At 39.3% G+C, this 576,716-nt stretch overlaps 2 protein-coding genes, 1 non-coding gene and 1 pseudogene across 4 annotated transcripts; 2 read left to right on the top strand and 2 right to left on the bottom strand.

Annotated features, from left to right (window-relative positions):
• Window positions 1–116,719: 116,719 nt before the first annotated feature.
• PDGFD (platelet derived growth factor D) lies at window positions 116,720–397,169 on the top strand. Of its 2 annotated transcripts, none has more exons than XM_069554791.1 (7): window positions 116,720–117,413; window positions 293,671–293,875; window positions 298,252–298,432; window positions 360,043–360,105; window positions 366,958–367,156; window positions 382,598–382,812; window positions 394,250–397,169. In XM_069554791.1, the coding sequence occupies exons 1-7, from the start codon at window positions 117,290–117,292 to the stop codon at window positions 394,373–394,375; spliced, it is 1,113 nt and encodes a 370-aa protein (XP_069410892.1). In that variant the 5' UTR covers window positions 116,720–117,289; the 3' UTR covers window positions 394,376–397,169. The 2 variants fall into 2 exon arrangements, with proteins under 2 accessions (XP_069410892.1, XP_069410893.1); XM_069554792.1 differs by having other exon boundaries at window positions 116,780–117,413; window positions 293,689–293,875.
• On the top strand, window positions 235,042–235,113 carry TRNAC-GCA (transfer RNA cysteine (anticodon GCA)). Its single transcript has one exon. It is a non-coding gene; the product is annotated as a tRNA-Cys (tRNA).
• On the bottom strand, window positions 246,407–247,880 carry DDI1 (DNA damage inducible 1 homolog 1). Its single transcript, XM_069554790.1, has one exon. The coding sequence runs from the start codon at window positions 247,697–247,699 to the stop codon at window positions 246,509–246,511; it is 1,191 nt and encodes a 396-aa protein (XP_069410891.1). The 5' UTR covers window positions 247,700–247,880; the 3' UTR covers window positions 246,407–246,508.
• A 125,418-nt stretch (window positions 397,170–522,587) lies between the features above and the next one.
• Window positions 522,588–523,448, bottom strand: LOC138421053 (RNA-binding protein EWS pseudogene; annotated as a pseudogene).
• Window positions 523,449–576,716: the final 53,268 nt, after the last annotated feature.

The raw sequence follows: 576,716 nt of genomic DNA on the forward strand, positions 1-576,716 counted from the left end.
TATGCGTTAGTGTACTGTATTGGTGTTTTCCTTTCTGGCTTACTTCATTCTGTATAATAAACTCCAGTTTTATCCACCTCATTAGAACTACAAGACAGCAAAAGAGACACAGATGTATAGAAACAGTCTTTTGAACTCTGTGGGAGAGGGAGAAGGTGGGATGATTTGGGAGAATGGCACTGAAACTTGTATAATATCATATATGAAACTAATCTCCAGTCCAGCTTCGATGCATGATACTGGATGTTTGTGGCTGGTACACTGAGACGACCCAGATGGATGGTACGGGGGGGGGGGGGGGGGGGGAGAGGGGGGTTCAGGATGGGGAGCACGTGTATACCTGTGGAGGATTCATGTTGATGTGTGGCAGAACCAATCCAATATAGTAAAGTAATTAAGCTCTAATTAAAATAAATAAATTTATATTTTTAAAAAAAGAACACTCAAAGTACCACACAACTGCACTCATCTCACACTCTAGTAAAGTAATGCTCAAAGTTCTCAAAGCCAGGTTTCAGCAATACGTGAACCGTGAACTTCCAGATGTTCCAGCTGGTTTTAGAAAAGGCCGAGGAACCAGAGATCAAATTGCCAACATCTGCTGGATCATGGAAAAAGCAAGAGAGTTCCAGAAAAACATCTATTTCTGCTTTATTGACTATGCCAAAGCCTTTGACTATGTGGATCACAATAAACTGTGGAAAATTCTGAAATAGATTGGAAATACCAGACCACCTGACCTGCCTCTTGAGAAACCTATATGCAGGTCAGAGAGCAACAGTTAGAACTGGACATGGAACAACAGACTGATTCCAAATAGGAAAATGAGTATGTCAAGGCTGTATATCATGTCCCTGCTTATTAAAATTATATGCAGAGTACATCATGAGAAACGCTGGACTGGAAGAAGCACAAGCTGGAATCAGGATTGCTGGGAGAAATATCAATAACCTCAGATATGCAGATGACACCAACCTTATGGCAGAAAGTGAAGAGGAACGACAAAGCCTCTTGATGAAAGTGAAAGAGGAGAGTGAAAAAGTTGGCTTAAAGCTCAACATTCAGAAAATGAAGATCATGGCATCTGGCCCTATCACTTCATGGGAAATAGATGGGGAAACAGTGGAAAGTGTCAGACTTTATTTTGGGGGGCTCCAAAATCACTGCAGGTGGTGACTGCAGCCATGAAATTAAAAGATGCTTACTCCTTGGAAGAAAAGTTATGAACAACCTAGATAGCATATTCAAAAACAGAGACATTACTTTGCTAACAAAGGTCCATCTAGTCAAGGCTATGGTTTTTCCAGTAGTCATGTATGGATGTGAGATTTGGACTGTGAAGAAGGCTAAAGCCGAAGAATTGATGCTTTTGAACTATGGTGTTGGAGAAGACTCTTGAGAGTCCCTTGGACTGCAGGGAGATCCAACCAGTCCATTCTGAAGGAGATCAGCCCTGGGATTTCTTTGGAGGAAATGATTCTAAAGCTGAAACTCCAGTACTTTGGCCACCTCATGCAAAGAGTTGACTCACTGGAAAACACTCTGATGCTGGGAGGGATTGGGGGCAGGAGGAGAAGGGGATGACAGAGGATGAGATGGCTGGATGGCATCACTGACTCGATGGACGTGAGTCTGCATGAATTCCTGGAGTTGGTTATGGACAGGGAGGCCTGGCGTGCTGTGATTCATGGGGTCGCAAAGAGTTGGACACAATGAGAGACTGTACTGAACTGAACTGAACTGAAACTAAGGTGGAGGTAATGAAGATAACGGCGAATTCCTTCAGAAGACCTTGTGCATGTGCTGTTTCACACACTGTCCCCATCCCTGCGTCAGGCCACCGCCTACCCACGCCTCCACTGGAAACTCCTTGACACTCCAGGGCAAGTGTGGGTCAGTCTCTTATGGGGTCACTGCTCCTTTCTCCTGGGTTCTGGTGCACACAAGGTTCTGTTTGTGCCCTCTAAGTGTCTATTTCCCAGTTCTGTGTAAGTTATGGCAGTTCTATGGTGGGGTTAATGGCAACCTCACCCAAGAGGGCTCAGGCCATACGCAAGTCTGCTGCACCTAGAGCACCTGTCCTTGTCGCAGGCTATTGCTGACCTGTACCTCCACAGGAGATGCTCAAACACAGTTCTGTGTGGTCCCTGGGTCCTGGTGGGTGCAAGGTTTGCTTGTGCCCTCTGAGCATCTTTGGCAGGAATAAGCTTTGATTCTAAACGTGAATTCGCCCCCTCCTACCATCTTGCTGGGACTTCTCCTTTGCCACTCCAGTGCCTACCATCTTGCTGGGGTTTCTCTGACCTTGGACATGGAGTATCTGTTCACGGCCACTGCAGCAAAGTGCAGCCGCCATTTCTGACCTTGGACATGGGGTATATACTAACAGGTGTTAGCTCTTCTCTAAATTTTTGGTAGTATTTACCTGTGAAGAAATATGTTCCTGGGCTCTTGTTTGTTGGAAGATTTTTGCTTAGAGCTTCGATTTCTGTGCTTGTAATGGGTCTATTAAGATTTTCAGTTTATTCCTGGTTCAGTTTTGGAAAGTTATACTTTTCTAAGAATTTGTCCATTTCTTCCAAGTTTTCCATTTTATTAGCATATAATTGTCCATAGTAGTCTCTTATGATCTTTTGTATTTTTATGTTGTCTCTTGTGATTTTTTCATTTCTAGTTTTATTGATTTGATTCTTCTCCCTTTTTTCCTTGATGAGTTTGGTTGTTTGTCTATTTTATTTATTTTCTCAAAGAGCCAGCTTTTAATTTTGTTGGTTTTTTCCATAGAATCTCCTTCATTTTTTAAATTTACAGTTAGTCCTTTAAAAATATCATGCAATTATTCCTTGCTAAGTATGCCAAAGAACAAAGAATGAGAGAGCAAAATGTTTTTTCTAATCATATTCCTTCTTGCTACCAATGATTACAGTGATTAGAGTCTTTGGAGATAAGGCACCTATATAATTTGTCTACTACTGTCCTGGTGTAAGTTTATTATCCTATAATAATTATCAAGGTTTCCTCTTTAACTCTTAAGACTATCCTGTTTTGGATGGTAAAGATAGATAATCTTCCCTGGCTTTTCTGCCTTTAATATGTTTCATGATAATGATACCAAATAGCCCCTTGGAAAAATGTACTGAGTACCATCTAAAGATCTGAACACAGATTTTTGGAAGTAAGTATTCCTAACTTTCGAAATAAGAACGGATCATGTCAAGGGCATCTTAAATATGATTTTAAGGGTTTTCTTAAAGGGACTGTGTTGGAATATTCTGCCACACTTTTCAGAGATAGGCCTATCTTTGTGTCATTTCAAAGTCAGCTCAGCTGAGTTTGTATTTAAAAGAATAAGAGAAGATATGAAAAGACTGTTCACAATAGATTAGACAATGACCCAGAAAAGATTCATCCTAAAACACAGTTACCACAAATGTTACTTGTGCAGCAAAGGGGACTTTGATGATGTGATTAAGTTAAGGATCATAAGATGAGAATATTATCAAGTCCTACTTGTGTTGATCTTAAATATAATTGCAATTACTCTTGTAAGAGAAAAGTGGAAGGAGATTTGACTATAGAACAGAAAGTAAAAGATGCGAAAATGGTAGCAAAATGTTGGATTGGTACAAAGAAGGAGTAACAAGTCAAGGAATGCAGGTGACCCCCATAAACTAAAAAGGACAAGGAAATATACTGAACTCTGGAGCCTCCAGAAGGAACCAACCCTGCTGATGATCTGCACAGTGAAACTGATTTTTGACTTCTGCCCTCCAGAAGAGAGTTAATTTGTGTTTTTTTAGGCCTTTGCATCTGAGGTAATTGTTACAGTTTCCACAGGCAACTAACACACTGATGTAGCATTGTCTTATTTATAGTGAATATTTTAAACATATTGGATCAAACAATCTTGCAGAAGCTCTATGAAGTAAATGGGATTATCTTTCATAAAGGAATAGTCAGAAGTTCAAAATTAAAACTATTTTAATAACCCTCAGTTCCTTTTTGGGATGCTGCTGCTGCTGCTAAGTTGCTTTAGTCATGTCTGACTCTGTGTGACCCCATAGACGGCAGCCCACCAGCCTCCCCCATCCCTGGGAGTCTCCAGGCAAGAACACTGGAGTGGGTTGCCATTTCCTTCTCCAATGCATGAAAGTGAAAAGTGAAAGTGAAGTCACTCAGTCGTGTCCAACTCTTAGTGACCCCATGGACTGCAGCCTACCAGGCTCCTCCATCCATGGTATTTTCCAGGCAAGAGTACTGGAGTGGGGTGCCATTTCCTTCTCCACTTTTTTGGCATACAATAGCCAAAAAAAAAAAAAAATCAAAGGAGGTGAAAAAAAAAAAAAACCCTAAAACCAAAAGGACTAGAAATAACTAAATAATCAAAATAAAGTTGGCATGCTACAGGATATTTGACCTTAAATAATCAAAATAAAGTTGGCATGCTACAGGATATTTGACCTAAAATGAGATATGATTCTAGAGCTAAAGGCTTAGAAAAAAAAAAGCTGAGTGAAAACCTGAAAACTAGTAAGGACTAGTATGCTTCTGAAAGAACACTGATAGAAGTGCATTATTTAACAATTAATAAAGATGCTTTGATGAGGATATATAATCAAAGCATATGAGCCACAAAATTTGATCAGGAAAGGTAATTCCTTTGGTCATGTTGCTGTTTAGTCGCTAAATCATGTCTAACTCTTCATGACCCCATGGACTGCAGCCAAGCTTCTCTATCCTACCCTATTTCCTGGAGTTTGCTCAAACTCATGCCCATTGCATTAGTGATGGCATTGAATTATCTCATTTTCTATCTCCCTCTTCTCCTTTTGCCTTCAATCTTTCCAGCATCAGGGTCTTTTCTAATGAGTGGGCTCTTTCCATCAAGTGGCCAAAGTTTCAGCTTCAGCATCAGCCTTTCTGATGGATATTCAGGGTTGATTACCTTTAGGATTGACAGGCTTGATCTCCTTCCAGTCTAACGGACTCTCAAGAGTCTTCTCCAGCACCACAGTTCATAAGCATCAGTTTTTCAACACCCAGAATTCTTTATGTTCCAACTCTCACACTGAACATGACCACTGAAAAAATCAAAGCTTTGACTACCTGGATGTTTTTCAACTAAGTGAGGACTCTGCTTTTTAATCACTGTCTAGGTTTGTCATAGATTTTTTCCAAGGATCAAGTGTCTTTAATTCCATGTCTATAATCACCATTCACAGTGATTTTGGAACCCAAGAAAATAAAATCTGTCACTATTTCCACTTTTCCCCCTCTATTTGCCATGAGGTGATGGGACTGAATGCCATGGTCTTAGTTTTTTAACTATTGAGTTTTAAGCCAGAATTTTCACTCACCTCTTTCACCCTTATCAAGAGGTTCTTTAGTTCCTCTTTTTCCTCTGTCACTAGAGTGGTATCATCTGCTTATCTGAGGTTATTGATACTTCTCCCAGAAATCTTGATTCCAGCTTGTGCTTCATCCAGACTGGCATTTCACATTATGTACACTGCATATAAGTTAAATAAACAGGTGACAATATACAGGCTTGAGGTACTCCTTTCCCAATTTGGAGCCAGTCATTTTTCCATATTAGGTTCTAACTGTTGCTTTTTAACCTGCATACAGATTTCTCAGGAGGCAGGCAAGGTGGTCTGGTATTCCCATCTCTTTAAGAATTTTCCTGTTTGTTGTGTTCCACACAGTCAAAACTTTAACTTAGCTAATGAAGCAGAAGTGGATTTTCTTTTTCTGGATTTTCCTTGTTTTCTCTATGATCTAATGAATGTTGGCATTTTGATCTCTGGTTCCTTTGCCTTTTCTAAGTCCTGCTTGTACATCTGGAATTTCTTGGTTTATGTACTGCTGAAGCCCAGCTTAAAGGATTTTGAGCATTACCTGGCTAGCATGTGAAAAGTGCTCAACTGTATGATAGTTTGTTCATTCTTTGGTATTTCTTTGGTATTGTAAAGAAAACTGACCTTTTCTAGTTCTATGGCCACTGCTGAGTTTTCTAAATGCGCCACAATATTGAGTGCAGTACTTTAACAACATCGTCTTTTAGGATTTCAATCAGGTCAGCTGGAATTACCTCCTTGTTCATTGTAATGCTTTCTAATGCCCACTTGACTTCACACTCCAGGATATATGGCTCTAGGTGAGTGACCACACAATCATGGTTATCCAAGTCATTAAAACCTTTTCATATACTTATGTGTATTCTTGTCACTTATTCTTCTTTTAGGTCATTCATTTTTGTTTGTTCATATACTTTTCCCAAAACAATACAGTAATGCCTAGGTTCATAAGAGGATAATTGAATTTCAGAGGTGAGTCTTTTCCTTTCTATGTGAAACCTATATTGAAAAGTAAATCATAATCATTTTCTAAACAACAGCAATAATATATATTCTGTGTGGAATATAAAAGGAACACATTTCCTTTAAAAATATTCTTAAAAATATTTGATACTCTAGGTCATACTTGAAAGTGTGTACAAGTTGACAGTTTGAAGAAATCTACACCATAATTTGAAAGTCAGCTCGATTATTTATAGTCATATCCTGTGCATGTCACCAAATAACTGCGTTTCCTCATGTCAGACACTTTGGGGGTGGAAATTATTTATTATTTATAAGAAAAATTGGGAAGTCTGATGTGGGTCCTAGAACCTTTGCAGAGAACTTCTTTAGTATAATTGTTTTCCAGTTTGTGAGTCACCCACCCAGCAGCTCTATGTTAAGGTTACAGGTTTCATGGTGGAGCTAGTGGCAACCTTCTCCAAAAGGACTTATGTCAACATGCCATGCCTTCCAGAACTGCTACTGCCAGTGTCCCTGTCCCTGCAGTAGGCCATTGCTGGCCCACGCCTCCACAGGAGACTCTCAAAAACACAAAGGCAGATCTGACTCAGTATCATGAAGAGGTCATTTTTCCTTTCTTTTTCCCTGGGTTTGGGTGTGCATGAAGAAGGTCCCATCACTTCATGGCATATGAATGAGGGAAAAATGGAAGGAATGGGAGATTTCATTTTCTTGGGTTCCAAAATCACTGCAGACAATGACTGCAGCTGTGAAATTAAAAGATCCTTGCTCCTTGGAAGAAAAGCTCTGACAAACCTAGATAGCATATTAAAAAGTAGAGACATCACTTTGATGACAAAGGTCTGTATAGTCAAAGCTATGTTTTTCCAGTAGTCATGTACAGATGTGAGAGTTGGACCATGAAGAAGGCTGAGCACTAAAGACTTAATGCTTTCATTAATTCTGGAGAAAATTCTTAAGAGTCCCATGGACTGCAAGGATATCAAGTCAATTCTAAAGGGAATCAGTCTTGAATATTCATTGAAAGGACTGATGCTGAAGCTGAACCTTCAATACTCTGGGTGCCAGATGTGAAGAGCTGACTCACTGAAAGCACCCTGATGTTAGAAAAGTTTGAGGTAAGGAGGAGAAAGGGACAACAGAAGATAAGATGGTTGGATGGCATCCCTGACTCAATGGACATGAGTTTGAGCAAACCATGGGATCTAGGAAAGGACAGGGGAGCCTGGCATGCTGCAGTCTATAGGGTCGCAAAGAGTAGGACACAACTTAGTGACTGAACAACAACAAGAAAACTTTTGAGATATCAAATAAATTTTGAAGGCTTGTCCCATAATGTTTTTAAAAGTAATATGCTATAAGCAGGAATTTCATTGATTTTCAACTATTGACAAATCATTCATAATAGGCAGCCTAATGTACATGTTAAAAGCATGTAATTTGAATTTTGTGTCCAGTGTTTCCATATTGCTATTGGCCCCTACTTCTGTCTGGTGCAGTCTATGCCACCCTATATTGTAGCCCTTTGCCTGGTTCCTCTTAAGCAAAGTATGAAAACTCTCTGTGTCATAGATTCCTCCATAAACTGGGGATAAAGATAGCACCTCCATCATAGGGATGCAATACAAAAAATAAATTATTTATCTATTTAAGCACTTAAAACAGTATCTGGAACACAGTAAGCATTCAGTTCAGTTCAGTCACTCAGTTGTGTCTGACTCTTTGCGACCCCATGAACCGCAACACACCAGGCCTCCCTGTCCATCACCAATTCCCAGAGTCCACCCAAACCCATGTCCATGTGTCACTGATGCCATCCAACCATCTCATCCTCTGTCGTCCCCTTCTCCTCCGGCCCTCAATCTTTCCCAGCATCAGCGTCTTTTCAAATGAGTCAGCTCTTCACAAAAGGTGACCAAAGTATTGCAGTTTCAGCTTCGACCTCAGTTCTTCCAATAAACACCCAGGGCTGATCTCCTTCAGAATGGACTGGTTGGATTTCCTTGCAGTCCAAGGGACTCTCAAGAGTCTTCTCCAACACCACAGTTCAAAAGCACCAATTCTTCTGTGTTCAGCTTTCTTTATAGTCCAACTCTCACATCCATACATAACTACTGGAAAAACCATAGCCTTGACTAGACGGACCTTTGTTGGCAAAGTAAGCATTAGGTATGTGTTTTCTATTATTAGGGGCTTCACTGATAGCTCAGTTGGTAAAGAATCCTCCTGCAATGTGTGAGTCCTGGGTTCTATCCCTGGATTAGAAAGATCCCCTGGAGAAGGAAAAGGGTACCCACTCCAGTATTCTGGCCTAGAGAATTCTTTGGACTGTATAGTCCACAGGGTCGCAAAGAGTCAGACATGAAGGAGCAACTTTCACTTCACTTCACTTTCTGTTATTTGGTTGAATGAAATAATATCAAACAACATATTTAATATTCTATTAATTGCAGCTTCCAACTTTCCTAAATTCTGAAATGTTAATATTAAATCCTTTACAACTTCAACTTAAATGGTATTTAACTCTTAAAAATAATCTTATAGGCTTTCATTGCCTTTTTAAAATAATGTGTTTCTTTCATACTCAATATATTAATATATCTTAAGTATTTGATGTTTTATTAACACTATTTCATTATAAAACTCATTTCATATTAAACTACTTATAACTAGGGCTAAATAGCTGTAATTTCTTGAACTAGGACACCATATGTATATATATGTGGTGAGGGTGAGAGTGATTTATTTTCTTTATTTCAAAGTGTTAAATGGGAAAAAAAAGATTTTATTCTTCTTTTGGGGATTATTCTCCTCTTAAAAATAGCAAATATCTATTTTAGATTGATAGTATCAGATCAATTGAATTTTTAGAATAAAATGAGTTTGATTCTTTTCACACCTACATATTTCATGTTAATCAAAACTACACAGGATGATTGGTCTGGGAGTAAAATATAATATTTGAAGAATTCAAATAAGTATTCTTAGAAATTTTTAGGAATGTTCATATACTGAAAGTCATTTTTTAAATAGAGACCTAACAAAAACAAAAGAGAAAAACCTTAGGAATTAAATTGTAACATTAATAAAATTGAACTGTTTGCTCCTGCTATTGAACTCAGTCAAGCATTTCTGGTTCAGATCACTTGTCAGTAGGCCAATTTTCTCATGGAACCTACTCCTTAAGTCCAAAATTATTTCCTGAGGGGAACAGTTAAAGTTAGCTTTTACTATAAATGTATCACATATGCAAGTGCCTTACGAAAGAAAATAAAAGGTGAAACAGAAGAATACACACAAAAATGAAAAGTTAAAACCTATTGTTGACTCCCATTTCCTACTAACCTAACTCTTCTGACCCATAAAGATTAACATAGGAGAAAAACAAGAATATCCACTTGACATTTTACCTCCTGACTGTTACATGTGTTATGCTAATTATTCTAATCCTTGCTATTCTTCACTGCTCTAACAATATATTGGCTCATAAGAATAGAAAACGTATTACTTGAATACTGTAACTTTGTCTAGAGAACTATAAAGTGTATTCTGGGAATATTAAGAAAATTTCAATATGCATTATTGCTTAAATTTTGGGCAAAGAACAACACATCAAAAAGAAAAAAAGATTGCATTTCAGTAAAATGTTTACGTATACTCTAGGCAAAAATGCAATTTTCTCTATAACTCCTTAATATGCAAAATAGTGTGTTCATATCTATACTTTCTAAAAACAACTCAAGGAAGTAGTTCTTTTTTTATTTTTAAATAAATAAGAAGGCTCATGATTTTGAGTTTTATTTATTTATCAGTAGGAAACAATAGCTTTAAGTACCCTTCCAATAAATGCAATTACAATACCAAATGTTTTCCGATTTGTTCTATTTCTGGAAAAAACTACAATATAAACTTAGTCACAAACACACACACACACACATATGGCCTTTTAATAAAAGGGCAAGTGATGGAGTCCTCCACCTGACCTAAAATCAAAATATCAACTATGTAAGCTATCAGTTATTTACTTCTATATGAAAATGAAGGAAAAGATTCAGTAAATTAAGCCCCTCTAGGTCAAAAATAGATATGACTGAAATGACTTTGCACACACACTCAAATTTCTAGAAATGTCAGTCTTCATAATATTCACATATGTATGTCTTTCCAGAACACAAACAATGTAAAGATGTGATGTCAAAAGAATTTTAATTGTTTTCTTCTTCATCATATTAAATACTATCAAAGAAGAAAATATATGATTAAATCAAGGCACATTTTGGGTATAAGCACAAAAGAGTGTAGTAAAGCTTATATAAATGAAATAATTTTCCTTTTAATAATTTTATCTTAGAAAAACACTTTAGCAACAAAAATTGATAAAAAATAAATTAAAATATATAAAAATTAATGATATAGTTTAAAGTAAAGTTGGACTATATAAAAGTTTTTTAAATTTGTCATTACAGAACACTATTAACAGAATGAGAAGACAACCATTCAAATCAGAAATAAGATAATATTTACAAAACATATATCTGAGAAGGGATTAATAATCTAAAATATATAAACATTGCCTACGAGTCAATAATATAAACACCAATAACTCAATTTATAAATGGCAAAGAACTTTAACAGAAATTTCTCAAAAAAAGTTTACAAATGACTAAATAATCACATTAAAAGATGATCAACCTTATTGATCAGTAGGGAAATACAAATCAAAACAACAATCAGAAACCACTTTTACTCATTTAGATAGCTATTATAAAAAATATTAAGTGTTTTTGAGGATGGGAAGAGATTGATATCCTTGTCAGTTGGTAGTGGGAATGTAAGATAGTGCAGCTACTATGGGGAACAGTGTGGAGTTTCCTTAACAGAATTACAAATAGAATTATCATGTGATCTAGCAATTCTACTTACCAAAGGGTTGAGAGCAGAGACTGGAATAGCTATTTGTAAACCTATTTTCACAACAGCCGTATTCACAATAATCAAAAGGTAAAGGCAGCTCAATTCAAGCAACAGTAATTTATCTGTCATCGGATGAAAGGATAAACAAAACGTGGGAGATATATATATATATATATAATATTCATTATGTATATATGTATATATAATTATATTATATATAAATAAAAATATAACATTTTTGTATAAATAAAATATATACATTATATTATATATATATTATATACATATATAATACATAATGGAATATTATTCAGCCTTTAAAAAGAACACATTTTTTACACATGCTTCAACATAGATCACCCTTGAAGACATTTTGATAGGTGAAACAAGTATCTCAAAAGGACAAATATTATGGGTATTCATTTATATAATTTACATATGTTTATATTATTTATATGATTCCACTTATATGAGATACTTAGGGTGCTCAAATTCAGAAATGAGAATGGCCTAGCAAAAGAGGAGTTACTGTTTAATGTGTTCATAGATTCAGTTTTGCAAGATGAAAAATACTCTGAAAATGGAAGGTGATGATAGGTGAACAGTAATGTCAATATAACCAAGGCACTTACCTGTACACTTAAAATGGCTAAAATGTTAAACTGTATACCATTTATATTTTGCCACAAATTTTAAAACTATCTAGAGTGATAAAATCACTATTTTTTTTTTTCTTTTGAGTAATATGACAAATTCGGCTGTTTGGACCAGATCTGCTTTTGAATCAACAGCAAGTGTTAAATTAAAAAAAAAAAAACAATAATAGTTCTAGAAAAGTGTCGCAAAGTGATAGTGTTAACATTAACCAATTCTCCATGTGAGGTTACACTAAGCCTTGCTATCTTAATGATAGGCAAATCCATTTGACTTGATTTGGCCAATGAAAGATGATCAGAAGTGGACAAATTTGAATAGTTCTTCTATCTCTTCTATAGCTCTTTTACTAGAATTCCAATTTCTATATAAGAGCCCCACCTTAATTATCTGCTTCAGAATGCAGAATACATTTGAAACAGCAGTGTAGTTTATCTGCAGCTGATCTGTAATATAAATGAAAACTAAAACAGTTATCAATGTAAGATAAGAACATGTGGGTTCGTTTGCTACTTTAGGATAAATTAATAAAAGTTGACTTGCTGAGTAACTCACTACACACTATAAAGAAAATCCAAAATTCAGAGGAATTTCCAGTATGGGAGTTCTAACAAGATAACCTCTTCCCTTACATCTCAGACTATAAAGAGATACAAATTAAGATAAATCAAAATCAAACTACCCAATCATCATCTCCATTCACTACAAGAAGAGTTGCCTTAAAACTGAGAAAAGCAAGACCTCAGGGACCCACTCGTGGGGCCTCAGGGAGGTCCAGTCTCCACGCGAGTTGCAAGGGGCCCCTCAGGATTCCTCTGCAGTTGCTGCTGGGGCCGAGGTCCTCATCTGGAGTTGAGGCTGGAACCTCAGGGTTCCTATCCAGGGCTGACATGGATCTCGGGGTTCCTCTGGGGCATCCACAGGGGAGTCAGGCCTCGTCTCATTTGGAGCCATGCAAGTCCGCTCTCCTCTCAAGCTGAAAAAGCAGTGTCAGGTTTCCTGTCGGCTTGACCATAGGGATCGGTGGCTTTCTCTCGAGGGGCCACAGGGCTGTCGCACCTGCCATCGTGTTTTGAGTCAGTCCTCGGGGTGACCATCAAGTCAGTGCAGGGGAGTCAAGTGTGTCTGGAGTGCACTGGGACATTGGGGGTCTTTTGAAATGGCGGCATGACAATTGAAACTGTAATTTTTTTAAAAAAATCTTCCAACAAACAGAAGCCCTGGCTTCACAGGCGATTTCTACCTAAAGTTGTGGTTGTTGTTCAGTTGCCAAGTCTTGTCCAATTCTCAATGAATCCATGGACTACAGCACTCCAGGCTTCCCTGTCCTTTATTATCTCCCACAGATTGCTCAAACTCATGTCCATTGAGTCAGTGATGCTATCCAACCAGTGATCTCACCCAAAGTTTAGAGAAGAGCTAACATCTATCCTTCTTAAAATCTTCCAGAAAACTGCAGAGAAAGAAAAACTCCAAAACTCGTTCTAGAAGGCCACCACCACCTTGATACCAAAACCAGTCGAAGATACCACAAAAAAAGAAAATGACAGTCCAGTATCACTGACAGAAATATATGAAAAATATCCTCAATGAGATTCTAGCAAACAAAATCCAACAAAACATTGAAAAGATCATATATATTTATCAAGTGGTCTTTATCCCAGGGATGTAAGGATTATTCAATGTATGCAATTCAATCAATGTGATACACTGTATTAACAAACTGAAAGATAAAAACAATATGATCATCTCAATAGATGTAGAGAAAGCTTTTAACAAAATTCAATACCCATTTATGATAAAAACTTTCCAGAAAATAAGCATAGAAGGAAATGACTTCAAGGTATTAAAGGCCATATACAACAAACCCACAGTGGACATTTTTGTCAATGGTGTTAACTGAAATCATTTCCTCTAAGTTCAGGAACAAGTCAAGCATGCACATTATCACAAATAATATTCAACATAGTTTTGGAAGACTAAGCCACAGCAATCAGAGAGGTGAGAGAAATAAAAGAATCCAGATTGGAGAAGAAGTAAAACTCTCACTGTTTGCAGATGATACAACTCTCTACATAGAAAATCATAACAATGCCACCAGAAAATTACTAGAGATAATCAATGAATATAGTAAAAATCCAAGATATCAAATTAATACATAGGAATCCTTTTCATTCCTATACATTAGCAATGAAAAATCAGAAAGGGAAATTAAGGAAATAATCCCATTCACCATTGCAACAAAAAGAACAAAATGCCTGGGAATAAGTCAACTTAAAGAGACAAAAGACCTGTATGCAGAAAACTATAAGACACCAATGAAAGAAATAAAGGGTCAAAAAAAAAAAAAAAAGAAGGGATACACCATGTTCTTGGATTGGGAGAATCAATACTGGGAAAATGACTACTGTACCCAAAGCAAACCGTAGACTCAGTGCAATCCTTACCAAACTACCAATGGTATTCTTCACACAACTGCTGCTGCTGCTAAGTCACTTCAGTCATGTCCGACTTTATATAACCCCATAGATGGCAGCCCACCAGGCTCCCCTGTCTCTGGAATTCTCTAGGCAAGAACACTGGAGTGGGTTGCCATTTCCTTCTCCAATGCATGAAAGTGAAACATGAAAGTGAAGTCACTCAGCTGTGTCCAACTCTTCACGACCCCATGGACCACAGCCTACCAGGCTCCTCCATCCATGGGATTTTCCAGGCAAGAGTACTGGAGTGAGTTGCCATTGCCTTCCCTTTCTTCACAGAACTAGAACAAAACAATTCACAGTTTTTATGGAAACATAAAAGATAAAACATAAAAACCAAACAAAACATAATAGCCAAATCAATCTTGAGAAAGAAGAGCAGAACTGGAAGAATCAACGTGCCTGACTTCAGACTATACTACAAAGCTACAGCCATCAAGACAATATGGCACTGGCACAAAAGCAGAAATATAGACCAATGGAACAAGGTAGAAATCCTCAAGATAAACCCATGCAACTATGGGCACTTTATGTTTAATAAAGGAGACAAGCATATACAATGGATAAAAGACAATCTCTTCAATAAGTGGGCAGTGAAAACTGATAGATACATGTAAAAAATGAAACTGGGATACTTCCTAATACCATATACAAAAATAAAATCAAAATGGATTAAAGGCAAATATAAGGCCAGAAACTACAAAACTATTAGAGGAAAACACAGGCAGAACACTCTTTGACATAAATGAGAGAAGATCATCTTTGACCCACCTCCTAGAGAAGTAGAAATAAAACCAAAAATAAACAAATGGACCGAATTAAAATTAAGAGTTTTTGCACAACAAAGTAAACAAAAATAGGTGAAATTGAGCAGTCGTGTCTGACTCTTCGAAACCTCAAGGATTATAGTACACCAGGCTCCTCCAGTCATGGGATTTTCCAGGCAAGAATGCTGGAGTGTGTTACCATTTCCTTCTCCAGGGAATCTTTCTGAGCCAGGGACCAAACCCTGGTCTCCCACATTGCAGGCAGACTCTTTGCCATCTGAGCCACCAGAGAATCCCAAAGTAAACAACAAACAAGATTAAAAGACAACCTTCATAATGGGGAAAAAAAAAAAAAACACAAATGAAATAACAGACAAAGAATTAATCCCCAAAGTATATAAGCATCTCATACAGCTCAATATAGAAAAACAAACAGCCCAATCAAAAAATGGGCTGAAGACCTAAACAGATACTTCTCCAAAGAAGACATGCAGATGGTCAATAAACACATGAAAAGATACTCAACATTGCTATTTCTTATAGAAATGCCAGTCAAAACTACAATGAGGTATCACCTCACACAATCACAATGGCCATCATGAAAAAAGTCTACAAACAATAAATGCTGAAGAAGATGTAAAGAAAAGGGAACCCTCTTGCAATGTTGGTAAGAAATGTAAATTAATTCAACCACTATACAGAACAGTATGGAAATTTCTTAACAAGCTAGGAATAAAATTATATGACTCAGCAATACCACTACTACCCTGAGAAAACCATAATTGAAAAAGACATACATACCCCCAAGTTCATAGCAGCATTGTTTATAATAGGGACATGAAAGCAACCTAGATGCCCATGTACAGATGAATGGATAAAGAAGATGTGATACATATATATAATGGAATATTAGCCATAAAAGGACAAATTTGAGTCAGTTCTAATGAGGTGGATGAACCTCTTATAGAGAGGAGCCTGTTATAGAGAGTGAAGTAAGTCAGAAAAAGAGAAGCAAATTTTATATATTAATGCATCACAGCAACCCACTCCAGTATTCTTGCCTGGAGAATCCTATGGTCAGAGGAGCCTGGTGGGCTAGAGCTGACAGGGTGGCAAAGAGCTGGAAATATCTGAAGCTACTGAAGTGAAATGATAGAATCTAGAAAAATGATATTAATAAACCTTATTTGCTGCAAAGGAATGGAGACGCTGATAGAGAAAGATGGACTTTTGGACAGCAGGGGTAGGAAAGAGGGAGACGAAGGGAGAACGTAGCATCACACTACGTAGTATACGTAGTATACGTAGCATCACACTACGTAGTATACGTAGTGTAGGTAGTATATACACTCTGCGTGTGTGTATGTGCTCAGTTGTGTCTGCCTCTCTGAGCCCATGGACTGCAGTCTGCCAGGATTCTCTGTCCATGGGATGTTCTAGATAAGATTATTGGAATGGGTTGCCACTTCCTCGTCAAGGGGATAGTCCCAACCCAGGGACAGAACACTAGTCTCTTAAGCCTGCTGCATTGCAGGCAGATTCTTTACCACTGCACAACCTGGGAACCATATATGTGTGTGTGTGTGTGTGTGTGTGTGTATGTGTGTGTATGTATACACTACCCTAGTGTACATATATACATAGAACTGTACAAAAAAGATCTTCAAGACCAAGATAATCATGATGGTGTGATCACTTACCTAGAGCCAGACATCCTGGAATGTGAAGTCAAGTGAGCCTTAGAAAGCATCACTATGAACAAAGCTAGTGGAGGTGACGGAATTCCAGTTGAGCTCTTTCAAATCCTGAAAGATGATGCTGTGAAAGTGCCGTATTCAATATGCCAGCAAATTTGGAAAACTCAGCAGTGGCCACAGGACTGGAAAAGGTCAGTTTTCATTCCAATCCCAAACAAAGGCAAAGCCAAAGAATGTTCAAACTACCGCACAATTGCACTCATCTCACATGTTACTATAGTAATGCTCAAAATGCTCCAAGCCAGGCTTCAGCAATACGTGAATTTCCAGATGTTCAAGCTTGTTTTAGAAAAGGCAGAGGAACCAGAGATCAAATTGCCAATATCCACTGGACCATCAAAAAAGCAAGAAAGTTCCAGAAAAACATCTATTTCTGCTTTATTGACTATGCCAAAGCATTTGACTATATGGATCACAATAAACTGTGGAAAATTCTGAAAGAGATGGGAATACCAGACCACCTGACCTGCCTCTTGAGAAACCTATATGCAGGTCAGAGAGCAACAGTTAGAACTGGACATGGAACTACAGACTGGTTCCAAACAGGAAATGGAGTACATCAAGGCTGTATATTGTCACCCAGCTTATTTAACTTATATGCAGACTACATCATGAGAAACACTGGACTGAAAGAAACACAAGCTGGAATCAAGATTGCTGGGAGAAATATCAATAACCTTAGATATGCAGATGACACCACCCTTATGGCAGAAAGTGAAGAGGAGCTAAAAAGCCTCTTGATGCAAGTGAAAGAGGAGAGTGAAAAAGTTGGCTTAAAGCTCAACATTCAGAAAACGAAGATCATGGCATCTGGTCCCATCACTTCATGGGAAATAGATGGGAAAACAGTGGAAACAGTGTCAGACTTTATTTTGGGGGGCTCCAAAATCACTGCAGATGGTGACTGCAGCCATGAAATTAAAAGATGCTTACTCCTTGGAAGAAAAGTTATGACCAACCTAGATAGCATATTCAGAAGCAGAGACATTACTTTGCCAATAAAGGTCTCTCTAGTCAAGGCTATGGTTTTTCCGGTGATCATGTATAGATATGAGAGTCAAACTGTGAAGAAAGCTGAGCGCTGAAGAATTGATGTTTTTGAACTGTGGTGTTGGAGAAGACTCTTGTAAGTCCCTTGGACTGCAAGGAGATCCAACCAATCCATTCTGAAGGAGATCAGCCCTGGGATTTCTTTGGAGGGAATGATGCTGAAGCTGAAACTCCAGTACTTTGGCCACCTCATGCAAAGAGTTGACTCATTGGAAAAGACTCTGATGCTGGGAGGGATTGGGGGCAGAAGGAGAAGGGGATGACAGAGGATGAGATGGCTGGATGGCATCACTGACTCGATGGACGTGAGTCTGCATGAATTCCTGGAGTTGGTGATGGACAGGGAGGCCTGGCGTGCTGCGTTTCATGGGGTTGCAAAGAGCCAGACACGACTGAGCAACTGAACTGAACTGTGATATATATACACACTACTATGTGTAAAATAGAGCTGGTGAGACGTTGCTGTGTAACACAGGGTTCCCAGCCTGGGACTTTGTGATGACCTAGAGGGGTGGGATGATGGGAAGGGAATGAAGCTGATAAACCTGTGTTGTTTAGTTGCTGAATCTGATTCTTTGGCAGTCCCATGAACTATAGCCTGCCAAACAGAATCATCCAAGCAGGAATACTGGTATGGATTATTACCTCCTTCTCCAGGGGATCTTTCTGCTCCAGGGGTCAAACCTGTGTCTTCTCCTTGACAGGAGGATTATTTATCAGTGAGCCATCTGGAAAGCCCTTCATAAATGTTTGGACAACTTAAAATATATAAATATATTTCTAATTGGAATCCCTTAAGGTTTGACCTTGTAGGATAGGGAAAAATATTTGAATAAATAATACACAAAGATATTCTAAATTTGATAAAACTATAAACATACAGATCCAAGAAACTCAACAAGCCCTAGGATCAGAAACATAAAGAAAGCAACACTAAGATTCATAATGAAAAGGCTTAAAACCAGGGTAAGAAACTATAAAACTCCTAAAGGGAAACATAGGCTGCACACTCCTTGACTTAAATCACAAGACTCTCGATAACCTATCTCCTAAAATAAAGAAAATAAAAACAATAACATGTGGGAACTAATTAAACTTAAAAACTTTTGCACAACAAAGGAAACTACAAACAAGGTGAAAAGATAACCCTCAGAATGGGAGAAAAATAATAGCAAATGAAGCAACTGGCAAAGGATTAATCTTCAAAATATACAAGCAACACTTGCAGCTCAATATCAGAGAAATAACCCAATGAAAAAGCAGGCAGAAGACCTGAACAGACTTTTTTTTTCCAAAGAAGACACACAGATGGGCAATAAATACATGAAAAGATGCTCAACATAGCTCATTATTAGAGAAATGCAAATCAAACTACAATGAGGTATCACCTCACACCAGTCAGGATGGCCATCATAAAACAGTCTACCAATACTAGAAACAAGAGTGAAGTAAGTCAGAGAAATGCAGTATTTGTATATTAATGCATGTACCAATAAACTGATTTGCAGGGCAACAACCGAGATGCAGACATAGAGAACAGACTGTGGACATGGTGAGAGAAGGAGATGGAGGGATGATTTAATAGAGTCTCATTGAAACATATATACTACCATATGTGAAATAAATAGCCAGTGGGAATTTGCTGTAAGATGCAGGAAGTTCAAACCCAGTGCTCTGTGACAACCTAGAGAGATAGGATGGGATGAGAGGTGGGAGGAAGGTCAACAGGAAGGGGGCAAATGTATACCTATGGCTGATTCATGTTGATGTATGGCAGAAACAAGTACAATATTGTAAAACAATTATTCTACAATGAAAAATAAAATTTCAAATGTCAACTGACCCTTTGTGATATTATACTGTCGTTTTGAAAATGTTACTCTTGAAGGAAACTGGATAGAGAGTACAAAGGATGATTAGTATTACTTAAAAATTCATTAATTTACAATTATCCCAGTAAGAAATTTCACTTAAAGGGGAAAAAAAAAATACAGACAAGAGAAAATCTGAAAAGCAACCATGGAAAGAAGATACATTACATAAAGAGTAGCAAAGATAATACCTCAACCAAGATGACGGAATAGAAGGATATGTGCTCATCTTCTCTTGCAATAACTCCAAAATTACAACTAACTTCTAAACAACCATCCATGGGCGAAGGTTGCATCCCATCAAAAAAACATACCCCATGTCCAAAGACAAAGGAAAGCCACAGCAAGTTGGTAGGAGGAGTGAAATCGTGTTTAGAATCAAACCTCATATCTACTGGAGACACTCACAGAAATCAAACAAAACCTTGTGTGCACTAGGAGCCAGGAGAAAGGAGGAGTGACCCCACAAGACACTGACCACGCTTGCCTGTGAGTGTGTTCAGGAGTCTCCGGTGGAGACATGGGTTGGTGGTGACCTGCTGCAGGGTTGGGGGCACTGAGAGTTGCCATGTGTGCACAGGACCTTTTGAAAGAGGTTGCCATTATTTACATTATCTCCACCATAGTTTTGTCTCAGGTCAAACAACAGGGAGGGAACACAGCACTGCCCACCAAGAGAAAAACAGATTAAAGATTTACTGAGCATTGTCTTGCACATTAGAACAAGATCCAATTTCCCCCACAGACATTCTCTCCCATCAAGAAGATTTCATAAGCCACTTATTCTTATCCATCAGAGGGCAGATAGAATGAAAACCACAATCACAGAAAACAAATCAAATGTGGTACTTGGACCACAGCCTTGTATAACTCAATGAAACTATGAGCCACGCAGTGTAGGGCCACCCAAGAAGGACAGGTCATGGTGGAGAGTTCTGACAAAACATGGCCCACTGGAGAAGGGAATGGCAAACCACTTACGTATTCTTGCCTTGAGAACCCCATAAACAGTATGAAAAGGCAAAAAACATGACATTGAAAGATGAACTTCCCAGGTTGGTAGGTGCCCAATATGAATAGAGAAATAACCCCAGAAAGAATGAAGAGACAGAGTCAAAGCAAAAACAACACTCAGTTGTGGATATGACTGGTGATGGAAGTAAAGTCTAATGCTGTAAGTAACAATATTGCACAGGAACCTGAAAAGTTAGGTCCATGAATCAAGGTAAATTGGAAGTGGTCAAACAGGAGAGGCAAGAGTGAACATCAACATTTTAGGAATCAGTGAACTAAAATGGACTGGGATGGGTGAATTTAATTCAGATGACTGTTATATCTACTACTGTGGGCAAGAATCCCATTGAAGAAATGGAGTGGCCATCATAGTCAACAAAAGTCTCTGAAATCCAGTTCTTGGGGGCAATCTCAAAAATGACAGAATGATCTCTATCTGTTTCCAAGGCAAACCATTCAAAAGCAAAGTAATCCAAGTCTATACCCCAATTAGTAATGCTGAAGAAGCTGAAGTTGAACAGTTCTATGAAGACCTGAAAGACCTTCTAGAACTAACACACAGAAAAGATGTCCTTTTCATCATAGGGGACTCGAATGTGAAAATAGAAAGTCAAGAGATACCAGGAGTAACAGGCAAATTTGGTCTTGGAGTAAAAAAATGAAGCAGGACAAAGGGTGACAGAGTTTTGCCAAGCAAACGCACTAGTCATAGCAAGCACTCTCTCCCAACAACACAAGAGAAGATGCTACACATAGACATCGCCAGCTGGTCAATACCAAAATCAGACTGATTATATTATTTGCAGCCAAAGATGGAGAAGCTCTATACAGTCAGCAAAAACAAGACAGGAAGCTGACTGTAGCACAGATCATGAACTCCTTATTGCCAAATTCAGATTTAAATTGAAGAAAGTGGGAAAAATCACTAGACCATTCAGGTATAACCTAAATCAAATCCCTTACCACTGAGCAGTGGAAGTGACAAATAGATTCAAAGGATTGGATCTGATAGACAGAGTGCCTGAAGAACCATGGAGAGAGGTTCATGATATTGTACACAGGCAATAATCAAGACCATCCCCAAGAAAAAGAAATGCAAAAAAGGCAAAATGGTTGTCTGAGGAGGCCTTAAAAATAGCTGAGAAAAGAAGAGAAACTAAGGGCAAAGGAGAAAAGGAAATATATATCTATCTGAATGCAGTTTCAAAGACTAGCAAGGAGAGACAAGAAAGCATTCCTCAGTGTTTAGTGCAAAGAAATAGAGGAAATCAGTAGAATGGGAAAGACTAGAGATCTTATCAAGAAAATTACAGATACCAAGAGAACATTTCATGCAAAGATGGGCACATTAAAGGATATAAATGGTATGAACCTAACAGAAGCAGAAGATACTAAGAAGAGGTGGCAAGAATATACAGAAAAACTATATCAAAAAATCAAGACCCAGAAAGCACGATGTTATGCTCACCTAGAGTCAAACATCCTGGAATGCAAAGTCAGTCGGCCCTTAGGAAGCATCACTATGAGCAAAGCTAATGGAGGTGATGGATTTCCAGTTCAGCTGTTCAAATCCTAAAAGGTGTTGTTGTTAAAGTGCTGCACTCAATATGCCAGCAAATTGAGAAAACTCAGCTGTGGCCACAGAACTGAAAAAGATCAGTTTTCATTCTAATCCCAAAGAAAGACAATGCCAAAAATATGTTCAAACTACTGAACATTTGCACTCATCTCTCACGCTTACTCCTTGGAAGGAAAGTTATGATCAACCTAGATAGCATATTCAAAAGCAGAGACATTACTTTGCCAACAAAGGTCCGTCTAGTCAAGGCTATGGTTTCTCCAGTAGTCATGTATGGATGTGAGAGTTGGACTGTGAAGAAATCTGAGCGCCGAAGAATTGATGCTTTTGAACTGTGGTGTTGGAGAAGACTCTTGAGAGTCCTTTGGACTGCAAGGAGATCCTACCTGTCCATCCTAAAGGAGATCAGCCCTGGGTGTTCATTGGAAGGACTGATGCTAAAGCTGAAACTCCAATATTTTGTCCACCTCATGTGAAGAGTTGACTCATTGGAAAAGACCCTGATGCTGGGAGGGATTGGGGGCAGGAGGAGAAGGGGATGAGAGAGGATGAGATGGCTGGATGGCATCACTGGCTCGATGGACCTGAGTTTGAGTGAACTCGGGGAGTTGGTGATGGACAGGGAGGCCTGGCCTGCCATGACTCATGGGGTCACAGAGTCAGACACGACTGAGTGACTGAACTGACTGACTGACTCATGCTAGCAAAGTAATGCTCAAAATTCTCCAAATCAGGCTTCAACAGTACATGAACCATGAAATTCCAAATGTTCAGGCTGGATTTAGAAAAGGCAGTGGAATAAGAGATCAAATTGTCAACATACATTGAATCACTGAAAAAGCAAGGGAGTTCCAGAAAAACATCTACTTTTGCTTCATTGACAAAGCCTGATTCTTTTACTGTGGTCACAACCAACTGGAAAATTCTTAAAGAGATGGGAGTACCAGACCACCTTACTAGCCTCCTGAGAAATCTCTATGTAAGTCAAGGAACAACAGTTAGAACCAGACATGGAACTATGGATTGGTTCGAAATTGGGAAAGGAGTACATCAAGACTGTATATTCACCTTGCTTATTTAATTTATATGCAAAGTATATCATACAAAATACCAGGCTGGATGAAGCACAAGCTGGAATCAAGATTGCCAGGAGAAATATCAATAGCCTCAGATATACAGATGACACTACCCTTATGGCAGAAAGTGAAGAAGAACTGAAGCGCTCTTGATGAAAATAAAAGAGGAAAGTGAAAAGGTTGACTTAAAAATCAACATTCAGAAAACTAAGATCATGGCATTTGGTCCCACCATTTCATCGCAAATAAATGGGAAAACAATGGAAACAGTGAGAGACTATTTTTTTTTTTTGGCTCCAAAATCACTGCAGATGTTGACTGCAGCCATGAAATTAAAAGATGCTTGCTCCTTGGAAGAAAAGCTATAACCAACCTAGACAGCACATTAAAAAGCAGAGACATTACTTTGCCAACAAAGTTCTGTATAGTCAAAGCTATGGTTTTTCCAGTAGTCATGCATGGATGTGAGACTTGGAACATTGAGAAAGCTGAGCTTGGAAGAATTGATGCTTTTGACCTGTGTTGTTGGAGAAGGCTCTTGAGAGTCCCTGCACTGCAAGGAGAGCAAGCCAGTCAATCCCAAAACAAATCAGTCCTAAATATTTATTGGAAGGACTTTTGGTGAAGCTGAAACTTTAATGCTTTAGGCACCTAATGTGAAGAACTCACTCATTGGGAAAGACCTTGATTCTGGGAACGATTGAAGGCAGGAGGAGAAGGGGATGATAGAAGATGAGATGGTTGGATGGTATCATTGACTCAATGGACAAGACTTTGAGTAAACCTTGGGAGTAGGTGATGGACAGGGAAGCCTGGTGTACTGCAGTCTGTGGGGACACAAAACGTCAGACACAACTTAGCGACTGTACTGAACTGAACTGAATGATAAGCAGTTTTTAACACCTTTTTGTGTACCTCTTGGTCATCTGTATGTCTTCTTTGGAGAAATGTCTATTTAAATTTTCTACCTATTTGTCGATTAGTTTGTTTATTTTGATGCTGTTAAGCGTCACGAGCTGTTTGTAAATTTTAGAGATTATTCCTTTGTGGGTCACATCATTTGCAAATATTTTCTCCCAATCTGTGAGTTGCTTTTAGTTTTGTTTATTGTTTCCTTTGCTGTGAGAAAAACTTTTCAGTTTAAGTGAGTCCCATTTGTGCATTTTTGTTTTTATTTCTATTATTCTAGGAGAGAGATCAAAAAAGATTGCTGTGGTTTATGCCAAAGAATGTTCTGTCTATGTTTTCTTCTAGGAGTTTTATAGTGCCCAGTCACACATGCAGGTCTTTAATCCATTTTCACCTATTTTACATGTGTGTGCTCAGTCACTCAGTTGTGTCTGATCCTTTGCAGCTATATGGACTGTAGCCCACTAGGCTCCTATGTTCATAGGATTTTTTTAAGCAAGAATACTGGAGTGGGTTACCATTTCCTCTTCCAAGGAATCTTCCTGACCCAGGGATAGTATCCACATCTCTTGCGCCTCCTGCATTGCAGGCAGATTATTTTTATCACTGCCCACACAGCTGGGACATCTATCCAATTTTCCCAGCACGATTTGTTGACTGTTTCTCCAATATTTGGTAGTCTTGCCTCCTTTGTCATAGAATAATTAACCATAGGGCTTCCCTGGTGGTTCAGATGGTAAAGAATTCGTTCACAATGCAGAAGACCTGGGTTCAATCCAGGGATAACATCCCCCGAAGAAGAGAGCGTTTTATTTCCCTTCCCTTCACCTGGGGAACAGAGAGGTGCATGGGTTTATTTCTGGGTTTTCTGTCTTGTTCCATGGACCTATATTTCTGTTTTTGTGACAATATCATACTGTTTGATGACTCTAACTTTGTGGTATAGTTTGAACCTGATTCTTCCAGCTCTGTTTTTTTCTTTCTCAAGATTGCTTTGAATATCCAGAGTCTTTTGTGTCTCCATACAAATTTGAGAGTATTTTGTTCTAGTTCTATTAAAAATGCCATTGGTGATAGGGTTTGTGTCGCATCTGTAGATTGCCTTAGGCTGTTATTGTCGTTCAGTCACTCAGTCGTGTCCAATGGCTGACTCTTTGTGACCTCATGGACTGCTGCATGCAAGGCTTCCCTGTCCTACACCATATCCCAGAGCTTGCTCAAAGTCTTATAGTCATTTTGACATGCTGGTTTTCTATAGTAATTAATGAATATAAGATTCTCTATTATTTCAAGGATATTGTATCTGTTTACTATAGCCTGCTTTCAGTTTTTATGCAGATGGGATGGAATCGGAAAAGGAAATTGTAATCCTCTCCAATACTGTTGCCTGGAGAATCCCATGGACAGATGAGCCTCATGGGCTACAGTCCATAGGGTCACAAAGAGTCAGACACGACTGAAGTGACTGAGCAATCATGCCCTGCAACTAGCTTATCTTCCCTAAGGATTTCTCATTCTTCCTTCAGTGCCAAGAATTATGCCACTGTTTCTGTATGAATGTAAATGAAGCTCACCATTTGACTCAAGCATGGAAGGTGACATTGGTGATTCAGAAAAAGAGATAAAAAGGCCCAGTGGTACCATCAACTCTGAATTGAATTCTTCAATAAGTCATCATATAGATTGTTGCTGGACCTTCTTCTTTCCTTTTTTTTTTTTTTTTTTTTTGCCTTTGAACAGAATCTCCCTGCCTTTTTCAACAATTAACTAGAGTAGTTATCATTCCGTAAATTTCAAGCTATCCGCCTAGAGTCTTTCAACAATTTCTCAAATAGTATTGATGCCTCTGTTTTCTTATTTTTCCACATTAATATAGATCCATTCTGTTTTAAAATGCCTCTTTGTTATTTCTAAGAAGGAAAGGTAAGAGAGGCAAATGTGTTCAATTCACATAAAGGAAATATAGAGTAACACTAGCCAATGAAATATTCTGATTTTTGAGAGATTCCTGGCATAGATCCAGACATTTTGGCATCATCAAAATATAAATGGAAACTAATTAATGAGAACTCATTAAATAAATTATATAGAGGAAGAAGAATATGAGACACTGAAACTGAATATTAATGTTTCATGTGTGGATAGAGAGAGAAAGGACTGAAGACTTAAAAGGACACCATCTAAGAGATGAGTAGTCCTTGGGAAGAGTGGGTCTACACAAGCTAAATTTTAAAATTTTATTATCCTTTTTGCCTTCCAGTACCACTTCAATTTGTACCTATTAAAATAAATTATCTCCAAAGTTTACATTTTAATTATCTTTCTGTAAACTAATATTGGATTTTCAGATAATAGGTCTATTAGCATAACAAAGAACAACAACATATTGCTTCAATTATTAGATGCTAATTAATTATGATAATGATAATGATGATCATGGTCATAATACTGGACAATTATTAACATATATTTTGACCAATATTGCTAATATGTTGCTCTCTGAAACTATCTTACAGCCAACTGACCTCTGTATTTTTGAGAGTGAGTAGATAACCAGACGTACATTTTATGTTTCACATCAAAAGTATTTAAAACTTTAGCTCAGATTGATAAAAGCTGGTTTTCACAAATGACCTAGCACAGATTATTGCAGAACTAAACAAAGCTTATCCCGCTCATTTTACCAGTATAGTTGCATTTTGAGGTGTTCATTACTGAATACTACCTGAAATTTATCCATGGTATGCATAGCACATCATATGCATGAACATTTAAAAATGTTTTGTTTTGTTTTGTTTTGGAAAATGAGGACAGTGAGGAATAACAAATATTTGCATTGATTTGTCTGTATTTAAGGCTGTCTTGAGAGTTCGATGTGCCTAATTGCTTCATTTCTTTGTTGTTGCTCAGCTAACTGAAAAATCAATAGCTTCTTTTGTACTTCGTATTAGATTTCCTGTGGCTCTATAGTGTTGCAACTTTTTTTTTTTTGTATTTTTAGTTTTTTATTTTTTAAATTTTAAAATCTTTAATTCTTACATGCATTCCCAAACATGAACCCCCCTCCCACCTCCCTCCCCATAACATCTTTCTGGGTCATCCCCATGCACCAGCCCCAAGCATGCTGCATCCTGCGTCAGACATAGACTGGCGATTCAATTCACATGATAGTATACATGTTAGAATGGCATTCTCCCAAATCATCCCACCCTCTCCCTCTCCCTCTGAGTCCAAAAGTCCGTTATACACATCTGTGTCTCTTTCCCTGTCTTGCATACAGGGTCGTCATTGCCATCTTCCTAAATTCCATATATATGTGTTAGTATACTGTATTGGTGTTTTTCTTTCTGGCTTACTTCACTCTGTATAATCGGCTCCAGTTTCATCCATCTCATCAGAACTGATTCAAATGAATTCTTTTTAACGGCTGAGTAATACTCCATTGTGTATATGTACCACAGCTTTCTTATCCATTCATCTGCTGATGGACATCTAGGTTGTTTCCATGTCCTGGCTATCATAAACAGTGCTGCGATGAACATTGGGGTACATGTGTCTCTTTCAATTCTGGTTTCCTCGGTGTGTATGCCCAGAAGTGGGATTGCTGGGTCATAAGGTAGTTCTATTTGCAATTTTTTAAGGAATCTCCACACTGTTCTCCATAGTGGCTGTACTAGTTTGCATTCCCACCAACAGTGTAGGAGGGTTCCCTTTTCTCCACACCCTCTCCAGCATTTATTGCTTGCAGATTTTTGGATCGCAGCCATTCTGACTGGTGTGAAGTGGTACCTCATTGTGGTTTTGATTTGCATTTCTCTAATAATGAGTGATGTTGAGCATCTTTTCATGTGTTTGTTAGCCATCCGTATGTCTTCTTTGGAGAAATGTCTATTTAGTTCTTTGGCCCATTTTTTGATTGGGTCGTTTATTTTTCTGGAGTTGAGCTGCAGAAGTTGCTTGTATATTTTTGAGATTAGTTGTTTGTCAGTTGCTTCATTTGCTATTATTTTCTCCCATTCTGAAGGCTGTCTTTTCACCTTGCTTATATTTTCCTTTGTTGTGCAGAAGCTTTTAATTTTAATTAGATCCCATTTGTTTATTTTTGCTTTTATTTCCAGCATTCTGGGAGGTGGATCATAGAGGATCCTGCTGTGATTTATGTCTGAGAGTGTTTTGCCTATGTTCTCCTCTAGGAGTTTTATAGTTTCTGATCTTACATTTAGATCTTTAATCCATTTTGAGTTTATTTTTGTGTGCGGTGTTAGAAAGTGATCTAGTTTCATTCTTTTACAAGTGGTTGACCAGTTTTCCCAGCACCACTTGTTAAAGAGATTGTCTTTACTCCATTGTATATTCTTGCCTCCTTTGTCAAAGATAAGGTGTCCATATGTGTGTGGATTTATCTCTGGGCTTTCTATTTTGTTCCATTGATCTATATGTCTGTCTTTGTGCCAGTACCATACTGTCTTGATGACTGTGGCTTTGTAGTAGAGCCTGAAGTCAGGCAAGTTGATTCCTCCAGTTCCATTCTTCTTTCTCAAGATTGCTTTGGCTATTCGAGGTTTTTTGTATTTCCATACAAATCTTGAAATTATTTGTTCTAGTTCTGTGAAAAATGTGGCTGGTAGCTTGATAGGGATTGCATTGAATTTGTAAATTGCTTTGGGTAGTATACTCATTTTCACTATATTGATTCTTCCAATCCATGAACATGGTATATTTCTCCATCTATTAGTGTCCTCTTTGATTTCTTTCATCAGTGTTTTATAGTTTTCTATATATAGGTCTTTAGTTTCTTTAGGTAGATATATTCCTAAGTATTTTATTCTTTTCGTTGCAATGGTGAATGGAATTGTTTCCTTAATTTCTTTTTCTACTTTCTCATTATTCGTGTATAGGAATGCAAGGGATTTCTGTATGTTGATTTTATATCCTGCGACTTTACTATATTCATTGATGAGCTCTAGTAATTTTCTGGTGGAGTCTTTAGGGTTTTCCATGTAGAGGATCATGTCATCTGCAAACAGTGAGAGTTTTACTTCTTCTTCTCCAATTTGGATTCCTTTTATTTCTTTTTCTGCTCTGATTGCTGTGGCCAAAACTTCCAGAACTATGTTGAATAGTAGCGGTGAAAGTGGACACCCTTGTCTTGTTCCTGACTTTAGGGGAAATGCTTTCAATTTTTCACCATTGAGGATAATGTTTGCTGTGGGTTTGTCATAGATAGCTTTTATGATGTTGAGGTATGTTCCTTCTATTCCTGCTTTCTGGAGAGTTTTTATCATAAATGGATGTTGAATTTTGTCAAAGGCCTTCTCTGCATCTATTGAGATAATCATATGGTTTTTATTTTTCAATTTGTTAATGTGGTGAATTACATTGATTGATTTGCGGATATTGAAGAATCCTTGCATCCCTGGGATAAAGCCCACTTGGTCATGGTGTATGATCTTTTTAATGTGTTTTTGGATTCTGATTGCTAGAATTTTGTTGAGGATTTTTGCATCTATGTTCATCAGATATATTGGCCTGTAGTTTTCTTTTTTTGTGACATCTTTGTCAGGTTTTGGTATTAGGGTGATGGTGGCCTCATAGAATGAGTTTGGAAGTTTACCTTCCTCTGCAATTTTCTGGAAGAGTTTGAGTAGGATAGGTGTTAGCTCTTCTCGAAATTTTTGGTAGAATTCAGCTGTGAAGCCATCTGGACCTGGGCTTTTGTTTGCTGGAAGATTTCTGATTACAGTATCAATTTCTGTGCTTGTGATGGGTCTGTTAAGATTTTCGATTTCTTCCTGGTTCAGTTTTGGAAAATTGTACTTTTCTAAGAATTTGTCCATTTCTTCCACGTTGTCCATTTTATTGGCATACAACTGCTCATAGTAGTCTCTTATGATCCTTTGTATTTCTGTGTTGTCTGTTGTGATCTCTCCATTTTCATTTCTAATTTTATTGATTTGATTTTTCTCTCTTTGCTTCTTGATGAGTCTGGCTAATGGTTTGTCAATTTTATTTATCCTTTCAAAGAACCAGCTTTTGGCTTTGTTGATTTTTGCTATGGTCTCTTTTGTTTCTTTTGCATTTATTTCTGCCCTAATTTTTAAGATTTCTTTCCTTCTACTCACTCTGGGGTTCTCCAACTCTTCCTTTTCTAGTTGCTTTAGTTGTAGAGTTAGGTTATTTATTTGACTTTTTTCTTGTTTCTTGAGGTATGCCTGTATTGCTATGAACTTTCCTCTTAGCACTGCTTTTATAGTGTCCCACAGGTTTTGGGTTGTTGTGTTTTCATTTTCATTAGTTTCTATGCATATTTTGATTTCTTTTTTGATTTCTTCTGTGATTTGTTGGTTATTCAGAAGTGTGTTGTTCAACCTCCATATGTTGGAATTTTTAATAGTTTTTCTCCTGTAATTGAGATCTAATCTTAATGCATTATGGTCAGAAAAGATGCTGGAATGATTTCGATTTTTTTTAATTTATCAAGTTTAGATTTATGGCCCAGGATGTGATCTATCCTGGAGAAGGTTCCATGAGCACTTGAAAAAAAGGTGAAATTCGTTGTTTTGGGGTGAAATGTCCTATAGATATCAATTAGGTCTAACTGATCTAATGTATCATTTAAAGTTTGCGTTTCTTTGTTAATTTTCTGTTTAGTTGATCTGTCCATAGGTGTGAGTGGGGTATTAAAGTCTCCCACTATTATTGTGTTATTGTTGATTTCCCCTTTCATACTTGTTAGCATTTGTCTTACATATTGCGATGCTCCTATATTGGGTGCATATATATTTATAATTGTTATATCTTCTTCTTGGATTGTTCCTTTGATCATTATGTAGTGGCCTTCTTTGTCTCTTTTCACAGCCTTTGTTTTAAAGTCTATTTTATCGGATATGAGTATTGCCACTCCTGCTTTCTTTTGGTCTCTATTCGCGTGGTATATCTTTTTCCAGCCCTTCACTTTCAGTCTGTATGTGTCCCTTGTTTTGAGGTGGGTCTCTTGTAAGCAGCATATAGAGGGGTCTTGTTTTTGTATCCATTCGGCCAGCCTTTGTCTTTTGGTTGGGGCGTTCAACCTATTTACGTTTAAGGTAATTATTGATAAGTATGATCCCGTTGCCATTTACTTTATTGTTTTGGGTTCGGGTTTATACACCCTTTTCGTGTTTCCTGTCTAGAGGATATCCTTTAGAATTTGTTGGAGAGCTGGTTTGGTGGTGCTGAATTCTCTCAGCTTTTGCTTGTCTGTAAAGCTTTTGATTTCTCCTTCGTATTTGAATGAGATCCTTGCTGGGTACAGTAATCTGGGCTGTAGGTTATTGTCTTTCATCACTTTAAGTATGTCTTGCCATTCCCTCCTGGCCTGAAGAGTTTCTATTGACAGATCAGCTGTTATCCTTATGGGAATCCCCTTGTGTGTTATTTGTTGTTTTTCCCTTGCTGCTTTTAATATTTGTTCTTTGTGTTTGATCTTTGTTAATTTGATTAATATGTGTCTTGGGGTGTTTCGCCTTGGGTTTATCCTATTTGGGACTCTCTGTGTTTCTTGGACTTGGGTGATTATTTCCTTCCCCATTTTAGGGAAGTTTTCAACTATTATCTCCTCAAGGATTTTCTCATGATCTTTCTTTCTGTCTTCTTCTTCTGGGACTCCTATAATTCGAATGTTGGAGCGTTTCATATTGTCCTGGAGGTCTCTGAGATTGTCCTCGTTTCTTTTAATTCGTTTTTCTTGTTTCCTCTCTGATTCATTTATTTCTACCATTCTATCTTCTATTTCACTAATCCTATCTTCTGCCTCCGTTATTCTACTATTTGTTGCCTCCAGAGTGTTTCTGATCTCATTTATTGTGTTATTCATTATATATTGACTCTTTTTTATTTCTTCTAGGTCCTTGTTAAACCTTTCTTGCATCTTCTCAATCCTTGTCTCTAGGCTATTTATCTGTGTTTCCATTTTGATTTCAAGATTTTGGATCATTTTCACTATCAATATTCGGAATTCCTTCTCCGGTAGATTCCCTACTTCTTCCTCTTTTGTTTGATTTGGTGGGCAACTCTCCTGTTCCTTTACCTGCTGAGTATTCCTCTGTCTCTTCATCTTGGTTATATTGCTGCGTTTGGGGTGGCCTTTTTATATTCTGATAATTTGAGGAGTTCTCTTTATTATGGAGCTTCCTCACTTTGGGTGGGGTTCTATCAGTGGCTTGTCAAGGTTTCCTGGTTAGGGAGGCTTGTGTTGGAGTTTTGGTGGGTGGAGCTGGGTTTCTTCTCTCTGGAGTGCAGTGGAGTGACCTGTAATGGGTTATGAGACATCAAAGGTTTTGGGATAATTTTGAGCTGCCTGTATATTGAGGCTCAGGGGAGTGTTCCTGTGTTGCTGGAGAATTTGCGTGGTATGTCTTGTTTTGGAACTTGTTGGCCCTTGGGTGGAGCTTGGTTTCAGTGTAGGTATGAAGGCTTTTGATGAGCTCCTATTGCTTAATGTTCCCTGAATTCAAGAGTTCTCTAATGTTTTCAGGCTTTGGGTTTAAGCTTCCTGCTTCTGGTTTTCAGTTTTATTTTCACAGTAGCCTCTAGACTTCTCCATCTATACAGCACCGATGATAAAACATCTAGGTTAAAGATGAAAAGTTTCTCCACCTTGAGGGACACTCAGAGAGGTTCACTGAGTTACAAGGAGAAGAGAAGATGGAGGGGGTAGTTAGAGGTAACTGGAATGAGATGTGGTGAGATCAAGAGAGGAGAGAGCAAGCTAGCCAGTAGTCACTTCCTTATGTGTGCTCTATAGTCTGGACTGCTCAGAGGTATTTACAGAGTTATACGGGGAAGAGGAGAGGGAGGAAGTAGACAGAGGTGACCAGGAGGATAAGAGAGAGGAATGAGTAGGAGAGAGACAAATCCTGCCAGTAACCAGTTCCTTAGGTGTTCTCTACCGTCTGGAACACACAGAGATTCACAGAGTTGGATAGAGAAGAGATGGGGGAGAAAAGAGACAGAGGCCACCTGGTGGAGAAAAAGGAGAGGCCAGAGGAGGAGAGAGTGGACAAGCCAGTAATCTCGCTCTCAGGTAAACTTGGGTAGTGAAGTTTGGGTTTTTAAATGTACAAAATTGACAACAAAGATTAAAAATCTGGAGTAGAGGTTGGATTTTCAAAGATACAATATTAAAGAAAAGCAGAAGGAAAAAGGAAGAAAGAAAAAAAAAGAATTATTGAAAAACAAACAAACAAAAAAAAAACAAAACAAAACACCAACAACCATCCAAAGAGTATATTTGGTGTTTGCCTTAAAAAAAAAAAAAAAGTCTTTTTTTTTTAAAAATAGTAATACTAGGTTATAGAAATAAAAATTAGAGGAGAAATAGAAGATTTAACAATTAAAAAAAAGCTTGGAAAAAAAAGAAAAAAAAGCAAAAGGCAAAAAAAAAAAGAATGATTTTAAAAATATTAAAAATTAAAAATATATCTGGCTCTTCTCTGATGTTATGGGCCGTGTGGGCTCACTTCCAAGGTGGTTCCCTCTGTTTAACTTCTTCTGTTTGCTGGTTTTTAGGCTCACTAGTTCAGTCGCGCTGTGGGGAGGGGGGATGCTGCAAACAAATAGCACTGTCGTGTGTACACAGTATCTCTGCCCCGCTTGACCTGTCCTTCCTCGCGGCGCACAAACCGCTCCGGCTCTACGATGCTCAGCCGGGAACCGTCTGGGGCCGGCCCTAGGCTGCGTGCACTTCCCCGGTCCAAGCCGCTCAGGTTCGGCCCTCAGGCAGCCCTCAGAGGCACAAATGCGGCTGGGACTGCGCTTTGTGCCCTTCCCAGGTCCGAGTAGCTCAGGAGTTTGGCGAGCGCAATCGCCGCGGCTTGTCACCTTTTCCGCCGCTGCCGCTCAGCTCTCTGGGTGGACCGCTGGCGCACCCCGTGAGGCAGACTGTGACTGTCCAGCACCCCCAGAAGTCTTAGCAAAGGAGCCTGCTTGCAGTTAGGTAAGTAAAGTCTCTCCGGGTCTGCAATTGCCCCTTTCCAGTCCTTACGGCTCTGGCTGCCTGTCCCCGGCGGGGAATGGTCTGTAGCCGGCTTTTTCCGTTCCGTCCTTTGTTCTGTGCTGGGTCCTGGCGGTGTCTTATGTTCGAGCTTTTCGCGTGGTAGCTATCCCACAGTCTGGTTTGCTAGCCCAAGTTAGATCGTTCTGGTTGCGCGTGGGGCGTTCCTGCCCGATTCTTACAAAGCTCTGCAGCCCGCGCCTCCCGCGCGTCCCTGCCCTGCCCCCACTTCCCAATGGCGGATGCAGGCGTCTGTGCTGCTTTTCCGCTGGGGGAGTTACTGGTGGGCTTGTAAACTCTTGGTTTTAATTATTTATCTATTTTTCCTTCCTGTTATGTTGCCCTCTGTGTTTCCAAGGCTCGCCACAGACTCGGCAGGGAGAGTGTTTCCTGGTGTTTGGAAACCTCTCTTCTTAAAATTCCCTTCCCGGGATGGGCTTCCCTTCCCGGGACGGAGCTCCCTCCCCACCTCCTTTGTCTCCTTTTTCGTCTTTTATATTTTTTCCTACCTGTTTTTGAAGACAATGGTCTGCTTTTCTGGTTGCCTGATGTCCTCTGCCAGCCTACAGAAGTTGTTTTGTGGAGTTTGCTCGGCGTTGAAATGTTCTTTTGAGGAATTTGTGAGGGAGAACGTGATCTTCCCGTCCTATTCCTCCGCCATCTTTCCCTCCCTCTCTCTATAGTGTTGCAACTTTAAACTTGTTCTGCCTTTCATGAAAGATGCTTATTAATTTCCTATTGTATACTCAGTGCTATCCTTACGATACTGAAGTCAAATCTTTGTACTAGCAGACTTTGAATTCTCTTTCTTCTATCTTCTCTGTTTCAATTGCAAGAGACTAATTTGAATATTAATCCACATGAAAACTTTTAAATTTAACCAGACTAAAAAGTATTTCCATGTCAACTTCCTTATCGGGACCTGTGCATGAACTACTTCAGACAATTTTATCTGTATAAACATGACTCCTAAATATGGGAAATTCTCATTATACAGACGGGTTGTTTTCTCAAGTTTATTTGCATAAATGCTATTTAGAACTTGGAAGCCTTTCCCCCACAAAAACAATGGTATGTATAATAATAATCCCTTAAGTTTGTCCAACATGTCAGTTTTCAGAGTATCTTTGCAACTATTTTCCCACCCATCTTGGAAGAACTTCTTTAGGAATTTATGTGGGTGTTGTGCTTCCCTTTATATAAATGATCAAAACCAGGCTCAAAGATTAAAAAGAAATGTCTGTTTTCCTCTACCCACAGAGCACTTCTGACACCAAAAGTGGGAATTTTCCCATTCTGACTAGTTCTGCAACCTTACCAACAACAACTGGATGGCTTATAATTACATTTTGACATTATGTGAAATTAGCACACACTCCACAGATTAAGGGCATAATCCAATAATACTACCCTTCCCTCCTGGCACCCTCTTTATTTCAGACACCACCAGCAAGTCCCAGGTATCAGCTGTACATCTCACCAACTGGCTACAAATCTGAAGTTCCCATAATTCATCCTCAGATTTAAGTCTTTGCTATAATAGCTCACAGAATTTAGAGAAAAAAGTTTATTATGAAGAATATAGATGAACAGCCAGATGAAGACTGACATATTTGAGGTCCAAAAGGGTCTTGAAGGCAAGAATTTCTGGCAAGAGCACATGGTTATGTTTGCCAACCCAGAAGATCTCCAAACCTCATAGTTTAGGGGTTTTCTTATGAATGCTTCTTCACAGACAAGATAGATTTCAAACTCAATCTCATGTTCCTCTGCTCTCCCCAGGGGATGTATGATGGGGCTGAAAGTTTCAAACTCTAATCTTGGCTTTGTCTTTCTGCTGACCAGCCACCATCTGAAGTTCTCTAAAGCCATCAGACACCACTGATCTCATTAGCATGTGAAAATACACTCATCACTCTGGAAACTCCAAAGTTCTTAAAAGCTCCTACAGCAGAAATCAGCTTCAGAGAATGCATATTAGAAAAAAAGATGTTTTTAGCACCCTATCACTCAGGAAACTACAAGCATTTTAGGAAGTCTATGTCAGGAAACAGGGGCAACCACTCTATCTAATACGTAATATTGTGTATATCATATTTTTGTTATATATATAATTATAGTGTTGTTGTTTAGTCACTAAGTCATGTCCAACTCTCACAACCCCATTGACCCACCAGAATCCTCTGTCCATGGGATTTCCCAAGCAGGATGCGGGAGTGAGTATCTATTTCCTTCCACAGGGGATCTTCCCAACCCAGAGATCAAACCTGTGTCTCCTGCATTGCAGGCAGGTTCTTTTAACACTGAACCACCAGGGAAGTCCATATATAATAATAATACACATTATGCTTAACACCACAAAACTTCATGTCTTGCTCAAGGTAACATGACCAGTGAGTGAATCAGCAATAAGAAGCATTGGAGTAGAACTCTAGATTTTGGCTGATAGTGTAGTACTTATTCCACCACAATATATCTCATCTGTGTTTATTAAGTTACTCAGGAAATCCAAAGCTCTTTTCAAAAGAGCTTTAAAAAAAAAACAAAGCTTTTTAAAAGAGCTCTCAAGGAAAATATCACACATTTTCCTTGAAAGATTTGATGAAATATTGAAATAGCAGCAACTAAGCAGAACAAATAAAACATAAATGAAATGTTGATATCTATTTCTTTTCTAAAATTGATTTATTTTTTAATGAAAGGATAATTACTTTACAGAATTTTGTTGTTTTCTGTCAAACTTCAGCAGGAATCAGCCATAGGTATACATATGTCCCTTCCCTCTTGAACCTCCCTCTCATCTCCCTCCCCATCCCACCCCTCTAAGTTGATACAGAGCCCCTGATTGAGTTTCCTGAGTCATACAGCAAATTCCTGTTGGCTATCTATTTTACATATGGCAATGTAAATTTCCAAGTTACTCTTTCCATACATCTCACCCGTTCCTCCCTTCTCCCATGATATTCTTGTCTCTCCATGATATTCATAAGTCTGTTCTCTGTGTCCGCTTCTCCATTGCTACACTGCAAATAAACTCATTGGCACCACCTTTCTAGATTCCATATATATGTATTAGTATATGATATTTATCTTTCTCTTTATGACTTAGTTTGCTATGTCATAGTAGGCTCTAGGTTCATCCACCTCATTCAAACTGACTCAAATGAGTTCCTTTCTATGGTTGAGTAATATTCCATTGCATATATGTACCATAGCTTCTTTATTCATCATCTGTTGAAGGACATCTAGGTTGCTTCCATGTTCTAACAATTGTAAATAATGCTGCAAAGAAAATTGGGATACATGGATATTTTTCAATTTTGGTTTCCTCAGGTTAATGTCTAGGAGTAGGATTGCAGGATCATATGGTGGGTTTATTCCTAGTTTTTTAAGGAATCTCCATATTGTCTTTCACAGTGGCTGTATCAATTTATATTCCCATCATCAGTGCAAGAGGGTTCCCTTTTCTCCACATCCTTTCCAGCATTTATTGTTTGTAGACATTTTGATGATAGCCATTCTGGCCACCCTTATGACAGAAAGTGAAGAAGAACTAAAAGCCTATTGTGGAAAGTGAAAGAGGAGAGTGAGAAAGTTGTCTTAAAACTAAACATTCAGAAAACAGATCATGACATCTGGTCCTATCACTTCATGGCAAATAGGTAAACAATGGAAACAGTGACAGATTTTATTTTGGGGGCTCCAAAATCACTCCAGATGGTGACTGCAGCCATGAAATTAAGATGCTTGCTCCTTGGAAGAAAAGTTATGACCAATCTAGACAGCATATTAAGAAGCAGAGACATTACTTTGCCAACAAAGTTCTGTCTAGTCAAAGCTATGGTTTTCCAGTAGTCATGTATGGATATGAGAGTTGGACTAAAGAAAGCTGAGTGCCAAAGAATTGATGCTTTTGAACTGTGGTGTTGGAGAAGACTCTTGAGAGTCCCTTGGATTGCAAGGAGATCCAACCAGCCAATCCTAAAGGAAATCAGTCCTGAATGTTCATTGGAAGGACTGATGCTGAAGCTGAAACTCCAATAGTTTGGTCATTTGATATGAAGAACTGACTCATTGGAAAAGACCCTGATGTTGGCAAGATTGAAGGCAGGAGGTGGAGGGGAAAACAGAGGATGAGGTGGTTGGATGGCATCACCAATTTGATGGACATGAATTTGAGCAGGCTCTGGGAGTTGGTGATGGACAAGGAAGCCTGGCATGCTGTAGTCCTTGGGGGTGCGAAGAGTCAGATACAACTGAGCAATTGAACTGAACTGATTTTGAGTAGTGTGAGGTGATATCTCATTGCAGTTTCCATCTTTCCCACTTGATTGAGTTGTTTGTTTTTCTGGTATGGGGTGCTTGTATGTTTTGGAAACTAATATATTGGTAAGTTGTTTCCTTTGTTATTATTTTCACCCATTTTGAAGTTTGTGTTTTTACCTTGTTTATGGTTTCCTTTGCTGTACAAAAAAACCTTTTAAGCTTAACTAGGTCCCATTTTGTTGTTTTTGTTTTTATTTCTATTATTCTGGAAGAGGGTTATAGAGGATCTTTCTGTGATTTATGTCATCGAGTGTTCTGCCTATGCTTTCCTCCTAAGAGTTTTATTGTTTCTGGTCTTAGATTTAGGTCTTTAATCCATTTTAAGTTTATATTTTGGTATGGTGTTAAGAAGTATTCTAACTTCATTCTTTTACATGTAGCTGTCCAGTTTTCCTAGCACCACTTTTTGAAGACACTGTCTTTGGCCCATTGTATATTATTTCCTCCTTTCATAAAAATAAGTTACCCAAAGGTGCATGGGTATATTTCTGGGCACTTTATCTTGTTCCATTTGTTTATATTTCTATTTTTGTGCCAGTACCATGGAAAAGAAATGCAAAAAAGCAAAATGGCTGTCCAGAAAGGCCTTACAAATAGCTGTGAAAAGAAGAGAGGTGAAAAATAAAGGAGAAAAGGAAAAATATAAGCATCTATAAGTTTCAAAGAATGGCAAGAAGAGATAGGAAAGCCTTCTTCAGTGATCAATGCAAAGAAATAGAGGAAAAGAACAGAATGGGAAAGACTAGAGATCACTTCAAGAAAATTAGAGATCCCAAGGGAATATTTCATGCAAAGATGGGCTCGATAAAGGACAGAAATGGTATGGACCTAACAGAAGCAGAACATATTAAGAACAGGTGGCAAGAATACACAGAGGAACTGTACAAAAAAGATTTTCATGACCCAGATAATCATGATGGTGTGATCACTCATCTAAAGTCAGACATCCTGGAATGTGAAGTCAAGTGGGCCTTAGAAAGCATCATTACGAACAAAGCTAGTGGAGGTGATGGAATTCCAGCTGAGCTATTTCAAATACTGAAAGATGATGCTGTGAAAGTGCTGCACTCAATATGCCAGCAAATTTGGAAAACTCAGCAGTGGCCACAGGACTGGAAAAGGTCAGTTTTCATTCCAATCCCAAAGAAGTTCGGTTCAGTTCAGTCGCTCAGTCGTGTCCGACTCTTCGCGACCCCATGAATCGCAACACGCCAGGCCTCCCTGTCCATCACCAACTCCCAGAGTTCACTCAGACTCACGTCCATCGAGTCAGTGATGCCATCCAGCCATCTCATCCTCTGTCGAACCCTTCTCCTCCTGCCCCCAATCCCTCCCAGCAACAGAGTCTTTTCCAATGAGTCAACTCTTCACATGAGGTGGCCAAAGTACTGGAGTTTCAGCTTTAGCATCATTCCTCCCAAAGAAAGGCAATGCCAAAGAATGCTCAAACTACCGCACAACTGCACTCATCTCATATGCTAGTAAAATAATGCTCAAATTTCTCCAAGCCAGGCTTAAGCAATACCTTAACCATGAACTTCCTGATCTTCAAGATGGTTTTAGAGAAGGCAAAGGAACCAGAGATCAAATTGCCAGCATCCGCTGGATCATGGAAAAAGCAAGAGAGTTCCAGAAAAACATCTATTTCTGCTTTATTGACTATGCCAAAGCTTTTGACTGTGTGGATCACAATAAACTGTGGAAAATTCTAAAATAGATGGGAATACCAGATCACCTGACCTGCCTCTTGAGAAACCTATATGCAGGTCAGAAAGCAACAGTTAGAACTGGACATGGAGTTACAGACTGGTTTCAAATAGGAAAAGGAGTACATCAAGGCTGTATATTGTCACCCTGCCTATTTAACTTCAATGCATAGTACATCATGGGAAAAGCTGGAATGGAAGAAACACAAGCTGGAATCAAGATTGCTGGGAGAAATATCAATAACCTCAGATATGCAGATGACACCACCCTTACGGCAGAAAGTGAAGAGGAGCTAAAAAGCCTCTTGATGAAAGTGAAAGAGGAGAGTGAAAAAGTTGGCTTAAAGTTCAACATTCAGAAAATGAAGATCATGGCATCTGGTCCCATCACTTCATGGGAAATAGATGGGGAAACAGTGGAAACAGTGCCAGACTTTATTTTGGGGGGTTCCAAAATCACTGCAGATGGTGATTGCAGCCATGAAATTAAAAGACACTTACTGCTTGGAGGGAAAGTTATGACCAACCTAGATAGCATATTCAAAAGCAGAGACATTACTTTGCTGACTAAGGTCTGTCTAGTCAAGGCTATGGATTTTCCAGTAGTCATGTATGGATGTGATAGTTGCACTGTGAAGAAGGCTGAGCACCGAAGAATTGATGCTTTTGAAGTGTGGTGTTGGAGAAGACTCTTGAGAGTCCCTTGGACTGCAAGGAGATCCAACAAATCCATTCTGAAGGAGATTATCCCTGGGATTTCTTTGGAAGGAATGATGCTAAAGCTGACACTCCAGTATTTTGGCCACCTCATGCAAAGACTTGACTCATTGGAAAAGACTCTGATGCTGGGAGGGATTGGGGGCAGAACAGAAGGGGACACCAGAGGGTGAGATTGTTGGATGGCATCACCGACTTAATGGACACGATTTTGGGTAAACTCTAAGAGTTGATGATGGACAGGTAGGCCTGGCGTGCTGTGGTTCATGGGGTCGAAAAGAGTCGGACAGGACTGAGTGACTGAACTGAACTGAATTGGGAAAAGTGCCATTGGTAATTTGATAGGAATTGTATTGAATCTGTTGATTACCTTTAGTAGTACAGTCATTTTCACAATGTTGAATCTTCCAACCCAGGAACATGGAATATCTTTCCATCTGTTCAGTTCATTTTGATTTCTTTCATCAATGTCTTAAAATTTTCTGTATACAGTTCTTTTGTCTCCTTGGGTAGGTTTATTCCTAGATATTTTATCTTTATGTTGCAATGGTGAATGGGATTGTTTCCTTAATTTTTCTTTCTGATTTTTCATTGTTAGTATATAGGAATACAAGTGATTTCTGTGTATGGATTTTGTATCTGCGACTTTGCTATATTCACTGATTAGCTCTAGTAATTTTCTGATAGTATCTTTATGGCTTTCTATGTACAGTATCATGTAATCTGCAAACAGTGAAAGCTTTATTTTTTCTTTTCCAATCTGGATTCCTTTATTTTTTTCTTCTTCTTCTTTGATTGCCATATCTAGGACTTCCAAAACTATGTTGAATAATAGTAGTGAGAATAGAAATCATTGTCTTGTTCCTGATCTTTGATGGAATGGTTTCAGCTTTTCATCATTGAGAATAATGTTTTCTCTGGGCTTATCATATTTGGATTTTATATGTTGAGATAGGTTCCTTCTATGGCCATTTTTGATGGTTTTAATCATAAATGTGTGCTGAAATTTGTCAAAGGCTTTTTCTGCATCTATTGAGATTATCATATTGATTTTATCTTTTAGTTTGCTACTGTGGTGTACCACATTGGTTGATTTGCCTATACTGAAGAATCCTTGCATCCCTGAAGTAAACCCAAGTTAATCACGGTGTATGAATTTTTAATAGGTTGTTGAATTCTCTTTGCTAGAATTTTTTTTTTTGAAGATTTTTGCATCTATGTTCATCAGTGATATTGGCCTGTGTTTTCTTTTTGTGCGTTGTGTTTGTCTGGTTTTGGTGTCAGGGTGATGGTGACCTCATGGAGTGAGTTTGAAGTGTTCCTTCCTCTGCAATTTTTGAAAGAGCCTTGGAAGGATAGGTATTAGCTCCTCTCCGAATGTTTGAAAGATTTCACCTGTGAAGCCATTTGGTACTGGGTTTTTGTTTTGGGGGAGATACTTTTTTACCATAGTTTCAATTTCAGTGCCTGTAAATTGTCTTGTTCATAATTTCTATTTCTCCCTGCTTCAGTCTTTGGAGATTGAACTTTACTATAAATCTGTCCATTTCTTCCAAGTTATGCTTTTTATTTATTTATTTATTTTGTCAAATAGTTGCTCATAATGATCCCTTATAATCTTTTGTATTTCTGCATTGTCTGATGTCATCTCTGTTTTTTCATTTTTAATTCTGCTGATTTAATTCTTCTCTATTTTTTCTTTTTTTTTTTTTTTAGTTTTTTATTTTTTAAATTTTAAAATCTTTAATTATTACATGCATTCCCAAACATGAACTCCCCTCCCACCTCCCTCCCCATAACATCTTTCTGGGTCATCCCCATGCACCAGCCCCAAGCATGCTGCATCCTGCGTCAGACATAGACTGGCGATTCAATCCACATGATAGTACACATGTTAGAATGTCATTCTCCCAAATCATCCCACCCCCTCCCTCTCCCTCTGAGTCCAAAAGTCCGTTATACACATCTGTGTCTCCTTCCCTGTCTTGCATACAGGGTCGTCATTGCCATCTTCCTAAATTCCATATATATGTGTTAGTATACTGTATTGGTGTTTTTCTTTCTGGCTTACTTCACTCTGTATAATCGGCTCCAGTTTCATCCATCTCATCAGAACTGATTCAAATGAATTCTTTTTAACAGCTGAGTAATACTCCATTGTGTATATGTACCACAGCTTTCTTATCCATTCATCTGCTGATGGACATCTAGGTTGTTTCCATGTCCTGGCTATTATAAACAGTGCTGCGATGAACATTGGGGTACATGTGTCTCTTTCAATTCTGGTTTCCTCGGTGTGTATGCCCAGAAGTGGGATTGCTGGGTCATAAGGTAGTTCTATTTGCAATTTTTTAAGGAATCTCCACACTGTTCTCCATAGTGGCTGTACTAGTTTGCATTCCCACCAACAGTGTAGAAGGGTTCCCTTTTCTCCACACCCTCTCCAGCATTTATTGCTTGCAGATTTTTGGATCGCAGCCATTCTGACTGGTGTGAAGTGGTACCTCATTGTGGTTTTGATTTGCATTTCTCTAATAATGAGTGATGTTGAGCATCTTTTCATGTGTTTGTTAGCCATCCGTATGTCTTCTTTGGAGAAATGTCTATTTAGTTCTTTGGCCCATTTTTTGATAGGGTCGTTTATTTTTCTGGAGTTGAGCTGCAGAAGTTGCTTGTATATTTTTGAGATTAGTTGTTTGTCAGTTGCTTCATTTTCTATTATTTTCTCCCATTCAGAAGGCTGTCTTTTCACCTTGCTTATATTGTCCTTTGTTGTGCAGAAGCTTTTAATTTTAATTAGATCCCATTTGTTTATTTTTGCTTTTATTTCCAGCATTCTGGGAGGTGGATCATAGAGGATCCTGCTGTGATTTATGTCTGAGAGTGTTTTGCCTATGTTCTCCTCTAGGAGTTTTATAGTTTCTGATCTTACATTTAGATCTTTAATCCATTTTGAGTTTATTTTTGTGTGCGGTGTTAGAAAGTGATCTAGTTTCATTCTTTTACAAGTGGTTGACCAGTTTTCCCAGCACCACTTGTTAAAGAGATTGTCTTTACTCCAGCAAACAAAAGCCCAGGTCCAGATGGCTTCACAGCTGAATTCTACCAAAAATTTCGAGAAGAGCTAACACCTATCCTACTCAAACTCTTCCAGAAAATTGCAGAGGAAGGTAAACTTCCAAACTCATTCTATGAGGCCACCATCACCCTAATACCAAAACCTGACAAAGATGTCACAAAAAAAAGAAAACTACAGGCCAATATATCTGATGAACATAGATGCAAAAATCCTCAACAAAATTCTAGCAATCAGAATCCAACAACACATTAAAAAGATCATACACCATGACCAAGTGGGCTTTATCCCAGGGATGCAAGGATTCTTCAATATCCGCAAATCAATCAATGTAATTCACCACATTAACAAATTGAAAAATAAAAACCATATGATTATCTCAATAGATGCAGAGAAGGCCTTTGACAAAATTCAACATCCATTTATGATAAAAACTCTCCAGAAAGCAGGAATAGAAGGAACATACCTCAACATCATAAAAGCTATCTATGACAAACCCACAGCAAACATTATCCTCAATGGTGAAAAATTGAAAGCATTTCCCCTAAAGTCAGGAACAAGACAAGGGTGTCCACTTTCACCGCTACTATTCAACATAGTTCTGGAAGTTTTGGCCACAGCAATCAGAGCAGAAAAAGAAATAAAAGGAATCCAAATTGGAAAAGAAGTAGTAAAACTCTCACTGTTTGCAGATGACATGATCCTCTACATGGAAAACCCTAAAGACTCCACCAGAAAATTACTAGAGCTCATCAATGAATATAGTAAAGTCGCAGGATATAAAATCAACACACAGAAATCCCTTGCATTCCTATACACGAATAATGAGAAAGTAGAAAAAGAAATTAAGGAAACAATTCCATTCACCATTGCAACAAAAAGAATAAAATACTTAGGAATATATCTACCTAAAGAAACTAAAGACCTATATATAGAAAACTATAAAACACTGATGAAAGAAATCAAAGAGGACACTAATAGATGGAGAAATATACCATGTTCATGGATTGGAAGAATCAATATAGTGAAAATGAGTATACTACCCAAAGCAATGTACAAATTCAATGCAATCCCTATCAAGCTACCAGCCACATTTTTCACAGAACTAGAACAAATAATTTCAAGATTTGTATGGAAATACAAAAAACCTCGAATAGCCAAAGCAATCTTGAGAAAGAAGAATGGAACTGGAGGAATCAACTTGCCTGACTTCAGGCTCTACTACAAAGCCACAGTCATCAAGACAGTATGGTACTGGCACAAAGACAGACATATAGATCAATGGAACAAAATAGAAAGCCCAGAGATAAATCCACACACATATGGACACCTTATCTTTGACAAAGGAGGCAAGAATATACAATCGAGTAAAGACAATCTCTATTTTTTCTTGATGAGTCTGGCTAAAAGTTTGTCATTTTTGCTTGTCTCCTCAAAGAAACAGCTTTTAGTTTTGTTAACCTTTACTAATATTTCTTTCCTTTCTTTTCCATTTATTTCTGCTCTGATTTTTATGATTTATTTCCTTCTGCTAACTTTCATAATTTTTGTTCTTCTTTTCCAGTTCTTTTAGGTGTAAAACTATATGGTCTATTCGATGGTTTTATTATTTCTTGATGTAGGATTGTATTGCTATAAAGTTCCCTCTTAGAACTGTTTTTGTTGCATCCCATAGGTTTGAGTTGTCAAGTTTTCATTGTCATTTGTTTCTAGAAAAAATTTTTTTTATTTCCCTTTTGATTTCTTCAGTAAACCTGTTCATTATTTAGAAATGCAGTATTTAATTTCCGTGTGTTTTTGGTTTTTCAGCTTAGTTCAGTTCAGTTCAGTCACTCAGTTGTGTCTGGCTCTTTGTGACCCCATGAACCACAGCACACCTGGCCTCCCTGTCCATTGCCAACTCCTGGAGTTCACCCAGACTCACGTCCATCAAGTTGGTGATACCATCCAGCCATCTCATCCTCTGTTGTCCGCTTCTCCTCCTGCCCCCAATCCCTCCCAGCATCAGAGTCTTTTCCAATGAGTCAACTCTCTGCATGAGGTGGCCAAAGTACTGGAGTTTCAGCTTCAACATCATCACTTCCAATGAACACCCAGGACTGGTCTCCTTTAGAATGGACTGGTTGGATCTCCTTGCAGTCCAAGTGACCCTCAAGAGTCTTCTCCAACACCACGGTTCAAAAACATCAATTTTTCGGTGCTCAGCTTTCTTCACAGTCCAACTCTCACATCCATACCTGAACACTGGAAAAACCATAGCCTTGACTAGATGGATCTTTGTTGGCAATATGCTACCCAGGTTGGTCATAACTTTCCTTCCAAGGAATAAGAGTCTTTTAATTTCATGGCTGCAATCACCATCTGCAGTGATTTTGGAGCCCCCAAAAAAGTCTGACACTGTTTCCACTGTTTCCCCATCTATTTCCCATGAAGTGATGGGACCAGATGCCATGATCTTCGTTTTCTGCATGTTGAGCTTTAAGCCAACTTTTTCACTCTCCACTTTCACTTTCATCAAGAGGCTTTTTAGTTCCTCTTCACTTTCTGCCATAAGGGTGATTTCATCTGCATATTTGAGGTTATTGATATTTCTCCCAGCAATCTTGATTCCAACTTGTGCTTCTTCCAGCCCAGCGTTTCTCATGATGTACTCTGCATAGAAGTTAAATAAGCAGGGTGACAATATACAGCCTTGACAAACTCCTTTTCCTATTTGGAACCAGTCTGTTGTTCCATGTCCAGTTTTAACTGTTGCTTCCTGACCTGCATACAGTTTTCTCAAGAGGCAGGTCAGGTGGTCTGGTATTCCCACCTCTTTCATAATTTTCCACAGTGATCCACACAGTCCTTTTATTGTGATCCACACAGTCAAAGGCTTTGGCATAGTCAATAAAACAGAAATAGATGTTTTTCTGGAACTCTCTTGCTTTTTTGATGATCCAGCAGATGTTGGCAATTTGATCTCTGGTTCCTCTGCCTTTTCCAAAACCAGCTTGAACATCTGGAAGTTCACCAGGTTTGGTTTTGTTTTGTTTTTTCTTGCAATTGATATCTAAGACTCATGGCTTTGTCATCAGAGAAGATGCTTGATACAATTTCAATTTTATTAAATTTATTGAGGTTTGATTTGTGACCCAAGATGTGGTCTATCCTGGAGAATGTTCCATGTACACTTGAAATGAAGATGTATTCTTCTGAATTTGAATAGAATATCCTGAGGATATCAGTGAGATCCATCTGATCTAATGCATCATTTAAGACTTGTGCTTCCTTATTAACTCTCTGTTTAGATGATCTCTCCAGTGGTGTGGTGGGGTGTTAAGTCTCCTACTATTATTGTGTTACTGTAAATTTCTCCTTTTATGCCCGTTAGTGTTTGTCTTATGTGTTTAGGGGCTCCTGTGTTGGGTGCACAGATATTTACAATTGTTACGTCTTCCTCTTGGACTGACACCTTGCTCATTATGTAATGTCCTTCCTTTATCCTGTAATATTCTTTATTTTATGGTCTATTTTGTCTGATATAAGGATTGCCATTCCAGCCTTCTTTTGATTTCCCACTTGATGGAATATATTTTTCAACCTCTCACTTTCAGTCTTTATGTGTCTTTAGGTCTGAAGCAGGTGTCTTGTAGACAGCATACATATGGGTTTTGTTTTTGTATCCATTCAGCCAGTCTGTATCTTTTGGTTGTAGCATTTAATCCATTTGGATTTAAAGTAATTATTAATATATATATATATTCCTATTGCCATTTTATTAATTGTTTGGGGTCTGCTTTTGTAGATCTTTTTCTTCTCTTGTATTTCCTGGCTATATAAGTCCCATGAACGTTTGTGATAAAGCTGGTTTGATGGTATTCTATTCTCTTTTGCTTCTCTGTAAAGCTTTCAATTTTTCCATCAATTCTGAATGATATTCTTGCTGGGTAGAGTAATCTTGGTTGTAGAATTTTCCCTTTAAGTACTTTAAATATATCCTGTCATTCCCGTCTGGCCTGCAGAGTTTCTGCTGAAAGATCAGCGGTTAAACATATGGCATTTCCCTTTACTTGCTTTTCTTTGCTGCTTTTAAATCTTTGTTAGTTTGATTAGTATGTGCTTTGGTCTGTTTCTCCTTGGGTTTGTCTTGTATGGGACTCTGTACTTCTTGGATGTGATTGACTATTTCCTTTCCCATATTAGGGAAATTTTCAACTATAATCTCTTCAAAAAATTGCAAATATATTTTCTTTTTCTCTTCTTCATCTAGGACCCCTGGAATTTGAATATTGATGCATTTAATATTGTCCCAGAGGGCTCTGGGACTGTCTTCAGTTATTTTCATTCTTTTTACTTTATTCTGCTCTTCAGCAATTATTTCTACCATTTTATCTTCCAGCTCACTGATCTATTCTGCTTCAGATATTCTTGTATTGATTTCTTCTAGAGTATTTTTTATTTCAGTAATTGTGTTGATTGTCTCTGTATGTTTATTCTTTAATACTTCTAGGTCTTTTTAAATTGATCTTGCTTTTTCTCCATTCTGTTTTCAAGCTATTAGATAATCTTTACTGTCATTATTCTGAATTCCTTTTCCAGATAGTTTGCCTATATCCTTTTCATGTATTTGGACTTGTGTGTTTCTAAATTTTTCCTTCATTTTTGCAGTATGTCTCTCCCCTTTCGTTATTTACTTTTTTAACTTGTGTTTGAGATCTTCTTTTCCTGGGCTTCAGGGTTGAACTCTTTCTTCATTTAGGTTTGTGCCCTCATAAGGTTTGTCCATTGGTTTGTGTAAGCTTCATGTACAGTGTGACTTGTGCTTGTGTTCTGGTGGAAGAAGGTGAAGTTTGCTTGTTTGTTTTCTTCTGATTGGCTTGGCTGAGTGAGGTGGCAATCCTGTATGCTGAATATTGGGTTTGCATTTTTACCTTCTTTGCTGTTTGTATGAGGCATCTTGTACAGGGTGCTTCTGGCAGTTAGGTGATGCCCGATCTTGTATATAAGTGGTTGCCTTTGTGGGGGTTCTCACCCTTTGATACTCCATAGGGTTAGGAGTTCTCTGGTAGTTTAGGGTCTTGGAGTCAGCATTCCCACTCCAAATTCTCAGGACTTTATTTTGGGCCAGAAACAGAGATTACACAGATGGTTTGTTGGGCATTAAATAGGATTAAAGCAAATACCCAAAAACAAGAAGCAAAAGACACACTCCCAGACAAATGGCAATTACAAAATCAGGCAATAACCAAAATAATGAAATATACATGCATACATATACATCCATAAGTAAAACTCAAAACAGTTGAAAAATGAACAAATAAATAAAGAATAATAGATTAGATTGACCTGGTGAACAAAGGAAACCAAAAATGACATCCAGCAGTTAAGAACAAAACTAACTAAATCAGAGACTGGAAAATAAAACTAAAACAAGGTGACAACTTGTTTTCGTTTAGAAAAAAGCAAAGAAAACATGACAAACTAACAAATTCAGTGAGAAAAAGAAAGAAAAGAAAGAATAGAAGTGCAGAGTTAAATAGACATAGATAAAGAAGATTTCTATATATTAAAGATTTACTGAAAGAGGAAAAGGACAGAAGGAAAAGCACAGAAAATAATTAATGTAGAAAAATTCTTAATGACTTTAAAAATTTTAAATTTAAAAAAAAGAGAGAAAAAAGGAAAATAAATATGAAAGAAATCACCAGAAGTATAAAAAGGTCAAAATAGAGGCCGTAGTTTATAAAAAAAAAATAAAAACTGTAATTGAAAAGAATTTTCTCCAAAGCTTAAATAGATTTCCATCCCCTCCACTAGCTTTGTTTGTGCTAATGCTTCCTAAGGCCCACTTGACTTTGTATTCCAAGATGTCTGGCTCTAGGTGAGCGATCATAACATCGTGGTTATCTGGGTTATGATGATCATTTTTGTAGTTATTCTGTGTATTCTTACCACCTCTTTTTAATGCCTTCTGCATCTATTAGGTCTATATAGTTTCTGCCCTTTATTGTGCCCATTTTGCATAAAATGTTCCCTTGGTATCTCTAACTTTTTGAAGAGATCTCTAATCTTTCTATTCTATTGTTTTCCTCTTTTTTTTTTTTTTTTCACTGATCACTGAGGAAGGCTTTCTTACCTCTCTATGCTATTCTTTGGAACTCTGAATTCAGATAGGTATATCTTTCCTTTTCTCCTTTACCTTTGGCTTCTCTTCTTTTCTCAGCTGTTTGTAAGGACTCCTAAGGAAGGAAGAGGATCATCTGTTGGACCATCAAAAAAGCAAGAGAATTCCAGAAAAAACTTCTACTTTTGCTTTGTTGAGTACACCAAAGCCTTTGACTTTATAGATCACAGTAAACTGTGGAAATTTCTTAAATAGATGGAAATACCAGATCACCTTACCTACCTCCTGAGAAATTTCTATTCAGGTCAAGAAGCAATGGTTAGAACTGGACATGGATCAACAGACTGGCTGTAAATATGGAAAGGAGTATGTCAAGTTTGTATATTGTCACCTTACTAATTTAAATTGTCTGCAGAATATATCATGTGAAATGCCAGGCTGGATGAAGCACAAGCTGGAATCAAGATTTCTGGGAGAAGTATCAGTAACCTCAAATATGCATATGACACTGCCCTTATGGCAGAAAGCAAAGAGGAACTAAAGAGCCTCTTGTTGAAAGTGAAAGAGGAGAGTGAAAAAGTTGGCTTAAAACTTTAACATTCAGAAAACAAAGATCATGGCATGTGGTCCCATCACTTCATGGCAAATAGATGGGGAAACAATGAAAACAGTGAGAGACTTTAATTTGGGGGGCTCCAAAATCACTGAAGATGGTCACTGCAGCCATGAAATAAAGTAAAAGATGCTTGCTCCTTGGAAGAAAAGCTATGATCAAACTGGACAGCATATTAAAAAGCAAAGGCATTATTTTTCCAACAAAGATCCATCTAGTCAAACCTATGGTTTCTCCAGTGGTCATGTACGGATGTGAGAGTTGGACTAAAAAAAAAGAAAGAAATCTGAATGCCAAAGCATTGATCCTTTTGAATCGTGGTGTTGGAGAAGACTCTTGAGAATCCCTTGGACTGCAAGGAGATCCAGCCCTAAAGGAAATCAGTCCTGAATATTCATTGGAAGGATGGATGTTGAAGCTGAAACTCCAATACTTTGGCCACCCAATGTGAAGAACTAACTCATTTTAAAAGACCCTGATGCTGGGAAAGATTGAAAGCAGGAGGAGAAGGGGTGACAGAGGATAAAATGGTTGGATGGCATCACTGTCTCGATGGACGTGAGACTGAGTAAACTCTAGGAGTTGGTGATGGACAGGGAGGCCTGGTGTGCTGCAGTCCACGAGGTTGCAAAGACTCAGACACTACTGAGTGACTGAACTGAACTGAACTGAAAATGCCTGAATGTGTGACTTCAAAAGCAGATTGCTGCAGTCTCATTGCCTTCTCAAATACTATGAGTAATATTTTCACTGGTGGTGTAATTTTCTGAAATAAGGTAAAACACAAACTTTATTTTTTAATATAAATTTATTTATTTTAATTGGAGGTTAATTACTTTACAATATTGTACTTTCTTTAAAATCCAGGAATTTATGTGTATATCATTATATTGTTTTGAAAATGTTGCTTGTAGATAGGTTATTATTTATTAATTACATTTCACAATTTTAAAGCAGAAATAAAAAGTAATTATTATTAAAAGAGAACATTAAGTTTAATAGTAATGAGTGCTAGTGTAGAGAATTTTTATTAAAAAAGAGAACATTAAGTCCAATTGGACTGATCAGTGGTCTAGAAATAAAAACAAATTTAGTGAGAATGTTGAATCAACTTGGTAGCAAATGAAAAATTGTCTTGGTAATTCACTGTTAAAAGTGGTAAATTTTTTGTCTGTAACTCAAAGGATTTCTGGACAACAATTTTTGGCTCCTCCTAGTATATTCATCATAAACATGTACCTTTTAAGATATTGATTCACTGTACTCTTTGCCATTATAACCTCTACTATTGTTCTTTACTGTCTTTCTCTACTACTTCTTTTATTAGTCTAGCTCTACTTCATTTTACAATAAATTTTCTTCTTACATTCTTTCTTTTCATGTCAACCAGATAATTTGATAATCCGTATCCAAAAAAAAAAAAAAAACCCAGCAAACTGCATGACATTATCCTTAAGAAATTCTGGATTATTTCTAAAGTGTGCCAAACACAGAAACAGCATTAAATTTAGACTGTCCTTTGATGAAAACATAGCAATGTTCACAATCACAATAAGATTGGCTTGATACTGTCATGTATACTTCTGTACTTTAATATATGCCTTGCTTTTCCTTCAATTTTTATTTTATGATTTTTTATGGTTTATGAATATTGCTGTCTGGAGATAGTATTTAATATCCAGAAGTGAAGCCATGTGAGTATTTTGTGATAGTAAAATAATCCTGTAAGCATTACCAAATTGAGAAATTATAACCTCCACAATAGTGACCACAGCATAACAAAAATGTATAAAGAATCTTATATTAGCAGCAGCAAAAAGACAGTTAGGAAGGATAAATGAAAGAAACTGGCAAAAGAAGAAGATGTGGTATTTAATGCAAAGGAAATTGCTCTTATACTGTGATGACTCCAGTGGTTTTTACCTAGTCAATAGTGCTGAGTATTGGAAACTCTGGGGCATCTGTAAAAAAAAAAATCCTAGTTTTCAGAACCACATAATGTTGATATAAAACTTCACAATTCAAATCTATAAAACCTACACTCTATATTCAAAAGCAGAAAAGTCAAAGCCATCCCCTCTTACACACCATTGACTCTCCAAAGTGATAAAACATTATATTATTTTTGCTTCTAAGTTACTTTCCCTTTGCCTGCAGCTCTTTAGAACGATAAAAATATTTCCTTGCCTAACCACCCCATGCTTCTGCACATACTAACAAGTCATCAGGTTTTGTTTTCTTTCAATTATCTTTGTAGTCCATGTGGTATTCAGGAAACTTTGTGTGAGTTCTTCATATCTACCCTTAGTTGTGAAGCTGGGCCCAAAATAAGTCTCAGTGGTTAATTCTATCATAATTTACTGAGACCCTATTTCAGCCTCCAGAGCAATTATTATAAAGTCTCCTCAGATTCTGATTCTATCCCTTCATTTTACAGTTTCAGCAAATGAGCTAACTTCTTTTGTAAATAAATAAATACACACAAAACAACAAAATGCAGCAAAATTTCTCATATCCTTAAGCGTAATTTTACTGTCTTTACCATCTTCATCTCCAACTCAGTAAAGGAATTCCCTTACCTTGTTCCAAAGTGAAACATTCTATCTGTTCAATCCTAAATGTTAAATCTGCAATCTTATATTTATTCATTGCTATCTCCTATAAAAGTGTCCTCTGAGTCATTCTCATCTTATTTATTCAGTTTCTGTCATCTACACTTCTCTTATTTCTCAGTCTTTTTCCTCTTACAAACACACTCAAAATCCTTATGCCTCTCCATTCTTTCCCTTTAGTCTGTTCAATCTGCTGTCCTGACACTATAATTTCCATCATTACTGATTTTTAAAGAAAACATCATGTCATTGTCTCCGTTTAGTCTCTTTAGTCTTCTAAAATTTTGTTTTTGTTCTTAACAATTGAAATAAAGTTACTCCAATAAAGTCTCCCCTTGCTTAACAGTTTTATTCACTAATTCATTCTTAATGTCTTATACTTATCGGATGCTCAATAAAACGCTCCTGTATGATCAAGAATAAAATTACTTTTAGAATTCTTATCTAACAACTCAAAGGCCTCAAAAATAAATCTCAAACATGTTTTTAATTTCATCTCTTGTTATTTCAAATCATCTCATTCATATCCATCAAATTGCACATACTCTGTGATTTGTGTATGTGTCTTCATTGATCCGTTCTGTTCCTGGAGGAAATTGCTCTTCCCTTCTGCCTATTAAATAATACACAGAGACATTCGAAAATAGTGGTTAAGAGCTTGGCATAGGATGTCAGGTCATCTGAATTCAAATATCACTGCATTACATACCATCTACATTAACTATTGCTCTTACCTACTTAATTTTCAAAGACCATTTAAAATATCTTCCTTCATAATTACCACTGAAGGAGAAAGGAATACTTTCCTCTTTACCCCATCAAATATTTCAGAATATTTTGTCCTCTTAGGTTTTCATTAAATTGAAAGATCCTTGGTGTTGGGACTGTGACACATAGATCTTTATCTTTCCCCCTCTCCTTTGTCAAGGACAAAGCTTTCTATTTTAAAAGTATTTGCTTATTTATTCATGTATTTGTGTTTGTTCTGGCTCTTCCTTGCTATGTGTGGGCTTTCTCTGTGGCAAGGAGGACTACGCTTTGTTGCAGTGTATGCTTTCTCATTGCAGTGGCTTCTCTCATTGTGGTGCGCAGGATCTAGATGCCTAAGTTTCAGCAGCTGCAGCATGCAGGATCAGTAGTTATGACATGACGCTCTAGGGTGAGTTGGCTTCTGTAGTTAAGGGACAGTGTGCTCAGGAGCTTTGGCACGTGGGCTTTAGTTGCTCTATGACATGTGGGAGCCCTCCCTGACCAAGGATCATCCCCTATATTGGCAGGCAGATTCTTTTTCCACTGTACTACCAGGAAATTCCACAACATTTCCCATTGACAGTCACCAAAGTCTTCCCTAAAGCACATTAGCTTAGTCTCAGCTGGATACTAGCCCAGCAGATGGAGGAAAGATCAGAGGCTAGAGGTTGATATCAAACTAGTGAAAGCGGTAGTCACTCAGTTGTGTCAGACTCTGCAACCCCATGGACTCTAGCCTGCCATGTTCCTCTGTTCATGAAATGCACAGATAAGAATACTCAAGTGAGTAGCTCTTCCCTTCTCCAGGAGATCTTCCTGACCCAGGGATCCAACCCAAGTCTCTTGAATTACAGGTAGTCTCCTGCATTACAGGTGGATTCTTTACCATCTAAGTCACCAAGGAAGCTGGTAGAGGTTGATATGGTTCCTTTCAATTCTAGAGAAGAATAGAGAAAAACTATAAGCAATGATCTGGATCAAATATAATACTTTGGGAAGTATCATTTGCTCTTCAAATGCATACCGTGATTGATTGATTAGATGAAACAAAGTATGTATCTGCCTCAAGTAGGGGGAGAAGGGGTTAGAGAAACTCTTACTAAATGATACCATCAGCGTGTGAGGAAATTTTAAAAGTCCAAGTCATCTGATCTAAGAGGTTAATTGGATATCAGAATACAGCAGAAGGAGAGTAGGGAACCTAACATCTAGTTGCCAAATTCATGGCTTATATCGAGTAATAAGAGTCAAGGAACTAAGGCAAAAACGAATGAAGAGCTAGAGAGGTTACTGAGTGAGGGGTGTTGATAAAAGCAAAAACCAGATTTGTGGACTGAATAACTAGACCAGTTCATGATGCACAGTCGTATATAATAATAGCAACAACAGTGATAGTTATTATCCTGGAAGTCTGGATTGCAATAGTGGATAAAATTTGGGAGGCTGATAGGGGAGCAGCAGTTTACTTGAGATATGCACAAAAAATGCAAGCATTCAGTCCAAACAAGAAGTTAATATGAAAGCCTTTGGGGCTTAAAATAAAAGGACCAAGAGGGGCAACCAGATGAAAACAAAGACCAAACTTTCTAAGTTAAGCCTTAGAGAAACACCCTAAGGCAAAGAAAACATAGCTGTCTTAATTTTGTATGTGATTCTTATGACTATTGCTTGGGGTGTGTCCAGAAATTGACTGTGTTCTGTTCAGTTCAGTCACTCAATTGTGTCTGACTCTGCGACTCCATGAATTGCAACACACCAGGCCTCCCCATCCATCACCAACTCCCGGAGTTCACACAAACTCACATTCATTGAGTCGGTGATGCCATCCAGCAATCTCATCCTTTGTCGTCCCCTTCTCCTCCTGCCCCCAATCCTTCCCAGCATCAGAGTCTTTTCCAATGAGTAAACTCTTCTCATGAGGTGGCCAAAGTACTGGAGTTTCAGCTTCAACATCATCCCTTCCAAATAACATCCAGGACTGATCTCCTTTATATGTACTGGATGGATCTCCTTGCAGTCCAAGGGACTCCCAAGAGTCTTCTCCAACACCACACTTCAAAAGCATTAATTCTTCAGCACTCAGCTTTCTTCACAGTCCAACTCTCGCATCCATACATGACCACTGGAAAAACCATAGCCTTGACTAGACGGACCTTTGTTGGCAAAGTAATGTCTCTGCTTTTGAATATGCTACCTAGGTTGCTCATAACTTTTCTTCCAAGGAGTAAGCGTCTTTTAATTTCATGGCTGCAATCACCATCTGTAGTGATTTTGGAGCCCCCCAAAATAAAGTCTGATGCTGTTTCCACTGTTTCCCCGTCTATTTCCCATGAAGTGATGGGACCAGATGCCATGATCTTCGTTTCCTGAATGTTGAGCTTTAAGCCAAATTTTTCACTCTCTTCTTTCACTTTAATCAAAAGGCTTATTAGTTCCTCTTCACTTTCTGCCATAAGGATGGTGTCATCTGCATATTTGAGGTTATTGATATTTCTCCTGGCAGTCTTGATTCTAGCTTGTGCTTCTTCCAGTCATCAGTTTCTCATGATGTACTCTGCATATAAGTTAAACAAGCAGGGTGACAATATACAGCCTTGATGTACTCCTTTTCCTATTTGGAACCAGTCTGTTGTTCCATGTCCAGTTCTAACTGTTGCTTCCTGACCTGCATATAGGTTTCTCTAAGATTAAAGATTCCAGATTTTGTAAGAATTTCTACCTTAAATAGAAACGGATTCTAGTGTCTAAGGACTTCTCTGATAGCTCAGTCTTAGAAAAATTCTCCTGCAATACAGGAGACCTGGTTTTGATCCCTGGGTAGGGAAGATCCCCTGGAGGAGAAAACGGAACCCACTCCAGAATTCTTGCCTGGAGAATACCATGGACAGAGAAGAATTGCAGATTATAAGCCATGGGATTGCAAGAGCTGGGCACAACTTAGCAATTAAACTACCACCTTATCCTAGGATTCACTTTGGCTTCTGGAGAGTTCTGGAGTCCTGGGTCATGTTCTTTTTGAATCTAATATTTAATCTTGGGAAGCATCATCATCATAATAAGGAAATGTAGAATCAATGTATGCAACAAATAGCTTAGAGAAAGGGGGATGTATGTAAAGACTGAAAATCAGTATAGAAGAGAATTGTTACTCTAATTTGAATAGTGTCAAGAGAACACAGAAACAGTAAGGACCCAGCAGAAGCTGAATAGATAAGAAGAGGTGGCAAGAATGCAAAAAACTGTACAAAAACTGTCTTAAAGTTACAGATAACCATGAAGGTGTGATCACTCACCTAGAGCCAGACATTTTAGAGTGTGAAGTCAAGTGGGCCTTAGGAAGCATTACTATGAACAACTGGTAGAGGTGATGGAATTCTAGCCGAGCTATTTCAAATCCTAAAGTGTGATGCTGTTAAAGTGCTGCACTCAAATGCCAGCAAATTTGGAAAACTCAACAGTAGCCACAGGATTGGAAAAGGTCAGTTTTCATTCCAATTCCAAAGAAAGACAATGCTAAAGAACATTCAACCACCACACAATTGTGCTCATTTCGCATACTAGCAACATAATGCTCAAAATCCTTCAAGCAAGGCTTCAACAATATGTGAACCAAGAAGTAGAAGCTGGATTTAGAAAAGGCCGAGGAACCAGTGACCAAATTGCCAAAATCAGTGGGATCATAGGAAAAGCAAAAGAACTCCAGAAAAAACATCTACTTCTGCTTCACTGATTACCCTAAAGCTTTTGGCTATGTGGTCACAACAAACTGGGAAATTCTTAAAACAGATGGGACTACCAGACCACCTTACCTGCCTCTTGAGAAACCTATATGCAGGTCAAGAAGCAACAGTTAGAACCAGACATGGAACTATGGCCTAGTTCAAAATTGGGAAAGGAGTATGTCAAGGCTGTATATCACCATGCTGTTTATTTAACTTATACGGGGAGTACATCATGTGAAATGCCAGACTGGAATCATGAGCTGGAATCAAGATTGGCAGCAGAAATATCAACAACCTCAGATATGTGGTGATACCACCGTAATGGGAAAAAGTGAAGAGGAACTAAAAAGCCATTGTTGAAGGTCAAGTAGAGTGAAAAGGCTAGCTTAAAGCTCAGTATTCAAAAAAGTAAGATTATGACATCCAGTTCCATCATTTCATGGCAATTAGATGGGGAAAACATGGAAATAATGACAAACTATATTTTCTTGGACTCCAAAATCACTGCGGATGGTGACAGCAGCCATGAAACTAAAAGACACTTGCTCCTTACTTAGCGAGTAAATTACCAACACCACCTTGGAAGGAAAAGTATAACAAACCTAGACAGCATATTAAAAAGCAGACATCACTTTGCTGACAAAGGTCCATCTAGCTAAAGCTATGGTTTTTCCAGTAGTCATGTACGGATGTGAAAATTGGACCATAAAGAAGACTGAGGGCTGAAAAAAAAAATATGCTTTCAAGCTGTGGTGCTGGAGAACACTATTGGCAGTCACTTCCTTGGACAGTAAGAGAACAAACCAGTCCATCCCAAAGGAAATCAACCTTGAATATTCATTGGAAGTACTGATACTGAAGCACCAATATTTTGGCCACTTGATGCAAAGAGCCAATTCATTGGAAAAGACCCTGATTCTGGGAAAGATTGAGGCCCTTAGGAGTAGAGGACAGCAGAGGATGAAATGGTTGGATGGCATGGTTTTGAGAAAATGGGCATTGGTTTGAGCAAACTCTGGGAAATAACCAAGGATGGGGAAGCCTTGCATGCTGCAGTTCATGTGGTGGCAAAGAATAAACACAACTGAGTGGCTGAACAACAACAAAAGCAAAGAGAAGATATTGCTGGAAAGAATAGGAGCACAGCAAAAGAAGTGGCTTGATTTGAGAGTAGGAGTCTAGCATGGCTAACAGAAACTGGGTCTTAGAGGGAATAAACAGAGTCTCTGAGGTGAGTCTTTACATTATGTTGCTGGAGGTAAGTCCTGCATCATTACAACTGTCAAGCAGGTGGTGTTGAGAGACGAGAGTTCTGATTCTATGAGTCATACTGGACTTTGAATCCTGGCTCTGCCACATTTGATTGTTATATAAAAGGAGTTAGGAAGTGTGATTTTGGAGAAATGAGTGGGAGTGGCAGTAATGGATGGTATATATAGACCCATGATGTTGGACCTCTATTAACCATGCCAACTCGAGAGAAGAAGAGTTCTTTACATTCTCAAGGTGACTGTCATTTTCTGAGCACTTAGGAATATTATCAGATTTACAGAGTATCTGATAGATACTCAGAGTATCTGAGGTCAGAGGTAGCTGTGCAAGCACTCTGATTACTCATGCCACAGAGCTCATTTTCTCCACAGCCTCCATGTTGATACATGCCATACAATCGTCTTACTCAAGTTTTTAAGTTAATACAGAAGCTCTCGTCAGGTGTCATCGAGCAAGTGGTCATACACATTAGAAAAATGCACATACCTTATAGTTATATCTGATTTTGAATCCTTATTTTCAAGGTTCAAGGCTCAGTGACCTCAGGCAAACCAATGGCTGTCTAAATTCCAACTTCTTTATCTGCATAATATTTATTGTTGCTGTTCAGTCAGTAAATCGTGTCCAACTCTTTGTGACCCATGGACTGCAGCATGCCAGGCACTTTTGCCTTTCACTATCTTCTGGAGTTGGCTCAAATTCATATCTATTGAGTCTGTGATGACATCTAGCCATCTTATCCTCTGCCAGCCCTTTTTTCTTTTGATTTCAATCTTTCCCAGCACTTGGGCCTTTTCCAATGAGTCAGCTCTTTGTATCAGTTGGCCAAATTATCAGGGCTTCAGCTTCAGCATCAGTCCTTCCAATGAACTTTTGGGCTTGATTTCCTTGTAGATTAACTGGATTGATCTCCTTACTGTCCAAGAGACTCTCAAGAGTCTTCTCCAGCACCTCAATTTGAAAGCATCAATTCTTTGTCCCTCAGCCTTTGTTATGGTCCAATTTTCATATCCGTACATACTAATACCTGTCTCATAGGGTGATTGTGAGGGCTAAGAGATATACAATTCCCATCCAGAGGAAAGTATTTAAAATGTCCCTCTTCCCTATCCCTTCAGACAGAGTCATCAATCACCATAAAGGACTTCTTGACAAAAATATTCCCTTCTACTGACCTGAAATTCTAAAGACAGAAAAGTCTGGAGGGAAGACAATACATTAAATCATACCATTTGTTACACCTTAGTCGGAATGAATTTGTCCAAACATTTTTGCTATGACAAATAACCTGAAAGTACCTCCCTATAAAATAAAACATATATGTGTTTTGATAGAAGGAACAGTAGACATTTGTGTTGGCCTCTGGGCTTCCCTGGTGGCTCAGACGGTAAAGCGTCTGTCTGCAGTGCTGGAGACAGGGGTTAGATCCCTGGGTGAGGAAGATCCCCTCGAGAAGGAAATGGCAACCTACTCCAGTACTCTTGCCTGGAAAATCCCATGGACAGAGGAGCATGGTGGGTTACAGTCCATGGGGTTGCAAAGAGTTGGACACAACTGAGTGACTTTACTTTTAGAATAACAGAGAGAATCTAGCAAAAGGACAAATAAAGGGACAATCAACTTAGGAGAGGAGAAATATGAGAGTCAGGGATCATTTCCTTGCTAAGTGAGGGCACAAGGGAGGATCTTAAGAATAACAGCAGATTAAACAGAAAAACATCCATTTCTATTTATTGACTATGCCAAAGCCTTTGACTGTGTGGATCACAGTAACCTGGAAAATTCTGAAAGAGATGGGAATACCAGACCACCTGACCTGCCTCTTGAGAAACCTGTATGCAGGTCAGGAAGCAACAGTTAGAACTGGACATGGAACAACAGACTGATTCTAAATAGGAAAAGGAGTACGTCAAGGCTGTATATTGTCACCCTGCTTATTTAACTTATATGCAGACTACATCATGAGAAACGCTGGGCTGGGAAAAGCACAAGCTGGAATCAAGATGCTGGGAGAAATATCAATAACCTCAGATATGCAGATGACACCACCCTTATGGCAGAAAGTGAAGAGGAACTAAAAAGCTTCTTGATGAAAGTGAAAGTGGAGAGTGAAAAAGTTGGCTTAACGCTCACCATTCAGAGAACGAAGATCATGGCATCTGGTCCCATCACTTCATGGGCTAAATGGGGAAACAGTGGAAACAGTTTCAGACTTTATCTTTTTGGGCTCCAAAATCACTACAGATGGTGATTGCAGCCATGAAATTAAAAGATGCTTACTCCTTGGAAGAAAAGTTATGACCAACCTAGATAGCATATTCAAAAGCAGAGACATTACTTTGCCAACAAAGGTCTGTTTAGTCAAGGCTATGGTTTTTCCATTGGTCATGTATGGATGTGAGAGTTGGACTGTGAAGAAGGCTGAGCACCGAAGAATTGATGCTTTTGAACTGTGGTATTGGAGCAGACTCTTGAGAGTCCCTTGGACTGCAAGGAGATTCAACCAGTCCTTTCTGAAGGAGATCAGCCCAGGGTGTTCTTTGGAAGGAATGATGCTAAAGCTGCAACTCCAGTACTTTGGCCACCTCATGCGAAGAGTTAACTCATTGGAAAAGACTCTGATGCTGGGAGGGATTGGGGGCAGGAGGAAAAGGGGATGACAGAGGATGAGATGGCTGGATGGCATCATGAACTCGATGAATGTGAGTTTGAGTGAACTCCAAGAGTTGGTGATGGACAGGGAGGCCTGGGGTGCTGCGATTCATGGGGTTGCAAAGAGTCGGATACGACTGAGCGACTAAACTGAACTGAAAACACTTCTGTGTGTTTATTCGTTAGGTCTCTCCTGATAGAACATAGCTATAGGAGCTGTTACATTTGCTTTATTCATCTCTATGTCTCTCATCTACCGCAGGTTGGCACATAGTACATACTTAATAAACATTTACTGAATGAATAAATAAACAACAAATTTCTAGTCATTAGGCACTAATAAGTGCCTAACTCTATGTGAACTTTTATATCTTTAGTCCCATTTAATCTTTATGCTTAGTCGCTTCAGTCATGTGTGACTGTCTGCGACCCTATTGACCACGGCTCTTTTGGGATACTCCAGGCAAGAATACTGGAGTAGGTTGCCTTTTCCTTCTCCATCAATGCTTATATCTGCTCTTTAATATAGATGTTGTCTATGTTTACAAATAGATGCACTGAGTCCACAAAATTTTAAGAATTTTCACCGAGGTCACATAGCTGATTACCAAATAAATAAAGATTTAAACCCAGGTCTATCCAGCTCTAATCCATCCTTTTCCTGTTATACTTTACCAGACAAAAATATTTCAGCTCTGTGCATTCATAGTAACTACTGTGATATCACTGCTCAAATCCCTCAGAAATCACCTCAAAATGAAGATGTTTTCTTGCTGCAGTTACTAAAGTCCTATTTTTATTTGTTGGCCAAGGGAGTTGGCTTCATCTACATGCAGAGTAGGCCAGAAGGGCCAGAAAATTAATTAAGTCCTAGCAAGCAGCCATCAAATCAATGACAAATGGGAAGTTGGAAAAACTTTTTCACCCCTTTCACCCTTTAGTTGGATGATTCTGATGCATATTCTGTAATGCTGCCTATGAATCCCCAGTGGGATTGAACCTAGGTGCTCACAGGAGCACGTACAAAAGAACAGATGCTTTTCTGATTTTGTCCCCTTATCTGATGCTCTAGCCCGCTCTCCTTCTTGTACTTACTAGAATCACCTCTCAAACTTCTTGTTTTCAAACTCTTTTTTCAGGGAAACCTCAGGAAAGCTATTCTTCCAAACAGTTCCCTCACCTAACTCAGGGGTTCCAAGGACTTCTCCTGGTCTTAATTCTGTAACAGGCTCTTGGGGGATAGCTGAGCTTAGGCCATTCACAGTCCAAAATATGAAATAAGGTTAACAGGCTTATACCACTCTACATGTCCCATCTGGATACACCCATCTCTTCATTGTCTCAGTCTGAATATCCCATTTATATGTGGAGAGCTCTTTGATGCTTTGGGTATTTTTTAGGACCTATCTATTCTTAGGATGCAACAATGGTATTCAGTTAAAGGCAAAAGTATGCTTGTGCTTGATGATTGTGTGTATATATTCTGTTTGGTAACAGTAAATAGGCTGGCAGAATATTTCTAAGTGAACTGATGTTGAATGCTATCTGACAACACCTGGAATTTATAATGATAACTCAAAGATGCAATCTATCAGTTCCTCTCACTGATATGTTTCACGACAAAATATGTTGCTTTTATTCACATATACAACATTACTGAGGTTTCCAGAATGAGGTTTCAGCTTCATTAATGTCCCTCTTTTTTGAACTTTGTTACTGATCCATAAGTAAGTTATTCTGCCTTTGAGCAGAGCTTATATATTAGCCTGAGAAATAAACTGAGGAATACAATTTAGGGGATATTCAGTTTAATTTTCCTTTGATGTTTGGAAAATGCAACCATACCTATGAGTTTTGTTTTATGAGTAGTCTGTGTGTTTTCCTAAAGAAAAAATGTTAAGCAAATTTGTTGACTGACAAGCAACAGTAAAATAGATTATATAAAGTTCAGATTTACTTGGAGAGAACTTTAACTTGATGGAGAGAAAATAGATGTACATTATGGTCCTGGGAGTAACACAAGATAAGAATGCTTAATCAAGATTCATTAGCTGACTTGAGTTCCAGGAGAATGGCCTTGCCCACACCCAATTTCAAGGACCCTTCAACTCCTGTCTCAGAGAAGGCACTAAAGTATTTGTTAAACTAACTAATGGAGAATGAGAAAACATACATTTTTAATTTAAAACCGTTGGCCCATTCTCAAGGTGTTCAAGGTTCAAAGGAAATTCACTGTTAATGTCAGACTACCTAAATTTCATTTCTGAAAAGGTTTCAGGAAGAAACACGTTACCACCAATTTCAGCACAAGATATTCATAGGGAAAAGTAGCAATACAGGGTCCAATTGTCTTTAAATGAGGCCTGGACTTCTGAAACACTAAAAGGAAGATCTACTATAAGATTAAATTCATTAAATTCAGGTTCCAGGGTAATTAACTTGAACCACCTTTTTTGCCCTATTTTTGTGTTTTGTTTCCCATTCATTTCTATCAGGCTTTTAACCTTCTTGACTTGTCCACTAGTCATTGCAATGGAGTCATCCGGATTTTCAATACCTACTAATGCAACAAAGTGCATCCTAAACCACAAACATAATGCTCCAGCAAAGAGATTGTATTAACTAATGAGAGAAAGAAAGTGGTTTATACCAGGGCATTATGTTTCAATGACAGACTCAATATCCTTTAAGATTTTGTGTTTCTTTGATGCATAAATATTCAGGTGAGTTTACCAAGTCTACAGTAATTAGTTTCATAAGAATAAAATACTACATCACTAACAAGTTCCAATTTATATCATTCTTATTGTCATCATCATTTCTATTATATTTTTTCTGTTATTTGGTATAGTTGTTCACAATTATTTTGAGTTTCTCCATTACTTTAAACAGTAAATTCAGCCTCTCCACATCTCTTCTGCTTTTGTAAGGCTGTGGAGAAGTTTAAAACCAAACCATCTAAGTAAAGGACAGAGAAAAATACTGACATGAGCTCAGTGCTGAGCACATAACACATAATTAACATATCATTTAAATTCAGTTGGATTAATGTATTTAAAGTTCTGTCCTCTGGATTTGCATTTTTTGAAACTTCTTTGACTTGAAAGATAATAACTCTTAACAACTGCAGCTAAATCATTTATATATTCTTATTTCTGGAAAAAATTGTTTTGACACTCTTATACTTTAGATGGGTCTGCTTTGCATACATGACTTTTGGTCATTTTTTAAAGAAATATCATTTAGAAATAAATTTTCTCTTGTTTAATTATAAGACCAAGATTATTAGAGCTTATGATTCATGTATAAACGCTGGTATAATCATTTGAATATTTTGTACCATTTGCCCATTATTAATGAGTTATGCATCATTACAAATAATTAGGGTACAAAAGCAAAATAGCTTTGCATGCATTACTGGTATCTGATATTTCTTATTACTATAAACAACTTGACTGGAACAAATAATAATGTTGCTTTCATGATATTTATTTTTATTCTTGCATTTTCTGTTTCATATTGTCTCTTTTCAAGACCAAGAACTAATTTTTAAGCAGAGTAGTATGTGTTTCTCTGACATATGGATTGATTACTATATGTGATAGCAATCAAATGTGATATGTAATTCTCATCTGCTACAACTTCAAATTCATAAATACTGTTCTGTGGACAATGTATACAGACAAAATATAGACCAATTTAGTGTAAGCAGTGGTTCACCAATGTTTGTGTTATAATTCCTGCGTGTTTTCATGTTCTTGTCATGCTCCATATTGTTACTACAAAAATTCAAACTAAATCACAACTCAGGTGAAGAATACAGAAGGAAGAGGAAAAGTGAGAAGCAGCAGGTAAGGATCTTTCCAGCTCACCTGTAGCTCACCGCTGTCCACAGCTCCTCGCGGCAGAACTTAAAGATCTTCTAAGGATGTGCAAAGGCAGTAGGTTGCCTTCTGCTTCAAACTGGTGACATGCTGGTCAGAAAAATAAGGCTATTATTAACTCATGAATACACAGATTTCTCTATTTCCATACAAAGGTATCAAAAATGATAGCTTATTTTTCTACCCAAAGCATCCAATTCTTATCACATTGATCCTAAAATATCCTTGTCACCCATGTCCATTCCATCTGCTCGGAGTTAGATGCCTTACTTGTGCTGGATGTCCAACTTATATGTTGACTTTTCTGTTTCTTTATCCATATTTCTTGGTATGCAGTAAACCCTGAGACCAAAACCTGTGTCTTTCTCACAATTATATTTACTAAAACTTTAAAATCATGGAAGTTCTAAGTTTCTATACTTCTAGAAAGAAGCAAATGTATTTTAAAAATACCATGTGTGTTCCTACATAAGTACCTACTAACCTCTGAGGCTGTATAAGGTTATTAAGATGTTATCAAGGAATAATTATTTTCTATTAAGCAAATATTGCAATAGTTGCCATACTAGAAAAATACCAGAATGCTTTAAGGGAAATACGACTAACAAGTTTATCCACTTAAGTAACAACGTTTTGTGGTAGTGCATTTATATTTGCAAACATGTAAAAACACTTCTTTATAAATATTGTAGTATTGTGCAAACACATAAAAAACTTTATTTAATTATTGCATATGAGAAAGTTATATTGTATGTTAGTATAGTACTGCATATTCAGTAATATTTTATTTAAAACTGTTTCAAGGTATGGAATATTATTTTCCAGGGCATTTCTACCAGGTCTGTGTTTTTCTTCAGCTTCAGATCTCATATGAAATTAAAGTTGAACTCATTGTTCTCTTAAACAGTTATTAGCTCAGCTAAATAATATTGCAGTACACAAATGGGCTAGTATTTCCCTCATTTACTTTGAAATCTGCTGTGATGTAGAATTTTTGATGTTCTGATTATTGTTCTGCTGCCAGACTGACTTCAGACTCTAAAATATTTTCCTAATGACAAATTTCCCTTAAAAAAAGTTCTTTTCTGAATCATGTTGTCCTTAAAGCCTTTACACTCTTTCAAATTGGTCAGAAATGGTGGAGTCCTGAGTGCACTGTTTTATTTTTTTAATATAAATTTATTTATTTTAATTGGAGGTTAATTACTTTAAAATATTGTATTCGTTTGCCATACATCAACATGAATCCGCCACAGGTATACATGTGTTCCCCATCCTGAACCCCCCTCCCTCCTCCCTCCCCGTAACATCCCTCTGAGTGCACTGTTTTAAATTGCTTTGCTATATAGAACCATCATACTACATGATGTCCAGGCAAATGGAACTTAGGAAATAGCACAAGAGAAGTGTTCACCGAATGAGCTTCCTTTGCACACACAACCAGGTTGCCATGATTCAGCAAGCCTGGGAGTCCAGGTTGTCCATCTCCTAGCTCAGGCTCTTGAGTCTATCCTGCTAGACTCTGCTCTATCCCAAGCCACAGCTGTCCTTTTAGTATGACCGAGGTGACTCAGTGTGCTATCTTCCAATGTGTCGTTATTAGTATCCTCTTACTAATTAAGCAGTTCTACAATTTGGAAAGCTGTTGCTTCAGACCCACAGAAACAGAGAGCAGAATTTTAAAACCCCATCTTGCTAGGCTCTACCGGCTTCTGACGACTGCTGTTTTCCCAGCATTCCGTTGCTATCACGTCTCCATGTTCACTGTGCCCCTCCTCTCAGACCTCACATTTCACCTTGCTGACATCACTCTGTTTCAGAGTGTCATACAATTGCTGTTGTGGAATTCCACTAGAATACTGTACTTTGCTCCCATCCAGGCCATCAGTTTATTTGATTTACTGTGGCTTCTTTTATTTGATGAGTTCTAAATTCTCAAAGCTTCATGGCCGTAAAGACAGCCAGCCTATTTAGGTCCCCCTCTCAAGAGATACTGAATCTAGATTGAATGACTGTAGAAGTTAATAAGTCTTATGCCTATAAGGGGAGCCTGAAGAGGGACTTAAATAAGTGAGTGGAACTTTGAACAGCATCTTAACTCATGAAAGCAGGATATTGTCAGTATCAGCATTTGCTTTCATTACCTGGGGTTGAGCACCAGTGTAACTCTATCTTAGTTATATGACCCTGGTAAACACATTTGAACTACCTGGGCCTCAATACCCTCTGTAAAATGAGAGCGATCACAGTATTTATCTCACCTGCCTGAGGTCAGAAGTGAATATGTTTGTGGGTGTCAAACTCTCTGGAGAGTGCTGGTACATAGAAACACTACCAAAAGGTGCCAGTTATGATTACCTGAAGATGCTCTGTGCTCCAATCATCAGCTCTGCACTGAGCACCGTTGAGTTAACCCCTGCATAGTTCTCCAGGCCACTGATACTGACTTTATAGAACAGAAACAAATAGAAGACTACCTTATCTAAAGAAATAAATGCAACATTGATAGGGACTTAAAACAAAAAGAAGGACAAGTATACAAAAATGGAAAAACCCCTCACATCATGGAAATTATGAGATTATGGTGAACAACTAACTTTGTTTGTTAGTAAATCCTGATATGTCAGTGACAATTTAGGGGCAAAGGAGCTGGATTTTCTTTCTTTCTTTCTTTCTTTCTTTCTTTATTTTAATTTTTTTAAAATTTTAAAATCTTTCATTCTTACATGTGTTCCCAGACATGACCCCCCCTCCCACCTCGCTCCCCACAACATCTCTCTGGGTCATCCCCATGCACCAGCCCCAAGCATGCTGCACCCTACGTCAGACATGGACTGGCGATTCAATTCTTACATGATAGTATACATGTTAGAATTCCCATTCTCCCAAATCATCCCACCCTCTCCCTCTCCCTCTGAGTCCAAAAGTCCGTTATACACATCTGTGTCTTTTTTCCTGTCTTGCATACGGGGTCGTCCTTGCCATCTTCCTAAATTCCATATATATGTGTTAGTATACTGTATTGGTGTTTTTCTTTCTGGCTTACTTCACTCTGTATAATTGGCTCCAGTTTCATCCATCTCATCAGAACTGATTCAAATGAATTCTTTTTAACGGCTGAGTAATACTCCATTGTGTATATGTACCACAGCTTTCTTATCCATTCATCTGCTGATGGACATCTAGGTTGTTTCCATGTCCTGGCTATTATAAACAGTGCTGCGATGAACACTGGGGTACACGTATCTCTTTCAGTTCTGGTTTCCTCGGTGTGTATGCCCAGAAGTGGGATTGCTGGGTCATAAGGTAGTTCTATTTGCAATTTTTTAAGGAATCGCCACACTGTTCTCCATAGTGGCTGTACTAGTTTGCATTCCCACCAACAGTGTAGAAGGGTTCCCTTTTCTCCACACCCTCTCCAGCATTTATTGCTTGCAGATTTTTGGATCGCAGCCATTCTGACTGGTGTGAAGTGATACCTCATTGTGGTTTTGATTTGCATTTCTCTGGAACATGTGCTGTCTTGAGGGATGACTTTTTTGATATTAGCATCCCTTAAAGTGCCAGACCATCAGAGAATACCGTCACTTATCCTATACTTATTTGTCAAGTATGGACACTGAGCTTTTGAGGATTTTGTGCATTTTGAGTCAAACATTTTTTATTAGAATTATATCCAGTTCCATTTTAATTATCTCCCTGCATTTGTCCACATAAGTGCGTTAGAAAGAAGCTACTCCAGTTATTTCTGGAAGCACAGTCCATCTCATCCTTCAGGATCCACATCCAATGCCTTCAACTTCATGAATTCCTCCTTGATTTCCCCAAAGTCTCCAGTTGATATAACCATTTCCTCAGTTATAATTCCATAGCACTTGCCATATTCATACCTCTGGATAAATAATAATTTTAACTTTATAAACCACTGATTCATATACTTGCTATAATTGCCTGTCATATGTTATCTGAAGACTGTTATGTATATGTGCTAGATTCAATTTTAGATTTTCAAGCATTTAGAAACATATCTAGAAGCTCATCAAATATTTGTTGAAAACATAAATTTACCACTATATATCCTTTACATTCTGTACTCCATTTGGGAAAGATCATGCTAATTTTGTCAATGATAGGGTCTTGTGCAAGATAGCACTCAAAGTAGGTACTCAATAGATATTTGCTTGGTGAATAAATGGGTAGGACATCCACTGACCCTTGGAGATGCTTAAATTAGACAAAGTCTCATTTAGATTTAGAGAGAAGGACAAGAAGCAGCTCTGTGATGCATCATAACAGGATTTTAAATATCAGGAGAACCAGCTGCAAGCATCCATGTGCTGAAGTCTCATAACAACACTGAAACATAAAGAAATGTGTAATAAAAATGTTTCTTTCTTAATTCAACAACTTTGATTTTTCCTCTCTGCTCATTAGGCATTTCCCATCTTAATGAACTATAATTTGTGTGTATATACTACTGAAGTTTTAGATAAAAGTGATTATTCAAAATCATTTCAAATTTTACATGCCTTAAAATGCACCATAAATGTTTATAAGACAGTGCATCTAATTTATAAGGAAGTGGATATTTCAGAGAACACATGTGAGATGTTCACAAGTCTGACCTAATTATGTGAAGGTGTTTATGGTTAGTGTGCCTGAGGGCCTTCAATAATCAAAAAGGAATATACGGTATGATAAATGTGATGTATATGCACAATAAAACTGCAATTACTCCAATGCTTAGAAAATGTGTTATTCTCATTAGCTGAATTAATGGGAAACTAAGAATTAAGCATTTTCCCCTCTAGAATCATTGAGTGTTGCATTAGAACTTACTATATCAGTAGCCTCCTAACTGGACCACTAATCTTTCACTCTTGCCCCTCTACCATCTACATACCTCACAACAACAACCTATCGTTTTAAGACATGAAAATCATGTTGATTCCCATTTCATTAGAGTTAAAATTCACACTTTTTACCCTGAAAAATAACTAGGGGTGAAAACCTTAACTATAGTTCATGTTCTGTGATTCTCAACCTGGGCTATATATTGGAATCACCTAAGGAGAGTCAAACTATTCTGATGCTTCTCTTCTCCTCCCAGAGATCTTGATTTAATTGGTCCAGATTGGAACCCAAGCATGGGCATCTTGTAATGGCTCCCTAATTTATACCAATGTGCAGCCTTTTGAGAATCTCTATTGAGAACCTTGGTGCTAAAAGGTCTGATTCTCATTTGATGAGAGAATGAAAAACCATTGATGGAATCTAAGCAATGAATGAAGCAACAGAATTTGAATTGGATTAGAAAATTATTTTTTGTTGTTCAGTCACTCAGTCGTGTCCAACTCTTTGCAAATGCACGGACTGCAGCACGCCAGGCTTCCCTGTCCTTCAACATCCCCAGGAGCTTGCTCAAACTCATGTCCATTAAGTCTGTGATGCCATCCAACCATCTCATCCTCTGTTATCTCCTTCTCCTCTTGCCTTCAATTTTTCCCAGCATCAGGGTCTTTTCTAACGAGTTGGCTTTTCACATCAGGTGGTCAAAGTATTGGAGCTTAAGCTTCAGCATCAGTCCTTCCAATGACTATTTCAGGAGTGATTTCCTTTAGGAGTGACTGGTTTGTTCTCCTTGCAGTCCAAGGGACTCTTAAGAGTCTTCAACACCACAATTCAAAAGCATCAGTTCTTCAGAACTTAGCCTTTTTAATGGTTCAACTTTCACATCAGTACATGACTACTGGAAAAACAATAGCTTTGACTATAACAACTTTTGTCAGCAAAGTAATGTCTCTTCTTTTAATTATGCTGTCTAGGTTTGTCATAGCTTTTCTTCCAAGAAGCAAACGTCTGTTAATTCCATGGCTACAGTCACCATCTGCAATGATTATGTTCAAAATTTATCCTTTTTGTGTAACTTTTCTTTGCAAACAGAAAGAGAGTAGTGTTCACCTATTAATTTTTGAGTCACTTTAACTCCTTTTAGTAGAAAATAACAACGCATCTAGAATTCATAAGATCGATGAAGTTGTTTAACAAGTGTTTATCAATTACCTCTGCATCTATGTCACTAAGACATCACAGTCTATTGCTAAGTATGATCATTTATTTTTCCATAGCATATGCTGTGTTTTCACTATATGCCAGGTATTGTCCTAGATGTAAGGGACATGAAAATGAACAATCACAGCTCTACTTGTCAAGATGTCACTCTTCATCAGAAGGACAGAAAAATGTAGAGCTAATTCACTGATAGGGTAAGAATCCATAGGAGTAAAGAAAAGGAAAACATAATCTGTTGAAGGTAGAAGGAGGATCAATCACAGAAGTTTCAAAGAGGAGGTATCATTTCCCCCAGACCTTAAATGATGAATAGGGATTGATCAAGGAGAGAAGAGAGAAAGAATATCCTAATTGGGAGCCATGATGGTAGCAGTGGCCAGGAGGAAGTGTGAGACATTAGTCTGCTGAAGACATATTGGGCAATCGAGCACACTATGTGAGCTGAGAAGGACAGTGCCCATAAAAAGAGAAAGTAATTCACATTATCTCAGTCTCTTAGCAGGCTTAATTTCTTACAGTAATTTATTGATATTTACAGGTTTTACTTGGTAATGTTTCAAATATAGAAATTAAGTTTAAAATTTGAGAGTCAAACTCTTCTGTACAAAGTAGAATGGCTCAGGGCAACAGCTTTGATGCCAGCCTGCAGCTCCTATTTCCCTATGAGTTAGCAGTAAATCCATATGGTGGTACATGTAGATAAAAGTCATTCTCATTGTACACAAGAAGTGCTCAAAATAGCCTGCTCTAATTCATCCTGCATTGGCCTACAATTTCTATCTAATCTTTGGATTATAAACCATATTTCCTGTGAGTCAACTTTGGTCCAGTGCCTGCTGTTGAAAATAAAGTTTTACTGGAATACAGCCATTCTCATTCATTTACATGTTGTCTATGGATGTTTTCACACTATAATGATAGAGTTGGGTATCTGTGACAGAGACCATATGGGCTGCAAATCTAAAATATTTACTATCCAGACCTTTATAGAAAAAAATTGCCAACCACTGATCTAAACTTTGAGTGAGAATTTTCTTCTAACAAAGCCTAAATAAAATGAAAATCAGTTAGCTGACAGGGGTGAGGCATTCAGTCATTGTCACTACCTAACAAGCTAACATACAGTTTTGTGAGGCAAGTAAGAGCGCAAGATCTGGAGCCATCCATGCACTTTCAAATCTCACTTCTGCCACTTACCAGCTGTGTAAATAACTTGGGAAGGTTCGTAAACTTCCCTAAGTCCTAGACAGGGCCACAGGGCTCATCTGTGATGACAATTCATTACATAACTCCAGAGGCGACATTCATTCCACAGTCTGTAGAATAGATAACCATGAAATTACACTGTATGCAAATTGAGTGCCCCTATATGTTTACTCATCCTTTAGATATGATCAAAATCACATCTTTCTCATAGAAGAGTTGGGAGGAATAAATGAGTAATATAATAAAACAATTAATACAGGGCGTAGTGTAGAGAATGCACTCAAAAAATAAAGTTATTGTGCAGATGACTAGTTGTCTTGCCAAATCCCACTTCAAGTTCTTTCTTTCTTTCTATTACAGTTTAAGTCAGACACAAAGCCATATGACAGGGGTCCATATTTCCTAGTTTCTTTGCAGATAGATGTGGCTATACGATTAAATTTGGGGAAAGAAGTATGTGTACAAGGGTTAAGTGCAAATTCCATATAATCTCTCATTTAAGATTACTCACTTTCTCTGGAGTGTAGTCTTTTATTCTTCTCATGATGTACATCAGAAGATATAGCAGAAAACCAACACTGACCATACAGATGAAGACAACACCCTAAGGAGATGAAGAAACAGGAAGATGAAATGAATCTGGGGCTTCGATGATCTGAGAAGTAGAATTCCCCTGATAGTCTATACAGAGCAAACATATGTGAGAGGGAAATAAATATGTATTTATGCTACAAGCTTTAACAGTTTTATTGACATAAAATTGACATACAAAAATGTATACATAAACTATACAGTTTGGTATGTTTCGATCTAGGTATATGCCTGTGAAACTGTCACTGCAGCCACAATAATGAATAAACTCATAATCCTAGAGTTTCCTTGTGCCCCTGGGAATCTTTCCCTGCTGTCCCTCCCCTAAGCCTCCCACTCATAACTAAGCAGCCACTATAGTTTATAGCATTTTTGTCGGATTACCTTAGCCTTTATCTAAACAAATGCACATGTTATTACCATGTGCTCTAATCAGTCCCCATGGAAAGTTTTGGCAAATGTTTCAGGTGATGGATATATATGTGTGTGTAAAGCATAAAGCTGGCGCAGAATAAAGAAGCATTTTAGGGTGAGTGATGTAAGTGGTCAAGCACAATTTTGTTTGATCATAAACTCATTGCTGGTAGGGTTTATGTCTCATTCATCTCTGAATTCTTAGCACCTACAACAGTGTTTTACCTTCAAGAGTCAATGCAAGTTAGAGTGAATGAGCGTATGGTAGCACAAAAAAAGAGCGGGGAACTTCAACATTTTAAGTAATTTCATGATTACTCACTGAGCTTGGCATGGTTGTCAATGCATTAGGAGACCAAGAACAGCAGCATATTTTTAGACAATTTTGCTTCAAAGCAAAGAAAGTAATAATAATAATAATAAAAAGTTAGACACAGCAGTTTGGGGAGAAATATCTTTGATCTTCTAAAATATTTGGCAAAGGAGAACAATAAAATATGAAAATAAAATATTCGGTGTTATGAAAACTCTCAAGAGAGAAATATTTTAATTTGACATTTAAGAGCTATTTCTGACTATCTCTTTCAACTTCTGGCCTCCAGCTTAAGAGAAAACAACAAAAAATGGAATGATGCAGAATGAATAGGATGAGTCATGTGTCAGAGTAGAGGTGAAGGGCAAGAAACTGGATAGGCAGAAACAGAAAATTTCATCAGCCTGATTCACAGTATGCTTGGGCCCTGTACTTCCTTTTCCTTTGATTGTGTTTACAGACTCAATCTTCATTTAAGTGTGCACTCAACTGACCAGGGACTAGATGCCAGGTTCTACACTAGGAATTGGGGGAAAAATATAAATATGGAGCTGTCAATGAGGGTCTTGGTAGGAGAAGACCACACATGCCAATTTTCTCAGCACAGTCTCAATTTAACCTGGAATAATGTAACTTTTGCAAGTATTCTTTTACTTTCCAAAGTGTCCCAGGTTGGATGATAAATTCAGTGCTATGATAAAATTGTTAATAGCTTCTCAAAGGAGAGAACAATTAAGTCTACTTTAGGAGGTCAGAAAATATGTCATAAATAGGAAACATTTAAAGTGAACATGAAATGAAAGTGGCTAAGAGTCGGAGAAGGAAGAACAGGGCTGCATATCTTAGGCAGAGGGAGCATTAGTCTGAGTTTCAGGGTTATAAGCAAGCATAGCACTTTTAGTAAACAAGAAGATAGCAGAGAGGAGTTGTCTTTAAGAGGCTAGAAATGCTTTGAATTAAAAATTACTGGAGCCGAGTAGGTTAAGGATGCAAATTTTTTTTTCTGATAATACATCTTCATTGGTGAGCATGGTTTATTAGTGAGTTCTATTCTCCCAACTGGCAATTTCTCAAACAAAATCCATGAGATCAGGTGACTGAGCAAGGCAAGGCTGCTGATATTGGTATAACACTTATTGTAGGATGAAACAGAAGGACAAAGGACAAAATGTTGAATGCATGTAGTGGCAAGAGAGCTTTTAATACAAAAAAAAAATCTCTTTAAAGCTGGGTAAAGTGGGAAGTAGAGTCAGGCTGAATGGGATTGGGAAAGGTAGGGAAAAATAAAATAAGAGACTAGAGACTCAAATTATAGGATCTCAAATTATAGTGTAAGAACCATGTAACGTGTTTACTGAAATTACATTCTCGGGTGCTTCAGTTCTAACGTTCTGATATAGAAAATCTGGCATGAGTCTCAAGAATCATCTGCAAGGATGAGTATGGACAAAGTGAAGTGAAGACAGGGAGTTTAGACAGTTATTGAACTCCATGCAGATAGATGCTCTGCCTTTCTTTGAAAATTCACTTTCATCAACTGCTGTCCTTAAAGTAAGTTCTTTATTTAGTCGGTTTCTTCCTTGCTATCATTTCTCATTCATTTTTTTCTCATTCTAAACCATATATTCTATTTAACCAAGGAGGTGAAAGATCTGTACACTGAAAACTATGACAATGTTTTAAAAAACTAAAGACACAAATAAATGGAAAAATAGCAGATGCGTTTTAACTGGAAGAACTAATATTGTTTAAATGCTCATATTGACCAAAGTAATCTACAGATTGATGCAATCCCTATTAAAAGTTCCATGGCATTTTTTATAGAAACAGAAAAAGAATCCTAATAATTGTACAGAAAACAAATACTTTTAGAGAAATCTTAAGAAGAAAAGGGCTTGAATCAAGGCAAATTGGAAGTGGTCAAACAAGAGATGGCAAGAGTGAACATTGACATTTTAGGAATCAGTGAACTAAAATGAACTGGAATGGCTAAATTTAACTCAGATGACCATTATATCCACTACTGTGGGCAACAATCCCTTAGAAGAAATGGAGTAGCCATCATAGTCAACAAAAGAATTTGAAATGCAGTATGTGGATACAATCTCAAAAAAGACAGAATGAGCTCTGTTCATTTCCAGGGCAAATCATTCAACATCATGGTAATCCACGGCTATGCCCCGACCAGTAATGCTGAAGAAGTTGAAGTGAACGGTTCTATGAAGAACTATAAGACCTTCTAGAACTAACACCCCCAAAACGATGTCCTTTTCATTAGAGAAGATTAGAATGCAAAAGTAGGAAGTCAAGAAACACCTGGAGTAATAGGCAAATTGAGTCTTGCAGTACAGAATGAAGCAGGGCAAAGGCTAATTGAGTTTTCCCGAGAGAACACACTGGTCAGAGAAAACACTCTCTTCCAACAACACAAAAGAAGACTCTACACATGGACCTCACCAGATGCTCAATACCAAAATCAGATTGATTGTATTGTTTGCAGCCAAAGATGGAGAAGCTCTAACAGTCAGCAAAAACAAGACCAGGAGCAGACAAACAAGACCAGGAGCTGACTAGGACTCAATTCAGATTTAAATTGAAGAAAGTAGGGAAAACCACTAGGTCATTCAGGTATGACCTAAATCAAATCCCTTATGATTATACAGTGGAAGAGAGAAATAGATTGAAGGGATTAGATCTGATAGACAGAGTGCTTGATGAACTATGGATAGATATTTGGAGACAGGAATCAAGCCCATCCCCAAGAAAAAGAAATGCAAAAAAGCAAAATGGCTGTCTGAAGAGGCCTTACAAATAGCTGTGGAAAGAAGAGAAGTGAAAAGCAAAGGACAAAAGGAAAGATATATCCATTTGAATGCAGAGCTTCAAAGGATAGCAAGGAGAGATAAGGAAAATCTGAAAAAAAAAAAAAAAGAAAAAGAAAAAGGAAACCTTCCTTAGTGATAAGTGCAAAGAAATAGAGAAAAACAATAGAATGGGAAAGACTAGGGATCTCTTCAAGAAAATTAGAGATACAATGGGAACATTTTATGCAATGATGTGCTGAATAAAGGACAGAAATGGTATGGAATTAACAGAAGCAGATGATATTAAGAAGAGGTGGCAAAATACACAGAAGAACTATACATAAAGATCTTCATGACCTGGATAATCACGATGGTGTGATCACTCACCTAGAGCCAGACATCCTGGAATGAGAAGTCAACTGGGCCTTAGAAAGCATCACTAAGAACAAAGCTAGAGGAGGTAATGGAATTCCAGTTGAGTTATTTCATATCTTGAAAGATGATGCTGTGAAAGTGCTGCACTCAACATGCCAGCAAATTTGGAAAACTCAGCAGTGGCCACAGGACTGGAAAAGGTCAGTTTTCACTCCAATCCCAAAGAAAGGCAATGCCAAAGAATACTCAAACTACCACACAATTTCACTCATCTCACACACTAGTAAAGTAATGTTCAAAGATGTTTGTATTTTTGCAATTTAATTTATAAATATACCATGTGAACTTATAATTTAATGTCAATTTTAATGCTATAATAAAAACTAAAAACAATTAGTATGGAAGAATATTAGGATAATTATTATTATTATTATCCCCAACTTACAGATGAAGAAACTGAGGCCAGAAGAATTTTAAAAACTTTCCTGAGATCACATGTCTGGTACATGATAAAACTAGGATTTGAATCTAACCAGCACTATTAACTACTACACTGTACAACCTCTCAGAGGGAAAAAACATGCAACAAAGTAGGAAAACAAATAGTGAATGTGAATAGTGACAGTGCTCTCATATGCAGAGGACACCACCCTTATGGCAGAAAGTGAAGAGGAACTAAAAAGCCTTTTTATGAAAGTGAAAGTGGAGAGTGAAAAAGTTAGCTTACAGCTCAACATTCAGAACATGAAGATCATGGCATCCAGTCCCATCACTTCATGGGAAATAGATGGGGAAACAGTGGAAACAGTGTCAGACTTCATTTTGGGGGGCTCCAAAATCACTGCAGATGGTGACTGCAGCCATGAAATTAAAAGACGCTTACTCCTTGGAAGGAAAGTTATGAGCAACCTAGATAGCATATTCAAAAGCAGAGACATTACTTTGCCAACTAAGGTCCGTCTAGTCAAGGCTATGGTTTTTCCTGTGGTCATGTATGGATGTGAGAGTTGGACTGTGAAGAAAGCTGAGTGCCGAAGAATTGATGCTTTTGAACTGTGGTGTTGGAGAAGACTCTTGAGGGTCCCTTGGACTGCAAGGAGATTCATCCAGTCCATTCTGAAGGAGATCAACCCTGGGATTTCTTTGGAAGGAATGCTGCTAAAGCTGAAACTCCAGTACTTTGGCCACCTCATGCAAAGAGTTGACTTATTGGAAAAGACTCTGATGCTGGGAGGGATTGGGGGCAGGAGGAGAAGGGGATGACCGAGGATGAGATGGCTGGATGGCATCACTGACTTGATGGACATGAGTCTGAGTGAACTCCAGGAGATGGTGATGGACAGAGAGGCCTGGCGTGCTGCAAATCATGGGGTCGCAAAGAGTCGGACACGACTGAGAGACTGAACTGACCTGAAGAGAAAAGGAAAGAGTTGGAATCTTTTCAGATTCTGGTCAGGGAACTTTCTCATATTACAGTAAGGCTAAGATGAAAAAGATTAGAAGCCAGATAAACAAAGAGCAGGGAAATAATGGTCCACACAAAACAAACAGCATGTGAGAAGCCCTAGGTGTATAAGAGACTGGCATGCTTGTGCAAAGAAAAGGCGGCCAGTGCAACTGAAGTGCTGAGAGCATGAAAGAGAAGAGATGTCACTGGAGAGAAAGGTTGGGTCCGGATGGTGCAGGGCCTTGGGCCACATTAAGAAATTTTGATTTGAAGTGCAAAGGGAAGTCACTGAAGCATTTTAAACTGAGAGTGGTTTAAGGGGTTTCTGTTCTTTTTATATCTTCTCTTCAGCCTTTTTCAAAAGCTATTGCACTATACACATTGGATTGTGAATAAAGGTTAGAGTCTTACATTACCAATAGAAAAGGCAGGGTTTCTTTTTTTTTTCCCCACTTCTTTATTGTTACAGAGGGGACCCAGGCTACATAGAAATAATAAGCAGCAACATAGAGTTAAACATATCTCAGAAGTTTGTCAGTTTTCAAGCCAATAAAAATATTACCCTATCGCCCACATAATCCACATATTTGAATAAATAAGTAACAAAGACACTATTCAAAAGGAAAAGGTCAGCCACGGGTCCATATTTTTAGAAATTCTCAGCTTAAATGAAGTAAAGTATCCCGATAATTTCTTTCTCAGCCCATAGTTTCCTTGATCATGCTTTACAAAACTGAATTATGTCTGCCTTTAAGAAAAATATGTTCTTTAAAAAAATACATACTTTGTTCATGACCCATTTGAACCAGAAAATGTATATCATAATAAAAACAAAAAATATAAATTTGCCTGGGACATGTAGAATAGCTGAGAGCAGGAGAGGGATGGGAATCGGGGAAAATATTTCCAGGAATTCTTCCTCTGCCTCCTTTATAGGAATACACTCGAAATATTTAAAAACTGTAGTAGACTAAATCAGAATGTGAGTTCAGGACCAAAAAAGAGTAAAAATCACAACATGAGCTCAGTTCAGTTTACTCCCAATGAGGCTATTAACTTACAGAAAGGAAAGTAATGATACCCTAACAAGGGTGGGAGAATGTGGTCTCTGTTGCCTTGTATCTTTCAGACCAGCACCCCAAGCTCAGGGTCTATGGCAGCTCTCACAGAGAAGATGCCCACCATCACAAAGACCGACAGGAGACTGAGCTTTCTATCGGACACATCCGCAAGTAGCATTAGTACCAGAGACTGTCTCTTGAAATGAATGAGACCTTATATTTACAACTCAAAAAGCCATTTCCCTATTGGCTAAATGTTTGAATCATAGGTCTTACATTTTTTTAAATTTAAAAACCACTTCATAGCAATCAGAATGGCTGCGATCCAAAAGTCTGCAAGCAAAAAATGCTGGAGAGGGTGTGGAGAAAAAGGAACCCTCTTGCACTGTTGGTGGGAATGCAAACTAGTACAGCCACTATGGAGAACAGTGTGGAGATTCCTTAAAAAACTGCAAATAGAACTGCCTTATGACCCAGCAATCCCACTGCTGGGCATACACACCGAGGAAACCAGAATTGAAAGAGACACATGTACCCCAATGCTCATCACAGCACTGTTTATAATAGCCAGGACATGGAAACAACCTAGATGTCCATCAGCAGATGAATGGATAAGAAAGCTGTGGTACATATACACAATGGAGTATTACTCAGCCATTAAAAAGAATACATTTGAATCAGTTCTAATGAGATGGATGAACCTGGAGCCGATTATACAGAGTGAAGTAAGCCAGAAAGAAAAACACCAATACAGTATACTAACACATATATATGGAATTTAGAAAGATGGTAATGATGACTCTGTATGCGAGACAGCAAAAAGACACAGATGTGTAGAGTGGACTTTTGGCTCTGAGGAAGAGGGTGAGATGATTTGGGAGAATGGCATTGAAACATGTATACTATCATGTAAGAAACGAATCACCAGTCTATGTTTGATGCAGGATACAGGATGCTTGGGGCTGGTGCACAGGGATGATCCTGAGAGATGATATGGGGTGGCAGGTGGGAGGGGGGTTCATGTTTGGGAACTCGTGTACACCTGTGGTAGATTCATGTCAATGTATGGCAAAACCAATACAGTATTGAAAAGTAAAATAAAGTAAAAATAAAAATTAAAAAAATAAATAAATAAATTTATTATTTTAATTGGAGGCTTTTTAATTGACTTTATTTTATTATTTACTATTTTAATTTACTTTACAATATTGTATTGGTTTTGCCATACATCAACATGAATCTACCACGGGTGTACACGTGTTCCTCATCCTGAAACCCCCTCCCACCTCCCTCCCCGTACCATCCCTCTGGGTCATCCCAGTACACCAGCCCCAAGCATCCTGTATCCTGCATCGAACTTGTTGGAGGATAATTGCTTTACTGTGTTATGTTGGTTTCTGTCATACAACATGAATCAGCCATAATTACACATAGGCTCCTCTTTCTGGGAACTCTCTCCCACCTCCCACCAAATCCCACTCTTCTAGGTTGTTCCAGAGTACCGAGTAGAGCTTCCTATGTTATACTGCAGCTTCCCACTATATATCTGTTTTGCATATGGTAATGTATGTTTCAACACTACTCTTTCAGTTCGTCCCACCCTCTCCTTCCGTCACTGTGTCTACAAGTCTGTTCTCTGGGTCTGCATTTCTATTCCTGCCCTGCAAATAGGCTCAGCAGTACCATTCTTCTAGATGCCATATATATGAATTAATAAATGATTTTTGTCTTTCTCTTTCTAACTTACTTCACTCTGTATAACAGGCTCTAGGTTCATCCACCTCACTAGAATGGACTCAAACTCACTCTTTCTTATGGTTGACTAATACCCCATTGTATGCATATGCAACTTCTTTAGCCATTCACCTGTCAATAGACATCTTGGTTGCTTCTATGTCCTGGATATTGTAAAGAGTGCTGCAAAGAACATTGGGGTATAATTTAGAATTATGGTTTTCTTAGGGTATATAACCTGTAGTGGGATTGCTGAGTCATATGGTAGTTTGATTCCTAGTTTTTTAAGGAAACTCAATGCTGTTCTCCATAGTGGCTGTATCAATTTACATCCCCACCAATAGTACAAGAGAGTTCTCTTTTCTCCATAACCCCTCCAGTATTCACTCTTTGTAGGTTTTTTTGATGATGTCCATTCTGACCAGTGTGAGGTGATACCTCATTGTAGTTTTGATTTGCATGAGTGATGTTGAGCATCTTTTCCTGTGTTTATAGGCCATCTGTATGTCTTCCTTGGAAAAATGTCTGTTTAGGTGTTCTGCCATTTTGTGACAAGGTCTTAACATTTTTACCCTCCTCTGAACGAGGCAATCTCTCTATCTAAGCTTTCACTGCAAAATCTAAGAATTCCACTATGTTTGTTTAGAGAGTTACCATGGCCAACTAGGCATAGCCCACCACAGTAGCTCATACTAAGTTAAAACAGTGATTAATTCCTCACACCTGGCACCCTATGTTTTATTGTTCACAGAAGTGACATTTTAAACAAATCATGAAGAATGAACTAGCACTTGTATAGTCTTATGTCATGAATTACATCCTTAAAAATAACAAATGATGGTTATCTCAACTAGTAAAACAAAGGGAAAGTAATAGTGTTAAGACAGGAATATTATACTCTCTAGTATTAGTTAAAATAGAATTCTAGAATTCTGAAAAGTGTTCTCATAATCATTTTATAAATGATGGTTTTCATGTATATATGTGAAATTTATGAATAAAGCCATGTATTTGAACAATTTCAGTTTCTGTAGAAACAAGATTAAATCTGGGCTAACCAAGCAAAGCTCTGTGTGTCTAACAGTTACCTGATCCCCCTAATCTAGCAAGGAACACTGCTGCCTTTTAGAGCATGAGGTGCTAGACGTTTTTTTTTTCTCCCTGTTAGATGCTCTTTTTTCTCAAAAAACTTTGTGGGAACAATTGCATCAACTTTGGAAAATTACCTCAAGATACCTTAAATCCCTCTGCTGAGCAAAACAAGATTAAATAAGTGCTACAATAACTGAGTTCACAACAACTCACAGGTATAATTATGGCATTTGACCTCTAACAACTTTACGCCATTAAGCTATCCATTTGCAGATGATGTCTATACAAGAACATTGAAACTGACCTAGACAGAAAGAGGCTCTTTTGCCACTATCCCTCCATATACAACCTGGAAAGGAGTAAAAGTATTTCATATTTAAGTAGTGCTTTATAGTTTATACACCAATTCATTTAACAAATTATTTGAAACATTTTGTAAATATAGAAGCTTATGTCCAGAATACTTAATTGATTGTCCAACATCATACTGCTAGTAAGTTAAAAATCAAAACTCAACCTTGAATTTTTTTACAATTCCAAGTATAAGCCATTATTTGCATACCTAAGATATATAGGAGTCAATTGCATTCTGTAGGCTGGTGCAGCATGCTAGTACTTGAATTAGTACAGACCTTGACATTGTTTTTTTCAAAGCAATGTTGGTACATGTTATCAAATAAATATTTAATTTCATCCTGCCTTGACTGCCTTCTTATGCTCTATCATCAAGATATATAAAATATATATTTTTCAAGATTAGCAAGCATAGGAATAGATTTTATCTTATTATTTTTTCAGACAGATACCAGTTGATCTATGTATTATATTTTTGTAAATATTGGCAAATGCTCTGACATCATGTGCCCAGATCAACATTATTCTTGATGAAAACTAGGGAAAATTGTAGTTTTCCATTACCACTTCCCAAAAATATATTCATGGATATGGATTAGGCTTACCCCATGAATGAGGACATCAAATAAGAGATGAATTTAAATTTATATTATGAAATATAAAAAACGTCAAAATTGTCATAAGATGCATTTTTGAGTGCATAAGATTAAAAACTTAAATTTAGTTATAAATGCCACCTATTACTTGTTCTGACCTCATCTTTCTGAAATAATTCCAGACCACTGTCCCAGGGGAGCAAACAAGAGGCCAAATATCCACATCACTCCTCAACCCCACACTCACCGTACTCCCCACCAGCACCCCCCAGTACCTCTTCTGCAGCTGACTAGACCAATACTGGGGCTTTAACAATAGGTCTCATCTAAATAGGCCCCACCTGTAACCTGTAAGATATTCAGTTCCAAAAGGTAAAGTGCACCAATCAGACTGTCACTGAGCAAACTTTGATGAGAAGGGAAAATCTAGTCAGTGATGAATATTTGCTCTGAAAAGTTTATAGAACTGAGTCTAGGGGGACAATGAAAAGACTGCAATCCTTAGAAAGCTATATAAGAGGAGTATCTCAGAGGGAGATGATTGGGACGTGAGGGCAGGAACCTGACACCCAGGCAGATGCAGGCTGGTGGCCTCAGGCCCCAGGTCAAGCAGCCTCAGGCCTCACTCCCGAGGTCCAGCCTCTGTCTAGGGAGGCCCTACCACAATTCACTTTCAACTTTATATAGGCGTGGGACTCTCTAGATGCTTTCTAAAAAATCTCCTTTTCCATGAGCAAGCCTGAATGAGTCTCTAGAACTTGAAACTGAAAATAATACCTTAACTAGGACATGACAGTTACCTAAGAGTTGAGATCTGTATATGTGGATAGGAGCGGGTATTTTCTCTGGTTATCTTTTACTTCCATTAAAAAAAAAAAAAAAAAGGCAAATGGTTTTAATTTTGTAAATAGCAGTTCATCACAATTTCTAAAGATGAGAGGGCAATATTAGGAAATAAGAGAAGTGTGAGACGTTATTTACTGTCTGTTAAGATGTCAGCAATTTATTTTAACCAAAATATCATGACCATGAAGTCTGTATACTCAATCAGGAGAAATATGTGCCCTAAAATGTGAACAAGGATAATGTAGTCTAACCCCATGTGCACATTCAGTTCATGGGGGGACTGAGAAGTCAGGACATGGCATGCTGTTTCCTCTGGTAGATGTTGTCCACTGTTAATACTCCTGCTGAGCTTGAGAAAAAGTAGAAAGACACACCAAATCCAAAACAGCATATTATTGATGACAGGAGAAAAATACCAAGAGGAGCAGGAAAACTGGGACTGGCAGTTTTGTATTTCAATCAGAAAACTGCAGTTTTTCTTATCAAGCCATCTGTGGGAGGATGTCCACAGAAATTTCCCTGAAGCAGGCATTTATATTTACACCAGGAATGACTGCATAAATTGCAGGCCTCTTCCTACATTAGGCAGGTCTAGAATTGCCAGTTCTACTCTCAACTTTAGAACTGTCATGATAAATTACTTTGCCCAGCGCTGATGTTTTCTTAGTCACATCAGCCTAGAATGAGATGAGGACATTTCTGAGAATGCTTTCACTTGTTAAGAAATTGATTCTGTTAAATATACTAATCATCAACTGTAGTTTATTTTTCTAATTTTAAAATATCTTTATTTATTTATTTTTATGTTTTTAATTTTTATTTTATTATTATGATTTTTTTTTTTACTTTATAATATTGTATTGGTTTTCCCATACATCAACATGAATCCGCCATGGGTGTAAACGTGTTCCCAATCCTGAATCCCCCTCCTCTCTCCTTCCCCGTACCATCCCTCTGGGTCATCCCAGTGCACCAGCCCCAAGCATCCTGTATCCTGCATTGAACCTAGACTAGCAATTGTAATTTTGATTGTTGTCTTCTGGGACCCTATTGGAAAAGGCAATGGCACCCCACTCCAGTACTCTTGCCTGGAAAATCCCATGGACGGAGGAGCCTGGTGGGCTGCAGTCCATGGGATCGCGAAGAGTCAGACACGACTGAACGACTTCACTTTCACATTTCACTTTCATGCATTGGAGAAGGAAATGGCAACCCATTCCAGTGTTCTTGCCTGGAGAATCCAGGGGATGGGGGAGCCTGTTGGGCTGCCGTCTGTGGGGTCACACAGAGTTGGACATGACTAAAGCGACATAGCAGCAGCAGGGACCCTACTAGCAAGAAGTATTTCACACACACATCCCAGGGATTCCTAGGACTTCACAAGTGGTACAGTGATAAAGAATCTGCCTACTATTGCAGGAAACACAAGAGATGTGGGTTCAGTCTCTGAGTCCAGAAGATCCCCTGGAGAAGGAAATGGCAACCCACTCCAATATTTGCCTGGAAAATTTCATTGACAGAGGGGCTCATGGGCTACAGGCCATGAGACCACAGAGAATCTGACACAACTGAGCGAGTGAGCACACAGGGACTCTTAGGTGCTTTTATGGGACATTGTTGATTCTGCAACCCTGGATCTGTTCACCCCCAAATCTTCCTAATTTGAAAAGAAATTTAAGCAAAAGAATAAAATCACAGGAAAGCATTTGCTATTATACTTAGATAATATCCTTTGTGATAATCCATGTAGATATTTTATGAACTTTAGTTAGTTAATTCAGTTGCTCAGTCATATCCAACTCTTTGTGATCCCGTGAATTGCAGCACGCCAGGCCTCCCTGTCCATCACCAACGCCCAGAGTTCACTCAGACTCACATCCATCGAGTCAGTGATGCCATCCAGCAATCTCATCCTCTGTCGTCCCCTTTTCCTCCTGCCCCCAATCCCTCCCAGCCTCAGAGTCTTTACCAATGAGTCAACTCTTTGCATGAGGTGGCCAAAGTACTGGAGTTGCAGCTTTAGCATCATTCCTTCCAAAGAAATCCCAGGGCTGATCTCTTTCAGAATGGACTGGTTGGATCTCCTTGTAGTCCAAGGGACTCTCAAGAGTCTTCTCCAACACCACAGTTCAAAAGCATCAATCCCTTGGTGCTCAGCTTTCTTCACAGTCCAACTCTCATATCCATACATGGTCACTGGAAAAACCATAGCCTTGACTAGATGGACCTTTGTTGGCAAAGTAATGTCTCTGCTTTTGAATATGCTATCTAGGTTGGTCATAACTTTTCTTCCAAGGAGTAAGCGTCTTTTAATTTCATGGCTGCAGTGATTTTGGAGCCCCTCAAAATAAAGTCTGACACTGTTTCCACTGTTTCCCCATCTATTCCCCATGAAGTGATGGGACCAGATGCCATGATCTTCATTTTCTGAACTTTAATGGTTTATATTTATGATAGATTCTAAACTTACTAAAAGTAAGATAGTTACTTAATAGTATCATTACTCCCAAGAGAAGCACTTGAGTTTACAATTTGATATAGAATAAACTTCTCTGAAATAAATAGCAATTGCCAAGCTTCATGGCTAGAAACCTAATAGTAAATCTGGAAAACCAAAGAGTTACCCGAGGGTAAAAACTTTCACTGCTTATAGAAAACGAAGACATGGAAGTCTATTCAAACACATTAACAGCTGCATAGCTTTGAAGCCAACGCATTTTTTTTTTTCCCCACTAAGAAACTACAGTTTTAAAGATGAAGCCTGTAGTGGGAAGACTGTAACTGAGTTAGGCATAAATAATTTATTTTCATCTAAATTGAATGCTTGATTCTCTGGCATGTTAAGTGCTACAATTATCTGGACCAGATAAATGCTTTGTTTTCATTTTCTGAGGTGATTTTTTTTTTATGGTTGAATATATCTGGCTATTTTTGCATAGTCACTTACAATGGGCTTTCTCATTTCCCATTTAAAATTGCTAAAATAAGTTAGTTTGATGTTTTGCTATGTTTAAATTTATATTAATCCTGAAGGGTCAAATTGAATAATGTTAGTGTGCTTAAGATTGTTTTTCCATAGTAGGGAGGAGAATTCAGGTCACAGGGAAATTCTATTCCATATAAGTAAGTACATTTTGTTCCCTTTTGCCCACTCATACTCAATTATCATTGTATTTATTTGAGCACTGAAACATTTCTTTTAAGTGGGGGAAATCTTAGCATATGAATTTGTTTTGAGGAAAACAGCATGCCCACAAATATGCAGCAAAAGGCAAGGATTCTACTTTTCAAGTTTTGTGGGACTTGAATGTTCTTCATTTAAAGCCGCTTTTCTTCTTTTGACAAATGTGGAATCATATGGAAAACTGGTAGAATGCGAAAATCATGAACACTTGCAATTATTTTTCCCTGTATATTTCTTCATCATATATTCAGAGGAGTTCTTTTTCTCCTTCAATAGTGTAATATCAAAAAGATGGTGGGGAAAGAATTTTGCTAGAATAGCATAATCTTTTAGGTTTTGACACAGACTTAGAGTTAGAAGCATAATTTTTAAGTCAGAGCAAATCTGAGAACTACTTCATTTTTACCTTCTGTATTTTTAACTTCAGGTGAAGAGGGTTGATGAATTCACACTCCACTGTACCTGGCACTGACATTATTATCTTTAGAAGGGCCCATCCTTTTTTTTCTTAAATCCCTTTTATATCCTTTATATTTATTGCCCAGTGTCCTCATTCTTCACAGGAAATAGAAGGGGAAGAAAAATCAAACATTTGACCCCAGAAGCTTCTAAGGATGCTTAATAGGTAAGGGGAAATAAAAGGGAAGAGCGGAAGGGGAATTACTCAGAAAAGAAAAACAACCATCAGATTAATCAGGTCTTCATTTATGAGAAAACAGTTTTAATATATGATTTTGATGTAACTACCTCTTAAAATGTACTATCTACTATAATTTCACATTGATCAAGTAAAAAGGCTAGTAGACATCCTTGACTTATCTCTTTCTTTCAGCTCTCACATGTAATAGCCCCCAAACATGTTCCTATAACAACATCTCCTCTTGCCTGGACTGGAAGAGCCGTCTCTTTTCTCATCTCTCTGCTTCCACGCTGGTAAATATGTTTCTACCACATCAGCATTTTCCTTCCAACCTCAACATCACAGTAACTCTTTTTTCTGCCTGGAGAACCCTTCCTCTGAATTTCACTTACTTTAATCCTTTACATCATTCAGCTTTCAGATCAAATGTCTCTTCCTTAAAGGTGATTTCTATCACTTTCCTATGGAAAGTAGCTCTAGTCTACCCCAAGGCATTCTTCCTTTTATTGCTTGGTTTATTTTCTTTTCATTACTAACTGCTAATGTGTCTTATAAAAAGTGTATTATTTATTTGTTTGTATATTTGCTTATTTTTCTATATTCCAGCTTCTCTCAATTACGAATAGGAGGTAAACGCCATGAAAGACAAGGACATTATGCTTCAGTATTTTCACCCAAATACCCAGAACAGTAGTCACATCACAGACAATTGATGATTATTTATTAAATGGGTGAAAGCACCGGGATCATTATTAGGTGACATACCTCCATCCTAAGAATAGGTATAACATAAGTCACTACAGACAGTGACTGCAGCCTTGAAATTAAAAGATGCTTGCTCCTTGGAAGAAAAGCTATGGCAAACCTAGGCAGCACATTAAAAAACAGAGATATCACTTCGCCGAAAAAAGTCCATATAGTCAAAGCTATGGTTTGTAGTACAGTACAGTACATGTACAGATGTGAAAGTTGGACCATAAACAAAGTTAAAATGCTGAAGAGTTGATATTTTTCAACTGCGGCGCTGGAGAAGACTCTTGAGAGTCCCTTAGACTGCAAGGAGATCAAACCATTCAATCCTAAAGGAAATCAATCCTGAATATTCATTGGAAGAACTGATGCTGAAGCTGAAGCTCTAAGACTTTGGCCACGTGATGCAAAGAGCCAAACCACTGGAAAAGACCGTGATGCTGGGAAAATTTGAGGGCAGGAGGAGAAGGGATGACAGAAAATGGGATGTTTGGATGGCATCAGTGACTCAAGAGACCTGAGTATGAACAAATTCCAGGAGACAGTGAAGAAGCCTATGGGATCACTAAGAGTCAGACACAACTGATCGACTGAACAACAGCAAAGAATAGGTATACCATATTGTTGTTATTTCTGTTTTGTAATCATGAAACTGAAATTCTATTAGAAAGATTAGACAATTCTTCCAAGACTGTATGCAATATAAATGGTACATCCAGCATGAAGACCTTCATTTATTCTAATTCCAAAATTCTTGGTCTTTTTATTGAGTTTAAAATTAATAAAAGTGACTTCCTTTAATTTATACGACAGTCCTATGAGGTAAGTATTATTATCTCCATTTGTATAGATGATGAAGTTTAGGCTCAAGATAATCACTTTGCCCAAATCACACAGGTGAAATATGGTGGAGTCAGAACTTGAGTGCTATTTTCTATGACCTAACCTCATGTTCTTTCTATCATGTCACATTGTTTCCCAAATCATAGTATTAAGGTGAAGGTCCATCTAGTCAAAGCTATGGTTCTTCCAGTAGTCATGTATGGATGTGAGAGCTGAAAGAAAGCTGAGAACTGAAGAATTGATGCTTTTGAACTGTGGTATTTGAGAAGACTCTTGAGAGTCCCTTGGACTGCAAGGAGATCCAACCAGTCCATCCTAAAGGAGAGCAGTCTTGACTATTCCTCTAAAATTCTAGTAGCCACTAACATGTCTACTGTTGCTACAGTTTTTCCCTTTCAGGATGTCATATGGCTGGAAACACATCTTTTTGAAAGTACTAGAATTTTTCTTGATCTTTTAGTGTTCTGGTTTAGAAAGCTTCATGGGTTTGAAAGGTCTTCCCCAACTCTATTGTTTGAGAAGTTCTGTTACTCTTGGAGTTCAATTTTGTAGAAAGAGTGATATATATATTTAAATGGATACACTGAGTTTTCATAGAGACAACTTTAGTTTGAGCCACTATAAATTTGGAGGTCTCAATGTTGCAAGAATTAGCCTACTCTGGTTTATATAGATATTTAACTAAAAATCACTTTTATAGGGCATTTTGAAAAAGTACTATTAGAAGAAGTGCAGCATAGTGGCTGAGTGAACTTGAGAAAGTCTCTAAATGTTAATCACCTTATCTGTCAAATAGATGTAGTAGGTTTCTGTGAGTACCGATCAAAACAATTTGAGTAATACATTTAGTTCAGTACTGACTCACAGTAGGAATTCACACATATCAGTCACAATTTGTACCATTGGCTTTGATGTCAGATATATCACAATTCTGCCATATACTATCTGTATAGCCTTAACAATACTAGTTAAACTTGTAAAGCATCAATTTCTTTATTTGTAAAATGAAATTAATAACTTATCTTATTGTTCCTGGGAAAGTGTTTGAATATTATTCTGTCTGATTATATGTAATCCAATATGTGTTATTAGTTTTGCATATATTAGCTTACCTAGAAAAAATGATATTCAAACACTTTCACAGGAATAGCAGACACATTAAAAACAAAATAGGCTTTGGCTTGTCTTAGAGATTTAAATTGGAGAAGGCAATGGCAACCCACTCCAATACTCTTGCCTGGAAAATCCCATGGGCAGAAGAGCCTGGTAGGCTACAGTCCATGGGGTCGCTAAGAGTCAGACACGATTGAGTGACTTCACTTTCACTTTTCACTTTCATGCATTGGAGAAGGAAATGGCATCCCACTCCAGTGTTTTTGCCTGGAGAATCCCAGGGACTAGGGAGCCTGGTGGGCGGCCATCTATGGGGTCGCACAGAGTCGGACATGACTGAAGTGACTTAGCAGCAGCAGCAGCAGCAGAGATTTAAATTATGTCTTATAGGTAAATCTATGCTTGCATATATATCAGCGTGGTTCCAGAGGTTACCAATGAGAAGGGGATATGTCTGTAATCAATAGCAGATATGCTAAGGTTAAGAAAAATAACATTCCCAACTGCAGTGCTTCCCTCTAATTTTTGCAGCAATATATTCACAGTGAGAAACTCTAGATTGGTAAATGGTTTATTAAAATATTTTTTCTTAATTTCACTGTATTCAATATAATGTTAGTGTCAGATGTATAGCAAAATGATCCATAGATAGATAGATAGATGATAGATTATTCTCCATTATAATTTCCCCACAAATGTTTAATTCATCCACTCATCACCCTCCACCAAAGATGAATAACTAGAAAATTATGACTATCAGAGGTATTAGACAAAGGAGTGACAAGCCTGGTGGTCTTACTCTAATGCCATCATTCTCTAAGGAAAAGAGAAACATCCAAAGAGGAAAAATAGTGTAAAAATGATTTGTTTTTGTGCCCCTGAAAATTCATATGTTGAGATCCTAAGACCCAATGTGATGGTATTAAGAGGTGAAGCCTTTAGGAGGTGACTAAGGAGCACTCAAGGATGGGATTAGTGTCTTTATAAAAGAGACCCCAGAGTGCTCACTCACCTCCTGGCATGTGCAAATGCAATGAGGGCAAGATGACTGTATGAGAACCATAAAAGTACTCTGAATAGACACTGAATCTGCCTGAGATTTGATCTTGGAATTCCCAATCTCTGGAGCTGTAAGAAGTAGGTCTCTGTTGTTTGTAAGCCACCCAGTCTATGGCATTTCCATTATAGCAACCCTAACAGACTAAGACAGATGGGTAAGTGTAAAATTCAGGTAACTCATTGCCTAAGTATTCATTAACTAATATATACTAGATAAGGCTCTGAGTCATAGGAATTAATAATGAATGAATGATAGCCACACTCTCACCCCTCAGAAAGCTTTTATCTAATGAGAAGATGAGCACTAAAAACGTAAACAGGAGGCAATTCCATAAACAAACAACATAAGGGCTTCCCTGGTGGCTCAGTGGTAAAGAACCCACCTGCCAAAGCAGAAGACATGGTTTCAATACCTGAGTCAGGAAGATTCTGTATAGAAGGAAATGGCAACCCAATCCAGTAGTCTTCCCTTGAACAGAGGAACAGAGGAACCTGGTGACCTACAGTCCAGGAAGTCACAAAGAGTCAGACATGACTTGGCAACTGAGCATGCATGCATGCAAAAAAAAAAAAAAAAAATTACATGAATCTAAGGGAAGTAGCCATAAAATAATGTGAGGAGAGGCTATTTTGGATGTTGGCACATAACAGCCTTCTCTGAGGAGGTGGCCTTTGAACAGAACAGAATGGATGGAGACAGGTGAGACTTGGAAGGATTTAGATACAAGGATGCATTGCAGGTAGAGAAAATCAAGTCCAAGTTCAAGGTTCCAAGATGGAAACAAACATGGCATAGTCTAAGAATGGCAAGATCAGTGTAGCTAGACAGAGTAATACAGGGAAATGTGGTTGGAAGAAATAAGACCATGTGTGATCTCAAGGCAATTGAAGCAACAAATATATTTTCAATATAAACTCATGAATAATAATGTATGTAAGTTAAAATATAGTAAAAACAAGTTTACTATCAAATAAGTGGTTATTTAATGATGATGCACATTGCTGGAGAGAAAAATGGAGAACTGAAGGATAGGAGTCTCTATTCTCCTAGCAAGAATGAAAATGCCTATCATCTTTCTGGAGAGCAATTTGATAACTGTATCTAGATACTTAATACATACTTATAATTTTGATCAGATAATTAATTCTAGGAATTTAAGTTGGTGAACATACATACATACACAGTTATTCTTACATTATTATTCAAGATAATGCAATATTGAAAATACACTGGTGTATAAGATATAATAATAATAAGGAATGTTATGCAGAAATAAAAAATTTCCAAAGACTATTTAGTGAAACATGACTCAGGATGATATGTTGATAGGGGAAAAGTAGTGCACTGAAATACAAGACTCCAATTTTAGTGAAAAAAAAAAAACAGAGAATAGAATCAAGCAAGCAAGAACATTGAAATATAAGCAGTGATAATTATTGTGTTGAAGAACTGTGTGATTTTGATCTTCCTTTTTATATACTCTCTTTTCCAATTTTTGTTCAATGGTAATATACAAATTTTATAATTAGAAAAACAGACAGATGTTATTAAGAAAGTTTCCCTCCAACATGCCTTGCATTTTATAAAATATCCTAAGATGGGTTATCCTCATAGTGAAGTGTTTGGCGATACATAGAAGAAAACCAAAGAAAATGCATGGTTTTTTGAAAAGAATGATCATAATTTGATGAGGTATTATATTTAAAAAGAACCATGAAGATAACTTAGTTAAAATACATTGCATCACTGATAAGCAAATTCAGGAAAGATATGCTATCTGCTAAGGACTCAGAACTGAGTTAATGGTGGGAATTAGACTAAAATCTTTTTTCATGTTTAAAAATTGATTTTCATGCATGGAAGAATGGAGGGGTTTGTTTTTCATATATTTTAAACTAATAGCTCTTATATATGTTTATTACAGTGTATATGTATAAAATATATGTAATTTATTAATCTTTAAAATACAGGTGGGAGGGAGGTTCCAGAGGGAGGTGATATACATGTAATTATGACTGATTCACATTGATGTATGTGGAGACCACCACGACTGTGTAAAGGAATTATCCTCCAATTAAAAAAAATAAAATTCACAGACTATTCTAGCAATTTTTCATGATACAAACTATGTAGCATATTATATATTAATATTTCACTACAATGTAAAGCATTGATGAGCACTTTGTTATAAATAATTGATTTTTCTTCCCCTCAGGTACTCTTTTTTTTTTTTTTACTCCCTTTGGCTTATATATATATATATATATATATATATATATATATATAACACAAAACCAAGGAAAATGCATAGCTGAATAATCACAGTGTGATAAGATATTCTATCTAAAAAGAACCATGAAGATAACTTAGTTAAAATACAGTGTTTCACTGATAAGGATAAGGATAAGGATAGTGAAAGTCAGGAAAGATATGTTTTCTGCCAAGGACTTAGGAAATATATATATATATTTTGCTTCTCAGTCCATTTTCCTGTACCCCGGAACACCTCTTCAAACCTAACAGCAGCATTACCCATGTTCCCAGTAAAGAAGGTATATCAGAAAAATAGGGAACCTATGGCTGAGGAAACCTCTAATGTGTAGGCAAAAAGCTACCTATAGTGAGTGAGCAATGAGGAGGAAAAAATGACCCCTTTTAACAACTCAACCTTTTGTAGATAGAATTAAGAGCAGAGAAGAAAGAAAATAGTCACTGGGAGTGGAGAGACAGTGACCAGTGAGCAGACTAATAATCTGTCAGAGTATCTATTTTTATGCCAACAATTCAGCCAGGTTTGTCACCTGGAGCAACTTACTAGGGATTATCTACTCTTCAGAAAAGCAAGACTGTACAACCTAGAACCTGGAGGCAATGTGCCTAGAGGTGGTGAGCTGAAGAAAGTCTATCCATAAGGACACTGCCCTTCATTTCCTTGTGGTTTTATAAACTGAAATTCCTTACACGGGTAAGTTATTCTTATACCTTAAGGCTCTATAGATTGGTAGCTCACCATAGTTACTTACTTACTCTGTGATATACCTCATAGATATTTCCTCCATGCTTGGGATCTAAACAGTGCGCTAATTGTCATGCATAATCCAGTAGTGATATTGAATTCCAAAAGATGGCACGCGGAAATACCAGAGATACCATCTGACAGACCCACGTACAATTCTAATTTTTTCACTTATTAACTTGAGGTAAGTAAGCTTCAGTTTCTTAATCTATTTTACCAAATAGAACTGAAAGGATAAAATGAGACATTGAATGTAAAACACAGGGAGACTATTTGGACAGTAAAAGGCACAAGGTAAATATTAGAGGCTCTTCCACAGTTTTTGCTTCTGTCTGTGTACCCTCCTCCCCTTCACCCCTTCCATTCTCTCCAAGCATAAGAGTTCACTGAGCTGTAAGCCCAGTTTATGTTTTTAATGATGTTTCTGCAAATCTGTTCCTCTCATGGACATTTAGTACTTGCTGGCCAAGTCTATAATAGTTTGAGATCTTCCATGACCCTAAAGGGACTTCCCAAGTGGCTCAGTGGTAAAAAAAAAAATCCACGTTCCAAAGCAGGAGATGCAAGAGACTTGGGTTCGATTCCTGGGTCAGGGAGATTCCCCTGGAGAAGAAAATGGCAACCCACTTCAGTATTCTGGCCTAGGAAATCCCATGGACAGAGGAGCTTGGTGAACTATACAGTCCATGTAGTCACAAAGAGTCAGACATGACTGAGCAACTGAGCATGCACATTTGCATAATCCTAAAAATGAGGGCAAAAGCTTGATCTGACATTGGGAGAAACTGAAATTGCCCAGGAAGCTCTGAAATGAATTTTCACAAACTCAACATAAAATTCTCTCACAGGATTTTGCAGCATATCTGCTTGTATATCAGATGTGTGTGTGTGTGTGTGTGTGTGTGTGTGTGAGTGAGTGATGTGCTTATGTATGAAAAGCAGAATCCTTTTGGACATGCAAAAAGACTGAATCAAAGGAATAATGAGCAATGTAATGGTGAGTTATATTGCACACATTGTCGAGTGTGCCTTAGAGGCAGAGGCAAACCCATGGGAAGCCTTGCAAATTTCAATTTTCGATTCCTCCCGTGAGCATGAAGTGGAGCATGAAGTGAAATGAAAAAATAAATGTTGTTGATTTGAACTTTCTAAGACATTTGGTGAAAAGGGAATATTAACTGTAAAGGCAAGGCAATATATTTCTTCTCCGGGTAGCTATCAGCTAATTCTATTCCTGGATGAAAATATACGTCATGAATGTGGAAGCCACAGACTGGGGACCACATTTCTGTATTCAAAACCATACGTGCACTTACCTGTAGTTTTGACTCTTAATGGAAATCTATTTCTCCATTTTAATGTTTTAATCTTAGTTATGTGTTAAATGTATATAAGAATCACAGGTAGGACTTGTTGAAAATGCCTCATTAGTTACGAAAAATTTTAATTCAGGAATCTGCATGTCTTAACGAAGATCTCAGGGGATCTGGTGCAGATGGTTATCCCAAGTACATTATGAAAAACTTCTACAGGTCCCCTGCTCTTTCTTCTTAATTCTTTCTGATGGGGCCCTCAGCCAGTGCTTTATCCTTCCCGCTATTATTTTCTGTGGAGGGACACACCTTTTTCCTTCAATTTTTTCCAAAAGCTCTGATATGTCTTATCTACTTTTACCACTGTTTTGCTTTTCTAATTCATAGAGTTAATATGAAATATCTTCTTCACTTGGCTTCTAGAGCACTTATTTATCTGCTTTTTCTCTAACACTCTTGGCCACTCCTTCTCAGTAGCCTTTTTTGGGAAGTCCCTACTTTGTTTCCCAGCCCCTTAATGTCAATATTCACAGGGCTCAGTCCTTGAATATATTCTTTCCTTTGTTTTTTCAAAATCACTCCCTGAGTGATCTTATCCTTCTTGTGGCTTGTGTATTCAATTGTCTTTTGATATTTTCACTTGGATGTCTAAAACAGACTCTAAAAACATGACCATCATGTCTCTCCAAACCTGATTCTCCTTCAGTCTCCTCCATCTTTCCAGTTGCCAGAATTCTTGAAATCATGTTTGACTCTTCCCTTTCTCTCATACTAGAAACTAATTTCATTAACAAACCCCATTGGTTCTATATAAAAATTTACTATCTGAACAATTCCTGAAACCCCCATCTTTACCACTCTAGTCTGAGTCCTTGCCATTTCTCACCTGTATGACTCATAGCTTCCCCACTGATCTTCCTTTCACATATATCTCCCTTTGTTGAACTGTTCTTATGAAGCTAGAAGGGCCTTGTTAAAATATAAGTTGAGCGTGTCACTCATCAAAATCCAAAGATTTCTCATCTCACTAAAGTAAAGCCCAAAATCTACTCTATGTCTCAAAGGCCCTACAATAATCTGGACATAAGACTGCTAATTCACTTTCAACCATCTTATTTATTCCTTCTGGCCTCCTCACTGTGCTTGGAATAGGTCACCACACTCCTACCATAGGGTCTTTGCAACTGCTGTTTCCTGTCTGGAAAGTGCTTTTCTCAGGTATGTGCTTGGCTTGCTCTCTCTTTTCCTTTAGCTTCTTACAAAGTCACTTTCTAGACAACCCTCAGAATGGAAGGAAACAATGGATAACAAAACAATTGACAAAAGATTAATCTCCAAAGTATATAAGCAGCTCATACAACTCAATACCAGAAAAACAAACAGCCCAGCCAAAAAGTGGACAGAAGACCCAAAACAGATATTTTTTTAGACATACAAATGGCCAATAAACACATGAAAAGAGGCTCAGCATTGCTCACTATTAGGGAAATGCAGATCAAAACTACAATGTGGTATCACCTCACACCAGTCAGAATGACCATCATCAAAAAAAGTTACAAAACAATAAATGCTGAAGAGGATGTGGAGAAAAGGGAACCTTACTTCACTGTTGGTGAGAGTAAATTGATACAGCCACTATAGATACAGTATGGAGATTCCTTTAAAATTAGGAATAAAACAATCATATGACCCAGCATTTGGGATTTCTGGGATTTCAATTCCAACCATAATTGAAAAAGACACATATATCCCAATATTCATTGCAGCACTATTTACAATAGCCAGCGGATGGATGCAATCTAGACGTCCATCAACAGTAGAAAGGATAAAGAAGATGGTATACATACATACAATGGAATATTACTGGAATATGCCGTAAAAAGGAATGGATTTGAGTCGGTTTTAGTGAGGTGAGTGAACTTAGAGCCTGTTATACAGAGCGAACTAATTTAGAAAGAGAAAAATAAATATTTTATATTAATGTATACATATATGGAATCTAGAAAAATGGTACAGATGAACCTACTTATAGGGAAGGAATGGAAACGTAGATATAGAGAACTGACTTATGGAGGCATTGAGGGGAAGGATGAATCGAGACAGTAGCATTGACATATGCACACTCTCATGTGTAAAATAATTAGTGGGAAGTTGCTGTATAAGACAGGAAGCTCAGACTGGTGCTCTGTGATGACCTAAAGGGTGGGTTGGGTGGGGGGCAGGGAGGCTCAATGGGGAGGGAATATACATATCATGTTGCTGTATGGCAGAAACAAAGACAACAGCGTAAAGCAATTATCTTCCAATTAAAATAAAAAACATCACTTTCTCAGATAAAACTTTCTTGGCTAGTAATCTATCTAAAGGTTGACACTCCCCTACCCCTCTGCTGTTTTACTTGCTAAGTCATGTCCAGCTCTTTTGTGACTCCATGGACCATAGCCTGCTAGGCTCCTCTGTTTATCGAAATTCCCAGACAAGAAAAATGGAGTGGTTACCATTTCCTTTTCCAGGAGATCTTCCCAATCTAGGGATCGAACCCCCGTGTCTTCTGCATTGGCAGGCAGTTTCTTTACTATTGAGCCACCTAGGAAGCTCTCTCTCACCTATTAACACATCATAATTCCATTTTCTCCTTTATCTTTTACTCTTAGCTTTTACTATAACTTATTAGATAGATTACTTGAAAAGAGTGAAAGTGTTATTCACTCTGTTTTCTCCAGCTCTTTGCAATCGCATGGACTGTAGCCTGCCAGGCTTCTCTCTCCATGGAATTCTCCAAGCAAGAATAACAGAGTAGGTAGCCATTCTCTTCTCCAGAGGATCTTGCCGACCTAGGAATTGAACCTGGGTCTCTTGCATTATAGGCACCAGGGAAGTCCAGATAGATTACTTATATCCCCTATATTTAGATGCTTCTTCTTTGAGTATTTGTTTATTGCTATAGCCCTAGTACCTACAGTGACTAATATACAGGAGGCATTCAGTAAATACTGGTTGAATGATTTAATAAATACATGTTTAATTCCTTGGGCCCTGCAATCCTTCCAATCCACTTTTAAAATTTTCTCTAGTTCTCTAAAGAACATATTTCAAATACACTTATGTGACCAAAATAAAATGCTCTGTATGCTACACTGTATTGTTTAACTTATTTTACTTTTAAAATGGTAGCCTTAATTTCTATAGTGCTTATAGTGTGAAATTATAATCAACTAACATATAATGCTATTCTCCCATTTTACAGATGAGGATACCATACTTTGAGTAAATAGCCTGAGATCACAGTTAGTGATCTTAGGATTTTTCCGTAAATCATGTTCTTCCCTCTCACACCAAGGTCATATCATATCGTTCCATGTAAATATTCCACTTCTGAAACATTCCCAATTCTTTTTTTTTATGATGCACTATCCTCCCCAAATTTATTTCATAAACATCCAACTTGCAGTTGTAGCTTAAAACTGACCCTACCTTTGCAATTAATTCTCCTAAAGCTTTCCTGATGCAGGGAAGATTTTATCTACCTATATAGTTTTCATGCCATTTGATTTAAAAAGTCTCTTCCTTTTTCATTCATTCTATATATATTTTCTTTCCTCAGCTCTCTCAATAGTTAAACAAATCTCAAATTTCAACCCCAATTTTAAAATGTGGCATTATGCCAGTGTTAATAATTGTAGCCAATGTCAGCAAAAAAATTGGATAACTCATTGTTTCAAAATGGAATTATTGGCTCATTAATCTGGCAAAGTTATTTGCAAAGTGAAATTAACATACGTGCCAAGCATCTCTTCTTAAATTTTGCTGGGTAGGAGTACCCATGCAAATGATAACAATTAAGATAAAATTTTATTTTATTTAATTTTATTTAATTTTTATTTTTACTTTATTTTACTTTACAATACTGTAAACAATGCAAATTTTAGATGACACTGACATCTGTATTTGTATAATGATAACTGTCTCATTTTTAATCATAAAGGCTTAAGATAAGGTACCTGATATTAATGGAAAAACTGCCAGAAAAAAAAATAAAAGATTTTTTTAAACAAATTAATCATGTTCTTTCTGCTAAAACTGACTTTATTCGGACATTGCTCATGAAGACAGTAGCACCTCAACAAAACAAAATTCTAATATTTTAATTAAGATTTAATCTTCTTATTTTAATGATCATGACTCTCAAAATGAATGCTTTCATTCCTTCCTAATGCACCAATAGTCTGTTGAGGTTATATTCTGTAAAGCCCTACTTTCTATAGAGCAAGCTTGAACTTTACAATATCCCCTGTGCATTTTTATTAAAAAAGTGGGGAGAGTGAAAGACTGGATTATGAAGGCATTTATATTAATTCATTTACCTTCTCCAGGGATGAAGATGGATTTGTAGAGTCATATTGCACTGAAATGTAACTGCTTTAATATATGGTAGGTTTTACATTTTTTAAGAACTCCTTGCAAAAAGGAAAAAGGTTAGAAATGCTAATTTATGAGAAGAAAATACATATAATAAATAAGAATGTATACAATTTTGAGATCATAATTTTTCTACTATTGAATATCAAATCTACTAAACTGTAACAAAAATGATAGTAGATAAAGAGGGATAATGACAAAATAAAAAATCTGGAAGCAGATGCAGTCATTCAACACTTCAGTGTAGACAAAAATCTCTTCCCAGGTTTTAGGAAGGAAACTCATGCAGCAGATTTTAAGCCAAGATCTTATCAGTTAATTGCAGATTCATATGACAATAATTAAGTAATGCATTTTTGGTCAACTTTATTATTTTTGTGATCATCATACATGTCAAACAAAATATTGTAAAAAAATCAATAGTTTATACAAAGTATCGTCACTTTAGCCATTGTGTAGACATCTTTCAGGGTGATTAGTTTTCTATGACTTCCTGAAAACAGTTTGAGAACATGTAGAAATTCAACTTGTGGGAAAAGAAAAAAAAAAAAAAACAACTAATCTGGTAGAAAATAAGAACTATTTAGTAAAACATAGTATTGAAAGAGTTTGAGAAATTTTATACCAATATGAAGATTTTAAAGTTCTAGCAACCAGTGGAGAATTAACATAGTTAAACATAGCTATGTTAGAGTCTTAAGACATCATTATTTGTGTCCTGTTGAAAAAAGAACAAGAAAATCTGCCCAATACTGCTAATTGAATTAATCAATGCTTTGGTAGCTTTAGAAATGTTTATTCAAAGAACTCTTTTGAACTGATTAATGTGTATATATTTTTACAATGAATATATTAGCAAAACACATTGGTTTAAGTATACCTGAAACAACTTCCAACCAGAATTATTAAACTCTGTGTTTAATGTTATTTTCTGGGCAATCAAGAGTGTTGATGATACAGCATTTATTAAAAGAGGGCTCCACAGATATCTTCGAGGTTTTCTCTTTATCCATCAACAATCATTCTGTAACATTTGATGCCTGGGCTTTCTTACTCTTACCAGAGGTACCAAGTGATGTCAACCATGTTATGACTGCCACTAGGCCAAGAATGTTTGAGAGAAGCAAACGATTTATCCTGATGTTAGATCTGTTTAAAATGAGAAAAGGAAATGCATCTTAGAGCTGATGATATACTGTATGTATGTGTGTGTGTCCTCAGTAGGTCAGACATGTCCAACTCTCTGTGACCACACAGACTGTAGCCCACCAGGCTCCTCTGTCCATGGCATTTCCAATCAAGAATACTGGAGTGGATTGCCATTTCCTCCTGAGGGGATCTTCCTGACCCCTGAGATCAAACCCACACCTCCTCATTGGCAGGTGGATTTTTTACGATCACCTATGAAACCCAGGATATATTGTATGCTATTGTTGTTCAGTTGCTAAGTGTGTGTGACTCTTTGCGACCCCATGGACTGCAGCACTCCAGGCGCCATTGTCTTCCACTGTCTCTTGGAGTTTACTCAAACTGATGTCCATTGTGTCAATGATGCTATCTAATCATCTCATTCTCTGCCACCCCTTTCTCCTTTTGCCTTCAATCTTTCCTAATATCAGGATATTTTCCATGAGTCAGCTCTTTGCATCAGGTGGCCAATGGATTTTCAACTTCACCATCAGTCCTTCCAAAGAATCAGTATCAGTTCATTCAGTATTAGTTCATTCACTCAGTTGTGTCCGACTCTTTGCAACCCCATGGACTGCAGTACAACAGGCTTCCCTGTCCAGAACCAATGCCTGGAGCCTGCCCAAACTCATGTCCATTGAGTTGGTGATGCCATCCAACCATCTCATTCTCTGTCATCCCCTTCTCCTCCCACCTGCAATCTTCCCCAGCATCACGGTCCTTTCCAATAAGTCAGTTCTTCACATACTTCACGAGGTTTTGGAGCTTCAGTGAATATTGAAGCCTTCAATAAATATTCAGGACTGATCTCTCTTAGGATGGACTGGTTGGATCTCCTTGCAGTCCAAGGGATTCTAGAGTCTTTTCCAATCAATTCTTAACTGCTCAGCTTTCTTTATGTCCAACTTTCACATCCATACATGACTACTGGAAAAACCATAGCTTTGACTAGAAGGACTTTTGTTGGCAAAGTAATGTCTCTGCTTTTAAATATGCTGTCTAGGTAGGTCATAATTTTTCTTCCAAGGAGCAAATGTCTTTTAATTTCATGGCTGTAGTCACCATCTTCACTGATTTTGGAGCCCCCAAAATAAAGTTTCCATTATATCCCTATCTATTTGCCATGAAATGATGGGACCAGATACCATGATCTTAGTTTTTTGAATGTTGAGTTTCAAGCCATTTTTTTCACCCTCCTCTTTCACTTTCATCAAGAGGTTCTTTAGCTCTTCTTCACTTTCTGCCATAAGGGTGATGTCATCTGCATATCTGAGGTTATTCATATTTCTCCCAGAAATCTTAATTCCAGCTTGTGTTTCATACAGTGCAGCATTTCTCATGATGTACTCTGCATATAATTTAAACAAGCAGGGTAACAATATACAGCCTTGACATACCCCTTTCCCAATTTGGAAGTAGTTCCATGTCCAGTTCTAACTGTTGCTTCTTGACATGCATACAGATTTCTCAGGAGGCAGGTAAAATGGTCTGGTATTCCCATCTCATTAAGAATTTTCCACAGTTTATTGTGATTCACAGTCATAGGCTTTGGCATAGTCAATAAAGCATAAGTAGATATCTTTTCTGGAACTCTCTTGCTTTTTCTATGATCCAAAGAATGTTGGCAATTTGATCTCTGGTTCCTCTGCCTTTTCTAAATACAGCTTGAACATCTGAAAGCTCATGGTTCACATACTGTTAAGCCTCATGTAGAGAATTTTGGGCATTGTTTTGCGGACGTGTGAGATGAGTGCAATTGTGCAGTAGCTTGAACATTCTTTGGCATTGCCTTTCTTTGGGATTGGATTGAAAAGTGACCTTTTCCAGTCCTGTGGCCACTGATGAATTTTCCAAATTTGCTGGCATATTGAGTGCAGCACTTTCACAGCATCATCTTTAAGGATTTGAAATAGTTTAACTGGAATTCCATCACCTCCACTACCTTTGTTTGTAGTGAAGCTTCCTAAGGCCCACTTGACTTCACATTCCAGGATGTCTGGCTCTAGGTGTGTTATCACACCATCATGGTTATCTGGGTCATGAAACCTTTTTTGTATAGTTTTTCTGTGTATTTTTGCCACCTCTATTCCAATGAATATTCAGGGTTAATTTCCTTTAGGATCAACTAGTTTGATCTCTTTGCTGTCCAGGAGCGTCTCAAGAGTTCTCCAACACCTCAACTCAAAAACATCAATTCTCATGGCTCAATCTTCTTTATGGTCCAGCTCTCACATCTGTACATGAATACTTGAAAAACTTTAGCTTTGCCTATATGGACCTTTGTCAGCAAGATGTCTCTGTTTCTTAAAATGCCATTTATATTTGTCATAGCTTTCCTTACAAGGAGCAAGCATCTTTCAATTACATGGCTGCAGTCATCATCTGCAGTGATTTTGGAGCTCAAGAAGATAAAACCTGTCACTGCTTCTACTTTTCCCCCTTCTATTTGCCATGAAGTGACTGGAGTGGCTTACTATAATCTCAGTTTTTTGAATGTTGAATTTCAAGCCAGCTTTTTCACTCTCTTTCACCCTCAGTGATATCATCTGCATAGCTAATGTTGTTGATATTTCTCCTGGCAATCCTGAATCTTGAATCTTGGCAAGCACAATTCAGCTTGTGCTTCATCCAGCCTAGCATTTCACATAATGTACTCTGTATATAAGTTAAATAAGCACGGTAACTGGCTTCCCAGGTGGTGCCAGTGGTAAAGAACCCATGTCGGTTTGATCTCTGGGTTGGGAAGATCCCCTGGAGGAGGGCCTGGCAACCCACTCCAGTATTCTTGCCTGAAGAATCCCATGGACAGAGGACTCTAGTGGGCTATGGTCCTAAGGGTGAAAAGAGTTGGACACAACTGAAGCAACTTAGCACACATGCCAGCAGGGTGACAATATACAGACTTGTGCTCCTTTTTCAATTTTGAACCAATCAGTTGTTGGATGTCTGGTTCTAACTGTTGCTTCTTGACCTGCATACAGGTTTCTTAGGAGGGACTCTCAAGAGTCTTCTCCAACATCACAGTTCAAAATCCATGAATTCTTCAGCACTCAGCTTTCTTATAGTCCAACTCTCACACCCACCCCACTCCAGTACTCTTGCCTGGAAAATCCCATGGACTGAGGAGCCTGGTGGGCTGCAGTCCATGGGGTCCCTAAGAACTGGACACGACCAAGCAACTTCACTTTCACTTTTCACTTTCATGCATTGGAGAAGGAAATGGCAACCCACTCCAGTGTTCTTGCCTGGAGAATCCCAGGGAAGGGGAGCCTGGTGGGCTGCTGTCTATGGGGTCACATAGAGTAGGACACGACTGAAGCGACTTAGCAGCAGCAGCAGCAGCACCCTCACCCCACCTTAATTCTTCCTACACTCCCACTTGTTTCAAGTCTTTATTTTTATAATTCTTAAGAAATGATTTCTACATAGATACTTCACTATTCTTGTACCTTCATCAGTACAAATATTAATTTTTCTGCACTTATGTAATATATAGCACACAGATTATAATTGGACAGACTCTTTTTTCACTTTCACTTCCTTCCTCATTTCCCACATCCTTTTTTGTCACATTTTTATTTTTCTTCATTTTATCCGGTCCATTCTTGAAACTGCCTCTCATTGATTATTGTACATGAATACACTGAGCTTCCTTGTTTCTTCAAAGATTCCTGAAAGGTTTTAAACTTTCAGTATGGGCACCCCACTCCAGCACTCTTGCCTGGAAAATCCCATGGACGGAGGAGTCTGGTGGGCTGCAGTCCATGGGGTCGCTAAGAGTCGGACACGGCTGATGACTTCACTTTCACTTTTTGCTTTCATGCATTGGAAAAGGAAATGGCAACCCACTCCAGTGTTCTTGCCTGGAGAATCCCAGGGACGGGGGAGCCTGGTGGGGTGCCGTCTATGGGGTCGCACAGAGTTGGACATGACTGAAGCAACTTAGCAGCAGCAGCAGCAGTAGCCTACTTAAAACAGGAAAATACAATAAATAATTTGGACCACAGATAACTTTTCATTACTTTCAAAATGGCCTATGCTCAAGCAAATATAATCATGGAACATACGGCATGACTTTTCAAAGATGCCATATTATATTACACTTTAGGGTAACTTGAGGATTCTTTAATTAGTCAGTCAGTATACAGTACTGAAATACAAGATTATGCTGATGAAACTAGAGAATATTGTCTATCCTTTATCAAAACAGTCTCTTTTTGTAGAAGTTTAAATTTTTCAAATGAGGGAGTTTGCCAGTCTTTCTTCAGGAAACAAATCTCTTGTGCCTGCAAAAAAAAGGAACAATCATGGTCAGTGTCTAGTGATATGATTTATTTCACTATAAGATATTTATTCAAAGTATTCATTTTGCACAGCACTTTCAACACTTATTTCTCTTCTACTGTGCAATTTATTTTCTTTGGTAGACTAAACATAAGGAGGGGATTCTGATAGCTAAGATTTTAGGATACAAAAGTTGAAGTTGGGAATTCCCTAGTGGTCTGGTGGTTGGAACTCTGTGCTTCCAGTGCAGACAGCCTGGGTTCAGTTCCTGGTGAGGGAACTAAGATCCTACAAGCAAGTCAGGTGGCAGGACCAATAAATAAACAAATGTAGATGGAGCTTGAACAAAGAAGCAAATACTAGCTGAAATTTAAAGGCTTTAAAAAAAAAAAAGGGTGACCTTGATCTCAAACTCTTAAAAGCAATTTCATCAGATAAATTAAAGTAGTTGAAAAGAAAAAAAAAGAAAGAAACAGAAAGAAAAGAATCTCATCATTAATAAGAGCTAAATAATCACAACAGACAACACAGAAATACAAAGGATCATAAGAGACTACTATCAGCAGTTGTATGCCAATAAAATGGACAACGTGGAAGAAATGGACAAATTCTTAGAAAAGTACAATTTTCCAAAACTGAGCCAGGAAGAAATAGAAAATCTTAACAGACCCATCACAAGCACGGAAATGGAAACTGTAATCAGAAATCTTCCAGCAAACAAAAGCCCAGGTCCAGACGGCTTCACAGCTGAATTCTACCAAAAATTTCGAGAAGAGCTAACACCTATCCTCCTCAAACTCTTCCAGAAAATTGCAGAGGAAGGTAAACTTCCAAACTCATTCTATGAGGCCACCATCACCCTAATACCAAAACCTGACAAAGATGTCACAAAAAAGAAAACTACAGGCCAATATCACTGATGAACATAGATGCAAAAATCCTCAACAAAATTCTAGCAATCAGAATCCAACAACACATTAAAAAGATCATACACCATGACCAAGTGGGCTTTATCCCAGGGATGCAAGGATTCTTCAATATCCGCAAATCAATCAATGTAATTCACCACATTAACAAATTGAAAAATAAAAACCATATGATTATCTCAATAGATGCAGAGAAGGCCTTTGACAAAATTCAACATCCATTTATGATAAAAACTCTCCAGAAAGCAGGAATAGAAGGAACATACCTCAACATCATAAAAGCTATCTATGACAAACCCACAGCAAACATTATCCTCAATGGTGAAAAATTGAAAGCATTTCCCCTAAAGTCAGGAACAAGACAAGGGTGTCCACTTTCACCGCTACTATTCAACATAGTTCTGGAAGTTTTGGCCACAGCAATCAGAGCAGAAAAAGAAATAAAAGGAATCCAAATTGGAAAAGAAGAAGTAAAACTCTCACTGTTTGCAGATGACATGATCCTCTACATGGAAAACCCTAAAGACTCCACCAGAAAATTACTAGAGCTAATCAATGAATATAGTAAAGTTGCAGGATATAAAATCAACACACAGAAATCCCTTGCATTCCTATACACGAATAATGAGAAAGTAGAAAAAGAAATTAAGGAAACAATTCCATTCACCATTGCAACGAAAAGAATAAAATACTTAGGAATATATCTACCTAAAGAAACTAAAGACCTATATATAGAAAACTATAAAACACTGATGAAAGAAATCAAAGAGGACACTAATAGATGGAGAAATATACCATGTTCATGGATCGGAAGAATCAATATAGTGAAAATGAGTATACTACCCAAAGCAATTTACAAATTCAATGCAATCCCTATCAAGCTACCAGGCACATTTTTCACAGAACTAGAACAAATAATTTCAAGATTTGTATGGAAATACAAAAAACCTCGAATAGCCAAAGCAATCTTGAGAAAGAAGAATGGAACTGGAGGAATCAACTTGCCTGACTTCAGGCTCTACTACAAAGCCACAGTCATCAAGACAGTATGGTACTGGCACAAAGACAGACATATAGATCAATGGAACAAAATAGAAAGCCCAGAGATAAATCCACACACATATGGACACCTTATCTTTGACAAAGGAGGCAAGAATATACAATGGAGTAAAGACAATCTCTTTAACAAGTGGTGCTGGGAAAACTGGTCAACCACTTGTAAAAGAATGAAACTAGATCACTTTCTAACACTGCACACAAAAATAAGCTCAAAATGGATTAAAGACCTAAATGTAAGATCAGAAACTATAAAACTCCTAGAGGAGAACATAGGCAAAACACTCTCAGACATAAATCACAGCAGGATCCTCTATGATCCACCTCCCAGAATGCTGGAAATAAAAGCAAAAATAAACAAATGGGATCTAATTAAAATTAAAAGCTTCTGCACAACAAAGGAAAATATAAGCAAGGTGAAAAGACAGCCTTCTGAATGGGAGAAAATAATAGCAAATGAAGCAACTGACAAACAACTAATCTCAAAAATATACAAGCAACTTCTGCAGCTCAATTCCAGAAAAATAAATGACCCAATCAAAAAATGGGCCAAAGAACTAAATAGACATTTCTCCAAAGAAGACATACGGATGGCTAACAAACACATGAAAAGATGCTCAACATCACTCATTATTAGAGAAATGCAAATCAAAACCACAATGAGGTACCACTTCACACCAGTCAGAAGGCTGCGATCCAAAAATCTGCAAGCAATAAATGCTGGAGAGGGTGTGGAGAAAAGGGAACCCTCCTACACTGTTGGTGGGAATGCAAACTAGTACAGCCACTATGGAGAACAGTGTGGAGATTCCTTAAAAAATTGCAAATAGAACTGCCTTATGACCCAGCAATCCCACTTCTGGGCATACACACCGAGGAAACCAGAATTGAAAGAGACACATGTACCCCAATGTTCATCGCAGCACTGTTTATAATAGCAAGGACATGGAAACAACCTAGATGTCCATCATCAGATGAATGGATAAGAAAGCTGTGGTACATATACACAATGGAGTATTACTCAGCCATAAAAGGAATTCATTTGAATCAGTTCTGATGAGATGGATGAAACTGGAGCCGATTATACAGAGTGAAGTAAGCCAGAAAGAAAAACACCAATTTAGTATACTAACACATATATATGGAATTTAGGAAGATGGCAATGACGACCCTGTATGCAAGACAGGGAAAGAGACACAGATGTGTATAACGGACCTTTGGACTCAGAGGGAGAGGGAGAGGGTGGGATGATTTGGGAGAATGGCATTGAAACATGTATACTATCATGTAAGAATTGAATCACCAGTCTATGTCTGACACAGGATGCAGCATGCTTGGGGCTGGTGCATGGGGATGACCCAGAGAGATGTTATGGTGAGGGAGGTGGGAGGGGGGTTCATGTTTGGGAATGCATGTAAGAATTAAAGATATTAAAATTTAAAAAATAAAAAGCTAAAAAAAAAGAGCTAAATACTTATTCAAATTTTAAATATCATCTTATTAATAAATTCAATATTGGATCCACTGAAAAGAAGAAGAAATGTATAATACGGAATCCCAAGAGACATAAATATTAAAAAATATTTATTTTTTTCTTGATTGAATTAAGCTCTCAGTCAACCAAGGGAACATTTAAAGACCTGAATGCCAATTTCTTGCTCAAGAATAACAAGGTAAGAGGAAAACTTAAAGAATAACAATGCACTGGCTATAAGCCAATCTCATAAAGATAAAAGCGCAGGATTCTGAAGGCGACTGGCAGACATCCCAGATCAATTAAAGAAGAAATCCTGCTGTATAGACAACATATTTATCTTTGAAAACTTAAATTTAGATAATGTAGCCCAAGAAAGGATAAATGGACATAAAAATATAACTAAACTGGAAAAGAATTATAGATTTGTGGGGACTCTTTCATATGATAAATGTGTAACTGAGTGACTCATTCTATTAAACTGTATCTCTGGTTAATTCACTGAAGTAAAGGTAAACTAATATTTGGCAGAACAGAACACCAACCCTACCTGACTGAATGAATGGTTTTCAAAAAGTCAAGTTGACAGTCTGACCAACCACTAATGTTAAAATATCAAACCTGGAAACTAGTGCTCAAAATGTATCAGCCTTATGTCAAATGACATTGTTATTTAGAAAACTAGAACAATATGTAGTTCATATATATATATATATATATATATATATATATATATATATATTAAATTATAAAGTGTAGTGTAAAATGAGCACATCTGAGGATTGAATCACCATGTCTTGATACCATGACTTTCCTAACTTAGGATGCAGAAAATGGAAACAGGCCAACAGTTGAGTCTATCTAGTAGAAAGAAATATGGCTACCGGTTGCCATGTGTTTTTATGGTATACAGTTAGTATGTGTCATTGAAGTCAGAGCTGTAAAGATGAATAGTTAACAAGAAGCATCTCAGTGCCATGGCCTGTTGTGGAAAGACTGTGTTCAGGACACGGGATCCCTCATCAGTAATTAGGAAGAGTAGCTTAATGCTGCTTTGAAGCAAATTAAATAAACCCACAAGTTTCAGTCCTCCAAACAGCCCTTTATTTCCTCTTTAATCCTTATTTAAAGGAAATACACTTAAATGTCTATATATAAGTTATTTCTCATAACAATGGGAATAAAAAGATAAACGTGATACACATGACAAATAAGTTGGTTAAGAATATGAGTTTAACAGATAACTTTATTGTTAAAAGAATCATTCAATTAGTTTAAAATGGTGTTCTATTTGTTGATGAGTCAATAAAATTTAACAATATAATTTGCACACACTTGGTATAAAATATTACATAACCATCCCTGTATTCCAGATCTTTAAAAACAGCAGAACTATTTTAAAATGTACCAAAATTTGGATCGCAGACATTCTGACTGGTGTGAAGTGCCATATGACCCAGCACTGCTGGGCTTACACACTGAGGAAACCAGAATTGAAAGAGACACATGTACCCCAATGTTCATCGCAGCACTGTTTATAATAGCCAGGACATGGAAACAACCTAGATGTCCATCAGCAGATGAATGGATAAGAAAGCTGTGGTACATATACACAATGGAGTATTACTCAGCCATTAAAAAGAATACATTTGAATCAGTTCTGATGAGATGGATGAAACTGGAGCCGATTATACAGAGTGAAGTAAGCCAGAAAGAAAAACACCAATACAGTATACTAACACATATATATAGAATTTAGAAAGATGGCAATGATGACCCTGTATGCAAGACAGCAAAAAAGACACAGATGTGTATAGCGGACTTTTGGACTCAGAGGGAGAGGGAGAGGGTGGGATGATTTGGAAGAATGGCATTGAAACATGTATACTATCATGTAAGAAACGAATCACCAGTCTATGTCCGATGCAGGATACAGCATGCTTGGGGCTGGTGCCCGGGGATGACCCAGAGGGATGTTGTGGGGAGGGAGGTGGGAGGGGGGTTCATGATTGGGAACGCATGTACACCCATGGTGGATTCATGTCAATGTATGGCAAAACCAATACAGTATTATAAAGTAAAATAAAGCAAAAATAAAAATTAAAAAAAATAAAAATAAAATGTACCAAAATTTATCAACTTATAAATATTTAATTTCATTGTTTGGCACCTAAAATATTCACTTTTTTTTTTTTTTGAATAGAGAGTTTGACCCGTTACTTTGAGGCAAATCATAGGTCAAAATCATTTTGTTATATATCTTAAAGTATCAGGGTTAATTACATCTGTTTTCTAAATTTGTCATAATTTTAGTCCACGGTATTTCTTCTATTTTGTTCCTTCTACCATTAAAACATTTTATCCTTACCTATGCTTTTATAGAACTGAACCATTGATTTCCTTAATGAAAGTAAAATTTTGAAAATAAACGTAAGCATTCATGATAGATAATGAACCAAACTTTGAGTTATCCTTTTATTATAGTTATTGAAATATCAAAACATGAGCTTATTTAAAATTTATAGAAAACTTCTATTCTTGTATATAACAAAATTTTCTACAACTATTTAAAATTCATTTGAGCTTGACAAAGCTACATATATATACCACGTGGTGAAAAATCATAAGAGAAGGCAAAATTTTAAAAATAAAACATTCAGATTTCTGAAAGTTGCATTTAATAACCTAGTATAATACTCTCATTTCATAGGAAAGGATATAATCCCTTAAAATTCAATATTGACCAAGTTCAGTAGTCTAGGAGCAGAGGAGAAATTAGGATGCTATGTCGAACTGTTTCACTTTTTCTGAGATTTAGTGAATAGAAGATAAACAACAAAAGGATATGCTCTTTGAATAAAGTAGGCTTCATCTAAAGTCGGTAGATGTTTTGTTTTTAAAGGCAGCACTGGTGTGATTCACTTGAAATGAAAGGCTTCAGAAAGGTCATACCGCTTTTCATAACTTTTCCACCATGGTTTGTTATGAGTTAGTGAAAGCAGCCAAGAGTATTTGAAAATGTAATAGGAAACACCATTCTTGTGTCTGTTAATCAAAGGAAGAGTAGATGATAAAAATAGTGTCATATTCTAACCTACCCTTTTAGCAAATCATCACTGCCAGAATATTTGAGATAAATGTCACTTTATAGTGAAAGGTAAATACATCTTACCTATCACTAGTTGGTTTTCCCTGGTGGCTCAGCGGTAAAGAATCTGCCTGCCAATGCAGGAGACACAGGTTCAATCCCTGAATTGTGAAGAAGCCCTGGGAAGGAAATGGCAACCCACTCCAGCGTTCTTATCTGGGAAATTCCATGGACAGAGGAGCCTGGTGGGCTACAGTTCATGGGATCACAACGAATCAGACACGACTTAGCAACTAAAACAATAACATTATTAGCTGCCTTCATTTGAAAAATTTTTCGAAATAATATAGGTTTATTTTATACTTAAATGCCATCCAAAGTCAAATAAACATAAAAAATAGATGATTTATATTATTATAAACACTATAGGAGTAAATTTTATAAATCTGTTTTCCCTGAGGGGCCTCGTATTCTTCCAATTGACCCATAGACATTTGAAACGTGGTGACATTCAATATTTTGGTAAGTTAGTTTAGGATACCTGTAAAAAGTAAGTTGGTACAATTTTAATCTTGATGCCAGACCTTCCCCATTCTCTCAATACATTTTTATTCAGTTCTATTCTGTGTACAGTGATACCTTAGTTGATATAATCAACATAATTTATAAGGGTTTTTAAAATGTATTTGTTTATTTTTGGCTGCCTCCTCTTAGTTGCGACTGCCAGGATCTTTTTGTTACTGTTGCAGCTTGCAGGCTTCTCTCTAGCTGTGGCGCATGCCCATGTGAGTTCCAGAACACAGGGGCTCAGCAGCTGCGGTTCCTGGGTCTAGATGCCCAGGGCACTTGTGATCTTAGTTCCCTGATCAGGGATTGAATCTTCATCCCCTGCATCAGAAAACAGATTCTCAACCACTGGACCACCAAGGAAGAATTAATTGTTATGTAATACTGAAAACCAGATTCAGAATAATTGGTTCGTCTCCAGTGCCTAATTTTTGGTTTTATATTCGATTGGGGGTATTTATCAACATTAGAAATGAAGAATATGTTAATCATGTGTGATGCCCTTTACTATTCTCAGGTAATTATCTGACATTATAAATTAATAATGCCTTGAGACAGCACAGTATTAGTATCTTGGAAAAAACTACTTTGAATATTTTAAATTCAATGTTTCATATAAGATATTTAGATAAGTAAACACTTTTTACACTTGTCATAAAAATATAAGCCACTTGTACATTTTCTCATGTTTCCTATATTCTCACGTCAGGAGCTACAGGTGAAATTTAATGAGTATTCCCAAACACATTTTAAAAGTAGTATCATATGTTTTAATTACCCCCAGCCTATCAATCTCCAATCCTCTTCTCTTATTAATACACATATGTACCTGTTTATGATCTGTCATCCATTAGAATGTACGCTCAAAGAAAGCAGACAGTTTCTCTCTCATGATCACTATTTTATCCCAAGAGTTTTTAGACTAGAGCATGGAAAAACGGAATAGCTAATGCTTAAACAAAACTTGCTGGGTGAATAAATGACTGAATGCCAGCCTAGGTTTTAAGTCCCTCCTTGGTCCCTCTTCCAGGGGTTGTTTATATTTTGAGACCTCTTTTCCCAGTGACTTATTAAATACAAACTTTTTGATTATGCCCCACAGAAATGCCTTTTATATCCCTATATGCTTGTGTATCTATAAAGCAACAGTCATGAAACAATGCAACATTAATATCTGTAATGAACCTTGATAATTAAATTTCTACACTGTTGTATGCCATTCTATTTATTAAAAAAAATAATGCTGTAGCAGAGGCTTTTCAGAGCAGTGAAAATACTCTGTATGATACCATAATGATGAATGTGGTATGAACATTGGCAAATACGCAATATTTAATGGCAAATATTCTATGATGTATCTGCCCAAACCCACAGAATGTGCAACACCAAATGTGAGCCATGATGTAAACTTATGTGTACCATATGTAACCAACCAAGAACACACCAAGTTCATTAATTGTAGCAGATGTGCCTCTCTGGTGGGTAGATCTGCTGGTCTGGGAGGCTATGCTTCTGTGGTGGCACAGGGGAAATCTCTGTCTCATCCTCTCAATTTTGCTGTGAACCTAAAATTCCTCTTTAAAAAAAAGAAATGTCAATTAAAAAAAATAATGCTGGTCTTGAAATTTATTTCACAATGCACAAACCCACAGTTTGGAACACTGTTTAGAAAAAATGCAAAGAGATGAACCCGCATTAATTTCTGAGTATGTAGAAAGAACACATATGTTCTAGTCAGCCTTGGATGGTGTAATCTCGAGTTTAATTTTCCTGAACTTCCTAGGCGTTTTAGTGCTTCTGTCTCTCTCTATACACGAATGTCATATATGGAGATATTTTCATATCCCAAACTTTCAGGAGCTGAAAGGCCAGAAAGAGAATGGAAAATGTCTCTTCTAGATCTCATCCTTGAGCAGCAGAAAAATTAAGTAAATTTGGATTTGGATTCAGTTACAGCAAAGCAAAATACTAAAGTTCTTTCATATAACTATCACCACAACCATGACTACTCTCCTTTTGTGTTTTTGTTTGTTTGTTTTTTAATAGGAGCATAGTGATTTTTTAAATTTTATTATTATTATTATTATTATTATTATTTTACTATGGTGTTGGGGGTGGGGGAGGCGGGAGGGGGGTTCGGGGTGGGGAACATGTGTACACCCGGGGCGGATTCATGTTGATGTGTGGCAAAACCAATACAATATTGTTCGTTTGTTTTTAAAGTAAAGAAACTGAGGTTCAGGAGCTCAAATGACTTAAGGTGACAAACCCAGTGACCAGCGGAGTCTTGATTCGCTGTTCCTTTTCCAAATATAGTCCCCTACCCCTGGGCTATAGATATGATTTAGAAGTTCCTGGACTCTAAGAGCTTTTCCTCTGCACCTCTGAGCTTCCACATACTCAGAGTAGGGGGGCCCCAAGGCCTGGATGTCCCCGCCTCTCTGTGTGGACCATGAAGACAATGCCCCCTCAACTTCTTCACCTTGCCAGTCTCAACTGGCCAAACCCCATCCAATTTCTAGATCCTTCTACAGTGCAGGAGGTGGGCGGTGGGACACACACCCTTGACGGTTTACCGTTACACTTCATCGCATGCAACCCTCACAGCGAGGACACGTTGAGCCTCACTCTGAAAATTCACCTTGACCTGGATAAGGCCACACCTATTGGAGCTGAAGGGCTTCCTTTGTGGCTCGGTTGGTAAAGAATCCTCCTGCAATGCGGGAGACCTAGGTTTGATCCCTGGGTTGGGAAGATTGCCTGGAGAAGGGAAAGGCTGCCCACTCCAGTATTCTGGCCTGGAGAATTCATGGACTGTATGGTCCATGGGGTCTCAAAGAGTCGGATACGACTGAGTGACTTTCACCTCACTGGGGTTCAAAGTAAAGATCAGAATCAAGTTCCTTGCTATTGAGTTTTTCCTTTTTTTTCCACTCAGCAAAATCTTGACTGAGCAGAATCTGACCTTGGTTATTGTAAACGACAACTTTCGAACTGCAGCGGTTCTCCTCAGATCGCGCCCCACGCCCCACGCCCGCCCCCGTCACTAGGCGGGAGCCACGTCTTGGGGTGGCTGAGCCCGTCCCCTCCGGAGAAGTTTGGGGATTCCGCTGTCTCGCACTTCTCCCAGCCGCCCACTCCCCGGTGCCCCTCGCCCGTCTGGTCTGATGTCTAGGGCTGAGGCCCGAGAGGTGGGGGAGTCGCGTCCCAGGTCGCCCGGCCAGGCCCGGCGGCGGCGCGGGGCTCGGCCCGGGAGCCTGGCGCGCCGCGGGGGGAGCCCGAGTGCGCGCAGCCCGGGGCGCCGCCGCCGGGCGGGGGCCGCTGCTGCTCCGCTCGGCGCCCGGGCGCCTGTGCTGCAGCTGTCGGCCACCGGAGGGGGCGAACAAACGTCAACCTGTTGTTTGTCCCGTCACCATTGATCAACTCTCCGCGCCACGAGGAAGTGCGGCCGCCCCCCGCGCGGAGAGCGCGGCATGCAGGAAGTTTGCGGAGAGCTCGGCGACTAGCGCGGAGGCCAGGGCCAGCGAGTGCGGGCTCGCGTCCCGGGAGCCTGTCCCGGCTTTTTCTTGGAGTGACGCTGTCCCCGGGTCTCTGATCCCAATGCACCGGCTCATCCTTGTCTACACGCTAGTCTGCGCAAACTTTTGCAGCTACCGGGACACCTCTGCCACCCCGCAGAGCGCATCTATCAAAGCTTTGCGTAACGCCAACCTCAGGCGAGATGGTAAGAGACTCAGATTTTATTTTATTTTTTTCAATTAAATACTTACTTTTTTGATTGTCATCACTGTGGTTCCCCCTACCCCCCGCCCCTTCGGTTTCTTTCCTAAGAACCTTGGTGGTGTGTGTGTGGGAGAGGGTGCAGAAAAAGAAGAGGGGTCCGGTGCCTGCCTCCATCCCTGAGAGCCCCTTCCTGGGAATGGGACTGAGGGTGTGGAAAGCGATGTGCGGGAGAGGACCGGAGAGCCCCGGTGACTCATCTCCTGAACCCCAGAGAAGTCATTTCGGTGTCCATCCGTCCACTGATAGCAGGACCTCGGAGCTGGAGAAAGTCGCAGGCTGCGCCTCCCCATGCTCAGGTTCTTAATCTTGTGGACTTGAAACAGATGGGGCATTTATCATAGGGGGCTAGACTCAAGAGTGGCCTTCTCTGGGTGATTTATTTTTATTTTTTAAGTGGGAGGAGAGGGAATGATTAGTTTCAGAGGCAATGGTAGCTGGAGCATAGGGACAGTTTATTTATATATTATTTATCTTGAGGCCCGGTGTGCAGCCTGTTGCCCTGTTCATCCCCAGAGTGACTTCCCCAGTGGAGTTCAAGAGCATGGCTCAGAAACTCAGAATTTGGGAGAAAATGTTTTTTGGAGTTTCATCTGTATTCCAGGGAGACCTGACTCCTGCTATTAGCTTTCTTTCACAGAAGTCTTTCCAACTGTTTGCAAGAAGCAAATCTCCTTCAACAGCCAAGTCTTAAGCAAAGTCCCAGAAAAGCTTGTTTGTTTTCCTTTTATGGAAGACACCTGGGCCAGTGGATGCCAGTGATTTTAATTGAGTTTGTTTGCTATCTGGGCCTCCACCAAGATCTGAAGTTAATGCATTTCTCAGTTCTCAACTACAGTTTATGTTGCCAATAATTTGCAGCTGCTTCCACCACCTACCTGAACTGACCCATAGGGTTTTTGTTTTGTTTTGTTATCCCTTCCTCAGATATATCTTTCCTTCTGCTTACTGAAAGTTCTGACACATCCCCTGAGGAGCTTACCAAGCTAGTCTTAAAGGTTTCACTCTTTGAGCTGGCAACATTTGACTGCTGCTAAATTCATATTAGCTTTGTTATTATCAGCTTCTCTCTTGGCTTGTCCTTAGTTTGGATATCACTAAAAAGCTTCTGAGCTTTGAAACAAGCAAAGAAAAACTTTGTTATATTTCCTGATGGCAAGGAGACTGTGGATTTCAGTGTGCTGAAGTCATCTGAAGTGGAGGGAATATAGGGAAACCACAGAGTCATCTCCAGGCAGAAGGTCACCCTGTATTTCAGTTACCTTATTATAGTATTTTATGTAAAATATGCTAGCAGTGCACTTTTGATAAGCCTTCATTTTGAACACATTTTTTTAATAAAAAATTTTAAATGTTTAGGCTCAAGACTAAATTTTTATAGTTTTGTTTCACTCATTAATGTTTCCCCCAGGGGCACTCTTCTACTCATTGAGTTTTTAGATTTGTTAATGTTTGCGCTTTATGTGCCCTTTCAGCTTCATAGAGTAAAATGCCATTTATAATTTGCATGACTTCATAGCCATAGTTTTGTAATCCTTAACTTCCCAAGTATCAGTTACAAGAAGTCAAGGACAGAAAATGAAAAATATGTAACCGTTGCCCATTAACCCAAGATTCTGACTTTTAAAACCAAGTCTCACAGCTCATGTCTCTTTGTTTTTATTGTTGTTGTTGTTAAAACTCTGTACATCTATCTTGTCTATATGAAAAGTGCTAATGCTTTAATTTATTAAAGTTTGAAAACTACTCTGGATTTATTCCATCATATTTGAGCTAGAACTGTTGTGTAGTTACAACAGACACACACATACACACACATTTTGATTAGTTCAGACTGCTCAATACTTTTCTCACTGTCAATCTCATTTATAAAGAAGGCTAGGAAAGGGGGAAAGATAGTTGGGTTAGAAAAATGTTGTGTACAGAGTAAAAATAATTAACACTATAATGGGCTCTTAGATCGGGGAATTTTCAAAAGGCAGCTTAAGTGTTATAGACCCACATTCTCAGAAAATGATAATAATGATAATATTGCCCCCAAGGGAATGTAATTGGATTTTAGATGGTGAAAAAAGTTTTATATGTTACAGTGGTTTGTGGCCAAAGGCCAGTGCATATAAACAGATATACAGTATATGTGTAGTATTAACAATTCATAGAGAGTATATGTGGAAACATGTCTAAAAAGACTCATTAATGAAGGGAGGGGCAGTAATGAAGAAAAGGTTGACAGACACTTCGTAGTATTTTGGTGAGAGCAATAATGAAGGGTTTTGATATAGTCTAGATGGGCTGCTGTCTGTGGGGTCGCACAGAGTCGGACACGACTGAAGCAACTTAGCAGCAGACATCATCTGAGAGATTTTATGTGGTAACAGCTGAGCTGACCAGAGAAGTTAATAACTGATTTAATTAAATCCTTATTCTGATCTGAGACATTTTAAACTTGCTCTCTCAAAGTTCCCTAGTGGCTCATTACAGAGGACAGTGTTCTTGATCCAGTTCAAACAGGGTGTAAGTTTGGGGAGGACACACAAAGGATACAATAAGGGGAAAGATGAAGATAAGTGTTTCCAAGTATTAATTTAGGGCCCGGAGAATATTTGACCCTCAGATTACAAGTAGGAAATCACAACAAAAGATTAGATATGGTCTTTGATAGGGGTTTGAAACCACTGTCCAATGATGAAACTGTCTTTATACTTGGGCGCCGTGGTTTTGTCCCTGCTGACCCTGTCAACTGCCACCTAATGTTGGGACTAAGAAGGGAATCAAGAGGACAGGTCTCCCCAGTCCTTGGCATGAGGCGTGTTGGATCCTGTCCAGCCTGATACAAAAATCTTGTTTTTTGGTCTCCCTGTACCTAGTAGCTCCAGATAACTGGAGTAGTTAATAAATGAATTGGAGATACAGTGTGAAGGTTGGTAAGTGGTCATCTCCATCTACTCAGTGTAGGAGGCCTCTCTGCTGAAGTAGCCTGGCCTCCCAGAACTCTTTATCACTCTATATTCTTGCTCTAAAAGGGGTGTCTGGAGAGCCCTTGCCAGTGCTTCCAGAATGACTAAAGGTAACCCAAGGAGGCCGGTGGTTGAATTTGGTCTCTGTCCCTAGGAGAAAACTAGGTTCTGCGGCTGGAAAGAATTAAACTGTAATAGTTGGCAGTGCTTGATTGAATATCTCTGCTTCTTTATATCATATTTGTTATTCTTTCTCAAAATGACTTACTTTTGATACCCATTCCTGATCCACCTCTTGGCACAAAGAAAACCTGCCTTTAGCAATAGCACCCACATATTCTTATTTTAGTGTCTGTGCAGTTGGTGCTTTTGTTATAATAACTGGCCACAACTGGTGCTTCTCAGAGCGTGAACCAAGAAGTGTGAAGGTAGCAATTAACTGACAGTATTGCTTACTTATTTTTAAATCTAACTAGATAGAGCTTCCTGCTTAGGCAGTTAAGATTACAGATGTAGTCTTCATTTTCTTGACCTTGTTTTCCTTTCAGAAAGTACAGATGTTGGTGGCACATGATTCTGCTTGGTTAGTTCTGCTTGGTTAATATGCCAGGACTTGAATTGTGTATTATCTATTATCATTATCTAGCAAGAAGCCTACAATTTTAGCAATTGTAGTCTTAGATTATTTTTTTAAGTAGTCAAGCTTATTTCTTAAATAACATCAGTTTCTGTTGTCCTCATTAATGATAGCACATTGACTTTGATTCAAAGATCAGAGCTTAAAGGAAAGGTGAAAAAACAGAGGATAATATAAACAACTTGGGCTTCCCAGGTGGCATGGGGTAAAGACTCTGCCTACCAATGCAGGAGAAGCAAGAAATGAAGGTTCAGTCTTTAGGTTGGGAAAATCTCCTGGAGGAGGCCATGGCAACCCATTCTTAGTATTCTTGCTTGGAATATTCCAGGGACAGAGGAGCCTGGCAGGCTACCATCCATGGAGTAGCAAAGAGTGGGACACAACTGAGCAACTGAGCACAAGCATGAGAATATAACCAAATTACTTTTAAAGCTGAGAATTGGATTAGTGATAAATCTGATATTCTTCTGTATTTATATCTTCACTCTAAGTATATTAAAAACTCATAATTTTACAGAAAATAATGGAGATTACATATTTTAAATGCAACACGACTTTGACTTGTCACCATAGGTCATATTACTTAATAGAGTTTTTTTTTTTAAAGGTGAGTTTAGCCAGATATATATATATATATATATATATATATATAGAGAGAGAGAGAGAGAGAGAGAGAGAGAGAGAGAGAAATGAAAGATGCCATAAGGCTGTGAGTTATATTAATTCATTAAATGACAGTGATTTTGGAATACAGGGTTTTTCCCTTTTAGCAAATGAAAGCAAGATGTTATTGTTTTAGTGCAATAGGGTCAAACAGTGAAGCAATGTCCCCAGAGTCACTTACATGGGATTCCTGAGTACATGTGGTCTCAGAGAATCCCCTCATTCTGAGGGTCTGGAGGATGTGGAAATTTGTGTGTCTGTCCTTGAGAGCTGAGTCACAATGACAATCATCTTCCTTCTAGAACTTACTCTTGAGCTTTCTTTGCTGAAGTGATATGATTAGTGTAAAAAGGCATTAGCTGAACATTTAAATAAAATTCCGCCCATATTAAAATAGGAGTCTAGTCTGAAATTTCTAAATTTATAGTTCCCAGGCCTGAGTATCACTGAAGTCTCATCACCCTGGAAGCCCCTCTGTAGCTAAGCACACTAGATATTAGATTTTATTAACTGGATCTGAGATCTCATTGCTGCTGCTGCTACTGCTGCTAAGTTGCTTCAGTTGTGTCCAACTCTGTATGACCCCATAGACGGCAGCCCACCAGGTTTCCGCGTCCCTGGGATTCTCCACGCAAGAACACTGGAGTGGGTTGCCATTTCCTCCTCCAATGCATGAAAGTAAAAAGTGAAAGTGAAGTCTGACTCTTAGCGACCCCACGGACTGCAGCCTACCGGGCTCCTCCATCCATGGATTTTCCAGGCAAGAGTACTGGGGTGGGGTGCCATTGCCTTCTCTGGAGGTCTCATTAGGGTAATGTAAATCACAAAAGTGACCTGGTTAGTGTTTGACAACATTTTAAGTTACTTCCAACTTCTACATTTCAGAATTTATGCAATTTTATAAGGGAAAATTTTATATAACTTTTACGTGAAGGACCATTTCAACAAAATGCTACAAGAGGATGATACATAATAGTAAAAGCAAAGAATCCAAGACAAATGCTGCAGCAGAAATATTCTGGCTCCCTGTACAGTATTTCAGGACCAAATGTAAGTCCTAAATAAAGAAATAAGCCCATGAGACACTGAAGTGCACAAGTGCACAGACGGGAAGAAATATTTTCTTCCAAGAATTTCTTTTTCAGGAAAAGAATGAAGCATGCCTTATTTCTTATAAGCATTGATGATGCATATAGTAATATATCTTTGCTGTTCACCCAGATATGCTGACATTCACATATTCACTTTAATTTTGATGGATTAATACTGTTTTTCTGTGATTGTGCCATGTGCAGACCGGGAGGTCATAGCACATGAACTGTCTTTCGTTATGAAAAGTGATCTTTTACCAAGTTTGGAAGTTTTTACTTGAACACTTTTTGTGAAGTGCAGTGCTTTCCTTATAAATATAAGCCAAACATGATTTGAAACCTTGTATATTAGGACTCTTGATTTTTTTAATTTAGCAGGCCTCCTTTAGACTGAAGGAGCTCAATGACACAGTGCCTAAGTGTGGGCTCTGAGAATGGGTTGAAGTGCCATGTTAGTTTTAAGCGAGTCATTTCAGACCCAGTGTGAGAAGCTGCTGATAAGGTCAGCATTTTTGCTGAGACATTTAATAAGCAATATAGCAACAGCTTGCTTTTACAGAATTCACTATTCAGCAGCTTCAGCTATATAAAATGAAACCAAATGAACTAACAAATGTGCAACAAATCCACTTAAAAACCAAATTCATGTTGATGTTTGGTAGAAACGGACACAATTCTGTAAAGCAGTCATCCTTCAATTAAAAAAAAAAGCTAAAAAGAATCCTAATCTGTATCACAACGTGTGTAAATGAGCTCGCAAAGTTCCATGGTAGAAACTTAAATACTCTTTTCCTTTGCTTCTGTGCAGCATGCAGCTCTATCTCTACTTTTCCTTGTGTGGCTTTCATGTCCACAGCACAGCCAGAGTGTAGAGTTAGGAGAGGGAACAGGACTGGCTCAAACTACTCATACTGTTAGCATTGAGCGTTCATAAGACGTGAGCTTGCACAGCTGGCTTAGGTTTCTAACGAGTCAGATGAGAGCAGTTCCAGCCTGAACTGGACTGAAGGTATGTGTCTCCTCCAAATTTGTATATTGAAAGCCCAGCCCTCAATATGATGATATCAGGAGGTGGAATCCTTGGGATTTGATTAAATTACAAGAGCAGAGTCCTCATGAATGAGATTAGTACACTGATAAAAGAGATCCCGGACACATCCTTTCCCTTTATGCCACATGAGGAGGCAGCAAAAAGACATGGAATCTGCTGGACTTTCCAGCTTCTCAAACTGTAAGAAAAATATTTCTGTAGTTTTAAGTCACTCAGTCTGTAGAAAATGTTTATAGCAGCCCAAATGGTCTCTAACCTATCTCTGTATGTCACCAGGGATATACTATATTATAACCTAGTAAGACTGATGAATTTTAGAGAATGTTTTTGAATCACAAAGGAAATTTTAGATTGTATGTTTGGTAGGTTTATCAGATTCATAAACTGGACATGGTATTAGCTGAGGTATATATGGATTTCATCCAGAAGATTGACAACACTCACTATGACAGCTTTGTGGAAAAGAATAATTGTAGTCTGGGTAATAATGAACTGTTCTTATTCTTTTAGTGATAACTAATAGATTTGTGTTAAACAAGAGGAAGGTGAACAAGAGTTTTTAATCTGCATTGTGGATTAGACCCTGTTGCATTCGGAATTCTTAATAACTTGAATGAAGACACAGAAAACACATCTACTTGCATATTTTACTTGGAAAAAATAGTTTATAGATTGGATTAGAAGCAGAGTTTGGCTGATCCTTTTCTACAAAGGGCCAGATAGTAAATATTTTAGGCTTTCCTAAAGTCATGCGGTTTCTGTTGCAACTACTCAACAACTCTGCCATTATGAGCAGCCATAGGAATTGCATAAATGAATGTGTGTGGCTGTGTTCCAGTAAAACTTTATTTACAAGGACAGGCAGTGAGCCTTCAGGCTGTAGTTTCCTGAATTAGAGAATCTACATGCCTCTTAGGTTGAAATGATGAACTAATCGTATAGAAACACAATTTAGGGATAAATGCAAAATGTAGCTCTTTGGCTGAAAAATAAAAACAACTGCATTATTATGGATTGGAATACCTTGAATTAACTTCAGTTTATTCTAGATAGATAATGTCTATATCTTTGTCTTCTTACTGATTTAGTTGAACACAGCTGATGCTTCAGCAAATGGTGTAGTTGCTAAGCAACAGCAGTGTGAACCTGGGAATAGTGCTGACACCCTGTTGGGGTCAGGGAGGCAGCAGAGCTCTTACAAGGCAGACTCTGTCCAGCTGGGTTTGAGGGTGTTGTGCTCTTGTCCTCTGTAGGATTCTGCCTCCTTCTGACTCCTTCAAACTCATGCCCTAAACTCAGAATTGGCTGCTCTCCTGTATTTAAACTTTCCGTTCTTACTGGCTTCCTCCTGTTAGCCAACACATATGTTTCTTTGCATTCTCCCATAGCATATAAAAGCTATTTTAATATTCCTTATATAAAAAAGTATTTTTTTTTCATTTTATCACCATATAAACTTCTTCAGCCTCACCATGCCTCATTGTGTCTACTTCATGTCTCCCTTACTCACTGCAATTTGAAGTCATCCCTACCCCTCCGGGTGAGGTCACTATGATCTGTACTCTCCTCTGTGATTGGCAGGTCTCTTCTAGAAATGATTTCTTCCTTTGGTTTCACACACGAGCCCCTTTTGCCTTAACTACTCCTAAATGTAAGTTTGAAATAGTGATAGAAATACAGCCAAAATTGACACAGTATGTATTTTGGATTCTTTGGAGAAGCAAGATTAGAGAAGGTTTTCAAAGTGTATCTTATGTTTTGTCACTGTAACTATTATGAACAGTGAAAGAAGTGGGAACAATCTTAGACTAAAACAGGGATCTTATTAATAAAAAAAGAACATTTAAAATTAAAAAATAATTTCATAGTACAACCTATCTAGCTCTACAGTTGCAGTTTTTGGAGGTAGATATGCAAATATATGGGAGAAGGAAATGGCGCCCCACTCCAGTACTCTTGCCTGGAGAATCCCATGGACAGACAAGCCTGGTGAGCTACAGTCCATGGGGACACAACTGAGCGACTAACACACAGACACACACACACACACGTGCACATATACATGTGATAAACATAATATCTTAAAAGGCAAAATACTTCTAACTATAGAAATATGACATTGAATAACCACATAGATACTTTCCCTCATATCCCTGAGTGCTCTTTACCTACTTATGTTTTTTTGTCTCCTTGGCTTGGTCTTCATCTACCTGTCTGCCCTTTAAATACTGGTATGTTTTCAAGGCTCTGACCTTCATTTTTCTCACTGTTAGTCTCTAGAGGATCTTAGTTTTTGTCCAAAGTGTCAGTTGCTACTTATGTGTGAATGACCTGTAAATCTATTTTTACTGCTTCTGCCTCTTTTCTGAGCTCTCAATCTGTCTTTTTACTTTACTTCTTGAGGTCAGTAAATGGGTGATCCCACTGGCACCTAAAGTAAATGCTCCAATTCCGTAGGCCTCAGAATAAAAGGATTCAGTTTAAAATATTGGGTTATACATCCAATAGTGAATTCCTTAACAGTATTAATCCTTTTGTTGTTTTTCCTTCCAGACGCATCATGATTGTGTTTGAATGAACTGTTGAGTGACTGTGCTAACCAGGCATCCCATTTTAGACAGGAACTGTACACCCTTCATAGCCTTTTCTGACTTCTCATCTCCTCTCCAGGTAGAATTGACTACTTTATTTCCCGCATATTTCTGTGGTATCTGTTTATTTCCATATCTGCCATCTGCTGATGTAAGCATACTCACTGCATTTAATCACTGCATTTAATGAAGCTGTGTGTACTCACTGTGTATTCCATTACTTGGTGTGCAGGACTTCTCCTCAACAAGATTTGAAGAGTCAGTAAATCAGCCAATCACTGTCTTCTTTTTACGACTGATCTTTAGGCCATGTGAGCCCTATCAGACTGTAAATTAATGGGAGCAAGGATGTTTAAATTATGCAAAGTTTCTGTTAATTGTCTGGATGGCTGTTTGTATTATTGAACAGGATGAGGACTAGAAGAGGAAGAACAGATGAGGGAAGGTCATGGAAATAGAAAATTAATTTGTGGACACTTTAAGCTTAGGAGCTTGTGCAGTATTTGTGGGGATGAAATCTAGAGGAATGAGATAAAAGAGATGCACTTATTTGCATGAAATGCATTCACAGTGAGCATGAAGTAATCAGCCCTGTACTGTCATGTTTCAAAATGAGTGGTATGTGGGTGTAGCATCATCGTCATCATCGTCATCATCATCGTCTGGGCTGGTGGCCAGTGGTATAGGATCCACCTGCAACGCAGGATACCTGGAGTCAATCCCTGGGTTGGGAAGATCCCATGGAGAAGGAAGTGGCAACCCACTGCAGTACTCTTGCCTGGAGAGTCCCATGGACACAGGGCTACAGTCCCTGGAGTTGCAAAGAGTTGGACAGACTGAGCAATTAACACTAACTAGCTAATAATAATACCTGATATTTCCAGAGTTCTTGTAACATGACAAAGTGCTTTCATAGCCATGATAGACAGTGGTCTGGTGTGAAGAATTGGTCATTTCCAAATGACTGTATGGAAAATTTCAAGATCACATATTCTTTTAGACTGCTGCCTTAGACATAAACATGACATTAGAGATTAATTTTGGACTAATATCAGTGAAATGGGGAGGGTCTTCAACTGTTTCCCCTGCACCCCGAGCCTGCCTTCCCCTACCAAAAAGCCTCACGCATACTCTGACTAGAATCAATCCTTTTTGGTATACCTTTCCTTTCCAAAATTAGTATTTGAGCACTGCCACAAGAATTTCCCAGTACTTAATAAAAGTTCAAAAGAAAGGATAGAAATAAATTAAGGATCATGAAACAAGTCTTGCGGTTCAGTCAGGATGATTGATTATGGAAAGCTGATGAAAAAGTAATGCATCTCCATTCTGTTTAAGGATTTATCTATAGAGAGCATGTTCACACTATTTTACTGAGGATTTAACAAGAGAGTTGCTATTGAATAGAATTTTTAAAAAGTACACATTTCCTATGAAAGCAAAAAGTCCATAGATGGGGTTGGAATATGGAATTAAAGGATTTTTTTTTAGACAATTGCTAATTTAAAAAAAAAAAGAGGATGATATAAGGCTTATTTGTAATTTAAAGTGCAGCGTATTTGAATACTCTGGGAAGAGCCACTGTGATTTCATATTGTTTTGATTCAATTCTTTAGTTTACTACTTTTCACCAAACTCAACTGCAGCAATATAAACACTACTTATTTGTTCAACAAATATTTACTGAACACTGATATGCATGCAAATCTCTGGATTAACCACTGAGGCAGAAACAGTTAAGCCTAAGGTACACTCTCTGCTTTGCTAAAATTTATACTTTAGTTGATGAGATAAAATATGCATGGGAATAAACAAAGGGCAAGACAGGCCCATCTGTGTGCTGCCCTCATGTGACATATTTTTTAAGACTCTGTCCTGTTGACCAAATTGTGACTCTAAGTCATCTAATGTTTAATTCAGAAAAACATGATATTGATTAGGCTGCTGTTGAGCATAGTACTATGTGAAGACTGAAAGACAAATCCTTTATTGATTATTAATATTACTATTATTATATCAAGGATTTGAGCAGAAAAGTAATTTTAATTGTAGGACTGGGAGTCATGTGTTCTTCATTTTAGATGTTAGGCTAAATATTTTTGAACCATAAAAGCAAATATACAGGGTCACTTTCCAACCCAGTATGACTTATTTTTTTAAATCAGGGTATAATTGCTTTACAAAGTTACATTAATTTCTGCTTTACAGTGAAGCAAATCAGCTTACAATGGCACCCCACTCCAGTACTCTTGCCTGGAAAATCCCATGGATGGAGGAGCCTGGTAGGCGGCAGTCCATGGGGTCGCTAAGTCAGACATGACTGAGCAATTTCTCTTTCACCTTTCGCTTTCACGCATTGGAGAAGGAAATGGCAACCCACTCCAGTGTTCTTGCCTGGAGAATCCCAGGGACAGAGGAGCCTCATGGGCTGCCGTATATGGGGTCGCACAGAGTCGGACACGACTGAAGTGACTTAGCAAAAAAAAAAAAATCAGCTTTACAATGTATACATATGTCGCCTCCCTTTTGGACCTGCCGCTCAACACAGCACCAGCTCAGCTCCCGGTACTTTGCAGCAGGTTCCCACTATCTATCTATCTTACAGTATATAAATGTCAATCCTAATTTCCCAGTTCACCCCACCCTCCCCTCCCCATCCCCGTTTCCACATGTCCATTCTGTATGTCTGCACCTCTTTTCCTGTCCTACAAATAGGTTCATCTGTATCATTTTTCTGGATTCCACATATGTGCGTTAATATACGATATTTGTTTTTCCCTTTCTCACTTACAATAGCCAGCACATGGAAACAACCTAAATGTCCAATGACGGATGAATAATAAAGAAGATGTGGTTCTTATCTACAGTGGAGTGTTGCTCAGCCATAAAAAGGAATGAAATTTGGTCATTTGTAGAGATGCGGATGGACCTAGAGTCTGTCATACAGAGTGAAGTCACAAAAAGAAAAACAATATCAAGTTAACTTTTTAACATGTGATATGTACTATGATTATTTGACCACTGGATGGCAGCAGAAAAAGGACTGGTTTGTGCATCTTATTATTTTTTTTAACCCCTTTTCTTGGTTGGGCATGTCAGCTCAACTAGGGAAATTTTCTATTTCCCAAATACATTGAAGACAGCAAATTACAAATCTTGGTAATCTGTCATTAGTGTGTAACTATTGCATATGAGCTCAATAAATTTTAGGTAAAAATAGAATATGTTGAAAATATGTGACTATTTTACTGCCTTGTATCCTTTGCACTGGTGGCTCTGTGGGAAAGAACCTGCCTGCCAGTGCAGATGTGGGTTTGATCTTCAATCTGGGAAGATCCGCTGGAGAAGGAAATGGCAACCCACTCCAGTTTTCTTACCTGGAGAATCCCATGGACAGAGGAGACTGGCAGGCTACAGTCCATGGGGTTGCAAAGAGTTGGGCACAGCTGAGTAAACAGCAGCAACCCTTACTCATCCAGTTTCTGTGCATTTATAAAATTCTTGAAAGTCCAATTTAGAAACATTAGTTGAAAGTCATTTTCTGAATAATAGTTGCAGGTGCACAGCCACTGGTTGACAAATTTCCTTGGAGCACGTGACCAGCTTGTTGATAACTCTAGACTTGCAGTGGACTCCTCATTACTTGGCAGATGAATAAGTTACTCTGGGGGACAAAAAATATTATGATATCAGAAGTGAGAAATCATCTGTAAATGCTGCAGTTTCTGAAGTCCTAAGGAGACCCAGGGCAGAGTGGTGAGCATGTAACAGTGTAGGACCGTGAAACCTGCAGCTCTCTGTCCAGATGCAGAACAGTAATCAGTCACATATAGTCATATTATTGCATTAAGGAAATGTACAGTTAATCCAGATTTAGTAAAAATTGCAAAAAACATTGTTGTTTTTTAGTCACTAAGTTGCATCTGACTCTTTTATGATCCCAGGGACTGTAAAGCTCCTTTGTCCATGGGATTTTCCAGGCAAGAATACTGGAGTGGGTTGCAGTTTCCTTCTCCAGGGGATATTCCTGACCCAGGGATCTAACCTGTGTCTCCTGCATTCGCAGGCAGATTCTTCACCACTAAGCTACCAGGGAAGCCCCAAAATTGCAAAGTGGTATACAAAAATGATTATTTTTAGTAAATGCTTTAGAGCATATTGGAAAACTATTTATTGTGGTCTGTATGAGGCTGAATGATGATCCTCAGGTCACAATTTTAGCACGCCTAAGTACTACAGTATGTGGGAAAGACTTTCCAAGTGTGATTTTGCTTTGGATCTTGAATGGTGAGGTTATCCTGAATTATCTGTCTGGGCCATGATGCAATCACAAATGTCCTTACAGGGGAGAGATGTAGGGAGGTTTGAGACAGGCAGAGGAGGGGGCAGTGTGACCACAGAAACAGAGATTTCAGTGATGTGGCCACAGCCAAGGACTGCCAACAGCCACCAGAGGCTGGAAGATGCAAGAAAGAGATTCCCCCCTAAAGCATCAGAAGGAGCAAGACCTTGCTGGCACCTTGATTTTGGCTCTCTGAACTGACTTCACACTCCTGATTTCCAGACTCAAACAGAATAACTGTAGGTGTTTTAAGCCAGTAAATCTGTGGGAATTTGTTACAGCAATCACAGGAAACTAATCAAGGGCCTTTGAGCTGAAAGATGAATGGCTGAACTGCCTATTTGTTGAGTCCATTTTTCTGTTGATGAAATTTCATTGACCAATGTAGCTCTATTGACAAATGATGAATCTAGATCCCTGCCCTTGAGAATTCTCTAGTAAGGCAAGCCTTACTTCTACTCTAGTTCCATATCAGAATATTTAGGAAATTCTGGTTCCAAATCTTACCTGTTTTTCAGAGAAGATTAAGTCCTGACATGATGGGAAAGCACAATGATCCTATTTTATCAGACTTTCATTGATTCTTGAATATTCCCTTTACCCAAACATGCCATTTATGCATTTTTAGCTCATAGTTTACTCATTTGCTTTTGCCACAGACTTTTGTTGTGAGACTGTCATGTGTCACTTTCTGTACTGGGGAACAGTGTTGAAAGTGATGTGGGGAAAAGTGGTGAAAGTGATATGATAATAATTACTTTGTTAATTAATTATCTGTTAATTATGTGATAGTAGCTGCCATCCACAGAGTTGGATGGTATAGATAGTATGCTGATAATAATACTATATGTGTTACAGTCATATTATGTTAGGTGATGGGACATAGATCTTTCTAGATGACATATTGGCATATGTTAGGTTTATTAGAAATTTGGAGCTTAGGACAGAATCAGAGAATTCCAGTTGAATACCTGTGCCCAGTTCCCTTAACTCAAACTGAACCCAACTCTTACCACTTACTCTCTTAAGCCATCACTGTCCAATAGAAATATAATGCAAATCAATGTTATTTTAAAAATTAGTAACTGCAGAAGAAACTAAAAAGCAGAAGTTAATTTGAATAATATATTTTATTCAATCCAGTCTGTATCCAAATATTGTTATTTCACTGTTTAATAAATATTTTAAAAATACTGGGATTTCTTTTTGTATCCTTATTATCATATTGAACCTTCAAATATGATATGCATTTTATATATTCATATAACACATCCTATTTCAGACTAGTGCGTTTCAAATACTCAGTAACCACATGATGCCAGACGTTACTGATTTGAACAGCACAGTTATCTTAAGATCACTTATTTAAACCAACACAAGTTATCATTTTTTTAACTTAAAAAATGTTGAGTTTCTGAAAACTATATCCTCCCTCTTTGTTGCAACATGTTTAAATTGACGATATCAGTTTTTAGGGGGATTAATAACCTAGCATAGGCAAGTTTTATGTGACTTATATATTGTTTTCTTATTATATCAACATTGTTATAGTTGATGTTCCTGGTTATTTTCATGTAATCTCTTTTTAAAAAAATTGCAGTTATCTCATAAACTTGCAGTCAACCAAGCTACTCAGTTTATATGCAGGTGCAAATTTTTCTGATTTTTGAGAAGCTTCTTTTGAAAATCTCAGCTGGCTCTTCATTTCTGTCATGAATGTGAAAAAAAAAAGCTGTGTTTAACCAGCACCAGTTGTCTCTTTCATTTATACCTTAATTTGACTTAGGACACCATTCTTCTTTATCACTTGACCATTAAAAAAAAAAAAAAGTACTCTTTCTATCTGATCAGTGAAAGATTTTTGGAAAAAAAAATACTGCTATATGTGTGGGAGGAGGTTAACCTATTATATATTTGGTTCAGATTTTTATTAAATTACTGATATCTCCTTGGTTTTAGAAGCTTTAGACAGCATACATGCATTTGGTGTATGCTATTTTGGGGAAAATTAAATGTTATGAAACAATTGTTTTGTGTTTTAAAATCTCAGATCTATAATTTATTTACTTCATGGCCCAGAAGTGAAAGATGATTAATAAAAGTTGTTGCAGAAACAAAAATAATTTCTACTTTTGCTAAGCAATGTATTTTTACCAGTCTTTTGGTTGGCAGTTGATTGGCATGGCCTTTTAATCTTTTGTAATTTGGGCAAGCAAAAGTATTCTACCAAGTAAAATGACTTGTAAAACTGTCTTGTTTTTCTGTTACTGATTTAGAAACATCTCATTGAATTGTGTTCTTGTGAGAAGCTTATAAGTAATGTTGTCATGTAAAACTCTTTTTGCTGTAAAATGTCTTTCTTTTACTGGGAATCTCAACCTGAGTATCCCGTTTTGACATCTCATCCCAGGAAGTCTTCAGCATGGTGTGCTTCGTTTTCAGAACAAACACCCAAGATTGGAAAGGCTAAGGAAGGCTGAGAAAGGCACTGGCTCACGAGCTCAGAGTCTCTTCAGCAACCCTTTATGTCAGGACATAGCATAACTATGTTGTTACGGAAAACCTTTCATTCATAAGGCTCTTTTTGTTTTTAGTGATGGAGTGGTTTTGAAAACATGACTTTTTTTTAGTATGCCCTAGTGCTTGGTGTTGGAGAAGGCAATGGCACCCCAGTCCAGTACTCTTGCCTGGAAGATCCCATGGATGGAGGAGCCTGTTAGGCTGCAGTCCATGGGGCTGCTAGGAGTCGGACACAACTGAGCGACTTCACTTTCACTTTTCACTTTCATGCATTGGAGAAGGAAATGGCAACCCACTCCAGTGTTCTTGCCTGGAGAATTCCAGAGACGGTGGAGCCTGATGGGCTGCCATCTATGGGGTTGCACAGAGTCGGACACGACTGAAGCAACTTAGCAGCAGCAGCAGCAGCAGCAGTGTTTAGTGTTCATCCTTCTCACTTACCTCTACCTGAAATTGTATCATTCATTTTTACTTGTGTATGTTCTGCCTTCTCCCAAGAATCTAATCTCTGTTAGGATAGATACTTTATCTCTTTTATTCCATACTGTATCCCTGTATGCTGCTGCTGCTACTGCTAAGTCGCTTCAGTCGTGTCCGACTCCGTGCAACCCCATAGACGGCAGCCCGCCAGGCTCCCCCATCCCTGGGATTCTCCAGGCAAGAACACTGGAGTGGGTTGCCATTTCCTTCTCCAATGCATGGAAGTGAAAAGTGAAAGTGAAGTCGTTCAGTCGTGTCCGACTCTTCGCGACCCCATGGACTGCAGCCTGCCAGGCTCCTCCATCCGTGGAATTTTCCAGGCAAGAGTACTGGAGTGGGGTGCCATTGCCTTCTCCAGTATCCCTGTATACTATGTAGTTAATACCAGCTACATAGGAGATCCTCAGTAAATACTTGCTGAATGATTGAACATCAGCAGAGTGCAGTTCAGATGAAGCTCAGTCTTGAAGAGCATGGTGTCTGTGGGTAGCAGTGGTAGGCTGATGGTGAAGCTAATAAAGCTTAAACTTCAGAGTCCTTCCCTTAAGGTCCCTTCCAAGGCTCTGTACCTAATTTTATATTTATAACATAATTGTTACTTTTCTTAAAGAGAGCATCCCAAATAGTTTGTATCAGGCTCGACAAAATCTGGATGATTCCCTGGTGTTAAGGTACATATCTTGTCATTTGAGGTTTGCTCTGAAGAAACGTAAAAATATCTTCTACCAGTTGAGCAAATTAATTCTGTTCATTGAAAGGGACTGTTACCCCAAGAACTGGCTTAGCCACATGGTCTAGTCTTAATTTAAAACAGTCTGGCAGACTAATGAACACAGTTATTGCAGTTCTTTTGTATTACTTACCTTGTATGCATTTCTGCTTACACACACACACATACATATACATATATATGTATATATATACGTACACATATATACACACTTATACACACACACATCACAGGTCTGTTGTACAGTGTTACCCCATTATCTATTATTTTTCTTTCCATGGTTTCAGTTGTACACAGTCAACTGCAGTGAGAATATATTATTAAATGGAAAATTCCAAAAATAAAAAAAACCCCACAAGTTTTAAATTGTGTGCATTTTGAGTAGCATGATGAAATCTCACACTATCCCACTGGAGTCCACTGACAAAGTGAATCATCTTTTTGTCCAACATGCCCTGCCCAGTCACTCAGTAGCTGTCATAGGTTATGCTGAGATATCACAGTGCTGTGTTCGAGTCACCCTCATTTTGCTCAACAATGGCCCCAAAGCCCAAGGATATTGATGCTGGCAATTCAGATATGCCAGAGCAGCCTTGAAGTACTTCCTGTAAGTGAAAAGTTGAAATTTTTCAATGTAAGAAAAATAAATCAAATCATGTGCTGAAGTTTCTAAGATCTATGGTAAGGACATGACTTGTCTATGAACTTGTAAAGAAGGAAAGTGAAATTTTGCTGCCTTTACTGTTGTATCTTAAACTGTGAATGTTAAGGCCACAGCACATGCTAAGTGCTTAGTTAAAATGGAAAAGACATTCTGCGTGTACAGTAAGATATCAAGATAGAGTTAGAGACCACATTCACATAATCTTTATTATAGTATATTGCTACGATTATTCTATTTTATCATCAGTTACTGTTGTCAGTCTCTTGAAAACAAAGTGAAAGTCACTCAGTTGTGCAACCCCATGGACTTAGGCCATGGAATTCTCCAGGCCAGAATACTGGAGTGGGTAACCTTTCCCATCTCCAGGGGATCTTTGCAACCCAGGAACTGAACCCAGGTCTCCCGCATTGCAGGTGGATTCTTTACCAGCTGAGCCACCGGAAAAGCCCGAGAATACTGGAGTGGGTAGCCTATCGATTCTCCAGCAGATCTTCCTGTCCCAGGAATCAAACTGGGCTCTCCTGCATTGCAGGCAGATTCTCTAGCCACTGAAAGAAGTTCTTAGGCCTTAGATTTTTCTAAAGCATGGTAAACCATATCTCAAACTCTCATTTAATTGCATCAAGAACTTGGAGATTTGGTGGTAAGAGAACTCACAGGAGATTTGAAAACTTGATTAATTTGACAAATATTTCCTGAACATCTGTTGTTAGGCACTGTGTTAAGTAGATAAGGTAGACTTTTAAACAATCCATTAGATCAACTATGCACTTATATACTATGTATATATTATGTATATATTCATATATGTATACATATACCCAATGCTATAATAACATTTTATGTATGTGTTCAATATAAACACAAGTATGCACATACCTGTACATTTATTTATCTGTTCAAATGCATTCTATATTTGCATATCATAAATATTCTCATGCATGACCTAAATATATGTGGTATCATTAATGTGACAGTGTTAAAACATGAAGCTGTAACAGCTCTAATTAGAGATAGTTACCAACCACATAGAGTCAGGAATCCTTTTATGGAATTGAAAATGGTGAAAAAGTGACAAATAGATCAAAGGAATTAGGTCTGATAGACAGAGTGCCTGAAGAACTGTGGACAGAGGTTCATTACACTGTACAGGAGATGGTGATCGAAATCATCCCCAAGAAAAAGAAATGCAAAGGGCAAAATGGTTGTCTGAGAAGGCCTTACAAATAACTGAGAATATAAGAATAGTGAAAAGCAAAGGAGAAAATGAAAGATATATCCATCTGAATGTGGAGTTTCAAAGAATAGCAAGGAGAGATAAGTAAACCTTCCTAAGGGATCAATGCAAAGAAACAGAGGAAAACAATAGAATGGGAAAGACTAGAGATCTCTTCAAGAAAATTAGAGACCAAGGGAATATTTCATGCAATGATGGGCTCAATAAAGGACAGAAATGGTATGGACCTAACAAAAGCAGAAGAAATTAAGAAGAGGTAGAAAGAATACACAGAAGAACTATACAAAAAAGATTCATGACCCAGATAACCTCAATGGTGTGATCACTCACCTAGAGCCAGACATCCTGGAATGCAAAGTCAACTGGGCCTTAAGAAGCATCACTGTGGACAAAGCTAATGGAGGTGATGCAATCCAGATGAGCTCTTTCAAATCCTAAAAAATGATGCTGTTAAAGTGGTTCACTCAACATGCCAGCAAATTTGGAAAACTCAGCAGTGGCCACAGGACTGAAAAAGGTCAGTTTTCATTTCAATCCCCCAAGAAAGACAATGCCAAAGAATGTTCAAACTACTGCACAATTGCACTCACCTCACATGTTAGCAAATCAAAATTCTCCAAGCTACGCTTCAATAGTCCATGAACCGAGAACTTCCAGATGTTCAAGCTGGATTTAGGAAAGGCAGAGGAATCAGATCAAATTACCAACATCTGTTGGATCATAAAAAAAGCAAGACAGTTCAAGAAAAACATCTACTTCTGTTTAATTGACTGCTCTAAAATGTCTGACTATGTGGATCACTACAAACTGGAAAATTCTTAAAGAGATGGGAATACCAGACTAACTTACGTGCTTCCTAAGACATCAGTATGCAGGTCAAGAAGCAACAGTTAGACCTGGACATGGAAAAGACTGGTTCCATATTGGGAAAGGAGTATGCTAAGGCTATTGCAAAGTGTTGGACACGACTGAGCGACTGAACTGAACTGAACTGAAGGCTGTATATTGTCATCCTGCTTATTTAACTTATATGCAAAGTACATCATGCAAAATGCTGGTCTGGATGAAGCACAAGCTGGAATCAAGATTGCTGGGAGAAATATCAATAAACTCAGATATGCAGATGACACCACCCTTATGGCAGAAAGTGAAGAAGAACTAAAGAGCCTCTTGATGAAAGTGAAAGAAGAGAGTGACAAAGCTGGCTTAAAACTCAACATTCAAAAAGCAAAGATCATGGCATCTGGTCCCATCATTTCATGGCAAATGCTAAACTAAGTCACTTCAGTCGTGTCTGACTCTGTGCGACCCCATAGATGGCAGCCCACCAGGCTCCCCCGTCCCTGGGATTCTCCAGGCAAGAACACTGGAGTGGGTTGCCATTTCCTTCTCCAATGTATGAAAGTAAAAAGTGAAAGGGAAGTCACTCAATCGTGTCTGACCCTTAGCATGGACTGCAGCCTACCAGGCTCCTCCACCCATGGGATTTTCCAGGGAAGAGTACTGGAGTGGGGTGCCATTGCCTTCTCCTCATGGCAAATAGATGGGGGAAAAATGGAAACAGTAACAGGCTTTATTTCCTTGGGCTCCAAAATCATTGCAGATGGTGACTTCAGCCATGAAATTAAAAGATGCTTGCTCCTTGGAAGAAAAGCTATGACCAACATAGACAGCATATTAAAAAGCAAAGACATTTCTTTGCTGACAAAGGTCCGTCTAGTCAAAGCTATGGTTTTTCCAGTAGTCATGTGAGAGTTGGACCATTAAGAAAGCTGAGCACCAAAGAATTGAGGCTTTTGAACTGTGATGTTGGAGAAGACTTTTGAGAGTCCCTTGGACTGCAAGCAGATCAAACCAGTCAATCCTAAAGGAAATCAGTCCTGAATATTCATTGGAAGCACTGATGCTGAAGCTCCAATACTTTGGCCATCTGATGCGAAGAACTGACTCACTGGAAAAGACCCTGATGCTGGGAGAGATTGAAGGCAGGAGGAGAAGGGGATGACAGAGGATGAGATGGTTGGATGGCATCACCAACAAGATGGACGTGAGTTTGAGCAAGCTCCAGAAGACAGTGAAGCACAGGAAAGCCTTGTGTGCTGTAGTCCATGGGGTCACAAAGAGTCAGGCACGACTGAGCAACTCAACTGAACTGAACCAACCCCAGAGAGTCATGAATCCTTTTATGGAATAGAAAATGATGTTTGAACCAGACTGTAGGTGTGGTATATTCTAAGGCTATTGTGTTAAGTTTCTACATCTTTCTTGACTAAAGCAACAGTAATTGTTTCTTTCACAGTTCTGCAAGCCAGAAGCCCAACAGTGAGATGTCAGCAAGGTGGTACTGTTCCTTGCCTTCTTTTGGCTGTTGGCTGTCCTTGGCTTTGCACACATCACTCCAAGTTCTGCCTGCCTGGCCACTCTGCCTTTTCCCATGTATCCACTACCTCTTGGCTTCTAAGGACAGTTGAGTTTTTATAGGATTACATGAATAATGCAGGAAAATTCCTCAAGATCTTACACTTAATTGTACAGGCCTCAAGTTTGGGGTCAGATATTAGCCTTTGGGCATATTTTAAGAGGCCACCATTTAACTACCTATAGGTCAGACCCTTCAAAGGCTGAGTTTGAGGAGAGCATCACAGGCTGAGAAACTAGACTAAGCAGAGATGTAGGGGTCCGACAAAGAAGGTATGTTGGGTACAAGAAGGAGCATTGGGGAGCAGCAGCATGTAAAAAGAGGAGAGGGAGGTGAACGAGGGTCAGGGAACTGTGGGAGCCCTTGGCCCCTGGGCAGCCACGTTAAAATGAGTGGAGAACCAGAGAGGATCCTGTTAACATAGCCTACGTGAGCCCTTGCCAAAGCCTGCATGAAGATGTTGGCCATGAGACTAGAAAGCATTGAAGCTTCAAATGCCTGTTTAATTGGGAGGAGGTTGGGACATTAACAACAATAGGGAAATTAGAAGACAGAAATGGTGTTTGGATTTGGATATGTTGCTTCAGTTTCCAGCATGACATCTGGAGGAAGGTGCACTTAGAAATGTGGAGTTATCTCCAGAGTGTTCGGCATGGGAGTTATCCACAGTGAAGGGTGAGACTCCCGAAGAAAGACAGGGAAAGGGAAGAAGAGACTGTCTCCAACATTACCATCTTGGAGACCTCCTTCCTTCAGAGGTTAGGGGAACTAAGCTTCCTTTTTTCATTATGTTTTTAAATGTACACTTTTGACGCAGTGGGTTCTTTAATGTACAGGATTTTTCACACACTGATTGTAGGTGAACATGTTCTCTCTTTGTTGTGTCTACTGAAATACTTTTATGTGAACTGTGCTATGATTCTTGTAAAGTAATTTACTCTAATTATGACCTTATTAAAGAAACATGGTTATATTTGCTCTTTGTTTTATGGTAATGACTGATCAACAAAATGCTAATTGATGTTACAATTTTGTGCTATATTTGTTCTGATATTCAAATGCTTTAATTAGTATTTAATTTGCTTACCAGCCTGAGTTATCTATCCTGATATTACTTTTGCTTTTTTGGTTCAGGGAAGTTATTTATTAAGACATGGCAAGGGTCCAAAACTTTGTTACTGTGTGTTGTGTTAACACTGGTTTTCAGGGAAGAGAGTTTTTTTTTATTAATCAATATTAATATATATTTATTCTTTATTAATTTAGTCTTTATTAATCTATATTAATATATATAAGTTTATACCATTTGTGGATTCAGATGCATTCATGATAATACACATAGATCTGTGAGAAAACATAAGAAAATTTTTAACCTCACTGGAGAATAAAAAAGCATTTAAAAACTGGAAAAGAAATTAATCTAACTGGGGATTTTGCTGTAAAAAAAAACAACTTTGTAGTGATACCTCTTGTAATGTAAGTTTCTATCTCACATAATTGCTTTGTAAACATGGATTTCCTCATTGATTTTTCTTAATGTGGATTTTTTTTAAAAGAAGAGTTAATATATAAGTTAGAATCTGTTGTCTATTTTTCTCTGTTCAATAAATAAGATAACTTTGATAGTTATATCATTTCATTTTTTTTCCTTTAACACATAGAATTATTATACTAGATTAGGTATCATGGATTTATATTATTTGCTCTTAATAAGAAAATTTTCAGAAAATATGAATCTCTGTAATGTAGGCCAGGTTATGGGAGGAAGGAGATCAGCCCTGGGATTTCTCTGGAAGGAATGATGCTAAAGCTGAAACTCCAGTACTTTGGCCACCTCATGCGAAGAGTTGACTCATTGGAAAAGACTGATGCTGGGAGGGGGTGGGGGCAGGAGGAGAAGGGGACGACAGAGGATGAGATGGCTGAATGGCATCAATGACTCGATGTACGTGAGTCTGGGTGAACTCTGGGAGTTGGTGATGGACAGGGAGGCCTGGTGTGCTGCGATTCATGGGGTCGCAAAGAGTCAGACACGACTGAGTGACTGAACTGAACTGTGTGTCAAGAATTAGCTAAATGTGGCAGATATAATATGAATGAGCCTGGTTTTTGATTTCACGAGCTCATTTTCTTCTGGGGAGACCCAAGCATTTGTGTACCAGCACAGACAAAACCCTGGCACCTGTCTGCAAACCGGAAGCTATGTGCTCTGGACAAGGATGGATGTCAGGAGGGAGTTTGGTTTTGGCAGACAGCATCTTGAGCTAGGTATGAAGTGGGCCTATTTGGAAGGGCAGGAAAGGAAGGCAGAATTCCAGACAGAGACTTCTAGACAACCAGTAAGTAAGAAAGCACAAAAAGATAATGTTCGTTGCTAGCTGAATAATTTTAGGTACAGTGGAAGATCATAACCAGTCATTACAGAATTCGTTGCATGGAAGTCAGCCAGTCAGTCTGTGACCAAGTCAACAAGTCAAGATGGTCTATGGCGACAAAGTGAGATTACTAAATTGACTGTAACTTTCAAATATGGAGTACTAAAAAGGCTCAGAACTGTCTGGAACACTATAGCTTTTCTTTCTGCTGTTGATAAAATTTGTCAAATAAGCTTTGCTTTTATTCTAGAAACGATGCTATAAATTTTGTATCTGTTGGCATATTTGTGATTTCAGATTTTAGCAGAATGTTCCAGTTCCCATGAAGATCACCCTGTGTTGGCCATCACACTTCATTGCATTTTTTGGCTTAATCCCATTTTCTCCTGCTAGAGTGTATGTTGACAAGTTATAGGGCAAGGATCGACTCTCTCACTCACAGCTATATAATGAGGAGAGTGCTGGAGCATATTATTCACTAGGGATGCAATCCTGTGTTAGTCCATGTTTAAAGGTCCTTTTAGTTACTGAAATTCTAAACAGACAAATTTTAAAATGTACTTAATATCTACAATAGTGTTAATATTTTGTGCAGGCCCTTTGGTATAATAGGCTCTGGTGCACGGAAGACAGAGCTGGAGAAATGCTAGGCAGTGGAGCAAAGAATGGAAGGACGGAGCTCTAAGGGTGGCTCTGCTGAACTGTTTGGCCTCTGGTGAATTCCTTAGTATGGCGCTTAGCTTTTCCATATGCAAAATGAGGACCTTGGGCTAATTATACTCTAAGTCTCTTTTGGTTCTAAAACTTTATGGTGTGTGCAAGTGAAAGATCACTGTAAAGTATTTTAGGAGGGTGACCCCAATGTTTGAGTGTTTCTTAAAAGCGCTTGGTCTGGCAGACTGGATAATGCTTTATATTTTATCTGCAATAAAGCATAAAAGTGATGACGGATAGCTGTTGGTGCAGGCTGAGTGTGCCTGACAGAGCAAATGTTGACATAGGCCTAGTGTGACATAATCATGCTTTTCATGTGATTTATTACTGGAAGAGGTGTATTTGTGAAAAGTTACACACCAGCTGAATGTCATTCTCACGTCACTGATGTTATAATTTATAAAGAGAGGGGATGATTCATAAGTTTTGAGAGGAAGTGAAAGTAAACAGGCTTGTTCAATCTGTTGTGCTTAATGGGAATACTGCTCATTTGCCTTTGTGTGCGTGCGTGCTAAGTCGCTTTAGTTGTGTCCGACTCTTTACAACCCCATGGACTCTAGCCCACCAGGCTCCTCTGTCCATGGGATTCTCCAGGCAAGAATACTGGAGTGGGTTGCCATGCCTTCAGAGATGTTTTATTTTTGTTTCTGTAGAATCATTATGGACAGTAGCAGGATCATTAAGTCATAGACAGCCTTGGCCCTCTTGGATGTCTAGTCTTCAAAAACTGAACTGTGTAGACAGTTCTAGGTCTTCTCCTGGGTGCATGAGAGCTGAGTGGTACCTGATCTCCTCTTCCTTCAGATTCCAAAGAGGAGGCTTATGGAGTTGCCTCTGCATTTACCTCCCTTCTCTTGGGAATGCCTCTCTCTCCCTTACCATCCCATTTGCACTCCATTGCCTGGAGACCCTTCTTCTTCCAATTCAAATCCAATGTTAGCTCACCTTCTCTGTCTGAGAGCACTGCCCAGCCTTTCTGAAGGTTTATGGCTCCATCTTTAATTCACACAACTCTTGGTGTGAGTATTTTTGCCTGTTTTATGTACTTTCTGTTTAGTATTCCATGCATCTTTTAGACCACTCTCTTGGGTGCACACCTTTAATTCTCTTACAGACACACATCTCTCAGGTACCTCAAATTCATTGGGGACAGAGCTAAGCTCATTCTAGCCTTTCCTGAAGTCACTTTCCCTTCAGCACTCTGTATCTTGGTGAATGACACTCCTGCTAAGGAGAGCCCCACTCCTTTCCTGCTCTCATCTAATCTGAAGTCCTCCAGCTCTGCAAGGAGAAATCAGAGTAGGTCCCTCCCTTTTGAAAATACTCATTTACGCAACACTCATTTATGCAATAAATAAATAGCCTTGAGTAAGGCTTATGTGTTGACTCACTCAAACCCTTCAAGCCTTTGCACAGATATACACCCTGTCTTTGGCATATTGAACCACTCAGGATTGCTGGAAGATAGCATTTCTCTCTTATCTGGGATTTTATGTTACTGCACCATTTTGGAAAACCCCTTTCCCTTCACTACCTAGACAAATTCCCATCACCACCTTAATAGTTCCTCCTCTGCTTTCACCAGTTCATCTCACAAGCCTTTCTGAGATCCCTCAAACTGAGATGGGTCCCCTGTAGTGGGCTGCCTCGGGTCTTGGGCTTACTTTATGCATAACACCTGGCACTGTGTGATGCAATAGATACTAAGAAGCGTAGCCAATGTTTATTTAGGATTATTTTGATCGAGGAATTGTAAGAAGAATTATGGAGAGCAGGTCGTCTAAATGTGGTTGTTTTATTACTAATATAACAGACATAGTTGTCAGTTTACCTGCCTTATGCATGACCCTCCTTGGAGACTAGCCTTGTCCCTGCTGAGAGAGCAGTGGATCCCTTGCCTGCCCCACTGGCCTCAGTGCATTGGGGTAGGACAGACACTTGATTCAGTCTGGGTCAACCGAATTCTCTATTATTGAAATCTTGAATATGGACTCTGAATGATATAGGAGGTCACTGAAAGCTCAGCTGAGAGAAATGACTACTTTTCATCCTGTGGGTGCAGAATAAGGCCAAGCAGAAAGGAGACTGGAGCTCTGCAGCCCATGGGTCCTGGGGAGGCAGAGAGCAGACCTCTGGTTCTGGCTTCGAGCTCATGGTTTCAGCCCCTCATGAGGCCTGAGTAAACATACTGCCTTGGGGTCCAGGAGATCTCTGTGTGTCTGCCCCTAGATTCTCCTTCTTACATGAGCTAAATGACTGAGTTCTACTGCTTGAAATCAAGGTGTTCCTAATTAAGGTATTGATGTTTACCTCAGTATGGACTATGAGCCTTTTAAGGACATGGAGTGTGGACTGGGCACCTTCAGATAGTTAAGCCAGTGTGGCTTCTTATAGCTGGTGTTCCTGGGGTTGTACCACCTGAAGCAGGCTTTTTGTGAAGATTATTACTCCAATTTAGAATTGCAGTTTGTATATGTGATAAATTTTCTAATCTAACGCAATCATTTCTTTTTAATAGTATACTTAGGATGTTCTAACTATGATTAATGGGCTGTATCTCCTAGAGCTGCTTAGCATCTGAAAAAATTAAGGTTAATGTTTAATGTGTGCAATCCATTGTTGGTTTTGCAGTAGTTACCTGGAATCTAGTATTCCAAAGATGGTATTAAATGTGTGTGTGTAATCTCTAAACACCCATTTATGTACACGCATTTGAATTTCTACTTACAAAGGGTAACAGAAAGAGAATTCTTAAGACCTTTAATTGGTACTTTCATGCTCCCTATATACTTCACTAGTGAGTTATCAAGATGATTAATATTACAGAAATGCATGTGGTTGTCAGAGATTCAAGAAGTAAGAAGAATAAAGATGTAAGCATATGTGTGATTTGCACAGATGTCTGTTCTAACACAAGGCCCTGTCAATAATTAAGAAGTACCCATTTTGGTGGCTACTATGTCTCTTCAGGTTTTCCCAGATCCTGTCCCTGGTGAACAGCATGCACAGATGGACTCTGGTTACAGGATAAACCAGGCCTTAGGCTACGTAATAATAGGTTACCTAGCCTCTTTAAGCCTCAGTTTCATTCTTGTTTTGTTTTCTTTTTTAAACAAATTGCACGGAATTCATGACACTGATCTTGCAGTTGTACATCAAATGATTCATCTATATAGTCTTGTGCATTATATTATACATAGTAGCATCTCAATAAATGCTAATGATTATTATTGCTGTTTAACTCAAAGTTAATTTGTTACTCTGAATTAAAACTTGAATAACATAGTGAAACATGTCAGTCAGGATAGTATTTGCAGACTACTAGAGAAGGCAATGGCAACCCACTCCAGTACTCTTGCCTAGAAAATCCCATGGACAAAGGAGCCTGTTAGGCTGCAGTCCATGGGGTTGCTAAGAGTTGGGCACGACTGAACGACTTCACTTTCAGTTTTCACTTTAATGCATTGGAGAAGGAAATGACAACCCACTCCAGTGTTCTTGCCTGGAGAATCCCAGGGACGGCGGAGCCTGGTGGGCTGCCGTCTGTGGGGTCGCACAGAGTCGGACACGACTGAAGTGACTTAGCAGCAGCAGCAGAGCATCTGTAGTGGATAGCACCATCACACTTGAACATGCAGAATGTCTCCTTTGCATGCAGGACAACTCTTAATTGTGTAAATGTATTTGGGCATCCTTGCTTGGTTCTCTTCAGTGCAGAGACTGAAAGAATGCTGAGAACTTCAAAACTTCACTTACACCTCATAAAGCCTTAGCTTATAAAATCCTACTAAAATCTTGTTGATAAGGTTATTCACAATTCCTATTTCATTGTTAGTGAGTTATAGCAATTCAAATTAATCAAAAGTAGACAAATAAACTTTGTTGCATGCCATTTATTAGATGCTGGCAATGACTTAATCTTCTGTTTATTTAACAAGTATTTGAGTGCTTACCATAGTGCTAAGCACTATTCTAAGTCCTGGAAATATAATAATGACCAATAAAAGCAGATCCCTTCTCTCATGGAATTAGGGAAGAGGCAAAGTATTATTAGGTAAACAGGATGGTCTCCAAAGTTTAGAAGCACCTTGGAAAAAAATAAATAGGGAGCTGTGACAGTGAATGGTGTAGATAGGTGGCAATATTAGGTGGGTTGTAGAAAAATAAGCTCTCAGGAAGTGATGTTTAAGTAACATCAAAAAAATAGGGTTTGTGATAACTGGGATCAGGAGCATCCCAGGCAGGAGGAACAGGTACAAACACCTCTAGGCAGGCGGACAGAAGGGGATCCAGCGAGTGCACTGTATCTCGATAGACAAAGAGCTCCCACCCAGAGACGGCAGGCCCTAATCCCTGGAACCTATGGGTGTTACCTGATGTAGTGACGTTTGGATAGATGTGATTAAGGATTTTTAGATGAAGAGATTATTTTGTATGGTCCAAGTAGTCCCTTAAATGCGTCATAAAATGTTCTTATAAGAGAGAGGCAGCAGGATATTAGACACAGACCTATGGAAGAGGAGGAAGCGATGTGAAAATGGATGCAGAGGTCGAAGTGGTACAACCACAAACAGAGGAATGCTGGAGACCACAGCAGCTGGAACAGCAAATAGTGAATTTCCCACCAGAGCCTCTGGAAGGAGTATGGCCTTCTATCACCTTGACGTTGGCCTTCTGGCCTCCAAAGCTGTGAGACATAAATTCCTATTATTTTGAACCACTCAATTTGAAATCATGCATTACAGCAAACTTAGGAAACTAATATACATGCTGAGTGAGAACTAGAGTGATAAGGGGCTTGTAAACTGAATTTGATTGTTTTCTATGTGCAGAGAAACGGTTCTGCATTGCATAATGTTAAGCGTATCAGTTTGGCTCCTGGCAGTCAAAGTAAAATAGATCATGGTGGGGTAAGGTTGTGGGTAGGAACAGAGTGGAAACTCAGTAGTTAGGATTCAGTTGCAGTCATCTAAGCAGTGTCTTGGTTTAGGATAGAAGCAGTAGGAACAGAGAGTAGATGAATTCAGATAATGTTTCAGAATTAGAGAACAAAACTCACTAAGGGATTGGTTGTAGAACCTAAAGACAGAGGTACCTTGATCTGAATAAAAGTAAAACTATAAAGTTAAGGACAAAATAACTATTCATCCTGTTGCTGGTAAATATAATCTGATAAATTTTGACAGTTCTGTCTTTTATTTTTAAATAAACTAAATTATGTATGAAATGGGTATCTTAAGGACTTTTCCTAAGCTATCTTAGCAGTCTTCATAATTAGAAGACAAGATTGCTTGTATATGAGAGTGATGACCAGAGTAAGTGCCTCTTCTGGTACATTTTGAGGAAACGTGTTAGAGAATACCATGGAATGTACCAGTTTTTGCACTCTCCCCCTGGACACTAGCATCGCTCCTTGTTTTGAAGCTTTTAGAATCTCTGTGTCCCTGCATGATTAAAAGTATGTGTGGTGCAGATATTACAAGGACAATTAGAGCACAATTTCATCTCACATTTTGCCATTATTTGGTGATAACCCAGCATTGTGCTGGGAGTGGCTGACTGACAGAAACAGATGATCAATGTTTAATACTCAATATTACTATTTAAAAGCACTTATTTTTCTCTGTTGTAGTTCGCTAACAAATGGTAAAACTGAAGAACCTATATGTTTTATTATCCAAATACGATGTATTATTGATGTCCAGAAAAATTTTATCTGCAATAGTCAATTTCCATTACTTAGGAAAATAATGTGTAAAATGACAAGGGTTCAAATTCAATCTATGAAGTCAAATTGTTTAAAAATAATAATAAAATGGTAATATTTAGGTATTAATATAATAATAATGAATTGAATTAGTAAAACCTAAATATAATATGAATTTAGTAGCTCAGTATCAGTGAATGTTACTGTAGGCTAAGAATTACTTTATGAGTTATTCTTTATTTAATCTTCATAACTAATTCTAGCTAATTTACAGTAGTTGAAGTAGCATTTGTCAAATCCGGGCTGAGGCAGTTAAAAGTCAAGTGTGTCTTTTGCATCAAGCTCTTCTGCTTACTGTAGTAACTGTGGAGTTCCAAATGGGGCATCTACAAGAGGATCACCAGAACTGCTTTGTATATGTATGAGAAACAAGTTTAAGTTAAGCTACTGAGATATCAAGGTTATTTTGTTATACAGTATGATCTTTTCTATCTTGCATTTAATAATAGTATGTTATGCAGTCACATTGTTCATTTGGTATCCTCTTGGAACATAATGGAATGGTGAGTTTGGTAGTAAAGAAATATGTTTTATTTTTGTGACAAATCTTAAAGTCTCCATGTAAGACTAATTGTTGATTACACAAAATGATAATGGTTTCAACAAGACCATAATATTCAGCATAAATAATTCTTTTTTTTTTCCTTTATAATACTGTATTGGTTTTGCCATACATTGACATGAATCCACCATGGGTGTACATGCGTTCCCAAACATGAACCCCCCTCCCACCTCCCTCCCCATAACATCTCTCTGGGTCATCTCCGTGCACCAGCCCCAAGCATGCTGTATCCTGCATCAGACATAGACTGGCGATTCAATTCTTACATGATAGTATACATGTTTCAATGCCATTCTCCCAAATCATCCCACCCTCTCCCTCTCCCTCTGAGTCCAAAAGTCCGCTATACACATCTGTGTCTTTTTTGCTGTCTTGCATACAGGGTCATCATTGCCATCTTTCTAAATTCCATATATATGTGTTAGTATACTGTATTGGTGTTTTTCTTTCTGGCTTACTTCACTCTGTATAATCGGCTCTAGTTTCGTCTACCTCATTAGAACTGATTCAAATGTATTCTTTTTAACGGCTGAGTAATACTCCATTGTGTATATGTACCACAGCTTTCTTATCCATTCATCTGCTGATGGACATCTAGGTAAATAATTCTTTAAAATAATGTAACATAGAATTATATTATCTATACTAAATGACTCATTAGATAACTTTCCTTATAAAAGGGTTCTATAACACTGCTTTACTTCATGTTACAGAGTATAAAGAGAACAAAGGATAATAGAGATATGTGATACTAGGGAAGAAATCTACCATGGAAGAGGAACCTCTGTATAAAGAGGTTGCAAAAAAGGTTAGTGGAAACCCAAACTGAGGCCAGAGTGTTTTATGTCTAGCTGTAGGAAAGTAGCTAAGTGTATTATTTCATTTCAGTACAAAGAAAGGAAAAAAGAAAAAGAAAGCATGAAGTTCTTGTACTAATACCTGAAATTCATTTGGGATGTTACCTGTCAAGATTATGTTATTTGTGCAGAATTTTGAAAAAAGATGCATAGTTTTCACTGAATTTTATTGAAACTCTTATCTATTCCATATATCACAATGAGGGAACTACAGAGAGAGAGCAACAGAGAAAGCAACAAGAATTTGACCTAAGAATAAAAGATTTTAATTAAATTATTCAAGTGAATAAAAGGATGAGAATTTTGTCTAGGACTGCCGGAATTTCTGACAATTTCCTGTCCTTTGGCATGCTTACAATGTCAGATGGTATTTAGATCTCTATATTTCCTGTACCAGAAGAGGATGCTATATTTTTAATGGAGTTTCTGTGGTGTGTACATCCAAAGATTCATCCTGGTATCACTTGTTGATTTTATCTCTACTAAGCTTCTGCAGAAGTAGATGTTTTTCTGAATTCTCTTGTATTTTCCATGATCTAGCAAATGTCAGCTATTTGATCTCTGGTTCCTCTGCCTTTTCTAAGTCCAGCTTGAACATTTGGTAGTTCTCAGTTCATGTACTGTTGAATTCTGGCTTGGAGAATTTTGAGCATTATTTTGCTACCATGTGAGATGAGTGCAATTGTGTGGTAGTTTGAACATTCTTTGGCATTGCCTTTCTTTGCAGGTAGAGTGAAAACACCTTTTTCAGTCTTGTGGCCACTGCTACATTTTCCAAATTTGCTGGCATATTGAGTGCAGCATTTTCACAGCATCATCTTTTAGGATTTGAAATAGCTTAGCTAGACTTCCATCACCTCCACTAGATTTGTTTGTAGTGATGTTTCCTAAGGCCCACTTGAGGTCACATATGATGATGTCTGGCTCTAGGGAGTGATTACATCATTTCACTCCTGAGAAATCTGTATGCCGGTCAAGAAGCAACAGTTAAAACTGGACATGGAACAACATACTGGTTCCAAATTGGGAAAGGAATATATCAAGACTGTTTATTGTCACCTTGCTTATTTAACTTCTATGCAGAGTACATCATGTGAAATGCCAGAGTGGATCAAGCACAAGCTGGAATCAAGATTGCAGGGAGAAATATCAATAGCCTCAGATATGCAGATGACACCACCCTTATGACAGAATGTGAAGAGGAACTAAAGAGCCTCTTGATGAAAGTGAAAGACGAGAGTGAAAAGGCTGGCTTACAATTCTACATTGAAAAAGCTAAGATCATGGCATCTGGTCCCATCACTTCATGGCAAATAGATGGGGAAACAATGGAAACAGTGTCAGACTTTATTTTCTTGGGCTCCAAAATCAGAAGATGGTGCCTTTAGCCATGAAATTAAGACTCTTGCTCATTGGAAGAAAAGCTATGACCAACCTAGACAGCATATTAAAAAGCAGAGGCATTACTTTGCCAACAAAGGTCCGTCTAGTCAAAGCAGTAGTTTTTCCAGTAATCATGTACAGATGTGAGACTTGGACCATAAAGAAAGCTGAGCACCAAAGAATTGATGCTTTTGAACTGTGGTGTTGGAGAAGACTCTTGAAAGTCCCTTGGACTGCAAGGAGATCAAACCAGTCAATCCTAAAGGAGATCAGTCCTGAATATTCATTGGAAGAACCGATGCTGAAGCTGAAGCTCCAATACTTTGGCCACCTGATGTGAAGAACTGACTCATTGGAAAAGAACCTGATTCTGGGAAAGATTGAAGGCAGGAGAAGGGGACGACAGAGGATGAGATGATCAGATGGCATCACTGACTCAATGGACATGAGTTTGAGCAAGTTCCGGGAGTTGGTGATGGGCAGGACAGCCTAGCATGCTGCAGTCCATTGGGTCACAAAGTGTAGGACATGACTGAGCAACTGAACTGAATTGAACTGAAGCTTCTGCAAATGAGAATTGCAGCCTGTCGGTTATCTCATCAGATGGTTTAATCACAAAGAAGCCCATTTTTTTAAAAAAGTTCATTGCAGTCTAATATACTTAATGGGAGACAATGGGACAGTTTCTCTGTCTATGGAGATTATAGAACATTTCTCTCGGTGGTAACAGCAAACCAGACAAATGCCAACTGTTGTCCTAAGTTGATAGAGAAATTGAATTTTTAGTGGTTATCTTGTCCTACATCATACTGGATGGTGAAACGGCAGTATATCTCATTCTTTGAATAAATATTTTTGAATACTTATTATTTTCCGGGTTTTAGAGGTATATAGGCAAGCTTCCATTTTCTTTTAAAGACAAAGAGGCTATGTGAGAGATGGTAAATTATCAGTTAGCTTGTTGTGGTAAGATACACATTATGTTCCACATTTTAGCAGTTTTGAAGTCAGATGCAACTCACAATTCAATATGTCTTCCCTACCATTGGCTAGAAAGCAGTCTGACATATCTGTCATTTCCTGCTTATGCCCAAACTTGTTAAAATATGGACACATTGTTGCCAATTGAGTTGGGTCATTATATTAGTATTACACAGGTTTAGTTTAATATTGCCATTTAAAATGTCTTTGACTATTATAAACAGTGCTGCGATGAACATTGGGGTACACGTGTCTCTTTCAATTCTGGTTTCCTCGGTGTATAATAGCCAGGACATGGAAGCAACCTAGATGTCCATCAGCAGGCGAATGGATAAGAAAGCTGTGGTACATATACACAATGGAGTATTACTCAGCCATTAAAAAGAATACATTTGAATCAGTTCTGATGAGGTGGATGAAACTGGAGCCGATTATACAGAGGGAAGTAAGCCAGAAAGAAAAACACCAATATAGTATACCAACACATATATATGGAATTTAGAAAGATGGTCATGATAACCCTGTATGCGAGACAGGGAAAGAGACACAGATGTATAGAATAGACTTTTGTACTCTGTGGGAGAGGGAGAGGGTGGGATGATTTGGGAGAATGGCATTGAAACATGTATACTATCATGTAAGAAATGAATTGTCAGTCTAAGTTCAATACAGGATATAGGATGCTTGGGGCTGGTACACTGGGAAGATCCAGAGAGATGATATGGGGTGGGAGGTGGGAGGGGGGTTCAGGATTGGGAACTCATGTACACCCATGGCGGATTCATGTCAATGTATGGCAAAACCAATACAGTACTGTAAAGTAAAATAAAATAAAACTTAAAAAAATAAAAAAATAAAATGTCTTTGAGATTACATTGTGATTTGACATTAAAACAGAAAGTTGTTATAGGAAACCTAGAAAAGAGCACTTAAATTTAATATTAATGAAGCTTTTTTGAAAGAGTGACTACAATTTAATATTTTACTGAAAACAATAAACAACAGATCTCATTTACATTTTACTGTTTAAGTAGAAGAGTGATAGATGGCTAAATATGTCTATAAGAACCTTTTTTTAAATCATCTCTACATTCAGAATTCAAAATGGTAAAAATATATTGTGTCTTACTTTAATTGACAGCATTTTGCTTTGTTAGGAATACACATAATAATAGTGCATCTTATGACTGATGGCTTCTGAGTCAATGAAATACAATTTTAGTAAACCAGAAAATATTTAGTGGTTATAAGGATTATGAAAATAGGATGAGGTGCTAGAAAATGGCTGAACCCAGAGGAGGTGAGGTACTTCAGAGAGGTGATCTGAGGTCTTTCTGCGGATGTATAAGCCAAAACCTGGATGACAGAAATGAGTCATGTTCCAAGAAGAGCATTCCAAGGAGAGAGACAGCAAGTTCAAAGGCCCTGAGGATGATTACACGTGGCATCTTCAGCCGGCAGAGAAGGCTAGTGTTCTTGAGTACAGCAAAGGCTGATGTAATGATATTTTTATCTCCTGTTTGTTTCAGCACTGGAGAGTTACTTATGCAATTCCGATGTTGCCCTTCTCCTAGTAATTGAGGTCACCTCTCTGTGCATTTGGAAAACAGTGATCTCATCACATATCCTCTTCCAGTTAGTTCCACTTTGTGTCGTATCACCACACAGAGGCCCACTGACATTCCTGCTGTGATCTGGTGATGTCTCTGTCCCCTCCACAGCCCAGTCTCTGGAGGACATATGACTGACCACATTCAATTTTACTTAATATTTTTGTAGAGAAAACGGGGAGCGAAAGAGGCTCTAGGATTTCGATGGTCTTTCTGCCTCATCTTATATGCCTGTGAGCCCCCATCCACCTGCATTTCTGCAGACTGCAGCCTCCTGTTAGGCTTCTCAGGCCCCACCTGTCTCTTTCTTTCTCTGTTGCCCCGCCCACAGTCCCCCTTTATTTTCCTGTGCTGAGTGGTTTAGCTATTTCTTATTTTTGTTATGTCCCTTCAGCTTTTGCCTTCATGTCTCACCTTCCACCTCTTAAGAAATTGATCAAAGTATTTTACGTGAGGTTTCTTCTCAAGAAGAACTCTGGTACCGACCTTTAAGATGGTAAATTCCATACCTTGCTGCTCCAAGGATGCATCTGATAGTGGTATGCAAGATTCCTTGCCATCATGATAGCAATGTTTTATTCTACTCCTTTTCCCTTTCCCTGTGTAAGTAAAAAAGAAAAATAGTGTTTCTAGGAGACATGACTGAGAAAATATGTATTTATAAGCATGTATTTACTTCCATGTATCTGCTCATGATTCAGAATGATAGCAGGAGGAAGTGTTGCAGGTTAGGGGGAAAGTTGACAAGAAATGCTTTAAAATTTTCATGCCTATTATTTCAGGAGATGGAAAGTAAATGTGTCTGGGATTCCTCATCTTTAAACCACTCTCCAGGATGCCTGAATTGTTGTCACACAATGCTCCCTGGAAAGATAAACACAATTATTTGAAGTTACCAAAAGGATAAAGAAAAAAAAAAAAGATGACAATGCCTGAGATCCTCTTTGTCAGGAAAATATAGTTTGAATTGGAGGCAGCTCTCTGCCAAGTTTCTTGCATTTTTTTTTCAAGATTTATATAGATTTCCAGTTTAATTTCAAACATTTCAAGATACACCTGAAGAACATTTCAATGTTGGCTGTAAAACTGGTAGTGACAGAGTTTATTTGAAAACTGCTGAATCACTGGATGTTTGGACTTTGCATTTCTAGGTCACCATGAGGATAATTTAATTTCTGAATGCAGTATTGTCATTAAGAATTATGAGGAACAATATAGCAGCAACATCAAAAATAATAATTCTTGTCATTTATTGAGCATTTTTCATGTGGTAGGACAGTGCCAAAGACCTCATGTGCATTATCTCATTAAATCCACACAGTAAATCTTCTCAATAATGTGCGATTTTTGCCCTCATTTTAGAGTTCAATAAATGAAATTTCCCCAAAGAGAAGCCACACTTTCAAAACAGATTTTCCTTATAACAGAACACTATAGTGTCTCTTCTAAACTGGCATTTTTCTAATAGCAAACGCCTCTTTTTGATTGTTTATGGCAGACTTACAAAAGAAAGAAGTACATTCTTAATCATTCAAGGAGTTAGCCATTTGTGACAGCCTTTCCATGTACCAAGAGAGTCTCAACTGGGAGTGACACTATTATGCTAGAGATGTTGTGGTTGCTATGATGAATATAGGCATTTAGTGGATGTGGACCAAGGAAAAGGGCATCTGTTTTCCATAGGGATGGGTTTGGGCATGAATTTTAAGTGAAACTCTGTAGCACATTTTGATAAATTAAGCCATTTCCTTCTAGACCAGCATTCAATCTCTCTCCTTCCCCTTTATTCAGGATGTCAGAGGCTTGACTGAGGTATGATCAACCTAAACCATGTTTTAAGGGACTTCCCAGGTGGCTCGGGGTAAAGAATCTGTCTGTCAATGCAGGAGGCACAAGAGATGTGGGTTTGATCCCTGGGTCTGGAGGATCCCCGGGAGGAGGAAATGACAACCCAGGCTAGTATTCTTGCTGGGAAAATTCCATGGACAGAGTGGCCTTGTTACAGTCCATGGGATCTCACAGAATGGGACCCGACTGAGGGCACACACACCATGCTTTATCAGTGAGCACAGGCAGCCTCCCCGTGTCCTTCTTACATTCTTCTCAGGTGTGCCAGGGTGGATTTAACACCAAAGGAGTTGTAATGGACAGAAACTGCGGAGTGGAATGTTGGGAGCTTGGTTGTTACTCAGCTAATGATAGCAGTTCCTGGTCATGAGTGAATTCACGTGAATTCCTAAGAACCCAGATGAGCTATCATCTTCCTCCTCAGAATTCGTAACAGAAATCGATAGAGAGGCACATTGACCGAATATACTAGAATACTATAGTGCTGATACAAATACTAAAACTAAATAACTAATAAATAGCAGTGCTGCTCACTGGGAGAAAGTCCATGCATTTTTGTGCCAAAGTTCTCCGAGCTTCCCTGGGTCCTGGTCTTGCCAGCACTGGCTAGTTGTTCATATTCTTCTTTCAGTTTTGGAGCTTTGTGTGTGCATGTGTGCATTCCATATATGCATACACATATTTTTAAATTGAGCTTGAAAAACCAGCAAACAAAACTGACTAACACACAATTGTCCCAGGACTAGAACATGATATTAAAAGCTGTTCTTTACTGTTACCTTTGCATAGATAATTTAAAATTTAATGAATGTTTAATGTTACATACTTGTTAGAACCAATTTAGAATCTAGGCTTCTACCCAGCATAACTGTGACGTCTTTGACAAGTGAATCTGGTTTTGTGACTTCATTACCCTTGACTTGCTACATATTAAAACCACCTAGAAACTGATATCTCAAAGGCCACGTTGTACCCGTATTAATTAAATTAGAAAGTCTGAAGGTGCCACGTAGGCATCAGTAGTTTTCAAAGATGCCCAAGCAACTCCAAATTGCAGCAGAATTTGGGAGTTACTTGCCTAAAAGACAAACCTTTGGTTTCCTTCTCTGGCTTCTGTCTCCCATTCCAGCATCAGCTCTGGCCCTTTCCTTCCTCATACTTCAGTTCTTATACAATGCTTTTCTATCGTTCTTCAGCTTTGTGTGTGTGTGTGTCAGAATAACTTTTTTTTTGAATCACAATATATAAAATAGGAAAGAAAACAGAGCTCGTGAAGTGACGACAGCATTGGTGCTGTCAGAGGGTCTTGAGCCTGTGAAGATCTGTAAAGCTCCCCCTTTTCCACCAAAGTAAAACAAACAACAACAACAAACTCCAGAGTTCAAACACCATTGCTTTAGCACTTTCAGTTTCAAATAAAGCTTCCTGCGCAGTTGGGAGAGCTCCTGTCATTTCTTACTCCAAGGATTCTATAGTTTGCAATTTTTTTTTTTCTTCTCAATTAGAGTTCTTTCACAGTTCTGTAAGTCCTTTCATTTGCATTGCAGAGTTCCTTACTGGGTGGGAGGGAGAGGGGAGGAGTTGTAGCAGGTGCCTGTAACTGAGCAGACTCACAGCCTGTTAGATTGTTCTAAGGGTTGGCACAGTGTGGCAGACGTACAGCACTTGCCACACTGCATTGATATGCTTTGTGTACGTGTGCCCCTTTGCTGGACCTTAACTTCCTTAAGAACACGAATTGCCTTTGATTGTTTCTTTCACATCTCACATCATGCCTGGAGGTAGGAAGGCTGTTTTTCTCCTTACAAATTAGCTGAATTAACAACTGAGTTTATTTGAGTTTAAAGAAGCCCATTTAAAACACTTGCCCGTCCCACCTGGTTTTTGATAAAACTGATATTGAAGCATGTCTTCTAGTGTGGGTTTCTTGCTGCCTGTGGCACCCCAGTCGCACACCGCAGCTCTGCAGGGCTGGGTGAGGGGCACCTCTCCAGCGCTGCTCCCGTGAACTCTAGGCAGTAGGAATACGTGCTGCAGGCCCAGCTTTCCATTCTTAACTTGCGAAGTGTTGACCCAGTTTCTCTTTGAGAATCAGCGAGGGAGATGCACAAAGAATTAGCCAATTGAAGGAGACTCGGATTCGATCCCTGGGTCCGGAGGATCCCCTGGAGAAGGAAATGGCAACCCACAGAAGTGTTCTTGCCTGCAAAATCCCAGGGACAGAGGAGCCTGGAAGTCTACAGCCCATGGGGTTGCAAAGAGTCAAGACATGACTCAGCACGCATGCACTCAAGAGAGGTGCTAGAGGCTAAAAGTATCCTCCTGGAGCTCTCTCCACTTGGAAGGAAAAACTCAGAGTCAGGTGGAAAAGGGCCCCTCCTGCGAAGCCTCAGCACCACCGTGACCGTACTCTGCCACTCTGAAGTGCCATACCCTCAGCCATTGAGCTTTAGGCTTCATTCTACAACATGTATGAGATTATGAGTACTGCTCTCTGTTATTCTAGGTCCGGAAATGAACATGTTGCACCTTAATTATACAGCGACAGCGCCACCTGTGGCCATAATATGAACAGCCTTACCACTGCCTAACTCAAAATCAAGAGTACTCATTCTATGCATTTGCTAACAAAATTATAGGAAATTTTATATTTTTGCAGATAAAATTATGAGAATATTTTCGCTGTTATGGCGAGTTGTTGGTAAATACACAGCAGTATAATAACATGTAATTTGATTCTTAAAGTGTTCCTAATAGTGGGATATTCTTGAAAGTCTGTAAATAAGATCCATTTGGGAATAAAATCATATGGTTTTAACTGAACCCAGGTCTGAATACATGTAATCTTTAGTTACTATCTTAAATTAACTGTGTCCCTGATAATTTTCACGTGAACAACTTAAAAAGTCTGAAATTGAGAACTCTCATAAACACTTTATTTAAGGTAGAAATTTTCTCAGTATAATTTAATAATAATTACAGAGTACATGAATAAAAAGAGTACATGAGTATCTTCTTGATATGTGCTACCCTTTATATGTATTATTTTATTTGATCCAGAAAACAACCCTATGAAGTGCACATTTAGCCCTATTATCAAAGTAATAAATTTAGGTAGTTATTCAAGGTCAATTAATGTTAAGCAGAAAATTCAGATACCAAAGCAGGTGCTTCTTTATGTTTAAGCCAGGTTGTGAAGAAGACATGTTTCTAACCCTCCCTGAGGCTTATAAGCAACCAGTAGGTTGGTTTATACCAATCATTCTCCTCCACTAACTTTAAAAGTCCTGGCTACTCCTGAAACTTAGGACTGCCCATGGAAGAAGCTAGAATGTGTTTAATAAGGAAGATCATCAGAGTACTTCTTTGCTGTAGCAATTTTAATAGTAAAAGGGAATTATCAGTCTAAAATTAGTGTTTCTGTTTCATCTTCTTTAAAAGAAATGCAGCTAAATGATTGTTTTTATTGTTTTCTGCTTGACAGTGTATATGTTATTTTACTGACTCATCTGTTTTCTTCAAGATCCTTTATTTTAAATTTTTAAATAGTTTATGTGAGGAGGAAAGCCTGCATATAGTGCATCTTTTCTGGAGAATGGGAAACTCTCATTTTTTTACCCCTCATTTTTTGTAGAGGTTTTAGGAAAGGGTATGGTTTGGATAGGAGACAATACTGAAAAGGATTCATTACATCATTAATACAGGTATATTTGCCTATCAAAACTTTGCTTCATTATAAACCACTACAAAGCTCTAAACTTTTTCTAGCCACTTTGGTAAAATTCATAATTTTATGAATCTTTCTGAATAAATGAGAAACAAATGAACACAAACACACTAGATTTGATGAATATACACATTTATACTAATAATTAGTGACAGTGAGGGTCTTAAAGATTATCTGCTGGTCTTCCAATCATGGAGGTCTCGTCTGTGACCTCTCTGATGGATGCTGATTCAGAACTTTAAGTGCAGGAGGGGATATATGTATACCTATGGCTGATTCATGCTGAGGTTTGACAGAAAACAGCAAAATTCTGTAAAGCAGTTATCCCTCAATAAAAATTAATTAATTAAAAAATCCAGCTTTTAATAAAAAAAAAAAATAAGTGCAGGAGACTCACCACCACACACGCCCATTCACAGCTATTGACTTCAGAGGAAGAAAGTCTTTTCATGCCTTAAAGTGGAATCTACTTCCTAGAAATACACCCAGATTGTTCCGATTTAACAGATGAATATGCAAGATAACCCTTTCCTCCATCCTGACAGCTCCTAAAATATACTGGTGTCTATTTTGTTCTTTGCCTTTTACACTTGTTATGTTTGTGCTCAAGAGCGAAGCACAGAGGTTCTCTGTGGCTGAGGTGGGAGGGGAGAAGGAAGGTAAGGAGTTTTGTTAGCTTGAGCCTGAAAACAAAATACCTGGGAAAACAAAGCTTTTGGATAAGTGGATAAGGTCCACTTCAAAGCACTCTTGACATCATATGGAAAAAGGTTTGATAAATTCAATGTCGCTTTTCTCCAGGAGTCTAAGCCCTCTTCTCTTCCACTCTGCATACTTTCTTTAGGGGTAATCTTGTTAAATCCCATCCCTGTAATTACCCTCTATTGATTACTGATTCTTAGGTCTTCCTCCATTGCTGAACTGTTATGTCTGACTGCTTACTGGGCACCCCTATTTGCATATTTCACCAGCATCATGTGAACGCCATATCATATAAATTGATAACAGAAAAAACCAATCATCTTTTCCTGCCAAATATGCTTCTCCTCCTTTTTTTTTTTTTTTCCCTATCTTATTGAGCAGCTGTGACTCAGACAGTAAATAATCTTCCTGCAATGCAGGAGACCTGGGTTTGATTCCTGGGTTGGGAAGATCCTCTGGAGAAGGAATGGCTATCCACTCCAGTATTCTTGCCTGGAAAATTCCATGGACAGAGGAGCCTGGTGGTCTACAGTCCATGGGGTCACCAAGAGTCGGACACTGAATGACTAACACATTCACTTTTTCACCGTTCTCTCAACCACTTGAGATGGACATTTGAGAAGGCTGCTTGCTTCTTCCTTCTACTTCACTCTCTTATCTTATCTATCAATAAACTGGTTTTCACCTCCTAAAGAGCTCTCAAAGCTTTCTCTCTGCATTCCCACTGTAGCCACCCTGGCCTAGGCTCCGATCACCTCTAGCCTGCATCACTGCAGAACCTGCATGATGTTTCTGCATGCCCTCTTCTCGAATGTTCCCTGCATATTTCTAACTTAGGTCTTTTATACACACTTTCCTCTGCAGAAACCCTCTGTCTGGCCTTGACTGGCACTAGTGGCCCCTCACCGCTCCCACAGTTGCAACCTCAATTCAGTGGCTGGTTTCTTAGATTTAAGCTGTCAGCTCCATGAGTGAAGGACAACCTTTTCTCCACTGTTTCCCAGCAGGGAGTTTGAGATAGACTAGGCAGTCACTGACTCTTTGTGAGCAAATAAAGGGTCAGTCTTCGAACTGAGAGCCTTGATGGATAGGTTTGGCCTTACCAAGCAGAGGTAAAGACTGCAAAGTCTGATGCAAAGAATAATTACAGAAGATCTGTGCTAGTTGGACTTTTACCAAATATAAGCAAATTTTTAATTATTTTTCTTTATCATCTGGAGTCAGCACCCAGTGACTTTATAGATACTAAGATAAAAGGAAATATATTTTAGAAAAATTTCAAATCTCAGGAGGAATGGGGTTTGAATATAACAAAAAGGAATATGGGCATGTATAAAACAAAGGACATTTAAAAATTTTTTCAAAGTCTACATTAAAATTGCAAGCTTTGCTAGCAAGTTCTTTATTTTTCCTTTGAATTCATGAATTCAGAATAAAGACAAATGAATACCACTTCAAATGTACTTAATTAGTTGAATTCATGACTTCAGGATATTACTGACTCAGAGTTTACTAGGTTTTAAGAATTGATAGAAGACTTATTAATAATAGATACTTGTATGCATTATTTAACATTCACTAAACAACCGTAGTTCTGTCTCCATAGACAAATAAAGCTGTGGTTTGAGGCAATTAACTAGACATTTCGAGAACTTTTTACTTGAATTGTCTAGATAATTGCCCTGGTGTCTTATTTGCTTTTCATGAGCAGGTAAAGAGATAGAATGTCAAGTTTTCTTTCTCTTTTAAAGAGCATTTTATAGAGGAAAAAAAAAAATCTTCATTTTCAAAACTGACACTCAGGCTAATAATAAGGACCTAAGCATTCTTTTCCAGGCATCACACAATCACTGTTACAGTCAGAAGTCTTAAACGTGCTATGCTGCTAGTCTTACACTTATTTTATGTTTGTATTTTTTAAAGTGAATTTTCAAATACAATACCATTTTTAATAAATATTGACTACCGTGGAAGTTCCCAGGAAAACATTCTTTTAAAAAGAAGAAAAATAAAGCTTACCAAACTTTGCAGTGGTTTATATTATTGAGATTAACATTCGAAGAAAAAAAATTTAAACACAGCTGTGTGGAGTTTGTAGCAGATCTAGGGTCCCCAGCTGGTACTAAGAGTAATTTTTCCTTTTTGTATCAGGTTGTTTGGTCCGTGTAATCTTTTGTTCCGTGTTCCCCTATGTAGACAAAATCATCAACCAAGGTATAGTTCTAAGCAATGTAAATTTTAATATTAAAAAGTCTGAAAGCTGAAATTAAGGGCAACTCTATTTTTTATTTCACAGCCTTGTAAATTAGCTAAAGTAAAAAATTGTTTAGTGAAGATTGTGTTTTATATCACATAGGACACAAATAAAGTTACGCGGATACCCCTGGTTTTGCTGCTAACTATGTTATTCAGTTCAGTTCAGTTGCTCAATCATGTTCAACTCTTTGCAACCCCGTGGACTGCAGCATGCCAGTCTGTCCTGTCCATCATCAATTCCTGGAGCTTGCTCAAACTCATGTCCACTGAGTTGGTGATGCCATCCAATCATCTCATCTGTTGCCCTCTCCTCCTGCCTTCAATCTTTCCCAGCATCAGAGTCTTTTCCAATGAGTCAGTTCTTCTCATCAGGTGGCCAAAGTGTTGGAATTTCAGCTTCAGCATCAGTCCTTCCAATGAATATTCAGGACTGATTTCCTTTAGGATGGACTGGTTGGATCTCCTTGCAAGCCAAGGGACTCTCAGGAGTCTTCTCCAACACCACAGTTCACAAGCATCATTCTTCCAGGCTCAGCTTTGTTTATAGTCCAACTCTCACATCCATACACGACCACTGGAAAAACCATAGCCTTGACTAGACGGACCTTTGTTGGCAAAGTAATGTCTCTGCTTTTTAATATGTTGTCTAGGTTGGTCATAGCTTTTCTTCCAAGGAACAAGTGTATTTTAATTTCATGGCTTCAATCACCATCTGCAGTGATTTTGGAGCCCAAAAAGATAAAGTCTGTTACTGTATCCCTTGTTTCGCTATTTCCCATGAAGTGATGGGACTGGATGCCACGATCTTCATTTTTTGAATGTTGGATTTTAAGCCAACTTTTTCATTCTCCTCTTTCACTTTCATTAAGAGGTTCTTCAGTTCTTCTTCGCTTTCTGCCATAAGGGTATGGCAGTATATGCAATAACCTCTGCATATGTGAGGTTATTGATATTTCTCCTGGCAATCTTGATTCTAGTTTGCTTTTCATCCAGCCCAGCATTTAATTAGATCAACTCTGCATTCAAGTTAAATGAGCAGGGTGACAATATATATTCTTGACCTACTATTTTCCCAATTTGGATTCAGTCCGTTGCTCTAAGTTCAGTTCTGTTGCTTCTTGACCTGCATACAGGTTTCTCAAGGGGCAGGTAAGTGGTCTGGTGATTCCCGTCTCTTCAAGAATTTTTCACAGTTTGTTGTGATCCACACAGTCAAAGGCTTTGGTGTAGTCAATGAAGCAGAATTTTTTTTTTTCCTCTGGAATCCTCTTGCTTTTTCTATGATCCAGTGGATGTTGGCAATTTGATCTCTGGTTCCTTTGCCTTTTCTAAATCTAGCTTGAACATCTGGAAGTTCTCAGTTCATTTACTGTTGAAGCCTGGCTTGGAGAATTTTGAGCATTATTTTGCTGATGTGTGAGATGAGTGCAATTATGTAGTAGTTTGAACATTCTTTGGCATTGCCTTTCTTTGAGATTGGAATGGAAACTGACATTTTCCAGTCCTGTGGCCACTGCTGAGTTTTCCAAATTGGCTGACATATTGAGTGCAGCTCTTTCACAGCATCATCTTTTAGAATTTGAAATAGCTCAACTGGAATTCTATCACCTCCACTAGGTTTGTTCTTAGTGATGTTTCCTAAGGCCACGTGAGTTCACATCCCAGGATGTCTGGCTCTAGGTGAGAGATTGCACCATCGTCATTATCTGGGTCATGACCTTTTTTATGTATTTCTTCTGTGTATTCTTTCCACCTCTTCTTAATATCTTCTGCTTCTGTTAGGTCTGTACCATTTCTGTCCTTTATTGTGGCCATCTTTGCATAAAATGTTCTCCTGTTATCTCTAATTTTCTTGAAGAGATCTCTAGTCTTTCCCATTCTATTGTTTTCTTCTATTTCTTTGCATTGATCACATAGGAAAGGTTTCTTATCTCTCCTTTTTATTTTTTGAAATTCTTCTTTCAGATGGGCATATCTTTCCTTTCTTCCTTTGCCTTCAGCTTTGCTTCTTTGCTTAGCTATTTTTAAAGCCTCTAAGACAACCATTTTGCCTTTTTTGCATTTCTTTTTCTTGGTGATAGTCTTGATCAGTGCCACTTATAGAATGCCATGGACCTCCATCCATAGTTCTTCAGGCACTATTTCTGTCAAATCTAATCTCTTCAATCTATTTGTCATTTATACTGTATAATCCTGAGGTATTTGATTTAGATCATACCTGAATAGTCTAGTGGTTTACCTACTTTCTTCAGTTTAAGTCTGAATTTTGCAATAAGAAGTTCATGATCTGAGCCACAGTCAGCTCCCAGTCTTGTTTTTGCTGACTGTGTAGAGCTTCTCCATCTTTGGCTGCAAAGAATATAATCAATCTGATTTCAGAATTGACCATCTGGTGATGTCCATGTGTAGAGTCATCTCTTGTGCTGTTGGAAGATGGTGTTTACTATGACCAGTCCATTCTCTTTGCAAAACTCTATTAGCCTTTGCCCTGCTTCATTTTGAACTCCAGTGCCGAACTTGCCTGTTACTGCAGGTATCTCTTGACTTCCTACTTTTGAATTCCAGTCCCCTATGATAAATAGGACATGAAGGTCTTATAGGTCATCATAGAATCATTCAACTTCAGCTTCTTTGGCATTAGTAGTTGGGGAGAAGACTTGGATTACTGTAATATTGAGTAGTTTGCCTTGGAAATTAACAGAGATCTTTGTATCATTTTTGAGATTTTACCCAAGTACTGCATTTCGGACTCTTATTTACTCTGAGGGCTACTCCATTTCTTCCCAGGGATTCCTGCCCGCAGTAGTAGATATAATTGTCTTCTAAATTAAATTCACCCATTCTGGTCCATTTAAGTTTGCTGATTCCTTAAATGTTGATGTTCACCCTTGCCATCTCCTGTTTGACCACTTCCAATTTACCTTGATTCATGGACCTAACATTCCACGTTCCTATGCAATATTGCTCTTTACAGCCTTGGACTTTACTTGCATCTCCAGTCACATCTACAATTAGGTGTTATTTTTGGTTTGGCTTCGTCTCTTCATTCTTTCTGGAGTCATTTCTCCACTCTTCTTCAGTAGCATATTGCGCACCTACTGACCTGGGGAGTTCATCTTTCTGTGTCCTATCTTTTTGCCTTTTCATACTGTTCATGGGATTCTCAAGGCACGAATACTGACGTGGTTTGCCATGCCCTTCTCCAGTGGATCACATTTTGTTAGAACACTCCACCATGACCCACCCATCTTGGGGACCCTACAGGGCATGGCTCATAGTTTCATTGGGTTAGACAAGGCTGTGATCCAGGTGATCAGTTTGGTTAGTTTTCTGTGATAGTTTTTTTTTTTTCTTTTTTTATTCTGTCTGACCTCTGATGGATAAGGTTAAGAGGCTTGTGGAATCTTCCTGATGGGACAGGCAGACTGTAGGGGAATCTGGATCTTGTTCTGATGGGCGAGGCCGTGGTCAGTACATCTTTTATCCAGTTTCCTCTTGTGGATGGGACTGTGTTCCCTCTCTGTTGTTTGGCCTGAGGCACACTATGGTTGGGGTAATGGCGTGATGGCAGCCTCCTTCCAAACGACTTGTACCTGCACTGTTACACTCAGTGCTCCTGGCCCCGCAGCAGGCCGCTGTCAATCATGCCTCTTCTGGGAACTCCTGGACACTCACAGGCAAGTTGGGGTCAGTCTCTGATGGGGTCACTGCTCCTTTCTCCTGGGTCCTGGTGCATACAAGGTTTTGTTTGTGCCCTCCAAGTATCTGTTGCCCTGTAGTCAAATCCCAAACCCAAAGTCAAATTCCCAGGGGGTTCTCAGTCCCTTTGCCAGACCCACAGGTTGGGAAATCTGTTGTGGGTCCTAGAACTTTTTTTAACAGTGAAAGAGTTTCTTTGGTGTAATAGTTGTGCAGTTTGTGGGTCTGCTTGATGGTTCTGTGACCTCCTCCAAGAGGGCTTATGCCACATGCCGCATGTCCCAGGTTTGCTGCAGCCAGAGCCCCTGCCCCTGCGGCAGGCCACTGCTGACCTGTACCTCACAGGAGACCCTCAGACACTCAAAGGCAGGTCTGCCCAGTCTCTGTGGGGCCTCTGGGACTGGTGGACACAAGGTTTTGTTTGAGCCCTCTAAGCATCTTTGACAGGTATGGGGTTTGATTCTAAATGCAATTTCGCCACACCTGCCATCTTGTTGGGGCTTCTCCTTTGCCCTTCAACATGGGGCATCTTTTTTTGCTGGGATCCAACATTCTCCTGTTGATGGTTGTTCATCAGCGAGCACATGTCCTTCAAATTGGGTTTTGACCAACATCCAGACTTAATCAGCGCTATGAAGTACCATGTCACAGCACATCTGGAGTCCCTTTGGGAAAAGGTCTCAGGCAGCATGTCTGCTCCATTGGTGAGACTTCGTTATAGATGTGTTAGATATTTTAGATATCATTAGATGTGTTAGATATTATTAGATGTGTCTTTTTTATGGGCATTAGTATCTTCAGCTATGCAAGGATGATATTAAACAGGTAAAGATTTTTTTGAGGACTAAATAAATTATGTGAAGAATCTAGATTTTTGTGATACAGTCAGTTTTTAAAAAGGGAAAGAAATTTTTATGGTTCTCACTTCATTCATCTATAAAATAAAGGGACTTTACAAGTGACACTCCAAGTATAATTTGCTAACCAGTGATGACCCAGAGTGGAGAAGGAAATGGCAAACCATGCCAGTATTCTTGCCTGGAAAATCCCAGGGACGTAGGAGTGTGGCAGGCTATAGTCCATGGAGTCTGAAGAATTGCACATGACTTAATAACTAGAAACAAATAACAATGACCAATGAACTATCTCATTTAAAATAAGTACAGTTGAGACTGTTTGTTACAAATTTTATATAATTTGCCAGAGTAATCTTATGTCTGTTGCAACTAATGATTAAAAATGGAAACATCTCTTCTTTTTATTATTTTATATATTAGTGATTCATATTTATTATATTTTATAAAATCAGTGGCAGGTAGAAAAACAATGCAAGGCATAGAGGTAGTTTGAGTACCAGTGGATTAGATAGCCTCTGAGATAATCTCTCTAGCTCTAAATTTCTGATATTCTGGATATATTATACAATTTTTTTCAAAGTACTATGAAATATATTCACAATGAATATAAATGTTTTTAAAGACATTTCATTTAGTGAAAATAGGTCCACTAAATTAAATTCAAACAGGTACTACTTAATATTTATTCGCATTGTCACTTGGATTTAAAAAGATGTTATAGGTGGCCTGAGGGAAAGAGCAATGTGTCTGCTTTGTTGGCAATCAAATTAAACTTTCAATTTGTTCTTTAATTTATTTGGATTCAAAAACTTGTTTTTAATGAAAAGCAGAGGGGGATTACAAAGTGATGGTGACATGTGCTGTCACGTTGTGTCACCCAATGCTTCTGTTAGACTGGAGTGTTATAAACCACTGCTTATAATTTAAATGGGCTTCCCTGGTGGCTCAGATGGTGAGGCGTCTGCCTGCAATGGCGGAGACCTGGGTTTGATCCCTGGGTCAGAAAGATCCCCTCGAGAAGGAAATGGCAACCCACTCCAGTACTCTTGCCTGGAGAATTCCATGGATGGAGGAGCCTAGAAGGCTACAGTCCATGGGATCGCAAAGAAAATGTTCTGCTCCAGCTAGTTAGTTTGGAAGGAAGTAAGGTTCCAGATGGAATTAAGGTTGCTAATCAGCTGCCTTTCAAACAGGGAGCTTTACACCGAGTCTCTCATGGGCCCAGTGTAGTAACAGGGGGCCTTGTAAGTAGAAGGAGGAGTTAGAAGTGTGAGAACCACAGGGACAACCGTGCGACCTTTTTGCCCAGCATCCATCGCTGGCTTTGAGGTTGGAGGACGAGATTTGGCAGCCAAGGAATGCAGGAGGCCTCTAGCTGCTGGAGAACGTTCCCCCAGAGCCCCCAGGAGAATGCAGCTCTGTTGTCGCTTAGAGTTTAGGCAGGAGGCCTACTTGAACTTCCAGCCTCTAGAACTGCTGCTGCTGCTAAGTCGCTTCAGTCATGTCCAACTCTGTGCGACCCCAGAGATGGCAGCCCACCAGGCTCCCCCGTCCCTGGGATTCTCCAGGCAAGAGCACTGGAGTGGGTTGCCATTTCCTTCTCCAGTGCATGAAAGTGAAAAGTGAAAGGGAAGTCGCTCAGTTGTATCTGACTCTTTGCGACCCTATGGACTGCAGCCCACCAGGCTCCTCCATCCATGGGATTTTCCTGGCAAGAGTGCTGGAGTGGGGTGCCATCGCCTTCTCCGAGCCTCTAGAACTGTAAGATAATAAATGGTGTTCTTTTAAGGCACAGAGTTAGTGGTAGTGTGTTACAGTAGCCATAGAAAACGAATGCAGCCTGGTATTTTCCAGAGACACGGCTGCCGGCTCCACCATTCTGGCTTTGCGTGGGGCTACCAGCTCAGCAGGAGGAGACGTACCACTCTGAGCGCAAGGACAATGCTGTCTTTCCAAAATGTTTGTTACTTGGTAAGTCACAGAGCAAAGAGCTGCAGAAATGAACTAATCTCTCCCTTTCTGCCATCCTTCTACAGTTTACTTGTGAACTAAATATTATCCTTAAAATTACCCATCAGGTTTTTTATATGAAGTCATTATGAGAAATATGAACCATAAATTGACACAATGTAATCCAGGATTTGTGTAGCTGTAAGCTTATACAATTTAGAGTGGGGTGTTAATTAAAAGAAACAAATAGAAAGTTAAGTATGAAAGTGAATATGTATTTGGGGTGAGAACAAATGAAAAATGAAAATGCTAACAAGTACCACTGACATTTAAAAATTAGAAAAATAATATGCAATTTTTGAATTAAATGTTTGATGTCTTTATAATCTTTTAATGTATATTTTGACTGTGTGTTCTGGATTATTTTTTCATATGACTATGATTTTTGTCATTCCTTTTCTGTAAAGAGTACTGAAAGGTCAAGCAGTCTATCTTCTAGCATGGCTAATTAATTTTTTTTTCCTTTTATTGATAATTTGTAAAATTTCCTCTCAGTGTCATAACTTGTAGTTAGCAATGACATGCAAATTATGAGAGTGTTTCAAACATCCATCAAGTGTCTTTCATATATGAGCTTAAAGATTTAGAAGCTTTTTTTTGTAGTTCAGTTGCTGGCTCCATGTATTTCAAGCGGTACTTCTCCACTACCTCTGTTCTTCCGGTTACAGGCATGAGAAGAAGTACCTCTAGCTTGGCAGTTCTGTGTCCTGACAGTCATGTGGGGCGAGTCAACGCAGTAGGTGGTAGGATATTTCTGGAAGCCATTCCTGCATTAGGACAGCAGGACAGTTATCAATGATTTGACTATACAAGGTCATGGTTGTGGATGGACCACATAAGTGTAGCCGTTAAACCCAAACTAAATTTATTACCAGCTCAACTTTCCTTAACAGCACTTGCAGTGCCTCCTCATACTCCATCACCACCCAACCTGAGAGGGAGCCTACTGGAGCTTAAGGAAGAATGGAAAGAAACAATGATCTTAATTGATTGCATTCAATGTATATTTCTTTTGCAAATTTTGCTAAAACATATGCTTTGGTAAACAAACTACTAGGACTCCCCAGGGCCTTGGAAAGAGCCCTTCCATGGGAGGGATCCTGAAGCTTAATTGGCTTCCCAGTAAACATATCTCTGATAGGACATAGCCCCATACACTGGCTGGATTCTGTAATTCTTTTATTTTTGACATTTTCCAATCCATGATTCTGAAATTCCAAATATAGAAGTAACTGAGAAGCACAGGCTGTATCCCGTTAAAATATTTATCCCCATAGGCTTCTTTGTTGACCTTGAGAGACCCAGCTTTACACTAGGATTAAGCTTTTAGACCTGTTTATACTTGAAGAAGCTTCCTTATGTGCCTTCTGTGGAGTCAAGTAAAATAGATATCCTTAAAGCATGTATCTCCCTTTGTTTGTTGGGTTTTGTTTTTCATTAATTTTATTGTAGCTAGGTTTGATTTAAAATTGGTCATTTTGCAGATTCCTACTTATTTGTCATTTAGCTAAAGATAATATGTATTCGAAATTCTGAAACTATGAAGGAAAATGGAGGAAAAAATGATGTACCAAGGTTTCTAGTTAGAGCAGAAAGAATGGATTAGCGCTTTCATTTAGCCACGGGAAGGAGATTCACAGAACTGGTGGCTTATGTAGCTGAGTGAACATCAAGAGTAGTTCTTACTTTTCACTGCTAAGGAAGATGAGCCCAGAAAGAGAAAATGTTCCATCATTTCTGAATAGGCATTTCCCCTCTGGATTGATAGAGCTTGCATCATTATTTTTAAATGTTCCTACTTTCATCTGTTGATAGTATGTGTAAGGAAGTAACTAATTTGCTGAAATTTTTAATCCTAGGAGATAGACTCTCCCAAGATTGATGGTGTCACTTAGAGTACTTAATGTTTTTTGTTTTCATTGGTGGAAGGGTGATGTGGAACATGGAAAAGTCATGGGAATATTTGTCAGTCTCAGGGTATGATGTTTCTGCAACCGTTAAATGGGAGCAAGATATGAAATAAATCACTTAGATGTTTTCTAGACTATGTTGTACCTTTAACACAAAAGAGATGGGCTCTTTTAATGTGAAGTATGCACCTGTCCTCCTCTAGTTTGCTTCTGCTAAAGTTGGTGTGTTCTGAAATACAGTCTGTGAGATGCCAGTGTTAAATATATATTTGATGCCACGTTGAACTGAGAACTTGCTCTTGCCAAACTTCTGAAGAAACAGCTAAGGTTTAGAATTCTCTGGATCTCAACCTCAGATTACCCAAGACCTCCATAGCACATTCCCTCCTCCTCACGTATAAAATTCATACAATCATAGCTGACTACTTGTTCCTCCCTAAATAGGCCTTGCGAATTCTTTTCTCTGTGCTTTTTTACAGCATGCTTGGGGCTGGTGCATGGGGATGACCCAGAGAGATGTTATGGAGAGGGAGGTGGGAGGGGGGTTCATGTTTGGGAACGCATGTAAGAATTAAAGATTTTAAAATTTAAAAAATAAAAAACTTTAAAAAAAAAGTGAAAGTAAAAATAAAATAAAATAAAATAAAATGTATTTATTTTTAATTGGAGGATAGTTGCTTTATAATATTGTGTTGGTTTCTGCCACTCTTCAGCATGAATCAGCCATAGGTATACGTGTGTCCCCTGCCACTTGAACCTCCCGCCACCTCCCACGCCGTCCCACCCCTCTGGGTTGTCATGGATTACCAGGTTTGAGCTCCCTGTGTCTACAGCAAATTCCTCTCTGTGTTTTTAAATTCCTGTTCTATTTGGTATACTAATACTTGGTAAAGAAAAAATTGTTTGCTCAAGGGAAAGGGTTTTTATCATACCTTTTGTTCTTCCCACAATGCTTTCCCAAATCCTGCCATTTCCAAATTACTTAAGAGCTATCTCCCTTTTGAAGTGATTCTTGATTTTCACTGTTAGAATCAACCAGTAAATGCACTTTGTTCCTCCCTTTTGCTTATTCTCTTCCCTATGCTTGAAGAAACACGCTTACTTCATTCTGCCGTGTTTTATAAATAGTTACTGCTTCTCCTGACTGGCCTGTATGCTACACAATGAAAGAAATGGTTTCCTGGATTTTTTTTTTTTTTTTGCTTTATCCTTCCTTAGTGACTGGAATACATAAAAGGTCAAATTTTTTGCTTGTTTTGTTTTTCAACAAGTATTTATCAAGGACCTACTATTTGCCAGGTACAACTCTAAGCATTTGAGACATAGCAGTGAACCACACAGACAGAAATGTACACCATAATAAAACATATTAATTGATTGGATTCTGCATTAATTAGATTATGCTCATATTTTATCCTTAAATCTGTGGTATGTTCCTTGATTTGTAAAATTTTAGTCTTGTTCTGTAAACTTTAGCAACTCCTCACATTAATGTGATTCTTGGTATATATCATTAGTAGGCCTAATCCTGTAAGATAAATTTTTTTCTATATTGACAAAAGTAAAGTTGTATAAAATCTATTTAAATTAAGTCAGACAGTGGTTTAGTTGACTGATCTGTAAGGTTGCATATTATTTATTTACTTACAGATTTTAGTACTTTCTTAGACAGGTCTTGCTCAACCACCATTTTCTTACCTAATTTTTGTGCAATCTCTTTACTCTCCACCCTCTTATTCTCTGTTATTTTTCCAAATTACATGTATCCCTCTCTGTATTCTGTCATTGGGCTACAGATTCATTATCTGTCTCCTTCAGTGGAGCATAAGCTTTATGTGGTTAGGAGCTTTGTCTTAGGCATGGCCTACATCCCCAGTACTCATTGTATTATAATAATGTCAGGCAAAAAGGAAATGCTCAGTCAGTTTTCTTTCAATGATTGAAAAATAAGTCTGGGAAAGTTATGTAACCTTTGGTATAGACACTCTCCCTTGTAAAATTAATTTTGGTAACTTGCCCCTTCTGACAGACTATGTTAGTACCAGCCAAACATTTCAACTGAACAGGGCCTCTTTCAGTTATAGGTTCTATTCTTAATTTTTTAAGTCTCATGATTGGTTCTCATCCTTCTAATTGTAATCCTGCTCTATATTTTTTCTTTAATTTAATTAATTACAAAGTATAATAAATACCTTTACATTTATAATTTTATGAAATGACAGCTATCATGCAAATGACAAAGACTGTTTGAAAAAGGATGTAAGTTCTTATTTGAGATTCAAATGTAATTAGCATTTTAGCAATAAAAGCATTAGTCTGAAGACCTGAAATTTATGGAGGTGTTTTTTTTCTGTAGCAAGTTATAACAGATGACAACCTGCTTTTGGAGAAGACTCAGATGTGGTAATAATAGATGTATACATATGTGAGATGTTTTACCCTGACATACTTAATTTTATAATTCCTACTTACTTATGAATTCTTTATTTTATGAAGTCATTTATTATTTATCCTGCTTCCCTATGAAATGGATAATTTACCTAAACTGTAAAATGAGCATATGTCTACAATTTGCCTTTTCCTTATCATCATCAGTATTTCCTGACTTTTTCCCCAACCTTATTAGTTTCTTTCAGTAGATTATTGCCTAAGTTATCCAGAACCTAGGTTTGTAGAGAATGGGATTTAATTGTTCATGGAAAAGTAATTAATATACAGAGCTTATAGAATGGATTTGTTACTAATGCTGTTTCTGTGTAGAATTTTATTTTCTCCTGCATGAGAATTATAAGAAGGAGAAAGGTAGGAAATAAACATTGAGTGTATTAGGAATTATGCTGTGTGTAAGGTTATAGTCATTGTTACTGTTATATGAATAGGTACTTAGAATGCTTCTACTTCTAAATAATAACCACTAAACATTTTCCTCCCATAGAGTTTCACTCAATAAACAGAAGGAATATATTTCTTAAGTTGAAACTGTTCATACTAGGATAAAATAAAGCATTTTTTGTGATGTATGTAATAGTTAAAGAGGATTTATTTTGCCTTTATACCTTCTTCCATTCCAGTTGTTTTCAAAATATCTTATCCTGAGTTTCTAGTTATCCCTAGAATCCTTCCTAAAACTTTCATAATCTTCTTACCATTGATAAGGAAGACAAAAACACAAATAGACCACACAGTTAACCTCATTGATGCTGCCATTGCAACACCACTTATGTAAATTTTAGTTTATTTTTCTTTCCATATTTGTTGTGGCATAATTGAAAATAACATCATGGAGATTTAAGGTGTAAATATTGATTTGTATGCTTACATATTGCTAGATCATTAGCACTGTGGTACATGGTTAACATCACCATCATGTCACTAATTACTGTTTTTTTTTGTGTGTGTGTGTGGTAAGAACATTTAAGAATTACTTTCAGTTATATAATAGAGTGTTATTAACTGTAATCACCATCCTATACATTTGATGCCCCAAATTTATTCAGCTTAGAGCTGAAAGTTTTTATACTCAGACCAACATCTCTCATATCCTCCTCCCCACCTCTCAGCCCCTGGGAGGGGCTTTTACCATAAGTCCGACTTATTTGGATTTCACATATAAATGATTTCATGCAGTATTTGTCTCTCTCTGATTGATTTTTTAGTGTAATACCCTCAAGGTCCATACATGTTGTCACAAGTGGCAGTTTCCCTATTTCTCATGGTTTGTGTATATGGGCTTCCCTGATAGCTCAGTTGGTAAATAATCCACCTGCAATGCAGGAGACCCTGGTTCGATTCCTGGGTCGGGAAAATAGGCTGGTGAAGGGACAGGCTACCCACTCCAGTATTTTTGGGCTTCCCTTATGGCTGGTAAAAAAATCCATCTGCAATGCATGAGACCTGGGTTTGATCCCTGGGTTGGGAAGATCCCCTGGAGAAAGGAAATGCTACCCACTCCCATATTCTGGATTGGAGAATGCCATGGATTGTATAAACCATGGGGTCTCAAAGAGTCAGATACCACTGAGTGACTTTCACTTTCATATGTATATGCATATATATCTTATATATTTAATATATGCATATATATGCATATGTATACAATTTATGTATCTTTATATATATGTGTGTGTATGTATATATGTATATTCAGGAAACATTTAGGTTGTTTCCATATCTTGGTTATTGTGGTTAATGCTTCATTAAACTCGGAAGGGCAGATATCTCTTCAAAATCCTGTTTGTTTCCCTTTGGCTATATATCTATAAGTGAGATTCCTAGATCATATGATAACTCTTTTTTTTTTTTTAATTTTTAGTTTTTTATTTTTTAAATTTTAAAATCTTTAATTCTTTTTTTTTAATTTATTTTTTTTTTAATTTTTAGTTTTTTATTTTTTAATTTTAAAATCTTTAATTCTTACATGCATTCCCAAACATGATAACTCTTGTTTTTAACTTTTTGAAGAGGCTTCATGGTGTTCTCCACAGTGACTACAAATTTGCACTCCTGCCAACAGTGCACAAGGGACCCTTTTTATCCACAGTTTCCACAATACTTGTTGTACTCGAATCTTTTTGAAAAGAAAGATCTGCTGTTAATCTTATGAGAGCTCCCTTGTACATAACAAGTTGCTTTTCTTTTACTCCTTTTAAGGTTCTCTCCTTGTCTTCAACTTTTGACATTTTAATTAAACTGTGTCTTGGCATGGGTCTCTTTGGAATCTTCTTTTTTTGGAACTCTCTGTGCCTCTTGGTTCTAGATACCTATTTCTTTCCCCTGGTTATAAACGTTTTCAGCCATTGTTTTTTTCAAATAAGCTTTCTGTCCCTGTATGTCTCTCATCTCCTTCTGGGATCATGGTAATGCGCACATTGATCCATTTTATGATGTACTCGTAAGTTCCTTAGCTTTCTTCACTCCTTTTCATTCTGTTTCTTTCTTTCTTTTCGTTTGCACCTCTGGATGAATTCTATTGCCTTGTCTTCAAATTTGCTGATCCTTCCTTACACTTGATCTACTCCACTATCAGTCCCCTGGTAGAATTTTTCAAATAATTTATAGTATTCTTCAGTTGTGTGATTTCTCTTTGTAACTGTCTTGTATTTTCTTGCTTTCTATCAATTTTCTCACTGTGTTGTTTTCCTGACCTCTGTAAGTGTCTTTATAACTTATCTTAAACTCTTTATCAGGTCATTCATTATCTCTATTTCATTGAAACCTGTGTCTGGCATTTTGTCTTGTTCTTTTCCTTGTCATATATGGCTCTGTTTCTTCATTTTCCTTTACTCTCCATGTTTATTTCTGCATGTTAGATAAAACAGGTGCCTCTCCTGTCTTGGCCTAGTGGTTTTGTATGGGAAACAGACTGTCAATCAGTCCAACCTGTGCTCCTCCTTGTTTCTCAAATCTTTTGGATCACCTAAGCTGACTTTTTGTTCTTAGTGGCTCTCAGTAGTTCGGAGTGTGCCAAGACCCACTGGTGTCTCAAAGGGGAGGTTTACTCTCAGCATCGAGATGCAGGCTGGTTGGAATCTGGACTTTCAGGTAGCACCTAGGACAGTATGTAGTCAGGCCACTTCTAGGGAGAAGATGGGAGATGAGCATTTTTGTCTATTCCCTCTGAGCTGAGTCTGGCTGTGTGTGTGTGTGTGTGTGTGTGTGTGTGTGTGTATATATATATATATATATATATATATGGAGAGGAGGATGCTTCTGAGCCCATTAAGAATTTACTTATTTGCTGCAGTCCTATGGAACTCCTGAATGCAAGTCCTGTTGGCAGAGCCAGGTGACCCAGCATCCTGTTTCTCAAGTGGCAGCCACAACAGCTGGGGTGCCAGATGTGTGAACAAGCTTTTCCCAGGGAGACACTAGCAACTTGGAATGAGCTAGAGGGAGCCTTCCGGCTTTCCTGACCTCCAGTAATCCCTAAATGCATGCTAAATTAGAAGCCTGATCCTCAGGAAGCAAGTTGTAAAAGAACTATAGGGAATTTTAGGAAGTAACAGGTAAGGGCTTGGGAAATAGAGGTAGGGTGGATGGCTTGGTTCACAAAGAATAGGACACAACAGAAGTGACTGAGCGCACAGCACAGGGATGGCTTGGTTCACAGTTTTCTTTGCCCATAAAAGCAAACCAAGCTGTTGTTGGGCTCTTCAAATGTTTTGAGGCTTTCCTAGGCTTCCTATCTCAGTCTGGTCTCTAGTTCCAGCATGATATCTCAGTTTCATCTCAAATGCCAAGAGCAAATACCTGCCCAGAGCATTGTGATGAAAAGAATTGTGAAGGGCTCAGTAATTTTTTATTTATTTTTATTTTTTTTTAATTTTTATTTTTGCTTTATTTTACTTTACAGTACTGTATTGGTTTTGCCATACATTGACATGAATCCACCACAGGTGTACATGAGTTCCTAATCCTGAACCCCCCTCCCACCTCCCACCTCCCACCCCATATCATCTCTCTGGATCATCCCTGTGCACCAGCCCCAAGCATCCTGTATCCTATATTGAACATAGACTGGTGATTCGTTTCTTACATGATAGTATACATGTTTCAATGTCATTCTCCCAAATCATCCCACCCTCTCCCTCTCCCACAGAGTCCAAAAGTCTGTTCTATACATCTGTGTCTCTTTTGCTGTCTCGCATACAGGGTTATCATTACCATCTTTCTAAATTCCATATATATGTGTTAGTATACTATATTGGTGTTTTTCTTTCTGGCTTACTTCACTCTGTATAATCGGCTCCAGTTTCATCCACCTCATTAGAACTAATTCAAATGTATTCTTTTTAATGGCTGAGTAATACTCCATTGTGTATATGTACCACAGCTTTCTTATCCATTCATCTGCTGATGGACATCTAGGTTTTTTCCATGTCCTGGCTATTATAAACAGTGCTGTGATGAGCATTGGGGTACATGTGTCTCTTTCAATTCTGGTTTCCTTGGTGTGTATGCCCAGCAGTGGGATTGCTGGGTCATAAGGCAGTAATTTTGTTTTAATGAATAAATGATTTAAAAGCATGGCTTAGAATTCTGGATACAATTACTTATATAATAAGGAGGACTTCTTTTCATTTCTGCTTCTCTGTGTAAAGCTTGTGAAAGGCCTAGAACTAGCAGTTTTTATTTTGCCTGCTACACACAGCAAAATGCCTTGCAGGGAATAAGCAATCAATATCAACTGAATTCACTGAATGAGTGAAATTTTTATCTTATGCATGTCAATTCCAGTAACTCACCCAGAGTCTTATTGGTATATTAACTTTATTAATATAAATTATGCCTACTTTTAGAAACAGAGGTCTTTGCCAACACTGTTTGAAAGTTATGCTAATGCAGAGATAGTTATTTTGTCCCTTAAAAAAAAAACCGTGTGTTATGATGTAATTCTGGCTGTGTTTCCTGGTGGTACGCTGACATTGTTCAGAGGTGAAAAATGTAAGTATATGCCATCAGTTAGTGGACTCATGAGGAAAAATCAGAATTACGTCATCTTGTTTACAACTGGGCTTCATGGAAGTTTGAGATTCCACAATTTGCTAAGTCACATTGTCTGAATGCTTTAAGTTATCTATCAAGGATTTATTCTTCTCAGAGCAAAAACTGTTATGTTTTTAATATATGCATAATTTTTAAACTTCTATATTGCTGTGTCATTTTTAAGCAAATATTATAACAAAATTTCTAAAATAACTTTTATAATCCTTATACATTTTTTTAAACAATCATTATATCAGGAATTTCTGACAACTACACATGTTATTCAGGATTTCTTTGTAGACTTGTCACAAACTTACGTTTTTTCCCCCAATTCATGATGTTATAAACATCTACTTATATATACCAAACTTAGAAGTTTAGTTTTTCTTTGAAAGAGTATGAATTTTCCATCAAGACCCAAGAAACATTTCCAAGAATTCTTTTATGTGAATACTTTGTATTTCATCTTTTTTACTGTCCCTCTCCTTTGTCTTATTGTGACATTATTTTCGTTATGTCATTTTGGAAATTACAAGCTTGCACAGTTGAATATGAGCCATCAATCCTATATAGAATATCACTGACTCCACATGTCAATGACATGTAAAGCTGAATAAGCATTTGAAAAACATGAAAATATTTACAAGACAGTTTACTTAACTGGAGACACATCCCTCTTCTTTCTTTTATAAGAATGATCTTATGTGGGTTGAGAGAAAACGGATGAATGGACAGGGTTTACTTTTCTCTTTCCCATAGTTTATTCTCAACTCTGATTCCTTGGTTTAAGTGAAGTCACTCTACCCAGTAGGCATTTCATCAGGGCCTATGACTTGTTAGATAACTCAGGTGATTTGAGAATGCTAGTTGCCAACAGATACTGCGTAATGAACAGTGGATCATATGAGAACCAGAACTTACGGACCTAATTTTAGCACTCTGTCCTCCCTGCTTTACCTTTGTCTTGGGGAGCAAAAGCTTCTAGTGAGAGACCTGGCTTCAGTATGAGCCCAGCTATTAACTCTCTGTGTGATCTCAGATGAGTTACCCTTAGGTGATCCTTATCTCTGTTTCTTCATTTTATAAAATGATGATCCTGGGGCCCCTCCACTTGCAGGATTTCTGCATGCATGTCAAGTGTATAAATGATGCGTGTCAAGTGCTTAACACAGTGATGGGCTTATAAGTTGTTTCACTTAAATGTAGACTGTTATTATTGTTACATTTTAACTTTTATGATGAACAGCATGAAGGAAGTCCTTACTGGTGAAGAATTAGAGTTTCTGTATAGTGTTCTTGTAGATATATGTAAATCTGCATGTGGTATCAGTGTTTGAGGTAACAAACAACTGATTTACATGGTGCTTTTGAATATCGCCACCTGCTTTCAGGGAGGCATAGCACTCAGAGACTTAGAACATTTCTTTGAAGAAGTTTTTATATAGTTCAGTTCAGTTCGGTTCAGTTACTTAGTTGTGTCCAACTCTTTGCAACTCCATGGACTGCAGCACTCCAGGCTTCCCTGTCCTTCACCAACTCCCGGAGCATCCTCAAACTCATGTACATAGAGGTGCTGAAGCCATCCAACCATCTCACCCTCTGCTGTTCCTTTCTCTTCCTGCCTTAAATCTTGCCCAGCATCAGGGTCTTTTCCAAAGTCAATTCTTCACATCTGGTGGCCAAAGTATTGGAGCTTCAGCTTAAGCATCAGTTCTTCCAATGATTATTCAGGACTGATTTCCTTTAGGATGAACTGGTTGGATCTCCTTGCAGTCTAAGGGACTCTCAAGAGTTTTCTAGAACACCACAGTTCAAAAGCATGAATTTTTCGATGCTCAGTTTTCCTTATGGTCCAACTCTCACATCCATACATGACTACTGGAAAAACCATAGCTTTGACTAGACAGACGTTTGTTGGCAAAGTAATGTCTCTACTTTTTAATATGCTGTCTAGGTTGGTCATAGCCTTTCTTTCAAGGAGCGAGTATCTTTGAATTTCATGGCTGCAGTCACCATCTTCAGTGATTGAGCCTAAGAAAATAAAGTCTGTCACTATTTCCCTTTTTTCCCCATCTATTTGCCCTGAAGTGATGGGACCAGATGCCATGATCTTTGTTTTTTGAATATTGAGTTGTAAACCAGCTTTTTCACTCTCTTCTTTCACTTTCATCAAGAGACTCCTTAGTTCCTCTTCACTTTCTGTCATAAGGGTGGTTTCAAATGCATAAATGAGGTTATCGATATTTCTCCCAGCAATCTTGATTCCAGCTTGTGCTTCAGCCAGCCCAGCATTTCTCATGATGTACTCTGCATATTAGTTAAATAAGCAGGGTAACAATATACAGCCTTGATGTACTCCTTTCCCAGTAAGGAACCAGTCTGTTGTTCCATGTCCGTAAGTGTTGCTTCTTGACCTGCATACAGATTTCTCAGGAGGCAGTTAAGGTATTCCCATCTCTTTCAGAATTTTCCACAGTTTATTGTGTTCCACACAGTCAAAGGCTTTGGCATAGTCAATAAAGCAGAAGTAGATGTTTTCTGGAAATTTCTTGCTTTTTCCATGATCCAGAAGATGTTGGCAATTTGATCTCTGGTTCCTCTGCCTTTTCTAAAACCAGCTTGAACATCTGGAAGTTCTTGGTTCATGTACTGTTGAAGCCTGGCTTGGAGAATTTTGAGCATTACTTTAATAGCTTATGAGATGAGTGCAATTGTGTGGTAGTTTGAGCGTTCTTTGGCATTGCCTTTCTTTAGGATTGCAATGAAAACTGACATTCCCAGTCCTGTGCCCTCTGCTGAGTTTTCTAAATTTGCTGGCATATTGACTGCAGCACTTTCACAGCATCATCTTTTAGGACTTGAAATAGCTCAAGTGGAATTCCATCAGCTCCACTAGCTTTGTTTGTAACAATGCTTCCTAAGGCCCACTTGAATTCACATCCCAGGATGTCCGGCTCTAGGTGAGTGATTGCACCATCGTGGTTATCTGGGTCATGGAGATCTTTTTTGTATAGTTCTTCTGTGTATTCTTGCCACCATTTTGTAATATCTTCTGCTTCTGTTAGGTGCAGTCCTTTTCTGTCCTTTATTGTGCACATCTTTGCATGAAATATTCCCTTGGTATCTCTAATTTTCTTGAATAATCACCTTGTGATTATTCAAGTTCTAACCATATAATGCATCTCCTTTTAAGCTGTCTGATCACATCACTACTCCTTCACACAACTGGAGTTTTATGCTTTTTGGAGGATTTTAAGTCATTGGAAAACTGTACCATGGATTTTTTTTTCTTCCATAATTACATCTGACACCAGTCCCATATGCTAACGTGCCTAGTTACAAAAGATAGCTTGAATTGTTGTCCAAGTTATTAAACACTGACCACTCTTGAATGAGGCAGCTTGATCAGTGATCCCAGAATCCTCTACAGAATAAGACACTGCAGCCATGAAATTAAAAGACGCTTACTCCTTGGAAGGAAAGTTATGACCAACCTAGACAGCATATTCAAAAGCAGAGACATTACTTTGCTGACTAAGGTCCGTCTAATCAAGGCTATGGTTTTTCCAGTAGTCGTGTATGGATGTGATAGTTGCACTGTGAAGAAGGCTGAGCACCGAAGAATTGATGCTTTTGAACTGTGGTGTTGGAGAAGACTCTTGAGAGTCCCTTGGACTTCAAGGAGATCTAACCAGTCCATTCTGAAGGAGATCAGCCCTGGGATTTCTCTGGAAGGAATGATGCTAAAGCTGCAACTCCAGTACTTTGGCCACCTCATGCAAAGAGTTGACTCATTGGAAAAGACTCTGATGCTGGGAGGGATTGGGGGCAGGAGGAGAAGGGGACAACAGAGAATGAGATGGCTGGATGGCATCACGGACTCGATGGGCATGAGTCTGAGTGAACTCTGGGAGTTGGTGATGGACAGGGAGGCCTGGTGTGCTGCGATTCATGGGGTCGCAAAGAGTCGGACACGACTGAGCGAATGAACTGAACTGAACTGAACAGAAGAGGTGCTTTTTGAATGGCTGCTTGCATGATATGTATTGAATGAAAGAACATATGTACCTTCTATGTATCCTCTTTCATTCCAAGCCGAGTGCCTTGTGTTTTGTGGAGTCTGAAAATGTCTATTGAATGAGCAGATGGATTTTGAAGGCTTATTAGTGACTATAATTGCCATTGCTTCTTCTTTTTTTAAAGGCAACTTTTTTTTTTATCTTTCCTGAAATTATTTATTTACTTATTTATTTGTGGCTGTGCTAGGTCTTTGTTGCTATGAGGGCTCTTCTTTAGTTGTGTGCACAGATTTCTTTCTGCAGTGGTTTCTCTTGTTGCAGAGCATGGGCTGTAGGGCATGAGGCTTCAAGTTGTGGCCCATAGGCTCAGTAGTTCTGGATTCTAGAGCATAGGCTTAACAGTCTTGTCTGTCCGGCTTTGTTGCTCTAGGACATGTGGGATCTTCGTGGATCAGGGATCAAATCCATGTCTCTTTTATTGTCAGAGGATTCTTTACCACTGAGCCACCCTGCCCATTGTTTCTTTGTCATTCTCGGATGAAATCAAGTTGAATAAATACATCACTCCCATTTTTTTATTATTCATTACCATTTGCTTTTAAGTTACACAATAAATTCAGTGTATTCCATTTGCAGTTTTCCCATCACTCCTAATATTTTGACCAATACCAATATTATAGTAGCTATAGATAAGAGAACTTCTTTTGTCTTTTCTTTTCTTTTTTTTTTTTTTTTTGCTTTTACAACCATATAGCCTTCTTTTTTTTTTTTTTTTTTTTGCAGGAAAAACAAGATAGTTATTGAACATTTAGATTCTTGAACAAGTGCTTAGGGAAAACTGAAATTGTGACTCATTTTATAACTTCAATTAGTAATCTTAGATTGAAATTATTATTTTTCAAGGTACCCATTATAAAAACTTAACTGCAGTAATAACGAGTTTTAGAACTTAATGTTAGATTCTTTAAGTGTCTTAGTAATTCTTTTGGAAACTGCTTTGGCACATCTGAAGATTGTATTACTTTTTCCATGCCACTGGGAGAGTACTGAATGAGTTATTGTTTCAAAGTATGGGTTGTGAAATAATCTGCTTCAGAGCTAATAGAGCTAACTTACATTTTTATCTTTTCATATATCAGTAAGCAGGATTTCATTTCTAGTGCAAAATACATGAGGAGATAAATATGATACTAGAGTTTGTAGGATGCTTCCTTCTAAAGATTCGAGCTATATATCTGGTCTTTTCAAACATTACCAGTAATGGAGATTGCATGTACAAGTATTCATTATAGAGACAATAGGCTTTTCTATGGAGTGTGTTTTTATAGGCAGAATCTTAAAAGAAAATGGTGAGAATATTTCTTACATATAAAATCTGCTTCAGCTATGAAAATTAAATCATTTTCTCTTTATCCTCCTCTCATTTTCTTTGTCTTTTTTTCATCTCCAAGAGGTCAGTGATGATGTGACAAAAATAGATACTGTAATAGGAATTGTAGGTGTGGATGGAAAAGTCTTGCTGTGAATGAAAACAGGAGCTTGTAAGTCTCCCACCAGCCTCCTTTTTATAGGGCCCATATTAGAGTTGAGGGGGTGGCCACTGCAATGGGAAGAGTTATTTTAAATAGTCAAAATCTTTTCGGTTCCTAACTTACATGTAATTCTCTATCACCTCCTACATGCACTGTCATGCATGCATGCATGCTAAGTCACTTCAGTCGTGTCTGACTCTGTGCGACTCTGTGGACAGTAGCCCTCCAGGCTCCACTGTCCACAGGATTCTCCAGACAAGAATATTGGAGTAGGTTGCCATTTTCCTTCTGTGCACTGTCATAGGTGCTGGATATACTGCATTTCAGAAATATCTACTTCTTGCAATCATGGAGATTGTAGTTAGTTAGGTGACAAAAAGCAAACAAAAAATAAATATACTGAAATAAAAGAGTAGTGGGATTAACTGAGGTTATGTGGGTTGTCAGACAAGATATTTGAGGATGTAATATTTGAACTGAGATCTGAAGCATAAGACGAGGTGAGTGAGGTTAACAAGAGAGGGAAGATATTTCAAGGTAGAGGAATCTACAAGAAAAAGAAATATTAGCTAGGAATAATCTTGATGCATTTGAGTAACTGACAGGGCACGAGTCTGACTGGTGTGCTGTGAGCTTGGAAGAGAATTAGAAACCTAGTTCAGTTCAGTCACTCAGTCATGTCTGGCTCTTTGCCCCATGCACTGCAGCATGCCAGACTTCCCTGTCCATCACCAACTCCCAGAGGAAGACAGATCATGCAACATTTTGTGGGCATGTTTAGGAATTCTAACTTTGTTTTCCATTTAGTAGAATGTCTTATTGAACTTTAAAAAAGAGAGTGACATAATCTGATGTACTTTTTAAGACTGTTACTCAACAGTGTGAATTGGAAGGGGGGAGGTGCATGGCGAAAGCAGCCAGGAGACTCTTGCCTTTATCCATGTAAAGGAAAATGTCACAGCTGAAGCTTTGCTAGTACAGATGGAGAAAGTAAGACTGAAAAAAAATAATGTATGGATATAGGTGTAGGTAACAGACTGGATGAGATATGGCAAACAATTGGATGAGGAAGATGAGAGAGAAGGGAGCTCTCAATGTTGAAGATTAGATTCATGCCATTTACTGAGCAGGAAGACATGCTTTGAGGGGGAAGTTGAGTTCAATTTAGAAAAAGGTATATCTGAGATGCTTGCATCTCAAGTAGGTTTTGGGAAATATTATCCTGGTCCTCAGGTATAAATTTTGGCATTCTTGGCACAGAAGTTATGTTGTATGGATGAGGCAACCTAAGAAGGCTATATGCAGAGAGAGAGATAGAGGGAGCCAGGACTGATGACCAAGGAATTCCTATATCGAGAGCTGGGTTAGAGGAAGAAGAGACAGCAGGCGCTACTGTAGAATGGCTACGGGAAGCCAGGAGAGGTGAGTGGGTGGTCAAGAGGCTGAGCTGAGTCAGTGACCAAGATGGCGTCCAGATAGGGGGTTGGCGGATGTGCCAAATGCTGCTGGGAAGGCTGGGGACCCAGGAATCAAAGCAGGTCCAGTCATGTCTAACAACATAAAGGTCACTTTGTGTATAACATAAGGAGAACTGGTGAAGTTACGTAGACTGATGCAAGGCTGGCGGGAAGCCAAAGATGAACAAGGTGGGAGAGAGCTGACAACATGCATAGATAACTCTTCAAAGGTTTTTTGTTTGTTTGTTTGTTTGTTTTTTCTCTGAAAAGCAGTTGACGAATTGAGATGTGGCAGTAGCTGAAGGAGATGGTGAGACTAAGAGGACTTTTTTTAAAATATGGGAGATGTTAGAATGAAAAGAGGGAGGTAAACCCATACAGCAAAGGCCTGACAAAGAGAATTAAATAATGAGAGTCAGAGGCACATGAAGGCTTGGACTTTATTAAGAAAGGAGAAAGAGAAGATGGGTGGAGACCCATAACATTTTGTAATTTGGTGATGTAATTAGGTAAGGGGTAAAGGGTTTGGGAGGTTTGAGGAAGAAAAAAGCAAGCTTTCTAAGAGAATATTCTGAAAAGTGTACCCATATAAGAGCCTTCACTTTACCCATTTGAGAACTGCTCCACAGAATCTTGATCTGTAAAGCTGGTAAAAGAAGAGACGTTTTGTTTCATGGTGAGGAGGAGGAACATTGTTTTGCCCTTTCAGTTTTCTTGGCACTACTGGGGTAGCCCCAGAGGAACTCTCGGGCTTCAGAGCTCTTGATTTGAGAACACTGACATTGGGGAAAATGTTCCTGGCAAGGCAAACAGAATTCTCAGTGAAAATCAAATTCTGGAAGAGCCGCTGGCTTGTGAAACTCAGAAGCATTTAGGTTTCAGCTGACAGAAAGCAAGGTGAATGCCTGTACTGGGACGTGGGCGACCACAGAGTGGGGAAGAGAGACAGAAAGCACCGGGAAAGGAACCGAGACAAACTCCCTCTATTTTATAATTCTGTAGTAGGCTGAATTCAGAGAAGATGTTGGCCCTGGCATGTTCTCAGCCCACCTGTGGAGTGACTCATTCTCTCCTTGGGTCAACCTTAAAAACATAAAAGGGGATGAGAATGCAGGACATATTTTTTAAATCCCAAGATGATCTTGTCTTGTTTTTTCCCATAACCAGTATTGATTTTCTACTACTTACGTAAGTCAAGACATTTATCTTGTCAGAAAAACCCAACGCCAGCGAAGCACCTTTTATAAAAAGTGGATTATGTTTCTCAAATTTTTTTACAGTAATTACTTATGCATGTACCAGTGATATGATTTTCTTTCAGGAAGATTAGACTTAGTGTTGTTTTTTTTTTTTTTCTGAAGAAATGTTTAGTTATAAGAAAAGGTATTAGTTTTATTTTTACTTATGGTAAAGCTCTAAGTATTAATTATAAAAAATATGTCCTTTGGCAGTGATGATTTCTAATCTGTGAGGAAAGCTATTTTTTATGGTTTATCATTCTAACTGATTTTAAAATGGTGAAAATAATAAGTTTGACATCTGTTTTGCTGTTTTTGTACTTAGTGGTTCAGGAAAGTACACCATCCCCAGGGCTCTGATGGGTGTGAGCACAGGCAATTTTCTCTTTTGTAAAATGTGAGTTATAAAATCTCCTTTCTCACAAGGTTGTTCTATGAATTTAATGAGTTGATATACCCCAAACAGCTAGCTATTGCCTGATAAACAGTAACCATACGCTGAATAGTTTAGACACATGAGGAAGCTACAGAACCCACCAGGAGGCCACATGATATTGATGAAAACTCTGCCTTTGAGTCAGACTTGTAGGGATTCAAATTCTGGTGCTGTCACGTATCAGCTGAGTGATCTTGGGAACATCACCTTGCTGTCTGAGCCTTGGGTTAATCTTACTAACTTGGCGACCGCCTGTTTTTCTCTAAGCTGTAGCTTTTTTCATCTCTAAATTAGCAATAGTCATTCTTCTTCCATTGGGCTGATGTGATGGTTATGTGGGATATTGTGTAGAAAATATATGGGAAAACATCACATGTAAGGTTTGTTTGACAGTTGCTGGGGATGCTTATATAAGTCAGCCTCTCCTTTACTGCCGGCCAGATTTGCTTCCATCCTGACAGATATGACTGTAGTTATTTCTGACAGCTTATTCATTTCTCACAGTCTGTTGCACCTACAAGTCTCTAAATATTAGATCATTTTTGCAACGGGGTATAGATTTTAGAACAAGTCAAAATCAAAATTATGAAGCCATTAGTTATATAATGGTGATTGTCATCTTGTTTTATACAAGCAGCATAGGCTTTATTCTAAAGTACATAAAACGTAACTCCTAAGGAGTAAGTCTTAGCTTACTTCTCATTCAAGGGCAATCTTGGGACCCTTTCAGCAGCTGTGAAAACTGACTCATTTCAGACAATTTGGTAGCCTACCTCCAGCAATTGTATAGAACCATCTCCCTGAGCGTTGTTGTGGAAGTGAATCAAATACGAATCAGTTTAGGATACATACCCTAGAGGCTATAAGCTCAGTCACACTGGGCAAAGTCTTCCCTGTGACTAGCTCTATCTGGGTCATGTAAAAATAGAGAAGGGCTGAATTTGGAAATGTATGGAATGGAGGACATGTCTCTTCTTTAGATACCAATTAAGGATGTTATGGTATCTATGTCTTAAAAGGAATTCATAGTTGAATCTATAGTTTAATACTCTCTATATGTCTATATATCTATATATTTTATATACTATGTATATCCTTTTTTAAGACAGTAAAAGCAATTAACATGATTTTAATTTTTAAATGTGTTCAACTGAAAAACCATTTATAAAACTATTTCTACGCCATGCTTACACACATATAAGCAAGCTTGAGTTTGGCTAAAGACTGTCAGAGAGTCTATTTTAATTTACAGTGCTCTTTTCTTTCCACACTTGAGGCATCTGTATCTGTGGAAATTACACTGTTTCAGCTGGGTTAGAGGCCCTAGGGAAAGCTTTAGGATTTTAACATTAGACCTGCTATTTTACCCAAGGGGTTTCTGAGAGACTAGTCATGGGCCAAGTTACTACATCTGTTTTCAAGTCTTAATATAAGCTCTGTCATGGTCACAGTGACTGCTGCAACTGCCACAAGCATAGTTCCTGGGTGAGACCCAGCAGATCAATAAAGTGCACATTCCAGGCAGTTGGAGGAAGGCTCTGGCTTAGCCTTGGGCCTGCCTCAGAAATGTGACACAAGCAGCAAGAGTCGTTTATTCCATTTAGATGTCTTTGTCTATTGCGGGAAAATGTTCTTGAAACATTATATTTTTAAAAATAGTGCTGTGGGTTTTTTCTTTTCAATTAATGCAAAATTTTCCACAACGGTTTGTTCTGCTATACCTATGTCTTAAAAGGAATTCATAGTTGAATCTAAAGTTTAATATATTGTGTATATATATATATATATACACACACACACACACACACCCTTTTTTAAGAAGGGAAGGGCATTGACTGAGTACTAAAAGTTATCTAACTAGTGTTGAATTTTAACTGGAAATTTGGAAAGCCACAAACCCAAATGTGAAAATGGAAAAATCAATTTTTGTTGGATTCATAGCTGGTTACTTTGTTACTGTTGTTGTTGTAATGGTTCCAAATATGGTTGAAATGGTTCCACATATGGTTCCAAATGTTTAGAGGGGAAAAAAGAGAGGAAATATAATTTAAGATGTCTTTTCCTTTTCTACCGTCCACACTGTCTTTTGAAGAAGAGATGACACTGCAATCAATCTAAAATTATAGTTTTGATTGATAAAACATTAGTAGCGTGTCAATATTGATCTTAACTAATTTGGGGCAAAGACTTGTATTAAGATGTTTTCTCTCTATTGTCTAGATCTCAGGCAGGGAAACTGCCTCTTAAATCTTTGTATCTGGAGAGCGCCTGTACTAGTTTTGCGTCCCTTGCTATGATAAGTATGTTGCTGATAATGTGTATTGATTTTGTTGTAACAGCTGGATTATGCATCAACTATGTCAGGGAGGCTTTGTTAGAGCATTCTTTGTTAGACTTTTACAGTTAAGAGGCCTGCGTCTTGTGGTAGGAAGTAAATACGAAGTCAAGTCTTGGTGCTCTCATTGGCTGGCCAGTCACTGATGTCATCCTCACCTTGCCAAGACTCACTTCTACACAGGGTTTCTCCATGAGGATTCCTGAGGATCGATTGATGTGATTTTTGAAGCTGCTTCTGCTACTGCTAAGTTGCTTCAGTCGTGTCTGACTCTGTGCAACCCCATAGACAGCAGCCCACCAGGCTCCCCCGTCCCTGGGATTCTCCAGGCAAGAATACTGGAGTGAGTTGCCATTTCCTTCTCCAGTGCATGAAAGTGAAAAGTGAAAGTGAAGTCGCTCAGTCGTGTCTGACCCTCAGCAACCCCATGGACTGCAACCCTCCAGGCTCTTCTGTCCATGGGCTTTTCCAGGCAAGAGTACTGGAGTGGGGTGCCATTGCCTTCTCTGGATTTTGCAGCAGCACTTTGTAAACTCTAAATTCTGAGCTGATATGACTATGCGATTTTATTTTATTCTTTCAGTTGAATTTTTACTTTGTATAAACTTGGGATTTCCAACTCAAAACTGCTTAGACAAAGGCATAATCTCCTGCACTTAGAATGCTGTGTGTGTGTGTGTGTGTCGCTCAGTCATGTCCAACTGTTTGCAACCCGCCAGGCTCCTCTGTCCTTGGGATTCTCCAGGAAAGAAAACTGGAGTGGGGATCTTCCCAACCCAGGGATCAAACCCAGGTCTCCTTCGTTGCAAGTGGATTCTTTACCATCTGAGCCAACAGGAAAGTCAAGAATGCTGTGGTCATCTCTTAACCATTGCTTAACAGTGTGGCTTTCAATTATTTTAGCTTTGACAGTGCAAAGGCTGCCTCCTAGGGATTCAAGCTCTGAATCCTTCTGATTCAAGCTCAGAGGAGAAAAGACCTTCTTTTAACTTTTCTTTTTCTAGTCCTTGGGGTTCCAAATCCATTGTAAATTAATTCCTTGATGCTCAAGCTCATTTTTTATCACCTATTCACATTGTTCCTATATTTCAGGGTCCTGTTCAAAACCTCATCTTTCACGAAATACTCTCAGTGACTCCAAAGTCTATCACCTACTTCATGTTTGAAGACAGTCTTGCATTCCCGGTTCATGACTTGGGTATGCATATGTTTTTTACTCTCCAATATTAGCTTTTGGATTTCCTTAAATACAGTTCATGGAGTTGCAAAGAGTTGGACACAATTGAGCACGCACAAACAAAGATAGAGGTAACTGTAATTCTTTTGTGTCTCTTCTCAATGGATTTTTTCCCTATAGTTCTTTATTCTGCTTTGATGCTCATGCTTTGAATGTGATGTAGCTAATGGGCAGCTGCACTTTTAGCACTTTCCTGGATGTAGATGGTGGACCTTGCATCAGTGAGTACTAGGAGGGCTTTCCTGGCTGAGAGAGTGATCTGACTGCTCTGATATGTAGCCTCACTCTTCCTCAATGCCGATGTGGCTGACTCAGTTGTTCATCCAAGAAAATCTAAACATTCTCTGTCACTATTCCCTGTGAGTGCTTCTAACAGTTGCCACTTCATTGGTGCAGTCTGCCTTCCCTTCTCCCAGAGAGAAGGCATCTGTTATTCAGGCAACCCTGAATAGTAAGTTATATTAATAGCATCCAGACAAAGAGTCCAAACTCAAGAGTTTTAATTGGGAATGTCATTTAAAAAACATGACATCCCTTAAATTTCAGAAATCTTTTTTTATTTTATTTTTATTTTATTTTACTTTACAATACTGTATTAGTTTTGCCATACATTGACATGAATCCGCCACGGGTGTATACGAGCTCCCAATCCTGAACCCCCCTCCCACCTCCCACCCCATATCATCTCTCTGGATCCTCCCCGTGCAACAGCCCCAAGCATCCTGTATCTTGTATCGAACATAGACTGGTGATTCGTTTCTTACATGATAGTATACATGTTTCAATGCCATTCTCCCAAATCATCCCACCCTCTCTCTCTCCCTCACAGTCCAAAAGTCCGTTCTACACATCTGTGTCTCTTTTGCTGTTTCGCATACAGGGTCATCATTACCATCTTTCTAAATTCCATATATATGTGTCAGTATACTATATTGGTGTTTTTCTTTCTGGCTTACTTCACTCTGTATAATCGGCTCCAGTTTCATCCACCTCATTAGAACTAATTCAAATGTATTCTTTTTAATGGCTGAGTAATACTCCATTGTGTATATGTACCACAGCTTTCTTATCCATTCATCTGCTGATGGACATCTAGGTTGTTTCCATGTCCTGGCTATTATAAACAGTGCTGTGATGAGCATTGGGGTACATGTGTCTCTTTCAATTCTGGTTTCCTTGGTGTGTATGCCCAGCAGTGGGATTGCTGGGTCATAAGGCAGTTCTATTTGCAATTTTTTAAGGAATCTCCACACTGTTTTCCATATGTGATGCATCTATGTGTCCATGCATTTACACTTTGTGTTATTCTAGATGAAGGAGGTTTTAAATATGAAGAAATGAATCAAGTACTTGGAACTAATTGTTAAGCAGTAAACAGATAAGTGAAATTGACCCCCATTGTGATGTGGTTTATTTAATTCTCACCTTTGGAAAACTTTCAGTATGACAGAATAAACATTATTATTTAATGAAATGTAGCTATACATTTATAAAATTACCTGTGCACGTGTGTGCACAAGAATGCACCTGCCAGTGCAGGAAATGGAAGAGACATGGGTTCAATTCCTGGGTCAAGAAGATGCCCTGGAGAAGGGCATGGCAACTGACTCCAGTATTCTTTCCTGGAGAATCCCATGGACAGGGGAGCCTGGCGAGCTTCAGTCCATAGGATTGCAAAGAGTTAGACACAACTGAAGTGACTTAGCATGTATGAGTGTATGTATATGTGTGAAGGCAAACTGAGCACCCACCATGCACGAGTGTTTGCACGAGCTGCAAGTAGCACAGACGCAAACTGTACACAGGCTCTGCCGTAAAGGAACCCAGTCTACTCACTTGCTCATTTGAATATAGCCAAGAGGCACTTGTTAGCACAATGTGAGGGAAGCACAGGAAAAATAAAAAAAAAAAAACAACTGACTAATTCTGTGGAGGAAAGAGATGTCTTCACAAAGAAAGTGAAGCTTTAGTTTCCTTTAGGTGGATAAATAAGATTTCACTTTTTTTCAAGAGTAATGTGTGAAAAGCTATAAACATTTTCAGGGAATAATTTCTTCAGTCTAACTGAACCAGGGAGTATGTAAGAAGCCCCATCATAGAATTTAATTATTAAGTAGCCCAGGCCTCCCTGCCTTTTTTTCCAAATAAAAACAGTGTAGGTCTCTTTTTAACAGGTAACTAATCATCTACCTCCTTGAAGCATAACACCAAGGTATTAGCCAAACACTCAAATGGAAGCAAAGTTTGTGTTGGGGATAAAATATTTTAAAAATATACCTGGACATCCTGAACCAAAGACTGTACTGAATCGTTGTTCAGGAAAAGATGTGGAAGTGATGGTGAGCAAATAGTAATCTGTAGGAAAATGGATTTGCCTTTGGATTCTGTGTGGCCATAATCTGATAATCTAGGCATAGATTTTGTTTTCTAATACCATGTGTTAGATCTGAGGTATATTGAAAAGACGAAGGGAAAAAAGAACCTTAATAGTTGAGATGCAAAAAGAAAATTGCTTTCTCTCTTTCTGTCTGTCTTTCTCCCAACTGAATGATAGTCACTGCGTAATAAGATGAAGCCTACCATTCTCACTTTGTGTTTATAATTTATTCTTGAAGGATTTAGATAGTACCTCTCCCATGACTTGGAATCTGTTATAGGAACATTCTTTGGCACTCAAGGAACACTCTAATTATCTGTTGCTGATACTGAGGCATCTCTGTTTATATCTGGGTCTAAATATATACCTCAGTTTTTACTTCAATAAAATTATTTTGTTTACATAGTATCCTCTGGTGGAATTGAGCAAGATGAGTATCTGAAAAAAGTGAGTATTATTACACTACTTGAGTGATATGTTGGCCTAGAGTTAACATCCTTTGTTCTGACTCTGCCGTGTTTATTTCTAACTAAAGTTATCAACAACATGGAAAGGAAAATGGAATCATTAAATATTTGTGCATTCTTACTTATAAAACTTGTTATAAAACTGCTTTAAAAATCTATACTTAGTTAATGCTGGCTCAAGCTATTGTACTTTATTTTGGAGGCTATGATCAAAAATCTCCCAAAAAAGAAAAGCCCAGTACCAGATGGCTTCACAGGAGAATTCTCTCAAACATTTAGAGAAGAGCCAATGCCTATCCTTCTAAAACTGTTTCAAAAAATTGCAGAGGAAGGAGCACTTCCAAACTCATTCTATGAGGCCACTGTTACTCTGATACCAAAACTAGACAAAGACACCACACAAACAGAAAACTATAGGCCAGTATCACTGATGAGCATAGATGCAAAAATCCTCAACAAAATTTTAGCAAACGGAATTTAGCAACACATCCAAAAGCTCATGCACCATGATCAGCTTGGGTTTATTCCAGAAATGCAAGCATTCTTCAATATACACAAATTAATCAATGTGATACACCATATTATCAAAAGATAAAAAATCATATGATAATCTCATGAGATGCAGAAAAAGCCTGTGACAAAATTCAGCACCTATTTATGATTAAAATTCTTCAACAAATAGGCATAGAAGGAACCTACCTCAACATAATAAAGGCCATATATGCTAAGCCTACAACAAACATTATTCTCAATGGTGAAAAACTGAAAACATTCCCACTAAGTCAGGAACAAGACAAGGGTGTCCACTTTCACAATTATTCAACATAGTTTTGGAAGTCCTAGCTACAGCAATCAGAGAAGAAAAATAAATAAAAGGAATTCGATGGAAAAAGAAGTAAATCTCTCACTGTTTGCAGATTACAAGATGCTGTACATAGAAAACTCTAAAGATAGTATCAGAAAATTGCTAGAGCTAATCAGTGAATTTAGCAAAGTTGCAAGAGACAGAATCAACACAGAATCACTTGCATTTCTATATACTAACAATGAAAAAATCATAAAGAGAAATTAAGAAATCAATCCCATTCGCCATTGCAACATAAATAATTAAATACCTAGGAATAAACATGTAACGAGACAAAAGAACTGTACACAGAAAATTATAAGACAGTAATGAAAGAAAGAGATAGAGAAGACCCTTGAGAGTCCCTTGGACTGCAAGGGGATCCAACCAGTCTGTTGTAAAGGAGATCAGCCCTGGGTGTTCTTTGGAAGGAATGATGCTAAAGCTGAAACTCCAGTACTTTGGCTACCTCATGCGAAGAGTTGACTTATTGGAAAAGACTCTGATGCTGGGAGGGATTGGGGCAGGAGGAGAAGGGGATGACAGAGGATGAGATGGCTGGATGGCATCACTGACTCGATGGACGTGAGTCTGAGTGAACTCCAGGAGTTGGTGATGGACAGGAAGGCCTGGCATGCTGCAATTCATGGGGTCGCAAAGAGTCGGACACAACTGAGCGACTGAACTGAACTGAACTGAATGAAATAAATCAAAGATGACATAAGCAGATGGAGAGATATTCCATGTTCCTGGGTAGGAAGAATCAGTATTGTGAAAATGACTATACTACCAAATGCAATGTACAGATTCAGTACAATACCTATCAAATTACCAATGACATTTTTCACAGAACTAGAACAAAAATTTTCACAATTCATATGGAAACACAAAAGACCCCATAGATAAAGCAGTCTTGAGAAAGAAGAAAGGAGCTGGAAGAATCAACCTTCTTGACTTCAGGATGCTACAAAGTTACAGTCCTCAAGACAGTATGGTACTGGCACAGAAATTTGGACCAGTGGAACAAGATAAAAAGCCAAGAAATAAACCCATGCACCTATGGGTGCCTTATTTTTGACAAAGGAGGCAAGAATATACCATGGGGCAAAGACAGCCTCTTCAGTAAATGGTGCTGGTAAAACTGGACAGCTACATGTAAAAGAATGAAGTTAGAACACTTCCTAACACCATGCTACTGCTGCTGCTGCTGCTAAGTCGCTTCAGTAGTGTCCGACTCTGTGCCACCCCATAGACTGCAGCCCACCAGGCTCCCCTGTCCCTGGGATTCTCCAGGCAAGAACACTAGAGTGGGTTGCCATTTCCTTCTCCAATGCATGAAAGTGAAAAGTGAAAGTGAAGTCGCTCAGTTGTGTACGACTCTTTGCAACCCCATGGACTGCAGCCCACCAGGCTCCTCCATCCATGGGATTTTCCAGGCAAGAGTACTGGAGTGGGGTGCCATCGCCTTCTCCATCCTAACGCCATAAACAAAGATAAAATAAAAATGGATTAAAGACCTAAATTTAAGACCAGAAACTATAAAACTCTCAGAGGAAAACTTAGGCAGAACACTCAATGACATAAATCAAAGCAAGATCCTCTATGACCCACCTCCTAGAGTAATGGAAATAAAAACCAAAGTAAACAAGTGGGACCTGATTAGACTCAAAAGCTTTTGGACAGCAAAGGAAACTATAAGCAAGGAGGAAAGGCAACCCTCAGAATGGGAGATAATAATAGCAAATGAAACAACTGACAAAGGATTAATTTTCAAAATATACAAGCAGCTCATACAACTCAATGCCAGAAAAACAAGCAACCTAATCAAAAAGTGCAGAAAAGACCTGAACAGACATTTATCCAAAGAAGACATACAGATGGCTAACACCTGAAAAGATGCTCAACATCACTCATTATTAGAGAAGTGCAAGTCAAAACTACATTGAAATATCACCTCACACCAGTCAGAATGGCCATTATCAAGAAGTCTACAAACAATAAATGCTGGAGAGGATGTGGGCAAAAGAGAATGCTCTTGCACTATTGGTGGAAATGTAAATTGATACAGCTACTATGGAAGACAGTATGGAGAGTCCTTAAAAAACCTAGGAATAAAAGCACCATATGACCCAGCAATCCCACTCCTAGGCATGTACTTTAAGGAAACCAAAATTGAAAAAGACATATGTATCCCAATGTTCATTGCAGTGCTATTTACAATAGCTAGAACATGGAAGCAAACTAGATGCCCATTGACAGATGAATGGATAAAGAAGTTGCGGTACATATATACAGTGGAACAATGGACTATTACTCAGCCATTCAAAGGAATGCATTTGAGTCAGTTCTGATGAGATGGATGAACCTAGAACCTATTATACAGAGTGAAGTGAGTCAGAAAGAGAAAGATAAATTTCGTTTTCTAATACATATACACAGAATCTAGATGAATGGTAGTGAAGAACTTATTTACAGGGCAACAATGGAGAAATAGACATTTATGGACATGGAGAGAGGTGAGGAGAGTGTGAGATATATGGAAAGAGTCACATGGAAACTTACATTACCATATGTAAAATTGATAGCCAATGGGAATTTGCTGTATGGCTCAGGAAACTCAAACAGGGGCTCTGTATCAACCTAGAGGGGTGGGGTGGGGAGGGAGATTGGAAGAAGGTTCAAAAGGGAGGGTATATATGTGTATCTATGGCTTATTCACGTTGAGGTTTGACAGAAAAGAGCAAAATTCTGTAAAGCAATTATCCTTCAATAAAAAGAAATAAATTAAAAAGAAAATGCTGGTGGGGGAAATCTATACTTAGTTCTAATCTGTAAACAATATTAAAGTAGAGAAGATGTGTAGTTCCTTATATATGAGATGTCATTGAATTTAAGGTGCACCCCCCAATTTAATAGCAGCTTTGGAAGAGGGAGAAAAAAAAATTATGTGGCTCATTAGATGCACACACTTTTATCTTTTGCCAAATTCACCCTAAAACTTGTTGCTCCTCCTGGTTTTATCTAACACACTCTTACACACTAGTGATTAGGTACAAAATAAGTGAGGGATTCCTGTTTCCTCTCTGTTTCATCTTCCGTATCTGCTTCATGATCAAGACCTTAAAGACACACTCCATTACTGTTGCTTTCACTGCCACCCTCTTCTAGAGTACTGTGGTGTCTTACCAGGAGCCTCCTAGTCAATCCCTCCATAAGCCCTCCCATGTTCTTTGCTGTCACTAGCCACCCCAGTGACATGAGAGGATGAAATGGTTGGATGGCATCACCGACTCAATGGACATGAGTTTGAGTAAACTCTGGGAGTTGGTGATGAACAGGGAGGCCTGGCATGCAGCATGTCCTGCTGCTGCTGCTGCTGCTGCTGCTGCTGCTGCTGCTGCTGCTAAATTGCCTTACCCATGGGGTCACAAAGAGTCGGACACAACTGAGTGACTGAACTGAACTGAGCCACCCCAGGTATTTATTATGCACAGAGACACCAGAGGAGTGATATATCAAAAAAGTATAAATCAAATAAAGCCACTGCATGTTTAAACTCTACAGTGAACTTCTTTTCCCTTAAAATCCAGCTTCTATGTTACCCAAGACATTAACATGGTGATTCAGCAAGTCTTGAGAATTCTGGAGACCTTTCCAGGTGGTCCACAAGGTCAAAAGCACTTGATCGTTAAACCACGACGATATTGACTTGTTCCCTCTCATTCTCTCATGTATGTTTTGAGGAGAATTCAAGAGGTCACATGGCATGTGATATCACAACACATTGAATGGAGAAATGCATATGAGAATCCAGCAGTCTTCTATTAAGCCAGATAATAAATAAGTTTGCAAAAATATAAAACAGTGCCATTCTTCTCACTGATTATTTTGTAGGAAAAATTTCTCATAAAATAATATCTTTCTATGAACCTATAATAGATTTCTTACTGATGTTTTAAGTTAATTAATAGATAAATATTTTGAAATGCCTCTGTTTGAACCCCTAACATGGTATATATCACTATATGTAACATGCATAAACAAAAACTATTAGGTATCTTCAGTAATTTTTAGTAGGAGTGTAAACAACTCTCGTGTCCTTCAGTGAGTAAATTGTAAAACAGGCTGTGGTCGCCATACCTGGAAAACTGCTCAGAATTAAAAGGAATGAACTATTGAAACATGCCAGCAATTTGGACGCATCACAAGGACATTATGCTGAGTTAAATCAAAAAGTCTGTCACACAGAGTGAAGTAAGTCAGAAAGAGAAAAACAAATATCAATTATTGATGCATATATGTGGAATCTAGAAAAACAGCATAATTTTACAAGAATAGAGATGCAGACTTAGAGAACAGTTGGGTGGACATGGTCGGGGTGAAATGAATTGAGAGATTGGGATTGATGTATTTGCACTGCTGTGTATAAAACAAATAGCCAGTGGAAATATGCTGTGTACCACAGGGTGCTCAGCTCAGTGCTCTGTGGGGACACAGATGGGTGGGAAGGGGGAGGGGAGGGAAGCCCATCAGGGAGGGGATGTGTATACATACAGACGATTCACCTCATCTACAGCAGAAATTAATGCAACATTATAAAGCAACTATACCCCAGTGAAAAAGAAACAACTTATGTGACATTATAGAAAACATGTCCCTGGCCTCCAGGGAGCTTTGTGTGTGTGTGTGTTGGCAGTGGAGGGTGACAGAACAGTCCTGTAATGACAGAGATGGTGGTTACACGAATCTGCACATGTGATAAAACCTAATAGAAATATATACCAAAAAAAAAAAAACACAAAATTCAAACTGGTGAAATCTGAGCAAGGTTTGCATTTAAGTTAATAGTATTCTACAAACATAGATTTCTTTGTTTGGAAATGTGCTATGGTATGTAAGTAACCAAGAGGAAAGGGTACCATATGGCTCAGATGGTAAAGAATCTGCCTGAAATGCAGGACACCTGGGTTTGATCCCTGGGTTGGGAAGATCCTCTGGAGAAGGGAGTGGCAACTGATTCCAGTATTCTTACTGGGAGAATCCCATGTACAGAGAAGCCTGGTGGGCTGCAGTCCATGGAGTCACAAAGAGTCAGACACGACTGAGTGACTAACACACACACTATATATTTTGTATATATGTAATCAGTATTACATATTATTTAATATGTTATATGATATAAAATACATTGTTTGTATTATATTTTTTTCTTTTTTAAATAGTGTGAAGGAACTCATAGAAAAAAAAAATGGAGAAACGTTATCATGCCTAAATCTAAGACCTCCCTGACTTCTAGACCTGTCTTCCTTCTAATGATTACATTTCAACTGCACTCCTCTTTCTTCTGTTCCTTCAATATCTGGAGCTCAGGGTCTTTGTATCAGCCCTTGCTTCTCCCGGGAAATCACATCCCAGATCTCTTCAGTGCTGCTTCTGTCTGTAATTGAGCTTCAGCATACACATCATTTCAGTGGAAAGAGCTTCCCTGACTGTGCAGCATGGAGCAGCTGCTCAGTCAGGCTCTGTGCCCTCCACTCTGATTTTCACCCTAATGCTTTCCATCCCCTGACATTTCTTGTTTACATATCGGTTTGTTGCGCATGAGCTGCGCTGTGAGCTCATGAGTGCAAGCATCTTCTCTGAGCTTTCACTGGTGTACCCACTGCATCAAATACTTGCAATAGCATAGGAACCAAATACATACTTGCTAAGGGAATGCACTGATACACGCAGGTTCTTCTTCACTGTCACATCAGAGTTTGAAGCTGCAGTTTGTTCACATGCAGCTCCAAGTCTGAAGGGTTCATTTAGTCAGTTTTCAGGTATTTGACTGCTTTTCATAACCTGAATGTGAAATCTTGACCTCTTTGGCACCTTCAGAATTTTCAGTGTACTTTTGAGACACAGTAAAGAATTCTAGAAATACAACCCAGATGCCTGTCAAGCAGTCTCTATAAACTGAGAATACTTCGAAGGATGGATTCCAGGAGAGTAGGACCAAAGTCACCATAGGGAGATGATCATAATGGTTAGATTCCTCATCATGGTCAAGAACCTAGAATTCTGTAGAAATATATTAATTTTAGAATATTGTCAAATAAATTTTTAGAAAAAGCTATGTGGGGAGAATAACATGTATCTATGTATCAGATATGGATGTGAGAGTCGGACTGTGAAGAAGGCTGAGCGCTGAAGAATTGCTGCTTTTGAACTGTGGTGTTGGAGAGGACTCTTGAGAGTCCCTTGGACTGCAAGCAGATCTAACCAGTCCATTCTGAAGATCAGCCCTGGAATTTCTTTGGAAGGAATGCTGCTAAAGCTGAAACTCCAGTACTTTGGCCACATGATGCAAAGAGTTGACTCACTGGAAAAGACTCTGATGCTGGGAGGGATTGGGGGCAGGAGGAGAAGGGGACGACAGAGGATGAGATGGCTGGATGGCGTCACTGACTCAATGGACGTGAGTCTGAGTGAACTCCAGGAGTTAGTTGGTGATGGACAGGGAGGCCTGGCGTGCTGCAATTCATGGGGTCGCAAAGAGTCGGACACGACTGAGCGACTGAACTGAACTGATGTATCAGATTTTATGGTTGCTTCAATTATAGTCTGTATTAAATTTGTGGGTTTTGTTTTCTGCATTGTGACTGTAGCTATGTATACCTGTCAGAAAACACAAGTACTTTGAAAATAATCTTGAAATTTTTCATTAAAAGAATCTGGTGGTTGAATAATACATTTTTTCTTTGATGTATAAGTCATTTGGTCCTACTTCTAGTTTTAGGATCCCATGACTAATTATAAGAGATGGCATATTCTGTTGCTGTCAATGAATTTGTCTTTTATTACAGTGCTAGTTTAGTGAGCAATGAATTTGAAATATTATGCATTAATTAATGATCTTAATTTATGTGACACTCCTAATGGAAATAATTTAATATTTTCCATGCAACAATAAATTTATATAGTTAAATCCACATCTGTCTAGTCAGTCTCTACTGGGTCACAACTCACATGCCTGATATCAGGCAAGTTTGTTTTGATGTTGACTGCAACAAGCACTGTGACTTTGGAAGCTGAGACCAAGTGCAGCTTAGAATTGAGTTAGTGTGGTCATTGTTAGTGGAGCTGTGTTGACTTAGAACTGAATTGCGGTCATTCAGGATATTCCCTGACTAGATCCTTTTCTTTAAATTTTTATACCTTGCAAGATGTTGGGAAAGTTACCTTTCTCCATCCCAAACTATCTGTTGGTAATACTCAAATTTGAGTACAGTGGAGGAGTACCATAGAGCTCTACCATTTTCTACTTTTATGGGTACATTTTTTTACATCCTACATCTGGAGTCCAGGATTAAAAAAAGAATGTACCCTTAAAATTAGAAAATAGTAGACCTCCATGCTACTCAAATTCGATAATTGGAGTTCAGGGCTTCCCAGGTGGCTCAGTGGTAAAGAATACACTTGCCAATTCAGGAGATGCAGGAGATGTGGGTTTGATCTCTGAGTCAGAAAGCTCCCCTGGAGGAGGAAATGGCAACCCACTCCACTACTCTTGCCTGAAAAATCCCATGGACAGAGAAGCCTGGCAGGCTAGAGTCCATGGAGTTGCAGAGAGTTAGACATGACTGAGCACATAAGTGACTGTGAGCTGGAGTTCAAGTATTCATGAACATGTAGCTTAGTAAAATAAAGGTCATATAGCAAAACATTTTTCCTAGAGCAACTGAATAAAATAATTCATTCAGTTCAGTTCAGTTCAGTCGCTCAGTCATGTCCGACTCTTTGCAACCCCATGAATCGCAGCACGCCAGGCCTCGCTGTCCATCACCAACTCCCAGAGTTCACTCAGACTCACGTCCATTGAGTCCGTGATACCATCCAGCCATCTCATCCTCTGTTGTCCCCTCCTCCTCCTGCCCCCAATCCCTCCCAGCATCAGAGTCTTTCCAATGAGTCAAGTCTTTGCATCAGGTGGCCAAAGTACTGGAGTTTAAGCTTTAGCATCATTCCTTCCAAAGAAAACCCAGGGCTGATCTCCTTCAGAATGGACTGGTTGGATGTCCTTGCAGTCCAAGGGACTCTCAAGAGTCTTCTCCAACACCACAGTTCAAAAGCATCAATTGGAGTATATGAATATATTATTGGTTTCTGAAACAGAAAAGCAATTTAAATTTTATTATTAGTAGAAGTATCAATATTATTAATATTAGTACTATTCTGAATCTTAGAACTACTAAAGAAAGTGTAAATCCAGAGATAGGCACACAAAATTTAGCAAATAAAAATACAAGACATTCAGATGGTATTAGTCAAGGTTTCCCAGAAGAACAGAACCAACAGGGTACAATACAGATAAAGAAAGTTGTGAAGAACTGGCTTATATGATTATGAAAGCTAAGACATCCCAAGATCTATAGACAGTTGGCAAGCTGGAGACCCAGGAGAACCAACGGTGTGATCCCAGTGTCAGTCTGAAAGCTTGATGTATAAAAAGAGCCTGTGTTTCAGTTTACATTTGAAAAGACCAATGTCTTCAGACCCAAAACAACTGAATAGCAGTGCCTTCAGCACCAAGACAGGCTCCCACTCACTAGCTGGAGTACCAGCATTTATGCTTTCTTTAGGCCTTCAACTGATTGGATGGGGCTACCCACATTAGGGCAGGCAATCTGCTTTGTTCATTCTACACAGTGAGTTGTAATCTCATTCAAAAACACCCTCACACAAACACACACACCTAGAAAAATATTTGATTACATATCTGGATACCCCAGGGCCTACTCAATTTGATACAAAATTGAACATCACACAGACTGATGTAAATTTCAAATAAATAGTAATTTTTAGTATAAATATATCCCATGTAATATTCAGAATACAATTAAACTAAATAATTATTATCTGGAATTCCAATTTAACTGTCCTGTATTTTATCTAAAACTGCTGGATACTAGATTACATTGTGTTCCTTCTTCTCAAAGTGGATGGACTGATTTGTATGAGTGGCAGAATGTCAGGTAATGTATGAAACTCAGAACAATATGATACACTTCCTGTACTGTCAGTGTTTCGTTTGAGGATGCATTTGAAGATTTTGCAGTGTTCCAAGATTTTGTCATATGCATACTCTAATTAAACACAATCCAGTTTTTCTACGTTGAAACAATACCGTATTTTGTTTGTTTATGTGTTTGCTTTTGGTTGTGTGAAAGCCTAGAGAATAGACAAAATTTCTGTTCAGTTCAATTTTCAGTCGTTCAGTCATGCCTGACTCGTAGCGACCCCATGAACAACAGTACACCAGGCCTCCCTTTCCATCACCAACACCCAGAGTTCACCCAATCTCATGTTTATTGAGTCAGTGATGCCATCCAACCATCTCATCCTCTGTCATCCCCTTCTCCTCCTGCCTTCAATCTTTCCCAGCATCAGGGTCTTTTCAAATGAGTCAGCTCTTCCCATCAGGTGGCCAAACTATTGGAGTTTCAGCTTCAACATCAGTCCCTCCAATGAACACCCAGGACTGATTTCTCTTAGGATGGACTGGTTGGATCTTCTTGCAGTCCAAGGGACTCTCAAGAGTATTCTCCAATACCACAGTTCAAAAGCATCAATTCTTTGGCACTCAGCTTTCTTTATAGTCCAACACTCACATCCATGCATGACTACTGGAAAAACCATAGCCTTGACTAGGCTGACTTTTGTTGGCAAAGTAATGTCTCTGCTTTCTAGGTTGGTCATAACTTTCCTTCCAAGGAGTAAGTGTCTTTTAATTTATTGGCTGCAATCACCATCTGTAGTCATTTTTTTGGAGCCCCCCAAAAATAAAGTCAGCCACTTCTTCCACTATTTCCCCATCTAGTTGCCATGAAGTGATGGGACTGGATGCCATGATCTTAGTTTTCTGAACGTTGAGCTTTAAGCCAACTTTTTCACTCTCCTCTTTCACTTTCATCAAGAGGCTCCTTAGTTCTTCTTCACTTTCTGCCATAAGGGTGGTGTCATCTGCATATTTGAGGTTATTGATATTTCTCCCAGCAATCTTGATTCCAGCTTGTGCTTCTTCCAGTCCAGTGTTTCTCATGATGTACTCTGCATGTAAGGTAAATAAGCAGGGTGACAATATACACCCTTGACGTACTCCTTTTCCTATTTGGAACTGGTCTGTAGTTCCATGTCCAGTTCTAACTGTTGATTCCTGGCCTGCATATAGATTTCTCAAAAGGCAGGTCAGGTGGTCTGGTATTCCCAACTCTTTCAGAATTTTCCACAGTTTATTGTGATCCACACAGTCAAAGGCTTTGGCATAGTCAAGAAAACAGAAATAGATGTTTTTCTGGAACTCTCTTGCTTTTTTGATGATCCAATGGATGTTCGCAATTTGATCTCTGGTTCCTCTGCCTTTTCTAAAACCAGCTTGAACATCAGGAAGTTCATGATTCACATATTGCTGAAGCCTGGCTTGGAGAATTTTGAGCTTTAGTTTACTAGCATGTGAGATGAGTGGAATCATGTGGTAGGTTGAGCATTCTTTGGCATTGCCTTTCATTGGGATTGGAATGAAAACTGACCTTTTCCAGTCCTGTGGCTTCTGCTGAGTTTTCCAAATTTGCTGGCATGTTGAGTGCAGCACTTTCACAGCAGCATCTTTTAGGATTTGAAACAGCTGAACTGGAATTCCATCACCTCCACTAGCTTTGTTTTTACTGATGCTTCTTAAGGCCCACTTAACTTCACATTCCAGGATGACTGGCCCTAGGTGAGTGATCACACCATCGTGATTATCTTGATCTGAAGATCTTTTTGTGTACAGTTCTTCTGTGTATTCTTGCCACCTCTTCCAAATGTCTTCTGCTTCTTTTAGGTACATACCATTTCTGTTCTTTATTGTGCCTATCTTTGCATTAAATGTTCCCTTGGTATCTCTAATTTTCTTGAAGAGATCGCTAGTCTTTCCCATTCTGTTCTTTTCCTCTATTTCTTTGTGTTGTTTGCTGAGGAAGGCTTTTTTTACCTCTCCTTGCTATTCTTTGGAACTCTGCATTCAAACTCTGCAAACAACTCCATCTCAAAGATGAAGTTGATCCTATGGAATATTATATACTTTGTGACTCTTAGTTCATTTGGATTTGACAGAAATAGATTTCTTTGTGAAAGAAAAATAGCTTTTCATGACTTACTTTTCTAAGACATTAAAAAACAAACTGAATAGCGATTCAGAGAATATTTCAGTGTGTCACATAAAACAAGCAATTTTACCTGTTACTAAGAAAATGAACTCGATAAGTTTTCTATAAGCTGTAACTTGAAAATTTAACTCTACCAAATTATTGTTAGGACCATGCATGTGCTTTTTTAGGTTTTTTTCTTCACATAGTTCATGAAGAAGTAAAAATAATTCATTGCCTATATCCACTTGCATGTTATTAATTTATCATGTATAACAAAATATCCCAAAACTTAGTGCCTTAGAAAAAAAAAGAAATATACATTTTTATCCTAGACATCTTTTAAATTAAGAATTAGGAGTAACTTGGCTGGACATTACTGACTCTGATTCTTTTATGAAGTTGCAGTTAAGATATCATCTAGGGCTACAGTCACCTGCAAATTTACCTGGGGCTATAGGAATTGTTTCTCTGTGACTCTCTCACAAAACCATTGTTATGGTTGTTGCTGGTTGTTGTTTGGAGGCCTCAGTCTTTCCCCTTGTGGACTGTGACTCACTCACATAACCATTGTTATGGTTGTTGCTGGTTGTTGTTTGGAGGCCTCAGTCTTTCCCCTTGTGGACTGTGACTCACTCACATAACCATTGTTATGGTTGTTGCTGGTTGTTGTTTGGAGGCCTCAGTCTTTCCCCTTGTGGACTGTGACTCACTCACATAACCATTGTTATGGTCATTGCTGGTTGTTGATTGGAGGCCTCAGTCTTTCCCCATGTAGACTGTGACTCACTCACAAAACCATTGTTATGGTCATTGCTGGTTGTTGATTGGAGGCCTCAGTCTTTCCCCATGTAGACTGTGACTCACTCACAAAACTATTGTTAGGGCTGTTGCTTGTCATTGATTGGAGGCCTCAGTTTTTCCCCATGTGGACTTTTCCACAGTGGGCACCCCATGATAGGACAGCTGGTTTCTTGAAGAGTGAGCAGTCCAAGAGGCCAGCATGAAAATGGCAGTGTCCTTTTAGGCATATTTTGTGAGGTCACACACCATTGTTTCCTCAGTATGTGTTTGTCATGCAGATTACCCTTTTGCAATGTATGAAGGTGCTACCCAAGAGTTTCAAGCAAGGATCGCATTGGAAGGGCCAAGTGGAAGCTGTCTATTCCCATCCATATCAGAGTATCATCATGAAACTTTGTGATGCCAATATGGAGACAAGAAATTGTCTAGAGGCTGAAACTAATGCACAGTGAATGTCCTATCTATTTAGTTCAGTTCAATTTTCAGACCTTTGAGACTCAGTACCAGTTTATCTTGCATTTTAACCCAAATGATATAAAAATTTCTATTGTTTTCCAGAAGGTATTTTAAGACATCATATCAATATTAAGACATAATTGATATATTATGGAGTTGAATTCAAATTTTAAATGAAATTTCTAGGAAATTTTAAAACTAAATCTTATTTAGGTCAAGCTGGCTAGATATTTTTTGTTGTTCTTCAGTAGCTCAGTTGTGACCAACTCTTTGTGACCCCATGGACTGTAGCACACCAGGTTTCCCTGTCCTTCACTATCTCCAAAGAGCTTGCTCAAACTCATGTCCATTGAGTTGATGATGCCATCAACCATCTCAGCCTCTAATGCCCACTTCTCCTCCTGCCTTCAGTTTTTCCCAGCATCAGGGTCTTTTCCAATGAGTCAACTCATTGCATCAGGTGGCCATAATATTGGAGCTTCAGTTTCAACATCAGTCTTTTTGATGAATATTCAGGGCTGATTTCCTGTAGGATTGACTGGTTTGATCTCCTTGGTTTGATCAAGACTCTCGATCTCAAGAGTCTTCTCCAGCACCAGAATTCAGAAGCATCAATTCTTCCGTGCTCATGGACAATGGAGCCTAGCAGGCTATAGTCCATGGAGTCACAAAAAATTAGGCATGAGTTTGTGACTAAACAATAAAAACTAACTTTCTTTAGTAGGGAAGTTTGAGAAGCATTTTCCTTTAGGGAATTCGTAAGACAGGTTGGCCTGCATAACTAATTCTAAATGTCTGAGATAAAAAGGTGCAGTGTCAGCCTGTTTTTTGTTAGTGCTTAAGTTCTTGAACATGTTCTCTATAAAATGCCTTTTTTTTTTTTGCGTTTTTATGTAACCTAAGCTATTTTCAATCAGCTCTCATCTATAGATGCCTAAATCCTTCCATATTTCAAAACCAATATTAAATGCTTTGTGTTCCACAGAGACTTTCCATTTGGCCTCCATAACCCTCTCTAGCCTACTGACTCCTGTCCACCGTGGGTGGGGTGAAGGCCATAGAGTGTATGGAGTTGTGAAGAGAGGAGTTTGGTGATAAGGTAGAAGTAACAGCAGTGTTGTCTGAGATTACTCCCATACTAGCTTTTACTATGGTACTTTCATGTCAGTTATGAATATCTGTCTTGTAATATCATAGTCATAATAGACTCAATAATGATTTGTTGAATTATGTTTCTTGAAATAAATCTGTGCTCAATAAATAACTTTACACTGGTTATCATGATGTGAAAGTCAGGGCTTTCATGTGATGTTTTTATATTCTCTTTGAGAAAGAAAATTCACCAATTAAAAAGCTCAGATCAGCTATTTATCATTCATTGATCTTAGTTTAGAATGTCATTGGTTTTAATACACTGAAGATTTTCTGCTTTGGTTCTTCATTCTCATATGATTCTCAGCATTATTGTTTTCATTGACAAAAATATTAGTCATACTGCTGTACTTATGAAAAAGGAACACTAATGATTACTCACTTATTTTTGTAGAACATGCCACTCGTACCACCCATTTTAAAAGTTAAATTGAATGGTGCCTTGATTAATTCTTATTTTCCTAATTAAACAATAAAGTATCATAAGACATAGTTATTCTTTAGACTTCCTGAAGCACCAAAACATATTATATTTTAGTTGCTTCATTTGATTGCACAAGTTGTGAATTACCAAAACAGTTTAATTCTCTTACTAAAAACCTTTTTTGTATATTTTTTAAATGACCTTAATCAAATCAACTTCTCTCCCTGCTTTCTCTCTCCCCCTTCTGTCCTCTCTCCTTTACCTTTTTTCTCCCTCCCCACTTCCTTCCTTCCTTTTTTCCTCTCATCTTTTCTTCCTATTTAAGCTAAATAATTTAGGGTCACAATTGGCCCTTTTTGCTTCAGTTATGGAAATTTATTGGTTTGTAAGCTTCTTTAGAACAAAACTGTGCTTTAAAGTGTTAGTCGCTAAGTTGTGTCTGACTTTTTGTGACCCCATGGACTGTAGCCCACCAAGATCCTCTGTCTATGGAATTTTCCAGGCAAGAATACTGGAGTGGGTTGCCATTTCCTTCTCCAAGGGATTTTCCTGACCTAGGGATAAAACCTGGGTCACCTGCATTGCAGGCAGATTCTCTACTATCTGAGCCACAGCTGCTCAAACTGAGTTTAGTGCAATATTATATTCCTAACATCATGCCTGAATAAAGCAGACATTTATAAATATTTGCTCAATGAATGAATTAGGTGAGTCATACATAATAATTGAGTGTCATATGTGATTTTAAAGCTCTTGAATTTCTGGCCTTATAGTTGATGGTTGATATTATGTGAAAGGTGTTTTGTTTGGCTTAAGCATTATTTATTTACCATTGATAAGCATATATCTCATCTTATTCCCTTGCTGGTAGTATCAAAAGGAAGCAGTGTTGAAAGACCAAAGGGGCCATGAACCTCATTCTTTGAAAATTGTGCTTTCAAGTCAGGGCAGTACTAGCTAACAACAGATTTTATTGATTCAGACCTAGAAAATCCTCTTTTCTCTTGGTAAAAGATATATATACCAATGCTCTCTTCACTTTATTTAATCCCAATTACTGTAGAATTTGTGGAGAAAATGAGTAATTTAGCAGGTTTTCAGCTATGTATATGCATAGACAATAATACTGTCAATACCATTACCTTTTAAATCGAAGAGTATGACATATACCTCAGAACATGTACAAAACATATAAATTTAAAGAGATTCATCACAGAGCAATTAATTTAGTATAAATAAATATTATAAATGTACATTTATATTATACATAAATATTATTAAATCATATGTTCAGCCTTTTTCTTTATATTCTTGCCATTAATAATTCATTTATGAATGTGATATATATTTATGTACATAATATGTATGTATGTATTTATGTAAAGATTAAGGTTTAGATTACAACTACTCTATCACTATGCACATGTTGGGAAAACTGGAAGAGCGTTCACAAAAGGAATTGTCAATGGAAATTGAAAGTGGATCTTAGGCCAAAATCAGCAATCTAGTTGAAAGTGTTTAGGATACCAACCTGATAATCATTTTAGGAGAGTGGGGTGACAGGCATATTGCAATTCCACAGATCTTTCTTTAGTAAATGCAATACTATCACCTAAAAATTGTGCTAAAGTGATTAAAGATAGAAAAATAGTAAAGCAAACTACTTATTTCATTTGCCTGGGTAATGGATCCTGATTTATTGAATGAGTTCATCTACATTAGTTTAAATTAACTGGATGAGTTGTTGTTTTTCCAGATCTTCAGATCTGTGCTTGTTATTGTCAGAAATGAGAAAATTAAATTATTACTATCTGTTAAAGTAAAAATAGCAATTTAATCAGTTATTTTTAGCAATACCCAAAGTAGATATTAAGATACTTCAGAGGGAAAAATATTTCCTAATCTACCAAACTGCTAAATAAAAGCTTTTTTAAAGAACAAGTAAACCTAGATAATGTTCAGTCTTACACTTATTTAGGAAATATATATAAAATATCATGTATTGATGTGAGAGTTGGACTTTGAAGAAAGCTGAGCACCAAAGAATTGATACTTTTGAACTGTGGTATTGGAAAAGACTCTTGAGAGTCCCTTGGACTGCACGGAGATCCAACCAGTCCATTCTGAAGGAGATCAGCCCTGGGTGTTCTTTGGAAGGAATGATGCTAAAGCTGGAACTCTAGTACTTTGGCCATCTCATGCAAAGAGTTGACTCATTGGAAAAGATTATGATGCTGGGAGGGATTGGGGGCAGGAGGAGAAGGGGACAACAGAGGATGAGATGGCTGGATGGCATCACTGGCTCGATGGATGTGAGTTTGAGTGAACTCCAAGAGATGGAGGGACAGGGAGGCCTGGCGTGCTGCGACTCATGGGATTGCAGAGTCGGACATGACTGAGCGACTGAACTGATATAAAATATGTAAAGAAAACAATGTAACTTGTCATAATATTTCTGTACTCATTGGTAAACAGCTAACTGCTTAACATTAAATGCTTTATGGGAGCAATTAGTTTAAAGTCCATGTTTGTCAAAATATGGTCAATTTATTAAAATGAAATACTATATTGCTGGACTGCTTCCAAAAGTAGCATGGATTACCTATTGATTACCCGATATTTACATACTCAACAGCATTTTTGAATGACTTTTGTTGAACTTTCAGTTTGTGGAAATAAACTACATGGAATACACAATGAATACATTACCTATAAAAAAAAAAGAAATAAGAGATAGATACTTTCAAAGTAGTGCAACAGTCCAAAGAAAGAAAAGATGTTCACTAACATGCTAGGGCCACAAAGGCCTCCTTATCCTGCATATGCAGCAGTTGGTCACGTAAGAGGAGCAGTGGCAAGTGCTGTAATAAAGTCCTTTTGAAGCTGTGCTGTTTCCTTCTCCGTGTCATCGAGCCGGAGCAACACAGCCAGCCATGTCCTCCTTTAGTGGCCCAGCACACTCAGCATGAAGCAGGGGAATGAGTCACATTCGCCATCTTCTGTGTCTAGTTTCATCTCTGAAACTTCTGCTCTCAGAATGTGGGATGTTCCTTCATCATGAGAAGTGTCATTTGCTTCATTTGTAGAAGAGAACTAAAATACTTAACTTTATAAATTTATTGTGAGGATGGTAAGGATATTTTTATATCCTTAATGAATGTTTGTTTTTCCTCCTGTACCTCATATGCATTATGGTCCTGGAGAGGGAGCAGGGAAAACACCACCCTGGGAAGGAAGTCGGGAGAGCACCTAATAAGATATAAGTGGGAAGTGGAAGGAAGTGTGGTCAGGGAAAGTGATAGGATAGGGGAATGAGCAAGAAGGAAAAGGTAGGAGGACCCATCAGATTAGAAACAGGCTCCTTAGTAAAGGCAGAATCTGAGAATTTGGTCCTTAGTGGCTGGCTTCCTGAAGCATAGTGTTGGTGGATGTGTCATCCTTTTAAAACAAATATATCAGATTATCTGGGTTCAAACCTTGGATTGAAATTTTTTCAAAGTTTCCTTAGAGATTCCAGTGTAATGTAAGGTTAAGGGGAAAAAAAGGATCTAATAATTCATAACGTATTTTTTAAAAGATGGATCTGATGTGAAAATACAACATTTTAAAAGTTGACATACAACTTAAAGACCCAAGACCTGTTTTGAACAAGGAACTGGAGAGATGCTTTTGTATCCTTGGATGGAAAACATTTGAAGATTTTTAAGCCAAAGAGTGATATAGTCATAGTAAATAATGATAGTGATAGTAGTAGCAGTAGTAGAAATTCTAGGAGTAATTGTAATGGTGGATACAGAGAACCCAGAGCTCTTAGGAGGATATCCATCAATAATCCAGGTGTGAAATCCTGTTGATGTGAAGATATTGTTACATTGTTTGGTTGCTCAGTCGTGTCTGACTTCTTGCAACCCAATGGTTTGTAGCATGCCATGTTTTCATCATCTCTCAGAGCTTGCTCAAACTCACGTCCATTGAGTTGGTGATATCATCCAACCATCTCATCCTCTGTCATCCCCTTCTCCTCCTGACTTCAATTTTTCCATTATCAGGTTCTTTTCCAGTGTGTTGGTTGTTTGTATCAGGTGGCCAAAGTATCGGAGCTTCAGCTTCAATATTAGTCCTTCCAGTGAGAATTTAGGACTGGTTTCCTTTAAGATTGACTGGTTTGATCTCCTCCCAATCCAAGGGACTCTCAAGTGTCTCCTCCAACACGACAGTTCAAAATCATCAATTATTCATTGCTCAGCCTTCTTTATGGTCGAACACTCACATCCATACACAACTACTGGAAAAACCATAGCTTTGACTATACAGACCTTTTTTGTAGGCAAAGTGATACCTCTGCTTTTCAATACACTAAGTTTGTCATAGCTTTTCTTCTAAGGAGCAAATGTCTTTTAATTTCATGTCTGCAATCACTATCTGCAGTTATTTTGGAGCCCAAGCTGTGGACGAGTCTGGAGGTGAAAATAAAGTTGGATGCTGTAAAGAACAATATTGCATAGGAACATGGAATGTTAGGTCCATGAATCAAAGTAAATGGGAAGTGGTCAAACAGGAGACTGGAGAAGGAAATGGCAACCCACTCCAGTATTCTTGCTTGGAGAATCCCATGGAGAGAGGAAGCTGGTGGGCTACAGTCCATAGCATCACAGAGACATACATGACTGAGCAACTAACACCCAAACAGGAGACGGTAAGAGTGAATATCAACCTTTTAGGAATCAGTGAACTAAATGGATTAGAATGGGTGAATTTATTTCAGATGACCATTGTATCTATCTAGTAGGCTTCCTGGGTTGCTCAGCTGGTAATGAATCTGCCTGCAATGCAGGAGACCCTGGTTCGATTCCTGGGTTAGGAAGTTCCCCTGGAGAAGGAAATGGGAACTCACTCTGGTATACTTGCCTGGAGAATCCCTGTGGACAGAGGAGCCTGGCGGGCTACAGGTCATGAGGTTGCAGAGTTGGACACAACTGAGTGACTGAGCACAGCACAACACATTATATCTACCACCGTGGGCAAGTATCCCTTAAAAGAACTGGGATAGTCCTCATAGTCAGCCAAAGAGTCCAAAATGTAGTACTTGGGTGCAATCTCAACAACTCTGTTCAAATCATGAAGAGAATGATCTCTGTTCATTTCCAAGGAAAACCATTCAGTACCACAGTAATCCAAGTCTATGCCCCAATCACTAATGCCAAACAAGCTAAATTAGAGTGGTTCTATGAAGACCTACAAGACCTTCTAGAACTAACACACACACACACACACACACACACACACACACAAGATGTCCTTTCATCATAGGGAACTGGAGTGCAGAAGTAGGGAGTCAAGAGATTCCTGAAGTAGCAGGCAAGTTTGGCCTTGAAGTACAAAATGAAGCAGGGCAAAGGCTAACAGAGTTTTGACAAGAGAACACACTGGTCATAGTAAACACCCTTTCCCAACAACACAAGAGAAGACTCTACATATGGATATCACCAGATGGTCAATACTGAAATCAGATTAATTAAGATTTAATTTGAAGATAGATAAACATGCAGAAATCACCATGGAGATAGTCTAGTAGAGTGAGAACATCATGGTACTTGGGCAGTGAGTGTGGGGAAAACATATAGTGGGTATAATGACAGCAAAATAGAGGGGCAGGGGGTAGACAACTCAGACTATGGATATACAGCAATATTTTTTAAGTGTCAAAATTATTCTATTACATAATCACTATCTCATATGAAGTAACTGGGAAAAAATGACTTACTGTGGATAAAAATTGAAAAGCTTGAAAATGGAAAGTGAATTATAATAAGCTTATTATGTATTTTTCCAGAAGCATTTGTTTATAAAGCCAACTACAAAAAAAAAAAGAGCCAAATGCAGCTAATGATTCATCAGAGCAAAAAGTTTTGCAAATTCATCAGTAGCATACTTCGCTTTGTGTATGAGAAAGAAGTGATCAAGATGTATGAACTCTTTAAAGAGAGCAAATTACAGCACCCTTAATTATGTGACCATTGGCCATTTTTATCCCAGCCATGTTTGAAAACTGTATTTTTATGTTGTATCTGAGTCTTTATGATCCCATGGACTGCAGCATGCCAGGCTTCTCTGTCTTTCACTGTCTCCTGGAGCTTGCTCAAACCCATGTACATTAAGTCTTTGATGCCATCCAACCATCTCATCCTCTGTCACCATCTTCTCCTTCTGTCTTCAATCTTTCCCAGTATCAGGGTCTTTTCCAGTGTGTTGGCTGTTCATATCAGGTGGCCAAGTATTGGAGCTTCATCTTCAGCATCAGTCTTTCCAATGAATATTTAGGCTTGATTTACTTTAGGATTGACTGGTTTAATCTCTGCTGACCAATGGATTCTTAAGAGTCTTCTCCACTTTGGCCACCTGATGTGAAGAGTTGACTCAGTGGAAAAGACCATGATGCTGGGAAGGATTGAAGATGGGAGGAGAAGGGGATGACAGAGGATGAGAAGGTTGGATAGCATCACCAACTCAATGGACGTGACTTTGAGTAAACTCACTCTGGGAGTTGGTGATGGACAGGGAAGCCTGGAGTGCTGCAGTCCATGGGGTTGCAAAGAGTTGGATACGACTGAGCAACTGAACTGAACTGAGTTGAATTGAATTTAGGTAGCACCCAGATCTTGGCCATTTTCTATTTTTGGAGTGAAGTGACTTTGGTCATTCCCCAGAATCCCTTCCTGCTAAAACTACTTGTTTTATGATTATAAAATGACTACTAGTCATTGCTAGAATATGCACAGAAGCACAGATTTTTGAAGGTCAAACACTTGAGTAAATCATAATCTGTGTATAGGTAATGGCTTATCTATGAATATCCCAAGATGTTTATGTTATTGTTATACTGGAAACTTAAGAGAGATACTAAGTTGTACTATAGATTCATCCCCACTTTGGAAATAAAGCATGGCTGTATGCAATGAAATCTTAAGACCATTTTTAATCCTAAATTATAAAACTACTTGGGAAAGAGGTAGTAACAGTAAAAGAAGAAAATAATTATTCACATTTGATTATACTTTAATGAAAATATATATTCGCTTTCATTTGGGCTTAAGTATGTGTCTACTACCTATAGAAAATAGTCAGATACAAAGCAGTTTGTTGTTTGATTACAACAACTCTGGAGCCAGATAGATTTGGGTTCAATTCAAATTCTGTTCTTAATCTGTGAAATGGTGACTTTGATTTCTACCACATAGGGTGTAGGTTTGGTTTAACAAGATAACCTAAAAGGTGCAGTGTCGTCATTGGTGTTACTGCTCCAGTTTTCTAAATAGTGAAGTGATCCAATCAAGCTAGCTGTTTTGTCTCCTAGGTTAAAAATAATTATGTGGGGAAAAAACCTTACCCTTTAATGTGTTAACATTTAAGTGTGATAACACATGGTTCCTTTCACCTAACTGAAATTTTTGTGTCCGTCTCACGTTTATAATTCTCTTTCCCCTGCAATCTTATTAGCATTATTCCCGTGAAACAACCAAAGCGTTTTAATTAACTCAGGTTTAATGTGTTTTCCTTATCTGCCATTACTGCAGATACCAGTTGCGCAGAACTGCTCAGTGTATTCAAAATCTTTTAGTTGATCAAAGAAAAGGAAATTCAAGGCTAGAAATTCATTTAGTTCTGGCTAGGTTACAGGCATGAACAGAGGCCATTTATCCTTCAAAACATCTTGAAATATGTGCTTTGCTATTTGAATCTAATGTTCTCTAGAATGATTCTGGCCTACTAAAGAAGACAGCACACCTGGCTGACCTCCTTGTGTTCTTCTAGCCTCATATCTTATTAATAGGAAAACGGGAGATTTCTTATGATACGTTCGGCAATACTTTGAATAGAATTTTAAGATTCTTGCATGTATGTGTGTATATTTGATTGAATTTCAATTTTGAAGTACCTTTTATCTCCTAATATGTATGAAACAAGATTTACTTGTATACTTTTCAACTGGCTGTCTCAGTATGGTTAGAACAATTATTCTGTCTTAAATATTTAGCAAGTATCTACTATTTTCAAAGAAATGAGTAACTGAGAACCACAAGGACCTTTTTGGTTCTGCTTCAAAAATCAAATAAACAGCCAAAAATCAATTACATTTCCCACACTGTTCATACAGGGAAATAACACTCTTATTTTAAGAAATTTTTGTCTCTAGAGAAGTGTCTGCACTTCTGTATATCATAGGAGCAGAAATGGCACTAATATACACATTTCATTTCACTTACTATATATATGTGTGTGTGTGTAAGTTGCTTGGTCATGTCTGACTTTTTGCGAACCCACAGACTGTAGCTGGCCAGGTTCCTCTGTCCATGGGATTCTCCAGGCAAGAGTACTGGAGTGGCTTACCATTTCCTCCACACCCAGGGATCAAACCCGCATCTCCTGTTTCCTTCATTGGCAGGCAGATTCTTTATTATAGTGCCTCCTGCAACTATATATATTCTATGAGTGAGTGAGTGAGTGAAAGTCGCTCAGTCGTGTCTGACTCTTTGTGACTCCATGGACTGTATAGGCCAAAATACTGGAGTGGGTAGCCTTTCCCTTTTCCAGGGAATCTTCCCAATCCAGGGATCAAACCCAGGTCTCCCACATTACAGGTGGATTCTTTACCATCTGAGTTACAAGGAAATCCCAGGAATAATGGAGTGGTAGCCTGTCCCTCCTCCAGGGGATCTTCCCAACCCAGGAATCAAACCAGGGCCTCCTCCATTGCAGGCAGACTCTTTACCAACTGAACTATGGTGAAGACTAAATAAACAGCATAATCCTTGCCTTCTAAGTCTTGAGATGAGATATGTCATCTTTGTACTTTTTTCACCTTTACCCATAAGTGCCTCACATGATGCTGGGCCCATCTTCGATGTTCAATAACCCAAAAAGGATTAGAGTATAACTTATGAAGAAAGAGAAAGTATTTGGAGATTCTTCACATTCTCCTGGTATTTAGTAGTGTAAGTACTTTTATTTCAATACTTCAGTGAAGGGGCATATTGGAACTAATCCTCCACTCACCAAAGGGTGAGTAGAATTTAATCATATGATTTGTCCCTATGCATTGCCCTATCTGGGATCAGTCAGTGATGGTCACTGAGCCCAGAATTTTATACCACGGCACCAGGAATTTTATATCATTTCCTTCTGATATATGCTTAACAATGTGCTCCAAATACCTTCAGCATCCTTTACGAACTGTCAAGTCTATAACATGTAATAGTTTATCCAAATGCTTAATGTTGTGTTATCTCGGAATATTAGTTAAAGGACCATAAACTGTGTAAAGAGATATTTCTATTTAGTTCTGCAAGCTACTAAGACAGTGTTTGTGTCATCTCACTTGGAGGTTTTACAAGTGTGCATTCTTCAGGTTTTACAAGACTCAGCCTATATTCCTGAAGGTAACACATAGCTAGTACTTCTCTATCACTGAAGAATCTGGTTATTTCTAACCTCTATAACTATATTTGGCATATAGTACCATCTGATTCTATTCAACTGGTTCTTCTTTCAGTATTTTTAAAACTTATTTTGTGGTTTTATTATAGAACTCCAGAAAAAGGATTGTTGGTGATTTTAACAAATCATAGCTTATAATTCCTATTCAAGTATATCAAAAGTTCTAGAAGATGAGGAAGGTACAGCATTCTTCTACAAAAGTTAATCATTTCCCCACATTTGCAGTAGACAATGCTGCTGTTGCTTCTTTACCTTTCAACAATAAACATGACTTGTATCTTATCAGTTTGTTAGTTTGTATATATGATGCCATATTTTCCAAATAAAATTGAAATATTTCAGCTCACCAGACAGTTGTTTCATTTAGAATGTCGGAACAATTTCTGTTTTTGAATTTCTACACTCTTATTTACTGGTCATAGTGACTTGCTTTTCCCATGTCTTCAGTAATTATTAAATATATGCTGCAGTTCCTTCAGGATGGAATAAAACATCTCCAGAACTATTAATAAAATTTTGTTGTAGCAAATATACTAATATGTGGAGTAGTTTGTGTTTTATGCTTTCACATGATTTGAGGGTCATTCTCCACGGACCCTTGATATAGAAGGTGGAACAAAAAATTACACAAACATTAACCATGTCTTCATGGTTAATTCATGAAGAGGTTGATTTTGAATAATCACTACCATATTGAACTTGACTTAAGAATTTTCCATTGCCAGTTAATTTTGGATACAATTTTAAGAGCCAATTTTATTTTAAGGAGTTTTATGTTCATTCTTATTTTATATTTACCTTTGATCAGTTCTTTGTGAGAAATAGACAGTTATAAGTAATTTAAAACCTCATGCTCCATGATAAGAATTTTTTAATACTAAAAACTTGCTAAAAACTCTAAAACTTTTGTAAGGTGTGATGTGAGAACAGTAGTTTGTTAAAGCTAAGTTAAAGAAATGCACATTTGAGGTCTAGAAATAGTACCCCAGTAATTGTACTTTTATTAAATTTAGGTGTTGTTAATTTGCAGAATGAATAAGTTTTATATTATGTCAGTTTCAAGTCAAAATCAGAATATGAAATGTGATAAGAGGTAACATTTACAGAATTAAGTATGAAAATGCAGAGTGACCGGAACATGACTGTTGGGGCAGAGTGACGTCTCCAATGGCAACACCTCATTTTCACCTTCTTTTTCTCCATTTCATGTTAATTTATATATAACAATTTTATAAACATTAAAATCCAAGATACTTCCTTGGAAATGTTTAGGAAAAGAGCAAATTAGCCAAGATGGTGTGGTCAGGCTGTCTGGCTCCACATCCTCTTGCTCCTGTCCCACGTTTTGTAAATAATGATTAGGTAGCAGTCGAGGTTACTTATAGCACTGGGCATGCATGTCAGGAGGTTCTTGCTTGGTCACAGGCTGCTTGTGTTCTGTAAGCATGTATAGGCTTCACCTGGAAAGCCGTAGGCTGTGTTGCTGAGGCTGCATCATGGCTGCATTGCCTCCGCCCACTGGGTCAACCAGGAGAGAATGCAGCGTGTCTGTTGCTATGGCTGCCGTGCCAGCCAGGAGAGGATAAAAATGTGTGCACCCCTCTGGCTCCTTTCCCTTCCAGCTCCCCCACTCACACTTCACCTACCCAGGGTTCAGCGAACAGTGTGAAAAGTGAGACAAAATGAAACCCCTCCTTTGTAGACAGTGTTTGGCCCGCTTCTTTTCCGTATGGTGCTGACCTCATAGGCGTCTTAAGTAACTCTGTGTCTGAAGGTAGTATGAGTATATATAGTGGCCTTGAAGAAAGGATTGTCAACATGTGCTTCTTAGGTGCAGCAGGCATCTGTCTAAGGTACGTTCAGCAGCACTTCCACTGGGTCGCCTCGTAGCTCCTGTCAGGGTATTTCTCATATAACGTTTTGATGAGTCACCCTAACACATTAACATAGTTTTAGGTGATCTCTCTGAACTGTTTGAGCTCAGTGAGAAAGGACATGTTGTAAAGACAACACTGACTCTATTTTCTGTCTTATAAACACATAGTCAAATTCATCACGAAGGTTGTATTTTGATGTTATGAATGTACATGTACTTTTATCACTGACTTTATGCTGAAAGTCACAAACTATGGCCTTAATGGAGTAGGTTCAGAGTTAAGTCTTTGAAGCCTAGCAGCTAGACTCAAATCTAGACTCTCCACTGACCATAAGGCCCCAAGCAAGTTATGTACATTTTCTAAACTCGTCTGCTTCATTCTTCTTCCTCCCACCTCTAGTCTCCTCATCCTCTGCTCTTTGAGGCAACAAATAATTTTTGATAGGATTGGGCTTAGTGATTAGAAAAAAAAAAAAAAAACAACTTAAATTTTAAGGATGAAGAGTGTGATTTACTAATGTCCCCAAGGATCCTGCATCTAATTATTGCAGAACTCAGAGTCATTACTCTTCTTCCTCTGCTTCTTTTATCAAAGTCTCTCTCTCTCTCCCACACACATACACACACACACAGATCTAAAACATCATAGAAGGCTCGAAGACAAATCATTACAGGAAGCATCCTGGAAGCATCCCATGTTTCTTAATGCTGGTGATGATGTTGGAGTCTGTCTCCTGAGTATGTGTACTTATAGAATGGCCTCAAGATCTTTTGCTTTAGGAGAAAAATACCTTCGTTACTGGTTGCTCCCCTTCACTCTCATTCCGTAATATTTAGCAGCATAATTGAGTGGATGTCTCTTAGTCTTTTTCAAAGCCTGGAGTCTGGGGTAGTTGCCCTAGTTTGCTGGATCTCAGGGGAAGCTCCTCATAAAGTATTTATATAACCCACAATCATGGAGCTTTGAAAGAAGAGGATTTTGTTTTGTTTTTTGTTCAGAGATGATAAATGTTCACAAAATTTGGTGAGCATATGTGGGAGAAAAAATTAATAGCCCTGACAGATAGTCTGTATCTCTAGAGAAAGCTGTATATCTGATCAGCAAGTTCATTAGCATGTCTGTTGTGGACACCAGTGATTAATCTGATTGAAGGAATTTTTATTTTCTCCCCTTAACATGCTTTTTCAAACATGCCCCCGTGTCCCCAGGAAATAGGTTTGAATTGACTATTTTATTGCAGTTATTTAAAGGATATTTGTAGCAACACAAAAATCTATTCATTTTTAAAATGTCAATTCTCAGCTGACTTGGATGGATAAGCATATTTACTTAATATAGGTAATTATTTCTAAGCTATTCTGAAGTGTTGAGCTGCCACCTGGATATATTTTTCAATCTAACCAGAAAAACATAATTTAATTCAAAGCATAAATGGACTGTTACATATGTTGATAACACTGATTCTTTTCACATACTTTATATGAATTCAGAAAAGTCTTTTGTACTAGATGGAGTCAGTGAGCAACAGTGCACAGGGCCAGAGCCGATGACACATTAGGGAAGAGCAGGAGGAGAGCTTTTGCCTCTTCTGTGGCCAAGAAGAGCAACAGAGATGAGAAACATCCCAGGGAGAACTGGCCCAAGATTCTAAGTGGAATGCTGGTTGAAGGTATTTGTTTACGAGTGACAGGGAGAACACAGGGAACTTCTGGGGAGGGAGTCAGCAGTTGCTAGCTCATTTTCTTACAGGTCCAACAAAATGTCACTGAAAAACTTCCCCATCCCCTCCTCCTCTGCATTAGAAAAGCTTAGCTTTGATTTTTTTAATTGATTATTCATCTTTTTATTAATTTATTTTAATTGGAGGATAATTACTTTACATACTGTTTTTGCCATACATCGACATGAGTGAGCCGTGGGTGCACATATGTCCGCCCATCCCTCTGGGTTGTCCCAGAGCATGTGCTTTGAGCACCCTGCTTCATGCATTGAACTTGCACCGGTCATCTATTTTACACATGGTAATATATATGTTTCAGTGCTGATCTCTCAGATCATACCACTCTGTTGGCCTTCTCCCACAGAGCCCAAAAGTCCGTTCTTTACATCTGTGGCTCTTTTGCCATCTTGCATATAGGATCATCATTCCCATCTTTCTAAATTCTCTATATATGCATTAACCATTTAAAGGCATTTTAAATATAGTACTGTGTACATGTGAGGACTTCCCCAAAGGCTGAGCAGGTGAAGAATCTGCCTGTCATGCAGGAGACATGGGTTCAATACCTCAGTGAGAAAGATCCCCTGGAGGAGAATATAGCAACCTACTCCAGTATTCTTGCCTGGCAAAATCCCATGGACAGAGGAGCCTGGTGGGCTACAGTCCAAAGGGTTGCAGAGAGTCAGACATGACTGAGTGGCTGAGCACAGACACACATCACAGCATGTACATGTCAATCCCAAACTCCCAGTCTGTCCTTCCTCCACACTCTTCCTCCTGGAATCCATAAATTCATTCTCCAACTCTGTGAATCTATTTCAGTTTTATAAATAAGTTCACCTGTATCTTTTTTTTTTAAGATTCTACATATAATCAATATCCTGTGATGTTTATCTTTCTCTGTCTGACTTACCACTGTAGAATTACCCATAGCAGCCAGCAGTCACGGGCAGTATACTTAGGTCTGAGTTAGCGACTCAGAGGCCGTCTTTCAGCTCGTCCCACCCTGCTGGGAAGAGGAGTAAGTAATGAGAGAGTAGCGATGCCTCTCCCCCTTCATCGCAGGTAGATGGGGACCCAGGCCCAGTCTAACAGGACTGCGCTTGTCCAGGCTCCTAGGCCAGCCCTGTGGCCCATACCTACCTGGTCTATAGAAGCTGATGAAACCTGGCATACAGAGGAAGAAGCCACATGGGTCAGAATGCTGTCACTCTACGTGTGCAGGGGCAGAAAAGTCAAGTTACACCCAAGTGCACCTGATACCTGGGGCCTTGCTGGTTGCTGACCTGGACAAAACCCAGATCTAGAAGTGAGATGCCAGAACATGGTCAGAATGTTATTCATAACATAGCAGATCTGTATAATCATTTGCAGTTCTAGCACTGCACATTTCTGATACAACCCCCTATTAATAAGTCTCTGGGGATGACACAGTGTCTTTATGAAAAAGAAAAAATAGCCAGCAAGCAAAATCAAATTAGGATTTAGTTTATCGGCCTTCAAATGCCATTTCATTATGAAATCCATTCTTGGGCTATGGTCCATTTAGGCCAGTCTCCTGCAGGGGCTGTCTCCCATACAGTGAAATGACAACTGATGTTCAAGATATGATGTATTTTCAAAGCTAGACTTGTATTTAGCACCTTCTAGGTCTTAGAAACATTGCTAAGAGTTGGGCAAATAAAGATATATAAACTAGAATTCCTAGTTCTCATTTTAGCAGAAGAGACAAATAAATGTCAAAGGAGTGCTATCCTGGAAACAGATTAGATGCCCTGGAGCTCAGGGAGAAACGGGTGAATCAGCCTGACACAGCAGCAGTGTTCGGGGAGGAAGGCTGCTGGAGCCGTCTTGAGGGATTAGTTGTTCCTTAGGCAGAGGTCTCAGAAGAAAAAACAAAAATTCAATAGCATGTGACAGACTGCTCTAACGTGGGAATTTTTACAACATAAATTAGAAAAGCTCAGTAAATTAGAGAACTAGATTTGAATTAACATATAATAACCATAACAATGTAAAGTTAAAACTATGGGCTATTTTCACCTTGGAGCCATTATTTCACTTGTAAAGAGGTACTTTGTGCTTAGTTTATCAAAACAGGACATTTAAGAATCGTGTGGTATTGGAAATGCTGACGGTTATTTTTAACGGCTTTTTTAGGAGAAGATACATATATAGATTGTATTTGTTTGGGAATGTTTCAAGTTTGTATTTGCTTAGAAATATTAGCATTTTTGAAGAACATACCCATGTTAATATAGCTCCAGAAGAACAAATGCTGTTGTAAAGCTACTCTGAAACTCCCTAGTTTAAATCCTCCTCTTTGCCACTGAAATACTTTTTTTAGTTAGATTCATTGAGGTATAATTTGCACATAGTAGAATCCACCTTTTTAGGTATATGGGTTGCGTTTTAACAAATATAAACAGTTCTGTAGCCATCACAACCATCAAGATACGGAACTTTGTTGTTACCTGAAAGCATTTTCTGATGCTTCTCTGTAGTCAGTCCTCTCGCCATGACCCCACGTTCTGTCAATTTCTGATGTGCTTTCTGTGCCTTTCCTGAATCTCATATAAATGGAATCATGCAGCATTTAGACTTGTGTGTCTGGATTCTTCCACGTAGCAGATGCTTTGCAGATTATCCATGTTCTTGCATGTATCCATAATTCATTTTTATTGTTGAGTGGTTCCATTGTTTGGAAATTCTGTAATCGGTGTGTCCATCTAAATGCCCAGGCATTTGAGTATTTCTGGCTTTTGGCTGCTATAGGTAAAACTACTGTGAACATTTGTGTAGAGGTCTGTAATGTTATTTCATTGGTACAAGTATCTGTCAGTGTGGTTAGTATTTGTTTAACTGTATGAAACTCCAAACCATTTTCCACAGTAGCTGCCCCTTTGTGTATCAGAGTTCTAGATGTTCTGCACCTTTGCCAACACGCAGTATTGTTGCTGTTGACATTGTTATATAATCTTAGCCATTTTAGTAGATGTGTCTTGATATCTTGTGGTTTTTGTTTTCATTTCCCTAATGACTAATAATATTGAACATCTTTTTTAAAGCTCTTGTGTACCACTCATAGCTCTGTGGTGAACTGTCTCTCAAATCTAGTGCTCATTTTGTATTGGGTTGTATTTCCTGTTATTAAATTGTAAAAGTTTAAATATATATATATGTATAATTGAATATTTATCAGATATACATTTTATAAATAATTTCTCCCTGTCTGAAGTTTATCTTTTTGGTTTCTTAAAGTATTTTTCTTAAGTTTTTTAACTCTGATGAGGCCAAATTTTATTTTATTTTTTTATGGTTCATGAGTTTTATGTTCTACCTAAGAAATCTTTGCCTAATCTTCACCAAGAAAATTTTCTCCTATGTTTTCTTCTAGAAGTTTTAAGGCTCTACATTAACTTCTGTGATCCACGTGTGTGTGTGTGTGTGTGTGTGTGTGTGTGTGTGTGTATGGATGCATTACTGTTTTAGTATCATTTGTTGAAAAGATAGGTCTTTCTGTACTGGATAACTTTGGCATCTTTGTTGAAAATTAGCTGACCACATATATAAGGATTTGTTTCTGGACCCTATCTGTGAATCCCTATGTATGGATGTATATGATGGTCTGACTGTGTGCTAAATCAAATCACCTTGATTACTGCAGCTTTGCAGTAAGTATTGAAATCAAGTATTGTGAGATTTCCAACAATCTTTTTTTTAAATTCATTTTAACTATTTTAAGTCCTTTGTTTTACATATAAATTATAAAATCAGATTGCTAATTTTTACCCACAAAAGTTTTTTACTGGGTTTGAACTGGAATTACTTTGGTTCCATGTATTAAATTATGAGGAACTGACATCTTAACAATATTGAATCTTCTAGTATTTTTCTTATCAATGTTATATAGTTTTTTGCATACACATCTTACACATATTTTGTTAGATTTATCCATATGAACTTTGTGTTTTTGATAATATTAAACAATTTAAAATATAATTGATAATATTAAAATATAATTTTAAATATTAATTTAAAATATAATTGATAATATTAAATAATTTGATTTCCAAATGTTTATTAGTAGTACAGAAATATGAAGTTGACTTTTGTATTAAATAATAGTTTTAAACTTTTTATTAAAATGTAAATATGGAAAGAAATCACTTTTAAAATTCAATTTTGCTGAGTTTTCTTGGAAGTTCCTGTCATGGTATAGAGGAAAAACATTTTTACTAAAGTGTATAGTAGTTACTGGCTTCCCCAATGGCTTTTGGCAGTAAAGAATCCTCCTGCAGTGCAGGAAGATCCCCTGGAGAAGGAAATGGTTACCCACTCTAGTATTCATGCCTGGAGAATTCCCTGGACAGAGGAGCCTGGCAGGGTACAGTCCATGGAGTTACAAAGGGTCCGACATGACTGAGCGACTAACACTTTTGCATAGTAGTTATAATGTCACTGAACAATGTCTTACTTTATACCATAATTATTTAGAATTAGTGTGCTAATTAGAATCTAATTTGCTACTTAGAATCTAAGAGTGGTAATAATATTAGAGAAAGTTACTTCCCTGGGCCTTAAATTCTTCCCCTGGGAATATTTTTTTTTTTTCTTCAGAATTTTGTGAGATTAAATGAGATGAAATGCAAAACAATGTGGATTTTGGTGCATAGTCAGTGCTCAACCAAAGTCAGTTTCCTTCACTTTCTTTCCCTTGTTGAAGGCTGTGTTAGTTTCCTAGGTCTGCTGTAACAAATTACCGTAAACTCGTTGGCTTAAAACAAAATAAATTTACTCTCTGTGGAAGGCAGAAGTCTGAAAGCAAGGTGTCATCAGGGTGGTTCCTTCCAGAGACTGTGAGGGAGCATCTATTTCACGGCCCTGTCACAGCGGCTTGCATAGTCCTTGGTGGTCCTGAGCTTGTGGCTGCATCATTCCAGGATGTAGTGACTGCCTGTGTTCTCACGTGGACATCCCCCGTGTATCTGTGTACGAGGTCTTCCCCTCCTTACTCTTGTAAGGATGCCAGTTGTTAATCTCAGGGCTCACCCTGAATTCAAAGATCATTAAGTTAATTATATCTGAAAGGACCCTATTTCCAAATAAGGTCGCATTGACAGCCCCTGAGGGGTTGGACTTGAACATATCTGTTCTGGGGATACTATGCAACTTACTATGAATGTTCAGATAAAAATTAATGGTGCAAAGAAATATTTAATATTGTTATGTACAACATAAGTGAAGAATATAGAAAAGTGATGTGCACAAAGCACCAGCTGGGAAGCCACAGTGGGCCAGGCGTGGCTAAGCTCTGCCACCAGAGCTCTACCAGTTGCTGCCTTGCATCCTCTAGGCCGGTCAGGATAGCCCAGGACAGGGCGAAAAATAAAGGAATATGGAAAAGACACAGATGGGGTATGTGAGGGATTCATATTTGTAGATAATCTGACATGTACATGGATTACTTTCTCCCTCTTTTCCATCTACATTTGAAAAATCTTTACTTTTTAATAGATTTATATATGTAAAAACCGCAGTCAGTTTTTGGATAAGTGTGTTTTTAACAATTTTATATCATGTTATAATCTATTAACTTGGAGGTTGTGGTGAATAATCTGGCTCTGTTTGTTGATTTTTGTTTTTTATTAGGCATATTGTTTTAAAAGGCAAAAGTAAATTAATAAAAAATAGAAATTACTCTCAGTGTTATGTGTGTGTGAGTGAATATGTGTTTTCTCTCTTGAAGGAAGCACATTCAGACTCAAAGGAGAGAAATGTCATTTCTATGGCAACGGTGCTATTATACTTGTGCTTCGGTAGAATTTCTGTAGCACGTTGCATCACTGTAGTTGGCACCTTCAAAGGACTTAAAGTGAGGAAATAATACATCAATATTGTCACTTTAGTAAAAATTGGAAAAATTTCTTCAAGTAAAAAATATTTTCAAGTAATCACATTAATGGTATATTTTAGATTTTAATAATAAAGTTCTGATTCATTAAACCTTTCTGTTAATCCCTCAAATTATTTTTTATTTTTACTAAAGATTGATATTTGCCTCATAGCTCCAGTTATGGCCCAGACACAGTACGACTTTAATATGTTATTTCTATTCCTTGTAGCAACTTGACTTAGAAGTAGTGCTGGGCTTTATAGGTGGCTCTAGTGGTGAAGAACCTACCTGCCAATGAAGGAGACATAGGAGATGTGGGTTTGATCTCTGGGTTGGGAAGATCCCCTGAAGGAGGGCACAGCAACCCGATCCAGCATTCTTGCCTGGAGAATCCCACAAACAGAAGAGCCTGATGGGCTACTGTCCATGGGACCTCAAGGAGTTGGACATGACTGAAGTGATTTAGTATGCACAGATAAAAAGTTAAGAAAACTTTATTCATGTATTCCTTCAACAATATTTATTGCCAGCCACTATTCTAAATGTCAGACATAGAGCAGTGAATGAATAAGGAAGAGCTAGAAACTGAGAGTGGAGAAGGCAATGGCACCCCACTCCAGTACTCTTGCCTGGAAAATCCCATGGATGGAGGAGCCTGGTGGGTTGCAGTCCATGGGATCGCAAAGGGTAGGACACGACTGAGTGACTTCACTTTCACTTTTCACTTTCATGCAGTGGAAAAGAAAATGGCAACCCACTCCAGTGTTCTTGCCTGGAGAATCCCACAGACAGAGGAGCCCGGTGGGCTGCAGTCCATGGGGTCACACAGAGTCGGACACAACTGAAGCGACCTAGCAGCAGCAGCAGCAGCAGAAACTGAGAGGGCCAGAATTCAAACCCACATTCTAACATCTACATTCTTCCTGATAAATACCTGCTGCTGAGTCTGCTCCACTTTCCAGACTGTTTATATGTGTGTGTGTATGTGTGTGTGTGTGTGTATATATATATATTTGTGCTATGTATATATAAATATAAATGTTACTTCTATTAAATAACATGGCATATATATTCAGTTCAGTTCAGTAGCTCAGTCGTGTCTGACTCTTTGGGACGGCATGGACTGCAACACGCCAGGCCTCCCTGTCCATTGCCATCTCCCAGAGTTTACTCAAACTCATGTCCATTGAGTTTTTTTTCTACTTGCTATCTTTTTTTAAAAATAAAAATTTATTTATTTTAATTGGAGGCTAATTACTTTACAATATTGTATTGGTTTTGCCATATATCAACATGAATCTGCCATGGGTGTACACGTGTTCCCCATCCTGAACCCCCCTCCTGCCTCCCTCCCCATACCATCCCTCTGGGTCATCCCAGTGCACCAGCCCCAAGCATCCAGTTCCTTATAATTAATTCTTTAAATGAATTGCTACCAGAAAATTTGCTTTTGAATATATATATAATATTTGTATAAAAGCTTCTGGTAGTGACAGGTGTGTGCATGTGTGGTTCAGTTGTGTTCAGCTCTTTGTGACCACATGGACTATAAACCACCAGGCTCCTCCATGGAATTTCCCAGGCAAGACTACTGGTGTGGGTCACCATTTCTACTGTGTAGTAACAGGTTATGTTTGTGTTAGATTTTTTAATTGAAATGAACTTTTATATGTCAGATGCTCTTTGTATATTTTTTCTAAATTACAGATATTGTTGTTCTTAATTTAAAGTTAAGAAATTGGGCTTTGGAATGTTAAGGTACTTGCTCCTCCTGAGGCCTGGCTGCCTAAGGCCTTCTTTGTCATCTCCGCCTCTCCGAGATGCTCACTCACCACATCAGAATCCTTTGTCTCTCAAAGTTACTGGTCGCTTCCATCTGCATTTTAACTTATTCTGGTGTCTCCCATCTGAAAGCAGATAAATACTCTTCCTCTGCCCATCTGTTCCTCTCCAGGAGCTACTCTTCCTTTGAATCTAAACAACCTGAAAACATTCTCTACATTTGCTGCCATTGCTTTCTCATTGCCTCTTTAATCTTCACCATCTTAATCTTATTTCCAAAGACTTTGCCAGCCTAATGTTGCAACTGATACCTCATTGCTCATATGTCTAAATTATTCCTAACATGATTGAATATGTTTTTTATCCATTTCTCACATATGTGTTTGAATTGTCTGCTCAAAGCATATGCTTATTTTCTTATGATTGCCCTATTGCTTTTAAATTACCACATATTTAATAGGGGAAATAGATCATTTAATCACTTTTGACCAACATCAGGTAGAATTAAGAAGCTGAAACAACATCACTGATTAAAGGTCAACAGTATATATATGGTTAAGAACATTGGACAAAAAGACTATGAAGGATATTATGCAAATAAACAGCTTTATTTCCCAGCAACATAAAGCTTTCTTCCTCCTTCTCGGTAACCATTTCCCATTAGTCAGAGTCCATTCATGAAATAAACATGTAACCCATGTATGGCAGTGTTTGCCGCTGCAGTATTTGATATAGTGCTCCCTGGAGACTACCTGTTTGCCTCACTGTGTTGTGTTGGAATGGTGAACGTGTGGGTTTCCAGCAAGTTGATCTCATGAAAAGCACCATGACTCCTCTTTTGCTGGCCTCTTTTGCTCCTTTCATAATTTGTGTATCATTTACCTTGATAAATGTAGAGACATTACATGCTCTGACTCGTGCTATATTGTAGATGTCTTTTACTTCTGTTACGGGGCAAAGTACTATCACAACCAAGACTGCCCTACAATTTAGAAACTTCCAAAGAGTATGGCATTGTTCCAAACAATTTTATAGATTCATCAAATTTTACACTGACCTGTGTTGTTTTGTATCTCAGAATCATATCTGGTTTGATTTCTCTGGATCATGCAAGTGTTTATAAAATCCTGATAGATTGAATATACGTGCTTCTTGTTCTGTATTGTCCATTACGAACTATATTCCAAATAACTGATGTGGTTCAAAAGTTCATTTTTTGTGGCTGAAATTGGTTTTACAGATGACTGCAATTACATTAAAAGATGCAAATAATTTATCTTCAGCTTGTACCTATTACAGCTATTTAACATATTTCCATAGGAACAGTATACCAAACCTGGACCATTTTTGTAGTAAGTTAATTATATTCTTACAAGATTTTCAAGTACCTATTAATTTCTGCAGGAAATTACCATCTCGCTTAAGTGAGTAAAGTGAGTAAAGTGGTCACAGTTTTAAAAACAGGTATGTCACGCGAGTGTATGTTCCTCAGTTCTTTGTCTCATCACAACAAAGATTTGGAGTGACGGGCATTAAAGCCCCCTCGGCGGGTCACAGCTCTCAGGTCTTGGATAGACCATGTTATAGCTCTCAGGTCTCGAATGGACCATGTTATGGCTCTTAGACAAATCAGTGTTACAGCTCTATTTTATTTAGAAGATAGCAGGAAAATCCTTCTTCAAGGCGTGAGGGCACGTCGATCAGACACGAGGAGAAGAGTGCCCCAGTGCGTGGGGGAGAGAGAGAGAGAAAGAGAGAGAGAGCTAGCTTTGGCTCCTCTATTTATATGTTTCTCTCTCCCTGGGCCTGTCCTATGTAAATTGGGCCAGCCAGGAGTGTTGCTTGTTTTACTAGAGGTCCTCACTCGGGTCCTTGGACCTTCTTTGGTTCTATTTTCGCGGGCTTTTCCCTTCCTTGTTTTTTAGCCACTGCCATTTTGGACCCCTTTTCCCTATGCTACCTACCTAACAGATATTTGAAAGGCAGACACAAAGAGTTAAATTTCAGTTATTTTGCATAGTGTTTTTCCCTAACTGAAATACAAGAGAGAACAAAATAATGTCTCCTTGGAGGAAAATTTATACATTGTAAATGGACTCTCAACTTCTTAGTATTCTTTCTGAAACCCTTGCAATAAAAAAGGGCTCTTTTTATCCCTCAAACTTATCATTAAGAACTAAAGTTAGATTACTATCTTACCTGAGCTTCTTAAGAGCAGGTCACCATTCCACACTTCATAGTAAAGTATTCATTCAACTAAATCAAAAGCATATAAACCAAATAATCGGAAATGTTTGATTTAAAATAATAGTGTGGAAAATCACAGTTAAGAACAATATTCTATCTCATAAATTACCTCACTGTGGCTGACAGTGAATAAAAAAATATAGAAATTCTGTGCTAGATATGGGTTGAATGGAGATCCCACAGGATATGGATGGAGATTTTTTAAAAGAAGAAGAAAAATCCTTTCTGACTTTTTCTATAGCATACTCAGGACATTTCATACAAAAGCAACTTGTTCCATCAGTCCCTGTGTGGATCAGGCTACCAGTTTAGAAACAGGGTCATCTTTAAGAATCAATCTGATCAACTTTGAGAATCAATCTGATCAACGCCAGAAAGACATGCTTGCTCATGTCAGCCACCTTGCATTAGCCCTAGTTGGATAGAAAAGAACAAATAAAAAAATACCAAAAGACCCACAAACTCTCTTTGATTCTTATTGCAATTTACTCAACAACCATTTACTGAGCATCTTCTGCATCCTAGCTAGGGAATTCCAAAGCTTTCAGCTCATCAATAATTAATGCATGTTTACTATGTCTTATTTGGAGAAGGCAATGGCGACCCACTCCAGTACTCTTGCCTGGAAAATCCCATGGATGGAGGAGCCTGGTAGGCTGAAGTCCATGGGGTCGCGAACAGTTGGACATGACTGAGCGACTTTGAGAGGGTAACAGGCAGGAAGGCCAGGGGTCTCCAAACGGAGGAAATAGCCTGCAAGTGTCAGACATTTTTATCTCTCTTAAGTGGCACGAGGAAACAAACTAGGGATATTTTTTCCTTCTCTATACAAATTTAAAAAGCGGTTTCTCTTAAAATTCTGTGTTGCCATAATGACACCTGGTTTCACCTGAAGTTAACTATTCTCAAACCTAGAGATAACCAATGCCTTTTTCTCATGAAAATGCTTATCTTAAGCTATGCTAATGTACCACGCATTTACCCCAAATTCTGTCTTCAAATTGGTTCCACCTCTTGGCTCAGAACCTACTTGACAAGCCAGCATGCTATACTCAGATATTGTTCCTCTAATCTATGTAAATGAAACTATTTGTATGGTGATCTGCCCTTCTTCAAGATTCAAGTTAATCATTTTATGGCCCAGGATGAATCATTTGGTGCCAAGATTATCCCAAAATGCATCTTATGGGTGAGGGCCTGGTGCCATTCTGAGTTTTAAGACATTCCTTTCATTAACACACTGCTAGTGACTATATAACATCCAGCTGAAGCCTAGCAGGGGGGTACTCCTTCTGTCCCCTTCTGATGCCTATGTCAGAAGCTTTCTCTATCTCCTTTATACTTTAATAAAACTTTATTACACGAAAGCTCTGAGTGATCAAGCCTCGTCTCTGGGCCCGGATTAAATTCTTCTCCTTCGGGGCCAAGAATCCTGGCATCTTTGCGTGATTCAACAACCACCTTTCAACTTCACTTTCACTTTTCACTTTCATGCATTGGAGAAGGAACTGACAACCCACTCCCGTGTTCTTCCCTGGAGAATCTCAGGGACGGGGGAGTCTGGTGTGCTGACGTCCATGGGGTCACACAGAGTCGGACACGACTGAAGCAACTTAGCAGCACTATGTCTTATTAGTAAAGATCTAAGTGTCACTTAAGAAAAGACTTTCTAACAGTACCATCTTCTGTTTCATGAATTCCTAATAGTAAAATTAATAAAATAAGCTCTTTTTCCTTTCTCTTCTATCCTTAAGACTTACAGTAATTAACATAAGGTAGGTTTTGCTGGATTTCTGCTGGGTTCTGCTTATTGTTGGCACTCAGAACTGAGAGGTAGCTCCATGCCATGTTTTGAATTAACATTGTAATTATAAGCATAGACTTCTGCCATAAAAAGAAATGAAGTACTGATATATGCTTCAAGGTGGATGAGCCTTGGGAACATTATGCTAAGTGAATGAAGCCAGACAGAAAAGGTTGCATATTGTATGATTCTATTTAACTGAAATATTCAGAATGGAGTAGTCCATAGAGACAAAACATGGATTGGTGGTTACCAGAGGCTAGGAAAGGGGGGACAGGCTTTCTTTCATATATATTAGGCTTTCTTTTTGGAGCTGGAGCTGGGTAAAGCTGGTGGTTGCACCACATTGTGACTGTATTAACTGCTACTGAATAATTCTACTAAAATGGTTAATTTATGCTATATGAATTTTATATTATATGAGTTGCACTAAAAGTTTTTTTTTTTTACATTTTTGAAAGATCAAACAAAGCACATTGGCTATTTGTATTCTTTTACTATATTGATTACATTCTATAGATGAAGCAGTAGTTATAATATCTGGCAGGCATTCTTATGACAAATGTCAGTGATAAAACTATTTGAGAAACTGTGTAATCACTGATTTTTTCCCCCCAAGGAATCACCATCACACTACTTAAGGTTTTCGCCTAGAATGTTCCTATCTATCTGTTATCTGACTGCATAATTGCCTGTCTTGAATTTTGAATCCTACTGAGGACACTCTATTCTTTTCTACTTAAGTTATTACTGTGATGCTGGAGGCTTGCACTTGGAAAGACTCCCGAGGTAGAATCAGTTTTGCAAAACCATCTACATGCTGGTTTTCCTCTTGCAAATCAGTAACGAAGGTGTCAACCAGAAAGGTCACTAGCAGCCATGCCTGCAGCACCCCATTGATCATCTGAGTAGAATTTGATATATTACCTTTAGTAATACTGCCTTGTCCTTGTCAAATAATTCTCAGTTCATGTTGCGGCCTTAATGGTCAATACAAACAAAATCACTTTTTCTCATTTAATGGTAGTGAGATGCTACTGCCAAACTGGCATGATGTGGGTATCAAGCTTTCTTTGCCACTATTGGACACTGTCACTGGCAGAACTTTTAATTATTGTGACAGCTAATGACACTGCTTTCTGTAATGACAGAGCGCTGATTTTCATTTCTGGATCACCCTGTACTGGCTCTTGCTTTCTCTGGCTGTAATCTGTAGATTCTGTCAGTGCTCATTAGTACCTTAAAAAGGCCTAAGTAACAAGGGTAAATTCAACATGTTTTCATTTTGTCTGGCTAGCAGCCTGTTTTCAGTCTAGAAACACCTCAAGGGTAAGAGCGATGATTGTTGGTGATAAATTAACTGGATATATGTGTGGCTCAGTGGTAAAAAATCCACCTGCCAATTCAGGAAACACAGGAGACACAGGTTTGATCCTTGGGTTGGGAAGATCCCCTGAAGTAGGAAATGACAACCCACCCCATTATTTTGGCCTGGAGAATTCCACGGACAGAGGAGCTCAGCGGACCACAGTCTACTGCAGAGACAGCCACGACTGAGCACACACGTGGTGTCATCCATCCCTGTGAGCTGGCTCTCTCTGACATCAACACCTAAAGTTACAGTTAGTGTCTTAGGCCTGGCACAACACCTGGTGTGATCCTTGGCACCCCCTGTTTCTCACCAGGGGTGGGCATCGCTGGAGATTTGGGAGGGAGAATCATTTTTCTTACAGGATTGTTCCATGCACCAAGGAACTTGGAGCATTCTGGACATGGAGTTCTAAATGGCAGTAGTCACCAGGACAACCCAAAGTACCCCACACGTTTGTGGGTGCCTCCGAGTGGTGCTCATCTAGACCTTGTGCTTATGAGCAAACAGACCCAGAGAGGGATTTGATGTTTTGTATACCAGTGCATATCCAATAAGAGGCAAAAGTGGTGTTGGAATCAAAATGTCCACTTTCCTTGTCCAGTTTGCCTGCTAAGGAACTCTGTCAGGCCATAAAATGACTATTTCATACCCTCTCCCAACTTCATCCTTTGACACTCCCTGCCTTCATCTCACCCTTAACCAAGGCCCTTAATTCACTGTGAAACTGGAAGATAGAGGAGAAACAGATCATCTTCACACCCTCAAGTCTGCCAGCCCATCTTGCACGTGTGTGCTCTGCTCAGCTTCCCGTCACAAACAGTGGACTCTCTGCTCTAAGGCTCACTTCCTCCCTGAACCTGAGGACTGTGCTCCTTGTGTTACCCTTGTTCTCTCTAGCTTCCTCAGTTTCCCTCCCACTGGTCATTCTCACTATATCCAGAGGTGCAGTTACCTTCACAGGGAGAGGAATGCTCTTGCGGCCCCTTCATCTACTGGCGTGTTTCTTTGCTTCCCTGATAGGGTTGTTTCCTAAGAGACCTGGCAGCGCTTGCTCTCTCCACTTCCCCTGGTCCGGCGGGCTGGCCAGCCTCCTCAGACTAGGCTTTCTTTACCTACCACACCCACACACACACTCTGGTTACCTACAAGCTCCCCTTGCCAGATCCAGTCATGAGTTCCCAGCCCTCTTCCTAACCTTCCAGCAGTGTTGGACACAGTGACTACACCACTCTTCAGGAAGCAGTTTCTTCATCTGGCTTCTTAGATGTGATTTCTGTATTTTCCTCCTACCTTTACTGTTTTGGGGCTTCCCTGGTGGCTCAGAGGGTAGGGCGTCTGCCTGCAATGCAGGAGACCTGGGTTCGATCCCCAGGTCGGGAAGATCCCCTGGAGAAGGAAATGGCCACCCACTGTGGTACTCTTGCCTGGAGACTCTGATGGATGGAGGAGCCTGGTGTCTCCTCCATCCATGGGGTCTCAAAGAGTCAGACATGACTGAGCGACTTCACTCTCACTTTCTTTCTTTCCCTTGGCCCCTTTGCTGACTCAACCTCAGCTCTGCCTGTACAACCTCAGCTCTGCCTCAGCTCCGCCTGCACAACCTCAGCTCTGCCTCCTGGCCTCCACAAGGGCCCAGTCCTCAGCTCTTCTATTTTTAACAGAGCAACCAAAGAAGAGTTAACAAATAAACCAAAAGTCTTCCCTTGGTTAAAAGCCTGTAAGTATCCTCGAATTAACTCCAAACCCTTCATTTAGACCACAAGGCCTTGCATACCAACCCCTTCAGGTTATTCCCTGTCCCCCCAGCCACTGACCTCCTTGCCCTTCCTTGACACTCCTAGTTCACTTCTGTGTTGGGGCCTTTGTTTTGGGTGTTTCATCTTGGAATGCTCTCTGCCCAGATCTTCTTAACAGTTCCTCTCTCTCGTCACTCAGGTTCCCTCTCAAATATTAGCATCATCTCCTTGGAAAGATCTTCCTTGACACTTTTATCTAAAGTAGAACCCTCTCCTCTTCCATTGCTCTCTATTCTTTTTGATACTTTAATCTTATGTTCATATAATATATCTTTGCTACACTTTATATATATTTTACTTGCTGTCATTGAGAGGTAATATGGTAGAATGATTAAATATATAGATTATGAATCACTAATTCCTAGATGCAGGGACTTTATATCTCTGTGACCTTGGACATCTTAACCTTCCTTTTCCTCTGAGTCTTACCCTTTAAGATGGAGATATTGTTTGGTACTTATATACTGTTTTAAAGATAAAATGAGCTAAACCATATGCTTAGGATAAATCAGTCACCTAGTACTATGTAAATTATAGGTACTAACATTGTTATGTTTTATTGTTGTTTGAAACTTCCAATGGAAAATAAGCTTCAGGAAGACAGCTACTTTGTAATTCTTGTGTACCACTATTTTCCTAACTCTTGGAGCAGTGACAATACCTGGTGCATTTATGGCTCTTAATATCTAGTTACTGAATGCACAAATGAATGACTTGAAGCTAATTAGATTTGGGTCTCAGTATCCTCTCAAGTGAGTTTTATATGGTCTGAAAACGAGGTAACTTTAAGAACGGTCTATATCAGTAGCAAAGGATAGTCTTTCAGGAGCTAGAAGTGAGTTAGAATACTTACATAAAGTAAGACACCCACATCTTCCTAGCTATCAGTTAAGGTTTTGATGACCTTCCATTTAGTCTGGTTTCCATTTATGTGGACACCATAGGAGGAACAAGGAGCTAGAAAATGTTTGAGGTGAAGTAGGAGACAGAACAACTAGTGATACATTAAAAGCATAAGCTTTGCTTATTTAAGGTAGAAGAGCAGAAAAATAAATGCATGACAGAATAAGAATCAGAGTTCCAACGTTTGACTTTACCCGTTTTGCTGCTATATTATTTTAAATGTTCTCTTAACAATCTGTCCCTTGATATTTCCTATTTAGAGTTGTATTTTTCTTTCTGTCTAATTGAACAGATTCCTCTGAGTAAGTCACCCTCAAGATAAAGACAGAGTCTCCTAGAAACAGAGCTGTTGAATGCCTATGTAAAAGATCAAGTGAGATTACTAAAATATAGCTACATCAAATTCTGAAAGTGTTCTTTTAAGAGAAATACTCCCAGAATTTCACTGATGAGAAATTATACATGGAGTTCAGGAGCCACTATAGTCCTCTCAGAAATAGTGCTAAATTTGTTCATTTGTATCTTGGTAGGCTGAAATAACTCAGTGCTTCCGAAGCACTATCAAACCTAAGGTAAACTTACCTTGGCCATGCAGTAGAACACTTGGGGCCAACTGTCCATGAACATAGTGAGCATACTGCATTCAATCTGACCGCCTCAGCTGTTCCCCACAGCATCTCATCCAAGGAGACTGATCACTAACCTATTCTCTGAACTTCCTGCCAGACTTAAACCCATTCATTTTGTTGACTGCCAAGTTTTTTTTAAATCTCACAAACTATGGAAAGTTATAGTGCATATGGAAATCTTAAGACTTCCACATGTGTCTTTATAGCACTTAGCTACAACCTGAAATATGTTTAGAATGCTTTTCAAAAGGAAAAAGCATATAATAGTGTATACTCACGGTGCTTTTGCATTTTTTCTAAATCACTTTTTAAAAATTAATTAACCTGAATAACAAAGTATTTATATAACATTAGTTAGATAGCGTGAAATGTTTTGCACTTTTCATAAAACTTAGGTTTGCTAGTGATTGAGCACTTAGAGAAGAGCAAACACTGTCTTAGTTTCTTGAATTAATGAAGACACTTTCAGATCAGATCCTCAAGAGTCATTGTATAATGAGGCTTTGACAGTAGAAACCTTGCCATATGGGCACATAAACTCCTATCGCTTATGGAATGTCAATGACATTGCTTTGTGTCAGTTACTGCTCTGGAGACAAAGTGACGGCAGTTGGCAGTTTTTGAACAGAGAATATCTTTGTTTCTGTCTTACTCTAACTGCCCATCTGTTGCTTTCACTTTATGCGATCATTTCTGACAGAATGAAGCTTAAAACACTGGTTCCAGTGTACTTATGTTATTTTTTTTTATTGTTGTTCATTTCTAAATTCTTGATAATATGGGTAAGAGGGAAGTTATTAACCATCAAAATTATTAAACAAATGAATTGATTCAACTGATAGCAAAAGTTGCCTTCTCTATATTTCTGATGTTCATTGATGCCATCAACTTCTCTGATTCTGCAAAAGCTACCTTCATCATAGGTTGTATTGTCCTTTCCGGTGGCGCTTCACCATTTTACTTTTCCTCAAATTATTTGGTGTACCTGCTGTCAGTGGCCAACTTGTTTCTCCTTGGAAACTCCTCCGACGTCTGCTTCCACGGCAGCATGACAATCTGGCCATCTCGCACTCCTTCCCAGCCCCTCAACACTGCACAGCTTTCTACCTGAGAATCCTGGGCTCTCCGTCTCGGCCTCAACCAGGTACTCAGCAAAGCTGCTTCTTCTAGGCCTCATCTAGTTTATAAGGACAACTCTTTATCAAAAACCTGCTCATCTTTTACTGTTCCCCATCGTACAGACCTGTTTGACATGCTGTTCATTGTATTTTGACAGTTTAAAGTAAACTTTAAACTGAATGTCACATGGAGGTGATGTCATTATGTGAGCATCTTGCTGAAGTTTTTTTTTCTGTGCCTTTGTTCAAATATTCCCTTAAAAATTCAAAACCTAGGATTTACTTTGAAACTTAGATTTAATCTATCTCTATCTTCACTCTAAGTGTAAAAACTGGTGTAGTTTATTTTATCAGTGCTTTTTCAGGATACTCTAAGTTCCCAGATAATTTAAATATTTTATCTCATGCCCCCATATTCTAATGTCAGTCTCCACTCATTTTACTTTTTTAGTTGCATAAATATATACCACTTCCAAGAAATCTTGAAAATTGAAAAAGTTTCATGGACTTCAGTTATATTGTACACTTTCTTGAAAGAAATTATAAGGTTTTCCTCATTAAATTCTTTTAATATTTATTTTAAAAAAGATTTTCATATACTTTTAAGTGGTTAACATTCCAGTGTAGAAATACTTAATGAATGAGTTTAAATAAAGTTATTTCTCCTATACAAAATAGATTAAGAAATTCTACTTTCAACATTTGAGCATATAACCTGGAATATTGATCATTCAGGCCTATTAAAAGTACAGCTTGTTTTGCAGTGCCAACTGTGCCATTTCATGGGCTAGAAATGAAAAACCCACTTCCAGCATTTATAGGGCAACCAGCTTTTCTGATTTTCCTGAGATTGAGGGAGTTGCCAGCATGCTGAGCTAGTTTTAAAACGAAGGCAGTCCCAGACAAACCAGGGTGATCTCGCTACTGCAAGAACTGGTCAAACCACTCTTGTGTGCCACGTGCTCAGTCGGGCCTGAGTCTGCAACTCCGTGGACTGCAGCCTGCCTGGCTCCTCTGTCCATGGAATTTTCCAGGCAAGAATATTGGAGTGGGAAATATCCCATTTTCTATTCCAGGGGATCTTCCCAACTCAGGGATTGAACTCAAGTCTCTTGTGTCTCTGGTATTGGCAGGCAGAATTTTTACCACTGCCCAACCTGGAAAGCCCACCTTACCCGGTTAAGGGTTTGTTTCTTGATTCACCTACACTTAAATCTATACACAAAAATATCAGCTATGCAGTTAACCCAAACCTATTTTTTCTAATTTATAGAAAGATAATATAGATATGATTTAGTTTTACTTTACATATTTTAATATAAAAACTCAGTTAAATAAAAAGTCACACCTTCTCTTTATCAGCTTATTAATAACAATGGAACTTTGTCTCTTTTTTCATTCAAATAATCTGTAATTTATTAAGCAAATACTGTTTGCCTCACATAAAATACTAAAAACTAAAGATATAATTATGCACAAGATTATAATCACTCCAGAGAATCCCAGCACTTTAGTAGATTATTGTTAATAATTTGGGACTCCATTCTAGGTTTTTTAAATGCCCAAACATGAATTTTTTTTTTAATTTATTTTTATTTTTTTATTATTTTTTTTTTAGTTTTTAATTTTTTAAATTTTAAAATCTTTAATTCTTACATGAGTTCCGAAACATGAACCCCCCTCCCACCTCCCTCCCCATAACATCTCTCTGGGTCATCCCCATGCACCAGCCCCAAGCATGCTGCATCCTGCGTCAGACATAGACTGGCGATTCAATTCTTACATGATAGTATACATGTTAGACTGTCATTCTCCCAAATCATCCCACCCTCTCCCTCTCCCTCTGAGTCCAAAAGTCTATTATACACATCTGTGTCTCTTTCCCTGTCTTGCATACAGGGTCGTCATTGCCATCTTCCTAAATTCCGTATATATGTGTTAGTATACTGTATTGGTGTTTTTCTTTCTGGCTTACTTCACTCTGTATAATCGGCTCCAGTTTCATCCATCTCATCAGAACTGATTCCAATGAATTCTTTTTAACGGCTGAGTAATACTCCATTGTGTATATGTACCACAGCTTTCTTATATCTCATTGTTTTTGAGATCCCCTGTTCTTTCATGCCCTGGAGTTAAAGTATGTGACAATGCTCCACCATGTTAACTCATCTCTGGGTGTTAGTTTCTTCTCCCTGTGTCACGAGTTGTTCATCTGTTGTGTAAGCCCTCAACCTTTTTGAGAGAAGTGTTTGTTTACAGTGGCCAAACCATGTTCCAAGACTAAGCCCCTAATAGGAAGCAAGGGGGGCTCAGTGCCACCGTGAGTTAAGGCAGAAACAGACCACACATCTCACCTTCAGGTTCAGCTTGAGAACTGGGCTACCTTTGGTTGTGTTACTTGGGTCAAAGATGGGAGGTGACAGATTTTCCTGTATGTCTGACTGCATCTCAGAGTACCAGGTGAGCATCAGAAGACTCTTCCTGCATCGAGAAAATCCAGTCTCTAAAATGGTGCCTTTCCTAGAGTAGCTGCTCAATAAAACTGTGTCCAATAGCTCCTGCCCTGTTATAGTCAGCATCTCAAATGAGAAGCGGTCCATTCCCCTGAACTCACACTCTGTATCTCATGATGCAGCACTAAATTAAGTATTTCTGCATTACTTACTTTGTACTTTTTTTCCAGTTCCTCTAACAGGACTTTAACAATAATTTAAAGGCTAAGGCTATAATTTACATTTCCTTTGTCTCTCTGAATGATAGAGGACAATGGCAAGACTCTTGAAAAACTATATCAGATTTTTAATGACAGCAGTGAATGCAAAGAATGATACTTTTTGAATGATAAGCCAATCAAATCCCTAAACATGACATGAGTTTGGAAGAGAGAATAAGTGAATTAATGTAATTTTAAATTATTTTTTCTCTTCACCTGAATGGGTCTCTGTAGCAAAGTACCAGTAGAATAAGCTTTTAGAGTGGTGACTGATGTTGTTGAGTAAGACTCTGATGGATTTAAGTGATTATTTTACTTAGAATATGCTTCTGCTGGTAATTATCATCTATTTTATTTGGACAGAGCATCAATATATCAACAGTAGGAAAATATACACTTCACTCTTGTGTGGAGCAAAACCCATGTTGCCTCCTGTGGACTTTAACATAGGAAGAAATTGCCTTGTGATATGTCTAATGATATTCTTAAAATAAACCTTACTCATTAGAATATATAAAAGCTGGATTCATACAAGTCTTTCTCTAAAGGAGGAGGGGGAAGGATGAGGATGAAGAAGCAGCAGCCACAATCGTCAGAAGCATCCAGTGCAGGAATAAGAGGTAAAACCACACCCGGTGTGCCCATCTCGACAGGCTGCTAAGTACACGGAGGGCACAGCAGGACCTGGAACCCCATTTTTCTGAAAATAGACCCTAGAAACTCTAAGATTCTAACAGATAGACCTAAATATGCAAACGGGATGGAGTTCAAAAGCAAGTTTGACTCAAGCTCTAATGTGAAAATATTTTCATTTTTAGATAACCTGCCAATGATAGATGAGGAATTCTGGAAATGTAACCAATCCTTAATCTCAGCCCAGTCCCTACCTACTTTATGAAAGAATACTTAAACCAAGAAAGAATTGTTTAAAAGCAGCCCAGATTTCTGTGTGTTTTCCCCTTCATCCTCCTTTATTTCTCTTTACCTTTGTTCCTCTTCTTTGGTTTTCCAGGCTCTTGTTTATCTCAAAGAATCACTATAAATGTTAGCATTGATTAATATCTTCATCAGCAGTTTTCTGGTGTGAATCCCAGATGGCTTTCTCATCCTTTACTCAAGTGTTTCTTTATGGAATGTTGGATGTCAGCAAATGACCTCTGAAAGAAGTGCAATGTTCTCTTTAAAAAGGCAACATTTAACACCCGCAGTTAAGATGAAGTCATACATGCAGATATTCATTTGCCTTTCTCTCTTGGGGGAGTGGACTTTCTTCCAGAAGCAAGAGAAATTTTATGACTTGATACTTTAAGAAGAGAAGTTAGAATTTTGTTAATATATACGCTCTACTAATATCAAATATTGTCAGTCTTCCAGTTTAACTGCAGCAGAATACATTGCTGTAATTTCAAATGCATGCTTATTAACAAGAGGGATTTTCTTTTAGGTAAGATGAGTGTTTGGGCATTGAGAAAGCAAGAGCTTGATGGAATTTTAAAATGGCTTGTTATTTTAAAGGCATTATGTCTGATTCATCATGTGGTCTAGTTTATCATGATTTCTAATGGGAAGAAAGAAAATGAAGAACTGTTCATTATTGTTTGGGTAGCAAATTCCCAAGACTAAATATTTATAAGTTGTATATTATAGAAATCTGAACTTTGGGAGGGAATTTATGTTTGTGTTTTCCAGCATCAGTTTTGGCCATTTAGACACATTAAAAGTACATTTCACTGGCTTGCTTAGTTATATTAAAAATAACTCCCCAATTAAAATGTATTCCTTCATTGACACCAAAATAGTACTGATTACATGCCTACCTTTTTTGTTCTTAGTGGATTACAAGATTGTCTCTCCTACTCATACCAAGTTGTAATCACCTTGAAGTCTGAAACTACCTATTCATTTTCACGCTTATAAAAGCCTAGCGCAGGGCTTATTTCATGCATATTCAGTAAATATTGCTGAGTGGTGTATTCTGATTACTACTACTGTGTTGCCATTTTTACTTGTAGTGTTTTGGTAGTCTTTATAAAATGAAACTTTTAACAGTTTGCACCAGTATCTAGAATTAAAATGGATCATGTGAACAAGATCACATTTTAGAAAGAACATGACATTTGAAATTAGACTTGAATCAGGCAGTCTAGGAGGTGAGTGTGTTTCAAATTGCAGATCAGGATACCTTGGGTATAGTTAGTGGGACATGTCCAAAATGTTTTTAAAATAATAAAATACAACTTTTGAAAGAAATTGACTAAGGAAAGACTAAACATTTCATACTACTTTGAGTCTCTTTGTTTCAAAGATAGATGTGTGTGTGCTTTTGCATGTGTGTATATGTGTGTGTGTAATATGAAACAGGATCACAATTTGAAATGTAGATTGCTGCCAAAAAAACTTTAAAAAAGGTAAGCTTTAGGTATTTGAATATTTCACAATAATTCTGAGCCTTTAATTTCTTATCTGTAAAATACAGTCAATGATAACCCTTTTGAAGGTCAGTTCTAGGGGCTAAGAATACTAGTATATGTAAAGTACCTTACGTAGCTCCTGATTTGCATAGGAGACATGCAAAACGTGTTGCTCTTTACTAAAACTAGTCCATTTAAAATTTAACTGACTGGGATTTATTCCCATGTACACAGGATTGAGTCAAGATTTTAAATCCATAAAACTAATTTTCAAAATACTTTCTGATTTAAAAGATAATGATCTTAAAAAATGTACCAGCAAGGACAGTGCTTAATTAATTAACTCTTTATTGATTTTTCCTTGAGATAATTTATTTTCAGTTCAATGAAAGTATTTTTAATTTACCAGTCCACCTAGTCAAGTAATATTTTTAAAAGCTGGAATATGTCCAAAGGAATGCAACAGAAATTTTTAAGTGGTTCCAAACTTATCCAGTGAGGAACAGTTAAGGAATCTGGTGAAAGCCTATAAAAGAGACTATTTCAGATGACATTTATTTCCATATTAAAAAGGTTGTCTCATGCCAGAGAAATGTGTTCTTGACAAAGGGAAGAATGAAGACCAACTTATTGGAAGTTATGGATTAATAGAGTTCAATTCAAACCAAAACTCTAAACAAAAAACAAAGACTTGAGTCTGGTCCTAAAAAACCATCATAGTTACATTAGAAGTGACCTTGCTCTGAGAAAGGCAAGTGTGTGTGATGGGATTTGATATCATGCAAAGTGTCTTTTTAATTTAAATACTTAGTGATTTTTGATTGACTTTCATGGGTTAGATATCCTGATACACAGTATACTCAACCTTGGTCACCCCCATGTGACATGTGCAAATGAGATATGTTTTTCGTATAAATGGATCTGAAAGCTGAGTCTTGAAGAAAATACTAAGGAGTTTGCAAATTTTTATCCATGAAGGAATCCAAGCATTTATCAGGTCAGTTCCCATGTTTCATTGGCACTTAACTGCTGATCCCTGGCTGTACTCTGAATTTTTTCCTTTACTTTGTCACCTACTTTTGTCTTTAGTACTTAATTAGAAAAGAAGTCTACTCATTGGTCATTTTTAGTAACTCTGGTGGATATAAAGTGAAAGTGAAAATTAGTCAGATAGCTGTGTCTGACTCATGCAATCTCATTAACTGCCCAGCTCTGTCCCTGGAATTCTCCAGGCAAGAATACTGCAGTGGGTTGCCATTTCCTTTTCCAGGGGATCTTACCAACCCAGGGATCAAACCTGGGTCTCCTGCATTGCAGGGAGATTCTTTACCAACTGAGACACTAGGGAAGCCCAGATGTAAATCCTTGGTGCAAATGTAGACAAGGTTGGGAAAATGATATGAGCATAGGAATTCTATAAGGAAGAATGAAAAGTGAAAGTGAGGTCACTCAGTTGCGTCTGACTCTTTGTGACCCCATGGACTGTAGTCTACCAGGATCCTCCATCTGTGAGATTTTCCAAGCAAGAGTACTGGAGTAGGGTGCCGTTGCCTTCTCCAGGGGATAAGGAAGAATACTGGGAGGCAAATTGATGATAGCTGGAAGGAAAGAGGAGACTCTATAAAAATATAATGAAGAAGCCAATCAAGAAAGGGAGAATTCCAGGGTAGGAATTTTTTCCATAGCCTTTGGAAGGGCTTGGGGTGGCTTTAGATCTTGTTGGGAAAACAAATAAAGGATATCCTAGTTCATAATGTAGTCTTAGTAGTTGAAAATGACTCTTCCATCTGAAAGAGCTTATAGATGAGAAATCTGAGGTATATTATATGTGAACTGATTTGCCTAATATAGAGCTAAGATCAGAGTATATTTTTTACTTTGAACCCTGTGTTCTGTTAATAATACTGGTCTTAATGAATTGTTCTTGTTCAGTTGTTAAGTCATGTCTGTGTTGACCCAATGGACTGTAGTATGCCAGGCTTCCCTGTCCTACACTATCTCCTGGAGATTACTCAGATTCATGTCCATTGAGTCAGGGATGCCATCCAACGATCTTATCCTCTGTCATTCCCTTCTTCCCCTTGGCCTCAATCTTTCCATAATGGATTACTGCCCTCATACATTTTCTGTGAGTCTGATGGCCTCAGGCAGCTGAAGCTTTTCTCTGAGGTGTTATAGCTATGGATTGTAATTTAGTCTGGAATATTCCATTTCCCACTATCACCCATAATAGAGAGTAGCTTTGTCAGAATGGACCATATTGCTTAATGCGGCCTTAGAGATCTCATTCAGAAATTTTCAGATGTTATTTTAAAAGTGAAGCCCTTTGTTCAAACCATACTTATGTTGTAACAGCTTAATATATAAAGCCAGAAAAATAATCCAGGGACCTAGACACTGCCTGCCCTTGACTCTCATTCCCACCACAATTTAACCACTAGGTTCCCAAGAAGCATAATTAAAAACAAAACAAAACAAAACTACTTGACTGTCTTCCTTTTATGACCAGAATTTCTTGGAATGTAGAGGAGAGAGGAAATTATTTTAGGACATCCTGGGAGAAAAATTCACGCTCTCAAGTATGGCAGAAATAGCCTTTTAGAATGAATTGCAGTGAGCACTCCTCCACATGTGAGAATGTGGAGAAATGAGAAGTGAGAAATACCCCAAACAGACATTTATATGTATTAATCAACTTGAGTACAACTGACCAACCATATCTAGTACCTTTCCTAAAAAAAAAGAGGGGGGGTGGAGGGGGGAGGTCTATGAAAATCAATGTATTCCCCTAAATATGCAATTGTTACTGCTGATTTAAAATAATTTTGCATAGGTGCATTGTAGCATCTGCAGCAATGGCTTTTTCCAGGGAATTATTCAAAAGAGTAACAGTTTTGGACAGGCCATCCTATAATATCCTTGGGCAGCATCTCCGAAGAGGATGGTTTTCCTTTCATAGATTATCTGATAATCATTCTGAGCCTCCAGAGGCTTCTCAGGATAAGGTTCAGTGATTTTTGGATAAGGGAAATGGATGGACCAAGATCAGTCACAGTTTACATAGTGATGGTTCTGAGAACTTAGTCCCAAGGCCAGGTTTAGTGGTTACTGATGTTTTTAATGACTGCATTGCCAGTGAGCTCATGTCTTATAATTTCCGGAGACCTGAGACTCCCTCACGGTGATAGCATATATAGAGCCTGTTTCAGTGCTTTCTCCGCCCCGAGTCCATGACTGAATGTTTAACAGCATTTGCTATTTCCTTATCTGAAGACTCCTCTGGTCCCATCCCACTTACCAACTTAGCACATGGAGGTAACTCTCCCTCAGGAAGGAAGGAAGTCTGTGTGCCAGTTGTGCCGATCACCAGCACGTTTCTCTTAAGGTCAATGGAACACTGATGTCTCCTGAGCATATCCAGCCCGAGAAGCATGTCCATGGGCTGCTCCTCCAGTATAGAGAAAGAGCACTGTAGGAAGTCGCCTTCGATCTGAATCTGCGCTAGGTGGACTCGGCCGAGAATTCGCTGCGTGCCCACGCCTTTAGCGACCCCAGCCCACCGCCGATCCACCAGCCGTATGATGTTGCATCTCTCGGCACAGACTTGGTTCATGATGGTCATCTGGGCCCCCGAGTCGACAAAGGCCTTCAGAGGATGCCCGTTGACTCTGCAGTTGATGTAGAGCATGGCCACCTGGCCGAAGCTCTCCGGCGCCTCTTCCATGGCTATGGTCATGTTCTCCTCGATGTTCTGCTGCCGGATCTCTTCCTCGATCTTGGCCTGGGCCTCCAGATCGAACGGGTCAGCCGAGAAGAGGCGCAGTCGCTCTTGCTCTCTCAGCGCCCTCTCCCTTCGCTGCTCCATCAGGACCTGGGAGAAACTCTCCAGGTTTCCACTGAGCAGCGCTTCGGCCAGGGCAGGGTTGCGCTCCTTCAGCAGGGACAGGTCATGCGGGCTGGACAGCAGCATGCTCCGGACCAGCGCCGGACTGTCCAGCCCTTGACCCGGGCCTGCCTTCTCCCCAGAGCCGTGGCGCCTGGAGTGCTGGGCCGACTGGGCACGCTGATGCGGCCGGGAGCTGGACGTCCCGGGCAGGGCAGGTCCCGCTGGCTCCATGCGGCAGAGGCCAGCCACCCGCTCGGGGGAGCACGGCCGTACGGCCTCCTTCTGCAGTAAAATGACCATGTCGCCGTCCTTGAGGCCGAAGGAGCCCAGGGAGCAGTGATCTTCGACGAGGAGCCGCTCCATGTAGACGATTTGGGTCTCCTCGGCGGGGATGCCAGACTCCAGCTCACAGAGCACACGGAAGTTGTGAAGCTCAAAGTCGGGCCTGACCTGCAGGGAGAAGGTGGCCTCGGAGAGGTCCCTCCGCACGCAATAGACTGTGAGCAGCATGGCCTGGGCCCGGGAGGGCCGAATGGACAGAGGGCATCGGGCAGCTCGCTGGCTTGACTGGAGCTGGTCTCCGTGGATGGCTGGGCTGCTTCTGGTGACGTAGTGTCTTGCGCATTCACCTCCCCGGGAGATGCAGCCACTCACCGGTCTGGGGGTAGTCTGCCAGCCTCGGTGCCTGCTGCTTGGCTTCATGGAACCCTGCAGGGGCATTTGTGTTCCAAAGTCCATTCATATGTGTGCTGCTTGGAACGTATACCTATTGTTCCCATAGAAACAGTCACTCCAGCCCATTTAGTTCTAAGACTAGTCCTTCAAAGCCTATTTGACCCACAGTCTGAAAAAGATTGTTTCAGCTTTCCCTAAACAACATATTAGCAATCTGTTCATTTAAGAATTGTATTCTGTACTTTTACTTAACCCCCAAACAATGAGTACTTGTTTCCTACACAGCAAATATCAGGCTAAGTGGTTGGTATAAAAAATGATGGATGAGACATGGTACCTTTCCTTGAGGATCTCATATTCTAGGGGTAGACTGATGGGAAATGACTAAATCACAATTCTGGAGGTCAGTACTTTCAGACGTGTTCAGCATACTGAGGGATTCAGTGGAACAGAGGATATCTCTCTAAAGAGGAGACAGGTGGATGTTGAAGGATGAGTATTTCCCACGTGAAAAGTGGGGAGAGTCACTCTAGACAAAAAGAACTGTATGCATAAAAGCAACAATTCATAATAAGGTCTGTTCTTTCCAGAGAAATGTGATACATCAAATGTAATAGGAGAAAAGTGTCCGTGAATTTGAATGGCAGGCTGTGAAGCTGGAAAAAATTCATTGTAGCCAGTTTATAAACAGCCATATATGAACCCAAGGAATTTAAGCATTACCAATAAACAAGAATCCTCCCCTCCCCAACCCCACTCCAAAAAAAGATGGGGAAAAAAGAGAAAAGAAAGGAAATGGAAAGGATTTGAAGCAGGTCTTTGTGATGTTTATTTGTTTTATTAATTGATTTAAGCAAGAGTTTTCTCACAACAAATCAAAGATATAATTTGGCAGGAGAGTCAGCTAGAGGTTTTCTCAATGGCTCAAGGAAGGAGCTGTTGCTGAAATGTGAAAATGTAGGAGACAGTGAATAATTGTAGTGTTTCCTGAGTAGAATGTGTTTACCCGTTGGATGTGGGAGCAGAATTGTGTGGAAAATCCAGAAGTTCTCTAAAGCGAGAGACTGGTTAGAAATGTCATTGCTTTGAACAGATCAGTGAGGTGAACCTAGAGGAGACCAATTTGACATCAGTTCTATAGGAAAGAACTTCTCTGGTGGCTCAGACGGTAAAGCACCTGCCTATAACACGGGACACCTGGGTTCGATCCCTGGGTTGGGAAGATCCCCTGCAGAAGGAAATGGCAACCCACTCCAGTATTCTTGCCTGGAGAATCCCATAGATGGAGGAGCCTGGTGGGCTACAGCCCATGGGGTTGCAAAGAGTCAGACACAACTGAGCCACTTCTCTTTCTTTCTTTCTTTCTTTCTTTTCTTTCTTTCTTCTTTCTATAGGAAAAGGCAGGGTAAATGCCATACTGCTTCACACTCTGACCTGAGGGCACAGCCTCACTCCATGCCGGGCTCCAGACCCAAAGGCAGGGGTAACATGGTCCTTCAAGGCAATGGAGATCAGGTAGAAAGCCTAGAGTGCCAGTTGTTTTTCTTTGTTTCACTGTGTGTTTCCACTGTAGAGAGGTCATGTCTTCCTAGCTTGGTCTTCCCAAGTGTACTTTTTTATGAGCCAAAAGATAGTCGACATCGTCTGCCTCATCCTCTCTCCTTATTTCAAGTCTTGTCAGAAGACCTGCACTGTTACTTAGAGAAAGGCATTATATCAGTCTGAAGAATTTGGAGAGGGGTTCTGTTTTCATGTGTCTGTTTCAGATGGAAGACTATATCTGCACTCATTGCTCTAATCATCCTAAGGTCTCATGCTCGCATTCATTTACATTTAGAATGTTGGCCGAATGCCTACTGTGTGTGGAAAACATGCAAAGTTTTGGGGGTGCACATAAATAATGTTAAATACAAGCTGTGTTCTTAAAGGACATACACACATATACCTACACACTGGGAGTTAAAAATACCACAGAATCTGGCAGAATGCAAGAGATATTAGTAGTATCTGTAGAACAAATGCAGAATATGGATAGGACTATTGGGCATGGAAGGCTTCCTGAAAGAGCTGAGTTTATGACAATGACAAGTTGGTCATGTGGGAGTAGGCTAGCAGGGAGAACAAGGCCAAGAAGCCTGCCTGACTTTAGCTGGAAAGGCAGCACCTCATGACAAGGAGGACTTTACAGAATTTTAGGGGAAAAAACCTAGTGTCATAATGTTCTTGTAGAAAATCATGAATTATTTAGAATTATCTTTCACTCTTTATGGAGATGGATGGCCCTTTGGCCAAATAATAATAAGTTAATAAATGTCTTCTGTGGTTCTTAGTGTCCAGATAAGCCCATCAGAGATCAGTAATGGTTTCTCCTAAGTTTGGGAACAACTGAAATGAAGATCCCCTAGAGAAGGGATAGGCTACCCACTCCAGCATTCATGGTTTTTCCTGGTGGCACAGAAGGCAAAGAATCTGCCTACAAAGTGGGAGACCTGGTTTCAGTCCCTAGGTTGGGAAGATCTCCTGGAGGAGGGCATGGCAACCCACTCCAGTATTCTTGCCTGGAGAATCCCCATGGACGGAGGAGCCTGGTGGGCTACAGTCCATGGTGTTACAGAGTCAGACACGACTGAGCTACTAAGTACACACATATGCATAATGTGAGACATGTTCATATGCAAATTACTCTGCTAAGGAGCAGATGAAAAGTTAGTAGGGCTCACATTCCATATTCCTTTCCCCTACCCAACCAGCTTTGAACCGTGGTTCTTAAAATATTGATAAGTCACGAAGGTAATACTAGGACTTTTTTTTTTAAGCAGTAGATAAAATTATTTTCACAGAATAAGTCTTTTTTTTTTTAAGCAAAACAAGTATTCAGAATTCATGTCAAAATCAGCCAGTATCTTTTTTCATGTTACCCTGCCTTGATACTGAATGCCATTAAATTTTATGTAGTATCTTTTATTATCTTGTAATTCTTTACCTTTGGTGGCATTTTGAATTTATGTGCTTTTTTACCTTTTACTGAGAACACACAGTGGAAAACAGAGAGACTCAAAGTCTGGCCAATTAACTGTCATCATTCTATAGATCACAGGATGTCAGGATTGGCAGGGAGCCTTCAGATTCTGTGGTCCAGTCACTCATTCAGATCTTAAACCTCAATTGCCAAATAGTCTGGAATCTGAAAAGATAAATGCAACCTCCTGTTTAGTACTTCAGTTTGTATATTCTTTGATTTTTCTTTTCATTTTACTCAGTATTACTGGTGTTTCAAATATTATATGTATAATTTTCTTGCCTCAAAATTTTAAATAAAAACCTCTTCTAATTATGTAATAAACTGGGGAATAATCTGGAATATATAAAAATACTCATAAATGTAAAATATTTTAAAATCTATAATCCGTATTGCACAGATCACTTGGAAATGGGAGCTCTGAACTATCTAGGTGTGCTTATCTTGGTAACTGAAGGTTATTGCAACTTTTCTTTAGGAAATGTTGTGAAGTATAGTCCCTTACTTTTCTTCCCTGGTAAGTACAATGTAGGAGCATAATTGAATCTTTCTTTGATAAGTGAGACTCCTGCAAGGTCTTAGGGCTATCACTCAGAAAATCAATTCTCATTGTATAGCCTAAATACCCATAAAATAGAAAAGATGACACTCATTTCATACTGGCCAGTAAATAACCCCAAAATTATTTTTTGAAGTAAATCCATAATAGTACGTTTTGTAATTTGCTTCTTTTAAAAAACATAATGTGGCAAAAATCCAGATGATTAATGGTTCCGCTTAGTATAGTGAGTTGATGTTTAAAGTACCATCTCTTGCTTTACAGAGCAAAATAAATGTTTTCTGTCTGAAACAATAACAGAGCAACATGAGTGTTATTATGTAGTATATGTAATAATTAAGCTGCATTAAGCAAATATATTAGCTTGTTATATTTTGTTTCCTTTAAATATATGCCTGGTGTTACTTTTAAAATACGGTATAACTGAGACTTATTAAAACAGTTATATCATCACTTGAGATTTTCAATGCCATTTGAGGGAAGATACAGAATTTTTAAAGCTGTATTCATAGGCTGAGCAACTGAGTTTCCCACTGTTTTCATAGGTTAAACAACTAATTTTCCCATTTTCCTGTTTGCAATACAATATTATGCCCGAACTGCCAGTAATGAATATCATTGATTTCTTCAGGAAGCAAATCATTTAATAGATACATTAAAATGCTGCTCTGATGGAAGTTCAAGCTTTTATTAGTTTGTTTGGAGGTTTTCCCTAATAAAAAGGCTTAGCATTACCCATTTTTGAAACCTAAAGACCACAAGATCTCTTAAATATATAAACAGATATATAACTAAAGAAACTGAGAAATTAGTATGTCTCAACCTGCTGGGAACTCAGCTAGTGGTTTTTCTTTATTGTAAGAAAAATCAAGAGTATGAACAGAAGACCTACATGCATTTGTACACGTAGTACACACATATGCACATGCTTGGAGAGAGAGAGCAAGTGCACACACAGTGAGAACATGTTTTCAATTATTTTGAGAATGTAGTAAAGATGATGTCACTTTCCAACAGGGAATACTTTATCATGCCTTTATCTATTACTTTATTTTATAGCATAACATTTTAACATTTTATCATATAAAGAGATACATTTTAAGGTATATACTGCATATTGAAGGTAATATAATCTCTTGTTAACTTTTAGTGTTTTCAATACATATACTTTCCAAGTCTATATATACATGTGTATATTTTCATTTTTAAGAAAATTTGCTGCTACAATTTTGTACTTTATGGTCCCTTTCAATGTGTTAAGAATAAGAAAAAATATTCTGATCTATGGGATGCCCACCTTGTTTATTGAAGGTTTGAAGATTACTTATATTTTGTGATTGTGTATAGATGAAATAAAGTTAGTATAATAAGTTAAAAACAGAATAAAAACCATTTATAAATGCAACTTTGTGGGTTGATAGTTACTTGTCTTGGGACTTCCCAGGTGGCCCAGTGGTAAAGAATCTGTCTGCCAATGCAGGAGATGTGGGTTCCAGTCCTGGGTTGAGAATATCCCCTAGAGAAGAACATGGAAACCCACTTCAATATTCTTGCCTGGAAAATTCCATGGACAGGGGAGCCTGGTGGGCTACAATTCATGGTGCTGTGAAGAGTCAGATACAACTGAGCACACACACTTACTTTTCTTAAATTTCAGTGTACCTTAGACAAGGAATGTTTCATTTTCCTGTTTCTGCTGTGAGAATAATCATGTAAAACAAAATGTAACAGTAATGACAAATAGGGTCTTATGTTTTGATTTCAGCTGTGATTGTGGAAAATTATTCAAACTGTTGTTATTGTTTATTCTTTTACAGTAACTTGTAATCAACTTATCTCAAAAGCAATGTCACTGTAGTTTAGAAATACCATTGGGATCTATTTATAAGTTCAAATACACTTTAATAGTTGTAATTTCTATACTTTTCTATTTTGTCCTTCCTCTGCAGTTAGTCCTGATTGGAAACCATGGAAGTGTCTTGACTCAGTCCAATTAGTTACAAAAAATACATGTTTAGAAAGTTATAGATTTGTTTAGTTTTCTGCCATTTGAAAATGAGCTCAGAAACATGTTAATAATTTCTCATAGTAAATATTTAATGACTGCATTCTATGAGCATGTCAGTGGACTTGGGGCTTTGAGGACAAAAATGAATAGGACTCACTTTTCTCCAAAGAACAAGGTAGCTAGTAGGCCAGATAAGACTCATGCACTTTGGATCATTTTATATAACAGACTGTATTAGAAGTTGTAATAGCTGTATGAATAAAATGCTGTGCTTGCCCAGAGAAGACAAAGGTTACTTGTTTGGGTGAGGGGTACAAGGGGTGAGTAGGAATACGTAGAAAGCCCACTGGTGAAATTGCTCCTGAATTCACCTTGAAACATGACTTGGTCACAGCCATAGTTAAATTTTATCCAGCTGACTTTGGAGGAATAATGGTTTGCTCAATGTGTCATAGCATGAAAGTGAAAAGAAAGTGAAGTCACTCAGTCATGTCTGACTCTTTGCGACCCCATGGACTGTAGCCTGTGAGGCTCCTCCATCCATGAAATTTCCCAGGCAAGAATACTGAAGTGAGTTTCCCTTTCCTTCTCCAGGAGTATCATAGCATACACTTGACTTTTGTCTCCTCTAACACACATGCGTTTTGCTGTCCATTGTTTCCCCTTGTAGATGGTATTAATGGAAGGATACAGCAGGATGTTAGGACTGGTGCAGGGAAGGAATAATAGTCTAGCTTTCTCCCCAGCCCTATCATTCACAAAGGCATCCGTACAAACGTAATGGATGTCCATGTTTGTTTCTGTACAGAGCCTGACTGGTTGAGCTAACAGTCAGTCTTTATCATGAGGAAAAGCCAATTCAGTTCCTGGGGTGACATCTGCATAGATCCTTTTCTTCCTCTGCTTTAGAGTTAGTGAAGATTCTTTCAATATTTTGACGTGTATTGCCTGTCAGTCTTAGTTTATGTTACTCTCTAGCCTGTAGAGATATTTCATTAGGAAATGTGTAGCGGCTGCATTAGGAATTTCCAAATGTCCTTGTAAGTGCTTTTAATGTGGATGCATATAATTAGTTAATATTATAGTTTAATTTTTTAAATGTCTTGATACTATACACATATGTGGATAATACAGTGCAAACTGTTCTGAAAGTAGCCAGTTTCTGCATTGTCCACAAATATACACTGACGCATGAAACATCTAACTCCCCAGTACATGCATGCAGTCCCAGTAGGAGAGATCTGAAGATGCCTCCAGTCAACAGCCATGCCACCCCCAAAGCTAGCTGTGTAGCAGGTCACTTCATTTATCATGACCTTTTGGGCCAGATTGACTGGATGCAGGCTTCCTGTTAGGACAGACGTATATGGTAAAGATCTCAAATAAATAAAGAAGCCCATTGTACCACAACAACATGGCCATTTGGATATTTTATGAGTTATATGCTTGATAGCTTTCTACAACTGTCTTAGAGAAAATTTCTAGGTTGTTGTTTATGTAGCTTTCTCTGTTCTAAACAGCAACTGAGTTAATTGATCACCATGGTAATTAGCACAGCTGAAGCCCATCTGTCTATAGAATTTAATTGTATTCCAACCATGAAAATGAGAAAGTCTGACAAACAAAAGCTTCAATTAAAAAAAAAAGCAAATAAAAGAGAAATCAGCTCACCTATTTTTCCCAGATAAATTAAATTTAGCAGTTTAGCTACAAGAAGACTTCTTTCTTAGGCCATCTAAATGATGTCAGGCTCAGAGAATCTCCCTCCTTATTATCAGAATGGTTTGGAGGTGTTACTGTCCCCCTGGGCTCTTTCTCTGTTTTGAGAGACATGAAGCTCCCAGCCCTATCCTCTATTCCGTTGTCATTTCCATTCCACTTAAGAATATTCTGTTTTGCTCAGCTCATAAAATGCATTTAACTGCTGATATGCTTTTGTTTACTCATATGTTGGTAAAGTATGTCGGTGCTGCTTATTCATAGAGCATGAACAGTCTCTCTTTGGAACCCTCCAAAGGACGTGAACCGATCAGAGAAACCACATACCCTGGCTTTGCAAATAAGAGACCCAAATTCAGATGCTGAAGGGAAAAAAGATCAGCTCACTGACTTTTCTTTTTCTTTACAAACTGTACATGAAGTGAAACAGAAAGATCTGTGGCAACCCTAACTAAATTGTTTTTCAGGCTCATTTTTCTGTATTTCCTTATTTTTCTTCAAAATAACTTAAATTACTATTAATCTTGAACAAAGACATGGTTTGATTTCATGTTCTTACTGTAGTATGTTTCATCTGGAATGTAGAATTGTGGTGGGCCCTTCATGCCTGTGGCTAAGAGACACTAGACCAAATGTTCCAAGGATAACTCATAAATTACTACTTACACAACATGAAATATACTGACATTAGATTGACATCAAAGAGTGGATCCCCACTGAAATCATGGTTGCTGATATTAAAGTTGAACTCTCAGATTATGTCTTTGTAGAAAAATTTAAATCAAGGAGGATCATAAAATCCTGAATTTGCAGTAAACCAGTCTCAATAAACAAGCAATGACAATTTCAGGTAGGAGGTACACTTTGTGTTTGTTGGGATGGATATGTAGCCAATTTATCTAGGAGTTAGCATCAGGTCTCTATGTTCTTTTTTATAGTCTTAAGTAGATCATTTCTTTATGATATTGAATTCTTCATCTAAAATATCTGAGATCATCCTAGATATGATACCTCAGTAAAAGAAAAAGAATTTATCTTATAATAAAATAGGCTCTCAGTGAATCTCTTCTTACAAACAAGGCTGTAAGCTCTTTTCTTTGAAAGTATCAACTCATTCTTCCTCTGTGACCAAAAAACATCAAAACACAAGCATTTAAAAAAAACTAGTATCAAAAATTTAATCAAGTCATGTTATTCTATCCTTTTATAAAGCAACAGTATTCTATGTCTCTGGTAGTAGACAGTTACACACACACACTCACAAACTGGGTTGGATACACAGTAAGATAGAAAGCCTTTACTTTCTTTGAAGTAAAGAAAGCAGGGCTTATGCTCATTGGGTTTGTCACATTCTCTGAATGTCCTTGGACAAAGCATCTATTTCTCTGAGCCTCATTATCCTCTTATATAAAATGAGGATGATGGCAATGATCTCTTTTCCATAGGATTTTGGTGTGGGCTTAATGGATAACTTGAATTTGTCCTATAAATAGAAAAACTCTACCAAGGTTATCTTTTCCTCAATGAGTAGAAGCAATACTTAACAACCCAGAGAAGTCAAGGAGAATGGGATGTATATACCCTGAAGATGATATGCAGATTAGTTTTAACTGCTGCTTGACTCAAACTGGATGCTGTTGTGCTTATAGAACCATCCCTCCTCTCTTCATTCTGCACTTTAGGCTTCCCACAGTGGTAGCAAGAGTCTGTCACTAGCCTGTTTAAAAATCCCAAGAAGTAACCTTTAAGAGTTGAAAATAAATCCATTCATAGTTCTTTATTTCAACAACTTATTCACTGTCGTTTTGAACCAAAGCAGTCTGTGAGCTGTTAAAGGGAGTAGACAACAAGCGTCTACTTGTAAGGTGCTTACAGAATTACTGAGCAGACAGAACAGATGAAAAGACAGTCCATTCACCATTATTGAAAGGGTTGCAAATTAAGTCTAGTTAGTAGGCAACCGAATTGTTGAGATGGATGCCAAGAGTATGGTTTTTCCCATAAATTATGACTTGGAATTATTATTGTGGAAGGTCATGTGTTAGATGGAACAGTAAAGAGAGCTTCATTCCACATACCTTCTTTAAAGGCCTTTTTTAAAAAACCAAACCCTCAATGCAGTTTACAGAGCTAAGCAAATCAACACTCAGGGTGAATGCCCAGAGTCATTTGGACTGAAGTGTATAACCACGAGGCCATGAGGTTTGCAAATCTAGGTGTCTCCTCAGGACAGTTGATTGCAGTCTTCTAAAAGTTCCCCTGAAGAACCTGCTGTTTGACAGTGGTTATTGGCCCTCTCGGAGAAGGCAATGGCACCCTACTCCATACTCTTGTCTGGAAAATCCCATGGACAGAGGAGCCTGGTGGGCTGCAGTCCATGGGGTCGCTAAGAGTCGGACACGACTGAGCGACTTCACTTTCACTTTTCACTTTCATGCATTGGAGAAGGAAATGGCAACCCACTCCAGTGTTCTCACCTGGAGAATCCCAGGGACGGGGGAGCCTGGTGGGCTGCCGTCTATGGGGTCGCACAGAGTCAGTCACGACTGAAGCAACTTAGCAGCATTGGCCCTCTGGCCATGAAACAGCAGATGCAATCTCTCAGAGCAAATCATTTTGATGGTGCACCTCATTAGTTAAAAAGAATCAGCAAGAAACTTTTATTACATTCTCAATATGTGTATATTTATAAACTATATATAGTACTATATAACTTTATAAAACATTAAAGGGATAGATATTTTGAATCGATCTTCTACTTTTTGTCTACACTCACCGATGCATCTTGAAGTGTAAGAACCTTACTTCTGAGACTTTCAGAAAACAATTAAGTCTCTGATACTTTGAATATACCCAAGGAGCAGGCTTCCTTTCAGGTTGGCATAGGTTAGGAGCAAAACAGGAAGGCAAGAACGCAAAGAAAGCCTAGTCTTAAGAGAAACTGCAGAGAATCACGTATGTAATGCCACTCCATGGGCTGAGACCAACCTTTCCTAACACAGTGACTAGCGGGTAGAGGTCAGGAGAAAACACTGTGGCAGCCACAGCCCCTGAGTCAGGAGCAACTGGAACGCAGCTCTGTCTGTCCTAGTTTTCCCACCTCCGCTACTGACTTTGGGGACAAAAATGCAAAGGACACTTGAAAGCCACTCTAGAGAGTCCATGTGGGAAATGACAGACAGATAATGATTCAAGAGAAAAGAGAAAGATGAGGAGGGAAGATTCTGAAAGTCTTTACCTTTGCTGCTCAGTGGCTGGGAAAGTTTATCAGTGCTTTAGAAAGAAGTGAGTTCAGTCCCTGGGCTGGGAAGATTCCCTGAAGGAGGACACAGCAACCCACTCCAGTATTCTTGCCTGGAGAATTCCTTGGACAGAGGGGACTGGCGGACTACAGTCCACAGGATCACAAAGAGTCAGACACAACTGAAGCAATTTAGCAGGCTTGCACACACGGCTGAATAAACAAAAGCTGTGATTTTTGTGACGCTTGTCTTTTTGAACATACTGCTGTGGCTCCAGCTCATGGGATTTGGTGGATAAATGCCCCAGATTCTCCATCTTTCTGTGGGGCAATTCTGAAGTATGTTCCTCAGGCTTCCTCAGAGGGTGTGAACTGCCGTGGTCCATGGCAATGATGTGTTCACTAGATTTTCTCCCTTCCTTGTCTGAGTATAACCAATTCTCACTTGTGCCTCCTGGAATACCCTCCCAGATAAAGACTGTCTGCACCCATAACCTTCAGTTCAGTTCAGTCGCTCAGTTGTGTCTGACTCTTTGTGACCCCATGAATCTCAGCACGCCAGGCCTCCCAGTCCATCACCATCTCCCGGAGTTCACTTAGACTCACGTCCATCGAGTCAGTGATGCCATCCAGCCATCTCATTCTCTGTTGTCCCCTTCTCCTCCTGCCCCCAATCCCTCCCAGCATCAGAGTCTTTTCCAATGAGTCAACTCTCCTCCTGCCTCCAGCTCCCATGGGCTCTCAAGCATCTTCTCCAACACTACAGTTATCTCAGTGTTAACGTCCAAGGAGAAACAACCATAAACGAATTTGAGCTGGGGTATTGGTGGTGGTTAAATATTTATCTGTTACATTCCCTGTGGTTTTATTTCAGCCATTTCTTCTGGATTATCAAAAAAATCCAAGTACACTTTACAAAAATATAAACACCATGGACTTACACCTTACATCATCAGGTCAAAATCTTGCTGGCTGGACCTGGGTTCAATGTGGACGTGGAGTTTTTACTATTTCTACATATTCTGTAATGGTGTTATCAATTGTTGCTCTAAATTGTCTGATTCAGATTCAGAAGTACTCTGTCAGTTTTATCTATTTGTTAATTACAATATATAATAAAATGTAGACAGTTTGACATAAGTCTTAAGGGCATGCACTGCCCATGTACTGAGATTCAGTTCGCCACTTTGAGGTTTTTACTTCTGTGCATAAATTTATTTATATTTTAAACAAGAGTTTTAGTGTTGATATCTTGTTGACTCCTGAGAAGCACACCTAGCATTGGTTTGCGGGCTTATTTTTAAGCATCAATCATATTATGATACTTGACTAAGGATGTGTTCCATATTCTACTTGCAAATCCTTGAGATCAGTTCTTCAGTAGAGATTATACAGATTTGATACTTATGTTTGCAAATTGGTAATTTGTATGCACATTGGAAGGAATGATGCTAAAGCTGAAACTCCAGTACTTTGGCCACCTCATGCAAAGAGTTGACTCATCGGAAAAGACTCTGATGCTGGGAGGGATTGTGGGCGGGAGGAGAAGGGGACGACAGAGGATGAGATGGCTGGATGGCATCACTGACTCAACGGACATGAGTCTGAGTGAACTCTGGGAGTTGGTGATGGACAGGGAGGCCTGGCATGCTGTGATTCATGGGGTCGCAGAGTCGGACACGGCTGAGCGAATGAACTGAAGTGAACTGAACTGAACTGATGCACATTTTTGACAGAGGTCTTAAGTGTTTTTCTCATTGTTTTGACAATATTAGCAAACATTAGAGACACTGATTGGTGCTACTGCTAAATCGCTTCAGTCTTGTCTGACTCTGTGCAATCCCATAGATGGCAGCCCACCAGGCTCCCTCGTCCCTGGGATTCTCCAGGCAAGAACACTGGACTGTGTTGCCATTTCCTTCTCCAATGCAGGAAAGTGAAAAGTTAAAGTGAAGTCACTGAGTCGTGTCCAACTCTCAGCGACCCCATGGACTGCAGCCTACCAGGCTCCTCCGTCCATGGGATTTTCCAGGCAAGAGTACTGGAGTGGGGTGCCATTGCCTTCTCCGAGAGACACTGATTAAGTATCCATTATATGTATGCAATCCAGGAGACTTCCTGCGGTTCTTTGAAGAAAATTCATATTCTCTGACCAATTTGTTCTACATTTGAAATATGGATACAATAGCAGCATAATACGTAATGAATAAAAAAGTTGTTTCTTTTGTGTTTGTATAATATTATCATGTTCAAATGTATTCCTAAAGCAAGTACTTGAACTATTCTTTTTTTTTTAATTTTATTTTTACTTTATTTTACTTTACAATACTGTATTGGTCTTGGCATACATTGACATGAATCCGCCACAGGTGTACATGAGCTCCCAAAGATGAACCCCCCCTCCCACCTCCCACCCCACATCATCCCTCCGGATCATCCCTGTGCACCAGCCCCAAGCATCCTGCATCGAACATAGACTGGCGATTCGTTTCTTACATGATAGTATACATGTTTCAATGCCATTCTCCCTAATCATCCCACCCTCTCCCTCTCCCTCAGAGTCCAAAAGTCCGCTCTACACATCTGTGTCTCTTTTGCTGTCTTGCATACAGGGTCATCATTACCATCTTTCTGAATTCCATATATATGTGTTAGTATACTATATTGGTTGGAGAAGGCAATGGCAACCCACTCCAGTACTCTTGCCTGGAAAATCCCATGGATGGAAGAGCCTGGTAGGCTGCAGTCCATGGGGTCGCTAAGAGTCGGGCACGACTGAGTGACTTCACTTTCGTTTTTCACTTTCATGCATTGGAGAAGGAAATGGCAACCCACTCCAGTGTTCTTGCCTGGAGAATCCTGGGGACGGCGGAGCCTGGTGGGCTGCCGTCTATGGCATCGCACAGAGTCGGACACGACTGAAGCAACTTAGCAGCATCAGCAGCAGCAGCATACTGTATTGGTGTTTTTCTTTCTGGCTTACTTCACTCTGTATAATCGGCTCCAGTTTCATCCATCTCATCAGAACTGATTCAAATGTATTCTTTTTAATGGCTGAGTAATACTCCATTGTGTATATGTACCACAGCTTTCTTATCCATTCATCTGCTGATGGACATCTAGGTTGTTTCCATGTCCTGGCTATTATAAACAGTGCTGCGATGAACACTGGGGTACATGTGTCTCTTTCAATTCTGGTTTCCTCGGTGTGTATGCCCAGAAGTGGGATTGCTGGGTCATAAGGTAGTTCTATTTGCAATTTTTTAAGGAATCTCCACACTGTTCTCCATAGTGGCTGTACTAGTTTGCATTCCCACCAACAGTGTAGGAGGGTTCCCTTTTCTCCACACCCTCTCCAGCATTTATTGCTTGCAGATTTTTGGATCGCAGCCATTCTGACTGGTGTGAAGTGGTACCTCACTGTGGTTTTGATTTGCATTTCTCTAATAATGAGTGATGTTGAGCATCTTTTCATGTGTTTGTTAGCCATCCATATGTCTTCTTTGGAGAAATGTCTATTTAGTTCTTTGGCCCATTTTTTGATTGGGTCGTTTATTTTTCTGGAGTTGAGCTGCATAAGTTGCTTGTATATTTTTGAGATTAGTTGTTTGTCAGTTGCTTCATTTTCTATTATTTTCTCCCATTCAGAAGGCTGTCTTTTCACCTTGCTTATACTTTCCTTTGTTGTGCAGAAACTTTTACTTTTAATTAGATCCCATTTGTTTATTTTTGCTTTTATTTCCATTATTCTGGGAGGTGGGTCATAGAGGATCCTACTGTGATTTATGTAGGAAAGTGTTTTGCCTATGTTCTCCTCTAGGTGTTTTATAGTTTCTGGTCTTACATTTAGATCTTTAATCCATTTTGAGTTTATTTTTGTGTATGGTGTTAGAAAGTGATCTAGTTTCATTCTTTTACAAGTGGTTGACCAGTTTTCCCAGCACCACTTGTTAAAGAGATTGTCTTTACTCCATTGTGTATTCTTGCCTCCTTTGTCAAAGATAAGGTGTCCATAAACCCCAAAAATATTCTTTTGATTTAGCTATTTTATCATCAAAATTTATACCCCAAGAGGAAAGTTCCCTGACACTAAATATCAAATTCTGTATTTTGTGAAAACTTTTTGTTCACAAGAATCATAGTGGAAAGTATCTCTTTACTCAAGTAATTTTTATTCCTCATAGCCTTAGTTAACGTTATAGTATTATACATGTGTTCCAGTTTATGAGGTTGTCAAAAGCAAAGATCGTTGGAGGTACATTTGAGATAATATTAACACTTGTCACAAGTTTGTACAATCTTTTTTTCTTAGGTTAGCAATATTTGTATAAATCACGGCCAGTGTGGTAATTTTACTCTGAATATGGCTATTAGATATAATAGGAAAATCATTTCAAAGATGATGTCTGCATTAAATATGTAAGTTGTAATAGGCATTTAGTGAACATATAAAATTTCATTTGAATGTCCATGGTGGCTCTACTCATTCGTTGTTGAAAAAGAAATGCTGAGCGTCTGTTTAGCACATCTCTAGATCATTTTATATAATCTCTGGTCTATGGCTACATAATGTGTTTCAAGGAAAAGATAGGTAACATTTCTTACCAGTGAATTGTCTTTGCATAATATTAAGACAAGACATTAGGAGAAATTGTGAAATTTACCAAGAACGAATCAGTAGTGTGCTTTTTTGTTTAAAAAAAAATTGAACTGTTGATTAAAGACTAGTTAGTGTCATCTTTTTCCCCTTGTACTCAAATTCAACACTTCTTAAATATTACCCAAGAGGTAGGAGCATTTCTAGAACTCTTATATATCTATCTTAGGTGAGTTGAGTGAGATGAAAGAAACTTTGCCTTAATTGAAAAAGAATGATTGGATATGTTGAGATCAAGAGTTTCCTGAAAAGACAGGATTCTGTTTGAAATGCATTAGAGCGAAGAAGTTTGTAGTTCAGAAAGATGTAAATAAAACACTGCTCTGAAGACATTTTTGTTGCTTACTTGCAGCTGTTATTTACTTGAAATTTTGGTTATTTAGCTATACTTTATTCCAGAAGATATTCAAGATCATAGTTGCGGCAGATTTTTAATTATATACAAAGCTATACAAACTGGAACATTTCACCCTGGGGAACACCCCAGAATGGCTGAAGCCACTTTATTAAGTGAGCTGCTGTAGTTTGCTCTGGTTGCTAAATCAAAGGTTTTATTTATTTACTTATGTTTTATTCCTTTGGGCAATAGTTGTTCCATAGTTTTCATTTTTGACTAACTGGAAGTACAAACAAATAAACCTTTGAAGAAATAAAAACAGTTTTTACTTTTTTATATAGTTATTACCCAAATAGTATTGAATAGTATATAGGAAACTTTAACAACAAAAATGGCCTGTAAATTTAGTGTGTGTGTACAGACCTAAATTTACCTAAATACTTGATAAGGTTCAGATATATACACTAAATTTTAGCTTAAAACATTATAAAAACAAAAACCTAGATAAAATATTGTTTCACATTTTAAAAAATCTTAAGGTCATATTTTTCTTTACTTGTAGAGTAGTTGGAACCATCTGTTTTGGAAATTGACTTAGGAAATTGGAGGGGTAAAATCTATTTCATTCTTAGTGCTACAGAAAGTATATGTTATTATAAATCACACTCTAAATAATAATTATGAAAGCAGTTTCTATAAGCAGTCCTGTTGTTCAGTCTATTTAAAGAAGCTACATAAATTAATGCAGTTGTCTCTCTCAGCTGTTGAGTCCAGCTATCCATTTTGGACATGGGATCCATTTAAGTTAGAACTTGAAAGAAAAATACAAAGAACAGTAGTAAGTCAGTTGAATCTGATTTAGAGTGGCTATTTTAAGGAAGCAAACTGAAGATGACTGTAACTTTATATATGTCTATTATTAGCTGAAATTTTTTCTTTAGTAAGTGGTTGAGGTCTATTATATTTCAGTTCAAAACATTCTTTTATTAACAGATTTCTGGTCTTTGTGCATTACATTCTGTTTTGTTTCTTGCTATACTCACTGGGGAAGAAAATAAGGAAGAATGGTCCTTCCTTATATCAGAGACCTGATGGGGATCCTCAGAACTTGTGAAATCAGGAATTTTTAGAATCTGTTGAATGAGCTACTCATAAACATAGTCATTAAGATTTTTTCTACTCACACTGTGAGTATATCCTTTCCAACACTGTTCATCTCAGCAGCCCTCCTCCACTTTGACTCTTAAAAGCTTCCCTCTGTATAGATATTAAATAGCTATTTGCAGAATAATCTGTGTAATAACTGACCCAACACTCAGCGGCTTAAAACAAAAATTATTTATTTTCGTTTGTGTGTGTGGGGTTAGATGTATCTTGACATACATAGACTAAGCTTGTATGGTGTTTACCCCCTAAGTTCAGGTTGGATCTATATCTGTCTCTCAGCCTTGGTAGCCTAACAGGCTACCTAGTACACGTGTTTCTTCAGGAAGCAGCAGAAGCAGAGAAGGCTGAATAGAAACAAAATCAAAAGTAAAAGTGAAGTCGTGTCCAGTAGGCTCCCCGATCCATGGAATTTTCCGAGCAAGAGTACTGGAGTGGGTTGCCATTTCCTTCTCCATGGGATCTTCCCCACCCAGGGATCAAACCTGGGTCTCCTGCATTGCAAGCAGATGTTTTTACCATCTGATGCATGAGGGAAATGCCCAAATGGAAACAAAGGATGACTCCTAAGGCCTAGGCTCAGAATCAGTACACCAGTATGTCTTCCTGAATTCTACCATCTCAGTTCAGTTCAGTCGCTCAGTCGTGTCCGACTCTTTGTGAACCCATGAATCGCAGCATGCCAGGCCTCCCTGTCCACCACCATCTCCCGGAGTTCATTCAAACTCACGTCCATCGAGTCGGTGATGCCATCCATCCATCCCATCCTCTGTCGTCCCCTTCTCCTCCTGCCTTCAATCTTTCCCAGCATCAAGGTCTTTTTAAATAAGTCAGCTCTTCCCATTAGGTGGCCAAACTATTGGAGTTTCAGCTTCAACATCAGTCCCTCCAATGAACACCCAGGACTGATCTCCCTTAGGATGGACTGGTTGGATCTCCTTGCAGTCCAAGGGACTCTCAAGAGTCTTCTCCAACACCACAGTTCAAAAACATCAATTCTTCGGTGCTCAGCTTTCTTGACAGTCCAACTCTCGCATCCATACAGACGGACCTTTGTCAAGTCATATTACCAAGTGTAGTAAAAACGGGACAGTAAAATGAAGTGGTTGACTCAAGAGCAGGGATCCCCAACCAGTTGGTCCTCAACCTGTTGGGAATCAGGCCACACAGCAGGAAGTCAGTGGCAGGCTAGTGAGTGAAGGTTCATCAGTTGCTGCCATCACTTGCATTACCCCCTGAACCACCCCCCACCCCCCACTTCCGTCTGTAGAAAAAGTGTCTTCCATGAAACGAGTCCCTGGTGCCAAAGGGTTGGGACTGTTGCAGAACACTCCAACTAATTTAGGCTAGTGATTCTATACGTCAGACTTCAGAGAATCAATCCAGTTTTAAGTTTCCCTGGACCAGTGCAGCTCAAATGTGATCCATGGACCTGCTGCCATTCGAGAACCCTTTGTTCATAGTCTACACTTGGTGTAGATTAACTATGGCCCTGAGTGCATTGTTTAGTTTGGTAAAATTGTTTTTTTAAATAGCAAGACATTTTTGACAAAGGAAGCAGTATGTTGATTTTCAACCCAGTTCAGGCTCCTCATCACATAGCAGACAAGCACTTTGAATAGCCTTGCCTTAAACTTGTTTAGAAAAATGAATCCCTTAATCTGAGATTTTAATTCTTCCACTAATTATAGATCCAGAACTGAAGTTAAAACATAATAAATTCATCACCTATATATTGGCATTGATGGTCGTATCTTTTTAAAACTATTCCATTAATAGTACAAATGCATTCATGAAATAATATAATATTAGGATAGATATGAAACTTGACAGTTATGTAAAGGCATAAGAAAAAGTGAGTTTAAAATATGACTGTATCCTAAGCTCCGTACTCTTAAAATATAGTCATTTCTCTAGATCTAAATCGAAAAATATGCTTTCAATTGCCTTTTCAACATATTCTAGAAACATTTATTGTGTTTCCTGATTTTGCATAAGGTACCTATCAGAATACGGCTATGATATAATAAAATGTGAAGTGACGTTCAGTCATGTCTGACCCTTTGTGACTCCATGGACTGTACAGTCCATGGAATTCTCCACGCCAGAGCCACTCCCTTCTTCAGGGGATCTTCCCAACCCAGGGATTGAACCCAGGTCTCCCACATTGCAGGTGGATTCTTTTCTTATATTCTTTGTCATAGATATGATCTCATTCATATTATTGAAATATTTTCCATTTTTAATTTTAATTTAGGAGCTATCAATAAATCATTTGTAATATCTTTGGGAGATTAAATGGATAAAGTAAGTTCATACTTTATGAGGTTTATATTTTCAGTGTTATGTCAACAGTCACAGTTATCTCAGACTTATTAGGAAAAAAATTAATGAAATACCTCTAGGGCCTAACATTCCCAGATATTGTGTCAAGAAAAACCAGATTTAAAATATGAAGTGTATATCTCCATCTCTACATTTTATTACATATGTTATTTCTTCTCTTTGAAATAATAAATTGGACTGTGGTTCACCATCCAAATTCCTAAAATGTTTGCTGCCTAGAAATCGTTGTTTGTTTACTTCTTTATATTATTACTCTGTGCTTCAGTTTAAGTGGCCTTTCTTTCATTTCTGGTTTAGATTTCATAAAGCATTGCTGTGTGTCTTTTTGCTTATTTGTTTTTGGTCCTTGGAATCCTATAGACAACTTAATGGCCTCACTATTTGCAGACAAAGAAACTGTCACTTTAGGTAATCTCCTCAAAGACACACAGCTAGAAAGTAGTACAGAACACTCCCTTCAAACACACTTATTTTTAAGAAAGCTCATTCTCTTTATCCCTTTTACAGTTCAGTTCAGTCGCTCGTGTCTGAATCTTTGTGACCCCATGGACTGCAGCACACCAGGACTCCCTGTCCATCACCAACTCCCAGATTTTACCCAAACTCATGTCCATTGAGTCAGTGATGCCATCCAACCATTTCATCCTCTGTCATACCCTTCTCCTTCTGCCTTCAATCTTTCCCACCATCAGGGTCTTTTCCAGTGAGTCAGCTCTTCATAAAGTATTGGAGTTTTAGCTTCAACATCAGTCCTTCCAGTGAACATTCAGGACTGATCTCCTTTAGGATGGACTGGTTGGATCTCCCGGTACACAGATGTGGCAACTATAGCATGTATATGACCATTTATCCCCCTTTCATACTCAGGGTAGGTGCTAGTAATTATAGAGTCTTTCCCCTAGAGCATACCTGCAGTCTTAGAAACCTTCTCAAAGCTCATAAAGAAAAGACTCATAAGTGTTTTGGAGTTGGCATTCAAGATTAAAGATATTTGATTTCCATCTCTGTGTCTTACTTTGTTAGGATTTATGTCTTGTGTGTTTGTGCCCTATAATATCTACTATTATACTTTACACAGAATAATAAAGATTAAATAACTATGCTGGAAGAAACGTTATCACCAACCTAGATAGCATATTTAAAGGCAGAGACATTACTTTGCCAATAAAGGTCCGTCTAGTCAAAGCTATGGTTTTTCCAGTACTCATGTATGGATGTGAGAGTTGGACTGTGAAGAAAGCTGAGCACCAAAGAATTGATGCTTTTGAACGGTGGTGTTGGAGAAGACTCTTGAGAGTCCCTTGGATTGCAAGGAGATCCAACCAGTCCATCCTAAAGGAAATCAGTCCTGAATATTCATTGGAAGAACTGATGTTGAAGCTGAAACTCCAATAGTTTGGCCACCTGATGCAAAGAACTGACTCATTGGAAAAACCCTGGTGCTGGGAAAGATTGAAGTGAAGGAGAAGAGGATGACAGAGGATGAGATGGTTGGATGGCATCAGTGACTTGATGGACATGAGTTTGAGGAAGCCCTGGGAGTTGGTGATGGACAGGGAGGACTGGCGTGCTGCAGTCCATGGGGTTGCAAGGAGTCAGACTTGACTGAGTGACTGAACTGAACTGAATAATTTATGGTTAAATGGGTATAAGTCATAATGTGGTAGAATTTGATTTACTGTAAGGAAGGATCTTTTCTTTTACTATCATTGAATAATTTATTTCTAGATATTACTCGACCTCATCTTGTGCCAGGCACTGTGTTATGCATTTGAGACTCAAGGATTAATTCATTCGCTGGGGCCTGAAGTGGAGACAGAAAGGACATCTCATAGCAGACAGGATGTCTGCACAATGATGGGTTATAAATGTTTCTGGATGTAGCTCACCACTGGGGAGTGGGGCTGCCTGGGCACCTACTGAATTGCTGTTCACAAAGAAAAGGGTATCATGAGTAGCTGGACCCCCGAAATACATCTTAGTATACAGAAGCAGGCTAGCAGGAGTACATGTTATAGCTTTGACTGCAGGTTTTGAAATTCTTGTTTCAAATTTGCAAATGAACGTACTCAGTCATCAGATGGATTATCTGCTTGTCTTCTCTTGTACTGCTTCTTCATATGTAAATGTGCATAAATATCTTGCTCCAAGAATACTCTTAATGTCATTCATTCAAAAAATATTTATTGAAAGCCTCCTATTAGCTTTCATTGTGTCCTGATATAGCAACGAATAAGACGCAGTCATTATTTTCCAGAAGCTGTCACTTTGGGAAATGGAGGACAGGAAACAAATGAATATTTTAGGCAAAGGCAGTAAGGCAACACATGCTGTTTTTTGTCACAGTGCTTGACCCAAGAAATTCTATTTCCCTTCCCCATTCCCACCCACCATATCATCATGAGGCGCTCGATGCATTTTTCAAACTCTCAAAACCTCTCTGTTCCATAATTGCTAGTGAGAACACCAGTTGTCATTGTAGCTTTTAAATCTTTCTGGAGTTATAAATGACAGTGATGCACCTGTACCAAATGGCCCACCAGCAGATGCCAGGGATCCTGTCTGTAATACCCATAACAATGAAATATTTGGTACTTACTTTCTGTAAGGCTCTCATGAGTAGCTCTATAAGACTTCGGCTCTTCTTCACCAAAGTTAGTATCCTGATAAATATAATAAGATAAAGATGTAGGCAATGTTAGCTGAATAAGTCTTTGTAAGACATATGTCAGGCACCGCCCCCCGCCCCCCGCAAAAAAAAAAAAAAAGAAAAATCCTGCAGGTGAGAGAAAAGATCAAAGCTTCTGAACTTCAGTTATTGTTTATTGAATACTTAGGTGATTAAACAGTTGGAGTTTATGAAAATTCCTAATTTTAGGTGAGGGGTTGGACAGGACAGTGATGAAGGCTATGCTGAATGCTAGGCTAGAAACTTGAACTGAGACAGTATTAATAGTAGATGAAGGCTAATATTTGGCTACATGGACTGAGACAGTTTCCAGTGAATAGAGTCAATCTTATCTGATGTTCCTCGCATTTGTTTCCATATACTGAATAATAAAATAGATAGGAAAAAACACCCAAGGAATGTTAACAAATTGTTTTAAGGTGAGAGAGATTGCTGAGGGCTGAAAATGTCAGAGATTTCCTTTCAAAATTTAGTTTAATATGACCTACATTCTTGGGTAGAATTACATGCTGTGTGTGGAAGGGAAGGTTTTTCTACAAACATCCCTTCCCAGCAAACAGATTATAAACATTTTTCAGAGCAGGAACTGTGTCATAGTAATTTCTTTATTCCAACAGTGGTTCTGATTCCCTGTCCACATTGAAATAGCATGCACTCAGGAAGTGCTGGTTGAATGTATATTAGCAGTGGCCTTGTATACGTTGTTAAAAACACAGACAAGCATACTGATTCTCAAATCACTGACATCAGTGGCCACTCCAGCTGCTTTCCTGCCCCCTTTTGGTTACTCACTGAACCATGATGGGTGGACATGGGCTTCAGGGGAGGGAGGCTCAGCTGCTGCCCAGGCTTCCCTGGTGGCTCAGAGGGTAAAGAATCTGCCTGCAATTCAGGAGACCTGAGTACGATCCCTGGGTCAGGAAGCTCCCCTGGGGAAGGAAATGACAACCTACTCCAGTATTCTGGCCTGGATAATCCCATGGACAGAGGAGCCTGGTGGGCTACAGTCCACGGGGGTCACAAAAGAGTTCAACACAACTGAGCAACTAACACTCTCTGTCAGCTGCCTCCAGCCCAGGGAGTGTGTTGTGTGCATGTGAGCCAGTCATGGGAACTCCACTGGGGATGGAGTAGGCCTGAGAATGTGCCCAGTAAGACGGAGGGAAGGAGGGAATGCCAGCTTGGGGGTGGGCATCGGGGTTCCAGAAAGGCTTCTGGTTTCTTAAAAAGAGATGCCCATGGAGAGAAGTCCCCACTTTGGCCTCTGAATCCCACCCTGTGAGGAGGAGAAGATAGCTGGCAGAGAATATTTTGAGAACAGACGACACAATGAGGATGGCACCTCAGAAAAGTAGATGCCCATGACTACATTGCTGGAGAAGGCACTGGCACCCCACTCCAGTACTCTTGCCTGGAAAATCCCATGGATGGAGGAGGCTGGTGGGCTGCAGTCCATGGGGTCGCGAAGAGTCAGACAAGACTGAGCGACTTCACTTTCACTTTTCACTTGCATGCATTGGAAAAGGAAATGGCAACCCACTCCAGTGTTCTTGCCTGGAGAATCCCAGGGACGGGGGAGCCTGGTGAGCTGCCGTCTGTGGGGTCACACATAGTTGGACATGACTGAAGCGATTTAGCAGCAGCAGCAGCAGCGTGACTACGTTGCAGAACATTGAATTAACCAACCCCGAATATATTCTAACTCTTCATTACCTTTGTGACAGGATACAGTTTCTTTTTTCTTACCTTTTTAAAGGTGTTTTATGTTTTATTGGAATATGATAGCTTAATGTGTTGTGTGAGTTTCTGGTCTACAATGTCAAGAATCAGTCATATGTATCATATATGTCCTCTTCCTGAGCCTCCCTCTGAACCCACCATTCCACCCTTCTAGGTCATCACAGAGCATAAGTGTGTTCTCTGTGATACACGGAGCTTCCCATTAGCCATTTTACATATGGTGATGTGTATATATCAACGCTACTTCCTCAGTTAATCCTCCATCTATTAATGCATATATAGGAAATCTGTAAAAGTGATCCTAATAAACCTGTTTGCAGGGCAAGAATAGAGATGCAGACATAGAGAATGAACTTGTCAGTGCAGAGGGGGAATGACACTTTATTTATTAAGTCATTTTTCAGTGTGGTCATCTGTTACTTGCAGCCTAGATTAGCCTGTAAGATCAGTGGATTAATTAAACATATGGTACTGTGGTGCAAATGAAGTAAAAGACCTCTCCCTGTGTGCAGAATCTCAGAAGGATTTATTCAGCAAATATTTCTTCAGAGCTTACTGATTTTCACAAACTGATAAATGAAGAGATAAATTGATTCTATTGAGGTTTTGGACTCTAGCACAAACATGAAATGGAGAGTAAAAAAACAGTTAGTATTCACTGTATTTTCCATGCAAGTTCTTTATATGCATGAAAGGCTTGTCTTTGAGACTCTTTTGTAAGCCAAAAGTGAAAAATAGAAATAGCTAAATTAGATAAACATGCAGATTTCTCACATGATATTGCAATTTTATGAGACATGCCATTTTCATGGTTTAATGAATACTATTACTCTGATACTTTTTAATTTATTCAGTTTTTGCACTTCCCAAACCCTATTTTATTTATATATATATATATATATATATATATGTCTGATGTAGAGAATTTAGAAAGTCATGCTTTTGAATATGCTATTTAGTTTAAGGAAATGTTACACATAGGGTTCTTCTGTCTAAACGGCCGCTTTTGAGCTCCATTTATCATTCATTAAGATCTCAGCCAGTGCTTGTATAATGATGGACCACTGTGAGTCTTGACCCAGAAAATAACTTCAGGTTTCTTTTCCTCTTCATGTAAGAGATTAGCTGATTATTATTAATACGTGTGTTCCCAGGGAAGCCAGACAGATGCTGGTATACCATTAGTCCTTGTTTGCCGTATCAGCTCAGTTCAGTCACACAGTCGTGTCCAACCCTTTGAGGTCGCATGGACTGCAGCACGTCAGGCTTCCCTCTCCATCACCAACTCCTGGAGCTTGCTTAAACTCTAGTTTGAGTAAACTCTGGGAGTTGGTGATGCACAGGGAGGCCTGATGTGCTGCAGTCCATTGGGTCGCAAAGAGTCAGACACGACTGAGCGACTGAACTGAACTGAATTGAGTCGGTGATGCCATCCAACTCTCTTATCCTCTACTGTGCCCTTCTCCTCCCACTTTCAATCTTTCCCAGCATCAAGGTCCTTTCTAATGAGTCAGTTCTTTGCATCAGGTGACCAAATATTGGAGTTGCAGCTTTAGTATCAGTCCTTTCAATGAATAATCAGGATTGATTTCCTTTAGAATTGACTGGCTTGATCTCCTTGCTGTCCAAGTGACTTTCAAGAGTCTTCTTCAACATGCTTTTCTTGTTCAAAAGCATCAATTCTTCAGCACTCAGCCTTCTTTATGGTCCAACTCTCACATCCATCCATGGCTACTCAAAAAACCATAGCTTTGACTATACAGACCTTTGCTGGTGCAGTAATGTCTCTGCTTTTTAATATGCTATCTAGGTTGGTCATAGCTTTTCTTCCAAGGAGCAAGCATCTTTTAATTTCATGGCTGCAGTCATCATCGGCAGTGATTTGGAGCCCAAGAAAATAAAGTCTGTCACTGTTTGCCATACAGTCTTCTAGTTTTCTAGCATAAATTAGAGCTGGACTCTGACAATGCCTATTTGGGTTCACAGATAGATTTATATAAACACAATTGTGTCATTCTCAATATTCATTAGATATAAGTATGAATTGTTCTTTATTAAAAGCCACACTTTTTCTTCTATTTCATCTAAAAAAAGATTCTAGATTACAACAGGAGTGGTCTGACAAGAAAACAAGCTCAAATTATATTGACATATGTTGTTTAAGCCAAAATATATTGCCATCATTTTTATTGAGAAATAGTTGATGTATAACATTATATTAGTTTCAGGTCTACAACACAATGATTTGATATTTGTATATACTGCAGAATGATCACTACCATGTCTCATTAACATTCATCACCACACATAGTTACAATTTTTTTGTGTGGTGAACACTTTTAACACCTACTTTCTTAGAAACTTCCAAAGGTACAAGTATTATAAGCTATACTGAAAGATGATGCTGTGAAATTCCTGCACTCAATATGCCAGCAAATTTGGAAAACTCAGCAGTGGCCACAGGACTGGAAAAGGTTAGTTTTCATTCCAATCCCAAAGAAAAGCAATGCCAAAGAATGCTCAAACTACCACACAATTGCACTCATCTCACATGCTAGTAAAGTAATGCTCAAAATTCTCCGAGCCAGGCTTCAGCAATATGTGAACCGTGAACTTCCAGATGTTCAAGCTGGTTTTAGAAAAGGTAGAGGAACCAGAGATCAAATTGCCAACATCTACTGGATCATCAAAAAAGCAAGAGTCAAGGCTATAGTTTTTCCTGTGGTCATGTATGGATGTGAGAGTTGGACTGTGAAGAAGGCTGAACTCCGAAGAATTGATGCTTTTGAACTGTGGTGTTGGAGAAGACTCTTGAGAGTCCCTTGGACTGCAAGGAGATCCAACCAGTCCATTCTGAAGGAGATCAGCCCTGGGATTTCTTTGGAAGGACTGATGCTAAAGCTGAAACTCCAGTAGTTTGGCCACTTCATGCGAAGAGTTGACTCATTGGAAAAGACTCTGATGCTGGGAGGGATTGGGGGCAGGAGGAGAAGGGGACGACAGAGGATGAGATGGCTGGATGGCATCACGGACTCGATGGATGTGAGTCTGAGTGAACTCCGGGAGTTGGTGATGGACAGGGAGGCCTGGCGTGCTGCAGTACATGGGGTCACAAAGAGTCGGACACAACAGAGCGACTGAACTGAACTGAACTGCTATACATTACTATTTTATAACTGGAAGTTTGTACTTTTTCACTACCTTTACAGATTTTACAAGCATTTTCAATGGTGGGAAACAGTATCTTGTGAAGTACTATCTATCAGCTCATACAATGTCTTTATCCATTTAACATCTGCTAAATGTTAGGGATAGTGGCTCAGATGGTTAAAAAATCTGCCTGCAAGGCAGGACCCCTGGGGTTTGATCCCTGTGTTGGGAAGATCCCCTGAACAAAGGAATGGCAACCCACTCTAATATTTTTGCATGGGGAATTCCATGGAGAGAGGAACCTGGTGGGCTATAGTCAGTGGGTTCACAAAGGGTCAGATACAACTGAGCAACTAACACTTCCAAATATTAGGGACTATGCATGGTGCTAGCACTAAAGAGAAGCTTGCCTATGATGGTGACCAGCACCGGAATAACTGGATGTATAAAAGGTTGACCTGAGAAAAAGATCCCCTGAATATTAACCTCATTTGTTCATTTCTTCCCTCTTGATCTAAATAACTGATTAGATAAACCTGAATGTCTGCTATTAAAGTTACAGTAGGTGATACAAGTAAGTCATGATGCCGTAAATAAAGAATAAAATTTATCTCTGCTACAAATAAGCAAGTAACTTCCTGTTTTGGAAGAAGTGGTAATAATGAAGATGAATACATAGAGTTCCCTTGACTTTTAAACACTAATAAACATTAAGTATTTATGTAATATTGTTGCTGTTGGAGGCTAAGTCATGTTCAATTCTTTGCAACCTCATGAACCGCAGCACACGAGGCTTCCCTGTCCTTCACTATCTTGCTGAGTTTGCTGAAACTCACGTCCTTTGAGTCAGTGATACCACTTAAACATCTAATCCTGTTGCCCGCTTCTCCTCCTTCCCTCAATCTTTCCCTGCATCAGGGTCTTTTCCAATGAGATAGTTCTTCACATCAGATGGTCAAAATATTGGAGCTTCAGATTCAGCACCAGTCCTTCCAATGAATATTCAGGGCTGATCTCCTTTAGGATGGAATGGTTTGATCTCCTTGCTATCGAAAGGACCCTCAAGAGTTCTCTAGCATCACAGTTTGAAAGCTTCTGTTCTTTGGTGCTCAGCCTTCTTTATGGTCCAACTCTCACATCCATATATGACTACTGGAAAAACCATAGTTTGACTATAGGGACCTTTGTTGGCAAAGTGATGTCTCTGCTTTTGTATTAAACTGTCTAGGTCTGTCATAGGTTTTCTTCCAAGGAGCAAGCCTCTTTTAATTTCTTGGCTGCAGTCACCATCCACAGTGATTTTTGGAGTCCAAGAAAATGAAATCTGACACTGTTTCTACTTTTTCCCCATCTATTTGCCATGAAGTGATGGGACCAGATTTCATAATCTTAAGTTTTTGGAATGTTGAGTTTTAAGCCAGCTTTTTTGGTCTCTTCTTTCACCTTCATCAAGAGGCTCTTTAGTTCCTCTTCACTTTCTGCCATTAAATACCATTAAAGCAGTTTCATCTGTGTATCTGAGGTTGTTGTTATTTCTCTCAACAATCTTGATTCCAGCTTGTGAGTCATCTAGCCAGTATTTCACATGATGTACTGTGCATATAAGTTAAATAAGCAAGGGTGACAATATACAGCATAACACGCCTTTCCCAATGTTGAACCAGTTGATTGTTCCATGTCTAATTCTAACTGTTGTTTCTTGACCTGCATACAGGTTTCTCAGGAGGCAGGTAAGGTGGTCTGATAGTCCCTCTCTTCAAGAATGTTCCACAGTTTGTTGTGCTCCTCACAGGTCTTTAGCATAGTCAATGAAACAGAAATGGATGATTTTTGGAATTCCCTTGCTTTTTGTATGATCCATTGGATGTTAGCAATTTCATATCCAGTTCCTCTGCCTTTTCTAAATCCACCTTGTACATCTAGAGGTTCTCAGTTCACGTCCTGCTGAAGCCTAGCTTGAAGGATTTTGAATATAATCTTGCTAGCATGTGAAATGAGTGCAAATGTACAGTAATTTTTCCATTCCTTGGCATTGTCTTTCTATGAGATTGGATTGAAAACTGACCTTTTCCAGTCCTGTGGCCACTGCTGAATTTTCCAAAGTTGCTGGCATATTGAGTATGGCACTTTGACAGCATCATCTTTTAGGATCTGAAATAGCTCAGCTAGAATTCTATCACCTCTGTTAGCTTTATTCATAGCAATGCTTCCAAAGGCCCACTTGACTTCACACTCCAGGATGTCTGGCTCTAGGTGAATGGCGATACCATCATGGTTTTCTGGGTCATTAAGAGCTCTTTTGTACAAGTCTGTGTATTCTTACCACCTCTTCTTAATCTTTACTGCTTCTATTAGGTCCTTGTCATTTTTGTCCTTTATTGTGCCTATCTTTGCATGAAATATTCTCTTGGTATCTCCAGTTTTCTTGAAGAGATCTCTAGTCGTTTCCATTCTGTTGTTTTCCTGTATTCCTTTGCATTGATCACCGAGAAAGGCCTTCTTCTCTCTCCTTGCTATTCTTTGGAACTCTGCATTCAAATGGGTATATCTTTCCCTTTCTTCTTTGCCTTTCACTTCTCTTCTTTTCTCAGCGACTTGTAAGGCCTCATCAGACAACCACCTTGCCTTTTTGATTTTTTTTTTCTTGGGGATGATTTTTGTCACTACCTCCCGTTCAGTGTTATGAACCTCCATCCATAGTTATCTGGCACTCTGTCTGTCCGATCTAGTCCTTTGAATCTATTTGTCACCTCGACTCTCTGGGGATATATTTAGTAAATGCTAGCTTTGTGAAAAACATTATTTTAACCTAACATTCATTGATATTCTGAATAATATGTAAATGATGTGCTATATAACTTTAATTTGCCCAGAGATTTCTTTGCTTCTGGACAGGTAAACCACACAGTTTTCCTACATTATTCCCAAGCAAATATTCGTTCAAGTAGTATTTATCAGGTCCCCACTATGAATGATAGTGCTATGCAGAAATTCATAATCTTTTTAAACAAGCAAGAGAAAAGCTAAATATAGGGTAACAAGGAGACTTAAAATATGATTCAGTGTTAAAGCGAATGGTATAAACAAGAGCAGCTTCCGTGTTGGCTCATACAGTAAAGAATCCACCTGTAATGCAAGAGATGTGGGTTCAAACTTTGGGTTGGGAAGATCCCCTGGAGGAGGGCATGGAAACCCACTCTGGTATTCTTGCCTAGAGGATCCCATGGACTGAGGAGCCTGGCAGGCTACAGTCCATAGGGTCGCAAAGAGTCAGTCATGACTGAGTGACTCAGCACACATGCACAGAAGCGAGGGATGCCATTCTGTCTCTGTCCCTGTACTAGATTCTGTTCATCATTTCCATTTTTTCCCATTTACTACAGAAACAAGTTCAGAACCCTTTTTAAGATAGTGCTGCAGGAAGCAATTACCTTTTAGTTTACCTACTGGGGAAACTATTTGCCATCTCTAACAGGCACGTTCTAAAGAAAATCAAGACTGCTTACTCAAATTTGTTTCCTGGTGCCTCACAACAATTCTTCTTCCTTTGTAGTAATAAAGTTGTCCTCTATGAATCATCTACTCATTTTTCGCGACTGACCATGTCTCCCACCATCACTGCAATGGTTTAGAGTAAAATAACAATGAGATATTATTTAGCACATGCATAGATAGTGCTCCCAGCTGGAAAACGAGGTGAGTCAAGCCATCATATCAGTGTATGGGCAGCAAGTAAACACTGCGGTGGTGACTGGCATTGTTCATTGATTTCCAGTTCTCCTTTTCTTTCAGTTACCCACTCTGGTAGAAGTTAAGGTCTGGCCATGTGATTAGCTTTAGTCCATGATATGTAAACAGAAGTATTTAAAAAACCAATGGGCAATTCTTCATGTCCTGATTTCTCCCTGCTATAACTGTTGATTTTATAATGAGCCTCATTAGCTCTGGTCCCAGAGTAAGAACACGGGAACAGGGCCGCACTGACCCAAAGTGAATGTGAAGTATGAGCAAAGAATAAAATTTTATTGTTAAAACCACTGAGATCTACACCGGCATGATTTCACCTCTCGAGACAAATACTACTCAATTACTATGTGTAGGTCAAGGGAAGAATCCATGGTGAGCCTTCTCAGTAGTAACAATATTAAAGGGAATCTATAGTATGAGATTTGATTAGGAAACCAAAGTTTCAACCACTCTAAAATCTGTCCATTGTAAGACCCAACATTGATCTAGTAATAGGTTTTGTGGAGACAAGAGATTCACATTGAAAGTAGACAAAACCCTTTAAAAAAAAAAATGATAATAGCATGAATTTATCCATTAAAGTAAAAGATCTATTTTACTTATCATCTTAGCACAAGGCTTTCTTTTAATTGTCTCAAAAGTCTTCAAATTATTAGTCCTTCCTCATAGACATATAGTTTCAAGGTAACCTGTGTGTGTGTAAAAGAGAGAAAGAGAGGTCTTGACATGCTTAGCTTACTACTTTTAGGGAACAAAAGAATTTTAAAAATATTGAATACTGGGCATTCATCTGCATTTTTTGTTTAATAAATCATGTCATTTTTCATGTGAGTTTTTGTTGTTGTTGTTCACTTACTAAATCCCATCTGACTCTTTCAGACCCCATGGGCTGCATCACACTAGACTCCCCTTTCCTTCACTGTCTCCTGGAGTTTGCTCAAATTCATGTCCATTGAGTCAGTGATACTATCCAACCATCTCTCCTCTGCTGCCCCCTTCTTTTGCCTTCAATCTTTTCCAACATCAGGGTTTTTTCCAATGAGTCATCTATTTGCATCAGGTGGCCAAGTTATTGGAGCTTCAGATTCAACACCAGTCCTTCCAATGAATATTCAGAGTTGATTTCCTTTAGGATTTACTGGTTTTATCTCCTTGCAGTCCAAGGGACTCTCAAGAGTCTTCTCCAGGACCATAATTCAAAAGCATCAATTCTTCAGCACTCAGCCTTCTTTATGGTCCAACTCTCACATCTGTACATAACTACTGGAAAAACTATAGCTTTGATTATATGGATGTTTGTTGGCAAAGTGATGTCTCTGCTTTTCAACATGCTATCTAGCTTTGTCATAGCTTTACTTCCAAGGAGCAAGCATCTTCTGATTTCATGGCTGCAGTAATCGTCTGCAGTGATTTGGGGGAAAAAATATGTCACTGCTTCCTCTTTCCCCTTCTATTTGCCATGAAGTGGTAGGACCAGAAGCCATGATCTTAGTTTTTTGAATGTTGAGTTTTAAGCCAGCTTTTTCACTCTCCTCTTTCACCTTCATCAAGAGGCTCTTTAGTTCCCCTTTGCTTTCTGCTGTTAACATGGATCTGCATATCTGAGGTTGTTGATATTTCTCCCAGCAATTTTGATTCCAGCTTTGATTCATTCAGCCTGGCATTTTACATAATGTACTCTGCAAAGAAGTTAAATAAGCAGGGTGGCAATATAGAGCCTTGACATACTCCTTTCCCAATTTCTAACCAATTAGTAGTTCCATGTCCGGTTCTAACCATTGCTTGTTGACCCACATATAGGTTTCTCAGGAGACAGATAAGGTGGTCTGGTATTCCCATATCTTTAAAAATTTTGCACAATTTGTTGTGACCCACACAACCAAAGGCTTTAGTGTACTCAATGAAGCATAAGTAGATTTTTTTTTCTGGAATTTCCTTGTTTTCTCTATGATCCAATGGATATTGGCAATTTACACTCTTTTCTCTGAAATTTCAAACCCATTTTGTACATCTGGAAGTTTCCGGTTCACATACTGCTGAAGCCTAGCTTGAAAGACTTTTAATATAAATGATTTATGTATGTTAAACAATTATCTTAAAAGCTACCAGCTTTTGACATATAGGTGTTTATCAACATCAGAGTGCATGAATTGTTTGCATTAATATCTCATAGCTTTGACAATTATTTGACCTATTCTGAGATATATAGTAATTCGTGCCTTTATTTTCATTGTCTGAAGTGAGAAGAGAATTTGTTTCCTTGAATCTCAATGACAAATCAAAATTCAGCTTTATTTACTTGCATATATCTTCTCAGCTTTGGTTCTCTAAAGCACTTGATTATTCTTTAAAAGAGAATGAGGACGAGATATCATTACTTTATTGTATTTACATTTAATATCTTTTTTGTACTCAGTTATATGCATAAAAACTTTATTTTAGTGATGCATCATAGTGCAATGTTGATAAAGGCTTTTTGAATGACAATGAGATATCCAAATATAAGCTGTAATTCATCTCTACATATGGTGCTACCAGTGAAAATATCTGAGATTGAAATCAGATTAACAGTTATCTCCTAAATGTTGCTAGATTTGCACACACAAAAGCTATGACAGTTGTGTCCCAGTTTGCTCTATGTTCTAATACCTGGACATGTTAGATGTTCTAATACCTTCAACAGTATTCATACGTTAATCTCCAATTTGAAATATTAATATGTGAATTAAGTGTTCTGGAATTCAGTGAACTTTGATATTGAAAAATGACTGAAGCTATAAATAATATGACAGTCATATAGTTTAATAAGCATTTAAGTTCAGCAGCAGCAGAGAAGCTTCCAAGGTGACGTTCATGGTCAAGAACCTGCCTACCAGTGCAGGAGACTTAAGAGAGGAAGATTCCACCCCTGGGTTGGGAAGATCCCCTGGAGGAGGGCATGGCATCCCACTGCAGTACTCTTGCCTGAGTAATCCCATGGACAGAGGAGCCTGGCAGGCTACAGCCCATAGGGTTGCAGAGTCAGACACGACTGAAGAGACTTAGTACACATGCATACATTGATGTGTATATTTTTAATATGTATATATTATATTAGTGGTCCACTGGAGAAGGGAATGGCAAGCCACTTCAGTATTCTTGCCTTGAGAACCCCATGAACAGTATGAAAAGGCAAAATGATAGGATACCAAAAGAGGAACTCCTCAGGTCATTAGGTGCCCAATATGCTACTGGACATCAGTGGAGAAATAACTCCAGAAAGAATGAAGGGATGGAGCCAAAGCAAAAACAATACGCAGTGTGGATGTCACTGGTGATAGAAGCAAGATCCGATGCTGTAAAGAGCAATATTGCATAGGAACCTGGAATGTCAGGTCCGTGAATCAAGGCAAATTGGAAGTGGTCAAACAAGAGTTGGCAAGGTTGAACGTCAACATTCTAGGAATCAGCAAACTAAAATGGACTGGAATGGGTGAATTTAACTCAGATGACCATTATATCTACTACTGCAGACAGGAATCCCTTAGAAGAAATGAGTAGCCATCATGGTCAACAAAAGAGTCCGAAATGCAGTATTTCGATGCAATCTCAAAAATGACAGAATGATCTCTGTCTGTCTCCAAGGCAAACCATTCAGTATCACAGTTATCCAAGTCTATGCCCCAACCAGTAATGCTGAAGAATCTGAAGTTGAACGGTTTTATGAAGACCTACAAGACCTTTTAGAACTAACACCCAAAAAAGATGTCCTTGTCATTATAGGGGACTGGAATGCAAAAGTAGGAAGTCAAGAAACACCTGCAGTAACTGGCAAATTTGGCCTTGGAATGCAGAATGAAGCAGGACAAAGACTAATAGAGTTTTGCCAAAAAAATGCACTGATCGTGGCAAACACCCTCTTCCAATGACACAAGAGAAGACTCTACACATGGACATCACCAGATGGTCAACACTGAAATCAGATTGATTATATTCTTTGCAGCCAAAGATGGAGAAGCTCTATACAGTCAACAAAAACAAGACCAGGAGCTGACTGTGGCTCAGATCATGAACTCCTTATTACCAAACTCAGACTCAAATTGAAGAAAGTAGGGAAAACCGCTAGACCATTCAGGTATGACGTAAATCAAGTCCCTTATGACTATACAGTGGAAGTGAGAAATAGATTTAAGGGCCTAGATCTGATAGATAGAGTGCCTGATGACCTATGGAATGAGGTTCATGACATTGTAGAGGAGACAGGGATCAAGACCATCCCCATGGAAAATGAATGCAAAAAAGCAAAATGGCTGTCTGGGGAGGCTTTACAAATAGCTATGAAAAGAAGAGAGGTGAAAAGCAAAGGAGAAAAGGAAAGATATAAGCATCTGAATGCAGAGTTCCAAAGAATAGCAAGAAGAGATTAATAAAAAAAAAAAGCCTTCTTCAGTGATCAATGCAAAGAAATAGAGGAAAAGACAGAATGGGAAAGACTAGAGATCTCTTCAAGAAAATTAGATATACCAAGGGAACATTTCATGCAAAGATGGGCTCGATAAAGGACAGAAATGGTATGGACCTAACAGAAGCAGAAGATATTAAGAAGAGGTAGCAAGAATACACAGAAGAACTGTACAAAAAAAATCTTCACGACCCAGATAATCATGATGATGTGATCACTAATCTAGAGCCAAACATCTTGGAATGTGAAATCAAGTGGGCCTTAGAAAGCATCACTAAGAACAAAGCTAGTGGAGGTGATGGAATTCCACTTGAGCTGTTTCAAATCCTGAAAGATGATGCTGTGAAAGTGCTGCACTCAATTTGCCAGCAACTTTGGAAAACTCAGCAGTGGCCAGAGGACTAGAAAAGTCAGTTTTCATTCCAATTCCAAAGAAAAGCAATGCCAAAGAAGGCTCAGACTACCACACGATTGCACTCATCTCACATTCTAGTAAAGTAATGCTCAAAATTCTCCAAGCCAGGCTTCAGCAATATATGAACCGTGAACTTCCAGATGTTCAAACTGGTTTTAGAAAAGACAGAGGAACCAGAGATCAAATTGCCAACATCCGCTGGATCATGGAAAAAGCAAGGGAGTTCCAGAAAAACATCTATTTCTGCTTTCTTGACTATGCCAAAGCCTTTGACTGTGTGGATCACAATAAACTGTGGTAAATTCTGAAAGAGACAGGAATATCAGACCACCTAACCTGCCTCTTGAGAAATCTGTATGCAGGCCAGGAGGCAACAGTTAGAACTGGACATGGAACAACAGACTGGTTCCAAATAGGAAAAGGAGTACGTCAAGGCTGTATATTGCCACCCTACTTATTTAACTTATATGCAGAGTACATCATGAGAAACACTGGGCTGGAAGAAACACAAGCTGGAGTCAAGATTGCTGGGAGAAATATCAATAACCTCAGATATGCAGATGACACCACCCTTATGGCAGAAAGTGAAGAGGAACTCAAAAGCCTCTTCATGAAAGTGAAAGAAGAGAGCGAAAAAGTTGGCTTAAAGCTCAACGCTCAGAAAATGAAGATCATGGCATCTGGTCCCATCACTTCATGGGAAATAGATGGGGAAACAGTGGAAACAGTGTCAGACTTTATTTTTTTGGGCTCCAAAATCACTGCATATGGGGACTGCAGCCATGAAATTAAAAGACGCTTACTCCTTGGAAGGAAAGTTATGACCAACCTAGATAGCATATTCAAAAGCAGAGACATTACTTTGCCAACTAAGGTCCATCTAGTCAAGGCTATGGTTTTTCCTGTGGTCATGTATGGATGTGAGAGTTGGACTGTGAAGAAGGCTGAGCACTGCAGAACTGATGCTTTTGAAGTGTGGTGTTGGAGAAGACTCTTGAAAGTCCTTTGGACTACAAGGAGATCCAACCAGTCCATTCTGAAGGAGATCAACCCTGGGATTTCTTGGGAAGGAATGCTGCTAAAGGTGAAGCTCCAGTACTTTGGCCACCTCATGCGAAGAGTTGACTCATTGGAAAAGACTCTGATGCTGGGAGGGATTGGGGGCAGGAGGAGAAGGGGACGACAGAGGATGAGATGGCTGGATGGCATCACGGACTCAATGGACGTGGGTCTGAGTGAACTCTGGGAGATGGTGATGGATAGGGAGGCCTGGCGTACTGCGATTCATGGGGTCGCAAAGAGTCAGACATGACTGAGCGACTCAACTGAACTGAACTGAATGTACATGTTAAGTATATGTTAATTTATATTTTGATAATATAACTTTATATACATACATATATAAACCACAGATAATAAACCATGTGATTCTTATATTAATTCTCAATTAGTTTTCTCTTAAGAACTGATGAGCTCTTTAGTCAGGTGTGATTAGCAAACTGTTTTGTCTTTGAATATAAATTAACTTTCTAATTATTATGGTATTGCAAGATCATCTCTTTCACACACTATTCCATTCCATATCCGCTTTGTTGAACTAATTACTTCCTCCAGAAACTTACCCTGTAAAATAATTTCAGAAAATACTCACTTTTTATAAATAAACAGAGGTCATACTTTAAGTAGCTTTCCTTTACAATGTTTATAAAAGTGTTGGTTTTCCTATAATAACTGTTTTCTCGAAAAAAATACTAAATCTACTTTCTGGCAACATTTTTTTTTTAATTTTGCCTGTTACTTTTCTATGTATCAGAACTATGTTCAATTCAGTTCAGTCGCTCAGTCATGTCCAACTCTCTGTTATGTTGGCGCTGGGAAAAGCAGATATTTTTGTCATTAAGGTTGTCTTGTTTTCTGGGTGTTAACTTGGTGTGGTTGAAAAGATCTTGCTCTTCACAGCCTCATCTATAGTGTTTTCTGTCATCCTGACAGTCCCTGCCCCCTCTGCCACAGTTTTGAACGTTATTGTCTCATTTTTTTCACATCCTTTACATGGTAAACAACATCCCAACACAGAGACCATAGCATAAGAAGAATTACCAGAGAATTAATTAATTTGGATTATCCTAAAGTGGTAAAAATGGCTTCCCTTGTGCTTCAGTGGTAAAGAATCCACCTGCCAATGCAGGACGTGCAGAAGATGCAGGTTCAGTCCCTGGGTCTGGAAGATGCCCTGGAGTAGCAAATGGCAACCCTCTGCAGTATGTTTGCTGGGAAATCCCATGGGCAGAGGAACCTGGCAGGCTACAGGCCATGGGGTCACAAAGAGTCAGACATGACTTAGCAGTTGAACCTCAGTGTGATAAAATAGAGCATGTTTATTTTACTGCAATCATTTTCACTGATTTCAATTTTCAGAAAACTTAGACCAAAAATAATTTCCATTTTAATATAATTTAATAATCACTTCTGCATGTGTGTGTGTTAGTCGCTCAGTTGTGTCCGACTCTTTGCAACCCATAGACTGTAGCCCACTGGGCTCCTCTGTCCATGGAATTCTCCAGGCAAGAATGCTGGAGTGCGTTGCCATGTCCTTCTTCCTGGGATCAAACCCAGGTCTTCCGCATTGCAGGGAGATTTTTTGCCATCTGAGCTACCAAGAAAGCCTCAACCACTTCTCTAGCCTACCTATAAAATGCAAGTGGTTTTGAAAGAAAGCGTGTAATTGCTCACTGTTATACAATAATAACACAAACCCTTATTCATTAAGAGATCTTGTGAGGTGAGGAATAATAAGCACCAATGTGGGCATTACTACCCCCTGGTAATTATACCTGGAAAATGTTCAAAAAGACATTGTGATACTCTTTTCTATTTGTCTTTCTTTTTTTATAGACTCAGATTTTTAAAGAAGAATAATTTTGAGTTCAGGGAATTTTCAATTGATTACAAAAATATTGTCTCCACATTGTTACTCTAAGGAATGTTGTTTATATAACACTAATACTTTGTGTGAAAAGGAATTACAATTTTTTTAAAAAACATATATAAGTGAGAAACAACCAACTCCCTCCTGCTCAAATCTTTATAAACAGAAAGGTTTTGTATTACTACTGAGTTCTTAGAAAAATCTCTGCTAGAGAATTCTGAATAAATCCTGATGCTTAATCGGCTTTGCCCTTGAGTTGCTTAAAAGCAGAGTGATCATGGGGGATGATTGTTTTTAGAGCTGTTATATAGGCTTTTGGAAGACTGGTTCTTTCCAAGATGATGTGTCAGATGTTAACCCAAAATTCCTTAATGAAAATTGGCCCACTAGCAGTCCCTGGAGGAAATTAGTTCATTGATTGCAAGCTTCAATGCCTTAAAAAACATTGAGGAAAAAGAATGTTGAAAATGCTTTCATGCTGATTTTTAAACTAACATTGTTAACAAAGTCTAATTTTCACCTTTAGCAGTTCACAGGGTGAGCCAACCCTGTGCTTTTTAAGTTAGGAGTTAATTTATGAAAAAGTATCTAATTAAATTCACTTTAATCCCAGTTGGCCTTTTCTAATAATTATGTTTTATGGCCTGATCTATTAATTGACATTCATTTTAAAATTAGGGACTCCTGCCCTAGTCTTTTATGTTCTCCATCACTCCCTTGCTTCTTTTTCCCTTTTCAGCAATACATTGTGTGCTGTCTCTCTGATGAAGGTACTAATTTGCATTCTAAGATACTTTTGTATAAAAGATGATGTGATTGTTGAGGGATAGTACAAAGATTAGAGGTAGTTAGTAGTAATAATAAACATGCATTAGTCAGTCACAGGTCTCACTGTTGATTAGCCTTGCTGAACTTTCTATTCTAAATTAGATGGCTGCATAAGACGAGAACTTTGGGAGACTTGTCAGTCACCCGATTTTCATCCACCACTTGCTCGATCCGAGAGTAGATCCCAACTATAGCAACAACTCTCCCGCTTTAGTCCAGCGTTGTTCTTTCTTGGTCACAGGTTTTTAAAGACCGGTGTGGACTGACTCTGCTGAGCTTGGTGGTGCATGTCTTGCTGGAAATAGTGCAGAAAAAGAGGCAGTTCTTGCAAAATTAATGTCTGAACTGGACGGCAAGCAGGATCATTTCAATGTAACTCTTTCCAAAATAGTCCTTTAATGTTCGTGCAAGACGTGTTCCCACAAACCTCAGGCACACTTAGAAACAAACTATTTGGGCATTTTAAACTGCCTTTCATTTATTATCTTACTCAAAATGCTTTTCAGTGTTTAGGAATTCTGGCTGTTCATTATTCGCAGTAACCTTTCATCCATATATGTATTTAACAGCTCTGTTTCGAAAGTCTCCTTATGCCCAGACTGGTGAGGTTCTGAAGTTATTTTGGTAAACAAGACATTGTCCTTTCCCGCAAGATATATAATATTCTGCACGTGATTTTTTTTTAACTTTTCTGTGAAACTTTCAAAGAAATTATAAACCATCTTTCAGTAACTTTAAGTCCCTGTACCCAACCAGCTTCAGGCAGAAACCTTTACTTAATTTTTTAAAAAAGCAAGATAGAATACATTGCTTACTTTACATTGTCTACTTTAAAGGATCTATTTACATTCCTCCATAATGTGTTCAGCACAAGTGGATGGGCTAAGTGGCCGGTTACTTGCCTGGGGCACTTTTCTTGTTAATAAGAAAGATTTTCATACATATGTTTGAACAACAATTGATTAAATATCCATTGTACACCTATTTTAGATGATAGCATACAACTATATATACAATCACTGATAGATGGGAAAAGTGTTTATCCTGCTAAAGGTTTTGGATTTCAGATTCCTTGGTCTCCTTATTAGCTCACATCTGTCAGTCAAACCACTGGCAGTTCTGCCTTCCTGAAGGAAAATCGTTGAGGTGTCCAGTCATTTGGACCTGAAAAGAATCTTAAATATCATATTTTTCAGCCCCTAAACTATTAGTTTAGGAAACAGAAGCCAGAAAGATGACATGGTGTGTCTGATGCTGCTGTTGATTGTAGTGAAGAAAGTCACCTACCTGATGTCGTTGCATTCAAAACTTCTCTTTTCCATATACCAGCCAGCCTTCCATTATCTTCACTTACAACAAATTACTTTAACTTCTGTGTGTTGGTTTCACTACCTGTTAAAGTAATATAACAAAATTAAATTTAAAAGAAGAAACAGAATGAAAGCAGTGGTAATTACTGCAATATTTACTTTTTATCAACTTATGGTAGACTTACAACATTGGATGCTTGTAAAATATATTGCATCCCACAAAAATTAAGTGGTTGTAACGTGGCTGTTTGGCAGCAGCAGTTTGGTTTATATAACACTTAACTACATGCTCATCAAACATTGTTCATATTATATATTGTATGACTGTGAAATAACCATTTTATAAATGAAATTTTATAATAAATCCCTTTGCAAATTGGGAATTTCCTGAACCAATGACCATTCTTTTCTTTTGGCTTATAGCTGTTAACACTCATGATACTGGCTCCTGGATGTCTTAGAGAGACAGTGGAGCAAATGAGTATCCCTGTATGTTCTACTGAATTTGTGTGAGGTGCCACAGTCTGCAGAGATCACCGTTTATTCCTATGGAATCACTGATGAAATATTTTAATTCTTTAATAACTGAGCATTTACCATATGGATCACATGCTATCATAGACAATATTATGATCTGAGAAGAAAAAATAAACCATTATTTGTGATTTCATTCCTCCTTAAACATAACTTGAAGCAGTAGGTTACCAGATGTGTCTGCTGGGGCCAAGAATGACTATTCCATGAAATGGGGAATGTTAGATAGATAATTTCCAAAATAGATAGTTCTTACCCTAGTTCATTCTGTATATAATATGATGTCCTCAAGAATGTTTCAAGGTCAAAGACAGGAAAATGAGCCCAAGACAGGTCATCAGGCAGGGAGGTAAGATGAAAATTCAGATATGAGATATAGAGTCAAGCAAGGCAGTGAAGGAGTGTGGGAAATTAAGAATGTTCCCCAGAAGAGTAGACACAGAAGGATATGGTCAGGGTTCTCACAGTTTAGGGAGCTCAGAATCACCTGGAAGGCTTTTATTAAAATAATAGTGCTGGACTCCACCACCAGCATTTCTGCTTCAGTAGGTCTGGGATAAGGTCTGATAATTTACATTTCTGACAAATTCCCAGCTGATGACGCTGATCTGGGGACCACACTCTGAGAACAACAGTTGTTCAAGACGAATCCCAAAGTAAGTGATAGTGCCTCCAGGGATTTAAGGAGCTCCTGGGATACTTGGTTGGGCGAACTCAGTTTGCCGAAGAGTTAGGGACAGAATGAAAACATTTTGACTTTTCCTTTCATTTTAATTCACTTTTTTAAAAGCATCAAATTCATAACCCAAAGTAATGACTATGTGAAACTCTTTCTGTATTAAAAGGTAAAATGAGAACTTATATTCTTGGCGTGTGAAACATAAATCAAAATTATTCCCTCTCTATGAAAAATGATATATTCCATAATTTGTAGTTTAACAACTCATACAGTGTTCTGGTTAAGAATGTGTGCTCTGAAGATAGCCTAGGGTCAGATATTGATTTCACCACCTGCTTTGTGCCCTGAGGTCATAAGTTTCTTGACCTCTCTAAGCCTTCTTCTTAATGGGGATGTTACTAATTGCTTACAGTTGTGAGGATTAAATGAAGTAACGAATTTTAACAACTTACTGGAGTTCCTGGCATGCAGTGTTAGTTATTATTGGAACACCAATGTAAATGCCTTCATTGAGGAATGTGACTTTGTATATAACACTTCAGAGTTATCTCAGGTTTAACCTGATAGGTTGCTCTCTGTTTCTATAATTCATTACAGCTCTTCTGCCAAGAATAGCCCTGAGTTTGGCATGAGGTTATAAATTATATATAAACAATGTGATTCAGAAGTCAAAGTGATTATAGATAGCAGAGGATTTAAAATTGCCTCTAGCAAATTTCAGGCTTAGAAGGAAAACTACCTTCTGTTACAGATAGTTAAGAGCATCAAACCTGGGACCAGAGCATGGGACACTACTGCAGAGCCGGTGCTCTGAGCTCCTGGTGGAGTGGGAGCTGGGACGTCCGCTCCTCTAGCTACCTTTGCTCTTCCTAAGGCTGTCTCCCACACAAAAGCTAGCTGGGCAAGCACAACACTTTCAACACTGAATTAGTCAAAAAAGAAACAAAAATTGAAATTCCCATCCACATCAGAACGTTTGTAAAAGGAGAGAAGCCTTTGCATCTCACGTGCTGACTCCTTGTTCATCCCCCTTGTCTTAATTTGGAAGCTTTAACAATCACTCTCTGCAACCCAATCTTTCAGTGGTTTCCACCAGCAATTTAGGCCTCCCTGACCAGGCTCACTGAATTATAGGCTTCGGAGTCAACTCTCTGTGGGAGGACGCAAATAGACTGCGGCTGTAGTTCTGCATACAGAGGGGCCTAAAATGTCAAAATCTAAAATGCAAAGAACTCTGGACACTGGGAGATAGGCAAAATGGGCCCGCTGAGCAGCGCAGTTCTCATACAGACCACCTGCAGTTAGGCCAGATATCACTGGTTAAGAGCCCAGGTCCCAAGACTGATCTTCAGTCACCTGCTGAAAGTTGTGAGGCACCCAGGTTACCCATACTCCTTACCAATTCACAGTAAACGAGGGCTTCCCATAACCCCCTGAGATTTGATAATTTGCTAGGGAAACACAGAATTCAAGAAAACACTGTAGTTATAATTACAGTTTTATGATAAAGGATACAAATCAGGACCAGCCAAACAAACAGACACTTAAGGAGAGGTCTGGGAAGGTTCAAGCATGAAGCTTCATGTCCTCAGGACATGTCACCTCCCAGCATATGTGTGTGTCATGAACAAGGAAACTCCCTCAAGCCACAGTGACCAGAGTTTTTATAAGAGTTTCATTCTATAGATATGATTGATTGGATCACTGGCAATAGGCTAAGACTCCAAGACACCTTACCTCCAGGGAGGTTGGAAAGTCAGACTGGTGTCCGAGCTGAAAGTCACGTGTTTAGTCTTTCTCTCACAACCAGTCCCCATCCTGAAACTACTTAGGGGCCCACAGTGAATCACCCCATCAGCATAAAATCAGGTTTGGCCCCAAGGGCCTACTATAAATAATAAAGACACTTCGGAATTCTAAGGGATTAGAAGTTCCCTTTTAGGAACCAAGACAAAGATCAGACAAGTTCTTTATTATACAATATACGGAAAATAGAATTGGAACTATTTTAAGTCAGCAACAATGAAGGCCCAAAATTATGATCTTTTATGATGGAGAAACAACTAGAAAATGCCATTTGATTAAAAAATACATGGTCATTAAATATCATTAGAGTCTTTAATTTGCTTTTCACTCACTTGTTTCACTCATTTGTTCTTTCGTTCAGCAATATTTATTGAGCACCTCCTGTGCTAATCATTGAAGATATACTGTTACTCTGTCAATGGAAAAAAAAAAAGTATTTGTATAATTGATCTGTGAACAAAGTGAGGTTTAGGGATGCCAGTACCTTACCGGGGCTTCCCCCTGGCTCAGCAGTGAAGAATCCTCCTGTAGCGCAGGAGGTTTGATCCCTGGGTCAGAAAGGTCCCCAGGAAAAGGGCATGGCAACTGTTGACTAAAAGGATGCAAAGTGAGAGTTGCAAGTTAAATTTTAATGGGGCAAAATGAAGACTGCAGCCCAGGAGACAGGACCTCAGATACCTCTAAGGAATGGTTCAAAAAAGGCAGTGGGGAAGCTCAATATATAAGATGTTTTGAAGGGGGAATTCAGAGCAGTCAAGTACTTACTTTACAAAAGGTTTTCTGTTAGTCACGAGAATCTGATGTCACCATGAATGGATTCAGTGCTTTTCTAGATGTGAGGAGATGCCTGGATTGGGATCATGAAACCAGTTTCTGAAAATATCTGACTATCTAAAGACCTGTTCCCCAGTTTCCCTGGAGCACAGTGTGCCTCACTCTCCATGCGGAACTGCCTTCAGGGCATGTTGAGAGTCAACAGCTGCAGCAGCACAGGATTCAGGCTCTGCAGAGGCAGGTGGCAAAGGCTCTTGGCAAACGCCATTGTAGTTGACACAACCCGCTCCAGTATTCTTGCCAGGAGAGGAGCCTGGTGGGCTACAGTCCATGGGATGGCAAAGAGTCAGACACCACTGTGCAACTAAGAGCATGTGTGTGCACACACACACACATACACACACACACACACACACCCTACAGTCAAAAATCCACATATAACTTTTGTCTCCGCACCCCCAACCAAACTTTACTCATACTTCACTGTTGGCCAAAAACATTACTTTTTCCCACCTCTTTGGCTTTTGTTTGTTTGTTTGTTTTGGGCTGTGTTAGGTCTTCACTGTGCCACGTATGCCTCTCTAGTTGTTGCATGGGCTTAGTTACTGTGGCCCGTGGTATCTGAGTTCCCTGACCAGGGATTGAACCATGTCTCCTGCGTTGGAAGGTGGATTCTTTATCACTGGCCCACAACAAAAGTCCCCAGAAGCCTTACTGCTAAACAGTTGATTCACATATTTTGTATGTTATACGTATTATATATTCTACAATAAAGTGAACTAGAAAAGAGAAAGAAAGTCAAACGAGAAAATGCATTTACAATGTTGCTGATGAATTTTCGGTTCTTGCTTTGTCATGAAAGGATTCAGAGATGAAGTGATAGTAACTGGATGTCTTTAAAGGCAAACACACTTCGCAGAGCGTAGGCTATCTCAGAAAGCGAGAAGAGAGCCTTGGTATACAGTGTGGATACTTTTTATGGACTGGGTAATTTCATAGGCTACTTAGTGGGAGGATTATTCCAATTATTTGGGGGAAGGGGCAGGGATTTTTAGGAATTTGTTCACAGCGCAATATTTGACCTTTTATGGTTGGCCTCAGAACTGTCATGGTGCCAATGGGCGTGTCATTTAACATGCTAACAAGCGTAAGATGAAACACTAGGGCTACTGCAAGTTGACACTTCCGACATCTTGGACAAAGTTAGTTCTAACCCGTCTTCATCATGGCTATATCATGCCCTGCCTGCTTCCCTGCTTTCCTCCTGTTTCAACTGCATGTGTGTGTGTATATATATATATAAAAATTCACAGACCCACACAGTTCAAACCTGTGTTGCTCAAGGGTCAGCTATGTTACATGGAAAAAAGGAAAGATGAACTATTTGAAATTACTTGCTCATTTTAATTCCAATTGAAATGAGTCTGAGTTCTGAGATAACTGTTAATTTTGCTTGTCAAAAACAATCTTAAGAGCACTCCCAAAATATAAAATATTAGAAGTCAAGTCTAGATTTATGAAGAATTGAGGAGACAGGGGTAGTAGAAAAAAACATGGATGTTGTTTGTTTAACCGCAAAGCTGCCATTTGGCCTTAATGTTTTTAAACAAAATCAAGAAGTGTTTTGCAATGTGATGTGTTTTAAACTGTTCTTTTTTTGCTTTCCTGTAATTGGAGCAACATACTAATTTCTACAAGTTGTGACTACTAACAGAGAGCAATCACCTCACAGACTTGTACCGAAGAGACGAGACCATCCAGGTGACAGGACACGGCCACGTGCAGAGTCCCCGCTTCCCAAACAGCTACCCTCGCAACCTGTTTCTGACCTGGCGGCTCCACTCCCAGGAGAAAACAAGGATACAGCTAGCCTTTGACAATCAGTTTGGATTAGAGGAAGCGGAAAATGATATCTGTAGGTGAGTGTGAAATAAAATCCATATTAGGGTAAATTCCAAGGTGAAGAAAAGACTTAAAACATTGCATCAAAATTCTCATTTGGGCCCTATCCAAAATATGTAACTTCTTTTTCAAAAGCCTTTTATGTCCGTCCTAATGTACAACGTAAATTGAAGCACAGTCTGTGTGGAGGCCTGGTAACCTGGCATGACTCACAGAAGCTCACTCCTGAAGCTCGCACAGCCAGGCTGTGTGATTTCCAGAGAAGGGGGATCTGGGTGATTCTTTTTTCTGGGCCAGGCCTAGAACCACCTCTGTGAGCAGCTGGGCATATCCAGTGTCCCGGGTCACCAGCAACCATGTCCCGTGGCTCAGGTGCGAGCTTCCCAGGACTTGAGGAGTGTACCCACTGCTGGGCTCCAGGAACTGACCCAGCCCTGGGAGAGGGTGATGGCAAGGACCCTGCCAGGCCTTTACCTGAAATTGTAATTTTAAGGCCTCAGATACATGTAAAAAGAAAGAGAAGGCAAGCTCCCAAGGAGAGTGTGCTCCTTCTCAGAGGTCTGTTCCTTCCTGCAGTTTTGGGGTCAGCAGAAAATGAAAGCTGCACTGAGATAGTCTTCTCCCTTTTGAGCATATTTTTCAGAGCAAGTCTTGGCTGCTGTTCTTCAAATTGTCCACTCACAGCATCTTGTTCCCTTAATTAGCATGCGTAAGATGCGGAGGATGTTTTCTTCCTTCCTGTACTTCACGCATGCACTTGTTCTGCATTGCCAATGAACTACTACTAAACTGCTAAATCCTTTCAGCAGGTTTATTTTACTTTGAATAACAAAAATCAGGTGCCTCAAATTTGGCTGTCCTTTGTTGCATGTTTATTACACTGACAGTTTCTATTATGTTGCTATTTTTTTCAAGAATACTAGCTCTCACTATTACTTTCTAGGACCATAGAGGGTAATGTATGCCGGAAAATAAAGATGAATACATGCAGGAAGAGCCAGTTAATATTTACAGAGAGAATAAGCTTGAGGAGATCTTGTGTCTTTTCAACCTTGAAAGGGAGAATTCATTTCCTGTGCTTAAAAAAAGGGAGAGAGAGAGAGAGAGAGAGATCATGTAAACAGACACCAAGGCCAGTGTTAAAAGATTATTAAAGATGATGTCATTGAAGAGATACTGGTCTCCACTCCCGTGCAGGGTTTTGATCTGGTAGTGACTAAACCCTTTGGGAGTCCTGACCTTAAAAATAGGAGAGGAAATTAAGGACGACATTTCCCTAAGTGGTGTCCAACTCTTTGCAACCATGGACTGCAGCACACCAGGCCTCCCTGTCCCTAACCATCTCCCGGGATTTGCTCAAATTGATGTCCATTGAGTTGGTGATGCTATCTAACCATCTCATCCTCTGTCGCCTCCTTCTCCTCCTGCCTTCAATCTTTCCCAACATCAGGGTCTTTTCCAATGAGTCAGCTCTTCACATAGGTAGCCAAAGTATTGGAGCTTCAGTTTCATTATCAGTCCTTCCAATGAGTATTGAGGGTTGATTTCCTTTAGCATTGACTAAAGGATCCCCAGACCATTCATCAAATCAAGTTGTTCCTAAAAATTTGTAGAGGGAGGTAGTGAAGTAAGAGGTAGAGGAGAAAGGAAGAAGGGGAAGAGTTCAGGACCCTCCCTGAAAACCAAAATGGAGCTTTGAGAATGAAAATTGTACTAATAGGTTATCTAAAAAACAAAAGTGACCTCTTATGTGTTATTAAAGTTTCAAGTATACTTTTGCTTAGTGTAGTGAATATGATTCACATACATTATATATAAAATGTAATGAAGTTGTTTCTTCCCATCTGTTGCAAAACTTCCTTGATGTCTACATTGTAATATTTATTGCTCTAATGATGATTCTATCTTAGTACTTTTCACTTTCCAACCACTGTATATCAAGTAGTTAATTTGCATAGCACTCAAGAGATAGTCAGCCGGTAAAATTACATAAACCTTCTTATTTTGTTCATTAGGAAACTGAGGCAAAAGAGATAAAAGTCCCACAGACTATTTTCAGTGAAACTGAGTCACCATTTTATTATGCTCACCTGCTTCTTAGATCACCCTGCCCCATCCAGTAAGAGCTCTGAGGTGTATAAAGACTAGTTAAACCGTATTGGGTTTTCTTCATATTCAGATGTGATAGTTCTCATGCTGACTCCTTTTGGCAATCATGACAGGGAAATATAAAGTAAATATGAGACTTCTGCCACTGTTCACCCTGAGTGTGTGCCCTGAGTGTTCATCGTGTGCACTGTGACTTTAGCATCTAAAGTCATATGGGGAAGAGGTGACTAAAGGGTGGGGTACTGATGACCAGAACTGAAAGGCACACAGTTCAGCTCTCAAGTAGGATGTTTGAAGATGTGGGGTATCTCAGAAGAAGTGATTCTGTCTCTGAACGTGTTTTACTCTACAACGAAAGAGTGGAATATTGTGCAGGGACTTTGAGGATATAATGGCTCCATGGAATATCTAAAATGCCTCTCCTGTCTTTTTCAATCCTGCAATTCTCTGTTTCTCTGACCAGTGTCAATGATGAACCCATGGTCTTACCCTCATTCACACACAGACCAGATATGTTCAGTACTGGCTAGGGGACATCACTGCTAAAGCCATGTGCTTTTGATTATGATAAATGTCATTATTTATGATACAATCCTTCCAAAAGATAGGTTCCACAAAGAGAAAATAGTTGTTTATTTTCTAATGTTACCATTTATTTTCTACAATGAAATTGCTGATTTTTTTATGCTGTGTAGGTATAGACGATTTCCTTTCCTACAGAAATGCTGGATGTGGTAAATTAATTCCAAGTGGGAATTTGTTTAAAAATTTGATATAGTAAACATGTGGGTATATAATTTAAGCTACAGGCTTCCCCAGGGGCTCAGCGGTAAAGTATCCGCCTGTAATGCAGGAGATGCTTGTTCAATACCTGAGTCGGGAAGATCCCCTGGAGGAGGTCCTGGCAACCCACTCCAGTGTTCTTGCCTGGAGAATCCCATGGACAGAGGTGCCTGGTAGGCTGCAGTCCATAGGGTCACAAAGGGGGACATGACTGAAGCAACTGAGCATGCACGCACACAGCTGGAGCTACATCTCCCAAAATATGACAAGAGATTCTATTTATTGGCTTCTCCAGGAAAACCTTTATAATCTAGATGCTCAGAAAGTATCCTATTTTGATTTTTGACGATTTAGGAAGCGTTATGAGGCTTCCCTGTTAGCTCAACTGGTAAAGAATCCGCCTGCAATGCAGAAGACCCCTGATCAATCCCTAGGTTGGGAAGATCCCCTAGAGAAGGGATAGGCTACCCATTCCAGTATTCTTGGGCTTCCCTGTGGGATTGGATGGTAAAAAATCTCCCCGCACACTGTTTACAATAGCTAGGATATGGAAGCAACCTAGATGTCCATCAGGAGACAAATGGATAAGAAAGCTGTGGTACATATACACAATGGAATATTACTCAGCTATTTAAAAGAATGCATTTGAATCAGTTCTAATGAGATGGGTGACTGGAGCCTATTATACAGAGTGAAGTAAGTAAGAAAGAAAAATACCAATACAGTATACTTAAGCATATGTTGGAATTTAGAAAGATGGCAACGATGATCCTATATGTGAGATAACAGAGACACAGATATAAAGAACAGTCTTTTGGACTCTGTAGGGGAAGGCAAAGGTAGGATGATTTGAGAGAATAGCATTGAAACATGTATATTATCATATGTGAAACAGATCGCCAGTTCAGGTTCAATGCATGAGACAGGGTGCTCAGGGCTGGTGCACTGAGATGACCCTGAGGGATGGGGTGGGGAGGCAGGTAGGAGGGGGTTCATGATGGGGAATGTATGTGCACACATGGCTGATTCATGTCAGTGTATGGCAAAAACCACTACAATCTTGTAATTAGCCTCCAATTAAAATAATAAAAAATAAAAAAGAATCTCCCTGCAATGCAGAAGACCTGGGTTTTGATCCCTAGGTTGAGAAGATCCCCTGGAGGAGGGCATGGCAACCCACTCTAGTAGTCTGGCCTGGGGAATCCCATGGACAGAGGAGCCTGGTGGGCTACAGTCCATAGGGTCACAAAGAGTTAGACATATCTGAGCAACTTTCACTCACTCAAGGAGGATAGGCTGAAAGCGTATAAAAGTTTTTCCTCAGAATAGACTGTTGAAGTTTGAATTTGAGAAATCTAATCCAAGAACTGGTTTTTCTTCTAAATTTCATTTCAGATAATAGGTCATGAGAAATCACATATGTTAGTTTTAATTTCTCAGTGAAAGTATGAATTTCAAAGTGCATTTTAATCAAAATGTATTTATGTTAAATTGGTACCAGGTATGATTTTGTAGAAGTTGAAGACATATCTGAAACCAGTACTGTTATTAGAGGACGATGGTGTGGACACAAGGAAGTTCCTCCAAGGATAACATCAAGAACAAACCAGATTAAAATAACGTTCAAGTCTGATGACTACTTTGTGGCTAAACCTGGATTCAAGATTTATTATTCTTTTGTGGTAAGTAGCTTAACCACCCTATGATTAAAAGCAGACACTGGTTAAATGAAGTTTAGAGATCATTTTCTGTGATTAAATTCAGTGGTGTGAAATTGAACGAACTGCGTTAATTGTGGTATGGTTTGTCCCTGCCTTGTGGCCAAAATGTTAAAACTTTCTTTAGTGAGGAATGCCATTTTAGATCTGTTAAATCAATGCTTGGGTCCCAAGCATTTTGAAAGAAAGCACAGTGAATAGAAAAAGTAAAATCGTTTACAGTAAAGCATATACCATTTTCCCTTTGATTCAGCAAAATAAATGTATAGCCAAAGAGAAGGTATGTGATATTTGAGAAATTTTCTATGTAATTTCAATTGCAGAAGAGTTCCAATGATTTTAGTTTAAATTATGACCCAAATTTGTGAATGACCTATGTTATAATCACAGAACCTCAGAGTTAGCAAGCATCTTAAAGATTGGAATATACTTCAGGACCCAAAGATTGATTGATTTTTGCCTACTCTACCCATGTTTATTTTTCCTCTTATGTCTGCTTAAGCACCTCGGCAGTCGTTTTAAACTTTAAATGCTTCTGTTAGAAGATGTTCAACCTCATATTGAGGTATAACCTACCTTGTAGTTAATTCTAGTTGTTGAGTCATACATGGTCATGGATCTCCTTTACTCAGTCATTTATTAGTAAAACAATATAAAGTTCCTTGGAGGAGGAAATGCCAACCCACGCCAATATTCTTGCCTGAAAAGTTCCATGGACAGAGGAGCCTGGCGGGCTACAGTCCATGGGGTCACAAAGCAACTAAGCACATGCGCACACGTAAAGTTCCTGCTTATTATCAGACACTCCGATCGGCATAGTAGATAAAAGGCAACAAGAGGTCAGGGTCCTTGAACCTCCTGAAGTTGATAGTCTGGTGGAAATGACAGATAAAAAGTAGTAACAACTAATGATGAGTAATGAGACAGAGCCTGGGTGTTGCAGATGAAGCGCAGGGAGAAATTGGGATAATTTTTCTATGTGTTACCTTTAGGATAGATTAAATATCTCTGAATCCTTGAGTCGTCCATAGCATATTGCCTCTTGCTCACCTGGCAGCATCACTAACTCTCATTCAGTTTATTGCTGCCCCTTTTCAAAATGTGGTTGCCAAAATAGAACACAGTACTACAAATGGAGTCAGTTTGTGCGGTTTTTCCTCTTATGAGTTAAATTTAGAGTAGGAAAAAAATCTTGATTTTTTTCAAATCAAAAGTGGTTTCTTCTCTTTTTTTTTCTTTTTGCATTATGATAAGTTATTAAATACTAAGTGAATTCTACATCAGAATAATATGAATGAAAAAATAGCATGTGGTGATCTTGGTTCTACTTTAATTTGGGAATAGTCCATCAAGCATGATATACATTATTGCATACTCATGCGGTGCTACTCAGCATTAAAATGGAAGTATGAACCTCTGGCTTCTGCATTTCTTTGCTTTTAATGTGTTCAGTGATGCATCTGTTCTCAAGTTTTCATGGACAAAGCAGCCTCAGCATGTCGGAATGGTGATGTGGCAGAATGGCTTAGTTAAGGACCTGTTTTATTCCCTCAACGTATCAAGGTCTGTTAGTGCTCATGTTTATGCTTTTTGTGAAACTTTGGTTATGACCAAGTTAAATGATCCATAAGTCAGAAACACACTAACTCTAATATCATGCCTTTAAGGCAAAATAACTCCTTTTCGTTGAAGAAGGCAGTGCAGATGTGGATGTGAGGAAAAGGGAGTATTTTTGTCTGAGGTGTTCTGGCTTACAGTGCCGGCTTGTCGCTCATTTCCTGGCTGTTGTTAAGTGGAGTATTGGACAGACTGTAGTTTGGATGTAAACTCTGTGGCGTGACTCCACTCACTCACTTATTCACCTCCACCAGTACATTCAGTTGTGTTTTTTAGAAATGATGGCTGTCGTACATTTTTTTTTGTTATACCAGCCTCTTGGTCTGCATTCATTGCAAATAGCTCCAGGCTCTCTTTTTGCTCCTAATAGGCTTCTGGCACTAAATATGATCAATTAGGGCCAAAGTGCTTTGGTGGCTGAATTCCAAGAGGTAGAGTGAGCATAACCTTCAGGTGTATATAAACTCTAGATCTGTGTGACTTTTTGATAAACTCTTCTATTTGAACCTTGTTCAACAGGGATCATTTATGGCTTGTCCAATGCTTTGGAAATGTCATTTTATTGATGCTTAAATTTTTCTTGGAGAAACTTTAAAGCAGAGTTTATGAAATCAAATGCTACAGAGACCAGACTTAAAAGTCTTAGTGAGCCCTATATAAAATTAGAGGGAGACAGTGGGATTAAAAATAGTGAGCCCTGATGTATATAAGTCATATCATTATGCTTCCCGCATTATACAGTGCTGTAGGTCAATTATATCTCATGAAACTAGAAAAAATGACAAGCCTCCTTTAGGTGTATTTAAATAATGAATTTTAAAATGTTGTACAGACCTAGAAAGCCTCTCGAATTTGGAGGCAGCTGTTTTGCAATTGCTGCTTTAAGGCATGGCAGGTGCTGGGGAAATTTGGACTGATAATAGTTCCTGAGCAATCACTGTGCTCTTAGAAAATGGAACATAGCTATTTGATAAGTCAAAACCACCTCCCTTCTCATCTCCACCTTTCCACTTCTCAGCCTTCCATCAAACACCTCTCTTTTTCCTACCTCAAGACTCTCCTGTTGTACAAGGGCCTCCCTTGAGGCTGTAAGTTACAGGTGCCCAGGACCGTAAGAGCCCACAGCACTAGAATCACATCTACATGATTCTCATGCTTATAACATTTTTAGAATAAGTCTGATGTACATTTTTAGTCTATTTTTCACTCCAACAAAGTAAGGGAGACTGACTAATGGGATAACATCATGAACATTTAGTTTTGGTTAGCCATTATTCTTATAATTGCTACAATTTTGTCTGATGTGCTAATTCAATCATTTACTTTTTTTTTTTTTTTTCAACACCTATCACAGTCTTTCCTAGGGCCAGGCAGCACAGCCATAGGGGACCACATTGCTATAAAGCAAATTTTGATTCAAAGAATGTTTCCCCAGTTATTAATGTGTGATATAGAATGAGTCTCTTACCTTTTGGTTTTATATCCATAAAATGGGGATAATGATTGGAGTTGGTGTGAGATTTTAAATTGATAGCAAATACTTATAATAGCATCTAGGATATAGTGGAAGTGCTCAATAAATAATGGTGATAATGATCCTATCTTTGCCATCACTAAGTGTGTGTGTGTGTGTGTGTGTGTGTGTGTCTCCTCCAGATGTGATCAATAGCGATGAACTATTTGAAGGCAGGACAAGTGTCCTGTGTGTATTCTACACAGTGCCTTATACATGGCTAGTTATGATCCTTGTTGAATTGACTCCTACTGAGAAAATGATTCAATTTCATATTTCAATTTTTTCTCTCCTACTGAGTTTTCTTTCCTAATTCAGTTGAGGAGGATAGATGACCATCAGCACTTCCCAGGTGGCATAGTAGTAAAGAGTCTGCCCATCAATGCAGGAGGTGCAAGAGACATGTGTTCAGTCTCTGGGTTGGGAAGATCCCCTGGAGTAGGTCATGGCAACCCACTCCAGGATTCTTGCCTGACAAATTCCATGGACAGAGGAGCCGGGTGGGCTACAGTCCGTGGGGTCACAAAGAGTTGGACACGACAGACCACACAACACAGTAAAAACAACAGACACCCTCAGAGAGCATAATGAAGCAGAATGGATAATGTTATCAAATTGTTGGCAAAATGTGTTTGTCTAAATAAATTAGGCTCTGCCATCGCAAATTTAGTTTACTGGGGAATGAATGGATTGATTGGATTGTTAGGAATCGTTTTGAAGACCATTACGTAGATTATTGGAAAGGAGTCAATTATTAGACTCCAAGCATGTGGTGTGCAAAGAAGTCTGCAAGCATGTGTGTGAATTTCAGCTCTGCTTCTCACTGACTAAAGGCTCAGTTTTGTCATCGGTAAGACTGTGATCATGCTGCCTGATATGCAGTTAACTAGTTATTGGGTTAAGTAAAGTTTGTAAAGCACCCTGCCTGGAACTTGGTAAAATTACACAAATATCTACTGCTCTTATTGTTATCATTATCACTGGTTTAATTATTAATGTATCATCAGGTGATAAGTGAACTTGGCGGACCTATACAAACAGCCCAGTTGTCATTGTGTGTGTGTATGTATGCTCATATACACATATTTCTGACCATAATTCACTTCTGACCTCCAAAGTAAAAGCATTTGATTTCATATTGTGACAAACATTAAAGAGCCTTTTATTTATATATATATATGTGTTTAGTCAAAGTGAAATTGAAGTTGCTCAGTCGTGTCTGACTTTCTGCGCCTCCATGGGACTGTAGCCCCCGAGGCTCCTCTATCCATGGAATTTCCCAGGCAAGAATACTGGAGTGGATTGCCATTTCCTTCTCCAGGGGATCTTCCTGACTCAGGGATCAAACCCAGGTCTCCCACATTTCAGGTAGACCCTTTTACTGTCTGAGCCACCAGGGAAGCCCGTGTTTAATGAAAAGTATATTTTAATTCAAAAAAATTATTTTTAAAACTTGTATTGAAATATAGATGACTTACAACATTAAAATATTAAATATTAAAGTAAAAATTAAATTCCTTGAAAGCTAGCCCAAACATTTTTGTTTTATTAACAAATTAGTTTATTTTTTAAATTGAATTTAATAATACATTATAAACATTTTCTAAGATTAAAAAAGCAATTTTATCTGTTACTTAACTGTGTACCTCTGTAGTTTGAATCAACTTCAAGCAGCACAGTTAAAATTTCCATTGAGGTTTAAACTCCACATGAATCATGGTTTTGCATTATAAATAATTATTTAAAATAGATGCAGAAAGGGAAGGGGATGGAAAAGAAGAAGATGAGGTTGCAAAGGAAAAAGAAGAATAAGGCCAATGAATTAATAACAAAGATTCTGATTTGTAACAGCTTTCACAGATTCTAATTTTACTCACCTAAAACTTGCCAGTTGGTGAAACAAACACAAAATAATGATGGGCAATTCATTATTATTCCCATAAACTAAATTCTCAAAGCTAGAAACTAAAGGACCTTATTCACTTTCTCTACAAAATGTGGAAATTCCATGTTTAATTCCATTGTCAGATCAAAATTGTTGAAGGATTTTGAACATCCCTGGTTGTTCTGACCACGTCAGCCAGGACTATATATACAGCCAAGGATTGTCAAGATGAGGATGGTCATCACATGGCAGATCCTGTTTCCCTCAACTTCATTCCAGTATATCCTACTGAAGGTTTGGCAATATGAGAGAGGCCGTATTATTTATTAAATGCCTACTGTATGCTAGACCAAGCTCAGACTAGGGTCCTGGAGATACAGCTGTGAGAAAGATAGGCAGATCTCTGTCCTCAGGATCTCACGTAGTTGTTCAGTCGCTCAGTCATGTCTAACTGTTTGTGACCCCATGGCCTGCAGCATGTCAGGGCTCCCTGTCCATCACCAACTCCTGGAGCTTACTCAAACTCATGTCCATTGAGTCGGTGATGCCATCCAACCATCTCATCCTTTATCGTCCCCTTCTCCTCCTGCCTTCAATCTTTCTTAGCATCAGGGTCTATTCTAATGAGTTAGAATATGAGTTAGCTCTATGCAGCAGGTGGCCAAAGTATTGGAGTTTCAGCTTCAGCATCTGTCCTTCCAATGAATATTCAGGGTTTATTTCCTTTCGGATGGACTGGCTTGATCTCCTTGCAGTCCAAGGGATTCTCCAGAGTCTTCTCCAACACCACAGTTCAAAAACAGCAATTTTTCATCGCTCAGACTTCTTTATGGTCCAGCTCTCACATCCATCCATGACTACCAGAAAAACCATAGCTTTGACTATACTTCACTGGCAATATCTCTGCTTTTTAATATGCTGTCTGTTTGTCATAGCTTTTCTTACAAGGAGCAAACATTTTAATTTCTTGGCTGCAGTCACCATCTGCAATGATTTTGGAGCCCAAGAAAATAAAATCTGTCACTGTTTCCATTGTTTCCCCATCTGTCTGCCATGATTTTAGTTTGTTTTTTTTTTTTTTTTGAATGTTGAGTTTTAAGCAACTTTTTCATTTTCCTCTTTCACCTTCATCAAGAGACTCTTTACTTCCTCTTAGCATTCTGCCATAAAGGTGGTGTCATCTGCATATCTGAGGTTATCGCTGTTTCTCCCTGCAGTCTTGATTCCAGCTTGTGCTTCATCCAACTTGGCATTCCACATGATGTATTCTGCATATAAGTTAAGTAAGCAGGGTGACAATATATAGCCTTGTTGTACTCCTTTCCCAATTTTGAACCAGTCCATTGTTCCATGTCCGGTTCTAACTGTTGCTTCTTGACCTGCATACAGGTTTCTCAGCAGGCAGGTAAGGCTGGTGGAAACAAACAATAAACATTTATGTAAACAAGAAAGTAAGTACATATATACAAACATAAATTTTTTGAGGTTCAGTAGTAACTAGAGAGAGGATAAAAGAGAATATTGTAACAGAGGATGACTGGGAAAAGGCCACTTAAAGAGTCAAAGGAGATCTGTGTGTGTAAAATTTGAGTTGATACCAAAAGAGGAGCCAGCAGCAGCAACACCATGTGGAAGTACGGGAGAAATGCTTTAAGGAAAAAAGACAGCAAATGCTAAACCTTGAAACAGAAAAAAGAAGACTCTTTTCTTTGATAGCAGTGAACCTCTTGGCATCGTGGGAATCCAGCCACTGTAAGGAGACGAATATGAGAGAGGGAAGTAAAACGGTAGCTGATTCCTCTCTCAGCCGAGTGTCAGGAGGTTTTCTTATCCTCATCTGAGCCCATCCTATATTGTATGTTTCTCAAATCTTTTAGTACTTAGACCAGGCGAGGTAGCTAAAATCAGAGAGTTCGCTCAGGGTAGATACTAAGAAATTATCAACAAGATGACAAAGTGTGGAGCAGAAAGAAAACCCAGGGTCATGGTCTGTGTCAGACAGGAGGATAGTACACGCATATCCCCAAGGCCCCAAGTGAGAGTCAGAGCAGTAAGATGCCAAGTTGGCAAGCCCAGGGGCATCAAAGGATACTGGTTGAAGCAATCATTCCTAAGGCCAGAGTCTTGTTGCAACATTTCTTAGGCAAATGTAGATAAGTACTCTTATTTAAAGTTTTACAGATGTTCTAAAATTTCACCAATTACAGAGAACATTTTTCGATAAACTAGGAGTCTCACTGGGAAGGTTAAGTAAATTAGTTATTTTAATCAACTTGCGTTCAGAAAACCTGAATACATAATGAGAAATTTGATTGAGTTTTTAAGAAAGTAAAAAGCAAAATTCAATATAGTCCTGGGGCAAAGGATAATTTAACAAGGAGTATCGCTAGGATAATTTAACAAGCAGTATGTTGGCTTAAAGCTCAACATTCAGAAAATGAAGATCATGGCATCTGGTCCCATCACTTCATGGGAAATAGATGGGGAAACAGTGGAAACAGTGTCAGACTTTATCGTTTTGGGGCTCCAAAATCACTGCAGATGGTAACTGCAGCCATGAAATTAAAAGACGCTTACTCCTTGGAAGGAAAGTTATGACCAACCTAGATAGCATATTCAAAAGCAGAGACATTACTTTGCCAAAAGGTCCGTTTAGTGAAGGCTATGGTTTTTCCAGTGGTCATGTATGGATGTGAGAGTTGGACTGTGAAGAAAGCTGAGCACCAAAGAATTGATGCTTTTGAACTGTGGTGTTGGAGAAGATTCTTGAGAGTCCATTGGACTGCAAGGAGATCCAGCCAGTCCATTCTAAAGGAGATCAGCCCTGGGTGTTCTTTGGAAGGAATGCTGCTAAAGCTGAAACTCCAGTACTTTGGCCACCTCATGTGAAGTGTTGACTCACTGGAAAAGACTCTGCTGCTGGGAGGGATTGTGGGCAGGAGGAGAAAGAGATTGCAGAGAGGATGAGATGGCTGGATGGCATCACCGACTCGACGGACGTGAGTTTGAGTGAACTCCAGGAGACAGTGATGGACAGGGAGGCCTGGCGTGCTGTGATTCATGGGGTCTCAGAGTTGGACACGACTGAGCGACTGAACTGAACTGATGCCTAGGTCTAGAAGCAAATGATAGTGATTGAGGAGAATAAAGGGAAATCGGCTCTTGCAGATGGAGTGGGGAGCAAAAGAGGAGGGGGTAGGTAAAAATAGGATTAAGGAAGCAGGAGAAGACAAGAAAGTGAGGTAGAATAAAATCCTGACAGTATTTTCCCCTGTGGAATTCAGGACATTTTTGCTAGTTGTATATTCGTTTCAATGGATTATTTAAGGACTTTTTATTGGGCACCTATTATTTTTCATGCACTTTGATCAGTACTGGGTAGTGAACAAAACACAACAAGGTTCCTATCCTTGTAGAACTTACAGTTTGGTAGACACACTCCTGATGATGATAAAAATATATTATAAAATAATAATAAATAAGAGCATATAACTCTGGGTTATTGTGAGGAGTAAATATACAGACCAATGTATGTGAAGTGTTTAATGCAGCATGTGGCATATTATAATCTGCTTCTATTAAACCATGCATTGCTTGAAGACTGATTGTAAGAAAAATACAGAATCTTGGAGAACCAGTGCTTAGACCAACCCTCTTCTATTATAAGTGAGGCAGCGAACTCAGGTTGGGTAACTTTACTAGTGAAACAGTGAACACAGCTTGTGAGTTTGTGATCACAGAGCTCACATATATTTGTTATCCAAGAGATATGAAAGCTGTGGACCCTATCCAAAGAAAAATAAATATATCTAATGTTTGCACAGAGTACCAGGGAAACCCCCTATATCTTATCTGTGATGGCCCTTAGAAGCAGTTAAAAACCCCACACATATTGCCTCTGCATGTTCTCTGATTTGGGGAATGTTTTCTTCCATTTTAGCTAGTCCTCCCCAACATAAGCAGTGTTTGAAATAGTACTTTATTACTGTAATTAATTTTCCTCATAAAACCCATGCACTAATCCCATGAGCAGATGACTCCCCAGGTGCTAAGTAAACACATTTCCAACCTTGCGAGGGATGCTGTATAATGACACCTGGACAGTCCAGCATCCTGTTTATCTAGTATTAAGTTATACGGACTTGCCACAAGTAAATTTTTTACCCCTAAAAATCATAAAGATGCACTGATATTAAATAACTGGACCTCTTTATATACATATCATTTTTTCTCTATAACTGCTTTTTGATGTACTAATTTTGGTAGATGAAGAAAGTGAGAAAGTTGAAGAAGGAAAAAGCTATTCAATTATATTAGAAAGTGATTTGCATATTAAAAATATGCTTAAAGCAAGAGCAGTATTTATTCCTTAAAAAGCTTTGAAGAAGTGTATCTCAGTAAGAAAATATCTCTACCTAATGTTCACTTATCAATTCAACAGATAATTCTGAGAACTCACTGTGGATAATAAGAAGAAAATTATATTCCTTTGAGGGAGAAAGACATATTAATTATAAAACACTATGAATTGCAGTGATGAAATGTGCATGGAATATTCTGGGCACACAAGGAAGAAGAACGCTTAATCTCACAAAAATGGGACTTGCTGCTCTAAGGAAAGAAAAAAAAAAGTATTTTTTCCGCCTTAGTTCTGTTTTCAACTGTGTAAATTAGACTGACAGAAACCAAGTCAACAAGAAATAAGCAAACAGATTTTTCACACATACATATCACATACACATGGGAGTTACTCAGTGTTGAGTAACTCAGAGTGGTGGTTAGAACATGGGCTTATATAACATTTTAACCAAAGGATAATACATTTTCAGAGAAGTGACAAGACAATGGAAAAGGACTTTGAAGATTCTAGGGCAGAAAATTTTGGAAAGGTAAATATATGGGAGAACAAATGGAAGCAAAGGACTAGTAAGAAAAGTTTGTTATGTGGACTCTTCTGGTGCCTCAGTAGGCTGCTAAGGGTGCAGTCCTCTCTGATGAGGGGAAAAGTGTAATCTTTATGAACTTATATGCTTCTAGGCACATAGAGGGAGAACAGAGACCTTTCCTGAGCCTGCTTCTCAGTTGCCTTCAGCTCAATATAATTCTTAGGCCGAAGTGGCATATTTGAGGGTGGTGTATTCCACTATGCTTCTCTGGACTGGGTCAAGGAAGGGAGCAGACCCTAAGAAGAGAATGCTGCCTAAACAAGAGCATGAAGTCAGAGAAGCCAGACATTTCAGAGTATTCTGATGAGTTAATTCAAAGGATTTCAGTTTGAGACTGCTAAGCATTTACTATCTTTCTTTACTCTTGCCAATAGAAAGGAGATGCATGCATGCATGCCAAGTTGCTTCACTCATGTCTGACTTTTTGCGACTGTATACTCATCTGTCCACGGGATTCTCTAGGCAAGAATACTGGAATGGGTTGTCATGGCTTGCTTCAACAAATCTTCCCGTTGCAGGGGTCAAAGCCGCATCTCTTACTTCTCCTGCATTGGCAGGTGGGTTTTGTTTTGTTTTGTTTTGTTTTTTAACTACTAGAGTCACCTGGGAAGCCCAGAAAACAGAAGAAGTCAAAAGATGATCAAAGAGGCAACTTTATTAATGGTGGTCCATAAAATGCCAAAGCTCAAGACTTCCTTGTATAACTAAAGTGGAGAATTAGGCTGTGACACAAGGCCAAAGTTTGGGTACATCAATACTGTGATACAAATTCAGGATCAAGGATTCTTTCCAGGGCTCTAGGGGGTATACTTATGTGCCCCTCCAACTGCATGGAAGATCACAGGCCTGGTTACAGATACTCTCCAGCAGTGGGGAGAAGGCACTGAGGACAGGACAGCTGACTCCAGGCCCAGCCATGCTTGGCAGATGTAGTGGAGAGCTGAGACCCTTTCCAGGGGCTGACATCAGAAAGAGGCCACCCAAGAGAGCAAAGGGGAGAGGGGATGGGGATGGGAGCGAAGATAAAAGAAGTGATGAAGGGAAGGAATCCATTTAGGAGAAAAACAAAAATGTCTGCTAACGTCTTTATGTCGGTGGCTGAGGTAGGAACATGGAGAGAAGCGTTTCTCCTCCAGAAGAGCAGACAAAGCTCTTTGTGCTCCTGAAGGGTCCAAACCCTCAGTGATTTTTGTGGGTTTGTTTGTTGTTTTTTTTTTTTTCAATCAGTCATCTTTGGTAGCAGTCCTGGGGACTCAATCCTACCCACCTCTGGTCCTAAGGATAACTGGGTGACCTCGTTCCTCTATATAAGAATCAGCCATTCTGTCTGGGAGATTGAAGATTTCTGGAACATTTGGGAGACGCCAGTCTTCTCTCCCAGGTGAACCAAAGAATGATTAATCAATCATACAGACAGGACTCATTTAGCCTTGAAAATAATCACTCTTAACATCCCTTTATCAGTGGGAACGTGGTGGATTAAGGCTGACCTCCATTCAACATTGCTTCTTTCACCTGTGAGAAAATTGCGTTATGTATTCAAAGTGACTCTTCCCTTATTTTGCAATTGAAAATAGGAGCCAGGCAGGAAAAAAAAAAAAAAACAACAAGTAGAGATTGAAAAGGCATGGAAAAAGAGAGACATGAATACCTAATCAGGTGATCAGTGCTCCTTGGCTGGGCCCTGCTCGCCACTTCCTGACTGGCCTCCCGTCTCCCTGCCTTCCATCTCTCCTGCACGTGACTGCCAGAGGAAGAAGCAAAGCTGTAATCAGGGCACTTTCAGCTGAAAACTTGTGAATGCGTTTCAGTTTCCTGTGGAGTTCTGTGCAGCTGCCTCACTCAGACACCAAGCCTTCTGTGTTCTGACCACCTCGCATTCTGGCTTCAGTTCTGCCCTCTCCTTCCTCGGATTGCTCAGTCAAGACCTGCAGCCATATGACCAGGCGGTCCATTCTTCATGATTGTCCTCCCCTAATTTCTGCAGTTAACTTTCCCACAGATACTTCCTCAAGAATCCAAGCCCTCCTCTGTCTGTCAGACATATTCATGTCAAAGATACCACTTGTCAGCTGCTGCTGCTGCTGCTAAGTCACTTCAGTTGTCTCCTTAGCTCCTTACCCACAAATATGCCTTCCCTTTGTCAGGCACCCATCTTGCTAGTCTTTATCAACATTATGGTTTTTGAAAGAAGTAATGTGTAGATATCCCAGCTGTTTTTGAAAATACATAGAAAAGTAAAACAGAAAATTGAAACCCACCCATAGCTCCCATCAAGTACAACCACTGTAAATATTGTGGATCTTTCTTTCCAGCTGTTTTCTTAACCCATAGAAACCTATGCACAGGTCTCAGGGTCTTCATTGGAGTGAAAGCTCCTGGAGGGTTGGGAGCACCTTATTCCTGTCGGTGTATTACAGGTCATTGTACTAAGTAGCTCTTAACATGTTTCATTGAGCTGAACCAACAAGTATTCATTGAGTACCTGTGATCCATGTGATCGTTTGGAGTAGAAGCAATATATGGGGCTGGCCAAAAAGTTTGTTTGAGTTTTTGTATAGGCTGCTAAGGAAAAGCCTAAATGAACTTTTTGGCCAACCCAATATAAAAGCAATCCCCAGTGATCTATACAGAGACAATTGATTATCTTTTTTCAGACTTAGGGCCAGAAAACCTCGCTTGCTCTCACTTTATTATTATAGTCATATCAGTTTACCAGCAAACCGCAGCAGTTTGGTCCAAGATTCACTGGGCATTGGAAGGAGTGGGGGTGTGAATGGAGGAGTAGTGGCCACTAGAGGGGTCAAATGTTAGGGGAATTGTGGAATGGAACCAGGTATCCTTATTCTGAAATCTGCCTTCACTACATTTAATTGCATGTGTAACAGTCTGCATTCCAGGATGTCTGGCTCTAGGTGAGTGATCATAACATTGTGATTATCTTGGTCATGAAGAATCACTACAAACAAAGCTAGTGGAGGTAATCGAATTCCAGTTGAGCTCTTTCAAATCCTGAAAGATGATGCTGTGAAAGTGCTGCACTCAATATGCCAGCAAATTTGGAAAACTCAGCAGTGGCCAGAGGGCTGGAAAGGTCAGTTTTCATTCCAATCCCAAAGAAAGGCAATGCCAAAGAATGCTCAAACTACCGCACAATTGCACTCATCTCACACGCTAGTAAAGTAATGCTCAAAATTCTCCAAGCTAGGCTTCAGCAATACATGAACCGTGAACTTCCTGATGTTCAAGCTGGTTTTAGAAAAGGCAGAGGAACCAGAGATCAAATTGCCAACATCCACTGGATCATGAAAAAAGCAAGAGAGTTCCAGAAAAACATCTATTTCTACTTTATTGACTATGCCAAAGCCTTTGACTGTGTGGATCACAATCGAATGTGGAAAATTCTGAGATGGGAATACTAGACCACCTGACCTGCCTCTTGAGAAACCTGTATGTAGGTCAGGAAGCACCAGTTAGAACTGGACATGGAACAACAGACTGGTTCCTAATAGGAAAAGGAGTACATCAAGGCTGTATATTGTCACCCTGCTTATTTAACTTCTATGCAGAGTACATCATGAGAAACGCTGGACTGGAAGAAACACAAGCTGGAATCAGGATTGCCAGGAGAAATATAAATAACCTCAGATATGCAGATGACACCACCTGTATGGCAGAAAGTGAAGAGGAGCTTAAAGGCCTCTTGATGAAAGTGAAAGAGGAGAGTGAAAAAGTTGGCGTAAAGCTCAATATTTAGAAAATGAAGATCATGGCATCTGGTCCCATCACTTCATGAGAAATAGATGGGGAAACAGTGAAAACAGTGTCAGACTTTATTTTGGGGGGCTCCAAAATCACTGCAGATGGTGATTGCAGCCATGAAATTAAAAGACGCTTACTCCTTGGAAGGAACGTTATGACCAACCTAGATAGCATATTCAAAAACAGAAACATTACTTTGCCAGCAAAGGTCCATCTAGTCAAGGCTATTTTTTTTTCCAGTGGTCATATATGGATGTTGAGAGTTGAACTGTGAAGAAAGCTGAGCAACGAAGAATTAATGCTTTTGAACTGTGGTGTTAGAGAAGACTCTTGAGAGTTCCTTGGACTGCAAGGAGATCCAACCAGTCCATTCTGAAGGAGATCAGCCCTGGGTGTTCCTTGGAAGGAATGATGCTAAAGCTGAAACTCCAGTACTTTGGACACCTCATGCGAAGAGTTGACTCATTGGAAAAGACTCTGATGCTGGAAGGGATTGGGGGCAGGAGGAGAAGGGGATGACAGGATGAGATGGCTGGATGGCATCACTGACTCGATGGACGTGAGTTTGAGTGTACTCTGGGAGTTGGTGATGGACAGGGAGGCCTGGAGTGCTGCAATTCATGGGGTTGGGAAGAGTTGGACACGACTGAGCAACTGAATTGAACTGAACTGCCTGCATGTGTAACAGCCTGACCTCAGCATTTCTTATATCAGACTATGCAATAGTGATATCGTTGCAGATGTGGTTCAGATCCTCTATTGATGCAGCTTCTGAGCTGTCCTACCTCATGAAGAAAGTCAGCAGCCTTGAAAAACTCAGGACTGCTTGTGTGCTCTACTGCTCTCAGCTACTCAGTCATGTCTGACCCTTGGTGACCCCGTGGATTATCATCCACCAGGCTCCTCTTCATGGGATTTCCCAAGCAAGTACACTGTTGTGGGTTGCCATTTTCACCTCCAGGGATCTTCCTGACCCTGGAGAGATTAAACCAGCATCGCCTGCATTGGCAGGTGAGTTATTTACTGCTAAGCCCACCTGGAAAGGCCATCAGGACTTCTTATTAATTGTGAAAGGTCTTTGAGGTCCTGATGTCTGTCCTGATGTCTGTCCCACCATGGGTCTTTGCTGAGGCCTCAGGAGCTTTCTAGGTTTTTAAAATATTCCACAACTATTTATTTGTTGTTTTTTGAGGTTTTTTTTTTGTACAGGTTTGAGGATATATGAGTCAGAAACACTCAAATTCAAATCTATGAACTGATGTATCTATGAGACCTAGGATCCATCATTCAAACTGTCCAAGCTGCTGTTTTTAAATTCATAAAATGAAAAGGAACCACATGCATCATAGAGCTGCCTGAGGATTACCTTTCAAATATATGGGTTTGATAAACTATGTACAACAGATGGAACTGTTATTATTACTGTTACTATCTAAATGTCTTTGGAGAATTAGAATCCAATTAAGTATATCCCAGGTTCTTAAAGAGATTCTGTGCTTAGTTCATCTGGGTTGTCATAACAGAATATTATAGTCTGGGTGGCTTATAAGAAACAAATTTATTTTTCACAGTTTTGGAGGCTGGGATGTCCAAGTTCATGATACCAGGAGACTCAGTGTCTGGTGAGAGCCTGCTTCCTGGTTCAGAGACAGTCTTCTTTTTGCTATGACCTCACATTGCAAAGGTGGGCAGGGAGCTCTCTGGGGCCTCTTTTATTAATATAAGAACACTAATCCCATTCATGAGATCTCCCCCTTCATGACCTACTCACCTCCTAAAGGCCCCACTTCCTGAAACTATCACACTGAGGTTTAAGTTGCAACATATTAATTTTGGGGAGACACACCAGTCAGTCTCTATAGCATGTTGGAACCTGGGGACTTGGAGTAAGGTCAGGCCTAGGAACAGTTCTGCTGTGTGATTCTGATTCCGAGTAAACCCACACACTGAGGCAGAGTTGAGAGGAGAGAAAACCTAGACCTAATAGCTCTGTTCTGCTAAACTACTTTAAATGTATATTCTTTTCATCCCTTTTGAACTGCTCAGCAAAATATCTTGAGCTATACCTTTAATGTGAAGATTCTAGTTTTAGTAGTATATTTGGAGTTTAAAAGTTCCTTGATGTCACCCTTGTAGAAAGATATCTGTTCCTCACCTACAAAATACTGTACAACAGCCCCTTTGGCTCAAAGACAAGCTAGGTCTCTGAAGTCTATAGTTTTTCAGGCTATGAGTACTCAGTGTCATATTCTGGCTTTTATTTTTCTTAAAGTGTTAAAAACAGTTATTTCTACAAGGAGAAAAAGACACTAAAATGTCCTAGTATTTTAATCTCTGTGATATATCGCTCTACAACAGATAACAAAGAAATATGAATTTGATATAGAAGCATTTCTTTTAGCCATGCAAGACAACCTAGACAGGGAAGGTATTTTTAAATCAATAAAGAACAGAAATGTGGATATAAAATCTTAACCAGAAAATCAGTCCCGGAGGAAAATCTGTTATAACAGTAGAGCTCTAAACTAAAATTTAAGACCAGTACCTCATTTTTATTTAATGATACAATTAGTTAGAATAAACAACTATCAGTTTTCTTCTGTTCCTTGTGTAGGAACTTCCCTTGGGTATCAAAAATATATGTTATTTATGAATATGAAAAGAAAATGATTGTTTCTAAGTCCTGTTGTGGGCAGAATGGCAAAGCATATCTGATTTTATGTGTCCTCAGTTTCCTTTTGGAACCTTCTAAATTCAGTCTCTCATTCATTCTGCTACTGCTGCTGCTGCTAAGTCGTTTAAGTCGTGTCCGACTCTGTGTGAACCCATAGATGGCAGCCCACCAGGCTCCCCCGTCCCTGGGATTCTCCAGGCAAGAACAATGGAGTGGGTTGCCATTTCCTTCTCCAATGCATGAAAGTTAAAAGTGAAAGTGAAGTCGCTCAGTCGTGTCTGACTCTTTGCCACCCCATGGAGAGCAGCCCACCAGGCTCCTCCATCCATGGGATTTTCCAGGCAAGAGTATTGGAGTGGGGTGCCATTGCCTTCTCCACATTCATTCTACATATATATATATATAAAATATATTTATTTTTTATTGAAGGGGAGAGGGAAGGAGGGGGTGAGATGTATGGAAAGAGTAACATGGAAACTTACATTCAGTTCAGTTCAGTTCAGTTCAGTTCAGTCACTCAGTCATGTCCGACTCTTTGCAACCCCATGAATCACAGGGGAGTCTTCTCCAACACCATAGTTCAAAAGCATCAATTCTTCGGCGCTCAGTGTTCTTCACAGTCCAACTCTCACATCCATACATGACCATACGAAAAACCATAGCCTTGACTAGACGGACCTTAGTCGGCAAAGTAATGTCTCTGCTTTTGAATATGCTATCTAGGTTGGTCATAGCTTTTCTTCCAACGAGTAAGCGTCTTTTAATTTCATGGCTGCAGCCACCATCTGCAGTGATTTTGGAACCCCAAAAAATAAAGTCTGACACTGTTTCTACTGTTTCCCCGTCTATTTCCCATGAAGTGATGGGACCAGATACCGTGATCTTCATTTTCTGAATGTTGAGCTTTAAGCCAACTTTTTCACTCTCCTCTTACATTACCATATGTAAAATGGATAGTCCATGGGAGTTTGCTGTATGGCTCAGGAAACTCAAACAGAGGCTCTGTATCAACCTAGAGGGGTGGGCTGGGGAGGGAGGGAGAAGGGAATTTTGAAAAAGAGGGGATATATGTATATCTATGGCAGATTCATGGTGAGGTTTGACAGAAAACAACAAAATTCTGTAAAGCAATGATCCTTCTACATGTTTTGTGTCTGTGTGTGTGTATCTCCATCTCTATGTCAAGTTCCAGTTCCTGAAACTACAAATAAGATGGGACACCTACCCTCAAGAGCATAAAATTAAACAGACCTGCAGTGATCAGCGATAGCAAAAACATACCCTACCCGAGAAGTGCTGGGAGGGGAGACAGGAGAGAGTTGATAACTGTGTCTCAGGGGAAGAGAAGGTAGTCAGGAAGTGATTCACAGAGGAAACAGGGACTGACCCAAGGAAGAGGTGGGGAATCACTCAATCCAGGCTGAGGGAACAACATGAGTCACTGACTGATAACCACTAAAGCCTTATCCATCCCAAGTTATTTGCATTTAAAAGTGATAAATCCTAAAGCTAAAAGGAAGAAAATTGGACAAAAGCAATTCAGGCTTAAACCATAGAATATAATTTAGACAGCATGAAGCATCACAGTTCAAAGTTTTATCAATGGTGCTGTATAGAAGGAGAAGTCTTGAGACTACTGTAAAAATAAGACTGAAAACCAGAAGCAAGAGACTAAAAGTCCAAATCCTGAGAACATCAGAGAACTCTTGGCTCCAGGGAACATTAATCAATAGGAGCTCATCAAATGCCTCATTCAGTCGCTCAGTCATGTCCGACTCTTTGCAACCCCATGAATCGCAGCACGCCAGGCCTCCCTGTTCATCACCGTCTCCCAGAATTCACTGAGACTCAAGTCCATCAAGTCCGGGATGCCATCCAGCCATCTCATCCTCGGTCGTTGCCTTCTCCTCCTGCCCCCAATCCCTCACAGTATCAGAGTCGTTTCCAGTGAGTCAACTCTTCTCATGAGGTGGCCAAAGTACTGGAGTTTCAGCTTTAGCATTATTCCTTCCAAAGAAATCCCAGGGCTGAGCTCCTTCAGAATGGACTGGTTGGATCTCCTTGCAGTCCAAGGGACTCTCAAGAGTCTTCTCCAACACCACAGTTCAAAAGCATCAATTCTTTGGCGCTCAGTGTTCTTCACAGTCCAGCTCTCACATCCATACATGACCACAGGAAAAACCATAGCCTTGACTAGATGGACCTTAGTTGGCAAGGTAATGTCTCTGCCTTTGAATATGCTATCTAGGTTGGTCATAACTTTTCTTCCAAAGAGTAAGCGTCTTTTAATTTCATGGCTGCAGCCACCATCTGCAGTGATTTTGGAGTCCCAAAAAATAAAGTCTGACACTGTTTCCACTGTTTCCTCATCTATTTTCCCATGAAGTGATGGAACCGGATGCCATGATCTTCGTTTTCTGAATGTTGAGCTTTAGGCCAGCTTTTTCGCTCTCCTCTTTCACTTTCATCAAGAAGCTCTTTAGCTTCTCTTCAGTTTCTGCCATAAGGGCGGTGTCATCTGCATATCTGAGGTTATTGAAATTTCTCCCGGCAATCTTGATTCCAGCTTGTGTTTCTTCCACTCCAGCGTTTCTGATCATATACTCTGCATATAAGTTAAATAAGCAGGGTGATAATACTCCTTGATGTACTCTTTTTCCTATTTGGAACCAGTCTGTTGTTCCATGTCCAGTTCTAACTGGTGCTTCCTGACCTACATACAGGTTTCTCAAGAGGCAGGTCAGGTGGTCTGGTATTCCCATCTCTTTCAGAATTTTCCACAGTTTATTGTGATCCACACAGTCATCTTTGGCATAGTCAATAAAGCAGAAATAGACATTTTTCTGGAATTCCTGCTTTTTCCATGATCCAGTGGATGTTGGCAATTTGATCTCTGGTTCCTCTGTCTTTTCTAAAACCAGTTTGAACATCAGGAAGTTCACAGTTCACATATTGCTGAAGCCTAGCTTGGAGAATTTTGAGTATTACTTTACTAGCATGTGAGATGAGTGCAATTGTGCACTAGTTTGAGCATTCTTTGGCATTGCCTTTCCTTGGAATTGGAATGAAAACTGACATTTTTCAGTCTTGTGGCCACTGCTGAGTTTTCCAAAATTGCTGGCAAATTGAGTGCAGCACTTTCACAGCATCATCTTTCAGGATTTGAAACAGCTCAACTGGAGTTCCATCACCTCCACTAGCTTTGTTCGTAGTGATGCTTTCTAAGGCCCAATTCACTTCACTTTCCAAGATGGCTGGCTCTAGATTAGTGATCACATCATCATGATTATCTGGCTCGTGAAGATCTTTTTTATACAGTTCTTCCATGTATTCTTGCCACCTCTTCTTAATATCTTCTGCTTCTGTTAGGTCCAGACCACTTCTGTCCTTTATCGAGCCCATCTTTGCATGAAATGTTCCCCTGGTATATCTAATTTTCTTGAAGAGATCTCTAGTCTTTCCCATTCTGTTCTTTTCCTCTATTTCTTTGCATTGATAGCTGAAGAAGGCTTTCTTATCTCTTCTTGCTATTCTTTGGAACTCTGCATTCAGATGCTTATATCTTTCCTTTTCTCCTTTGCTTTTTGCCTCTCTTCTTTTCATAGCTATTTGTAAGGCCTCCCCAGACTGCCATTTTGCTTTTTTGCATTTCTTTTCCATGGGGATGGTCTTGATCCCTGTCTCCTCTACAATGTCACGAACCTCTTTCCGTAGTTCATCAGGCACTGTATCTATCAGATCTAGACCCATAAATCTATTTCTCACTTCCACTGTATAATCATAACGGATTTGATTTAGGTCATCCCTGAATGGTCTAGCGGTTTTCCCTGCTTTCTTCAATTTGAGTCTGAATTTGGTAATAAGGAGTTCATGATCTGAGCCACAGTCAGCTCCTGGTCTTGTTTTTGTTGACTGTATAGAGCTTCTCCATCTTTGGCTGCAAAGAATATAATCAGTCTGATTTCGGTGTTGACCATCTGGTAATGTCCATGTGTAGAGTCTTCTCATGTGTTGTTGGAAGAGGGTGTTTGCTATGACCAGTACATTTTCTTGGCAAAACTCTATTAGTCTTTGCCCTGCTTCATTCCACATTCCTAGGCCAAATTTGCCTGCTACTCGAGGTGTTTCTTGACTTCCTACTTTTGCATTCCAGTCCCCTATAATGAAAAGGACATCTTTTTTGGGTGTTAGTTCATTAGGTGCCCAATATGCTACTGGACATCAGTGGAGAAATAACTCCAGAAAGAATGAAGGGATGGAACCAAAGCAAAAACAATACCCAGTTGTGGATGTGACTGGTGATAGAAGCAAGATCCAATGCTGTAAAGAGCAATATTGCATAGGAACCTGGAATGTCAGGTCCATGAATCAAGGCAAATTGGAAGTGGTCAAACAAGTGATGGCAAGGGTGATCATCAATATTCTAGGAATCAGCGAAGTAAAATAGACTGGAATGGGTGAATTTAACTCAGATGACCATTATATCTACTACTGTGGGCAGGAATCCCTCAGAAGAAATGAGTAGCCATCATGGTCAACAAAAGAGTCCGAAATGCAGTACTTGGATGCAATCTCAAAAATGACAGAATGACCTCTGTTCATCTCCAAGGCAAACCATTCAATATCACTGTTATCCAAGTCTATGCCCCAACCAGTAACACTGAAGAAGCTGAAGTTGAATGATTTTATGAAGACCTACAAGATCTTTTAGAACTAACACCCAAAAAAATGCCTCCATACCTACACTGAAACCAGGACCACCCAAGGGCCAACAAGTTCCAGAGCAAGGCATACCACACAAATTCTCCAGCAACACAGGAACACAGCCGTGAACTTCAATATACAGGCTGCCCAAAGTTACTCCAAAACCATTGACATCTCATAACTCATTACTGGACACTTCATTGCACTCCAGAGAGAAGAAACCCAGCTCCACTCACCAGAAGACCAACACAAGCTTCCCTAACCAAGAAACCTTGACAAGCCACCGGTACAACCCCACCCACAGCGAGGAAACTCCACAATAAAGAGAACTTCATAAACTGCCAGAATATAGAAAGGCCACCACAAACACAGCAATATAAACAAAATGAAGAGACAAACGAATATCCAGCAGGTAAAGGAACAGGATAAATGCCCACCAAACCAAACCAAAGAGGAAGAGATAGGGAATCTACCTGATAAAGAATTCCGAATAATGATAGTGAAAATGATCCAAAATTTTGAAATAAAAATGGAATCACAGATAAATAGCTTGGAGACAAGGACTGAGAAGATGCAAGAAAGGGTTAACAAGGACCTAGAAGAAATAAAAAGTGTCAATATATAATCAATAATGCAATAAATGAGATAAAAAACATCTGGAGGCAACGAATAGGAGAATAACGGAGACAGAAGATAGGATTAGTGAAGTAGAAGATAGAATGGTAGAAATAAATGAATCAGAGAGGAAAAAAGAAAAACAAATTAACAGAAATGAGGACAATCTCAGAGACCTCCAGGACAATATTAAATGCTCCAACATTCAAATTATAGGAGTTCGAGAAGAAGAAGACAAAAAGAAAGACCACGAGAAAATACTTGAGGAGATAATAGTTGAAAACTTCCCTAAAATGGGGAAGGAAATAATCACCCAAGTCCAAGAAACCCAGAGAGTTCCATACAGGATAAACCCAAGGTGAAACACCCCAAGACACATATTAATCAAATTAACAAAGATCAAACACAAAGAACAAATATTAAAAGCAGCAAGGGAAAAACAACAAATAACACACAAGGGGATTCCCATAAGGATAACAGCTGATCTTTCAATAGAAACTCTTCAGGCCAGGAGGGAATGGCAAGGCACACTAAAGTGATGAAAGAAAATAACCCACAGCCCAGATTACTGTACCCAGCAAGGATCTCATTCAAATTTGAAGGAGAAATCAAAAGCTTTACAGAAAAAGCTGAGAGAATTCAGCACCACCAAACCAGCTCTCCAACAAATGCTAAAGGATATTCTCTAGACAGGAAACACGAAAAGGGTGTATAAACCTGAACCCAAAACAATGAACTAAATGGCAACGGGATCATACTTATCAATAATTACCTTAAACTTAAATGGGTTGAATGCCCCAACCAAAAGACAAAGACTGGCTGAATGGATACAAAAACAAGACCCCTGTATATGTTGTCTATAAGAGACCCACCTCAAAACAAGGGACACATACAGACTGAAAGTGAAGGGCTGGGAAAAGATATTCCATACAAATAGAGACCAAAAGAAAGCGGGAGTAGCAATACTCATATCAGATAAAATAGACTTTAAAACAAAGGCTGTGAAAAGAGACAAAGAAGGACACCACATAATGATCAAAGGATCAATCCAAGAAGAAGATATAACAATTATAAATATATATGCACCCAACATAGGAGCACTGCAATATGTAAGACAAATGCTAACAAGTATGAAAGAGGAAATTAACAATAATGCAGTAATACTGGCAGACTGTAATACCCCACTCATACCTATGGATAGATCAACTAAACAGAAAATTAACAAAGAAACACAAACTTTAAATGATACAATAGACCAGTTAGACCTAATTGATATTTATAGGACAATTCACCCCAAAACAATGAATTTCACCTTTTTCTCAAGCACACACGGAACCTTCTCCAGGATAGATCACATCCTGGGCCATAAATCTAGCCTTGGTAAAATCAGAAAAATTGAAATTATTCCAGGCATCTTTTCTGACCATAAATGCAGTAAGATTAGATCTCAATTACAGGAGAAAAACTACTAAAAATCCCAACATATGGAGGCTGAACAACACGCTGCTGAATAACCAACAAATCACAGAAGAAACCAAAAAAGAAATCAAAATATGCATAGAAATGAAAGAAAATGAAAACACAACAACCCAAAACCTGTGGGACACTGTAAAAGCAGTGCTAAGGGGAAAGTTCTTAGCAATACAGGCATACCTCAAGAAATAAGAAAAAAGTCAAATAAATAACCTAACTCTACACCTAAAGCAACTAGAAAAGGAAGAAATGGAGAACCCCAGGGTTAGTAGAAGGAAAGAAATCTTAAAAATGAGGGCAGAAATAAATGCAAAAGAAACAAAAGAGATCATAGCAAAAATCAACAAAGCCAAAAGCTGGTTCTTTGAAAGGATAAATAAAATTGACAAACCATTAGCCAGACTCATCAAAAAACAAGGGGAGAAAAATCAAATCAATAAAATTAGAAATGAAAATGGAGAGATCACAACAGACAACACAAAAATACAAAGGATCATAAGAGATTACTATCAGCAATTATATGGCAATAAAATGGACCACGTGGACAAAATGGACAAATTCTTAGAAAAGTACAACTTTCCAAAACTGAACCAGGAAGAAATAGAAAATCTTAACAGACCCATCACGAGCATGGAAACTGAAACTGTAATCAGAAATCTTCCAGCAAACAAAAGCCCAGGTCCAGATGGCTTCACAGCTGAATTCGATCCTCCTCAAACTCTTCCAGAAAATTGCAGAGGAAGGTAAACTTCCAAACTCATTCTATGAGGCCACCATCACCCTAATACTAAAACCTGACAAAGATGCCACAAAAAAAGAAAACTACAGGCCAATATCACCGATGAACATAGATGCAAAAACCTTAACAAAATTCTAGCAATCAGAATCCAACAACACATTAAAAAGATCATACACCATGACCAAGTGGGCTTTATCCAAGGGATGCAAGGATTCTTCAATATCCACAAATCAATCAATGTAATACACCACATTAACAAATTGAAAAATAAAAGCCTTATGATTATCTCAATAGATGCAGAGAAAGCCTTTGACAAAATTCAACATCCATTTATGATAAAAACTCTCCAGAAAGCAGGAATAGAAAGAACATACCTCAATATAATAAAAGCTATATATGACAAACCCACAGCAAACATTATCCTCAATGGTGAAAAATTGAAAGCATTTCCCCTAAAGTCAGGAATCAGACAATGGTGCCCACTTTTACCACTACTATTCAACATAGTTGTGGAAGTTTTGGCCACAGCAGTCAGAGCAGAAAAAGAAATAAAAGGAATCCAAATTGGAAAAGAAGAAGTAAAACTCTCACTGTTTGCAGATGACATGATCTTCTACATAGAAAACCCTAAAGACTCCACCAGAAAATTACTAGAGCTAATCAATGAGTATAGTAAAGTTGCAGGATATAAAATCAACCCACAGAAATCCCTTGCATTCCTATACACTAACAATGAGAAAACAGAAAGAGAAATTAAGGAAACAATTCCATTCATCATTGCAACGAAAATAATAAAATACTTAAGAATATATCTACCTAAAGAAACTAAAGACCTATATAGAGAAAGCTATAAAACACTTGTGAAAGAAATCAAAGAGGACACTACTAGATGGAAAAATATACCATGTTCATGGATCGAAAGAATCAATATAGTGAAAATGAGTATACTACCCAAAGCACTTTATAGATTCAATGCAATGCCTATTAAGCTACCGGCAGTATTTTTCACAGAACTAGAACAAATAATTTCACAATTTCTATGGAAATACAAAAAACTTCAAATACCCAAAGCAATCTTGAGAAAGAAGAATGGAACTGGAGGAATCAAGCTGCCTGACTTCAGGCTCCACTACAAAGCCACAGTCATCAAGACAGTATGGTACTGGCACAAAGACAGAAATATAGATCAATGGAACAAAATAGAAAGCCCAGAGATAAATCTACGCACCTATGGACACCTTATCTTTGACAAAGGGGGCAAGAATATACAATGGATTAAAGACAATCTCTTTAACAAGCGGTGCTGGGAAAACTGGTCAACCACTTTGAAAAGAAAGAAACAAGAACACTTTCTAACACCATACACAAAAATAAACTCAAAATGGATTAAAGATCTAAACAGAAGACCATAAACTATAAAACTCCTAGAGGAGAACATAGGCAATACACTCTCCGACATACATCACAGCAGAATCCTCTATTACCCACCTCCGAGAATATTGGAAATAAAAACAAAAATAAACAAATGGGACCTAATTAAAATTAAAAGCTTCTGCACAACAAAGGAAACTATAAGCAAGGTGAAAAGACAGCCTTCTGAATGGGAGAAAATAATAGCAAATGAAGCAACTGACAAACAACTAATCTCAAAAATATATAAGCAACTCCTGCAGCTCAATTCCAGAAAAATAAATGACCCAATCAAAAAAATGGGCCAAAGAACTAAATAGACATTTCCCCAAAGAAGACATACAGATGGCTAACAAACATATGAAAAGATGCTCAACATCACTCATTATCAGAGAAATGCAAATCAAAACCACAATGAGGTACAATTTCATGCCAGCCAGAATGGCTGTGATCCAAAATTCTACAAGCAATAAATGCTGGAGAGGGTGTGGAGAAAAGGGAACCTTCTTACACTGTTGGTGGGAATGCAAACTAGTACAGCCACTATGGAGAACAGTGTGGAGATTCCTTAAAAAACTAGAAATAGAACTGCCTTATGACCCAGCAATCCCACTGCTGGGCATACACACTGAGGAAACCAGAATTGAAAGAGACACGTGTACCCCAATGTTCATTGCAGCACTGTTTATAATAGCCAGGACATGGAAACAACCTAGATGTCCATCAGCAGATGAATGGATAAGAAAGCTGTGGTACATATACACAATGGAGTATTACTCAGCCATTAAAAAGAACACATTTGAATCAGTTCTAATGAGGTGGATGAAACTGGAGTCGATTATAGAGTGAAGTAAGCCAGAAAGAAAAACACCAATACAGTATACTAATGCATATATATGGAATTTAGAAAGATGGTAATGATAACCTTGTATGTAAGACAGCAAAAGAGACACAGATGTATAGAACAGATTTTTGGACTCAGAGGGAGAGGGAGAGGGTGGGATGATTTGGAAGAATGGCATTGAAACATGTATAATATCATATAAGAAATGAATCACCAGTCTAGGTTCGATGCAGGATACAGGATTCTTGGGGCTAGTGCACTGAGACAACCCAGAGGGATGGTATGGGGACGGAGGTGGGAGGGAGGTTCAGGATAGGGAACACATGTACACTCGTGGTGGATACATGTTGATGTATGGCAAAACCAATACAATATTGTAAAGTTAAAAAAATAATAATAATAAATAAAATACCAGATGCCTGAAAATAAATAAATAAATAAAAATTGAAAATATTAAAAAAAGAAAAAAACAAAGAAAATGATTCTGAATCAAGTGTTTGCAGTTCAACAATCTCAGGCTTTTTCTTTAACATAGGTGCCCAGAATTTACTCCAGACTTAGTGAATCAGAATCTCAAAAAAAGGGCCTGCAAAACTATTTTTTAAATGTGCTTCAATTGATTCGAATGTGCTGCCATGGTAAGAAATATTTCCTTTGATAAGAATTCTTAATTTATAAGCAGAGCCCCAGTCTATACTATTCTTTAAGGATACTGTCCTCAACTTCATATTTGCTACTCAATTCACCACTTCAGTAGCACTTTTACCACAGCTTTTTTTTTAAATTTAAATTTATTTATTTTAATTGGAGGCTAATTACTTTACAACATTGTATTGGTTTTGCCATACATCAACATGAATCCACCACAAGTGTACACTGTTCCCCATCCTGAACCCCCCTCCCACCTCCCTCCCCGTACCATCCTTCTGGGTCATCCCAGTGCACCAACCCCAAGCATCCTGCACCCTGCATCGAACCTGGACTGGTGTGTTGACATTTCTTGTTCTGGTTTTGACTGGACTAGGAGCACTTTAGAGAAAGCAATGGCACCCCACTCTAGTACTCTTGCCTGGAAAATCCCATGGAGGGAGGAGCCTACTAGGCTGCAGTCCATGGCATCGAGAAGAGTCAGACACAACTGAGAGACTTCACTTTCACTTTTCACTTTCATGCATTGGAGAAGGAAATGACAACCCACTCCAGTGTTCTTGCCCAGAGGATCCCAGGGACACTGGAGCCTGGTGGGTTGCTGTCTGTGGGGTCGCACAGAATCGGACATGAGACTTAGGAGCAGCAGCAGCAGCAGCAGGAGCACTTTTAAAGAGACAACTACAAGCCTTAATTATATGGTCTGTTGCTTAACCATGTCACTTAGCAGTATGGCACTTACTCACTAAGTATTCCTGGATAAATTAACATTCTGTAAACTTCCAGAAGTCATTACAAACATATCTAAAGCACCTACTATGTAGCAAGGACATAGTAGGACTGACTGAGATAAGATGTGAGAAAGTCTTTTGTAAAATGTAAATGCATCGTATTTTCCAAATATTGTAACAGACCACCAAGTATGCATCTTAATTTCATTAAAAACTCAATAGACTGAATTCACACTTTTACATCAATGTAAATATATTTAGGCCCCATGAAAAGAGACCTCTAAATTAATTAGTTTTCTTAATTCCTCACATCAACAGCCTGCTAGTTCGCATCTTCCTTTAGTCCGTGTTCTGTGTGGAGATGATAGGAGAGGTGTGCACAGAGACCCATTTCAAAGACAGTGTTCATGTTGTGATCTATTCATGGAAAAAGAAAGCAAAGTGACTTCCTTACCTCACGCATAGCATCTCACACATAGCCCATCTCTTCTCTCAGTAAACCAGGTTGCATTTTGAAGGCACTATTGTTCCAATCTTCTGTTAAGGAAAAATGTCTTCAATTTCTGTTTTGAAAAAAATAGTTTTCTATGACAGAGAAAATACACCTAACAGGGTCTGTTTGCTCAGCTGTTAACAATGAGAACGACAATTTTTGTGATGAGAATACTGTTAGCGCCTGCAGCTTTTGAGTCTCTCACCCTCCCCTGGGCTGCAGAGTGCCTTGACTTTGTTTTCAGTGACTTGCTATACAGTACCAGCCTTCTTTCCCCATGTGCTAATAATTCTATAACCTCTACTTAAAATTCAACAAACTCTGCTTCCCAATGCATTCCAGTTTGAGTGATTACTGCCTCACTTTACTATTTAGACTGCTGGTCTCAGTAACCATATTTTTCATGGAAAATAAAATTTTCTGACCACAATTCTTTTAGGTATATTGAAACCCAGTTTCCAACATGAAATGGAGGATTCTCCAAACTGGGAAACAGTTCTTGCACACCAACAAAGTATCCAAGAATTCAACTCCATTCTGATACTCTCTACTTGGGGAAAGCATTAGATTTCACAGGTTAAAGGCTCATTCCACATGATTCCCCCATCCTCCTCCCTCATAAACTTCAAACTGTTATAAAAGGATGTAACTCTGGAACAGCCAAATGGAGAAGATGCCTAGGGCAAGGTACTTGGGAAGGGGCAAAGAAGTTCCATGTCCTCCTCCAATGCACCACTCTCCCTAACTCTCACTAACCCAGAAGCTCTTTGACCCCTGTCCTTTTGAGTTTTTATAGAGGCTTCATTGCATAGTTATGATTCATTGAATCTTTGGCTGTTAGCAACTGATTCTACCTCCAGCCCCTATTTGATCCCTGGGTCGGGAAGATCCCCTGGAGAAGGATATGACAGCCCACTCCAGTATTCTAGCCTGGAAGATCCCATGGACAGAGGAGCCTGGTGGGCTACAGTCCAGGCCGTTGCAAAAGAGTCAGACATGACTTAGCAACTAAACCACAACAACCAGACTTTTTCCTTCCCTGGAGGTCAGGGGTGGGACTGAATATCCCAACTCTCTTGGTTCTCCAGGTGACTAGCCTCCATTAGGTGTGGTTAAAAAAAAAAAAAGTCAGATTTTTAATGTAACAGAAGAATTACTACTTTATAACTGTCCACATTAAGAGACTCTGGGGTTTGGAAAGCTGTGAGTCAAGAACTGTGGACAAAGAGCATATGAGAAATGTATTTTGCTCATCTGAATGCTCAAGTATATGCTTCTTATAAAAAAATCACAATAATGTATTCCATTATCTTCAAATATATTTGTTGTTGTTCAGTTGCTCAGTCATGTCTGACTCTTTGTGACCCCATGGACTACAGCATGACAGGCTTCCCTGTCCTTCACTATCTCCCAGAGGTTGCTGAAACTCATGCCCATTGAGTCAGTGATGCCATGCAACCATCTCATCCTCTGTCATCCCCTTCTCCTCAAACTTTCTTAGCTCTTTTCAAGTGAGTTGGCTCTTCGTATCAGGTGGCCAAAGTATTGGAGCTAAGCTTCAGCTTCAGTCTTTCCAAAGAATATTCAAGGTTGATTTCCATTATGATTGACTGGTTGGATCTCCTTGCAGTCCAAGGGACTCTCAAGAGTCTTCTCTAACACCACATTTCAAAAGAATCAATCCTTTGGTTCTCAGTTCTTTATGGTCCAACTCTCACATCCATACATGACTACAGGAAAAAATAGCTTTTACTATACAGACCTTTGCTGGCAAAGTAATATCTCTGCTTTTAATGCGGTTTAGGTTTGTCATAGCTTTTCTTCCAAGGAGCAAGTGTCTTTCAATTTCATGGCTGCAGTCACCATCTGCGGTGATTTTGAAACCCAAGAAAGGAAAGTCTGTCACTGTTTCCATTGTTTCCACATCTATTTGCCATGAAGTGATGGGACCAGGTGCAATGATTTTAGTTTTTTGAATGCTGAGTCAGTTTTCACACTCTCCTTTTTCTCTTTCATCAAGAGGCTCTTTAGTTTCTCTCTGCTTTCTGAGATAAGGGTGATGTTATCTACATATCTGAGGTTATTGATATTTCTCCAGCAATATTGATTCTAGCTTGTGCTTCATCCAGCCTGCCATTTCACATGACATACTCTGCATATAAGTTAAATAAGCAGGGTGACAATATACAGCCTTGATGCACTCCTTTCCCAATTTGGAACCAGTCCATTTTTTCATGTCTGGTTCTAACTATTACTTCCTGACCTGTATACAAGTTTCTCTGGAGGCAGGTAAGGTGGTCTAGTATTCCCATCCCTTTAATAATTTTCCATGGTTTGTTGTGAATCACACAGTCACAGGTTTTAGTGTAGTCAATGAAGCAGAAGTAGATGTTTTTCTGGATTTCTCTTGCTTTTTGTCTGATCCAACTGGTGTTGGCAATTTGATCTCTGGTTCCTCTGCCTTTTCTAAATCCAGCTTGAACATCTGAAATTTCTTGGTTCATGTACTGTTGAAGTCTCACTTGGAAAATTTTGAGCATTGCTTTGTTAGCATGTGAAACGAGAGCAATTGTGCAAATGTGTATATGTTTTGCTATTGACCTTCTTTGGTATTGAAATGAAAAATGATGTTTTCCAGTTCTGTGTTCACTGCTGAGTTTTCCAAATTTGCTGGCATATTGAGTTCAGCACTTTAACAGCATCACCTTTTAAGATTTGGAATAGCTCAGCTGGAATTCCATTACCTCCACTAGCTTTGTTCATAGTGATGCTTCCTAGAGCCCTCTTGACTTCATCCTCCAACCTTCACCTGGTTCTAGGTGAGTGATCACACTGTCATGGATATCCAGGTCTTTAAGAGCTTTTTTGTATATTTCTTCTATGTATTCTTGCCACCTCTTCTTAATATCTTCTGTTTCTGTTAGGTCCATACCGTTTCTGTCCTTTACTGTACCCATCTTTGCATGAAATGTTCCCTTGGTATCTCTAATTTTCTTGAAGAGATCTCTAGTCTTTCCCATTCTATTGTTTTTCCTCTTTATTTGCATTGATCACTGAGGAAGTCTTTCTTATCTCTCTTTGCTCTTCTTTGGAACTCTGCATTCAGATGAATTTATCTTTCCTTTTCTCCTTTGCCTTTAGCTTTTCTTTTCTCAGCTATTTGTAAGGCCTCATCAGACAGCCATTTTGATTTTTTACATTTCTTTTTCTTGAGGATGGTCTTGATCCCTGCCTCCTGTACAATGTTATGAACCCCCATCCATAGTTCTTCAGGCACTCTGTCTATCAGATCTAATGCCTTGAATCTATTTGTCACTTCCACTGTATAGTCATAAGGGATTTGATTTAGGTTAAAATTAGATTTAAATCCTCAAATATATAATCACTAACAGTTGGCCCTCCCATTCTTGCTCTGATTCTGTAAGTGAAGAAGGACTGACAATAAGATTCACGTCTATACACACTTGGCATACTTGAGTGAAAACGTAATCAAAATAGAACAAAGTAATACATATATCATTTGATTTGTCTAGGTATACTCACTCATATACTATGATTACCAGGAAGGAATTGAAGCAGCTGATTCAGAAAATATAATTATGAAAAAAAAGAAAAAAAAAGAAAATATAGTTATGGGGAACCTGTTGTATGCTTGATACTGTGGGGGATTCAGTGGACCTAGTCCAGCTTTTGAAGAAAAAACACTTGTCAGGGTCAACACTTGGAGTAGAATAAAGGTTGTGAAAGAAACATGGCAAAGCGCTAAATGGTCAGTCACTTTGTTGCTGGAGGTGACAATCAGTCAGGAAAGGGGAACAATGCTTCAGAGAGCTCAGATGTCCCATTTTTAGCCTCATCCACCCTGGTGGTTGGATGTGAGAGTTGGACTGAGAAGAAGGCTGAGCGCTGAAGAATTGATGCTTTTGAACTGTGGTGTTGGAGAAGTCTCTTGAGAGTCCCTTGGACTGCAAGGAGATCCAACCAGTCCATTCTGAAGATCAGCCTTGGGATTTCTTTGGAAGGAATGATGCTAAAGCTGAAACTCCAGTACTTTGGCCACCTCAAGCGAAGAGTTGACTCATTGGAAAAGACTGATGTTGGGAGGGGTTGGGGGCAGGAGGAGAAGGGGACAACAGAGGATGAGATGTCTGGATGGCATCACTGACTCGATGGACGTGAGTGTGAGTGAACTCCAGGAGTTGGTGAGGGACAGGGAGGCCTGGCATGCTGTGATTCATGGGGTCACAAAGAGTCGGACATGGCTGAGCGACTAAACTGAACTGAACCCTGGTGCAGTTTGGGCAGGAAGGAAACCCTGGGAGAGTGTAGACATTTTTCTCTTTCCAATTGGTAAGTGCTAAGACTTTTCTTCATTCACAAGCACTCCCCATTTACCTCCCTAATGCCTCAATATCTTTTTCTATGAGCCCCTTTTTTCCTCCCTGTTCACATTAGTCTGGATATACCTACCAGAATCTCTTCCCTGGGCAATATACAAGAATCTCTTTCCTCCCTTGTTTCTCTGCCTGTAGGATGGTCACTGAACCTCTTTTCCCCAGAGCAGCCAAGAGACCTTTCTGAAGCTCATACCCAAACAAATCTGCCATTCCTCTTTTTATAAACCTTCAGTGGTTCTCCATGACATGTGATGAAATCCAAATCCCAGCATGGCGATAGAGCACTCTGTGGTTTGTCTCTGTCTGTTCATTTGCTTTATCCTTTGCCCTGGCTTATCTCTCATCCTGCCTCCAGCCACACTGAGTATAATAGAGTTCTAGGAATAGTTGTGGCATGTTCACAGACTCTGCTAGTTAATTTGTGCTTCCTTTCTTAGAGGAGGATCCATCAAGCTTCTGGAATTTGAATGCAGACTCTGCTGCTTATTGTAGACCATCAGTGAGGCTTTCAGCTCTCCAAGCCTAAAGATTCTCCTAAAATGCAAATAGTGAGTTGTGGAATCCTTGGTAAGACTGGAGATAATATGTCCTGGTGCAGAGGTTTACACTTAGTAGGAGTGCAGGGTTATCACCTGCTGCTGACCTTTCAGAGCTCCTTTCTAAGCATCACTCACCTCTTAAGTTGGGCTTATTTCTATCTGTGTGTACAATGCTTTTGTTCTTTTGAAATGCATCTATAACAATGTGTGATTCTTGTTTACATGTTAGTCTAACCCCTAAATTCCATGAAAGCAAGGGTCCTGTCTTAGTGATTTTTTTAGGCCAAACCCCAGCCAAAATTCCTTGCATATAATTGGCACTTACAGTACATCGTGGACTTCGCTGGTGGTTCACAGTAAAGAATCTACCTGCAGTGCAGCAGACCCAGGTTCGATCACTGAATCTGGAAGATCCATGGAGAAGAAAATGGTAACCCACCCTAGTATTCTTGCCTGGAGAATTCCAAGGACAGAGGAGCCTAGCGGGATACAGTCCATGGGGCTGCAGAGTCAGACACAACTGAGAGGCTAACACTTTCACAGTATATCTGTATTGGGCACATAAATGAAACGTTGGTGCCAGACTTTTGTAAAAGTTTCTTTTGATATTGGCCAGTTCACTAAAGCTCAACAGATAAAAACTAGAAGCAGTCTCTAGAATTCTCCATACCACATCCCCATGTTGCAATTGAAAACCACTGTATCCATGAAATAGAAGTATATCCACATTTATACTGTTAGGTGGTAAATTTCTCTATATATGTTTTAATGTGCATTAACATTTGCACCATTTCACTCCAGCTTCCAATATTGGCTCATAGGATTAGATGTGAACTTATCACTTGTTGTTTGGTTGATGAGTCATTTCTTTTTTGTGACTCCATACTCCATTGCCTGCCAGGATCCTCTGTCCATGGGATTTCCCAGACAAAAATACTGAAGTGGGTTCCCATTTCTTTCTGCAGGGGATCTTCCAACCCAGGGATCAAACCTGCATCTCCTGCATTGCAATCTCACTTCTCCTGCATTGCAGGTAGATTCTTTACTGCTGAGTGTCCAAACTTAACACTAGCACACTCTCAATAAGAGGGAGTGAGGTTAGTATAAATGACTAAACAATTATTTTCAATATGCAACAACTATCAAATATTTCTACTCAATATTCATTGTCTTTAATCCACTCCTCATCAATTAAATGCCCATGAGCAAAAGAATTGGGGTTTAATAAAATATGGAAAAGTTATGTATTTAATTTGTGAATGGTTAAAAGCGAAAATTTCTAACATGGGATTTATAGCAATAAATAAAATAGAAAAATTTCGTTTTGCTGTCTAATCATTTTTTAGAGGCTGCAAGTTTGGGATTGGATGTATACATTTAAAGATACATTATAAAATGGATTAAAATTTCCACTGTCTTTGTTGCTTTTTCCTCAGAGCAATTTCCTTACAGAGACTCAGGATATTAATGACAAACATGACTTTCACAACAGATAGTCCAGGGAAACCAAAGATTTACAAACTATAGGCCTTTTAGGAAAATAAAATTAAAAAGATATTGAAATAATGAGCATAAAACTGAAGCTATGAAGATAGAAGATAGATGTTCAGTGAAAAAGTTGTAATGCTCCTAAAAGCAGAAATGGAAAACTCTTGTGGGTCATTCATTATGCCCTCCATCACAGCAGTGGGGTAGATTTCTTTCCAAAGGTATATCTTTGAATACTTTGTCCACTGTGGTGTGAAATGACTTACAGGATGGCTTTTCTGCTACTTCTATTGTGAGGCCATTTCACAATTTAATAGATATCACTACTGGGGAAACTTTGTAGATTCAGAGGCTACATTTTCTGTTATTCAGTTTCATGCCCTGACTTTTAGTTATTGCCCTCAGGGAACATGGTAAATAATTCTTTCCCTTCATGGTGACACATTTTGGATTCTTAGAAATTTGTATCATACCCCTAGGTCATTCTCTAAAATACTTTTATGTAGTATACATCAAAGTACTTAATTCTTCTGTCAATAAGCAATATACTTAGGTTTTATAATCTTGTCTCATAAGTCATTTTTCTCAGCCTGTTAATCAATCAGCTCTTCTGTAAATCCCCATAGAAATTTGTCAAATCTTCTATGAAAATACTTGCAAAATGATTTGGTAATCTCTCTCCATCTCACCACTGCACGGCAGAGATCAACAATTGATTCCTAGTTCAGATTGGAGTGCTCTTGTGTTTTGACCTCTTTGCAATATCTTAACAGCTCCCTCTGTAGCTTTTTATCACTTGCTGTATTTCATAGGCATTTCTCCACTTAATTCTTAGGTAAAGTAATTCCAATATTAGATCCGTGATATTAAAGGAGTTCTAACAACTTTTTTTAAAATATTAAAACTCATTTAATCTGTACTACATGTGATATAGTAACTATGTGATAGAATAGCTTTGCAACAATTGTTGATAAAGAGATAGATTTAGTAATTTCCATGTTCTTTTGGCTCTGAGATAATCTGTATCTAAATGCAATATCAACATTTCCACATAAAGAGTCTAAAATATGCTGCAAAATCAGCCCCCACAAAGACCCTATACATGTACATTTTACAAGTTGTTGGAGTTACTGAGGGACCATTGTCAGGTTAATAATTTAATTCCTCTGAAATGTATAGTACATATAGTTAGCACAGCCATCTTTTCTGTTTCTTTCAGACTGATTCTGCATGATCATCTCTGTTGGGAAGACTCTACTTTCTTTTAAATTTCTAAGGTTTTCTTTTTAATATTAAGTGTTACATATCTTATAAGATGATCTTCCCTTTTCACATCATTCAACTTTAAGAGTTCTCCAGATATACCCTGAGGAAAACAAAATTGAAAAAGACACATGAATCCCATTGTTCATTGCAGCACTATTTACAGTAGCTAGAACATGGAAGCAACCTAGATATCCATCGACAACTGAATGGATAAAGAAGTTGTGGTACATATACACAATGTAATATTATCAGCCAAACAGGAACACATTTGAGTTAGTTCTAATGAGGTGGATGAACCTAGAACCTATTATACAGAGTGAAGTAAGTCAGAAAGAGAAAGATCAATATCATATTCTAATGCATATATCTAGAAAAAATGGTACTGAAGAACTTATTTGCAGGGCAGCGATGGAGACGCAGACATAGAGAACAGACTCATGGACATAGGGAGGGGAGGAGAGGGTGAGATGCATGGAGAGAGTAACATGGAACTTACATTCCCATATGTAAAATAGATAGCCAACGGGAATTTGCTGCATGGTTCAGGAAACTCAAACAGGGGCTCTGTATCAACCTAGAGGGGTGGGTTGGGGAGGGAGATGGGAGGGAGGTTCAAAACGGAGGGGATATATGTGTACCTATGGCTGACTCATGTTGAAGTTTGACAGAAAATAGCAAAATCCTGTAAAGGAATTATCCTTCAATAAAAAATTAACAACAACAACAAAAAGAGTTCTCTACTTCCAGAATTTACATTACTATGAAAGTTACTATTGTTGTTTGGTCTGAGTATTTTATTGTTATCAGAATCTGCATTTTTTAATCTTAAATCAAATATGGGTAATTGGTAAATTTTAAAAGATTTTGAGCCTATTACCAGTGAAATCTTCAAGACTCTTGGAAGTATATTGAATTTCAGTACTAAAATCCCTGAATAAATAGTTCTGATATCCAAGGACAGAAATAGAGAGAATTTTTTTTTTTTTTCACAGTGGCCTTAAAATAATTGAATTAATCACCTGCTGCCCAACCTTCATAGTATTTATGTTAAGGATAGTTTACCAAGAAGAAACCACTTTTGGAGATAAAACTAAATGTCAACAGTTCTCTCACTGCCAAAAAAGTGGCTTTAGAGAATCTTTAATTGTTACACATTTTAAAATGTTTGAGAACAGAAATAGTCATTAACTCATAAGCAATCTTTAAGTCACTAGTGTGAATAAAGATAGCTTAAAAACGAATTGGTCACCTGAATATATGGTCTTTAAACTTAAAAATTAAATCCCCCACTGATAGATAATTGATCTTCATTAAGAATCTGACCCGTGGAGGATTCATGTTGATGTGTGGCAAAACCAATACAAGATTGTAAAGTAAAAATAATAATAAAGGAATCTGAGAAGGACATTGTCACATTATGTCCTAGAAGCCTAATTAGTTTTTGAGTCTTTATTGAGAGCCTAATATGTCCCAGGCACCATACTGGCTCCTGTGGAAGCATTAAAGTCAGCAAAAGTACATTGTAAAAATATTCATATATTCTGGAAACACAGAAGTGGGAGCATCTGCATCAGACCTAACGATGCCTCTCAAAGAGAGTGATTCAATTTGTGTTCTAAGCGATGAGGTAGAGTTAGCTAAATGGGAAAGAGATGGGAGAATTTTCCAAGCAAATGGAACAGCCCCTTCAAATTTGAGACAGCTGATAAAGCATGAAATAATTCTGAATTTTGGGGGGGAAAATGAGTGACTGGCTAGAAAAGTTGTTGGAGAGGACCACAGTAGTCAGATCATAAAGGTTTTCTTGTACTTGTCAAAGGACTGCAAGTTGTTCAGAGACTCAGAGATTTGGAGCTTGGAAGTCACATAGATAGCACAGTCCATTTTGTTTTGATTTTACGTTTCAAGACCAATATGGCAGGTCAGTGGAGGACAGATAGCAGTCGGGAAAGAATGGAGAAAGACTAATTAGGAGGGTAACACAGTCATCCAAGAGAGAGATGACAAACTCCTAAAGCACAGAATAGAAGACATAGTTTTGAAAAATTTAGAAAGTGCAATCTGAAGGATTTAGTGACTAACTGGGGACTATTTCAACATGGCTCCTAAATACATGATGCACACAATGAAGTGAAGGTGGTTTTATTTTTCTAGGAAAGGAAACACAGGAAGATGAGCGGGTTTTGTGGAAAAACTGATGAGTACCATTATGTACATGTTGAGTTTGTGGAGATTATGGGATATCCAATAGGAAGTGACCAGAAGGAATTGAGCAAAACGATTTCAACAGAGATTTCTTGGCCTGGTATATGGAGTCAGGCATCGTTCATGTATGAGAAGTGAAAGTGTTACTTGTTCAATCTTGTTCAACTCTTTGTGACCCCATGGATTGTAGCTCACCAGGCTCCTCTGTCCATGGGATTCTCCAGGCAAGAATATTGGAGTGGGCTGCCATCCCCTTTTCCGGAGGATCTTCCCAAGGTTTGATCTTTCTCCAGGGTTTGATCCACAGGTCCCCCATATTGTAGGCAGATTCTTTACCACCTGAGCCACCAGGGATCTGAGCCATCATTCATGTATAAATTATTGTTAAAGTCAAGTCAAGGCTAGAAAGAATACATTAGCTTTGGCAACCCAGGAGCTATTAAAAATGTTAATAGTCTTTTCATTAGAGTGGTGGAGCAAGAATCGGGCTGCCATGAGATGAAGAGTGAATCAAATTTTCAATTAACAACAAATGTAAACAACTCTTTCAGGAAGCTTCAGTGTAAAGGGACACAGATTTTAAGAAATGATACCTAGAGAGGTTAAATGAAGAAAATGCCTCTTTTTTTTTTTAATTTTATGTAGCTATGTTATATTTTATCTCATTTAGATTTTTTTTATTTTTACTTTATTTTACTTTACAATACTGTATTGGTTTTGCCATACATTGACATGAATCTGCCACGGGTGTATATGAGCTCCCAGTCCTGAATACCCCTCCCACCTCCCACCCCATATCATCTCTCTGGATCATCCCCGTGCAACGCAAACATTTTTTATAGGTTACATGGGACTGGCAAGTAGAGGAAAGGTTAAAGATACATGAGAAAGAAAGCTAACATGGTGTGATGGGTTTGTAATTTTACTCAAGCAGAAATCCAGGTAAAGAATGATTGGACTGCTCTAGAACAGGGCTTTTGTAGGATGGGCAGCAGAGGACAGCTGGGTGGGAAGAGACTATTGATAAGAGAGGACTTGAAGTGATAGATTGTGATGTCTCTAACATCTAAAGGAGACTAGTATGTTGGAGGAACATGTAATATTAAGCAGAAGTCTAAGTGAATGAAGAGAGAGACAGCAGCAGGTAATTTCAAGGGTATCCAAGGATATGGAAGGCATGGCATGCATTGTCCATTTCAGATTCCAGACGGAGTGGCTAAAGTGAGGGTAGGTTAAAAGGGACACTTGAGTTGAGAGTCAAGGGTAGTTTCTGTGCTATTTGACATCATCCAGGATGGTGGTGATGAAGTAGGAAGAAATATCAGAAGACGGATGCTGTGGCCCTTGTTAAATATGGGGACTGGCCAGGACTTCAGTAGCAGTAACAATGCATAGAGAGAAAGCAGAGACTAATAGGTGAGTGACTTGTGTTTCAAAGGGGCTGATTGTAAGTTTGCTTACTTATGCCTACCTTGTCTTTAAAAGAATATGTAAGAAACATAATGTTGATTGCCTCTGAGTGGCATCTCTTTTCTGTTAGATCGGGGGCCGTATGAATGTTTTGTATTAAAACTATCAATGACAAATGATACAAAGTCATACTGATGAATGATAAAATGAAAAATGATAAAACTATCATTCTGAAAGTTTCAGAATGGAGTCAGAAGAAAGGCAACCCACAGCCACGTGCCCAGCCTAGCAGGGTTTCAGAGTGGGGGCTCTCGTTAGTCAGGCCTGGCCTGGAGGGAAGTACTGTCTTGAGGGTAGAAAGGGAGAGAGTGATCAGTGAGGGCTTTGAAGGTGTTGAGGTTGTTGGTCCACAGTGACTCATGACTCTAAACGACATTGCAAAACAGAAGTCTATCAGAAGTGACGCTGTGTTTATGGTGCCCCATCTTAAGATGAATCTACTCAATAGTTTTTAGACTAAAACCATTCAACCAGTGTCAGAGATCCAATTTAAAGTTTCCTTTTTAATTTTTGAAGAGAATATGGAGTACAGGCTAGCACAGCTCCCAAAAGCAATATTCTTTACTGTGCACAATAAATCATCGGCTTTCTATCCCATCAGTAAACTAAAGAAGCTGGCAGAAGACAATGTAGTGTTCTCATGAGAGAAGAGATTCTTGTTAACCTATGTTCTTATCTTCTATAAAAGTTTGTGGCTTTCTTTGGTTATTGCTGCTCTTGAAAGGATAGTATCTTCCACTTAACACAAGAGATTTGGTGGTGTTTTTGTCTTCTTTATCCTGATGAAATCTGATGTATGCATTGACTAAACAGTGACTGTAGAGGCTGACTCGCCCTAGTGAGGATGAGCAAAATTAAATGGAGCTGTAGAAAGCAGTAAAGCAAATATCTAGTGTCCTCCAGGTAGCTTAATTTGACACTGTGGTTCAATTCAAAATTGCTTTGCTCTGAGCAGTCTTTCTTCCTGGCTTCTCCACCTCCCTTTTACCCTCCATTCTCAATAGGAAGCATCCCAGACATAGCTGGGAATAAAGCGATTCTAATTAGACGGTACTTCCCCAACCCAAATCATTTTTGGCTTTTGTATAGGAAATGTTATTGCACAGTTCTCTCTTCACATCACAAGGAAATATGAACAAGTCCCCTCCCTTTTCTTGTTCTCTGAGAATAGCTATATGCTAAAGACAGAAGTGCTCAGTACTGTCAGCTTGCTGAATCAGGTTCTGTGAGAGTCTGCAGCCAGCCACACACACTGCCTCTATTTCCTTCCTAGTCTGCTGGGAGAGAGGCCAGGAGGCTTTTCTTTCTCCCAACCTGAATATCAAGCAGTTGTTGAAGTGTCAGGGTTTTCCTCTGTTCAGCAGAGATGTTCCTATTATTGAGAAGCCTCCTCTAAACCAGTCAGAATGACAGTTCACCAGAGACCTCTGAAAGGCGGACTTCACATTAGGGTTAAGACTACTATGGTCAGCATTTGAACACCATAGATGCTGGGAGCAGGACCATTAATTATACACAATTCCCAACCCACCTTCCCCCACAGGCACTGGGTTCTTTCCTGCCTGTAGATGAAGGTGTCAATTTCAGCTGTATTATTTCTAGCCATAAAGTGAAAGAAAGTGAAGTTGCTCAGTCATGTCTGACTCTTTGCGACCCTGTGGACTGTAGCCTACCAGGCTCCTCTATCCATGGAATTTTCCAGGCAAGAGTACTGAAGTGGGTTGCCATTTCCTTCTCCAGGGGATCTTCCTGACCCAGGGGTCGAACCCGGGTCTCCCACATTGCAGGCAGACACTTTACTATCTGAGCCACCTGCAAAGCAGCCTAAATATCTAGCCATAAATATCCTATTAAATAGCAGTATACATAGCATTGTGCAAAACACTGTATCCAATTCAAATAAAATTGGGGAACTTTACAGTAGTTGTATTTATTTTAAAATAGAGCTTTCATAACTTTAATAAAGGCCGCTGGCTACTGCTTTTGATGATTACAAACATTGTTGCATTTTGTAGACTGTGAACTAAATGACCCATAATATCCCCCATAACTTATTACTTTATGTAAAAGGAAATATTATATGCTAATAATATAGGATGTGTTTATTGCATCTGCAAAACATTACTTAAAGGATGATTGTCAAAGAGACAAGCTAAACTGCACAAAATTCCCCCTGGCTTCTCACGTATCAAATGCAGAAGTAGCAGTGTGACTGCAGCTCAGTATCTGTGTATCTAGGTATGTGAATCATTTTACACAAAATCAAGTTTTCCTATACAGAGGAATTAGTTTAAATGCCCATTTTGTTTTCCCCTTGAGAGAACTTACACGTATACTGTTAATAAAATATTGGGAGAAGACAGTGTTTTTCAAATGCATCTAGTATGGGATGAACCACTTCCCAATGTACCGGCCACCCTTGGGAAAATTTCTGTCTTTTTAAAATATAAATGTAAATATCACCTGAGAGAATATTGGCCAAAATACCATGAGAAGTATACACTGTACTGCAACAATAATGGGATCAGAGCACAAAGACCAGGATAAGGCTTTCAGTAGATCCCAGCCTCAAACAAGAGTGCCGCTGCCACCAGCCGTCCGCATGGGAGCCTTGCCTGCTCCCGGCATATGTCAGAAAGGACAGCCACTGCTCCCTCCAAAATTATCAATTGCCCCTGAAAACAGCAAATTTTTCATGTCTTTCTTCAATAGTAATAGACTGGGGATAAAGCTGAGTAGAATTTGGGAGAGAATTATAGAGTAATACAGAGTGTATGGGTTGCCACTGGAGGATTCGGGGAAGAAAAAAATGTGTGACTACAAGTTACTCTAGAGGTCTGAAGAACTACTTAGAGAAGGACTAACTTTTCTTGATGCTTTTGAACTATGGTGTTGGAGAAGATTCTTGAGAGTCCCTTGGATAGCAAGGAGATCAACTGTAAATATTCACTGGAAGGACTGGTGCTGAAGCTAAAGCTCCAATACTTTGGCTGCCTGATGCAAAGAGCCAACTCATCGGAAAAGATCCTGGTGCTGGGCAAGACTGAAGGCAAAGGAGGAGAGGGCAGCAGAGGATGAGATGGTTGGATGTCATTGCTGATTCAATGGACATGAATTGGCAAACTCCTGGAGACAGTAAGAGACAGGGAGGCCTGGAGTGATACAGTTCATGGGGTTGCAAAGAGTCAGACATGACTTAGTGACTGAACAACAACACCAAGCTTTTCTTGAAGCATGTACTAGTATGGAAAAATCTCTGATCTAGGAGTCAGGAGACATGGGATCTACTTCCAGCTTTCTCCTGAATTAGATGTGTCTCCATTGAAAAGTAATAGTTCTGGACATTGATTCCTGAAAATAGTCGTGTGTGTGTGTTAGTTGCTCGGTCATGCCTGACTCTTTGCAACACCAAAGACGGTAGTCCACCAGACTCCTCTGTCCATGGGATTCTCCAGGCAAGAATCCTGGAGTGGGTTGCCATTTCCTCCTCCAGGGGATCTTCATGACATGGGGATTGAAAATAGTCATAGTTTACTAAGTTATGCTGCAGTAACAAACAACCCCAAAATTTCAGTGGCTAATCCTGTTAGCTACTCATTACCTGAAGCGATGCTCTGCTTAAGGTTCGAGGCCTGAAGGATCAGCCTCACATGGGGCATGCAGCAGAGGGAAAGGAGCAGTGGAAAAACAGCATAATGTGGTTTAAAGCTTTGTCTCACATTCCATTGGTCAAAGGCAGTCACATGGCCTAACCTCCCTTAAGAGGAAGGAAGTACACTCCCCCTACAAGCAGAGGACCCGGGAGAAGCTCTGAGAAGGCAGACCCAGGGGAGAGGGACAGCACAGTGCCTACAAGTTGAAAGCATTGGTCGATAACTTGTAAAGCCTCTTCCAGCTCCAAAATTACACATTTTAATTCATGAATTAGAAATAGCAACAATTCGTTTGGTTGTACGAATATTTTACCAGGAAATAAGAGACTAATTTTTAAAATGGCCCAATCCAAGAATGGGCAGAGCACCTGCATGAATCAGTAGTTTATATATGCATATAGAGGTTTTTATATTGAAATAATTTCAACTATTTTGAAAGCAAGTTCCTGACCTTTCAAAATTTTTGTTTGATATTTTGATGAATACATAAATAACACTCACTTACATATGTGAAATGCCAGGCTGGATGAAGCACAAGATGGAATCAAGATTGCATGAAGAAATATCAATAACCTCAGATATGCAGATGACACCACCCTTATGACAGAAAGCAAAGAGGAAATGAAGAACCTCTTGATGAAAGTGAAGGAGGACAGTGAAAAATCTGGCTTAAAACTCAGTATTCAAAAACTGAAAATCATGGCATCCAGTACCATTACTTCATGACAAATAGATGGGGAAACAATGGAAACAGTGAGAGATTTTATTTTCTTGGGCTCCAAAATCACTGCAGATGGTGACTGCAGACATGAAATTAAAAGATGCTTACTCCTTAGAAGAAAAACTATTACCAACCTAGACAGCATATTAAAAAGCAGAGACGTTACTTAGCTGACAAAGGCCCACCTAGTCAAAGCTGTGGTTTTCCAGTGGTCATGTACGGATGTGAGAGTTGGACTATAAAAAAAAAGCTGAGCACCAAAGAATTGATGCTTTTAAACTGTGGTGTTGGAGAAGACTCCTGAGAGTCCCTTGAACTCAAGGAGATCAAACCAGTCAATCCTAAAGGAAATCCGTTGTGAATACTCATTGGAAGGACTGATGCTGAAGCTGAAACTCCAATACTTTGGCCACCAGATGTGAAGAACTGACTCCTTGCAAAAACCCTGATGTTGGGAAAGATTGAAGGCAGGAGGAGAAGGGGATAACAGAGGATGAGATGGTTGGATATCATCACCGATTCAATGGGCATGAGTTTGAGCAAGCACCAGTATTTGGTGATGGACAGGGAGGCCTGGCATGCTGCAGTCCATGGGGTTGCAAAGAGTCAGACAAGACTGAGTGACTGAACTGAGCAGAATGTATCTGCACTCAGTTCATATGGTGGTGCATGAGTGCTAAGTCACTGCAGTCGTGTCCAACTCTTAGCGACCCTATGGACTGGAGCCCATCAGGCTCCTCTGTCCATGGGATTCTCCAGACAAGGATCCTGGAGTGGGTTGCCATGCCCTCCTCCATAGGATCTTCCCAACACAGGGATCAAACCCAGATCTCTTATGTCTCCTGCTTTGGCAGGTGGATTCTTTATGACTAGCACACCTGGGAAGCCCTCATGTTGTGGTGGAGAGAGTGAATTGAGAGGAGATGTTTTTGAAAATTACAAAATTCTAATGTACCTTTTAGGCAATAATATATTGGACCATTATAGGTTGTTGTGTAGACGAATCAGCATTTCTTCCAAGGGAAAAAATGAGTTAAGGATACAGATTTTCTTCTATGTGTCAGGCACTTTCATGATTTTACTTATAGTGATCTGTTTAATCCTCAGAGCATCCCTTTGAGATAGGAATTACAATGACTCTGCTTTCAGATAAGAATATCAAGGCACAGAGAAACTTAGTAGGTGGTGCAAGGACTCTAGCCAGTACATGGTAGAGTTGAAATTGAATCCAGAGTCAGACTCCAGAATTTGTAACAATTAGTTGATTTCCATTTTTACAGAGGTTTATAGAGCCATCTTTCCAGTACAAAGATAATATATTGGAAAGGCTATACTAGTTTCAGAAAGTGTGCAGTTAAGAGTCAACCTGTGCCATTTTCACACGAGTTATCTCATTGAATCCTCAACTAAGCCTGTGGGGGTGGGGGAGGTATTTTTCCATTTTACAAATCAGGGCTCTCAAGCACAGAGAGTTTACCTTGCCCAAGGTCACACAGTCAATGCTCCACATAGAATCTGATTGTGAGTGCTCTGTCTCCAAAGCAACATTTTAAGAAATGACTATCAAATCCCTTCTACCAACCAAAAATGTGGCAATCCTTATTCAGCAAGGTGAATAGCAAAGGAACATCTCAACCTCCTTGCTCTTCACTTAAAGGCATGTGGTTTGCTTTTCTTTTGTTTGCACTTACAGGCCTTCTGGTGAAACCCATCCATGCTTATTTGTGTTCTAGTATCTCTATGATCCCAACTGGGTTTAGACCTAGCTCTTACTAATCCCACCAATTCAATCCCTGCTGACCAGCCCCAGGGGTCATCATAAAATATTTACAGTGTTCTCAGCTACTGAATCCTCTCATCAGGCAAACATTCTAACTCTTCTTTGAAAAAAAGAAAGGTAATTTTGCATCCTGCTGCAGGATAAGATAGACCTAAATTGTATTTGAGTAGAAAATGTTATCATTTTAGGGGTTTGATTACCAAAACAAGGAATGCCTCCTGATTCTAAGATAAGCTTAGAAGATTATCAACATTCCAAAATTTTTTTTAAACCAACAGCACTGGATTTCTGATCTTCAATTTTCTCCACTACTCTCATCTCTCAGAATAGCCATCTACCGTTTACTATTCATCCTCTAGGAATGTTATTATGTTGCTTAAGATCACTTTAATCCAGAGGAATTTTTCTTTTTTTCGTATACACAGAAAGCAATGCATGTAAGCAGGAGCAAGGGAGACATGGCTGTATTAGTAACCAGCTTCCTACGAGTTAGTGCTTTGCACTACAGTATGTCCAGAGACCCCTGCTGCAGGCTTCAGATCTGCTGATGTTGTTGACACTTGAGCTTTTGAGGGGTTGATATGCTCACATGTAGGCTCCAAAATCACTGCAGATGGTGACTGCAGCCATGAAATTAAAAGACACTTACTCCTCGGAAGAAAAGTTATGACCAACCTAGATAACATATTCAAAAGCAGAGACATTACTTTGCCGACTAAGGTCCGTCTAGTTAAGGCTATGGTTTTTCCAGTAGTCATGTATGGATGTGAGAGTTAGACTGTGAAGAAGGCTGAGCCCTGAAGAATTGATGCTTTTGAACTGTGGTGTTGGAGAAGACTCTTGAGAGTTCCTTGGACTGCAAGGAGATCCAACCAGTCCATTCTGAAGGAGATCAGCCCTGGTAGTTCTTTGGAAGGAATGATGCTAAAGCTGAAACTCTAGTACTTTGGCCACCTCATGCGAAGAGTTGACTCATTGGAAAAGACCCTGATGCTGGGAGGGATTGGGGGCAGGAGGAGAAGGGGACAACAGAGGATGAGATGGCTGGATGGCATCACTGACTCGATGGACGTGAGTCTGAGTGAACTCCAGGAGTTGGTGAGGGACAGGGAGGCCTGGTGTGCTGTGATTCATGGGGCTGCAAAGAGTCGAACACGACTGAGCAACTGAACTGAACTGAACTGAACTGAGGCAGAGGATGGTCAGATTGAAAACTCTCTGAGAACGGTGACCTTGATGCTTTTTTCGTTTCTGTATCTGCCATAACTTAAGTCATGTAGTCACTAATAGTGGAAGTCCACAAGTACCTGTCGAATGAATGGTTAAATGCCCTATCTCCCACCACCTCCCAGAAAACAAAGAAAGAAAATGGAAAAGAAAGAGGCACGTCTGTCATTTAAGACTCTCTGATTTGTCTTACTTTTTCAACCTCATTTTCTGCCTGGTTCTTTGGACACACGGCACGCTCACAGGTCCAAGATCACACCACTCTGTTCAAGCCCTTTTTCCCACCTGCCTACTCCCCTTACTCTCAGAAGCCCTGATCATTATCTGAAGGTCAACTCCAAGGCTACTTCTTCTGAGACATTTATTTTTATAGATTTTGTGTTATTCATTTATTCATTCCACAGATATTTATTAACATTCAACTGTGTAGCAGCCTTTCTGATAGGGCTTTACATGGATCGCTTCATTTGATCTTCACAGTAATCCAGTATCTATTTATTCTTTCCTTTAACCAGCATTTATTGAACACATGCTAGTTAGCAGACCCTGCTGTAAATGCTAAAGGTTGAGTAGTGAGAACATTAGAAAACATCACACCTTCCAGGGCTTATATTCTAATGGAGAGATGCACACTTGGGAAACACGTATAGCAATCAATGAACAAGATAATGTCACATAGTGGTAAGCCATTATGCAGCTAAAAGCTGCTGATGTGAAAGGGAGTGACAAGAGAGGGGAATTAGTATTAATCCAGGTGATATTAAATAAAGTTCCTCAAGGGCAGTTTTCCATCTTATGCAGCTATGCATTATCCAGTGCCCACCATGGTGAGTTACATGCTCTGGCCATTCAAAATAGAGAACTTTGAACCTAGTGACCGGTAAGGTTCCTTTTAGCTCTAAAACTGTGCTACTGAGAGTAAGAAATACGTAGAAGGTTTATGTGTGCAACATGAAATCTCCCTTAAAAAAAAAAAATATATATATATATATATATATATATATCCAGGGGATATCTCAGCTAATCCTTGGGCCTGGGCAACAAACAGCAACATAGTCTGCTCTGACTTCTTCCAATCCTGTAGAGGAGAAGCAATAGTTTATCCAACCCTCGAGTATTTTCCCTTGACTTTGGAATGCATTGTATTTTTTTTTCCTTTGGAAACAAAAATACCTTTATAATTATATTTGGCTTAGATGAATGCAGCAGTGAATTCTTAAAATACACGGCATGTGATAATACCAAAGAAAGTATAGCAGGAAGCCAAGGAGAGCCAATCTGGGATTAAGACTTCGCTTGCAAAGCCTAGTGTTTTCACTCATGGAAACTGCTGATGAATATTGCTAATGTAATGATAGGCAAAAGTTAACTGGTGACAACCAAAAGTGAAAAAGAATTGTTAAACCCCATGAACACTAACTAATAGGGTTCCAGTTGCAGACTCTCTCACCTAAATACCATTTATCCTATTCAGAATGATTTCCCCAACCAGTATGAGAAGACTTGGCATTGTCTGCTCAGGAGTGATGATGAAGTTATATGGATTGAGGCACACATCTGTTCCTAGGACGGCTCCTTCACTGGCTTTAGCTGGAGTCTGGCCACAGCGTTTAGTTTTTCTCGGAGTGAAGCTTTATCAGCGTCAACAGGATGGAGTCCGCAATGTGTGCTTGGCACTCTGCTCCAAGGAGCTCAGCTAATGAACCCAGACAGTAAGCCTGCTCTCTTTAGAGATCTGAAACCTGCAAACCGCTTTGATTAATTTCTAGTTAGGTGCAGAGTGGAAAGAGGAACTGCAAGGTCAAGAATTTGCTAATCTCAGCCTTTTTTGCAAAGTGTGATTTGCAGTAGAATGGGTGCGACATTCTGCTTCAGACTTGACTGTAATGAGTTCTCTAGTTTAACCACATAAATGAGTGTGGAAACCCCCTTACAGTCAGCTCAAGGAAAAGCATGTCCTTTGAATTAACTGTTATTTAATTACATAGTACTATGATATAAACATGTCTATTAAATATTTTATATTCAGTGTAACTTGTAGTGCCAAATGATAATTATGATGGTTTGCAGCTCTAGTGAAAGCATGCAGGCCCAATGTAAGGATGAAGATTAATATATACAGGATAAAATGTGTCACAAAAGCACAATCACCTCCTTAGGCAATATTTACATTTTTAAAAAGAATGAACAGCTTTTTAAATGCTTCATGCTTATATTGCCCCCTGAGCTTTTAATAAGGTGTTCCCCTTTATAAACCTATCACTTGCTGAATAACATTTAATGAGTGATTTTTTTTTCCTTGTAGTATGACAAGCTATGTTGACTGTTGAACTTTAAATGGTATTTTCTCCCTAAAGTAAAATATTAGGAGTTTTAATTAGCAATGCAATAATTTTAGTTCAGAGAGGAAATGATTTTAGCTAAAGGATTTTGGTGACATGGCCTTAATCTTCATAGTGTTTGTAATTACCATTTTTTCCAACTTTTTTAAAAATAATATAACTAGATTTTGACCACCATGAGGACAATCTATTTATATAATGCCATTAAAGTAGAGAGGGCCTTCCCTGGTGGTTCAAACAGTAAAGAATCTGCCTGCAATGCAGAAGACCAGAGTTCAGTCCCTGGGTTGGGAAGATCCCCTGGAGAAAGGAACGGCAATCCACTCCAGTATTCTTGCCTAGAGAATTCCATGGATAGACGAGCCTGGCAGGCTACAGTCCATGGGGTCGCAAAGAGTCAGATAAGACTAAACGGCTAACACTTTCACGTTTCACTTTCAGAGCAGAGAGAAGTTTTGTAGTTCTTAGGGGTGTGGATTTCAGCACAGAGTCATCCAGACAAAGTGAAATGGTTTGTTGAATTTTGAGTATGAAGTGTTACTTGCCCCATCAACAAAAACAAACCAAAAAACAGAGTGCTTGCTATGTACCAGGAGTTGTGCTAAATGAGGAGAAGAAAACATGAATAATTCAGGTCGATATTTCTCTTTTTCATTTCAAATTTGTAATTTTCCTAACGTAGCAAAGTAATTTCCTCAGCCATCCATTTTAGCTTGGTAGTGTAAATAATCTTTAAGATTAACTTACTATCAAAAACACAATCTTTAATAATATTCAGGCTAAAAAAAAATAGTATTCAGGCTACTGATGATCTAAGCCAAATATTTTTTTGAAATGCATTTAAGAAATGTATGAAAACCTATACTTAGTATAAATCAAGGGTATTTGTTTAGGTTATAAAAGGATTCTTTATAAATGAAAAGAGGACTAGTTCAGCAGAGATGAAAGAACAGGAAGAGTCAGCCTCTGGTTCAGGTGTTTGTGAAGCCTCTTAAAACCATGCTTGATTCCACAGGCAGATTCCTTTCAAGCGTCTTTTCTCCCTATTTTCTCATCTCTTAAAGCTACAGAAATGGTGAATGGGATACAAGAATACTGGAGTGGGTTGCCATTTCCTCCTGCAGGGGATCTTCCCTATCCAGGGATCGAACCTGCGTCTCTTAAGTCTCTGGCACTGGCAGGTGGGTTCTTTACCACTAGCTCCACCTGGGAAGCCCCTCGTGTGTGGAAGGGTTTCCTATAATGCTGGTCACATATTCTACGCTCCAGAAAAAGCACCTGTTGCTGCCAGACAATTAATCATAGAGTTTTCTTAATACTAAACAATTTTATTGTGTTTATAAAAGCTAATCACAAAATTTAAACCTGCACTAGCTTTTCAGCAACACATTGTAGAGAGACCTCTGGCAGTACTTTTCGAGATGTAAATTAAATGTTCATGTATCTTTGTATGTATCAAACACAATGAAAGCTACTACCAAGGTTGTGTTTTGCAATTTTCAATTTTCTGTTCAGCCCTTTGCTGAGATGTCCTTGCTTGGCAAACAAAGGCTTTAACCACTTCTTCATTCATCCGTCTCTCCTCTCCAGGATCCTCATGTTTTCCTCAACTTAATTATCGTATACAGATGATAATTGCTTGTTGTTCATCCTTTTTCTATTTGAATAGACCTTTTCTCTCTGTCTGTCTGCAAACACAGATCAGACTTTCTTTAATTCTCAAGACGACTCTCGTGACAACCTCTAAACTGATGATCTCTTTTCTGCTTGTCAGAGGAACTTTCTTCTTTGCCCATTGGACTGATGTTTGCTCAGTCATTGCTTATCCTGTTGAGAACAGCTTCCCAGACTAAATTCCATCTGAAGAAATCAGAAACTGACAAGTATAAAAAGTTTCTTATCTTATAAGAATAAAAGTGAACTTAACAAAAAATCTTGACATTAGCATTAAGAATTCATGGATGACAGAAAACCACAAAAGTCTGTAAAGCAATTATCCTTCAGTAAAAAATAAATTAATTAAAAAATAAAAAGCTAAAAAAAATACATGGATGAATCCTAGGAGTTTTAAATTAAAACATTGTACATACTTTATCATCAATAATGATAAGTGAAAGGTGATAAAATTAATTCTTTAGCCAGTGGAAATCTGCAAGTGTGTCTTATCTACAAGGACTATTTTTTTTTTACTAAAGATATATTTATTTTATTAAATATATAGCTTATATTTCCAATAATAGATGATTCATGCCCATGGCTTCTTATAGCTCTAAGAACATATGTTATTAACTTTCATAGGAAAATTCTCTAACTTTGAAACATGCTCTTTGATTCTTATTAATTATTGATCCTTGAACTCTTGATATCCTTATATTAAATGTTTTTGCCAATAAAAGCTTGCCTCAAGTCAAGGCTTTTCACTTAATACTTGTAAAGGAGCTGGTTTGATGATGATCACATAATGAATGATACTTATAAAGATTTGGTTGGACCACAGAGTTTGATTGAACCTAAGAGTTTTCAATAATTGCTTCATTCTATTCCTATCGACATTAAGATATCAATGTATCATTTTCACATATGTCACTTGGATTACATGCCAGAAATCCATGTACTGGAGTATCAAGGTCTTTGTTTTAAATGATCTCACCTGTAGAGTGATCCTAAGACTCAGGGCTCCAAGTTTAGCATTATTTGCATTTCCCTCAGTGGGTCATGATGGAGAAGGTAATGGCACCCCACTCCAGTACTCTTGCCTGGAAAATCCCATGGACAGAGGAGCCTGGTAGGCTGTGGTCCATGGGGTCACGAAGAGTCGGACACGACTGAGCAACTTCCCTTTCACTTTTCACTTTCATGCATTGGAGAAGGAAATGGCAACCCACTCCAGTGTTCTTGCCTGGAGAATCCCAGGGACCAGGGAGCCTGGTGGGCTGCCGTCTGTGGGGTCGCACAGAGTCAGACACGACTGAAGTGACTTAGCAGCAGCAGCAGTGGATCATGAACTGAGCAGAGTGTCATGAAATGAAGAATACACTGAAGAGATAAATGTTGTAGTATGTTTTCTCATTATGGTTTTCTGAATCACGTCAAATCCCTCTGTGTTTCTTTTCCATTTCAAAAGAAACACCTTTAAGCGTTAGTTCAGTCCAAAAGCACAGAGAGATATTTCTTTATTTTTTGCTTGTGCGGAGTGAATATAAAACAGCAAACAGAAGAAACATTTATTTTTAATTAGGGAAATGTCTTTGAAAGCTTTTCTAAAATAAATCAGCCTTGGTAAATTAAAGGTTGTTTTGGTTGAATGCTTTTTAAAAACCCCACATAACAGCATATATTTTAAGAGATGGTGGAGTACAACCTCTGAGCAATGAACAGTTCACGGCTCATCTGCTCACGTACAGCATAATCACCTGGGATAAAAATGAACAGCCATCCTCTGAGAGTTCCAGAAACAGGTGGTACAAATAATTATCCCAAATGTTTGGAACACTGTCGTAGCAACCGGATTCAAAAGACAAGTGTCCTAGCTCCACTATAAAGGAACAGGAGAAAGATTCTTTTGCACATCCGGTGTAGGCATTCAATGAATAAATGTGTGCCGGCTTGCCTTGGTAGAGGAACTAGTAGGTTATTTACTTTTTCACTTGTGATACACCATATGCCCTGTGGGATGAGCTCAAGGTGACTGATGGCAAGTAAGGGTTATCTGGAGATATCTTTTCTGAAAATGGAAATTTCCATTCATATTGCAGTCTTTAAATATAGGGGATTAATATTGAAACTATTCATTACTTATAATGCTATTTTGTCCCCAGCTGTATTTGCTTTCAGCCTGTGCATAAACTATCTGCAAATAGAGCCAGAAAAATGCCTGTCTGACCCTGAACTGATTTCATATTTCTGTGGCTGTTTTTAAACACTGCATGTTTCTGAGAAACAACAAGGTCCTATTGTATAGCATAGGGTGCCATATTCAATATCCTGTAATAAAACATAATGGAAAGGGAAATAATGAATAAAAAAGAAAAAACAACCAAAAAATGAGATCAAATAAAATGGTACTGATTGAAAAAAAAAAACCTACATAATTCTGTGACTGTTTTTAAAAACATTGAAGTTTATGTTGCATCAGCCATGTTTTAGGTGCAACCAAATATGATCATTCTAGAACAGCCTTTATTGTTTCATCTTTGAACAATTGTGTATTTAGTAATTTGTGAGAAACATTTCTATAAAATAGGCTTTTATTTTCCACTAGGGGATACACAGGTGATACCATCAGTCCAGGTAAATGGAGGCACCGACCCTCCAATCCACGTTTTCTTCCCCATTGCTGCTTCTGTCCTGGTGCAGATAGTCTGTACAGGTTTCTAGCAAACTGTATTATATAGAACATGCTGTTTTTTAACCTTTTGATTTATGAGTTTGTATTATTTTAAGGATATTAACTTTTTATCTGTTGCATCTGCTACCGGTATATTTGCTGGTTGTCAGTATGCTTTCCATTCTGTCTTTGGTATTTTGGGGATTTATACAATGATTTGTGTATGTGAGGTGTATCAGGTTTTACATTTTCTGACTTTAGAATTCATACTTAGAAACAACTCTTCCACACTACAATTATATAAATATCTACCTGCCTTTTATGTGGTACTTTAAGATTTTACTTTCATATACCTTTCCAGCATTCTTATCTGTAATGCTTTTCTCATCCAAACCAAACCTTACATACTAAGCTGTTTAAAAAGCGAACATCTGAGAATCATATCTATGTTATTAGAATTACTCCAAATAGTATAATGCAGAGAGTGAGGGAGTTTCATTTCAAAATGCCAAATAATGAGTTTCACTGCCAAAATATAATTAGGAACTATTTTAATGTGAGAACATGAACTGAGAGTAATTTGTTATAATTTTAATGACATAAATTAATTCTCATTAGATTAAGACAATGCAGATTAAAATGCCTATAATAACAGAATGATACATGTCATTATTTGGTGAATTGGAAAAAAAAAAGTGACTAAGAGATAGAGTAGCTTCTTGGGTTCTAGTCCTGACTTCAGTAATACTCGATTTGGGGTGATGGCCAGTTCCTTCTCTCTTTGAGCATCAGTTTTGTTATCTCTCAAGTGAGGGCACTAGACTTCTAGATGACCTCAATAAGGTACCCATAGAACCTGAGATCCCTACATGGACTAACGGAGTAACAAAGCCAAAATATCAGCTTCTTTCTTCTAGGATGGAACATACCACCTTTCAGGAGCATGCACTAAAGAAATCAAGGACTAAGTTTGTCCTAACTTCTTGGAACAGTTCTCTCTCCCTAGATGAATAAGACATGTCTTTTAAAGCACTTATCTGACTTTACTGTAACAAAGAACAGAAATGTGTTTTTGTAAGATGGACTGTTTTAATACATTTTCAATGATTGGTCACTGTTCCATTTTAGCATTTCTTAAAGTAATGCTAAGGGTACTGCTCTGCTGAGAACACCCATAAACAAAGGAGTTTGTCTTTAATTAGCCTGCAGTTTGGAAAACTAGCTGTCTCCCCAGGATGATATTAAAAACATGTAAGACACTTGCTCCTTGGAAGATAAGTTATGACCAACCTAGACAGCATATTACAAAGCAGAGACATTACTTTGCCGACAAAGGTCCATCTGGTCAAAGCTATGGTTTTTCCAGTAGTTGTGTATGGATATGAAAGTTGGACTATAAAGAAAGCTGAGCGCCAAAGAATTGATGCTTTTGAACTGTGGTGTTGGAGAAGACACTTGAGAGTCCGTTGGACAGCAAGGAGATTAAAGCCACTCAATCCTAAAAGAAATCAGTCCTGAATATTCATTGGAAGGACCGATGCTTGAGCTGAAACTTTGGCCACCTGATGTGAACAACTGACTCCTTGGAAAAGACCTTGAAGTGGGAAAGATTAAAGGCAGGAGGAGAAGGGGCTTACAGAGGATGAGATGGTTGGATGGCATCAGACTCAATGGACATGAATTTGAGTAAACTCCGGGAGTTGGTGATGGACAGGGAGGCCTGGTGTGCTGCAGTCCACGGGGTCACAAAGAGTCGGACACGACTGAACTGAACTGAGCAAATAGAATGACACAGGCACCAACTGTTCAGAAAGGACCTTGACTATTAAACTATAGATCTTCCTCAGCTTATGGCAAGATTACATCCCAATAAACCTATTGAAAATATTACACTGAAAATGTATTTAATACATCTCATCTACCAAACATCATAGCTTATCCTAGCCTGCCTTAAACATGTTCCAGAACACACATAAACTTATGCTTGAGCAAAATCACCTAATACCAAGCCTATTCTCTAATAATAAACTGTTTGCTGTCTCATGAAATTTATTGAATACTGAACGTGAAAAACAGAATAACTGTTCAGGTCCAGAATGGTTGTGGTATATCAGTTGTTTACCGTCATGATCCTGTGCATGACTGGGAGAAAGTATCCTACCACACATTGCTAGCTAGAGAAAAGATCAAAATTCAAAATTTAAAGTGCAGTTTTGTTTTTTTTTTTTTTACTGAATGTGTATCACTTTTGCAGCATCTTACAGTCAAACCATCTTAAGAACTATCTGTCTTGCTTACCTATACTGGGCGGCGGAGAGGGTTAGGTAGCAGCTGAACATCTTTCCTGAATATGCACTAGAGACCAGAGAAATTGGAGTGTGTACCAAAACTAGCTAAGAACTTGGGATAGAGAAGAGAGCAATCAACAAGATCCCTGTCATTCGGTAGCATACTTTCTACTTGAGGAAAAAAGATAATCAGCAGTAAACAAATATAAAATCACTTCTGTTCATCCTAAATGCTTTGAAGAAAATTAAGCAAGATAAGTGAACAGAGCAACCAAGAGTGGAAGTATTTTAAATAGTGTTCAGAAGAGGTTCTCGAAATATTTGATACTTGAACAGAGAACTAAGACTTGGAGAAAGAGCATCCCAGCCAACAACAAATTTCGATTCAAGGGGAGAAGAAGCTTGGAGGTGTTATTTGAAAGACTGTGAGAAGGCCGGTGTAGGAGGGGAGGGGGGTTGGTAAGAACAGTAGAACATCAAATCAGAAAAGACACCAGGAGCTGTGGTAAGCAGTGGTCAGCTTTTATGAAACCAGATTCTCTGAGTGCAATGGAAAGCTGTTGCTTCTTTTTTAAACAGAAAACAGAGTGACTTGATCTACAGTTTAAAAATATATCAATGAAATAGAATTGAGAACAAAGAAACAAATCAATATTTGACAGTGGAATCAAGAATACTCAATACAAGAGAGATAGTATTTTCAATAAATGGTGTTGGGAAAAGTAGATACTCAAATGCAAAAGAATGAAATTAGACCCCTATTATACTACTCACATCACAAAAGCTAACTAAAAATAGATTAAATACTTAAATGTAAGATCTGAAAGTATAAAACTCCTAGAAGAAAACATAGGGAAAATGCTTCTGACATTGGTGTTAGCAGTGATTTTTTTAAATATGACACCAAAAACAAAGGCATTATAAAAATAAGCAGTTAGACTGTATCAAAATAAAAAGATTCTACCCTGCAAAAGAAACAGCCAACAGAATGAAAAGGCAGCCTGCAGAATGGAAGAAAATATTTGCCTAACTACATGTCTGATAAGCAGTTAATATAAAAAATATATAAACAACTCATACAACTCAATAGCAAAAAAGAAAAGAAAAAGAATAATAACCAAATAATCTGATTTAAAATGAGAATGGGACCTGAGTAAACTTTTTTCCAAAGGGATATAAATGGTCAATAGGTACATGAAAAGATGCTTATTATCACTAGTCATCAGAAAAATGAAAATCAAAACCATGGTGAGATATTGTCTGCCACCTGGTAGAATGGCTATTATTAAAAAGATAAAAACTAACAACTGTCATTGAGGATGTGGAAAAAAGAAAGCCCTAATGCACTTTTGATGGGAATGTAAATTTGTGCAGCCAGTATGGAAAACAGTATGGAAGTTCCTGAAAATTTGAAAATAGAACTACCATATGATCCAGGAATCCCACTTCTGGATATACGTCCAAAGGAAATGAAATCTCTATACTGAAGAAATATCTGCACTCCCACAGTCATTGCGTTGTTCACAATAGCCAACATAAGTGTCCATTGATAGATGAATGAATAAAGAAAATATGATATATATTTTACATTATATTTATGCATTTTTTCAATCACAATAAAGAAGGAAATCCTGCATTTCTGACAACATGGATGAACCTTGAGGACATTATCCTGTGTGAACTAAGTAATCAGACAGAAAAACGACAAAACCTGTATGATCTCACTTATATGTGGAATCATTTAGACAAAAAACAAACAGAATTTATGCAGAAACAAAGTAGAATGGTGGTTGCTGGAGGCAGAAGAATTGGGGGAAATGTGAGATATTGATAACACACTTCTAGTAATAAGATTAGTAGGTTCTGGGGAACTAATACACAGCCTGATGACTGCTGTATTATCTACTTGAAAGCTACTAAGAGAATATCTTAAATATTCTCACCACACACTCTCTTTCACACACACACACACACACACACACACACACTTGTAATTATGTGAATGATGGATGTGTTAACCTTACTGTGGTAATTATTTCACAATATATACATATCAAATTGTCACATTATATACTTTAAACTTATACAGCATTTTATGTCAACTATTTCTCAGTTAAGCTGGAAAAAAAGATAATTCCAGCTACCTTGTGTAATGCAGACTCTAAGGAAGAAGAAAGAAGCATGGAGAAAGTTAACAGGAAGTTGGGAGATTTACTGGTATCTTGGATTTGGGAGATTATGATGGAAGAAATGAGATTTATCCTAGGAGTATAGACTTAGAGAGTAAAATTGCCATATTCTTTTCCATGCCATGATTCTCTTTTCAGGGAGGTTCTGTATTTTATTTTTATAAGGGATGTCATTCCCTTTTATAAGCTCATTTTAAATGTCATTCTTCTTATTTTAATTTAATACCAGAAGCATTTTGTATTGGGGTATAGACAATTAACAGGGTTTCCCCGGTGGCTCAGACGGTTAAAAAAATCCACCTGCAATGCGGAAGACCTGGGTTCGACCCCTGGGTTGGAAGATCCCCTGGAGGAGGGCATGGCAACCCACTCCAGTATTCTTGCTGGAGAATCCCCAAGGACAGAGGAGTCTGGTGGGCTATATTCCATGGGGTCACAAAGAGTTGGACACAATTGAGCAACTAAGCACACAGCCATTTAACAATGATGTGGTATTCCAGGTGATCAGCAGAGGGACTCAGCCATTCACATACATGTATCCATTCTCCCAAATGCCATTTATAAATAATGGCATACGTTTGAAATAACATAAAAGAAAGTTGTTTTCTTTTAAATGTCTAATATTCATATTGCTGAAAGGAGATAAATTTATTGATACATTTTATATAGGTCTTCATGAAGTGCTTTATCATTTGTTCCTATTAAAATTTCTGACTGGAATTCTGTAGCCCAAATAGTAAAGAAGATAGTCTCCAATAAATAGTGCTGGGAAAACTAGATATTTAAATGCAAAAGAATGAAATTAGATTCCTATCTTACTCTGCTTATAGAACCTGTGTGTGTGTGTGTGTGTGTGTGTGTGTGTGTGTGTGTTTGGTCATGTCCAACTCTTTGTGGCCCCATGGACTGTAGCCCAGCAGCTTCCTCTGCCCATGGAATTTTCCAGCCAGGAATACTGGAGTAGGTTGCCGTTTCCTACTCCAGGGGCTCTTCCTGACCCAGGGATCGAACCCACATCTCTTTTGTCTCCTGTATTGGCAGGCAGATTCTTTACCACTAGAGCCACTATATAGAACCTCCAATAGAAGACTCTCCTTTTGGACTCTCTTCCATTTTCCTCCCCCAGGCATACAATTACCCATGCTAGCTGCAATGATGTGAAAAATCACCACACAGTTTTTTACAGAGGAATGGGCTCTGATGGTCCAATCATTCCCAGAAGATGTCTGTGTAATATAGAGCACACTGTCTCTCTGAGAATTGGTCTTCTAATATTGTAATTAAAATAAAGAGATTATCCTTCATATCCTTTTAGCATTTTAGATAATCCTAAAAGTTCTTTCCACTTCCAAAATTTTAAGATGGTTCCTCTTCTGATTTCCAATGCCATTGACACAATCCAATGCTTATTTAGTTAATTACACAATGCTATATATGTCAGCCATTTTTATGCTAATAATATCCCAGTTTTATATCTCAAGTTCAGGATTTATTTTATATCTCAAGTTCATGAGGTTTATTCTCATATAATAAATGGCTTCCTGAACATGTCTACCTGGATGTTATATCAGCACTACAAATACTTAATGTCCAGCATGCCCGATTCATTAACGTTCCCCATCAACTTGCTCCTTTTGCTGTTTACTCTCCTCATATTGCTTAGGTTACTCTCTCTTTGATTGGCTTCTACTATACCATTCTAGCAAATAACCGCCTGCTTACTTGTCCACTTATCTGAGTCTACAATACTCAGTTCGAGTTACCTTCTTATGCAAAATTTTCCTAAGCCCACTTCCTAGGCAAGAAGAATTTCTCACCACCTGTGGTATCTTGAGTAATATCAGAGCACCTGCCTGCGTCTGTTCACCTATTTATTTGTCTACAATTTGAACTCCTTGAGAGGAATTATAGTTTCTTATTTCCTTGTAATTCTATGCTCAGCTTAAAATATATCACATTAGATGATTAACAAATATATCATGAGTGAGTAAAAATGAAAATTCTCTGATCTGAGAATGGCTCATGTCCCATTTTTTAATCTGAAATGTATTCTCACACTAATAGCATCTCCAAGACAGGGAGAAGCCATTGGCTTTCTTGCTTAGTTTGACTTGTTTGCCAGTTTATGAAGACTCGTATAAATGTTTACCTTCGTTTGTTTGCACTCATCGTTTCATGAGATATCAGTGTTCTTTCCATGTACATTCTGTCTTGCAGAGTGAAGAGATTTTGTTTTCCCTCTCTTCCTTGAGATTGAGATTAGAATAATGATGCCCAGCCAGTTTTTAATGAATGTTCATTCCTGTACCCCACATTTGCCTTAGTTCCCTCTGGGAAACAACTGAAGTTTCTTATATGTAGGCATTTATATATAAACCAATTTTATCATCAGCAGTTAACAAATACACTTCCAACTCTTCAAAATGTTAATGAAATTTAGACATGATTCTTAGCTCTCATTCAGTAAGCATACTTGGGTGAATAAGCTGTCAAATTTGAGTGGCTGAATTTTTCTCAGCATCATCTTAAAATACCTCCTACTCTCTGATCAGGCTAGAAGAAATTAACCAAAGTGATTTATTTTAACAGTGTCAAGAAATAAGGTGTGACTAGTGAAAAATGATAGAGTCAGCTTTCCTTCCCATTATGTTTTTAAAACTTACAGGTACTGGAATAATTAACAGCAAATCAGAACGAACTTTGCCTTACAAGAAAAGTTTCTTTCTCTGAGGTCACAAACCCTTTAAGACTTTGAGTCTGCTCTTCACTTTCTTTCCTTGAGTGGGTAGTGCTTTGTCACTCCCACAGCTATTTCCTTCCTCCTGCCAGTCTTCCTGACATTTCTTGATAGAGTCAGGAATAGCATTTTGTCAGTTAATTTATCTTTAAAAGGTCACAGATTATCATAGACTAGCTTGGCAGAAATGAACGTATTACAGAACATAGTTCAAACCAAGTAAACATTAACACTGATAATAATTATTATTAATCTTTATTAGGTTCTAGTTATAATTACATAATTAATGCAGTCAGTCCTCAAAATGGCCCTGTAATGTAAGCATCCCATGTCAGCCTTTTATAGGGCTCAGTGGTAAAGAATACACTTGCCAGTGCAGGAGGTGTGAGCTTGATCCCTGGGTTAGGAAGATCCCCTGGAGGAGGAAATGGCAACCCACTCTAGTGTACTCTTGCTGGAGAATCCCCATGGACAGAGGAGCCTGGTGGGTTACAGTCCACGGGGTCACAAAGAGTCAGACATGACTGAGCGTAGCATGGCACGTCACAATGTGAAAGCACATTCCTTTTGCAGAGAGGAAGAGAAGGATTGGCGAGGAGAGGCCACGTGGCCAATGGATGACTGAGTTAAAATCTGAACTCCTGTCCTCACATTTTTTGCATTTCACCAGTGTTTATAAGAATATGTGAATGCAATTGTCCATGTCTTGAATGACAAGGGCTCTTGAGGAGAGGTGCTTAAGGCAGATGCTGATCTGTTCAGCAGGCGTGTAGCCTGTATTCCCGTTGTCACATAGTTGGAAGCAGATTCAGATGGCTGAGATGAAACTGTGCATGTAATGAGTTGAACAGGGGTTTGCCTGACTCGCATGAATGTTTCTTTGCCTTCTAGGAAGATTTCCAACCTGCAGCAGCCTCAGAGACCAACTGGGAGTCAGTCACAAGCTCTATCTCAGTAAGTAATTTATTTTTCTGTTGCCTGCAAAAACAACTGATGGAGTAGTAGCTAAGGTCAATCCTGGGATGACTTCAGCATCATAAAGGATCTATGGCTTGATCCAAAGCCAGATCTCAAGCATGATGTGTTCTTCCATTTCTTTTGAGTTACAGTGGGCTATGTGCAATGCCCTTTTGCCTTCTCTTTCAGAAAGGTTTCCAGGAAATGTCAGTACCCATTGTAGGAACACAGGGGACAATGACTTAAGTATTTATGAGTTTCAAAGCAGAACATTCCAACTAAAAGACTATCCAGCCATATAAAATATATGAAACAGGTCCAAGGCCCAAGCTCAAGTGGGGAATTTTGAAATAGCTTTTTGAATATTCCAGGGGAAGCTGTTAACCTTTGCATTTTCAATGGTCTTTTCATATGTGAAAAAGCCCCAGTGTTAATCATAAGATAAAACTTAAGTACAAGCCAGACTTGTATTCTGTGTGTCTTAGAAATAAAACATAACTCACCCTGAAACTTAAAATGGTTCGTGCTCCATTTGTTTTCCTCCAAATTTAGTCATTTCTCAGTATTCGGTCTACTTATCTACTTTGTTCAGAAAGAGCAGGTTTTGTTTTCACCAATCCTGTGGGTAGCACTTGCGTAGCAATAAACTAAAATATCATAAATGCAGTTGTTCATTATAAGATTAAGAGCATGGAGAAAACTTGGCTATGGTTCTAAAGTATGTTAGCGTGGCTGAGTCAATGTTGATTATTTTTTTTCCCCCTGAAGTGATAGTCTATCTTTTGTTCTTGGGGGAAGTTTTAAACAATATCCTGAGATGCCAGGATTTCCTCATCTATAGACTCTGTGACTCTTTAATTCACCAAGTGCAGCTGCTGGACTAGAATATGATCTGCTGGAGATCAGTGAGGCCTCTAATGGTGATTTTACAGAAACTTTGTTCATCTCTGACAGTTGGCAATGCATGCTCTGAAATTAGCTGGGTATAGGCAATTATTGTCAGGCAGGAGACAATTCAAATAATGCTAGGGTACTGGGGAGCTAAGAGGCTAGGCAGGAGGTGTGGGCAGTTAGCAGCTGACTGACAATTTAAGGTACGTGCCAGTGGCAGCTTTTCCACCAGGACCAAGAGTTCTGTTCCGTCAGGGGGTCCTCTGGCTGCTCAAATATCTTACGTGTGATCGCTCAAGGTTGTCTCATCAGTCCTTGCCCCAAGGGCAGAAATTAATGAGCTTGAAGTCCCCCTCTAATTCAGGATAGCCCAGGTCCTCTGAAACAGAAGGATTGTCCCGTCCATTTGGTGCGTCTGTGCAAGCTCAGCCTTATGTCTGAATCCACTGGAAACTCTTCTGGATTGAGTTCTAAGTCCAGGTTCTGCTGAGTCCTCTTGGAAGGTGAGGGAGACCTCACTTCTTTTCTCAGCATTCTGATTTTCAAAAATCTTCTGAATCAGGAGCAAAAGCCCTTGGATCTCCCATTAACTTCTTTTTTTGTTTTTAAACCATTTATCATTTATTATTATTAATTTTTTTTACTTTACAATATGTAAACCATTCTTTGCTTCTGTTGAGACTGGTTTACAGTTTTCAGAACATTTTTTAAAACAAATTTTTATCATTTTAAAGTAATTCACTTAGCTTTTAGTTTGATTTTTATGAACATATAACAGAATCTGAATGAGATCAAATTTATAGTGCCATTGAAAGAAGCACAATCAAATAGTATTTCCCTCAAAAAATAGTTTTGAAATAATTACTCAGAAACAAAAATGTTCTCCATTGTTGATTAGGTCACCTAGTCAGTCATAAATATTTTCTTAACCATTACTAGTGTGTTAGTCGCTCAGTCATGTCTGACTCTTTGTGGCCCCATGGACTGTAGCCCATCAGGCTCCTCTGTCCATGGAATTCTCCAGTCAACAATGCTGGAGCGTGTAGCCATTCTCTTCTCCAGTGAATCTTCCCAACCCAGGGATCAAACTCAGGTCTCCTCCATTGCAGATTCTTTACCATCTGAGCCACCAGAGAATCCCCAACCATCATTAGTATTTCAAGTCAAAACTTGAAAAGAGCAGCAAAACTCATACCTAAGTTCTCTTTTACATTGCACCTATAGTTTGTATTTGCCCTTCAAACTAATATTAGTAGAGCTTGGATCCTTTCCTCATCCTCAGGGACTAAGAGCACTTCCACAGCTTTCTCTTGGAGGGACATCTGAATACACCCCCTACACCTTAGGTACTGTTAAGACAAAGCCCAGGAAGCTCCTTGCCAGGAGGTCCCCAGAATCATTTAGTTAGCTTTGCTTGTGGTTGAATGGCTTGATTGATGTACCTGCTTTTGTCTCAAAAAAGAGGGAAAAATGTAATTTCAAAGCTTTCATATGGTGTCATGCACCTAACTTTGGCCAGTTAATTTTGATTTTGTGGATCTTAGACCACATTATTGTGATACAAAGCTAATTGTAAATCATGTGGTCAGTAAGAGCCAAGTAGACTGCAGACCCAGACAATACAAAGTTGAGTGGGAATTTGGACTTGTGTTACTGAATCGTAAATTTAGCTGCCTTAAGCATAGTGTACCAAAAGGGTTGTGAAAGACAGAAGTAATGTACCTTAATCAGGGTTCAGCTTCTATGAGTCATGCACACACAAACACAAACACAAATACACTCCTAGATTAAATAGCCGGACTGGTACCTTCACCAGTCTATCTCACATCTCTCACTTTAGACCCCAAACCCCATCTGCCACTTATTCCCTTTCCATATAGGGTGTATTTGAATTACAGCAAATTATCCAATAGTAGCTATTTGTGCTCTTATAAAACCTCTTAACAATATTGCATAGGACAATATTACATAGGAACCTGGAATGTTAGGTCCATGAATCAAGGTAAATTGGAAGTGGTCAAACAGGAACAAAGTGAACATCAACATTTAGGAAGCAGTGAGCTAAAATGGCCTGGAATGGATGAATTTAACTCAGATGACCATTATATCTACCACTGTGGACAGGAATCCCTTAGAAGAAATGGAGTAGCCCTCATAGTCAACAGGAGTCTGAAATGCAGTACTTGGATTCAATCTCAAAAATGACAGAATGACCTCTGTTGGTTTCCAAGGCAAACCATTCAATATCACAGTAATCCAAGTCTATGCCCCAAACAGTAATGCTGAAAAACCTGATGTTGAATGGTTCTATGAAGACCTACAAGACCTTCTAGAACTAACACCCAAAAAAGATGTCCTTTTCATTATAGGGGACTGGAATACAAATATAGGTAGTCAAGAGATACCTGGAGTAACAGACAAATTTAGCCTTGGAGTAAAAAAATGAAGCAGGGCAAAGGCTAATAGAGTTTTGCCAAGAGAACTCACTGATAATATCAAGCACCATTTCCAATAACACAAGAGAAGACTCTACACATGGATATTACCAGGTTGTCAATACTGAAATCAGATTGATTATATTCTTTGCAGCTGAAGATGGAGAAGCTCTATACAGTCAGCAAAAACATGACCAGGTGCTGACTGTGGATCAGATCATGAATTCCTTATTGCCAAATTGAGACTTAAATGGAAGAAAGTAGGGAAAACCACTAGTACATTCAGGGATGACCTAAGTCAAATCCTTTATGATTATAAAGTAGAAGTGACAAACAGATTCGAGGGATTTGATCTGATAGACATACTGTCTGAAGAACTATGAACAGAGGTTCGTGACATTGTATAGGAGACAGGGATCAAGACCATCCCCAAGAAAAAGAAATGCAAGAAGGCAACATAGTTGCCTGAGGAGGCCTTGCAAATAGCTGAGAAACAAAGAGAAGCTAAAGGCAAAGGAGAAAAGGAAAGATATACCCACTTGAATGCAGAATTCCAAAGAATAGCAAGGAGAAATAAGAAAGCCTTCCTCAGTGAACAATGCAAAGACATTGAGGAAAACAATAGAACGGGAAAGACTAGAGATCTCTTCAAGAAAATCAGAGATACAAAGGGAATATTTCATGCAAAGATGGGCACAATAAAGGGCAGAAATAGTATGAACCTAAAAGAATCAGAAGATATTAAGAAGAGGTGGTAAGATTAAACAGAAGATTACAAAGAAGATCTTCATGACCCAGATAATCATGATGGTGTGATCCCTCACCTAGAACCAGACATCCTGGAATGTGAAGTAAGTGGGCCTTAGGAAGCATCACTATGAACAAAGCTAGTGGAGGTGATGGAATTCCAGTTGAGCTATTTCAGATCCTAAAAGATGATGCTGTGAAAGTGCTGCACTCAATTTGCCAGCAAGTTTGGAAAACTCAGCGGTGGCCACAAGACTGGAAAAGGTCAGTTTTCATTCCAATCCCAAAGAAAGGCAATGCCAAAGAATGCTCAAACTACCACACAATTGCACTCATCTCACATGCTAGCAAAGTAATGCTCAAAATTCTCCAAGGCAGGCTTCAGCAATATGTAAACTATGAACTTTCAAATGTTCCAGATGGATTTAGAAAAGGCAGAGGAACCAGAGATCAAATTGCCAACATCCACTGGATCATCAAAAAAGCAAAGGAGTTTCATAATAATATCTACTTATGCTTTATTGACTATGCCTAAGCCTTTGACTGTGTGGATCACAATAAACTGTAGAGAATTCTGAAAGAGATGGGAATACCAGACTACCTTATCTGCCTCCTGAGAAATCTGTATGCAGGCCAAGAAGCAACAGTTAGAACTGGACATGGAACAACAGCCTGGTTTCAAATTGGGAAAGGAGTATATCAAAGCTGTATATTGTCACCCTCCTTATTTAACTTAGATGCAGAGTACATCATGAGAAATGCTGGGCTGGATGAAGCATAAGCTAGAATCAAGATTGGCAGGAGAAATATCAGTAATCTCAGATATGCAGATGACACCACCGTTATGGCAGAAAGTGAAGAAGAACTAAAGAGCCTCCTGATGAAAGTGAATGAGGAGAGTGAAAAAATTGGCTTAAAACTCAACATTCAGAAAACTAAGATCATGATGTCTAGTCCCATCACTTCATGGCAAATAGATGGGGAAACAATGGAAACAGTGACAGACTTTATTTTGGGGAGCTCCAAAATCACTGCACATGATGACTGCACCCATGAGATAAAAAAAGACACTTGCTCCTTGGAAGAAAAGCTATGACAAACCTAGACAGCATATTAAAAAGCAGAGACATTACTTTGTTAACAAATGTCCATCTAGTCAAAGCTATAGTTTTTCCAGTAGTCATATATGGATATGAGAGTTAGGCTATAAAGAAAGATCAACGCCAAAGAATTGATGCTTTTGAATTGTGATGTTGGAGAAGACTCTTTAGAGTCTCTTGGACTGCAAGGAGATCCAACCAGTCCATCCTAAAGGAAATCAGTCCTGCATAGTCATTGGAAGGACTGATGGTGAAGCTGAAATAGTTGGCTACCTGATGCGAAGAACTGACTGATTGGAAAAGACCCTGATGCTGGGAAAGATTGAAGGTGGGATGAGCCAGGGTCGACAAAAGATGAAATGGTTGGATGGCCTCACCGACTCAATGGACCTGAGTTTGAGTAAGCTCCTGAAGTTGGTGATGGACAGGGAGGCCTGGCATGCTGCAGTCCATGGGGTTGCAAAGAGTTAGACATGACTGAGCAACTGAACTAAACTGAAAACCTCTTAATTTTCCCCAAGAGTAAGTGTCATTTGGGTATCTTTGGATCTTGATTTGTTAAAAAGCATTCACCTGAAAGTCTGAAAATAATTGTGGGCTTTGCTGTCTGGGACTCTATAAGGCATATGCATATTATTTCTCTTTAGGAATACAGCTAAGTTTCAGAAATGTAAGTTTTCATTAATTTTTATTTTCCTATAGAGAGATGAGATACTTGCCCTTGGGAGATATTATTTGTTTAGCAGTTTCTTTAAAGACATTTAGAAAACATTGGAGACTATACTTTCCATTCCCTTATTAATGGGTCATGAATTTTTACAGAGATGTTTGACTCATGGCTCATTTACCTCTAGATTGTACAAGGGTTAGTGAAGTAAGTGCTTAGAAATTTATATGGGAATATATTCCGTGACAAAATGCATAATCCCTTCCAGACTTTCTATGATGTTGCATTCCCCACTTAAGGAGTATTCCTGAGAATGTTTTAATGGCAACAGGGATCCCTAGCAAGTATAGCACTTAAAATGCATACACACACACACACATACACACACACACACACACACACAAAGTGCATTTACACACATACACACCCAAGTGAATCTTCCAGTCAAGGGAGCCAGTTTCATGGCTTATTATTCTTGTTGACAATAAGCTGCTTAAAGTACCAAATTTTATCAAGATATTTGCAGAGTAAATATAAACACTGCTCAGAGGACATCTATTGTGCTAGGTGAGCTATAAAGTGGGGGCATTGAGGCTAAGCAAGGGAGATGAAATAGATTACTCACAGTTTGCATAGAGGATGAAAGGAGTTCATAATTTATCTATTACCATTATTTGTTGATATGGATATGATGATTTGGGTCTTTGAACCAAGAAATTTAATGACTTATTTTGATATCTCCGTTTATCTGGTATCATTTAACGATTACAGTTCAGATGCTGGGTATTTTATGATCTTCCTGTTTTTGATTTGCAGTAAAGCAAATGACTATGATTTACCAAGTAATTATTTAGGAATATGGCAAGACTATGGCATAGGGGCTTAGCATGATATTTATATACGTGATGTCTTATAATCGGAAGTCTGTGTTCCTTCCATAAGGTTGTGTGACTTGTATTTTATAGCAATGCACTTTTTCTGAGTACACTGAGCTGTATGTCACTCTTAGGGGGTATCCTATCACTCTCCATCAGTAACGGACCCCACTCTCACTGCGGATGCTCTGGACAAAACGATTGCAGAATTTGATACTGTGGAAGAGCTGCTCAAGCACTTCAATCCTGAATCATGGCAAGACGATCTTGAGAATCTGTATTTGGATACCCCTCATCATCGAGGCAGATCGTATCATGACAGGAAGTCAAAAGGTAAGAAACAGATATAGTTCTTCATAAGCAGTTACAAGTGCTAATAATAGTAACAAGTAAAAATTTGCAATGCAATGTATTTAAGACACTTAAATCAGATTATTATATATCTTTTCACAACACTTTCAAATGATATTCTGTGTTTTGCCCAAACTGTGTTGTTTGTATGGGACTAAGAAAGACTTGAGTCATTCAAAGTTTGGAGCTAGAAAAGACCTTATAAAATCAGCTGGATCAACTTTGTGCTTCTTAGCAAACAAGGTATTTTTAGTCCCACCATAAATAGTAGAGGTGACCAACGTCAGGGGAGCTGGATAACTCTTCAAAGGCTGCATGGCAATGGAGAGGAAAGGAGAATCACGGTCTCTTGCCTCCAATATCAGTGCATATGTAACAGTCCTCTGTGTCTCTCTGATGGATGTGAGTGTTTAATTAGCCCAGGATTCATTCAGTGTTCACAGGAGAGGCTCCTGGTAAAGCAGTGGTCAAAATTCTGGAGGATTACAACTCTACTCATTCAGTGTCCTTTCCAAAAAATTTCATAAGGTCCTACCATAGGCTTGGCGTCCTTGGTAGTTCATAGTATAGAAAGGTCCCAAGAAAGAAACAAAGATGTGGGATATTTTGCACAAGTGTGAGGGCACTCATTCAGTTGGAAGTTTCAGAAAAACACAGTGAAGGGACGAGAAAAGAATATTCAGCAGAGTTAAAACATCAAGAGTTAAAATCATAGTTCTTAAACTCTTAAAAAATAGGATGCTGCATCTAGGTAATATGATTTTAGGATGTGAATGTTTATTTGAATGTTTAACTCAAACTAATAGAGAAATAATTTGCAATTACCTCTTATTGAATAAAAGTATAATTTCTAGTCTGTTATGTTCTTGCTTCATTTGTTAAGAATTGTTATTATTAACATTTTCTTTGGAAGTCTTATAAGGCTGACTTGCATCACAGATGTAAAGATATTTAATACAGTACAGCCTGTTTCTTTGTAGTAACAGAGGTCCTTTTAAAGAGAAGGGATAGGTTGCCCACTCCAGTATTCTTGGGCTTCTCTGGCAGTTCAGATGGTAAAGAATCCACCTATAGTGTGGGAGACCTGGACTCCATCCCTGGGTTGGAAGATCCCCTGCAGAAGGGAAAGGCTACCCACTCCAGTATTCTGTCCTGGAAAATTCCATGTACAGAGGAGCCTAACAAGCCACAGTCCATGGGGTTGCAAAGAGTGGGACATGACTGAGTGACTTTCACTTTCAGAATTGTGAACCTGTGCCCTTTTACAGATAATGTTTGTGTTGGTGAGGGCAATATGTTAGAATATGTAGGCTGAAGTGACTAATTAGTTAACTCCTGCCTAAATATGCTACTTATGGCTTAGGTCATAATCTTATATACGTGAATTGCACAGCTAAGTGGGAACGACAGAGGCACTCGTGGCCCTGATGTTATGGAGACACGGCGCATGCCTGTGTGAGTGCTAAGTCACTTTAGTCGTGTCTGACTCTTTGTGACGCTATGGACTGTAGCCCACCAGGCTCCTCTGCCCATGGGATTCTCCAGGCAAGAATACTGCAATGAGTTGCCATTTCCTTCTCCAGGGGATCTTCCCGACCCAGGGATGGAACCCAAGTCTCCTGCATCTCCTTCATTGGCAGGCAGGTTCTTTACCACTAGCACCACCTAGGATGTCACATGCAGGACAGTGCCACTCTCAAATCAAATTTCCTCAGTGCTCACTTTGTATCCAACACAAAAAAGAAAATGCTTTTTTATAAGCCATTGCTGTCTTTGGATCTCTACTAGGTCAACTTGAAAGAAAATAAAATATTCATGATGCTTTGAGAACCCCAGAAAAAAATATTAAAATGGCATTGGACAAAGAAATGATAAAACATGACTATGTCTTCAAGTATCTTAACCATGACAGCTATTTAAGGGTTAGCCCTACTTGACACCTATTTTTATGAAATACTAAAATTTAAAAATCACCTAAATTCATTACTTATTTTCCCCCAGATATTATGTTGAGTTAGAGGCATCTTGGTTCAAATCCTAACCCTGCCACTTACAAGTTCGGTGATTATTTTCAGCTAATCATTGATTGTTTCTGATCCTCGGTTTCCTCACTAGCAAGTATGATAATACCTACTTTCAGGAATTGTTAGAGGCTGTCTCCAAAGCACCTGACACATAGTACTGCTCAAGAGATGTTAGCCAGTTGTAATTACTGAGATTTCTGAAATGACTGCTTCACTTCCTTGATGGAGCCTTTATTGCCCCTGTTTTCTCTCTGTGAAGCCCACCACTCCATACTTCTCAAGTCTGGAGTACTTGAGATGCTACAGCACTTATTTGTCCTACTACTGCATTGCTGTTGTATCTCTGTATTTTGTCTAAGGGGTTTCCCTGTTGACTCAGATGGTAAAAAAAAAAATTTAAAAAAAAAAATCTGCCTGCAATGCAGACCTGGTTTGATCCCTCAGTTGGGATGGTTCCCTGGAGAAGCAAATGGCAACTTATTCCAGTATTCTTGCCTGGAGAATCCCATGGACAGAGGAGCCTGGCTGGCTACAGTCCAAAGAGTTAGATATGACTGAGCAATGTGAGATCCTAGGACCTAAGTGTTTCAACTGTGGCTGAATGTTAAGTCACCTGGGGAGCTTTAACAAATACAGGTGCCTAGTGCTGTCCCAGTCACGCGGACTCAGAAACTCTGAGGGCGAGCCTGGGGCATTGATATTATTTTATGGCTCCTAGGAGATTGAGTAGATCCCCTCTGGCCTAGAGAATTCCATGAACTATAGTCCATGGGGTCACAAAGAGTCAGACACAACTGAGAGACTTACATTTTCAGGAGATTGAGAGGGATCCTCAGAGGCACTCAGTGTTGAAGGATTGTTCATCCTCTATCTTCAGTAAATTGATATAATCTCTGACACATTGGAAAAGACCCTGATGCTGGGAAAGACTGAGAGCAGGAGAAGAAGGGGGTGACAGAGGACAAGATGGTTGGATGGCATCACTGATCAATGGACATGAGTTTGAGCAAGCTCTGGGAGATAGTTGTGAAGGACAGGGAAGCTACTGTGCTACAGTCCATGGACTTGCAAAGAGTCAGACATGACTTAATGACCGAACAGCTGTAACAACTGACACATTTTAGCTGCTCAATTGGTGTCTGTGAAATTGGAGATATTAATAATTTAGTATATTTCTAAAGTTTATAGAAACCCACTCCATAGAGTTAGGCTTGTGCCTTTATTAAGAATGCCTTTGGTTACTGAAATAACCTTGCTAGAGTATTCAAGGGAACATTCTGCTGATTTCTGATAAAGTAAACATTTATCTCCCCTACTGGCTTAGATTCCATTTCTCAATCTCTTATTTAAAACGGCTCTAAGGCAGATCTGTAACCTTTCATTGAACACTGGCAAGTCACCGTTGTCTACACTTGTGTAACTGTGCTGATTTAATTATCACTCCCTGATGCTGAACCACCTGCGTGTATCACAGAAGCAAAGGAAGTCACATTTAATATTTCAGCTGTCATTGTCAGCTTTTGCAACTTAAAAATATAAATCCATGGGTTTTATCCTGATGTATAAGAAATGGGATAGTGAATAAAAGAGTGAAAACCGAAAAATAGTTATAGATGATGGAGGTCCATTAGATGTCAAATAAAATATGAACTCCATAGGATTTCTAAAATGTTTTCTACTACCAGTATTTGTTGCTGTTGTTTGATCCCTGAGTCATGTCTGACTCTGTGATCCCCTGAACTTTAACCTTTTAGCCTGCCTGGCTCCTCTGTCCATGGGATTTCCCAGGCAAGCATACTGGAGTGGGTTGCCATTCCTTTCTCCACGGGCTCTTCCTGACCCAGGGATTGAACCTGCATCTGCTGTGTTGGCAGGCTGATTCTTTACCACTGAGCCACCTGGGAAGCCCCTATAATAATCTTTTAATGATGCTCTATAGAAACAAACTTGTCATTTGTGAATATCTATTGAGCATCCTTTTTTCTGATTTCCCCAGACTGATCAAAAGTGGAATTTTTCATGATATCAAATCTAAATTTTTCATGATATCAAAGAACAAGATTCTAAAATTGAATGTGAATATATAGATCACAAAATTTTATAAACACTAAAATAAAATACAAATACACTAGGTGAGGAACTTGTAAACTAGGAAAGAGTTAATATATTTAAATTAAAATTTATGCTTTGCTTCTCCTGTTATTTGAAGGGAGATTAGGTGACAGTGAGGTTTTACTTCGCCTTAAGAAGAGACTGGAAAATGGGAAGTATGAGGATATTAAAAGTTTAGAGAGAAGAGGGAGGGAAAGGAGACGTAACACTGCCAAGTACTGAAGCCAGAATTTCAGTGCATAAGGTCCACTTTTTTTTCAAATTCACAAGCAATAGATAAGAAAAAACTTGTCTGTAAAAGCTTCTGGACTGATGATATTAGGACAAGTTAATATATCCAACTTTCAGTTTCCTAGAGGATAATGGAGAAAAGGGTAGCATGGATAATTGAAATCTGTAAATAACTGCAGTTCCAAAACCCAATTTTGCCAATAATTTCAACCTTAAAGCTGCTCAAAGTTTTAAAATAAGTCATTTGAAATTCAAGTTGCATTTATTTCTTCTGATGAGCATGCTAATAACATAGCAGATTTGCACATAATTAGGTAAAAAATTATATGGATGTTCTACAAACCATGCAATTACTCTCTGAATCCTTGCATGGCCGCTATACCTGTGTTCGGTTATGAAGTCATGTTCAACTCCTTTTGACCCCATGGACTAGAGCCAGCCAGGCTCCTTTGTCCATGGGATTTCCCAGTCAAGAATACTGGAGTGAGCTGCCATTTTCTTCTCCAGGAGACCTTCCCAAACCAGGGATCAACCCATATCTCCTACATTGGCAGGTGGATTCTTTACCACTGAGCCACCAGGGAAGTCAAGGAAGCATGACCACTGAAGTTAACAGAAATTATACTATGATTCCTTGAAAAAAAAAAAAAAAGTCCTTTGAATTTATGGGCAGTGTGTATTTAGTCAAGTAGATAGCACAAAATCTGACATCTCAACATGGAAAAGCTGTTGGTCTTAAACTCTTCTAGACTGGGCATTGAGAAGTGACTTATGGGAATTAACAATGTGAGATCCATTTTTTTTTTTTTTTTTTTTACTTATTCCGGGACAGCACAACTTTCCTGAATGACGGTGTGTTTGTGTGGCTGAGCTGGTAAAGAATCCGCCTGCAGTGTGGGAGACCTGGGTTCAATCCCTATGTTGGGAAGATCCCCTGGAGGAGGGAAAGGCTACCCACTCCAGTATTTTGGCCTGGAGAATTCCATGGACTGTGTAGTCCATGAGGTCGCAAAGAGTCGGATACAACTGAGCAAATTTCTCTTTTACTTTTGCCATAGAAAACCCAATAATAAGAGGGAAACCTGTTTTCATAGCTTGTGTTGTGATTAAAATATGGATATAATTGTTGAGGCATTCCAACTTAGTAGTTCTGAACAACAATAATGCTTGATAAAAATATATTTTCCCCAAAGATTTGCTATTTATTGATACATGAGCTGAATTTGACCTGCACTCCTCTTTAAAAATCAGTAAATTAATATTGAGTGAATCAAGCATACTAATATTAAGTTGATTCCAGATGACAGAGTTTGAAATATATGATTTACTCTGGGACAGTTACCAACCCATTCCGCAGGATCTTATATCAATTCTGTGATTTCTTACATGATGTTATTTTTCTATAAGATATAAAACACTCTTTAATATTAAAACAATTTATTGGTAAATACCTGGAATAAGAAGCTGAGGATTAAATTAAATAGATATGTCTCATATAAAATGTTAGAACTGGCTCTGAATTCTTTTAGATGCAAATATCTTTTATTTTTAAATTAGTCACTTAGTGTTGTTTTTTGTCATGCCCTTGCAGACTAACTAGAAAGAGGTAACTTGCTCTTCCAAAAATGATTTAGAATGTATGAAATAATTTCAGTGTATTAAGATATGAATATGTTTTTTAAATGAGCTAGTCAATGTAAATCAAATGCTTACAACTTTCTCTTGCCTGTTTGATATCTGAGTAAGAATTTGCAGAAAAGTCCTTGACTCTACGGATGAATTGGGTATGGCAGTCTTGAGATGTCATCTGCTTGCGACTATCTATAGGTGAATTAAACAGGGGTACAAGAGACATTAAATCAAATGGATTTTTCTAATTTCTTATGTTCAGTAAGGGCTAACTTCTTTGATTTTCCTGAACAATGTGGTATGTACCAAGTAAAAGCTTCTTTTTATCAATATTAAAATTGCTTACCATAAATTTGATAGAAATAGAGCAAAAAGAAAGAATGTGATAGTGGGAAGAGGACAGACTTTGGAGTCAAGTGAACTTACAATAAGATTCTAAATCAGTTCCTGATAGTGGCCTTGGAGAAGTTATATGCAGACCTCGGCATTTAGTAAAATAGCTAATTACAACCCTTTTGCAAAGCTGTATTAGGCTTAGTAATAGCAGCGCATCCAACTCCTAGAAGCCCCTCAATAAATGATGGCTACTATTATTATCTGAATACAAAACTCTTTGGGGTCAAGTAAACTTATAATAAAATTCTAAATCAGTTCCTGATAGTAGCCTTGGAGAAGTTATATGCAGACCTCGGCATTTAGTAAAATAGCTAATTACAACCCCTTTGCAAAGTTGTATTAGGCTTAGTAAAAGCAGCGTATCCAACTCCTGGTAGCCCCTCAATAAATGATGGCTACTATTATTATCTGAATACAAAACTTTGCATAGAACCCAGACATTTCTGTGGACCCTCTTCTCTTCCCTGTATGGTTTTAAAAGTCTGGAGAGCCTCCTATGGACTACCCAAATATTGTCATATTTAAGTATCTGTATAATCAGTACACTCATTAAAATTTTACAAAATAAATTCCAACTACTCAACTTTTCCAATATACTATTTATTAAGAAATTTCTGGCCCCATTTTGCTTTTTAGACGTTTTCTTTTTAAAGCTTAGTTTTTAGGCTTTAGCCACTGTTTATAACCCATATGATTTGAAAGTATCTAGATGCCCCACTCACTCGGTTTGCCTGCAACCATTAATAAAAACCATATTGTCATATATAGTGCTGCATGCATCTACGAGGGCACACACATAAAAGTTTGAAGACAATCTCAGCACACGATCAAGGACTTTTTTGGCTCGTTTATTCTCATAGTGCCAGCACAGCCTCTGCTTCTCTCCGATAATGGTTGTCTATCTTTGTGAATATCCTAAGCCCACTTTCATTATCAAACATTCCTCAGGTCTAGGCATATGACTTAAGTGCAAATTGATTGGAAAATCCATTTCACAGTAGAAAACCATAAGTAACTTTTAACCTCTTGGTAGACAAATGTGTCTTTTCCACAACGGTCACTCTTGTTACTCTGAGTGGGTTTGCCTTGTGGTTCCTATACCAGTTTTTACCTGTGTGGCATTGAGGAACCCAGCAGCATCCTGTGCTCAGTGCACTGATGGACTTAAGGAGACGGCACACCCTTCCTAGAACTCATGCTCATGCCGAAACTGCTGGTGCTGGGAGATCTGGCTTGCTAAGTGTCTTTACTTGCAAGGGACTGTGCTTTGGTGCTATGTCTCATTGAATTAAACCAAACACACATCATCATTGCTTTCTGACATTGTGATCAAAGTGAGCATGATCTTCCTTTCCTTAGCGATTACCAATTGCACAATCTTGACTACTTCTGATTTTAGGTGATTCTGTTCTTAACTTTATTTCATTGATCTGTTTTACTCATTTTGACATTAATGTGAAGCATACCTACTGGGAGCTGAGGGTTTGGACCACACTTCAGACACTTTTAACTTGTTCAAGCTTAATGAGTTTCTTGGCAGGAGAGTACTGTTATTCCCATTTTATCTAATAAAAGAAAGAAATGCAGAAAGGTTTACTGACAGTTATAAAATAGAGAGCCATGACATGAACCTGGGTGTGTTGACTGTGAGGTCAATGCTGTGAGGGACCCAGTGGTGCTTAAAACTCAAGAGACTCTTAGTCTAGTAAATGAGAGAAAGACAAACAATTAAAGGACTCCTTGATTCTTATTCATCTCCTAACCTTGTTCTTCTTTTCCATTTTATAGATATATTTTTACACCCCCTCTAGAGTTCAGAGAATTGCATTATGACAGTGTCAGTTGCTTTCATTTCTAATCCAATACCTTATAGATATCCGTGTATTCACCCATTCATTTTCTAGCCTATATTTGTCAAATGTCAAATTGCCCAGTGGCTGTAGGCAAGTCACTCAACTCCTCTGCATCTCAGTTTCCATATCCATCAGATGGGAAAAGTAGTCTCTAAGATGAAGGTTTGTTATGAGAATTCCACGACACTTAACTTTGTAAAAGCATCTCACATAGTACCCGGCACATAGTAGCTGCTCAGTAAATTTCCATTCACTCACTGCTTAACAATGTTTTTAAACCCTGACAATTAGGAATTGTCTCACTGGGAATATTTTACTATGATTTAGGTTAATTTCTATATATGCAAGTGGTGAATGTTTCCATTCTTGAGAAGTTAAACCAGGAAATAGAGTCATGAGATTCATGATTTTAAGTTTAAAATTCCCTGATATTCCCTCATTAAAAGTTATAAAATAATTGTTCTTTCCAGACTCATTTGCACTTGAAAACTGGGTTGAAATGTGGAAAACAGTCTTCACAATTAAGTGCTAATTTATAGAAGTGGGAATCTGAAAATCACAGTGAGATTGTAATGCTCATAAAGATGAATAGATGCCTCCTGGGAAATTTATGAACCTTAAAGAAGGCTGAGAGCCCCTAGTTTCTTGGTATAAAAATACTACAATTATTCATACACTCCCCTTACCTCCCACCCCTACCTAAAGCACTATAAATCTTGTCTTGTAATATCAAAGTCAAGTTTATAGCACTTTATATAGCAGGCTGTGGGACTATCACCCATTTGGCATAAGACATATTCCTGAGCACCTTGAGATGTATATCAGAGAGCCAGCCTCCTGGATGCCATCCTTCACCCCATGTAAAAGATGTGGAAAAGCTTCTAGAGCCCATGGGTCTTGGTGCCAATCTTCATGCATCACAGTTCATCTGTCATCGAGCTGGTTCCAGAATCCTAGCTTTTCAATTCTAACCCAACAACAATCAGTAATTTGATTCATTTCATCATTACGGAGTACCTATGCCTTATAAAGAAAACTTGGATTGATTAGTAGGTCTATAAATGGCCTAAACATTTTCTAATTTTGGTTTTAAGTTGCTTGGTATCCCACAAAAGATAGGTGTTTAAAAAAAAATCAGAAATGTTTGCCTAGGTAAGCCATAGTGATTCCTGTTTTTTTTTTTTTATTGGATTTAATTAATTATTTCAAATATCCTGAAATGGCACATATTCTGAGACTACCAAAAAATGTATTTTTCTCAGCACTATGCAGCTTCTAATTGTAGAAACTAAATGGTTTTAGGAGTGATACGCTTAATTGACCTACATATACTTCTTCCACTAGTGGTAAAGAACTATGAGAGGGAAGATTAAAAGATGATTAACTCAGATTCCAAGAACCTTATGGTTTAGTGGATGAGAAACACCTACATAAAGAAAAAAGTATCCATTCATCTGACACTGGACATCTAGATTGCTTCCATGTCCTAGCTATTGTAAACAGGGCTGCAGTGAACATATAAGGAAGTTGTGGTACATATACACAATAGAATATTACTCAGCTATAAAAAGGAACACATTTGAGTCAGTTCTGATGAGGCAGATGAAACTGGAGCCTATTATGCAGAGTGAAGTAAGTCAAAAAGAAAAACATAAATACTGTATATTAACACATATGTATGAAATTTAGAAAGACAGTAAAAATGATCCTCTATGCAAGGCAGCAAAAGAAACACAGATGTAAAGAACAGACTTTTGGACTATGTGGGTGAAGGCGAGGGTGGGATGATTTGAGAGAATAGCACTGAAATGTGTATTACCATATGTAAAATAGATGCCCCGTGCAAGTTTGATGCATGAGGAAGGGCACTCAAAGCAGTCCTCTGGGACACCCCAGAGGGATGGGGTGGGGAGGGAGGTGGAAGGGGGTTCAGGATGGGGGAAACATGTGCACCTGTGGCTGATTCATGTCCATGTGTGACAAAACCCATCCCAGTATTGTAAAGTAATTAGTCTCCAATTAAAATGAATTAATTTTAAAAAGAAAAGGATAAAGCAAGTTCTACAAAGTAAGTGCTACAATAGAAGGCAGGGAATGTGAGGTGAGTATTTAGTGAAGGGGCTAGAGAAGATGTCGGGTGAATGTGCCTCTTGACTTAGAAGATTAAAGTGACACAGTGGCCTGAGATGCCCGAGAAGGTAAATTAGATTGACAAAAGCTTGAAGTTAGAAAAGCATGGCCCTCCTTCAGGCACTTGCTCTTCGAGCACCAGTGCCATGTGCTGAATCTGCACGAACAGAGGCTGCCTGCTAGGAGAATCCTTAAAAGATTTCAGCACTGCAAAGGCCTTAACTGGATTATACTAAAGTGATTACTTGCAGAAGAGCATGACAACCCCCTCCAATATTCTTGCCTGGAGAATCCCATGGACAGAGGAGCCTGGCGGGCTACAGTCCATAGGGTTGCAAAGAGTTGGTCACAACTGAACTGACTTAGCATGCATGCATACAAAATGATTACTGGCTAACTCCAAGAATATGTAGAAGTTTAACTGGAGAATAGCAAGAATATTCAAGACTGGTGACACACGTGACAGGATAAAGACTGATGGATTGATGAGGAAATAGCATAATGAACTTGGAACCCAGAAGAGACTGACTCAAGGAAGTTCAATCACTCCAGTTGTGCCTGACTCTCTGTGACCCCATGGACTGCAGCACGCCAGGCTTCCCTGTCCATCACCAACTCCCTGAGCTTACTCAAACTCATGTCCATCGAGTCGGTGATGCCATCCAACCATCTCATCCTCAGTCTCCCTCTTCTCCTTCTGGCTTCAATCTTCCCACCATCAGGGTCTTTTCCAGTGAGTCACCTGGTCTCATCAGGTGGTATTTTTCAATACCAAAGGAAAACACTAGGTTCTGTGCAGTTGCCTGCTTTATTAGCAAGGCTATGATCAGTGTGTACTCTTTTGGTAGAATCTGATAGATGAATATTTGCGCACAGGTGTACATGCTTGGATACACACATAATTGACAACATCTTATAAGTGACAGGTCAGTGCCTGGCAACGCACCTAGGAAGCCAGGTCATTGACAGGAAGTCGACCTCTAGTAGGAAAGCTCCAGCAGGGCTCATAGCATCTGCTCGCTGTACCCTTCTTCAAATCTTCAGACTGGAGCTTCAAAGTGCAAGAGTGATGAAAAGGTTAGATTCAGACTCTGGCTCTTCTACTGACTGCGTGTGTGGTTGTAGACAAGTTTTTTCCCTTTCCTCTCAGAGGCTCTATTGTCTCAAGTGTAAATGTAAGGGTAAAGATAGTATGTGATTCGTAGCATTGATGGGGATTTCATGCAATCGTATTCATGAAGAACTTCTATATTACCTGATACTTGGGATGGCCAGTATCAAAAAGACCAGGCTGACTCTCCTTCCTCCCAAATCTGAGCCTTCGTAGACTAGAAACTGATGAGGGTGTGCATTCAACAACAACGTCCCGTTGCTTTACACATCCCCGCCCCAGGGCTCAGATCGCAGAGCTCATCCCACAGCCCAGGGGCCTCTGTGACTAGGCTGCACTCTGAGGCCAGCACTGAGGAAAAATGGTGCTTCCCGTAACTGGGTGCAATGGCCCACACTGGATTCCTGAGTCCAGAGGAAGGCTTTGACAACACCTCAGCCCTGTCAGCCTTTGCAGCAGATTGTCGGTGCAGAACACAAAAATGGAAATGACGTCAAATTTCCATGAGAAAGCAGGACTCAAATTCAAAAGGACAGCGAAAGAGGGATGATGACATTATGTACAGCTGAGTGAAATAAGGGCAATTAGATGAAATTAATGGGCCTTTGAATTAAATTTGGTACATCCTCGCTCTCAGTAAGATTCCACTGTGGAGGCTGAATCGGGAATGGGAAGGGTCGCTCTTCTCCCCAGGTTTGTATCACGTGGCCTGCACCCCTCCCCCAACAGGAGCTCACACCAGAGGCCCCCTCAGACCAGGGCTCCAGAAGCCTTAATTGCCACTCAGTCCCCTGTCTGGCTCCCCGCTCTGCTGCACTGCCTAATCAGTCTTCTTTGACTTGAAAGTCAATATCCCCTGCAGAAAGCCTGCAATGGAGCTTTAAAGTTATTTGCATCCACTCTGAGGAATGTTTTTAGTTCAAGTTCTAAATTGAGTGCCTTCGTAGTTTCAATCCCCCAATAAGCAGGGCAGCTGGATTCTACAGCAGTCACACAGGGCCACATAAATAACTGACAGCATCGTAAATCTCTTCATGGCCAGTAGGAAACAGAAGTAACCAGTGTGAGTCAGTAAAATAGTCATACAATGTGAAGAGTTTTGTTCCAAGACAAGTAAGGCATGCATGCCTATCCTGATTTGTGGAGGGCCCTCTAGGCAATCAGCTGAGTTCCCACTGGAAAGCACGCTATGGTTTGGCTTGGACATACTCTGGACATAAAGGAGGAGCCATTCACCACCCCAGTCGTAGTACACTGCCATACAGGACAGCTTAATATCATGCCAGGGAGATCAGTCTTATCCCTTCAACCCCAGGTTGCCTGCCAGCCCCCCATTCTGCCTGATGTGGCAGAGACTGGGCAGCAAGAGGGAGAATGACTTCAAGCGCAGTTTTCCTACTTCGTATTCACTTTGAGTAAGTAACACACATCTCAAAAGGTTAGGGAGCAGCAATAAGTAGCCCTGTGTGTCATATGCCTGGCAGAGGACTGGCTGAACCCACCTAGGCTCAGTCTGTCGCTTCCTTCCCATCCCTCTTGGCCTACCACACTTTACAGAACAGACTGTGTTCAGTGGCTCAGTCATATCCAACTCTTTGCAACCCTATGGACTGTAGCCCACCAGGCTCCTCTATCCGTGGGATTCTCCAGGCAAGAATACTAGAGTGGGTTTCCAGGTCCTCCTCCAGGTTACCTTCCCAACCCAGGAGTTAAACCTGAGTCCCTCAATGTCTTCTTGCATTGACAGGCAGATTCTTTACCACTGAGCCACCTGGGAAACCTCGCACATTACAATCCCTTCCTGCAAATAGAGCCTCTTGCTCCTAGATGGTGGACAAAATATATTCCCAGCATCACAATCAGCAGCTTTGGCCCTCTGCATTAGCCCTGTCTGTAGCCCAGTAATGCACAGCCAGCATCAGTATTTATCTCAAGGTGACACTTGTAATGGATGATTGCAGCACTTCTAAATCCATTTATGTAATCCTCTCTGCTTTGCTTGCAGTTATTTTTCAGGGTTTTAGCAGCAATGAAATGGTTCCTTTCCCAAGACAGAGTTCATTTAATTTAAAACTGGATTGATTATAGCTAAACTTATGATATGTCTTTGCAAAGGAAGAAAAAAACAGCCATCAATTATGCACAATAATTATTTAGCATTTATGCAGCTCCCACAGTGTCCTGGGCTCAGCATCTAAGAGTTGGGGTAAAACCCATGCCCTTGAGAATCAAAGGCACGCAGGGCAGAGCATGAGTCCACTTGCCATTTAATTCTTTATTCAAGGGGGTCATCGACCATATGGCCAGCATTTTAGCTGACTTCATGGGGTTAAGTGGAATCTTCATCCATTTGTGCCTTCTTTCATTTCTGTCTCATTCAGATGCATTCTACTGACAGCATCCTTAGCCTTTGACCTCTATCCCAAAAAAGTACTCCTTACTACTCCTCAAGCAGTTTTCGTTTAGGACTAAGACATTTAATGGGGCTAAAATCAGAGTAAATCTGATGACAATTGCCTGGCATCTGTGGGATTCCTCCTGCAGTCGCCTGACTGGTGACAAGGGAAGTGCATTCAGAAATGGGATGGAAACCAGGAAAGGACAGAGGACTTTCCTCTAACTGCATTCTTGTGAGAAGATAGTCATGTACGTGCTCACCTGCCAGAGGATTTGAATGCCAAATAGATGGTTGATTAGATGGATTTCGAGACCACAAGTTAAGATATAATTTATATAGTACAATGATACAAATTTAACTCAAGTAAAATATTAGTAACCAAATTCTGAAAATTTAGTGTAATGCTCTTAATTCAAAGAAGTCCTGATAGACAATCCCCCAGATAATTATTTATATAGAATAATGGCCAAAAGAGAAATAGAAGAGACAGATCTGAAAAAAAAAATTCTTTTTTAAGTATTGACCATTTGACTTTAGAGGGAAAAACTGGAGAAACTCAATCAAGATGAATGATAATAACCAGACTGAATACCAGGCACACTGCATTCAATACTTCAAATATTGCTGAAATAGTAAAGTTACACTACTTACATTGTATAGATGAAGAAACAGAATATAGAGGAGTCAAGTAACTTACCAACTAAAAGGAGACATAGCTGTGATTTAAATGCTGTTGTAGATTAACTGCAGAGCCCAAGCACTTAACCACTATGCTATACTGCCATCTAGGATGCAATGCACAAATGTGCATCATATTCACAACCTCCAAATTCCTTGTCCTTTGACATTTTGCTTAACCTTGGAGTTACAATGAAGCTAAAACTTTTTATTCATCACATGTACTTGTAGAATTTCACTGTCAGATCAGTAAATCAGAATAATTCTCCCTAACGTATCCCTGATATAATTCAAATTATATTAAGTAATGGCTTAGAGTCAGGAGTTGTTTAAAGTCAAGAAGATATATATATACATTTGCATGTGTGCACACACACACACACATATGTTTTTTAAGGTAAAGACAATTATTTTAAATTGCTGAATGTTTCATTTTCTTTCATTGTAACTTATTTTATTGCATTAGAAAGGTGCAAGAAAAATTGAACCAAGATTTAGCTAAGTTTTGAAGGTCTTTTTGTTTTCTCTTTGCTGTTGTTGATTTCTTTCTTTTTTGAAAATACCTTTGGTATTAGAAAAGGAAATGGCAACCCACTCCAGTATTCTTGCCTGGAAAATCCCATGGACAGAGGAGCCTGGTGGGTTACAGTCAACAGGGTCGCAAAGAGTTGGACATGACTGAGCATGTGACACTCACACTCACCTTTGGTATTTGGGGTAATAGTTGAGGTCCCATGAATAGGGTCAGTCCCTGGGTTAAGGCTGTCCTCACAGAATCTCCCCACCCTGCTCCCAAAATGCATGCTGAGTGTTTATGCCACAGTCGTGCACTTGGTTACCCAATACATGTGTTTCTTACAGTTGACCTGGACAGGCTCAACGATGATGTCAAGCGTTACAGTTGCACTCCCAGGAATTACTCCGTCAACTTGAGAGAAGAGCTGAAGCTTACCAATGTGGTCTTCTTTCCACGCTGCCTCCTTGTGCAGCGCTGCGGAGGAAACTGTGGCTGTGGAACTGTCAACTGGAAGTCCTGTGCGTGCAATTCAGGGAAAACTGTGAAAAAGTATCACGAGGTATGCCGTTTTCAGAATTTTTTTGTTGCAGTGCTGCACTTGGTCCTTTAGCAGCTACAAAAGTCCTGTAATTTCTAGGGTGCTGGGAAACTGGGCCACTGCATTGTTTGTTCAGGTTTTTCACTGCACAGGGCCACCTCCCAGGGAGATGACTGCAAAATTGTACTTAAGCTTAACTTGCAAAGGCAGGTCCCTGGGAAGGGTGTAGGTCCATCCTGAAGTAAGGATTCCTTTTTCTAACCCTTATTCATAATATATATGCAGGTTGACAACAGTCTTGTTAGTATACACAATCAAATGCATGATGTAATAATTTGAGAGCTTACTTACAGAAATATAATGGGATTCATTAACAGCATATGACTGCAAATCTAGGTTACTTTAAGAGAATACTAAGAGCTAATCTTCAATTCAGTCAACTCATTGAAAAATGAATCAGGGTAAAAATAGCAAAGTATAAATTGTCAGAAAAGATACTTTGTCAGAGACTTTTTCAATCTCTAAATATGGGAATATTATTCTTCCAGAATTACTAATTTTTCCTAAATATAACTGAGTGCTCTGGGGAATCAGCTCTGAAATTATGCAAAAGTAAACAAAAGTAAACATAGAGATGTAAGAGAAATGAAAATTTAAGGAGAGCAGCAACTTTTAATGATAATAACAGGAAATACACGTAAGCCTTTACAGTGTACCAGACATTATTGTAAGCAATCATTAGCTCACTTGGCAGTTTCTCCACATGTTGTCAGGGGAGTGCTATTTGTATTCCCTTTTTATAGATGAATAAACTGAAGCCTAAGAGAGCAGTGGATTGACCAGTATGACTTGGTCAGTAACTCAGAGAGATGGGACCTTAACTGATCCACTGTTTCTAAAGTCTATATACTTAGCAACGGTAACACTGAGCGCTCTCATTTTAAATATTTAGCACATTATTGAAGATTAAAGAAAGAGTGGATTTAAGGGGAGTTAGAGCTGCTCTTGACATTGACAGCAACTTTATCACTTCCTGGTTGGGCAAGTCACTAAAGTTTAGAGAGCCAGTTTTCATGTATATGAAATAGGACTTGAGAAATTATATGATAACCCATACGGGGTGGCTCTGGGGAATCAATCCAGTGCATATGAAGTGCATTTTGTAAGAGGTAAAATACCATATTGCAATATGTTTAAAATATAAAATATGAGCCAAACACTATTGTTAGGAATTATTATTTGAGCTGCTTTTCATCAGTATCCATCAAAACAAAAGAATAGATGGGGCTCCCTAAATAAGGTCTCCCACTTTACACAACCACTTTGTTACCCTGAAAACAATAAAACAATAATCAGTTAAGAGGTAATTACTGAGCTAAACGAAAAGGCATTCGTCATAAGTGATATTTTCAACGTGGGAAAAGTAGGAGCTTGGAGGCCACAAGAACCCTGCTTACCTCAAATAGATGCAGACCCGATTTGAGACCTACATAGAGCATGTTTTCTTAGTAACAAGAATTTCTTACTCCACCTCACATTTTTCAAAGGAAAAAAAAAACCAAAAACCTGTTCTCATATCCAGAGAATGCTGTTGTCTGTGTTCATTGTGTTTTATTTTTGTATGACCTGATGAACTCTAGATTGGACTTTGTCCTTTGTGTCTAAGAACCTGAACTTTGTAATGTTGAGTCATACACTGAGAACAAACGCAGAATGCAATAATTTGGTTTGCGTTAAAATAAGCCAAGAAGTGACAAGATCTTTACCCAGTCTTTACTGTGAGGAAAACATGTAAATTCGGGTCTTTGATGCTTTATTTTCATCCTGACTCTCCTCTCAGAGAGAAGTTGTAGTTTGATTTTTTTTTTAATTGCTAATTGTGGAAACACAGAGTTAAACACACACCCAAAAGGGCCCTTACCTCCCAGACAGTTAACGCTGAAAGAATCTAAATGGTCTTTTTCTTAGGTCTATTGTCTCTCTACACAGAGGCTGTTACCTATATATTTCTATTCACAATTAATATCTAGGAGGCAAAGCCCTTGATCTCTTTGTTCAGTCACATGAGTAGGTCTAAAATGTGGAATCTTTTTGAAACTGCTATCTAAAGCATCTCTGTGAAACATGTCATGATATTTTTACTTCTCGGAGTCTGCTGAGCTCTGTGCCAAATCACTCTGCTGAGCTGTGGACAAAAGGACAAAAGAGCATCAATCACTCCATCAGTTATTGCACACCTGGAGCACACACGTTTAGGAGGCTGGCACATTTTCCCCAGCCTCCTAAAATACGCCTGAAGTATGTCCCAGGCGTCACTCTGTCCAGTTCCTTGGAAAAGAGCAGGAGACTCATTCCAGCTCCAGAAATAGGGGTTGCTTGGGCACAGTCTTGTGAGGGAAGAATCCTTGTCTTTCCTTCTGTTAGTTTTGTGCCTGTAGTCTTAACTCAGAAAAATGCAAAACTGGTCTCCCTGCCTCCTGGTTGTAACCGATGAGATGGGAAATGAGTTTTTATGAGAGATGAGCACCCTTAAGGGGGTGACTAGAACTTGCCACCTAAGCAGGACTCTATGACTCTGCACAGATATTTCAAGGCTCAACATTTAAGGAATAAAATCCAAGAAATTAAATGTATAATTATAAAATTATCAATAATTAGAAATTATAAATAAAAGGAAGTTTCGTTGCTCTTTCCCCAGGTCGCATGACTTCTCCTTGTAGAGATCTGAGCATTTTGCACTGTGCAATAAAATGCTCCATCTGTACAATTCCCTCTTCTGAAAAGTTTGTAGGTATCCTGCTAAAGTATTTTTCCTCTTTCCTAGCAACCATTTCTTCTTTTGGAATATATAGAATATAAAAAATACTTTCGGTGGGGATTTTTAAAAAGAGAAAATTCCAGAAAACATACTCTGTAGACGGTTAGAGGATGCTATTATTTTAGTTCTTATCTTTGCTTGTTAATGTATAATGAAGGGATGTTCCCTAGAAATATACTGACCTTTTAGATTAATACTTACTATTGTATTTTTTTTTAAGCATTTGGTCTCCTGGCTATGTCCATTCAGTCAACAGCCAAAAGCTTAGGAGGCAACAGAGAAAGAAAAGTTAATGTTCACTGTCCTACCTCTCATGATTTTGTCCCAGTGCTGGCAAAACTGCATTATCTGTTAGGACTTTCTGCAGTGATGAGAAAGTTCTATATCGGTACTATCCAATCTGGTAGTCACTAGCAACATGTGGTTACAGAGCACTTGAAATGTGTGTAATGCAAATGAGAAACTGAAGTTTTAAATTTTATTTAATTTACACTAATTTGAATATAAATAGCTGCACATGGTCAGGGGCTCCCATAGTGAACAGCATAAGCTGAGACACAACTCTGTCTCTGGCATCTACAGCATCTAACCATTTCAGTCACTTGAACAATGGAAAAAATTACTGTGAATGACTTTTTTAACTTTACGTTAAATATAAGAATTTTGTATTAAAAATGTGTTGCCCATTAAACATAACAGGTAGAAGATATAAGCAGATATTTATATATGAAACAAAAGATTGATTGGAGATAATAAAACACTGAGATTTAGACTTGAGATAAAAGAATGGTACTTTTAATTTTTACTTGATTTAAGCATCTGTCATTGAAACAAATTTAGCTAAAATCGCAAACTGAGGCCAAGAAGACAGGAAAACAATATTTTTCCAAAAGTTTCTACTCTATGGCAAAGGCAACGTATTTAAGGGTTATAACAAAAGTCACGAAAATCTTTATTCTTTTTCTGGAAACAGCATTTATAGAGCTTATGTAGAGTCTCCCTACTTCTTTCTCCCTCTTTGAGTGAGACCTTGAGAAGATTCCCTTGCAGCCCTTTCCTGTTCCTATAAAAGACAAGACAATAGAGACAAAGCAAATCACGCAACTGAAGAGAGAATATGTGGATTCACATGAAAGGCCACCTCGGACCAGCCACCAAGAACTCCCCAGGGCCTCGGGTTTCCTCTTTTACTCCCTATGATAACCTACAATTTTGAGTTCCCAGACAGATCTGAAATTATATGATATCTGTTCACCACTCCCTAAATCTTATCTTGCTGAGATTGTGTTAGGAATATAACAAGTTGGTGGTTGAAATGCTAAGAGAATACAAAAGAACAAAGATATGATCTGGAACATTTAATGTGTATAGAATATGTATAAAACAGTTATCCACTCATCATTAGTAACACCTGTGCTGCTTATCTCTTGGGGATCTTGGGACAATGAAAGCCTCTGAAGGCTGTAAAGCACTGGACAGATGTGGGTGGAATATCCTGAGAGTGTGGTCAGGCTTGCTCCCTTCTGACTCCCTTAGAGCCTTGATGACTTACTGGCGCCAGGATCCTCTAAGTACAGCAAAGTGTATACATCCTTTTCCTTGTAGATCTGGATTCATATTAGGCCTTCTTGCCAAAGTTGAGCAAAGCTGCCTTCAGGCATGATACTCCCCAACTAGACAAAGACCCATTTGTGACACGAATGATACTCAGTGTTAATGCCGTGCTCTGAAACTTGGTGCCCAGCTCAGCTTCCATCATGTTTTCTGAAATTGGGCTAAACATGTAGTCATTAATCCTCTAAAATGCTGTCAAAATCATTTACCTAGTTATGTCCTCTAAAGGAAAAACTGCGGCTGAATACACCTCAGAGTGCTCACAAGAAAATTTCGGTTATAAGTAAGTGTTCACAGATATCAAGATTGCATTTTCAAAATTCATGAGGGTTGTATAGATCCACATTATAAGCCCAGCCTTTAGTCACCTTCATACCTAGCTTGTCAGAGAAGCATTGCTGAACTCTGTTATTTGTGTCTTTCTTATTGAGGACTGTATCTCAGGACTTGGTATCACTCCTTCCCTTACAACTCTCAATCTCCCTAGAAACTATTACTTTCAAGTTGTGCAATTACCCAGGTAGAAAATAATATGTTTTCTCATCTCAAAATATTTTTGTTTGTAGTCACTTTAGGTTTCAGAAAGGTTGACTACAAGACCTTAAAAATCTTAACTGTATGTACATTTTTATAGTCTGTAAGCATGAAAGAAATCATAAAGTAAGGAAAAATATGAAGCTTTCTTTTCTTAAGAAAGTGTTTATACTGAATGCTGCCTGCTTTAGAAGTTGGGTGAATCTTAAGTAAACCCTTAATGATTTGAGTTTATACAGTGCACATGTCCTAAAATATGTATTTGTGATCCTACATCAGCCATTAATTTGAAAACTATTACAAGGCCTTAACGACCTTTCTTTAATATTTCCAATAAACAAGAGCCCAACTCAGCATGTAGCATTTCTGTCTAGTACTGTTTTATTACTGTAATAACTTCATGGCAATGATTCATTCAGTGCTTTATTGGCAACAAAGAGAGTAATTGTAGTAAATATCTTTTGTGATATGGTAATTTGCAAACTGAGCATCTTTGATTCTGTGTAGTGGTATGAAAGCCACCAACTGCTTCAGTCATTCACCATTTAATAAAAATCAACTTTCCCTGGCTTCATGTGGTTTTCCAGATGGTGGAGAAGGGTCAAGAATGCCATTTTCACCCATAGGTGATAAGAAATGACTGGCTGCTCCTCCATGGATTTTTATTTCAGTGTGTATGCTTGCAGCAGTGAATCATAGAGCAGAAAATAGGAAAGCATTTTGTGAAGGTACCTATTAGTGAGTGTCCTACAGCGACTGTAATTAATTCAGTGGTTCCTTCCCTTTAAAGGTGAAATGATAACCCAGAGACAGTTTGCTTTCTCAGATAAAGGCTTTTCATTTTCCTTTTAACTTTTTATGCTCTCTCAAATCAGCTTTGCTTTCTTTCTCCTTTCAATGCTGTGTACCTGAACCTAAGACTATTACATGGTCTGAAAGCTTTGAACATCAGTGCTGTGATCAGCCAGTAAAGCAGTCCAATTTCCACGTTGTTCAAATAGTGCTTTCCTGTCTTGTCTGGAAAAGTGTCTGCCAATTCATTTTTCTCCTCTTATCAGCAAAACACATATATACTGGGCTAACGTGGCTTAATATAAAACACAGGGAAAATCCCTGAACAATCAGGAGACCAGTTAGAGAAAACTGGCCAGGCGCGGCTTTTACCCCAAAGCACACACTTTCATTTCTCATTAAATGAGGAAGCAAATCAACGGAGCACTGATTTTATAGATGTCAGTCGTGGCAACTTATTAGGCTTTGATAATGGTCTTTTTATTTATTTGTTTATTTATTTGTTTAAATATAAATTTATTTATTTTAATTGGAGGTTAATTACTCTACAATATTGTATTGGTTTTGCCATACATCAACATGTATCCGCCACAGGTATACACATGTTCCCCATCCTGAACCCCCATCCCGAACCCCCATCCCTCCTCCCTCCCCATACTATCCCTCTGGGTCGTCTCAATGCACCAGCCCCAAGTATCCAGTATCATGCATCGAACCTGGACTGGCAATTCGTTTCATATATGATGTTATACATGTTTCAATGCCATTCTCCCAGATCATCCCACTGTCTCCCTCTCCCACAGAGTCCAAAAGACTGTTCTATACATCTGTGCCTCTTTTGCTATCTCACATACAGGGTTATCATTACCATCTTTCTAAATTCCGTATATATGCATTAGTATACTGTATTGTTGCTTTTCTTTCTGGCTTACTTCAATCTGTATAATCAGCTCCAGTTTCATCCACCTCATTAGAACTGATTCAAGTGTATTCTTTTTCATGGCTGAGTAATACTCCATTGTGTATATGTACCACAGCTTTCTTATCCATTCATCTGCTGATGGACATCTAGGTTGCTTCCACATCCTGGCTATTAGAAACAATGCTTTGATGAACATTGGGGTACCTGTGTCTCTTTCAGTTCTGGTTTCCTCGGTGTGTATGCCCAGCAGTGGGATTGCTGATCCATAAGACAGTTCTATTTCCAGTTTTTTGAGGAATCTCCATACTGTTCTCCATAGTGGCTGTACTAGTTTGCATTCTCACCAACAGTGTAAGAAGGTTCCCTTTTCTCCACACCCTCTCCAGCATTTATTGCTTGTAGACTTTTGGATCACAGCCTTTCTGACTGGCGTGAAATGGTACCTCATTGTGGTTTTGATTTGCATTTCTCTAATAATGAGTGATGTTGAGCATCTTTTCATGTGTTTGTTAGCCATCTGTATGTCTTCTTTGGAGAAATGTCTATTTAGTTCTTTAGCCCATTTTTGATTGGGTCGTTTATTTTTCTGGAATTGAGCTGCAGGAGTTGCTTGTATATTTTTGAGATTAGTTGTTTGTCAGTTGCTTCATTTGCTATTATTTTCTCCCATTCAGAAGGCTTTCTTTTCACCTTGCTTATAGTTTCCTTTGTTGTGCAGAAGCTTTTAATTTTAATTAGGTCCCATTTGTTTATTTTTGTTCCTATTTCTAGTTTCCTTTGTCATGCAGAAGCTTTTAATTTTAGTTAGGTCCCATTTGTTTATTTTTGTTCTTATTTCTAGTTTCTGGTCTTACATTTAGATTTTTAATCCCTCTCGAGTTTATTTTTGTGTGTGGTGTTAGAAAGTGTTCTAGTTTCATTTTTTTACAAGTGGTTGACCAGTTTTCCCAGCACCACTTGTTAAAGAGATTGTCTTTTCCCCATTGCATATTTTTGCTTCCTTTGGCAAAGATAAGGTATCCATAAGTGTGCGGATTTATCTCTGGGCTTTCTATTTTGTTCCATTGATCTATACTTCTGTCTTTGTGCCAGTACCATACTGTCTTGATGACTGTGGCTTTGTAGTAGAGCCTGAAGTCAGTCAGATTGATTCCTCCAGTTCCATTCTTCTTTCTCAAGATTGCTTTGGCTATTCGAAGTTTTTTGTATTTCCATACAAATTGTGAAATTATTTGTTCTAGCTCTGTGAAAAATACCATTGGTAGCTTGATAGGGATTGCATTGAATCTGTAAATTGCTTTGGGTAATATACTCATTTTCACTATATTGATTCTTCTGTTCCATGAACATGGTATATTTCTCCATCTATTAGTGTCTTCTTTGACTTCTTTCACCAGTGTTTTATAGTTTTCTGTATATAAGTCTTTAGTTTCTTTAGGTAGATATATTCCTAAGTATTTTATTCTTTTTGTTGCAATGGTGAATGGAATTGTTTTCTTAATTTCTCTTTCTATTTTCTCATTGTTAATGTATAGGAATAAAGAGAATATTTATCATCTGCTCGGCTTCTTGGGAATCATTTTCTTCCCCTGAATAGTTCAACCTCCAGATCTGGTTTATTAGGGTTGGAAAATAGTGACTAATATTAGAGAAATTCTTGGCAAAGTTGCAGGAACCCGAGCTTTAAGCTCTTCCAGGGTGTTCTGACCAAGTGTGGCACTGGAGGGCTTTCCTATCTATTGTAGCAGGGTATTTAATATCCCAAAATACAATATACACTGCATCCATGCTTTGGTTACTTAGTTTTTCATGGAGAAGCAACAGTTTTTATTTTCTTTAGAGATGAAGCAGGAGTGAACATGGGAGCAACAAAAGGAAAATATCATGATCACTCTGCTCTCAGTACTTGAAATTCTGTTTCAAAATCGTAAAAGACTTGCGAGTGATGCAAAGCATAGGCCACTTCATTTTGGCCTCTGGTTTGGTTTGTTTTGCGCCCCTCCCCTTGTTGGAGGTTGGGGTAGAAGCGATGTAGGGAGGAGACAGGAAAGAGGCCGTGAATATAGGTCCCCATATTGTGATGTGGCAGCGTTACCCACCATAGCCACCGGAGTGCATCCCACTGGAAACCTATTGTGTTCCCAATGCTGCTGACCAGAACAGACAAAACTCCACCTTCCAGGTAAGGGCATGCAGTGTGCCACGTGGAGACAAATGCTGGTGACACAAGTCACTGGCTCTGCAACCTTAGTCTCTCTCTTCCCTTTTCTGAAACAGTATTAGAAAAGTACCTATATCATAGCGTTACAGTGATACGCAAAATGTTTAATGCTTCCAGTCATAACAGTGTGTGGCATCTAACAAATACTCACAAATGTTAGTCATTATTTTTGCTATCCTTGCCCTCAAAGCATTTGTTAATAGAGAGAAAGCATATGTCATATGAAACTATGTGATTCTAGTGTATGTTCAGTGGAATTTAGGTAATGAGGATAATATAATTATCAAAACTGGTACTATCAAACTATCAAAACTGGCACTGGGACTAGCTTTACCATAATCTGGTATTTTTGTGCCTCCCTCATGAACTCTTCTAGGCCATCTCTTCCCACCCAATCCCCCAACCCCAGTTTGTACTCACAAAAGTACAAATATCCTTTTGAAGCTCTTCTCCAAATGGGACAAGGTATTTCACACTGTGTTATAAGAGCCCAGGTTCCTTACTTTACTGAACATTGAACAAATGACCTGCTGCACAGAACTCTTACAGAAAAACAGGCTGAATGTTGGGACTTACCTGGTGGTCCAGTGGTTAAGAATATGTCTTGCAACGCAGGGGACACAGGTTCAGTCCCTGGTCAGAGAACTAAGTTCCCACATGCTGTGGAGTAATTAAACTTGCATGCCACAACCGGTGAGTCTGTGCACTCTGGAGGCCATGTGCCACACCTAGAGTGTCTGTGCACCCCAGTGAAAGCTCCTGCAAGACCCAGTGAAGATCCCATGCACCACAACTAAGATGCAATGTAGCCAAATAAAGAAATATCACCCCCTCAATGTTTTGAAAAGGCAAACGCTAAAGTAAAGTGGATGCATGGGGACTGAGGGCTCTAGGCCTGTTTTCCTAGTAGATGGTTTTGATTTGCTTATAACTTGAAACATAAGGTAACACAAGGATGAGGACATTGCTAGGAAGACAATCCAGTAGAAAAATCTGGGCAAGGGGAGTGCCATGAAAAGTTATACAGCCTAGAAAATAAGATTTCCTCGCATCTAATCTTCATCTTGGAGCAAAATATACCAAGCATCAGGGCCCCATTTCAGTTCACACGTGTGCCTGCCACACCTTTGAGATACAGAAGGAAGCTGCAGCTGCATTAGAGATGAGTTGGTCCTTGGGTCCTAGTGTGCTGGAAGCCTAGAGAACACACTGCTCTCAGGTCCCCGCTGACAGAAGGCCGGGCACCTGGCCTCCTCAGTTCTCCAGCCTATACACTGTGAGTAAAGACGCCTTCTCTATGACAAGGTTTGTCTTGGGACAGACAAAATAGTGCATATGTGCAAATTTTTTTAAAACTACAAAATGCTACATAGTTGTATGCTAGTATCATGCAGAGTTTAAAGTTGAAAAGGGAAAATAGAATAGAATCAAAAATCAAAGCTAACAGGAGCCTAAGAATATAAATAAGGAAGCAATTAAGTTGACTGTATATGGAAAACAAGTATTTATGTATATTGACTTCAAGTGAAGCAAATATTGAAGCAAATATTCAAATGAAAAAATTCAAGTGAAGCAAAATTTGAAGCAAATATTGACTTCAGTGAAGGCCACACTAGGGAAGAAGGGTTAGCTTCTATTTAAACTTTAAAAAAATCACATTTACACTTATTAATGTAAACATTTAAGGATGTGATTTATTCAAGAAATGTTGGATTGTTTTAAAGGTATTAATATGCAAACATTTTAGTGGAACATGATGTTTTGGATTATAAAGGGTATTATTTGATATAGCTTAACAGATATGTAAGAACATACACACATTTTCAGTTATTTATGACCACTGAGGAGGCAAAATGTCTAACCTCACCAACATGTTTAGCCACACCAGCATTTTCATGGGGCAGGGCAGGGGTGGCGCACTGGGCCCTTGCTGCTTTCTCCAGCTGTGAGCAGGGGCTGCTCTGCAGCGGTGCAAGGGCTTCTCACTGTGGTGGCCTCTTGTTTACAGAGCTCTGGCTTCAGGCACAGGCTCCATGGTTGGGGCACAGTGTTTAGTTGCCCTGTGGAACGTGGGATCTTCCCAGACCACTGGCTGGCAGATTCTTAACCACTCTCCAGGGAAGTCCCCATACCAACATATTAGGTCGCAACTGTATTCGTTGTCCTGTCTGCAGAGTATTGTCTCAGCATTGTATTTATCCATAATACATGCTTTAGTCAGAAGACTCTTTGTGATATTAATAATATTTGGGACAGTACTTGGCACAAAGCAGGCCCTTAGAAAGTTATCAGTAAACACGTGCTCAGACACCTGTGCTCCTCATGACCCTGCACGTAGGTAATGCAGGAGGCATTACTCTGTGATCAGTGGATTCCATTACTTTAAGGAGTCGGTGATTGTCTATAACAATATTTATACTTGTGCATTCTAATAGTGAGCCCATAGATTTCATTGGATCCTCAAAGGCTTAAGAACCAGTTTTCATAAAGAGAATAAGTGGTATGTATTTGAGTTAAATCCCAGGTACTTTCTAACAGGAAATGCTTCTTGTCCTAGGTGTTAAAGTTTGAACCTGGCCATTTCAAGAGGAGGGGCAGAGCGAAGCACATGGCTCTCGTTGACATCCAGTTGGATCATCATGAGCGGTGCGACTGTATCTGCAGCTCAAGACCACCTCGATAAGAGACTGTGCATGTACTTTCGTTAAACACGAAAGAACCTTTATTTTAAGGAGGGTGTGGTAAGACACCCCTTTCCCACCAGCAACCGAACTTACTATTAGCCTGAAAAGCAATGAATACAAGTGGTTGCTGACTTTCAATCTAGCTTTGTTAGTGCCATGACAAGTAGAAAGGCATATCATCAACCTCTATATCCGAGAATATAGGATTGCATTTAACAATAGTGTCTGAGGATATATGTCATCTCCATGTCTCTGTGTAAATAGACCAAATGGTTTACTCAGTATATATAACCAGGTACACCAGAGCTTACATATGGTTTAATTATTTAGACTCTTAAAATCTGACAAAATAAGGGACATAGTAAATACATTAAACATGTCTTTGGAAGATTTGGAGGATTAATTTGTTAATTTTTAAGTTTTGAATCACAAAACAATTTTGGATCTTGCTCTTTTAAAGAAAGCACCTTTTATGTTAAAAATCCAATAAATGAGCATTTCTTGTGCATACATCTTAATTATAAAAAGAGGGAAATATGGTTTCTGGGAAAAGATACATTCCTAGCTGTTTTTCTCATGAGATGTACTACATACTTACCTATATAGACAATAATCACCTGTCTCCAAAAGCATGTCATCATAATATAGGTGCTTTAGAAATAAAGCCCTTAAGTCTTCTCTTAGTGTATCTTGCCGAGGCATGCAAACTCATTAACACCTGTCTTCAAAAAATTCTCATAAGGCTTATTATTGTTATCCTATGAGAGAAAATGTATAAGCCGAAGCAGAATTTTGAATTGTTTCTTCTCAAAACCTCTCCACAAAAGTAACTCCTTTGGAGAATGTCATGGGAACTCTGTATGAGCCTTTCAAAATAATGCTCACTGAAAAGTTTAAGAAGTTGAAAGTAAAAAAATGTGAGCATTGAAATATTAACATAACTGGGAGTGGGATGGACTATTTGATTGGGATCCATTTTTGATAATGATTCATACTCTCCAGATTATGCCAATTAATTTTATGTATCTTGCTTTTGTGTTCCTATCTCTTCCATATCTCTTCCTATCTCTTCCATATATATATCTGTTTATGAGTCATTATGAGCTTCCCTGGTGGCTCAGATGGTAAAGCGTCTGCCTGCAATGCGGGAGATGGTGGGTTCAATTCCTGGGTCGGGAAGATCCCCTGGAGAAGGAAATGGCAATCCACTCCAGCACTCTTGCCTGGAAAATCCCGTGGATGGAGGAGGCTACAGTCCATGGGGTCGCAAAGGGTCGGAGACGACTGAGTGACATCTTCAGTCTTCAGCATGAGTCATTATTAAATGAGACAATGTGTATATATATATATATAATGGCATTTTATATTTGGCAAGCCATCATGGATTACTTATAGCCCAGAAGCTTTTTTTGCATTAAAGCAACCCAATTTCATTGACGTAAATTCCTAACTGTGTACTCACTATTCATTTCAGTTGAATTCCTGTTTCTGAACCAAGTGAAAGGAGACCTGGGGTCTCTGGTTCTTTCCAAATCTATGGCACTTGTTCTAAGAAGCCTCACTGCAATTTGTGAGAGCACAAGTTTGGCCCTGCTCTACCCTAGGAAATGGTTTTTGCATTGGTAGTTATTATTGGTACTTAGAGTAATTTTTCCTCCTTGGCTCCTTAATGTCTGTTAAGGCCTCAGGGACTGACTACAGGCATAGGAAGTGATTCATCATTCTCCAAAACAAGACTCTAAGAGAGCAATATTGACATCAAGATAGCTCTGGAGCCGCTCAGAGAGAAGGACATTTTTCTTCTCACCTTGAAAGAAAAAAGGAGAGCTGGTTTCTTCCCTGAGTCCAGGGCCCTACTGAACACAGACAAGTCGAATGAGGGATGTGTAATTGGGACTCATTAAGTCTCAGTGTCAGATGAGCAGCCTATATATATTTGGATTTCTGAGCATGATGCTTTCAGGACCAAGTTCTCAAGTATCTTTAGGAGCTCATTTCTGATAAGCTCTTTAAAAGGTCAATGCTTATTGAAGATATTCCTTCAAAATTTCCCTGAAAGTGTCCTGTGTTTTTACCTCAAAGGATGACTGGTAAAAATAAATACTCTATTGTTGAGTTGTCCGAAATCCAGAGTGCAGTCAGAAAGAGCACAGTCAGACCCTTTAATAATCAGTAACCATTCTTTCCCTGCAAGCCTCTTGAAAGCTTCCTGTGAAAACATAGAATTGCTGGACCAAAACCAAAATTTGAGTTATATCACTAACTTGCTCAACTGTTAAGTATGAAAAATTAGAGTGTTCTACCCAATTTTCAATAAACCTTCCAAGCTGCAATAACCAGGATGGTTTTCAGTTAAAGCCCTGTCTCGACTTTTTATTTATTAGCTGCCATGTAAGCATGCAGTCTCACTCACTTCTTTTTTTTCTTTCCTGAGTGTTTTATGAAAACTTCTCCCTTGGTTGTCTGTTATCTATTGCACTTCCAACATGTAGCCAATAAATCTGCTTCATTGCCATCAAAGGAATAAAAAGCTCACCGTACAAATTACATTTCAAAACAAATCCTAATAAATCCTCATTTCTGTGTGGCTCACTCACCTGGAATAATGCCTTCTGTTCAATATGTTATAGGGCAGAGCACTTTCATAAGTAGAACTTTTTCTGGTTGTTTTTTTTTTTTTCTTTTTTTTTTGGTTATATTGGTAACATGCAGCTTTTCCTCTCATAGTGTTTTCTGTAACAAATGTAATTTGCCTCTTATCTTCATGAAAAATAAATATTGCTTACAAACAAAGCTACTCCATTATTTAGTACTCAACTGCAGTTTTAAAAGGTGCACAATGATACAGACTTACTTCCCCAAATACATGCAGCTGTCTGACAAGGTTGGGGGCGTTCTGCGGGCCTGGTTTTAGAATACTGTTCCTTGAAAACTGGCTTTTACCCTGTCCCTTCTAGAAGCCACCGGAAACCGGAAATGGAGTGGTACTTCACTTGTGTGTTTATTTTTTTGTTTTGTTTTGTTTTGTTTTGCTGCTCTTGGTGCTTCTTTGTTTGGCTGTCTCCCTGCAGGCTTTTAGTAGAAGATATCCTCCTCTGACATTTTTGCTTTGGAGTGTCCACAGGCTGTCTCCTTTGGGGCCTGAAATCAATAACGTTATGTTCACCCTCACACCTTCACCCATCTCGATGAACACCACAGTTGGTGGGTCAGTGTTAACCAGATTTTTTTTTTTCCAATATGAGTTTATTTCATTATTTAGAACCAACGCCCTCAACAGAATGCCTAAACCTGCAAGATACTTTAAAATGATCCCAAATAGTTCAAAATACTAGATTTGAAGATCATATATAGTTTTCCCTCATAACATAAGTGCTTTCAGTAAATTACAAACCAAACCATGTAAAATTATGTGAAGGCAGATGATCAATCTGGTAGCATTTGTAAGGATTCCTGGGAAGTGATCTGTGGGAGCTGGGGGCTTTTCCTCCCAGCAGGTGGAGACTGAAATTGTCTTAGTGCATCAGAGAGAAAGCTAGAAGGCCTTGGATATAGTGACAAATCTGACACTTTCTGGACCTGCTTAGGGGCTACTCTGCTATAGAGTTTGGAGTGTGCCTTGTTGGTGGGGGAGGCAGAGAGACAAAGCCTAAAGAGAGCTCATCTTACTGTAAGAATTTTTGCTTTTGCTTGTAGTCTTGGTCTTCACCATCCCACTGAAGACAGGATGGCAAGTGTACAGTGTTGGGTGAAACTCTGCCACTTTATTTAGTTCAATAGTGTTGGGTTTTGGGGAAAAGGGAGTAGAGACATGTATTTTGTGGCAAGAATCAATTTTACCACTGGAAATATCAGCTAACGTGGAGTCAAAGTATGGGGGAAAAATGGGCAAGGATAGGTAGAGTAGTTTATTTATATAACTTGGATTTTTATGACAAAAATCATACTAGTCATAGATATACAAGCAATATTTTAATGCAAATACATTAATGTTATTTTATTTCCTGAAAGGCACACATGTCCAGTTTTCTATTAAGAGTAACTCAATAGATGTCCAAATTGTTCATATTCTCCTAGGGTCCTCTGGTAGAACATTATGTTAACAGATTAGTATTCATGCCTGAAATCCTAGGAAACACAATTTTGTTTATTGATAGCTCTGATCAAATATGCTGGAAGAGAGACTATTTATAATTCACTGGTTTTATTGGCAGTCACTTAAATTCTATTGTTTTTGATGATCAGCTTAAAAACTACATAGGCCTTTAAAACTTAACACACTGAGATATCTCCTGAATATTGTAGTTAAACATCAGCAAGCAGCTAACCACTTAATTTAAGATTTTGAGCTTTCTGTTCTTCTTACAGTTCAGAATTTACAAGTTAATTTTTATCTTTTTAAGTAAACTGTATTTGTATAGACATCTCTAAGAATTCTTTAGCAGAACACATTAGAAGAGAGTATGGAGCTGAGTCCATAATAAATGCTAATATACTCAGTGCAGCAAGTCATGGGCCAAGAAATCTTCATTTTCTAATAAAGCCGTTTGATTTTCTAATTATTTTAAACTGCTAAGTGCTGGTTTCCAGGCTTAGTGGCCAGGAACAAAACGTTAAAATCACCCTTGGGTTCAATTTATATTTTAAATAATCCCTGGTATGCAAATTCTCTTGTAAGAACTAAAGTCTTCAGGTAGTATTCCTTAATCTCCATTTTTGGTTGAGGAAGTATTACAAATTCATTCTCCTCTGGTATCTTCTAGCCTTTCCATTTTTCTTTGTGACTTCCACATCTCTCCTCTTCTGACCAATTTCTATCCCCCAGGCTTCAACTCAGAGAAAGTCAGGATGGGTGTGCACTTTAGTATGCGAGACAGCATAAGAGACACAGATGTATAGAACAGACTTTTGGACTCTGTGGGAGAGGGAGAGGGTGGGGTGATTTGGGAGAATGGCATTGAAACATGTATACTATCATGTAAGAAACGAATCACCAGTCTAGGTTCGATACAGGATACAGGATGCTTGGGGCTGGTGCACTGGGATGACCCAGGGAGATGATATGGGGAGGGTGGTGGGAGAAGGGTTCAGGATTGGGAACTCATGTACACCCGTAGCAGATTCATGTCAATGTATGGCAAAACCAATACAGTATTGTAAAGTAAAAAAATGAATGAATTAATTAAAATTTAAAATAAATAAATAAATAAATAACAAAAGACACAGGAGGTGGGGTCATTTGAGGCGATCAGATCCGATGCATGGTTTACCAAGTGAGAAATTAATAGGCTAAAATTGCCAGCTGTTAAGAAATCACTGTTGTGGGAGTTGAATACATTAAGTGAATATTTCCCAATATTTTCCATTTTTATATAAACTTGAGAATATGGCGTAGATATTTATGACTTCTATCAAAAGAAATTTGGCCATAGTCAATATGGGGGAAACTGGTTAAATGTTTCACGTATTCATATGAGGCATGCTTTAGAGTTCAAAACACAAGATCCACAGCAGGGGATAAAACTAGAGCAAGATATTCTAGGTGAAATCAATAAAAAAACTAAAGATTCCCCAGCAAAAGTACATGTGGAGGTAAATGTGGATGGTTCAAAGACTAGTGAATAAAGTATCAGAAAGGAAAGGAATCTATATACAGGAACAATGGGTTATATGTTTGAAAAGGTAGATAAGTACCTGATTATGCAAAGTCTATGGATGGTTAGCAAAAACTGTCTTTTACATGTGGGAGAGGAAGCCAGGGAGGCTTCTGGGCATGGTGTGGGCTTCAAGTGCCATATGCATCAGAGACAGAGGCCTTGGGTATAGAAGGCCTTGGGTATAGTAACAAGTCTGCCACTTTCTGGGTGTGTTTTCTTATTTACAAATTGGCAGGATAAGATGTTTCCTAGGTCTTTCCCATAGATCAGTTCTGAAGTTCTGTATTTTGGAAAGTGGCAATTTGCAGGAAGGACAGAGGTGGATACAATTGATAAACCTCTTAAAGTTGTAGTGAAACCAAGTCCCCCTAAAACTGAAGTCCTCTGCCACTGCTCAAGATGGAGAAGTATCAGAGAAAATGGGGGTTTGAAACTGTGCAGGATCCTGTGTTTTCCCTTCCACCCCAGGTACAGACACCTTTCTTTGTCCCCCATTTCCTGTTTATAGGAAAAAGGTTTCCATCTCCTAGACCTTCCCTGTGTTCCAAAGGGCAGATTCAAACAGTTTACTATTTAGGTGAGTGAGGAATGCTGGAAGAATGGCAGTGCAGGATGGGACTTGAGCCTGGTTCCTCCTGGGGGGAATTTGTGTAACAATTTGATACATAACTCTGAGCTCTGCTAGAACTGAGGCTACCCCCCTCCAAGTGGAGGATGATTACATCAGGCTTAAAATAAACACTTAGACCTAAGACTGGTTGGAACCAAAAGGCTGATGACTGAGATCCCTGTTACCTCACCACCACCAAATCAGAGGAGGGTTCCACACCCTGCAGTGCTCCCTCTCCCCAAATTTTGCTTATTAAAACTTTTTCCCTAAAACCTATCAGTGAGTTCAGATCTTTGAGTGAGAGCGGCCCCATATTCCTTGCAAGGTTCTATAACAAATGTTTTCTTGGCTCCATACTCGTCTATTTTGGCTTGTTTGGTCTTAGTTTATGTCAGGCACACGAACTTGGGCATGACAACATTAGGAGTGAGACAGGACAAAAGTGAGACCTCAGACACTAGAAGGTGTGTAGGACCTTGTGGTTACCTAGGATGTGTATTAAAAATCTCTGTCGTTGTTGCTGTTCAGTTACTCAGTCCTGTCTGGCTCTTTGCAACCCCTTAGGCTGGCACAGCATGCCTGTCCTTCACATCTCCTGGAGTTTGCTCAAATGCACGTGCATTGAGTCAGTGATGCCACCCAACCATCTCACCCACAGTCACCCCTTCTCCTCCTACCTTCAATTTTTCCCAGCATCAGGGCTTTTTCCAGTGAGTCAGCTATTCACATCATTTGGCCAAAGTATTGGAGCTTCAACTTCAGCATCAGTCCTTCCAAAGAATATTCAGGGTTGATTTACTTTAAGATTGATTGGTTTGATCTCCTTACAGTCCAAGGGAGTCTCAAGAGTCTTCTCCAACACCAGAGTTCAAAACCATCACTCTTCGGCATTCAGCCTTCTTTATGCTGACATGCTCACATCTCTTCATGACTAAGGGCTTCCCTGGAAGCTGAATTGGTAACGAATCTGCTTGCAGTGCAGGAGACCCAGGTTCAATCCCTAGGTCAGGAAGATCCCCTGGAGGAGGGCATGGCAACCCACTCCAGTATTCTTGCCTGGAAAATCCCATGCACAGAGAAGCCTGGAGGGCTACGGTCCATGGGTTGCAAGAGTCGAACATGACTGAGTAACTAAACCACCACCATACATGCCTACTTAGAAAACCATAGCATTGATTAAATGGACTTTAGTCACCAAAGTAATGTCTCTGCTTTTGAATATGCTTTCTAGGTGGGTCATAGCTTTTCTTCCAAGGAGCAAGCATCTTTTAATTTCATGGCTTCAGTCACTGATTTTGGAGCCTGAGAAAATAATCTGTCACTGTTTCTATTGTTTCCCCTTCTATTTGCCATGAAGTGATAGGACCAGATGCCGTGATCTCCATTTTTTGAATGTTGAGATTAAAGCCAGATTCTTCACTCTCCTCTTTCACTTTCATCAAGAGGCTCTTTAGTTCACCTTTACTTTCTGCCATAAGGGTGGTGTTATCTGCATATCTGAGGTTATTGATATTTCTCAATTTTGAATTCAGCTTGTGCTTCATCCAGCCTGGCATTTTGCATGATGTACTCTGCATATAAGTTAAATAAGCAGGGTGACAATATACAGCCTTGATATACCTCAGGAGGCAGGTGAGGTGGTCTGATAATCCCATCTTTTTAAGAATTTTCCACAGTTTGTTGTGATCCCTACAGTCAAAGGATTTAGCATGGCCAATGAGCCAGAAGTATATTTTTTTTCTGGAATTCTCTTGTTTTTTCTATGATCCAATGCATGTTGGCAATTTGATCTCTGCTTCCTCTGCCTTTCCTAAATCCAGCTTGAACATCTGGAAGTTCTCAGTTCACATACTGTTGAAGCCTGGCTTGGAGGATTTTGAGCCTGACCTTGCTAGCATGTGAAAATAGCTCAACTGTGTGGTAGTTTGAGCATTCTTTGTCATTTCCCTTCTTTGGGATTGGAATGAAAACTGACCTTTTCCAATGCTGGGACCACTGCTGACTTTTCCAAATTTGCTGGCATATTGAATGCAGCACTTTCACAGCATCATCTTTTAGGATTTGAAATAGCTCAGCTGGGATTGTATCACCTCCATTAGCTTTGTTCATAGTGATGCTTTCTAAGGCCCGCTGGACTTTGCACTCCAGGATGTTTGGCTCTAGGTGAAAGATCACACCATCATGGTTATCCCAGTCATTAAGATCTTTTTTTTGTATAGTTCTTCTGTATATTCTTGCCACCATTTCTTAATATCTTCTGCTTCCATACTGTTTATATCCTTTATTGTGCCCATCTTTGCATGAAATATTCCTTGGTATCTCTAATTTTCTTGTAGAGATCTCTAGTCTTTCCCATTCTGTTCTTGTCCTCTATTTCTTTGCATTGTTCACTTAGGTAGGCTTCTTATCCCTCCTTGCTATTCTTTGGAACTCTGCACTCAGATAAGTATATCTTTCCTTTTCTCCTTTGCCTTTCACTTCTTTTCTCAGCTATTTGTAAAGCCTCCTCAGACAATCATTTTGCCTTTTTCCACTTCTTTTTCTTGGAGATAGTTTTGGTCAGCACCTTCTGTACATTGTTATGAACTTCCATCCATAGTTCTTCAGGCACTCTATCAGATCTAATCCCCTGAAGTTATTTCTCAATTCCACTGTATAATCATATGGGATTTGATTTAGGTCATACCTGAATGATCTAGTGGTTTTCCCTACTTTCTTCAATTTAAGTCTGAATTTTGCAATAAGTTGTTCCTGATCTGAGCCACAGTCAGCCCTCAGTCTTTTTTTCTGCTGACTGTATAGAGCTTTTCATCTTTGGCTGCAAAGAATATAATCAGTCTGATTTCAGTGTTGACCACCTGGTCATGTCCATGTATAGAGCTGTCTCTTGTGTTGTTGGATGAGGATGTTTGCTATGACCAATGTGTTCTCTTAGCAAAACTCTGTTAGTCTTTATGCTGTTTCATTTTGTACTTCAAGGCCAAAGGTGCCTGTTACTCCTGGTATCGCTTGACTTCCTACTTTTGCATTGCATTTTGCAAAAGTAGGAAGCAATGATAAGGCCATTTCTAGGAGGTGCTATTTCCATAGAGTAGGATTAACAAACTACAAGAGAAATTAACAAGACCATTCAAGGGTCTTAGTTGCTGAATGAGAATGGCAGTGCAGGCTAGGTGGTATCCTGAAGGAAAGAATCATGTGGGTTAGAATTTTCACAGTATTCTGAGAAAGCTAGGAAAGCAGGATAGAGGCTAATTTTGAGAGAAGAAATGTCTCCCAGAAGAGCCAGGTCTTATAATGTTGACTGGGAGTCATCCTTAAAATGCCAAACCTGAATTCATAAGATAAAGAGTAGAATTCAAAGGACATCCATGACCACAGAGAAGAAGATAATAGGAATTCACAAAGCTCACAATATATGTTCCAAAAATTTGGTAAATACTAACCAAGGCTAGCTCTCCCTCATTAAGTGCCAGACACAAAAGATTTAAAGTATAATAAAACAGCTATGTTTCTTGTGCTTATCAAGCTAGATAAGAAAGGGTAGATATTGAACAGGTAAGTAAATGATCCACTGTATTTGTGAAAATAAAATGTAATGTGAGATGATATTAAAAGGTGGAATTTAGATCAGGTGCACAAAAGGATTCCTTAAGAAAATGACATTGAAGCAGAAACAGAAAGCTGAAAAAATGTTAAATAATATTAACTAGGGGGAAAGTAGAAGGAGATTGTGGTATTAGAAATGTAAAGAAGTGTGACTAGATTAGAGAAATAGTTTGAATGTTTCATTCAGCAGTTGGTGATGGATTGGGTGTTGAGAGAGAAGTGAAAGAGGATGTCATGAATTTTTCCAAGGCTTCTGGCATAACAAACTAGGCAGATAGAGAGGCCATTTTTTGAGTCTGGAGATAGGGAAAGAGAAGAAGGCTTGTATATCAAGAACTCAACGTCAGATATTAATGCCAAATGGTCTTTGACATGTCCAGTTGAAGATATGAAGTAGGCAGTTAGGTCTGTGGGTCTGGAGCTCAGAAGAGGTGTTGGGAATAAGACGTAAATTTAGGAATCATCAACGTGTAGCTATTAAAAGCCATGGGCATGGTTGAGTCACTTAGAGGAGCGTGAAGATTGAGGAGAAAAAGGATCACAGGGCAATTGAAAGAGTATAAAAATATCCTTCCTGAGTGCCAGAGGGAGAGATTGTTCCAAGGGACAAGTTTTATCAAGTATTACAGAAAAGATGTTGGAGAAACCTACTGATACATCTGCCCAGAAACACTCCTCCCTACCCCCGCCTCCACCCTCTTTCTGGGAAAAGCCAGTTTATCTGTAGTGGCACTGTATAATAGAAATTTGTGGTGATGGAAGTGCTCTAATTCTGCACCGTTCAGGGCTGTAGCCACAAGCTATACGTGCTTGTTAAGCACATGAAATGTGACTGTATAACTGAAGACTTTTTAATTGTATTTAATTTTAATTAATTTACAGTTGAATGTAAACAGCCACATAGGACTAGTAGCTATTGTATCAGACAGTGCAGCTCTAGACTCCAGACATCACCTACAAAGTTGCAGCTGCAATAACACTTCATAACAACACACACACACACACACACACGCACACACGCACACACGCACGTGCACGCACATGCCTCAGCTGAATATCTAGGATTGTGGCACCTGATCCAGGCAGGAATCTAAGTGTTTCTCAGTATGCATGAAGCTGAAAAGAGATTTGGACCGTGTTTATTCGGTTATTTGGAAGATAGGATTTAAAAATAATCGGCTATTGGCAGCCACACTCCTTCCGAATAGACCAAAAAGACCAGAAAAAGTCATATTGCAAATGGAGACAGGGAAGAGTGACACCAGCAGAGACAAGAAAGCTGAGGGTCCTGCGAGAGTCCTTCATTCCTGTGGGTCTTGATTCTGGACAATTCCCTCTTTTGGATTCTCTCAGAATACCTAGTGATGGATGTGTGAATCAGATGGAGAAATATTGTAGAGGGAAGAGCTGCGATGAAATGGAAGAAGTTTCAGAATGAAAACTACTTGCTGGAGAAGTTGATTAGTGATTAGAGGGAGAGAAACAGTCCTTGTCACCATGAAGACTGAGTTAGCAAATACTGAATCATGGCTCCTGGGGAACATATAAGCTTAGGTTCCCAGGAGCCTCTCTGATCACTACTTTTTCATCAACAGATAAATGCATAACCTTATGTGCGTTTATGATTAAGGACTTTATTTTAACAAATATTATTGACTCATTAAATTGAACTCACAGCCAACAGCACCATTATTCATGCCTAGATGAAGCTTAGTTTACACATTTATTTGCCTTATTATACTTGGGAACACCAGAAAGCACTTTAGCTACACTTCAGGGCCATTTCAGATGACAAAACCAACAGCACAAAAATGTGAAAACTGTGTCACTAAAAGGATGCTTGTTTATAGGCTGAGAGCTGGAACAAGAGGGCAGAGTGTTCCCTTGTTCACCCTCTTACATGTGTTAGACAGCTCAAAATTTTCACCACTCTGCATGTGTCTGCAACTGACCACAAAAATACTTCATGTATTAAGTTTGGAGTTACATTTAAGTTTTAGGGAGTGGGTAAATTTGCAAACACAGAAGCTACAAATGTTGGATATTGATGTAATATGTCCACTTATGGAATGTTTACAATGTGCTATTTTTCTGATGCTTATATGTATGTGCTTAATTCTCATAATAATCTAGTGATCAATGAGTTTTATAAAATTAAAAATGAATACATTTAACATTTTTATTGTAAAACAATGTTATCATGTCTATTATGTTTCATAAAGACAAAAAAAATGTGAAGCATAGAGAGTTTTAGTATTATTACCCAAGGTCAGTGGGCTTCCCTGGTGGCTTAGCTGGTAAAGAATCCTCCTACAATGCGGGAGACCTGGGTTTGATCCCTGGGTTGGGAAGATCCCTGGAGAAGGGAACCATTACCCATTCCAATATTCTGGCCTTGAGAATTCCATGGACCATATAGTCCATGGGATTGCAAAGAGTCAGACACGACTGAGCAACTTTCACTTTCACCCAAGGTCAACAAGTGGTAAACTCCAGGCAGCTCCTCTGCAACTCACATCCTTAATCACACTGCAACACTATTTGTCCAACTCAGGAAATACTTAATACTTTCTTCATAAAGTCTTCCCAATTATAATCCCAAACATGGACCTTGAAGTCATCATTGAACATTCTGGTCCACCTCCATTCATTTAATTAATCATAATTGAGCATATGGTAGGTACAATTCTGGGCTTCATTGGTGGCTCAGAGGGTAAAGCATCTGCCTGTGATGCGGAAGACCCAGGTTCAATCCCTGGGTCTGGAAGATCCCCTGGAGAAGGAAATGGCAACTCACTCCAGTATTCTTGCCTGGAAAATCCCATGGACAGAGGAGCCTGGAGGGCTACAGTCCCTGGGGTCACAAAGAGTTGGACACGACTGAGCGACTACACTTAGGTACAATTCTAGGCACCAGGTATAATGAACAACAAAATGTTCTAGCTTTCAGGAAACTTGTACCAAGTTAGAAACAGAAAATAAAACAACTAACAAAGAATTAATCTTCAAAATATACAAGCAGCTCATGTAGCTCAATACCAGAAAAAAAGAAAAACCCAATCAAAAAGTGGGCAAAAGATCTAAACAGACATGTCTCCAAAGACATACAGGTGGCTAATAAACACATGAAAAGATACTCAACATCACTCATTATTAGAGAAAAGCAAATACCACAATAAGGTATCATTTCAGGCCAGTCAGAATTGTTGTTCAGTCGCTTAGTTGTATCCAACACTTTGCAACCACATGGGCTACGGCACACCAGGCTTCCCTGTCCTTCACCGTCTCCCAGAGCTTGCTCAAAACTCATGTCCATTGAGTCAGTGATACCATCCAACCATCTTGTCCTCTGTTGTCCCCTTCTCCTCCTGCCTTCAATCTTTCCCAGCATCAGGGTCTTTCCTAATGAGTACACTCTATCAACAGCTGGCCAAAGTATTGGAGCTTCAGCTTCAGCATCAGTCTGTCCAATGAATATTCAGGATTGATATCCTTTAGTACGGACTGGTTTGATCTCCTTGCAGTCCAAGGGACTCTCAAGAGTCTTCTCCAACACCATAGTTCAAAAGCATCAATTCTTCAGCACTCAGCCTTTTTTATGATCCAACTCTCACATCCATGCATGACTACTGGAAAAATAATGCTGCTACTGCTAAGTCACTTCAGTCATCTCCGACTCTGTGCGACCCCATAGATGACAGCCCACCAGGCTCCCCCATCCCTGGGATTCTCCAGGCAAGAACACTGCAGTGGGTTGCCGTTTCCTTCTCCAGTGAAGGAAAAACCATAGCTTTGATTATACGGACCTTTGTTGGCAAAGTGTTGTCTCTACTTTTTAATGTGCCTTCTAGGTTTGTCATACCTTTTCTTCCCAAGAGCAAGTGTCTTTCAATTTCATGGCTGCAATCACCATCTTTAGTGATTTCGGAGCCCAAGAAAATAAAGTCTCTCACTACTTCCATTGTTTCCCCATCTCTTTGCCTAAAGTGATGGGACTGGATGCCATGATCTTAGTTTTTCAAATGTTGAATTTTAAGCCAGTATGTTCACTCTCCTCTTTCACTTTCATCCAGAGGCTCTTTAGTTCCTCTTCACTTGCTGCCATAAGGGTGGTGTCATCTGCATATCAGAGGTTATTTATATTTCTCTCTGCAATCTTGATTTCAGCTTGTGCCTCATCCAGCCCAGCATTTCTCATGATGTACTCTGCATATAAGTTAGATAAGCAGGGTGACAATATACAGACTTTACCTATTCCTTTCCTAATTTTGAACTAATCCATTGTTCCATGTCCAGTTGTAACTGTTGCTTCTTAACCTGCATACAGGTTTCTCAGGAGGCAGATAAGGTGGTCTGGTATTCCCAGTCAAAATAGCCATCATCAAAAAGTCTACAAATAATAAATGCTGGAGAGGGTGTGGAGAAAAGGGGACACTCTTACACTGTTGGTGGGAATGCAAACTGGTACAGCCACTATGTAGAATAGTGTGAAGATTCCTTAAAAAACTTGAAATAGAATGCCATATGACCCAGCGATCCCACTGCTGGGCATACACACCTAGGAAACTAGAACTGAAAGAGACACATGTACCCCAGTGTTCATTGCAGCACTGTTTACAATAGCCAGGACATGGGAGCAACCCAGATCTCCAAATACAGATGAATAGATAAGGAAGCCATGGTACATATACACAATGAAATATTACTCAATTATAAAAAGGAACACGTTTGAATCAGTGCTAATGAGATGGATGGACATGAAGCCTATTATACAGAGTGAAGTAAATCAGAAAGAAAAAGACAAATACCATATATTAACACATATATATGGAATTTAGAAAGATGGAAGCAATGATCCTACATACAGGGCAGCAAAGAAGACACAGATGTAAAGAACAAATTTTTGGACTCAGCAGGAGAAGGTGCGGGTGGGATGATTTGAGAGAATATCATTGAAACATGTATATTACCATATGTAAAATAGATGACCAGTGCAAGTTCGATGCATGAAGCAGGGCACCCAAAGCTGATGTTCTGGGACAACCCACTGGGATGGGGTGGGAAGGAGGTGGGGAGGGTCCAGGATGAGGGGACACATGCATACCTGTGGCTAATTCATGTTGATGTATGGCAAAAGGCACCACAGTATTGTAATTATTCTCCAATCAAAATAAATAAACTTTTAAAAATTTATATAGTAAGTGCTGTAAGGAAAAAAAGCACATTAGACAAGGAAAATCTCTATCCTAAGGAGGTGAAATATTTGCTGAGCTCTAGACTTCCCTGGTGGCTCAGAGGATAAAGCGTCTGCATGCAATGCAGGAGACCCGGGTTTGATCCCTGGGTTGGGAAGATCCCCTGGAGAAGAAAATGGCAACCCACTCCAGTATTCTTGCCTGGAGAACCCCATGGACAGAGGAGCATGGTGGGCTACAGTCCACGGGGTCGCAAAGAGTCGGACACGACTGAGCGACTTCACACACACAAAGGAGGTGAAGAAATAATAGGATAGAAGTAACAGGGAAGAATATTCTAGGCAAAGGGAATAGCACTTCCAACACCAAGGCAGAGACACTCTAGAGAAGATGTGAGGAACAGCAAAAGGGCGAGAGTGGAAAGAAAACAGAAGTGAAAGAAGAAATCAGGGAAATTTCATGTGGGGTCCTGAAGGTCATGGTAACGAGTTTCAGTTCTGAGTATACTGGAAAGCCCTTAGAGGGTTTCACGCAAGGAAATGAAATAATATGACAAGCTATGGAAAGATCTCTCTCTATGTAGAAAGTTGATCTTAGGAAAGCAAGAGTTGAAGGTAATAGACCATTATTTAAGGAAACAGACTCAGGAGGGGTAGGAGGCTCCATCTAGGAAGGCTGACATAGAGATATGAGAAGCAGACAGTTTCAGGCCATATTTGAAAAGTGAAGCTTGAAATATAGAGCATATGGGAAAGAGAGGATGTCTCCAGGGATCCAGAACTTCCAGGTGGATATTAGAATCTTTTGCCTCGATACGGAAGGTTGGGGTTGGAGGATGGGAGGATGGGAGGAAAGAGGGTTGGGGGATGGGAGACCTAGTATTTTCCTTCAAACTCACAATCCTTTACTAAATTCCAGATTTCAGGATTGAGATTATTTTTTAAGTTCATTTCTGTGTCTGGACAAAAGGTGCTCTCAATATGTAGGAGTCAATCACCTTGTTTATGCTGTGAAATCCTCATTTTCTTAAAAAAAAAAAAAAAAAAAACTGATTTTTCCCCCAAGCAAACCTTATCTGAACACCAAATAGATCTTGGTTGTTACATAACTAAAATGAAGGTTGGTGTGATAAACTAACTCACCCTGTACATGCACATGCCTAAGTAGAGACACTTGAGCATAAAGCTCTGACAGGAAATGGCACGCAGACTGAGAAACTGGTTTTGCTGAGAAATCCATCTGGCATGCATCTGAAGCCTGCAGTAGAGAAAAGCATGGGCCAAATCAGCAAGTGTATAAACTGAAAAAAAAAAAAAAGAAGGAAATATTTTGGTCAACTATTTATCCAAACTAAAAATAATTCTCTGAATTCTAATACCTCAAGCTCACCTCTAATTTCCACAGTAACTAAACTCATTTCCTGTTTCATCTGTAGGAACAAACATTTCTTCAGCAGACATTTTAACAAAATATATAAACGTTTTCACAAGCCTGGGACTAATACGACTTTCCTTTATCCTTTCATGGATATTGAAAGTAGACCAAAAGCCACAGAGCTGTGAATAGTATAGGGCTAAATCTGAACATAAACTAGAATAAAGGGAGCCAGGCATAGCTTAATCATCATCATAGTACTTACTGGGTCTAAAATATATCTAGCACTTTAATATGACACCTTTTTCACATTAACCCATTCAACAATTAATGTTCAAGAACCTACTATATTTCAGATACTGTATAAAAGTGCTAGGAATATACCAGTGAATAATACCATTTCAACTGTTATCCTTGTGTTTCTTCTAGTCTAATACTGATATGTAGTCAAACACTGATTATCTGAAGCAATTTTCAGAACAAATGTGATCAGTCACTCCACTTTCCTTAAGACAAGGTTTCTCAAGTTTAGGGCTATTGACACTTGGGGCCTGGTAATCTTTGTTGGGAGGGAGTTGCAGCTACTGCTGCTAAGTTGCTTCAATTATGTCCAACTCTATGTGACCCCATAGACTGCAGCCCACCAGGCTCCCCCGTCCCTGGGATTCTCCAGGCAAGAACACTGGAATGGGTTGCCATTTCCTTCTCCTATGCACGAAAGTGAAAAGTGAAAGTGAAGTTGCTCAGTCGTGTCCAACTCCTAGCGACCCCATGGACTGCAGCCCACCAGGTTCCTCCATCCATGGGATTTTCCAGGCAAGAGTACTGGAGTGGGGTGCCATTGCCTTCTCCCGGGAGTTGCAGGATGGGTGGCTATCCCAGGCATTGCAGGCTGTAGTGTGTGTTAGTCGCTCAGTCAGGTCTGATTCTTTGCAACACCATGGATTGTAGCCCTCTAGGCACCTGTCCATGGGATTCTCCAGGCAAGGATACTGGAGAGGGTTGCTATGCCCTCCTCCAGAGGAGCTTCCTGACCCAGAGATTAACCTGGGTTTCCAGGTTAATCTGAAGAAGAATCTACAGGCAGATTCTTCACCGTCTAAGCTATCAGGGAAGTATTGCAGGTTATTTAGCAGCATTCTTGGTCTCTGCTTACTAGATAACAGCAGCACTTTTCCCCTGTTAGTGGAAATCCAAAGAAAGTCTCCAGATACTGCCGAATGTCCTTTGGAGGAAATACTCATACCTGTTGGAGAACTGTAACAAGATCCTGGCTTTCTGTGAAGTGTCCCACTTGTTCTATAAACTTGCCTTTGCCAAATGACATTGCCTGGAGAAGAGAGTGTGCTTAATGCAGAGTGGCCAGTCCATCAGACTGGGCTGAATGAAACCACAAAGGCAGCAGGACCCCTCAGTCAACTTTTAAAATACAAAGGCAATGACGGTTTCTGATGACAAAAATATCAGCTTCCAAGATAGTCATTCATTTACTTAATAAAAAGCTATTAAATACATACATGTCTATATGCCAGATTAAATTATAGATTTTAGGCAAAGTGAACAAAACAGATCAAAATCCCTGTCCTTATGGAGCCAGGCGAGACAAGTAAAATGTATATATGTGCATGAGAAGGACATAAGGGTTATGACTACAGATAAATAAACGCAAGGAAAGGGGATCAGTAGCATAGGGAATCTCAGTTTTAGATAATGCAGTCATCTAAATTAAAGGTCAAAAGGACGTAAGGGAGAAAGTCATGCAAACATCTAATAGATGAATATCCCTGGCAGAATAAACTGTTAAGTGTGAGGGCCCTGAGGTAAGAGCTTGCTTGGTGTAGGACTGGAATGCCATAAGCTCGACTGAGTAGTGGAGATGAAGTTAGGAAGCTGGTAGAAGCCAGATTCTATCCAACTTATGGCCATTGTAGGGACTTTGACTCACACCACTGATGATTTTTAGTGATGTTTAACAAATGTTTCAATCATCCTTCTAGGCACCCAAGGAGGATTATATCCCCTTGTTTCTTTAAAGCCAGGTGTGGCCATGTGTGATATCTTCTGTTGTTTGGCCCAAGCCTGCACTTCTTTGCACCCAGGCGCATCCCCTGGCTTCTCTGTAGATGGACTATACATCTCTACTTATTGGCTGTGGATTTTGGTCACATGATTTGCTTTGGCCGATAGGATATAAGTAGATATGATGCAGGTGAGAACTTGTGATGGGCTTCACCTCTTGCTCTTCTGCCATCACCATGAGAAAAACCTGTCATGCCTGCCCATCACCTTAGAAGGAGGATGGGAAACGTATCCAACAGAGCTGTCCCAAATGAACTGTAACTTAAAACAGGCCACCCAGACTAGCGAAGGCTGCAGCAGCTGACAGCATTTATTTACATCAGCCAGTCTGCACTTATGCCTTGTTTGGTACATGCCACTGAGATCTTGTAGTGATGTGTTACAAAGCAAGACACCTTTTTTGGCCAAAGAAATGGGAGTGGAAGTGGAATGTGACATTTCTGGGTAGGAGTGGAATCCTTGAAAGACACTGCCAATGTTCTCGTTGCTGCAGGGATGATGAAGTGCACGTCAAGTCACAGCCTCGGTACCCTGAGTATTGCGCTGGTACCCTGAGTGACTGCGTTTAGCAGAGCCCCTGTGGCCCGCACTAGATTTATACCCTAAGAAAGAAAGAAAAATCTGTGCTATTAGCTGTTTTTGTTTCAGTTTCTGATACTAAACTATAACCTCGCTTGGCTGATACATGAAGTCACTATAGGATTTTGAGGTGAGAAATGACAAGTTTTGAGTTAGATGCAAACAATTCTGGCTATGCTAAGACTAGATTGAAGGGGTAGGGACAGAACCAGGAGACAAATTTGGAGGTGGTAGTTGTTGTTGTCCTATAGTCGCTCAGTAATATTCCATTCTTTGCAGCCCCATTGACTGTAGCATCCCAGGTCTCCCTGTCCCGCAACATCTCCTGGAGCTTGCTCAAACTCATGTCCTTTGAGTCGGTGATGCCATCCAACCATCTCATCCTCTGTCCATCACTTCTCCTCCTTCTTTCAATCTTTCCCAACATCAGGGTTTTTTTTTCCAGTGAAACAGCTCTTCACATCAGGTGGCCAAAGCACTGGAGCTTCAGCTTTGGCCTCAGTCCTTCCAACGAATATTCAGGGTTGATTTCCTTTACGATGGACTGGTTTGATCTCCTTGCAGTCCAAGGGGCTCTTAAGAGTCTTCTCCAACAGCACAGTTTGAAAGCATCAATTCTTCAGCACTTAGCACTCAGCTCTTCAGCACTTCTTTATGGCCCAACTCTCACATCTCTACATGACTACTGGAAAAACCATAGCTTTGACTATATGGACCTTTGTTGTCAAAGCAATGTCTCTGCTTTTTAATATACTGTCTAGGGTGGTCATAGCTTTTCTTCCAAAGAGCAAGTGTCTTTTAACTTCATAGCTGCAGTCACCATCTGCAGTGATTTAGGGGCCCAGAAAATAGAGTCTCTCACTGTTTCCATTGTTTCCCCACCTATTTGCCAAGAAGCAGTCAGACTAGATGCCATGATCTTCATTTTTTGAATGCAGAGTTTTACACCAGCTTTTTCACTCCCTTCTTTCACATTTATCAAGAGGTTCTTTAGATACTCTTTGCTTTCTGCTATAAAGGTTATTGGTTATTGAGATTTCTCCAAGGAATCTTGATTCCAGCTTGCGCTTCATCCAGCCTGGTATTTCACATGATGCATTCTGAATATAAGTTAATTAAGAAGGGTGACAAAAAACAGCTTTGATGTACTCATTTCCCAATTTTGAACCAAGTGATTCAGTTTTGCGGGTGGTTAAGGCAATGATGGAAATACCAGACCACCTAACCTGCCTCTTGAGAAATCCGTATGCATGTCTGGAAGCAGCAGTTAGAACTGGACATGGAACAACAGACTGGTTCCAAATAGGAAAAGGAGTACATCAAGGCTGTATATCATCACCCTGCTTATTTAACTTATATGCAGAGTACATCATGAGACACACTGGACTGGAAGAAAGACAAGCTGGAATCAAGATTGCTGGGAGAAATATCAATATCCTCAGATATGCAGATGACACCACCCTTATGGCAGAAAGTGAAGAGGAACTCAAAAGCCTTTTGATGAAAGTGAAAGAGGAGAGTGAAAAAGTTGGTTTAAAGCTCAACATTCAGAAAACGAAGATCATGGCATCTGGTCCCATGACTTCATGGGAAATAGAAGGGGAAACAGTGGAAACAGTGTCAGACTTTATTTCTTTGGGCTCCAAAATCACTGCAGATAGTGATTGCAGCCATGAAATTAAAAGACACTTACTCCTTGGAAGTAAAGTTATGACCAACCTAGATAGCATATTCAAAAGCAGAGACATTACTTTGCCAACAAAGTCTGTCTAGTCAAGGCTATGGTTTTTCCAGTAGTCATGTATGGATGTGAGAGTTGGACTGTGAAGAAAGCTGAGCGCCAAAGAATTGATGCTTTTGAACTGTGGTGTTGGAGAAGACTCTTGAGAGTCCCTTGGACTACAAGGAGATCCAACCAATCCATTCTAAAGGAGATCAATTCTGGGTGTTCTTTGGAAGGACTGATGTTGAAGCTGAAACACCAATACTTTGGCCACCTCATGCAAAGAGCTGACTCATTGGAAAAGACTCTGATGCTGGGAGGGATTGGGGAAGGAGGAGAAGGGGATGACAGAGGAGGAGATGGCTGGATGGCATCACCAACTCAATGGACAAGAGTTTGGGTGAACTCCGGGAGTTGGTGATGGACAGGGAGGCCTGGCATGTGGCAATTCATAGGGTCGCAAAGAGTCGGACACGACTGAGCAACTGAACTGAACTGAACTGAATGCAACAAATTTGATTTAATGAAATTAATTTCATTTATTTAATTTAATGAAATTAAATTTCATTTAATCAATTTAATGATTTAATGAAATTAAAAGATGCTTACTCCTTGGAAGTAAAGCAATGACAAGCTAAGATCTCATCAGTACTTCAACTTTAAGGATGCATGAAATCACTTGCAAGGATTCATATACTGAGTGCTGGACCCCATCCTCAGAGTTTCTGATTCTTGGGTGAGATAAGTATTTGCATTTTCACATTCCTAGGAGATGCTCCTGCTGCTGGTCTGGGAACCACACTTTGAGAATCACTAGGTTAGAATCACTAGGTTAGGTATTCCTCTGAATTCTTCCCTGAAAGATTTCATCATCCTGGGTAACCCTGAACGTAAGATCCCTCCCCTGATGTCCTGTACTATATGATTTTATTATATCTGAAGTTGTAATAATTTTTTTTCCTGCCTTCAACTTTTCAAAGATCTATAACAGTTCCATTTTTGATGGCCTCAAGTTTCTATTCTTTCCTATACCCTACTCAGATCTTGGTAATTAGTCTGTTTGCAAATACACTCTCCTTGAATTATCCTGAAATGAGTGAGTCACCAGTATCACTGATATAGGGTCATGGAGATGAATGAACAGTACTTTTCAAAGGCACATGTGATCAACTGAGTCAAATGATGCAAAAGAGACAAATAGGAGAAAGATTTAGAAGTGACCATTGCATCCAGCATTTGGAGGTCATTATGTAATGTTGTCCTGGGAAATCCCATGGACAGAGGAGCCTCAGGGGCTGCAGCACATGGGGTCGCAAAGAGTAGGACTCAACTGAACGACTAAACAACAATAGAATGTTGTAGACAAAGGCTGATTGGGGTGCATTTGAGAAAGAGTGGTGGAGGTATATATTGCAAATTAAGCCAGCTCTCATAAAGATCCTAACTAACATTGAAGACAATGAGTATGAGGTCCTGTGTCATCCATGTTTGAATTTGCTAAGCATTCAATCAGTTGCTCAGATATCCATGAGGCACCCTATACCCCTCTTCTCCTTAAGTCAAATCAATTAGCTGTGGTTATTCTTTAAATCCGGAGAAGGCAATGGCACCCCACTCCAGTACTCTTGCCTGGAAAATCCCATGGATGGAGGAGCCTGGTAGGCTGCAGTCCATGGGGTCGCTGAGGGTCAGACACGACTGAGTGACTTCACTTCTACTTTTCACTTTCATGCATTGGAGAAGGAAATGGCAACCCACTCCAGTGTTCTTGCCTGGAGAATCCCAGGGACGGGGGAGCCTGGTGGGCTGCCATCTGTGGGGTTGCACAGAGTCGGACACGACTGAAGCGACTTAGCTTAGCTTAGCTTTAGCTTATTCTATAAATCATTCCTCCCTTGTGGCTCGGCTGGTAAAGAATCTACCTGCAATGCGGGAGACCTGGCTCGATCCCTGGGTTGGGAAGATCCCCTGAAGAAGAGAAAGGCTACCCACTCCAGTATTCTCACCTGGAGAATTTCATGTACTGTCTAGTCCAATGGGTCACAAAGAGTTGGACATGACTGAGCGACTTTCACATCACATGACATGACATCTTATATATCAGGGCTTTCCAGATGATGCTAGTGGTAAAGAAGCCACATGCCAATGTAGGAGACACAAGAGACATGGGTTCAGTCCCTGGGTGGAGAACATCCCCTGGAGGAGGGCATGGTAACCCACTCCAGTGTTCTTGCCTGAAGAATTCCGTGACAGAGGAGCCTGGCGGGTTAGTCTATAGGGTCGCAGAGTCAGACACAACTGAAGCAACTTAGCACTCACGCAGGCACACATCCTGTAAATCAATCTGTAGCAATGGTTCTTAAACTATGGGATACATCAGAATCACCTGGCATGATTGTTAAGCCTGAGCGATGAACCCTCCCTCAGAGTTCTGATTCAGTAGGTCTGAGATGAAACCCAGCCATTTTTATTTTTAGCAAACTCCCAGGTGAGGGTAATGTGGCTGGTGATGGGGCCCACACGAGAAATCACTCCTCTGTTGGAGATCATTCCTATCCGACTTTTTCTTTCCATCCACAGCCAGTCCAGTCTTTGATGACATTTGCCTGTATTACTACCCACACTCCAAGCCATCCTTCTGTTTCTGGTGTGCATCTGTTCTCTGTTAAGAGACCTAAGACATAAATTTGATTATATCACTTCCTTGCCCATAATGCAGGGTTCCATAGCCACAGTCTTTGGGAAAAAGGGCAGACTCCTTAGCCTAACCCTTCACTCCCGCCTCTTACCATCTCCCACTCTTATCACACTCCGAAGATGCTGAATTATTCCCTGAAAACAATTCTACCTCATACATGACATTTTCCAATCTTTGGATGTTTCCTATCTTCTTTCCCAAGAGTCTCACCTGTTCCAGTTCCCTGAGCAAATACCTCCCTGTCCTGGGCCATCCCCTGACAGGCCCTAGAGGCCCCCACCTCGCAGTGACAAGTTGTTAGGTCTCCTGGGTCTGTGTCTCCAGGGCTCAGCACTTGCCTGGCCCAGGAGATCAAGCCCTCAAACACACTGTGTTAAATAATGAGTAGAAGATCCTGTATTATGTCAAAATAGGGGCATTTTAGTAAGAATTTCAATAAGCAAAAAATAGTTTTTAGTTATTAACCAGAAAAATCAAAAGAACTATAGCAATATGTTCCCTGGTTAATTGATATTTTAAGGCTTCCCTGGTGGTTCAGATAGCAAAGAGCCTGCCTATAATGCAGGAGATATAAGAGACACAGGTTTGATCCCAGGGTCAGGAAGATCCCCTGGAGAAGGGAATGGCTACCCATTCCAGTATTCTTGCCTGGGAATCCCATGGACAGTGGGGTCACAAAGAGTTGGACAAGACTGATTGACTGACACTTTCAGTTTCAATTGATATTTCAGTGACCTAACAATGTCACTAGGAATGGTGAATCTTGCATTCAGGATTCAATTGTGTTAAACCATAAATCCTGTAATAGAATTCCTTGCTTTTATTTATTTTTTTTTTCTTTTCATGGTACAAGAACTTTTATCAAGATAAATAAAATCAAGACTTTAACATATTTTCCTGAAGTTTATAAACTCATCCAAAAATGTGCATCTCTGCATGAGTATATATAGCATGCCATGTCCCAACATGAGGACATATATTTAACAACATACCAGGGTTCTCACTAATCACTTCGTGGCAGAACTGGTGGAACATTGAATTTTTCTCTCCTTTGCTGTGGAAAAAAAAAATCACATCTAAGAAAGGAATTAGTTGAACAGCTCACAGGTGGACAGGAAGTAAAGGCCAGAGTGGGATCAGGTCTCAGAAGATCTGAGTGTAGGTCTGCTATGCGACCCACCCAGAACTGCCCTTCCTGGGTGGGTATTGTACCAACTTTAAAATGTATAAGTTGGATTAATTGCCTGAACACATGTATTAACTATAATTTTACATCAGAACTGGAAATCACAAAAGCCTGAGAGCTTCTGCAAAATTATGTGCCAGGAACATAAAGTGATGGGTCTGAACAGCAGGAAATAAGACTTGTAAGTCATAGGAAAGAAAGTTGGGAAAGTCAGGTCCTGGGAATCTGAGGGCCTATGTGCTAGAGTTCTTTGTCTGTTTTTGGTTTGTTTTGTGCATTGTGTATATGTGAGTGAGAAAGAGAGAGATCTGACTTCACGGGCCAGGGTGAGGCGCCTCATCTACTTGGGAAAAGCTATTAAGGTAAATGTTCAAAGTCACCCTTGGAAATGTTAACAATAACACTGACTGCTGAAGCTGTTTATTTGTTTGACAAAACAAACCTCTCCTGAAAACTACTAGGCTTAAGGAGTTTTAAAATTATTTTTGAGTCCTTTAACCATTTTTCTCACCAGTTATATGATTCATCACTGCTGTAAAGATGTTCTGTCTTCAAAACTCATCTTGTACAGTGTTGCAATCTTTCTGTGAGATAGTACTCATAATTTTTAAGGAAAATAAACTGGTCAACTTTCTATAAAACACAAAGCAAGGTTATCTCTCCTGGCAGACTGTATGTACAGGATTAGAGTGTGTTTTTCTGTATTGCTGATTAAATGCAGTTGTGTTAAACTGTCAGTATTTCACAGTCAACCAATCTTTTTTGTATTGCTGCTAAGTCGCTTCAGTCATGTCCGACTCTATGTGACCCCATAGATGGCAGCCCACCAGGCTCCCCTGTCCCTGGGATTCTCCAGGCAAGAACGCTGGAGTGGGTTGCCATTTCCTTCTCCAATGCATGAAAGTGAAAAGTGAAAGTGAAATCGCTCAGTCTTGTCCGACTCAGCGACCCCATGGACTGCAGCCCTCCAGGCTCCTCCACCCATGGAATTTGCCAGGCGAGAGTACTGGAGTGGGTTGCCATTGCCAGGTTTAAAATGCTCTAAAAGGACAAATATTTAATTTTCAAAAATTTTGAGTTATCCCCCAAATGGCCAAAACCAAGCATTTAATTTATAGAAGGGCTAATGGTTATATTAAAACTTAATCCGAGAAGGGCAGGAGCCAATGGCTAGGGACCAAAGGCACAGAGAAGTGGGCAACCCATTAAGGAGAGTTGGGTTGCCAGGTTTTAGGTGTCCTGTCCAAAGAAGGAAATTATTGCTGTGAATTTTCTTTCTTTTAAAACATAGTTTGTTCTTCTTTGGTAATAGATGGGTTTATGAAAATCTTAAATTGAGTAAGGAGAAGCAGCTTTTCTACGTGACAGTGATGAGATGCAGGGAGATTACTGTCAATGTAATTTTCATAGGATGCCGCGTTTCTGGTCAGGTGAAAATTTGGGTCGGCGCAGTGAATGGTGATGTAGGGAAGAAGGAGCAAAGGAGCTCTGAGGAAAGGAGAGAAAACGGGAGCTGAGCGAGGAGCCTGAGCAAGAGGCGGGTGAGGAGATGGACCTGAAGGAGGCTCTGTATGGACACTGTGAGGACACTTTTGTTCTGGAGTCAGGGAGGAATCCAGGGTTTTGACAGATGGGAAAACAGAATCTTATCTCTCATGGGCCGAAGACAGTCAGAGGTGGGATAAGAATGCCATAGACCAAACAAAACAAAACCTTATTCTGGAGAGGCTGGCAGGACAAGAAGAGGAAGGGGACCCTCATCCCCTCCTGAAGCTGAGCAGAGCCAACAGTGGCCACGTAGGGCCTGCCGCTTCCCAAGGTCCCTCTGAGCAGCCCACAGGTCTCAGTCAGATCTCTGACATGTTGTAAACAGACGTTGATAAGGAAATGAGTTAAAATAGAGGTGGGGAAGAGGAGAAACACATTCCCACATCTTCTCCCCCAACCCCAGGTGGTAGCAGCAAGTTGCAAGCAGCAAGGAGCCTTTCTCCCCTTCCCCCACAGAGGGCATTGGCTGATCCACCATCTCAACGACAGTGCCTTGTCTTTCGGGGCCCTGGGAGAGGAGACCACAGCACACATCTGTGAACAGGAGCCAGAAGTGTTTACTACTAGTAATTCTCGCACAGCCCAAACATTGATCACTAACCTGCATGGAGGGTGTGCTAGCAACTGTCTTAATAAGCACTTCACATCACGCCGCCACTTAACTTTTACAAAAATCTCGTTCTTGCATACAGGGTTGTAATTGCCATCTTTCTAAATTCCATATATATGTGTTAGCATACTATATTGGTGTTTTTCTTTCTGGCTTACTTCGCTCTGTATAATCAGCTCCAGTTTCATCCATCTCATCAGAACTGAGGTTCATGTTTGGGATCGCATGTACACCCATGGTAGATTCATGTCAATGTATGGCAAAACCAATACAGTATTGTAAAGTAAAATAAAGTAAAAATAAAAATTAAGAAACAAATCTCGTTCTTTCACCATGCACATTCTAAAGATGAGAAAAATGAGAGGCAGATATTCCATCACAAGCCAAAAATCTTCACGGAATTTAAATGCAAGAAGTCTGGCTTCTTCCAGGCTTGTGACCAACATGCTTTCCTGCCACACACACCTTTGAGAAAACACTGTTTCTCCTGCTTCTGCTCCTTACTTAGGAATATGCACAGATGGATTTAGAACAGCAGAATTCATAGAAAACTTGAGAGCCATGAGCAAACCCCACACATTATACTTTGTGAGTGTTGTCTCTTGCTTTGAAGTCCAGCTCATGTCCATTAACCTTTCTCTGTTTGGTGAGAGCATTTCCCATCTTTCAAAGCCCTCCTGAATGCCAGTACCTTACAAAGTCCTTTTTGTCCTCTCTGTCCCTACCTCTTGAATTGATCTTTCATTCACGCTGCCATCGCATTTTCTTTCAACCTTTCATTCCTATAGCTTTCATGGCATTTCATCCATTCATTTATGACTTGCTAGGCTCTGTGCCCCCTAAGCTAGAGATCCTGTCTTTCTTGTCCTTGAGTTCCTAACGCCTAATACAGTGTGTGACAAATAAAAAAGTGTCCAATAAGCTGAATTAATTAAACAATCAATTAAATGTCCTGAAACTCATTGTCTTTCTTGGCACTCGAGTCCCAGGATTATATTTCATTCACTGCATGCTTACTTTAGACGTCTGTGAGAAAAATAACTGCAGAGGGATTTTCCATTTTTTACTTGGAAGTAAGAGGATTAAAAACATCAACTCATTTCAGTTGTGATAACACTCTCCACCACTGACTGAAACTGCCTGTGACCAGCGTCTGTGTCTGCCGCTGGAGTGTCAGCTCTCTAACAGCAGAGCTCCTTTCCTCCCTTTCTTGGCCAGTTCGGTGTCTCCAGACCTGGGGTAGCAACTGGAACATAGTAAGGACTGGCAGCTACTTCATATGGAGCGGGGAGTGAGCTCTGAACTAAGGAGTAGAGGCCTGGATTGCCATCTTTACTGCTAACTTTCTATGAAACTTTGGGGAGGCCTGACCCATCCTGGCCTCAGTTTTCTTCCCTTTATAATAGCAATGGAGTTCAAGAAAAGTGTGCTTTATGCATGTGGAAATAAAGACAGGAGATTTCTGTCTCATAGAGATGTAGGATTTCATGTCTCTAAAGCTGTACATTCACAAGGCAAGTGATGGTGGTGGACTGATCAAAAGTACTTACTGGCTGCTGAGCCCGTGTCCGTGAGACAGGCCCCTAGCCGACAGCTGTCTCAGTCCAGCTGTCACTGCAGACAAAGGTCAACGAGGGCACTTCAGAGAGAACACAGATGGCAGCAGCAACCATTCAGGTGATCTCAAAAGAAGACGGACCAGCCACTGCAGATGAGCTACGTTAGAATATTTGAAAATCCTTCCTGGTTCTCAACATCTCTCCATCTAGGAGATACATAGCTAGAATGAGAGATTAAAAAAAAAAAAAAGAAACAGATTGGATGTATAATAATTATTATTATATTATTAATAGGATAAATATTCCTATTATTTATTAGGATTATTAATATTGGAAGTTATCAGAAGCCAAGGACTAAAAGGTTACAAAGTGGTGATGGATGAACATAAAACCATTTCTGCTTATTCCAAACTGAGTTTATCATTTGAAGTTACAATCAGCTTGGGGCAAAAGAAGAACTTCCCACTTCTCTTGTGTGCATATCAGAGGTGGGACTTACACAGAGCTGGAAAAGCAGAAGAGCACATCAGCCTTCTTTTTATTCTGCCCAAAGCAGCAGACTCAGGAGAACTGAGGCTAGAAAAGCCTTCTGGGAGTGATATGCAAATGAGAACACCAGGCTTCACACTTGGCAGCTTCACATTCCTGTGAAGTGGAAATTTTTTGCTTTGAAAGCAGTGCTGAAAGATTGCCGGAGATGTAAGTGTGATGTCAAGTATTTGTATTCCCCTCATATTTCCTCAAAAGACTCAGGACGCGAAGCCCCATAACGTTTTGGAAAACCATCGTCAAGAGTTTCAGCAGCCTCGTTTCCAGCTGCTCGGCCCTGCAGCTGGGAGGCAGCCTCTGACACAGCAGCACCATGAAGTGCGTCCTCTTCGCTCCAGAGACAGGGCAGCTGCAGCTCCTTCCTACAGTTCACCCTCCTGGGAGGGGGAAAGAAAGCCGAAGAGAAGTGACGAGCCCGTCAGGAGCTACTGAACACCAACACTTAGCTGCAAACCCTGCAGCCTAAGCCATATCAGGGGCCATCTTCATAAAGCAAACACAGTTCCCCAGGGATTGTTGACAGAAACTTACATAAGAAATTTAGTGACCATGTTTTATTTAAGACCTGTTCCTTAAGTCCCACGCTTTGGACCTATACTATAGAGTTTAAGATGCACAACAGCCTTGCAAAAGAGAATGGCATGCGAATAGAGAAATACAGCTGTAACTGGGGTTATTACTGAATGTTAATTTGCCTGTTGACTGTGGGGAAACTTGAGATGCTTGCTGGTTTTCCAAGCAGCTAAATGTGCATGGTTTGTGACCTGTGGGAAATATTAGAGGAGAAATATGCTGCTTGCTGTCTCGGCCGGCAGTTCCTACAGATGTCAAGGATTTGCTTCTGCCTCACCAGCGCCCAGCAGCCTGATGCTGAAGAGACAGCCCGGAATGTGAGAACCCCTGTGGTATAACACAGGATGGATTCCATAGGAAAATGATAGAAGTTTAGCAGAATTTCATTATTTGAAAGCTGTGCAGCCCTGCAACTCTCCCCAAGAATTCTTTAGAGATACTGCTTTTGAGAGAGTGAGACTTCAGGCTAATTACAAATGAGTCATTGCTAAAAAGAGACCTTCTAAGACCAGATGGTAAGAGGAATGTTGGGACTATTTAGAACTCTAAGTGAGCTTGGGTCCTGTGATAGAGCAGTCAAAAAATGTAGCAAGAGCCATCTCCTCCAGGCAAGCATGCTGGAATGGGTTGCCATTCCCTTCTCCAGGGGATCTTTCTGAGCCAGGGATCAAACCCAAGTCTCCTGTGTTGCAGGCAAATTCTTTAGCATCTGAGCCACCAAGGAAGCCCTCTAAAGAGCCAAGTTCAAGACATTAAAGGGCATCCAAGGAAAAATGGCACACTTTAAGAACACCTGGACCTCATCTGCTTAGGGGCTTTCCAGAGTGGGCGCCAGACTTAGAGGACCCCATTCTTAAGAGGAAAATACACATCAGCTCTTCCTGATTGTGGTCAACCAGGAGGAGGGTAGAAGTTGCACCACCATGAAGTGGTGGATGGTGATCAGGAGTGTTGGGAATCCAAAAATCTGGGGGAGGTGTAATGGATGTGAACTGGTGCAGCCCTATAAAGTCCTGGGTGGAGAAAGTGTGAAGTTGATAAAGTGTCAGAATGATTTGGAGGTAGACAAATGAGTCTTTTTTGTTATTGTTATTGAAGGAAGTATTTCAAAACAGACCAAGACTTCAGAAACTGTCTGGATACTATTAATGAATCCTATGCTTAATAATATTTAAGAATGAATGCAGAATGAACTTCTGAGAATGAGAGTAATAGTATGTGAGAATGACTAGCGCAATGCCTGCACATGGTAAGCTCTTCTCCTACCCTCTAAAAAGTACTCTCCAGAATCATTTATGCCTATGAATGGAACCAAACCAAGATTTTACACTAACCTGCACTAGGAAAACTCCACCAATGACCAGAAGTATCATCAGTCAACTACCTAAAGTATCATGATCTTTTAGTACTTGCCAAAGTAAGTATTTAAAAATGTCTAATTAGCAAGTCTGCTCTCAAAGCATTTATAATTTCATCAGTGTAGATCAGTGACTTTCAGCCCTGGATCTAAACTAAAGAGCCTCTTGATGAAAGTGAAAGAGGAGAGTGAAAAGGTTGGCTTAAAGCTCAACATTGAGAAAACAAGGATCATGGTATCTGGTCCCATCACTTCATAGGAAATAGAGGGGGAAACAGTGGAAACAGTGTCAGACTTTATTTTGGGGGGCTCCAAAATCACTCAAGATGGTGACTGCAGCCGTTAAATTAAAAGATGCTTACTCTTTGGAGGGCTTCCCTTGTGGCTCAGATGGTAAAGCGTCTGCCTACAATGTGGGAGAACTGGGTTCGATCCCTGGGTTGGGAAGTTCCCCTGGAGAAGGAAATGGCAACCCAATCCAGTATGCTTGCCTGGAAAATCCCATGGACAGAGGAGCCCGGTAGGCTACAGTCCATGGGGTCGCAAAGATTCAGACACGACTGAGTGATTCACTTCAATTCACTTCACCTACTCTTTGGAAGGAAAGCTATGACCAACCTAGATAGCATATTCAAAAGCAGAGACATTACTTTGCCAACAAAAGTCCATCTAGTCAAGACTATGGTTTTTCCAGTGGTCATGTATGGATGTGACAGTTGGACTATGAAGAAAGCCAGTGCTGAAGAATTGATGCTTTTGAACTGTGGTTTTGGAGAAGACTCTTGAGAGTCTTGGATGGCAAGGAGATGAAAACCAGTCCATCCTAAACGAGATCAGTCCTGGGTGTTCATTGGAAGGACTGATGCTGAAGCTGAAACTCCAATACTTTGGCCAGCTCATGTGAACAGTTGACTCATTGAAAAAGACCCTGATGCTGGGAGGGATTGGGGACAGGAGGAGAAGGGGATGACAAAGGATGAGATGGCTGGATGGCATCACTGACTCGATGGACATGAATTTGGGTGGACTCTGGGAGTTGGTGATGGACAGGGAGGCCTGGCGTGCTACAATTCATGGGGTCGCAAAGAGTCAGACATGACTGAGCAACTGAACTGAACTGAACTGAACTAGGCAGCTTTGAAAAATACTACACTTCCCCCAGAAATGCTGATTAAATTGGTCCAGTGAGGAGACCATGAAAGTGAAAGTGAAGTAGCTCAGTTGTGTCCAACTCTTTGCAACCCTATGGACTGTAGCCTACCAGGCTCCTGCATCCATGGGATTTTCCAGGCAAGAATACTGGAGTGGGTTGCTATTTCCTTCTCCAGGAGATCTTCCCGACCCAGGGATTGAACCCAGGTCTCCTGCATTGTAGGCACACTTTACTGTCTGAGCCACCAGGGAAGATTGAACGATGGAAGAGACCATACATCTGTGTTTTTAAAACCTCTCAAGAAATTCTAGTGTGTCACTTGGCTTATAAACCGTCAGTATTGCTTACCTTTTAATCAGTCTTCCACACTGTAATTTCCCCTGAACTCTGCCATCAGAGGACGTTTTCTTTCAACTTATGTCAAAGTTTCTCATTAAAAATCTTTAATAGCTTCCCCTAGTAGGGTAAAATAAATTCTAACCTGACAGTCAAGGACCTTAGAAATCTACTTTCAACCTGTCTTTCCCATTTTTTTTCCTGTATTCTATGAAGCTATGCAATTCAACTTAAGTCTTCTGTTCTCCCAAAACACATGCATCTCCGCACCTCAGCAATGGCCCCACACTGTTCCCCTGTGACAGGCAGTGTCCCTCCACTTTGCTCAGCTAGCAAAGCACACTCATTGTTCAAGGCTCCACCTTAATGTCAATGTCCCCAACTCCTTGGCAGACTGAAGTGACTGCACCATTTCTAATTCCTTGACCCTATGCAGACACCATAGCCAATTATCATATTTTATTAGATGATCATATGGCAGAGACGATGCTAAGTAGTCAGCACATCCTATCAGTTTTCATTTCCTGGACACACAGGAAATATATTTCCCAACTTCCTTTATTGCTGTATTGGGGTCAAATGCTGACTCCTAGTCAATATGGTAGTAATGGAAGCAATGAAAGTCTCAGACATGGTCCTTGAGGATATCCCAATAAGCCTCCTATTTTTCTTTCTCTTACTGGCCAACCTGAGAGTGACTATCAATTTAAGCTCAAAGACTGCACCTTAGTCATCTTTGGACTCCCAAGAACCAGTAAAGTATTCAACACATATGGTAGACGCTCAATAAACATTTACACATTGATGCTAATATATGGTAAAAGAAAAGTAAGTGGAATTAGAAGTTTACAAACAAAGTTGAAATCAGATTACTGCTGAGAAGGCAGGACATAGGCCAACAAACAGGGCCTGCTGTGGACCAAGAAATAGAAAACTATTTCAAAAAGGTCAGTGTATTCTTTGGACAAGTATCTGGTATATGTGGAGGTCAACATGACATTTGTCTTCAGAGAAAATAAAAGGCTATGGAATTGGCTTAAAATGATGGTGATGATCAACCTTGTAATTCCTTGTATTTGCTTAATATGCCACATGCTTTCCAAAATATGTTATTACCTATTATTTAAATTTTATTCAGGAGATGACACAGAGATAGTTGGAGCAGTTATTACCATTTCTAATCCAGATAATGAAATCAAAGTCCGTGAGATTAAGCACTTGCTCAAGGCCACACCTTCAGTGACTGTAGAGATGGAGCCCACTTGCCCGTGGGCTGTGGGCTGTCTGTTCCTCGGAACCACCTCACGCTTAGACCTGTCCCCTCTCAGTCATCTCTGGGCCGCACGATGTTCTGTTATCAACTGCAAAAGTTAAAACAGTGAAAGTGACTGGTTCATCCTCTTCAGCTATGAGGATTAATCAATCCCTAGGGCTCTTGCTGTTCTCGCAGTGTTCCTGTCTCTGTGGTTAGTGGAAATGACCAGGTCGATTGAGAGGTAAGAAAGCTAGATTTAGAATTCTGAGCAGCAGACACAGCACCATAGAAAACAAGAAGTTATGCAGTGGTAACTTCTAGGACTGCCTGATACAGGACAATCAGAGGTTTTATTTCTGTGAGAGATTTGATAAGCCTGTAAGAAAAAGAAGCCAAATCGAAAATTCAGTGAGGATAAATACAGCGTGTAGACAGCAGATGTGGGCAGCACTCCAGGAGGTCAACAGTGGAGGTGAGATCATGTCGAGGATAAATGAGACAGGGTCATGGATTCACACCTTCATTTCACAAGTGACCTTAGACAGGCCACCTCACAGAGATGGAAAGTTCTGGTCAACCCAACCTCCTAATGGAGGAACAACTCAGAACCTGTATTCCAACTAGGACAGTCTCTTTCATTTGGAGAGGTTGTTCATCATGAGCAACATAGCAGGGTTTTCCTCAGTAAGGCTACTTCAATGCACCCATTTGTATTCCAAGTGAGTGTGCCCTTTTCTCTCCAAGGCTGCCAGTGTATTACTTTAGTAACCAATACATCAACCTTAAAGAAATACTACACTAGTGAAGCTGCCTGCCTGTGAAAGCTGCTTAGGTTTAAAACATTCTTAGGTAATTTTGTAGATAGACATAATTTTAATAATGCTAGCCACTATGTTTTAAAAGACTGCTATGAGCTAACTAAATTTTTTATAACTTGCCATATGAGGAAACACAAGCACCAAAGTGGTAACCAAGGTCACCCTACTAGAAAGGGAAGATTTCAAAGTCTGTTCTTTCAGGAAAACAAAAATAACATGGAAAGATAGGAAAAAAGGATTGGAGATTCCTTTCCATTGTGCAACTTGAAGTATCTGTCGTATGCAAGAGAAGTCATGGACATTTTACCAGATCCTCCGAGCAGCTTCTGCAGCCAAATTTGTTTTGGGCTTTTACTCTGCCTGCCTTGAGATCTAGCTGAGGGACACCCCCAGCCTGTTTCCAATCTTATCCTCCTTAGAACTCAAGGGTCAGGAACAGGAGTTTAGAGGCAGGGTTCCAAGCATTCATCTTCAGTTCTAAGGCTGGGCCTAGCACTACTCTAGGTGTAGGGTGTGAAACCTGTTGGAATGCTACATCATGGGTTAAAGAGGCTACTGTGGGCTTGCCTGGGACCTGAATACCATGAGTTACACTGTTGCTATAAGGAAATAGTTCCATATTCCAAAGTGACTTCCAAGTAAATTCTGGAGACACCTCCATTCATAATTTGGGAGAGCCTATATAGATATTATATGTTCCCTGGGTATTTCTAATTTTCTTGAAGAGATCTCTAGTCTTTCGCATTCTGTTGTCTTCCTCTATTTCTTTGCATTGATCACTGAGGAAGGCTTTCTTATCTCTCCTTGCTATTCTTTGAATCTCTGCATTCAGATGCTTATATCTTTCCTTTTCTGCTTTGCTTTTCACTTCTCTTCTTTTCACAGCTATTTGTAAGGCCTCCTCAGACAACCATTTTGCTTTTTTGCATTTCTTTTCCATGGGGATGGTCTTGATCCCCGTCTCCTGTACAATGTCACGAACCTCCGTCCATAGTTCATCAGGCACTCTATCTATCAGATCTAATCCCTTAAATTTATTTCTCACTTCCACTGTATAATCATAAAGGATTTGATTTAGGTCATCCCTGAATGGTCTAGTGGTTTTTCCTGCTTTCTTCAATTTAAGTCTGAATTTGGCAATAAGGAGTTCATGATCTGAGCCACAGTCAGCTCCTGGTCTTGTTTTAGCTGACTGTATAGAGCTTCTCCAGCTTTGGCTGCAAAGAATATAATCAATCTAATTTCGGTGTTGACCATCTGGTGATGTCCATGTGTAGAGTCTCCTCTATTGTTGTTAGAAGAGGGCGTTTAGTATGACCAGTGCATTCTCTCAGAAAAACTCTATTAGCCTTTTCCCTGCTTCATTGCGTATTTCAAGGCCAAATTTGCCTGTTACTCCAGGTGTTTCTTGACTTCCTACTTTTGCATTCCAGTCCCCTATAATGAAAAGGTCATCTTTTTTGGATGTTAGCTCTAAAAGGTCTTGTAGGTCTTCATAGAACCATTCAACTTCAGCTTCTTCAGCGTTACTGGTTGGGTCATAGACTTGGATAATTGTGATATTGAATGGTTTGCCTGGGAAACGAACAGAGATCATTCTGTCATTTTTGAGACTGCATCCAAGTACTGCATTTCGGACTTTTTTGTTGACCATGATGGCTACTCCATTTCTTCTAAGGGATTCCTGCCCACAGTAGTAGATATGGTGGTCATCTGAGTTAAATTCACCCATTCCAGTCCGTTTTAGTTCTCTGATTCCTAGAATGTTGACGTTCACTCTTGCCATCCCCTGTTTGACCACTTGCAATTTGCCTTGATTCATGGACCTAACAGTCCAGGTTCCTAGGAAATATTGCTCTTTACAGCATCGGACCTTGCTTCTATCACCAGTCACATCCACAACTGGGTATTGTTTTTGCTTTGGCTCCATCCCTTCATTCTTTCTGGAGTTATTTCTCCCCTGATCTCCAGTAGCATATTGGGCACCTACCGACCTGGGGAGTTCCTCTTTCAGTGTCCTGTCATTTTGCCTTTTCATACTAACAGAAGCAGAAGATATTAAGAAAAGATGGCAAGAATACACAGAAGAACTGTATTAAAAATATCTTAATAACCCAGATAACCATGATGGTGTGATCACTCACCTAGAGCCAGACATCCTGGAATATGAAGTCAAGTGGGCTTTAGAAAGCATCACTATGAATAAAGCTAGTGGCGGTGATGGAATTCCAGCTGAGCTATTTCAAATCCTGAAAGATGATGCTCTGTAAGTGCTGCACTCAATATGCCAGCAAACTTGGAAAACTCAGCAGTGGCCACAGGACTGGAAAAGGTCAGTTTTCATTCCAATCCCAAAGAAAGGCAATGCCAAAGAATGCTCAAACTACCACACAATTGCACTCATCTCACATGCTAGTAAAGCAATGCTCAAAATTCTCCAAGCCAGACTTCACCAATACATGAACCGTGAACTTCCAGATGTTCAAGCTGGTTTTAGAAAAGGCAGAGGAACCAGAGATCAAATTGCCAACATCTGCTCGATCATGGAAAAAGCAAGAGAGTTCCAGAAAAACATCTATTTTTGCTTCATTGACTATGCCAAAGCCTTTGACTATGTGGATCACAAGAAACTGTGGAAAATTCTGAAAGAGATGGGAATACCAGACCACCTGACCTGGCTCTTGAGAAACCTATATTCAGGTCAGGAAGCAGCAGGTAGAACTGGACATTGAACAACAGACTGGTTCCAAATATGAAAAGTAGTACATCAAGGCTGTATATTGTCACCCTGCTTATTTAACTTCTATGCAGAGTACATCATGAGAAATGCTGGGCTGGAAGAAGCACAGGCTGGAATTATGATTGCCAGGAGAAATATCAATAACCTCAGATATGCATATGAGACCACCCTTATGGCAGAAAGTGAAGAGGAACTAAAAAGCCTCTTGATGAAAGTTAAAGAGGAGAGTGTAAAAGTTACTTTAAACCTCAACATTCTGAAAACGAAGATCATGACATCTGGTTCCATCACTTCATGGAAATTAGATGAGGAAACAGACTTTTATTTTGGGGGGCTCCAAAAGCACTGCAGACTTTATTTTTCTGGGCTCCAAAAGTACTGCAGATGGTGACTGCAGCCATGAAATTTAAAGACGCTTTCTCCTTGGAAGGAAAGTTTTGAGCAACCTAGATAGCATATTCAAAAGCAGAGACACTACATTGCCAACAAATGTCTGTCTAGTCAAGGCCGTGGTATTTCCAGTGGTTATGTATGGATGTGAGGTTTGGACTGTGAAGAAAGCTGAGTGCTGAAGAATTGATGCTTTTGAACTGTGGTGTTGGAGAAGACACTTGAGAGCCCCTTGCAAGGAGATCCAACCAGTCCACCCAAAGGAGATCAGTCCTGAGTGCTCATTGGAAGGACTGATGCTGAAGCTGAAACTCCAATACTTTGGCCAGCTCATGTGAACAGTTGACTCATTGGAAAAGACCCTGATGCTGGGAGGGATTGGGGGCAGGAGGAGAAGGGGATGACAGAGGATGAGATGGCTGGATGGCATCACTGACTCAATGGACATGAGTTTGAGTGAACTCCAGGAGTTGGTAATAGACAGGGAGGCCTGACATGCTGCAGTCCATGGGGTCGCAAAGAGTCTGACAGCACTGAGCAGCTGAACTGAACTGAACTGAACTGGGCTTTTGTTACTCACATGAGGGTAACGTGCTTTTTCTAAGATCCACACACTAGCGATACTATTGAAGAGTTCTCTTCTTAGTAAGCACTTTCTGACAGAGTCTAATTGGGCGAGCCTTCTTTTTTCTGCCTTTGAATGAAGAAAATGAGTGCAAATGTCCCTGTCACCTCAGACCACAGAGGAAATACTCATGCCTGACATGGGGCCCAAGTCCTCTGCATTGCCGTGAAGGTTGTGGCAATGAAGGTCTCTACTGCCCTCAGGTGCATGAGGGTGCAAAGTGGGAAATGGAGGAGGGGAGGAGGAGAGACTGAGAAGGGATCTAATTTCTCAAATGCAAAGAATTTAATCACAGGCATTTACTGAGTACCTGCTGTGTGACCTACATGGGGCTTTGGGAGAAGGAAAATGAATTTATGCTCCAAAACAAATGTAAATCTGTTCTTCCCAAGGCCAATATCACTGCTCATGTAATTTCCATAATGTAGCATTTTGCTGAGCTGAATATTGCAAGTTATTTAAAGTTGCAATTTTTTTTTCTACAACATGTGTCCTAAACTCAAGCCAACTACTTTATCTAGTTGCCAGTTTAAAAAAAAAGAAGGAAAAAATAGCCATGAGGGACTGCATGTCAGTCCAACATTCTCTAAGGAATGTTCTACATAGTTTCCACCTTACATGCTGTCTCTAAAACCCAACCCTTGAGTAAAACGTGACTCTGCTCTGCTAGGTTTGAGGATTCAGTTCTTGAGCCAACTGTCAATTCTGACATTTTAAAATTGAGCTATCAGAAAACATACATAAAATAAAAGCTCTGACACCTCTTGCTCTGTGCTGTTATGTTGCATTGTCATCTTCCCCTATGGTTTGCAATTATTTTTGTCTTTGAATTACAAGCAACAAACACACAACTGCAATCCTGCTTGAAACATGAGAGTGTCTTAATCAATTTGGACTGCTAATAACAAAACTGGGTGGTTTGTAACAACAAAATGAACATCTCTCTCAGTTCCAGAAGCCAGGAAGTCCCAGATCACGGTCTTGTCAGGTTCCCGTGTCTCGGGAGAGACTGTCCTCCCCAGTAGATATCTTCTTTGCTGTATTCTTGTGTGATGGAAGGGGAGGGGGATATCCAGGGCCTTTCTTTTATAATTGAGTGAGCTTCATGGAAATGAGTGAAAGATATACCTCAAGAAAAGGAGCACATTGTAGAAATGTAGGGAGTAGGATTTAGGAAATCATTAGTCACATTATGTCAGGTAACATCAAGCTGTCCAGACCGAGGCGCCTTCTGGGCACTGAAGACTTGTGAGCAAGATGCTCCCCAAGAGGGACCGATAGTGAGAGCCAGTCTGTGGAAACTGAATCCAGCCGTCTGCACAGATAATAAGTGTTTCCAGTTCAGAGCAAAAAGAAGTCATTAGGAATCAGAAAAATTATAGAGTCTTCTGGGAAGATAGGGAAAGCAGCTTGAGCTTCCAGGATGAGTGCGAGATTAATAGGTAGAAAGAAACTGAGAAGGCTTTTCAAACTAAGGATGGACTATATGAACAGTGGTCCAGAAATTGGCAAAAAAGCTACCCAATGCGGCAATTTATAGATAAACTTTTCAGGTGAAAAGTTCCTAAGAAAGAGGAAAAGAATACAAGATTTCTGGGCGAGTTTGGGCTGTAGTAATGGCAGACAGGGTCTTGGCAAGGGAGAATCTGATTGTTGGAGATCCTGCGAGTGCTGAGGCAGACGTGGGCCTCAGCAGGGGAGTCAGCTGAAACAGGCAGGGCTGTGAGGGCAGAAAACACCAGACTTGGCCCCCTCAGGTCCAGGTTCCAATTTGGACCTGCCAAGTGTTGGGTGTTTGACTGTGGGTGTTCTACACGATTAAACTTGCTGAGTCTTACTTTTTTTTCTCAGTTAAATGGGCACGTAACACACAAATCTCAAGGTACAGGAGAAAATGCCTGGTACAAAGCAGGCCTGCGATGGTGAATTAAATGAATGGATTGGAAAAGGGAATGTGTTAAACTGGGATTCTTTAAACAAGTTATTTCAATAATCCAAGTGTAATTGTAGATAATTATTTCATCAGAAAGAAAAGAAAAATAGAGAGAGATGGGAGGGATGTTTTGAAAAGGAAACAGCAAGTGATAGAAACTGGCAGTCTGTTGGACTAAGGGAAGCATGGAGATGAAGCCCCAAGTGACTCTAGGTGCCCTACTGTAAGGACACTGTCTATTGTCAGAAATCAGGGTGTTGAAGGAACTGAAGTGTATTGAATTTGGCTTTAGGCTGAATCCATGACGTGTATGAGGGCAGCTTGAAATAGCATTACTTTCCGTATTTCTAAGTTCAGTTTAACCTCTGTTACAGTTTTTTTTTTTTTTTTTTTAATGACAGCCCTTTTGCTTGACTTCTCCATTATCAGAGGTTTGGATTCCATCATTCCTCCTTTTAATTTGGCCAGGAGCATAGGGTAGGACAGAGAAATAAATTTATCCAAGGCCACTAGAAGTACGTTTACATGCACTGCTGCAGAAAAGCAACTGCAATTGTTTTGTGACCTTTGGTAACAGTTGCTCTGCTTTCTGGAAATCAAGATTGATTTTCCACATCAGCGTAGGTGGGAGCCAATCGCCTGAGAGCTGAGATTGATGGTCTATCAAAATGCGACAGCTTCTCTAGAGAGTCTGTGGCAGAGCATCCCAAATACCAGTAAAACGGTTGCTCATTCTTTGCCTCTAAGGTGACAGTGTAAAGGCACTCCGTTTTTACCCACTGCAAAGTAATAATGAAGCTCTGTGTTCAGATGGCAGCTTCTGGCCAAAGAGTTCATAGCATTTATTAACAATGTCACCTTGCTCCCTACCCTCTCTAGGACTCAACAGGAAATGATGGTCTTCTGTCTCCTAAAGACTGACTTAAGGGGCACAGACAAAACTTTGCAGAGACAATGAATAGGTTATATCACAGGGACAGACTGGCCATTCTTGGTGCCTTTATGTTGAGTCTGAAATGATTATAACATCACAGTTTGAAGAATACTCTGGAATTCATAAATACATTCAAATATGTAATCTTAGAGTTTAGAGGTGGATTTTGGTACCTAAATCCTATCACTGATCCCATCTCTCTCAAGGAACAACAAGGAACAATCACCAAACAGAAAGGAAAGTGCCATTTTATTAGCAATATCTGTGCTGAAGCATGTGACCAAAACCAGGAAGTCTGACTGCTCAGCTCTTTCCTCCTCCCTTGACTTTCAGACAGTTAGGCTTGAAGAGCGTGTGCTGTGCTGACCTCACGGGCCTGCCCAGTTTCAAAGGGAGAGGCAGCAATAGATATCTCTGACTCTTTCCAGAAAATAATATGAGGGTTTGAATTCTCTTCAATATATTTCATGAAATTTTATGTGGCTTTGAATGACAAGTTTACTTAAAATATAATCTTAAACTTTAATATATTTGAACTACTGCAGCACTTTGATCACTCACACAATGCCACATCCTACTTAGTCTTAGACATGAAATCCATCAGCTCCATCATTTCGTGAGGGATGGAGCTGGCAAAGGCAGTGCTTGTTCTGCAGACTAACGGTACTATCGAGTGGGGCGAAATAGGAGTTAAAATGTCCTGAGGCACTAAATAAACAAACAGCTTCACCCAGACCAACATCATCATCCAAGCGTGGCTCCAGTCAGGAACCAGGCATGGAGCGGGCGTCACAGTGTGGAGACTTGGGTGTTCTCCTCAGCTTTGAGCAGAGTCCACCCTGTGAGGAAGGGAACTGGAGAGAGCTAGGCTGTGAGTCGGGCCCCAGGTAAGTGGCCCTCACTCAGGGCAGAGCTGCCGTCTCAAGGAAGAAACTGGAGAGCTCCTCAGCAACTCAAGGCCAAGCTGCACTGGGTGTCCGTGGGAGGAGGAGGGAGAAGTTCCAGACTGTCTGTCAAGCTGTACTGAGGGCGGCAAGGTGGACTCTGATGGTGGGTCTGAGCTCTAGACTCACAATTAAAACAGCTCAGCTCTAAAGCAAAGACAGGAAAATATATATGAAAATACGGGAGGACAAACCCATTCATCATACACTGTAGAGAATTATGGTATTTAAGTGGGCTGGGAGTTGCCACCAGGGTGTAACCCTTTTCCCCACTGGGATTCAGAAACATCTGGTCATTTTGGATAAACTAGTAGCAAAGGCCCATCAGGAAGTTACTTGTATCAGGAGCCAAGGAATCTAGGAGCAATCTCATCTTATAAAAAGAGAATCAAGGCATTCAGTTCTGCTCATCCATGTAGCATGAGACAGGTTGGATGGAAGTGGGTAGGGATTCTGCTTTCAGAATATTTTCTGTCACTTGCGTTTTCCTCCCTTCCTGGTCCTTCTGAGAATTTATGTCTGAGGTTTACATTTTAAGTAAAAGATCAAAAGATGGTTTTACTGAACATTCTGTAAAATATTGAAGCAAAAGAAGCACTACATTTTACCATTAATATGTTACAAAATGATAGCCAAGTGAGGAAAGAGACGGTCAGTGAGCCCCTGATGGGTCTGCCTCCTGAGAAAGCTGCCCCGCCCTTGACCCCTGAAAGGCTGGAGGCACATGAGCAGAATCCCTCACAGGAGTCAAGCCCATCTACGAAGCTCAGCCTGCTCTGAGTGCCCTTCTGTTCACTCCACACTCCACTGCCAGAGTTGTCTTTCTAGAATAATGCTACTCAACGTGTGACCCTCAGAACAGCTGTGTAAGAATCATTAGATGCTTGTTCATAATCTCTTCAATGGCCAGACCACGAACAGGACCTATAGACTAGTATCATCTGGGTGAACATCCTGAGAACTGACATTGTGATCTACTGTTAAGTGATTCTTGTATGTGTTTCACTGAGAGTCATTATTCTAGACCTTAAATCATCGTGTGGTGCTCTCATACTTAAAGACTATAAATGATGTTTGGTTGTGTGTGAAACAAATTCTTACTGGTAAAAATGGCCTTCCACGTCACTCACAATTGCAGATGTTATACAATCTCTCTGACATCTTCTTGCCCCACCTCACAGGCGTACTGCTCAGACACATTGAGAAATTGCCTTTGGCTTCAGCACAATCTCTCGGTCATGTCTGTGGATTTGTGGCTCCTTCTGACAAGACTTTTTTGCTTTCTTTGTTTTCTTAGTGATTTAGTTGATGAAGAATCTGCCTGCAATGCAGGAGACTGGGGTTTGATCCCTGGGTCGGGAAGATCCCCTGGAGAAGGAAATGGCAACCCACTCCAGTACGCTTGCCTGGAGAACTGCATGGACTGAGGAGCCTGGCGGGCTACATTGCATGGGATCACAAAGTGTTGGACATGACTGTGTAACTTTTTTGTTTTGTTTTCTTACAGAAAAAAACTTTGATTACCTGTTGATGTATCATTCTGTGAGATTTCTTAAACACAGCAAGCAATGTTAGTCACTGTTTTTCCCTGGATAATGGTTAATTCTGCATGTCCATTTGATTAGGATATAGTTGTTTGGTCAAACATTAGTGCAGATGTTGCTATGAAGGTATTTCTGGATGCGATTAGCTTTTACAATTAGTTGACCTTAAGCAGATTAGCCTTTACAGTGTCAGTAGGCCTCACCCAATCAGTTGAAAGCCTAAAAGCAAAGACTGAGGTTTCCTAGAAAAGGAATTCTGCCTCAGAATTGCAGCATGGAAATCTTATCTGAGTTTCCAGCCTGGAGGTTCCTCCTGCAGATTTCAGATGCAAGACTGAAATATCAGTGCTTACCTGAATTTTCAGCCTTGCCAGCCTGCCTTCAGTTCATCTCAGTCGCTCAGTCATGTCCAGCTATTTGTGACCCCATGGACTGCAGCACACCATGCTTCCCTGTCCATAACCAACCCCCGAATCTTGCTCAAACTCATGTCCATTGAGTCGGTGGTGCCATCTCATCCTCTGATGTCCCTTTCTCCTCCCCGCTCCAATCTTTCCCAGCATCAGGGTCTTTCACAATGAGACAGCTCTTCGCATCAGGTGGCCAAAGTATTGGAGTATTCAACTTCAGCCTCAGTTCTTCCAGTGCATATTCAGGACTGATCTCCTTTAGAATGGACTGGTTGGATCTCCTTGCTGCCCAAGGGACTCTCAAGAGTCTTCTCCAACACCACAACTCAAAAGCATCAATTCTTCAGCACTCAGCTTTCTTTATGGTCCAACTCTCTCACATCCATACATGACTACTAGAAAAACTATAGCTCTGACTAGATGGACATTTGTTGGCAAAGTAATGCCTCTGCTTTTTAAAATGCTGTCTAAGTTTGTCATAGCTTTTCTTCCAAGGAGCAAGCATCTTTTAATTTCATGGCTGCAGTCACCATCTGCAGTGATTTTGGAGCCCAAGGAAAGAAAGTCTGTTGCTGTTTCCATTACTTCCCCATCTACTTGCCATGAAGTGATGGAACCAGATGCCACGATGTTAGTTTTTTGAATGTTGAGTTTTGAACCAGCTTTCTCACTCTTCACTTTCACCTACATCAAGAGACTCTTAAGTTTCTCTTTGCTTTCTGCCATAAGGGTAGTGTCAGCTGCATATCTGAAGTTATTGATATTTCTCCCAGCAATCTTTTTTTAATTAATGTATTTAAATTGGAGGTTAATTACCTTACAATATTGTAGTGGTTTTTGCCATACACTGACATGAATCAGCCATGGTGTACATGTGTTCCCCATCCTGAATCCCCCTCCCACCTCCCTCCCCATCCCATCCCTCTGGGTCATCCCAGTGCACCAGCCTTGAGCGCCCTGTCTCATGCATCGCCTGGACTGGTGATCTGTTTCACATATGGTAATATACATGTTTCAATGCTAGTCTCCCAAATCATCCCACCCTTGCCTTCCCCCCCAGAGTCCAAAAGTCTGTTTTTCACATCTATATTTCTTTTGCTGTCTTGCATATAGGGTCATCATTACCATCTTTCTAAATTCCATATATATGCATTAATATACTGTATTGCTGTTTTTCTCTGTATAATAGGCTCCAGTTTCATTCACCTCATTAGAACTGATTCAAATGCATTCTTTTTAATAGCTGAGTAATATTCCATTGTGTATATGTACCAAAGCTTTCGTATCTATTCATCTGCTGATGGGCATCTAGGTTGCTTCCATGTCCTGGCTATTGTAAACAGTGCTGTGATGAACATTGTCTCCCAGCAATCTTGATTCCAGCTTGAGCTTCATCCAGCCCGGCATTTTGCATGATGTACTCTGCATATAATTTAAATAAGCAAGGTGACAATATACAGCCTTGATGTTCTCCTTTCCCAATTTGGAACCACATCGTTGTTCTATGTCTGGTTTAACTGTTGCTTCTTGACCTGCATACAGGTTTCTCAGGAGGCAGGTGATGTGGTCTGGTATTTCCATCTCTTTAAGAATTTCCCACAGTTTATTGTGATGCACAAGGCTCTGGCTCAGCCAATAAAGCAGAAATAGATGGTTTTCTGGAACTCTCTTGCTTTTTCGATAATCCAGTGGATGTTGGCAATTTGATCTCTGGTTCCTCTGCCTTTTCTAAATCCAGCTTGAACATCTAGAAGTTCACAGTTCAGGTACTGTTGAAGCCTGGCTTGAGGATTTTGAGTGTTACTTTGCTAGGGTGTGAGATGAGTGCAATTGTGCAGTAGTTTGAGCATTCTTTGGCATTGCCTTTCTTTGGGATTGGAATGAAGACTAGCCTTTTCTAGGCCTGTGGCCACTGCTGAGTTGTCCAAATTTGCTGGCATATTGAGTGCAGCACTTTCACAGCATCATCTTTTAGGATTTGAAATAGCTCAACAGGAATTCCATCCCCTCCACTAGCTTTGTTCATAGTGATGCTTTCTAAGGCCCACTTGACTTCACACTCCAGGGTTTCTGGCTCTAGGTGAGTGATCACACCATCATAGTTATCTGGGTTATTAAGATCTTTTTTATACAGTGCTATATATTCTCACCACCTCTTCTTAATCTCTTCTGTTTCTGTTAGGTCTATACCATTTCTGTCCTTTATTGTGTCCATCTTTGCATGAAATGTTTCCTTGTTATCTCCAGTTCTCTTGAAGAGATCTCTAGTCTTTCCCATTCTATTGCTTCCCTGTTTCCTGACATTGATCACTGAGGAAGTCTTTCTTATCTCTCCTTGCTATTCTTTGGAACTCTGCATTCAGATGGGTATATCTTTCCTTTTCTCCTTTGCCTTTAGTGTCTCTTCTTTTGTCAGCTATTTGTAAGGCCTCCTCAAACAACCATTTTGCCTTTTTGCATTTCTTTTTCTTGGGGATGGTATTGGTCACAGCCTGCCTTACAGAGTCAAATTTTCCAGCCCCCATAATTGTATGAGAATATTTCTTAAAATAAATCCTCCACCACACACATATACACCCTTATTTATACATATATATGATGGTTGGTGGTTTGCTCACAAAGTCATGTATGACTCTTGCAACCAGATGGACTGTGGCCCGCCAGGCTCCTCTGTCCCTGGGATTTCCCAGGCAGAATACTGGAGTGGGTTACCATTTCCTTCTCCAGGGGATCTTCCCAACCCAGGGATGGAACCCATGTCTCCTGCATTGGCAGGTGGTTTCTTTACCAACTGAGCCACCAGGGAAGTCCACATATATGTGTTTGTGTATATATATGTATATGTGTACATGATAGATAGATACACTGTTGGTTCTGTTTCTTTGGAGAACCCTGACTTACGCACTTGAGTTTTATTTAGCTTAGAGTTAAGATGAGGAACAACTTGGAAGAGAGAAAGGTCTATAAGTGAGTACAGCATCTCCTTTATCCCTGGAGTGAAGAGTGGGAAGCAACTCCTCAGTCCCCTGGCCTTCTCCACAGGATGGAGAGGAGGACCATCTAGGCAAGCAAGAGGCATGTCCTTTCCCTAACACCTTTAAGTGAAAGGGGAAGATGGCTTTCTCTGCAAACACAGCAATGTTTCTGGATTTCTCCCAGCACCTGTGGCCTGCTTATTCTTTGTACAGTCACTGCATAGTTCTCCTAATAGCAGCTCTAATCCATAGTTTCCATGAACAGCCCCTGTATCTGACCCCCTCTCCCACCTCCCCCAGTCCCAAGGCCCAGCTCGGTGACCTGGCATATAACACAGTGCTTCATGACTGTTGAGTTACTGGATTAAAGACTTTATTTTCTTTCAGGATCTTTCTGCCAGGCCCACTGTGACCTGTGCACTGCTCCTGAGTGGTGTTGGGTCCGCTGCCACCTGTAGGGAGAGTTCAGCATGCCAGATTTCACAGCAGTGTTCCACAAAAAATGTCTTTTGAACAAGGTGAACTTCATTTCAGAGTATTGTCACTGCTCCCTCTCTTTCTTCATAAATACAGGTTGACAGATTGATCTTACATTTGATTGTGAAGTCAGAGTGATGACTTGCTATTTAACCTTTTGTTTGGAACGTGGATCACTTCACATAAAAGGTCTGTACTTCCCAAGCGCCATTTTAATCAGAGGTGATTGTAAAATGAATGTGAATTTCATTCTTCTGTTGAGACTTCTATAACCAGCTGCTAAGCACAATAATATTTTCTACCTTCTAGCACTTTGTATTGTGTGACTCTCTTTCATATACAGTAGTTCAACAAACATTAGCTACGCTTTTCTTTAATTCTTACAACAAATCTGAGAGGTAGATATGAATGTCAAATTGAAAAGGCAGCTCAGAAAAGTTAAGAGAATTGTTTAAGGTTAGAACTTAGTAATTCAAGGATACATATATAAATATGTATGTAATAATATATACTGTTTTTGCTGAGTGCTTATTACATGCTAAGCGATTACTAAGAGCTTCACACGCATTATATCTTGTAATTCTTGAAATGTCTTCATGAAAAAGGTGCTGCAATTATTCCCATTTTAGATCTGCAGAAAATAAAGGTAAGTAACTTGCCCGGAGTTGCATAGCCTTGGATCCATCCAAATTCAGATCCCACAAGCTTAGCTGCTACCCTCTACTGCTTTTGAACCAAAATAAGCATGCGCATGACTGTTAGTCTGTGCACATCATACTTTATTGTCTTTCTGAAGGCAATAAAACACCTCATGTAGTTAGTAAGAGGCACAGCAAGAGTTGAATTAGGCCTCATATTCTTCATTACATTAAGGCTGCCTTCCTGAGTGCTGCAGCTGCCTCTTTAACCAACAGGCTCTGTGTCAACACTAGCTTTCAATTAGCTCATGATTGGGGTCAGGGAGAACACAGATCACTGAAATTCAAAAATAACCCCTCAAAACTATTTCTTGCAATGTGCTGTGTAAAAATACCCTGCTCAAACTGTTTAAAATAGTCCTGTGGATGTGTCTGGCTTCACTCCCTTCCCGTCCTTCCTGGAACAGAGGTTCAAACCAACTCCCAAATGACCAAATCTGGACAACACGGGGGAGGCTGAGGAGGCTGCTGGGGAACAGAGGGAGTTTAATTATATCCACGAGAGGCTGAGTAACTGAGTGTTTGGCACCATTATATGAGTTTGTGAAAGTCTAAGAGCAGGAATGAGAAGAATGAAGGGAGAGGGGCAGGCACGTGTGTAAACGTGTGCAAACGTGTGCCTCGGGGCTCAGTTAACCCAGGACAGGATCTGACCTTGTGTCCATGTTGACTGCACGCGTGTTCAATGGATAACTGACTGACTCAATGGACAAACCACAAGAAATCATTTCACCTCAGCTGACCGTCACATGGATACCACACCTCTGCTTCAAAGAACATAACCCTGTCACCTGAAAGGGAGGATAGTGAACGGAAACTGCCTGAGGAGCCTAGTCATTCTTTGACAATTTCACATCCAATCCTTCATTCCTGTTAGCACCTGAAATCTCCCAGAAACCCCACATGGGCTACAGTCTGAGTGAGTAAGTGCCTTTGTCTTGGGAAGACAGTGGGTCCCCTTGCTCTCTCCACTCCCTGAATCAGTGGCAGGCTTGTGGGTTAAGTTCAGCCCACCAGCCTCACTCTCCTGGAATGCAAGTCTGAAGTGAGTGACCTGGGATCTTTAACTGGGAGGCTGGGGCGGGGGAGGGTATTGTCTTCCCGGTAGCAGCAGACCAGCTTGCGTCTGCTGCGTGATCTTAGCTGCAGGCCCCAGAGCACTGTGGTGTCCACCCACATTTCCGCTCTGGGTTTCCAGTCTCAGTTCTGTGAGTCCCTGTTACTCTTCCAACATATTTTCGGCTTAAGATTGCCAGACATTTTCTGCAGATTGCAATCAAGAACTCTGACACACATAAGTTGAGTGAGTCCCTTGAAATAAAAAGACCAGTGAAAGAAAATGGCTATGCATTTAACCCTCACTGGTACCACAACCATAAAAGGCAAAACACAGCACCCAGAGTCCAATTTTTTTTTTCCACCTTCTAGCGCAACTCTATCAGATAGCATCTACTGAAGTAAGCATGGCTTCAAAATCACTGCCCAATTTTCTCACATAGAAATAGCAAGAGTTCAGCTAGGCATCTGAGAGAATGGCTTCTATTGCTAGAAAACCAGTTTGCTTATTGACTCAGAATTGAAAATTGCTTACTTGTAGTTCAAATTGAATACCGTTTAACAGAAAAGACCTGTCACAGAAATTTTCTGCAAACTTTTCTCAATCACGACCTCCCAGAAATAATTCTTATGAGGTTTATGAGTAATTTGTGTTAGGGAAGATTCAAGTGTAGATTTTGCAGGGTGAACGTTCCTCCCAGTCCTCTGGGACTTACTTAAACAGGCAACCAGAATTAGGAGAATTCCTCTTGTTAAACTGATAACACCTCCACAGGACAGCCTGAACCAGGTAACTGTAACAGTGTGTGTGTATGTTGGTCGCTCAGTCACGTCTGACTCTTTGCGACCCCATGGGCTGTAGTTCTCCAAGCTCCTCTGTCCATGGAATTTTCCAGGTAAGAATACTGGAATGGGTTGTCATTCTCTGTTCTCAAGGGCATCTTCCTGACTGATTGAACGTGGGTCTCCTGCATTGCAGGCAGATTCTCTACTGTCTGAGTCACCAGGAAAGCTCAATTGTAACAGTATTTTGCGCTAAAACCCAATCATTTCTGCTGCAAATCAGAAAGAATGGAAAAGACATCGTCAGGGTTTTAGATTTTTATTATCTGTGGTAGAGGAAAGTTGTAGAAAGAGATAATCAAGATTGCAATCAATTTTTTACTACTGGATTTAGCTTCAGTGGGCTTCCCTTGCGGCTCATCTGGTAAAGAATCCCCCTGCAATGAGGGAGACCTGGGTTTGATCCTTGGGTTGGGAAGATCCCCTGGGGAAGGGAAAGGCTACCCACTCCAGTATTCTGGTCACAGAATTCTATAGACTGTATAGTCCATGAGGTCACAAAGAGTTGGATACAACTGAGCGACTTTCACTTTCACTTTAGCTTCGGTATCACTGAATGAAATTATATATTAATATATTTTTAAAAAGTAATATGTTTAGCCTCCCTCCTCCAACTTCCTGTCTCCTTTCAGGTGATGGGCTTATTGAACTCAGAAAACTAGATCATTGATAACTTTGTATGTGTGGCTGGACTAGAGTCACAGTGGAGTGGACTAGGGGAAGAGGGAAGCAAAGGAAGGTCTGAAAGGTCAAGTTCAAAGCAGGAAAAGAGACTCAAAGATGGAGATCTGCCCTACTTATCAATTTATTGCTTCTCGGCTCTAAGTCCATCATTTATTACCTGCTTCTGTAGAAATGGAACTAGACCTTCATTAAGCATGTCCCTTTTGCAGACAGCACAATTAGATTTTATTGAGAGAGCACGGGTGTGTGACTGTATGGCAGAAGGCAAGGCTTCTCCTGGGTCTGGAGTGCTGCTGTTTTGTTTCTTTCTTGTTTGTATCACTTAGCCGCTAGTGATATGTGTGAGGAAAATTCAGTGGCATTCTTTCCCAGCCACTTTCCTGGAGCTCTTGGGTCCCTGTCCAGTTGGCAGCACCTACCCTGACTCTGGCCGGGTGACTACCTCTCTGTGCCCCTTTCAGTGTGGACAGCATGAACCCTGACATGGGCTCCTCTTCTAGACTTCTGTTTGCCTATCCCCACCATCATCCCTCAGTACCCCCAAAGAGTTGTCTGCTGCTTGCCTGGTACTGGAGCAACTCAGAAAACTTCTCTATCAAATAGGGAAACCACCCCTCAACCTCCAACAAGGTTTAAATCTCAGCCTGGAAGAAGGGACCTCGCTCCTAGGTTCATTTTTCTTTAGGCCTTCTTTCTCAGCCCTCGGGAATTGTTTAAATTTCTCTTTACCATAACTATAGTCACTCCTCTATTATAGTGAGTAATGCTTTGCATTAAACTTTCCTTGTGTGTTTTCTGCCTCCTAACCAGAATCTGATTGATAAAGAACTTGCAGAGGTAGTAGTCTCACAAAGATGGGATTTGGAGATGGGATTCCCTGGTGGCTCAGACGGCAAAGCATCTGCCTGCAATGCAGGAGACCTGGGTTCAATTCCCTGGTCAGGAAGATCCCCTCGAGAAGGAAATGGCAACCCACTCTAGTACTCTTGCCTAAAACATTCCATGGATGGAGGAGCCTGGTGATCTACAGTCCATGGGGTCACAGGGAGTTGGACACAACTGAGTGACTTCACTTGGTCATGCCCTTAGGCTGAAGTGTAGTGTGGAGCTCCTTGAGAATAGGGGATAGGATACTAATAATCTGTGCCATACGGTGACACGGTAATTACTCAAGTCATAACCTGTGTTTGAGTTTGACAAAGTGCCAGCTGAAACAAGTGCCTTAGGATCCCAAATGGTTGCTGCATTTGACTTTTATGGCAGTAATGATGACTACAAAGACTGCGGTTTAGGATTGACTCTTTTTCAATGCGCTTTAGCACTTGTCAAAGGAAAATAGCATGCTCGGTTCCTTTGACTTTTAGCTTAAGTTATTGTCTGAGCACATCTATGACAGCCTTGAAAAGGTTCCCTTTTCTTTTCTTTTTATAAATTGTTTATTTTAATTGGAGGTTAATTACTTTACAATATTGTATTGGTTTTGCCATACATCAACATGAATCCACCACAGGTATACACGTGTTCCCCATCCTGAACCCCCCTCCTTCCTCCCTCCCCGTACCATCCCTCTGGGTCGTCTCAGTGCACCAGCCCCAAGCATCCAGTATCATAGCTACAGGGATGTTATAGCTGAAAATAAAATGCAACACTTCATTATGTGAGCTGTTGAATTACAACAATAGTTAAATTCAATCATGTCAAGTTTCTCATGTGAAATTTAAGACATTGATTAGGAAAGAATGGAATCATGAAACTCAGAATGGGGACTACTGGTTGGATCCAGATAAAGTTGGCAATCATTAATCCTCATGTCATCCTGAGTCTCATTTCCCAAGGGAATTAATTTCCTCTTTCATATCTGAGAAGAATAACCTACCTTTGCCTGAAAACCCTGTGATAACCTCACCTGGGACAGAAACCTTGAAAACTGAGCTCTTATTCCCCTTAAAACACACCACAACCATACTCTATTGCCACCAGATCCTTGGTCTAATCTCTCCACATTCTTAGGGTCCAGGACATATTACAAGCCAGGAGGAAATACCAAAGAATTGCAAGCCTTTGTTATAACTATGTGTAGAAACTTAAGGGAAGATGTACAAGAGTGAATTCTAAGCGTATTAGACCAAGTGCAGCATTTAGCTACAAAGACAAGGTGAAAATCTTTACCTTAAAGTCTATCATGAATGTACTGGTAATCAAAATGCTTTGATCCACAGAATATTCAGATAATTTGGATAATTAATTTGAGTATGCCTAGGAGGTAAATGCACTGGTGAACTATTAGCATACTTCTTGACTGATATAGAAAAGATTATTGCTCTGGAGTCAAAACCCTGAACTGAGTAACCACAGTGAATAATCTTGGCCTCTCACTGTATCCAGTGAGTCACAGACTCAGAGTCCTTTGATTGAAAGAGAGGCCAATAAACTTGAGGAGGAATCCTATGCCATTGCTGAAAGCATCTACTGTATAAAGAATCCTACAGCTGTGCATTAGAGTGAGAGTGCCCTGGGGAATTGGCCCCTGATCTTTTAGGGGTTATCATACAATAGTCCCATATTGATGCTAATTCCTGGGGACTCAAAATACCTTTATGGTCCAACAATCAAAGTTGAGACTTACAGTGGTCAAATAATAGATGGGGCTTTATTTCATATTTGACTTATAGTGGGTTTAGCTTAATCTCTGAATTCATTCTCTGACCATATGGTGAGGATCATCTTCACAGGATGATGAAGTAAAACCCCCTGGAACACCCCCTATCTTGATCAAGATTGTCAGCTAGAAGCAATATCTCAACTGAGAGACTTTGAGCTCTGTGAATTTGGAGGTCTTTGATATCTAAAGGGACAATATTTCTGTCAGAGGACAGAATGGTGCTTCCATTGAATTGGAAGATGAGACCTGACTACTTTGGGCTCCTTATGCCGCTTGAACAAACAGGCGGAAGTGATTCTACTTGTTCAAGTTACAAATCCTGAATGTCAAGGGGAAATTGGGTTGTTACTACACAATGAAGTCAAAGAGGATTTTATTTTCAATCCAGTGGGCTTTGGGGAGTGACTTTTACTATTTCCACATCCAATAGAAAAAGTTAATGAAAACTATAATAACAAAAAAAGGCAGATCTCTTGATAACTTAGACCCTTTGGAAATTAAGGTTTACCTGGTAAAGCCCAACTGGCTGACATTCTGAAGTAGGAGGAAATACAGAATTCACAGTGAGAAAAGGAATAACTAAATATCAAGTGAAGCCCTGTAACCAATTACAAGAATAAGAACTGTAGTACCTGTCATATTTTCTATTTGATTTTATTTTGTTTATGCCGAAATTAATTATTTTCCTCTCTGTTGCCCATTTTTATTTTATATACCAGTGGTGGTTAATTTTAAGTGTTGCTCTATAAATTTTAAAATTACAGAATATTAGGTGGTACTGTGATAGAATTTGGGGGTTATTAACATAGCCACATAGAAATACAATGACTATTGAAACAGTGCATCTCCTCCCATTTAGGAAAGGATGAGTGTCGGGAGCCGCGTTAGGCATTACTGACAAAATGGAGGCATGGTCCCCAGCCACCTCTCCTCATTCTGCAGGCACGGATCCCGGGATGAAGGAGTTAGGCCTTGTAATTCTGACTTGTCTTTTCCTCTCCTCAGCTTAGTTGACTGAAAAGGAATATTGAGGTGCTTATTGTTCTTGAGAGGAGCATGAGAAGGCACAAAGCCTTCTGCAGCATTGCTCAGAAAATAATTCATAAAATTAAGCATTGACGTTTGTTCAAGGACTTTTACAAAAGAGTGTTCCAGGATGAGAGCATAGGCTGTAGCTTGAGGCCATGGGAGGGATTACTATCTGAAGCCTCATTTCAGTTCAGTTCAGTCGCTCAGTCATGTCCAACTTTTTTCGACCCCATGAATCGCAGCACGCCAGGCCTCCCTGTCCATCACCAACTCCCGGAGTTCATTCAGACTCACGTCCATCGAGTCAGTGATGCCATCCAGCCATCTCATCCTCTGTCGTCCCCTGATCCTCCTACCCCCAATCCCTCCCAGCATCAGAGTCTTTTCAGGTGAGTCAACTCTTCACATGAGGTGGCCAAAGTACTGGAGTTGCAGCTTTAGCATTATTCCTTCCAGAGAAATCCCAGGGCTGATCTCCTTCAGAATGGACTGGTTGGATTTCTTGCAGTCCAAGGAACTCTCAAGAGTCTTCTCCAACACCACAGTTCAAAAGCATCAATTCTTCAGGGCTCAGCCTTCTTCAAAGTCCAACTCTCACATCCATGCATGACCACAGAAAAAACCATACCCTTGACTAGATGGACATTAGTCAGCAAAGTAATGTCTCTGCTTTTAAATATGCTATCTAGGTTGGTCATAACTTTTCTTCCAAGGAGTAAGTGTCTTTTAATTTCATGGCTGCAATCACTATCTGCAGTGATTTTGGAGCCCAGAAAAATGAAGTCTGACACTGTTTCCACTGTTTCCCCATCTATTTCCCATGAAGTGATGGGACCAGATACCATGATCCTTGTTTTCTGAATGTTGAGCTTTAAGCCAACTTTTTTGCTCTCTCTTTCACTTTCATCAAGAGGCTTTTTAGTTCCTGTTCACTTTCTGATGTCATTCCCCATCTGAATTTACTGATATTTCTCCTGGCAATCTTGATTCCAGCTTGTGTTTCTTCCAGTCGAGTTTCTCATGGTGTACTCTGCATATAAGTTAAATAAGCAGGGTGACAATATACAGCCTTAACGTACTCTTTTTCCTATTTCAAACCAGTCTGTAGTTCCATGTCCAGTTCTAACTGTTGCTTCCTGACCTGCATACAGATTTCTCAAGAGGCAGGTCAGGTGGTCTGGTATTCCCATCTCTTTCAGAATTTTCCACAGTTTATTGTGATCCACACAGTCAAAGACTTTGGCATAGTCAATAAAACAGAAATAGATGTTTTTCTGTAACTCTCTTGCTTTTTCCATGATCCAGCAGATGTTGGCAATTTGATCTCTGGTTCCTCTGCCTTTTCTAAAACCAGCTTGAACATCAGGAAGTTCACAGTTCACATATTGCTGGAGCCTGGCTTGGAGAATTTTGAGCATTACTTTACTAGCATGTGAGATGAGTGCAATTGTGTGGTAGTTTGAGCATTCTTTGGCATTGCCTTTCTTTGGGATTGGAATGAAAACTGACCTTTTCCAGTCCTGTGGCCACTGCTGAGTTTTCCAAATTTGCTGGCAAATTGAATGCAGCATTTTCACAGCATCATCTTTCAGGATTTGAAACAGCACAACTGGAATTCCATCACCTTTACTAGCTTTGTTCATAGTGATGCTTTCTAAGGCCCACTTGACTTCACATTCCAAGATGTCTGGCTCTAGATGAGTGATCACACCATCGTGATTATCTGGGTCATGAAGATCTTTTTTGTACAGTTCTTCTGTGTATTCTTGCCACCTCTTCTTAATATCTTCTGCTTCTGTTAGGTCCATACCATTTCTGTCCTTTATTGAGCCCATCTTTGCATGAAATGTTCCCTTGGTATCTCTAATTTTCTTGAAGAGATCTCTAGTCTTTCCCACTCTTTTCGTTTCCTCTATTTCTTTGCATTGATCACAAGGGGACTTCTCTGGTGGCAGGGACTTCTCTGGTGGCTTAGAGGGTAAAGCGTCTGCCTGGGGTGCTGGAGACCTGAGTTCAATCCCTGCATCAGGAAGATCCCCTGGAGAAGGAAATGGCAACCCACTCCAGTACTCTTGCCTGGAAAATTTCATGGACAGAGGATCCTGGTAGGATATAGTCCATGGGGTCTCGAAGAGTCGGACAGGACTGAGTGACTTCACTTTCACTATCTGAAGCCTATTTGTGAGGAAAACGTTTATGGCAAAGGAGTTTACTGAATTTAGGGCTTAGAAATAATTAAAACAGTTAGAAGTTAAAAATTTAAGGAATGTTATAACGTTAGCATATTTTACTATAGCTAATAGAAGTTAGGAATTTTTAGAGACACTATAGCTAGAAGCCTTTTTAAGAGATAGTGAGCTCAGGATGTTAGGGGCAAACAGGAGTTAGGAAGATAAGTAGTAAACTGAGGAATGTAGCATGAGTTACAATGTAATCACAAATAACGATAGGACACATTAGAAGAGGTAGATAATAGATGATAAGGCTGATTCAGAGAGAATCACTAAAGCAGGAATTCTGTTTGAAGAGCAACAATGATTTATGGAGATAATAAATCTGGGAGAGGGGGAACTGAAAATGTCAAACCTCTGGCCTAATGTTCTTGTAAAAGTATAAAAGAGAATCTTAAACTTGGAATAAACAGGCAGTCCAAAAGAAAACTGGGAGAGGCTGCCTCATCGCCGATACTGTTCATCTCTTTAGGTTGAATCCCTGGTTGCTGGAGTTGGACTCCAGCAGACGAGAATTTTTCACCTTTAAGAAGGATAGGTGTGGCATTTTTCGGGTTGAAATATGGAGTTGTTTACATGCTGCATGGAATTTCAAATGTGTGGAGGAGTGTAGCTATGGAATCTGAGTTATTGAAAGGTGGGTTGTGACTTCAGTGAACTTATTGCTTTTTAATAGATTTATTCTCTCGGGGCTCCCCTAGTGGCTCAGTGGTAAAAAAAAAACCCACCTGCCAATGCAGGAGATGCAGGTTTGATCCCTGGGTTGGGAAGATCCCCTGGAGAACGAAATGGCAGCCCTCTCCATCAATCTTGCTGGTAAATCCCTTGGACAGAGGAGCTTGGCAGGCTACAGTCCAAAAGACTGCAAAAGAGTCAGACAGGACTAAACAAGAACAATAGATTCTATCGTCCAGTATCTGCTCTGTGATAATGCAGTTGAACCCTTTAAGCATTTCTCCTTTGGAGCAAGCATGATGTTAAATTTTGTCAGTAGAGGGTGAAGGAGGAATATTGAAAGACAAAGGAGTCTTCTTGGTTCTGGGATGTTGTATCTTCTTGCTTCTACCATTAGGCTTCCAACAGTCCCCAAGGTAAAAATCCGGTGGCACTGCACTGTGCCTGCTTGCCCAGAGCAGGCATTCCTTACACGTTCACTGCTCATGACCAGCTCACCTTAACCCTCCCCACAGACACAACACACCTCCAGCTTCCCACCATCCTGCTGGAAAGTGAGCTCCATATAATCAGACTCAATAAGCTGAATTTTGCCTAGATAAATGGAATGTCCTCTGAACCACTCTGAGGCACTTATCTGGCCAGAGGGTGTTTCAACTTTACACAGTAAACCCACTCTCGAATGTTCTCTAAGCCTTTTATTCGCTTACTCTATAGTCAACCATATCAGTTCTGGCATTTCTGCTTCATTTAGTGTGTGCTGTCACTTTTTCTAAGTTTTCAAGAGCCATTCTAGGAGTGTATTAGCACCTTTTCCTAGGGTCCTTGCTAGGATGTTGTAATACTAATAAACTCTAGTTTAACCAGACTTGTATTTTATTTCCCTTGACCTAGAACCCTCAAGATCCAGTTCCATATATTTTTCCACTTCCTGACAGAATGTATTGGTCAAACTCTGCAGCTCCTTCAGAGTATAATTCCTCCCTTCCTTCAGCAGACCCAGCACAGGCTTAGTCTTAGACTCTTGTTCTAGATCTGGTTTCTGGGAGGGTGCAAGTGAACTTTGTCTTCTAAGACATCTTCCTCATTTGAGGGTTCTGTACTGTCTCTAAGGAAAACGTGAGTCACTTCTGCACACCCAGAACACTCAGAGAAATCTGGGAATTCAAAGTTCTCAAATGAATCTATCCAGATGTCTTTGTCCCAAAGCTCGGGTCCCACTTCTTCCCTGTTAGAGCCCTAATTATGGCCCGGGAAGCCTGCTGTGGTAGAGTTTGCTTTTCTCTGATTTCCACTACCTCCGTGACTAAGTCCTCAGCCTGATCTTCAACCCACTCTTCTGGTCACAGCAGATGACTTAAGTGCTGCCACGGAGTCCTCTCCTGCCTTCAGTCTGTCTTGAATTGGTGATTTATCACCCTGAGCCTGACATGTCTCTTCAATTAACTATTGGTGCTTAATATCAACGCCCAACTCCATGGTTCTTTCTCATGGTTATCATTTCCTTCATCTTCCTTCACCATCAGAAATATTATACTACCTTATGAATCCTCTTAGACCACAATCTTATCCCAAATTACCACTAGTGAGACTTTTAACAACTGCCCTGTTACATTTCAGGAGCTGTTCATTCTCCGCCTACCACTAGTGATGGACTCCTCATTGCCAGTCTGCCAGATCCATCTCCATAGTCCCTTTACAATCTTCCCAGATTCCCAGGTTCTTCCCCTTCCCAGAACCGCTTCCTAGATAGAATCTGCTTCTGGATTCTCTGGCAACAGATACTGAGACAGTGAGATGGACAGTCAGTCAGGGATGCTGGGGGCAGGAAAGATGGGGGCTCTCAGGAGACAGATTTTAAGAAAGTGAGAAAGGCGAGATGGGCAGAAAGAGAGTTTCTTATTTGCAACCAAGGCCTTGGCCAATTCTGTTGATTTCTGGAGATGAGATGTCTTTCAGAGTGTCTCAGATTGAGTTTCCAGAAGGTTGTCTCCCTACCTCAACATATTTTTGGCTGTAGAATGCTTCCTGGGTAAGAGGTGAAGCTTTGGGACAAGTCTGAACATGGATACTGAGGGTTCCAATGAGGAGTACAGCTGAAGCCATTAACAGCTGATAGTCCCAGAATTCAGGGACTGCATGACTCAGATCTAAACAAGGGATCTGGGAGGAGCACCACCATATTTACTGCTCCAATAGCTGCTGAATCAGATCCTACTAAATTTGCTGCTAGTCTGGATCAGAAATTGTTCCAGAAAAAGCCCGTAGGTTTCATGCCCTTGGAGAAGCAGATGAGCTTAACTGGGTAACAGTGTGGCTGGGGCATGGGGGCATACTGACAGCTTGAATCTATTCCAAGCTAAAAGCCTCTTTAGAAAAGATCATTTAATTCATTTAATTAAACCATAGTTTTTACATGCATGGCTTTTATATTCTTTTTGCTCCTGCTGTTTGGAATGAAAAAAGAATGAAAAAAAGAAGACAGAAGGAAGGTGGTTGGCTTATTGAGCGTAGGACTATCAAGCCCTATCTTTGGCAACTCTGTTCTTTTGCAGGTAAAATACAGATGGATGTGAGTTCCAGGCCCACAACATGAATTGCCTCCCTCTTGTCACAGTTCAGTGATAAATCAGCTGTAACTGCAGAAGAAAATGGGAAGTAACTATGGGCACACCCCTGGAAGAGGAAATGGCAACCTACTCCATTATTCTTGCCTGGAAAAATCCCGTGGACAGAGGAGCCTGGTGGGCTACAGCCCATATGGTCGCAAAGAGTCAGACATGACAGAGCAACTGAGCATGAGCATATGGGCCCACACGACACAGTAAATCAAGTTAGTTCACCCTGATTAGCATTGGTTCACTCAGAAGCAAATGAATTAGCATTCACCCACCTCTGACTAAAACTGTGCTCATAAGCAAGGTGGTCTGAGAGATGTCATGACCACATTTGAAAGTACTGTCTAGATGAAAAGAACAGACTTTTGGACTCTGTGGGAGAAGATGAGGGTGGGATGATCTGAGAGATTAGCACTGAAACATGTACATTACCATGTGTGAAATAGATGACCAGTGCAAGTTCAGTGCATGAAGCAGAGCACTCAAAGCTGGTGCACTGGGACAACCTAGAGGGATGGGGTGGGGAGAGAGGTGGGAGGGGGGTTCAGGATGGAGGGACACATGTATACCCATGGCTGATTCATGTCTATGTATGGCAAAAACCAGCACAATACTGTAAAGTAATTATCCTCCTATTAAAATAATTTTTAAAAAACATTAAAAAGAAATAGAAAGTACTGTTTAAGTACCTGGAAAAATATATCTCCGAAGCTTGCAATTCTACCAAAGTTCCAACCTGAGTGCTTGCAGTCAGGGCCTTCTGAGGTTTGTGTCCACAAGAGTCTCTGCTATGTAGTCAGGTGCAAGGCCTCCAAACCCACTCCCAGAACCACTGTCTTGCTCTCCTCTGCAATCCAGGGCCACATCAAGTTGACTGCCTTGAAGGTCTGTTCTCTCTCCTAGCTGAAACTGTCTTCTCACAGTGCCAGGCCAGGATATACGACTTAGGCATTTACTTCAGGGACAGAATTTACAGGGTCACCGAGAAAACTCAGTAATCAAAACTAATATTTTTAAAAATCAAAACTAAGGTAAAAAATTTATGGTGAACAAAATAACTAAAATTTAAATAAAGGCTGAGTCAATTTATTGATTTTAAGTTTTGCCTGAAGCTATCTAAAACTATAGTTCATCATTGCATTACTAAGGAGGAAGCGTAGCATTTAACTTCCTGCTTGAAATTGATGGTCTCCAGAGCATGCATTGGTTCCCCTACTTCAGTGGGTATCAAGATTGCCCAAAGGGCTTGTTGAAACACAGATTACTCAACCCCAAACCCAGAATTTCTGAGATGGGCCCCATAAATTGTATTTCTAACAAATTCCAGACAATGGGACTACTTCTAAAATAGGAAAACACGTTAAGAACGACTATAAGACACTTATACAAACAACAAGCCAATGGTGCCTATAGCAAGTGCTCATACAAAAACAAAAATATTTTGATGAGTGAGTGAATGAGGTGTCATAAGGCCAAATCAGCTAGTGGGTACATGCTGAGTGGAGTTTTACAGGTGAATGTCCTCTCCTGTGTCTTTTTAAGGAGTGTTTCACTATCTACACAAGTAGGCTCAGGCTTCTCCTGCCTGGTGCAAGGAGACATATCTCAGACGGATGTGGGAAACAGAGCAGGGCATGACTGTGACAGAGCTTGGATCTCAACTTGGCTCCAGAGGCCTCTTTTCTTTAGCTCTCCTCCTCTCCTCCCATCCCCTAGTTTTCCTGCCATCCTTTATCCACATGCTACTCAGTCCCTTCCAGCACAGAACCACCCAGATCTAGTCTCCTAGGCCACTCTCAGAGGTAGGATGGGAATGGAGGTGGCAAAACAGAGATAAGGGAAACAGTTCACTTCCAGTCAGGCGAGAGGACGTTTCAACACCTAGCCATGGGTTAAGTAGCAAATTTCCAGACTCCATTAACATGTCAGCGCTGCCAATTGCAGACCCATTCTCCAGGCATTATTGACAGACATTTCCAAGCCACATCAGGCAGGGGACTCAGAAAGGAATTATTTACAATTGTGCAGACTTTAAATAACGTTCGATTCAGTCTGGCAGTCCGTGATTTTAAGACATGGTTCAGTTCAGTTCAGTTCAGTTGCTCAGTCGTGTCCGACTCTTTGCGACCCCATGAACTGCAGCACGCCAGGCCTCCCTGTCCATCACCAACTCCCGGAGTTTATTCAGACTCACGTCCATCGAGTCAGTGATGCCATCCAGCCATCTCATCCTCTGTCGCCCCCTTCTCCTCCTGCCCCCAATCCCTCCCAGCATCAGAGTCTTTTCCAATGAGTCAACTCTTATGAGACATGGTTGGACACAATCTAAAAATGTAAAGGATTGAGTCAATTAACTAGAAAGGTCAAAGCATAAATTTGGAAATGTGAGAAAATATTAGCATTAATCGCTATTTTAAAATTTCCACTCTTTCTGCTCATATGCCCACCTGCAAATCAATTAGGCTGTGGGTTTATGTTGTTACTACTATTACAATACTGCAAGGAATAGATATAATTCTGTGGCAGTCATCCCGGAAAGGAGACAAGAAATAATGTTCATCAGGAAGAAATGAATTAAAAGAAGCCCCTTGGAAAAAGAAAAAGAAAAATACTCAGTTCCTTTCCCTCATCTCTTCTTCTACCCAACACCAATTGGAAGAAAAGTGGGATAAGTCACACTCTACAGCCAAAGAGTTTCAGGAGGAAAGAATAAAAAGCTGTGGGAGATGGTGGAAGAAAATCTAGTGACATCTGTCACCAGAGATTTTCAAGCGTAGACTGGAGATATGAATGGAGATACTAATTAGACACAAATGCAGACGTTCAGGCAAGGGTTGTAACCAGTAAACAAAAACTGATGGGGATTTCAGGGAGTGCTTTTCTCTCCCTATTACATCTCTACCTTGTTGAACTTCTGCCTCATTTTTTACTTCTGTAGATTGGCTCACAGAAGAAGGCAAATGTACTACCACTTCCAAGATTATCAACCCCATTCAAGAAAACAGTCAGACTGAGGCTGTAGTAGCTTCATGCCCATTTTTTGTTAAGGAGGAGGGTACTCTGGCTCAGTTTGCTGGAGGTATTCAACTAAAGTCCAATCAACATCAACTAGATAAGGAGTCACGGGGTACTTACTGAGCTACTTGGGTTCTACTTGGTTTGGATGCCAATTTATAGAAAGAGGGGGAAATTCTTGGTCCTTGTGCTGAGAAGACATCCCCAGATTATCCAATACACTGCACGAGCACTTGGCAAGAATGAATATTTGAAAGAATCAAGCATCAGATGTGATTTTCAGCTAAATGATCTCTCGGGTACCCCCTGATGCCATCACTCCAAGAATATGATTGACAAGAGAGCATGACAGGGATGCAAGAGAAACACTTGGAATGTGCCTACCTTAGTGACATTTTGAAGATGAATTAGTTGTTTTAGTAAGAGCTTTGAAGATGATAGAGGCTGGAAAAAGCAATAAGTCTTTACTACCAATTCCTAGGTGTCAGTTGAGAAATGAATTAATTTCAGGGCTGTAATTTGTAATGACATTCACTGAACAATTGCCTTCACTGTGTTTTACAGGGTATCTTTCACCTCAGAGAAGACTTATATAAGGCCTAAGAAACTGGAGTTCTGAAAGGAAAAATATGAGGATTTTAGGACTACCAAATAACTCTAAGATTGGTTCCCTATATTCATTTAATATGCAATCAAGCCTTCAAAAACAGTGTTAGGGATGGAACAATCCCTGTAGGTGATCTAGTCTCTGTCTTCATTTTACAGATGAGACACTCAAAGCCTGGAGCTAGGTAATAGCATGACTGGTGCTACCATTTGAGTCACTTAATCCCCGTTTCAGTCACAGAAAGTGCAGAAAATTTCTCTGCATGGACTGGTTTGTGATTTGGGAGATTCTGGAAAGCCCTTTCTCAGCAATTTGAAAATATTTTCCGCACTAGCTATTACTCATGCTAGAAGCCACACCGATTCTAATTCTTAACTTTCTATTAAACACCACTTTCTACTGCTGTTGTGATGTGCTTAGTCGCTCAATCGTGTCCGACTCTGCTACCCCATGGACTGTAGCCTGCCAGGCTCCTCTGTCCATGGGGATTCTCCAAGCAAGAGGGCTGGAGTGGATTGTCATGCCCTCCTCCAGGGGATCTTGCCAACCCTGGGATGGAACCCAGGTCTCCCGCATTGCAGGCAGATTCTTTACCATCTGAGCCACCAGGGAATTTCTCTTTTAAAATGAAAGCTTTGCAAGGAGAGGTAACTGGTTTAGCAGCCTATTATTACATTCATTGGAATAAGAAATGAAATGGACTGAGGAGTTGCATAAATAGGAGACTGAATCGCAGCTCACCACTCATGAGCTGTGGGACATTTTACGTATAGTTTCCATCTGGCAGTGTCAGTTTTATCATCTGTAAAATGGAAAAATGAAATATTGATCTCATAGGGTAGTTAAGAGTAAATGAAATTGTGCAGGTAAAGCCTGACCTTGCTTGTAAGTTTTAAGGAGATAATATGCCAATGGTACGCACTAAATAAATAGTAGTTGTTACCATTATCATTACTTCTGTGCATGAGTTTAATTGGAATAGTTTCTTCCCAGGGAGGATGGTCCTGCAGTAATGGACAAGGGAAATAAGAAGGCAAGTGGGTTGTAAAAAAGGGAGGTTTGGATCCCCAAAGAAAATCTTCATCCTTTATAGTTTGGCAGATGAGTAGTGTGGCTTATGTTAACCAAACCAAAACTCTCAGAGATGCATGGGTCAAAATTTTTATAAAATCATTTGAATTTAAGAAGCTCTCAATGACAGTTATGTTTATATCAAAGTTGCCATCAATCACTTTTCAATCATTTAATTCTTAGCAAATCTCTCAAAAGGAAAACAATACATAGCCTATGTTTTTATACAAACCATGGAAGCTAAAGTGGCTATATATTCTTTTCATTGAGTTTTTCACAAGCAGATGAAATACTTTTTAGACCTTGTTTCTTGATTTGGGCATAGAAGGTTTTTGAGGACCTCTTGGTTTCGTTTTTAGCTGAGGATCTAAGAGCCTACAAAGCGGCCCTGAGTCAGTCACATCAAGAGCTACAGACACTTCGGGAGGTCTGCCCAAGGCCAGTTCCTCCACTTGCCATGGAACCCAGCTGACCAAATCTGGTTTTCTTAGGAACTAGGCAAAAGAAGCTGAAGCTAGTGCATTTTATTTATTTGTTGATTCATATACCCGACATTTATGAGTCACACAAATATCAGATTTGGAGTTTATTCTGGGACCCCCATCAAAGCACTGGGTGTCTGGAATCATAAACACTCCATGAACCAAAGCTACTGAGTATTTCTTTGCTATGTTTTTTAAAAATCCAAATGCCTCTGTATTTTCCATTTATGCACACAGGACATTGGAAAATGGAAATTTGTTCTATGTCTAGCCTAACATTTGCCCTTACTGCCCTCTTTGGTTTCCAAACCTCATGAGCTCTTCTGTTTGCAAACATCTGGACTCCTTTTGGCCCTTTAGCAGAGTATATAACTAGAACAGGACCGAACGACCTCAACTGGGGCTCTTCCTTTGGGGCTTACACCCTGAGCTTGGTCCTCTGGATCTCACCTCTCTTTGTGTGAGAGAAGAAAAGTCAAAGGAATGGAGAAAGAAAAGCGTATTCATATATGTTTTCTGTGAGGCCTAGAAAAAGCTAGCTTAAGATATATTCTCCATGCCTTCTCTCTGAGATCCTCTTCTGATTCTAGTAGGCCATCCAGGTGTCCACTCTAGGCAGCAGGCATCTGAGGCATATCTTACCACCTTAGTCAAATGTGAACAAAAAAATAAATGAGCAGGTAAGGCAATCCACAAGAATCAAGAAGCATGGCCCTCAATTGTAATAGTAAAATTCTTACTCTTCCTACTAGAAGACCTCTCTGAAAACATGGTATCCAGTGTTCTACCTGGAAATCTATTCAATTCTTGACATATAAAGAGGCCTCTTTCCTAGGTGGTTGAGCTGAGGAGTTTGACAGGATATATAGAGGAAGCCTTGAGTTTTCCTTGAGAGTTAGAATGTGTGATTGGCCCACTGAAGACCGTGAGTTGAGGATAAGAACAAACGACAATGATGATAGTCAGATGATAAAGGGCTTTGTAAACTTTGCTGAGGGGGTTGAACTCTAGCATTTGTGTGATGGGAGGCTGAAGAAGGTATCTACATATCTGAGAAGAATAATTTTGGCAAGAGAAATTCACTTTTATAATTTGCATCTATAAAAACGGCAGGTTTGTTTCTCCATTATGGACATGGGGAGAGGGTGAGATGTATGGAAAGAGTAACATGGAAACTTACACTATCATATATAAAATAGATAGCCAATGGGAATTTGCTGTATGGCTCAAGAAACTCAATCAGGGGCTCTGTATCAACCTAGAGGGGTGGGATGGGGGAGGGAACTGGGAGAGAGGTTCAAAAGGGAGGAGATATATGTATACCTGTGGCTGATTCATGTTGAGGCTTGACAGAAAAAAAAAAAATCTGTAAAGCAATTATCCTTCAATTTTAAAATATATTAAGTTCTAAAAAAATGGCAGATTTGATCTAAAGAGGCCAAAATTGCTCCAGTTGGCAGCTACTCTAAGGTTAAATAGTTGAGTGATTAGACCCTCCAGGAGAAGATACTTTTTCCATCTATGATGCCATCAAGGAATCTAAGTCATCCATCAGGAGAGTCTGTGGCAAAGTGAAAAGTATACTGGACTAGGAGGGTGAATTTGAGTTTTAAACCCTACCTCTACCATTCATTCCCTGTGTGACTGGGATGATGTCACTGAAAATCTCTAGGTCTCAGGTTTCTTATCTGGAAACTGAAGATAAACCTGTCCTTAGCTGATGTGTGGATAAATGAGATCATCAAGCGAAAATACCTGATAGGCATTCTGTAGATGAAGGTGACGAAAGCTGAGCATCAGCTCTACCTTCCGGCTGTTACTCTACCAGCTAAATCTGCCTCTCAGCTTTCGAGGGATTCTCTAAACAACAAAAGGTTTACTGAGAGTTGAAGACTGAATTTTTTTTTTTTTTTAATGTGCAAGGTTTACGGAAGTTTCCCAAAGCATTTCTCTGCAAAATAATTTGGCAGCTCACTAATAACTGTAAACTCTCTTGATTTCTGTAGAGTGCACAATTTTTCACTATTTTTCTTCCTATTCTATCCACCTCTCAATTTTCTAGTATTGATTGTTCCACCCACATGACTCAACTAGGGCCTGTCATTGAACTAGTGTGTACATGTGACCAAAACTGAATTCCTGAATCATGCTCTAAAATATTTCAAATTTGAACCAAGGAGCAGGAGCCCCTTCCTTCTGGCTGGTACTAGGAGTATTATGAAGATAATGGTCTGCAGAGCTTGACAAACAGCCAACATGCACAGAGAAGCCAATGTAGTTTAAGGATAAAACTCCCACAGTGGTACTGAGTAGCACTCTTAACTAAAGTCAAAGTCATCGTGCTTTTCCTGTGATCTGATTCACCGACCTTTATGTTATTTTAGTCTCACCTTTAGTAGCAATAAATTTCTATTATTTGAAAATTTAAAGAATCTCGTTATACACTCACCCTGAGTTGCAATCAGAAGTTTTATTTTTTATAACAACTTTTAGTGGATCCTTTCTGTTTTTGAATGAGTATGGCAATTTTAAACCATGGCCCTCACATATTTTGACATTTCTTTCAACAAGATGTAGGCTTTATGTCCCCTTCTCTGGAGTCTTGGTGGGCTTCTGACTGCTTCAACCAACAGGATAAGGCAGAAGCGATGCTAGTGTTTCTCAAGGCTTGTCAGAAAGAGCCATGTATTGTAGCTTCTACCTAGCCCTGTGGCGCGCTTGTTCCATGGGAAGCCAGTCATCGTGGCAGAAGGCCAGTTATACTGAGACCACCATGATTAAAGAGTTTATATGCAGGTATTTTGGTCATTGGTCCCCTCTGAGCTCTCAGCTTTTCCATGGGGATAGTCTTGATCCCTGTCTCCTCTACAATGTCATGAACCTCCGTCCATAGTTCATCAGGCACTCTGTCTATCAGATCTAGTCCCTTAAATCTATTACTCACTTCTACTGTAACTATGTAACTATGTATGGTGATAAGTGTTAATTAGACTTATATTTTGGTGATTGTTTTATAATATATGCAAGTATTGAATCATAAGGGATTTGATTTAGGTCACACCTGAATGGTCTAGTGGTTTTCCCTACTTTCTTAAATTTAAGTCTGAATTTGGCAATAAGGAGTTCATGATTTGAGCCACAGTCAGCTCCCAGTCTTGTTTTCGCTGACTGTATATAGCTTCTCCACCTTTGGCTGCAAAGAATATAATCAATCTGATTTCGGTGTTGACCATCTGGCGATGTCCATGTGTAGAGTCTTCTCTTGTGTTGTTGGAAGAAGGTGTTTGCTATGACCAGTGCATTCTCTTGGCAAAACTCTATTAGTCTTTGCCCTGCTTTATTCTGTATTCCAAGGCCAAATTTGCCTGTTACTCCAGGTGTTTCTTGACTTCCTACTTTTGCATTCCAGTCCCCCATAATGAAAAGGACTTCTTCAGACTGTGAAGAAAGCTGAGTGCTGAAGAATTGATGCTTTTGAACTGTGGTGTTGGAGAAGACCCTTGAGAGTCCCTTGGACTGCAAGGAGATCCAACCAGTCCATCCTAAAGGAGATCAGTCCTGGGTGTTCATTGGAAGGACTGATGCTGAAGCTGAAACTCCAATACCTTGGCCACCTCATATGAAGAGTTGACGCACTGGAAAAGACCCTGATTCTGGGAGGGATTGGAGGCAGGAGGAGAAGGGGACAACAGAGGATGAGATGGCTGGACGGCATCACCGACTCAATGGACATGGGTTTGGGTAAACTCCGGGAGTTGGTGATGGACAGGGAGGCCTGGCGTGCTGCAATTCATGGGGTCTCAAAGAGTCAGACACGACTGAGCGACTGAACTGAACTGAACTGAGCTCTCAGCTTAGAGCCAGCAGCCTCTGCCAGTCCTACAGGTGAGCCACCAGGGCAGCCCAGGACTGAAGCCAAAGGACCTCAGCCCCACTGCCATCTGGCTGCTACCACCTCAGAGACCATGAGAAATGCTAGCCATTGTCTTCTAAGTTCCTGACCAACAAATCTGAAGAGAGAGAGAGAGAGTTGTTTTAAACTCCTACATTTGGGGGCAAATTCTTATACAGCAGTAATAATCAGAGCCAATAAGTCACTTAAAGACTCTGAGGCTCTGAGAGATTATCAAAGCCAAAGACACTTCAGGATTATTGTGAGACATTGGTGACACCTTAGATGGTACCTGGACGGTGCTCGCAATGTGTCTGTACATCCCTGACTCTCAATAAGCATTCTTTCTCTCTACCATTTTTCAATTAAGTGAGATGGTCTAAGTAAAAGAGATTTTTCAAGCTGTAGATATTTAACCAATGTTAGTTATTTTTCCTTTGGAACCCATTGTCCCCAATATTGTATTCCGAGAATACAATAGTGTATTCCCAGTCAATCATTAGTCTGAGGTACATTCATAATCCTTCTTTTGTTATTGGATCTTTATCCAATGAACACGATAGTCAGTAAGAATTTGTGAACACTTAAGAGAAAATCTCATTTATCCAGAGTCTTTATCCTAAGTGTTCACAAACTCTTACTATCATGTTCACATTAACATTCCATTTTCTTTAATGGAATGTTAAAATGTTCCTTTTTCTTTTTTGGTGGGTTAATTAAAAGCAGAGATAATATGTGCTAGCATATTCTTTTACCTTTGTAAGTAGTTCAAGAAGTTATAAATGCTTGCTGAAATTTATGACGAGATATTTGAATTTTCAGTGGTAGGAGAAAATCATTAAAATCAAGAACATAGAGAAACAGGATCTCACTTAGATGTGGCATATAAAAAACAACAAACAAGCTCGACATGGAGCACAGACGGGCGGTTGCTGGAGTCGGGGGTGGGGGATGAGTGAAATGGATGAAGGAGGGCAGAAGTTTTAAACTTCCTGTTATAAAATAAATGTGGCATGGAGATGTAATGTACAGCATGGTGTCTGTAGTTAATGATACTGTACTGCATATTTGAAAACTGCTGAGAAATTTGATCTTAAAAAATTCTTTCACAAGATAAAATGTTTTGTAACTATGTATGGTGATGTGTTAATTAGACTTATTTTGGTGATTGTTTTATACTATACGCAAGTACTGAATCATTATGTTGTATATCTGAAACAAATGTAATATGTCACCATGTTTATTATTGTTATTTTTTTACTTTACAATATTGTATTGGTTTGGCCACACATCAACATATATAATATACACTTTCATCTTTGCAAACATCTTATTTATAAAACAAGTATAAAATTTTCCCTTTAAAGATGATTCTCAATATCCATTTAAGAGTTGCCATTCATTTTCCAAATACTAAAAATTCTCAGGAGGAACAAATTAATTTTTTTGTCTTCTACCTGAGAAAAAAAACAAAAAAGCAGTTCTTCCTTTCACCCAGTGTCTTCTTGTTCTACTACGTTATGGATTTTGTTCAAGTCATGTCAAAGGAAACTATATTTCTCTTTGTTAACAAGTTTCAAAGAAAAACATTCAAGGCTTCTCCTGGTGAAAAAACCATATTATCCAGAGTCACTGACAGTAATCAGAACAACAACTCTTTCTCAGGTCAGAATCCAAGATACAGGAAAGAAAAGAATATATATAAGTAGACTAAGGTAATGATACATTCCCCAGTTCTCTCTAGTTCTTGGACACTTTAAAAAGTTTAGAGATATGGGTGAGAGTATTAGAAATTTATCTGTTGAATTTACTTCTCATGGTTCAGTGTTAAAAATAACAATAAATTCCACAAATAGATTTCAAGTTGGTCAAGCATTTTGGCTTTGGAAAGTTAATCTCCTGAAGACAAGCTCTGCACATGCCTGGAAGGGCTCAATACAACAGTGACATGTGAGAGAAAAACATCCCAGTCCTGCGCAATTCTGACCCTCATATCACCAAATGGAATTTGAGGGGCAGGGGGAAGACAGGCTCAGAAGCGATTTTCCTTCTTATTCTTTTAAAGCTTTTCTTTCTGTTTTTGCTTCCAAAAGCTGTGTTGGTAGTACTTGGGCTTTTCAGTGTTTGCATTACTAGTTTTAGTCAGGGAATCCTGACTTAACCTCCTTCTTTTTCACAGACACAATCCAATGTTAGGATGGATCCTGGGGAGTGTGCTGATTCAATAGGTGCGTTGCTCCCTTAGGTGCAGAGTCCTGGAGGAATGAATTCCGCACTTAGTCCCCGTCTCAGCTTCAGGTAACACCTTACCCAAACCACCTCAAATACTGGACAAGTTGCCCTAGTTTAGAAGATTTCCAGACTCAGAGACTGAACAGCCCCCTTGACATCTAAATTTAGTTTTATAGTCTTTATACCTGACTTTATCTCCCCCTCCAGCATGCTTCAGATAATACCTGTGTGCTCTAGTTTACGTTTTCTCCTTTCCTGCCCACAGCGGATTTGAAGCCAAATATGATTTACGGTTGGTTGTGGGTTCAGCATTAAGTCACTCCTCAGACCTCTAAGTTAAGAAGTGCTAATCCCCTTAAATTTTCCAGGCATCCTTACTTAGGAGAATCTGTTATACACATGTTTTACTTCTATGGAATACCTCCTCGTCCAATATGGAATTTTTATCAATTGGAAACACTGTTGCCACCTAGGGAGTTTACTTAATAAATACCTTGGCAACAAACAACAGTAAAAATCCTTTAAGGGGCAATGCTGTAGGCAGACTTCTAAAATGACTGCCCACTGCCAGCTCCTCCCTTATACTTGCCTATATAATCTCTTTTCCTTGAGTGTGGGTGAACCTGTGAACATGATTAAATGGCACTTTTGAGATTAGGTTACTACTTAGCTGGCTCTGAGATACCCAAAATGGAGATTATTCTAGTGGTTCACCTAATCAGGTGAGCCTTCTCTGAAGACACAGAGCTTGAATGTATGAGAGAGTTTCTATATGAGAAATATTCTCTGATTTGGGCTTTGAATTTGAAAGAGACTAAGTCATCCTTATCCTTGAGTGTGGCCTCTAGTTCTGAGAACAATTCCCAGGTAAAACTAGCAAGGACCTGAGTTATTTTCTAGACAAGTCTCTAGAGGCCAATGCAGCTGGTCAACACCTTGATTTTAGCTTCATGGGACCCTGAACAGAAATCAGCCACATGGTATCTGGATTTCTGATTGACAGAATAGTGAGATAATAAATGCCTGTGATTTTAAAGCACTAGGTTTATGGCAATTAGTTATAGAAAACTGATACAGGCACTCAACCATGTACTAGACATTATAGTGAAGGCATTCCTAGACTATCTCATCTAATTCCTATAGCAGCTCCTGACGTATTAATAATTACTATGTCCATCATTAGAACAAGGAAACTGAAGCTAGGCTCAGTGAACAGAAGACTGGTTCCTTAAATATTGCAGTTTTCACTCTCACTTATTCTGTATTTCTAAGACCTATCCCCAAGGACTGATGCTAAAGCTGAAACTCCAGGACTTTGGCCACCTCATGCGAAGAGTTGACTCATTGGAAAAGACCCTGATTCTGGGAGGGATTGGGGGCAGGAGGAGAAGGGGACGACAGAGGATGAGATGTCTGGATGGCATCACCGACTCGATGGACATGAATTTGAGTGAACTCCGGGAGTTGGTGATGGACAGGGAGGCCTGGTGAGCTGCAATTCATGGGATCTCAAAGAGTCAGACACAACTGAGTGACTTAACTGAACTGAACTGATCCCCAAGCTATGCTCTTTCCTCTGAATTTCTCCTTCTCTCCTTATCATTTTACTGATACGGGCTGTTGCTGGTGCATTGGTTAAAGTATTTTTATCCACACCACTTGGCTTCTTGTAGATACCAGCTACAGAAAAGGTTAATTTCCATTTAATTGGGCTTTTGAAAGGCAAATGAAGACTTGAGATTAAAAATTATTAAGCTTAAACTCTTTCACAAAATATAAATGGAATGAGATAGATCTATCCCTCCTTGTTATTAAAACAAGAAAAGGATAATGAGTGGACACACTGGCTTACTGCTGCCACTGTTATTGAACCAAACTGGGATCCGTCTGCCCAACATGCAGTAAAGCCAATCTGCTGACACCGGGCTGTGGTGAAGTAAAGTACAGCATTTAGTACAAGGCATTAAGCAAGGAGAATGGGACGCTTATGCTCAAGCAGCTGAACTCCCCAGTGCTTTCAGGGAAGGGGTTTTAAAGCAAGGTGAGGGGTGTGGTTTGCAAGTTGCTTGGTCAGTTCATGAGCAAGTCTTTAGTTGAGTGATGGTGAGGTCACTGGGTGATATCACGGAAGTCAGCTTATTCAGTCTTCAGGATTGAGACGGTCTGAGGGCTATGTGCTCATGATCATAATGCAGTTAGCATCTTCCATCTGGTGGAGGTTTTAGCATCTGTAAAGTAACTTAAGGATATGGCTCAGGATATTGTCAATAGCCTTTGAGGATGAACTTAAGTCCTTGACTTTGTTTCGTGGATAAACTATTATTGCCTTGCTTGATTTTTTCTTTTGTGTTTTTCTCTTATTTTATTTTACTTTTCCATGTTATATTTTATTATTATTGTTTATTCTTTTATTTTTTTCACTTCTCTGATTAAATTTACCATTTGGAAGTCCTGGGAGACTGAAGCTCTTTTCGTAAGCAAGAGGTGGAGAATATCGGGGATCTGTCCCTGAGAAGGCCTCACAAGGTCCTGCCCAGTTTCACCACCTTGCCCCTGCCAGCACTCACTGCCTTTCCCAGTCCTGCCTATCCCACTTTGGGATGCTTCAGGGCCACCTGGAGTTTTTGTTCCTACCTGATTCCAGTCTCCATCCCCGGCTGAGAAAACATAACAGATGGACCCATGGTTTGAAGCTTATAATCTAGTCAGTCTGGCTGCTGGAGTTATTCTAACCCAGAATCCTGAACCAGGGGGTGAGTCTTTGTTTTCCTTGTGACCACATCTTTACCCTGCTTTCAAGTTTCATTTATCAGATTATAATCTGGCCCCATCATTCTTTCCTTCAAGGAATTACTCTATTTTTAACATGGCCAGAAAATCAGTCTTTTTCTATCAAAATACAAGATTTCCAGAGAGTCTAAATGAATGGGCCCTTGCTCCCATGTGAGATGGTAAGAAGGTATAGTGAAAATTGTGGGAAAAAATTGAAGACAGAGAGTGGAAGGCAAGGTGCAAAATGTGGGGGAAACTGGGTTATAAATATGAAGGCAAAATGGAAAATGGCATTGAACAGAACTAGAGAGAAAAAAATACAAGAGAAAATAGAAAAAAAAAAAAAAAACACCTTTTTCCAATGAACAAAGAAAAGGGAATTCAGGGAAAACTATGAGCACATAAGACACAGCAGAAAGAGTTAGGCCAGGAAAACCTTATTGTATTTGAAGTTTCTGAGTTGTAGTTACCTGTAATGGAGGCTAAAAGATGCTACATATGAATAAGCAGCAAGGTAAAATGATCCTTTCAGAGATTAGTGTCAGCTCAGGAGTTAAATACTTAGATACTCTGAAAAAAAAATCAGATGAAGGTAACAAAAATTACAATACTGAATATTTTAAATACTATGTGCAACCATTGTTTTAGGTATTTTAACTAACTTAACTAACCTAACAATGATCCCCTGAAGTTCGTACTATTATTAAGCCCATTTTAAAGATGAGGAAACTGAGGAACTGAGAACTTAAGTCATTGATCCAGGGGAAACATGGAGACAAAAAGCAGAGAGCAGGTCAATGTGTCAGGGATGTAGGAAGCAAGTGGGAGATAATGGAATATCAACGCAGACAAGTGGTGAGGGATAAGATTCTGAAGAATCTTATAGGACTTGTGAGAAATGTGACTTTTATGCTGAGTGAATTGGTCAACCATTGGCAGGTTTTGAGTAGAAAAATGATGCATTTTGACTCACATTTAAAAATCATTCTTTTGGCTGCAAGACTGAAAGGAAATTGTAAGCAGAGGCAGAGACTGGGGTGTGGGGAGAGGAGGCGTGTGTGTCAAGAGTGTAGCCAGGTGGACTGGGTAGAAGGCCATTGCAATAACACACGCAGGGTCGGTGGCTTGGTCACTGCACTGACTGGGTATAGATCGACTATACTCGATTGGGCCCATTTGTATCTCTACTGACTAAATAGAGAGAGGAGGTGGTGAGTGATGGTATTTAAAACTACAATACACTCATTGCAACTACATGTGTTCCTTAACTACAGCTTACTTCATATAGATAAATCTGCGTGAGCGTTTCCTGTGTATGACTTAGTGACTTCAAGGTCATCCCACGACAGTGAATAAAGCCATGTGTAATTTATAAAGCAACTTCATGTGAACTGCTTTGGAAACAACCTGATGAGGTATGTGTGTCAGGAACATATTATTCCTGTCTCTTAACATAAAAGAAAACAGACACAGTGAACCTAGAGGTTACTTTGTCCAGTATCACATGAACTGTGAGTCAGAAGTCTATGGTTTCTCCCCCGAAGCCAGCTTCCTAACTAAGCTTGTGCTAAGGATGGCCTCAAGATGAAAATGAAAAAGGAAGCCACCACTCCCAGAATGAAGTCTTAGTTTGAAAGTAAGCTCACAGTAATCCTATAGCCTGGCATTTAGGAGAAATAGCTACCACCTCACTTGGTTCTCAGCTTCTAAATCATGGGCATTAAAAGTCACCTTTGATACAAGCTGTGAATTACTATATAGAAGACGTATTAAAACAAAATCCAGTTAAACTAATAATGTTGAATTGTAGCAAAGGCTTTTCTTTTACAAGGTGATTTTAAGAAAGAGAAGAAACTTTTGAGAAAGCTCACAGCATTCCTCCTGCTCCCTGCAGCTTCAAGAGTCAGCTCCACATCCACATCCTATTAGCTTTGATTTCCAATTCATGAAAATCCAGCCTGTCACTTTTTTCCCCTTTTTCTCAAAACACAGTGGCATCAACTCAGTCTTTTCTTTATAAGTGGTCTTCTTTTCTTTATAAGTGGTCTTCTTTTCTTAGCTGTTAAATAGATTATCACGTCTCTAATGAAAGGGCCAAGCCTAGGGTAAGGTCCTAGTCTTGGCACAAAATTTAAGTGGATGTTAAGAAACTAGCAATCAAGATCAATAATATTTTAATATGATATCTTTAAAAATTAAATTAATGCCAAACCCTTCCAAAAGGGAATAAAGTAGCAACCTTTTAAGCAGAAACAATATCAGTACTGTTGAGTTCTTCTGCCTTGGGCTTCTCTGTGGCTCAACACGACACTGGTAAACAATACTGCCTTCTGATGTTTTATGGTTCAATTTTTTTTTTAAATATAGTATTCACTATAAGCCAGACGTGATTTCTCTTGTGTGAAGCTAAAATATAGGAAGCATAAGAACAAGGACAGAGAAAGTGCTGTGTTTTGTAGAATATATTGAGCAACTCTTGATTTCCCGTTGTTACATTTTTCTAAGGCATCATAAAAGGGAACCTTTCATCATCTTAATCTCCATCACACAAAGTAATACTGAGTAGGCACAACCTCCTTGCCGTGGAGGTTAAACAGAATCACTGGCCAGCATGCCACTGCCTTGCTTATGCTCTGAGGGAGTAAATGCTAATTATCTGCAGATGATAATAACATGACTTTTGAATAAACAAAGCATGAACCGCAATTGTACAGTTAACACAAAACTATGACTGTCAGGCAATTGTGTTTAGCATAATTCTTGAGCCATTAATTACAGTATAGCATTTCCTCTTGAGATAATGCTGATTAAATGTATATACACTCTGCTGGAAAATAACTTCAGGATTGATGTGAAAATAGCAAAGAGAAATTTCAAGTAAATACCTTTGAAGGAAGGGGCTTTCTTGTGAAGAGAATACTTGTCTCTTGTCCTGCTGGGACCTGTATCTCCCAGAGCCATTTTGTGGTTGGCTGGGCAAGTTTTGCCAAAAGGAGAAAAGGAATGAAGTGAGTCAGCTAAATTCTTGGTAGCTGACAAACAGAATTTTCTTTGGAAATAGCTTTCTTCTCGATCTTTTGTAATCACAGAAACAAAATGTGCTTTCGTACAATATGCATGTCATTTTCTCTGTAAACAGTTATAAGGGCAGACCTTCCCAATTAATAAAATCCACATACTCACTACTTTAATCCAGTGTGCATCTAGAAGTCTCTGCAGCATGAGTTAGCCGGGCCTTTAAATATTGGCTAAGCAGCATGGCAGCGTGGCTAGGAAGAACTCTGGGGAAGGTGGTGATGGGGCTTTGCTGAGCTGCTCACAAATGACATAAAATCAAGAAGCAGGAAGCAGTCAAAGAGCCAGCCTGGCTCAGCCTGCCTTCTCCGAGTCTAGAGCCTTACTCTTCATTGAGTGCTCTGTAGACCCACAGCTTCAGCAGCGCCTGGGTGCCTGTTAGAATCAGAGACTCTCAGGTCCCCAGATCTCCTGAGTCACATCTGCATTTCAGCTGGAGCTCATGGAATCCTTATGTGCACTGGGAAGTTTGACAAGGACTTGCCTAAGAATGTTGTGCCCACAAGCCCGGGCTTTCAAGACCATCTTTGTGACCAGGGTAAAATATCAAGGGAGTGGCATAATGACCTGTAACTGGAAGCAAATGCAAAGCGCAGGTGAGTCATCAAAAGTTTCATACCCCTTCTCGGCAAGAAGGAGTTCACAGGGATTATATAACTTCATAGGCAGGTAACTTTAGTAAAAGGGAAACTTTATCTGTAGTTAAAACTATTCTTAGATTTTGGAACTTTTAAAAAAGAACATCTCTATCACTGAGGTTCAGAGGAGGCGATTGCTGGAAGGCACTTGAGGGCTGAAAGTCTAAGAAAAAAAAAGAGAAGGAATTATCTTCTGGTTTACTTGTGGCTACACACTAGACTGCTTCCTTGGCGGCTCAGACAGTAAAGCGTCTGCCTGCGATACGGGAGACCTGGGTTCGATTCCTGGGTTGGGAAGATCCCCTAGAGAAGGAAATGGCAATCCACTCCAGCACTCTTGCCTAGAAAATCCCAAGGACAGAGGAGCCTGATAGGCCACAGTCCATGGAGTTGCAAAGAGTGGGACACGACTGAGTTACTTCACTTTCACTTTTCACACACTGGACTATAAAGAAAGCTGAGTGCTGAAGAATTGATGCTTTTGAACTGTGGTGTTGGAGAAGACTCTTGAGAGTCCTTGGACTGCAAGGAGATCCAACCAGTCCATCCTAAAGGAGATTAATCCTGGAGGTACATTGGAAGGACTGACGCTGAAGCCGAAACTCCAATACTTTGGTCACCTCATGCGAAGAGTTGACTCATTGGAAAAGACCCTGATGCTGGGAGGGATTGGGGGCAGGGGGAGAAGGGGATGACAGAGGATGAGATGTCTGGATGGCATCACCAACTTGATGGACATGAGTTTGAGTAGACTCCGGGCGTTGGTGACGGACAGGGAGGCCTGGTATGCTGTGGTTCTTGGGGTCGCAAAGAGTCAGACATGACTGAGCGACTGAAATGAACTGAACTGAATTGAATACACTGGGCTACACCAGACATGTAAGTGAACAGTCCCTGTTGCATCTTACAGAGCCCTCCTGGTGGCTCAGCTGGTACCTTACTGGTGGCTTTCACACATTTCTACATACATCATTAAAATCTTGGGTTTATTTCACCACAGGGAAGTCAATGTAGGTTTCATACAAGTAAATATCAATGACAACGAGAGTAGTTTCCGTTTATGGAGTGCTTAATACCAGACGCTATCCCAGATGATTTAAATTGTCTCTTTAAATCACATGGCCCTGAACTGCGATATTATTCTATCTCATAAATGAGGAAGTTAAAACATGGAGAGCACTACTTCATATTGTGCCCCAAACCTTGTCACTCGTCCTGAATAATTTGTTTGAACAAACAGGCAGTTGTCCTTCTTTTTCAGGCACTGCTTCTTCTCTAAGTCTGTTTTGTCCGTCAGTTCATCCTCTTGGCTCATGCGTGACATCTCTTTCCTGACCCTGACCAATGACAGGTGGCATCTTGCTATTCCCTGCCATACGACAACCCCATTTTCTTCCAAATACATAGTTTTTTCCTCCACGGGACTAATGCCAATCATCCTCCTCTCCACATAAAATGTGTCATGGGTCGCCTTGCCTTGCCTGAAAGGCGTACTGTCTCTCTACCCTCTGTCTTTCAATTCACTTCCTAAGAAAAGTTGTTGTGACAACTTCAATTAATTAAAAAAAGAGAAGTCTTCATTCTCTCTATGCCTTCTGTTGAGGTAAAAATTGTCTCTAACCTCCTGCTAATTATTAATCAGTCCAGGTATACAGAATTTTGGAAGCACAATGATTCTTAGTGCAAGGGGTGGGGGAGGTATTTCATAGTAGTAAGTCAAGTGAAGAGGAATTAAAAAGCCTCTTGATGAAAGTGAAAGAGGAGAGTGAAAAAGTTGGCTTAAAGCTCAACATTCAGAAAACAACGATCATGGCATCTGGTCCCATCACTTCATGGCAAATAGATGGGGAAACAGTGGAAACAGTGTCAGACTTTATTTTGAGGGGCTCCAAAATCACTGTAGATGGTGACTGCAGCCATGAAATTAAAAGACGCTTACTCCTTGGAAGGAAAGTTATGACCAACCTACATAGCATATTCAAAAGCAGAGACATTACTTTGACAACAAAAGTCCGTCTAGTCAAGGCTATGGTTTTTCCTGTGGTCATGCATGGATGTGAGAGTTGGACTGTGAAAAAAGCTGAGCACCGAAGAATTGATGCTTTTGAACTGTGGTGCTGGAGAAGACTCTTGAGTGTCCCTTGGACTGCAAGGAGATCCAACCAGTCCATTCTAAAGGAGATCAATCCTGGGTGTTCTTTGGAAGGAATGATGCTAAAGCTGAAACTCCAATATTTCGGCCACCTCATGCGAAGAATTGACTCATTGGAAAAGACTCTGATGCTGGGAGGAATTGGGGCAGGAGGAAAAGGGGACGACAGAGGATGAGATGGCTGGTTGGCATCACCGACTTGATGGATGTGGGTTTGGGTGAACTCCAGGAGTTGGTGATGGACAGGGAGGCCTGGCGTGCTGTAATTCATGGGATCGCAGAGTCAGACATGACTGAGTGACTGAACTGAACTTAACTGACTGAAGTCAATTCCCAAGTAGGATCAACACTTTGGAGTACCTTGGCTTGTCTCGTTACACACTAACACAGATTCTTCCTTTAAAAAATATCTAGTTTTGTCTAATCCTGGAATAACTTAGGGTAGCATATCTCAAACTTACCCCATCAAAGCAGAGGAAAGGACATGCATGACCACAGGAGATTGCTTAAGGGCGTCTGAAAACATAATCTCTAAAGGGATTTGATAAAACAGAAAATTTTTTGAAGCCAGAAGCTTTATCTTTAAAATAGAATGCAAATTGTGACTACCCTCCCGTAACAAGTCTTTATCTGTTTCACTGTAAAAATGATTTTAATTTCACACCAGATTAAATTACCCAAAGTTTCACCTCTAAGTTTTTGGGTGAAGTTAAACAATATATAATGTGCTGTGTTTATTCTGTGGCTTTTTATCCCTGTACACTGCCATGTAAGTCCCTCAAAAGCCAAAAGGGAGGATGTTATGATCCCCTGATGACTTTGTTAAATAACTACCACAGAAAATGGGATAGTCATTCAAAGCAGGACAAGTTTCTGTTTCAGAAAACTTAAGAGTGGTAGTGAATGTATCTTCTGCTGGACTCCTGCAGTCTTAGCCTGTTTCCCAATTGGAGAGCCAGCGAGTAAGTTGAATAAATGTCACTGAGGCAAGTGAGCCACAGAGGGTCGAAGTGCCCAGTCTTCAGAACAGACCTCTTGTGACAGCTTCCTTCCCCCAATCCTTTGAGAAACCTTGTATGAATATTACTTTAAGAGCAATTTTTCCTGCCTTCTGCAGCAATGAGGGAAAACCACTGAGGCAACTCAACATGTGTATATGTCCTATTCAGTAATCTTAGAGCAAAAAATAAATACATCCATGTGATTTTAACATTTCAGCACAGTCTCCCTTGACAAAGAAGTAAATCCTGTTGCGGAGGAGAAAGTTTGAAAATAGTGCTCAAGGAACACCCACTGTCTCATTGTTAAATGCCTTGCCACTTGGGAGGACAGGTAATGATAGCCAAAATCTTATTAGTTTTATCTTTGAGCCTTGGAAACTTTGTGATTCTTCCTGTTGATGAAGCTATCTTTAGTTATGAAATATTTGCCAAAAAATGCCTTTGATTTAAGTCACTTAAATAACTCTAGCTTAAAAAATAGTGAAAAGATGATTGAAAATATCCTCTAAGTAATTTGTAGGACATTGTGCACATGTATTTATATTTGGAAAAATAGCAATTTTAAAACTAACTCTATCTTAGCAAAAATTTAAAGTGTCAGAATATGAAAAGATTGCTTGTTGCATATGAGAAAGAAAAATAAAACAAAATCTCAAAAAATATGTCAGAAAGTCTTGATGGTACAAAATAAATGAGACAATAGAAACAGACAGAAATTTCCCTAATTCATGATGTATTTCCTTGTTCTGGAGATGTATTCGTTATTGAGAAAATTAGCCATATTTAATTTCCAGGGAATCTTTCCAACCCAGGGATTGAATCCAGGTCTCTCACATTGTAGACAGACACTTTTACCGTCTGAGCCACCAGGGAAGTCCAAAAAGTTAAAGTGACATTGCTCAGTCGTGTCCGACTCTTCATAACCCATAGACTGTAGCCTATCACGCTCCTCCATCCGTGGGATTTTCCAGGAAAGAATACTGGAGTGGGTTGCCATTTCTTTCAGGAGATCTTCCCCTCGCAGGGATCAAACCAGGGTCTCCCATATTGTAGACAGATGCTTTACCATCTGAGCCATCAAGGAAGTCTCAGCTGGCTTCCTTGGTGGCTCAGATGGTAAAGCGTCTGCCTGCAGTGCAGGAGACCTGGGTTCAATCCCTGCGTTGGGAAGATCCCCTGGAGAAGGAAATGGCAACCCACTCCCGTACTCTTGCCTGCAGAATCCCATGGACAGAGGAGCCTGGCAGGTAATAGTGTACGGGGTCTCGAAGAGTCAGACACGACTGAGCGACTTCACTTTCAATATATTTTTTTTTAATTAACTTTAATTGAAGTATAGTTGCATTACAATGTTGTGTTTTTACCGCATGGCAAAGTGAATCAGCTATACGTCTACATATATCTCCTCTTTTTAGGATTTCCTTCCCAATTAATTCACCACAGAGCACTGAGTAGAATTCCCTGAGCTATACAGTAGGTTCGTATTAGTTGTCCATTTTATGCATAGTATCAACAGTCTATATATGTCATGTTAATCCCAATCTCTTTTAATGGCTGTTATGAGAATACTTTCCTTCCTTTGTTTTGAAATATATCCTACTAAAATAAGTATATGTAAACACATGTACAGACTGGAAAACAACTTTAAAACAAACATATGTACTCACCAACCACCAAAAAGAAAAGAACACAAGCTGTTACCTTGCTGTCTTCTGCCAGATAATTCTACTCCTTGCCCTGGCATCCATTATCTTGTGCATACATCAATTCTTTCCTTTAAAAAAAGTTTAACTGCATGTGTTTTAAAGTCTAAACAGTATGCCATTTATTTTTGCTTGTTTTGAGCTTCATATTTGCTTGTAGTCTTCAGGAAATTGATTTTTTTTCCACTAAAATTAACTTTATATGAATCAGCCATGTGAGTTGGGTTTAGCTGTATAACATTCTATTGTGCAATATTGCAAACAAGAAATCCACTTATATATCTACTTTCTAATAAATGGATATTTGGTTTGATTCTAGGTTTTGCTATTAATATTATGAACAGTAAACCAACAAAAACTCATGTAAATGATTCCTAAACCCATATTCAAAATTTTCTCTAGTGTATGTAACTAATAATGGAATGGTAGAGTCATAGAGTACATAAAAGTTCAATTTCACATTTTATTGTGAGACTGTTCTCCAACGTGGCTGTCCTTGCCTCTCCACCAAAAATGCAGTCCAATTGATCTGTATCTTCTAAGGAACCTAATATTTTAGACAACTTAATTTTTGCCAATCTCTTTGGAATGAAATGACATCTCATTATCTCATGGGTTTCTCTAGTTAATAGTGAGATTGGTCATATATTCATAGGTTCATTGTGAAATTTCTGTTGTTATGTAGTGGGATGTTATCTTCTTTTTATTGATATTTTGACTATCGAGGTAAAACTGAAAAATAAAATTATAATATATTTAAAGTGTACAATGTGATTACTTGATATATGTATACATTGTGAAAAGATTTCCTCAGCCAGATCAATTAACACATTCATAACCCTCTCATATTTATTTATTTTGTAAGATTGCTTAAGATCTACACTCTTAGCAAATCTCAATTATATGTTACAGGGCTAAAAACTATCATCACCATGAACTACACTGGATTCTCAGAACTTACTCATGTTATAGTTGGAAGTTTTTACTCTTTTACCAACCTCTCCCCATTTCAACCCCACCCCTACCGCAGCCCCTGGCCGTGACTGTTCTATTGCTCCTATGAATTTGACTTATTTCACATATGATGCAGTAACTGTGTTTCTCTGGCTGGCTTATTTCACGTAGCATAATGCTCTCTGGATTCAATCATGTTGTCACAAATGTCATGATTTCCTTCTTTTTTTAAAGGCTGAATAATATTCATACATGTATATGTCATATTTTATTAATTATTTATTTTTAACTTTTGGTTGTGCTCATTCATTGCTGCACATGGGTTTTCTCTAATTGCAGTGAGCAGGAGCTACTCTTCATAGCCCTTGAATCTATTTGCCATTTCCACCATAAGGGATTGGATTTAGGTCATATCTGAATGGTCTAGTGTTTTACCCTACCTTCTTCAATTTAAGTCTGAATTTTGCAATAAGGAGTTCATGATCTGAGCCACAGTCAGCTCCCAGTCTTATTTTTTCTGACTGTATAGAGCTTCTCCATCTTTGGCTGCAAAGAATATAGTCAATCTGATTTCTGTATTGACCATCTGGTGATGTCCATGTGTAGAGTCATCTCTTGTATTTTTGGAAGAGGGTGTTTGCTGTGATCAGTGTGTTGTCTTGGCAAAACTCTGTTAGCCTTTGCCCTGCTTCATTTTGTACTCCAAGACCATACTTGCTTGTTACTCCAGGTATCTCTTGACTTCTTACTGTGCATTTCAATGAAAACAGAAAAGGACATCTTTTTTCTTTTTTTGATTTATTTATTTTAATTGGAGGTTAATTACTTTACAGTATTGTGTTGGTTTTGCCATACATCAACATGAATCTGCCACGGGTATACAAGTGTTCCCCATCCTGAACCCCTGTCCCACCTCCCTCCCCGTACCATCCCTCTGGGTCATCCCAGTCCACCAACCCCAAGCATCCTGTATCATGCATTGACATCTTTTTTCTTGGGTTAGTTCTAGAAGGTCTTGTAGGTCTTCATAGAACTGTCCAACTTCAGCTTCTTCGGCATTAGTGGTTGGAGCATAGACCTGGATTACTGTGATACTGAACGGTTTGCCTTGGAAATGAACAGAGATCATTCAGTCATTTTTGAGATGGCATGCGAGTAATGCATTTTGGAATCTTTTGTTGACTATGAGAGCTACTATATTTCTTCTAAGGGACTCGCCCACTGTAGTAGATATAAAGTCATCCATTGCAGTCCATTTTATTTCACCAATTCCTAAAATGTCAATATTCACTGTTGCCATCCCCTGTTTGACCACTTCAAATTTATCTTGTTATCCTTATTCCATTCTATTCTTTTATTCTATTATTATTTGCTCTTCTATTCTTCACAGTACATGAACCATGAACTTCAAGACGTACAAGTTGGATTTAGAAAAGGCAGAGGAACCAGAGATGAAATTCCCAACATCCATTGCATCATAGAAAAAGCAAGAGAATTCCAGAAAAACATCTACTTCTGTTTTACTGACTATGCCAAAGTCTTTCACAAACTGGGAATACCGGACCACCCTATCTGCCTCCTGAGATATTTGGATGCAGGTCAAGATGTAACAATTAGAATGGGACATGGAACAACAGACTGGTTCCAAATTGCAAATGGAGTACATCAAGGCTGTATATTGTCACCCTGCTTATTTAACTTATATGCAGAGTACATCATGAGAAACGCTGGGCTGGATGAAACACAAGCTAGAATCAAGATTACGGGGAGAAAGATCAACAACTTCAGATATGTAGATGACACCACCCTTATGGCAGAAAGTGAAGAGGAACTAACTAGCCTCTTGATGAAAGTGAAAAGGCTGGCTTAAAACTCACCATTCAAAAAACTAAGATCATGGCTACCAGTCCATCTCTTCATGGCAAATAGATGAGGAAACCGTGGAAATAGTGGCAGACTTTATTTTATTGCATTCCAAAATCACTGCAGATGGTGACTACACCATGAAATTGAAAGAAACTTTCTCAGGAAAAGTGAAGTGGAGTCAACGATGCTCCAAGAGTCTCTCAGATGGAGACAGAGGCCTCCCAGGATAGGAATTATGTAGTCTCAGCCTGGATGGACTCTGAGCCCATTACTCAGTAAAGTTACCCAGAACATCTCCAGAACCTGGTGACAGTCTGTCTACTCACCAGGCCCTGGCCTTAAAATGACTCGTGGTCCCTTTTGGTTGGGTTCGGTCGCTCAGTCCTGTCTGGCTCTTTGCAGCCCCATGGGCTGTAATGCACCTGGTCTCCCTGTCCATCGCCAACTCCCGGATTTCGCTCGGACTTGCATCCGTCGAGTTGGTGCTGCTGTCCGGCCATCTCGTCCTCTGTCATCCCCTTCTCCTCCTGCCCCCGGTCCCTCCCAGCATCAGGGTCTTTTCTGGTGAGTCAGCTCTTCGCATGGGGTGGCCGGGGTGCTGGAGTTTCAGCTTTGGCGTCATTCCTTCTGGTGGGTGTCCAGGGCTGATTTCCTTTGGAGTGGACTTGTTGGGTCCCCTTGCGGTCTGGGGGACTCTCAGGAGTCTTCTCCAACACCACGGTTTAGGGGCGTCGATACATCGGCCATCAGCTCTCTTCGCGGTTCAACTCTCATGTCCGTGCATGGCCGCTAGAGGGGCCATGGCCGTGACTGGACAGACCTCTGTTGGCAGAGTGGTGTCTCTTCTTTTGGGTGTGCTGTCTGGGTTGGTCATGGCTTTTCTTCCAAGGAGCAGACGTCTTTTGATTTCGTGTCTGCGGTTGCCATCTGCAGTGATTTGGGGGCCCAAGAAAATAGGATCTGACGCTGTTTCCACTGTTTCCCCATCTGTTTCCCATGGAGTGGTGGGACCGGATGCCATGTTCTTGGCTTTCTGAATGTTGAGCTTTAAGCCAATTTTTTCTCTCTCCTCTTTCACTTTCATCAAGAGGCTTTTTAGTTCCTTTCACTTTCTGCCATAAGGGTGGTGTCGTGGTCCCTTTAGGACAAGTGTATTCCAGCTCCTATCAGCGTCAGGCCAGGCAACTTTGAACAAAAAGGCCTCATGGCTTTTTGTCTTCAGCGGTCCCTGACTCTCTTCCCTGAACACCCTTCCCAGGTTACCTGAATCTGGGTCTTCTAGATTGCAGTTTTTAAGACCCCAAGTAAACTCCTATCTTTTGTGCTGCCACTTGATTATTTTGGTTGATAAAATCTGGGATATGGAATATTCCTCAAGATACTTGTCCTGGAGTCAAAGTTACAGAATTCCACACGAACCACCAAAAAAGATGAATTCTGCATGAACCACTACCCCAGCCTGACACCAACCCCAGAGCTGCAGCCTTGCTGCAGAGACTCAAACAGAAGAGCAAAAGCTTTGGAAGCTGAGCTGACACTGGATTCACCACACAGCAGGGGGATCGGGACTCCATCAGGTCATGGGGCAGAGTGCATCCATCCCAGCTGGACAAGTGCAAGCCCTCAGTGGTCGCTGGCTCCACTTGAGAGACTCTTGGAGCATCACTGATTACTTCTTTCTTCCATCAAAATCAAACACTTGAGATGAATGGAATTAAATGAATGGAAAGACAGAAGCTCTTAGCAGAGAAAGAAAAAGTATAAAAAGAACCTAACGGAAATTCTAAAATTCGAAAATACAATATCTGAAAAAGATTTGCAAATCGCATATCTGACAAAAGGCTTGTATCTGGAATATACAAAGAACTCTTCACACTCAACAATAAGAAAATAAACAGCCCAATGAAAAATGATCACCAAAGAAGGTGTATGGATGACGAGCACAGGAAAAGACGCTCATCAGTAGCCAATAAGCGTTTGCAAATTAAATGTTAAGCTATGCTAGGAATCTTCTAGAATGCTGCACACAAAGCCTGCAGCTGCTGACCCGGGTGTTGGGTCCCCTGCAGTGTTGCGAGAACCCGCACAGCCGCTCCAAACATCCTCCCATAATTTCTTTAAAAATTGAATCTATGCCTACCGTATGCCCAAAATCATTCCCTGGGCATTTCCCCAAAAGAAGTGAAAACTTACCTGCACACAAAACCCGCATGTGGATACTTGTAGCATCTTCATTTGTATGACCAAAGGCTAGAAACAACCCACTGTCCTTTAGGGGGTGAATATTGGAACAGACTGGTCCAAATTGAAAGATCAAACTGTGAACAAGTGCAGCAGCTCTGATGGATCTCAGTGATTTCAAGCTGAGAAAGAAACCTTTTGAGATCACCTGTTGTTTGGCTCCACACCTCCCTTCACTGTACTTGTCTTCACCCCACTTCCCAGACACTGCTTTAAAAAAAAAAATTGTGCTCAGATGATGGTTTGCATTTTTAGCAATAAAGTATTTATTTCATAAAAAAAAGAACAAAAACAAAAACAACACTTTCTCCTTGGAAAAAAAGCTATGACCACCATGGACAGCATAGTAAAAAGCAGAGACATTACTCTGCCAAGAAACATCCATAATGTCAAAGCTATGGTTTATCCAGTGGTCATGCATGGATGTGAGTTAGACCATAAAGAAGGTTGAACACCAAAGAATTTATGCTTTTGAACTGTTGTGTTGGAGAAGACTCTGGAGCGTCCCTTGGACTTCATGGAGATCAATTCAGTCAATCTTAAAGGAAATCAATCCCGAATATTCATTGGAAGGGCTAATGCTGAAGTTGAAGCTTCAATGCTTTGGCCACATGATGAGAAGAATTGATTCATTGGAAAAGACCCTGATGCTGGGAAAGATTGAAGGTGGAGGAGAAGGGGATGACAGAGGATAAGATGGTTGGGTGGCATCCAGACTCAATGGACATGAGTTTGAGCAAGTCCTGGGAGATGGTGAAGTACAGGGAACCCTGGAATGTGACAGTCCGTGGGGTCGCAAAGAGCAGGACATGACTGAGTGACTGAACAACAACAAAAAAATGTCATTGAGATTTTGGTAGAGATTACATTGAATATGCAGATTGTTTTGAGTAGCACACACATTTTTGATAATTATTATTTTAGTCCTTGAAGATGAACAATCTTATCTATTTTTGTCTTTTTCAATTTCTTTTGTCTGTATTTTATAGTTTTCAGTGACAGATACTTCACCTCCTTGGTCAAACTTATTTCTAAATATATTATTATTTTTGATGCAATTGTAAATAGGGTTGCTTTCATAATTTCTTAAATAATTCATTATTAGCATATAGAAATGCAACTGATTTTTGTATATTGATATTTCATCCTACAAAATTATTGAAGTTATTGAAGTCCTTATAGATTCTTGGTGGATTCTTTAGGTATTTTTACATTTAAGATTATGTTATCTACAAACAGAACCAATTTTGCTTCTTCCTTTCTGATTTGGTTGTCTTTATTTCTTTTTCTTGACCAGTTTTTCTGACTAGAATTTCCAGTACTATGAGCAAAAAAAATGGCAAGAGTGGATAACCTTGTTTTGTTCTACTTATGGAGGAAAAGATTTCAGTTTTTCACCATTGAGTCTGATGTTTGCAGTGAACTTGGCAAGCTAATTTTGGTCAGTTTTTGAAAATATCAGCTCTTAGCTTTAGTGATCTTTTCTACTGTCTTTCTAGTCTTTATTTCATTTATTTATGCTCTGATTTTGGTTTACTTCCTTCAACTAACTTTGAACCTAGTTTTTCCTTCATTTTCTAGTTCCTTGAGATATAGATTTAAGTAATTTATTGCAATTTTTCTTTCTTTCTTTTGACTCTGTTTTGATGTTTATGCATTAGATAAAACATCCATCTTTCTTACACTTGACACTCTCCTCATATAAGAGATGAATCTCTTCAATCAACACAATCTATGCTCATAGATTTCCCTCAAGCCTTTGTGATTCTTCAAGCCACCATCTTCGTTCTTACTGGCTCCCAGTAGATGATGGTGTGCCAAGACACTTCAGTGTCCTAAAATGAAAGAAAAGTGAAGTTGCTCAGTCTTGTCCAACTCTGTGCAACTCCATGGGCTATAGCCTATCACACTCTTCTGTCCATTGGATTTTCCAGGCAAGAGTACTGGAGTGGGTTGCCATTTCCTTCTCCAGAGGATCTTCCTGACCCAGGAATTGAACCCGGGTCTCCTGCATTGTACGCAGACGCTTTACCATCTGAGCCACCAGGGAAGTCCTTTGGTGTCCTAACAGCATGGGCAAATACCTGTATACCTGTTTGGCTCCTGAAGGACTATTGGTTGCCTGACCCTTCCTCTCCTGAGTGAAAGCTAATTTGAAGATCAACATCAATATGAAATAGGAATGTCAGGGGATTAGATAGGCAGTGTAACTCCTATCAGGAAAAAAATTGGTGATGGTTGTTTTTACCTTCTTACTCTGTTTTAAGCCAGAAGGAATAGATGCTAGAAGTGCTTGCATGCCCAAATAGAACCACTACTGTTTTGTGTGGTCTTGAGGAACTCATCAATGCTTGGCCTCATCATCTCCCAGAGCTGTGTGATCTGGGAGCCAGTCTCTAAGGTAGCAGCTTTAACAGTAATGTACTAGATGTATGGACAAGCTCCTTCCACGGAGAAGCGGAAGGTGTGCTTTTATTGCTGGAGTGAACCAGGGGAGATAGTGTTTTCAGGCCCTTGAGAGAATCCCAGTCAGCAAGTTGATTAGGAGCCAGAAACTCAGGCAGTAGTTGGGAAAGTACAGAGTCCTATTTCCTCCAGGGATGAATTAGGAGACAGTGATGGACATTCTGCCTGCTACTTTTGTGCTGAGTTCAGGAGGAGAGCTTCAGCATGTGCTTGTGTGCTGATTTGAAGATTATTTTCATTCGTTTTTTGTTTAATAAGCTTATGTGGTGTTTGTAAATGCTGAACTCCATTTACCATCAGATCTAGATAATTTAGGATGCTGTTGCTTGGGTAGCAGTCATAAAAGTTAAATGTGTGAACAAGCTCCTTCTAAGAAGATAGCAACCTGGTTTTATTGTTGGAGCAAGACTGAGGGAGAAAGATCATGGGTGAAGTGTCCATAGAGGTATTGTTTGGCTTTACTCAGAACCTAGCTGCAGGCTGATTAGAAGCCAGATACTCGGGCTGTAGCTGAGTATATATGTAGCCAAACCGCTTCCAGGGAAAAGTAGGTATTTTCATCTCCTCCCTTTGCACTGAGCCTGGGGAAGATAGCCTCATAGAATTTTTGTGCGCCTGTTTAGCAATTGATTCTTGCTTGCTATAGCCCTGTAGTGAGGGCTAATATGATTTGAGGGGCCATTCCTAGAATGGCATCCTTAAATGATGGGTCACTAGATGTATGTTCCAAACCCTTTACTCCTCAAGAAGAAGCTAGATATTGGGAGTTCCTTCCCAGTTGTAAGGCTCTGTGCTGGGTATGGGATTATGGCAATAGGATTTATGGCAAATACATACCCAAGTCAATGTGGTATTTTCTCACTTGCCTGATATGTAGAAGTAACTCAAGTAGTTGCTGGATTTCTCTCAGATGGAATCGATCCATGTTTAGTTGTATATCAGATATATCTGTGGGAAGCGGGAAAGTCTCCCATGTCACCATCTTGATAGAGTCCTCTCATTGATTTCTAATAGTTCTAGTAGTTTTGTGTATGTTCTTGACACTAGTCTTTTCTTGATCATGTGTTTGGCAATATGGCTCACATTTTCACTTCCTCTATAATTTGTTTTGATGGACACAAGCTCTTCATTGTCATGAAGTAGACCTATCAATACTCTCTTTTGTGAATTGTGTTTATTATTTTAATTTAGGAACCCTTTCATACAAAGCCTAAAAAAATATTCTCCAATGTTTTCTTCTAAAAATTTAGAAGTTTTGTCATATACTTTGAATTATTAATCAGATGAGAATTAACAGCTTCACATGTGAGTTTTCTATTCTTGCTCCTTTGGTCAATTAGATTATCCTTGAATCACAACCTCCCAGTCCTAATTGATATAAATTTATAACTCTATTTTGGTGTGTCAATTTCCCCCAATGTGTTTATCCTTCTGGACATTCTCAACCCTTTGCTTTTGCACATAAAACTCCAAATCATCAATTTTGTTTAAAAATCTTTTGGAATTTAGATCAGAATTCCACCATGACTATTGATAATTCTTCAAAATTTTATGACATCTTTATGACTGAATTTTCTTATTCATGAGGTGAAACATCTTTAAACTTAATTAAATATTGTTCAATTTGTTCTTTAAAGTTTTATAATTTTATGTGTAGAGATATTGAACATCATAGATTTCTTCCTTGATTTATTAGATTTGTTGGTGTGTTAATGGTCTTCAAGACCTCCCTCATGTTTGAAGGACTTCAAATTCTTAGAAGTTATTGTACTCACAGTTATAATGTATTATAGCAAAAGAACACAGATCAAAGCCAGCAAAGAGAAGGGGCACATGGGAAGGTCCGGGAGAAACCAGGCCCAAGCTTCCAGATTTTCCCTCCCAGTAGAAAATATTTACACTGAAGGACAAAGGAAAGGGAAAAAAAGCACACAAAAAAGCATTAAAGACACTTAAGACTTAGTAAAAACATGTAACATCTAGGTGGTTGGTGATCCAAGAAGGAATAGAGGGAGAAAATGGGGAAGAATTAACATTTGAAGATAAAGTAACCAAAAACTTTCCAAAGCAAATTTACAAAAGTTACTTACCCAATCAAACTGCTCTAAAGACCCTAAACAACATAAATACAAAGTATTTCCACTTTGACTTGTCACAGTAAACCACAAACCTCCAAAAATAAGTACAAAATTTTAAAACCATCTGGGGGGGGGGGGGGGGGTTGGTGAGACATACTTTCAAAGTAGCAAGGAAAGACTGAGTTGACTTATTCACAAAAAATGAAGGAATTCAGAAGACATAAAATCATAAAGGATGCATTCTGCTATTGGAATTAATACATACTTATCATAAAGTCTTTTTTAAAAATGAAAGCCTAAAATCAGTCTCCAAATATATTTTAAAATTTTTGCATGTATGCTTGTGACTGTTATTGGTCTACTTATTTTTGATATGCTCCTTTCTGCTATAGCTATTAAGATTAAAAATAGCTTTTTCAGAAGAATTGAAAATTTCTTACTTTTTCTTATTTACAGAAAAAAAATTCTGTACAATTTTTATTAGCTACTTGATGAATAGTTGATAGACTTTTCTGTATAATTGTATCTGGTGTTCTGTTTACAGGAGACTTTTAAACTATGTTTATGTGTCTGTAATAGTCATAAAGTGTAATAATCACTGGCATTTTCTCTTACTGCAACAATAGCCCACATATCTTATATTTTATTTCCATTATCATTTTGTTCTAACCATTTTCCACTATAATTTATTCTTTGATTTGGAGATTTTTAGTTTTCTTTTAAACTTCCAAGTATATGGAATTTTCTTAGTTTTATTTTTATTACTGATAGCTAAATTAATTTCATAGTCAAGAATGTACTATTCAATACTGATTAGAATGTTTAAAAATTGTTTTTGGCTTGCTGCTATTGTTTAGTCACTAAGTTATGTCCAGCTCTTTGTGACTCCATGAACTGCAGTACATCAGGCTTCAGCACATTCACTACCTCCCTGAGTTTGCTCAGACTCAAGTCCATTTAGTTACTGATGCCTCCAATCATCTCATTCTCTGTCATCCCCTTCTCCTCTTGCCTTCAGTCTTTCTCAGCATCAGGATCTTTTCCAATGAGTTGGCTCTTTGCATCAGGTGGCCAAAGTATTAGAGCTTCAGCATCAGACCTTCCAGTGAATATTCAGGACTGATTTCCTTTAGGATGGACTGGTTGGATCTCCTTACAGTCCAAGGGACTCTTAAGAGTCTTCTCTAGCACCACAATTTGAAAGCATCAGTTCTTGGGTGATCAACCTCCTTTATAGTTCAACTCTCCCATCAATACATGACTACTGGAAAAACCATAGATTTGGCTATACAGACCTTCATTGGCAAAGTGATGTCTCCACTTTTTAATATACAGTCTAGGTTGGTTATAGCTTTTTTTTCAAGGAGCAAGCATCTTTTAATTTCATGGCTGCAGTTGCTGTCCACATTGCTTTTTTAATACATGATAAATTTGAGCAAAAGTTTTTTGTGTACCAGAAAGAATTGTACAACAAATAGGTATTTTTATGTGCCCATTAGGTCATTTGTGTTGCTTGCATTTTTTAATATTTTCTGTAGCATTGCTGAGTTTTGATCAGCTTCATTTATTGATAACTGAGATAGCTTGAACCTTTGTACCACAATAGTGAATTTACCACATTTTTATTGGAGTCAGTTAATTTTTACTTTATACATTTATTTAAAAAAAAATTTAGGTATCCATAAGCTCCAATATTGAAATAGTTACATTTTCCTGGAAAATTCCACTTTTTCCCAATACATGCTCACTCTTGTTTTCTAGCAATTATTTTTGCTTTAAAGTCTATGATCAGTCATACCAGTCTTCTTTACTTTAATAATTTTGTTGTGTATCCTTTTTTATTCTTTCAGCTTTTCTTTGTTCTGATTTAGATGTACCTCTCAGAAAGAACACATAGTGAGATTTTTTTAATCTTTTTGTCTAGACTGACAAGTTTTGCCTTTCACCAAAACAGTTATTCTCTTTTATTTGCTGTAATTATTTGCATTCATTGATGTAATTTTATTTGTGTCTATTAAACTACTTTTTTTGGATTGTTTGCTTTTTATCCTTAATTCTTTACAATTTGAATATTAAACTCTCTATTTCTCTTCTTTTATTGTTTATCCTAAAACATTCTGGTGCTCATTTAACTTTACATGATCTAAAATTAGTCCTCTTTCAGAAAACCAAAAGAACTTTAGATTGCTTTAACTCCTATCATCTTCTTCCCATATTTAATACTATTGCTATCAAATAATTCAGTGGTGTTTTTGTTTTTCTGTGTAAATCAAAATTGTTTTTGCACAGTTCATACTTGTTTTGATTTATCACAGGATTGTATTTTTAAGCTCTATATTCTTATTTTATTTCAGACCTTTTTATTTTTTCTCCTCATCACTCACCCAAAAGTGCATGTCTACATGTCTATAGTGCATGATACTGTCTTCCTTTCAATTCAGTGGACTGGTGAACTCTGAAAGTCAATATATAGATTAGGTTTAGAGCTGTTGAGATAACTAAACACTGTCTTTAATGGTATAATTTTGGTATCTTAAATTTAAATAAATATTGTATTGGTTTCACCATAAAAGTAAAAAAAATATAATAATAAGTAATAGAAGAGAAAAATAAAATAAAATAATTTAAATAAATAAAAGGCTCTTTTTTTTTTTTTGTCTATGAAGCTGCTGTTTGCAGAATCAGCCAATTAAAAATTCAATGGATGGATTAGGTTGTTGCACAACTCTCTTGAAAGGAAGACCCACCAAAGGAATGCTGGACCCCACCATAGGGTAGGGAGATTCCTGGAGATTCCTCTGCACCACCAAGAGTTGTTCTTTTCCATTCCTGCTTTTGCTATTGACAGTACTTGAATATGACGATGAGACTAAGTAATGGTTTCTAAGTTCCCACTATACAGTTTAAACAGAGTCTCATGGTCCAGACTTCCATGGCTAGGGAAGTAGCCTGTGGCAATGACTCGTGTTCTCGCTTAGTAGGCCATCCAACCTACCCCACGTCTTTCTAGGGTGTTGCAAGTCAGAGCCCACGCTAACTCTTGATCAGATGAGCCCATATGCATCCAGATACTGTATAGACATGAATTGTCAATGAGACAGTTTAGTATTCTGAGAGAACAATCATATCCACCATCCAAATAGCTGAGTATATTTTTCTAAGTAAAGGAACAAACAGTCTTGCAGCTGATTTCATAATTGAAGAAAACAGGAAAAAGACTGCGAAAAGGGAAGAAACTTCCGGGAGAGAAGAATGCAAGCTACAAGTGTGGCATAGTGGGGCCAAAAGGGATGCTTATGTATTCATGTATTATTATCATTCAGTGAAGCGCTGAGCTGAATATCAAGGCTTTGACTATTAGCACTTCTAGAGCTAGCAGGGTGGTAGACTGGTGACAGCTGCGCAGGGTACTGAAGACACGTGGGCTCTGAAAGCGCGTGAGCTTAGTCTCACATGGTGGCTCGAGTATTCATTGGCTTTGCAACCGCTAGTAGTTCCTGTAGCATCTCTTGATCTTAGCTTCCAATTTGTAAAAGAGGGAAAAGCCACTACTGTGGCAGTGTTATGAGGATTAACTGTAATGAAAGTAAATGTCTTTCAACACCTACCCTACGAAACACCCTCAGTAAAAGGCAGCAATTATCATTATGAGACAGACTCAGCACTGAATCTCTATCTCTCTACAGTTTTCTAATTCGTAAAATGGAAACTAAAGAACAAAAAACTCTATCTTACAAAAAGTCTGTGGAGGTATAAATAAACTTGAGCACTTTGTTGACATTTTGGACAATTCCATTAGAGTTCTTTCAGAATCCTGTCCCCAGGCCCCACCCCTCAAAAGAAAATCAAGCTAGTTATAAATAAATAAGCTGGTTTTCTTTAAGTAATCATTCATTTTATCCAAACTTTAAAATATTTCCAAACTGTGACTATTTCTTTGCTATTTTTCTCATATTTTTTATGTTTACAGTATCCACATTTTTTCATAATATTTCCAGTTCAAATCAGAAAATATAAAAAAGGAAACATTTGGGGGAAGAATCTTCCTGTATAATAGTTGGCTTCCTTGTACCTTTTGAAAGCTGTGAATACTTGAATGTATCAGTGAGCTACCTGCACCCCATGATTTTCCTCTCTGCCTCTCACAGCCATTCTAAACTACCCAGTCTGGAGTCAGTTTCCCTCGATACAGTTGCCCAGTCACTTCCAGTTTTTGCTTGCATTTCTGCTCAATTGAGTGTTCCTGTTTCTTCCGTTTAGCTGCTATGGCCAGACTTATCTTTTGAAATAAAATGAAAGGACATTATAGTCAAGTAAGTTTTATCGCGAGGAGGGCTTGTGTCCAAATCCCTTTCTCCTCTTTACCCTGGTGAACAGAGCTACAAAACACAGCAGCCTTGTGATCCCTGCCATTCTCCCCATTGAGGCTGAGAACACACCCAGTTCTGAGAAGCCAGCCCCCAGCCTCTGGTTCTGCTGGACTGTCCCAGCCTGTCCTCCTTCTTAGAGACAAAGGCACTTCGTGCAGAAGGCACACTCAGCTCCAAATCGTACTGCTCCAAATCCTGCTTCCAAAGTAGAATAAAGAATAAAAAAAGAAGAAGAAAAGAAATAAGAGAAAAAGAATCCAAATGGCTTTCTCCACGTTTTTATCTTGTTCGTTTTGGGAACCAAGGAATGGCGTCTAAAACATAGCAGTCATTCAACAAATATAGTTGACTAAGTAGTCTATGTAAAGTAGAGGTTGAAGTAGCGGCTTTTCTAAATGCCTTTACGGCGGCTTCTGTGCACTGGTTTGTTCGGTATCCATTCTAATCTCTTTCTTCTGTGTCTTCATCAAATCAATTGCCTGAAAGGCTGACAACTTTTTTTCCCAGATTTCCTTGCAACTGATATGATAGATATCACTTAGGTTCCACCAACCTGGTGAAATCATTATGGATTTGAATTTGAAACTCTGTCAAGTGGAGAGTTAAGAGGCCTCCGTTTTGCTGATGTAAACTGTGAGAGGCAGGGTAAAGCTGTGGCTAGCAGCTTCCTAATTTGATGGCTTGTTACAGTTCAAGCGGAAGCTTTCCCATCGCTGGTAGGAGTTCCTGGAAGCTCAATCCAGAGCCTGCTGCTACAGCCTCCAGTGATTTTGGAAGTCACCCAGTACATTACAACACGCCTATTTTTGTACAAACTACTGTCTGCAGTGTAGCTCTACTGTGGCATACCCACTGAAATGCATGGCCTCTTTCGCCACCTTACACCAACAGCTAAGGACAGTTGAACTTGAACATGCACTCTTTACTCTTTCATTACTTCAGTCTATTTAATGGAGGACCTTGCACCCCACCCACCCACCCTGCACCACCCATTAAAACTTCCTCTAATATATTCATTTGTGTTTTGAATTCTCAGGCTTTATTTTCTACCTCGTCATGAACAATCCTCTTGTATTCTCTCAATATGCTGATTTTATAGACTCCTGTCTTCCATGCTACTTGAGGACAGCACCTTCCCCATGACCACTGCTGCCTACACGTGAACACTGATCCCTGCCAAGGCTGGGGTTTCTGTGGGTTTGCAAAGCACCCAGTCCTTAAAGTGCTATAATCCCTTTAATTGTCACACTGTTGGAAAAATAACTGCTCCAAGAATAAAGGAGAGAAGGACTTTCTCCTTTAACCTGTGACATGATGTATGACCAAAGCAAAATGACTTAAGCCCCATATCTCACCATAGCTTCCTGAAGACAGCCCCTTCTCTGTAAAAGGCTGAAATTTATGCACGGTGTTTGACAAGGGAATGTATACCAGCTATTCTCTGATGCCTTTTGTCTTCTCTTCTTCTGAGCTTGTGCTGCAATCTTCTCCTGCAGCCCCAAAATAAAGCCCCTGAGACAAAAGTAAATGTTAACTCAAGCCCATCTCTCATTCATGAAAGTGAAAGTCGCTCAGTCCTGTCTGACTTTTTGTGACCCCATGGACTGTAGCATACCAGGCTTCTCTGTGCTTAGAATTCTCCAGGCAAGAATACTGGAGTGGGTATCTATTCCCTTCTCTAGGGGATCTTCCCAACCTAGGGATCAAACCCAGGTCTCCTGCATTGAAGGCGATTCTTTACCATCTGAGCCACCAGGGAAGCCCAAGAATACTGGAGTGGGTAGCCTATCCCTACTCCAGGAGATCTTCATGACCCAGGAATTAAACTGGAGTCTCCTGCATCGCGGGCAGATTCTTTACCAAACTCCAGCAAACGACAAGGCCAAAAACTTATATCAACACCACTCACTTATTTGAGCACCTACATTGTGATAGGTATACATTCACACTGATCTGCAGGTGAGTTATTCATGGTCTTTACCCTTAAGAAATTTATCACATAGTGGAAATAAAGAACCACCTTTAAGATAGAAAAACCTTACATACAGGAAATGCCTGTCAGATTTGAACCCCCAAAGAAAATCAAAGAAATTTAAATTTTCTATACCCTATTATTACTTATAAAATAAACATATCTAGCAGTGAAAAAAAAGGTGTTAGGCACAAAACTTGAGAAAATAGATTTAAAGCAACCCTACCTTTTAATGCAAGGGGTTAGGCTGTCAGAGATAACATAGGTGATTATTTGTCAGGTCAGACTCTCATGAATTTGAGACCTCATGCAGATTCAAGCTTTAGTGATAATTTCAAGGATATGAGTAAACCACACAGCAGAGTCAAAGCAGAGAGAGTCCAGGACCACCACTGCAGGACCACCACTGCAGGCCCCCAGGCCATTTCTCCCAGCATCAAGACACACTTCAGTTCAGCTTATTTTAGGAGGGCTCTGAGTTGTGTATGCAGAGATATTACTTACATAGAAAGCTGTTGTTTCAGTCATGAAACATCTCCATTGTAGATTCAGATAGACATTTAGACTGATGCGGAAGCTGGAGCTCCAATACTTTGGCCACCTAATTCGAAAAACTCACTCATTGAAAAAGACCCAGATGCTGGGGGACTGAAGCAAAAGGGTGAAGTGGGTGATAGAGGATGAGGTGGTTAGACAGCATCACCCACTCAATGGACATGAATTTGAGTAAACTCCGGGAGAGTGAAACAGGGGAGCCTGGTGTGATGCAGCCCATGGGGTCGCAAAGAGTCAGACAGGAACTGACAGAACTTTATGTACAAGACCTTCAATGGTCATGGTCCTAAAAATCCACCCATCCAAGAGGAAGGGTCCAAAAACTAATTTGGCCCAAATACTAATTGGTTGTGTACAGAGGGCTCCAGAGTCAGATGCACAGCTGTCCCAGGGAGATACAGTCCTCTCCAGCCCTTCCCCCCGTCCTCCAGAGACAGCGGGATGGACGGGGAGCTGGGAGAGCAGGATCTGGGAAAGAGACTGCCACTCCGCCTTCCTCAGCAGGCCAGGGGCCTTCTGAGCTCAGGGAACTTTAAATCCATGAAACTCTGGTGGTAGATATTAGAATGATTGGGTTTTTTACATGATTAGTAGATATCCAATTAGGACTGCAAGTGCGGTGGGAACTGTCTAACATTTTACCCAGACAAAGATAGGGAAGAGCCTACCAAGTGGGCTTAAAGCAAAAGGTTTGAAAATATGGTGAAGCTCTCTGTTTTCATCTGAGCAAGTTTTGATTATCCAATAAATGGGTTATACAGGCACACTGCTATTTGTGTCCAAGGGTGTGTGTGTGTGTGTAATCTGTGTGTGTACATAAATTTTCTTTGTTTATTCCCCTTGCTGGTAGTGAGGATTAATCGGTCATCCACACCATGCTTGAGAAACTATACAGTCCCTTAGCCAAGGAGGAGGCGTTTGGGAGGGAAGCAGCATTTATTAATGCTGTATGCAATTTGTTCTCTACTTTTGAGAGAACGATTCTTTAAAGAGAAAATAAAGTGATCCTTGGTTAAAACTAAATGCTGGATAATTTGACCTTTAGTTGAGGAAACTTTATAGAGTTCAAAAAGCATTAAGACACTTCCTGATAGGCAAGCATTATCTTTTTTCACAGGTAGGAAAGAGCAGAAAGGATTCAGTCTGAAGATGCTTTGCCCCAAATCCTCACTGATCTTCAAGAGACATAAATTCCACGGTCTCTCCGATTCTAAAAAGTGTGCTTCAGATAGATATACAAACATTTTCCTTTCAATGCAAGGTTGGTAAAAGGTTTACGTTTAGGTTTGCTTTTCAGTTGTCAGCTCCTCTTGGGCTCCTCTGCTAAAGGGCATCGACTCCCTCTCCACAGCAGTCAGCTCCCGCCCTGGAGCAGGCTCCTGCCTCTTCCCTTTTGCCGTCACACTCCTGTAAGTTCTCAGAGAATTTCAGCATAAAATGAGCCCCCTGGATTCTCCAGGAAACTAGGAAAATCTATGCAGAAAGTGACAAAAGAAGCTCTTATTATTCCTGCAGAAATTTACCAAAGAAGCAAGCCCAAGTAATAGAAAAAAAGAAAAAACAGACACCTGATTTGCTAAATCTGGAAATTGGTGATTGATAAAGGGCTGATGGCTATTGATGTTTTAATAGAATACTGTCATTTGGGTTAACCATGAAACCCCATCACTATCAATATTGGCTAGTAAGCAAGGATGGAAATTCAAAATTAAGATACTGACAATTTATTTTCTCCAAAACAGCATAAAATGAAAACTTTCAAAGTATATAGACTTAAAGAAAATACTTTTGATATAAGAAAAAATTAGAAAGAAAGAGATGAAGAGTGGATGTATTCTGCTTATTTTTATCCAGTAGTTCTTATCACATAATTTAGAATTTCATTTTTAATATTTAAACAAGAGGGAAAGAGTAATTATATAATAACTATCAGCTTTTCGTTTCTTCCATTTTTCAGGTTATTTTTGGCAATGATTAATACCTTTTAATCCATGTTTTAGACATTTCACAACAGAAGCTTTCATAAGGACTTATCACCCAGCAATTATTAAGTATGTTTTTTCAAAGTATGAATACACTGAAAACTATTGTGCAAGGCAGAATTTTGGGGTTTTGATTAATGGTAAAACATGTGATTGAAGCAGATTATAATATTTAATCACATATTGGCTGAACAGATGCTTACGAATGTAGCATCTAAAGCTCCCTACTTACCATTCACAATGCAAATTTAATAACATAAAAAAATCTCAAAAGAAAAACACATTTTCATGATGTTATAATCTCTGTATCTATCATATACACTGGAAGTTCCTTAAAAAGTGGAAAATGTCTAAATGACTTGTTAAATAAGAGGTGATATCTTAATAAAGTAGGACATTGGCTAGATAACTACATCTAGCTTAGGCTGAAAACCACTTTTACATCTCCTGCTATGTGGATCCTTTTATTTGCTGATATCGTTGCATTCACTCTGCCTCATCCACCAAAAAAAAAAAAAAAAAGGCATCTCATGCATTTCACATCCTGTTGATTCATGGGAACACCCTATATGTTCCTCACAGTCAGGTACACTGTAGTATGTCTATATATTAGCATCTGTACTAGTTGGTTCTTCTCCAAAACAAAGTTGCACAAATGTTTGAATTTTGAGAATATAGATTACAGTTCCTGTGTTTGAAAAGGAGAATGAGTAAAGATATACATAAAAAGAAAAACAAGCTTAAAATTATTTTGTCTTCCCTAGAGCATTGCATGTGAACTGGATTACAACCTATGACTCTTTGCTGTGTGGGGGAGACAGCATAACAAGGATGAATGTCACACTGTCCTAGTCCTCCACTTAGATGAAGTACGTACACTGGACTTCAGTATTCTTGCCTTGAGAACCCCATGAACAGTATGAAAAGGCAAAAAGATAGGACACTGGAAGATGAACTCCCCAGGTCGGTAGGTGCCCAATATGCTACTGGAGATCAGTGGAGAAATAATTCCAAAAAGAATGAAGAGATGGAGCCAAAGCAAAAACAACACCCACTGGTGGATGTGACTGGTGATGGAAGCAAGGTCCGATGCTGTAAAAAGCAATATTGCATAGGAACCTGGAATGTTAGGTGCATGAATCAAGACAAATTGGAAGTAGTCAAACAGGAGATGGCAAGAGTGAACGTCGACATTCTAGGCATCAGTGAACTAAGATGGACTGGACAGGCATGCGTACGTTCACTAAAGCCCCATGCTCGGTTTACTGTCTGTGCATCACAGTATTAATGAGCTTGTGTTGTATTCAACAGTTGTTACAGATCTGTTTGTCAAACTTTCCTGATACCGCAGCCACCAGGCCTTCTCCATTTCTGCAATGCTCAGAAAACCTTTAGGCTAGGCCTATGATTATGGAAGGCCTATGTATGGTTCAGTTCAGTTCAGTTCAGTTCAGTCGCTCAGTCGTGTCCAACTCTTTGCAACCCCATGAATCGCAGCATGCCAGGCCTCCCTGTCCATCACCAACTCCCGGAGTTCACTCAAACTCATGTCCATCGAGTTGGTGATGTTACTAGAGGATTAAGTGTCACAAGAAAAGAACATTCATTTACTCTTTCAGTATTATTTCTTGAGTGTTCCCTTCATGCCAGATACTGATTGAGGCCCAATATGAGTGTGGGGACAGGCAAGGCTGCAGAGGTGGCACCTGACTGAAATCATAATACCTAAGCCCTGAGTTATTAGAGGAAGTCAGTAAGCCCAGGAACTGCACAGAAAAACACCAAATAAAGGTTACAGCAGATCAGAAGAGCAGTACTGAAGTAGTTTTCTGATTATCCTTGATTACAGGCTATGAAATAGAAGTGTCAATGGTCAAAATTAAATTTGTTCTTATATATTCATAATTAGTTTTAATGTGGTTTTCTTTTCTTTCACAATGTTATATGTCAATTACATCTCAATTAAAATATATATATATATATATCTGAATCCCCAGAAGTAATGAGCCAGAATTAAAAGCAAGTATCTCACAATAAGAATGTGTTCACCATCCCCATAATGTCTCCTGCACTGTCAGATTATCACTGAGCCACCTGGGAAGCCAAGGAAGCTCTCTGAGGCTTCTTTATTTAATTTTTAAGATATTATATATTCCTTACTTCCCACAGTAAGTGTTTGAAATTTGATGTGTATTTTACTCTTACAGCACATCTCCATTTATTTTTTAATCTCACTTTTATACCTGAAACTATCACAACATAATTATTTGGGTATACCCCAATACAAAATGTTTTTGGTGTTAAAAAATTTGTAACGTTTTATTTAGCTATTCGGTAAAAGAGTTGGGCACAACTTAGCCACAAAATGACAACCAATTCAGTTCATGTGTCAGCGTGATGAAGTTATCTCCAGCAAACTCCTTTTTGCCTGGAGCATTTGAGGAAAGACTATGAAGCAGGTTTAGGTTTAAATCCACACAGATTTAATAATCATTGTCACTAGTCTAGCCTTGGGCAAAGACTGGATCTACGTTTACTCTGGCTATTGGTAGAAAGAAGAAAATGGTTAAACTTTTGGCTTCCTTGAAAAGAATGGTCATCGAGGAGTCAGTCCCTAATACAGGAAATCAATAAACTGCTGGTGTGGATGAGGATAATAACAGTTTACAGATGCTTGGAAGCCCATGAGTCATCATCATTAATTTAGCCTCACATGTGTGTAGGCAGAATAATAGGATTCAGACAGGCCTCTGAGGGGCAGATCTATCACATTGATCGAGAGCAGCCAGCAGAAAGATGGGCTTTCCGTCACATCTGAGAGTGCTATGATGCAGCAGAAGGCAATCGATGGAGTCCTGCTGTCTGGCTGGACTGCCCTTTGCTTTGAACACAGCCTCACATGATGGCCTCCCCAGCCTCTGGTCCATGTTTAGCCTGGAACTTGGCATAAGTCATCCGCGGCGTCTCCTGCCCTGAAGGTGGGCTTCTGCCTGCAGAGCAACAGACCTCTTGTGTGCTCTATGCCAATGCACGGAACCCCACTTTGCTCTTCGAATTGGGTTTCTCAAATGTCTTAGCAGATTAAATGCCCATATCTTCTAGAAATGTAGCTTTGCTGTTGGTGTCTGGCATTTCTGTTTCCTGCCAGGGCTGGAAAGCTGGCCTCTGAACCCCGGGTGGCTGGGCACCTGCTTAAAGACTGTCCTGCCTGCCCGCCTGCACATCCCAGCATCACCTAGTGCTAATTCTCCATCACTAAACTCTGCCACTAAACTTTTGATGCTTTTGAACTGTGGTGTTGGAGAAGACTCCTGAGAGTCCCTTGGACTGCAAGGAGATCCAACCAGTCCATCCTAAAGGAGATCAGTCCTAGGTGTTCCTTGGAAGGACTGATGCTGAAGCTGAAACTCCAATACTTTGGCCACCTGATGTGAAGAACTGACTCATTGGAAAAGACCCTGAGGCTGGGAAAGGTTGAAGGTGGGAGAAGGGGACGACAGAGGATGAGATGGTTGGATGGTATTGCTGACTTGATGGACGTGAGTTTGAGTAAGATCTGGGAGTTGGTGATAGACAGGGAAGCCTGGCGTGCTGCAGTCCATGGGGCTGCAAAGAGTTGGACACGACTGAGCTACTGAAGTGAACTGAACTGTCCTGAAATTGCCACTGGTTTGCTTCAAGTCAGAATACAGATGCTAATTGTTTACCAAGCACCACTTGTGATTCCGAGCTGTTCTCACCAAATGTTGAATTCTGTGTGGTGTTGTAGGTGGTTTCTCAGCTTCCACAAATAAGTTGTTTTTCCCTTTTCATCTTTCAATCTACCTAGTGCAGTTAACTCAGCCAAGGCTAGTTCTGTCATGGAATGTAAGGTGGGTAGGAGATGCAAGCTGTCCTTGACCTTAAGAAGGAAGATTAATAGCAGCAACCATAATTTAATACATTCATTCATTCAATTATTATCTTTTCTTGGCTACTACACATTAAATGTTGGAATCAGAGCAACAACAACAAAAAAGACAGACTTCCCATTCTCACGGAGCTTATATTTTCAGGCAAGCATGCACACATTAATGTGTATGTTGTTGTTAAAAAGAAGGACAATAAAAACCAGCGTCATGTTATAAATAGCACAGTGTAACACAATGTAGAGAGTTTAAAGAGCTAGTTCAAACTGGGAGGTAGGAAGTCTCTCTGTGGAGGTGACATTTGAAGTGACATAAAGGAGCCAGCCATTGGCTGATCAAAGAGGACACGTTTCTAAGGGAGGAAAAACTGGGCAAAGGTTCAAAACAGGAATGTGCCTGGGGGTCTGTGAGTCAGATCACAGTGGTTGGAGGCAGTGGACAGGAAAGCAGTGATTAGAACAAGGCTGGCAACTTTGTCAGAAGCTGCATCTTGAGTGGCTTTATGAATCGTGACAGAGTTTGAGTTTAAACACAATACAAAGGCATTTGAGGATTTTTAGGAAGAGAGTACCTTGATTGAGTTATATTTGTAAACGAACAGAGTGCATCTGGGAGGATCATGGATGTGTATGAAGGTCCTGAGAAGCAGCTGAGACTCCTTAGGAGTCTACCGGGTAGTCAAGCAAGAGGGAGGGTGCTCTGCATGAGGCTATGTAAACACATGTAGAAAACTGGAGGAGTGGAAAGCGGAGGAAAGTGGAGAATCTGCAGGACCTACAGAAGGATGTGATGTGGGATCATAAATCTTAGATTTTTATAAGGAGCGAAAGGATCCGTGACAGTGCCATCTTCTGAGGACGGGAGAAAAGCCAAGTGTGATTTTCTGGCTTGTACACTTGAGTTGCCTGTTAAACATGATGTAACTACAGAGAGTAGGCAGTCGGGTAGGTGAATCTGAAGGGCTGGGAGATATAAGGATTGGAGACGAAGCACTGGAAGCCATGAGCTAAGAAAATATATGTTAGGCTTTGACCCTGGTTCCTGACCTAGAGCTCCTAAATCCCCTGGAATTTCCTGGATGATAGAGGTGTCCTTTGTTTTAATACGGTGACCCTTGGCAGAGTCCTGGATAGTTTCTAGATGGGAGCTGAACATCAGAAAGACCAAACCATGATTTGTTGTTTAGTGACCAAGTCATGTCCAACTCTTTGGCAACCCTATAGCCCACCAGGCTCCTCTGTCCATAGGATTTTTCAGACAAGAATACTGGTGTGGGTTGCCATTTCTTCCTCCAGAGGATCTTCCTTCCTGCATTGACAGGCAGGTTTTTGTTTGTTTGTTTTTTACCACCCAGCCACCTTGGAAGCCGAAACCATGATCAGATGTTCGGAATTTTCAGCCTCATCACCCATCCTTCTGAAAGGCGAGAGGGACTAGAAACTGAGTTAATGATCAGTCATGGAGGTGATGAGGCTTACATGAAAATCCCAAAATTGCGGAATCCTGAGAGTTTATGGGCTGATAAGTATAGCTGCATGTCAGGAGGGTGGTTATCCTCAGCTTCACAGGGTAAGAAGCCCCCGTGCACAGGACCTTTCCAGGTCTCACCCTATGTATCTCTTTATCTGGATGTTTATCTGTATTGTGTAGTATAGTCTTCATTATAAAACAGACTGGTAAGTATAAGTAGGTGTTTCTCTGCATTCTGTGAGCTGCTCTAGCAAATTGTCAAGCACAGGGATGAGGCTGCGGGAATGCCAGTTTACGTCCTTTGGGTCAGAAGCACCGGTGACAAACTGGAACTCGCTACTGGCATCTGAAGGGGGAGGAGGGGAGAGGCCGCCTTCCAAGACTGAGCCCCTAACCTGTGGGTAATGGTGCTTCTCCAGCAGCAGGCAGTGCTTGAATTGAGTTAAGCTGCAGGACATCCAGCTGCTGTCACAGATCTGCTTGATGAGTGGAGAACCCACTCATCTGGAATCAGAAGTACTACGAGTAGAGAAAAAACAGAGAAGGAGTATACTTTGTTTGTTGCTTCTGTTTGGTTGGTTGGCTGGTTTTTCACAGGAGTCATCTGCACAGAGCTGGTATTTGCATGCTTGGAGTGGAGGAGGCTCCAAGGAGACGGTGTGGGCGGGAAGAGATGAGAAGGAACCGGGAGACAGCTTTGAGACACCCTAACATGTTGAAGCCAGGAAGAGGAAAAGAAACATGAGAAGTGAGCAGAAATGTGAAGCAACTGCATTTAATAAGCCCTTATCATATGCAAGCTCGTGTGATAATTAAAAAAAAAATTAATGTATTGAGGTAACATTACATAAGTTTCACATGTATGACACTATATTTCAGTTTCTGTATACACTACAGCATGTTTAACACCAAAAGCTTAGCTTCGGACAGTCACCATACAGTTGACCCCCCTTATGCATTTCTCCCTCCTCCCCAGTCCCCTTCCCTTCTGGTAGCCGCTACTCTGTTCTCTGTATCTGTGTCTGTTTTTGTTTGGCTTGGTTTGGTCGTTTTAAAAAGTATTCCACATGGTGAAATTGTTATGTAGGCTAATCACTTTAACCTTAAACTTTCAGAGCTAGTTCGAAAGTGAAATCTGTCTAAGCCCCTCCACTGGCCAGCTGTGTGACCTAGGCAAGTTAGCTAGCCTCTCCATAACTCAGCTACCTCATCTGTAAAATCGATTTATAAAAATATTTACCTCACAGGCTTGCTAGTTGGATTAAATGGATGAATATGTATAAAACCCCTAGAACAGCGCCTGTTATGTATTAAGCACCCAATAAACATGATGTAGCAATTGGTAAACAACAACTATTGTCTGCCTTTCACATTTAAGTGAGAGTCAGACAAGTCTGAATCGTGAAATATTGAGTTAGAAATGGTGGAATAAAGGCTGAAATAACTGTTTGATACCAAACACAGGGTATAATAATTCTACATTCTTTTAATTAAGGATCTTTAAAATAAACTGACTTATGACCTAGTTATTGTTTCTAATCAACCATGGTGCCACAGTGTGGAAACTGAAATATTAATATTTCACTTCAGATATGGAGAAGGCACTGGCAACCCACTCCAGTACTCTTGCCTGGAAAATCCCATGGGTGGAGGAGCCTGGTAGGCTGCAGTCCATGGGGTCGCTAAGAGTTGGGCATGACTGAGCAACTTCACCCTCACTTTTCACTTTCATGCATTGGAGAAGGAAATGGCAATCCACTCCAGTGTTCTTGCCTGGAGGTTCCCAGGGACCGGGGAGCCTAGTAGGCTGCCGTCTATGGGGTCGCACAGAGTTGGACATGACTGAAGCGACTTAGCAGCAGCAGCAGGAGCATTTCAGATAGCATTTCAACCTTCATTCCCTCCAACTGAATTTTTTTATGGGATGCTGAATATCAAGCAAACTCAATTTACTTTCTGTCTTGTCTATGGAGTGATGAAGTATACTACTTTCCCCCTCAAAAAAAAAAAAAAAAAAAAAGGTCAGAGTTGGGATGAGGCAAAAACAGTAAAAAAAACTAGCTAACCAAATAATCAGCCATCATGTAAATATGAGCTTCCCAGGTGGCTCAGTGGGTAAAGCACCAGCCTGCAGTCCAAGAGACACAGGAGATGCGGGTTTGACCCCTGGGTCCGGAAGATCCCCTGGAGGAGGGCATGCCAAACCACTTCAGTGTTCTTGCCTAGAGAATCCCTCAGACAGAGGAGCCTGACATGCTACAGTCCATAGGGTTGCAAAGAGTCAGACACAACTAAAGCTAGTGAACAGAAACACATGTAAGAATGTAATGTATTGACTATTATTATTAATTTACAAAATAAAATAATTGTTTAAAAAGCATGTTTACTAATTTTAACTATGTATACCAAATAGCATCACTGACTCAATGGACATGAGTTTGAGCAAATTCCAGGAGATAGTGAAGAACAGGGAAGCCAAGAGTGCTGCAGTCCACGGGGTTGCAGAGTTGGACACAACTTAGCAATTGAACAACAAATACCAAATATGGGAACCAGTCTCAATAAAATGATAATTTTAAAAGGAAACATTATCTATTGATTTCAAGTAAATAAAGCAATTCAAGTGAGGCTAGTTAAGTATTGTCAAGAAAAGGAGTTGGAAAGCTACTTCCAAATAGAGAAGAATGGTTTGTATTTAGCATACTTGTTGTTCATCCATAAATTGGTGCTTTTATTTGTTTTAAAGCAATTTGTCCTCTTCAACAAATTAAATGTTCCCCTATGCGAGTGTGAAGCTATTTTATTTGCAACTCTTTTATGAAACAAAGTTAACTTCTGCTTAATTCCTATCCAGATTAATGAAGGTTTCTTTTATTTATGATATTCTAAATCTTTTCTACTGGTGCTAATTAGGTTCTATTACTAAAGCTGAGGAAGGCAGAGAATTTCTCTGTACATAATTCCATTATCCAGCTCCATAAATTGAAAAGATTGTTGTTACTTTGGAAGAAACTGTGGGGAACATCTGCCAACACTAACAGGTGACAGGTCTGACTATAATTTTGTCCAGATTATACTACAGGGCATTACCCATCACAGACAACCTTTAAATGTCAGAAATAAGAAGAGAAGGAAAGAAAGAAAGGGAAGGAGAAAAGGAGGGAAACCAGGAAGGAAATAGGGAAGGAGGGATGTGGAAAGGAGGGGGGGGGGAATATCTCCTCCTTTGGTCTGGAAAAGTATTCCCTCCTTCCAATTCGGTTTGGAAGCACTAGTTTCTGAACAAAGTCAATCACCAGGGACCCGCTCAATTCTGAAAATTTTCCAAAGTGAAGCTTATGTGTTCTGTTGAAATTCACCCAAGAATTGCACACCTTGCTGCTAGGAAGTCATACCAGATGTCCTGTCCAAGGACTAATAACATTTGCTCCTGTCGGCTACATCCATATGTGAAGAAGCAGAAGAAAGCATTTCAAAGCTGGGTAGTCAACTTTAAGTTACGCTTAGCGCACTGTATCGGGAATACAAAAGCATTTTCCAGATGGCATCATAAAGTCAATTCATTTTTGCAAAGCACCATCTCATTTTTGAGAAACAGATCCTTGTGTTTCATTCCCCTTGGTTGCTTCAGAATTGCTTTTTCTTGCCATAAATACAACACTTAAACTGGAGGGCTGGGTAAGATATCTGGAGTGTAGTATGAAAAATGTCGAACAGACTATAAGCTTTCAGATATGAATTGACGAGGAAGATGATAAGGTATTGTCTTAACCACTGGCCAGGCCATCAAGGAGACAGAGCGCCAGATGGATGTTTTGGATTCTACTTCTACTTCTAATGACATAACCTTGTGTAATTCATTTAATCATTCTGTGTTTTGATGTCTACGTATGTATGAGAGCTATTCTAACCCTCAGAAATTCCTTTGCGAGTCATCCAAGGCCCATCTATCATATGAGTTGTTTCCCTACCTGCTTATCTGCATGAACTCTACTGTAGCCAAATTGTTCAACTCACTTTCTTCTAAATAAGCCTTGCACGTTTCCAAATTCATGTCTTTCATCAAGCCCTTTCCTTGGCCTAGAATGCATTTGCTCTTCTTCTCTGTCTGGCCAAATACTACTGGTTCTTTTGAGGCAAGCCTCCTCCTCAATGAAGGCATATACATATTCATGTAGTAAATTAGGATTTACACATGTAATTTTAGTTAATAGCCAGAACCATATTAAGTCATTATTTTATGCTTATTTACAGATGAGAATATGAGACTTTAAGTAAATGCTTATTGTCCCTAGGTCCCAAAGTTTTAATTTAATCCCAAAGGATTAAATTTAGGTTTCTTGGACACCGTAAGTTCCTTTACTGCTCCACACAGTCTCCTAGTAACATTTCTGTTTCCTTTGTTATAGTTGTTGTTATTACTTTTATACTTTTTTAATGTAAAAATTCATGTTTCCGTAAATAAATAGTAAATGCCTTGAAGAAAGGAATGGTATTTGTATATTTCTTACACTAGAATATAAACTCCATGGAAGCAGAGAACCTGACTCTGTTATTCACTGTTCTTACTCCAGCTGGCAGGTAGTAAACAAAGTAAATAATTAGTGAATTTCCATCTGTCTCTTACAGCATCTGGCCTTGCATGTAGACGGTCCCAATAAATACTTGTTCTTCTGGTTCTATGAGACTGTCCTCCATAAAGATTTTTAGATTAAAATCTTCTTGGATATTTACAAAATGCTTCCCCCTCACCCCTCTCCATGCCTGTTATTTGCCTTCTGATACTGACCTTGTCTACCTAACATGACTGTTCTCAAATCATTTACACCACTCTTGGCTTCTCATGCTAACACCAAACCCTGTCATGTTTGTCTCCAGTGATGTGGAATGAGAGGTATATCATGAGATTAAAAATTGCTTTCTAAATATCACTTATTGAATGATAAATTATCCCCATGCTGAGCAGTTCATTTATATTATTTTACTTAATTCTCAGAGAGGAACAAAGAGTCTTTTTACAGGTTAGGAAACTAGAGCTCAAAGAGATTAAGCAGCTTGCTCATGACCACAAAGCCAATAAAATGATGAGCTAGGATTAAAGCTCAAGCCCAAACCACTGAGCTCAGGTTCGTCCATGCATCTTGCAATGTTTTGGGAAAGGAGACTAAATATTCCCATAAGCTAGCATGATCAGATTAGACAAGTCCTAAGAATAAAGTTCAGTAGAGTGAATGGCACTGCACTTCAGGGGTTTGAATGCTGGGAAAATGTCCAAACTGTTGACACAAAAATACCGATTGCATTGACTGTTTTGTTGACATAGTCTGAGAAATTATTAAACACTGAAACTAAAATTTCAGTCCTTAGTAATGTTATGTTATTTGGGGAGCATGAGGTTCAATTCATTAGTGGAAGGAAATCATTAATATTTAAACTTATTTTCTCTAACTTCAACCTAGTAAAGGCCAGTTGGTATTTATTAATATTTTGAATGTGGATAATATTTCACCAACATTATTAGTAAGATTTCATCAGCTAAGTTGACTATAGTTTTGGTTTGGCATTGAGTCACATCTTTTGGTTATTTTCAGGAAGTCAAAATGAGTGACTCAGTGGTGTTCAGTGACTATTTAAATGTGAAAATAAAAACACAATGAAAAACACAACTTCTAAGCATTTGCAATAGATTTTACAGTTGTTGTAACTTTGGAGCTGGTGAGAGTTAGTTGTTCTGGCTTCTGAAATGAACTACATTTGGAAACTTGGCTTAGCCATTTTTAACCCCTTCTGGTAAGTACTTGTAAAGCTTTTATCATTGTTACAACATAAATCAGACAAAGAGGGTTCTAGATTGCAAATTTTAGATTTTTAGAATTTAGATGCTATTTCTTTCTCAACTACCTACCATATGTAACACTGGACAAATTTCTCATAAAACAGGTGTTATTTTATTCAACTCTAAGTGTAAGGTAAAATGTAACTCCAGGAATTCAAAAGGGATCTATAAACACACAAAGTACTTCAGTTCAGTTCAGTCACTCAGTCATGTCCGACTCTGCGACCCCATGAATCGCAGCACGCCAGGCCTCCCTGTCCATCACCAACTCCTGGAGTTCAGTCAAACTCATGTCCGTCAAGTTGGTGATGCCATCCAGCCGTCTCATCCTCTGTCATCCCCTTCTCCTCCTGCCCCCAATCCCTCCCAGCATCAGGGTCTTTCAGAATGAGTCAACTCTTCGCATGAGGTGGCCAAAATTTTGGAGTTTTAGCTTTAGCATCAGTCCTTCCAATGAACAGCCAGGACTAATCTCCTTTAGGATGGACTGGTTGGATCTCCCTGCAGTCCAAGGGACTCGCAAGAGTCTTCTTCAGCACCACAGTTCAAAAACATCAATTCTTCAGCGCTCAGCTTTCTTCACATCCTTTAATCAAATCACAATGCAAATATTAGGTAGAAGATTGTGACATTCTGATATTTTATCCATTTGATTTCTCATTTTGATATCTGTGTAGTATGCATAGCAAGCAGTGAAATTAGTTTATACCTGTTACGTATTCCAGATGATGGGGAACAAACTGGAGTATAACTTGGGAAACAGAATCGTTGGTGTGGCTGTTGTGATATTAATAAATTGGTAGCTTCTGACAGACTCGAGCAGGAAGCTGGGTCTTATCTTATTGTAGAAGTCTAAGATCTCTTGATCTGCAGGCTTTGAAACTTTGCTTGGAAGAAGATTAAACAATGCCTCATTTTACAGTAAATCAGTAATTAATGATAAATTATTTAAATGACTGCAGATTTGCCTTTGGCTTTCTCCTTGAGTATATGTACCGTAAGCAGATGAGTCTTTAAAAAGAAAATCTGACATCCTTTATTAGCAAAATGATACATTCATTACATATTCACTAAATATGTGTTGGATACCTGCTACACGTTAGGCGCTGCATCAGGTACTGGCTCCTGTCTTTGAGGCACTCACCGAGTGGAGGAGAAAGATGCATCCGCAGCTAATTTCAGTATTCATCCCAACGCCACATTCTTTGTTGGAGGCATCATAACCACAATAAATAATGTGGAAAATACGGTAATATACACAAAGTTAGATAAGAAGGGTTATAGAATAAAAATCTATCGTATAATAATAAGCCAGAGAATACCGAATTTATACGTGATAATCTTGATGCAAAAGGAAATGCAGCAAAGAATTGGACAGAGCAGAGGAGATGAGCAGAGAGCTGGCAAGGGAAGATACAGGCGGCAAGGAGCTACAGGGGAGGAAGTCTGGGAGGGAAACTGCCTTCCGGTTCTTTTAAGAGAAAGCACATTTCACATCCCCGAGAAATCTGGGGTCAAGAGAACACAGACTCTCCTGTCCATAGACACCTCTGGGAGAGTCCCAGTCTCTTCCCCAAGGAATCAGCAGAGAAGTGGGGAGACTTAAGGGAAGCTGCAGGAAAGGCCACAGACACGTCTAACATAATAATATAATAGCCTTGCTCACTCATCCCCATGTCAGCTTCATAAGCCTTGACCAAGCTTAAATGATGAGGTAAACGCAGACACAACAAAAATATGGAATTCCTTAATGCTGCAGCATTCTCCACTTCCTGCCCCCTTTTCCTTAGCTGGGAGATGTAAGGCTGATGCTATCCAATGGTAGAGGGAAAGGGAACCAAAATCCCCAAGCCCCAAAATTTATAGTCTCAATTTGAAGCTTAAATGCTTTGGTTTAAGTGAGAGATATAAATATTTTAGAGCAAATTGCTTGGTAAACTGGTTATTTCCTCTTCTCACCAATGCTGCGGTGTTTCTGTTTGGATCTGCTGCTGGGACAAGATAGAATTCGTAAATTTGCCTGAACCTGCACTTTAAATGGTAAAGAAATCACTGAGCAACTTGAGTCATCCTAGAGAAACCTACAGAAATAGGGCTCAAGGTAGAAATTTAGGAAAACAGAGAAAAGCATGTTTTGCCTTTTTTTTTTTTTTTTTGCACACCAGAATTTGTAACTTGAGGAAGTTATATGAGCTAAATCTACTTTCAAAGGTCAGTTGGGGACTATATGTGATTTCATGGACATCCAGAGCCCCCATTTTTTTCCATCTCTTTTCTGATGCCCTCAAATTTTTTTTAGTATAATATGTGTTTCATTCTACTAACAGGGTCTTGAGTTCACTCTAGGCCAGAATACTGGCATGAGTAGCCTTTCCCTTCTCCATGAGATCTCCCCAATCCAGAGATCAAACCCAGGTCTCCCACATGGCAGGCAGATTCTTTAGCAGCTGAGCCACCAGGGAAGCCCTGAGTTCACTGGATAACAGGAATTTCTATTAATATTTGATTAACTTGTCAATCAATCAGAAAGGCCCAGTGATTGATTATCAGGGTCTCTCCTATGTGAACCTGTAAAAGAGGATTATATATCAATACTTGGAGATCTGGGGTCCCCAGTAATGAAAGAGTTGCAGGAAGAAGAGGCAAATGTACCCTCTAAAGGGGAACTATCTCCTGAGGCGGTGGTGTTGCAAATGGCTCTTCATTCATGATTTATGAAGATGTGTACTTTTAACAAACTAATTTCTAGGGACTTGTATGTGAGAAAAATTACTCTATCTTCATTCTAAGTGCTGAAAAGTGCTTTAGGATCCTTGTATAATTTGACTTGACATTTCTCTCTTTGCAAATTTTATTTGCTAAAACTTAAAGTCCCTCTTTAGGAGGTGTTCTTTTTCTTTGCTTTTTAATAATTTATAACTGAAATCCTGATGTCTTGCAGATGCAGTGCTGTGGCTATGGTAAATGACACTATGCTAAAAATCGTGTCTAGGAAGGACTAGGCAGGTGAAAATAGGACTCCCACCTTGACGTCTCACTATTTCCTCCAGGAAGCAGGCATGCCCAGAGAACTCTCGAGGAGGATGGACCAACTATCTGTTGAATATGGAGCTACCCCAGGGGGTCCAGAGAAAGTACTCACTCTAAGGGAAAACAGTCCATTGGCGCTTTCAGAGCTTTGGCCCAGGTTTGGCCCCTGGTCAGTGAGCTAAGATTCTGCAAGCCACGTGGCTCAGCTTAAAAAAAAAAAAAAAAGAATGGTCCAGATTCACAAGGTGGCTCTCCAGACTCATCTAGTCACACGGTGAGGGACTATGACAATAGTGGATAAAATCTCAAAGAATCAGCTCACTAAAATCTTTGTTAGACATCAACAATTCAATGAAGAAATACTCTGTGGCTTGAAAGTCAAAGTCGCTCAGAGGTGTCTGACTCTTTGTGACCCCATGGACTATAGCCTTCCAGGTTCCTCTGTCCATGGAATTCTCCAGGCCAGAAGACTGGAGCGGATAGCTGATCCCTTCTCCAGGGGATCTTCCCAACCCAGGGATTAAACTCAGGCCCCGCACACTGCAGGCAGATTCTTAACCAGCTAAGCTACCAGGGAAGCCCACGTTGTGGCTTATGTAATGACAACTAGGTGAAAGGCACTTGCCCTTCCTGAAGGTAGACTGTTGGAACCCAGAGAAATTATGGAATAGACATGGCAGCCTGGGCAGCAAGCTGAGGCAATCTGTGCTTGGAGAAGAGAAGCTGTAGAAGCTATCTTGCTCCCATTGTTCCCCTTTGGTTGCGATAGAAGATGGCAGAAACAGTAGTCATCTCTCAGGGAGCTGGAGTGCAGAGGAAAACCAGCAACAAGCCTAGGGCAGCAGATGTGGTGAATTAAACGTCTCCTTCTTGAGCTCAAGTGAGCCAGTCCTTTGCTTCTCTGTCTCCTCTAAGAGGAATGTGAAAAGGCGGAGTTGGGGAGTGGGGAGTGGGGACAAAGTCAAGGAAAGTTTACTTCAGATCTGGGCAGTGCACACAAGTAAATTTTTGAGTTACACCCTGTTTGAGATCCCTTTCAACTGGGGAGTCATCTGAAGTGATCCTGGGCTTTCCTGGTGGCTCAGTGGTAAAGAATCTACCTGCAATGCAGGAGAATCAGGAGTCATGGATTCAATCCTTGAGTTGAGAAGATCCCCTGGAGGAGGAAATGGCAACCCACTCCAGTATTCTTGCCAGGGAAAATTCCATGCTCAGAAGAGCCAGGAGGGCTACAGCCCATGGAGTTTGAAAAGAGTTGGACTGAGCAATTCAACACTGAGGTGGTCCTGGCACTTTCATTAACTTCATCACCTTAAAGAGTTCTTTTAAGGTACAGGTCTACCATGGAGAGACCTAGCTGCTTAATTCTGATTGTCTTCCAGGTAATGGGTATTCAATGTAAAGGCAAGTTCACTCAGTGAAATAAAAACAACACAGGGCAATCAAGAGGCTTTAGTGAGCCTGTCTTGGATTCATTTTCTTTATCTGTAAAAACAAGGTACTTCTTAACATGGAGTGTGCAATAGAATCATCTGAGGAACTTAAAAATGAAAACAACAACTATCTGAGCCTCGTAAATACATACCAAGTTACATAAAATGTATGTGCATGTTAAAAAAACTCGATAGGTGTGTCCACCCATTGATTAAGGACCACCAAACCTGATATTTTTGCAGGTTCCCATTCAACTTCAAAATACTATTTGTCTTCACATATTTGTATATATTGCTTGTGAGAGATTAAACTAGCACAATATATATTTAAAGCCTTATGAATTTGCCTGTCTTCTAACTGAACAAGTCCCTTTATATAAATTTATCCCTCAGAAATTAGGTCATGCATACAAACACATATATTCAAAAATAATCATTCTTGATTATAAAATCAAACTGTTGAAACAAAGAAGCAAGTAACAACAAGATCTTAATTATGAGATAAATTATGGTATATCCCTAAAACAAATTAATGTATAGTCATGGGAAATTAAATTTTAAGGGAATAATTAGTGATGTGGAAAATGCTTATGATATGAAATGAAGAAAAGCAAATTTTAAAGTACATGTGAGTATAATCATATGTGATTATTACCATGTGTGAGAAATATGCTGAGGGAAAGGAGCTAGACACAAAGGAGTGCATACTGTGATTCCATTTATACGAAAGTCTGGAAACAGCACGGCTAGTTGATAGTGACATAAAGCAGTGTCTGCCTGCAGCAGGGAGCAGGGATGGAGGTGGACTGCAGTGGGGTGGCTCAAAACACCTTGTTGAAGTGACTGGGATGCTTTCATCTTGGCTGTGATGGTTACACAAGTGAATGCGTTTGAACGCTGGGAACTGGTACATTTTATTGTATGAAAATACTACTTTATTCAAAACTACAGAATGAAACTTTGCATAGTATTTTCCATAAAATGTTTTTTCTAAGTAGCTAAAATGTTAACTTTTAAAACAAGTAAACTTCCAAAACAAAACCATGAAAACTTTCTCATTCTTTACTAAGGTGCCTGCCTGTGCCTTAAAAACAAATTAGAAATATTTAAGTATAGAGATATGATAGTTACTATATTCAGGTGCTGGAATCAAAGGGAATTTTTTTTTTCTTTATACTCCTACTTCTTCAAAATTTCTATAATGAACATTTTTATATTAAGAAAAGGATCATTTTAAAATTGATGTTTAAAAGACATTAAGCTGAACACCCGAAACAGGAAGAATGGGTGAACTAAGAGTTTAGAAAAACCTAGTTATTCTTGTCTTAATAAAACGTGACCTTAAAAAACAAACAGCGATAACAATGTGGGTGTAAAGTGGCCCAGTGGGAACGTGCACTTGAGTAGTGAGGGCACCAAACACATAAACACAGCGTGCAGGCCTGTGTGGCGTCTGCTTCCGTTCCCTGAGCCGGGCAGTGCCTCGGCGGCTGCAGCAGGAACTCGGGCCTATTTTTACTCAGGAACTGAGCTCCTGCTGCCTTCCTGAGCTCAGCTGGTGCCCCACTGCTGGCAGCACGCCTGCTCGCTGGCGTCCCCAGCCCTCTGATCGCTGGCCTGCACATCCCCTCATCACAGGCCCTTAGAGCACCGCAGGTCGTAAAAAGGCAAAGTACAAGCCAAGGATGAAGGAAATGACACAGGGAGTTGCTCTCATACAAATAAGCACAGGGGGAAAAATATGGCTGGGAACCTAAACAAGAATGCAGCAGAGGAAATAAACAAGCAAACAAAGCTCAAGGCTGAGATTGCCCAAAACAAAAGCCCTGCACCGAAGCCATTTCTAGGGGAAAATAGGAGACCAGAGGAAACAGAGACCTTCCTTACTAGCAGTGGTTTGACAAATACCTTATCAACCCATTGATTCTGAAGTCCTGATTAGCTTTCTGGGTCTGTTAGCCCAGACGAACCAGGTGGCTTAGATCCAGACAGATCTCAGCCACTTAATAGGGTAAACTTGGAATACAAATCTAGACCTCCCAGCTATGCTCTTGAGGGCAAGGCACCGTTCTCAATAGAATACAGTGAAAGGTGCCCCTGGAGCGATGCAATAATCACTTGTCAACCCTCATCTGTAAAATGGAATTCATTGTTCTTGCTTCAGATTCTGTGGTATAGCTTAATGACGTGATTATATACTTCAGTTTCCCTGGGGCTCTGGTCCAAATGAGATTATAATAATTGTTATATTGCTTCTTTTTTCAGCTTCTGCTTACATTTAGGGCTGCTTACATTTAAATTCTTAGAGATTTTTGTACAGACTTAACCATTTAGAGTTGTATTTACTGATCTCTCTTTTCCTAGAATATAGATATGATTCCATCAGACAAGACTAGAAATAGCTTCAGATCAGAGACAACCCTTTGGTGTTTTAATTACTGCCCCCTTCAGTTCTGATGGAGAAGGAATGGCAACCCACTCCAGTATTCTTGCCTGGAAAATTCCATGGACAGAGGAGCCTGGCAGGCTCCATGGGCTTGCGAAGAGTCAGACATGACTGAGTGATTAACACTTTCTTCAGTTTTGATTCTTGGTTACCAGATCAAAACGCTTGTGTCGGACTTCATCTTCCCTTAGAATGAGTTCCTGACTAAGAGAATCCTCAGTCCTTCATGTAATTGGACTTCCACTGAGCATTAACCTTGGTTGTAGATGCAAAGTCACAGTGCCTCCCTATGTCAGGCTCTGTGGGAAAGAAACCTGTGGATCTCGTTGTCCACTCGGAAACATGGCTCGTGTGAATGGAAGACCGGAAAAAATGCCCTTCTCTGAGAATTGTCCAAAGTCTCTTCTCATATGTCTGAACTTACTAGGATCCAGAGAGATGGTGAGGATTAAGGGAATAAAAGGAAAGGTCACATTTTGATTTTCTTTTTTAGTACCAGTTAATAGTCATGTAGAGGCTCTAGGATTTATTCCTAGCATATTTCAACTATCCACCCCAGCATTAACCTCCTATTTATTAAACACTGATATTATGAGACAATTAGTTTAGCTTATTATTAAATCATAGCTAATAGACTGGTATTCATTGGAAGGACTGATGCTGAAGTTCCAATACTTTGGCCACCTATGTGAAGAGCTGGCTCATTGGAAAATAACCTGATGCTGGGAAAGACTGAAGGCAAAAGGAGAAGGGTGGTGGCAGAGGATGGGATGGTTAGATAGCATCATTGGCTCAAGGGACATGAATTTGAGCAAACTCCGAGAGATAGTAAAGGGAAGGGAACCATGGCGTGTTGCAGTCCACGAGGTCACAAAGAGTCAGACACAATTTAGTCACTGAACAACAATAGCAAACAATAGACTTGAAAGGAGGCATGCATTTGAACCTCTCAGAAGGAACAATCAGTGGAAACCTAACATTTTCTTGATCTGCAAATAACTTCAAGAATAATACCATTTTTCACATAATCACCTAGAGTTCAAACTTCTGAGATATTTTGTTGCATCTAGTCCCTGTGAAGAATGTGCCAGAGAAGTCCCTCCACCCAGGGCCTGGAACCCCCAGAGAGCAGGGCAGGATGACTCACAGTTGTCCCTGGGCCCACCTCAGAGTCTGGCCCAAAGGGAGCGCTCAGTCAGCGTCTGTACTCAACCTTCAGGGCTTCTTTCAGTGAGTGTGTAGGGCAGGCAGGGGAAGAGCACACAGCAAAGGCCTCCACTTTCTTGGAGAAGCCTGGTAAAAGGGAAGTTTGTGATACTTTCAAAAGAGCAAGGAGCTGTAAAATCTTTAAAAGTTAGGAGATGCAGAAATCTGAGCTATTTCTGACTGCTACTTGAGGAAAACAAATAATAATTGTCAAGCAATGCCAAAGAAGGGGAAAATGCCAGAAATGGAAAAAAAAATCAAATTCAATGGCAAGGAGCAGAGAGATTCAAAGAAATGAAACAAATTACTACTGCAATTTAAAAAAAAGTTAGAATTTACAAACATAAATGAGAAGATTGACTCAGTACAAGTTTACCAAAAGTATGTGGAATCCTAGTGGTTGGGATGTCAGTAAGTAACAAGCTGAGGCTGTTTTGTCTTGCTCTTTTAATGTAACATGATATTCAATTATTACAGAATCAGAGGTCCCAGAATAAATGCTTCCATATGGAATGTATAGTTGGAATATATAAATATGTAATTGGAAATAATTATGCATTTGTTGAAGACTCTCATCTTATTTGTGGTTGAACATCTAAGTGAGATGAGAAAAAGCTGGTCACTATAGGAAAACAAAGATACAGATTTAGAATAGCAAACCTAACAGTAAGACTGATAGAGAGTTCCTATTGTTTTAACTCAGGAAAGCGAGGGCTGAGAGATGATTTAATATGTGTCTCCAGTCTATAAAGGGTCATTATCTGGTGGTTTATGACCATCTGTTCTTTACCTCCCCTAAGGATGGAAAAGAGGAAATGAGCTTAAACTACAGGAAAATAAATTTAGGCTAGACCAAAGGGACTTCCACACTAAGGTCTGTGCAACATTGCAAGCCTGAATGGTTGTGGCATTTCCTCCCCTAACCTCGTCTGGGAACAGACAGGAGGCATTTACCCATCTGGGATGAATTCTACATAGCTCAGAGGGGAGAAATCTGTGAATATTTTCAGACTGTAAATATTATTGGATGTCACTTTGATGTAACTTTTTCTCTTCTGCCTTAAAGCTTTGGTCTGGATAGAAGTCCTTCTTACATCTTAAGTAAAGGGTTTATCTGTTGATCTCACTGAACTTTCCATTGACTCACCACCAACATGTGGGCTTGTCCATTCACATCCTTCTGTTCTGTTACCCAAACTCTTCCTGTGATAAAACCTGAAGCATCCCCTTGCTTGGCACCTCCCCATATCTGCAGGCCTTGTAAAACCCCCAAGTCTTGGCAGGTTGTGCCGGGCTGGCCTTCACTCACTCCTGCCCTAGCTGTGCAGAGCCACAGTCTTCAAGCTTGACCTGGCTTCTCCCCATCCTGCTTCTGTTTACATGAACCTACTTCTCTCCAGGATGCTGTTACCTTCCTTGTCTGGGTGGACAACTAGAAAAATTTCAATTCTCTACTCAAATGTTTCAGCATTTCAAAAGGTCTTCTGTCCTTCCTACTGAAACCTACATTTTCCTCCCCCAAATTACAGTCCTTTCAGCACTTAGAGGCCCAGGGAGAATTTAACATGTGTTATGGTGAGCTTCAGTACACATTTCCATCAACCTATACAAGTAGACGTAAGAGCAAAAATAAAGATAATTTTGATCCCCTGTGTATGCCCTATTGACCAATAAATGTTTATTAAATAGCAAAAAGAAAGAATAAGTGAATGATAGTTAAACAACTGTGAAGCTGTTCTCTAACATTACGGATAGAAATTATTACCATTGGTGAAAACTAAAACTGTAGTAGTGCAATAGATAAAAATTTGAAGATTGCTTTCATTTTATTTCTTTTTTTAATATACATTTATTTATTTTAATTGCAGGCTAATTACTTTACAATATTATATTGGTTTTGCCAGACATCATCAAGAATCTGCCACGGGTGTACATGTGTTCATTCTATTACCAAGTCAAGCATTGATTTACATTTGATACCCTACTTGGGTTAGTGCTGTTAACAAATAAGCATTTGCTGATGATACAAGTTAATACTTGCATTTGTAATGTTTTCCTGTCCTTTGCTGATATTACTGATATCTGAGCTTTAGCCAACTTTCATACATGTATGTATATATATATATATATATATATACACACACACACATACATATAAATGAGATTCTGTGGTGGCTCAGACAGTAAAAGCATTTGCTTGCAATGCAGGAGACCCGGGTTCAATCCCTGGGTCAGGAAGATCCCCTGGAGAAGAAAATGGCAACCCACTCCAGTATTCTAGCCTGGAAAATTCCATAGATAGAGGAGCCTCATAAGCTACAGTCTATGGGGTCGCAAAGAGTCAGACACGATTGAATGACTTCACCTTCACTTTCAAGCATAAAAATCTTTCATGGAAACTAAAATATGTTTTTGTTAAGCAGCACTTTTTGAAGCAATGTTTGAAAGCTGGGTAAGGGAAAAGTAATTTCATCAAATAAACTTAACAACAAAAATATTCAATTCTACTTTCATTTAAATTCATTTTATTACTACTTCAGTTAAATAAATATATACTCTCCACTTCACTGAATTCTTAGGCCTGGTTATTTGGAAAATTTGATGATAAATTAAAGATTCTGTCCTCAGAAAGCTTACAATCCAGGACAGGAAAGACACCTGCACAAATGCCAGTAATATGAAGGAAGGTACGGTTAGAGAAAAACTCACATGGCGTGACAGGGACCAAATGATGGGCAGGAGAGGGTTTTTTGAGAATGTGGCATTTGAAACAGGTGTCTAAGAATGAAGTGGATTTCAACAGGAGTTGGGTTTGGTAGGTTAAACCACAAAAAGAGCAGAAGCCAGCAGGATGATTAGGGTGTCTTCAGAAAAGTCAAGGCAGCAAGGCTGGGATACACATAACTCAGTCTGAAGGAAAGATAAACCAGCATACTGATGATGAAGATGAGGATTTGGGGCTTAACTCAGTAGCTGATGGAGAGATGCTGAAGGTATTGATTAGGGGAGTGATCAACAGCATGTGGATGTCCTGAAACAGGAGGAAAAAAGTAGAGGAGACTGATGACCACAATCTATTTGACCTGGATGATAGCAGGTAACATTGGAATGACAAAGAGAAAAGCAACCAAGATATTTTGTAGAGAAAGAATAAAATCTGCAGAATTAGCCCATTACTGGATGAAATGTGAGAGAGAACTCCCAGAGAGAGTCCAAGAAGGATCTGAGCGTCCCATCTGGGTCCCAGGGAGAAAGATACCACAAATTAACACAATATGGAAACCACAGGAGAAGAGATATTAACTGAGTTTAAGTACATGGGTCAAATGCAAATGGAACATGCCTCTCCTAGGCAGCTTAGGGTAGAAACCTGAGAGTCATCTTCATGGAAACAATGCCTGCATTTCTGGATTTTCCTCCTTGGAGGTCCCTACACTTTGCAGTAGGCACGATTTACTTCATTTCTCTTTTACTGACATCCAGAAACTAGATCATCAGCATTTTCAGCTCTAAGATGTGCTAAAAACAAACAATAAAATACATTTATGAAGCCTTTAAAATATATGAAATTCTCTGTAAATGTACAGCATAAATTGATAATTATAGCTCTGTTCTAGATCATAGGCAAGTAGGAAATAGGAGATTAGAATGGTAATTAAAAAGAGATTAAATTATTCACAGTGGGGTGTGTGTGTGTGTGTGTGTGTGTAACAGAGAGACAGAGAATGAGGGAATGTGAATTTATTTTTCAGTACTCAGGGTGAAAATGCATCAATCTTCCTTTATTCTGAGGGTTGGAAAAAGTTCATGTTTTGAGAAGGTTACTTTTATATGCTATAGTCTTTGTAATCTGACACCTACAAGACAGTGTTCAGATGTATGCAATTAAATTGCACTTTTTGAGAAGCTGTTTCTTTGCTTTCTTCTGATAGTTCTTCAGCTTGACATAAGGCTTAATACCCAGGTGAGAAACGATAAAGTACATTTTACAAGCCTAAAGACACTCAAGAAAAAAGACTTTTCTTCCTATTATTTCTCTGTTCTGTGTGGTTTTATTTTTTCCAATTCTGAAAATCTGAAGGTCAACTTCCTTTCATAAACCAAAGTGGAATCATGGCTACATTGAATGTTAGTCAGATGTCTGACCATGTTGTTTTTCACAACAGTTAAATAAAACATGTATATCGTTTATTTTCTTTTACTACAGGCAAGATGTTACTTTTCTCAAATGTAAAAATCAACTTCTTCATTTAATTTAATCCCCCTGTTAATGATTATAACTAAAAAATACTTCTTTTCTACATACAACATATGAAAAATCTCTTGGCTATGAACCTGTCTGACAAGCTCATTAAAAGATACTTACATTGCAGTGGGGATGCCCAGCTGGCCTTCTTAATAAGCTCTTCTATTTGTGAGTATGTCCCTTTAAGAAGTTAAACAAGTACTTCATGAATAAATGAAATTAAGAATTCCTGGTGTGAACAGGGTTGCTGGCCTTTTAAGGATTTCTGGTATTGCTGTGAAAGCCACAAAGACTGTGAACTGTCCCATACGTATTTGATGATGAAAACGATGGCAATGATGATTGGCCTGGAAAAATCATTTTTAAATGTGTTTAATAAGGATCCATCAGTGACATTGAATGACCCAGAATGAGTTTCCAGTTCTCACATGATTTAAAAACACTGTTCTAGCACCATCATCTGGACAACCTCAGGCTTTCCAAAAATAAACACCCCTGCACTCATTTTCTTTAAAAACACAGACTATACTTTGGTTTTACAAGTATTTTTTTTAGGTTTAAGTATCATATCAGTATTTTATTCTTTCAAAATATCTGACAATTTTCTCAGAGTATGATACCAAAAATGAAACATCAATAAAAATGAGGTCAAGAATTTCTAAATAAAATGAGCAGTTGTTTCACATTTTCCCTCAGTTTTTAGCAAAGTTATCATAATGTTGTAGTGCAAAATTGTATCTCACAATGGCTGATGTGGCCTTTGAAGTTTAAGGCAATAAATAGTTGTGGAGGAACTGCAGTAGAGAAGCATCTCAAAGTAAACTGAATCTGTTTTGCATATAGATTCATTTGTATTTTTTTAAAATTTCCACATATAAGTGACAAAATGCAGTATCTGTCTTTGTCTGATTTATTTCACTAAGTATAGTAATTCCTAGGTCCATGCATGTTGCTGCAAATGACAGAATTGTGTATGTGTGTACGGTGGTAGATTTGTTGCTAGGTCATGTTCAGTTCTTGTGACCCCTTGGCTCCTCTGTCCATGGGATTCTCTAAGCAAGAATACTGGGGTGGGTTGTCATTTTCTCTTCTCTTGAGTTCCTGCATTGGCAGATGGGTTCTTTGCCATTAGTGCCACCTGGGAAGCCCATAAGTGATACAATTTCATATGTAATTTTACACTGTCTACCTTATTTCACCTAGCATAATGCCCTCATTTCATCACTGCTGTCATAAAAGGCAGGATTTCCTTCCTTTTTTAAGGCTGCATAGTACGCCTATGTATGTGTGTCTCTGTAATCTACACGTCTATATCTATGCATGTGCATGCCTAATAAGTTGCTTTAGTTATGTCCAACTCTGTGTGACCCTTTGGACTGTAGCTGGCCACACTCCTCTGTCCATGGAATTTTCCAGGCAAGGAAACAAGAGTGGGTTGCCATGCCCTCGTCCAGGGTATCTTCCTGATCCAAGGCTCAAGCTTGAGTTTCCTGCATTGTAGGTGGATTCTTTACCATCTAAGCTACCAGGGAGGTTTTGTGTGTGTGTGTGTGTGTGTGTGTGTGTGTGTGTGTATCTTCCATATCCATTCATTTGTTAATAGACAATTGGTTAGCAACCACGTCTTGGTTACATAGAAAACAAATTATGGTCACCAAAGAGGAGATGGAAGGGAGGAGAGACAAAACTATCAGTGTGGTATTAACAGATATGAACTACTATATATTATATAAAATAGATAAGAAACAAGGATATACTATATGGCACAGAGCATTATACCCATTATCTCATAATAAGTTATAACGGAGTATAATCTGCAGAAACACTATGCTATACACCTGAAACTGACATAATATTGTAAATCAACTATATTTCATTGTAAAAAAATAATAAAATAAATGGTAGGTCAGATATAGCAGAGGATTGTGGAGCAGGGAACTCTTTACCTAATCACTCTGCTAAACAGAAGGCATGCCAATATATCCATACGTTAACATGAAGATCAATACTTTTAAAAAATTTAAACTTTTTATTTTGAAATCATTGGAGACTCACATGTAGTTGTAAGAAATAATACAAAGAGATCTCAGGAATCCTTTACCTGGTTTCCACAGTGGTGACATCTTCACAGCTATAGAACAGTAACACAACCAGGATGTTGACATTGATACTGTCAAGATATGATACATTTACACCACCACACGGATTCCTCATGCAAGCTTTTGACACTGGCTTTTTAGAAAAGATCAACATTTTAATGTATTTAATCTTGATGTACATTTTTAAAGAAATTCTATTCAGTTTTTCCTTAAACCAATCATGGCATCAAATACAATTTATACTTATATTAACATTCTGCATAATTTTTTACTAGTTTATACAAGGATAAAACACACATAGAATGAAGCCTTCTGAATTATGTTAAACAACATTATACTTCACCTTCATCAGAGTATAGACACCAGAAGGGGAAGAAGTTATGGGAGGACGGAGGGGAAGGGCAGGCACAGGCAGCAGTTATGTTACTGATCTAAACCAAATTTTCTAAACCAGATTATGCCATCAATCAGAATGGTCAAACCAATTTAGATTTCTCAAAATCCCCAATGGGGAGAGTTATCCTATCATTTTATATATATATATATATGTGTGTGTGTGTGTGTGTGTGTGTGTGTGTACCCTGTAAAAATCTTTTGGGCTTATGTGAAATAGATCTCCAGTCCAGGTTCAGTGCATGAGACAGGGTGCTCAGGGCTGGTGTACCGGGATGACCCAGAGGGATGGGATGGGGAGGCAGGTGGGAGGGGGGTTCAGGATGGGGAACACATGTACACCCATGGCTGATTCATGTCAGTGTATGGCAAAAACCACTACAATATTGTCAAGTAATTAGCCTCCAATTAAAATACTAAATAAAATTTTAGAATAAAAATAAATAAATAAAAAACCTTTCGGGCTTTTCTGTGTGCCAGGTGCACCTCAGGCCATAGTTGAAGGGTGATGGGACAGAGATCTTCATCATTACGTGCAACAGTCCCAACTACAGACAGAAGTTGAGGACAGATGTTGTGGAAAACAGCTGCACTCCTTATCTGCAGTATATCCTCCAGGAATTTCAAGACAGCCGTTCAGAAGCAATCAGTTAAAAACCTGGGATTGTTAGAAGGGTTCTGTGTGTTCTTCCCCAAGTCTATTACCCACAGAGGATTTCAACCTCTGGAAGCTATGAAGGGAACAGAAAGCTCTAGTGTCAAAAGCTTTCTTTACTCTCTTCAACCCAATCAAGTATATTGGCAAGGAAGAAAGCAACCTGCTGCTATAGACATGCCACAGAGATGACATCTCCACGTTTTGGAGGACAGCTTGGGCTTATCAGATTATTCATGGAAATGAAGAAATAAATGTCTTACGTTTTTCTGTCCTTCTTTCCATTGAAAATCCTATGGATGAAACTAAATTAGATAAAAGGAGAAAGGTTTGCACTTATCCCTGTTCCCTGGGGTGCTCCTCTCTGCTTACCTCTGCCCATGCCTCCACAACTGAATCCCCCTCTTCTCCTGCCTGGGTTATTGAGGTCTAGTTCTCTTCTAATTCAGAAAATCCTCCAGACTCTTGACCGTAAACACCCTTGCTCCTGGGGTGGTCCCGTGGGTATGAACTCTGCCATCCCTAGCGCCGCTCAGTAGGCTATACTGACTTGGAGTCTGACTATGGGATCCCATTTGGGGCTGCCCCGGAGCTGCTTTGTCACCATAGTGGCTACAGCGCAGTCCATCGCTTCTCCTTTGCCCCCGGGTGTTCTGCTGGAACTGCTCTGATCCTAAGTAGTCAGCTGTGCAGAGGACTAGCTGGTGGGAGGATAGGATGGTGGGGATGGGACTGGCATCATGAGATAGCTCCCAGGTACCTGGGGAAGGCTGGGCTCTTTGTTAACCCTTTGTGCTGGATTGAGGTTGATTTATCTCAGGGGGTTTGTTACCATCCTACAGTCCTGCAGTCCCCGTGGTTGCCAGCTGTTGCCCGTATGCTGGGTGAGCAGACTGCGTGCCATATGCAGACTGAGTTGGGTAAGAGGCCTGGGGGGGAGGGCGGGGTAGTAACTGTAGCCGTGGTGGCATCACAAGTCCCGGTTCTGGGCCCCTGGATGGGCGGACAACATACCTGTGGGGACAGGCTGACACTGCGCCTGCGGGGACGGGCTGACAACGCACCTGCGCGACCAGGGAGAGTCTGTCCATGAGAAGTCGCATAGGTGGTCTGCAGGTAGGGCGCAGTGGTCTGATCCTGAATATGGGTGACATCAGGGGGCTGTTCAAAGGGCACATAGCTTCATTGCTCATATGCCCGAGTGGTCTGGTCACATCCTTGAGTGGAGTGGCTGGTGGAAGCTCTGTAGTCCTGCTGGGCTGTGGCTGGGTTGTGGCTACTGTAATGCATGGACTCTGGCTCCCCTTCCTTCTCTTCTCAGCGTCCCTCTTCCTCTCTCATTTCCTCCTGGTGCTGCAGGCACAGGCGTGAAACCCGCAATCCTGAGCACTACTACTGCGCCAGCCTGCAGGGGTGGAGGAAGGAGGGGTGAACCACAGTGTTCTCTGATGTTCTCTGGAGATCCGTCCAGGTTGTTGTGTGTGCTGTTGGTGAATAGCATTCCACCACTTATCCAACGAATTCCCCATTTAAGGACAAATGAGTTGTTTCCAGTTCAGTTCAGTTCAGTTCAGTCGCTCAGTCATGTCAGACTCTTTATGACCTCATGAATCGCAGCACGCCAGACCTCCCTGTTCATCACCATCTCCGGAGTTCACTCAGACTCACGTCCATCGAGTCTGTGATGCCATCCAGCCATCTCATCCTCTGTCGTTCCCTTCTCCTCCTGCCCCCAATCCCTCTCAGCATTAGAGTTTTTTCCAATGAGCCAACTCTTCTCATGAGGTGGCCAAAGTACTGGAGTTTCAGCTTTAGCATCTTTCCTCCCAAAGAAATCCCAGGGCTGATCGCCTTCAGAATGGACTGGTTGGATCTCCTTGCAGTCCAAGGGACTCTCAAGTGTCTTCTCCAACACCACAGTTCAAAAGCATCAATTCTTCACTGCTCAGCCTTCTTCACAGTCCAACTCCCGCATCCATACATGACCACAGGGAAAACCATAGCTTGACTAGACGGATCTTAGTTGGCAAAGTAATGTCTCTGCTTTCGAATATACTATCTAGGTTGGTCATAACTTTTCTTCCAAGGGGTAAGCGTCTTTTAATTTCATGGCTGCAGTCACCATCTGTAGTGGTTCTGAAGTCCCCAAAAATAAAATCTGACACTGTTTCCACTGTTTCTGCATCTATTTCCCATGAAGTGATGGGACTGGATGCCATAATCTTCATTTTCTGAATGTTGAGCTTTAAGCCAACTTTTTCACTCTCCTCTTTCACTTTCATCAAGAGGCTTTTTAGTTCCTCTTCACTTTCTGCCATAAGGGTGGTGTCATCTGCATATTGAGGTTATTGATATTTCTCCTGGCAATCTTGATTCCAGCTTGTGTTTCTTCCAGTCCAGCATTTCTCATGATGTACTCTGCATACAAGTTAAATAAGCAGGGTGACAATATACAGCCTTGACGTACTCCTTTTCCTATTTGGAAACAGTCCGTTGTTCCATGTCCAGTTCTAACTGTTGCTTCCTGATCTGCATACAGATTTCTCAAGAGGCAGGTCAGGTGGTCTGGTATTCCCATCTCTTGAAGAATTTTCCACAGTTTATTGTGATCCACACAGTCAAAGGCTTTGGCATAGTCAATAAAGCAGAAATAGATGTTTTTCTGGAACTCTCTTGCTTTTTCGATGACCCAGCGGATGTTGTCAATTTGATCTCTGGTTCCTCTGCCTTTTCTAAAACCAGCTTGAATGTCAGGGAGTTCACGGTTCACGTATTGCTGAAGCCTGGCTTGGAGAATTTCGAGCATTACTTTAAGCATGTGAGATGCGTGCAATTGTGCAGTAGTTTGAGATTCTTTGGCATTGCCTTTCTTTGGAATTGGAATGAAAACTGACCTTTTCCAGTCCTGTGGCCACTGCTGAGTTTTCCAAATTTGCTGGCCTATGGAGTGCAGCACTTTCACAGCATCATCTTTCAGGATTTGAAAGAGCTCAACTGGAATTCCATCACCTCCACTACCTTTGTTCCTAGTGATGCTTTCTAAGGCCCACTTGACTTCACATTCCAAGATGTCTGGCTCTAGATTAGTGATCTCATCATCATGACTATCTGGGTTGTGAAGATCTTTTTTGTACAGTTCTTCCATGTATTCTTGCCACCTCTTCTTAATATCTTCTGCTTCTGTTAGGTCCATACCATTTCTGTCCTTTATCAAGCCCATCTTTGCATGAAATGTTCCCTTGGTATCTCTAATTTTCTTGAAGAGATCTCTAGTCTTTCCCATTCTGTCGTTTTCCTCTATTTCTTTGCATTGATCGCTGAGGAAGGCTTTCTTATCTCTTCTTGCTATTCTTTGGAACTCTGCATTCAGATGCCTACATCTTTTCTTTCCTCCTTTGCTTTTTGCCTCTCTTCTCTTCACAGCTATTTGTAATGCCTCCCCAGACAGCCATTTTGCTTTTTTGCATTTCTTTTCCATGGGAATGGTCTTGATCCCTGTCTCCTGCACAATGTCACGAACTTCATTCCATAGTTCATCAGGCACTCTATCTATCAGATCTAGGCCCTTAGATCTATTTCTCCTTCCTCTGTATAATCATAAGGGATTTGATTTAGGTCCTACCTGAATGGTCTAGTGGTTTTCCCTACTTTCTTAAATTTAATTCTGAATTTGGTAATAAGGAGTTCATGATCTAAGCCACAGTCAGCTCCTGGTCTTGTTTTTGCTGACTGTATAGAGCTTCTCCATCTTTGGCTGCAAAGAATATAATCAATCTGATTTCGGTGTTGCCCATCTGGTGATGTCCATGGGTAGAGTCTTCTCTTGTGTTGTTGGAAGAGGGTGTTTGCTATGACCAGTGCATTCTCTTGGCAAAACGTTATTAGTCCAGTTGGGAACTATTATTAGTAAAGCTGCTATAAAAATTATTTCACTGGTTCTTTTCTGTGAACACATCTCTATTTCTCTACAGTAAATGCCTGGAAGTTAAAATACTGGGTCATATAGAAGCTGCACGTTTAGTTTTTAAAGAAATTCCAAACTGTTTTTCAGACTTTCTGTGCCAGTTACATTTACACCATCAAAGTATGAGTGACCCAGGGTCTCTGCATCTTCCCCAGCATTTAGTGTTGCCCCTAGGCTTTTATTTAAGCCATCCTAGTGTATACTAATCGGAGAAGACAGAGGAGCCTGGTGGGCTGCAGTCCATGGGGTCGCTAAGAGTCGGACACGACTGAGAGACTTCACATTCACGCATTGGAGAAGGAAATGGCACCCCACTCCAGTGTTCTTGCCTGGAGAATCCCAGGGAAGGTGGAGCCTGGTGGGCTGCCATCTATGGGGTTGCACAGAGTTGGACACGACTGAAGCGACTTAGCAGCAGCAGCAGCAGTGTATATTAATACGAAGGCTTCCCAGGTGGCTCAGTGGTAAAGAATCTGCCTGCCAAGCAGAAGATATGGGTTGGACCCCTGGGTTGGGAAGAGCCCCTGGAGAAGGAAATGGCAAGCCACCCCAGTATTCAAAATCCTATGGACAGAGGAGCCTGGCAGACTGCAGTTTGTGGAGTCACAAAAATGTCCCTTGCAACTAAACAATAGAAACAGTGTAGATTTATATTTTATTGTGATTTTGAATTGCATTTCTCTGATGACCAATGACACTGGACATTTTTTCATGTGCTTATTTGCTGTCTGTATATGCTCTGTGATGAAATGTCTTTATTACTTCTGTCCACTTCAAATTGGATTGTTTGTTTTTTTGCTATTTAGAATTTTCTTTTTATATTCTAGATAAGAGTCCTTTGTCAAATATGCAGCTTACAATACCTGTCTTCTCATACTATCAACAAGGTCTTTCACAGGTTCTTTAATTTTATAAACTCAACTTTTAGTTTTTCTTTTATGGATTATGTTTTTTAAGTAAAGTTTTAAAACTATTTGATTAGTCCTAGGTTTCAAAGATCTCTTGTTTTCATCCAAAAGTTTTGTAGCTTTATATTTTGTATTTAAGTCTGTGATCCATTCTGAGTTAATTTTTCTATATATATTTAAGTCGAATTTTTTTAAATATTTTTTTTCTTATGGAAGTCCAATTGGTCAAATACCAGTTTGCTGAAAAAAAGTGTCTTTCTTCCAGTTAATTGCTTTTGCATCTTTGTCAGAAATCACTTGGAGTGGGTCTATTTCTGGGTTCCCTGTTCTGTTCTTTTGATCTATGTGTCTTTCTGCCAGCATCATGCAGTTCTGATTACTGTAGCTGTATAATAATTCTTAAAATTGGGTAAATCCTTCTATTTTTCTCTTATCAAAATTGTTTAACTACTCTAGTTCCTTTGGGTTACCATTCTAGTTTAATTAGTTCATTGCTAAGATTTTGATCAGAGATGTGCTCAATTTGTATGCCATTTGGAGACAGTTAACACCTTTACTATACTAAGTCTTCCAAACCTTTGACACTGTATTTCTTTACATTTATTTAGATCTTTTATTTTTTTTCATAAGTGCTTTCTAGTTTTCAGTATAAAAGTCCTGTGCATACTTTATTTCATACCCAGCAAAGTATTTAATTTTTGAGCAATTGAAAATATTATGTATTTTTTATATTTGTTTCAATGTATTTATTGACAGTATATAGAAATATATTGGATTTTTGTGTGTTGATCTTCCATACTGTGACTTTACTGAACCCACTTATTTCTTGGAGTTTTTACTAGATTTCCTGAGTTTTTTTATTGAGGCAATAGCATCATCCACCATTTCTTCCTTTCTGGTTAGTATGTCTTTTATTTAATTTTCTTGCTTTAATCCCTGGCTAGAACATTCAGTATTATGTGAAATAAGAGTGATGAGAGTTATATCCTTATTTTATTTTTTCTATTAAGAGGGAAAACATTCAGTTTTGAAACATTAAGTATACTGTTGGATTATAGGAATGTAGGATTTTTGTATTTGTTCTTGATCAAGTTGAGGAAATTTTCTCTTTTTCTACTTTTCTGAGAATTTTCATTGTGAATGAGTATTAAATATCATTCAGTGTTTTTTGTGCATTGACTGATATGGTCATATTCTTCAGCCTGTTAATGTGCTGGATTCCATTGGTTGATTTTCAAATACTGAACCAGCCTTGCACCTGTGAAATAAACCACATTTAGCAATCGTCTATATATGCTTTTTAATATATCACTAAATTCTGTTGCTAATATTTTGTTAAGGATTTCAATATTAATTTACATCTTAGATACTGGTCTATGGTTTTCTTGCATTTTTCTTGCATTTTTCTCGCATTTTGTGGGGGAAAAGATAAATGTCTTTATATACTTTTGGTTTCGGAGTAATAATAGAGTCATTAAATGAATTGGCAAGTATTTCCTCCTCTCTGCTTTCTGGAAAAGATTGTGTAAAACTGGTGTTAGTTATTTTTTAAAGGGTTCGGAGAATTCTCCAGTGTCTATCTGTGTCTCAAAATTTCTTTTATGGTAGTTTTAAAGTTATAAATTCAACTACCATTGTGGTTGTTGGTCTATTCAAATTATCTATTTCATATTAGGAGAATTGTACTAGTTTGTGTTTTTGAGAAATTAGTTCACTGCCTCTAAACTGTCAAATGTGTGCATGTAGAGCTGTTCATAGTATTTCCTCACTATCCTTTTGATATATGCACAATCGGCAATAATATCCCCTTTTTCATTCCTCGGTTCAGTTCAGTTCAGTTGCTCAGTCATGTCCAACTCTTTGCGACCCCATGAACTGCAGCACTCCAGGCCTCCCTGTCCATCATCAACTCCCAGAGTCCACCCAAACCCATGTTCATCGAGTCAGTGATGCCATCCAGCCGTTGCATCCTCTGCCATCCCTTTCTCCTCCTGCTCCCAATCCCTCCCAGAATCAAGGTCTTTTCCAGTGAGTCAACTCTTCGAATGAAGTGCCCAAAGTATTGGAGTTTCAGCTTCAACATCAGTCCTTCCAATGAACACCCAGGACTGATCTCCTTTAGGATGGACTGGTTGGATCTCCTTGCAGTCCAAGGGACTCTCAAGAGTCTTCTCTAACACCACAGTTCAAAAGCATCAGTTCTTTGGCACTCAGCTTTCTTTATAGTCCAACTCTCGCATCCATCCCTACATGACTACTGGAAAAACTATAACTTTGACTAGATGGACCTTTGTTGGCAAAGTAATGTCTCTGCTTTTTAATATGCTGCCTAGGTTGGTCATAACTTTTCTTTCAAGGAGCAAGCACCTTTAAATTCATGGCTGCAGTCACCATCTAGAGTGATTTTGGAGCCCAAGATAATAAAGTCTGTCACTGTGACCATTGTTTGCCCATCTATTTACCATGAAGTGATGGAGCTGGATGCCATGATCTTCGTTTTCTTGAATGTTAAATTTTAAGCCAGCTTTTTCACTCCCTTCTTACACTTTCATCAAGAGGCTCTTTAGTTCTTCTTTGCTTTCTTCCATAAGGGTGGTGTCATTTGCATATCTGAGGTTATTGATATTTCTCCTGGCAATCTTGATTCCAGCTTGTGTTTCATCCAGCCCAGCATTTCACTTGATGTAATCTGCATATAAGTGATATCCACAAGGTGATGATATACTGACTTGATGTACTCCTTTCCTCATTTGGAACCAATCTGTTGTTCCTGTTCAGTTCTAATTGGTGCTACTTAACCGGTATACAGATTTCTCAGGAGGCAGGTAAGGTGGTCTGGTATTCCCATCTCTTTAAGAATTTTCCGCAGTTGTTGTGATCCACACAGTCAAAGGCTTTGGCATAGTCAATAAAGCAAAAGTAGTTGTTTTCTGGAACTCTCTTGCTTCTTTGATAATCCAACAGATGTTGTTAATTTGATCTCTTGTTCCTCTGGCTTTTCTAAATTGAGCTTGAGCATCTGGAATTTCACAGTTCATGTATTGTTGAAGCCTGGTTTGAAGAATTTTGAGCATTACTTTGCCAGCATGTGAGATAAGTGCAATTATGTGGTAGCTTGAGCATTCTTTGGCATTGCCCTTCTTTGGTATTGGAATGAAAACTGACCTATTCCAGTCCTGTGGCCACTGATGAGTTTTCCAAGTTTGCTGGCATATTGAGTGCAGCACTTCCACAGCATCATCTTTTATGATTTGAAAGAGCTCAACTGGAATTCCACCACCTCCAGTAGCTTTGTTCATAGTGATGCTCCCTAAGGCCCACTTGACTTTGCATTCCAGGATGTCTGGCTCTAGGTGAGTGATCACACCATCATGGTTATTTGGATCATGAAGCTCTTTTTTGTATAGTTCTTCTGTGTATTATTGCCACCTCTTCTTAATATCTTCCACTTGTGTTAGGTCCATACTGTTTCTGTCCTTTATTGTGCCCATTGTTGTATGAAATGTTCTCTTGGTATCTTTAATTTTCTTGAAGAGATCTCTAGTCTTTCCCATTCTATTGTTTTCCTCTATTTCTTTGCATTGTTCACTGCGAAAGGCTTTCTTATCTCTCCTTACTATTTTTCAGAACTCTGCATTCAGATGGGTATCTCTTTCCTTTTCTCCTTTGCATTTAGCTTCTCTTGTTTTCTCAGCTATTTGTAAGGCCTCCTTAGACAACCATTTTGCCTTTTTGCATTTCTTTTTCTTGGGGTGGTCTTGGTCACTGCCTCCTGTACAATGTCATGAACCTCTGCCCATAGTTCTTCAGGCACTCTGTCTATCAGATCTAATGCCTTGAATCTATTTGTCACTTTTACTGTATAATGGTAAGGGACTTGTTTTAGGTCATACCTGAATGATCTAGTGGTTTTCCCTACTTTCTTCAATTTAAGCCTGAATTTTGCAGTAAGGAGTTCATAGTCTGAGCTGCAGTTAGCTCCTGGTCTTGTTTTTGCCTAATATGCCAGGTCCCAAATTTTGCTACCTGTTAGAATCACATGGGGAGCTCTGTAAAATCCCAGTGTTCAGGTCACATTCCATACTAATGAAAAGAGTATTGATGGGTGTTGTGCCAAGTTTCAGTAGTTTTCAAGGTTTCTAGATGATCCCAAAATGCAGAAAAATTTGGAACCCACTGGGCCTATTGCTTGAATCTCTACAGCAGTATTTCTCAAGGTGCAGTCCCATAGCCAGCATTCTTGGCAATTCTAGGGAATCTGTTAAAAATACAAATTCTCAGATTCTGCCTTAGACCTGGGCTTCTCAGATGACGCCAGTGGTAAAGAACTTGCCTGCTAATGCAGGAGACATAAGAGATGCAGGCTCAATCCCTGGGTCAGGAAGATCTTCTGGAGGAGTAAATGGCAACCCCTTACAGTATTCTTGCCTGGAGACTCCCATGGACAGAGTAACCTGGCGGGCTATGGTCCATGAGGCTGCAGAGAGTCAGACATGACTAAAAGGACTGAGCTTGCACACACTAGGTGATGAATGCACATTCAATTTTCAGAACCATTATTCTAAAAAACAAAGAAAGCATTTGATTGTTTGGAAGTAGTTCATCCTCCTTTTTGTTCTCTTTGTATGTGGGAGGTGGAAAAGTAATATCCTTGGGAGCATGAAGATAGCATCAGTGTAACCACGATGTGCACTGTGAAGAACAATTAGGGGGACAAGGAGGTGTTGGCACCATCCCTTTGGGTTCCACATGCCATGGACAAGACCTTCTTTTAGAATGTACATCAGACACACAGTTTTGTTTTCTGTTCCTGCACCATAGATGAGTGCATTGTCCTTTATATGAGAGGAAATGTTAGTAGGAAATGTTCAGCATCATGTTTGCATTACCTCACAGAGATCCTCAACAGCATATTGAAAAGCAGAGACATTATTTTGTCAACAAAGGTCTGTCTAGTCAAGGCTATGGTTTTTCCAGTGGTCATGTATGGATGTGAGAGTTGGACTATAAAGAAAGCTGAGCACCGAAGAATTGATGCTTTTGAACTGTGGTGTTGGAGAAGACTCTTGAGAGTCCCTTGGACTACAAAGTGATCCAACCAGTCAATCCTAAAGGGGATTGATCCTGAGGGTTCATTGGAAGAACTGATGTTGAAGCTGAAACTCCAATACTTTGGCCACCTGATGTGAAGATCTGACTCACAAGAAAAGACCCTGACACTGGGAAAGATTGAAGGCAGGAGGAGAAGGGGACGACAGATGATGAGATGGTTGAATGGCATCACCGATGCAATTGACATGAATTTCAGTAAGCTCCGGGAGTTGGTGATGGACAGGCAGGCCTGGCGTGCTGCAGTCCATAGGGTCGCAAACAGTCGGACACGACTGAACAACTTAACTGAACTGAACTGAACAGAGATCCTGCTCATTGTTCAGGCTTGTAAGCAAATCCATTAGGACACTCTCAGTTTGCCGAGAGAGGATTGTACAAACTGATGCTTCATTTCTCAGGCTTCAGAGTGCTAATGTCTGAGTTTTCTCTGCTTGAGATTTGGGCTGGAATGTGTGTGTATGGTGACAGAATGAAAGTTAATTATCTTAGACAATCCTAGGGCCTGCTAATTTGCATAAGACGCGATATAGCCAAACTGTTTTTCCTGTCTTTAATAATTTCCTTATTTGCCTGGGTTGGAATCCTTCTACCTAGCTTTATGCATGTATGTTAGTAGTATCCTTTCTCATTTTCCTGTAAGGGAAAAATTACTCTCACAGTCTTTTTAACTGTAATTACCCAAGGCTGCCAAGAAAGGAATTTAGTAAATTGCAACAGAATCTTTGAATACAAATAAATACAGGAGCTTATTGAATAGCATTCAGAACATAGATCAGTTTCCACTTAAGAGTAAAAATAATAATTTGTGTAGAGTGTAAGTTCAAAATTCACTTGATGAGAGATTTACTTCCATGGATATGGGCAGAAGTACATTATATAAACTGAATTTGTGAAATTTAAAAATGAAGATAATGATCTACTATGACAAATATAAAGATAAAACACTAAAAACAGAAAAAAAAGATGTATTTCCTTAAATTTTTTCTTTGTCCATTGTGTTTAGATCATGTCTGGAATGTTGTCTTTACAACATTAAATGCTAACCTTCACAGATGGTGTCATTTTTTTACTGACTTTGATTCAGGTCCTAAGTACAAATCATGTGTATGTAAGTTCTTAACACACTGTAGACTAGAGTCTCACAACAGGATATTTTTCCAGCATTCTGAACCATCCAGGACAGAAATAATCACTTGGAAAGGATGCAAATAGGGTATCTTAAGCAACCAAGCAAGATGTCTCAAATTATCTGTTCTAGAACAGTGGTTCTCATGGCTTTCAGCTTAATTCAAACAATAGTTGCAGGCCTCCTAGAATAGTTTGTTACATATTAAACATTTGGCACCCAAAGAAATCCTTACTAAGGAACTTGGAAGTGTTCTAGAAATTTAATTGATTTTATCCTCACAAATGTCCTATGAGGTTGATGCTTACTATTATAAACTCATTTTACATAAGAGGACATTGAGACTTAGAGAAATTAGGCAACTTAACCAAGGCCACCCAGCTGGAAAGTAAGAGCTGGAATTGAACCCAGGAAATCTGGCCCCGGAGTCTGTGTGTTTAACCACACTGCTATACTATGCTTCCTTCTGCTAATAAATAAAAGACTATGAATTAATTAATACATTTAAATTAACTGTTTTCAATATTCTTAAATACAGATATGTATTAGTTGGTGCAAATGTAATTGCAGTTTGGGACCATGAAGTTTAACTCACTATAATTAGTCTCAAATATATCTTTATTAATCAAATAGGAACCATTACAGTCATCACATTTTTGCCAACAAGAATAAGTTTACTTATTCCTGTAGCATAGAAATCCGTGCTTCTGGATTTTACAAACCCTTGGAAAGCATTTTCTGACTCTTGCTGGTTGTGGAAGCATTTTCCCTGCCAAAAAATTGTTGAGATGCTTGTAGCCCATTCGTGAGACGTCAGGTGAATACAGCAGATGAAGCCAAACTTCATAACCCTATTCGTCAAATTTTGAAGCTTTGTGCGACTTGGGGTCGATGTCATTATGGAGGAGAATTGGGCCCTTTCTGTTGACCAATGCTGGCTGCAGGCATTGCAGTTTTCGGTGCATCTCAACAATTTACTGAGCATACTTCTCAGATGTAATGGTTTTGCCGATTCAGAAAACTGTAGTGGATTGATCAGACCAACAGCAGACCACCAAGCAGTGAGCATGACTTCTTTTGGGTGCAATTTTGGCCCTGGGAAGTGCTTTGAAGCTTCCTCTTGGTCCAACAATTGAGCTGGTTGTCACCAGTTGTCATATCAGTTCAGTACAGTCGCTCAGTCATGTCCAACTCTTTGTGACCCCATGGACTTTAGCATGCCAGATTTCCCTGTCCATCATCAAATCCCAGAGCTTACTCAAACTCATGTCCATCAAGTAAGTGATTGTCATATAAAATCCACTTTTTGTCGTGCATCATAATCCGATCAAGAAATGGACCATTGCTGTTGCAGAGAATAAGAGGAAATGACACTTCAAAATGACAATTTTTTTTTTTAATAATCGGTCAGCTCGTGAGGCATCCACTTATCAAACTTTTTCAGCTTTCCAATTTGTTTCAAAAACCTAATAACCATAGGATGTCCAATCTTGAGTTCCTCAGCAACTTCTCCTGTGGCTCTAAGAGGATTAGCTTCAGTGATCCTCTCAACTGGTCATTGACAACTTCCAACGGCTGGCCATTGCTCTCCTCATCTTCAAGGCTCTCATTTCCTTTGAAAAACTTCTTGAACCACCACGGTACTGTAAATTTGTTAGCAGTTCCTGGGTCAAATGCATTGCTGGTTACAGCAAGTAATATCATTAGTAAAATGAGAAATGTAGACTAAAATGATATGTAATGTAACCACATTAATTTAAGAATATATTCTAATATCTAGCAAAGTTCAACAATGCAAAATTGCAATTACTTTTGCACCAACCTAGTAATATTTGTATTCTTTTGCATGTAGATTTTTAAGCAGAGAGGGAGGAAGGCCTCAGATAAATTACCCAGCATGGCTTTTTTGACACTAGAAAATATTTTTGGCCTAAACCATTTTGTGATCTAATGCCAGCCACAATGCTTGTCCTTAAATACATCTCAGTAATTAATAATCGTAAAGGAAAAAGAGAAAGCAAGAACAAGTGACCATTATCAGGCAAGAGAAGTAATAATAACAAAGACAATAAGTCAGTTGTAAAGATTCCCAGTTCTGATACAATGGAAAAGATTAGACTGAAGCACATTATTGAGCTGTTTGGCAGCATCCAACCCCCCGTGAGTGCTCAGTCACCAGATCAACCTGAACCTAGGAAACAATGATGATGACCTTTTCTGACCCTCCTGACCTTAACCAACTAAAGCTTGGACTCTGTCAACCTTTGCCCCAATTCTTTGCTGAATTCTCCTTTGCTCCCCTTATGAATATGCATGTAACCTTGGCTTAAAATGGGCTTCCCTGGTGGCTCACATGGTAAAGAATCTGCCTGCAATGCGGGAGACCTGGGTTCAATCCCTGGGTTGGGAAGATCCCCTGGAGAAGGGAAAGGCTACCCACTCCAGTATTCTGGCCTGGAGAATTCCATGGATTATACAGTCCTTGAAGTCGCAAAGTGTTGGACACGACTGAGCAACTTCCACATGGCTTAAAATTTTCTCAATTTTGTTGTCCAAGGAGACACTGCTTTGGGAAAGATCTTCAGCATTCTCCTTATTTGCTTCAAGCCATAAATCCTTCCTTCTCTTATTTTTGGCTTGGCAGTGTCCTTTGGCCACCAACAGGAGAACCCAGTTTTCCAGCAACAGTTTCAGAAATCCACTACTCTGAAGCTCAGAGATATTGCTTTCAGGAGAATTTCTTAAACCTAGTGCAGCAATTATGTATTTTATACTCATTAGACACGATTCTAATGAGCTCATTCTGATGGAGCTAGTTTTCAACTCTATACCACATTACTCCCATTTTAGTGGGTAAAAACCTTGGGTTTTGAAATCAGAATGCTTCATTTTCATTTCTGGCACTGTCAACTTGAATACCTTACTCAGGTTAGTTAACTTAGCTAAATCTGATTTCTCACATATGAAAGGTTCGTAGCATATATATCTCATGTGTGATGAGGATTAAATGAGACAGTGTTTATGAATCACATTGGTCCATGGTGAGCCTCCAATAATGGCAGCTGATAACGGTCCTGTACACGGTAGCAACAGCAGTAGTACTGACAGGAGACTGTGAAAATTTTAAAGATGCTCATTAATAGCCTGGCAGCCTTACAGTCAATTGTTAAGGTCGATAATCATGTACGTATTTTATGAGCTTGGGAATACTCTTCAGAAACTCAAACACCTTTGGAAATATTCATAATGATTTTTTAACAGCATTATTTTATAAAATGGTAAACAGGAGTTTTTAAAGAGGTTTTTGGGTCAGTTTTTGATAAACCGTGTAGAAAGCAGAATAAATTTCTCTCCCTGCTCTTAGACACAGGGAAGAAGCAAACTTTTCTCACATTCCATAATTACCAGAGTGACTGTTTCATCTATTGTCTGCAGTTTCTTCACATTATGCCCTCAGGTGGTATGCCAGACAATTTCTTTTGCAGTCTCCCAACATGAATTTTTGGATTGTCAATCAAGGCCACATATAAAAGATACAGGATCATATCAGATCAGTCTGTAGGCTGAAAATGAAATAACTAGTAACATTCATTACCAATCAAAAATGTATTTGCACAAAAGATATACTTAGAGGAATTATTCAAATATAAAATCTCAGTTAAGAAAGGAATCACTGCTGATCGCACATCAATCACTTTTCAATGGTATAATTCCTTTAAAAATTCCCTCATCTTCATGATTATGTGAAAGATATGCTTTTCAGAAAGCAATCTTTATTAATGAGCCATAAATATAGTCTCCTCACTGCCTGCTGCACCATTTGGCAAAAGAATCCGGTGAACAAAGATTCAAATTCATGAATAGGCTCTTTAAAACCCTCATTGTATGTGTTTTGTGATTAAATCTTGATTATTTATGAGAGATGCGTCAGCGCAACAGTGAGCTGCCTCTGTACCTTCCTTCTTTGTTCACTCACTGACATGACTATTTAAAGAGAAAGCTGCAGAAGCGAGCTTAACATGGAGAGCCAAACAGTCCTGTACGTTAGTACAACCTGATTTTATTTTAAAAATTGTTAAGTAGGAGGGTAAAAGGAGGAATTTTGCCCCTAAATCCAGGTGCTTATCATCATGAAGATGATTGTCTTCAATTCTGAGCGGGCATAGGCCTCATTTGGGGTCAATAACTTTGTTGCCAGTGAGGAGGTAAACCCTGGGGCAAGTGGGAAAGTGCATTCATCAGGTTTGAAAGAAGAAAAGTCTCTTTACTCTTGAATTCTTTCTTTGTACCATGGAGAACATAAACCATCCTCTTTACACACAAAACACAAGAATGCCTCTGAACATCCTGTCACGACTAACTTTCTATTAGGCCAGTTGATGGCCTCTAAAGGTATTATGTTAAGAAAGTCAATGAAGCAGTAGGATCCTATTGGAAAGACTGTTGGGTTGAGTCAAATGACTTGAGTTTTAGTCACACTCATCACTTACTTACTGTTTGGTGTAGGCAGTCTCAGAGGTATGAAGAGTATGTCAGTAGCGTGGGCAAGAAAACAGAATTTGAGCTGAATCTGTAGGGTAGGGTAGGTATAATTTAAATTCACAAATGTAAGAATTAACATTCAGTGAGAATATTTGGAATTAAAAGCCCACTGTAAGGGAAAGGTTTAGAGAAAGAGCTAAAAAAAAAAATCAGCAAACAATTATATAGTTTTTAATTAGACTAATTATACAGTTTATAGTTATATAGCAAATAATTTAATTTACTCCTTATCTCAGTTATTCTGCCCTGTGTTCATTAGCTGTTGAGTAAAATTCATTACGTAAAGTAATGTTTTTGGCATCCCTGAATAAAATTAACATTAGTCTTTCAGGGCTCCAGTTACCAAATATGGCTTACTTATTGAAGCCCATTGAGAAGGCATTCTTTTTCTTTTTTAAAGTCAGTATTGTAAAGTAAAAAATAATACTAATAATAATTTAAAAAATGGCTCAAAATACTCCAAAGTTCTTTACCTGCTCAGCTTTGGTTCCATTCTCTCACATAAAAAGTAATAAAGTCATAGAAGATCTCATTCACAGCAGCCTCCATCTCACAGAGGTCACTAAGAATGGAATTTCTTGGAAGTACATAGGTTTAGGAGCAGAATAAAATGTATTTTGTAGAATGAAGTGAAACAGTTGAACACTAAGGCTGTAGAGAGTTAGAGTTTGTTGAAGGCCCAATATTCTATAGCATTCACTGTATGGTAAAGCCTTGAAGTGGGAATTTAGAAAATGTTGGCTACCAGCAGATGTGATTGTTTGTCCATCAGTCTGTGTGCATATGGGCATATGTCTAAGTTTATTTGTTCTTGAATACATTGTGGTGTTTTCCAACTAATCATAATAAACAGTCTTTTATTATTTTTCTTTTTGCAAAACCAATACAATATTATAAAGTAATTAACCTCCAATTAAAATAAATAAACTTATATTACAAAAAAAGTAAACAGTCTTTTAAAATGTTCTTAGTCTGTTCCTACTGCTTTGTATATTTGCATCACTGGTTTAACCTTGAAGTCCCTTGACACTAGAAAGCTTGGACTAAGTAGTCTGAAACCCAAATGGTTTCTCCAGCTAGCTTTGCAAACATTTAAGGAAGAAATAATAGCAATGTAAACAATTTCCACCATATTTTTTTTTGAAAAAGAAAAGATATTATCCATTCATTGTATGAGGTTGCCATAACACCAAAAGGAGTAATACAAGAAAGAAAAATTATAGGCTATGAAAGCAGATGCAAAAATGCCAATTAAAATATTAACAACTTAGAGTCAGCATTATGTAAGAATATAATATCACAGTCAAGTTAAACTACTTCAAAAATGTGCTGTTGTCTTTAATATTCAAAAATCTATCAACGTGATATGTTACATAACTAAAGAAAAATTATATGACCATCTCAGCAAATACAAAAAGAAAACAGTTGAAAAACGCCGATATTTCTTCATTATAAATGTCTTCAGTTCAGTTCAGTCACTCAGTCATGTCCGACTCATTGCCACCCCATGAACTGCAGCACTCCAGGCTTCCCTGTCCGTCATCAACTCCTGAAGCTTGCTTAAATTCATGTCCGTTGAGTCAGTGGTGTCATCCAACCATCTCATCCTCTATCATCCCCTTCTCCTCCCACCTTCAATCTTTACCAGCATCAGGATCTTTTCCAAGAAACCAGTTTTTCACATCAGGTGGCCAAAGTATTTGAATTTCAACTGCAGCATCAATCCTTCCAATGAACATTCTGGACTGATTTCCTTTAAGATGGACTGCTTGGATCTCCTTGCAGGTTAGGGGACTCTCAAGAGTCTTCTCCAACACCACAGTTCAAAAGCACCAATTCTCAGTGTTCAGCTTTCTTTATAGTCCAACTCTCACATCCATACATGACTAATGGAAAAAACAGAGCTTTGACTAGACGTACCTTTGTTGGCAAAATGTCTCTGTTTTCTAATATGCTGTTTAGGTTGACCATAGCTTTTCTTCCAAGGAGCAAGTGTCTTTTAATTTCATGCCTTCAGTCACAATCTGCAGTGATTTTCAAACCCAAGAAAATAAAGTCACTGTGTCCATTGTTTGCCCATATTTTTGCTATGAAGTGATGGGACCAGATGCAATTATCTGAGTTTTCTGAATGTTGAGTTTTAAGGCAACTTTTTCACTCTCCTCTTTCATTTTATCAAGAGGTTCTTTAGTTCTTCACTTTCTGCCATAAGGGTGGTGTCATCTGAGTTTCTGAGGTTATTGATATTTCTCCTGGCAACCTTGACTCCAGCTTGGGCTTCATACAGCCTGACATTGTATATGATATACTCTGAATATAAGTTAAATCAGCAGGGTGACAATATACAGCCTTGATATACTCCTTTCCAGATTTGGAACCAGCCTGTTGTTCCATGCCCAGTTCTAACTGTTGTTTCTTGACCTGCATGCAGATTTCTCAGGAGACAGGTAAGGTGGTCTGGTATTCTCACCTCTTTAGGAATTTTCCACAGTTGTTGTGATCCACACAGTCAAAGGCTTTGGCACACTCAATGAAGTAAAAGTAGATGTTTTTCTGAAATTCTCTTGCTTTTTCAATGATCCAACAGATGTTGGGAATTTGATCTCTGGTTCTTCTGCCTTTTCTAAATCCAGCTTGAACATCTGGAATTCCGAGTTTCACATACTGTTGAAGCCTGGCTTGGAAAACTTTGAGCATTACATTACTAGCATGTGAGATGAGTGAAATTGTGCAATAGTTTGAGCATTCTTTCGCATTGCCTGTCTTTGGGGTTGGAATGAAAACTGACCTTTTCCAGTTCTGTCGCCACTGCTGAGTTTTCCAAATTTGCTGGCATATTGAGTGCAGCACTTTCACAGCATCATCTTTTACGATTTGAAATAGCTCAACTGGAATTCCATCACATCCACTAGCTTAGTTCATAGTGATGCTTCCTAAGACCCACTTGACTTTGCATTCCAGGATGTCAGGCTCTAGGTGAGTGATCACACCATCATGGTTATCTGAGTCATGATGATCTTTTTTGTATAGTTCCTCTGTGTACTGTGGTCACCTCTTCTTACTATCTTCTGCTTTTGTTAGGTCCATATCATTTCTGTCCTTTACTTGCCCTTCTTTGCATGAAATTTTCCCTTGGTATCTTTAACTTTCTTGAAGATATCTCTAGTCTTTCCCATTCTATTGTTTTCATCTATTTCTTTGCATTGATCACTGAGGAAGGCTTTCTTATCTTTCCTTGCTAATCTTTGGAACTCTTCATTCAAATGGCTATATCTTTCTTTTTCTCCTTTGTCTTTCTCTTCTCTTCTGTTCTCAGCTACTTGTAAGGCCTCCTCAGGCAACCATTTTACCTTTTTGCATTGTTTTTTCTTGTGGGTGGTCTTGATCACTGCCTCCTGTACAATGTCACGAACCTCCGTCCATTGTTCTTCAGGTACTCTATCGTCAGATCTAATTGCCTGAATCTGTTTGTCACTTCCACTATATAATTATAAGGGATTTGATTTAGGTCATACCTGAATGGTCTGGTGGTTTTCCCTACTTTCTTCAATTTAAGCCTGAATTTTGCAGTAAATAGTTCATGATCTGTGCCACAGTCCACTCCTGATGTTTTGGTTTTTTTTTTTTTTTTTGGCTGGCTCTATAGCACTTCACCATCTTTTGCTGCAAAGAACGTAATCAATCTGATTTCAGTGTTGACCATATGATGATGTCCATGTGTACAGTTTCCTCTTGTGTTTGGAAGAGGATGTTTCCTATGGCCAATGTGCTCTCTTGACAAAACTCTCTTAGACTTTGCCCTGCTTCATTTTGTACTCCAAGGCTAAATTTGCCTGTTACTCCATGTACCTCTTGACTTCCTACTTTTGCATTCCAGTCCCCTACAATGAAAAGGACATCTTTTTTAGGTGTTAGTTCTAGACCATCTTGTAGGTCTTCACAGAACCATTCAACTTCAGATTTTTCAGCATTACTGTTTGGGGCATAGACTTGGATTGCTGTGCTATTGAATGGTTTGCCTTGGAAATGAACAGAGATAGATATTCTGTCATTTTTGAGATTGTATCCAAGTACTGCATTTCAGACTCTTTTGTTGTCTATGAAGTCTACTCCATTTCTTCTAAGAGATTCTTGCTGACAGTAATAAATATAATGATGATCTGAGTTAAATTCACACATTCTAGTCTATTTTAGCTCTCTGATTCCTAAGATGTCAATGTTCACTCTTGCTATCTCCTGTTTGATCACTTCTAATTTACTTTGATTCATGGACCTAACATTTCAGTTTCCTATGCAATATTGCTCTTTACAGCATTGGACTTTACTTCCATCACCAACCACATCCACAACTGGATGTTATTTTTGCTTTGGTACTATGCCAAAGCAAATAGTTATTTCTCCACTGACCTCCAGAAGCATATTGGGCACCTACCGACCTGGGGAGTTCATCTTTCGGTGTCCTATCTTTTTACCTTTTCATGCTGTTCATGGGGTTCTCAAGGCAAGGATACTCAAGTGATTTGCCATTCCCTTCTCTAGTGGACCATGGGCTGTGGTCCATGTGATCAGTTTGATTAGTTTTTTATGATTGTGGTTTTCATTCTGTCTGCCCTCTGATGGATAAGGATAAGAGGCTTATGGAAGTTTCCTAATGAGAGAGACTGACTGAGGTGGAAACTGGGTCTTGTTCTGATGGGTGGGACCATGCTCAGTAAATCTTTAATCCAGTTTTTCATTGAAGAGTGGGACTGTGTTCCCTCCCTGTTATTTACCTGGAGCCAATCTATGGTGGAGGTAATGAAGATAATGGGGGTCTCCTTCAAAAGGTACTATGCAGGCACTGCAGCACTCAATGCCCCCAACCCTGCAGCAGGCCACCTCCGACCCAAGCTTCCATGGGAGACTCCTGGACACTCAGGGGCAAGTCTGGGTCAGTCTCTTGTGGGGTCACTGCTCCTTTCTCCTGGGTCCTGGTGCACATAAGGCTTTGTTTGCGCCCTCCATGAGTCTGTTTCCCCAGTTCTGTGTAATTTCTGGCAGCTCTATGCTGGAGTTAATGGCAACCTCCTCCAAGAGGGCTTATGCCATACTCAAGAATGCTGCACTCAGAGTCCCTGACCCTGTGGCAGGCCACTGCGGCCCATTCCTCCACAGGAGACACTCAAACACTCAAAGGCAGGTCTGGCTCAGTCTCTGTGGGATCCCCTGGTGCACACAAGACTGTGTTTGAGCCCTCTGAGTGTCTCTGGTAGGTATGGTATTTGATTCTAAATGTGATTTCACCCCTCCTACCATCTTGTTGGGTTTTCTCCTTTTGCCCTTGGATATGGGGTATCTTTTTTTGGTGGGATCCAACATTCTGTTGATGATTGTTCAGCAGTGGATTGTAATTTTGGAGTTCTTGCAGGAGAAGATGAGTGCATGTCTTTCTACTCTGCCCTCTATAAACCTCATAGCAAATTAGGAATATTAGGGATCTTCCTTACTCTGATAAGTACTATCTGCAAAAACACTACAGCAAATATAATACCCAGTGAGTGGTGAAACATCAACATATCTGCCTTTGTAATCAGGAAGAAAGCAATGATGTCTGCTATCACCACTTCTATTCAGCATTGTCCTAGGGGCCCTGGTCAGTAACATAAAATGAGAAAAATAAATTTGGAAAAGTAAGAATTGAAAAAAAAGTGGAAACAAATGATATGACTGCATAGTAGAAAATCTAACAATCTACAAATAAATTATTTGAATTAATAAATTTTTAAATTACTGAAAAATCAATATAAAAATAAATTGTATTTCTATATGCTAACAGTGAATTACAAATGCCATTTAAAAGAAATGTAAAATTTAAAATAGCACCATAACTATCAAATAGTTAGATGTATGTCTGAGAATGATATTTAGGAAGAAAACAGTAATAGTAGACCTGATAGCTCAGTTGATAAGGAAGCTGCTTGCCATGCAGGAGACCCCGGTTCAATTCTGGGTTGGGAAGATCCACTGGAGAAGAGATAGGCTACCCAGTCCAGTATTCTTGGGCTTCCTTTGTGGCTCTGCTGGTAAAGAATCTACCTGCAGTGGGGGAGACCTGGGTTGGATCCCTGGGTTGGGAAGGTCTGTTGGAAAAGGGAAAGGCTGCCCACTCTAGTATTCTGGCCTGGATAATTCCATGGACTTTATCATCCATGGGGTTGCAAAGAGTCGGACATGGCTAAGCAACTTTCACTTTCACATTCAGACCTGTTAACAAATTTGTTTTCCAGGGAAGCCCAGTAAAAAAGGTATGACCATGTAAATGCCCTTGTAAACACAGTAGTACTCTTACCTCCTGGTAAATATACTACTGGTATTTAGTAGAAAGATAGTTGAGAATACTTTTCTAATAAAATTGTTTTTATCATTATTTACCAATTGTAAAGAAAATCTGAAACAGCTTTTTAAGGGCATGTCAGACTGGAAAATGTTACATAAACTGGATAATCTGTTGAATATAAAATGAGGATGGTCTCTGGCCAAAATGGTCCCTTCTGCATATGCACTATTCCACATTAATTTTAAACATTATATTTTAAATCTGAGCCAGAACACACCCTACCACAGAAGAGGAAAAATCCTTAGAGAGCTGTGTTTAGGGTTTTTTGATTCCTCCAAAGGAAGAACACTTTGCCTGAGTCTTATATTCTTTATCCTGTATCCTTTGAATTATTAGTAATGTTTACTATTAAGATACACAATTCATGTGAGTCTGAGTTGACAATTCTATCCTTATATTAAGCCTCTGTACAGCAAACTATGAAACATTGAGATAAATTCAAGAAAACATTCTTAATGGAGATTTATTGTGTTATGGATTGGAAAGCTCAATATTCAAAATTTATTGGTTAAATGTAGTAGAATCAACATTTCTAAGTTTGTATGTATGTGCAAACACTGAAAAGCTGATTTTAAAATTCACAGGAAAATAAAAAAGCCAAGAAGAGCTTTAGACATTCTTGAAAAGAAGCTGTCATGGCTTGCACTACAGATATTAAAATTACTATAAAGATGTAGTCATTAAGACAGTACAGGATTAGCTCTAAAATGTATGCACCACTGAAACAGAATTGAAGCCAAAAGAACATATCTGCATATTTATGGACATTTGATTTATGACAGCCTCGTCACTGCAGAGCAGAGCAGTGGGGAAAGGACAATTATCTCAATGAATTTTGCTGAGGCTGTGCAATAAAATAAATAACAAGCAAACCTATCCCATACCGTACATGAACCAGTTCAAAGTGGATTACAGTCCTAATACGATGGACAAAAATAATAACAGTTATGTGAAACAATATGAATGACTATTCTCACAATTGCAAGGTAGGAATAATTGGTTAAATGGATATAAAATTAGGTATACATTGACTGACCACATTGCAGTTAAGAAATTCTATTCGTTAGAGACACATTATGAGAGCCACAGATGAGTAGAAAATAAATGCAGCTTAATAAGAAACAAAGAGCTCATTCATATCAAGAATATATATAGTACTACAAAGAAAAAGACATCGTTATGAAAGTGAGCAAAAGACATGAAAAGGCATTTCACAAAAAAGGGACCTTTAAATGATCAACAAACATATTAAAAGTTGCTAAACTCTCTTAGTAATCAGAGAAATGCAAATTAAAGTCATAATAGGATACCACTGCATATGATCAGAATAGCTATGATAAAAAAAAAAAAAAGACTGGCAATGCCGAGTGCTGGAGAAAATGTGCAACAGTTGGTCCTCTCAAGTACAAGTATAAGCACACATTTTTACAATCACTGACAAAAAGAGCTTGACATTATCTACTAATGTTAAATATCTTATAATCTATGACCCTCAAGTTCTACTCTTAAGTCTAAACAGTGTGTATATTTGCTTCAGAATGTGTAGACAAGAATGTCTCAGCAACATTATTTGTAATAGTCCCAAACTGAAAATAACCCAAACGTGCAATTAACAAAAGAATGGCGAATTATCATGACACAAAAGAATATCACACAGCAATGAAAGTGAATGTGTTACTGTTATGTTGAGTAGTGTAAATGGAACTCACCAAAATAATGAAGATTGACACAAAGGAATACATACTATATAATTTCATTATATAGTTCAAAGTTCAAAAATAGGCAAAATTAAAATGGCTAGGGGTGACTAGTTAGGTCAGAATTTACAAATAAAACTGAGGAGCTGAGTCAGAAAAATGAGGGAAGAGAAGAGATCCTGCCCAGCAAGGAACACTAGGAGTAGGGGGTAGGGTTCTAGGTTGTTGGCAAAATTCTTTTTCTTGACCTGAGTGGTGGTTATGTAAGTGTCTGCTACACAGTAATTCATTAATGCCAGTTTATGTAGTTTATTTATAATAAGCAATTTCTATATAATATTATGCTGCCCAATTCTGTTTAAAAATAAGAAATAGAGAGAAGGAAATAATTCTATGAATGACCTGCATGATATAGCTGCAATAATTTTTCTCCACCTAGAAGAACATTGGATTTGGAAAAATCTTTTATAATATAAAACAGAAATTCTCCAACTTGGCATGGTTGACATTTTGGACTGGATAATTGGATTATTTTTTGTTGTGGGAGGCTGTCCTGTGGATAGTAGCATCTCTGATCTCAACCCTCTGCCTGCTAGATTAAAGTAACACTCTCCACCTCCAGTGGGACTACCAGTTGATAACCATTCATTTAAAGAGATGAACACTGGAGGCATTGCTTGCTCTGGGTAAAATTTTTTGGACTAGCATTCTTCAAGTATAATTTTTGGAGTTTTCTATTCTCTTACTTTTCAGCATTCTGTTCCAGTTTCCTCAGTAATTTATTTTAAAAATCCCCTAGGACGAATTTCTCCTTCCTTTGTTCTATGGATACATGGACCTATGCGGATAGAGAAACAGTCAAATTTCTCTTACAATGATTGTAAATTTTATGTTGCAAGTCTTGGTAACATTGCTCAAGAGAAGATATTCTAAACTGGAATGAAATTGCAGAGTGAACTACCTGATATTAGAGAGACATGGAAACTTCTGAAAGAGATGGGAATATCAGACCACCTGACCTGCCTCTTGAGAAACCTGTATGCAGGTCAGGAAGCAACAGTTAGAACTAGACATGGAACAACAGACTGGTTCCAAATAGGAAAAGGATTACATCAAGGCTGTATATTGTCACCCTGCTTATTGAACTTATATGCAGAGTACATCATGAGAAACACTGGACTGGAAGAAGCGCAAACTGGAATCAAGATTGCTGGGAGAAATATCAATAACCTCAGATATGCAGATGACACCACCCTTATGGCAGAAAGTGAAGAGGAGCTAAACAGCCTCTTGATGAAAGAGGAGAGTGAAAAAGTTGGCTTAAAGCTCAACATTCAGAAAACGAAGATCATGCCATCTGGTCCCATCACTTCATGGGAAATAGATGGGGAAACAGTGAAAACAGTGTCAGACATTATTTTTTTGGACTCCAAAATCACTGTTGATGGTGATTGCAGCCATGAAATTAAAAGACACTTACTGCTTAGAAGGAAAGTTATGACCAACCTAGATAGCATATTCAAAAGCAGAGACATTAGTTTGCCAACAAATGTCCGTTTAGTCAAGGCTATGGTTTTTCCATTGGTCATGTATGGATGTGAGAATTGGACTGTGAAGAAGGCTGAGCACTGAAGAATTGATGCTTTTGAACAGTGGTGTTGGAGAAGACTCTTGAGAGTCCCTTGGACTGCAAGGAGATCCAATCAGTCCATTCTAAAGCAGATCAGTCCTGGGTGTTCTTTGGAAGGACTGATGCTAAAGCTGGAACTCCAGTACTTTGGCCACCTTATGCGAAGAGTTGACTTATTGGAAAAGACTCTGATGCTGGGACGACAGAGGATGAGATGGCTGGACGGCATCACCAACTCAATGGACATGAGTTTGAGTGAACTTAAGGAGATGGTGATGGACAGGGAGGCCCGGTGTGCTGTGATTCATGGGGTTGCAAAGAGTCGGACATGACTGAGTGACTGAACGGAACTGAACTGGGTTGAATCTCAGTCTTTCTGAAACAGCTTGTCAAGAAACCCCAGGAGTTTACCAACCACTAATTACGATAAGGAATCCAGAAATAGGGAAATCTTCTCTCTCATCCATAGCAGTCTGCTCCCTTCCCCAGCTCCTACCTTTTTCCTGATCCCTAACACCATAACTTCTCTTGCTTCCATGTTAACAAAGACAGATTTTGGAATTCATAACTTAACCAGTCATTTCAATTATAGTTTTTAGTGAGCCACATCAGGAACCTTAAGTAAAGAGTAAAAACTGCACTCAGCTGTGGCATTTTTATTGCTTTATTTTAAGTCACTACCAGTAACTGGAATCTGTATACTTCACTGAACTTTTGAAAACAAGCTCATTTAGCACATTCAGTATACATTTTTGGGAAAATGAGTGACCAGTTTTGCTCATTTTGTGCATTTTAATTGGATGCCAATTTCCAGACACATCTGTGGGACAAACAATGATAAGTCACCCCCTGCCAACAAAAGATACAAACAGAATTTCAACTTGACTGAACATATTTCTTGTTTTCTGAAACAAAATCGAGACAACCTCCATTTCTGAGACGATGAATTTTCTTCCAAATCTTTGCCCTCTGACAGCATTTGTATTTTGGCGGAGGGAAGGGCTAGTGGGTCGGGGGGGTGTGAGGGAAGCTCTACATTTCTCCTCTACTTCTTACACAAATTCAATTAGCTGAAATCAGCACAATGCTACTGGACTTATAGTCAAAAGTAGGTAATTTCAATAGCTTGGACTCATAAAAATGATATTTCTTAATGGCCTGTTACCCATTAAGTTCCTGGTTACCTGGCCAGGAGTTAACTGACAAATAAGTTCCTGGTCAACTTACTCGCAGCTCTAGCTACAGTACTGGGGAAACTTGGTCATTTGGTTATCTTCTATGAGTTGCCATATTGCTGTTCTAGAATGACATGCCTCTCTCCAGTCATTCAAACACTGAATTCCTCCCAGGTCAGGACAAAATGTGACTTACAGCTTTGTGCACCTTCGTTTTTTTCTTTTTCTTTATGGCATTCCCAAGGCTTTTCTTTCTTTCTCAAATTTCAGTGTTTGAAACCAATTTACTCTAAAATGGTAATTTAAAACATAATAACTGATATTTATAAAACACTATGTGCCAGGAATGTTCTAAGCACTTTAGCCTTTACATCACCTCTATCAGATTGGTTCTCTTGTTATGACCATTTTACAGATAAGGAAATTGAGGCACAAATGGGGGTAAGTAAGTTTCCAAAGGACACATAGCTAAGAAATGATAAACCATGGAATGAGCCCTGAAAGTAGAGCTCTAAGCTGCAGTTTCTAAGAACCAGAATTCTACTGTGGGCCTCCATAGCCACAAGTCCAAAAAATCTCTTCTAAACTACTGTGGCTTGCTCTTTTATACAATTCCAGGGATACTTATAATGTATGCCATGCTATTGATATCATCCATATCCTTGTCTTTTATATGCTAACATTTTATGATACACTGAAGGGGAGAGACAGCATCTTCTGAATTTTTATTTCCCTCCATTGGGAACTCAAAACATGATGAAAGGTATTTTGGCCACTTAGCAAAATCTTTTGTTATAACAAAATGTTGGCATATTAAAAATTCAGTTTAATAGTTTTTAGCAGGAGTCTTTGAGTTTTTTAATATATAGCATTATGTCATCTGCAAATAGTAAATAATTTACTTCTTTCTTTGTGATTCTAATGCTGCTTATTTCTTTTTCTGACAAAATGCTCTGGCTAGAACTTCCAATATAATGTTGAAGAAAAGTGCCAAGTGTGGGCACATTTGTCTTGTTCCTGAACTAAGAGGAAAACTTTCTGCATCTCACCATCGAGTAGGATGTTAGCTGTGGGCTTGTCATATATGACCTTGATTATGTTGACATATATTCCCTCTGGGGCTTCCTAGGTGGCGCAGTGGTAAAGAATCCATCTGACAATGCAGGAGACGCAAGAGACGTGGTTCAGTCCCTGGGTCCGGTAGATCCCTTGGAGAAGGAAATGGCAACCCATCCCAGTACTCTTGCCTGAAGATTCCCAAGGATAGAGGAGCCTGGCAGGCTGCAGCCCATGCGGTCCTGAAGAGCTGAACACGACTGAGCAGAGCACAGCACACTTTGTTGAGAGTTTTATCATAAATGGATATTTACTTTTGTCAAATGCTTTTTCTGCATCTGTTGTGATGATAAGAGGATTTTTATTGGCCACTGATTGATTGATTTACAAATTAAAGCCAATGACATTGATTTATAGATTAAAACCATCCTTGCCCTTGCATCACCTTCAATGAATCCCACTTGATCATGGTATGCGATATGTTTAATGTGTAACTGAATTTGGATTGCTAATATTTTGTTGAGAATTTTATATCAGTGTTTATCAGGGACACTGGCTTATAATTTTCTTATGGTATCTTTGCATGATTTGGTATCAAGGTAATATAAAATGGGTTTGAAGGTGTCTTTATTTTTTATATTTTGGAATAATTTGAGGAGTATAAGTATTAACTCTCCTTTAAATGTTTGATAGAATTCACCTGATTTTTTACTTTTGGGGAGCATTTTGACTACTGATTCAGTTTCCTTACTAGTGATTGATCTATTTAGATTTTCTTTCTTCATGATTCAGTCTTGGAAGACTGTATGTTTCTAAGAATTTATACATCTCTTCTAGACTGTCTAATTTGTTGGCATATAATTGTTTATCATATTCTCTTATGAATCTATACATTTCTGTAGTGTCACTTATAACTTCTCTTTCATCTCTGAGTTTATTTATATGAGTTCTTTTTTTTTTTTGATGAGTCAGGCTAATGGTTTGTCAATTCTGTTCCTCTAACAAATGAATTCAGTAAAGTTGCAGGATATAAAATTAATATTGCAGAATTTTGTTAAATTTCTATACACTAATAATAAACTATCAGAAAAAGAAATGAAGAAAACAATCCCCTTTAATCAATAAGAATAGGAAAGTAGGAGAGGAAAAGACCTAAAGTCTGAAAACTATAAGACACTGAAGAAAGAAACCAATACAAATAAGTGGAAAGCTACACTGTGCTTGTGGATTAGAAGAATCAACATTGTTAAAGTGTTCACACTACCTGATGCAATTTACAGACTCAATGTAACCTCTATCAAAATATCAATGGAATTTTTCACAGAACTGAAACAAATAATCCTAAAATTTATATGGAACCACAAAAGATCTTGAATGGCAGAATGAATTTTGAAAAAGAAAAAAAAAGCTGGAGGTACCATGCTTCCAAACTTGAATCTAAGCTACAAGGCTATAATAATCAAAATAGCATGGTTTGGGCACAGAAACAGACAAATAGATCAATAGAACTTAGCAGGGAGTCCAGAAATAAACTCAAAACTAATACAGTCAATTAATCCTTGACAAAGTAAGTAAGTAAGTTAAGTAGCTCAGTTGTGTTCGACTCTTCACGACCCCATGGACCGCAGCCTACCAGGCTCCTCTGTCCATGTGATTTTCCAGGCAAGAGTACTGCATTGGGGTGCCGTTGCCTTTGCTGCAAATTGCTTAAAAGAGAGGAGACAGAGAGAAGAAAAGACAAGAGTCATGGTCTTTCCTTCTCTCTGTCTCCTCTCTTTAATTTTTTCATATTGGCATAATTGATTGGCATAGTTTTCTCAATTGATTTCAAATGCTGACAGCATCAACATCAGGACCCAAATGATACAGGGCAACATTTCCCCAAGTGTGCTGTGCAGATTGTTAATAGTCATTATGTGAAAAAAGGTAAGAGAGAGGAGTGGGCCCCATAGGAAAATTTAAGAAATGCAGAGTTAAGTAAATATATTTATATAGAGAAGCCATTAAAACCTTGGACCCATTACTAGGCTATAATCTTCAAGAGGGGGACAAACCATAGAATTTCCCAAGTATGACGATAGGCTCCAATAGGATTTGAGCATTATTCTGTGAGAAGGGGTAAACACAGACTCAAATTAAAGGTTCTGTTTATAGAGTCATTTGATCGTGGGGTTTGAATTTTACCCCTACCATGAAATAACTGTATGGCTTGGGCAAGTCACTAAAGTATTATGTGAAGAATTACATTTATTACAGAGGATCATCATTATAAATGCATGCCTAAATTACCTAATAAATGATTTATTTTTTAATGACTATTTTTATTAACTCTGCAAGTACCTGAAACAAAGAAAGAACAGTGTGTGCCTCGGAAACCAAGGATTTAGAGGAAAACACGGGGTACTAAATCTTTCTTGACACATTAAATCTTACAGTGATTCAGCTGGAAGGAAGCTGCTCTATTATGGCTAGCTTAAGTCAACATTCTGGGACTAGTTATGGCTGTTGAGAGCCAAAAATAATAGAGAACTCACCCTTGACGGCTGAAGTCGTGGTTTCTTGACAATCCCTGAAACCAGAGATGATCATGTTGATTAGTTTTGACTTGGAGCCATTAGGGAGAATGTTTAAAACAGGTTTTATTTGCTTTGGTGTGATTCAAGATTTTTCATAAGTCAAGCTTTTTAAAGTACTTTCAAGGCAACCACACTGTAAAAAATAGAATTTTCATCCTTTTCAATACAGAAGAGAGAAACTGTGTGACTGTAGCCAATTCTGTGACTTAAGTAACAAAGTATTTTTCCTCATTTCCAACAACACAAGAGAAGACTCTACACATGGACATCACTAGATGGTCAACACCGAAATCACATTGATTATATTCTTTGCAGCCAAAAATGGACAAGCTCTATACAGTCAACAAAAACAAGACCCGGAGCTGACTATGGCTCAGATCAGGAACTCCTTATTGCCACATTCAGGCTTAAATTGAAGAAAGTAGGGAAAACCTCTAGACCATTCAGGTATGACCTAAATCAAATCCCTTATGATTATACAGTGGAAGTGAGATATAGATTTAAAGGTCTAGATCTGATAGATAGAGTGCCTGATGACCTATGGAATGAGGTTCGTGACATTGTACAGGACACAGGGATCAAGACCATTCCCATGGAAAAGAAATGCAAAAAAGCAAAATGGCTGTCTGGGGAGGCATTACAAATAGCTGTGAAGAGAAGAGAGTCAAAAAGCAAAGGAGAAAAGGAAAGATATAAGCATCTGAATGCACAGTTCAAAAGAATAGCAAGAAGAGAAAAGAAAGCCTTCCTCAGCGATCAATGCAAAGAAATAGAGGAAAAGAACAGAATGGGAAAGGCTAGAGATCTCTTCAAGAAAATTAGAGATACCAAGGGAACATTTCATGAAAAGATGGGATCAATAAAGGACAGAAATGGTATGGACCTAACAGAAGCAGAAGATACTAAGAAGAGGTGGCAAGAATACACGGAAGAACTGTACCAAAAAGATCTTCATGACCCAGATAATCATGATGATGTGATCACTAATCTAGAGACAGACATCTTGGAATGTGAAGTCAAGTGGGCCTTAGAAAGCATCACTATGAACAAAGCTAGTGGAGGTTATGGAATTCCAGTTGAGCTGTTTCAAATCCTGAAAGATGATGCTGTGAAAGTGCTGTACTCAATATGCCAGCAAATTTGGAAAACTCAGCAGTGGCCACAGGACTAGAAAAGGTCAGTTTTAATTCCAATCCCAAAGAAAGGCAATGCCAAAGAATGCTCAAACTACCGCACAATTGCACTCATCTCACATGCTAATAAAGTAATGCTCAAAATTCTCCAAGCCAGACTTCAGCAATACGTGAACTGTGACCTCCCTGACATTCGAGCTGGTTTTAGAAAAGGCAGAGGAACCAGAGATCAAATTGCCAACATCTGCTGGGTCATCAAAAAAGCAAGAGAGTTCCAGAAAAACCTCTATTTCTGCTTTATTGACTATGCCAAAGCCTTTGACTGTGTGGATCACAAAAAATTGTGGGAAATTCTGAAAGAGATGGGAATACTAGACCACCTGACCTGCCTCTTGAGAAATCTGTATGCAGGTCAGGAAGCAACAGTTAGAACTGGACATGGAAAAACAGACAGGTTCCAAATAGGAAAAGGAGTATGTCAAGGCTGTATATTGTCACCCTGCTTATTTAACTTCTATGCAGAGTACATCATGAGAAACACTGGACTGGAAGAAACACAAGCTGGAATCAAGATTGCCAGGAGAACTATCAATAACCTCAATATGCAGATGATACCACCCTTATGGCAGAAAGTGAAGAGGAACTAAAAAGCCTCTTGATGAAAGTGAAAGAGGAGAGTGAAAAAGTTGGCTTAAAGCTCAACAATCACAAAATGAAGATCATGGCATCTGGTCCCATCACTTCATGGGAAATAGATGGGGAAACAGTGGAAACAGTGTCAGACTTTATTTTTGGGGCTCCAAAATCACTGCAGACAGTGACTGCAGCCATGAAATTAAAAGACGCTTACTCCTTGGAAGAAAAGTTATGACCAATCTAGATAGTATATTCGAAAGCAGAGACATTACTTTGCCGACTAAGGTCCATCTAGTCAAGGCTATGGTTTTTCCATTGGTTATGTATGGATGTGAGAGTTGGACTGTGAAGAAGGGCGAGCGCCAAAGAATTGATGGGTTTGAACTGTGGTGTTGGAGAAGACTCTTGAGAGTCCCTTGGACTGCAAGGAGATCCAACCAGTCCATTCTGAAGGAGATCAACCCTGGGATTTCTTTGGAAGAAATGATGCTAAAGCTGAAGCTCCAGTACTCTGGACACCTCATGCGAAGAGTCGACTCGTTGGAAAAGACTCTGATGCTGGGAGGGATTGAGGGCAGGAGGAGAAGGGGACGACCAAGGATGAGATGGATGGATGGCATCACTGACTCGATGGACGTGAGTCTGAGTGAGATCCGGGAGATGGTGATGGACAGGGAGGCTTGGCGTGCTGAGATTCATGAGGTAGCAAAGAGTCGAACACGACTCAGCGACTGAACTGAACTACTTCACAGATTATTTTTTACTTATTTATTAAGTGTATTCTTTTCTTCTGTAATTCTGACTTACAAATTTCTCTAAATATATTATTTACTAAGATATTAGTGAGAAGCCTTAAATCATTGCCTACCATGGTGGTGAAAAACCAAGAATCTAGGCTGAAGAAAGAACTGAATATGAGGGTCCTGTTTGAGGACAGAAAGCTGCCATATGATGAAAAATCCCCACAGTTGTTTCATCATTTTATTTCAAAGCAGGTTAGGCTAATCTGTTTTTAGGCAGAAAGACATAAATTTTAGTGTCTGTTTTTAAGAGATTGTAGATTAGTAGATAGAAGTATTTGTTTTTGTTGTCAAAGTTTTCCTTTGTATACTAGACAAGTCTCATTGTTAGATAATGTCTTGCTGATATGATGTACATCTTAATCTGTTCAGGCTGCTCAAACAAAATGCCACAGACTCAGTGGCTTATAAAAATATGAGTTTATTTCTCACAGTTTCAGAGGCTGGGAGTCCAAGATCTGGCTCCAGGTGCCAGCACACAGGGTTCTGGGGAAGGCTTTCTTCCAGGCTGTAGATGCTGACTGTGTCCTGGAAGGGCACGGTAGAAGGGATGAGCTGGTCTCTAGGGTTCTCTTAATAAAGGCACTAATCCCATTCAGGCAGCCTTCAACCCTATGGCCTAATTACCTCCCAAGGAGCCCCTATCTAATAACATCACATTTAAAGTTAGGGTTTCAATATATGAATTTTGGAGAGACACAGACATTCAGACCACACCATGGAATGAGGCTGACCACAAGCAAGATAGAGTGACTCAATCTGATCATTCATTCCCAAGAGAGGAGACTTTGCAGATACCCTGACATATCCTTCCAGACCTATTCAACTGATGTGCTCCATGCCCAGCACGGAGCCCTGAAGAAAAAGATCAGTATCTTCAAGCCCCACTGTCAGCAAGCAGAAGGTTGATGATGTGAGAACCTGATGGAGAATGGAAAAAAAAGGGGGGGGGGAAGGATAATATTTATCCTCTCTGAGTCCAAGTTACCCCCTAATCCAGGGATTAGTGAACATTTCCTGCAAAGGGCCAGATAGATACTAAACATTTCAGTCTTTGCAGATCATTTGGTCTCTGTTGCAGCAATTCAACTCTTTTACAGCACAGAAGCAGGTGTACACCCACAAAAATGAGTGAAGTAGATAGGTTCCTATAAACCTTTATTTAAGGATGCTGAAATGTGAATGGCATATAATTTTCATGTGCTAAGAAATAGTCTTATTCTTGTAATTGAGGGAAGGGACATATGTATATTCGTGTTGATGTATGGCAGAAAAAAACACAGTATTGTAAAACAATTGTCCTCCAATTAAAAATAAATAAATTTCAAAACATCATTTACATGTAAAAAGAATTCTCAGCTCATGAGCCACACAAAGCAGGTAGCAGGCTGGGTTTGGCCTGTGGGCCCTAGTTTGCCAACCTCTGCCCAATTCTTGCCTTTCAAGGTGTGGTCCACAAACCAGCAACACGGATAATGCCTGGGGTCCTATTAGAAGTACTGAATCTTAGGCATTGCTACAAACACTCTAGAACAGAATCAGAATTTTGACAAGATGCTCAGGTGGTTTGTAAGCACATTAAAAGTTTGAAATGCACTTGTTTAAGCGACAGTTCAGACTGAGTACAAGCTCCTCGGCCGTGCCTGCTTGGTAGTCACCGAAGGAGCCCTTACGTGGCTCCATGCCCAGGGTGCACCCAGACCACAGAGATCAGAATCACTAGAACTGGGACGCAGGTAATGTTTTTGGTTTTTCTGTTTTGTTTTGTTTTAAAGCTCTCCAGTGATTCCAGTGCACAGCTAAAGTTAAGAATTGCTGCCCTAGAGACTTAAACATCAGGGGCTTCCCTTGAAACAATTTTCACTGGAAATGAATAGCAATTTAATGAACTATGTATTAGTCAGTTTGGGCTGCTAAACAAAACACCACAGACTGGGGTAACTTAAACAACAAAAATTTATTTCTCACAGGTCTAGAGAGAGGGAGGTATAAGGTCAAGGTGCCACCAATTTGGCTCCTGCTGAGGCCCTTTTCCCGACTTGCAGATTTTGGGGTATGCCTTCGCTTGGCCTTTCCTCAGTATATATGCATGTGTGGAGGCTATATATCTCTTTTTTTCTCTTTATTTAAGGGCACTAATACTATCATGGGGCTTTCCTAATATCTCAGTTTGTAAAGAATCCACCTGCAATGCAGTAGACCCTGGTTTGATTCCTGGGTTGGGAAGATGCACTGGAGAAGGGTTTGGCTACCCACTTCAGTATTCTTAGGCTTCCCTGTGGCTCAGCTGGTAAAGAATATGCCTGCAATACTGGAGACCTGGATTCAATCCCTGGGTTGGGAATATCCCCCAGAGAAGGGAAAGACTACCCAGTCCAGTATTCTTGCCTGGAGAATTCCATGGACTGCATAGTCCATGGGGTCACAGAGAGTTAGACACGACTGAGTGGCTTTCACTTTCACACTATCTTGAGGCTCCCACCCTCAAAACCTAATCTAACCCTAATTACGTCCCAAAAGGCCCACCTCCAAAACCATGGCATTGGAGGTTATAGCTTCAACACAACAGTTTCAGAGGGACACAAACATTCAATCTATAACAGATTATGAGAGAAAAGATCTGCTACTGTTTTGTAGTCCCTGGATGATTACTTAAAAAGTCACAGTAATCATGACTTTACCATTTAAAATGTACCTTTTCATTCATTTCTTCTTCTGAAACACTGAGGCCTTGATAATTAGGTTGCCAGACACTATGGTACTGTTCCCACTTTTTATAGAAAGGAAAATTAAAAGAGGTAATTGATGGACTCACGTCCACTATGATAACACGTGGCAAAACAGTGCCTGCTGCCGCGGAGAATGCTGCTCTTCAATTCTGCTGGTAGACAAATGGCCTTATGTGCAGAAATTGTTGCAAGGAAGGGAGGGAGGGAGGGTGAAATAGAAAGACAACATTTATTGAGAAATTTCAGTGGACCAGGCACTGTGCTAAGTTACCTTATATATAATTTTTACAACAGTCTTATGGGGGACTTTTAAATATGTTTCATTTCTATAGATGAGAAACTGAGCCTCAGATTTCTCAAGGCTGCAAAGCTAGCCAATGGTATAAGCAGAACTGAGGACTCGTCTCTCTAATGCTAAAGCCTGTTTCTTGGTTGGTTTGTTTTTGCTCATTATAAAACATAACACATTTGTCAAGACTGCCCTTGATCCTGGCTTAATCCAGGATTTAGGTTTCCATGCAGAAAAGTATAGATAATTTTAACACATCAGTCAATGAAGTGCAATACTGTATCCCCAATTAGACAAATATAAATATCTGCTCCTAAAAAGGATTATTACCACACTATGAAGTGGCAAAATGATTGCTGCTTGTAAAATGTCTTCTTCTTTCCTACACAGGAGTTGGCATACTTTATTTTGCATTTTTTTCAGCCTTCTGTGAGAACTAAGAGTGAAAGTTGTGTTACCCAGCAAAGATTAAAGGCACCTGAGGATTGATGAAGTCTGTAAATATAGCACGTACTGGTATCGTTCATTGCTGCCTCCACCAAATGAAGCCTGGAAATTAATACAGCAAATGATTCATGAAGAAGTGGGCCATAGACTTTGCTGTAAACAGAAGCAGAAAGCAGCACATGTGTCTCCCGCCTTTTAACCCATGGTGCCTGTGACCCTGGTTTCCTGGCCTCGTCCATCCCTCTCCTGGGCTCTTTCCCCTGCACAGCTTACCCCAGTCATTTATGAGGGTAAAATCATTGCAGATAAAAATGGCTAAGTAGAAGTAATTGTTTCCTCCCTCCCTCTACTGTCTATTTCTACACAATTTACAAATGTGTAAAGCTTATTCACCAACCTACCCACCTGCACAAACATGCCTCACATCCAGGGACAGAAACCATGTTTGATGTTTGTGTATAAAATAACTATCAATATAACCATAATTTTCTAGACTAATGGTAATAATAATAACTGCCATTTATTAGGTTTCTGCTCTACACATGTCCTCTGTAATTGTCACAAACAAGTAGAGATGTTAACTAAATTGGCCAAGGCCATATGGCAGAGTACTGTGTGTTCGAACCCAGATTGGGCTGCTTTCAAGGACCATGTTCTTGTCACTCTGCATGCTACTTCCTATAATCTGGCCACCTACTATAGAACACCAGCTGTGAACCTGCCACATAAAGACATAGTACATTCTCTTCAACACTCTTTGCAACTCTGTGAGATAAGTTTGTGCTTCCCACTCAGTCAAGGTCCTTGGAAGCATCACCTACATCTTTCCTTTTTCTTTTATATATCAGACCACAGAAAATAAATGACATCAAGCATTACAGGGAAAATAAAATAAATTATAAAATGGAAAGCTATGCAGTCCTTAAAAATGCAAAGTTTAAAAAAGTGGCATTCAAAATTGTGTTTGAGAAAAAGGGAAAGCAGAAAAATGGTTTAACAGTAATGAATATCCATAATTATCTTGTTTAACTGATTACCTGTTTATTATCTGTCCTACCCCTAGAATAGCAGATGGCAAACAAACCAAAAAAAATGGAAAATATTTTGGCATTGCAGGCTAAATATAGTTTGTTAGAATTACTCAACTCTGCCATCATGAGAAACGCTGGGCTGGAAGAAGCACAAGCTGGAATCAAGATTGCTGGGAGAAATATCAATAACCTCAGATAGGCAGATGACACCACCCTTATGGCAGAAAGTGAAGAGGAACTAGAAAGCCTCTTGATGAAAGTGAAAGAGGAGAGTGAAAAAGTTGGCTTAAAGCTCAACATTCAGAAAACGAAGATCATGGCATCCGGTCCCATCACTTCATGGGAAATAGATGGGGAAACAGTGGAAACAGTGTCAGACTTTATCTTTTTGAGCTCCAAAATCACTGCAGATGGTGAAAATCACTGCAGCCATGAAATTCAAAGACACTTACTCCTTGGAAAAAAAGTTATGACCAACCTAGATAGCATATTGAAAAGCAGACATTACTTTGCCAACAAAGGTCTGTTTAGTCAAGGCTATGGTTTTTCCAGTGGTCATGGATGGATGCGAGAGTGGGACTATGAAGAAAGCTGAGCACCGAAGAATTGATGCTTCTGAACTGTGGTGTTGGAAAAGACTCCTGAGAGTCCCTTGGACTGCAAGGAGATCCAACCAGTCCATTCTGAAGGAGATCAGCCCTGGGTGTTCTTTGGAAAGAATGATGCTAAAGCCGGAACTCCAGTACTTTGGCCACCTCATGCGAAGAGTTGACTCATTGGAAAAGACTCTGATGCTGGGAGGGATTGGGGGTAGGAGGAGAAGGGGACAACAGAGGATGAGATGGCTGGATGGCATCACTGACTTGATGGACATGAGTTTGAGTGAACTTCGGGAGATGGTGATGGAGAGGGAGGCCTGGCGTGCTGTGATTCATGGGGTTGCAAAGAGTTGGACACCACTAAGTGACTGAACTGAACTGAACTGAACTGAACTGAACTGAAACAATAGGTAAACAAATAGGCATGGTTATTTTCCAATAAACTTTATTTATGGACAACCAGTTTGAATTTTATATAGTTTTCACTCCACAAGAAATTATTCTCTTGATTTTTTCAAGTATCTTAAAATAGAAAAAAAAATTCTTATCCATGGGTAGTACAGAAACAGGCAGCAAGACAGGTTTGGCCTGTGAGATGTACCTTTCTGACCCTTGACATAGGATATTAGATATCAGGAAGGTAGAGACCTTGTTTGCTCTATCTTCAGATCTAGAACAGTGTTGAACACATAGTAACTGCTTAGAAATATACTTGAAGACTCAATGAGTTTATCCAGCCTCACCCTCTATGTAGAAGTAGCTATTCTATTGGGAATAGAGCTTCAAAATGTTAAAATAAGGTTTCTCTCACAAGTCAAAAGTTTTCACTTATTTTAAGCTAGAAATACATGCCCAGTTTGCCCTTACATTATCCTCCAATAGCCTTAAATATGATGGAATTTTGCCAGATATAAAACAGAAGACCAAACTTACACAAGAAACAAAGATTAAGTGAAATTAATACACTGGATTAAAAAATGAACATTCAAACAGATATTCTTAATATTGATGAAACCAGATTGTTCACATTACGCAGATGAAAGGCTGGAAAGAAATATATTTAAGGTATGATCTCTCTAAATAAGTACGAAGACAGAAATAAGTCTTACCATGGAGGTCTAAAAGTGATATGTGCTTTCTAACCCATCTACCTAGTATACTAACCGTTCTTACTCTGACACATGTCAGGGAGAATACCTTCTTTTGAGAGAGGAAAATTATTTAGAAATCCCTTTTTTTTTTTAGCCATCTTGGGCACAGAAGGGTAATAAACTGTCATCAAGAGATAGGTCTTGCATTGGGTTCTGAAATCAGAAAGTAAAGGCAAGAAGAAATGGTAGAAAGACCCTGAGTGAGGAGATTTTTTTCTTATGTACATCATAGCACTACCTCAAGATTCCCAAGAGGAAATATTGACAATGTTGCTTTTGCTCTGCTATGAAATTGCATTTCTTGTTATATCTTCAAGACCCTAAAAGTCACAGAATTATTGATTTTTAGAATGGCAAGGAAATTAGAAATGTTATAATCCAACTGCATAATGTTGCATTCCAAGGACTAGAATGGCTAAAGAACTTGCTTAAACTCCCACAGCCATAGCTGCAAGTGAAGTCCCTAGGCCCTGATTCCTTGTACAGAGAACACTTTCCAATGTACACAGAATTCTTGCCTTGAGAATTCCATGAACAGTATGAAAAGGCAAAAAAGGTATTTTTTGAAATATCTGAAAGACGATCTCACTGAAAGAGGAACTCCCCAGGTCGGTAGGTGCCCAATATGCTACTGGAGATCAGTGAAGAAATAACTCCAGAAAGAATGAAGAGACAGAAAGCAAAAACATCAGTGAGTTTTGAATGTGTCTGGTGATGGAAGTAAAGTTTGATGCTATAAGAGCAATAAGGCACAGGAACTTGGAACGTTAGGTTCATGAATCAAGACAAATTGAAAGTGGTCAAACAGGAGATGGCAAGAATGAACATCAACATTTTAAGAATTTGTGAACTAAAATGGGCTGGAATGGGTGAAATTAAGTCAGATGAATATTATATCTACTACTTTGGGCAAGAATCCCTTAGAAGAAATGGAGTAAGCCTCATAGTCAGTGAAAGCTTCCAAAATGCAGCACTTGAGTGTAATCTCAAAAATGACAGAATGATCTCTGTTCGTTTCCAAGGCAAATCATTCAATATCACAGTAATCCAAGCTTATGCCCCAACAAGTAATTCTGAAGAAGCTGAAATTGAATGGTTCTATGAAGATACAGACCTTCTCGAAAGAACACCCCCAAAAGATGTCCTTTTCATTATAGGGGACTGGAATGCAAAAGTAGGAAATCAAGAGATACTTGGAGTAACAGATAAATTTGGCCTTGAAGTACAAAATGAAGAAGGGTAAAGGCTAACAGAATTTTGCCAAGAGAATGCACTGGTCATAGCAATCACTCACTTCCAATAACACAAGAGACGACTCTACACATGGACATCACCAGATGGTCAATACTGAAATCAGATTGATTATATTCTTTGCAGCCAAAGATGGAGAAGCTCTATACAGTCAGCAAAAACAAGATTGGGAGCTGACTGTGGCTCAGATTATGAACTCCTTATTGCCAAATTCAGACTTAAATTGAAGAAAGTAGGGAAAATCTTGAAATCAGTCAAGTATTCCCTAAATCACATCCCTTACGATTGTACAGTGGAAGTGACAAATAGATTCAAAGGATTAGATCTGATAGAAAAAGTGCCTGAAGAACTATGGATGGAGGTTTGTAGCATGGTTCAGGAGGTGGTAATCAAAACCATCCCCAACATAAAGAAATGCAAAAAAGACAAATTGTTGTCTGAAGGGGTCTTACAAATAGCTGAGAAAAGAAGAGAATCAAACAGTAAAGGAGAAAATGAAAGATAAACCCATCTGAATGTGGAGTTCCAAAGAAGAGCAAGAAGAAATAAGAAAGCCTTCCTCAGTGATTAATGCAAAGAAATAGAGAAAAACAATAGAATTGGGAAGACTAGAGATATCCTCAAGAAAATTAGAGATAACAAGGGAACATTTCATGCAAAGATGGGCAAAAAGGACAGAAATGGTATGGACCTAACAGAAGCAGAAAATGTTAAGAGGTGGCAAGAATACACAGAAGAACTCTACAAAAAAAGATCTTCATGACTCAGATAACCATGATGGTGTCATCACTCACCTAGAGCCTGACATCCTGGAGTGCAAAGTCAAGTGGGTCTTAGGAAGCATCACAAGCAACAAAGGAACTGGTGGTGATGGAATTCCAGTTGAGCCACTTCAAATCTTAAAAGATGATGCTCTTAAAGTACTGCACTCAATATGTCAGCAAATTTGGAAAACTCGGCAGTGGCCACAGGACTGAAAAAGGTCAGTTTTCATTCCAATCCCAAAGAAGAGCAATGACAAAGAATGTTCAAACTACCACACAATTGCACTCATCTCACATGCTAGCAAAGTAAAGCTCAAAATTCTCCAAACCAGGCTTCAACAGTACATGAACTATGAACTTCCAGATGTTCAAGCTGGATTTAGAAAAGGCAGAGGAACCAAAGATCAAATTTCCAGCATCTGTTGGATCATCAAAAAAGCAAGAGAATTCCAGAAAAATATCTACTACTGCTTTATTGACTACTCTAAAGCCTTTTACTATGTGGATCACAGCAAACTGTGGAAAATTCTTCAAGACATGGGAATACCAGACCACCTGACCTGCCTCCTGGGAAACTTGTATGTAGATCAAGAAACAAGAGTTAGAACTGGACATGGAACCTCAAACTGGTTTCAAACTGGGAAAACAGTAAGTCAATACTGTATATTGTCACCCTGCTGGTTTAACTTAATGCAGAGTACATCATGTGAAATGCCAGGCTGTATGAAGCACAAGCTGGAATAAGATTGCCGGGAGAAATATCAATAACCTCAGAAATGCAAATAACACCACTCTTATGGCAGAAGAGGAACTGAAGAGCCTCTTGGTGAAAGTGAAAGAGGAGAGTGAAAAAGCTGGCTTAAAACATTCAAAAAATGAAGATCATAGCATCTGGTCCGATCCCTTCATGGCAAATAGATGGGGAAACAATGGAAATAGTGACAGACTTTGTTTTGGGGGGGGCTCCAAAATGACTGTAGATGGTGACTGCAGCCATGAAATTAAAGATGCTTACTCCTTGGAAGAAAAGCTATCACCAACCTAGACAATATACTAAAAGGCTGAGACACTGCTTTGCTGACAAAGGTCCATCTAGTCAAATCTGTGGTTTTTCCAGTAGTCATGTATGGATGTGAGAGTTGGACTGTAATGCCAAAGCATTGATGCTTCTGAACTTGGTGTTGGAGAAGACTGTTGAGTGTCCCTTGGGACTGAAAGGAGATCCAATCAGTCAATCCTAAAGGCAATCAGTCCTGAATATTCACTGGCAGGACTGATGCTGAAACTCCAAATCTTTGGCTAAGTGATGTGAAGAGCTGACTCATTGGAAAAGACCCTGATGCTGAGAAAGATTGAAGGCATGAAGAAAAGGAGATGATAGAAGATGAGGTGGTTGAATGGTATCACCAGCTCAATGACATGAGTTTGAGCAAACCCCAGAGTTGGTGATAAACAGGGAGGCCTGGCGTGCTGTAGTCCATGGGGTCACAAAGTCAGACACGACTGAACTGACAAACCTTCACTTTTATGCCATTGTTAATTCAGGTTACTTTGAATTGCTTTGGATTTCTTAGATAAAATGATGTAAAACTTGCATTCAATTTGGAGTTAGTATGGAGAAAGAGGTCAAAGTTCACCTGGTGGAGACATTCTCTGAGATGTTAAAAAAGGTATTAAACCAGAAGGAATTTACACTGGGTACATAGCCTTTCATTTCATTAAGTCTGGATACATCTTTATTTTATATATTAAGAGAGTAAGATTACAACCATTATCAGCTTTTTTAAATGTTGGTGACTTCCATCATAATGTCGTCCTTCCCACTGTCTCTTCAGTCCATTGTCTGTCTTTCTCATCACATCGTAAGGTCCTTGCAAAGAAGGACCGCAGTGCTGTAGCCACAGACTCTAGTGCAGGGCCTGGCTCATAATGGCGACTCGGCTAGTACTGATAATGAATGAATGGACAAAACTTATTTCTAGTCCATCTTCATACTTATACTCCCTGGTGTGAATGCTGTGCAGTTTAATTTCTAATTTGTAAAATCTTAATGGAAGAAACTGATTTATTACTCTCATACACATTTATTTCCTTCCACAGGGGAACTCACAGTGATAGATATTGAGGCATTGTCCATGTTTATAGACATTGGGGTCTATGCATGTGAGGAAAAAAAAAATAGTCAATAATAAGATACTTTTTAAAACACCAAGGTAAATTATGATCACTTTAGTATCTAATCAGTGACATACATAATATTATATGACATACATAATATTATATGGCATACATAATATTATATGACATACATGATATTATAATAATATATTTGATATCTAACTGAAAAGAAAAGAAATAGAGCTTGATTTTCCAAGATAGATGTGGAAGAATACAACAGCTGGAGAAGGGGCAAGGAATAAGCTGCTTGAGAGCATTACAAAATGTTGAGAATCTGACACTAGTTGCTGCTGCTGCTGCTAAGTCACTTCAGTCATGTCCGACTCTGTGTGACCCCATAGACGGCAGCCCACCAGGCTCCCCCGTCCCTGGGATTGTCCAGGCAAGAACCACGGAGTGGGTTGCCATTACTCACTGCCAAATAAACAGGTCCCACGATGATCCCACTTTCAAAGGAACAATTCCGGTGAAGGACCTCTGTGGTAGAGATGTGCATTCGTTAATAGATAGATCAATGGCTAATAGCTACAGGTTCCTCCTCAGGATTGTGTGGTTGTCAAATTACCACATTCTGCGCATACTGGGAAATAATGAACAAAAGCAATTTTAAGAAAGAACAAAGCTGGGGGTGACACGCCGTGATTTTAAACTATGCTTCAAAGCTAAAGTAACCAAAACAACATGGTATTGGCTCAAAAACAGACACACAGATCCCTAGCACAGAATCACGAGTTCAGAAATGAACCCATATTCTAGCATGCTAAGTTGCTTCAGTTGTGTCTGACTCTTTGTGACCCTATGGACTGTAGCCCACCAGACTCCTCTGTCCATGGGATTCTCCAGGCAAAAATACTAGAGTGGGTTGCCATTTCCTCCTCCAAGATTTCTTCCCAACCCAAGGGCTGAACTTGCATCTCTTATGTCTCCTGCACTGATAGGTGTGTTCTTTACTGATAGCACTGCCTGGGAAGCCCAAACCCATGTATGTATGACCAATTAATTTGTAATGAAGAAGACAGAAATAGGCAATGGTGGAAGGATGGTGGAAAGGTGGAAGCCACATTCAAAAGACAAACTAGATTACCATCTGGCTAAACAGAAAAATTAACTGAAAATGCACTGAAGACTATGGCTTCCTTGGTAGCTCAGCTGCTTAAGAATCTACCTGCAATGCAGGAGATCCCAGTTCAATTCCTGGGTCAGGAAAATCTGCTGGAGCAGAGATAGGCTATTCTTGGGCTTTCCTGATGCCTCAGACGGTAAAGAATTTGCCTGCAATATGAGAGACTTGGGTTTAATCCCTGGGTTGGGAAGGTCCCCTGGAGAAGAATAGCTACCCATTCCAGTATTCTGGTCTGGAGAATTCCATGGGTAGGGGAGCCTAGCAGGTTACACCCATGGGGTCTCAAAGAGTCAGACATGATTGAGTGACTTTCACTTTCAGTCTAAAGACTTAAATGTAACATCTGACATTATAAAACTCCTAGAAGGAAACCTAAACAGTAAGGTCTTTAAACCAGTCTTGATGATGATCTTTTGAATATGACTCTAAAAGCAAAGGCAAAAATAAACAAGTGGACTTTACCAAACTCAAATGAAAAGGCAATCTACTTAAATGGAATTAAATATTTGTAAATTATAGATCTGCTAGGAGGTTAATATCCAAAATATATTTTAAAAGCTCATTTCAATGTATCGCAAAACCAATACAGTATTGTAAAGCAAAATAAAGTAAAAATAAAAATTAAAAAAATAAAATAAAAGCTCATATACCTCAATTAAAAAAAAAAAAGAACAAAGCCCAAAGCGATTTAAAAATGGGCAGAGAATCTGAATAGACATTTTTCCAAAGAAGGCAAACAGGTAGCCAACAGGTATATGACCAGATGCTCAACCTCACTAACCATTAATGAAATACAAATCAAAACTACAGTAAGATATTACCTCACATCTGGTAGGATGGCTGTTATCAAAAAGACAGCAAGTAATAAAGGTTGGCAAGGATGTGTAAAAAAAGAAATCCTTGTGTATTGTTGGTTAAAATGTAAATTGATACTGCTACTATGGAAAATATTATGGAATTTTTTAATTTAACATAATTAAAGAACAAATTAAAATAGAACTATCATGTGATCTAGTCATTTAACTTACTGGAATATATCTGGAAAAAATGAAAATACTAATTCAAAAACATATTCACCCCTTCATGTTTGCAGCTGGTCAGCTGCTCAGTTGTGCCCTACTCTTTGTGACCTCATGGACTGTAGCCCACCAGACTCCTCTGTTCATAGGATTTCCCAGGCAGGAATACTGGAGTGGGTTGCCATTTCCTCCTCCAGGGGACCTTCCAGACTCATGGATCAAACCCATGTCTCCTGTGTCTCCTGCATTGGCAGGTGAATTTTTTACCACTGAACCCCCTGGGAAGCCCTCCTCCTTGTGTTTATTGAAGCATTATTTACAATAGCCAAGATACAGAAAAAACTTAAATGTCCATTGACGCATAAATCAATGAAGAAATTGGAAGATACATAGCTACATACACAATAAAATACTATTTGGTCATAAGAAAATAATGAAATCTTGCCATTTGTGACAACATGGATGGATGTGGAGGACATTATACTAAGTTAAATAAATCGGACAAATACCATATGATCTCAGTCATCTGTGGAGTTAAAAAAAAAAAAAAGGCATAGATTTAGAGAAAAAACATGACCAAAATGGATGAAACAGGTCAAAAGATACAAAGTTTCACTTATGAAATAAGTTATCATGCTGTACTATATACCATGATGACTAATGGTTATAATACTGCACTGAAAATTTGAAAGTTGCTGAGAGTAGATCTCACCACAGGAAAAACATTCTGTACCTATGTATGGTAACACGTTAAGTAGACTGACAGTGTTATTTCCTAGTAAACACAGATGTCAGTTATCTTTGAGGCCCTTATATTATGCTGACTTAGGCCCACCTAAGTCTTGGAGCCTTCCCTCCACCTACGTATGGAGTGAGCTCTGTTGCTCTGGACTCAGTATTCTGTGTGCTTGGAAAGAGGCCTGGTGAAAGGGAAGGTGCCCTTAAAGAGTCAGGCAGTTACTATAAGCCAACTAATCAGGTTTTCCCATAACTTTTATTACTACTTTTGTCCTATTCAGATATAATACCTGCCTCAGTTCCCCTTTTCTAGACCCTTGTCTCCTGTTGTGGCTATTTTGCCTCATGTCCCAGAACAAAATTAGTTCCTAGAAGAAGCAGAATCATTATTTAAGAAGACAAATATAAGTTCAATGGGCAAAAATTATAAGAAAGACTATGTTAATTTAAACAGTAGAGCCTTCTGACAACTTACACTTTTCACCAATTAAATGCATATAGTAAAGAACGGCATTATTATGTATTTTTATGGTTAATTTAAGAAAAAATAAAATACTTATGAATTACGTATTAATTCAAATTGAGGTTAAATCATCTCTAATGATTCTTATAAGGGAATTAAGAGAACATATGATACACTTATGGTAGATATATATATATATAGTATATATATGGTAATATATACCTTTGTATATATGGTAATATATACCTTTTACCATTTAGCTATTTGATTAGTGAATAGGAGACACAGTGAAAAAAATTACCAATGCTTTTTAGCTGTTAAAATGGTAATATTTGAAGACACCTAGTTCAGTTTGCCGAAGAAGGCAATAGCACTCCTCTCCAGTACTCTTGCCTGGAAAATCCCGTGGAGCCTGGTAGTCTGCAGTCCATGGGGTCGCGAAGAGTCAGACATGACTGAGCAACTTCACTTTCACTTTTCACTTTCATGCGTTGGAGAAGGCAATGGCAACCCACTCCAACGTTCTTGCCTAGAGAACCCCAGAGACAAGGGAGCCTGGTGGGCTGCCATCTATGGGGTCGCACAGAGTCGGACACGACTAAAGCGACTTAGCAGCAGCAGCAGCAGCAGCAGCAGTAGCTCAGTTTGCAAAACAGATGCATTTACAATTTCTCGTTTTCACAGATTCATTAACATAAAGGTGAAGGTAAAAATCTTGCAGTTATCAAAGGGAATGAGGTAAGGGTAATCCTAACAAAAGATTTCCACCAGTTACTAGAAGTTGGGCAACAGCTTGTAGAGTCTTAACTGAAGAAGCAAACACAAGACGCCACCTCCTAGACCTATGATATAAGCTGGAGGAAGCAACAGATCTACCTGGCAGTGATCAGGACAGACAGTGTTCCCCCCAGCTTGACTATAGAAGACCTGCCCTCACTGGTCTTGGAGCATTTACTTTAGAAAACTTATAAATGTACTTTTTAAAAAATTTTCCCTTGAGATGGAAATCTTCCCCCAGCCTTTTCCCACTTTTACCATCCAGGAATGTCTTTCTCAAGACCTGGAAGCCATCCCTTTGAAATGTAATCTTCAAGAAAGGTAGAGTCCCTATTCCCTCCCCTCCGCTTTTCTCCATAAGAGGGTAGGAGCCTCACCTGATAAGGGTTACATAGCTATTAACAAACCAAGAATACTGGAGTGCGTAGTCATATCCCTTCTCCAGGGGATCTTCCCGATCCAGGGATCGAATCTGGGTTTTCCTGCATTGCAAACCGATTCTTTACCAGCTGAGTCAACAGGGAAACACAGACGGCCTAATCACATTAACCAACCTACTCCTTAATATCTTCTAGTAATTGTCCACTAGATCACCCCAGTGCTTAATCAGTACTAGATCACCTCCTTCACCCCTACTGCTGTGGCCTTTATCCCTATTGCAAAAATTTTCTTATCTGTCTCCATCTGGGGCACTATTTCTTGAGATCGGGGTAGCAGATGCTTCCATTCTGGATCTCCCGCTCCTATAGTGATGAAGTGAATGCTGGATGAGAGGTCATTTACACCTGAGCACCACTTTAGCCTAAGGGCTCCCAGAAGGGTGTTCTTCTTGAGCCATGAAGAGTCTGGGCTATTCACGACCCCCACGCTCTCTTGATGTCCCTGTATCAGTTCTTCTCCACCCACTGTGGATCCAGCCCTGGCTTTGCTGTCTATCCCACGTCAGCCCACTCTGAAAAACCTACCTGCCTTGGAAGTAGGAATTCCAGAAAGGCTCTTCTGTGCATCTAAGAGGTTACCCCAGAGGCTCTTCCGTACTCATTCGAGCACTTCCATGTGAGAGGCTGGCTTTAAATTGGTTTTAGCCATATAGGAACATTAACATGGCTATCTCTCTTAAAGTAGCAGAGAGCCTTTCTCTAGGCAGGAGCTGGCCTATGAGAACCTTCGAATCATCCTCTATCACAGGTTAACTCAGTGCCCAGTACCTGAGAATTCATTATTTGGTAGAAATGAAAATGCAAGGACTTTCCTAATGGTCCATGGCTAAGAAAGTCTCCCAATAAAAGGAATGTGGGTTTGATCCCTGGTCAGGGAACTGAGACCCTACATGCTGCAGGAGAGCTGAGCCCTCCCACCACAACTACTGAGCCACACACCTCAACTAGAGACCCACTGTGCCACCAACGGCGATTAGAGAAGAGCCTTAGTGCCACAAGGAAGAGCCCGCACTGCAACAAAGGATCCCTCAGGCGGCAGCCAAGACCCGAGGCAGCCACAGATAAATCATGTTTTTTAAAGGTGGGGGCAGGGGCTTTAAAAAGATGAATTATAAGGATTATGGAGTTGAGATTGCTAGCTGTGCACAGAATCCATTCATGCTCTCCCAGTGAGGCTAGGCACATAGCTGCCCAGCTTGTCAACATCACTTACCCTCTCGTGCAGTCAGATGTCAGCTCTGACTAAATTCTCACCAAAGGATTGTGAGTAAAAGCATGTGAGATGTTGGTGTTTCTCATCCACATGCTTTCACCTGTCATCTGCCTTCACTCTGTTTCAACCAGTCCTAAGGGGTTGGAAGGGCAAGACAGAAATTCTTTAGGGATTGGCTCAACCATATGTTGAAAGGAACCCAAGTCCTATGATGACCACAAAGAAGAAACTTGGACTGCTCATTTCAAAACTAGTGGAGAAGAAAGAAAGTCAGACAGTGAGTCCCAGCATAACAGAGGACACCCAGGTGCAGGAGGCATGTGCAGACAGGGAGCGGCATAGCAGGGTTTCTCAGTGAGGGCAGTTACACTTAGGGCTGCCCAACAGCAAGCAGCCCACCAGGGACCTAGAAGGAGTCTCTAAGAAAGACCAGGGCAAAACTTTCAGTACAGTGCAAGTTTTCAACAAGGAACTATCATTATCAGAGCTTGTTACCCCAGTGTGCTTATCAAGGCATAAAAAGTAGAAGTTGGAGAGCAGCCAAAATATGTGTATTAATTCAATAATAAAGAATTAGAGTACAAAAAAAATGCATTTTTAGAGTCTTGAAGCCACTACATTTTGCAGTCTTTCTAAAACAGCAGGTTAATTTTCAGCTAAATAATTATAGAAATATTGGTAGATTTTCCAAGCCTGGTTCCACAGCAGTGACTGGTGATATAGAACAGCTGCCCAGCCTCTCCATAGTGACCTTGCACTATAATGATGATGAAACAAATGATGAAAACACTAATTGAGGACCCATTGTTCTCTTGTCACTAGCCTTCTCCAACTCTTTGCAGCTCCATGGGCTATAGACCACTCTGTTTCACCCTGTTTCAGCCATGCCTGCATTCATGGGATTTTTCAGGCAAGAATACTGGAGTGGGTTGCCATCTCCTTCTCCAGAGCATCTTCCTGATCCAAGGATTGAATCCAAGTCTCTTGCACTGCAGGCAGATTTTACTGACTGTAATTATACAGTTAGGATTCCAAAGAAAACAAGGTTATATACCAACAAAGCCAATAAGAGCATGCATGCTCTTTTACCAGTTTGGTTTATGTAACCACAGTGGAGCTGCAGGTGGGGTTATCACTAAAAATACACATTTGTCGTTCAGTCGCTCAGTCATGTCCAACTCTTTGTGACCACATGGACTGCAGCGCACCAGGCTTCCCTGTCCATCACCAACTCCCAGAGTTTACTCAAACTCATGTCCATTGATTCAGTGATGCCATCCAGCCATCTCATCCTCTGTCGTCCCCTTCTCCTCCTACCTTCAACCTTTCCCAGCATCAGAGTCTTTTCCAATGAGTCAACTCTTTGCATCAGGTGGCCAAGGTATTGGAGTTTCAGCTTCAGCATCAGTTCTTCCAATGAATATTCAGTACTGATTTCCCTTAAGACTGACTGGTTTGATCTCCTTGCAGTCCAAGGTACTCTCAAGAGTCTTCTCCAACACTACAGTTCAGAAGCATCAATCCTTCGGCACTCAACCTTCTTATGGTCCAAATCACATCCATAGTACATGACTACTGGGAAAATCATAGCTTTCCTACTATGCGCCAACTACTCTGTTGCATCCAGACACAATTCATTTGGAAAAGACAGAAGCGCAGCTGGTATTCCTTTGTCCAGGATGCCTAAGGCTTTTGGAGTGGTGTGCAATTTTGTTCTTGAGGTGAATTGTGTAGCATAATATTTTTTAAAAGGGGAAGGTTGAATCATTTTAAAAAGGATGAAGTGAGGCAATTGAAGGATAATTGCTGCCTAAAGGCAAATCAATAGAGCTGTGAAAAATTAGGAATTGCTCAGCTCAGCTCTCCTCTCTCACAGTCCCACATGCACCGCAAACCAGGAACTCCAACTGAATGCAAATTGACTTGGTTTCTGTGCACTTTGAGTAATTTTCAAGTACTTTGTTCATAAGTTCAGAAACTTTCAAACTTTTTTAAGGGAGAAAACACAGATCTAGCCTCTAATATTTTCTTCCTGGATTAACAATTTAAATGTCAAGATAAATTTCAAGATCTCTTAAGGGAAAAAATTAATCAGAAAGTAGGAGCATAACATTTTACTCACTAGCTACAACAAATAATTAAAATATACTTCAGTTTAACATCAAACCTCATTAAGTGTAGATATTTATAAAAAATTGTTTGAGAATGAAAATTTATTTTTACTCATGTAATTACTTTTGTTTTTCTGCCAAATATCTATCGAGATTCCTTTTGGTGATGGCTTTCAACACCAAATGATTTCCTTTCAGTTGTTTAGGGCTTTTAGAAATATTAATACTGGCAGACTCTCCAGGAACAGAAAGTCATTTGTGGTAGGATATAGGGCTACAGTCCCTAGTATTGCTAAGTCGGACATGACTTAGCTACTGAGCACGCATGCACGTGAAAGAAAAGAGCTCCCCACATGGCACTGATACCCCTGAAATGGAGTGGCTGTGGCAGGCTGGATGTCCATCTTCCACTCGCACTATTTCTCACCACAGGGCCTTATACAAGTCACTTGACCCGTGTCAGAGAGTCAATCACCTCACTCATAAAAAAAGAAATTATTTTGCACTAACTTTGAGATTGAGAAATTTGTGAAACCAAGATGCACAGTGTCTGGTAGATAGTAGGGGCTCAATAAATATTTGCTGGCTTTCCTTTCTTCCTCTTCCTTGTCTCTTTTTTCTTTGCCTCCTCCCCCTTAAGGTCATCTTTTTAAAAATAAATATTGTCTTGATATCTGTACACATAAAGCTTATTCACACCTAATGTTATTTGCCCCTGACCTAAGAGAAGTGGGACTGCATTAGGTTTGGAGAAAGAGATAAAGAATAGAGAAAACTGAGTTGAAAGGGCATCAGAAAGGCTCAGAATGCCATCTACTGAACCATCAGTTCAGTTCAGTCACTCAGTCGTGTCCAACTCTTTGCGACCCCATGAATCGCAACACGCCAGGCCTCCCTGTCCATCACCAACTCCCGGAGTTCACTCAGACTCACGTCCATCGAGTCACTGATACCATCCAGCCATCTCATCCTCGGTCGTCCCCTTCTCCTCCTGCCCCCAATCCCTCACAGCATCAAAATCTTTTCAGGTGAGTCAACTCTTCACATGAGGTGGCCAAAGTACTGGAGTTTCAGCTTTAGCATCATTCCTTCCAAAGAAATCCCAGGGTTGATCTCCTTCAGAATGGACTGGTTGGATCTCCTTGCAGTCCAAGGGACTCTCAAGAGTCTTCTCCAACACCACAGTTCAAAAGCATCAATTCTTTGGCGATCAGCCTTCTTCACAGTCCAGCTCTCACATCCATACATGACTACTGGAAAAACCATAACCTTGATTAGACAGACTTAGTTGGCAAAGTAATGTCTCTGCTTTTGAATATGTAATCTAGGCTGGTCATAACTTTTCTTCCAAGCAGTAAGCGTCGTTTAATTTCATGGCTGCAGTCACCATCTGCAGTGATTTTGAAGCCCCAAAAAATAAAGTCTGACACTGTTTCCACTGTTTCCCCATCTATTTCCCATGAAGCGATGGGACCGGATGCCATGATCTTCGTTTTCTGAATGTTGAGCTCTATGCCAACTTTTTCACTCTCTTCTTTCACTTTCATCAAGAGGCTTTTTAGTTCCTCTTCACTTTCTGCCATAAGGGTGGTGTCATCTGCATATCTGAGGTTATTGATATTTCTCCTGGCAATCTTGATTCCAGCTTGTGCTTCTTCCAGCCCAGCGTTTCTCATGATGTATTCTGCATAGAAGTTAAATAAGTAGGGTGACAATATACAACCTTGACATACTCCTTTTCCTATTTGGAACCAGTCTGTTGTTCCATGTCCAGTTCTAACTGTTGCTTCCTGACCCGCATACAGATTTCTCAAGAGGCAGGTCAGGTGGTCTGGTATTCCCATCTCTTGAAGAATTTTCCACAGTTTATTGTGATCCACACAGTCAAAGGTTTTGGCATAGTCAATAAAGCAGAAATAGATGTTTTTCTGGAACTCTCTTGCTTTTTCCATGATCCAGCGGCTGTTCAGCATAGTTAATGAGAAAGATTGAGTCTTTGCTGTATTCTAGCCTTATTAAAGTTCTAATTCATGATCTGGGACAAAATTGCCAACTAGTAATAAAATATTACCTTCACTTTCCTTTCTCCCATGCATGTATCTCCCTCAGAAACGGGAGGATGGACAGGAAAACCAAGAAGTGATTTGGTAATCTTAAGTCTTCTTTGTAACTATCACTCTTAATATAGCTTCAAAATACTGTTCTTTAATATCACTTTTATGATTTCACCTAAGATTTTATTCTTTATGAAGCTTCAAACATAAGAGAAACATTATAGGTAGACATGACAGCTGCAAAATTACATTTGAATTAATGATTCATAAGTTTGAACACTAAGGGGCAAAAAACTATATAAAAACACAGTTGAAACCTTTGGATAGAGAAGTCAGGTTCAGTAAAGCATTTACTTTTCCTTCTAAAACTTCACTAAAATGACTATAAAGGGAAAAGTACTACCAGAAGAGGATAAACCATAAAATGAATATCCTTTATATAAAGTAAAAAGTGAAAGGGAAATTTCCCCAAACTAAAGGATAAGCATTTCCAGAATGAAGAAACCCCTTGTTTACTCTGTTTTATGTATAAACATTAGCTTTACTAGTTACGTCATTATGAAATTAACAAACGTCATGAAAGAGGACAGAATTCTCAAGTTACCAAAGAGCAAAAATAGATTCCTTACAAAAGACCAGGAACCAAATGTCATGGAAGTGCTCAATAGCAAGATGAGGTGCTAAAAGGCATTATAAAAATGCCATCAAAATACTGATGGAAAATAATTTCCAACCCAGAATTCTATCAGTTCAGTTCAGTCACTCAGTAGAGTCCGACTCTTTGCGACCCCAAGAATCGAGCACGTCAGGCCTCCCTGTCCATCACCAACTCCCAGAGTTCACTCAGACTCACGTCCATCCAGTCCGTGATGCCATCCAGCCATCTCATCTTTGGTCGTCCCCTTCTCCTCCTGCCCCCAATCCCTCCCAACGTCAGAGTCTTTTCCAATGAGTCAACTCTTCGCATGAGGTGGCCAAAGTACTGGAGTTTCAGCTTTAGCATCATTCCTTCCAGAGACATCCCAGGGTTGATCTCCTTCAGAATGGACTGGTTGGATCTCCTTGCAGTCCAAAGGAGTCTCAAGAGTCTTCTCCAACATCACAGTTCAAAAGCATCAATTCTTCGGCACTCAGTTTTCTTCACAGTTCAACTCTCACATCCATACATGACCACAGGAAAAACCATAGCCTTGACTAGATGGACCTTTGCTGGCAAAGTAATGTCTCTGCTTTTGAATATGCTCTCTAGGTTGGTCATAACCTTTCTTCCAAGCAGTAAGCGTCTTTTAATTTCATGGCTGCAGTCACCATCTGCAGTGATTTCAGAGCCGCAAAAATAAAGTCTGACACTGTTTCCTCATCTATTTCCCATGAAGTGATGGGACCGGATGCCATGATCTTCATTTTCTGAATGTTGAGCTCTATGCCAACTTTTTCACTCTCCTCTTTC

This window comes from Ovis canadensis, chromosome 15, assembly GCF_042477335.2.
Source record: "Ovis canadensis isolate MfBH-ARS-UI-01 breed Bighorn chromosome 15, ARS-UI_OviCan_v2, whole genome shotgun sequence".
Taxonomy (NCBI): Eukaryota; Metazoa; Chordata; class Mammalia; order Artiodactyla; family Bovidae; genus Ovis; species Ovis canadensis.

Bases quoted from the DNA above. Each gene is read 5' to 3' on its own strand.
- PDGFD (XM_069554791.1), top strand. From the start codon at position 117,290: ATGCACCGGCTCATCCTTGTCTACACGCTAGTCTGCGCAAACTTTTGC. The intron at 117,414-293,670 runs GTAAGAGACTCA...GACTACTAACAG, and splicing joins CGCCAACCTCAGGCGAGATG to AGAGCAATCACCTCACAGAC. The intron at 293,876-298,251 runs GTGAGTGTGAAA...AATTGGTACCAG, and splicing joins GCGGAAAATGATATCTGTAG to GTATGATTTTGTAGAAGTTG.
- DDI1 (XM_069554790.1), bottom strand. From the start codon at position 247,699: ATGCTGCTCACAGTCTATTGCGTGCGGAGGGACCTCTCCGAGGCCACC.